We start from the raw sequence: 558101 nt of genomic DNA, 5'->3' as shown, positions 1-558101 counted from the left end.
AGACACCTGAATTTTGTCTGTAAGTCATAATCATCAAAATGTCAAGATATAGAGGCTTGAAAGCTGCACTCTATGCATCACAAGTCTATATAATATCTGGGTTTGACTTTCTGAAGTGAGTGGCAAAAAATATTGAATGTTTTCATAATATTCACATTTTTTGAGATGTACTAAGTAAGTAAGCAAGTCTTGATTTCTATAGTACTTTTCACAGACATTTTGTCACAAAGACGCTTTACAGAGCATTATTCAGCATTATCCATTCACTCTACACCCGGTGATGGTAAGCTACTATTGTAGCCACAGCTGCCCTGGGGCAGACTGAAGCGCGGCTGCCATGCCAATCGGCGCCATCAGTCCTCCAACCACCTCCGACCACCACCATCACCATCACTCACGCACACACCACTTCCGTACTAGGCAATGTGGGTGAAGTGTCTTGCCTAAGGACACAACGACAGTTTTTGTGACTGGCGCCCCACTGTGGCACCTGATTTTCCAAGTGGTCTCCCATCCAAGTACTAACCAGGCCCAACCTTGCTCAGCTTCTGAGAACTGACAGGATCAGGCTTTGACAAGCCGGTATGGCCACTAGTACTAGTATATATTTTAGCACAACTGAAATCAAAAATACATTTTATGTTGACTAAAACTATCCTGAATTTACAGCTGACTAATTGAGCATGGTATTTACATTTGAAGTAGTTAAAGTAATATTTGTGTTTCAAAAGGAGTTAAGTTTATATCTTATGATCAGTAGAATTCATACCTGTGTGTCTGATCGTCCTCCTCTGCTGCTGGGGTAATATGTGGCTGTTTAATCCATTCTCCTCTGGACAGGTTTCCAAACACCAACAAAGAAATTATTGTGAATGATGAGACATTAAGAATGATTCAGACTTTGAAACTACATAAAAGAAAAAATGAGAGAGAAAATGAGTAATCCTTCATTGGTCCAGGAGTGGTTGAGTGTACAGAAGGTTTTAGAAGTGGTCTGGAGAAGCCATTTTCATCACATGATAAGAGAGAATCACAGAGACCATGAACTGAGATGAAAGAGCATTCCTCCTTTCACACACATGGGGCAGCCTTCTCCAAGGACCACTGGGCAAAAGGAGGCGTGGGCAGTCTGAGCGACCTGCCAGGTCTGTCAGGCTGACCACGCCTACAGGAAGTAACAACAGCTAATATATGACACGTTACTATGGTGACAGTTCGCAGCAGCTCAATCATGTTGACAAGGTAAACACATCTCACTAATAAAATTGTCTGAGCTTGAGTAGAGGTTAACTATCATAACTGAAGACAAGGGGAAAAAAAACTAGAGACACTGACCTGTGTGTCTCTGGCACCGTCTCACCACCAGGACCAGCAGAACCAGGAGGATCAGGACTGAGCCGGTGATCAAACCCAGCACCAGAGACGAGGAGCCCAGAGGAGAGACAGGAGACTGGGCTGAAGGCTGCACTGATGGAGGGAGGGCTGCTCACAATCAGGAACCTCTGACCCGGAGTCGACTGGGCAGTGACTTCTCTCCTCTCATCTCACACTGGTACAGGCCTTCATCAAACATTGCCACCTGCTGGAGGGTCATGTGACCTGCAGGCTGCTCCGACAGGAAGTGTTCGTCTCTATAGAAACGGGCTGGGAGGGCGTGGTCAGTGTGATGTCGACAGGTCAGATTGACAGTTTGTCCCACAGACACAGGGAGCACAGGCACCTGCAGAATCACGCCCCTGTCTGAGAGAGAACATGAAACTCATTTCAGACTCTTGTATCTGAGATCAAGTCCTCTTTGTCATTACATCAAGCTCATGAACATGGGGGAGAGTAGGAACGCAGACCTAAACCAGGACTAAACCAGGACTAGACCAAGACTAGACCAGGACAAAGGGACCATATGTGAGAGTGCGAACATAGATCGACCAGTAAATTAAGAGCTTTACATTTGCAAACAGCAGAAATGAGATCCTGTGGTCCCCAAAACAAACGCCCTTTGACCCCTGACACTGCCTAGAAATTTCTGTCCAGAACCGGTGACAAAGGGCAGCCCTGAGGGAGTCCAACATGCACTGGGAACAGGTCTGACTTACTGCTGTCAATGAACACAGCTCCTGCTCCGGTCATACAGGGACCAGACCTGAGTAAAGGGACCCCTATACTCCAACAGCGCCCCCCAAAGGAACAACACTGAATAATATTTTGGTGATTCTTGAGACATTTTAGAGAGGACCTGTTTTGGCCCTCTCTATGCTGTAATTTGTAGAAAAATACATTCAAAATATCATAATTAGTCAAGTTAAATCTGAGGGATCTCTGTATACTGGAGCTATTTATTTGAAAATATTTTTTGACCAATTTTAACATAAATGTAAGTTAAATTTTTTTAAGTAAATGTAATTTTTTTGTGTGCTCCTCCAGGGTTTAGAGTTCACCTGCTCAGTTTATGTGAATAAAATGACATTAGAGTTAAATATTAAAAATATACCTATGATAAACTTTTGGAAATGTTTTTCTTCCAAACTCCCATCTTTTTGTCAACCTCATCAGATATTTTTTTAAAACCTGAGGCCACTAATATTATTGTCTAAATCTATGAGAGTGCTGTTTGTGACCTATTACTCCACTATATATATTTAAGACAAGGGATTTTTGTCATCACAGCTGGAAAATGTCACCTCAGAGCATTCTGAGAGAGTTATTTAAACAGTACTGGAGTGAGTGAGGACATTAAGAGAGTGAAATAAAAAAATTAATTAGCTGCAGTGTACCATGTTTTTAGAAGGGAAACTTTTTTGTTGGCTCAGATGTGAATTTTGACATTGACAAATGAACCAGTAGTCTCTAAATGTAAATACTTTTTTTGAGAACTTAGAAATGAGTTAGATTAATGTTTCATGGTTTAAGTGTCATATAACATACTTCAATACAGCATAAATAACACACAGTATTTTCTAATCAAGTTTAATGTGTGACAGAGTTGACAAATCCACAAAGTTAGTAAAGAATGTTTTTCTTAACAAATTTCTGTCATTGAATAGATTGTTACATTTTTCATGTCTTTAAATAATATTATCACTTGAGACGAGGAGTGGTTCACAATAGAGATGTTTTCAACAAGAGTCAAGTCCAGTTCCAAAGGGAAATTGTCTCTACTAAATATTGTGAGTTCTAAGTGACAACTCACAATATTTATTTATTATGAGCCTGCTATAGATCAATGATGTTGTGACACTAGCACTTTGAGAGGTCAAATGCAAAGTAAAATATGTCAAATCACTAATGTCATATACCAGATTTTTTTTTTTTTTTGTCAACTTCTGTCAGATCTATGTATTTGGAGTGTGTTTTTTGATATTTTTGAAAGAAATTTGACTGTTTCCATTTATTTTATGTGGTTTAAGTCATAAAGGGTATCAGAATCTACGTCCTGATTTGTGTTTTGTATTTTATAACTTTTAAATAGAGACATGTTTTTGGAAATTGAGATATAATTCAAATGTAAAAGTATACAAGTAAAATATAAAATTACAATGTAAGTCTTCAGATAAACCTTAACATGGACCTTTACCCTTATTATAGCATAGATTTAAAATTAAAATGTCTGGCAGAGAGTTAAAATGTAATTCAGAATCTTTGCATTTTTGCACAGCTCAGACTTCACTCTACAAAGATATACACCTCTCATAAATGTTGATGAACTTTTGACAAAAGTCATTTTCAAAACCTGTTTTGTCCCGACTCTCAAGAATCACCGATTTAATCACCGACTGCTGACACATGAAAAACACAAACAACAAGGACACTACAGATACACTCACATTTATCACTGATACAGACTATGGGATCACACTCAGTTGAACCGAATCTTTCTCTCCTCATATAAGATGTTTCTGAGTCTGTTCTGTTGGATAAAATATGTATTTTTAACATTTTAATGTTTAGTTTTGCTGTGGCTTTCACTTATATTGAGAGAGTAATTTAGTGCTGGTCCCCTTTTAAGTTCTTTATCAGTTACTTAATACCTTTTGGATTGGTCCATTTATGTCAGAAGGAACAGTTCTGGATTTTACTTGGCCTATTGTACACTGTGGACAACGTTTTATTATGGCCAATGGTCAATGGGGTAAAACTCAGTGTCTCTCACCTCGAACAGTGATGTTTACGGGTTCTGTAGAGCTGCCGTCCCTCTCACACACCAGTACACACCAGAGTCCATGGGAAACAGGTCCATTGAACACGAAGAACCTTTTATATCTGCCCCCCATTCAGAACAGGGCTCGTTCTGTTTTGTGCTGGTGTTCCTCTTCAGAGCCCAGGGTCCAGTATCTCCACAGCTCAGAGACACTTTGTCCCATTTGAAGAACTGGGACTGGTCTGGACTCACCCTCAGAGAGACTGTGGATAGGAACATGAACATCCATTACACTGTCAGTCAAAGGTAGATGGAAAAGAAATGGGTGATGCACAAAAGGTAGGAGTATGATGAGTGGGGCTCGATTTCCCCCCTTAAATTAAAATTCACTGTTACTGAGAAATAAAAATACCATCCAAAATTCCAAACATCAAAAATTATCATATATATTTTAAAAGGTTCCTTTTTAAAAAAATAATTTATAGGCTCTGTTTAAGAAGCGCGGCTTTTGTATCCACATTTAAGTGCTGCAGTTTTGCCTCCGCTTCATCCAAATTACATATTGTAAAACATGGGGATTATGGAGATAATTAATTAATTATAGTTTGTTCTAAATGCACATTCTTCTTTGTTCATTTAATCACAAGAATTTGTTTTTAATGCACAAGTGTACACTTTCCAGCTCCCCAACAGCAGCTATAACTGTTTCTCCACTGTGACTGGTTTACACCCTGAGGAAAGCCACACTGCACTGGAACAGAGTGTATTTTATGTCAATAGAGATTTAAAAATTTTTCTTAAATAACAGAGTGCCTTGGATTTTTTATTTTTTTTTAATAATTTTTTTTTGTCTTTGATAAAAATTATATACACTATATATATATATATATATATATATATATATATATCCTCCACATATACACCAAAAAGACAGAGTTCTTATCTTATGAATAGGAGTTAGAGGAGATACTCACAGTCCATGGCAGAGGTGCTCTTCATGTGAGGAGACCTACAGTCAGAGCTAAGACTCCTCTCTACAGGAAGTGACTCTCACTCACTCTAAAGTTTTTAACACTTCAGCTGTTCAGTTTGGGACAATCAATTAAATAAAACCTTTATTTCCCCAAAAGCCTTTTCCTTGAATGTAACACAAGATCATAAGGAAAAACAAGTCCACAAACACATTGATGAAACATTTAAAACAATCCATGAGGAGTTTAGTGCTACAGTTTGTTGAGCAGCTAAATCCTACACAGGACACAGACTGTGATGTGTCTGTGTCTTTGTTTGAGACATCACAACCTTCTCCCAGAGTAAGAGACTGTCTTTAGACTTCAGAGGACAAATGTTTTTAATGTTATTTTCTGGGCGAGATTCACTTGTACTGGGCTCTGTGCACAACAGCAGCAGGCGTGCCCCACTCAGAGGGAGGCTCTGTGCAGTATTTCACTGTTATGTAACATCTGTGGGGCTTTAAAAAGGTCTCACTGTTAAAGCTAACTTTTATTAAAATGTTAAATCAAACATAACAACAAAATTATTTTATTTATTATTTTTATTTGTTGTAAAGATAACCTATTTATCTGTGTCAGTGATTTGGCCATTTAAAACAATTCTGATAGGAAATGATTATCATTATTTGAATGACTTGATCTTGATTTTTTTTAAAGGGTCAGAAAAATGTGTTCCAGCATTCTAGATGAATTACAGTGTTTTAAAATTGAATACAGCTTCAACTTTACTTCACAAACTGATGTAAAACTATGATAAATATTTGCCACAGGTACTATCTCACTAAACAAAGTAATAATTCATCCTGTGACTTTATACGAGGGCTCAAAATAACTACAAACTCCAGCTGATTTCAATTAGACAAAGCCAAAAGATGATTTCAAAATGACTTTTATTTATGTGATTACAGTAGGTGGAATGCAACTACACACTTGCAAAATGCTTAGAAGATTAAAAATAATAAAGGAACATGTGTTCACACAGAACAAAAATATGATAATAATAAGACCATAAGAATGTGTTATAAATAGGATGGAAATACTAATCAAGGAGCAAACATGGACTGTACCTGGTGGGACTAAAGGGACTAAAGCAGGACTCATCTTATGAGAGACTCTCAGGACAGGTCCCAGTTCATTTGATTAGTATTTTAATTATTTTTCAAAGGAACAAGGTCTAAACCAGTTCTACAGGTCAGATGCTGAACTGAGCTGAACTCTCTGTAGTTTTTGTTTTAACTAAGATGGTTTTGGACCAGTGCTATGAATTTTGATTATGTCTATGGATTTAATTGATTTGACTTCTGTATTATAGCAATAACCCACTAAAAGATTACCAAATGACTCAATTTTTTCTAGTTCTTTATATTTGGAAATGATGATTGTTTTTGAATCAGAATAACTTTGTCAGTTCCAATACTCAAGGTACAACAGTGTTCCCTGGTTAAACTGATTGAAAAACACACTCTTATAGCACAAGTCCTGGTTTAGTCCTGGTTCATCCTGCTGTTGGTCTTGGAGTGATGTTTTAGAAGGCAGACAAGTGTTGTCATAGTCTGGTGGGAGGGGGGCACCAGGAATTGTAGTAAATAAGATGAAGGTCTGTCCTGAAGTTTTGACTCAATGGTTGGACCTGTTCTGTTTTATGCTGTGGGAGTTTTGAAGGCTTTGAAGATGCTCCAGAATATAATGCAGACAAAAGCAGAGCTATGAGATACTTCCTTGGAGTACACAGGTTTACCACTAGGGCAACCAGAGAGGGGGACATGGGCTGGGAGCCCTGTGTGGTTAAACATAGGGCAGAAGTTTAAACACAGTGGAATCCAGGCACTCCAAAGTAGAAATTGCATGAGAAAAAATATATAGTTAAAAGGCCTTTATCAGGATGGCCAAAGCCAACATCCATCCATCCATTTTCTTCCGCTTATCCAGGGCCGGGTCACGGGGGCAGCAGTCTAAGCAGGGACTCCCAGACTTCCTTCACCCCAGACACGTCCTCCAGCTTCCAAAGCCAACATGTTTCGACCAAACAGGTCTTCATCAGGGCTTAGATTAAATGGCAGAAGTTCTCAGACTGTGAAAGACTCAGTGTTTAAGTGGAACAGAGTTCACAGATTACCCTGGTCCAAAGAGGTCCTGGAAATCTTTGCTGCAGCAAACAAATGGCCCCTGTTTTTGAATAATCTGTAAGAAACTGTGTACAGTTTAAGGATACTTTCTTAACTGAACCCTTTGTCAAAAATAATTTAAAAAGAAGACAGAGGTTCCTATGTAGCTGTCCCAAGGAAGAACTGGTTCTGTTCTCTGTGTGATTTAAATGTAGTGGAGGATGACTTTCTTTTAATGTTTTATTATCCACTTCATCATTATTTAAAAAATAATATGTATGAAATGATTCAACAGAAGAAACCTGATTTATTCTGGCTGTCTGAAGGCCAAATGATGCGTTGGTTATTTGAAAATGAAATGAAATTTGTGTAGCAGTTTTTGTGGACAAGGCCTGAACATTGAGACAAAGAACTCTGTACACGGATACGGGGTGATTTACTTATGACTGTTGGATTTTGTGTTCTGAATTTTAATGGACGTCTTCCTTTATGTATATTGATAATAGTGCCATATAAATCCATATGGGCTGGGAACATGAGTGCATGACACTTAAATAAAATTCATTCATATATAACTCTGAGTTTCCAAGTCAGAATTCTAAGATGGAAGGGTGTTCCAGATTGAATTTACAACTCAGAAAATCCTAGGACAATGGGATAGTAGCATTAGTCCTGGCTTACTTGAGACTTGGTTTAGTCCTGGTTTGTTTGAGACTTGGTTTAGTCCAGGTTAGTACGGACTCTGATTTGTGCATACGGACTTGGGTCTTTTTGTCCTCGCGTTCTTCCTTTGGTCCTCATAGCTGGAACGTAAAATAAGAAACAAAACCTTCACTTTCAGTTTTGTTAATGCACAGGACAATGCACATGTGAAAAACCTTTTATATAAATCTGTTTGTATAACTTATGGTGATGGAACTAATAAAAACAAGCAGCAGTATGATAATTTGATATATATATATATATATATATATATATATATATATATATATATATATATATATATATATATATATATATATATTATTTCTTCTCTTCTTGAGGTCATATGATGTTTTTCAGTGTGATTTTTGTCCATGTCCTTATGGCATTGTACTGCTTTTACATTGGCCAAGACATGTTTGATTTTGTGGCCACATTGTACTTGTTTCTGATGGCAAAAGAAGAAATTCTATTTGTCAACTGGGCAAAAATTATTTATTTTGGTCAAATATGTTTCACAGCTCATCCAAGCTGCTTCTTCAGTCCTGAGGAAGCAGTTTTTTCCAGTTGACAAATTGAATTTCTTCTTTTGCCATGGATTCTACCTGGACAACTGAGGGATTGTATCTCATGTCCTCATTGTATTATGGACTTGCACTGTGCAGAAGAGTCTTCTGTCAGACTGCTCCAGCTAATCACAGCCCTGCTCCTCAGACCACTGCCCCCTGGTGTAAAAGTACACACAGCATCTGCTCTTGGATGAAGAAGGTCATTTACTGTCAGCAGTTTTCTGGTCTTACTTAGTCCATATTGATGTCTGACTTGGTCCATGAGAGTATAACAAAACTACTGACAACAACTGATACTGGTAAGATGCTAATTGCAAAGTGCACCTTTAATGTAACTATAAATATTGTAAAAAAAATAGTATGTATCCCCTGTCATTTGGTGTTCAGTAAAGGGAAAGAAACATCACTGTCAAATCAAAATACAACATAATCAACTGAAAAGGGTCTCATTTGATAAATCCACCCATTCATTGCACAGTTTGGGTCCTTCACTTATTTCATTGGTTTAGAGTTGGTGCTCCTTTCAACATGCAGAGGCCTACTGTCTACAACATGTACAAGACAAATGTATACACTTGTGTACATTTCAGCATTAACATTTCATCTTAAGCAGCAGCATGCAAAACACGTAAGTCAGTAATTCAGTTATCAATTATGTGTATAGAAGTTACCTTTACTGCCAGCAGAGGGCGCACGGACAGAAGTGAAGCAGTTTAAAGGACCCAGTTACGCTATTTTTTTTTTATCGATATTGCAGTTGTGTTTTGTTTCATTCACACTTGTTTAACACACAAACTCTGCATATTTGGGCTGAGTTCTTCTCTCAAACAGAAATGCTCATGTGGTAAAACAGGAAGTGGTCCACTGTGTGTTTAGTCTCGGCTTATTACTGGTTTAGTCCTAATTTAGTCTTGGTTTAGGGTTGGTTTAGTCCTGGTTCAGTCCTGGTATAGTACTGATTTAGTCCTGGTTAAATTCAGGTTTAGTCTTGGTTTAGTCCTGCAGTTCGTGTTTAGTTCTAATTCAGTCCAGGTCTAGTCCAGGTCTTACCTCTGGTCTGGTTGATGGTGATGGGAGAGTAGCAGACATCTTCAGTTTTCACAGAGGAGTAAACTGGACTCTCCTCAGTCTCTGAAAGAGAAAAAATAAAATAAAAAAATAAAAAAAATTTTTTGAAATAAATGTCTGTATGGAGAGTCTTAAACCAGCAAACAGTTTTCAATATTATATCAGAATCAGTATCACTAACACTTCATTCCATAGTACTGACACCTAAATAATATACTTCATAGACTTGATTATCTTTCTAATGTAGCAAAAATTACAAACATACTCACCTCTGTTTGTGAGTCTGTCTCGGCCTTTACCTGAAACACAAGAGCAATCCTGGTTCAGTCCTGTCTTAGTCCTTCAGTCCTGGTTCAGTTAAATCTTGATGCCATTTTATGTAACAATTCATTGTATTAATAATTCTATTGATAATTATGTTTTATTTTATTTTTCATTGAAAAGTTTGAATGTATGAATATAAATTCTGTGTAGATTAGGTTAGATTAGATTAGAGTCAGTCCACAATAGTCCTCTTTTAGTCCTGGTCTAGTGCTGGTTTAGTCCAGGTCTAGTCCTGGTCTTACCTCTGGTCTTTTTGATGGTGATGGAAGAGTAGCAGACGTCTGCAGTTTTCACAGATGAATAAACCGGATTCTGCTCTTTCTCTGTAAATGTAGAATTTAAGATGTTTTCACATTTTCTAAAGTACTTGTTGTTATTCGATATCAACTTAATTAATGAGTTTTATCTTATATTTTAAGGCCCTTTTATCATTCAGAAAATGGAATGTCATGTTTTGAATTGTTGAAGTGGAACTAAACATTAAATCTACTTTCCCCCCAAATACACTGGTCCTGGAATAATAACATATGATAATTCTTAGTCTAGTCGTCACTACAGAGTCATTTTTTTGTTCAGAACCATGCTGTCCCATTCACCCTCAGCTTGTGTCTCCTCTCTCCTCTGCCCCCCTCTCCTCTGCCCCTTTCTCCTCTGCCCCTTTCTCCTCTGCCCCTTTCTCCTCTGCTCCTTTCTCCTCTGCCCCTTTCTCCTCTGCCCCTTTCTCCTCTGCCCCTTTCTCCTCTGCCCCTTTCTCCTCTGCCCTTTCTCCTCTGCCCCTTTCTCCTCTGCTCCTCTGCCCCTTTCTCTCTGCTCCTTCTCCTCTGCTCCTTTCTCCTCTGCCCCTTTCTCCTCTGCACCTCTGCCTCTCTCTCCTCAGCTCCTCTGCTTTTCCACTTCTCAGCTCATCTCTCCCCTGTCCTCTGCTCCTCTCCTCAGCTCCTCTCCTCTCTCCTCAGCTCCTCTGCTCATCTCTCCACTGCCCTTCTCTCCTGCAACTCTCTCCCCTTTTCTTTTCTACTCTTCTGCTTTTATCCTATGTCCCTGTCTCCTCCACTCTCCTCTGTTCCCTTCCCCTCTGCTTCTCTCTCATCATCTTTTCTCATTTTTTGTTGCTCTGCTTCTCTCTTTACTGCTCCTCTCCTCCTCTCTCTTCTCTCCTCCTCTGCTCCTCTTTTGCTCTCCTCTTCTTCTCTCCTCACTGAACTTATTTACTTATTTGCTTCATGCAAAATAATACCCCCCGAATAATGATGATGCCGCCCATGGCAACTTCTGGAATAAAATGAATATCCTCTTAACTGTTAGATGCAACCAAACAGAAAGCTGTTATGAAAAACCACATTGTTTTTTCTTGGTCTAAACATGCACAGGAAATGGTGGTGGTGGTCAGGGTAGGAGACACAAATAGAAAAAATAAACCACAACGTTAGAAATACATATTTTAAAGAGTTGCACAGATGCAGCACAGTGACCACAATTTGTTCCACTCTTTGAGCTTTGTTCCACCCACCAACACGCAAGACTCAAGTGTCACATTATACACTTTACATTATTAAACTTATCTATCAAATATTTATTCAATTACACATGTTTTTATTGCTCAAAAAACACACTGAAAAACATGCAATCTTACTTTAGGGCTTGTAGCAGCTGATAATGTAATAATGGCCAATAATGTAATAATTTTTATGTAATAAAGCCAATAATGTAAGAAAATGTCTGAAACTATAATGTAATAACCTGTTACAAGTAATGTAGTAAGTTATTACATTATTGGTTAGTTATTACATTATTGGCTGGTTTAAAAACTCCTGCCAATAATGTAATAATTTCTTAATATAATTTCAAGGAATAATATGTAAGAAATAACTGTAAATTAATCATAAAAATCACCCCAATATATCACCAGACATTAAGAAATCCTGATCATTTCAAATATTTTTATCACCAACCACAGTAATTCAGCCTAAATATTCCCTTTCCCATAGAAATTGCAGCCCTCAGCTTACGCTGATGTTGTCATTATGTGTATTATGTGTTTGGGCCTGTTGCACCACCCTCCACCTCCTCCTATCTGGCGACCTCTTGTCTGGGGGAGGGGATACTATGTTCTGCAGTATTTCATATGTGATTGCAGTACCAGTTTTGACCACAAACTTACATGCTGTTTCTTTAATCCTTTAAGATTTATTAATTGAATTTAAAGTGTCACAATTTGAGATAAATTGTTACTTTTGTCTCTTTCAAAGAGCTGCTTAAATACCTGGACACAATGAACTTGCAGTCTCAATATCTTTCTGTAGTCAGCCTCCCGCAAATTTTGACTAAGACATATACAAAGAGTAACTATAGTCAATTATTTCACATAATCTACAAAGTTTTTATGCTAATGTTGCAATGCTAATAGTTTGCTGACCATTTACTAGATTTAACATAGTTAACTTTGACAGTGCTCTAAAACACATCAACATTTTACATGATCTTCCATTAAATATAGGATACAATGTGACAAAGTGGACCTTTGTCTCATTTTAAACTCACATTTGTTTAATTTTGCATTTTGTGATTCTCAATATCCAATAGTTACAATAATTCCTGGTTCTTTTTGTTAATTATCACATTAGACATTGTTCATTTAAATATACTTTATTTGTTAACTCATTTCAGTGTCCATTCATCATACTTACCTGCAGCTCCGTATGGTTCAGACAAAAGAGGGGGGGTGTCTCATGTCAGCCATTTTAAAACCTTGGAGGAGGTCGTGGGCTGGACCATGTGGAGATAAAAACTGGTTTAAGTTCTGTTTCATAATTTTTTTGTGTGTTTGGTTTTATAATTATCAGCACAGTTTAGTTTGTTAAACATTTTGATTTTAAAAGGGGACTTGGGCCTGGGAAAAATCCTCGCTTTGCTTTACCTGGAACCAGTGCTCACCTGGGGGGAGGTACTTCCTGCTGGGTGGAGCATAAAGGCAAGCAGGTGTCATCAATTAAGGGAGAGACTTCTGTGCATTTTGTTTGGTGGTTTTTGATTTGATTTACTTATTTTTGGTTTATTTGCACTTTTGTTGGTGTTAACCCCAGAAGTTTGTTTTAAAATAAATATTGTCTGGTTAAGGACACTTTTTTGTTGTGTCTGCCTCCTACTTTGGCCAGCTTTCCCACATACAAGAAAAGTATTTTTTGTTTTTAAAGTAAACACTATCAATAATTACTTCTTCACTTTTTGCCATAGATGTAAGGAAGCCTTAGAGATTCAGATGCCCTCCCCTGGAGAGGGAAAGGAGCGAGGGAGGGAAACGAGGACACAGATTTAGCACGAAACACATCAGATACAGATGTTATTCTGCCAATTAAAGTCCACACGAAACATCCAAACTGCTGAACCTGTGAGTGTGGGTCTGGGTAGGGACGGGCACGGGCATTATTCTGTTCTTCATACAGTCAGAGAGCAGCTCTCATGTGCAAGACTTCCCCATTACACAAAAATGTAGGAAAGATTTTGGTTCTGGCGCTCGGTGCGTAAAGACTGAAGTAAAAGTGTTAAAGTTGCGTTCATTAAATCAAAGCCTGGCTCCTGCTGCGTCCAAGGGAAGAGTTTTTCTCTCAGGTCGGGTCATTATTTCGTCCTCTGTGTTGGTCACAGACTGTGTTTCATAGGAGCCTATGGTCGCGGTGTGGACTGTGGGAGACTCTGCGCTACACCGGGTCTGGGAACGTGGCCGCGCTCGTGCACAAGTTTCAAATGTATAATATTGTGGAGAATAATGAGTGGAATAAACAGCCCTTCTCCGTGTTTTGGCGAACCAAACACGCAAATCTGAATGTAATTCTTCTATATACGTGGATTTTCTGATCAAACTCTTCCTCAAACTCTGTTCACTTCTGCTCCTCTACACGAGTGTCGCTTTTTCCCCGTGTCTCCAGACTTTGCGTAGAACTTACAGGAGGTCCCGAGTTGGCGTAAAGTAAAGAGCAAAGTAAAGTAAAGTAAAGCAAAGAGCCACGCCTTATTCAAGTTTTATAAATACCGCGGTTGGCGTAGGAAGCGCGCACGCACGGATTTTTGCGTAAGCAAGCTCTATAAATGAGGCCCCAGGTCTTTAATAGCTATTTGAAAGAGACAATAGAAACAATACATTCTTTTAATTTAATAAATACATTTTTCATTAAGTGATATAGAAGAAATTATTACATTAGTGGTTGCAGTTATTTCATTTTAAAGTTTTTTTTATTTTTATTTTAAAGTTTGTTTTTTTATTATTATTAAACCAGCCAATAATGTAATAATTAATCAATAATTTTGGTAACAGGTTATTACATTATTGTTTCAGACATTTTCTTACATTACTGACAAGTAATTACGTTATAGGCAGTTATTACATTAACATATTGGCCATTATTACATTATTGGTCGCTACAGGGCTCGGCCTCGTGGCATTACCTGCTTGTCTCCACGGAGATAGAAAAGTTGACTGTGAAACATTCAGGCAATGCAATAACATTCATGATGGAGATGATGGAGACAAGGAGTTGGGGAACCCTCCATCAGAAAAGTTACACAATGCACATTTAAAGAGCCTGTACTTATTTTTCTCTATGTGTTTAAGCAAATTTTGTTCTGCTCCAATACAAATATTCAAAATAAGTCTGCTGTACTGTCTGCATCTAATTATACAGCATTTTAATGTCTGATAATCAGAAAGTGCACTGTTAGCATGGTAATTAGATGATAAACTACAATGTGGGCTCTGAAAGTTGTGAAAAGTGTTAATAAATTCATTGCAAACCTTATAAAACTAGTTTGTTTTTTCACGTGTTTAAGACAGTAAAATCAGGTGCAAGTCTAGGTCAATCAATTTGGGAAATTTGTTCTTGTCATATTGTCCAGCCCTGTGCACAATGAAAAAAAAAAATGTCTGTGGTCCCTAAGCATTTTACCCTCATGAGACTGAACAAAGAAATGCTTTCTCCTTTTGTTTTGATAAATATACAAAGATAAGCTATTTAAAAATAAACAGCATTAGTCTGACCTGTGCGTCTGATTGGCCGTCGCTGCTGCTGATGTAATATGTGGCTGTATGTGACGTCATCAGCCCCACCCTCCTCTGGACAGGCATCGACTTCAGGGAGAAAACATATAAACACAAAGTATCAACCGAGGACAGCCATGTTGAATTAATCATGTGACCATTACACATTACATGGACCCAAACTAGCAAAGCAATGTAGGCCCCACACAGGTTTACAGTGGGTTGCATACAGTATGTGAGTCCTGACGAGGTTTTCTGTGGTTTCCATGGTGACCCATCTGAATTGGCCCATACTGGCATCAAATGCCCACTTTAACCTCACATTTACAGTTTTTTTCAATGGTTTTAGCACATTTTTTGAAACTTGGTTAAGTTTGATCATTTCATACAAATATGTTTCTGCACAGGAGCACTGGTGGTAACATCATCTGGAACATTCCTTATATGTTCACACACTTCTCAGGCTCTTTCTCAGAACAAAAAAGCACAATTTTCTGAGGACTCTGAAGTCACTGAGAGCAGCAAATTTTATGAGCTGCTCTGTCACATGACCTAAAGAGCACAGAAAATACAATCATAATGAAGATAATGAACCACTAGTCTTTCAGATGAAAACATTTTAGATAAAGTCACAGCCACTGTACCTTACAATAATTTTAGGCCTGTATAACAATACAATGTGATGTTATTGGTTACAGTAAAGAAACATTTAAATGTCCAGCAAAAAGTACTGTCTGTAATCATTTGTAGATTTCTACAAAAATCTGTCTGACCAAATTTAGCCCCCGACACTCCTGCTGTAACTCATTTAGAAGTTATTCCAACTTTGCATTAAATTAAAAATATCTTATGACCTAAATAATGAATATTTTTAGAGAGCTTTGTTTTGAGTTGTTGCTTTTATGCAGTTGTCTTTGGCAGATTTATTGGTGACACTGACCTGTGTATCTCTGGCACCGTCTCACCACCAGGACCAGCAGAACCAGGAGGATCAGAACCGAGCCGGCGATCAAACCCAGCACCAGAGACGAGATTCCCGAAGGCTGCACTGATGGAGGGGGGCTGCTCTCATGGACCCGAAGTCGGCTGGGCAGTGACTTCTCTCCTCTCATCTCACACTGGTACAGGCCTTCATCAAACATTGCCACCTGCTGGAGGGTCATGTGACCTGCAGGCTGCTCCGACAGGAAGTGTTCGTCTCTATAGAAACGGGCTGGGAGGGCGGGGTCAGTCTGATGTCGACAGGTCAGATTGACAGTTTGTCCCACAGACACAGGGAGCACAGGCACCTGCAGAATCACGCCCCTGTCTGAGAGAGAACATGAAACTCATATCAGACTCTTGTATCTGAGATCAAGTCCTCTTGGTCATTACACAAAGCTCATGAACATGGGGGAGAGTAGGAATGTAGCTCTAAACCAGGACTATCATCTGCAAATAGCAGTGATGAAGTCCTGTGGTCCCCAAACAGACTTCCTTTGATCTCTGACAGTACCTAGAGATTCTGTCCATAAAAACAATGAATAGAAAAGGTGAAGAAGGACAGCCCTGGGGGAGTCCAGCATGCACTGGGAACAAGTCTGCTCTGATCATGCAGGAACTATACGCAAAGGATCCCATACTCCCACAGTGCCCCCCAAAGGAACAACTCTTCCTAATATTTTGGTGATTCTTGAGAGTCGAGACAAAACACATCCTCACTAAAATGTTACAATTTGTAGATTTTTTTTTTTTCTTTTCAAAAATATCATTATTGACAAAGTAAATCTAAGAAATTTCTGTATACTGGAGCACTTTATTTGAAAATATTTTTTTTTACATTTTTCACCAGTTTTGACATAAATGTAATTTTGAAGTCAATGAAATTTAGATTTTTTTGTGTCGTACTACAGGGTTTAGAGTTCACCTGATCAAAAACATTTTAAAACTTATGCTTGCCATAATTGTACAGATTATCCATTTCAGTATTTGATAAAAAAAAAAAAAAGCTAAAGAAAACTAAAAGAAAACACTTACAGACCCTTATTCATCTTTGTGTAACTGAGGGAACAAATCTGTAAACATAGTAATGCCATATCCGACCATATGCATCAGTAAATACACACACACCACGGGGGGTCATGTCCAGTTCAGTACGGGGCTGTTGTGTTGACTAATGGTGGTGCAGCACAAGGTGACGGCCGGTGTGAACCCAGAGCCCCTGGTCATGTCTGGTTTAATAACTAATCAGAAAGCCACTGCTGAATTGGATTTTGCTCTCATTTCTCCTTGTTAAGCTTTTGATTGTAGTTTTATTGGTGCTTATTTATACCTTCGTCAGAATGATTTGTGCAATAGAGGGTTAGTGCAATGCTGGATGCAGTTTCAAGGTTGGCACAAGATACTTTAAACCTTGCAGACTTCTAGCAGAGTGCACTTTAAACATCTAAAACTACTCAACATGTAATCCAGTTACACTTAAAGGTGCACTATGTAACTTTTCCGGTGCAAATGCATTTCTCCATGGAGACATTATTGCTTTGTCTGGAATGTTTCACAGTATGGTATTAAACCTAGTATCATGGAGACCAAACCAGACCAAGTTTCAGATCAGATTTTTCACATTTCACATTAGCGATAAAACCACCTGTAATTTAATAAATGTAAGGTAGAGCTGTTTAATGTCATACTGTGGAACATTCCAGGCAAAGCAATGACATGTCATTATCACTGGGTTTAATCTAATAGGATTTAGGTTGTTGTTTTGGTTTAGTTAACATTTGGATCTGCATTACTTACTCTGGTTTGGTTGCAATGCTATAAATTCTATATTTTAGTTTCAGTTTGTTGTGAGTTATCATTTTTTTTTTTTTTTATTCTGTCTGAGGTCTGAGCTGTTTTGCAAATGTACATTTTCTATAGAAAAATGCAGTATGAGTGAAACCTTCAATTTAAATACCATAAATGAAAGAAGTCTTTTAACATGATTGTATGTTGCCTGCATCCTTTGTTTTGCCAGACTTGCCTGTATTTATACAAGTTGGGGAGCCCAGCCTCTCTTTGGGTCTCTTTGGGTGTGAACCCTATTTTCAGACTGCACTAAACCAGTGATTCTCTGTGTTTAATTTTTCAATCTCTCTCTTTTTAGATAAGATGTTTCTGTGTTTCTGTCTGTGTGTTAGTAAAATGAATGAAAAAGATTTTTAGGATTGTTTTTAGTGTTTAGTTTTGCTGTGGCTTTCACTTATGTTGAGAGAGTAGTTTACTGCTGGTCCCTTATTAGTTCTTTATCAGTGACTTTTAATGCCAGAAAGATCAGTTCTTATTCTGCTTGTCCTATTGTACACTGCTGTGGACATCATTTTATTATGGCCAATTATCATTGGGGTAAAACTCAATGTCTCTTACCTTGAACAGTGATGTTTACGGGTTCTGTAGAGCTGCCGTTCCTCTCACACCAGTACACACCAGAGTCCACGGGAAACAGGTCCATTGAGCATGAAGAACCTTTCATATCTGCCCCCCATTCCGAACAGGGCTCGTTCTGTTCTGTGCTGGTGTTCCTCTTCAGAGCCCAGGGTCCAGTATCTCCACAGCTCAGAGACATTTTGTCCCATTTGAAGAACTGGGACTGGTCTGGACTCACCCTCAGAGAGACTGTGGATAAGAACATCCATTACACCAAGGTAGTTTGTCAATCCAAGGAAAGATGGTTTGCACGAAAGGTAGGAGTAAGTTGTAAAGTTTGTGAATAATTTGAGTTGTCATTTAATGTTGTGGGATCATATTAAGGAATACAGTCACTCATTTCTCTCTCAAATTAAGTACACTATTACCTGAATAAAAAGAGAAATAAATAATATTATTCAGAATTCAAAAAGTCTCAAAAGACATAGATGGGTCTGGACTTAAATATTTAGAGAATCTAACAAACAGAGCTTTTGTATCCACATTTAAGTGCTGCAGCTTTGCCTCCATTTCATCCAAACTACATACTGTAAAACATGGGGATTGACTGAGATAATGAAATAGTTATAGTTCTAAATGTATATTCTGCTTTGTTCATGTAATTATTAGAATTTTTTTTAATGCGCAAATGTACACTTTTTTGCTCTCCAACAGCAGCTGTAAGTGTTTCTCCACTATCACTGACTTACTAATCTTATTGAGAACAAAATGGAAAAGAAGAGCTATGAGTCCATAGAGGTTTTACTTTTTTCAAAAAGATTTCCAGGTCCCTCCCTATAAAAGGAGCTTCTTACACCTAAGTCTGTTTGCACCCTGAGGAAGGCCATGCTGCGCCGAAACACATTAGTGTGTATGTTTGTGAATGCGTTTTATGTCAATAGTCAAAAAAGAAAAGATTTAAAATTTGTCTTAAATAACAGGGTGCCTTAAATTTTTGTCTTTGTGAATATTTCACACAAAATAATTTTTGCTCCATTTGCACATTACAACAAAAAGACAGAGCTCTAATCTTATGAATAGGAGTTAGAGGAGGTACTCACAGTCCATGGCAGCGGTGCTGTTCATGTGAGGAGACCTACAGTCAGAGTTCAGACTCTTCTCTACAGGAAGTGACTCTCCCTCTAAGGCTTTTAACACTTCAGCTGTTCAGTTTGGGACAATCAACTTGAACATAACATAAGATCACATTGAAAAACAAGGCCACAAAAACACTCAAAAACACATTCAAAAGAATCCATGAAGAGTTTAATGCTACAGTTTGTTGAACAGCTGAATCCTACACAGGACACAGACTGTGATGTGTCTATGTCTTTGAGGCATCACAACCTTCACGCAGAGTAAGAGACTGTCTTTAGACCTCAGAGGAGGGATGTATTTAATGTCATTTTCTGAGGGAAGGTTTGTGCAGCCATTGCTAGCTTTTATTAACATATAACAACAGAATGCATTTTATTATTATTATTATTATTATTATTATTATTATTACAAAAACAACCCTTTTATTTGTAAGTGTAGATAATTTCATATGTACCTTTGTAAAGTGTCCTCTGGCATTTACATTGTATTCATTCCATTGTATTGTGAAAAATGACTGATAATAATGTCTCAGACAGAAAGCAGGATCTGTTCAGGTAAGACTTTTCAAAAATGTGTGTTTTTGCTTTTTAATATATAAATCTTACTGTAAAATAAAATAAATTTCCCATTTGTATTTATTTATTCTATTTTATTTTTTTTTTTTTACGTTAGGACTATTCGCATTCGAAATTCTGAAATATTTATAATGTGAATAATTACTATGGCTTTTCAAACAGATGTAACCCTTTTTTTCTGGGCCTAAATATAAACACATGGAAAAACATTAATAATACTTACTTAAAACTTAAGATCTCAGAGAAACAAAGCAAACCACAAAGCTATCTCTCACTGCACAGCACCATCTGCTGTTGCTTTAATGATAATACCTCATTTGTCGAAGCCCCTCAAAGTGTTATAGTGCATCCATTATTCATTTACTCCATAGTCAGGTAAGATGCTAATGTAGCTGTCTAGGGCAGACTCATAAAAGTGAGTCTATGTTCACCACCATCACATCCTTTCACAGGCAACACATGAAAGAGGTGAAGAGAGTTTCCTTGGACTCAACAACAGAACTTGGTCCGAGTAGAAATCGATACTCTGTCCATTGAGTTAGACAAGAGAGTTTTACCACTGAGCAGTAAAAAGTAAAAGCACAATACTTAAGTATGAATTTTAGGTACCCGTAATTTACTTCAGTAAATTTTACAGGATAGTTTTTACTTTTACTTCACTACATTTGAGAACATGTATCTGCATTTTCTACTCCAGTACTTTTCTTTACAGTTTGAAACATGCTGAAATGGCTGAGATTTTTATTTTTTTTTTTTTTTTTGTCTCATTTGAGTTTCTGTCTCAACTTTGAGCAAACCAAAAACACAAAAACACTTTGAATCACTTAAAATGATCTTAATTCTTTATCAGATCACTCCATTTCATCCTTTAATTGTTGTAAAAATCTCTGCAAAATACTTTGTACTTGTGAAGTACATTTTTATACTTTAAATTCAAATAGATTTATAGATACTTTCACTTTTACTTGAGTAAATTCTTGCCCCTGTATCTGTACTTTTACTTAAATAACAAAATTGAGTACTTCCACTGCAGCCACTGAGCCACTGTAGTACTGTATTCTTTGAGTAGTCAAACTTGAAACTTGTTTCTTGATCATTTGATTCAAACATGTACTGTAGCAATTTGAGCAGAGGCACATTCACAAACACACAATCCTACAGGTCTGTTCACACAAAGGACAGTGGCCCAAACTCTGTCACTTTCAATATGGAAATTCAAACAGAATAGCATATTTTGCATGGTGCTTGCCATACTCTTGGATTCCAATTCTCTTCCAATTTTACAGTCTGTTTTACAGTCATTCTGGTTAGCAGCTAAATGGGCTAGCAGCTAACGTTAATCAAACCAAACATTAATTAAGAAATTAATGTCTTTTTACATGAATATTTTTTCTTGATTTGGTTTTATTTGAATGATTCAACCATAAGTTTTTGTATTGCTGATTAGCGTTTAATGAGGCAGAAAGAGCAGACTGAAGAGAAACGATCCCACATGCTTTTTGCTTACCGTTAATTACCTGCTTAGAAATGTGGATTATTGAAAATAAAAAATTAAGTTAAATCAAAGTATTTTGTGTGTCTGTTACCTTGGCATGAGTGATTTACCTATACACATTAGCCAGAGCACATCATATTTTCCATATTTCATCAATTACACATAATTTAAACAATCAATATCAGTAAGATTACTGGGCTTTATAATAAAGTTTATTTTTCACAAACATCTCCAAGGACCTTTTTAGGATATAAGAAGGTGAAAAGTAAAAAAAAAAAAACAAACAGATGTCCAGCTATTGCAGATTTCAGGTAAACTCTATATTTTTATTCTACGCAAAGCTCACCCATGCCATGTGTAAGAGTCACTCGTATTTAATTGATTTAAGGTAAATCATTGTCTATGATTTCATTTAAAACTCTAAAAGCAGACTCATTACCGCTAATCCACCACTACAAACATGGCATCCCTAACCATAACTCAGACACAGAGGGGAGGTCAGAGGGAGGGACAGTGTTGTGCAAGTTCACACTTTTCATGAACTAGTTCAAAGTTCAGTTCACACTTGTTCAAAGTGAATAGTTCACGTTCATAGTTCACAATTTTAATTTTGAACTAGTTCAAAGTTCATTTAATTTTATATTTAGATGAGATCTGTAAATGAAAGGCTGCTTTTATTTTTTCAAACTGACTTCTAGTTTACAACAACTTTACAAGATCCACTGTTGGACAAGTGACTTTAAAACTGTAATGTGTTATTTATGACTTGTTACTGTCATTTCTAAGTCATTTGTTACATTACAATATTACTGTATTTAAAATGTAAAACATTACACGACTATTACAGCACTTTTAATTTACTCTCACCACAAAAGAACTGTTAAGATGCTGAACTTTTGCGCCGTATATGGACTAAATCAGGACTAAACCAGGATTAAACCAGGACTAAACCAGGTCTAAACCAGGACTAAACCAGGACTAAACCAGAACTGAACCAGGTCTAAACCAGGACTAAACCAGGTCTATACCAGAACTGAACCAGGACTAAACCAGAACTGAACCAGGACTAAACCAGAACTGAACCAGGTCTAAACCAGGTCTAAACCAGGACTAAACCAGGTCTAAATCAGGACTGAACCAGGTCTAAACCAGAACTGAACCAGGACTAAACCAGGAATAAACCAAGACTAAACCAGGACTGAACCAGAATTGAACCAGGTCTAAACCAGGACTGAAACCAGGACTGAACCAGGTCTAAACCAGGAATAAACCAAGACTAAAACAGGACTGAACCAGAATTTAACCAGGTCTAAACCAGGACTAAACCAGAACTGAACCAGGACTAAACCAGGACTAAACCAAGACTAAACCAGGACCAAACCAGGACTAATCCTGGACTAGAACTTGGAATCTAGGACCGCCCCTGAGAGAACCCCGAGTGCGATCGGGCGTCAGCTGCGTTTATCTCGGTGGAGCGCGGACTTCTGCGTCGGTCCTTTCGCTCAGGATCACGGTCTACGCGGGCGCACCTCCGGCGTTTCACCGCTGCTGATATCGCGGTGATTTTAGCAAATTTGTATTAAGAAAAACGAAAAACCCACCATTTCAATCCAGGTTAAAAAAGCATTGTGACGCGCGTTACTTACATATGTACCAAGTAAAATAATACGCCCGCGGAGCAGCACGTCCTGTGCGTGTAGATTTCAGAAAATAGGATCCATCCTATTTTTTGACGCTCTACATGAGCGTAGGCGCGTATCTCCGTCAAAATCCACAGAGAGCATGTATCTATTGTTGTATTTGTGCATTTACCATCAGCACATTGTGCTCCCTGGGCAGTTGTGTATCACGTGAAAGAGCCCAGATCCACACAGACTGTTAATTAATGCTTTGAAATTTACTTTTGAAATCCTTGCGTTTGCCGTGGTCAGCCTGTACAGAAGGTAAATACAAGCAGCTAAACGCGCCCAGTCAAGTTTGATTGACTTCTCATTGAGAGACACAAGAGCCCGTACGTTCCGCTAAAGCTGCCGGTGGAGTCGCCTTCACGTTGACACGCGGCTGTGGTTTCGCGAGGTGAAGTGCGAGCAGATCGTCACTCGTCAGGTGAAAACAAATTCCGATGTTTAACTGAACCCCAACAGTGACGTACGTCGTTCATCACACATAATTTGAACAAATTCACGTTCAAGTTCTTGATTTACAAAAGTGCTGTGTTCAGTTCAAAGTTCACTGAAAAATGAACGTGTTCAATGAACGCGTTCATGCACAACACTGGGGAGGGACCAAGGGAGGGAGTGTTTTTAGTTGAGTTTTTTTTTTCCCCAGGCTTCCTGTAGCGTAATGAAGTTGGCTCAACGTTTGACGTTCGCTTGATATTCGGGGTTCAACTTTCCCACAGTAAGACCCAAACATGCATTTTGCCTAAATAACTTGAACTAGGTTAAACAAAGTGCAACCTGATAATGTCTTACATAACAAAACAACAGCATAAATAGTACCTATCGATTATAGGCAAAAAATCTACTCAAGCTGCTCCAACCTTCGTTCTGTGGTTACCGTCTATGTTAGGGACCGTCAACAAATCGTCACCACATTGTTGGAGGGAGTCACTTTGACATTAGTGGAGCCGGTGTACACAATAACTACTTGAACAAAAAATTCACCAAAAATCAACCAAAACACTTTTTCCAAATCTGTGGGGCGTAGTAGATCCCAAATAAATGAATCTACTTACGACAGGTCACAATTGGACCCTAGGTCACATTACTGTGAAGCGAGACACAATAATGTGTGTAATTATTGTGTCCCGCTTCACAGTAATGTGACCTAGGGGCCAATTGTGACCTGTAGTAAATAAACACATTTATTTGGCATCTACTACGCCCCACAGATTTGGAAAAAGTGTTTTGGTTCATTTTTGGTGAATTTTTACATGTATTTAATGTGTAACCTTGCTCCAATAATGTAAAGTGACTCCCTCCAATACTGTGGTGACTATTTGTTGACGGTCCCTAACGAATATCAAGCGAACGTCAAACGTTGAGCCAACTTCAATACGCTGCTTCCTGTTGAGAGGCAGAGTCACTTTTACATGTAGCTAGCTGTACAGAATACACTGTTCTACACTGTTTTTTTTGTTTTTGTATTTTTTGTAATATGGATCACCTCTTGTTACTGCTCTTATGGACTTTACTGAACTCAGCATTTTGCTTTACAGGTGAGAATATTTATGAATTTTAGCTGCATGTTTCTATACACCTTTTTCCACAAATAAAGCTTATCGTTTTTACTGTTGTGCCATTTATCTTCTAAGGTTTAGATTCTCGGGTAAACACTAAACTCATTTGTAGATGATGAGGATTGGACAGAGATCTAAATTAGGACGATGTAGCTGAAAAACACAAGATAGACTCTACAGTATGTGTAAGTAGATGTATTGCGTGCCAGTTTCCTCTTATCAGCAGAACGGCTCTTGCCTTTCTCGGTAAACACTTCTGCTGCTCTGTGATTGGCTAAACAGAGTCACATGTTTTACTGGAAACTGCATTTTCCCCAGACATGGGTGGTGTTGTAAAACTGAAGAGAAGAGACATTGCACTGTATAAATCGTATAAAATATAAGAGCTTTAAAGCAGGTGGACACAACACACTGTTCATAACAATACTAGAGTTCTATACTATTTTCTACAATATGCAGATTATTATTAAGATATAAAAAAGCAAGAAATACAGTATAAAAATAATATACACAATTTATTAAAAGTGAATCTATGCTTTGATAGTGTTAACAGAATTATTCATCTCCTTGCTGATAATGTCTCCTTTAGAGTTTCATAAAAGATCGACTGTGGGAGAAGACGTTGAGCTGCCTTGGATCCATTCTACAGACAAAGATGTGAAGACTCTGGAGTGGATTCATTTTAATGAGAGTAAAATCCTGCTGGTCTACAGAGGAGGACAAGTGCTGAATGGCTCTGAACACTCAAAGTTCAAAGGACGAGTCCAACTCAAATATATCCCTCCAAAGAATGATTCAAGTGTGACTCTAAAAAATGTGAGAGCTGAGGACAGTGGGACTTATGAATGTCGTATGAGGTGTAAAGACTCGTTCATATACAGACACATGATCCATCTGACTGTCGACCTGAAGAGTGAGACAGCTCCCCATTCAGCAGGTACAACACATGACTAACTAATTATTTCTTTAACAGTTTACTTTCTGATGTTTGTTTTTTTCCCAGACTGAGAAAATTAAGGAAAGCAAAGTGTGTGATATAATGTAACTGTTGGTGGTTGATTTTAGGCAAATTTTCAGTTGGCAGGTGTGAACTCTGTAACAACACACATATGCACAAACAGAGAAGAATTAAAGCTGCAGACTGCACAAACCACAGTTGAAGTCTAACCGCCTGACCATCATGTGCTGCACTGTGGATCAATGTTTCTTTATTGTCATTTTATGAAATTATCTGCATTTATGCTAAAGGTGCTCTACCTGATGTTTATCGTCTTAAAAACATGAAAAACTAATAATTATTCACCACGATGAGTTTAGAAGGCCTTAACAGAACTTTCAGAAGCCAGAGCACTTCCTGATTCTCAGACAATAAAAGTAATTATATATATTTATAATTAGATGCAAACAGCACACAGCAGCCCAATTTTAATGTAAGAGCTGATTTTAAAATATATCATTTTGGCCAGCTACAAGAAAAATCTCAAGTACAGGCACTTTAAAATAATATAAATCGATATCTTTACACTATGGAAATAACAGGTCTCTTGAAACTGGACTACAGATTTTCACTCTGATGTTTCTTTTCACAGATTCACCAGACACTGTGACAGACGCAGCACTCACAAAACACAGAGGACTTTTTGTCACACTGGTGTTCAGTCTTTGCTCTTCTATTCTCTTTTAATTTACAGTAAAAAAAATTGTAAAAAATCCACTGTTGATCACTTACGTTACTGTATCTTGTATATAGGGCCGGGCACGTTAACGCGTTAATTTTGCGTTAAGTAATTATGTCATTAACGCCGACAATTATTTTAACGCCGTTAACGGAGTTTTTATTATTTGTTTATTTATTTTATTGTAAACGTCTGTTTCTCACTGGCTTTTATTTTTTAAGTTAAAACGTTAAACTTTTAAGTTTGACGTCTTTTCTTTACACTTTTTTTCACTTTTTTCTGACCATGTGAGATGCAACGTTTGTCTGTTTGTCTGTTTGTTTGTTTGTCTGTTTGTTTTGTTTGTTTGTTTGTCTGTTAGCAACATAACTCAAAAAGTTATGGACCGATTTTGATGAAATTTTCAGGATTTGTTGGAAATGTGAAAAGGAAGAACTGATTTCATTTTGGGGGTGATCCGGAAAAAATCCTGGATTCTGGATCACTTTGAAATTTTAGTTAACATTGTGGTAAATGGGGCCAAAAATTTTGTTTCTCAATATCTCGGTTAATTATTGACCAAACCCCATGAAATTTGACTCAGGGATGGACAATCGGATCCTCTTTCATATTCCAAATTGAAAGATACGAGACAAATATTTATGGAAAACACAATTAATATGAGGGGGACTGTAGTCCTTGGCGGAGGTCTGCGCTCTCTGAGTGCTTTTCTAGTTTCTTTAGTGCTGCAGTGGTAGTCACTATACCATTGGAAGACAAAAAATGTGATTGGTCCATTTCCATGCCATTATATTAACCCTTTGTTTCCCAAGAAATATCAGTCCAAGTTTATAACAATGATCTAGAAATTATTACTAGTGTACTGTTAATTACTTATGGTGATTAAAAATATTTAAAAAATATATTAGTAGTACAAAAGTCCATTCAATATTTTTTCTTGAGCCATCACTGAATACCTTGAAGGCTCTGAGAGTTCCCCTGTGAAAGAAATGCTGTTTGCACAACAAATGTTTGGCTCTTTCATTTACATTTCCAATAAAAGTGCACTATACTCTACTTTTTAATTAATTAATTGGTTTTGCGTATAACATGCGATTAATCACGATTAATTGCTCGAACTCATGCGATTAATTGCGATAATTTTTAAAATTTTTGCCCAGCCCTACTTATATATCATGCCTTTACTGTCAAAGTGACCTTTTAGCGGAGGAATAGACTTGTTACTTATAATAATTTAAGATTCATGTTTTTAAATAAATGTAAATTTGAGATTATGATTCTCAGTTTCATAAATTATTCAAGCCATAATTATAACTAAGATGTAATGAGTGGTTCAACCCTCATATTTCTTCTCATTTTTAATTGACATTTTTTAATTAACTGCTGTTAGGAGTGACGGAAAAAAACAATTCAACAACAATCCAGGAAGATTATATGTGCACATAAATCTACTGCACTGCATAAATCTACTTTAGCCATTACTTCATACAGGCAACCATCTGTCACAGTGAAAACAAGTTCCTCCCTGAAGCAATAAAGTGCAGGATAAACCAGGAAGCTTAACCACATGAGAGCGTGCAAATTCATGACACCAAACAAAATAAACTCACAAAACAAAACCTATAGAGAGTTCACCTTAGTTCAGCTCACACTTGCTTTAGACCTGGTTGAGAGTCAAATCACAGTCAAATAAAACCAAATAGAGCCACACCGTCCTGTCAGACAGGTTCAGACACACAAAAAACATATACTGTGAATGAAACAGAAACAGACTGGGGGTTTGCCCTCTTATTTCCCACTTGGACTTTGGAGTTTGCATGCTCTGCAGGTATGTGCCTTTGGTCTTGTGGACATGCCAGCTAGGGGTCTGGGGTCTGGTTTAGTCCTGGTTAGTCCTGATAGACTCTTAAATACTGTATTGTATATATCTGTTTGGGTCTTTCTAGATTGACTTGTCATAGTATTACACCTTGTTCAGGTTTAAACTTTTTCACCATCTCAATCTCCCGATAAACAAATTATAACTATCAGATGCTGTAGACTTAAATAAAAGTACAATGTCTCCAATAGTTTTCAGGCTTCAGATATTATTTGCTCTGAATGCAGGGTGTACATTTCTGTTTAACTGTGCATATAACTGAAAGGTTTTCATTCTGCACTCTTCTCTCTTTTTTAATTTTAATCTTCATGATTATTTATGTTTTGATTTGTTTTTATTATGATTTTAATGTATTTCTTATTCTGTAAAGCACTTTGAATTACTTTGTGTACGAATTGTGCTATACAAATAAACTTGCCTTGCCTTGCCTTGCCTTACCTGTCATGTTTTTTGATAGTCAAGTAACATTCAAATAAAAAACAAATAGCCACAACTTCCACTGAAAGAAACCACCTGTCAGACAGGTTTAGTCTTTTCAGAGAAGTCTGAAACATGAACTGAAAACTTAAACAATAAAACCATTTCAGAACTTTTCAGAATTTTTTTTTTTGTAGAGGTCTAATATTGCCTTAGCTGCTGTTATATCCCATGAGAGTTCATCCTTCAAAAAGTGCACCTAAAAAATTCTTGTAAGTTCACATACACTCCTTGTCTATCAGTGTTTTCAATAGCCAAATCTATTTTAGTGCAGTAAAAATATTAAAGTTCCTTTTCAACTCATTCCTTGAAGCAATACCAGGGGCCTGGGCACTGGAACTGCACTCTTCTGGATTGAGATGTCTGATGTTTTTCTGGGATCTGCTGTGGCCTCCTCCAGTGCTCCAATGACCACAGGCACCACTGATTCACCCACTTTGAATTTGGAGTCTCCAGTCTGTACTCTGCACTGATGTTTCTGTACACTATATTGTGCTGCTCCATGTTTGCTCTCCCACCCAGCATCTTATCTTGGTTATGCTCTAACCTGAACTGTCTCAGGGACCTCTTTACACTTGGTCTTTGTAGATCTTGGCCTCTATTGCTCTGGTGCTCAAGGCCTGATCCTGTGCTGCCAGGGTGAGTCCACTCCACTATATTTTCATTATTAAGTAAAAATAATAATGTCTATGTATAATATTCATTTTAGAATATAAAAGGCAAAATTTCAGATAAAAAATTTGAAACGATGGTATCTGATTTTGCAAATGAACTCTTAAGGAGGACATTACCTAAAACTAATCATGAATGTTTCCATCTGATATAGTTGAACAAATGAGTATCTTTCTCACAACAGTTGATATGTCTCTGGCTGATTCTTCTAATGGCGGCCTCTGGACTCTGGGCTGTGATCCAAAACCCTCAGGGACCAGTGTTGGGAGTAACGCGTTATAAAAGTAACGAATTACAGTAATGCATTACTTTTTGCTGTAACGCAGTAATGTAAGGCATTACAGGGGAAAAAAATTGTAATATTTTACTCGGTACAAATGTGAGTAACGCGCGTTACAGTGCATTTTTAACCTGGATTGAAGTGGTGGTTTTTCTTCATACAAATTCACTAAAATCACCTCGATATCAGCAGCGGGGAAACGCCGGAGATGCGCCCTCGTGGACCTTCAGGTGACCCGCGGGTGAAAGGACTGACAAAGAACTCCACGCTGTTCAGACCTGGTTTAGACCTGGGTCAGTTCTGGTTTAGACCTGGTTTACACTCGTCCCTCCCTCTATCGCAGTTTACTTTTCGCTGTCTCGCATATTTTTTATTTTATTTTATTTTTTTTTTTTTTTGTGCAATTTTGCATGCCCTGTTTTTTTTTTTTTTTTTTTTACATTGTATGAATGCGTATTGCGTTCCTCCCGCTGCGTCCTGACTGGCCAAGGGACTCCTGTCTCCTGTACAGTACAGTACAGAATGTGTTCAGCTGCCAAATTTAAATACATGTTCAATCTGTAGCAGTGTGATTCTGAAGTGCTGTACGGTTGCAAGTTTTCTCCCCGACGAAACCCACAACGTCGACGAAACGTTCTGCACCGACAAAGGCTCCTGCACTCGCACCCAAAAGACAGAGGAAGATGCAAACCATCACACAAAAAGTTGGGCTTCTGAACACGCTGAAGGAAGGTAGAAGTTACGCGCTGTAACAGACTCTTGCACCGGCTCGGGTACCTGCAAATAGTTGCTGAAATCAGGGCCGCGAGCCCGAGCATCAGGGTGACAGCCGCTCTTACCTCCGTGAGGTGCGGAGCAGAGCCGCTCCTTTCTCCTGCGGTCACCTTCGAGCCCGTCCCTACAGTGAGTCCTGTTTTAGTCCTAGTTCAGTTCTAGTTTAGTCCTAGTTCAGTTCTGGTTTAGTCCTGGTTCAGCTCTGGTTTAGTCCTGGTTTAGACCTGGTTTAGTCCTGGTTCAGTCCATATACAGCGCAAAAGTTATTTTGGTGAGAGTAACTTAAAGTAATGCAATAGTAATGTAATGCCTTACATTTTAAATGCAGTAATATTGTAATGTAACGAATTACTTTGAAATGACAGTAATAGGTAATAAATAACGCATTACAGTTTCAAAGTAACTTGCCCAACAGTGTCAGGGACTCATTATACATTAACTAGAGTCAACAACAATAAAACAGGCTGAGGGAGCACGTTTTTAAAATAACTCCTCATAACTCACACTAGTTCATATTAAAACAGACACGAAAGCTCAGACCTACCATAAACAAACATTAAAACATACAAGCATGATAGATGTGTAAATGTGCACATCTACAGAATTCATACACTTTATTAGAAAATTATATTAAATTATTTGGAGTAAACCAGCTCTACGACAGAACAAAAACAGGTCTAAGGCAGGTCTAAACAAAGATTTAACTATAATTCCAAAGAATGTAACCTTAGCCTTTGTTATTCAGCACCATAGCAATAGTCCAACACTAAGTGACACAAAACAAAACCAAAAGAGAAAATGTCTAACGTGCGTGACCTGAGTAGACCTCGGTAACCTGATTTACTCCTGGTTTAGACTCATTACACCTTAAATACTCTATTGTATATGTCTCGACCTGTTTGAGTCTTTTTAGATTGACTTGTCATAGTATTAATCCTGGTTCAGGTTTAGACTTTTTCACCATCTCAATCTCCTGATAAACAAACTATAACTAACAAACGTTGAATGCTTAATAAAATACCTACATAAACTTAAAATACCTAAATATACGTACTATATCTTTAGTAGTTTCAGGTACTTGCTCTGAACTGAGATTCAAATCACCTTCAAATAATAATCAAACATGAGCCACGCCTTCCACTGAAACCAGATACAATCCTGAGTAACCACATGCATTTCAGAAGAGTTCATTGGCAAAAAGTGCACTTCAGAACATGTTGTAAGCTTGCATACACACTTTGTCTATCAGTTTTCAAAAGCCAAATCTATTTCAGTGCAGTAAAAATATTAAAGTCCCTTCTGTACTATGAAAAGCACAGCTCTATCATAAAGAAACATATCCAGAATTCATAAAGGAATTTGTATAAAATTATTTGGAGTAAACCAGGTCTAAGCCAGGTCTAAACAAAGACTTGGCTATAAGTCCATGAAATGTGACCTTAAACCAAAAGAGAAAATATCTACAGCGCGTGACCTCAGAGGACCTGGTTTAAACTGGTTTAGTCCTGATCTGACCCCACCCACAGCCAGCTTGTCTCTCCCTCCCTCTTCTTTCTCCTCCCTTTTGCTCTCTCCTCCCTCCTCCCTCTTCCTCTTCCTCTCTCTCTCTCTCCACCCACCCTGTCTCTTCTTCCTATGCCCCCTTCACCATCCCTCTCGCTCTTCTTTAAAGACAATTAAAATGGCATAATCTATTCTTATCATAACCTGGCTATCCAATATTTCTGACAGTCTGTACTTGGGCTGTAAAGTTGAAGCCCATTACTTATACTGTCCATAGGTTTATGAACAGAACTTAAGACTGTCATACGGCGCCACCTGCTGCTCAGAGGGCTCAAGTACCAACAACAAAAGCGTCTATACTTGTGTCTTATCACTCCAAAACACTACTGTATAGTTATTATGTGCATTTCATTTAAGTATAAAAATAATTTAAACATTTACAATTGTCATTATTATTGTACATTATCACATTTTTCCTAGAAACTAATCTGATTGCAACAGTTTGAAATCTGCACCATGTTCCAGACACTTAACTCTTGTTTATTGTTGTCCCTATACCAAAAGTATAAAGTCAGTCATTGTTCATTCTTTGGTTGTATTTTGTTCTAGTGGAGTGTTTATCAGTGAACAAAATAAACAAACTAGGAACAAGCTTTGGCATTATGGTGCAACATTAAATAAAGAATAATATGGATTGAAATGTTCAGTGCTAATTACTTTGGAAAGCACTAACATCTTCATAGGCGGCCCATCCAGCTGAAAAGTTATTTGGTGCACCTCTTTTTTTCTGGGATATTATATATATATATATATATATATATATATATATATATATATATATATATATAATTACTTATTTTGTGATTTATATTACATTTATTATTAGCACAATGACAAGTGATTTTCTCCTCACTGTTGATCAGTTAAGTTACTGTATCTTATATATCAGGTATTTACTGTCAAAGTGTACCTGTAGAGGAGAAATACACTTTATTTATTAGTATAAATTAAGATTCATGTTTTTAAATAACTATGTAAATGTGTGATTATGACAGCTCAGTTTTGTGAATGACTGGAGTTGTAAGTATAACTACAATTAAATTGAAATCAATGGTTTAACACTCATATTTGTTTAAGTGACTGTTGCCAGTAACTTTGCTGTTAGGCGGGACGGAAAAAACCAATCCAGAAACAATCCAAGATTATATATGCACGTAATATCTTCTGCTTTACATAAATACTTGAGACATTACTTCTTGGAAACCATCTGTCACAGCCACATTACACCAGACTCAAAACAAATAAAACTAGAGTTCACCTCAGTTCAACACACACTTGGATTAGACCTGGTTTAGAAACATTATAATAATAATAGGGCTGGGCAAAAATAAAACTTTTTAATCGCGATTAATCACATGAGTTTGAGTGATTAATCGCAATTAATCGCATGTTATACGCAAAACCAACTAGAAAAGCACTCAGAGAGCGCAGACCTCCGCCAAGGACTACAGTCCCCCTCATATTAATTGTGTTTTCCATAAATATTTTGTCTCGTATCTTTCAATTTGGAATATGAAAGAGGATCCAATTGTCCATCCCTGAGTCAAATTTCATGGGGTTTGGTCAATAATTAATCGAGATATTGAGAAACAAAATTTTTGGCCCCATTTACCACAATGTTAACTAAAATTTCAAAGTGATCCAGAATCCAGGATTTCTTCCGGATCACCCCCAAAATGAAATCAGTTCTTACTTTTCACATTTCCAACAAATCCTGAAAATTTCATCAAAATCGGTCCATAACTTTTTGAGTTATGTTGCTAACAGACAAACAAACAAACAAACAAACAAACAGACAAACGCCGGCAAAAACATAACCTCCTTGGCGGAGGTAAAAATAATAATCATCATCATCATCATTATCCCCCCCACACACACGCACACACACGCGCACACACACACACGCGCACACACACACACACACACACACCACTTTCATTTTAGGCAATGTGGATGAAGTGTTTTGCCAAGCAACAGTTTTTACCACTGGCTGCCCACTGTGGCACCTGATATTCCCAGCGATCTCCCATCCAAGTACTAACCGGGCCCGTCCTTGCCCATCTGCAGAGACTGACTTTTTCACAACATCCTGATGTGAACTGCGATTCAAGTCACAGTCAGACTAAACCAAATAAAGAGCCACACCGTCCTGTCAGACGGATTTAGACCAAGATATACTGTAAACAAAACAAAATATGTCAGTTAATTTGCAAAATGTTCACTTAAAAATGTTGTAGTTCACATATACTCTTTGTCTAGCAGTGTTTTCAAAAGCCAAATGTATTTTGATGCAGTAAAAATACTGTATATACAGTATGTAAAGTCCTCCTCACCTCATCTGTTGAAGCTCGGGTCCTACCAGGGGCCTGAACACTTGAGGGTACTGCACTTTTCTGAAATGAGATGTCTGTATAGCCCCTCCTCCACACTGGGGGTTAGTCCTCTTATTTCTCACTTTGACTTTGGAGTTTCCATAATTTTGTGCCTTTGGTCTTGTGGACATGCCAACTAAACTGGGGTCTGGTTCGATCCTGGTTCAGATCTGGTTTAGATTTGGTTTAGACCTGGTTTATTCCTGGTTTACTCTTAAATACTCTATTGTATATGTCTCTATCTGTTTGAGTCTTTCCAGATTGACTTGTCATAGTATTAGTCCTGTTTTAGGGTTAGACTTTTTCACCATCTCAATCTCCTGATAAACAAACAAATTATAGCAACAACAAATGCTGTAGACTTAAATAAAAGTACAATGTCTTCAGTAGTTTTCAGACTTCAGATATTATTTGCTCTGAATGCAGGGTGTGCCTGTCATGGGTTTTGATAGCCAAGTTACATTCAAATAAAAAACAAATATGAGCCACACCTTCCACTGAAAGAAACCACCTGTCAGACAGGTTTAGTCTTTTCAGAGAAGTCTGAAAGATGAACTGTAAACAAAAAACAATAAAAGCATTTCAAAACTTGTTTGTAGAGATCTAATATTACCTTAGCTGCTTTTATACCCCATGAGAGTTCAACTGCAAAAAGTGCACTTCAAAAGTCGTTTTAAGTTCACATACACTCTTTGTCTATCAGTGTTTTCAAAAGCTAAATCTATTTAAGCGCAGTAAAAATATTAAAGTTCCTTCTCACCTCATTCATTGAAGCAATAGGACCTACCAGGGGCCTGGGAACTCCTGGTATTGCACTCTTCTGGACTGAGATGTCTGATGTTTTTCTGAGATCTGCTGTGGCGTCCTCCAGTGTTCCAATGACCACAGGCACCACAGATTCCCCACTTTGACCGTGGAGTCCCCAGTCTGTACTCTGCACTGATGTTTCTGTACACTATGTTGTGCTGCTCCATGTTTGTTCTACCTGCCAGCATCTTGCCTTGGTTATCTTGGTTTCTTTGGTTACCTCTTATCTTGGTTATGTTCTAACCTGAACTGTCTCAGGGACCTCTTTACACTTGGTCTTTGTAGATCTTGGCCTCTATTGCCCTGGTGCTCAAGGCCTGATCCTGTGCTGCCAGGGTGAGTCCACTCCATTATATTTTCATATATGTATATTTGTTTTTGCAAATGAACTCTTAAGGAGGACATTACCTAAAACTAATCATGAATGTTTCCATCTGATATAGTTGAACAAATGAGTATCTTTCTCACAACAGTTGATATGTCTCTGGCTGATTCTTCAAATGGCGGCCTCTGGACTCTGGGCTGTGATCCAAAACCCTCAGGGACTCATTATACATTAACTAGAGTCAACAACAATAAAACAGGCTGAGGGAGCACGTTTTCAAAATAACTCCTCATAACTCACACTAGTTCACATTAAAACAGACACGAAAGCTCAGACCTACCATAAACAAACATTAAAACATACAAGCATGATAGATGTGTAAATGTGCACATCTACAGAATTCATACACTTTATTAGAAAATTATATTAAATTATTTGGAGTAAACCAGCTCTACGACAGAACAAAAACAGGTCTAAGGCAGGTCTAAACAAAGATTTAACTATAATTCCAAAGAATGTGACCTTAGCCTTTGTTATTCAGCACCATAGCAATAGTCCAACACTAAGTGACACAAAACAAAACCAAAAGAGAAAATGTCTAACGTGCGTGACCTGAGTAGACCTCGGTAACCTGATTTACTCCTGGTTTAGACTCATTACACCTTAAATACTCTATTGTATATGTCTCGACCTGTTTGAGTCTTTTTAGATTGACTTGTCATAGTATTAATCCTGGTTCAGGTTTAGACTTTTTCACCATCTCAATCTCCTGATAAACAAACTATAACTAACAAATGTTGAATGCTTAATAAAATACCTACATAAACTTAAAATACCTAAATATACGTACTATATCTTTAGTAGTTTCAGGTACTTGCTCTGAACTGAGATTCAAATCACCTTCAAATAATAATCAAACATGAGCCACGCCTTCCACTGAAACCAGATACAATCCTGAGTAACCACATGCATTTCAGAAGAGTTCATTGGCAAAAAGTGCACTTCAGAACATGTTGTAAGCTTGCATACACACTTTGTCTATTCAGTTTTCAAAAGCCAAATCTATTTTCAGTGCAGTAAAAATATTAAAGTCCCTTCTGTACTATGAAAAGCACAGCTCTATCATAAAGAAACATATCCAGAATTCATAAAGGAATTTGTATAAAATTATTTGGAGTAAACCAGGTCTAAGCCAGGTCTAAACAAAGACTTGGCTATAAGTCCATGAAATGTGACCTTAAACCAAAAGAGAAAATATCTACAGCGCGTGACCTCAGAGGACCTGGTTTAAACTGGTTTAGTCCTGATCTGACCCCACCCACAGCCAGCTTGTCTCTCCCTCCCTCTTCTTTCTCCTCCCTTTTGCTCTCTCCTCCCTCCCTCCCTCTTCCTCTTCCTCTCTCTCTCTCCACCCACCCTGTCTCTTCTTCCTATGCCCCCTTCACCATCCCTCTCGCTCTTCTTTAAAGACAATTAAAATGGACATAATCTATTCTTATCATAACCTGGCTATCCAATATTTCTGACAGTCTGTACTTGGGCTGTAAAGTTGAAGCCCATTACTTATACTGTATGACAATAGGTTTATGAACAGAACTTAAGACTGTCATACGGCGCCACCTGCTGCTCAGAGGGCTCAAGTACCAACAACAAAGCGTCTATACTTGTGTCTTATCACTCCAAAACACTACTGTATAGTTATTATGTGCATTTTATTTAAGTATAAAATAATTTAAACATTTACAATTGTCATTATTATTGTACATATCACATTTTTCCTAGAAACTAATCTCATTGCAACAGTTTGAAATCTGCACCATGTTCCAGACACTTAACTCTTGTTTATTGTTGTCCCTATACCAAAAGTATAAAGTCAGTCATTGTTCATTCTTTGGTTGTATTTTGTTCTAGTAGAGTGTTTATCAGTGAACAAAATAAACAAACTAGGAACAAGCTTTGGCGTTATGGTGCAACATTAAATAAAGAATAATAGGGATGGAAATGTTCCAATGCTAATTACTTTCTAGGGAAAGCAGTAACATCTTCATAGGCGGCCCATCCAGCTGAAAAGTTAGTTGGTGCACCTCTTTTTTTCTGGGATATTTCCTTAAACTTTCCATTTCCTTCTGCTTCGTGTGATCCCAGAAGAATGTCTTTGGACTCCCTCCTGCTCTGAGAGGGACCCTCAGGATCAGAACCATTCTCAATGGAGGCGCCACATTTCATTTTACATTTTTTAGAATAAACAAAAGCAAAAATGGCAATAATAATAATAACAACCAGAGCTGCAATAGCAGAATATATTTCAATGTGCTGAGCTCCTTTCTGTGAAGGCTTCATCTCTGTAAAAACATAGTACATGAAAATTAACATATGGGTGAACAATGACTGAGGAGGGCTGAGAACCAAAAGGGCATGATTATTTTAAAGATTTTCTGCCCTGAAAGCTTTAAGGAACAGAACAGCTGTAATGGAGAGACAGATATGTGGTGAGTGTCTCACACCACCTGAGCACCATGGGGGCTTATATTTCTTAACAATAATGTGACAGAAGAGCTTACACCTGTAACATGTCGTTTCTGCTCTCTGAGTTCTACACATGTTTGAGGCTGGATGTGGCTCACTCAAGGTGAAACCTCATATTTGAACCCAACTGGTCAAAGTGTCTCAACAGAGTAGAGACTTAAAATTTTTGTTAAATCCAGTTTAGAGAAAAGCACAGGCATCTTTCCCCTCACTTCCCTTCTGCACATTTTCAAAAACACAATCGTCTGTATTTCTGCTGAAATAGGCTGAAGTACAACTACTCCAAACCAAAATGCTGCCCTGTTGCTCTGGAGTTTGTGAACTCACAAATATCAAGAGAGTTTATCTTGTTGGCCAGTTTAAAAATGTGCTGCTGTGTACTCCTGGTTCTTGCTGGAGAACTGTATATAACAAAATTTGACCCAAAATGTCACTTTTGCCCCTTTGATACTCATACCCTGTAGAAGCTCAGCTCTCACCTGGATTTACTGTCAGAGGAATAAGGTGTAAGAAGACTTTCTTTTTTCTATCTGAAGAGTGACTTTGAGCCACACAGATGTATGTCCCACTGTTCTCCATGGTCACATTCAGTAGCTTCATGGTCAGGTCTCCAGACTTCAGCTCTGGATCTCGGAGCTTCACTCGGTTTGACCAATATGGGTCTTGATAGGTCACTTGGCCATATCTGTAGGACACGTATGTGTGATGTGTGCTTCAGTTAATCTTGAACTGTTGTAATTAAAACTATCCTTTAAAGCACAGGTGTCAAACATAAGGCCCGGGGGCCAGATCCGGCCCTCCAAGACCTTTTAATGTGGCCCTTGGGTGATTTTCTACTAAAATATTTTAATTATATTTTATATTAAAATTTTGTTAATTTTCTGTGGTGTTTATCACAGCAGTGTCTCCAGCGTCTCTGTACGTGGCCCCTCCCACCAGAGCAGCACAAATGAAGACTTGTCTCTTTCCAAACGCTGTTAAATGACGATCGTTTTGACTGTTGACCGTGACACCCTCATCAACAAAATGTCCAAAATGAGAAAAGTGAACACCGAGTGCAGGATTTTCCAAGAAAAACTGACTTATTCCTATTTGAATACAAGTTTCAAATATTATATTATAATAAGAAAGAGTTCATCAATTAAAAAAAGATTTCTGTAATAGATTTGCGTTTCTCTGCATGAATATTTGAACTTATTGTTATTTTGGGGGTGTATATGCCATGAGTTTTCTGATCCGGCCCCTTTGGGATCAAAGTAGGTTGGATATGGCCCCCGGACCAAAATGAGTTTGACACCCCTGCTTTAAAGGTTCTATATTATACAAAATTGACTCTTGTGAGCTTTCAGCCTTGTTAGAACATTTCACCTTGTCAAAAACATATCCAGAGTTGTGTTTTGTTTTATTCACACATTTGAGTAATCTTTTATTATTAGTCACTCTCCAAAGCTCAAAGTCCATTTCTGCAGTACCTATTGGCAATTCCAGAGCTGAAATTAATCAAATGATTCTAGTGAGAGTGTATGGGGTTTAAAAACACAGTGGAGCACTTCCTGTGGTAATTCATGACATCACAAGGTGGAACAGAAGTGTTTTCTGTTTGTGAGAAGAATGCAGCCTAAATACACAGTGTTTATGTGTTAAACATGTGAGAATGAAACAAAACACACATCATGAAGGAACATTATAACATAGATCAGAAAATAATGTAATATGGACCCTTTAAAGGATTATTCACACAGAGGTGGGCACCACCAAGAAAAAAAAAAAATTGGAATCTCTGTTTCCTAGGGTTATTTTGGGGTCACTGTGTCACTACGTCCATGTCCTGATCCATGGGTAACAATTCCTCAGTCTGTGCAGTCAACTCATGAGTCCACTTTCTGTGCAGAGTTTGCATGTTCTCCTTGGGTCTAGTTTCCTACTACAGCCACTGCTCCTGACCTGCCCCTGCAGCACTGAAGGATGGGTCATATGCAGGGGACAAACGAGGACAATAAAGTGCACCTTAAACTTAATATGAGTCTTTCTCTGACCCAACCCACCTGAAGTGAAGGAGGTGATGCTCTTTCCCTTCCTGATCCTGCAGAGTCCACTTTAGATCATGAACTGTGGCGCCCCCTGGAGACGAACATGGCAGCTCAACCACTCCAGACTGATTCACAAACAGCTCATCTTCAACAGAGTCACAGAGTTTACATTGTTAATCTCACAGAATCTCAATAGAAGGGTGCACATTCATTTAGAAATATGAACATAAATATGGACTTTTTAACAATATTAACTGACGTTTAAATTAAACTATCACATTATGATGACTTTTGTTGTTTTTAAAGCCATAACTCAATAAATCAAATGAGATAATGAAATAATTCAGCAAACGCTCACCTGCTTCGATCACTGTCACATTCATTTCATGGTAGATATCCTTTTCTCTGTGTGAAGTCTTAATTTTAGCCTCACACGTGTACATCCCACTGTCCATTGAGGTAATGTTCTTCAGGATCACACTGAGATCTCCAGACTTGAAATGTGAATCTTTGAGTTCCACTCGGTTTGAGAAAAATGGGTTTTGGTCATTATGTCGCACTTTGCCGTCTCTGTACAAAAGGACATATCTGTCTTTACTCTTTAGTTTCCATTCAAGGATCACAACTTCACCTTCATGAGCCCGACAGTGAAGTTCCAGTTTAAATTGGGTATTGATTCTCTCTGGCACTAAAACAGACAAAGTTAACAGTGTTAATGACAGTCTCTGCGCAATGTAAAGTGGCTTCCACTACGTTTACATACAAGAAAAATACATGTGCACTGATTATGATCAGATCTGGAGTTATAGGATTATTACAATCATATGTAAACAGCAAAATCATCTGATTTCTATCTGATCACTTGGCCATAGGAGCCATAGGAGCCATGTGTGTGTGATGTGTTAGTCACTCAAAGTGCTTCAGTTAATCTTGAACCATTGTAAATAAAGCTGTCCTTTAAAAGATTGTTTATACAGAGGTGGGCACTAAAAGAGTTGAGAACTGCAACTATCCTTTCCTGGGTCTAGTCACTAATAAAAATGGTCAGGTTCAACATTTATGAAAGTACAATGTTATCAATAGGGAAAACTGTTCCCTCCATCTGAGAGTATGACATCATCACATTTTATCTGAAAAACAGAAAAACTGAAAAAACCTCTGCTACATGCAAACTCACAAAGGCCTCACTGGTTCAGGGCTAAAACATGGGACCTTCTTGCTGATTTCTTTCCAATCATGGTCTCTCTGACTACTTTAAGGTCCAGAAAATTATGAAAAAAAATCAGATTAGTGGGTTATCTGAATATTGAGTTATTGGGTTGTCTGTTTTTCCTGGACATGTAAATATGAAGAGTCTAAAACACAAAAGCACTTTCTTGTTACATTTGTGGTGCAAATGCAGAGACTGGTCTGAGCAAAATGAGGAGCTGCATTAGTCATTTGTGGTTTGGTCTGAAAAAAAGAGAAGAGCTCACAGGAAGAGCTTCACAAACATCACTAGAGGAACAGGTGTGATGGAAGCCACCACTCTGCTCTGTGAGTATAACTACTCAGGTTTTTCTTTAGAAGTTAACAACTTCTTTAAAATTATCTCTTTTGTGTAGTTTGGACTTTATTGGCCTTTACTTGTCCGTTCTACCCCACACTCCAAGGTCAGTCTCTCAACTCTATTTTCACCTATTAGCCCTGATCTAATATTGTATTCCAGGCATATTTTTATTCACATATATGTAGAAAAAAAAACATGTGCACATCGGGCTATACACATTTCTGCTTCTGTTTGTGACTCAATATTTTGAACCTAAACAACATTATCTCTCATTTGTTATGAACTCTTTTTTAAAAACTTGATGGAAACAAGGTGTATACCTCTAATCTGGTGAAGGAAATATCTGCTTTATGAGCTTAATCAGCTCTGCCTCTACAATGCCGTTTCTCAGACAGTGGGCACTAACTTCCTCTCAGAAAATAGTATTTATGTTTTACTGGACACCAAGTGAAAGCTGCATTATAATGTGTGCATGTCTCCAGTTAACATTTCCAGATCACTCATTACCCTATAATTACTCAGCTCTGCTCCAGCCATAAACTGTGGACAGAGGACAGTCACTGTCGTGTGAAAATATTGTGTCTCTCACAGTGCGTCTGAGGGTGAGTCCAGACAGGCTCCAGTTCGTCAGATGGGACTCAGTGTCTCTGAGCTGCACTCCTCCTGAGGCCTCTGGACCCTGGGTTGTGGTCAGAAACACCAGCACAAACACCCGGGGGCGCTGTGAGGATGACTGGGGCAGACTTAAGGACTCTGTGTGTACAGTTGGGGCACTTGTTCCAGAGGACAGTGGTCTGTACTGGTGTGAGCGAGGAGCACACATGTCTGAAGCTCTCAGCATTACTGTGTCTGCACAAGGTAACTCCAGACTGAAAACAGCTCAGCAGCACAGGTCCTCAGTACCACCAACTACAGCTGACTTTAGTCATGGTTTAGTTTTAGTGTTTCAACACTTTTAACAATAGGGGAGGGTGATACAGTTGGAGCCAGATCACCATTCATGGCTAGCATATTTATAGTGTATTTAAAAAGGTTATTAGAGTTATCTTCTTCTTCTGAAAAGTCAGAGAGTTGTTGTTTGAGCATAGAGCTGCATCAACGAGAAGGTTTGTGTATCACAATATGGCAGTTTTACCAACATAGCAGATCATGAGATATTGCCCAGCTCTATTTAACACTAATGAAATAAAGCGCCATAAACTGCACCTCACTGTTGCTGTTTGACTCATATGTTTTCTTTCACAGAGTTAAGACCACCCACTGACCCAACCCCAAGCCCCTTCAGTGAGACTTCACCCCCCTCAGCAGAGACTCCTCCCCCCTCAGAGCGCCCCCTGGCTGTGGCTCTGATTTGCCACCTGCTGGTGCTGTGTCCCTATGTGCTGTCCACTGTTATCATGGTCTCTCTCTGCAGACACATGCAAAGCAGGTGAGGGGCCTTGTCTGTGAAAAACTCCACTACTGCTGCAGTCAGTTTAGTAATAAAAATGTACATACATGTATCTATATAGATTTTATATTTTACACTGAAAGACATTCCTTCACATTATTGATTCACTCCACTCTCGGTGGTGCTACCTGTTTGTCTCCATGGATGGAGATGTTTTGTGTGGAAATGTTCAACATTGTGGCATTAAAATAATTTTGTATTTATTCAAATTAATGCAGGTATTTTTATTCTTTGAACCACATTTGCTACATGTGCCTCTTTCTTCTTGGTTTGTCACCAAAAAAGTGATTTTTTTGTTATTTGCAAACACAGTGTGCAGTGGTCTGATTTTTGACACAAACTGCTGCTTTTATAATATTTATAATAATATTCTATTCTATATTAAGCAGAAAAGGTTAAAAGTACAAATTTACAACAGAAAATAATAATTTCTCATAATTGTAAAATTACTCTTTTTGGTCTCTGCAGAGGAGGCCCCTCCCCCTGTGACGCGGGATTATGACATCACAGCAATTGCCACTGAGCATGACTTTTGATGCAGCAGCCTCCTGTGCCCCTCTGATTCTTTGTTTATTTTATGTTGGGCACAAATCAGAATGACCTGCTGATCTGGTTTGTTTTGGTTTGTGAGTTGGAGGTGATGCTCCTTCTGTTTGCTCTGCAAGGAGTCACTGTAAAATCATTTGAATATTGTCAGACACAGCGGTCCTTTCCTCAGTCCTGGTCCTGGTCCTGGTTTATTTTTGGTCTTTTCAATGCTGGTTATCCTGCTCCTTCTGAGCATGTTTGAAGTCCTAATTTGTCGTTTAAATTCAGCATTCAGATGATCTAATCTAATCTAATCTAAATGCGCTATGTAACATTTCTGAGAGTGTCAGCCATCTGCTTGTCTCTATGGAGATATTATTGCTTTGCCTGGAATGTTCCACAGTGTGGCATAATCACCATGTAAGCAAGTAGAGTATGGCACAAGGCCCAGTACAGGTTTGATCTGTGGAGAAATCAAAATGGCCACAGTGACAAAAGATATAATTTTAAACCATATTGTCAAACAGTTTCTTGGAGACAACCAGATGATGCGCCAACACACCACAAAAGTTACATGAGGTTTCTTTAAGTCATAACGGTCATATAATTCCAGCTATGTGTGTGCCTTTTTCACTGCAATGACATTTTGGCAGATTTGAACCTGCCCCAGTTTCACTGTTGGCCTCAGTCCAAACTCATGCCTCATTCTTAAGACCAGGTCTTAGTATACAAGCACATTTCACAACTTTCATGGACCAAGTGAGAGTAAGCATTCCAATCTGACTTCCTGTTTGTGAATGAAATAAAAACAGTTTTAAATTTGATGCAGCCAGCACACAGCTGTCAGATACTGTCACTAGGAATTATCACAACAAATGTATGAGGACGCGAATTTAACTACTAGAACAAAGATTGGACAGAACCTCTAGGTTCTGATTTAGTCCTGGTTTAGTTCTGATTTATTACTGGTTTGTTCTTGGTTTAGTCCTGGTTTAGTCCTGATTTAGTTGTGGTTTAGCCCCAGGTTTAGTCCTGGTTAGTTCTGTTAGTAGTGATTTAGTTGTGGTTTGAGGTTTAGTCCTGGTTTAGTCCTGGTTTAATTCCTGTCTTACCTGGAGGAGAGTCGACATGAGCTGGTAAAGTCCAATACGAAAACACGAGACAAAACATGCACGCTGTAGCCATGTTCAGACTACAGCCGTGTTCAAACTACAGCTGTGTTCAAACTAAAGCCGGCTACAGGAAGAACATCCTCAGACAATACCCCACAATTCCAACCAATCACAGCCAAGAGGGGCGGGGCTTTTACATTTGCTCTGTGTCTGATTCCTTCCTCTGTGCTTGAGCAAAAAATATCTTGCCCCAGTACAGACATATATGTACTGGGACAAATATGCAGAGTATGAGGTCAAAATAAGTCTGTTGTGTTCTGTCTGCATCTAATTACAAAGCATTTTATTGACCGATAATCAGGAAGTGCGCGTTTGGAGACTAGGTGTTTTGCCATCTTTACAGCAGCACTCTGCTCTGGTTTCTGAAAGTTTTGAAAAGTGCTTTTAAATTCATTGTGGTGAGTAATTAGTATGCTCAGAATGCAAGTAAATGCTCATTTTTAAAACAGCTTAAAACAGTATAAATCAGGTACAACACCTTCATGTTAAAGCTGCACTGTGTAACTTTTCTGGTGGAAGGTATCTGCTTCTCTCCATGGAGGTGCCGCCTGGAATGTTCCGCGGTATGGCATTACATTTGTTTATCTATATGAAGACAGCAGGTGGTATCATAAGGGCCAAGTTACATGTCAGGTCTGTGGAGAGGCGAGCCCATTCACAGTAAGAATGCAAGTTTTTAGGTCAATAACAGCTCATGTTATTGAGTAAATGCACGATGGATAAGTTTAATGCCACAGCAGGACATCCAGGACAAAAGAATAACACATCTATGGAGACCAGCAGATGGTGGACTCTCCTCCATAAAAGTTACACAGTGCACCTTTAATACATCTTTAATATGTCCAAGATTTTTAAACCTTTATTTAGATTCTAATACTGAAAATGTGCACTTTTGGTCATTTTTACATATCTAGATAACACCAAGATCATATTTTATACAGTGATGTACTCAGAAAAATCATTGTATTTATTTTCACCTGCAATGTTTCAAAATGCTACAGTTTATTTTCTTTGTGGTTTAAATAAATAAATAATAATAATAATAATAAAACACATTGTGAAATATTTTATACAAAGTTAGTTCACTGTAACACAAATTCAGTCCAGTTACTAAACTGAACTTGTGTTCAGTTCAGTAACTGGACTGTTCCCTACTTGAACATATAGTAGTTTTCAGACACTTTTACTTCTACTTAAGTAATATATTTTACAGTGTAACAGCACTCTTATTGAGTAAACATTTTGGTTTTGTGACTAAGTCTACAAGAGACAAAAGCTTCATGTTGACAATATGAAATCATGAAATCGTGTTAACATTGTGTAACTTTTCTGGTGGAGGGTTTGTCAAATGCTATTCTCCATGCAGATTGCTTATTGATTATTGCTTTGTCTGGAATGATTCACAGTATGGCATTAAACCTCATGGAGGTCAAACCAGGCGAAGTTACAGGTCAGATCTGTGGAGAGGTGACCCCGCTCACAGACAGAATGCCTGGTTTCTAGGTATTTTTGAGCTATAAAACCACCTGTAATTGAATAAATGTAAATTAGTGCTGTTTAATGTCATACTGTGGAATATTCCAGGCAGAGCAATGATGTATCCATAGAAGCAGGTGACAGACCTCCTACCAAAAAGTTACACATTGCACCTTTAAAAGTGATATATAACATAAATAATTCTTTGGAAATACCATAGTGTGTTCTTTATTTAATATTTGACCTGCATGATTTCAAATAGAGATAGCCCGATATATTGCTTGGCCGATATACCATGCCGATATTTGGACTTTTTAGTGTAAATCTCCAGCACAGACCGATATTTTGTTTTGGGCGATCTGCTGCCTAAAAATGCACACAAACCTTTGTATTAACACTTTAATACGAAGAGATAGATACATAGCTCTCTTATAGGTTTGTGGTTAAAAAAAAAAAAAAAAAAAAAAGTGCCTGGGATTTTGAAGTAAATTTGACATAATTTGGGGAAAATTATCAAAATCGTCCCTAAATATTGTCCCAAAAATATTGGCAGAACTTATTGTTATCACTTGCACCATATTCTAAATGATCGATATCTGCATCAACCATGAAAAAACATATCAATTGATCTCTAATTACAGATGATAAGATGATAAGAAATGGGCAATTGCCCAAATGAAAAAATACAATGTAAAAAAATTCAATAAATAACAACATACTGTGCAAGTAACAGGGTATTTAAAGTAAGACCATCTGACATATAAATTCTTAAAGGTTCGTTCTGTAACTTTTCTGTTTGACCTCTTTTAATTTTAGACCTTATCTAGTCTTGTTTTAATTAACACCTTTAACACCAGTTTTCTTTCTTGGTCAGTCCTGGTTACATCCTTGGTTTGGTTCTTGGTTCTGAATAGTCCCCAATTCAGTCCTGGTTCAGTCCTTTTTATGTCCCTTGGTTTAGTTTGTGTTGAATTGCCCTTGGTCAGGATCAGGTCTATACTCTGAGCCCTCAAACCCCTCCACCGCGATAAGGTGGCAACTCTAGGAGGGGGGTATTTTATATATATTTATATTTATATTTATATTTATATTTATATTTATATTTATATTTATATTTATTTATATTTATATTATATTTATATTTATATATTAGTTTTGGCAAAAAAAATGACTGCCAGAAAAAAGTTTTAGCAACAAATGCTGGAAAAAAGTACAAAATCTCTCAGTTCAAGTCTCGCTGTGGTTGCGTTGCCCACCGTTTTAAAACCATGATGCATAAAATCATCATCATCATCATCATCAGTAGAAGAAGAACAGCACCAGGAAACATAAGATGTCCTCTGACCCCACTCAGTTTCTCCTCACTCCAGCTGTTTACATCTACACACAACACAAAACAAAATTATGACTTCTTTATATTAATCCTGGTTCAATTTTGGTGAAGCCCTAATCCAGTCCTAGTTTCATTCTGGTCTAGACCCTGTTCAGTCATGTTTTAATCCAGGTCTAGTCCAGGTTTAGTCCTGATTATATCCTAGGTACCTGGTTTAGTCCTGGTTTTAGTCCTGGTTTTAGTCCTGGTTTAATCTTGGTTTTAGTTCTGGTTTAGTCCTGGTTTTAGTCCTGGTTTAATCCTGGTTTTAGTCCTGGTTTAATCCTGGTTTTAGTCCTGATTTAGTCTTGGTTTAGCCCTGGTTTTAGTCCCGGTTTAATCTTGGTTTTAGTCCTGGTTTAGTCCTGGTTTTAGTCCTGGTTTAGTCCTGGTTTAGTTCTGGTTTAATCCTGGTTTTAGTTCTGTTTTACCCCTGACCACCAGCTGCACAGTGGTTTTCCTCCACATGTGTTTCTCTAGGAGCAGGCGACATTCATATGTTGCTGTATCATTGTGCGTGACATTCTTCAGGATCAGACTGAGGTCTCCCCTGTCCAGTCCTGGGTCTTTGGGCTGGACTCTGGCCCTGTAGTTCGGGTGCTGGTAGTGGCTCTGGACCCGTGGGTGTCTATAGAACAGGAGGTACCCAGAATGGTCTAAATCGGGTCTACTCCATTGCAGGACCAGGACTTTTGAGCTGGGGTCCACGGAACAGGGCAGTTCACAATCCTCACCCACCATCGTCGCCACCTGCCTGTGAGACGCTGAAATACAACAACAACATGTCAATCCTGGATTTAGACCTAAAACGGACCTGATCTAGTCTGGGTCCGTTCCTGGTTTTGTTTTGGATCAGTCCTGAACTAAGCCCCATTCAGTCCTAGTTTAGTCCTGGTCTGGTCCTATATAGACCTCGTTTAGTCTTGGTTTAGGGTTGGTTTAGTCTTGTTTTAGTATTGGGTTTAGTCTTGGTAAAGGCCTGGTTTAGTCTTTGTTGAGTCTTGGTTGAGTCGTGGTTTAGTTATTCTCCACTTCTAATCTGGTTTTGGTTCAATTCTGATTCAATTTCTATTTTAGTCCTAGCTCAATCCTGGTCTAGTCCTGGTTTAATTCTGGTCTGGTCCTAGATTAGACCTGGTTTAGTCCTGGTTTAGTCTTGATTTAGTTATGGTTTACTTATTCTCTTGTGTACTTCTAATCTGGCTTTGGTTCAGTCCTGGTTCAGTCCTGGTATAGTCCTGGTTTAGTAATGGTTTAGTTAATCTCTAGTCTACTTCTAATCTTACATTGGTTCAATCCTGTCTCAGTTTTGTTTTACTCCAGGCCCAGTCCTGATTTAGTCCTTGTCTGGTCTTGGGAACCTGGTTTAGTCCTGGTTCAGTCCTACTCTAGAACTAATCTTGTCCCTGTTGGGTCCTGGTTTGAACCCAGGTTAGTCCTGATGGTAGACTTGCTTTGGTCACGTTCTAGTTCGGGTTTAGTCCTGGGATAGTCCAGGATTTTTCCTAGTTTAGTCTCAGTTTTGCTGTGGCCTATGTGCAAGTGTGAACACATGCCTAGTCCTTCTTTAGTTCTAATTTGGTCTACATTCGGTTTGGTTGTGGTTCAATCCTGTTTTAGCCCTAGTTTAATCCTGGTCTAGTCATGGTCTAGTCTAAATCCTTCTCTAAATCTATTCTAATCTGGTCATGGTTTAGTTCTGGTTCAGTCCTGGTTTAGTTCTGTTCAGTCTTGATTATCTTGTCTCCTCCTCTCAGTAAAGAGGTTGTGGGTTAGACTCTTGATCTCTCTGATAATAGAAAGTATCATCTTATCAATATAAATCTCAACCTTGGTGCATGTTTTATTGTTTTATTAATTTATTGCTCTGCTATTTTACACTTTGCTCTGACCGTAAACCAGGATCTTACCATATCTTCAGGCTAATTATTAACTTTTTGCATATTAGTTTGTAGTTTAATAACAGTTTGAATTATAGTACTTTTTGAAACTTGATGTGATTTGTATACATATAGGACAGTCTTTCTTTATTCTACCTGAGTTTTTTGTTTTGTTTCTTCAATAATGCCTGTGAGTACTCTGAGAAATTGTTTTGGTCACTTTTTACTTCTACTTAAAGCAACAGTGTGTACCTATCTAGCCAAAAATAAACTTAAGTAAAATACAGTAATATTTGTTTGTTTTGGCTGTGTTTATTCATTTTTCAGATTTTCATTTATGTGTTTTTATTCATATGGCTCAAAGTCCAAATTTTGTGAATACTTGCAAGTAAATACAGAGGAATGGGTAGTGTCAGAATAATTTTACTATCCCATATTTGCTAAATGCTTGTGTGATATTCTATGCCTATGAGTTAACCATTTATGTAACTACAATTTTTTGATTTATAATGTACCAATCACTTGTATGAAAATGAATAACCTCTTTGTGTTTGACAACTGTGTGCAGTGACCTATCACTCTTGTGAACCTCGAGATGATTCCTCACATGAAGCCAACTCCCACTGTCACACATGCCAGAGTTATGATGGTGTCTGACCTAAGGCACCTCCTGATTGTTAATCATGTTTTATGTGTTTATACTATGCATAGCTTCATCAGTTTCTTATTATGTCTTTACTGTTTCCCCTTCCCCTTGAGAATTATCATTCTGTAACTAGGGCCTCCTAATGAAATAAAAAGAGGAGAGCGGCCTTGAGGCATCAGAACGTGTGGAGACTGTTGGTTTTGATGCCCGCTCTCTGCCCGTTCTCCTTGCGAGTAAAACTGAATTAATCTCTTGTCTTTCTTCTTGTTTACAATGTTTAGGCAGACCTAACAGGTAGTCATGGTTTAGTCCTGGTTTAGTCTTGGTTTAGTTATAGTTCAGTCCTAGTTCTTGTCTAGTCATGCTTTAAGGTTGGTTCACACTTGCACATATACAATACCAAAAGTAGAACTAAACCGACACTAATGGTGAAACTAAACCTGGACTATCCCAGGACTAAACCAGGACCGTACACACACTACATTAGTACTAAATTGGGCTCACACCAGGACTAAATAAGTGCAAGTGTGAACGCGATCATAGTCTCTCATGATAAATCTGAATACAAAAATATGATATTACTGAGAGAAGAACATGACCAACCTTTAGTGGGGCTTCCTAGTGCGTGGCTCCATAAAACCGGGAGAAGCAGCAGTCGGAAAGGTCTAGAGCGGACCATCCTGGACTCGGACACAAACTATATGTGGACTCTATCAACCTTAAAAGAACTCTGGATAGACCCTTCGTGGACTTGCTGCTCTCGAAAAATCTAAACAAAAAATCTAATATATTATTTGTATATATAAGTTTTTTGGTTTATGATAAAGAAATGGAGCAACACAACACTGGGAGACAAAATCATTTATAGGCAAAGACAAGGGGGCAGGGTTTCAGGTAAAAAGAGGAGGGGCTTGTACAGAGAGGAAAATACACTAAAAATGGTAATAGATTTCTAGAATAGAATAGAGTTCTATATTACACAAGATTCTTGTGAGCTTTTAGCCATGTTATAATGTTGTTACCTCATCAGAAACACACTACAATTGTGTTTTGTTTCATACATGTTTGAATAACCCTTTATTATTAGTCTGGCCACATTTCCAAAGCTCAAAATGCTCTGTTCCAACTTAATGACACCCTTACATGACACCCTAATGTCATGTAGTGGTAGTTTTCAAGTCATCAGTTACCTTTTACCTTCAACAGAGATTGGCAATTCTGGAGCCGAAATCATCCAAATGATTCTAGTGAAGGCATTTCCTGTATCACCACATTTTGTCTGAGAAAAGAACTATGCAGAAAGATGCAGGATTTGTGTGTTAACCATGTGTGAATGAAACTTTTGTGGTGGTCAGTCTGCCTCCTGCTTGTTTCCATTTAGATGAAATGGAATGTTCCACGGTACAGCATTAAACAAAAATACCTTGAAAAACATGCATTCTTACATCTTTAAAATTGGTCTGTGACACCACTTGCTTGTCTCCATGGAGAGAAACAAGTATTATGCTTTATTATGGAACATTACAGGTAAAGCAATACTATCACCACCAAGCCCTTCACCAGAAAAGTGACATAGTGCATCTTTAAGTTTAAGGGTTTTTTTTCTTTTCTTTTCTTACCTGCCTGTGCAGAGTAGATTTTTGTACTTTTTCAACTGCCTGATTAATGGGAAATTTCAACATATTTTGATCAATATAATACAAATTAATTAATTAATTAATTAATCATAAACACCTTGAATGAATATAGAAATAGATCAGTTATCTAAATCTAAACTATTTAAAGCTACTCAGATCAAGCTATAATAATAAATTCAAGGCATGTAACCACTAACTTTTTTGCAGTGTATCACGTAACATTTATTTTTGGTGCATACAAGAATCTGATTCTTTTTTCCATAATACATTAATAAAAAGTACACTCTTGATACTGACAACGTGTGAAGACTTCGGACAGATTATGGTTGACAAACACGAAGCTAAGTTCCATTATGGCCCAAATCAAAGCCCTTATCACAAACGTAGCACTGTTTTATCACTTTTACTACTGCAGCAGAAAAGAAACTTATGGACTAATAGACATTATTTTTATTTATTTATTTATTTTGCAATTTGCCCTTTTACATCACTTGTTATAAAATATATATTGTGTTAATCCACTTTCAGCTCTGTGCAAAAAAAACAACAACATCAACTTGGAAAAAAAAAGAAGAAAACAGCCCAAGATTTTACTTTTAAGTTTTTTTACATTTTATTTCAGTCTTAGTCAATTTATTACATTCTATTATATTTTATTTATTCAAACGTATTTATTCTCCATACACTTTCACTAGAATCATTTGGATGATTTCAGACCTGGAATGGCCAATGTCTGCTGAAATAAGGGTAAAAGTAAAAGGCAGTTGTAGCTGTACAGAGCATGTGAGCTTTATGAAGGGTAAATTAAACACGTGAATGAACCAAAACCACAATTCCAGGTATGTTTTTGAGGAGCTAACAACATTATTACATGGCCTGGAGATCACAAGATCACATTTTGTGTAATATTGGATTTTTAATATTGTCAACATAAAACTTGTATCATTTGTAGTCTACCTCACAGTGGGAAGATTAACCAAAAGTACAATATATTAGAAGTAAACAAATTGTACTGTAGATGCTTGTGTACAGACCTCTGTAAATTTTACACCTTGACAGTTTCAGCTGCACTCTGCTCCTTCCTCATTGTGGTCACATGATGTTGCTGTGACGTGTCTGATCAGCTGATTTTAAACAGATTTTGGAGCCGTCTTCCTACTTGGAGCAGTAGGACCACAGTGCCATCTGCAGCCCGACTTCTTCAGAACTGTATCCCAGGTGTGAGAAAGTTGTTTATGCCTCTTCATTCCGATTTAGTCTGGTGAGCGTGTTTCCGGATCTCACTGGCCTAACTGATACAAGGCTGATACTTGTAGCTCTTTGTACCTTTGACCTTAGTGTTGTCCCAATCCATGAGATGGTTTTCCCTTTTGCAGTGATGTGATATTGAGGAATTAAAGGTATAACTTTTCTGTTGGAGTGTCCGTCACCTGCTTGCCTCCATGGAGATGTTATTGCTTTGCCTGAAATGTTCCATGGTATGACATTAAACACATCTATCTACTGTAACGTCTATTCATTAAGGGTGTTTCTATTGCTCAAAAATACAAGAATTCTCTGTGTTTATGGGTTGCCGCTCAACAGATCTGACCTGTAATTTAGCCTATAGTAGTCTCCATTGAGATAGATAGGTTTAATCTATACTGTGAAACATTCTAGACAAAGCAATAACATATCCGTGATTACAATTTTATTAAAAAGCTAATCACATTATGTAGTTGAGTAAATGTAATACTCTCTTCTGCGTAAATTAATGGATTACAACAAAACAATTGATATTACAGACAAAAATATGTTTAGATTTCACAAACAATGCTGGTTTTGTTTCTTGAAAAGTGAAACCTTTCAAGTTTTGTGTTAAAGGACATTGTGGTTTGCTTTAGTGTCTGAGCAAATACATAAAGCACCGTCTTGGTCTGAGGTTTGGCCCAGTTAAAAGCGTGGTGCGTTCATGTTCAGGGCAGGTGTTAGTAAACCACAAAGTTCTCACAAACAGGAAACTCAATCAACTCTACATGATGGAGAGTCAGACCCAGGCCTGCTTGGGTCCTGGTTTAGTGACGTTAAGTCCAGTTAGCTGAGTTAGACCTGTTTTAGTCCTGGTTTAGATCTGTTTGTGTCCTGATTTAACCCTGGTCCAGTGGTTTAAACGCTGACTGAAGATGCTTTTGTTCGCTTCAGTTTTGATGGTGCTATGGGTCAGGAGCCAAGGTGAGACAATGACACTTTATTTTACACTACACATTGCACTAAATTGTGAGCGGGTTTGCTTTTCTACAGACCTGATTTATAACTTGACTAGATGGGGGCATGCATTAAGTTTGTCTCCATGAAGATGTAACTGCTTTGCCTGGAATTTTCCATAGTACGACATAAAACTGATCTATGTAGTAGTAGATATTGTAAGTTAAGGTTTTAAAAGGAATAAAAACATCCTGGCCAATGTTATAGTCATTGAGTTTTCTGCACAAGGTTTCAGCTTTGTTGTGGTGATACAGTGTGGTCTTTCTTTCAGCCATGTTGGTGTGGTTAGGCTCAGAATGCACCAAAGCTACTCTTCACCATCTCAGAAAGACACAAAGCAATCCAAGCAAATCTGGGGCTAGTCCAAGAACACACACGCGCATGAAAAACACATGACCAACACAGAGTTCTGCACATAAACCTGAGCAAAGGGGGGAAAAAATGTTGATATTTCCCCTGTTCAACAATTATAAAAGCAACTAGTGACTTTATGTAGAACCAAATATGATACAAGGAGGATAACACACAGTTTTGACTTAAATTTGTTGTGCTTAAAGGCCCATATTTTCTCCTTACAAACATACCTGGATTTGTGTTTTGTTTAATTCGCACAAAGTTCTTTTCTCAAACAGAAAACACCTTGTTCCACCTTGTGATGTCATGCAGTAATACAGTTGAAAATTATCGCATCATAACATCACATGGTGGAGCAGAACATTTTGAGCTTTGGGGATATAAACAGACTAATAATGCAGGATTACTCAAACATGTGTGAATGAAACAAAACACAACTCCAGGTATGTCTGTGATGAGGTAATGATATATAACATGGCTAAAAGCTCACTCTCGTTGGTCAAGACCTGTCTCTGACCCAGTATTCTTGTGTCTAGGCCTCAGGGTAAGTCCAGACCAGTTCCAGTTCTTCCGTTGGGACTCGGTGGTCTTGGACTGTGAAAACCCGGACTGGATCCTGCTCCGGACCACACGCTGGGATTCTGGGACGCGCTGTGGAGAGGGCTGGGGTGAACCACGAGAGCTCCAGTGTTTTCTCCGCTACATTGACCCCATGGACAGTGGCTGGTACTGGTGTGAGAGCAGAGAGGGCCAGAACCACGGGGGGCGCAACGTCACAGTCACAGGTCAGTTCTGGTTTAGCCCTGGTTTAGTGCTGGTTTAGTCCTGGTTTAGTCCTGGTTTAACCCTGGTTAAACCCTGGTCTAACCCTGGTCTAACCCTGGTTTAGTTCTGGTTTAGTCCTGTTTTTTTCCTGGTTTAGTCCTGGTTTAGTTCTGGTTTAACCCTGGTTTAGTTCTGGTTTAGATCTGTTTTTTTTTTCCTGGTTTAGTCCTGGTTTAGTTCTGGTTTAGTTCTGGTTTGGTCCTGGCTTAACCCTGGTTTAGATCTGTTTTTTTTTCCTGGTTTAGTCCTGGTTTAGTTCTGGTTTAGTTCTGGTTTGGTCCTGTCTTAACCCTGGTTTAGTTCTGGTTTAGATCTGTTTTTTTTTCCTGGTTTAGTCCTGGTTTAGTTTTGGTTTTGTTCTGTTTTTTTTCTTGGTTTAGTGCTGGTTTAGTTCTGGTTTAGTTCTGTTTATTTTCCTGGTTTAGTTCTGGTTTAGGTCTGTTTTTTCCTGGTTTAGTCCTGGTTTAGATCTATTTTTTCCTGGTTTAGTCCTGGTTTGGTCCTGGTTTAGTCCTAGTTTGGTCCTGGTTTAGACCTGGTTTAGTTCTGGTTTAGTCCTCCTGGTTTATTCCTGGTTAAGTTCTGGTTTTGTCATTACCTGACTTTACAAAGACGACGGGTCCGGTGATTGACAGGCAGATTAACCAATCAGAGACGCTCCTTATTGTAGGTGAAATGTCTTGCCTAAGGCACAACAAGAGTTGCACAACAAGAGTTTCTACTAGAGCCACTGCCTGCCCAGCCAATCCCTTCTACTTTCTGTTTGACTCTAGAAGGGACTCAAAGGGGGTTGAAGAGGTTGATTCTTCAAAACTCTGCACTGTTTCCTGGTCCTTCATATTGTTTTTTTATCCCTTATTTACGTGTTATCAGCCATGTTTGTTTTTGACACAAACTGAGCCTGTGTCTTTCTGATTGGTTAATCCACCTGAAATCATCTGAAATCAGAAAGACAGAATATGGTTTCAGACACACTCATCTTTGTAAACGTTTTGTGTGTGGTCCTGGCTGATCAGGCAACTGCTGCTCTACTATGGCACCTAGTTTTCTCACATCTCCCATCCAGAATGCCATCGAAGTAGTAACTAGGCCTTACCCTCCTTATCTTATCTCCTTAGCAGATGACATCAGGCATTGTCAAACATTTTCACCCACAGTAGTCCTGGTTTAGTCCTAGTTTAGTTCTGAGCAAAACCCTCCACTGATTGAGCCTTTGTTTTGGTTTTCACAGATCAATTTGGGCCACGATCAGAGACTCCACCCCCCTTCACTGAGACCCCGCCTCCACTTGAATACACCCTGGCCCTATTCACAAAGTCTCCTGCAGAGACCCCGTCCCCCTCAGAGCGCCCCCTGGCTGTGGCTCTGCTCTGTCACCTGCTGGTGCTGTGTCCTTATGTGCTGGCCACTGTTATCATGGTCTCAATCTTCAGACACGCTCGCTCAGGTGAGGGACGGTAACAGGTGTAGGGGGTTTCCAGATAGAATGGTGAAAATATCGTAGAAGTGTTTAAACTATCCCTTAAGTGAAATATTGTAGTTAATTTTGTAATTTTAAATATCTTTTTGAGAGATTTGGGGAACCCTGCTCCAGCACATATCATAAAATCATAATAAATAATACATAATTTTTGCTCTGATCACAGGAAACCACGAGCAGCCCAGGAAGATGATGTCACCAACAGAATCAGGGATGGGACTGAATGATATCACAGTGGTCACCACAGAATACTGCTTCTGAAGTTTTTATTTTTCACAAAGGACTTAAAGGGCCCATATTATGTTGTTTTCTGTTATCATTTTGTTCAGCTGATAGGTGTCATGTGGTAATACAGGAAGGGCTCCACTGTGTGTGTGTCTACTTTTTAAACTCCATACACTTCACTAGAATGGTTTGGATGATGCCAGGTCTGGAATTGTCAATCCCTGCTGAATTAACGTTAAAAAAAAAGTAGCTGTTAACTTGAAAAACTACCATTTCATTATATAATAACATAAAAGAGCATTTTGAGGTTTGGAGCTGCTTAGAATTACATTGCTTAGAATTCTTAGGTTTGTTTTTTGGAGGTCTCTGCTATCGATGGACAGAACAGAAAATGTATTTGCAATCACAGTTAAAGTGTGAGTTGTTTGTTTACATTGTGTCTAATTTTCCAATTAAACTGTTTCTTTTTCACCTAATTAACCTCACAGAAAACATAAAGTGACCCTTTTTCTACACCCAACACAGCTCATGAACTTGAATGGAATGGTAAATACGCACAAGTGCCATGTATCCATAAGTGCGTCAGCCATAGTGTCCGGTGTTTCAGTTTCAGGAGTTCAGTTTGGCCAGTATACAGTATTGATTCAGCAGAGTAAAAACATATCATTTTCAAAGCCAAATAGTTTTGAATATGATGGAGCCCAAAGGTTCTGATACTGATACTGATGTCCAGTTGGTTTGCAGTATCAGTACTTACGCAAACAAGTATAAATAACTTTTTAGTATTGACAAAATCTTTTTTTTTTTTTTTTGCCAACTAATTAATAGATGCATAAGATAATATTTGTAATTTTCAAATCCTCATTTCAAAATGTGAGAACAGTCAGCTGTTTGTTCCTTGTTGTGTCTAGTGTTCGTAATATTGTGTGTTTTGTACTCATTTGTTATGTGCTTACTGTGACAATACAGACGGAAACTGGAACTTAAAATTACACTTCAAAAATTACACACAATTACAAGTCTGTAACAATATTGCTGTCAACAGAAGAAGTGACGGAATTGGACATTAACATTAACTCTCCCTTTTAAGGGTTAGTCCAGCATTTTTAAAGATGCACTGTGTAACATTTCTGGGAAAGGGGTCCTCACCTGAAGGAAGTCTGGGAGTCCCTGCTTAGACTGCTGCCCCCACAACCCATCCCTAGATAAGCGGAAGAAAATGGATGGGTGGGTCCTCACCTGATTATCTCCCTGAAGTTGATATTGCTGTGCCTAGAATGTTCAACAGCATAACTTTAAATTCATCCCTCTCCACTGAGATTAGCAGGCAACGCCACTAGGCCAAGTTACAGTTGAGAATGCTTGTTTGTCAATGTATTTTTATCTTAAATCATCCATCATTAAATAAACGGATGATAGATATATTATATAACATTATATAACATTATTGGCAAAGCTATAACATTTTCCTGACGCTGTTGGACCGTCCACCAGAAAATGTACAGTGCACCTTTCAGACTTTTGGACATCTAAGTTATAACTAGTGATGTAGGAATTGGAGAGCACCCAAGAACATAGAGAAAAATCCTGCACACCATCTTACGTGCAAATTGTGAGATTTATTAGGATAAGCTGTGCAACCTTTTGGTTTTGAGCCGAAACATTGTATGGTTTGTCCTAATACATCTCACAATTTGCATGTAAGATGGTGTGTGGGATTTTTCTCTATGTTCTTGGGCTGCTCCCTCTGCTCCAATGCACCAATCTCAAGTAATTGATGTGCGAAGTTTTCATTCTTTTATATGGAATTGGAAAGCACAACAGATTCACCAAAAAATACTCAGCTGTTTGCATTGTGCTGCTGCTTCTTCAATCAAATAGTCACTCATAATAACACTTTGATTTAATCTGATGAGCTCATTAAAACCATAACAAACATTACAAACATTGTTCTATTCACAATTCTTTCTCAGATAGCATAACACAGTGGCTATGACAAAATGATGCACAGGGTTGATATGCCATTTTGACCAGAGCTCACCTACATGGGCTATATCACCATGGTTTCCCAAGTTGTATTTGCATTGTTGGTAAGGTAAGAGGTAGGAAGTAAGTAAGTAGGAAGGTAAGTAAATTTGAGTTACTTTGAATATTCAGTTCATGTAAAGTCTGTACTGCAAGAAGGCTTTATGCATGTAGTCCTTATATTGTCTGCTGAAGTTGGTGAGACTTCTCGAATATAGCGGAGGGAACAATGCAGAGGATCAAAAAGGTAACAATAATATGTGTATTTCAGATAGAAGATATGCAAAAGATGGGGCCACTCCATAAGTGTGGTTTTATTTCAGTTATCTGACATTTCATGGAAATCGCACTGGATCTAGATTATGACACTTCTAAAGAGTGCGGAAGTTTTCCTTGCTTGAGAAGCTTCCTTCTTTATGCTGTTCTTTAAAATTATTTTACCTGTTCAACAAATGCTGGACAATCTCTATATTGATCAATGTATGATATTTTCTAAAGTCAAGAAATTATATTGCTTATATATATAACTTTTCTGACGAACCAGTGACATGTCTGGGAGAAGAGAACAAAGGAATTCTTTATGTAAATGCTTTTGGAAATACTAGTACATCGTTTATTTATTTATAATAGTATTTTTATTGCATCATTGGCATTTTAATCACATGTATTTTTAAACTTGCATTGCTAGATTAAAAATAAATCATATCAAAATTCTGATTGTCATCGGTAGAATTATTGTCACGTCACCGAGGCTCTTCCGGAATGGCAACGAATTTCCGCAAAGAAACTCATTTGCCATTTTAGAAACGCTGGTTGGCCAAAGCAGTTATGGCAATGTCATTTTTCCTTTTCCTTTTTGCATCTTTTTGGGTGTCTGGACTGCAACTCAACCAGACAGGTGAGTTACCTATGTCTATTTTTATACAATTTAAATACTTAAAATACTTTCAGTACTCAGAATATTTGGACTACTCGCTCATAAGAGAGGCGCAGCGACTGAATGTTGCGCAGTACAGTTCAAGAAGAACCTTGCCTAATCCACTGCAAAGTTTAGTAAAAACAACATAATAAACACATATAGCACTATAATAATATTATTATGGTACTTAAATTGAGTTGACCTTTCTTATGTGGCTATTTTATGACTTTATAAAAAAACAGCTCGAACGACATTCCTCGCAAACGCCTCTCTAAACATAATGACACAGCAAATAGTTCTCAGGCAAAAGGTTTAAAATAACCTCTTGCTTGAGCATCATTTAAGATCTTAAGTAATAGATAACGTAATTAATATACAGGCATAATGATGTGATATTTCAATAAGTCAAATGCGTTGAGTTCAGGGGCGTGCCTACATAAGGGGTGACTGTAACTGAGGCCACCATTTAGATGACCTAATGCAGTATGGGAGGTTTACAATAAAACATATTCAAAATCATCACAGTTTTACTCACATTAATCATGTACAAATATGCAACAAATATTGTATTATTATTTTGAAGACCCTCGCTTCTCCCCAGATCTTGCCTTGGTAATAGTGTCACCAGTTTTTCCATGGAGAGCCACGTTTAACGCAATACATCTCTATGCAGACAAGACTATGGTGGTGATGAAGCTGTTTTAATCCTATGTTGCAATTTGCTGTGAAAGAATTCTAATTAATAAGAATACAGTACTCTGATTGGACCATGTATCAGAATATGTTACAAATTACAAAATACATTTTAATATAGATATTCAGTATTCTGTAATTAAAACATTTTCAAAGTATTCTTCCCATCACTGTTTATAGAGTTTTAAATCAAGATCTTACATGCAGTTCATTAAGTGTCTGGACATGTCTCTGAAACGTGGCCTAACATCCTGTTTTTGTGTCATGTATTTGTGTATTACAGACAAAGTTGTGGTCAGAGCGTTCACTGGGCAGAATGTTATGTTAGAATGCTCGTCTGGAAACACCAAAATGACAGACAGCATCGGAGTCTGCTGGAACAAGACTGATCTGGAACAACAGAAATATGTCCTGTTTCACAAAAACGACCAGTCAGACATCACTCACCAGGATCCACGCTTCAAGGACCGAGTGGCACTGGCTCATCCTGATTTCAAGAACAACAACCTCTCTCTCATCCTCCAAAATGTGAGTGTTAACGACAGCGGAGAGTTCGAGTGCAGATTGATCAAGGCCCCAGAAATGTTCAACGTGGCGCCAATCCAACGCATCCAGCTGATCGTCATAGAGCCAGGTGAATAAAACATAAAAATGTCTTCACTAAATTGTCAATTACCATATGGGGTAGCAAAAGGCCCAGGGTTTTAAGGGCCCAGAATCAGAACCTTTGTCTAATTAACATTAGTGGGGGGCTCCCCAATTTAGAATTAACACCAGATGCCCTTCCTTGTACACACTTAATATTCCTTGTATATTGATTTGGATGAACAAACTATTATTATTATTATTACTATTATTACTTTAAAAAAAATTGTTTAAAGGTGCACAATTGTTGCATCACCTGTTTGGACCCATATGACACTATCCTCTGATCTACGTTATGTTGCTCCACATCAGAATTACACCTGGAGTTGTGTTTTGTTTCATTTACACATGTGAACTGCATAATTAGGCTGAGTTCTTCTCTTAAACAGAAAGCACTCCACCTTCTGATGTCATCTGGTTATATATCATTTCGATAATTTCAGCTCTGGAATTGCCAATCTCTACTGAACAAAATGTAGCTGTTAACTTGAAAACAACCACTACATGACATCACCAGGTGGAACAGAGCATTTTGATCTTTGGAGATGTAGACAAAGTCCAATAATAAAGGGTTACTTTAACATGTGTGAATAAAACACAACTCCAAGTATGTTTTTGATGAGAACAGCATTATAACATAGGTCACAAGAATCAAGTTTGTGTAATACAGGACAGTGTAACATTCCAAGCAACTCAATATTATCTTCATTGAGACAAGCAAGCATTGAGAATATGCAGCTTTTTCCTCCAGAAAAGCTACATAGTGCACTTATAATGTGGCACTGTAACTGTGTTTCAGAGATGCTAAAGAACCATGGATCAGACAACAAGAACCTTGGAGTGATGTATTATCTGCTGATTGCTGCTGTGGTCTCTGGTGCCTTTCTTCATTCTCCTTTTTAAACAACTGAAGACTTTTCACAAACCTGAAACCAAAACTGTCTGGAATCAGCCATTTAAGTGTCGGCCATGGCCTGAAAGTCCTATATTACATAAAATTTTCTTGTGACCTTTAAGCCATGTAAGCCATGTAGTTTCTTCTGTCTCTCTCTTTTTTTTTTTTCAAGTGTTAATGGTCCTGACAAATTTGTAATTTTGTTCAAAACCAATGATCAACCTGTAAAAGTTTTTCTTTACAAATCCACTGTGTATTGTCTGTTATAAAGAGCTGAAAAGATCACATTTCAAACCACATTTATTGTATTTCATGCCCGGGTCGAACTGATTCTATTAGTTCTCAGCAATAACAAATAAACATTTCTTCCTGGGGTCCACACTTTAATTTCAAAACAAAAACAAAACTCCAAATTGATTAAGCAGTGTAAAAACATACAATTTTCAAAGCCAAATAGTATTGAATATCATGGGGCCAAAACATTCTGATACTGATCAAGGAAAGGCCCAACTGCTTTTTTTTCATTTCAAATCTGAGAACTTTCAGTTGTTTGTTCCTTATTATGTCCAGTATTTGTAATTTTGAATGTTTTGTACTTATTTGTTATGTGCTTACTGTAACAATACAGATGGAAACTAGAACTTTACCTGTCTTTTTTATTGGCTTGTTAAAGATGGTCATGTATTTGCGCTGGACAAATTAAACACTTGGAAAATAAATCTCCTTTAGTTATATTTTTGTTCATTTATGACTTTATTTGACTCTATTTTTAATACTATATTCCTATATGTAGTTTCTAACATGGATCAGATTACAAGAGTTTATTTTTTAGTTTATTTACAACCTACTATATTTCAATTACATTATGGTGGACCACTAGCAAGGCTGGCGTCACCTAGTGCCTCCGCTCAATTTTATTTCTCTCCAGTGACTAGGTCAGGAATCAGAGTACAGTAGACAGTTCGCAAAAACTCCGGCAGTGCGAGTTTGGACACCAGTCAATCAGTGAAGAGCCATATATTCAGTGTTGGCAATGATTCCCGAGATTGAGGATTTAAACCCGGAACAAAGAGAATGTTTGGTGAATTTTATCAAGGTGAAAGACGTTATTGCCCTTTTCCTTTGAGAAAAGCTTAATATACCAGTTAGCCCCGTTAGCGGCGCATTACATATGTCATCACAAATAGCAATGATTGGTAAATGAAAAAAAGTACCAGCCTACGGTTGAGCGAACAAATCCTAATGCTGCAAGGTCAGACGGTTTCTACATAAACCTTGCTGTATAGGCCTGCTTTCCCAGTGCACACAAACTTAGTGACACAAACGTATTTCGTCAAAACACAAACCAAAAGACAATGTCAGATTTTCCGAGTCCAGTTATTTTAAATTCAAATGATTTAAAGTGAATTAATTAATAATGATAATACGTTGATTGAATTGACCTGAAGCGCCTACCAGAAGGCAACAGTTTTTGTTTTTTTATTGCTTTTTTGGACACACACACACAGACACCACATATATTCTAGGCAATGTGAATGAAGTTACAATGTAAGAATACCTTGTACTTCTATTGGGTATTGATGAGTTATAGCAAAAGAAAAAAAAAAATCTGTAATTTATTCTTAGATTTAAATGAAAAAATTAGGGCTGGGCAAAAATTTTTTTTTTTAATCACAATTAATCGCATGAGTTTGAGTGATTAATCGCATGTTATACGCAAAACCAATTAATGAATTAAAAAGTAGAGTATAGCGCTCTTTTATTGGAAATGTAAATGAAAGAGCCATACATTTGTTGTGCAAACAACATTTCTTTCACAGGGGAATCCTCAGAGCCTTCAAAGTATTCAGGGAAGGCTCAAGAAAAAATATTGAATGGACGTTTGTACTACTAATATATTTATTGAATATTTTTTATGTTGTGAGTAATGAACACTACACTAGTAATAATTTCTAGATCAGTGTTATAAACTTGAAATTATATTTCTTAGGAAACAAAGGGTTAATATAATGGAATGGAAATGGACCAATCACATTTGTTCTTCCAATGGTATCTTGGTAAATAAGTTACTCCAGCACTGAACTAAAGAAATAAGCTCAGCTGAGAGCCGGTGCCCGCGGCTGAACCCGCGACCGGAGCCGGAACCCGCGACCAGAGCCTGTGGCCGGAGCCGCGACGGGAGTCGGAACCCGTGGCCGGGCCCGCGGCTCGCGGAGGCTCGAGCACGTTGCATCTCACGTGGTCAGAAAAAAGTGAAAAAAGTGTCAAGAAAAGACGTCAAACTTAAAGAAACGCTCGCGGTGGACTTTTTCAAAATAAAAGCCAGTGAGAAACAAACGTTTACAATAAAATAAATAAATAAATAATAAAAACTGCGTTAACGGCGTTAAAATAATTGTCGGCGTTAATGACTTAATTAGTTAAGGCAAAGTTAACGCGTTAACGTGCCCGGCCCTAATTAAAATAGAGGCTATTTAGAATCAATTCATAAGTGCAATAGAAGATCAGAAAACATTTAACAGGTTACATTTAACCCATCCTGCAGAATGGGAACCTCTGCCTGTTAATTCATACAGACGGGGGCCCATGTGAGTCTCCTTGCCCCGGGTCCTCAAATTTCAGTCAATGAGCATGTGTACAGGCAGGAGCGTTCCTAGGGTTAGGGCAGACAGGGCAGCCACCCAGGGCGGCATTCCATGGGGAGTACCCCCCCTCCCGAGTGCAGGATCGCTACTGTGTACAGGTATTGTGATTTTGATTTACAATTAACACCAGATGCCCTTCCTTGCACAAAATCTTTTAGCCAGGTGAGACATTAGTTTATTTGTCAGGTTGCAAGGTGCAGCCCATTCTGATTTAATAGTAATTAAATTTAGATTTTGAATCTAATTTTGTGATAGACTCAAGGTCAATGCTGTGATAGACTTAATAACCTTAAGTTATGCTGTGGTCTTTATGTGGGTATCAGGACTCTCAGTGTTTCACCATTGTGTGCCTTCTGCAATCCTGAGACGTGGTTGGCAACAATGATGTCATGGTGACTGAAGACACTGAAGTTAATGCCAGGTTTCATGTCATGTGGATAAGCCTAGAAACCCATCCATCTGTCCATTTTCTTCTGCTTTTTCCAGGGGCAGGGTTGTGGAGGCAGCAGTCTAAACCGAATGCAAAATACAGAAAAAAAAAATTCTCACTTGTCCTCCAGGTCAGTTTAAACTACTGGCTTAGATGTAACATGAACCCAACCTGGCGGAGGGGAAGATTATTACCCAGTTTGTCATTTACTGTAAAAATCTGCTACCCTAACCCTGTAGTTTACAAATATAGGATTCTTGTATTAGTTTCGCAGCAAATATTTTAGTGTTAATGGTTTGGGATGAATCTTATTTTAACTGACTGAACAAATCCCCTGGGATCTATATTTCATTATAATCTGCTAGGTATTTTTAATGGGGGGCTAAAAGGGACATTATCTGCTGCCTTGTTGAGTTACAGCAAAGTGAAATGGTCCTAAACACTCTGATTCCAGACCACTTTTAATGTATTTCTATGAAATAACAGAAAAACATGATTGGTAAAACATTTTATGTTGTAAATATTATATTAATTCTGGTTCCCCCATTAGACATCATTTGAGTAATAACTATTTGAGAATCGTCCCACTGGTTTTCAGTATTGACATCTGCTTAAATGAGTGATTATTTTTTATATTTATTTTGGGTATTGAGGTACTGTTGTTTGTATTGATCAGTTTATTGACACATGAGTATTAGGTTATAACCTTATAAGAAAAAATAATTTCCTCCTTTCAAAACTAAAGATAAATTAATCTGACATTTTTATAACCTGTTTGCAAAAGCATTCATGGTCTTTTACCCTGTTGAACAAATAATTTTTTTTTTGAACAATGGAAAAAAAAACTCATTTTGTTTTGTTTGATCTTTACCTTTAGGTCTGTTTTATTGTGTGACTGTGTGATGACATCACTATTTGTTCTTCTATTTTCTGTCTCTTTCCTGGGAAGTTGACAGTCCATGAGAAAATTTACATAGAGCACCTTTGATATGTATGGTTACCTAAGTTTTGGAATTCTGTATTGTAATAATAAAGCCCACTCATGGGAAAATAGGTCTGAGTCTACAGGGGTGCAAATGAATACATTACAACCTCATTTAAAAGTGTTTGCACCCTGATTTTAGGTAGGTAAAATAATGAGACTTAATATAAGAATAATATATTTGCATTCCTTTGAAACTTGTATGCACCTTCAGTCAATCTGGTCTGGACTCAAGCCTGAGAAAAGAACACTAACCCTCTTCTGGGGATGGTGGAAGTGGAGAGTGCAAAAAATCACCAAAACATTTTCAACTATTTGCATTGTGTTGCTACTTCTTCAATAAAATAGTAACTCAAAAATAATATTTGTTATTAAGCTGATGAGCTTCTTAAAGCCAAACATGAATAAGCTAAAGCCACTGTTGCCCACACTTGGAAACTAAAACTCCTTTAGTAATATTTTTTGATCATGTGAGTTTATTTTGTACTTTATTTACAACCTGCTACATTTCAATTACCTGACAGTGGTATACAGTCTTGAATAAAGCATAAAAAAGTAGAAACATGAAAAAGTAAAAACACTTTTCAGAGGCCAGGGCGAAGTTTTACTGTCACGCCACTGCTAACAAATACTTGCATGACAACAATTTTACTTCCTGGTTCACAGAGGACAAAATGTTTTCTAATTAGATGTAAACAGCACACAGAGCTCTCAGCAAATTTACAACTGGTTATACAATACAATACAATGCAACACGGTAGTACTGAAGCAAAACCTTTTTTACACAAAACACTGTGTCAAAAGTGTTAAAAGTCAAATCTGTGGAGAGGCGAGTCACAGTAGAAGTTCATTATTTTTCCTGGGTATTTTTCAGCAATAAAAACACCTACAATTGAATAAATACAGTGCTGTGAAAAAGTATTTTCCCCCTTACAGATTTCTTACTTTATTTGCATCTTTGTCACTTTTAGCCATTTCAGATCATACAAACTTAAATATTAAACAAAGATAACTCACAAGTAAACATAAACAAATAACACCATCACAGAAAAAACACATTTTATGTTTACTTGGATTATTTGTGTTTAATACTTAAATTTATTAGCTAGTTAAGTGTGACACACATGCAAAATGAAAAAAAATCAGGAAGTGGGCAAATACTTTTTAACAGCACTGTAGATGGGTATATTAAAGTAGAAGTAAACACCATTACATTTTTGCCACAAAACTAGGTAAAAACTGTATACAGCTTTGAGGAACTGGGGTGTGTCCTGGAATAAATTTCCAGTAGTTGGTGACATCACGTATAACTGCCCTGACTACCCAGCAAGGTGTTTCTGGCTGCAGGGTTGGAGTTTGGATACCTGTTTGATCAATTGCAGTGCTCCTTATACGTCCAGTCCTTCCTCCCCCTTCATGTATTTCTTTAGTCCTTTACTGCCCAGTTTAGCAGCTCTATTTGAAAAGTGGTTGAGGGCAGAGTTTAAGTATTAAGTCCCACTTTAATTGACATACTCTGGAACATTTAAGTGAAAGCAATAACATCACCAAGAGATAAGCGGGTGACGTACCCTTAACCAGAAAATGGATCAAAGAGAAGATTTACTAGCTCTCTCTCATTCAACCATTTTTCCCTCTTGTGTTTCTGCCTTTCTGTCCTGTTTGTGGGTGTGGCTATGGGTGGAGCTTTGGGTTTGTTTATGTGCGTGACTACGGGTGGGGCTTTGGGTCTGTTTGTGGGCGGGGTTTGGGGTCTGTTTGTGGGTGGGGCTCTGAGTGGAGCTTTGAGTCGGTTTATGTGCGGGTCTTTGGGTCTGTTTGTGGGCCTGGCTCTGGGCAGAGCTTTGCGTCGGTTTATGTGCAGGGCTTTGCGTCTGTTTGAGGGTGTGGCTCTGGGTGGAGCTTTGAGTCGGTTTATCTGCGGGGCTTTGGGTCTCTTTTTGGGCAGGGCTTTGGGTCTGTTTGTGTCTACGGACGGGGCTTCTGACCGGTTTGAAGCCAGAGAGTTGGTTTGAGGCGGGGCCGAGGCAGTACATCTCTTTGTGCTGTTGAATGTAAGCTTTCCGAGTGAATCCTTTTTGACAAACTGGACACTTATATGGCTTATCTCCAGTGTGCTGAAACATGTGCTGATCTAAATGCACTTTCTGACTGAAAGCTGACGGGCACTCCGAACACTTGTACCTCCGTCCAAGGTCGTGAATCCTCATGTGTTTACGAAGATTATTTTGCCGTGAGAATTTGCTCTTACAAACTGAACAGCTGAAAGGTCTATCTCGAGTATGCGATGCCATGTGCTCGTGTAAAATCGATTTCCGACCATATTTTTTACCGCAGATCTCACACTCAAAAGGACGCAGACCTAAATGTGAAGCCATGTGTCGGCGAAGGTTACTACCACATGTAAACGGACGGGAGCAAACTGAGCAGATGTAAGGTTTTTGACCAGTGTGGCCCTTCATGTGATCATCCAGATTGGACTTGCGAGTGTATTTCTTATGGCAGATGGAGCACTCATACTGTTTCTCCTCCAGATGTATGGACATGTGGGCTTTCAGGTTAAGTTTGCGTTTAAAAGTTGCGTTGCACTGAGAGCAAGAAAATGGCCGCTCTTCTCTATGGACGACCAAATGTTTCAGTAGATTTCCCTTCAGACTAAAAGCAGTGCCACATTCGGGGCATTCATATTTATCTGTACTCTTTGGTCTTTTTTTGTTTTTGGACTCAGAACTTATCGAATCTCTTGTTTCAGAAACTTTTCCATCATTCAAATTTTGTGAATTGTTTCCTGCTTTCTGAGGACTTTCTACAGCTTTGTTAGTATTTACACTATTAAGATTATTAGTGTGTATGTTTGAGCTTAATTTCGAACTTTTTGCTCCTTGTTGGTCAGCTACTGGACCTGACTGCACAGCTGTAAGGTTTTTGACTTTCGAAATACGATCTTCTTTACTTTTTCCTGAATCGCTGCGAATTTTGGAATTGGAATTATTTGTATCCGAAGCTCGTTCCGAATCTACTGTAGCATCATTTTGTTTTGCTTTCCTATCCCTACTCTGTCCCTTACTACTCTTCTGCCTTCTCAATGAAATTTCACTACTTTTTTCTTTGTCTTTTTCCGAGACCTGCTTAGAAATTGAACGCGTGCTTGGCGACTTAACAAATTCAGATTTTTTTTCCGCAAAGCTCACAGACTTCCTCAAGATTTTTGTGTTGTGTAGTGTAGATGTCTGCGAATTTTCGGAATTTTGGACGCCATTTTGTTGGCTCCCATTACTGCTTGGGATTTCACATAATTCCTGTTTCACTAAATTCTCCTTTAAAATACTTTGTGGAGTCGATGCTGGTTTTCTGATGATAGATTTTGTTATTTGCACTTCATTTTGTGCAGTTTCACTGACAAATTTCAATGGTACAAGTCTTACAGTAGGCAGCTTTTTGACCAGATTTTGTGTTAGCCACTCTACTTGATCTTCTGTGTTTGTGGTGCTTACATCCTTTAGGATATTTTCTTGTGTTTTTGGATCATTTATTTCCTGATTTTGCTCATTCATAGACAGCCCTTTGTCCGCAGAATTTGTATATTGTGCATCTAAATTGTCTGTCTTCTTGCTAAGGTTTTCTGGCTCCTTTGTGTCAGGCATAGCATTGTCCATTGTACCCCCCAAATTTTTTTCTAACACTTTTTCAGACTCGCGAGTTTCTTCCTGCATTTCTAATGATATTTTTTTGCACTTTGGCGCAATCTCTTGGTCTATATCTGTCGCTGATCTTTTTAAACCTTTTTGTGAACACTCTCCCTCTTCCATTCTCTCTTGTTCAACAGATTTCTGTGTGGAGTCTACACTATTTGTATTTGTTATATCTTCCTCATTTATAGGCAGCCCTCCCTCCGCAGAATTTGAATTTTGTGTGTCTAATTTTCCACTATTTTCTTTTGGTCCTTCTTTCTCTATTTCAGCCACAGTTGAATTGTCTATTCCATCTCCCAAATGATTTTCTAAACTTGAGCTAACCACTTTTTCAGTTTCCGTATTTTGTTCCTTAGTCTCTTCAGGGACTAAGCAACAAAGGTTGGTGGAGTTTGGCGCTATCTGCTGGTCTTCATTTGTCACTGTTATTTTAAAATATTGTGGTGCATGTTCTTCCCCATGTCTCTCCTGTTCACTAACATTTTCAGTCAATTTCTTTGCACTATCAGAATATCCTTGGTCATTCTCTTCGCTTTTCACTTGCATGTTTTCAAAATGTTGTGGTTCGATTCTTTCTTCTTGATTTGAAGTTTGAGGGTTTTCATTGTTGCATCTTGTGTTGGGTATAATTGTTTCTGTGGTTAAAGCTGCAGAAAAAAGTAAAAAAAAAATAAAAAAATTATTAAATATAATATTATATAATTAAAAATATTCTAGATTATTAAAAATACTAATACTGATAGTTCTATCTGTCCCCGGAGGTAAGATAGAATAGTATTTCAATCATCTTAGCAATATAATTTACATGGTTAATAATGGTGGTTAATAATGTTTCTGAAGGAATATTTTCACAGAAATATCATAAAAACAAGAAAAAAGAAAAAAATAGTTATTATTGGCTATAATAGAATATAATATAAAAAACACTTTTACACAATACAAGGGGTACTCAAGCGTGTGAGAAAAAATTTTCGGGGTGCGCAAGACAAAAAAGACTGGGAACCACTGCTGTACGCCACCTGTTTGTCTCCATGGAGATTCGATTGCTTTGCCAAAAATGTTTCACACAACACAACGTATCTACAAGCAGGTGACCCCAAAAGGCCAAGCTACAGGTCAGATCTGTGAAGAGGTGACCTCATCCGCAATAATAATGCATGTTTTCCAGATATTTTGAGCAATGAAAATACACATAATTAAGTAAATGCTAGATAAACATTTTCAACAACTAGTACTATGTAACATTTCAGACAGAGCAGTAATAACTCTATGGAGACAAGTAGGTGGCAGACCCAACCCGCTACCAGAAAAGCAACACAGTCATTTTGGGCAATTTTTGCGAATAACAGTAAAATGTAAAATGAATTAAATAATAGGAATGTAACAATAACAGGAATATTGTGATATCGTATCGTCAAAGTTCTCACAATAATATTGTGGACCATCACAATATATTTCAGTGTAGACTACAAGAACAAATAACATTTCTAAGCACTTTTTAGTTCTTTGAATTAAGTCTTATCAAGGCATTTTAAGATGAAAAAGTAGCATATTCAATTTTGTTAGCTTCCACAAAATATCGCAATAAATATTGTACCGTGATTTGTACATCGTGAAAATATCATACCGAGATATTTGGATATTGTTACATCCCTAATCTTGAGCCTCCCCACCATATCGTGAGCTTTCCCACGATATCACAATAAATATCGTACCGTGAGGTTCATACTGTGACGATATCATATTGTGAGACTTGGATATCGTTACACCCCTATTAAATAATGATCAAAGTTGTCAAAGTTTTCTGCTGCTCAAGAAGAGACAACTCAAGTAAACAGGATTACTCAAATATTGATGACTTAAACAAAATACTATTCCAAATATGTTTTGATAACAGAAAATAAATATGACATGTGCATTTTTAATAAAATCTTCTAAATAATTTGATCAAAATGTGTTGACTTTTTTTGCAGTGGATGTTTTACCTTGTTCAGTTAACTCTTCTTTTTGGTGTAGGTCCAGCTGTCTGCAGATCGGGCACTCCTCATCACTGTCCTCAGACTTGGTTTTGTGGTTGGGGGCTGGATTCCCTGGGTCTTGCTCATGGGGGCGTCGTAGGTTGGTTCTAGGTGGTGGTAGGTCCTTCTTTATGAGGTCAGCCTGAGTCTCAGAGATGCTCCAAGGGTCTGGTTCTTCCTCTTTGATGATAGTCTGAATGGACATCTCATTTTGCTCCTTTTCTGAAGAATAAAGAAAGAAAAGCTAATTTGTGGGGATCAAAATGTGAAAACTAGGGCTACTAAACCAAGATTAAAATGGGGCTATGCAAAGATGCTTTCCATTGCATCTTTCATTCAGAACATCATCACTGCTCCCCTCGGGAGGTACATCACCTGCTCATTTCCATCTCTTTGTCTAGCATGTTGCATTTACTCAATGACAAGTATTTTAATAGCTCAAATATATCTTAAAAACATATATTGTTACTGTAAGCAAGTTTGCTTCTCCATAGATCTGCCCTGTAACTCACTATACAATGGAGCATCCCAAGCAAAACAATAACATCTCTATGGCCTCCTCCAGAAAGGTTACATAATGCACCTTTAAAAATATGCAATATTTTCAAACCACAAAGAAAATTTGCAAATCAAATCAAAATCTTGATTTAGTATGCAAATGTATCTACTAAAATCAATATAACAACAAAAATATCACAATCATCATTAAAGTTGCTGACAATTCAAAATGTTCAGGGATATGAATAATTATAATATTATAATAAATAAGTTCCCTATTTAAACAACTGTTAACAGTGTTGTTATAACTGAAAACAACAATGACCTAGCAGAGAACTTTATGATTAGGCTTTTTTCTGCACATTCTGGTGATATAATAGTTATAATAGTTAATAATAATTTTTATTGGCTATTATCACGATTATATAAAAAGCTTAATGTAATTTTAGTTTAGTTTGTGCAGTCTGACCACCTTCTTACCTGCTTCCCTGGTCTGTTCTGTAGTCTCTGGCCACAGCAGCAGAGCCCTCTCCCCCTGCAGCCTCTCGCTCGCCTCCTCTCTGTCTCTGCACTGTTTCAGCTGGGACTCGTACTGATCGACTGTGCTCTGAATCATCCCTAGGACCTCTTCCAGAACTCCCATGAGCCTTTGCTCCACGGCTGCTCTCAGGGCCTGTCCTGCAGACATCTTGACCAGCACTGCCCCCTCCTCAACTTTGGGGAAAAAAACAAAAATGTCAGAAAAGTTATCCAAATGAAAACTTTTGATAAAGCTTACAATAATAATAATTAGTTTTCAAGACCCTCACTGACATATATAAGTGCCACAATGTTGATTTTGTTAATAATTTTCCAATGTTTTTGTTGACAATGATTAAGATAAAACTATATGAAATATATTCGATGTAAATTACTGGAGCTAAAGATAAAATTAAAAAAAAAATTGTCAACTAGTACAAAAATAAAATAAAATAAAATAAAAGATTGGGGGCATCATTTAATTCTTACTCAAAGAATCACTTACCAGGCTATACCAATTCAACAAGGAGGAAAATGTTTAGACGATTTTGATTAAAACTGAAAAGTCAAAACATTATAATAACAAAGTAATAAACACCAGCCACAGATTATACTGGCCTGGTTTGTTCTGGTCTTATTTAATACCGGTTTAGTCCCATTCAGTCCGACTGAATGGGACTGGTTTGGTTCTACTGTAGACCTTGTTTGTACCAGGTTAATAGACCACCTGGGTCTTACCTAGTTTATACCTGTCCGATCAGATGTTAATAATGAATATTAACATATATTTTATACCTGATACAGACTGGTTGAAGATCTGGTTTAGTAATGATTTGGTTCTAGGCTATTTAAGACCTAGTTTAGTTCGAGTTCAGACCTAGTTACTTGGGTCTACCTGGTTAATAGGTTAACTGGGTCTACCCTTTTTATATGAGGTTTAGTCCCGTAAAAGACATACTTTAGAACTAACTTAGTCTGTTTAAGTCCTGGTTTAGAACTGAGTTAGTCCTATTTACGTCCTGTTTAGAACTCACTTAGTCCCATTTATGACCTAGTTTAGTCCCAATGTATGTCATAGTTAAGGAGGCTAGGCCTACCGAACTGTTTTAGTAGTCTCGGTTTGGACCTGGTATAGATCAGATTTAGTCCTGGTTCAGTTGTAGTTTAAATGTGAAGCTAAATTAAATCTAGAAGTTAAATTTTGATATTACAGGTGAGTTGCATACTTACTTCCTGGTTTTATTTCCGTCGATTCCCAAACCAAACTTCGTCCAAAAGTTACTCAGAAGTCCACGTTATTTGTTTCCGCGGCTCTGTTTGCACTTCTAATCACTTTCACAAAAGAAAATTGCATTTAAAATAACAAAATAACTCTGCTAAAACCATTCACTGTAAAAGACGAGAAAAGTTTACAGCGATTACCCTACCCCCCCTTCTTGCGCAATGATGGCGAACGCATTATAATTAAATGAATTCTTATTTATTACTTATAACTATTTAGCACCATATCTGGGCATTTTATAAATATTTGCAGGTGGAAACTATTATTGTGCATATGTGATCAAGGAATAAACTGTACAGATTAATGAAAACCAAAAACACTTTAAAATACAAAGTTGTTGTTTCTACTCGGACTGTTTTTGAGGATGCACCAGCGCTCCTTGAACTTTCTCACACTTATGTCTCCGTCCTACTGTTTTTTTTTATTTTTTATTTTACTTTAATTTAACCTCATAAACATGCCGATTCTCCCGTCCTCGCTTCGTTTGGGCCGAACCGAGTCGTGTAGGTGGCTGTCACGGCTCCAGAATTCACAAATGTGCGCTAAAATGCGGGCCTTTTCACACTTTGGCGCTTCTGCTGCTGACATTACGCAAAGGAAACAATGCACAAATAATAATAATAAAGTTTCTACACGGTTTTATTCGAAGAGTTCCGAAAAGAAAACGGTGCGGATCGGATGCGCTTCGGGGTTTTGGGGAGACACGGCCACATCAGGTACTGCAGACGAGTAGTCAGGTCACCATTCATTTTGTATACCATCATCATACAAGTACTACTACTACCGGTACTACTACTACTCTGCTACTACTACAACTGGTACTACTAACTACTACTAACACCATCTACTACAAATACTACTGTTACTACTAAGGACTGCTACTTATTATTACTACTGGTACTTACTATTATTCATTACTACTAGTAGCCAAAATCTTTAGTGTAGGGAAGACAGTTGCTTCCTAATAATATGATGAAGTACAAGTAGATTTAAATTACAATTCAAGTAAGAATACTAAATAATAAGCTATTAGTTAGTAAAACAATTACTACAAGAAGACATGAAGGTACCTCAACCTAACTATACCTGTATTCCCAGATATGATGGTTGTCAAAAAAACAAAAAAAAAAGATCAAGATGATAAGAAAAGACAATCTGAATGCGCCCCTTGCCTGACTTGCAAGATTCCACTTTGTGTTTTTGTCTTCAGTGTTTAAGAATCCAGGTTCATTGTCATACTACAGTAACTAGGATCGTGAAATTATTATGCAACATACACTAAGTACCATCTTTAAGGGTAGTTGCTCTTATAATCCTATTGATTGTAATAAAATGTAATGTAAGTTTTCTGGTGGTTAGTCTGCCAAATGTATTCAGCAAGGCATATTTATTGCTAAAAACAACTGACCGGTAACCTGTCTCTGGTAACATCTCCATGGAAATAGACTTGTGCTGTGGAACATTCTAGCACACGTTCACATCTGCATGGAGACAAGCATGTGGGAGGCCCTTCGCCAGAGACCTTATACAGTGCACCTTTTACGTTATGTGTAAGAGTTTAAATCTGTTGAAATATTGATATAAAATGTGTTAATCTTGAACCGCACTGAACCAGGACTAAATGAATATTTGTACATTACTTGCCAATTTTTAACTTCACTTTTTAACTTGATACTTTTTTTTTTTTTTGCAGTACCTCAGCTGGTCTATGGAGGGAACTTGGACTTCTTGGTGTTTGACTACCTCAGTGAGATCACCATGTCACTGCTGACTGCTGCCAAGACCAAGGCTCCGGTCAGAGAAAAACTAAAATGGCTTTAATCTTAAACTGCCTATATTACTCTATATTCTGATCGATGTTATAATGTTTCCTCATCAAAATCATACCTAGAATTGTGTTTTGTTTCATTCACACATGTTTGTGATGTCATGGTAAAAGGTAGCTGTTGAAAACTACTGCTTCATGATATCACAAGGTGGAACAGAGCATTTTGAGCTTTGGAAATGTAAACAGACTAATAATAAAGGATTACACAAATGTGTGAATGAAACAAAACACAATTTTGATGAGGTAACAACATTCTAACATGGCTTAAACCACGCAATCATTTTTGCATTATATAGGATTTTTACAGTAAATTTTGCATTATATAGGACCTTTTAATGTTGTTCATCTCGCACATATACTTTATATAGATGTGATGTTGTTTTGTGTGTTTGTAGAACATGGGATACACTCCAGACTTTGTTCAAGTCGCTCTCGCTCCATTCATCAATGATATTCACAAAAAAGGTGAGCTGTAGTGCCTCCTCCAAAATTTTATTTTGGGTACAGATTTATAGTTACTGCATATAATTAGCCTTAACAAAGTGAGAACAAAGACTTAATTCATATTGGAAAAACTGTTAATTAAGAATCATTCAGACTTAGTCACAACTTAAAGAGAGTATTTTACTTCCACGGGGTATTAACTGTTAATACATAACATATTTAGATCACCATATTACCTTCTAATGTTTTGAAAGTTGTATTATAATAAATAAATAAATAATCATTTTGGATTTGCTTGTGAATAATGAATCTAACTGTCTTTCAAGGGATCCGTGTTGTGAGTAATGCTGGAGGAGTGAACCCGCTCGCGTGCGCCCAGGCCATTCAGGAAGTGGTGAAGAAGGCAGGGCTTGAAATGAAGATCGCTGTGGTGACAGGAGATGACCTCATGCCCCACGTACGACCTCTCTGCCATTTTCATTTCAAGACTTGTAAAAAAGAATTTTCATTATTGAAAAAACCAGATCGAAACTAGGACTGAACCAAAACTAAATCAAGACTAAATTAGGACTACAATCAGGCTAAACCAGGACTAAACTTGATTTTGATCGAGAATGAACCGGGCCTAAAACAGGACTGAACCAAGACTGACGTAGGACCAGGACCGAACCAGGTCTGAACCAGAACTGAACCAGGACTACATTTGTACTAAAACATGAGAAAGCCTTATCTCAATTAGGATCAAATTGGGACTAGACCTGGACTAAACCATGACTGAACCAGAACTGATGTTTTATTTTTCAGAAGAACAGTCTGACTGAAGTTAAAATGGCCGACGGCAGCGGTCCGCGCTCCCTCCCTTTGACCCTCCACAGCATGAATGCCTATCTCGGGTGAGACCGAGCTGTACAGCATTACAGTAGCTCAAATGGTAGAGTTTTCGTTTGGCAGTTCGAATCTCATTGTTGATATAGACATGAGGACAGTCTCTGTGTACACTGGTGTATGAGTCTATGTGTGTGAGACTGGGTGAGTGGTTCCTTGACGATCTGAAAATCACTAATTTTTTTTTTTTTTTACTACATTGGACATCACTGTCTTTGTATTTCCTGTCATCTAAATTTTGGTGTATAGACAATATTCATAGCCAGCTTTAAATGTGGATTTGAAAAAAACATTTTGAGATTTAAATATTTTAAGGCATTTTAGTCCTTACTCAGCTCAACACATTTTGCAAAGTATCGGTCCTTTTAAGTAATTTTTTACTTGGCACAGCCCCTCAAATTTTCTATTGAAATATTGGTCAAATAGCCATCAGATAAAAGTGGAGTATTAGTTCTATGTTTGTTGTAAATGCTTAATGAACATAATTTGTAGTTTTTTTCAATGAATAAAATGTAAAATAATGGTCTTTGCTAAAGCTGACTTGCTGTTGTTACAGAGCGGGTCCAATCCGGCGCTGTCTGGACTTGGGGGCGGACATTGTGGTGACCGGTCGCTGTGTGGACAGTGCAGTGGCTTTGGGACCTTTAATGCACTCTGTATGTAACTGCACTGTACTATACTTAAGGTCATATATTAGGCATTATTCATGGTTTTTAATAGGCCTGTGCGGTTTATAGAATTATTTTATTGTATTTCTATTTGTGAATGATCAGCTCAGGTCTTTTTAATGGAGATGTCCGACTTTGGAGAAATTTGACTGTTTTGTGTGTTAAAAGACTATTATTCAATGTCAGTATTGTTTCTATATATATATAAAAATAAGACTGGAACCCAAAAACAAGTTGTGATTTTGAACACCATTGCACTTGGATTTTAAGATGTTTTAACACTGTTTTCACAGTTTGGATGGGAGGCAGATCAGTATGACCTCCTCGCTGCTGGAAGGTACAATGAAATGCAGATGTTTTATTTGACCATTTTTAAATTTCTGTAAATGTAATTTCTTCTGTTTTTGGTTTGTGTTAGTTTGGCGGGTCACCTGATTGAGTGTGGAGCTCAGAGCACCGGAGGGATCTTCACCGATTGGCACAAAGTCAAGGACTGGTGAGAACTAAATCAGGATTAAACTAGGACTGAACCAGGACTGAACCAGGACTAAACCTCAGGACTAAACCAGGACTAGTGCAGGACATTAAAAACAGTACTGAACCAGGAGTAAATCTGGGATATATATATACTATGACCAAAACAGGGCTGCAAAAAGTCTAAACCAAGAGCTAATCAGGACTAAATTATGACTAAAGCAGAACTAAACCAGGATTAAACCAGGACTAAACTAGGACTACAACATGCCAAATGCCAAATATAATCAGGACTAAACCTGGTTTAACCTATGAGGAAATCTTATAATTTATCATTGCATGTACTACTTTCATTAAAAAGATGTAGTGGCAAAGCGGAACCACTAGAGGGGGCTCTGCCACAAAAGCATGCGTGAGCTGTATTAGACCTGTTGAAAAGATAAATTCACAAGTAATTTCTCTTAATGACAAGATCCATTAATCCAACAACAACATCTGCAGATTGACTAGGGATAATTTATTTCCCCCATCTTATCTTAAGTGCATATGACAGGTTAGATTACTAAATTCAATAAAACATAGGTAACATTATTATATTACAGATTTTCTCTTAAAATGTTTCTTAGTTTGGTGTTTTTTGATAAACTTTTTACTTCTTGGTTGTACATGGGCAGCAGATGTGACATACATAGATGTAATTCCATAACCTAGCAACCATAATGTGGCAAAAGTTACAGGTAATCTAATTTACACAAAAGTTATGATTTCACAAACACATTAAAAATTTTGATACCTTTATTATGCTATTTGAAAGTTATTACTGTTAGAAAATTTGATTCCATGTGTGTAAATTGTCCCTGCATTTTGGATGGAAATTTGACTATTAATAACATAGAGGGAATCATTCAGAATTTAGCTCTACTTACTGTAACTTTTTGTTTTCAACTTTTCTTCATAAACTGCCACTTGACTGATAAAACTATTCTATATTTACACTTTAAAGCCCCAGTGTGTAACATTTTTGCCATAAAATAGACTGAAATAAAAGCTTTTTTTTTTATTATTATGTATGCATGTATTATGTATGGCTTGCATCTTCACAAACCTTACTCTTATTTGGCCTGGAAGAGATTGTCCTGCTGCTTATTTCCATGGCAACAAGCAGCAGAACTGGCTATAAAACATATCTATCTCCATGGAGAATATCCCAAAGTATGGTTTTAGCTTTGTATGTTCATAGAATAGTGCAGTTGACTTTCCACCTCCAGAAAGTTGCACACTATCACTTTAAACATTCCAGATATATGAGAGTATGGGAGGGCATCTGATACATTTCATATTGTTTTTCAGGGATAATATGGGGTTCCCGATTGTGGAGTGTGGTGCAGATGGGTCTACAGTCCTGTCCAAACCTAAAGGGACCGGGGGCCTGGTCTCGTTTGGGACCGTGGCCGAACAACTGGTCTACGAAATCCAAGACCCAAGAAGATACCTGCTCCCAGACGTCATTTGTGACTTCAGCGGGGTCAGCATACGGGAGGTACCAGGTGAGGACTAAACCTGGACTGAAACAGGAAAAAACTAGGAATAAACTGGGACTGAAACAGGACTGAACAAGGGCTCAAGCAGGAATAACCTAGGACTAAACCAGGCCTAAAGTAGGACTGAAAACTAGGAATAAAGCCAGGATTTAACCAGGACTAAAGCAGAGCAAAAGAGGACTAAACTAGAACTATAACAGGACAAAACTAGGATTAAAGCAGGACCAGGACTGAGCCAAGGTTAAACACAAACCAAATCAAGACCAAACCAGAACTAAACCAGGATTAAACCAGGACTAACCCAGGATTAAAACCTGACTAAATGAGGACTCCTAAGTACCACTGTATATCCTTTGCTTATACAGTCCCTGACAAAAGTCTTGTCGCTTATCCATTTTGTAGAAAAAAAAGCTTATAACCTGACTTTAAATTAATCGATTGGTTAAGAAATGTCTCATATGAAAGCTAAAACCCTCCCAAATTATGCTCAATATACTAAAATAAATTTGCTTCACTGAAGAAAGATTGATCATTTAATGAACACAGAAAGGTCAGATTTTGGCAAGACAAAAGTCTTGTCGCCTTGTCATATGATGCACCCAATCCTAGATTACAGCCTCACCTGTGATCAGTTACTGATCAATCAAATAGTGGGTGTGTATAAAAAGAACCCCAGCACACCAGACCTTCACATCAACTGCAACTTGACCTCTGACAACATGCCTAAGATCCACCCTGAGACCAAAGCGTTAATTATCAAGAGGCTGAAGACCAGATCCACTGCTGAGGTGGCTGACACCTTCAATGTGTCTCAGCGTCAAGTACAAAGAATAAAAAAAAGATCTGAAATGACTGGAGATGTTTTTGACAAGCCCAGGTCCGGCAGACGCCGCAGGACAACTGCTCGGGAGGACCGTTTGTTGATTCAAAAATCTTAAGGCCAGCCCCTTTTCCACTGCAGCAGAGCTCCACCAGGCCTGGTCACCTCAAGTCCCTGTGTCAACCAGAACAGTTTGTAGAAGTCTGTCTTGAAATGGCCTCCATGGTCGAATCAGTGCACAGAAACCAGCACTAAACAAAAGGCAATTAAAAAAACATGTGGCATTTGCCAAGGCCCACAGCCTGCTAAAAGGATGGACACTGGAAAAGTGGCAGAAGGTGGATTTCTCAGATGAATCCTCGGTTTAATTATATCACAGCCGCCGCAAATATTGCAGGAGACCTACTGGAGCCAGCATGGATCCAAGATTCACCCAGAAAACATTTAAGTTTGGTAGTGGAAAAATCATGGTCTGGGGTTACATCCAGTATGGGGGTGTGCGAGACATTTGCAGGGTGGAAGGCAATATCAATAGCCTAAAATATCAAGAAGTAGAAGAAGCTACCTCTTACATTCCCAACCATAAAAGGGGTCAAATTTTGCAGCAGGATGGTGCTCCATCGCATACTTCTATCTCTACATCAAAGTTTCTCAAGGCGAAGAAGATCAAGGTGCTCCAGGACTGGCCAGCCCAGTCACCAGACATGAACATCATTGAGCATGTCTGGGGTAGAATGAAAGAGGAAGCATGGAAGGCAAAACCAAAGAATCTTGATGAACTCTGGGAGGCATGTAAGACGCTTTCTTTGCTATTCCTGATGACTTCATCAACAAATTGTATGAATCATTGTTGAACCTGCATGGATTCGTCCTTCAAGCTCATGGAAGTCATACAAGATATTAAATATGGATCTCACAGCACCACTACTTCATTCACTGACGTTATGCAACATATTTTTGTATTTGAAGTAAATTATTTGTTCAATTTTCTGTAGGCGACAAAACTTTTGTCTTGCCAAAATCTGACCTTTCTGTGTTCATTAAATGATCAATCTTTCTTCAGTGAAGCAAATTTATTTTAGTATATTGAGCATAATTTGGGAGGGTTTTAGCTTTCATATGAGACATTTCTAAAACCAATCGATTAATTTAAAGTCAGGTTATAAGCTTTTGTTTCTACAAAATGGATAAGCGACAAGACTTTTGTCAGGGACGGTATGAAGTCTTGCTCTTGTCCTGATTTTGACCCGGTTCTTACATGGTGTCCTTGTAGAAACTGTGTCAGTGGGCTGGACTCCACTGTTTAAAAGATTGAAATAAATTTATGTTCCAGAAGCTTCTTGAACTCTTCAGTTTGGAGATAAATGAGTGTTTATCAGTACGAGGAGGACATGAGACTAAAGAGGAGTTCAGGACCGGGGCAAATCAGAGACATGTTTTATGTTGTTTATAATCTGAATGTGGGTGAGAGAAAGGACACAAGTTCAAACCATGGACAAGTCTTGGTTTAGTCCTGTTTAAAGAAGCCACATTGTGCTTTTTCAGGTATTTAGTATTAAAATCATAAGAACCTATATTACACTATTTTCTCATCTATGCTATAATTTTGTTTCCTTGTCAAAAACACGCTCGGAGTTGTTTTGTTTCATTTGCACATGTTTAACACACAAACCCTGAACATTTACATAGTTCTTTGCTCAAACTGAAAACACTCTCTGTGATGTCATGTGGTAACAGAGGAAGTGCTTCACTGTGTTTTTAAATTCCACACACCTTCACTAAAATAATTTGGATGATTTCAGACCTGGAATTTCCAGTTTGTACTGAACTAAAGGTAAAAGGTAGCTGTTCACTTGAAAACTATTACTTCATGACTTCACAAGGGGGGGACAGAGCATTTTGAGTTTTGGGGATGTAGACAGATGTAGGGTTATTCAGACATGTTACCTTACCCTATCATCTTAATATATTATGAGGTGCTCTGTTATTTCCTAATTCCTTAATTTACGGTTCACAGTTTCACGTTTACAACACTAAATTTAGAATAAAACCTAGACTAAACTAAAAACTAAACCTGGACCAGGACTAGACCAGTTTGCCAACTTTTGTAAAAGAGGCCCCCAGCTTCACAATACTCAAAAGTCAATTATAGGAGTGGTTCAGATCAACACAAACCTGTGAGCACATTTCATAAGAACTCAAGTCAGCATTTTTGTAGGTATGTGCAATTCATCATTTTATATTTAGGTCAGCACGCTATAACACTTTATAAGGCCAAATACCAGGATGAAACGTTACAACTCTACTCCTGACTTTGTGGTTATGAATTCTGTCTGCCCCTACCCTGCTTTTACCTTGTACTGTCAACTGTCATTTGTTTTTATATATCTTTATATTATTTATTAAAGCAGGATCCTGGTCGGGAGTGGGAGTAGTTAGGAGGATTATTGCGTATGACTGAGTTGAGTTAGACTTCACAATGATACAAATAACTGTGGTATCCTCTTAAAGGTGCAATATGTAACTTTTTGGTTGGAGGTCCGTCCCTGCTGGTTTCTATGGATATGTCATTGCTCTGTCTGGAGTTCTCGATCAGCTGTTAACTTAAACAGCTACTTTCAATTGCCAGTGGATTTATAGCTCAAAAATATCTAGAAAAACAGACATTCTGACTGTGAAGGGGGTTGTCTCTCCACAGATCTGAACTGTAACTTCGTCTTCATGAAGACAGAAATGTTTAATGCCAAACTGTGAAAAATTCCAGGCAAAGCAATAACATCTCCACAAGAAAATTTACACAATGCACCTTTAAAAGAATTCATCTTCATAATGCATAATTGTGAACTGTACTTCCACCCGTGAGATTTTCACCCTGGTTTATGCCGTTGCACTTGCGAATTCGTGGGTTGAACTTTTACTCCAAATTTCACCCTGATTTTTTGGCCAAAGTTTACGAAATCCATCGACAGTTTATCAACAAAAAAATATTTATCCACACCCCGATGTTCTGCCAAGGTTCACGTTAGAGTTCAACAAAAGGACAATCTGAAAATACCAAGCTCCTCATTTAGACTATCTCAAAAAGTGCATCTGGCTTAAATTAAAGATGCACTATGTAACATTTCTGGTCTAGGATCTGCCAACTGTCTCCATGGAGATGTTGCTTTGCCTTGAATGTCCCAGGGTTTCAGTATTGTGATAATCTGATCCGTGAAATTGTGACTAAATTACAGGTCAAAGAAGGCGACTCCATACACAGAAGGCATATTTTTCAAGGTATTTCTGACCAATAAAAACTGTGGAACATTCCAGGTAAAGCAAAAAATCTCTGTTGAAATAAGCAGGCGGCAGACTCTCAACCAGAAAAGTTACATAGTGCACCTTTAACCCAACCAAACTGGGCCACACAGTATCATTAAAGTGTGTATTGTAAGTATTCTAAACCAGGACTGAACCAGGAACTAGAGACCAAATCTAAAAAGGCAGAATTCCTGAACTAAAAATACGTGTTTAGTGCTGGTTTAGTCCTGGTTTAGTCCTGAATTAGTCCTGGTTTAATCCTACCTAGTCCTACCATTGTTTTATAACAGATTTAATCCTTCTTTGGTGGTATTCATTCTAATTTTAGTTTTTGGGTGGGGTCAATTCAGGACTATACCAGGAATAAAACAGGAATAAAACAGCACTAAACCAGGACTAAACCAGGACTAAATCAGCACTATTTAAATCAGGACTAAAGGATATATTTATTTTTAGCTCTGGTTTTGGTCTTGATTTTATCCTGATTTATTTCTATGTTAGTTCTCGTTTTGTTCTGAATTAGTTCCATTAGGTTGGAAGTTTGATTGGAATTCAATGGAGAATTATTTAAAAACTTAAAACCAAAGCCTGGTTTAATGGAGTGGATTGTCTTTGGGAGGGCATCCTGCTTAAAACCCAAGTATAAAAATAATGTACCGGTATGCTTTTTCCGTTTGCAGGTGCAGAAGGTGGAGCTGTCAGAGTCACTGGGGCCAAAGGACTTGCCCCCTCTCCATATTACAAGGTCAGTACACGATCTTGTTTTGATTAGCTTTGATTAACTTTTCAACAATGAAAGTTACGTAGTGCACCTTTAAGTTTAAAAAATAAAATAAATCGATGAACAAACAATTTGGCTTGAAACAAAAAAGTGAAAATGTGAACAAACTACTACTAAATTAAAGGGCCTGTACCTGATTTTCTTCCATAAATCCACTGTGAACTGTATACATCTACTTCTAAAGCGTTTTACTGTCAGGAAGTGCACCGCTAGCATGTTAGTTGGCATTACGGTGATGGCAAAACTTCACTCTGATCTCAGAAAGTGAAGTGAAAAGTGCTTATATATTCATTGGGGTGAATAATTAGGATGCTAGGAAATGGAATTCATAAGATAAGTGAGGAATAACTTTGGACCACTGCAAACTGTTGAAAATGAGCTAGTTCTGTTTTTCATGTTTTAATGAGAAAAATCTGTTCACTGAGGAAGATTTTTTTTTAAGTTGTTTAAAGGTGTCTTAAAGGGTTCCTCAGTATGGCATTAAGCCTCTCTATCCTGCATTTACTTCAATTATATGTGTTTTTATAGCAAAGAATGCCTTGAAAAACATGTATTAGTTCTGTGTGTGGGCTCGCCTCTTCACAGATCTGATCTGTAACTTGGCCTGGCCATCCCCTGCTTGTCCCGATGGAAAGAGATTTGCTTAATGCCATATTGTGGAATATATAATAGTACTCTGAGTCAGTTTTAAGTTATTGTTACCTCTTTATTGTCCTCTCCTCAGGTGTGTGCGACGTATATGGATGGTTTCAGAGCCACTGCGGTCTGTCCAGTAGGGGGCCCCAGAGCACCGGAGAAGGCCCGAAGAACTGCAGAGAGCATCATTAAAAGGCACGATTTTAAGTTTAAGTGTTTTCTATTTCATTTGAAACCAGTTTTAATGAAAATTAATTAAAGTAGACTAGGAAACAAATAACATCAACATGGAGACAAGCAAGTGGCATACCCTCACCCAGAAAAAAGTTACGTAGTGTATCTTTAAAGCTACCATCCATAATGAGATTGGCCGACCCACCACTGTTGTAGTCTCACATATCACCACTAGATGTTATCTACGTTACTGCTGTCTAGAGTGTAAGCTTTGGGCTGACAGAAGAAGACCAGAGACCACAGGTGAGTCTGAGAAAAGGCCAGGTGGGGGGAGGGGGAGGGGCCAAGTGAGGGGAGGAGCCAGGTGAGGGAAGGGGGGAACAGGTTTCACATCTGCCATCTACTGGTGAAAATAAAAAAAAAATCAAAATCAAACAAACTTGCAGAGGGTAGCTTTAAAGGTGCACTGTGCGATTTTTCTGGTGGAGGGTGCTAGTTGTCTTCATGAAGGTGTTACTGCTTTCCCTGGAATGTATATATGTCGAGCATTTATTCATTACAGGTGTTTCTATTGCTCAAAAATACAATAATTCCTTCTGTGAATAGGGTGACTCTCCACAGAGCTGAATTATAATGATCGTGATAGGTTTAATTTATACTGTGGAACTTTCTAGACAAAGTTACTATTTCTGTGGAGACAAACAGTTAGTAGTCAAAATTTAGACCAGGTTTAGAGTAGCTGCTATTATCTCACCAAGTCTACTTATTTCTTTCATAATATTGAAGTCTTTTTCTGCTTTTGACAGGACAAAGCGTATTTTTAAACAGCTGGGTTTGGAAGACTACAGCGCTGTAAACATCCAGGTGCTCGGAGCAGAAGACACCTACGGCCTCAACGCCAAATTTAAGGTAAGAACATTAACAACATAAGCAAGAGGTGGAATGTACACCAGAGTACCATTACAATGTAGCTGGAGAACAGATCAAAATGTTTAGTGGAATTTGCTATTTAACTGTCAGATTGCATATTTGTTTACTTGGTTTATGATTAATACTGTATCTCTGTAATCATTGGGCCTATCCATGTGAAATAAAAACTGGCACAAAATTAAATTCTTCTACCAATATCTTTCTTTTATAGCTTCTAAAAGGAGAATTTTAATTACTCAGGCCTGATAGTACATCACGGTCAAAGACTGAAGCCTCAAGATAAACAAGTTTGTGGACCTAAATCATCAAAATAAGTAAATAATGTTCAGCATTTGACTTTTCGGGTTGAATATTTTTAAGGGTTTCTTTGAGAAGGAAGCAATGAGCCAGGGCTTAACCAGAACTATACCCGGGCTGAGCCATAGAGTAGTATTTAAGGCCCCTGTTCCCTCTGAGTTTTTGACATTGTTAGATTCAAAGTTTTGAACATAATCTTTTGCTGTTGGTGGTGGATCTTGCAGGGGTCCAGGGAGGTGGTGCTCTGGATGGCCGTTAAGCACAAACAGAAGAAAGCGCTTGAACTGTTTGCAAGAGAAGTGGCTCCAGCAGGAACCGGCATGGGTAAAACTAGGACTAAGACTAAACCAAGGTTAAATCAGCCCAAAACCAGGACTACACCAGGACTAAACCAGGGCTAAGACTGAGACTAAACCAGACTCTTGGATTTGACCAGGACTGAGCCAGAGCTAAGACTGGGACTGAACCAGGACTAAACCAGGACTGAACAGAGTCTGAACTGGGATAAGACTAGGACTGGATCAGAACTAGACTGGTGCTAAACCAGGACTTAACTATAACTGAATCAGGACTGGACTAAACCAGGACTAAAGCAGAAATTAGTTTAGACTGAGCTGGGACAAAAATGGGAATAAAAGCAAGAATAGACCTGAACCAGGACTGGACCAAGACTGAACAAGGATTTCAAGCAGTGCTAAACCAGGACTAAACCAGGTCTAAATCAGGACAGAGTCTTATCTTAAGTTTGTTCATTTCAGCTCCTGGTCTGACTGGAATTGTTGGTGGGCGTCCTCGCGTGTGAGATTTTATTTATTTATTAATTTTTGAACAAAACTTGTGTATATTTTTTGTAATAATTAATTTTTTTCTGACATTTGCAGGTCTCCAGTGTTAAAGCCATTTTTCTTTTTACATCCCAAATCTGAACTGAAGGTATAGAGCTCATTTTAATTTGTAACTCACAAAAGAAATGTAAAAATCCTTTATTAAATCCTTTATTTCTACAATGACCTTGCTGCTGTTCAGGTGGACATTCACGTGGACTCTGATTTGGTGGAGTCTCTGTCAGAGGCAGGGCCAGAGTCACATGACCAGGAAGTGCCATTAACATCTTCAGAAGAACAACATGACACAGGTTTGGTCTTAATTAAGCACCAACCGATTTATGGACTAAACCAGAACTGAATCAAGACTAAAAGGGAACTAAACCAGGGACTAAGCAGATCAATAGGTCAGGACTAAAGTGGGACTAAACCATGTCTTAACCAGAAATAGACTGTGACAAAATAAATCAGGGTTGAACCAGAGGGACCAGTAGCTACTCAGTCAGGACTGAATCAGTACTAAACCAGTGCTAACCTGGTACTGAACCAGGACTAAACTGGGACTGTACTAGGACTAAACCAGTGCTAAACTGTAAGTGAACCAGGCCTAAACCATTACTAAACCAGCCCTAAACTGGAACTGAACTAGGACTAAACCAGTACTATACCAGTTCTAAATTGGTATTGAACCAGGACTAAAATACCCAGACATTTAATCGCATTTTATTCTTCAATTATCATTATTTATTCAGTTGTGGGTTTTGCCAACAATAATATTACATTGATAAAAAGTTATGACAAAATACAGACTCATTTTAGTTCATGAAATAACTGAAATACCTGTTTTCCTTGTCTGTTTGGGTTTGTTTGTTTTGGGGCCTGTCCCATTAAAAAGTAACAGTGTGTAGTGGCACTGAATGAGTGAATGGGATTAGGCGGTCTTTGTGAGAGACCCATATAGACCTGCTTAAGTCCGGACTGAACCAGGATTTAAGAATGGTCCGAGACAAAGGTCCAGCGTCCAAGTCCAAAACCGGGGTCCTGAGAAAGTCCAGGGTAACTATAGTCTGAGTGCTAAGGAAAACAGCGTCATATCACACACATGTAGGTGCTTGTGACTTAAACCAGGATTTAAACAGTTTTGAACTACTATGCTGAAGTACTATGCCATTGACTAAATCAGGGACTAAACCAGGGACTAAACCGGGGACTAAACCGGGGACTAAACCAAGACTAAACCAAGACTAAACTAGTACTAAACGAGTCTTAAAGGACTAAATCAGGACTATGCCAGGGTCAAAATCAGAGATAAATCAGGACTTAATCCTGACTAAAATAGTATTAAATAAGGACTAAATCAGGTACTAAATCTGGGACTAAACCAGGATTAAACCAGGGCTAAAAGAGTATTAAAACAAAGACCAAATCAGGACTACACCAGGACCTAAATAAAGGATTAGACAAGACTAAATCAGAACTAAACTGGGACTAAAAGGGCTAAAAGAGTATTAAATAATGGCTAAATCAGGGCTAAACAGGGATTAAACTAGGGACAAACAAGGATAAACTAGGGATTAAACTAAACAAGGACTATACCAGGACTGAACCAGAACTAAAACAGCATTAAACAAGTACCACAGTATTGTTGGAGTACATTAAACATGCAGACTAAACCAGGAGCTAAACCAGGAGCTAAACCAGTGTCTAAACTAGGAGCTAAACCAGGACTAAACCAGGACTAAACCAGAGGCTAAAATGATATGGAAAAATTAATGGCAAATTTATTCCTGAAACGAGAACTAGTTACTCACTTACAGTGGATGAATACATATATTTAAAACATACACTTTAAGATGTAGCTAAATTAACAAATAAAAGTGTAAAATTAAATTTTTGGTCCTTTCAGATTTGCCAAGTGGACCTCACAGTTACCGCCTGGAGGAGTTGGCTTACACCCGCAGTGGAGACAAAGGAGATTCTGCAAATATCGGTAAGAAACAAATAGAATATAATGATATAATATAAAATACAAAATTGGTTAAATTTGTGCTACTGCATGTAATCAAAGTTTAATTTTTCACCAAATTTTAAATTCAGATGTGTACATATGTTATGGTTTTTAGCTATTTTTTTGCAAGTTGTAAAATAATTTTTTGTTTAGTATTGATTTAAAGATTTAAAACACTATGTAACTTTTCTGGTGGAGAGTACCCCACCTTTCCCTGGCTCTACACAATCTGGGATGACTCTCGCTGAAAACGTTCTGGACCAACATTCGGAGTGTTCAAACAAAGACTCAACGTTGATCGGTCCAAGAGTCACAACAGCGGAACAAGCTGAAAAATCAAACTTCAGTTACATCCACTTGAGACAAAAGCACAGACATCTTCCCTGTGCACAAATACACAATGCTCTTACCTTCTACACAATTTATTTGTTTGGGACTGACTTCCGCACAAACCACAACATTGCCCTGTGATTGGTCAATTTCCAAACAGAAAAGTTACAGAGTGCACCTTTAATATGGATTATTGTATTGTGCAGTAACTACTATTGAGAAACATTGTGTGGTAAAAATGGGTCTTCCAAATTGTCCAGATTGTCAAAGGTGTTTTATTTTTTATTTTTTTTAGGAGTAATCTCTCGACATCCTCTGTTCTTCCCGTATCTGAAGAAACACCTGACCTCAGCTGTTGTAGAGGAGTACTTCAAGCACATCTTTGAACCAGGACAAGACAATCCTGTCACACGGTAATGCAGACTTGTGTCTACGTATTTAGTACTGGAATCCAGAATACACACTTCTCCACTACTTCACCAAGATGTGGATTTGCAAGTTTAGTCCTGGTTCAGTCTTGCTTTAGTCCTAGTTTAGTCCTGGTATAGTCCTGGTTCCATCTTGCTTTAATCTGGGATTTGTAGCAGTTTGGACTCAATTTAGTCCTACTTTAGACCTGTTTTCCTCTACTATTTAAATATATCTTATGTATCCTTATTCAATTACAATGTTTATGTTAAAATAAAATATATTTGAAATAGATAATTTTAAAAGTTATGTTATTTGCTTTGGATAAACATTAAATAATTAAACTGGAAAATGTAATATAATATAGCTTTCAATTTTCCCTTGTTCTGTCCCAGGTGAGTCCTTGTTAGTGTGGGTTTGTTCCTAATTTAGTCCTGGTTTAGACTAGTTTCCTTTCAGAACTGTGTTAAATGTTTGTATAGTAAAAAGGTATTTATATAGATGAACAAATGAGCTTTAATATAATAGATTTATTTTATTATTTTTCTATTTCTGCAAATATCTATAATCATTATTTCACAAAAACAATGACTTTTTTTGCTCAACTTAGGTGGGAAGGTTTTTGCCTTTAAGCGTATTAGTTTAATTTTTTTGTATTTTTTGTGGTTTACGTTGGTGTGGCGTCCCGTGGTTTTAACGAGGCCTAGAGGGGGGGCTAACGAGCAGGAAGTTAACGAGGCAGGTTTAACAAGGGGGCGGGGCTTAGACACGTCTTAATGGCGAGCTTTACGATGCCACATGTTTTGTAGGTGAACCAATAACGTGTACACGCAAGTCTCCAGGAATGTGCCACTTTTAAACAGGAATTAGGTCTGGACCAGGTCTGGACTGGGACTGAACCAGGGCTGGATCAAGACTACACCAGGACTGAACCAGGACTGGACTGGGACTGAACGAAGGCTGGATCAAGACTGCACCAGGACTGAACTAGGATTGAACTAGGACTAAACCAGGATCAAATCAGGACCAAATCAGTACTATCAAGTATTAATCAAGACTAGGCCAGGGCTACCCTAACCCTAATTTTTGCTTATTTGCATATTTTAGTTTTTCAGTACATCAGATTTTTTTAATGAATTTCTTAAACTGTAAATAAATTAACTGATTTGGTTATGGATATTGGCTTGTTTTCTCATTTAGCCTTGGCTTAGTCCTAGCTCAGTCCTGCTTTAGCCACGGTCCTGTCCTGGTTTAGTCCTAGTTCAGTTCTATTTCATTCCTGGTATATCCCTGGTTTAGTCCTGGTTCAGTCCTGGCTCAGTTCCTCTTTAGCCCAAGTGTAAATGCTTGTATTTTTGTATCTTATCTTACAGCTACACTCTTCCTGGTGTCTTTGGTCTGAATTTCGTGCTGAACAGGTGTTTGGGAGGAGGGGGCGTGGCCTCTCTACGCAGCGACCCACAGGTAATTATAATCTGCTGCATGCAGGCTTAACAGTTTTGAACAGAAATAGACCTTTTCCCATTATTAAGGAGCCCATATTATGCTGTTTTCTGATTTATGTTATAATGTTGTGTTTTGTTTCTTTCGTGCATGTTTAACACATAAATCCTGCATTTTTAAGCTGAGGTCTTCTCTCAAACAGAAAACATTCTGTTCCACCTTGTGATGTCATGTGGCAAGACAGGACAGGGTTCCATTGTGTTTTTTGGAAAGGTGGAGGTAAAAGGTAAGGCTTGACTTGAAAACTACAACTAAATGACATCACAAGGTGGAACTGAGCATTTTCAGCTTTGGAGATGTAGACAGACAAACATGTATGAATGCAATGAAACACAACTCCAGGTGTGTTTTGGGTAATTACCTCCACCAAGGAGGTTATGTTTTTGCCGGCGTTTGTCTGTTTGTTTGTTTGTTTGTTTAACAATATAACTCAAAAAGTTATGGACCGATTTTGATGAAATTTTCAGGATTTGTTGGAAATGTGAAAAGGAAGAACTGATTTCATTTTGGGGGTGATCCGGAAGAAATCCTGGATTCTGGATCACTTTGAAATTTTAGTTAACATTGTGGTAAATGGGGCCAAAAATTTTGTTTCTCAATATCTCGATTAATTATTGACCAAACCCCATGAAATTTGACTCAGGGATGGACAATGGATCCTCTTTCATATTCCAAATTGAAAGATGGACAAATATTTATGGAAAACACAATTAATATGAGGGGGACTGTAGTCCTTGGCGGAGGTCTGCGCTCTCTGAGTGCTTTTCTAGTTCCACCTCAATTCACCCAAAAAAATGCAATTTGACATTCACATTGTCCAGTTACAAAGAAAATTGGTGTATGAGTAAATCATAGCCAAGAAAGCCAAAATCTCTAATTTTAACATGATAGGACCAACAGTTTCCGCGATATCGCAATTTAATTTTTTCACTTATTTGCATGGTCACCGAATTTCAAATTGCATTTACTCAGCAACTACTGGTCCGTTATCAAAAACCAAGGTATCTCTGGAAAGGGGAAATCATAAGGAATCCAAATCCACATGGTACTGTAATGTTCCTTTTTTCAGCTGTATACACTGAATGGATATTTGGTATCTTAAGATAGGGGTAAGTCAGCTTCTAGGTAAATTAGTTTGAAAATTAAAAAAGCCACCACCATAACAGTCACTATAGAATCCACCATCCATTGTGGTTGTTATGGTGGTGGTTGTTATTGTGGATGCGCATCTTCGACAGCACTTTGCATAATGACATGTCCAGAATTTCTAACCACTGTTTGAACTGGCCTGCAGGTAAGGAGTAAATATCCTGATTTCAAGAAACCAAGACAGTCGTGAAATTTTCACTGACTTTTGACACTGTGTGATTGACAATTTTTCTTAGAGTATATCAACTTGGACTGTGTGTGTATAAATGTATAGCCATTATACAATGAATGGATATTTGGCACATCTTAAGATGGGGGTAAGTCAGCTTCTAGGTAAATTTGTGTGGGGAAAAAAAAAAAAAAAACTCTTTCAGATTTTGTATATATTGTAGTAGATGTATAAGCCTACATATTTTTTGGGCATGTCCCTTATTGTCAGTTTCAAGGTCAAAATATAGGTCGAAAGGTAATTCATCTCAAAAGTACTCAAATGCAAAAATAAATGTTTTGGAGATTTAGCTTCCTTATGATTTCCCCTTTCCTGGGATACCTTGGTTTTTGATATCGGGCCAGTAGTTGCTGAGTAAACGCAGTTTGAAATTCAGTGACTACGCAAAAAAGTGAAAAAATTTAATTGCGATATCACGGAAACTGTTGGTACGATCAAACTAAAATTTGAAATTTTGCCTTTTCTGGTTTATGATTGACCTACATATCAAATTTAATCAAAATTTGAACTGAGGTGGGCCGACCTTTTTAGAGGAGGTAACAACAGGGCTTAAAGCTCACAAGAGTCAATTTAGTGTAATATAGGACCTTTTAGCCATTTTAGATCAATAATAAAATAATGTTATCGTTTGATACGAAATACTGCATTTGAGTTATACAGTGCTTTTATCAACTTAATTTTGCAAAGTACTGGTTCAGTCCTGCTTCAGTCCTAGTTTAGTCATGGTTCCGTCTTGCTTTAGTCCTGGTTCAGTCCTGGTGTAACTGCAGTAAAACTATGTTACTACTTTGTCCTCTCTGACCTCTTCTTTTTCTCTTCATTAAAAAACCGTGTAAACCTCGGACAAATGCCTGCAGCGCCCCCTCTCTCTGTCACACACACACACACACACACACCGTCCTCTCCCCCCAAGATAAAAAGTGTCAATGGAGCAAATGTAAAAACAGCATATGAGAAACATGTGATTCTTTGGGGGAAAAACCAAAACATTTTACTCAATGTAAATCAAATCTGATGAATTATATGCCTCTGTGCAGTACAAGATGTGTTTAAAGTGGCACTAAAATGGCTAAAACTTCATCAAACCAAGTCTTTTTTGTATTTAATTGAATAAATCACTGTTTTTTCACCTTATAACGAAATGTTTGGCCTTTCGAGTACCACCACCATCTAAACCAGGTTTTAAAATGAATATTCCAGAATTAAACTAGGGCAAAACTAGGGCTAAACAAGGACTAAAATAGGACTAAAACATAAAATACAAGTAGTTCTGTCCAACAAATAACTCCTAGATTGTATATATAAAGGACTCTCGTCAATGTTGTCTCAAAATGTTTATAATTAACCCACTCTACAAGATCCCTTTTTATTTAGCTATTTTGTCCATAAATCAGTGTCTATTCCTAATATGGAACTCTGCTCCAAATTCGCTCCAATAACTGCAGGCCTCGATGAGCTTCATTTGACTGGAGCCAAACGCTATGGGGGACGTCACACTCGCTTAATCCACTTCTTTACACAGTCTATGCAGTGATACACCAATGTACCACAGTTTGCAAAACACCGGAATAAATTAAATATGCGAAAGTTTACAGTGTGGACATTGTAGAGCACAGGCAAATCACTAACATTTCCATTAGAAAAGCACCCCAACCAGAAAAGTGAAAAAGTGTATCTTTAATGGGTCCAAACAGCTTTAGAAACCCTGTTACATAAGTTAAACCATAGAGTGAATGAGTCCGGGTGAACTTGGCCCAACCTCAGAACATTTAGATTATCCACGCCTTTTCAAACTCTTCCAAATGAGGTGGTCTTATGATGTTTGTGACGACACAAAAGAGCGTCTTTATGTCGTCTTTATGTCTTTATATTATTTATTATGTCGCAGTTAGACCCATTTTGTACATTTAATGGTTCTTAGCTTTATAATGTTGTTTAATGTGTACAAAACATGTAAAGGTTATTCAGCTCAAATTTCTTAACACTTGCACAAGGATATTTGAGTTCAAGTCCTGGTTTTGTCCTGGTTCAGTCCTAGTTTTGGCCCTTGTTTTGTCCTGGTCTAGTGTTAGTTTATCCCTGGTTCAGATCTGGTTTAGTCCTGGTTTAGTCCTGGTTCATTCCTAGTTTAGTCCCGGTTCAGTCCATGTTTAGTCCTGGTTTAATCCTATTTTTTCTCTTGTTTAGTCCTTGTTTAAAACCTGGTTCAGTCTTAGTTTTGTCCCTTGTCTTGTCCTGGTCTTTCACACCTGTTTTCTCTTGTTTTTAGGGGAAGGCTTTGGGTCAGATGCTGCTGGACCTGAAGCTTCGTGGTTTACCTGATCTCAGATCTCTGGTGGACGATGACGACTAAAACTCAAGACTAAAACTCAACTCAACCACCATTGTACACGTCGCCCCGGTAACATTTAAAGAAGACATATTATGCAAAATCTTCTTTTCGTAAGCTTTTAACCATGTTATAATGGTTTCCCTAATTTTTAGCACACTCAAAGTTGTATTTTGGTGTTAATTGAATCTTGTATTGTCCTGAATTTGACACTTGAAAAAATGCTTGGAAAATTTCTATTTTCACCTAACCACTATCTCCAAAAATGTCACACGGGCATTTTTCAAAATATAAACATTGGAAATTAAAATCTGCTGCTTGCTACAGTGAAATGCCACTATGAAGAGGTTCTGCAATTTTGAACTGGAAATCATTGGGCCTGTTTCTGTTATTAAAGATGTTGTAATTGATTCGTAAAAAAGTGAAAAACAGAACTAATTAATTTTAGATATTTTGCGGAGGTCCAAAGTTATTCCTCACTTACCTTATACATTTCCAACATCCTAATTATTCACCACAATGAGTTTATAAGTGCTTTCCACATTTTTCAGAGACCAGAGCAGAGTTTTACTCTCAAAAACAATGTACACATGTCTAATATCCACATGTGTTGATTTTCAGACATTAGCTTTAGAACAGCTTTTTTAGAGTGCAAAGGGAAACTGGTGTGGACCACCCAAGCTCAGCCAATCAGAGAGCTGCTGTTTGCAGCTCTAATCTCCAGGTTTACAAAAGACAAAATAGTTAATTATGAGTTGCAGCCAGCGCTGCTTTTACAATTTACTCTATGGGGGAAATTTACAAAAATAAAGTCTGTACTCCAGCTTATAGGTGCAGTGTAACTTTTTGAAGGTGGTACATCACCATCCATGGAAATAGAATGTATGGTAAAAAACATACTTTGGAACATTCTCTATAGAGACACATAAGTTTTATGCCATTCTGTGGGTGATTATAGCCAAAGGAACAACATTTCCATGGAAACAAGCAGGAGAAGCCCCCCTCAAAGTCAGGCTTGTGGAGATGCAAGACCACTCAGAATAAGGACACATTTCTATAGAGATTTTTTATTTTTTTTTCCAGTGCAATAGGAACAGGCTTTCAGTGTTGTCTATTTTTGACTAAAAAGTTACATACTATGGCTTTATCTTATAAATTCTAGCATTTTGTCAATGCAACTTGCGTAATCGAACTCACAAAATGGTTTTAAGTGCTCTTTTGTTTAATAATAATGCATTTAAAGTACTGCATATCTTCTGTTTCATAATCATGTTCAATGTTATAGTAACTGTACTGATAATTATGACTTTTCTTTTTGTGTTCATTTCAAATGTTGATAATATTCATTCGTAATATTCCACAATTCTGTGCTAACCTGTCATCTAAATCTAATGTTAAATACTTAACTAAACAAGAACTGTAGCCAATTTATGCTATTATTGTGTCTTTGGGTTAGACACCTCAGCCAGATATTTGCCACGGAAAATGTGCCAGATGCCCTCCCACCCTCCTATGTCAGATGCCCATTGTATTTCGTCTATAATAAAGTCTATGAAAAAGGCTGCAATAAAGGAGATTAACTTCATGTATCAATTAAACATACCTGTAGTGTAATTTTTACAAGTGCACTGTGTAACGTTTCTGGTGGAAGGTCTGCCTCTTGCTTGCCTCCCTGGAATATTCCACAATATGGCATTAAACTTGTGCATCTTGCATTTGTTCAGTAAATTTAGTTTTATTGAGCAGAAATACATTAAAAAACATTCATGCCTCTTCACAGACCTGACCAGTAACTTGGCTTGGTGACGTCACCTTTCCATAGACAGATATGTTTAATGCCATATTGTGTAACATTCTAGGGAAAGACATCTCCATGGAGACAAAACTGTTCAATCACTTTTTTGCTACACCTTGGATCATTTGTTCCTTGGGAGAAAGTTGGTCTGTTTTTTATTAGGACTGAGAGGGCAAAGGTCAGGAGAAACAGGAAGTATTTGGGTTTCAGGTGTTGAGAGAAAGGTCTTAAGTTCTGGTTTAATTCTGGTCCATCCTGTCTTAGTCCTGGTTTAGTCCTAGTTTTAGTCATTATAATCTGATTTCTGGAAGTTTAAGATGATTTAAATGGCATTTAAACTACAAAATCTGTAATCAAACTGACCATGATCAGAAAGAGATTAGATCATTTGGCTGGTTAAGTGTCAGAATTGCTATAGGTATATATAAACCCACTCAACTCTGTTCTTTTTTGTAATAAATGAAAACCCAAATAAATATTGTTGGTGCTATCCAATGCATTTCACAATATATGCCTTATTTCACACAATTGAATCATTCTCATTGTTTATGATTGAACTAACTGTAAAGAAACTATGTTAAATAAATATGATTTTTTAAACACTAATTATGTGCATTTTTTATGACGTTATCAAAACTTGTACACTGCAAAAATAAAACAAAAACATCAACTGTACTTGAAGTAAATTAGCTGAATCCAGAATATTGGTTTGAGCTTTTTGAGTTTTGTTTTTGTTTTGTTTTTTAAATATCCCTTTGTAATTTTCATGGGTGTAATGTTGTGAAGCAAAGTTGAATTGAATTAAATTGACTGAATATTTTATCAGGATATTTTAAATGTAATATCAAGTATAAATGAAAGATGCTAGCCAAAACTTCCTAAACTGGGCCTAAAAACTACTGGTACTGGTTGTAGTAGTAGTACATGGCAAAAAGTAAAATCTAGCCAAGTTAACATTTTCCTAATTCAAGTAATTTTATCTTGAGTTGAATAAATCTGACATGTAAAAGTTTCCACCAATGGAACTGGACATTTTGTACTTAATAAAGTAAAATACATCGTGTTACGTGAAATAAGATAAGAAACTACAACTACATAGATATGAAAACGGAAAAACATTTTGCCCTTAATATGAGAAATTAAATCTATATAATTTTACTTGTCAAATTGCATCGGCTCAAATCATCAAATCATGTAAAATGTTCTTAATGTATTTTGAACTTATTCCACTGGTAGATCATTTCAAGTTGAACCTACTCAAATCATTACTTGAAATAAGAAAGTGTTGAGTCTTGAGTTGAATAAATTTCACGTGACAAGTAAAAGTATCTACCAATGAAAATTTTGAAATTAAGATGGGTAAAATCATCTTGTTACGCTAAACTAAATAAGAAACTACAACTAGATTAGAAAAATAACAACCCTTTGCCCTTAAAATAAGAAATGAAATCTTGTGTTGCTTGAATTTTATGCCACTGGTAGATAATTTCAAGTTGAATCTACTCAAATCAGCTAAAATGTCTTTAAGTAATTTGAACTTACCTAAATATAAGTAGTAGTAGTAGCAGAATACATTTCACTTTCACAATAAGTATTTACCAATGTAACAAGACATATTGTACTTAAAAAGGATAAATACATCTTGTTATGCTAAATAAGAAACTATTACCATAAGAAAAACAACTAAATTTTATGTTGCTTGAACTAAAATATTATATATGTATATGTATGTATGTATATATATATATAGTAGTAACAGTAGTTGTAGTAGTAGTAGTAATAATAGTAGTAGTAGTTGTTGTTATGTTAAATAAGAAACTATTACCATAAGAAAAACAACTAAATTTTATGTTGTAGTAGTAGTGATAATAATGGTAGTAGTAGTAATAGTAGTAGTAGTAGTTGTTGTAGTAGTAGTCGTAATAATAGTAGCAGTAGTAGTAATAGTAGTAGTAGTAGTAATAATAATAATATCAGTAGTAGTAGTAGTAGTAGTAGTAGTAGTAGTAATAGTAGTAATAGTAGTAGTAGTAGTAGTAGTAGTAGTAGTAGTATGTCTGTCCAGGGCTGAGAGAATGTGTCTGGCATGAAAACACTCGTCGACAGCTGTTAGCACGTTGTCGCTAACATGACCCCAGACCACAGAACTATAATGCCCCAGACGCTAACGAGGCTAACGACGCCTGCTCTTCCTGTCAATGCCAACCTGCCAAAACAGTCACCTCTACTGAAGGTCAAAGGTCACAGGCCCCAATCTGACCCCAATCCTGCAAGATGGAGCATGAGCCAGTATCCCTGTGTGCATTATGCGGTATTTTACTTAAAGGTCCTATTACCTATGCAAAATTGACTCTTGTGAGCTTCTGGCCATGTTAGAATGTTATTACCTCCTCAAAAACAAACCTGGAGGAGTTGTGTTTTGTTTTATTCACACAAATTTGAGTAACCCTTTATTATTACTCAGTCTAAAAGCTGCTCTGTTCCACTGTGACGCTATGAAATGATCGTTTTCAAGAGACTGGAAAGTTCCAGGGCTGCATTCTCCAAAATTCTCCAAATGACTGTAGTGAAGATGTGCGGACTTTTAAAACACAGTGGAGCACTTTCTTCATCTGTTTCTGTACCACATGGACAACGTAAGGTAACTCAGGACTACATCAGAACTATACCAAGACCCAGGACTGGATCACTGAACTGAACTGGGACTATACTATGACTGTAGTAGTAGTAGTAGTAATAGTAATAGTAGTAGTAGTAGTACTAGTAGTAGTAGTAGTAGTTTAGGTTGGGTTTAAACTAGAACTAAACCAAGACTAAACAGGGAAAACCTGAAAGTAAGACTAAACCTGGACTAAACTAGTCTACTGAACTGAATTGGGACTATTCCATGACTGTAGTAGTGGTAGTAGTAGTAGTAGTAGTAGTAGTAGTAGTTTAGGTTGGGTTTAAACTAGGATTAAACCAGGAACTAGGACTAATGGACAGAACCAAGCCTAAACCAGAAAAACCTGAAAGTAAGACTAAACCTGGACTAAACTAGACTACTGAACTGAACTGTGACTATACCATGACTGTAGTAGTAGTAGTAGTAGTAGTAGTAGTAGTAGTAATAGTAGTAGCAGTAGTGGTAGTAGTCATCATCATCGTACTAGTAGTTTAGGTTGGGTTTAAACTAGGACTAAACCAGGACTAGGACTATTGGCCAGAACCAAGACTAAACCAGGAAAAAATGGGACTAAACTGGATCCAAATCAAGACTAAACCAGGTCTAACTTTAACCCATTCCTCATCCTGGTTTCCATGGTGATGTTTCATTTGCATATTCCATTCATGTTTTGGGTCATTCGTCACTTTGTTCCCACAATCCTCGGCGTCTGGAGCCATTTATCAAATCGACGTAGCTTTGTTTCGGTTTACAGCATTTTTTGTGACATTTTTAACTCCTAAACAACAACATTTCTGCGTTCACGTGAAAATACAAATCTTGGTCACATTAAAATGTCCTAAATTTAAATGGCAAATTCTGTTGACTACATTTTTTTTTTTTTTTTTTTGTCACGTCATTTGTCATGTCTTTGTCCAACTGTCTGAAAACATTATTAATTGCGTCTCATTTTTTAACATTGAACATCAAAACACCATTTTTCTTGTAGTATCTGCATTGTCAGCTTCGATTATAAAGAACTTTTTGTCATTTTCAGGTTCTCTAAAACAACATTTAACAGATTTTTTAAAATATCTTTTTTATTTAACAAAATCCTTCATCAAATGTATTAAGTGCATAGTTTGGGTCAATGTAAATTCTGTTAAATGATTTATTTAGACTAAAACCAGTTCTTGTGTCTTGAGTTTTCTCCAGTTTTCTGCAATTTTAACTTTGTTTCAAATTTGATGTTGTCTTATTGAATCTTTAAGAATGTTTGTAGTTGGAAATCAAAAATCATGTATATTTTGTATATCAGTATATTTTTCCAATACACTGGTGTAATAAAACTGTCTTTACCAGGGTATTTAACTTCTCCTCCTTGTTCCTGTCTACTTTTGTCTGCTCCTGACTGCTCCTGTCTGCTCCTGTCTGCTCCTGTCTGCTCCTCTGACTCTGCTCCTGACTGCTCCTGTCTGCTCCTCTGACTCTGCTCCTGACTGCTCCTGTCTGCTCCTGTCTGCTCCTGTCTGCTCCTCTGACTCTGCTCCTGACTGCTGCTCCTGTCTGCTCCTGTCTGCTCCTGTCTGCTCCTCTGACTCTGCCCCTGTCTGCTCCTGTCTACTCCTCGGGGCTCCCAGGGTTTGATTGACAGCTTTAATGGGTTTAGGCTGAAACAGTAACAGCAGAAGAATGGGTCACAGTGGGGGGGCTGTCACCCTGCAGCTGGTCAGGAAAACACTGTTAAACTATACTCGGCTCTTTCAGGTGTCCAGGAGTTATGGTGTCAGAGCCAGGACCAAACCAAGACCAAACCAAGACCAGACTAAACCAAACGAAGATGGAACCTGCAGCCTCCTGGAGCAGTCTGGATTTAGTCCTGCAGTTGTTCCTAGTTTAGTTATGGTTTAGTTTTGGATCTGTGGGATTATGAGATTAACAGGATTAGGCCCATATTAGCCCCCCATGGCTGGAGCTGACACAGGCTCCACAGGGATCCACACACCAGGAGATGGGTCAGACCAGGTTTAGTTTTAGTTTAGTCCAGGTTCAGGACTGTGGAAGTGTATGAGTCCTGAGGTGTGGTTTTGCTCAGTGGGTCTCTCTCTCTTCCTCACTCTCTCTCCCTCTGAGGAGAACTTAAACCCCGCCCCATCATCCCGGACCAGATCTGGACTTTTGAGTCTTGGTCTGGTCTCAGTCAGGTTTCAGTCCGGGTCTGACGCGCGTGATGCTGGACACGCTGTTCTTTCTACTCGAGCGCCTGTTCCTGCTCGCGCACATTAAAATATCTTTGCCGCGGCTCGTGCAGGTAGAGCGCGAGCCCGCGGCGTGCACGCGGCGGGACGATGTCTCGTGGACTCGGTTCACACGCGGGGACCTGTTGGAGGTGCCGCGCACGCTCTTTACGCACTTCGGGATCTACATGGGAGACGGCCGCGTCGCGCACCTCATCCCTGATGCTCTGCCGCTCGTGACCACAGACCCGTGGCGCGTGCAGCGCATGGTCACGAACACGCGCTTGCTGCTAGGAGTGTTGTCCAAACAGGCGAGTGTGCGTGTGGACTCGGTGGAGGACTTTGCGTACGGCGCGCGCATCCTCGTGAATCGCGCAGACGCGCAGTGCGCTCCGCTGTGCGGCGAAGAGTCTGCGCTGCGCGGAGAGCGGCTTATCGGACCCGTGTCCTACAGCCTCCTGTGGAACAACTGCGAGCACTTTGTCACACACTGTCGCTACGGACACGCGCGCAGCCTCCAAACCGAACAGGTGAGCGCGCACGAACACGCGCCTTTGATTGGGATTGTTGTGACTGTTTGAGTCCGTCAGAGCTGGTTCAGCCCCTGGCACTGAGCAGTGTCTTTGTTAAGGTGTAGAACCCGTTATTTGAGTGATGATCCTGCTTCAGACCTGTCTTAGTCCTGGTTCAGTCCTTCCCTAGCCCTGGTTCAGTTCTGGTTCAGTCCCCTCTCAGTTTGAGCCAAAAGGAAAAAGTGTCACTCGGAAAAACTCTAACAAGAGGCGCTTTGACTCCTCAGAGTCTGGGCCAGAAACCAGGTCAAGAACTCACCAAAACACAGCCCTAATGAGGACTAAAGCAGCACTGAAGTAGGTCTGGGGCAGTTATAAACATATAGAGATCTAAAGTGAGATATAGAATACTGAACTATACCGGGACTGAATCAGGACCATGACAAGGTTTAAACCAGGTCTAAACCAGGTCTGGACCTGGACTAACTGGGGGATGGAGAATTTCTCAGGTTTCAGTTACTTCCTGTAATCAGTGCAAACCTGGATCATTAGGGGCCCAGCAGACAACAGGACTCTGTTTGAAATCAGGACTAAACCTGGACTAAACCTGGACTAACCAGGATTAAATCATAAATAATCTGTATTTAAAGTTAAACTACATTTCTAAAGTACAGTGTTGGCATGTTTTAAACAGAAACAGAAGACCCCATACATACACAGGGATATTTAGTTCCAAGTTGCCTTGCAATCGATTCTTTTTCTGTCAAAGAACCATAAAGCAGACAAAATACTCTCTAAGAGAAAGAAACAAGTCCAGTGCTCACACGTAGGGCAAGGTCCATCCAACTGAAAAGTGATTACAATTTTAGTTCAAAACTAGAAATTATTTTATTTATTTATTTTACAAAATTAACTATATTGACAAAAGTTGAATGAAATTCTCCTGACTAGAACTTTAAATATTAGCTGGTCTACCTGAATCACAAAATTTAAACTAGCACTGCATCAGTTAGTTACAGATAGAGATGTTAGAGAGTGATATAGAATTCATAATATCACAAATGGGATTTTACCTCAAAAAGACATAAACGTGTCATCTCTCAAGCAAGTGTATAAAGTGATATTTCTGCAATTATGTGGTTAATGTCATGCTCCTTTAATGTTTTGATGCATTCTCAAAATAATATGGCCTCCCTAAAAGTCCTTTGTTACCAAAACTGACTTTTGTGAGCTTTAAATCATGTTACTGGCTGAATGTTATTACCACATCAAAAACATACCTGGAGTTGTCTTGTATTTTATTCAAACATGTTTGAATAATCCTTTCAGTAATTTTTAAGATCAAAATGCTCTGTTCCACTCAAAATAACCGCTACCTTTTGTTCAGTAGAGACATGACCACATGACATCACAAGGTGGAATAGAGTGTTTTCTGTTTCTGTCTAAATATGTAGGGTTTGTGTGTTATGTGTGTGTTGTTTGAATGAAACAAATTACAAGTGCAGGTATTTTTTGGATGAGCAAATAACATTCTAACATGGTTCAGAAAATGGTGTAACATGGGCCCTTTAAAGTGCTGATATTGTTTTCATATTTTAATAATTATAACTTGGTCTGGTAGGATGGTATCTGCAATAAACATTTATCATAGTTTTACATCAGTTAAATTTGTGGAGAAAAAAGATGAGAAGAAAACTACAAAAATACAGGAAGTAGGGGTGAGTTCTTAAACAGAATTATTAGCAATAGCAAGGAATGTTTTGGTTTTGTTTGTTTTTTTTGTTTTTTTCTATATTAAAATGTTCTTAACCAAATAGTGGTGTTGTCATTTGCTTTAACTGAATTAGTTGATTTACAGTTATGGTTGCTTGGAAACAGCTGTGGAATTACCTCTATATATGCCAAAATGAAAAAAGTAGGCAAGATCTTAAATTATGTTGCAGTGAAATGAATAGTCTAACCTGTCATGTACTTTAAAGGTCTTATATTATCAGAATTTACTCTTGTGAGATTTAACACTTTTTTTTTGTTACTTCCTCAGAAACATTCCTGGAGTTGTGTTTTGTTTCATTCACACAGGTTTGAATAATCCTTTATTTTTACTTTATCTATATCCCCAAAGCTCAAAATGCTCTGTTCCCCCTTGTGATGTCATGAAGTGGTAGTTTTCACATTAACAGTGACCTTTACCTTTAGTAAAAGAGACTGGTAATTCCGAGTCTGTAATGACCCAGATGATTCTAGTGAAGGTGTATGGCATTTAAAAACACAGTGGAGCATGCACTGTATTACAATATGACATCACAAGGTGGAGTATTTTCTGTTTGAGAGAAGAACTCCACCTGAATATGTAGTGTTTGTGTGTGAAACGTGTAAATTAAACAAAACACAACTCCAAGTCCATGTTTGGGATGAGGAAACATTATAACATAAAGCACACAAAAGAGTAATATAGGACCTTTAAATCCTAATACTAACTTAACTTATTTATTTATATTTCAGTTCTGCTCATGGTTGAAGTCCATGGTCTGGGACCCCAGGACTCTGCTGGCCTCAGTCCTGCTCGGGATCCTGATTTTGGTCTTCTTTGGGACCTCTCTTTCCACACTGGTGCCTGCTCTCCTGATCCCCTTCACGCTATGGATGGCCAGTTAAAGAGACCAGACTCAACGTTATTATTATTATTATCTACTACAACTACAACCATACAAGCCTTCAAAGAGACATATTATGCAAAATTGACTTTTCAGAGCTTTTAACCATGCTATAGTTGATTCTCTTTCTCATTTACCCTCTTCAAGTTGTATTTAGAATGATTTGTGTATGTTTGAGTGATCTTTATTCTCCTGTATTCAAGATATCATTGCTTGGATCAACCCCCACTGTTCTGAACTCATTTTGTTCTCTAATTTTATTTTCTTATTTTCTATAGAAGGTTCTGACAGCTCCGCAATATTCCAAACCAGAAGTGGGCCAATCTCGCGAATAAAAATGCCCAAATTGCAACATAATGATCCACAGGTGTCATAGATATAACTACCGTATTTTCCGTACTATAGGGCGCACTCATAAGCCTCCAACCTCATCAAATACGACTGTGTGCCCCACAATCTAGAGCACCCTATACACGAATCCACTCGGGTGTTCCAGCACGACTTCAGCAAACCACAAAGCCGCACCACCCTCAGACAGAGCAGACAGAGACCACACAGGGAAAAACACCCGCAGCCACACTCATCACTCCACACTGACGAGGAACGGAATGGAGGAACGAACCGAAAAAGCGAGTGCAAGCCAAACAAAATCTGACTGACCCATCTAACTGTTGTATTTCGTTTAATGTGCCTTATAGTCCAGTGTGGTTTATATGTGAAAAAACTTCGAAAATAGACCATTCAATGACAGTGCACCTTATAATCCAGAGTGCCTTATAGTGTGGAAAATACGGTATATATGTTACAGACAAAAACACAAAAACGAAATGGCAAAAAATGTCCAAAAGTAAAGGTTCATAATTTTACTATATTTATCCAACCACACCATAATATCTGCAGATTTACCAGAGATATTTGAGCTGCTCTCATCTCAGTTAAATTCCAGAGATATAGGAAGGATGGGAGGGAGTCTGACACATAGGAACAGTATTAGAGTGTGACATGGGAACGGGTGAGAATTCTGTGACCAGTTTGCACTTGTTTTGACCTGGTTTATGGTTAGTATTTCTGTAATTACTGGGTTTAGCCACACAAAACAAAACCTGTCACAAAAATGTCTCCTCTGTAAACTAAACTATGGTGAAATTATATTGTCCACTATAGAGACAGGCCATTAAAGGTGCATGAAGTCACTTTTTTGAAGGATGATTCGCCATGGGGTCGTTACTGCTGAGCCTAGAATGTTCCACAGAATGACATTAAACTCATAGTATATCTTCATGGAGACAAGCAGGTGATGCCAGTAAGATCAGGTAAAATCTGTGGAAAGGCGAGTCCATTCACAGTAAGAATGCATGTTTTCCAGTGTATTTTAGAGCAATAAAAACACTTGAAATTTAATAAATGCGATTAAGACGAGTTTAATGCCTTACCATGGAACATCCCATGCAATAAGCAACGAAGTAAGTAATTGTATGTATTGATACCTATGGTGGAATTTTCAACTGTTACTGTGGTGACGCAATGCAAACACAGCCAAAAAAATAATTAATTAGTCTGAAAATTCTATAAAAATCTCATTTAAACAGCACATTTTCAGGAGGCTGTGATCAATACGAGCGTTCATGGTCCTGTTTAGGCGATTTTCAGTTTGTCAACAAAAAGGTGAGAGTGCCTAACTGGGAAAAAATAATAATAATAATAATTCTAGCTGTAATTTTATCAGAGAGAGACTGTTTTAACTGCACAAATCAGCTCACCTTTGTAGTGGTCACTTCAGGTCTAAAGTCAAATTTGAGTAAAAGAGCTTTAGACAGAGCTGGGCCTCCAGTTAGCATCACACCTCCAGAGAATGTTGATGACATGAGCTGCAAAATTGTCCATTGTACTTGTACTACACTGTTGCTTGGAGATCTTAAAAGTACACTGAATATTCTTCTTTTGGGTAATTGGTTGGACTGAATGATTTGATTGAAGAACTTTGTGCCTATAGTTGTCTGTGGCTTGCAGACTTTTTACAGTTACAGTTATCTAATTTTTGCAATTAAAATGTAAATAAATGTTTAAATATTGAAACAAAACTACAGAAGTCACGTGTGGCTTTCTCCTCAACCTTCCCAAGATGACCGACGACACTAGAATTTTCAAGTAAAGAAGTTGGATGCATCTACAGTTTTGTGCTACTTTCAGCTGTACAGATCAAAGTGTATATTCTTACATTTTCTTTTAATTTTTTTGTTGGTATGAAATAGAGTTGAAGGATTATGGGAAAAAATACATAATTGTGATTTTTTTTTTGACAAGGATTCTATTTAGCTTTCACATTGTAAACACATCCAGAAGAATTAATAAAAAGACTGAAAGTAGCCTACAAACAAAGCATTGACATTTCAGAACATGTTTGTACAGATGTAAAATACAGGGTTAGCAGTTTTTTATACAGACTAAGACATAATATTTTATTTGTGGTGGAAATTATGATACTTAGAAATAGGGCCCAACCGATACGTATTTTGTTGCGGCCGATATGATACCGATAAAATGTGGGTTGGAGCTGCCAATATAATCACCGATATATTTAGTGATGTAAAAATTCACTGTAAATCTTGAATTGTTTAAATAACTTAGGTTTGGCTCTAGTGGATTTTAAATTGGGTTTATTTAGGCAACATTTATTGTTATTCTGACTCTTTGCGTCATATTTACAGACAGTAGGTCGGACTAATAGCACACTAGTGATGGGTATTTCAGTTCTTTTTAGAGAACAGGCTCTTTTGGCTCAGCTCACTAAAAGCAGCCGGCTCTCTCGGCTCCCAAGCGACTCTTCAGATTGTTTTGTTGCAAGCAGGACTAAACCAGGTCTAAAGCAGGACTGAACCAGGACTGAAAAAGGAATAAACCAGGACTAAAACAGTTCTAAACCATGTGTAAAACAGGACTAAACCAGAACTGAACCAGGACTGAGTGTTGGGACTCAGTCTCTATCTCTCTCGAGCCAAAGATTAGTACTATATTTTTCCGAAAGTTTCGTTTTCAGCCACTGTCCAACTACCACGAGTCTGCACGTGGTGTGAAGAGAAAAAAATTGAGAGAAAGAGAAAACACGGCTCCCAATAAGGAGCAGGCTCCCGTCGTTCGCTTCAAAGAGCCGGCTCTAAGAGCCGTTTCGTTCGCGACTGACCCGTCACCACTAGCAAAGAAACTATCGCTATTAGCCTTTAGTCATAAATGCTGTGCGCCGCGGTCATTAATTATATGTCATAAAGTCATAGTTCACACCTCTATTCACAGCTCATTTACATATCAATGCAGGTACAGTAACAAATATATGGCCAATACAGTCACTTTACAATAGACCAATAGAAAACAACCTATTTATGTGTGCGAGCTACAGCAGCTAATCGCTAACCGAGAAAGAACCAAAACTAGCTTCAAAGTCGACATATTTCCAACACTCACCGCTCACACAGGCTCCTCCTCACATCACAAGTCTGCACTAATAAATGTCCTTTTAATCTAGACTCAAAACAATTGTCAGTAAAAACAATATAATCTCAGTGTTGCACACATGGATCTGTGGGTGTAAACAAGCGCACATGAGTGACGTGACTCTGGGGGTGTGTTCAGGGACAGTATGGACACACACACAGACAAATAACTCCGCAGATAAATACTGATGTGGAGCCACATATTAGGACATTTATCTGTCTGTAAAGTTGATTAAATTAACATAATGTAGAGAGTCTAAGATTTATAAGGACGTATAACATGCCCATGTGAAATATCAGACCATATCAGCAAACAGGTGCCCATATAGGCCGATAATATCGGTCAGCCGATATATCGGTCGGGCTCTACTTAGAAAATTGCAGTGTCCTAATAGCTTTCTGGTAGCTCAACATATATATATATATATATATATATATATATATACATGGTTTTAATATTAGCCCATTATAATTAATAATTATTAATTACAAGCTAAAAAAAACAAACAAAAAAAAAAAAAAAACATGCAGTATGTCATTTTCCCACTTGCTTGTCACCATGGATGCTGCACAGTATAGCATTAATCATGTATTTCACCTTGGAGACAAGTGACTGAGCGAGCTACCAGGCAAAGTTACAGGCAAGATCTGTGAAGAGGCAACCACACTCACATCAATGCATGTTTTTCAAGGTGAGATTTTGCTGTAAAACACTTGTAATTGAATACATTTAATGCCATACTTTGGAACATAATAGGCAAAGCAATAGCATCTGCTAATAGAGACATAGCTGACCCTACACTAGAAAAGTGAAATAGTACATCTTTAAATAGATTTGTCAAAGATATTAATATAGTTTTAATATTGTTGTCTTAAATTCCCCATTGGACTCCCACATAGCGACACAGCACAAGGGCATTTCACATGCACTTTCAGCTGTTCAGATTCACTTTGGAGGTCCTATAACTGATGTTGTATAAAATATAAAAGAAAGAGGAAGTGGTGTGCAAAAAAAAAAAAAAAAAAAAAAAAATTCCAAAAAAAGTCAATAATGTGATAGAAGTCTGTCGCCCTCTTCTGGACACAGGCAATTACTACAACACTGATTTCTGTCCTCACTCTAGGATATATATATATATATATATATATATATATATATATATATATATATATATATATATATATATATATATATATATATATATATATATATATATATATATATATATATATATATATATATATATATAGATATAGATAGATAGATAGATAGATAGATAGAGATAGATAGATAGATAGATATGCCACTCCTCCAGGGTTACAGCCCTGCTCACCTTTGACCTTCCACCTTCCGCCACAGCTTTGTTCTGTTGCTTATCCACCACAACTATGTCTGGTTGGTTCGCCTCACAGGATCTTGGCTTGATCATTCTCCACAACCTTTGGAGGTGTTTCCCACCTTGACCCTGGGGTCTCCAGCCCGTACTCTGCACAGATGTTTCTGTACACTATGCCCGCCACTTGGTTATGTCGCTCCATGTATGTTTTCCCTTCCAGCATCTTACACCCCGCAGTTCTGTGCTGGACTGTCTCAGGAGCCTCTTTGCACAGTCTACACCGTGGGTCTTGTCTGAGGTGGTAGATCTGCCCAGGTGCTCAGGGCCTGTTCCTGTGCAGCCAGCATGAGTGCCTCTGTGCTGTCCTTCAGACCAGCCCTCTCAAGACTTTGGTAGAATTTCTTGATATCAGCCACTTCAGTTATGTTTCAGTCGTACGCATGTTTCGGGGATGGTCCTGCCATGATGGTCCCTCCAGCATGTCTTCCTCTGAATCCCACTGTCTGAGACATTCTCTGAGCACGTCATCTGTTGGGGCCTTGTCACTGATGTACTTATGGATCTTGGATGTTTCAACCCGAACAATGGCTCTCACTAGTCCTCGGCCTCCTTCCTCGTGGCTTGCGTACAGTCTCAGGGTGCTGGATTTGGGATGGAACCCTCCATGCATGGTCAGGAGCTTTTGTGTCTTAACATCTGTGGACTGTGTCTCCTCCTTTGACCAGCTTATGAGTCCTGTTGGGTATCTGATCAAAGGTAGGGCAAGTCACATTCAAAGCTTATGATACTATAATGTCTGGATCACATGTTTTGTCTGAAAGAGATTGTAGTGCATCTTGGATGTTACTGCATATTTTTACCACTATAATAATGCTTATTACGCTTTCTAAGCATTGCTTATGCATTGCTTGTGAAGTGCAGATTAAAGCCTAACAAGCCTTAGACAGAGCAATGCTTACAATTAGCATCACACCCTAATCAATATTGATGACATCAGCTGCAAAGTATTCATTTAATAACTTACAATGGTGTCAAAAGAATCTATAAATCCCATAGTCTAGGTAATTTTAAAGGTAAAGATTAGCCATGCTTTTAATTGACTCTGACCAAGGATCTATAATAAGAACTTGACATTAAACTGATCTACCTTATACTTATTCAATTACAGGTGCTTTTATTGCTCCAAAATACCTACAAAAACAGGCATTCTAACTGTAAGCAGGATCGCCTCTTTACAGATCTGACCTGTAACTTGGTCTGGTTTGGTCTCCATGAAGATAGAAATGTTTAATGCTGTATATACTGCGAAACATTTCAAACAAAGCAATAACATCTCTATGGAGAAAAGCGTTTAAAGGACCCTCAATCAGCAAAGTTACAGAATGCGCCTTTAAATCTTATTATACTTCCATGACTCTGACACACTCTAAAGACCAAGGGCCACACAGCTGGATGCCTGTGGACTCAACATAAATGTGTACCTCGAAATGTTACATGTCAAATCATCTCATTAGTTAAGACTCTTGGCTCAGTGATTAGCAAGAGTCCTGTGGTGTGGAAAGGCGCACTGAAAAGGTCACTTCTATTATTTCAACAAGGGGAAATTAGTGGTGACTGAATCGCATAAAAAGTTGAATCTATTTTTAGATACACTAAAAGCAATACGTATTCCTTTAATCTGCTTTCCAGATTGTTTGATAAGTTGTTTCTTATTGTGATTTGGACAATACGTTAATAAGTTAATTGTGCAGTGACTCAATGACCAGTGTTATGTAGCTTTATTAAAGGTTATATATTACACAAAATTGACTCTTGAGTTTTAAGTTATGTTATAATGTTACCTTATTGAAAACAAACCTGTAGTTGTGTTTTGTTTCTTTCACACATGTTTATGAGTCTGTGTGCACCTCCAAAGCTTGAAATGCTCTGTTCCACCTTGTGAAGTCATGAAAAGGTTGTTTACAAGTTAACAGCTGCCTTTTGCATTTAGTTCAGTAGAGATTGGAAATTCCACGGGCTGAAATTTTCCAAATGATTCTAGTGAAGATGTATGGATTTTAAAACACAGTGAAGCGCTCACTGTAGCATCACATGACATCACAAGGTGGAACAGTTTTCGGTTTGAGAGAAGAACTCAGCCTAAATATGCAGGGTTAAACATGTGTGAATGAAATGAAACACATTTAACATTTTTCTTAACATTCACTTTGTATCTAATAATGTCTTACAAACTAGGATTAGGCAAGTTTTATGAAATGGGTACTGTAAAGTAAAACAACAGAATGGCTATCAGCTTTACTTGATCAAATATACTCACAATTTCTACCACTAGCCCCTCCCCTCCTCGGCCAATCATATTCTTCACTTGCCTTGACGAAGAGGCATATTCTTAGAGGAAGAAGCCTGTTTATGCATTTCTTCAGGCTTCAATTTCACTGAGAGAAGTCTGACGTTCAGGGCAGTTTGATACGAAGATGTTTGAGGCGCATGCACATGGACTTTTGGTGTTTTTGCTGTCATCTCTGGTGCTGGGCAAAGTCAGCAGTGCACCACATAATGATCTACTGAGAGGAGAGCTCATCCAAGACCATGTAAGAAACTCAACTAATTATAATTAAAAGGTCTTATATTACGCAAATGTCACTCTAGTGAGCTTTAAGTCATGTTATAATGTTACTTCTTCAAAAACATACCTGGAGTTGTGTTGACATGTGAATGAAACAAAACAACTCCAGGTATGTTTTAAGGTGAGGAAACATTATAAAACAGATTTTAAAAATTTAATAAATATGGGCCCTTTTTTAACCGTTTTAATTCATAATTTTGTAGACCTGATGTTCTTGTGTACTTGTAGGATCTGGCGCAGCTGATTTTGGTCCAGCTTCTGTCAGATTTGATGGCGGTGAATAATGTGGAAGTGGAGCCCAGGCTGGAGGAGCAGTTGGGAATCCGAGAAACTGTGATGAGGAGACAGCTCCCTTTGACACAGAGAGAGCGCAAAGCTGGCTGTCGCAATTTTTTCTGGAAAACTTTCACCTCGTGTTAGTGTTGTTTTGTAACCATGGGAACAATTTTAGTGTTAAAAAATAAATGAAAGCAAAACATGTTACTGCAGTCTTTATTTTATCACTACAAACTGCACTCTTAAAGGTGCACTGTGTACCGCAACTTGTCGGTTGGGAGTCCGTCATCTGTTTGTTTCTATGGAGATGTCATTGCTCTGCCTGGAATGTTCAACAATATGACATTAAACATCTCTACCTTACTGTTATTCAGTTACAAGTGGTTTTATAGCTCAAAAATACCTAGAAAAACAACAATTCTGACTGTAAGCAGGGTCGCCTCTCCACAGATTTGACCTGTAACTTCATCTGGTTTGGTCTCCATGAAAATAGAAAGGTTTAATGCCATACTGTGAAACATTCCAGACAAAGCAATAACATCTCTAAGGAGAAAACAAAGCATTTGACGGACCCTCCACCAGAAAAGTTACACAATGCACCTTTAACTGCTGGAGGGTCCGCCACCAGATTTTCTTCCAGATGTCGTCATTTTTTTACCAAGAAAGTTTCACAGTATGGCATTAACATTAGTTCACCAGGCCAGAATCACAGGTCAGGTCTGTGGAGAGGCAACCCCGCTCACAGTAAGAATGCATATTTTCAAGGTATTTTTGAGCAATAAAAACAATAAATGATGTGTTTAGTGATAGAGTGATATAGATATGTTTAGTGCCATATTCTGGAACATTTTTAAAGCAATAATATCCTGATGGCAACAAGAAGGTGGCAGACTTTACCATAAAAGTCACGCAGTGCACCTTTAATCACTGCAAAAAAATATCAAGTTCACAGCTTTTATAGACAAAAATCAAAACATGATTACAGTTTGGCAGGGGTACCACTATTTACAGATTGAGAAAGATTTGAGGAAAAATATAGATAAAAGTAGGTGTCCTTGAGGTACATTTTGAGGTGTATAGCCCTTTAAAAAGTTAAGTATAAAATAGGACGGAAATAAAGGTGTACTCTGTCAACAGTACAAGAAATTATAATCTTCAAAAATTGTACATTTTTAAAGGTCCTATATTGCGCAAAATTGACTCCGGTGAGCTTTGAGTCATGTTATAATGTTGTTACCTCCTCAAAAACAAACCTGAAGTTGTGTTTTGTTTCATTCACACATCTTTTGAGTAACCCCTTATTACTAGTCGGTCTACATCTCCAAAGCTCAAAATGCTCTCTTCCACCCTATGATGTCATGTAGCGGTAGTTGTCAAGTTAACAGCTCCTTTTACATTTAGTTCACCAGAGATTGGCAATTTCAAGGGCTGAAATTATCCAAAAGATTCTTGTTAGGTGTATGGAGTTTAAAAAACACAGAAAAGAGCTTTCTGTATTACCACATGACATCACAAGGTGAAACAGGGGATTTTCTGTTTTAGTGTGCTTTTAGAGTGTTCTGCCTAAATAAGCAGGGTTTGTGTGTTAAAAATGTGTGAATGAAACAACGCACAAATCCATGTTTATGATGAGGAAACAATATTATAGATCAGAAAATGGCGTAATATGGGCCCTTTTAAGTACAGTCCAATGCAATATTAGTGTATGTGAATAATTATTTTGTTTCACATTTTAAATGGCACATAAAGATGCAAGCTTCACTCCACTGGATGTTCTGTTTAACACCCTGTATTCCTTTACATAAAAAAACAAAAAAAACAAAAGCATTAACTTCATTGCACCATCACCTTATGTCATAACAGTCAAGTATCAGCCACAAGCCAATATCAACCAAAAATCACACATTTGCAGTTTGAAAATAATTCTGACAGAACTACAAAGCTTCTAGATAGGGATGTCATAATATCAAAATGTTGTGTTAGTATTTTACAAAAAACTCCAAAACTCCAACTCCAAAACTTTAATGATTCATGATTATTGAGGCCACAACCAAACATCAGTGAACTCCTTCATTTTGTGTGACCAGTTTGTGAAATCAGACTTTGTGAATGATCAAGTTGTACAGTTGAGGAGAGATAAAAAATAATTTTACAGTAACAGTAGGGATGCAACGATACCAATATCTGAATCAGATATCGGTTTCCAAATATTGATTCAGCCAGTATTCTAGTGGGACATATAAACAGATGTAATAAAACTATTTACTTGTTGTAGTTGGCCCAGAAAGTCTAATGTTAGAACTTATATTTTCACAAAGGTGTTCTGTAGTAACTTAAGAGATAAATAACAGCTACATAACACATTTGGTCTTATTTTATTTTTTGGAAATTAATTTATTTATTTTAAGGAAATAAATTCTACTTAAATGCAATTTAAAGCCATAATATCGAAATCTGTATCAGAGCTGAAAAAAATGGATCAGTGCATCCATAATTAATTGTGTTATTTCTTGAGTACAGATTCAATGGAAATAACTTTTTTTTTTGCTTTTTATGATTCTCACAATTATTAATTTTTAGTTCTTATGATTATATTGTCATCTGAATAAGCAACATTATCAATTAACCTAATAATCCTGACATCCCTATTTATAGACTAGTAGTTTCAAGTCAGTTTAACATTCAGGTTTGAATATTTGTTTGAATATGTTTAAGGAAAAACAACAAAAATAGCAAGGATTTGGATGAATTCACTACACATTCATTGCGTCTACATGTCTTATCTACCCACACTGCAAAACATCACAGCAACAGGCTACATCCTTCCCATAGAGTTTAATCCAGCCAAGTACAGTCACAGATTGAGTTAAACGCATAGACTGTATATATAAATGGACATAGCTAACCTGCTAGTCACTGAGTTTCAAATAGGGAGTTAGCATGAGTGCGCTTCTGGCTCCATCACCTCTGGCTCCAATTGCCTCTCAATAACTGCTGCAGTGAACCTCATCATTTTGGTCTTAAAATGTTCGTATTAACCTGCTCCACATGATTCTTGTGTTTTTATTTCGCCATTTTGTCTGTAAATAAATTCTTATTCTTAATATGGACCTGGCTCCAAATTTGCTCCTTTAACTGCAGCCTCAGTGAGCTTCATTTGACTGGAGCCGAACACAATGGTATATCCCTTAGTCCACTTCTTTATACAGTCTATGATTAAACATTGTTGAGGCAGTTTTGATTTGTACACTTCGTCACTGAGGTCAGCTTTCATATTTGTATTATTTTGTCATACATTCCTATTTCATATAACTGTTTCTCAAAGTAACAATCAAAATATTCTTGTGCTACTTAAGCAGTACCAATGTGATTTAGTGGACCCCAAACTGCCGGCAGGTCAGGCCACTGTAGTAACATGATCTGAATCCGAGTTAAATAACAAAGAAAATATCTAGGGGTGAAAATGCAGGTTCTAACCAACAGAGGGAGCTAAAGTGACATGTTAAACGGTCCTATATTACACAAAATTGATTCTTGTGAGCTTTAAGCTTTGTTGTAGTTACCTCATCAAAACATACACTGGAGTTGTGTTTTGTTTCAATCACATATGTTTGGGTAAGCCTGGTTTAATAGTCTGTCTACATCTCCAAAACTCAAAATGTTTTGTTCTACTTTGTGATGTCATGTAGTGGTAGTTTTCAAATTAACAGCTTCATTTTAATATTAGTTCAATAGAGACCAGCTATTCCAGGGCTGAAATCATCCAAATAATTCTAGTGAGGGCAAGTCTGATAAACATGAGTGAATAAAACCACACACAACTCCGGGTATGTTTTTGATAAGGAAACAACATTATAATGTTATAATATCAGAAAATAGAATGTAATATAGGCCCTGTAATTAAACAACATGGGAAAGGGACAAAGCAAAAAGGGGGTTTGTGTTTCTGGCACTCTACAATGTGCTGGTGAACTGAGTGAAAAAATGTTGTTATAATTAGCAGTCAGTTGAGATTTTGGCTGAGAGGTCCTGGATGCGTCGTGCACTGCAGTTCTTACACAAGATGTGACCATCCAGAGGGTAGCAGCCACGCCCCTCTCCTTCTGACGATAGCAAGAGTCCACACTCCTGAAGGAATACAAGAGTTAAGTCAAATAAAGTCACAAACAAAAATACAGTTTAAAGGTGCATTGGGTAACTTTTCCAGTGGAGGGTCAGTCAGATGGATGGAGATGGAGATGTTATTGCTTTGTTTCACAGTATGGTATTAAAACTTTCTATCTTCATGGAGACCAAACCAGACAAAGTACAGGTCAGATCTGTGGAGAGGCGACCTCCGTCACATTTAGAATGCCTGTTTTTCTTTTTTGTTTTTTTTGAGCTATAAAACCACCTGTAATTGAATAAATGTAAGGTAGAGCTGTCATACTGTGGAACATTCCAGACACAGCAATGACATATTCATAAAAACAAGCAGGTGACTGACCCCCAACCAAAATGTTATACAGAGCACCTTTAAGGGGAGACACTACAGGCAAAACTTTTTGTTTGTTTGTTTGTTTGTTTGTTTTGCCAGTTTGGTCTCTGGATATACATGTTTAGGGGAGAAACAACAAAATTATCATGTCTGCGTTTTAATATTTAATTCAATCAATTTGCCTCCAGAGAGTTATATGGGAAATGCATTTTCCTCCCATTGGGACATAAGCTTCACCCCTTAAAATAGCACTTACATACATGAAAATTTAAAATCTTGTACTTAACAAGATTTTGATGAAACGTATAGAAGGATTTTTTAATGTCTAATTCCAAGTCTGATTTATACAAGATTTCACTCAAAAAATGAGGTGAAACAAAAAAATTTTAGGCAAATTTTCAGTCAGATTTAGTTACTAAAATACTAAATATGTCCAAAATCCTCTCAGTATATTAAGCACTTTATGTTACATTTTTTGTATAAAAAGCACTTTTTAAAGAAAGTTTGACTGATTGATATTGTTTGTATACAATATGTCAACAAAAAGAAGCAATAAGTTTAAACCTGGCTCCTTTCATGTTTCTGTTTTGAACATCCCAAAATAATCAACTCTAGCCGTGTACACATAAAATGCCTTATATATTATTATTATATTATAATACTTGGACTTGTAATACATTTTTTTCTTACATTTATGCAAGTGAACTACAGGAAAAGTTTCAAACTGATATCTCTCAGTTTAAGATTTTATTCCTATTCACCTGTAGCGTCTCTCCTTAAAAATGTAAAAATATGTATTGACCGACCTCACAGACATAACAGCTGACGTGAAAGCTCCGGTCCAGCGCAACGATCCTGACCGTTTCCTCCTGACCCGGCTCAGGCATGATGGGCCCACTACACACAGAACAGCGGGGCGCATACTTCCTGCTCATTAAAACAAAGCATTCACACATTTGTGTGAGTGGAACAGTTATATTGAGTCACAATAACAAATTTTTATGTGTGATATATTGATCCTGAAAATATCAAGATAAGCGATAATATTGAAATTAATTTATATCACTTTCATAGTAAGCTTAAAAGGTACTATATTGTATTAAACTGACTCTTGTGAGTTTTATGTCATGTTATAATGCTGTTACCTCAACAACAAACATACATACATACATATTGAACGATAAGTCAACATAGTAATTATCATGACAGGCCTATTTACATCGTGCTGTTACATTGCCCTTTGCACATGTCTAACCTGTGGAAGTCTTCTATGCAGTGGATCTGAGAGGTAGCGTCCACAGTGAAGGGCACTCCATCCAAACAGCAGTTACACACTACACAAGTGAAGCACCGGGGATGGTAGGCTTTCCCCATCGCGCGGAGTATTCGATCCAGAATTGGTTTGGAGCACTTTGAACATTTTTCTAGCGTACTCTAAAAAAAACAAATGTCATAATGAGCCTCATGATCGTTTTACTAACAAAGAAAATCATAGGTAGCATTCACATCGTTGAGTTATAACCATTGTATAAAGAAATGGAAAAGAAATGGAAGTGTGACATTAGTCAGCATTCAGCTAAATGAAGCTCACCAAGGCTAGCGAATTTGGAGCTGAGTTCCATATCAGGAATGTTAATTTATTTCTGAATAAAATACCTAAATAAAAATGTCAGGATTGTACAGAGTGGGTTAATAGGAACATTTTAAGACCAAAATAACGACTGACTGCAGCAGTTACAGAGAGCAGGGCAACAATTTTTCAGTGTAAAGTGAATTAGAGCCAGACTCAATGGAGCGGAAAGTGGCCCCCATGTTCACTTCCTTTTTATAACACTGCAGTTATGTTTAGACACTTTGGTCAAATATGTCACCATGTTTAACAAAATGACATTTTTTATCTTGAGGGGTTGTTTGTTTAACTTTTGACCTCTTCAACTTCAAGTGAACTGTGTGAAATGAACTGTATGTTTAGTGATTAGTGAGTGTGCTGGCGTTACATGTATTTCTGTGTGATTGTTGCTGTACTTTTCCCTGTCCTGTAGATTATTTGACGTCAACCTGCCGAGGGACTGATGATGGAAATTAGCCACGTTGGCCATATTTTTTACATTTAAATTAATTAAATTAATATGTGCTGTCCCATTACAAATACATAAAACATGAAATGACAAACTTACAATGTAACAGCTCTCACAGTAGCTCTTCTTGTCCAGGGCATAGAAGGGCTGTCCTCGGAGGCGGGCGTGACAGGTGATGCAGGTGAAGCACTCCACGTGAAACACCTGCTCCATGGCAATGCACCCGCTGCCATCACCAACCACATTATCACCACAGCGAGCACAGCGGCCTGAACAGCAACAGGTAGATATTTGTCAGTTACAGTAGTTGTAGTAGTTCATGGATACTTTGCAGTAGAGATGTAACAATAACTTGAAATATCTTGATATAGTATCCTCAGAAGGATCATAATATCGGAGGCTATCACAATATACTGAATTACAAGTCTCTTTGCTTAAATTAATAGTTATTATAGTTATAGGTGTGTTTAATGTCTTTCTTTTTCTGTAAAGCACTTTGAATTACTTTGTGTAATTGTGCTATAACTTGCCTTGCCTTACCATAATATAACAATAGCTAAAAACAGAGCAAACTACATGACCATGATCCTTTGGTGTTGTTTGTGTAGCGCAGACTACATAAAGAAATAGCTGTTATTAAGCACTTTTAATTCTTAATTCTCCATATTATAACACTACCAAGACTTCTAAAAGGAAAAAGCTGTATAATCACAATTTTGTAAGTCTCCACAAAATATTGCAATAAATATCGTACTGTGACATGCATATGGTGAAAATGTAGTATTAAGGGATTTTGATGTAGTTGCATCCCTGTTTGCAGTGACATTACTTTGCGGGTACAAACATGGAAGGAGTAAGAGCTTTCTTACTTAAAAGTCCTGAAAAGGTGCTCTTCAAGGAAATGGCTCAAAAACTAACAAACAGTGAGAATGACCATTGTAGTATAAAAACTACAAAAAAGCAGTAAAACTAAAGTCTGAGGAAATATTATAAAAGTCCTTTGTTGGTTACATTCATTAGAGCCTATGCAAGTAATGTTTATACTGGAAGCATGATCAACCTCACTGTTCATTACGCTTGGGGTGTTCTGCATGTATGTCTGTGGAGGAACCTGTGATCCATACGGGCATTCACGGTCCTGTTTAGGTGTTTGACTTTCAAGCGTCAGATTGTGTTAAACCAAAACTCAGATTAATGGCTAAATTGAGATTTGTAAAAATCTATTAATGATCAGAGTTAGTTAGTCTGCCATTAAAAGTTACATCATGTAACTTTTTTTTTTTTTTTTGATGGGGGGCTCTGTTGTCTTTTAGCTTCCATGACAATGTGAATGTTGCTTTGAAGAGAAAAAGCTATAAACATATCACAGATCTGTAACTTTATCTGGTGGCATTGCCTGCTTGTCTCCATGAATGTATAGTTTAATGCCATACTGTGGAACATTCCAGGCAAAGAAATAACACCTCCATGGAGACAAGAAGGTGAGGGACAAACTTAAATACTGCACTAGCTAACCGAAGTAGTCTTCAGCAGGCGGATGGTTCATATCATATACCAGCTTCTTCGTCAAACGGTCCAACTCATCTTCTGGCCTCGTTACAGCTGCCCCCTGCTAAACAATATGTAGATTTTTATTTACACAATATTATTTACAGGGCTAGAATGAAAATATGATGTTGTATTTTAACTTTTTGGGTTCTTTTTAAACACAATACAGTAGGAAATGTACTTGGACAGGTTGGATAGCAGGACAGAGGAGTCTGTTTTTTACTTGTATTACTATTTTTGACTACTTGTACCTATAAATCTATATAATTATGCCTTATTTGACACCAGTACCTTACTATTTTATTGCTACTTATTTAAAATTAATTATTACCATTTTTATAGTTCTTACTTTTTGTTACTGTAATATAAAGTGATGTGTGAGCTACTGTGTCCAAGTAATTTCCATTGTGGATCAATAAAGTTTGTTTAAGTCAAAGTCTAAATATATCTCTAAATATATCTCTTTTTTAAGACAATATAGCAGGAGATGTACTTGTAAATATATCTACTACTGTCAATCTAAGCCCTGATGAAGAGCAGTTTGGTCGAAACATGTTGGCTTTGGCCATCTAAATAAAGGCCTTTTAACTATATATTTTTCCTTGGGTGATTTTTACTTCTTTGGAGTGCCTGGATTCCATTGTGGTTAAAACATCTACTACTGTATTGCCTTTAAAAAGAACCAAAGAAGTTAATGTAAAAAGACAAAATAAACATTTTTGGATTATTGTGTTTTATATTGTGTATTCTTGTACCTTGTTGTTTTGATAAGGGCCACTCTGTCCCGTTTGACTGTTATCAATCCCTCTTTTGGACATAGCCACCTGATTAACTCTTCCTGCCCCATAACCAGCCTCCACATGGTGATCTGGAGCTTGCGAGTTTGGATGTGGCGGGTACCAACCAGGGCCGGTCTGAGCTTGCGGCGGTGCGGGTCACTGGTTGCCGTGGTGGTGGAGGAGTGTACGCTTGCTCCGCTTGCCTGCCCGTTTGGGAGTACGTCACGGGCTGTGCTGTTTTCACCTGGACGCTGAATCGAGGTCCTGTAGGGGTGGAGGCAGTGGTGTAGGAGGCTGGGACGGGCTGGGGGTAGGGTTTAGGGGTGGAGGAGGACTGGGGGGCATAGTAGTCCTGCTGATGTGAGCTGGGGTAGTGAGGAGGAGGAGGGTGGTACTGGGTTTGGGGTTGAGGGGCATAGGCCATGGAGGGGCGGCCCAGAGGAGGGGGTCCGGAGTGATGTGTGGGTTTGTAGTGATCTCCTGAGTGGTACTTGTTGTAAGGCACATTGTCATAGAGCTGCAAACAGAAGTGATAATAAAATGGTTAGGGACTGTTGTAACTTGGGGCAAAAGCTGTTGTTGAGCTGATTAACTCTTCCTGTAAAGCTGTTGTAACCTGGGGCAACCATAGACTGTATATACTGGTGGTTTTCAGATCCCAGAAGGTGATAATGTCATACTCCCAGATGGGGGCGCAAGAGACAGATTTTCCAATTGATAACGTTGCACTTTGCTATGAAATATCCAAAAGCTATATTCACAAATGTTGAACCTGACCATTTCTATTAGTGACTAGACCCAGGAACTCACTGTATTATAAAAATCTGCATTTGAACACTATTCGTTTTAGCTGCTCCTCATTTGTATTAAATATTATTAGCCAACAGAATGTTCTGAATATCATCTGAAACCCAACAATATATATAAAAGGATACAGCTAACCCGCTAGATGCCGTGTTCCAAATAGAACCAATATGAACCAACATCCTCTGGCGAAAGGTACAGGATGCCCCAATTTAAGCATAACTGATTTAAGTATAATTTATTCCTTGATCAGTTTCAATGATGAATCAAAAGAAACTGCTGTAAGTCAAATACAGGGGCATAGTAAGCACATGGTCACATAGGAAAGAGTCAATATGGATGTGAATATGCATAATGGCTCTTTCTTTTCTGTGAACTGTGTAGCTCTTGGTCAGTGAAATGTATTGAGCACTGTACCTTGTATTGCCTATGTATTGTGCCCCTGATGTCCAAGACAAATTTCTCCATTTGATGACTGGTTTTATCTCTTATCTTAAACAAGAAATGACCATAGAGGCGCTTCAGGCTCCATCAACTCTGTAACTGCTGTAGTGAAACCTGTCGTTTTGGTATTAGCCCGCTCTCTGTGATTCTGGTGTTTTTTTTTTGCCATTTTGTCTGTAAATAAACTACTATTCCTAGTATGAAACCATCTCCAAATTCGTCCCTATAACCGCTTGCATCGTGAGCTTTATTTCATTGGGACGGAACTCAATGGGTGATGTCACACTCCCTTAGTCCACTTCTTTATACAGTCTATGGGGGCAACACCAGAGAGGAGCGGAGAAAGAGCAAGACTTCTTACTTGTGTGCTTGCATCGTGAGGGTGACTGTCCAAATCAGCCAGCATGTTTGTGAGAGAATCAATGTCAGCATCGATTTTAGAGTGATAATGACTTTTCTCAGGACTTCGCTGCTGAAAAAATAGAGAAAACAAACATTGGAAACTTTGAGCATGAAAAAAGTAAAATGAAATGTGTTTTGTAGCTCTAAAAATAAAACCTACCATTATGTCATAACTGTCCATGTGAGGGCTCCAGTTGCGATCATCTTTAGGACCATGTGAAGGGGGATAGTGATCACTGGATGGGTGATGGATCGGCCCGCCTTGTGAACAATATAGGATCAGTTTTTGTCTTGCTTTTTAATTGTAATAACTGATACTTTGCAGCTAATGTCATCAACATTCCCTGGGGGAGTGATGCTAACTGGAGGCTCTGCTGTCTGAAGCTCCATCACTCAATTAGACTTTAATCTTTAAGCTTTATTTTAACACAATCTGACTAGAAAGGGCTTACGTACATGGAATAACAACAGGTGAACTGATTTGTGCTGTTAAACAAGTTTCTCACATAAAATTCACAGTCACAACTAGCTGGCATTAGCCAAGAGGTTTTCAGTTAGTCACGCTCAACCTTTTGTTGAAAATCGTATTGATCACAGGCACCTGAAAATATGTTGTTCAAATTAATTTTATATTTTTTCTTGAGTTTTCAGACAATCTGTGTTTGCTAATGTGTGCATTGTGTCACCATGCTAACTACTGAACATTCCACGATAGACATACATATAGAGCACCCCCATGAATCATCACTGCTGAATCATGTCACTACAAAAATTCAATAGTGGAAATGTTTTCTTAACCATTAGTTTCAGAATGATGAAAAATATAGGACTGTTACCATAGCAATAAACTGGATATCGTATCTTCTAAATGGAATGAATTTGAAAATGTCACATAAAACAGGAAGCTGCAGCCCATGAATACTTCTGCTTAGTTGTTCTGTGTTCTCACCTGCAGGTCCAGTAGCCATGTACCGCATGGGGACCCCACTTCCTCCTCCGTTCTGATCATAAGGATTGTACTTTGGGCGATAGTCTGTGGCACCCTTTTTACCGGACACACTGCGGTACATTGCAGACGCTGTGGAGTGGGACATTTGAGGGGCTCGGTCTGGACTGTCCACAGTCCTCGGAGGAAGCCAAGTGGGACCGGACATTTCAGATGCCTGACAATAAAAAAAAAAGAGAAATATTACTCAGAAAATATAGAAACATGTAACTGTGGTTACTGCTTGTGTCCACAGGTAACCATTGGAAACGGAGGATGCTAGTTGTGGTTTCCCATGGCAACCGGGATACAGAGGAACAATAAGCAGCAGAACAGGAAGAGAGTGTCCGGCATGACGAGGGGGTTTCCAGATGCTCCATGTGAGCGAGTTCACGGCAAACACTGTTCCATAGACACATGCAGCTGCACAACTGATGTTACCACCACAATGCTCATTGTCTTTGGCTGTTTACACATCGTTACCAACGATGAAAAGACGACAAAACAGAGCCGGAAATATTATGTGATAATAAGGGCTGAGCAACACCTGCCTCATAACAATATATTATGTTTTATCCAAAGAGTAAACAAACAAACAGCACTGCAGCTGAGCAGACATTTGAATCCTCAGCATTGGCTTTCTTTGAGGAAACGTGACATTAATGAAAGATTTTAACTAATTTAGTTCAGTGCAGTGTATAATTCTAAAAAAATAATTATTTGAACAGGTCTGACAGAGGCACATTAATATTACAGAGTGGTTGAAATTAATAGACCACTCAGACAGATTTTATCTGCTGTTGCCATAAATCCTGTTGTAAGAGGATTAAAATGGAGGAAGAGACCTACATAGATTTTGTTGTTGTCTAAATGATTACATTTGTATTTTCATTTGAGGTTGTTTGAAGACAATATGAGACTGACTGTCATAGACGTACATTTATACTGAACATGTTTAGGCTGGTTTAAGCGACTCACCGCAGAATCCGGTTAAACGAACACATTGCATCCTTATTATTTCTTTTGAACAGGCCATGATGCCCCAAAAAATATGTTACATACTTATGAGGCATGATGTATGAAATGTATGAAATTAATGACCCATTCATTCAAAATGGTTGTGTATTTGTATTTCAAGATATTACTTTCATGTTTGCTTCATCAGGATGCATCATGGCATAGACAGCATATGATGTAGAGGTGTAAAAGGTTGTGTTAGCTGGTGTTTACAACAATACTGCTCACTGTAGTTCATCGTTTGGCTCCATGTTGTTTTATAGTTGGGCATTCCCCCGGGCAAATTTAGAAATGAACAAAAAATAATATTGATTCAGAGTGACTGATAGTTGCAGCGAAAGAGTGTTAGCGTGTGTCCCACCTCCTGCTACTGTACCTTCACGGTGCCGCTCCTCTTCCCCTGGATCCCATCTACAAACCAAGAACAATACAAAGTGATCAGTGCAAACCAAGAACAATACAAAGTGATCACTACCGACCAAGGACAATACAAAGTGATTGCTACAAACCAAGAACAATACAAAACGAAAAGGACACAATACAACATGAGTTCAGGCTATTTGGCAACAGCAGCTCCATACAGTCTATAACCAGCACCCAACAGCTCCGTTCAATGAATAACTTTGTATCGTATTTTCTGTGTGGGTCTGCTCTGTGTGTAAATGTGACACTGAGTCCATGTTAATATAGCCTTAAACGGGGGCTAATGCGCGCTAATTCAGCGTAATAACAGGTCTGTTTACGTGATTGTTGGTCTATTTTGAACTCGCGCAGAGCCCCGTGCCTTGCCTCTGGGCTAACTTCCACATAACCAAACCGAGCAGGAAATCATGAAATAAACGGCACCTACCATGTTAAAACGACACTAGTTCTGGGTGCACTCCTCTGTGCAGTTAAAGAGAGGTCAGTGAAAGTGGACCAGAGGAGATCGGTGTAGCTTTAGCCTCGTTAACCCACTTCGTCCCGCACAGAGGCCTTCAGCAGCGGCTCCTCTGCGCGTGCACCGCCCGTGACGTAGCAGCGCCCCGGCACCGCGTGTGACGTGCGCGTGCGTGTGAAGTGGTGGGGGGTCCATAGACCGAACACATACAGTATACATACAGTATATATACAGTACAGTGTGTATATATACTGTATATGGGGGGTCTCTGGTGTCTGCAGGTCAGACGTTATCAGCTGGTTGTTGTTGGTTTATCTTGTTGACAGCATGTGGATGCATGCACAGCGTTGATGGCTAAGGCTAGTGGCTCTCAAACTTTAAATACAAAGAGCCTACACCAAAGTGCTTGTTTATCACGTAGACCTACGATCAGATCCAAACCAGCTCTATAACTGGACTATTCCAGGTCTAACTCAAGCTCAGCTTAATGTCTCTCCAGTCTGAAGTACTGGCTATTGGCACAGCAGGCAGACTGTTTGCATCAGGTTAGAGGCCCTCTGAAATATGCAGTTCTTAAAGTGGGTCAACTGTCTCCTTTGGCCCTCATGTTATTCAGTAAAACACCACTCTGGAAGTGCACTCCCAAAGGCACTTCTTCAAAGGAAGAGTTTTATAAGGTCCTGATTTGTTTGGATTTCCGCATGTCTCTTTGCCAAAAAGATAAACAACCCACTCTGCTCCCTGGGATATCCCCACTTCCTGACGCAACTCCGTTTGCCTTATATGGTCACTCTGCTCTCAATCACAGGAAGGGACAGTTTAGGCCGATCTGTTATTGTTGCTCAAACTATCAACACTTTGGCACCAGCCCTGGGACCTGAAGTCAAAGCAAAGCCACAGCCCACGCTGTATAGAGGAACTGTATGTAGATCTGTCCAGAGATCCAGGAAACCACACAACAGGGGAATGATACCAAATACTTTTAACATCATAATAGGTATGATTGTTTGTCCACTATGAAACACTCTTAAAGGTGCATTGTGTAACTTTTCCGGTTGTGGGTCCATCAAATGCTTTTCTCCATGGAGATGTTATTGCTTTGTCTAGGATGTTTATTAAACCTATCTATCTTCATGGAAACTAAACCAAACCAAGTTACCTGTTAGATCTGTGAAGAAGCCTGTTTTTTCTAGGTATTTTTGAGCTATAAAACTACCTGCAACTAAATTAATATAAGGTAGAGTTGTTTAATGTCATACTGTGGAACTTTCCAGGCAGAGCTATGACATATCCATAAAAACAAGCAGGTGACCGACCCCCAAACCTAAAAGTCACACAGTGCACCTTCAACAAATTAGCAAGACTGACGGGTGTCTGTGCCCAATGACAGATGAGACAGGAAGTGTCTATGAGATGCCCGCCCTTTGCCAGCGGGACAGACCCATTGGCTTCCGGCCATTGGTGGCCTGTTTAGTAATGTTCTCACTTTTCCTCGGCCTCCCCCCTCATCCGTTCCTCTCACAATGCCTGGAAGTAGACCAGACCTACCATTGGCTCTCTGTTTTTCGCTCCTTGTTTTCCTTTTTATTTTTCACATATGCTACAGGAACTAAATAATGAAAAAAATGCTCATAGTCAGATAGACACTCCACTAGTATCACGTTTTCAAAGTTGTAACACACCTTTGAGAATGAACCACGGTAGAAAGCTGAACATGCAAAACACAATGTAAACTCTATATTGTTTCCTTCAGTTATTTTAGGAAAATACTTATATTTTATTGTCATTCAATCCTAACGGTAACTATCAGGTGTTACAGTTTACTTTTCAATCTGCTAGTGGTAATGTTTTCCATGATTAGATAGATATATTTTGTGCATTTAATTGTTATTGAATACACTTGACTTTTGGTATAAAGTGGAATGTTGTAACAAATAATATTTAAGACAATAATCTTAATTATAATCAGTGCCTGCCTGTGATTACAGACCAACACATACAAAAACAATGTTAAAGGTGCATTATGTAACTTTTCTGGTAAAGGTTGCCACCTGTTTGCTTGCTTGTTTTTGCTAGATTGTTCCACAGTGAGGAATTAAACATGTCTATTTATTTATTCAATTACAATTGTTTCTATGATCTACCTGCAGCAAAAACAACACATACAAAAACAAAAATTAGCAAAGATGAGTGGGTCTGGAACTATGTCTAACTTGTCTCCCCGAATTCAGAGGATTCAGGCAGATTAACTAATCAGAGATGCCCATTCTCTGTTCAGGAACATGTTTTTTTGTTTTTTTTTTCTAAATGATAAAAAAATTTGAGAGACACATGCTACATGCTACAGATTAACAATTGTGGTTGGACTGTCTCAAGTTTGGACAGAGATTTTTCACGTTCTGTGGTCCAATTCCTGACTCTTCTGGATTCAAACTAAATGTAGAAAGAACTGCCTGCTCAGGCAACAAAACCACAGCAATTATTATGTTCACTTTCCCTTCATCATATCTGTGAAGATTATTCTTCCACCTTCCAAACTTTGATGTAAAGGAAGTCCAGTCAATATTTCATTTTTGCCTCAGTGACCTGTTTGTGTTCCCAGTGAACTTGTGTGAAGATGAGGTAACTGTTTTTGAGTCCATCCTGACCCCAGCAACCTTGGTGGCATCCCCCTCTCCATGTCTTTACTGCTGTCTCCTGCTCTCTTTATTATTGACGGATGTCCTGTGCAGGCGTTTTCATCCGTGACTCTGGACTGCAGGATGTATTCGTGTGTGTGTGTGCGTGTGTGTGCATGTGTTTACGTGTGTGTGTGTTCATGTGTGTGTGAAGTTCCTGCACATCTGTCCTCTGCATATCTCTTGTTTTTCAGTGCTCTAATAGGTGTCTTTATACAACCATCAATTTGGTGCTTCCTTCCTCCTTGTCCTTATTACACGTCCCCTCTGCTCTTGGTTTGTTCATTTTCCTAGTCCCTGAACTGTAGAAGTGGTAATTAGCCACGTTGGCCATAATCTTTACATATTTACATTTTAAATGTTCATTAATGTCCCTTTACAAAATAAAATAAGAAATGAGAACTAAGACTCATAAGGGAGTATTATGTACTAGTATTATGCAATATTTCAGATACAGATATTGCAAGCTGTATCATTTTTAATGAATAAGTTGAAGCAATATCTAAAGAGGTTTTGTAAAGATAGAGGTCTGATGGGAATGTTTGTTAGATGTGTTGTGCTCCATTGACAAATACAGAAGTGAAGATGTTCAAAATGTCTGAAAATGAAAGAAGAAATATGTCCATAAACATTGTCTATTGTGTATTCACAGTGGGTCATTTCTTGTGCTTCCTCTCAGACTGTGGCTTTAGTCATGTAGCGGTGCAGTGGGAAAACCCTGAGGGCCAGGCATGCTCCGCACTCCCTTGGGGTCCTAATATGTATTTGTTGAACAGGTCTCAAAAACACACGCTGAAACACACTCTGCCTTCCTGCCCTTAGTTTGTTGGGAACGATGGGGGTTTAGAAAAACTAATAGGCCCCTAAAAATATGTGGAGCCCGGACCCTCTGCAGGGCCTTTCCTCTGCTCTTCCTCAGTGAGCGCGCGTGGGCCATTGAGGAAAGAGGAAACCAGGCTTGTTCAGGGGCTTCCTGTGCTACATTATAAAGAGCTCCTACAGCCTCCTGTCCCTCAGACCTCGCTCTGAGCACACTGAAGCCTCTCTGCTTCAGAGGAAGACCAAACCAAAGGGTTTGAAGTCCGTGTAGTGAACGTTATCTCGTCCCTGCTGGTCGGGGTAAGTTTTGATATATTATTGAAGAATAAAATGCTTTCTTTTCTTAAAAGTGTCAAGTGCATTTTAAGAGGCATTCTTAACATATATATTTAACAATTTGCATTGTTTTCACAGGTACGAGTAGGGAGCTGGTCTCACCTAATAGTGTCTGGAACACTACACCTATTTATTTTACGGCTGAACACAGGTAGATTTCCAGAATTTTCCTCTCATAAAAATATACTTTATTACTAAGCATATCAGGAGCACACTAATGCCCCATTCTCTCACAGACAGGTGACCATGGATCTCCAGGAGGAATACAGGGCTGAGGGATATGTGAAAGAATTCACCCGCCACTCCACAGATGTGCTGCTGAACCTGAACGAACTTAGGCACCGCCACATTCTGACTGATGCCACGCTGGTGGTGGGCAGCCACCATCTGCAGGCGCACTGTGCTGTGCTCGTGGCCTGCAGGTCAGAGCCAAATACACAAATCATCAACAACCTTTGCATTGAGAGATGTGATGACTTATTTTTCCTGTCTCCTCAGTGGTTTCTTCTACTCGTTGTACTCCACCCGTGCGTTCATTCACAGTGGCAGCAGAGAGCCGCTCCTCTCTGTGTCTCTGCCCAGTACTCTGGACCCCTCCAGTGTCTCTCTGCTATTGGACTTCATGTACACTTCACGGCTCCCTCTAACCCCCAGCATCGCCCCTGGGGTCCTGGCGGTGGCAACCTATCTGCAGATGGACCATGTGGCAGAAACCTGCCGGGACTTCATCCTGCACTGGTGAGCACAGAGGGTCCTGAAGGATCTCCACCTCGAGCACCTACTGAGATACCTACTATTTATGTTTTACACCTTTTTTTATGTTTTGCACACGCTGACATTTTACCTGTTTCTGTTTTAGCAGGGAGAGCATGGGCAGCAGAGTGCCCCTGGAGCCGGTCTCCAGGGTGTTTGTGACCTCTGTCCAAGACAAGGCCTTGCCCCATCCAGGACTGCAGCTCCAGCTCCCAGTGTCAGGACCCATCAGGTACATGGGGCAGACACAAGTCTGTGCAGTTTTGTCCCATTGTTTGCAGACAGGATTAGATCATTACTCTGCTTCCTTTTGAGCAGGATCCAAATGGAGGTCGGGGACTCCATGAAACCAATGAGTCAGTCTGAGTCAAAGGAGCCAAACATGCACACGGACATACTTCTTTCACCTGACAGCCCTACCCGCTCCAGCTGTCAGCCCAGCTCTCCTGCTGAGTCCAACACCTGCAACAAGAATCTCATGGTATGGTTAAAATGTCAGTTTCCTCTTTTACTTTGAATTTAAAATGGTGATCAAAATGACTACAACAGTTTGCACATTTTGCAGAGTGATTCCAGAGCTACCCCTGACCCCAAAGCCTGCAATTGGAAAAAGTATAAATACATCATCCTCAATCCTCTTCTCACTGACACTGTTAAAGAAGAGGAACAGTTCCCCGCTGCAGACAGAACCGCCCCAAAAACCAGGACCCCTGTGGAGGCGTGGCCTGGAGAAGTGCCTGGTCAGATGAATAGGTAACTTTGAACATGCACTAGTGATGCTTCAAACAGAAACAAACAGAATGTCATGACCAAAATGGGGTTGTAGTCTATGTCCTTACTACTAATGTATCTCTCAGACAGGGGCGGGCCTCCTGCTACGAGGGTTCTGGCCGAGCCCCTCCCCTTGGATCACCGACCTCAGAGGACAAAACTGCACTGGTCCCAGCCCACGTGGAGGGAACAGCAGGTAGCTACAAATCACCATTCAAACCAGATAAGAATCTGCAAGTGCTAAATTTTTTATTGCTTATTTAAAGGCATCCCAAACAAACCCCCAATCAAGACAGAAAGATCTTTTTATTGCTATTCTGGAAACTCTGGAGTAACAAAGACTACATGCTCAGGTGACTACAATATAAAAATGGCATATGCACAGGTTACCTATGTAAAATGAATACACTATCTTACATTATAAATATGTGTGCAGTTGAAAGGCCATATAGGTGTAATGTGTGTGGAGCTCAGTTTAACCGCCCAGCGAATCTGAAGACTCATGCTCGCATCCACTCTGGAGAGAAGCCCTACAGATGTGACACCTGCGGAGCTCGCTTTGTTCAGGTACAGACATTTAAAGGGCCCATTTTACATTGTTTTCTAATCTGTGTTGTACTGTTGTTTCCTCATCACATACATACCAGGAATTATGTCTTGTTTTATTCGCACATGTTTAGCACACAAACCTGCAACTCTTCTCTCAAACTGAAAACACTCTACTCCACCTTGTGATGTCATGTGCTAATCCAGCATTTGGAGTTTAGGAGAAGTGGACAGATTAAAAATGCAGTATTACCATCTCTATTTGCTTCAATTAATGCACTCAGACATGTGTGAATAGAACAAAACACATCCCTGGGTATGTTCATGAGGAGACAACAATATTATGGTAATATAGGACCTTTAAATTGTATGTTTTTTAAGGCTGACCCTTTGTTTTGTGTGCTGGTCAGGTTGCCCACCTCAGAGCCCACGTGCTGATCCACACAGGGGAAAAGCCGTACCCCTGTCATACCTGTGGCACACGTTTTCGCCACCTGCAGACGCTTAAGAGTCACCTAAGGATCCACACCGGAGAGAAACCATACTCTGTGAGCATCTGTATTCTTCTAGTCATACTTTGCTGCTTATCACTTAATATTTCCTGGGGGTGTGACGCTAACTGTAAGCATTGCACAGTCTGAGGCTTTGTTAGACTTTGATCTGAGCTTTACTTTAACACAATTTGAAAGCACTGACTTAGTTGGAACTACAATAGGTGAACTGATTTGTGCTGTTAAATAAGTCTCGTACACATATAATTACAATCACAAGCTAGCTAGGATTCACCAACAGTTTTCCAGTTAGTCACTCTGACCTTTTGTTGAAAATCAAACACACAAATAGAAGCATGAACACTCAAATTAATCACAAGCTTGTGAAAATATGCTGTTTGAATTCATGTTGTATTTTATATATAGTCTTGAGTTTGCACACTGTAGTCTTGAGTTTGCACACTATAGTCTTGAGTTTGCACACTATAGTCTTGAGTTTGCACACTATAGTCTTGAGATTGCACACTTTAGACTTGAGTTTGCACACTATAGTCTGGAGTTTGCACTCTATCTTAAAACTTGCCATGTTTACTAATGTGTGGATTGTGTCACCATGGTAACTGTTGAACATTCCACCACTGACATACAAGCAGAGACCCCCAGCGTGATGTCGCTGCAAAGTTATTTTTGATGGAAGGCTGGGGCTTGTATGACTCTGATGGGGACTTTACTGTTTTTAATTGAAATATCCAAACTTAAGATCCACAGATGTTGAACTATGTCATTATGAGGCCTGGGATTGGCTCCACAAACTTGTCATTTTGATCTTACATCTTTCTTTTAACTGACAACAATAAAAAAATCATTTCAATTTGGATTATTTGCACTGACAGGGAAAATGTTGAACTAGTTAAGCCAGTTTTTGTTTCATGTGCAATTACGCCTAGTAATTGCTGTAATATCATGTCATAAACCAAGCCTGATATTAACACTAGCCATAATGTTGGTAGATTTTCTGGTCAAGCTGCTAAAATATTCAGTATACAAAAAGACTAGAAATAATAATAATAAACGATAAGAGAGAGAGTCTGAATCTCTATGGGACCTCCTGGTTAAATAAAGGTTAAAAAAAAGTTAGTAACCAAAAAAGTCACAAACTAGGAATGTGCTTTGTTGATATAATAGTAGAATAGAATAATAGTGTATGTAAAATGTAACAAAGTTGGTAGTGTATTTTATTTCCTGTTTTTTGCTATTATTGTTTTGTTTGAAAAACTTTTCAATATAAATATATTTTTTTAATAAATTATATAATGTCATATATTTATATTTTAACAAATATCAAAAATAACATATGAATAAATACTAATTAAATAATTATTAGACGAAATAAAAGACGTAAATAAACCTAATAAAATACCCTCCTTCACCAATTTCTTATGTACCACGTAAAAAAGTCTAACACCAATGTTGTTTACCTCTGTAGTCGTAGATAGTGTGACCTACATATTCCGCCATCAGAAGACAGAACCAAGCTGTCTTCTGTATTACAAACCTTACGCCTTAAAAAATCCATAGTGGACGAGCCCCTAACTCAACCAATACCTAGAGATCACTTGACAAGATCCTATAACTACGACTCGCCGTTCTCAGAAGGCATGCTCCTTAGCAAATCCTGTAAGAAATTGATGCCAGACCAGTGTCAACCTGTTTGACCAAGCGTTTGAACGAGTTGTTAAAGTATTCTGTGATAATTGTTAGGGATGTTGAGACAGGTTAGGTTATAGTGCAATCGAGAATACTGTAAAGTAGTGTCATATAGCGAGATCTTATATAGAGAGGACGAGTGTTCTGGATGTTTATGAAAAAAAATAAGTTAATGATGCAAGCAAAGTTGAGAGCCGTACGGAGGTGAATCTTATAAAGATAGGTCGCAGAGGTATCGATTATTGATGAAAGAGTATATCGAACAGTAGTTAAAAGTGTATCAAACAGAGAGAGAATGGCCGACTTATGGTAATCATTTCTTTGCGGACGTCATTACCACCTGCTTACGTCATCGTTGATGGATCAGTATCAGTATGGGTCCTACCCTCGAAATGTATCACACACCATGACATTAAAATACAGACTTTGTATTGCTTATTATTCTAAAGGACATATTAATACACAGTCATTTTTATTCCATGTAATAGCTGACTTTGATGACCTTGTTCTATGGCTCGTCCTATGAAATAGTTGAGAAAAGATTAACAAAAGATGCACATAAATACATTGTAATCGCAACAAACATATTTACAGCGACATAAGAAAATCCTAGACACATCTATCACCATTGTAGTAGATACAATTGTGTTTAACCTTCTCGGACCCTTACACTCAGAGATCAAACAACCAATGGATTCCGCAATGACACTAATGCTACCGTTTAAATATTGTAGTTTTAAGAAGAGATCGCAATGTACCAAGAATGTTGTTTCATGCAACTATTGGTTTAGAAAGGTCTCATTAGTTTAATTGTTCACTATATAATTATTATACCTGAGAGTATTTAGAAAATTAATAAGCGAGAAAGATGTCAGTCACTAATGATAAATATGTGGCTTCGCAGATACCCCCTCCAGTTACCGAGACCCATACAGCTAGTTTTTTCTTTATATTCGTTGAATTAATGCTGGAAAGATTTATTCCATTATTCATTTGCTCTCTACTCAAAGTCTCTTATTCTTCACTGAATCCGAGATTATGGATGGGTCTTTCTCGTATCTCTACTTGATTGCAGGACCAGAGAGATATGTACTTTCTTTAACATAATTATCGAAAGTTTATTCAGTAAAATATACTTCGCTTGCCTCTCTATCATTAGTGTAACGACTTTTATATTATTCATCAAGGTTTCCATCAGAATCCAACTTATCATAGCACAAAAGTTAGATACTCCTTGGGATGCTCCTTATAAACAGCAATGCTTAGAACAAAACTATATCTTAGCAACTTAAACTGAGTACTGCATAAGTAAATTGTGAATTTATAGTCTTTCATTTCTATCTATAACTATGTTATACTCGGAATAATCCACTTATGTCTATAGCTCCTATCTACCATCCGCAGGGAGAGCTCTCAAATGAAGCAGAGCTTGATATCAATGCATGTTGCTCCCTGTCATCTATCAAGTACCAGCTTGGTCAATTCGCTAGAGCAGTGAAATAATAACAGCACATGTACTCTACAATAGCAAGTCGCTGAGGGAGACGGGTATAATTTGATAACGACTCCTGTCATTCGCACTTGAACAGCAACAGCGGCTTCTTCAAAAGCGAAGTCCAGAAGGCACACTCCAAAGTATACGCCAAGGGTCCGCTACTGGCGCGATGATCCAGGACCAAGCAACCTAGATACTCGCGCGCACAGATACAACAAACACTAATAACCTAGAATACCACATCCAAGGAGGGCGCAACCCTGCCTCCAGGGCACAAGGTATGAATTTTTCTATGGATAACAGTAGCTATAAGTGTGAGGAGTGTGTATTTTGATAGAGACTTTGTTTCTTAATCTCATGTGTCATTATGATCGAAATGTTTTTTCTTTCACTCAATCTACAAACTGCTGCGTATGTGAGGTATCTAGACTTTTAGCGATGCAATATCTGCGAGACTGAAACAATGACCCGTATTTTTTCGGCGCGAGTATAATCCTCTATGCACATCTTGAAAAATCTGCTAATCGATGAAGAAGGTTTTATCAGTTTCACGGCTGGTCTATCTTCCGTTTCTGTATCTTTGACTTAGGCGTGTTCGTGAATACGTCCAATGGCTTAAATCGCTAAAGGGGCCTCAAACATATATGTCGAGAAAGTCGTATAAGTGTTTCGACTGCGAGATCTCGACCCTCCTCAAAGGCCCCGTGCGCTTCTCCCCTCTAATTGGTCAGATCACGTCAGCTCACACGCGACTGTCGTAGGAGATAGCGAGTATAGCTTATATTACACAAACAGGAGTTTTGTCAAGTCGACTCGCTTTACTCTCACTTCTGAGATTAAACATACTTTTAAGAGAGTTCACTCACCCTTTAAAAATTAAGTGGACAATTAGATTTTGTCTATGTCGATAGAAAGTTGTGACACACTGTGGAGTGCTGACATCAAGTCTGATACGAAACCAACGGAGATATCAACAAATCAGGTATTTCTTATTTCGTAAGAATGTGAAAGCAAATAGAAGTTAATTTTCTAATGAATTGATCAAGAGCTACTACCAACTCAAAACTACTAAGAATACTCATGTATAGCCCGTCACTACATGAAAAATGTAGAAGCTACTTATAAGAATTTTCATTTGCTACTTAAATGTCTATTCTGTACGCATAACACCATGCGGCACGGTTTATAGAAATATAGCTAGTGTGTGTCTCTACAAGAAATAAGAAAGGCAAGATAGAAGACAGACACGATAATGACTATACTCATACATTCACAGACACATTTATAATAGAAGAGTTTAAAGCAAATTTGTGCAATATCAAATCTCAAATGTCTGCAAAACAGACCATATTAAGCCTGTGAATAAATAGAATGGGACTGAAGGTAGGATAGTATACATCAACCTAAATAGCAATTATATACTAGCAAAGTATCTGAGTGCGTCTCTGACTGATCGATAGCGAATGCTTGTTGGAGAGATCCGGCATAATCGAAAAGAGGAATCTGAGAGTGTTGTTACTATATCATACAAGAGCTGGATGAGCATGATTACGAGATTGAGAACTAGCAGTCCTAGTGTATGTTCGGAGAAGAAAACTTCGGCTTGTATCTTGCATATGGACATTATATCGCTCTGTTAGTGTACGCCCTCTGGTGCTAAGACGTCAACTTGTCTAAACTCTATCGGAAAAGCATAGACATGACGCCACCGTAGTAGAATCACCCTCACATATATGCGCGTTCTAACAATTGCCTTGATCTCACCATTTCCAGGAGGTTGTTATTTCTTCTTCTTGAATCGTTGTAGCGACCAGTGATGTGAGACAGACCAGTTATTGATATGAGATTTGTATTCTTTATATTCTAAAACGCTTTAAAACCGTCAGTAAGACATTGTTAATGTGCTCACTCGCGTAAAACTCACTCGAATGCTGTCTACTTGAGACGGTGAGGGACCCGGATTAGTTACTCTCTCTTCATGCCTGTTCCTCAATCTCGTGGAGACCGATCTCTCAAGTTCAAGCTTGTAATTGTTTTTCCATTTTTCTAGAAGTGAGCCACAATGGAAACACAGCCCTCTACATTTGAATAGAGGCACATCATCTACCATCGCTCATAGTAGATTGAGCTCCTCAGAGCTTAAGCCAAAAATACTCTATGTGTGCTCAATTAGCCTAGTAAATTAGTTTGATCGATGGCAATGAATGTATGTGACTCTAAATACACAAGGATTTCTATTAATTATCACTTATAATCATAATACAGTTTACTTTTTTATCTAGTCCACAGTTAATATATTAGCAAAACTGAATAATTTCTTTAGTCAATCTCTAATATACAAATGCCTCCGAGATAGAGATATGTAACTTCATAGTTATCACTTGTATCCGTTCATACTTGTTTGTCTTATAACACACTGTTTTTATATGATGTGACAGCTTGTGGCTGAGGATAGAGTCGCAGCACAAGCTCCTTGCTGGATTATCGCCTTTTCACCCGAGGTGCTGTAAGCTTCTTTGAACTAAGCATAACCGATGCTACTGGGAAAGGCTCCTCGCCATTACTGGACGTGACCATGCAGGACTAAAGGCAAATATCAGAGTTCCAATCAGTAGGAGTCCTCTACTAATGATTCCAGAACCCAGCTGCTTTGACATCTCATGTCATGAAACTATCTCTTCAGTGCCTCTTATTATGCTCTCATAGATCCAAAGCACTTTTTGAATTAAATGCGAGTAGTAACTGGCTTGTTCAGGAGTGTGTGGGATGTCGCAGTATTATCCCTCCCGAATCTGCTCTTCCTGGAATTATATCTGATTTATACCTGTACAATGTGCAGGCGCTCAATGGATGTTGTGCACTGGTGCAAGCAATCACTTTCTAATATGGTGGTCCATAGCTCCAATATATATACTGTTTGTCTCTTAGTTATTTTTGTTTCCAATTTTTATATCTGCAGGTGATTGTTTAAAGTCACGAGCATCGATGTAGAAAGCCTCGGATGTACAGGACACTCATTGCAAAATATTTTAGGAGTGTCACGGCATAGCAATCTCTTTTGCCTCTGAACATTACCAAGAACCAAGGACACTATGACTGTTGATCACGCAGTTGACTTTTCATGTGGTCAGGTGATGACCGATAGTGGAGCTCTTGTACCACCCAACTACCTAGAGGCCATAGCACTTGGAAGGAGACTGGCCAACCATGTTTAAAAGCAGCTGAATGGTGGTAGGGAAGCCATAGACTGATAAAAAGTTGGCACCAGTTAATGCGTCGTGGGTGCATTTGAAATATGCACTCACACAGAGTCTACGATTTTCAAATTTGTCACACAAGTCAAACTGGAGTCATCTCTCTACACTAGCTCATATGGTGTCCAGACGTCTGTACGTTATGCTGTGTCTGCTGGGGGAGCAGCACCAGTAACTGAAGCAGGTCAATATGTTGGCAAGAAATCTTGAGAACCAAAATGATCCGTTCACAATAATTTTTAATCGATATCTCTATGAGCTGGAATACATTTTCTGTCTCGGACATGCAGGGACACGAGAACACTGGTCGTATAAATTATAGGACAACATCACATGCTCACCCCGAGCTTGCCATTCCAGACTATTATTAAGGAGACAGAGGTAAATAACAGGATCAACATTCTCCAAATCAGTTGTCTACCTACAGCTGATCTCAACACTGAGAAGATACAGGACATCCACTCTCATTAATACTCCCTTAACAGATGTCAACAACATCACCACATGCCTATGTCATTAGCAGATTTATAGCTCTGGTTTCTCTCAAGATCGTAGATATCATTATAGTTCACCTCTAAGCTCATAAAACGTATGATCTAGTATATGAGTGATCTGGAATTTATATAAATAGCCCACTACTTAGTCATAATACTTCACTATATTTAAGGAACACCCGTACTTAGATATACTTACTATTAGTTATTTCACTTTATATTAATACTAGTATCTATATAGGTAATATATACATATAAGTGCATACCTCTGTGTTTAATATAATATATAAATATATTAATATCTCATATACATTTTAAATACTACTGCTTCATATATTCACAAAGTGATAAGATGATGGATCATATTACTTTAATTTTTTTGTCATCTTTAGTTGATTAATGTAAACACTATAAGGTATTAAAATTTATGTTATATATTAAATAATGTCTCTTTTATATGTCTGTCTATTATTACTCTATGCATTACATTACCGGTATTGTTATTTATAAATTGGCATAACGTATTAATGACAACTTGGTAATGTTTATATTTACATTTTTTTTATTTATTTTTTATCATTATTTTATTTTGTTTTGATGAGTGAGCTACTATGTCCAAGTATTTCCCTTGCGGATCAATAAAGTCTGTCTAAGTCTAAGTGTACATAGCTAACCTCAAAAGTCTATGTTTTTTTCATTGATTCGTGTGCAGTACCTTTTATACTGTGATATGACAGCTTTTATCAAGTATCAATTACATATTTGTACCTGCGCTCGAAGTTATGTTTCAAAACCATGTGGTTGCCAGCCCATAGGTTATCGTTGAAGAAAATGACACAAAAGTCATGTTGCGTGAGACAGAAGGATTACAACTAGCTCAGGAGACAATATAACAATGCTAATCTCTTAGGAGACTATCAACAGCGCGTGTGAGGTTAGGACGTTTATACGCTAGTATATCTGCCGATAAAATAAAGGATATATAGAAACGGGTTAAAAATAAAATTTGAAGCGCTGATCAAAGAATTAGTGTCTTTTACTCCTAATAGATTGCGCAGAGAGTCCTATAAACTATATCACTTCTAGTGCGACATACACGTGATTATTATACAACATGAGATAGAGAGCAATCGTTATATATTTTAGATTGCGCGTATATAGATGATTCTTGTTCCTGGCTCCATGTATATTTGTGAATATCAATCTCTTTTATAGACGTACATTATGTTTTTTATGGCTCTCAGTGTCTTTGATACTTTTGTGTTTGAGCGTTGCGCAGTAGGTGCTTCGCCTAGCATGCGTTGGCAGGTCTAATTCCTATCCTCTACTCGATAGCGCACCCCAACTGGCCCGTGAACTGGTCCCCTGAACGGTGCCTCCTCGCCTCATGCACTCATCGACTGGATCACTCTGGTTTTTCTACTGTGTGCCTCTTGCACTCGATGGTCTTGGCCGCTGTTCTCACACGGTAGTATGTCTGAGTAAGATTTCTCGGAAATGAAATACAGCAGCAGCATGCAAACTACACCATTCAGAGCATGGACAAACAGCTCAAATGTTTGTTCAACGGTTACATTAGAATTACAATTTCCCCACGTAATATAGTGAGCTTAGCATCTAGTTGGTATATAGTAAGATAAACGTATGTGTGTCTACATATTTAAAGTCAAACTTTCGTAAGATAGTTACTTACATATATAATATTATATATCGACATTAGTTGAGCTGGGGGAGGCTTCAGGGCTCCAATCAGTTCCAAGTACTCTGGCTCTGTTCCAGTAGAGCCCTTCAGACTTATTTAACGATGTGTATGATGTGTAAACTTTTATATGGTTTGGCAGTGGTTGTGCTCAATGCCGTGGAGGCTGTTAATTCTTTGCCTGTCGAATAGCTGCTCACGAGTGTATGAGTGCCACTTAAACCCTGTGCTTGCGCATTTTTTGGTATGCACTATACAAGAACAAGATTGTCTACATGTTCAAAAATCTTGTGCGAGCAAAGGTATCCCATTCCATCTGGCTCACTCCACAGGTTATTCTTTAGCTAAATACAAAACGAAGTAATCATCTTGAGCAGCTCATTCAGAGTAGATATCTCAACTATTCTAGAAGAAGTGGGCATGCTGGAGTAAAATATACATATAACTCTTGATCACTTTATTACAATTTTTGTTTAGTTGTCTATACAATGGTGATTAGTCCACTCTTTTTAAACAAGTACTTTAATAGCTTAAATTTCATCTTCAATTCTTCATTGTGTGAACCTTGCTTGAGCTGTCGTCTTATCCGTAGATTAGTGACTCTTCATTAGTTCACAATCAATCTAACCTTTATTAAAATGTCTAAAGTCACACAAATATTTAATAATCCTTGGAGTGAATTAAAATTAATTCAAGTGTGCGGTTGAACGCCTACTATTCTTTCCACCACTTCTATCGTCCTCTTTGTTACCATCTGTTAACCATTTTTTAGGATGTATAACAGAATATACTATTGAGTGTCATATAGATCTACGCTAATGAAGGATATTAATGTAGATCGGAGGCTCGAGTGTTGCTTGTCTGACTCTTGTTCTACTTGTGTCTTTCTTTTTTCTTCTAGATCTGCGTCATGAGTTCTCGCTTCGCACATAGAATGCGATTAATTGCGATAGCGAGTATTTCTGATGAGTGGTTGTAGGTCGAAGATACTTCGAGATAAAGTTGCAAACCCCAATCTTACGATGTCTCATATTTTATTGCGCATCTGCGCACAGCAAGTGTGTTTCAGTGACTTCCTAGTTGAACGCTACTTATAGAGCGGGTAAGGTTTAGCATAGTTAAAGAGTTGTGTAGTAGTTTATCGCAGTTTGACTGCCAGGTGAGGCTAATGTTGACATGTGCGATGTTATAAATGATTGATATACGACTCATCGAACACATCACTACAATGCTTATGTTGAGAATAGTTCTAAGACCAATTTATATTCATCTCGTGTCTACATCTCAATAGTTGTCGTTTCAACTACTCTTGTTTCTGGCCTGGGTTAGTGAGTCATGAAGTGATTAAGATAAGTTACGATCTACACCTACTTTTCACAAGATTAACAGCTAACTTCTATAACCCATAAGGTCTCATATCGTGTTAGTTTGTCAAATCCAATGTTCGCAAGGAAAAAATATTATTACCGCTGCACTTTTGAGTTTTAAAGTCACATCAACTTACCCTGGATATTCGTCAGAACCTCTAAGATGGAGAGGGTATTTTCTCTAATCTTTTCTCTATCACATTGTCTAGTGAAGTTTAGTATTTTGGTCTAGTCAGGATTCACGCAGTGTAGCTAAAATAGTGAACAAAACAAATATGAATGAAAGTTATTAAATCTCTCTAATTCAAACTCCAGGGTAAGTTCACGCACTGGTTAGAAGCACATATAAGTTTTTACACTGTTACCTCGATGTTTGGTATTAACAATTCAGCAAAATAGAATATGTGGTCGCTGTCTTAGAGATAGACCTCGAACTGTAAAGTTATAAATGGTTTCTATCTAGATTTTGTTGTTAGTTTGTGTGTGAGATGTGTTTGAAAGTGTTTCTCCCTGCGTGGTCTCTTGTTTCTTGTCAGGAGATCTGCTCATCATGGTGCCACGCCAAGTAGGTTGGTGATGGGTTGGGGACTCCTCTCTTCTGGGTTGGAGTGCTCTAATACCTCGCTTCACCGTGCGTAACACTTTTGTTATTATCTCCTACCTTCAGCGTAATCTGGGTTTAAAGACAGACGTATATAGGTATTGTTGAATATAATCTTCAGATTTATTTAGTTGCTTAGCTATAGGCTCTGTGCTACCAGTATGTTGCGCGCTTTCAACCTACTTCCCTGTCCAGTTGATAATAGTTCTGTTCGGATCTTTTGCTTTTTTATGGCAGTGATTTATTTGTATTAAAGGTCATCGTTGTTAGCTCTGTTTTTTGGTTTTGTGATGCTCTGTCATCCTGCTTTGTTTCTTGTGCCGACATGTATTTGCGCTTCTGTGGCCATGGAAGTGCTTCTCACAAGTAACTGATATGTAACCTCGCACTACCATCTGCCTTACTCATCTGCTCATCTTACATGTCTCATGTGGCTGGTGCATTGTTGCTCAAAATACCGGTAATGGTCCAGTGAGGCCTCTCAAATGCATTTCTTTTTGCTTCAGGGCCTGAAATCAACCGTTGCTTACGAAACATCACCGTCTAATTAGGTGGAGAAAACATGTCTTAGAGAGCTTGGTGCGATGGCCTATCACTCAGAAACCTGACCTGCAACTATTGTATTACTGGTTTACGCGAGAGTGGGTGGGTTTGTTATTCTCTCATACATACTACACAATAATAGAGATAGAAAGTTTTAATCCTTAACCGCGAGTAACCACATGCAGACAAAGCAATCACTATCCCCAAGGAGCAGATACAGCTCACTATTCGACGATTCGCGCTTTTCACCACAGTACATATTTACTATACTATCTACTGCTCGTATGACCAAGCTGGGACAAGAAGAGCAGCCAATTATTAGGCAGCTTTCTCTGTGTTAGGCTCTGCCAGTGACTTTTCGTGCATCGGCCTCATCATTGGCTCTGTACGATCGCACTCTTGGTAGGACCACATTGGGATGCGGTCCTCACTTTCGGACCTTCGCCACAGGCGCAGCCTGCTCACTTGCGTATACCTGCTTTGGTCCCAGTCTACCGGTGCGTATCAGCCATTGTGGGGCCGACAATTACAGTCGACTTACAGTCAAATCTTGTTGATTTGATTTATCGTTAGTTGGGGACCGGACAGCGATGGCCAATTCATCTATATTCGCAGGTCCACCCATATGCGCGTTGTAAAACATGATATACCGTCGTGGCATCAGACACCTATAGCATACGGTCTCACTTGTGATAAGTACGTAAGAGCACGAGTTGGCTGATGGCATATACCGAGGCTTTATGAATGTGAATGATTATTGTATTCTAGTTTTTTAAAGGTGATGTATTATCTGCTATTTTCCATCACTTCTCTACGGTTTAATGTTAAGTTTTTCATAACAAATAACATACCACGGAGTTTATTAGTTTTTTGATGTCACTCAATAATACAACTGTATCCAAGCCTTAGTGAACTTATCTACAGATTGTCATTTTTCCTATTAGTTCTTTTTTATACATTCAATCACAAATAATACCTCCACATGAGAATAATTTGATAACTCAATCTGATGCCAATCTCTAACAAAAGGTAAAAGGTAGCGGTTAACTTGAAAACTACAGCGTCATAACATCACAAGGCGTAACAGCCATTTTGAGGTTTGGAGATGTAAACAGACTAATAATAAAGGATTTCTCAAACATGTGTGAATGAAACAAAACACTTCACTCCACTCCGGGTACATTTTTCACGAGGTAACAACATTATAACACAACTGAAAATCTGATAAGAGTCAGTTTTTCCTAATATGGGTTTTTCAAGCTTTATAAAATGATATTACATTGTAGTTTTGTTTTACAGACAAATCCTGACAGCAAAGCTTCACAATCCATACTGCAAAAGTTGTCCTCATACTTGGAGCTCCCTGTACTATTTGAGAGGCCATACATCACCCATGTCATATCTGTCAGTCTTATGAATGCAGGATTTTTTGTACCTTATATTCATCTTGTTGCACTTGGTCGCCAGGTGGGTTTTTCTGAATACAAGGCAGCTTTTTTGGTCTCAGGGGCTGGCATTACAGACATTGTGGGCCGAATATTCTCTGGCTGGTTCACAGATCTGAGATACTTCCGAATGATTCACGTGCTAACTGCTTGGGCAATACTTTTGGGGGTATCTATTATGCTGATACCCCTGAGCACTCTGGCAGGCTCTTACAATGTGGTGATGGTGTCCAGCCTGCTGTATGGGTTCTGCAGTGGGGCTCTTACGGCTCTGCCCTTTGCCTTCGTGCCCCAGATTGTGGGGTTAGGGCGTGTGCTGGGGGCCCTGGGGTTGTTGCAGATGATCGAGAGCGGAGCGGGACTCTTTGGGACACCCTTGTCAGGTGAGGACACATTTACAGAGAAGAACAAGTTGGAATCTTTTGTGCTGTTCCATTATATCATTCCAGTTAAACATTAGCAAAGAAGTTTACTTATTTCTGTTGCCTTCTTATGTTGGTGCCCTTTTTATGCCACAATTGTAAAAACGTAGTTCTTTTTTTCTTTTTTTTACTTAAAGGTGCATTGTGTAACTTTTCTGGAGGAGGGTCAGTTAAATGCTTTTATAATTGAATAAATCTAAGGTAGAGTTGTTAAGTGTCATACATTCCATGCAGAGCAGTGACAGGTGACAGACCACTAACCAAAAACTTACACAGTGCACCTTTAAATCAGTTAATCCACTTCACTTCTGACAAAAAACTCAATGCAATACAAATATGTGTTGCCCTAATTAAAAACAAAGTCATAAATGTTTATAAACATGTACGGTTTATAAATGTACGGTTTTACCAATGTTTATGTGCATTTTCTGTCCATAGGTTACCTCCAGGACATCACAGGGACATACACAGTCTCCTTTGTGGTGGCAGGCTCCTTTCTACTTCTATCCAGCTTGGCACTAGCCTCTCAGCCCCATTTCTTCTCACGCACAGATCCACCACCACCTGAGCCACGCCCTTTAAGATAATGGAAAAACGTTTCAGAGTTTGAAGACGCAATGGAAAAAAAAAAGTGAAACTGAAAATGTGAAAAAGAACTACTGTTACGAGTATTCCGAAAGTGACTCGGAACAGTGGGATTACTGTAGTAATAATGCAAATATATGTTTAATTTCTGTGTCCTTAGGGAATTGTGAAACATATTTTTACTTTGTAAACCATGTTGAACCATGTTTTTCTACGCACATGTTTGTATATTGTATCAGTGAAAGATCACTGTGACCTGTCACTGACCTGTCACAGTGAAAGGTCACTGTGACCTGTCACTAACTTGTCACAGTGACCTGTCGCTATCATCTGTCAGTTTCATCAGTTTATATCATAGACTGTATAAAAGGATTTATGTGATCGATGGGTCATATACACTTTGGAACCTGGAACATATTTTTTTCGTTTGTATATTTGTATGTTTAAAAAAATATTTAATTTGATAGTTCTGCATTCAATTACAGTGGGAAACCTTATGGTTTGTTTTAAAACAATATTAGGCTGCCCTCTGCAGGGCACATTTAATGAAGCAAAACACAGTCCTCTTTGCAGTTTTTATTAAAAAAAAAAAAAAAAAACAGAAATTTTTAAATGCATCAAATATATGTATAAAACTTTTACAGAGTGTAAAAATAATTGTACATTTTTAAAGCGGATATGTCACATCGTTGCCCTTGACACACAAACACGTGCTGTTGATGCAGTCTTTCCACTTGGAAACAATAGTTCTGCCCTGTTCCGTCCACACAAAGAATCCACTGTCCACTGCCCCACAGGTCCAGTTGAGCCGTGAGTGAGCCGCCGTGAGCCGTGAGTGAGCCGCCGTGTCTCAGCCTCGGAATGTGCGCTAGAATCTGGGGTCTGCGCTGCGTCTCTTCAGCTTCTCGGGGTTATTTGAAGCCATGTGTGAGAAGTCCCTGAAGATGTCCTGGTATGTATCATCACCTGTAAAGAATAAACATCATTGGTTATAATTTTATTGCTGTAAATTTAAATCACTTTAAAGACGTGATGTTTCCTAAGCACGGTTGAGTTGCAGCCCTGAAGCAAAAAGCATGCATTTGAGAGGCTCATGGACATTACCTCGTAATGGCAGTAGGTGGCAGTACAGAGGCATTTGAGGCCGTTTGGACATCTCAGGCAGAGGGCACAGACAAGACACAAGATAACAGCACAACATACACTGCCCAGCAGTGCAGACTTGTTTAAGCACACAAGAAGCAACATTTCCATTATTTCACAGACATGAAAAGCCAGAGAAATCACAGGAAAATTGGCTTTGCAGAATGAAAAAACACCAAAATTTACATTAAAACATAAACCCAGGTAGCCTTAAACTTCAGGGCTACAGCACACAGATCAGATAAACACAAAACATCAGGTAACAGTGTAAAACTTTTGTCACAGTGCACTGTCCTTGAGAACAAACTCCATTTGTTTATTTAGCTTACACTGCTGGACCGACTAGACCAAAACAAATCACAAAATGGAAGAGAAAAAAAAAACCCTCTCCATTAGGCTAGTTTTGTGGCTATAAAGTGCAGCTTTTTATTCAAAGTGCAAGAAGTGTTGTGTTGTAGTGCTGTAATGATCTTAATCACTTTGTCCCCCAAGAGCCCACCCACTGATATGGTTCTTAAAAGCTTGGAGGCTCTTCCTTGTATTTCCAAGTCCACCTCCTCCTCCCGACCCACTCAGGACCCCCCCTGAACCTGTCCCTGAGGATTGACCTGTGTGTCCGAATGCTTCATCCATTTCACGCATCTCCTTGTTCATTTTGGCGATCCGCAGCCTGGAAAACAAGTAAACAGTGAGAAATGTGCTATTAATATTTGTAGATAAGATTCATAGAATGTATAAAGAAGTGGACTAAGGGATAAGTGGTGGAAGAAGTATTCAGTTTTTCAGTTTTTTAATTAAAAGTAGAGATACTGGAGAAAATAAACACCCAAGTAAAAAATAAAGTATTAAAGTACTTGTTTAAAAATATACTTGAAAAGTAAAAAGAAAACTTTTTTTTTTCACAGATTTTGAGATCTTATAAAGCTTCAGATGTACTGATTTGGATATAGATTTGATCGTTTTAAGACATTTAAGGCCAAAATGACGAGGGTCACTGCAGCAGTTACAGAGGGAGCGCTGACAGATTTTCAATGTAAAGTCAATTGGAGCCGATGGAATTGATGGAGCCCGAAGCTCCCCCCATGCTCACTATGTCGATATATAATATATATATGTATACCTCAGGATTTTATTGTTGAAATGTACTTACAAAGTGACAATGTCAGCGTTAGCATTGTCCACTGCAATGGTTATGGGGTCTTTCTCGTTCTTGTCTTTTGCATTGTAATCTGCACCACGTTTCAAGAAAAGACAAACCAGCCTGAGGATAAAACAGACACTCAAATTACTTTTACATTAATGAGATTCAAACACAGCCAAAGTTGACAGCATCCAATATAAATACAAACACCTACAAAAGTGTTAAGATAGAAATAAAACACAGCAAAATTAAATAATCCCTTTAGTTCTTCATTTTGTATAATAATAAGTGTATAATAATTTGCATTATAGCTGATACCACAGCCTGCTCATTTTCTTTTCTTATTTACGTTTTGCTTACAATTCTCCAAGCTCTTTGTTAATAAGAATTATTTTGATCTCAATAAAGTTTCTCTAGGCCTAACCATGTGCAAGACTGGGCAGAATATTATTAAAGGTCCTACATTACACAAAACTGATTGGTGAGCTTTAAGCCATGTTATAATGTTGTTACCTCATCAAATACATACCCAGAGTTGTTTTCTTTCATTCACCCATATTTGAGTAATCCATTAATATTATTATTCTGTCTACATCTCCAAAGCTTAGAATGCTCTCTTTCACCTTGTGATATCATGAAGCAGTAGTTTACAAGTTAAGAGATATTTTAAACACAGAGGAGCACTTCCTGTATTACCCATAGACTGTATATATAAATGGATATAGCTAAGGAGCTAGCCGCGGTGTTCCAAATAGGAAGTTTGCAGGTGGGCTCTTCCAGATCCTACTGACCCTGGCTTGTGGCTCCTCTCTCTGTACAAGTGGCTGGTGTTGTGAGCCTGGTCATTTTGGTCTTAAAATGTTTGTATTAACCCGCTCTACATGAGCCTGGTGTTTTTCTTTCTGCCGTTTTGTCCGTCAAAAAAATCCTAATCATAATATGGACCCTGGCTCTAGATTTGCTCCTATAACTGTTAGGTCACAAGCTTCATTTGAGTGGCGTACTGTGGAGTACTGGTGACATCACACTCGCTTAGTCCACTTCTTTATACAGTCTATGTTAACATGGTAAACACCATTGTAAACATTGCACCAGTTGATGAAAAGAGTTTTGTTTAAGAGAAAACTAGAATTATTGCAAAGGTTTGTTGTGTAACATGTGGTAAAAATGAAAAAAAAATAACTTGGATGTGTTGATGAGAAAATCGACAATTAGAATGTATAAATTTGAGAGAATAGAGTGAATATTAATATCGATGGCTACCTGCAATTTTTACCGGTTAGTTACAATCGGATGTCTCTATAATGTATTAATTATCAAAGGCTAGATAATGGAGAAGATGTTTATCCAGCTGTTAAGTCCTTCGAGAGAGAGCGTACCTCACTTCTAGTGAGCCAATCACCCATATTTTGCATAAGTGGAGAAACTCAGACAAGCATGCTACGCGCATGTGTCCTGTCCGATGATGATAGACAGAAAAAGAAAAGCTAAATTTAAAAGTATAAAAGGGTTACTATGTAGCATATACCACTTCCAGGCTAAATAGAAAATTAAAATTAGTTCCTGTAACAAAAATGGAACAATGATAAGCTATTTTTTTAAAAATATACGATCGATGAACTGATGCTATCGATTGTAGCCTACTCGCTTGTGATTATGCTTCAGTGATAGCTAGTCCTAATTGGACCTAGTGTAGCCTAACATATGAGTGTTGCCATGGATCAAACGCAAATTCTTGATAAACTTACAAACCTGCATGAAGAGTAGCGTTGATTGTCTTGCCTAATACATCTTGATAACTACTATAATAAGATAACATTGTCTATAAGCGACGTTATAATCTGTCTTCTCGACATACATTACATACAAGGTAGAAGAAAGAAATCACAATATCTTACAAACCATGGGCTGTTAATTTAGAGTTATGGAATAAAATTAGAAAGGGATATTTGAACAGTTGTAGAGAGGGGAGTGTATGCTCTCTGCTCGTGTTGAATCCAGTTTGAAATCAAGGTCATCGGGATCATAAGCTGCGCCTGACAGTCTGAATGTAGGGGATACATATGGTTAATAATGGACTTCGAAAGCTAATTAATTCAAACAGGTACGATATATCAGGGTGGGATTGTTTAATGTAATGATGAGACTCAAAACGATCTTTTCTTTTAAGTATCGATTATCATGGGCTCAGTCTCTGCAAACTGAAGGATCATATATCGCTAAGGAGATTTTTTTGGTATATTTTTACCGAAAATTATTTTGTCTACCAGCGCTACAGTTAGGTTGTTGGCTTGCAGTATATCAATTTGGTGAGAAGATGGAAAATCTTACATTTTAATAATTTAGTAACATAGTTTGTTTTTTCGGCATCTTAAGTTTTGTTGGAAATTGATGATTAAATCTATACCATATTGGTGTGGTGGGTCAAGTTTTTTTTTTGTAATATTATAATAACCCTGTTTTGGCAGAAGCGACCAAAAAAGTGGTGAGATAGAAAGAAAGGAATTTTAGTGTCATAATTAAAATGTAAATTCTGATCCAATCAAAAGTTTATATATATTTGGTGTGTTTTCTTCACATTCACAGATATTAGCCAATTATACTTGTTTAAATTGTGGATATTTCCGATTTAACCATTGCCAATATAATAATGAGCACCTTGAAGAAGCTGGGTACATATATTTCAGTGAGTTTATCTTCATCAATAATGAGAAAAAGTATAATGCTTTTAGTCGGTGCAAGGACATGGTAATCTTATCGTGGCCTGTGTATTGATGCATGTATCGTTTAGGTACTCACGGCAAAATAGTTCTCTAGAGTGATTGAGTGTATCTCTAAGAACCTATATGTATCTTGATCACATTGCATGAAATGTTAAGTACAGTATTGGATTTTCCAGTTTTGGACTTGGTTTGTTAATAACCAGCAAGTGTTTAAACAATAGGTAGATCACTTATAACTAAACCTACTGTTTTCTAATGTATACTAAAATGGTTTGAGTTTAGAAACAGCCATTATCTGAACATTCCAATGCAAAAATAGAAAATAAAATAAGCTAAATTGACTTTAAAATCTAATGTGTTATATGGTGTATGAAAGAAGGAAGAAAAAAGAGAACAATTGCTATAATGTTAGATAACATTCCAATGTAACCAATCACTAGTTTGTAACGTGATAAATTTCTCGTAAAAATCTGTGGTATAAATCCCTCTTATTTGACGTGGGCTTAAATTAGGCATGTTTGTTCTTATAATGTCTCTTACCATGATTAGGGATCTGGGTTTTAAGGGTTTTGACGGTGGGGGTTTTGGTGGTGGTCTGACCGAATGATGGTGATGATTCTGGATTTACCCTGTGGCATGGAAAGAGGATCTTAACGATATCACTCACTGGGTCGAGCACGACTATTTAAGTCTTTGCCAGTGAATGTTATTCTCTCATAATATGATGTTCTAATTCTAATAATCACCCTCTTGGTGAGTTCTTGGTGTTAAGATTTGGAACTGAAATTATAAATGCTTGGAGAAAACTATACTCTGATGAGCTAAGAAAGGTTCGTGATCTTTTATAATTTGTAGTGGTCTTCTCCAAAAAGAAAAGAGTAAATTACAAGCTAAGAGATTTGTAAATAGAAAGCACCTTTATTAATACACGGTAGTGTTGACTAGCCATCTTGCTAGTTATGAAAGATAGTATGTTGATCAAGTTTGTCTGAGAATTTTGCTTAGAGAGTATACTCCTTGCAGGATAAAAGATGTTTATATTTACTAAGTAGTGCACCTTTACCATATATTGTAAAAATTTAAATTGATATATATGTGAGATTCGCTTTTTGAAGTGAGAAAATATCTTCCATCCTGCAAACTAAAAAAGTTGCAATAATTCATAATCAAAAGTTTTAATTATATTCAAGAAATATAGACACACAAACTACAACTCACAAGTGACTAGATATAAGATGTCAAAAAGAATAAAAATCTGTAATATTCCCTAATTGCTGATTCAAAATAAAAAAGATCTAAGAGAAGATGTCTGATATTGTGATGAAATTTCTCCTCTTATATTTTTATCAGTATTTTTCCGTAGATATATATACCTTTTCGGATCATCATTAGATCATTGTAAATGCATAACCTTTTTTTTTTAAGAAGCCTATTTTTTTCTTAACATTTTAAAAGAATAATTCTTGTACTAGATCATGGGAGTGATGCTAATTGTTCTAGTTGAAGTTCTTTAGTTATGTCGTGCAGAGAGAATTAAAAAGAATTTAATAGATATCCTGTCAGATGATGCTAATTTGTGGACTTGCGTTCACTATATAATTTACTCTTTTGAGTTTTTTGGTGTTTTTTGGACACATTTTGAAAGGTCACTTTAAGTATCTATTGAATTCAGTAAATGATGTTAGAAATACTATAGTTTTTGAATCCTAGCAAAAAATAATAGTCTAAGAATGCTATAGATTTTGTGTGGAGAAAAGTCATAGAAAGTTGGAAACCATATGAAATAAAGCTCTCTATAAAAAGAGGACTTTAGTGGAATGAGTAATAATTCATTCTATATAATTTTGATGTATGGCGTGAGACTGTGCTTTGCATTGAATTTATAATTTCCAAATCAAATCCGTTTGTTCAATTATGAATCTGTGGCTCCTATTAACCTGAAAGAGTTCTAGCATACACACACAAAATATTACAAGTGAAAGAACATCAAAAGCATTTTCCATGCTAAAGAATAAGCTTAAAAATAATATAAGATTATAATTATATGATTCTCAAAATCAAGCAAAGTGATTTTCTTATTTATATATAGCATTGGTGTAAACTTTGATATCAAATTACGATAATCATTGTTCTATGTGTACCTTATTTGTACTGGTATTTTATGGAGCTGCTGGAACAATATTCTTTGGGGCTCATCTTTATTTGTGTAACCTTTCCTTTGCCAATAGAGGATTTTGTTATTTATAAAAAATAAGATTTTTTTTAAAAATTTTGAAAGGTTTTCAAAACAATAATAAACAAATAAACGAAGTTGATCAGGGTTACCTAACTAGTTCAATTTCTTAACCTTCTCAGTGTGACGAAACATATCTAAACTTTGTTCCTACATCCCAACGATCTACACTTTTAACAAAAATAAAATGTTAAATATAAGAAATCACATTAAACAAGAGTGAGACTTGTTCACCATTCTTGGAAAGCCAACCTCTGTACAACCGCTGTTCAGTAAATGAATAAAACTGGATCAGCACATTGGAATGAGGATAAAAATATGGGAGGAATGTTAACACTTTACCTACTCACCAATCTATGGTTTTAAATCAATCTCAAATTGAGATTAATACGCTTTCAGTGATTTATGTTAAAGCAGTAGAAAGCACAGTAAATAGTATGGCTGTTCTAGAGGTGAAGATACTATATTAAAATATAGTAATAAATGCTATAAAAATTAATTAAATTAATAAACACCTAGATTAAAAATCAATTAATGGAAATTAAATAAAATCGCATAGTAATAAATTGAGGATTTGGTAAGTGGGATAACAAGAGACTATCTAAAATTCCACATGACTTTTCAGTTCACATATAACAATTTTCAACTCAAGTTTTTTGGATTCAATCATTTTTCGAAATTCTCATATAATGCCAGGTGCAATTTTACAATTTATTCTCGTATGAGAATTATAATATACAAACTTGTTAATGACTTGCTTTGATGCCTGCTATTAGCCTGGGTGTAAGTTAAAATGAAGCCAATTTACTTCTAAAGAAGTGGTATTGTCATAGTCTAACCCTGCTTATTTTATCCATCTAATGTAATAATCCAACCAGAAATTAAAATTTTACACTTAAAAAAATGACCTCCAAATGTAAATGTAAATTTAAACGAAGTTTATCGTGAATAGTTTTCATGTGCCCAACAAATCCCTTTAAAACCTAATATGAAATAAAAATGGACCAACTTAGTCATATAAACAGAATATACATATAAAACAAACTATTAACTTGATTGTAGTCTTTTACTAAAATGAGGTCGTCCTCATATAATCTGAGTGGCTGACTGAGATGGTAAAAACAGGACTTTGAAAAAAATGACTCGAAGGTGTAGTGTTGTCGTACACTCTCTGTCAATAAAAACGGAATGTAAGAAGATTGTAATGACTACTTTAAATTTAGTCAATGTTTATTTTTCTTCCATGGAGATCTAATTCCTTTTATAATATTAAAATATCTTTATCCCACCATGTTGACTACTTCCAAAAACTTTAAATATACAACTTTTTAAAGACAAAGATTTTATAAAGAACCACTGTTAAAAAATCAAAATACCCCATAAGTTTAGCACACATATTAATAGTATAATCGCAAGATCGGACCCAAAACGGTGCACCAGTAGCTCTTACACAATATTTGGATAATAATATAATTCTAAGAACATACCTAATACTTATACTCTAGTTGTATATATCATCACACGAGGATCACAAAAGATCCACCACTCACATTTGTGATCCCAGCCCTACTCTCCACTCAGCAACAAGGGTAATGGCTCATTGTCCCCATTGCTTGCTAGATATAGGACTCGGTCCACTAAGAACCACCATAAAACAGCCCTTCAATCTCTCATACACTCTCTGACCACCCATCTTCTACAAACAAAGACAAGCCACTACACTCTCCCTCTCGATTTGCCGCCATATTCAATACTTCGAAACGCATACGCTGTCAGTCCTTCACCCTAACCCCTGTACCTTGGTGAACATATCCACAACAATCACCAGACCACCTCCTGTGTTAGAACCCTAATTTTTTTTGAGTTTAATTTATTTTCCTCATCCTAAATTTAAAATATGTGCACCATTGCTCTAATCATCTGATTTAATGAGAGTAACTGCAAAAATACAGACATGTAAAATCTGAAAACTCTAATGATGCAAATATTAAGTTATGAAAAAATAAAAACCTTCAATGACAAATTTAATATTCAAACAACATAATTAATTTCCCATAAAAATGCAGATTACCATTTGCGTGTTTTGAATTTGCCAGCTTCCCACCCAGATTATATAAAAAGGAGAACAAAATCCCTACACTTAAAATATTGACGCGAGCACACATATAATTGTACATCATAGTCATGATAATATCACTCTTACCGCCCCGGTGAATTATGAGACGATTTCATAACTGTATGATTTTTCCACTAAAATCCAAAAAGGTCATAATATATAATCAAACATCCTTGTAAATGGTTCATTACCTCTTAATTCTATGAGAGAACAGAAAATCTGTGGACGATTCGCATCTTAGCTACAGGTCAGATCGTTATGGAGATATAGGGTGCGAACCTTCTATTGCAAACTTTTGCTATTTCATAACTATCAGATAAATGGTGCATGTATTTACTAATTAGGTAATTGAATTCTAATTGTACGTCTACCACTCCAAAAACACAACTTTGGTAAGTTGAAAAAAATTGACCAAATACTTATTATAGAGTGCAAAAATGGCGCTTCATTAGAGTCTCCCTACGTTGTATTTGCAAAGCAGGTGTCACCACAAATTTAACAGAAAAAAATAATTAACTAAATACATTAAGTACAAGCTAACTGGTGTTATTAAACCCCACAACTAAGAAAGATTACACAAGTAAATCCCCGCCAAGATTCTGTGATCTTTCCGCCTATAGTCCCAGTTATTTTGCTCGTAAGTTGCCATTTGGGAAAGGTGGTCCACACTCCCATGCTATAGAGGAGTCTCTGTCCTCTTATTGTAATACGAAAGAAACTAAGACTATTCCCCTAGAACTGTAGGTAGCTACTCTGCAATACTAAGTTACAGAGAGTACCAAGCTATTATCTCAGAAAAGCAAAAATGTTATGGAAAGTCACTTAGTGGCGACATAACCCTACAACCGCCAAGATTCCCAGGCTGTGGCTCTAGTTTCGCCATCCACTGACAGTCCCTTATGGTTTAAAGTTTTAATAATAAATCCCTCGTAAGTGAGGTGTGCCAAGTTCCCTCCATACCCAAATTTATAAAACATCCATATATTATTAAATACTAATTCAAGTGTTGCAGAACCAAAAAATATTATAAAAATATAAGAGACTCAAGTCTGTATTTTGTCTTGAGTAAACTGCGCCCCAAGAAGTATGAGTTACTATTGACTTACGCGACTTTTCTCTGTATTTTACAGCCTTTTTTAAAAAAGGGTGAGGCAAATACAATACTAATATTCGTGTTGTGGATAAAATCTCTGCTCAGTCTGTAGCTGCCCACTTGACTATTATCCTTAACAATGCTGGTATACATCTATATTGATGACTATGTGAAATATGAGACAGAATCATGGAGTGTAAGAACATTTGTGCCACATATAGTCATACAGGACCTTACCTGTCTAAAATTCAGGTTAGAATTAACAGTTTCTGTGAAGCGTTTAATGTGTTTCTTAAATGTCAATGTCAGATCCAACATTAGTCCCAGGAATTTAAACTCTTTGACGAGGCTGAGTTCCACCCCTTCCAGAAAGACACTGGAACACTGTGACACCCGTGGATCATTTTAAATTGCAATATTGATCTAAAACAAATCTGCTGACTTCTGCATTACAAAAATGTGGTGCTCAATGGGAGCTGATGCTGCCAAAATGTCATCACAACAAAGAGTTAGCAACTCCGATGGATAGCAGCAGATCACGCTAGTGAGCAGAGGATTTTTTTTTTTGTTTGTGCCAAAATAATTACGCAATACTGTTGCCTCCTACGCATATCGCTGATCAAGAAAATGAAATTGGAGAAAGAAGTTAGTACAGAGTAGTGGGCAGTAATATGGCGACTTGAAAGTAATCAATTAAAGATTACTCAAACATCCACAAATCACTCTAAATACAACATACTATAACATGGTTTAAAGCTCTGAAAAGTCTATTTTGCAGAATATGTCTGCTTTAACTCACACTATGAATTTTAAGTCTGGTTAAATATTTACAAACTGAACTGGCTTATTTGCAGGGGGTGAGTCATGTGTGTATTTATTGTGTGTTAATGATAGTAATAAAACACACTGGTTGATTTGTTTACACTGTGAGGAGTTAGTTATACAGGTTTAACTCACTGGACTGTGCGCGTCCTCTCGTCTCTCCTGGAAGGCTGAAGCGATGCTGTTTTGGACCGCGCTTATCCAGGCCTGCTGCTGTCGCTCTGAGTCTGCCTGTAACAAACAACTCCTACAAAATAAAAGTCATTATTATATTTCTCATTTTTATACAGTACATGACAAAAACAGACAAATAAATATGGCTTTCTCTTAAGCGGTGATATGTGTCATGTGGTAATACAGAAAATGCTCAACTGTGTTGTAAACTCCATACACCTTCACATTGGAACAGTCTTTTGAGCTTTGGAGATGTTGATAGACTAAGGATTACTTACACGTGTAAATGAAACAAAACACAACTCCAGTTATGTTTTTGATGTGGTAACCACATTATAACATGGCTTGAAGTTTACAAGAGTCATTTTTGCCTGAATCATTCTTAATAAACAATTTGTTCATTATGAATTAAGAATTAGGTATGGTTATTACAGTGGTACCAATGCAAAATAATGTGATGTTATATATTTTTGACCATATGTTAATGTATTTAGTTTTAGTAATAGGCCATATTACCAACAAAAAGTATAAGCATAAGCATAAAAATAATGCTTTCCTACACAGACAGTGCAAACAAACCATAATGCCGGTCAGGTCTGATTCTAGTCCCTATTCTAGTGCACAATGCTCTGCACAAATGTATTTAACTTTAACATACTTTGACGGAGAAACCACTTCAAAGCAGAATCGCCTCTCATTTTCAGCGCTGTGTTTGACTGTGCAAAGTCTCAAGTCTTCAACCACAACTGTAGGCTGCTCCTGAGAAATCATATACATGTTAAGACTTTCAAATATTATACAGCTCTCCTACTGTACTTTAACGCTTTAACAATTACTTCAATTATTGATACTTTGCAGCTGATTTTATCAACATTCCCTGGAGGTGTGATGCTAACTGGAGGCACTGCTCTGTCTGAAGCTCTGTTATTCAACATAGACTTAATCTGATCTTTGTTTTAACACAATCTGACCAGAAAGATTTGATTTTGCACGAACTACGATTGAGCTAAATACAGTCAAAAGCTAATTAGCCACAATTTTTCAGTTAGTCACCATCACCTTTTTGTTTTAAATCAAACACCTAAACAGGACCATGATCCCTCGTATTGATCACATGCTACTGAAAATGTGCTTTTTAAATCCATTTTGTATTTTTTCTTGAGTTTTCAGATAATCTTATATATAGAGTGTAGAGGCAATAGTAATATTGTAATAATATAAAGTAATAATGTAAAACAGTTAGTTTATATAAGAGAAGCTGTGTTATACCTTGAATTTCTTCTGATACACCAGCTGATTCTTTTGAATAGAAAACCAGCGTCTAAAGTTCAGCACAAAAACAGTTAATCTTTAGCGCTGTGTTCCCGTTTTAAGAACAAATTTAGCAAACGGCAGCTGCACAGAGCGTATATAGGCCAGCTCTACCTGCTCCAGGTCTTAAAGGCGTTACTGGCTCTCTTATAAAGGTAGCCCTCCATTGCAATCCCATTGGCTGCATCTGCATTGAAGTCCATTATTGAGTCATCATAGGACACATCCTGGAAAATAATTAAATAAAAGGGTTAACTGTTTGCCTATATCAAGCAAAATTGATTCTTGTGAGTTTTAAGTTGTTATAATACTGTTACCTCATCAAAAACATACCTGGAGTTATGTTTTTCTTCATTCACACATGTTTGAGTAATCCTTTATGTTTACATCTCCAAAGCTCAAAATGCTCTGTTCCACTTTATGATGTCACAAAGCAGTACTTTTTAAGTCAACGCCTACTTTACCTTTAGTTTTACTTTTAGTAGATATTGCCAATTCCAGGGCTGAAATGATCCAAATGATCATAGTGAAGGTGTATGGAGTTTTTAAAACACAATAGAGCACTTCCTGTATTACCACATGACATCACAAGGTGGTGTTTTCAGTTTGAGAGAAGCCTAAATATGCAGAATTTGTGTGTTAAACATGTGCGAATGAAACAAAACAAAACTCCAGGTCTGTTTTTGATGAGGAAACATCATGATAACATAGATCAAAAAATAGTGTAACATGGGTCCTTTAAAGAGAAAAGGATAAAATAAAGTATTAGGGAAATCACCTTTTTCTTGATTTCCGCATGCCTTTGTTCCATGTCCCTCTTTTCTCGGGCAGAATTGAGGACAAATTGTGTGTACTGTAAGATAGAAATTGAAATAATAAGTGACTTTTTTGCAAATCGTCATTATAATGCAACAGGTGGTAAGCATTATTTATATCTGTTACTAATATATAAAACTATGTCAAGGATTTGTATAGGGCATTTTAAGATACACAAATCTCCTTACACTGTACTGGGGCAAAAACATGGCTGCCAATTTCCATCAAGACCTTCACTACCACCACAAACAACCTGCTTATGCATCTGCACATTCAAGGTGGTGTAATGTCTTGCTCAGTGTCACATGCACTAAGCGGTCTCCCAGGCATTTCTGTGGCGAGTTTGCATGTTCTCTCTGTGTCTGAGTGGGTTTCCTCAGCACTCCAGTTTCCCCCATCAACCCAAAACATGCAAAGGTCAAATTCTCCAGATAAAGTAGTCCTGACCAAGCCTGGCAACAAGATCATAGAGATGCTGTGGTGCAGTTTGCCCCGGCAGGTTGAAGAATAGGTCAAATGCAGAGGACGAATTTCCTTACATGGACAATAAAGTGTACCTTAACATAACCTTAACATGAACTGTCAAGAGCAGGGTGACCACTATAATATCACAGCTTAGTGTCCAAGGCCAAGAAACAATTAATGTCAGTTTTAAAAATCAGTTGTTCATTTTTTAAAACTTTTTCTCAGCTAAATCGCATTACTCAGCAATTTTAGAGTCTCTTATGATCCTCGTGATGAACTCCTCAGGAAACAGGATTAGGAAGTTTTAAAACGACATTGACTTCCTGCCCTTATTTAGACTCAGTGCTCAGCTCATCACGATCCAACCCTTATTACTATAAAGGACACAGCCACTGACCCATCGCATGTCCACTAAGCACATATCTTACACAGTTACTGAAGAGCAGTAGTCGAAGGTAACTAAATAAAAGAGCTGTACTTCAGTAAAAAATGTAGTTATCTGTACTTCACTTAAAGGTATATTGTGTAACTTTTCTGGTGGAGGCTCTGTCATATGTTTTTCTCCGTGGAGTTATTACTTTGTTTGAAATGTTGCGCTGTCTGTCTTCATGGAGTTCAAACCAGACCAAGTTACAGGGCAGGTCTGTGAAAAGGCATTCCCACTATATAATAATAATAATACATTTAAAATAGAGCTGTTTAATGTCATACTGTGGAACATTCCAGGCAGAAATTTTTTTTATTATTGTCTGAGAACTGCTGAAAAGGCTGGAGGTTATTTTTTATCTTACTTTATACTCTTTTTAAACAGGTACTTTAATACTTTTACTTAAGAAGATTTTTTTTCATGTGATACTTTGTGATACTATTTTTTTGCTGCTGAAGAATGGAGGCACACACCCACTGACACACTAATGCTGTCAGCCATGTGAAATATTTCCTGTTGTTTTCCTGTTACCATGACAGCGTGATGTCATCTGCTCGTCTGCCAGCAAGAAATACCAAGACCCGTCTACAACACAGCTCCTACTATACCTGATCTGTCCATTGTAGTAACTTACATAATCTTGTTTTCACTATGTCTGTCATGATAATTACTATGTAGACTTATTGTTCAGTATAAAAGCTGTATGAAAACTAGAACCATATATTTTGGAGCTCAATATTCATCATGGGTACGTTTTCTTTGCAAAAGTGGGAATATTTTAGTTTTTTTGTTGTAATACGATCAAATTTAAGCTGTAGAGAGTTGAATAAGTCACTTCTGTGGCTAATTATGGGTTCATTATTGTATTTATTTTTTGCAGCTCAGGCTTTTTAATGATACTGTCTCCTGGTTGTTTCTATGGATATGCCATTGCTCTGCCTGGAATGTTCCACATTGTGACATTAAACAGTTTTACCTTACATTTATTCAATACCTAGAAAAACAGGTACCCTGATTGTGAGCGATGCTGCCTCTCCACAGAATTGACCTGTAACTTGGTTTGGTTTGGTCAACATCTCCCCGGAGAAAAGCATTTGACGGGCCCCCCACAAGAAAAGTTACACAGTGCACCTTTAAAAATGCGTTTACTGGGATAATCTTGTATTACTGTTACTGTGACAGTGCCATATATTGTTACCCTTTAACTTTGTGGTGTTCAGAATGCAGTTGCTTTCATAAAATCTAAGGAATACATGGTGGTATTTGAGAACACTGCTCTTGTGGTGTGAGCATGCTTCTCTAATCAGTGATGAATCAGTGTGAAAACAAAAAAGTAGTTTTTAATCCTATGTCACTTGTTTTGGCACTATAATATAAACTTAAAGCATTTCAGTGTGAAAGTATTCCAAATATTCATCCACTCACAAACACATACACACGCACACGCAGACACTGGGGGGTTAAGCGTCTTGCCCAAGAACACAACAACAGCAGCATTCATCTGTGGGGGCTGAAATCAGACTGCCAACCTACGGGTCAGGGGACTCTACCACCACTTTACTGATGATGGTAATGTCAAGAGCGGGATTCGAACAGTCAACCTTCAAATTAGTGGACAAACGCTCAATCAGCTGGGCTACTAAAACTAAATACATTTTCAAAGTATTCTTCCCATAACTGAATGTAGCGTTTGTTTTACTCCAGATGCCCTCCCCAGTGCAACCCACTCTATAGATCTAGGTTATATTGCCTACCCTTTTTTTGTATATTTACTGAGCTAAAAAAAAGTCATTTTTATCACATTGCAGCACGAAATCTTCACCCCTACTGCTAAAAGATTTATGACACGACCGTTTGAAAAATGAGCGTTACCTCATCACTGAGTTTCTGCCGATAGTCATCCAACTCAGACAGAGACTGGTGTCCATACTGGAAGAACTGGGCCTGCGCATCTATTAAAGATAATATCTAACAAAAACACACAAAATATAATGACATTGAATAAAGGTGTACAAAAATCAAAAATACAGAAATATCGATGTATTGTGATACATCGATATTTTGGTATCTCTTTTTGTATCTTTTTTTTTCAAGATCCCATTACAATTACAGTTGCTTATTTATTGGAAGGGAATTTGTTTATGTAATACACATTCACTGTTTTGATGATTAAACTATTTTGTATTTCATATTAAGCTATTTTCTGGTCGATGTTGTAATATTGTTTCCTCATTAAAAACACCTAGAGTTGTGTTTTGTTTCCTTCACTAGAATCATTTGGATGATTTCATCCCTGGATGAAACCATTTCATGACATCACATGGTGGAACAGAGTATTTTGACAGACTAATAATGAAGTGTTACTCAAACATGTGTGAATGAAACAAAACACAACTCCAGGTCTGTTTTTATAAGGTAACAACATTCTAAAATGGCTTAAAGCTCACAAGAGTCAATTTTGCATAATATAAAATAACATACAATTTTGTACAATATATAGATTATCACATGCATCATCACCATATTGTGATAATATCGTATCGTGAGCCATATAAATCTGAACATGTAGTGATTCGTGCTTTGCCAATGTGAACTCACTGCCATCAGGATTTCGGTCTTCCTCTTGGCCTCAATGACATTTATCTGAAATAGAAATAAAATGTGGTTACAGAAAGTGGACCGTGAGGCATTCAAGAACCATAACCACAAAACTCAAGGCCCTGAGGCAGAGCTGTTATCATTAGAAACACCACAATCTATAAATAAGTCCAGCAATATTCTCATAACTACTGCGATATGGAAAAGCTAGAATTTTGAACTCTCTTTGAACATCTTCAGGTTATATTTTCAGTCTTGTTTTGTGGAATTTGTTGGCAATAGAAACTGTTAGTAACTAGTCATAATGATAGCAGTATTTGTTGTGAAGTCAGTGTTTCCCATTAATACAGGAGACTGGTGGTTCCCCATTGTCTAAATTTAAAAGTAACTACACTGAAGGAAAATGATCCACAATTACATACAATTATTTCAATTAAAATGATGTATGATACCATCGTCTCCCCGGAATCTATGAGAAACAGTAATTATATAGTAATATTAATAATAACTACCATGTGCTTGTTGAAGCTTGTTGAATCTTCCCAAAGCGTTAGTCATTATTTATTCATTCCATACTCAGTGGTATTAAGTGTTTAAGTATTGTGGCTATTGTAGCCACAGCTGCCCTGGGACAGACTGACGACTGTAATCTCTTAAATGTCTCCTTTAATGTAAAATTTATGACAATTATTTACGTTTTGATTTGTGAATCATACAACCTTATATTGATTACTATAGACTCATGCATTTGGAGGCTACTACTTTTTTACCAGTGGTGAAAGCAGATTTTCATGTGATACTATTACTTTTGCTTGAGTATTTTTTTGCTCCAGTATCTGTACTTTTACTCAAGTAACAAAGTACTTCTTCCACCACTGCTGTTTACTGTGAGCTTCTCAAATTAAAAATAAACAAAGTGGTTGATTGTTTTGTATTTTCCCCTCACCTCCAGGACATAGTCTAGCGCCTCTGAGCGAAACATCCGGCGAGCATTCAGTAAAGCATTGCTCGCCTCTTCCACCTCGTGCGGTTTTCCTCGGGGGGCCTGCGCGTTCTTCGCTAGCGCCCCCTCCAGGCATTCACTGCTGCGCTCAAACTCTTTACGCACATCTTTGAAATGACGGACATCTCTATAACACAAAAAAGATGAAAAAAATATTCAAAAACTAATATAGGGAAAATATTTAATTATAATAAATAAATAAATGAATTATGAAAAATACAGAAGATTTAGTAAGGCACACTGACTCTTTTACAAACGTGTGGAGCTTAGATTTGACTGACTTCTGTGTGGTATCGATCACTTCCTAAAACAGACAAAGAAATACAAATATAGTACGAGGAAGAAGAGTTTACATTATAAACTCTTATATATAGGAAGAAGAGTTTAAAAACATCTAGTGCTAAATGTCATGAGAGAGCCTTTGTTTGACCACGTTATCACTAGAGATCATGTGTGTTCATTCATAGCCAAAGCTGACACCAGTTGTTAAGAAAACAGAGAAACCAATGGCCAATAAACTCAGCAGCACCCGAGTTGGTGTCCCAAAGACACTAAAATATCCATTATTGGTCTATCTCTGATTATCACGCTGCTGGGAATAAGCACTTTGACAGTCATATTGGGAAGATTAAAGGGTTCAACAGGTCAAAACAAAACTGGTAAAACTCACCCCATAGGCATCTACAATGTCAGAGAGCCTCCTGGAAAATGTGTCCAGACATTCCTACAAAACAGACATGATGATCAGACCAAAGGCAAATGGCTATAACTAATAATTTGGACACGAAAGATTGGTGTCTTTTATTTATTTTATGAACTGCATAGAAAATATATTAGAGTTTAAGTCACAAAAAACATGCTGAAGCAAGGCACTGATCTGGGGGTCATGAGACATAATTTTGAAATTGTGTACTTATTCTAAATTTTATTGAAAACTGACCAAAAAATTGTGAGATGAAAGGTTCTATAGTATATATAAGATGAGTTCTTCACTCAGACAGAAAATACCCCACTTTGTGATGTCATGTGGTAATATAGGAAGTGCTCCACTGTGTTTTTTTTTTTTTAACTCCATACACCTTCACTAGAATCATGTTGATCATAAAACCCCAGAATTGACAATCTTTACTGAACAAAAGATAAAAGGTAGATGCTAAACTGAAAACTACCACGTGACATGGCATCACAAGGTGGAGCGGAGTATTTTGAGCTTTGGAGATGTAGATAGATTAATAATAAAGGATTACTTAAATGTGTGAATAAAACAAAACACAACTCCAGATATGTTGTTGAGGAAGTAACAACATTATAACATGGCTTAAAGGTCAAAGCAACACAATTAACTTTTAACTGATTAATTATTGATTTTGAGGTGAGGATCCAAGATTGGCTACATGGTTATTTTTGCCTTCCCGTAACAAAAATTGCACGTTTAATTTCTTATCATCAAGCTTATGTAATAATTCTTGCCCTGAGTCCAAACAGAAATAGCCCCCTCATTGTCTTGTTATGGGAATAGCCCGGTAATGATGACAGAAGGCTGTGTTATAGATAAGGTATAAATAGCTGTAGCAGATATGTGGTGTTCTGACCTCCATCTGACTGTCCCTGGAGCAGTGGCTTCCAAGCTCACGAAGTCCGTTGATGAAACTTTTGCTGGTCTGACAGTAGACCTTTCCTGCCTCCAGCATGGCATGGCACTGCTTTACCAACTGCATAATGAAAAACATATGATTCAGACACAAGTAAACAATAGACCAGTGTTCAACGTTTCAGTGTTTTGAAAAAGAAAAGAAAAGCAGCATTTATTATTTTGGTAAAAAAAGAAATAGTTAAAGGTGCATTGTGCAACTTTTCTAGTGGAGGGTTAAATGCTTTTTTCCATGGAAATGTTATTGCTTTGTCTGGAATGTTTCACAGTATGGAATTAAAAACCAGACCAAATTACAGGTCAGATCTGTGGAAAGACAACCCCGTTCACAGTTTGTTTTTTATTTAGGTATTTTTGAACTATAAACCACATGTAATTGAATACATGTAAGGTAGAGCTGTTTAATGTCATACTGTGGAGAATTCCAGGCAGAGCAATGACATATCCATAAGAAGGTGATGGACCCTCCACCAGAAAAGTTACACAATGCACCTTTAACAATCACAATGGTGCTAGTGTTGTCACAATACTGAAATTTCAAACTTGATTTTGATGATAAGGAAGTCACTCAATACTTGATACCAGTTCTAATACCACAACACAGATTGTATACAGAAGTGGACTAAGAGAATGTGACGTCACCTACAGTGATCCAGTCAAATGAAACTCATCGAGGCTGCTGTTATAGGGGCAAATTTGGAGTCGAGTTCCATATTTGGAAATCTGACCATGAGTATCATAGCAACCAAAGAGTCAATCCAGAGCAAGGCTGATGAAGGTAACACCCTTTCCCGCCCGCACCACTGGTTTACCAGGGAGTGGGCACTTGGGCAACGCTGTCGTTCCAAACTGTTGCTAATGTCAATGGGAGTGACCTCAGGGAAAGAATGTGTCTGATTGGTTTATTAGTCATGTTTCTATCTTAATTTACGGACAATGTCATTGTACCCACTGTACGGATCAAGTACAGTGGGTTAATAACAAAAATTGTAAAAATGACGAGGTTCACTACAGGGAGAGGGGCATCAGTATTTCAATAGAAAGTGATTTGGAGCTAGAGTTGATGGAGCCAGAAGCGCACCCATGTTCACTTTCTATTTGGAACGTGGCAGCTAGCGGGTTAGCTATGTCCATGTACACATATAGTCCATGCACCACAATGAAGATAAAAAATGCTGATTTAGTAATAGGTTGTAATTTGCAAAATAATAATACTAAGATATTTCTTTATCTTAGCATGAGGTCTTATATTTGTTCTGATAAAGCTAACAAACGATACTAAAACTGTTCAAGAAAGGTCAAATTTTGTCCTTTTAGTATCAATATTTGCTGAAAATGAGTATGCAGTTTTGATATTAGTTTTAGTATCGATAAGTCTGATTTTCTATACTTTTGACAACCCTACTTTGCACAGTACGCAAACCTTTTACTTGAGCTGGTGATGGGTTGTTTTTGAAAACATTACAGTTTCCATGGATTCTACTGACCAAGGATTCTACAAACACAGTGGCTATTTTTACATGCACGCCAAAATCTTATTATAATCAGATTTTTGGACATTTATTATTATTTAAATGACGTGTAAACCACAGAATCTGATGAGACTAATCAGAAGGACTATAATCGAAAGGAAATTAGATGATTTTTGCTGTGTACGTGACATTTTAAGAATCTTATAACTGAAATGATCTGATATTAATCTGAGTACACATGTGACCACAGCACTGATCTGTGTATCTGATTTTTACATTATGGAAAGAACTTCGTATTCCAGCTCTAAACTGTGGAAAACAAGAAAGACTGTCACCATAATTACAATATCGACTATATCAAAACTTGAAAGCTGGAAAAATATAATTTGGAGCCCAATATTTATTGTGTGTTCTTTGTAAAAGTAGGGAGATTTTGGCTATTTTGTTGTAATATAATAAGATTTGAGCTGTAGAGAGGAAAATATACCTTTTATGGCTAATTATTTCTTCATTCTGTTATTTATTTTTAAAGGTCCTATAATACACAAAATGGATTATTGTGAGCTTTTAGCCATGTTAGAATGTTGTTATCTCATCAAAAACATACCTGCATACCATAACTGTTTTGTTTCATTCACACATGACTGAGTAATCCTTTATTATTAGTTTGTCTACATCTCCAAAGCTCAAAATGCTCTGTTCCACCTTGTGATGTCATGAAGCAGTAGTTTTCAAGTTAACAGCTACTTTTTACTAGCCTGATTCATCAGCCAGTTTCACTTTGTGGAAACCGTCTGACCTCGCAGCATTAAAATTTGTTCGCTTGACAGTAGGCTGGTACTTTTTTTTCATTTAACCAATTGCTGCTATTTGGTCGTGACGTATGTAATGCGCCGCTAACTGATATATTAAACTTTTCCCAGATCCTGTAGGAAGAAGTGCAATAACGTCTTTCCCCTTGATAAAATTAACCAAACATTCTCTTTGTTCCGGCTTTAAATCCTCGATCTCGGGAATCGTTGTCAACACAGAATGTATGGCTCTTCGCTGATTGGTTGGTGCTCGAACTCGCACTTTCGGGGTTCTTGCAAACCATCTAGTGTATTCTGATTCCTGACCTAGTTGCTGGAGCAGAGGCACTAGGTGGCACCAGCCTGGCTAACTTTTTACCTTCAGTTCAGTAGAAATTGGCAAATTCAGGACTAAAATCATCCAAATGATTCTAGTGTAGGTGTATGGAATTTAAAAACACAGTGGAGCACATCCTGTATTACCGCATGACATCACAAGGTGGAACTGAGTGTTTTCTGCTTGAGAGAAGAACTCAGCCTATAAATGTGTGAATGAAACAAAACACAACCATATGTTTTTTTGATGAGGAAACGACATTATAACATAGACCAGAAAATAGTGCAATAAGGGCTCTTTAAGGAATGGTTGGGGTTCCGTCACCTGCTTGTTTCTAGGGACATGTCATTGCACTGCTACGTTCCACAGTACGGCATTAAACAGCTCTACCACCTTACATTTATTCAATTACAGGTGGTTTTATAGCTCAAAAATACCTGGAAAAACAGCTATTCTGACTGTGAGCGGGGCCGCCTCTCCACAGACCTGCCCTGCAACTTGGTCTGGTTTGATCTTCATACAGTAAAGATAGAAAGGTTTAATGCCATACTGTGAATCAGTCCAGACAATGCAATAACATATCCATGGAGAAAAGCATATGACAGAGCCTCCACCAGAAAAGTTACACAATCCACCTTTAAACCCAAATTTTTAATTATTAAACAAAATCCTCACCAAGGATAAGTCATAACTTGTATATGAATTGTGAACAAGTATTCTTTTCAGGGAAGTGTTCTGATCTCTTAATCCCCAGTCTGAAAAGGGTGTGGAGGGCTCGAACTTGACTTCACTTAAATGAGATGTGGGTTTCAGTCTGTGGCTTCTCACCGGACAGGGACAAACCAAACAAAACACACTAATGAGGTCTATGAAGCACGAAACTATTACTCAAATGTTTTATAAAACCGTCGTTGTGTCCTTATGCAATGCACTTCACCCACATTGCGTAGTATGAAAGTGGTGAATGCGTGAGTGATGGTGATGGTCGTGCTTCCGTCAGTCTGCCACAATAGTAGTTTACCACCACCAGGTATGAAGTGAATAAATAATGATCTGTGAAGCGTCTTTGGGGCATATGTCTGTGAAAAGTGCTATATAAATAATAACTTACTTACTTACTTACGTATACAGAAAAGCAAATATTGTTACATAATGTGAAGGCGCATTTGATCACAACTGAGATATTTGTATTATTGGTTTCTATTGTATTTTATTTTTACTTTTACATATACAGTTATATAACGATGCCTTATTTGACACCAGTCTCTTGATATTTTTGCTACTTACTTAGAATTTATTATTAGCATTTATATTGTTTCTCTTCGTCATTACAAACTATTGTGATGTGTGACCTTCTGTGTCCAAATAAATATCAATAAAGTTTGTCTAAATCTAAGTCCAACAACTCAAATTTTAAGAGACTGTTTCCTAGTTACTTTTTCATTTGGTGGTTTTCAGAGTAGTTACTTTTCTAAAATCAAAGGAATACATGGCAGTACTTCATCACAATTTTTAGGCTTCAAACTGCACAGAATTAGTGAGAAAAATATAAAACACAGGTCTTAGAGTGACGCATGTGTGATTTTTCCTTCTCTGAACAGTGGTAAATAAATGCAGAACAAATAGCAAAACAAACATAAAGATGCTAAATTTTTACACTATACTTCAAATGCAACTTGATGTATAAGTATTGTAAGTATTCAAAATACAGTACTGTGATAGGACCATGTATCAGAATATGTTACAAAATACATTTTAATGGTGTACTGTGGAACTTTTTTGGTAGACGGTCCGTTACCTGCTTATGCCCATGGAGATGTTATTGCTTTATCTGAAATGTTCCATGGTATGACTTTGAACATATCCATCTAGCATTTATTCATTACAAGTATTTCTATTGCTCAAAAAACTACTGCGGAACATTCTAGACAAAGCAATAACATTTCAATGGAGAGACAAGACAAGAGACAAGCAGGTGGCAGACCCTCCACAAGCAATGTTACGCAGAGCACCTTTAATTCAGGTGTTCAGTTTTCTGTAACTAAATATATTTTCAAAGTATTCTTCCCATCACTGACTATAATGTCTATATAATATTGGTGTGAATAAAAGTCCTTCCTTCTCTTGTTTAGCGAGTCATGCCAGATGGAATCAATGGGCAGATGCATTTGGAAACTGAAATTTGGCTCCAGGCTCAAAACCCAGTTCATCCAGTTCTGAAAAAGCCTCAAACTCTGACTGTTACTGGCAATCTAGTCATCAAAGTTAAACAGTGAAAATTTGCTTCTGGTCTTAAAACTATTGAAAAGTGTTTCCGAATGATGTAAAATTAAGGTTAAAGGTGCACTGTGTAACTTTTTGGTTGGGGGTACTTGTTTCTTTGGGTATGTCATTGCTCTTCTTGGAATGTTCCACAGTATGACATTAAACAGTTCTACTTTACATGTATTAAATTACAGGTGGGTTTATAGTTCAAAAATACCTAGAAAAACAGGCATTCTGACTGTGAGCAGGGTTGCCTCTCCACAGATCTAACCTGTAACTTGGTCTGGTTTGGTCTCCATGAAGATAGAAAAGTTTAATGCCATACTGTGAAGCATTCCAGACAAAATAAAAACATCTGCATGGAGTAAAGTATTTGACGGACCATTCACCAGAAAAGTTACAAAATGCACCTTTAAGTTGTCTTTATTTGTACCACTGGGTATTTATTTATTTATTTTATTTTGTATTGTTTCCAGAACAGTTAGCAACTCAAAACCCAAAGTCTTCAAAATGTTGCATATAATAAAAAGGTGAGACGTCACTGAATTTAAGGAAGAGAAACGAGATTTGAATATTGTGAAATATACAAAAACAGTGACAATACAATATTATGTTTGTGATGGGGAAGCAGCACCCACAGCAACTTCCTGCTCAGAGTCAGGTGAAAAATTGTTTACGGTCACACACACCTCACACACACCTCACACACACACACACACACAGACACAGACACACACAAACGCACACACACTAGGCCTGTTAAAAAAAAAAAAATTTGATTTATAAATACATTGCTACAGAGATATTTTGCGATAAACAATAACTACTTTATGCCACTGATGTGTGTGTGTGCACGTGTCTGTGTGCATGAGTGTGCATACGTGTGTGTAGGTGGGGGTCTCACCTTGTCTAACCGAGTTTCCAGTTCACTCACGTCATTCTGGACCACCTCAATCTCAGCTCTGAAAGAATACACGCACACACATAAGCACATGAGTCATTATAAAGGTTTATTCAAATTTCAGATCAGATGTTTTCTTGTAAGTACTACTACAGCTGCTACTGTTCACAGAATAAAACACTTTAAAGGCGCATTGAGTAACTCTTCTAGTGGAGGGTCTGTCAAATATTTTTTTCTCTGTGAAGATGGGAGATGTTTTTGCTTTGTCTGGAATGTTTCATGTTATTTTTGAGCTATAAAACCACCTGTAATTGAATAAATGGAAGGTAGAGCCATTTAATATAATATTGTGGAACATTTCAGGCAAAGCAATAACATGTCATTAGAAACAAGCAGGTGAAAGACCCCCAATAAAAAAGTTACATAGTGCAATTTTGTGTAGTTTTGGGTTACCATAGTTATTTTTTCTATTATTTTTCCTGTATCTGAAGTTGCTGTATTTGACCACTTCAGTGCCACTAGGGCAAACAAGACAACATAAGATTTAAACTGAGGGCCATATTTAAAGAGGGGGTATTATGAGCTTTCTACCATGTTTGAGTAATTTAGTGATCTCTCCTGGGCCCTATTCAAACCTTCCTTACAGTTAGCTGTAAGATTCTGTGCAATGCTCCCACACGACAGTTCTCCATAAAGTTAATACGTTGTTTTTGGATTACAATTCATGTTTTAAAAGTATAGATTTTATTCAAAGTTCAAATTATAAACATGTAGAGAAGAACTGACAAAAAGACTGAAATATGAACAGACAAATGCAGAATCACATTTAAAAACATGACTGTACAGATCTAAACTACAAGGTTAGTAGTTTAAGTTTAAGACAAAATACAGTATTTTGTTAGCAGAGGAAATGATGGTACTTCATAAACTGCAGCCTTTGCGATTTCCTTATTGGATCCATTCAAATTGCAATTTCACCCTAGCCTACAATGTATGTTTTACACTGATGGGCCCTAACATGAAAAGAACATGCAAACTCCACAATGCAAAGCTTCGTCTGCCCGGAGAATCAAACATATATACAGTAGTTCCTTCTTGCTCTAACGTGAGAATAAAGTAACCAACCACTGTGCTACCGTGCAGGTTTGACATCCCTGAGCCATGTTTTTTTATGCACTGGGAAATGTAAACATGATGGTCGGCTTGTCTAAAAAAATATTCATGCAAAGTCAAAATACAGCTGGTTAATTGACAGATATTTATAACTTTACAAACTCTTTATTCAATACTTAACACTGGGTACCACTCTAGCCACAATAACCATTTCCTCTGCAAGTTCTGTTATTAAAGGTCCTATATTACACTAAATTGACTCTTGTAAACTTTAAAGGGACAGTTCAGAATTTTGGACACAGGACCTTATTTCCGAGTTAGCCAGAGTGTTAGAGACATGTGGAGAAACTTTTTTAAATATTCCATCCAGTTCTTGTATTTGCAGAGGTTGCTGGTGATAGGCCAGAGCATGTCAATGGCCAACTATGGCCATTGACATGCCTGCCACTAAAAACAGTCTTACCCGCTCCACAAAGCACCTGAAGCAAAGTCATTATTACACCAGACTGTCGACATAAATGTCTGTGTTGATAGAATAATGTTTGAAATAAAACTAATCTTGCATCACATGAATTGTTGCATGTTGAGGGACTATTTTCTTATATATCAGTCCCCTCCTGCCAAGCTTTCTATCAGGAAGTACTCGCAGCTGCTGCTCAGACATAAATCCTTCAAATGCAAGGTTGGTTTTACTTCTAAAATGATTCTGTCAACACAGACATTTACATCGACAGTCTTGCATTATAACTGTTTTGTTTCGGGTGTTTTGTGGAGTGGGTAAGACTGTTTTTAATGGCAGGATAACTATGACCATTGACATGCACTAGCCTAGCACCAGTGACCTCTACAAATAAAAGGACGGGGGGAATATTTAAAAAAGTGTCTCCACACGTCTCCAACACTCTGGCTCACTAGGAAATGAGGTCCTATGTCTGAAATTCTGAACTGTCCCTTTAAGCCATGTAAGAATGTTGTTGCCTCATGAAAAACATACCTGGAGTTGTGTTTTGTTTCATTCACACATGTTTGAGCAACTCTTTATTATTAGTCTGTCTGCATCTCCAAAGCTCAAAATGCTCTGCTCCACCTTGTGATGTCATGTAGTAGTAGTTTTCAACAGCTACCTTTTACCTTTAGTTCAGTAGAGATTAGTAAGTCCTAATTCTAGTGAAAATGTATGCAGTTTAAAACATAGTGGAGCGCTTCCTGTATTACTACATGACATCACAACGTGGAACAGAGAATTTTTGGTTTGAGAGAAGAACTCTAAATATTTCTAAATATGCAGGGTTTGTGTGTTAAACATGTGTGAATGAAACAAAACACAACTCCAGGTCTGTTTGTTCTGAGGAAACAACATTATATAACATAGATGAGAAAATAGAATAATATGTTTAAATGCAAAAGTTCTCAACAGAATGGGCTAAAACAGGCTTTTGATCTGATGCAAGCTCTAGACATTTATCACAAGTTGATGTCCATTTCAGTTTTCTCTCCCCCTCCCTCTCTTTCTCTCCCTCCCTCTCTCGCTCCCTCTCTCTCTCGTCTTGTAGCAGCAGCAGCAGCAGTCAGAGTGTGCGGTTTTCTGTTGCCTTCCACCAACAGTACAGAGACACAGGGCAGGGGACAGAGGCCAGAACAAGGGGCCCACTCAGACAGAGACTGCATGAGATGTCCAGGGGTCATGTCCTTATGTAATGAAACTAGAATAGCAAACAAACAAACCACAAATTCACACTGCTACTCCAACAATGGCCTTCACATCTTCTTGATAACTGTTGCAAAAATAGTTTACGAATGATAAACAATTACGGTTAAGGTTAAAAGCGCTATGTAATTTTTGTGTTGGGGGGTTTGCCACTTGCTTGTCTCCATGGAGATCATATTGCTTTACCTTGAATGTTCCACAGTATGACATTAAGCTTAAATCTCACATTTGTTTTAATTGCTCATAACTTCGATGAAAAACATGAATTCATACTGCAAACAGGGTAACATCTCCACAGATCTGACCTGTAACGTGGCTTAGTTCCATTACTTTCCTGTTGCCATGGAAATAGATATGCTTAATGCCATATTGTGTAACATACCAGGCGAAGCAATAACATCTTCATTGAGACAAGCTGATGGTGGACTCTCCACCATCAACGTTACACAGTGCACATTTAAATTGTCTTTATTTGTACTCTTGGGTAAATTTAGTTTGCTGTACCATCGCCATAGCAATGCAAAACAAAAATATAATATGTTTTAAATGGGGAAAGCCCTGGAAATGTTGGATATACCAAAATGATGAAACTCAGAAATCATTTGAATAAAGTGTGATTGAAAAAAGTTGAGTTTGAAAAAAGTGTTCCTGAATGACAAATATACATATATCAAAAAGCTGAATAATTTGAATAAAGTTTAATTGAAAAAAAAATGTGTGCCGTTGCCATAGTAATTAACAATGCCAAAAAATTTATACATCATTTGAATGGGAAAAGTCTTCAAAAAATTTGCATTTACCAGTAAGCTTTAATAATTTGAATACAGTCTGATAATAGAAGTAGCACAACTGAATGTCACTTCACTGCAGACTGCAAATGTAGCAGGCACTTGAGCTGGGTCGCGGTTTCCCCACAGAAACACTGACTTCCTGTCTCCTATGCTGATCACCTCAGTATATCTCGCCTCACTTCCTGTTCCCCGTATCCTAGCAACAGGAGGCAGCAATCTTGGCCCAAACTGTCAGAGGAGCGTTATCTCTTCATGTGTGGGCTTTTTGATAGACTCAGATCCTTCCGAGCTGCTTTCCTCTGCTCTTGTTCAGTGCTCGCTGACAGTGGTGGAATGTAACAAAGTAAAGTAAAGTTCTGTGGTTAAGTAAAATTTTGAGGTATCTGTATTTTACTTAAGAAGTTTTTAAAGTGGATACTCTTTACTTTTACTTCACTACATTTGAGAGCAGGTATTTGTACTTTCTACTCCCCTAACTGAACTGCCCTTTAACTGGACTGAAAAGTAAAAGTGTTTTTTTTTTTTTATTTTGTTATTATTATTTTGTGAGACCTGCTGAAAGTCTGAGAATTTATTTTTAACAGGTGAAGTGATACAGTTGTTTCTGTTGAACAAAATTCAGCACAAATCTTCCTCAAAATCACTACATTTGAAATGTATTAGATCTCAAAATCAGTGAGAAATACTTGTACTTTTTACTCTTTAAAGGTGCATTGTGTAACTTCTCTGGTGAAGGGTCCGTCAGTTGTTTTTCTCAATGGAGATGTTATTGCTTTGTCTAGAATGTTTCACAGTATGGCATTAAACTCCACACCAAACCAAGTTACAGGTCAGATCTGTGGAGAGGCAACCCCGCTCAGAGTCAGATTGCCTGTTTTTCTAGGTATTTTTAAACTATAAAACCACCTGCAATTGAATAAATATAAGGTAGAGCTGTTTAATGTCATACTGTGGAACATTCCAGGCAGAGCAATGACATATTGAAACAAGAAGGTGATGGACCCCAAACCAAAAAGTTACACAATGCACCTTTAAGTAGATTTTTTCTGGCACTTATAATTTTACTTGACTATTTTTTATTTTTTTGCTCTGGTATCTCTACTTTTACTTAAATATTAAAACAAAGTACTTCTTCCACCACCGCTGACAGGAGACCTCATCACTACAGCTGCACCTACTCACTTTTTCCATGTACTTCGCAGATCTAAAAAGTATTTGCTCCTCTGGGTGAAAATATGCCCATTCAGGCTGAGCAGGCAGAAGTCACAGCGGACAGTGGGCACACCCTGACAAACCTAAAACTCTCTCTTAAGTTGAAGCTCTCTTGCAAAACCATTTTAAGGACACTTCCTTTTTGATTACAACAGATGCTGATGTGCGGATACAAACAAGATTTCAAGGGCTCATATCACGCTATTTTCTAAGCTATGTTACAATGTTGTTTCCTCATCACAAACATAGCTGGAGTTGTGTTTTGTTTTATTCACGCATGTTTAAATAACACACAGCTTTTGCATATTTAGGCTAAGCTCTTCTCTCAGACTGAAAACACTCTGTTCCACCTTGTGATGTCATGTGGTTATACAGGAAGTGCTGAGCTGTGTTTTTAACTCCAAACAACTTCACAAGAATCACTCGGATAACTTCAGCTCTGGAACTGCCAACTGCCAAGGAGCTGCTACCTTGGAAAGTCACCCTTCATGACATCACAAAGTGGAACACAGCATTTTGAGTTTTGGAGATGTAGACAGACTAAAGGATTACTCAAACATGTGTGAATGAAACAAAACACAATTCCAGGCATGTTTTTGAGAAGGTAACAGCATTATAACATGGCTTAAAGCTCACAAGAGTCAATTTTGCATAATATTTAATGGATTTTAAGAGTAATAACACATAGCTTCCAGATATAAATGTGAAATTAATCAATAATAATGTAGTTTATTAGTTACTAGCCTATAGTTCAAAATATCACCTGCCAGCCTCCTAGTATGCAGTGATGTTTGTAGGAAACTTTAGCTTCTCTATCAGCATTTATCCAGGCTTTGGACAGCCACAAAGACTACACTTGGTTGTGACTATGGCTGAATATAGGAAGATACACACATTATTATATTTTTATATGTGGAAAGGTCATATTATTTTTTATTCAAATGTAGTTAACAGTAACATAGTAGGTCATTGCTTACTGTATAATTATCCTGCTGGTTTGAATGTTGAGTTGAGTGTTATCAAGGTCAGCATTTTTTGGTATGACGCTCAACAAACCGGATTAAAGATTATTATTGTGTAATGAAACAACTTTTGCATTACACAATAATACAAGTTGTAAAGATAGATCAGAAGAATGTTGCAGTAGTTTCTGATCTATGCTATAATGTTGTTTTCTCATCACAACCATACTGGAGTTATGTTTTGTTTTATCCATGCATGTTTAATTAACACACAACTCTAACATATTTAGGGTGACTTCTTCTCTCAAACACCCTGTTCCACCTTGTGATGTCATGTGGTAATACAGGAAGTGCTCCACTGTGTTTTTAAACTCCATACACCTTCACTAGAATCATTTGGATAATTTCAGCAATGCAAATCTTTACAGAACAAAAGTTAAAAAGTAGCTGTTAACTTGAAAACTGCCGCTTCGTGACATCACAAGGTGGAAAGGAGCATTTTGAGCTTTGGAGATGTAGACAATCTAATCTACAATCTAATAAAAGGGTTAGTCAAACATGTGTAAATGAAACAAAACACAAGTCTAGGTACGTTTTTGATGAGGTAAGAGCATTATAACATGGCTTAAAGCTGACAAGAGTCAATTTTGTGTAATATGAGACATCTAACCATAGCACATTTTTGATTACATAATAATACAAGTGATAATGATTTTGGATAGCAGTGTGGACTAACCATAAACAGTATTCAGCGTTGTCTCTTGTCAAAGTGGTGGAAGGAAAATAATGTATGTTTTGCCTTATCATATGATCAGAGCAGGTGAACACTTACCTGAAGCGAGGCGAGTCTTTCAAGCACTCCTCGAAGTCCAGCTTCACGGTCATCCTTTGCCACTTCTGGTATCAAACTGTATTCTTCTTGAACTATCTTTCAGTTGTTTTAAGCTGTTTTAACACCCCACAACGGCATTTAAGTCATTTTACGCACGGAGCCCATACTTAAAATTCCTACGGTCCAAACTTGGTTCACTTTGTCACTTGGGAGATTGCGTGCGCCTTCATCCACGGTCATCCAAATCAAATACGTTCAGTTCGTATCAATCTTCACCTGTCGCGTTATCAGCATTATTTATTCCATTAACCTTCGCAAAAATATAAAACGATCTTCCGCGTAGCTTTGACCGTATATGTATTTAAAGGTTATAACGTCTTTACGGAAAGAGGAGTTTACCCAAAATTGAGAGCGCGCTTCGTCTCGATCCCGGGATGTTCGCTCGCAGGGTGCCGACTGAAGCGTATCTGTCCTCCGTCTCACATGCAAAAAAGTGAAGGACCAACCCCCAAAGTTGCATCTCTATTTCCGGGTTGCTCACTCGTGGTACATTGTGGTTGGAAAGCACTTTTTGAAGTAGGACATTTTCTGAGAATCAAAACTGTCACCATACTACACCTTGTTGATTATAAGTAATGTAATCGTGTCCGTACTTTTTTTTTTTCTGTTAACCTCTTACATATCACTCTGAAGTGGCTCCCTCACCATGATAATTGATTCAACTTGAGTTTCAGTGAGTGCTAAATCTGGGTGTGTATTCTTGTCTAGCAACCTTGCCCCGGTCTGATGTTGCTGAGGTGTAAAAAAACACTAGAGCCTGTGTGTGTAAAACAAACCCTCATACCCATTCTCAGGCCTCAAAAGGCAAAACAAAGCTCTTTCAGCGCATTGGGCAACTTTAAATGAGAGATCTGCACTTTGTCATCATCACACAGACACACTCAGAGGCTTGTGGTTCAGGGCTCAGCCGACATGTGTAATTACAGTGGCTCAAATGGCCTAAATGGAGGGAGGCTACTGTGTGTACAAGAGACAAGGCTGCAGTTAGAATTCAGAATTTAAAAAACAACAAAACAAAACAAAAATCTCTAACCAAAAAACCTTCTAATCTCTTAATAGTTAGAAAATACAGATATATCAGCAAAATTGTGTCAGTATTGTCTTTGATTAAAACAGATTAACCAGTAGCAGCCTCTTAATGTTAAACGCGATAAAATTAAAATGAGTAAATTAAAATAGAAATAGCCCACTCCACACTACAGAAATAACATACACCTTGTGAAGCAAATCAATATTGTGGAGCCAATTTGTCGCCTCCTGGTGGTCACACACTGACATGGCATATACTTTATCTTTAAATCCATCAGTAATCTCCTTGTTTTGTTGACACATTGTAGTACACTTAAATCAACACAATACCAACCTAAATCTAACCTTGGTGCTTTCCGAGGCCCGTTCATTAATCTGCGGAAAATAACATTTTCTTTAACATCACCGAAAGGGCGTTATTGCTGTCTTTGGCCAAATTGTTTAATCAAATCAAACTGAACACATGTTTAAGACATCTTGAAAAAAGATGTCCTCTTGGGGATTGGCCCCTTTCTCAGTGGTGAGCCTTTGCGCGTCACGATAAACTGTGCCAGAACTGCTCTTGCGTAACAGCGCACGCCACTGAACTTCATAAATATGCATTTTGTAAAACATCCTCTGAAAAATCAAAACAATGTGTTCAACTTGGACGCATGACAGGTTCTTATTTGTGTTTGACAGGAGATCCCCTACGCATCTGTCCAGATGTCAAGCCGGATATGATTAAGCACATCACTTCCTTATCCATTTAGAATTTTATTATCTGTGTAATCTCCACTTTGTTTACATTCATTTGAAATTATTAGAAACGCACCTGACTATTGACACATGCATTTGAAATGTTGAACCACCGAAAGTAACGGATATATATGGATAACATTGTGTTTGTCAACTGTTTTGTGTTTTTATTTTGAACAACGGTCGTTGTGTTTCCGGTCGTCACCTCGTGCGTATTGACGCACCGCTGCTCCTCAGTGTGTAGTAGTCTCTAGTCGGGTAAGAAGCTGCAGAAGCGTGTCTCCACAATGCGGGCGTGAAGAAGTGCAGCCTGTAGTAATCGGGGAGAGGAGGGGAAACCGGGGCGGACAGGACAGCCGCGAGGGGTTCACGTACGCACGCACGCACGGACTCGCGGAGGGAAGCTGTCAAAAATGTCGAACCGCAAGCACCGGGACAACCAGGAGATTTGCTCACGTAAGGTCCGCGAGCTGGCCCAGTCTGGAGTAAACAAACACTGCTTCGAGTGCAGCCAGCCCGGGGTCACATACACGGACGTCACGGTGGGCAGCTTCATCTGCACGTCGTGCTCTGGAATGCTGTAAGTGAACGAGCCCCTGCCTCCCTTTCATTTGACATTTAGCATATTTTATGTTCCCGCATCAGTGGAGACAAACGTATGTGCAAAACAGTGAAAAGTATCAGGCCTAAGATTGCACCATGCACCACCCTTTGACAGCTTGAGTGCCTCACATTTTGTACAGAAGGCTCATGTGAAAAAACGTATTAATTTACGCATCTCTTCCATTTTCTCTGTCTTCCTCCCTCTGTAGCTTCATAATCGTCAGACCGCTCGTTGGTCAGTTTCCAGCTCTGTTACATATCGCCATGGTGCAGGTTTGACACTACCTTTCTCCCCATCTCTCTCTCTTTAGGCTCTACTCTCCGGTGTGGGCGTGTATGTGTCTATCTCTCACATTATGTTCTGCATGTCCAAGCTCCAGGAGGATACCAACTGCGTCTTATTGCGCAAATCCTAAAGCACAAACCACTGTCTTTTGCATGCAGAATACAGGTTGTCCAAACTAGTCTTTCACACTGGGGTGGATTATGTGTTGTGGCACCTTACACAACAAGTCTGACCTTAATATCGTACCACATGACAGCTGCTCCCTCTTCTTCCAGTGCCCTTTTGTGTTTCTTGTGTCTAAATTTCATTGCTCATCTTGTTTCTGTGTCCCAGGAGAGGCCTCAACCCTCCCCACAGAGTCAAGTCTATCTCCATGACAACCTTTTCGCAACAGGAAGTGGAATTCCTCCAAAACCATGGCAATGAGGTGAGACACACTCTTTGTACAAAATAAAAGACAAAAAATAGACAAGAACATGTAAAAATATGCTATTTCTAGGCCTGTATAAAAGTGTTGTAACAAACGCAATTGTAATTTTTTATATGCACTTCATCTTCTTGGTTCCTGGTGCACCTCTACATGTTGCCTATTCTCAAACAAGCTCTCAAGCATGTCTCAGGCTGTGATGCTAACCGTAGGCACTGCTCTGTATGAAGTCTGTTACTCAAGTTAGACTTTAGTCTGTGCTTTGTTTTGACACTATCTGATCAGAAAGCTCTGACTTGGAACTACAACAGTTGAACTGATTTGTGTTGTTAAACAAGTCTCTCACACATAAAATTACAGTCACAACCAAGCTCACATTAACCAACAGTTTTTCAGTTAGTCACTCTCACATTTCTGTTGAAAATCAAACACCTAAACAGGACCAAAAAAATATGTTGTCTAAATCCATTTTGTATTTTTTTCTTTAATTTTCAGACCATCCTAGAAAAATGTTGTTTGGGTTTGCTAATGTGTGCATTGCGTCTCCATTTTAACCGCTGAACATATCGCCTTAGAGATACTTGTAAAGCATCCCCAGCAATTTTTTACAGCATCCCAACCTATTGCATCTGTCCCCGCTCACGAAAAAACAAGACCCTTCAAACAAGATCTGTTTTCTTTGTGCTCAAGTGTGTAGGCTGTAATCCTTCCTGAGCTTTTCTCTCCAGCGCATTTGGCATGTCACGTAAAATGAGAGAACAGGCTTCCTTCATCTCCTCTTCATCACTATGGACATCCTCATCATCTCTGGCGTGCTATGGCCAGTCATGACTCACTTATTGTCAGTAACGTGTGCCCTTCTTTAACCGGAGATGAATCACATATGAGAACGTGTTAGCAAAGGCACTGTAATTACTGTAATTGCAGGTGAGATAGTGTTGGAGAATGGGAGTTTGACCTAATAGTTAAAGACATCTTGACTTCTCACACAAACATGGAAAAAGTCTGTTCTGAAATTTGAGCATTCATTTTTGGTCTGTTAGAAGTAGTTACCATGGTAAAACCTTGTGAAGTTTTTTTTTGGTTGGTAGCCAAAAAGTAGTAGTCAGAAAGGCAAAATTGATTCTTGTGACTTTTTATTTGTGTTATTATGTTGTTACCTCCTCAAAAATATTACTGGAGTTGGAGTTATGTTTTGTTTCATTCACACATGTCTGAGTATCTATTTATTATTAGTCTAAAATCCAAAGCTCAGAATGCTCTGTTCCAGCTTGTGATGTCATGTAGCTGTAGTTTTCACGTCAACAGTTCCCTTTTAACTTTTGTTCAGTAGAGAGTGTGCAGGGTTTGTGTGTTAAATATGTGTGAATGAAACAAAACTCAACTCCAGGTATGTTTGTGATGAGGAAACAACATTATAACAAAGATCAGAAAATAGTGTAAAATAGGGCCTTTAAAAACTATAATTATTTGTTGTCCAGGTTGGGAGGAGGACGTGGCTGTGTATATTTGACCCAAAGACAGACGCCTGCTCAGACATGAAGGACTCGCAAAAGTTTAAGGAATTTCTCCAAGACAAATATGAGAAGAAAAAATGGTGAGCTTATGCAACTGTAATGAATTTTATAGGAATTGACATGTCACGAGACTCAGCCCATGAGAATGAGACAAAACAAGGTTTTAATATGATTTGACAAATTGTACCATTTGGTTTACAATTTTGGCATTTGGTTTTATTTAATTTTATAGTCTTGCTGTCATTGTAGCACTGCTTTTTGGAACTACAGCTTCTCAAGAGGAGTTATTCAGCAAAGTTAACCACAGATGTGAAAGGAAAAATATCTCACAAGATCATTTTCCACATTTTCCCACAATTTTGTCTCTCGAGGTCTTGTGGCACAAGATCTTGTCCCATCCCCGGAATTTTGTAAGCAGTCACACTCTTTCAATTGTGAATGATAAAATACCAGAATAAAAGATGCTTTGTGGACAGAATAGCTTTGGTTTTATTTGGGCTGTATGTGAAAAGAGTTTGATCAGACTGGTGATCTTAAAATAAAAGTTAAGTGTAAATGGTTTTGCAGACTCTTTATTGGACTAACACTGTAAATTATTAAAAAAAAATAACATTTCCTGAATGTCATTGTTGGTTAGTTCTATTTTTATAGTTTTACAGAATTTTTTACTCTCTTTCAGGCACTTTTCTAAATGTAAAAACCGCCGGGATGTGGAGGGTCCTTGGAGTCCAGGGGTCCCATCCATGCCCCCCTCCCATGGTCCTTTGGCAGGGCAAGGTCCCACCCACAACGCCAGAGCTCCAAGACCACTGGTAAATTAGACCGATTAATCTCAAGTGAAATTTTACAGCTGTCATTAACATTCCTCTGGGACGTGATGCTAACTGTATGCACTACTCTGTCTGATGCTCTTTTTCTCAAGTCAGATTTTAATCTAAGCTTTGTTTTTCATTCAAACATTACAGTCACACACTAGGCAGCATTAGCCACAGTTTTTCAGTTCGCCACTCTCACTTTTTTTTTGCTGAGAATCAAAAACTCTTTAACCCTTGGCTCCTGAAAATGTGTTATTTGAATCATTGTATTTTTTCTCAGTGTCTTTTTACTAATATGTGCATTGTGTCACCATTGTAACTGCTGAACATTCCTTCAAAGACATACATGTAGAGCAGTCAAGTGAATAGTGAAGTGAAAAGTGGAAATGGGTTTAAATTTGAAAACTTAAGTTGAAGAGATGTTCAAACGAAAAGAGAAGTGAGAGTAATATAATTTGAAAACCTGTGCTTCCATCTTCACGGCGGGGGGAACTGAGTGAGCGGGTCGGTGAGAGCCAGGTGACTTCAAAGAGCTATCTATTATTAAAGGAGCTTGAAAGAGACACACCCAACTGCCCCATCTGCCCCTGCCGTCCGTCTGGTTTCTGCCTCATACCCCTGCTGTCTCCTGTCTCTACCCCTGTCTTCTCATCTGTCCACAGTCCCAGGCCCAGATGCCCTCTTGGGACCGGGCACCTGCCATCTCACCCGCCGATATGCGCACAGACGTGTTCACTGCCCGCCCACTGAGATCCCAGAGCTTCAGGGACCCTCCTCTCAAAGGTGGGGCGTGTTTTTTTGTTTTTTTTTTTTGTAAACGGAGACCTAGGCTGATTATTCAAAACTAGACAATGTTATAGAAATAGTAGAAACGCATCTTGTAAAATTACATATATAATAATATTTATTTGACAGGGATATTTAACAATAAATTTATTATACAGACCCAAACAAGGGTACAAAATTATATTTCTGTGCTTTTGTGGTTTACTTTATTTTTATTTCCTTTCACATTTTTCTGATACCTAAGGGTCCTATTACACAAAATTGTCTCTTGTGAGCTTTAAGTCATGTTAGAATATTGTTACCTGCTCAGTAACATACCTGGAGTTGTGTTTTGTTCCATTCACATTTGTTTGAGTAATCCTGCATTATTAGTTTGTCTACATCTCCAAAGTTCAAAATGCTCTGTTCCACCTTGTGATGTCATGTAGTGGTATTTTTACCAGCTCCTTTTACCTTTAGTTCAGCAGAGATTGGCAAGTCTAGGGTAGAAATTACCGACTATAGTGAAGGTGTATGTAGATGTGGAAATTTAAACACGTCTCTATGTTGTTATGAAAATACTTCAAAACATTGAAATATTGATTTTTATCAAACTCTTCCACTGCTTTGCATAACTCATCTCTTGTTTATGTACTCCCTTTAGACGCCTCTCTGTGTGGGATTGAGAGACAGCGCCCGGGCTCTTTATCGTCAGCGCTGGGAGGTCAAAGTCACGCCCCCTCTTTTCCTGCCCTCCCTCGACCTTCAGGTCTGTCTCTACATTTCGCAAGTTTGTGACATTTCTGTCAAGTCATTTAATTTAGTTTTTAATTTTTTAATTGTATTAATCAGCATTATTTTGCAGAATTATTCAGTTTACAGTGTAAGAAACAACACTGACTATAAACATTAGAGAATGTGAGAATTGTAGTATTAGCATTAGCTTTGTGTCTCTTCCTATTTATAATGGAGTTGTTAATTGTATTAATAACTGTCTTTTCGCCAAGATAAATACTAGTATTTCACACACATACATGTATAATTTTCATTTCAACCTTAAAGGTCTAATATTACATAAATTGAGCTTTAACCAGTTTTATAATGCCTCACCAAAACATACCTGGAGTTGTGTTTTGTTATATTCACACGTTTGAGTAATCCTGCATTATGAGTCTGTCTGCATCTCCAAAGCTCAAAATGCTCTGTTCCACCTTGTGATGTCATGAAGCGGTAGTTTTCAATTTAACAGCTACCTTTAGTTCAGTCAAAATAGGCAATTCCAGAGCTGAAATGATTCAAATGATTCTAGTGAAGTTGCATGGAGTTTAACACAGTGGGGCACTTCCTGTATTACCACATGACATCACACAGTGGAACAGAGTGTTGTTTGAGAGAAAAGCTCAGCCTAAACATGCAGGATTTCTGTGATAAATCTGTGTGAATGGAACAAAACAAACACAACTGCAGGTATGTTTGTGATGAGGAAACAACAGAAAATTGCGTAATATGGGCCCTTTCAAAACAAATATTTACAACATTTCCGAGGCACACCCTCAAATGATATCAAGGACAACTGTTGTTTAACACTGCAGTGACACTCTCTCCTCTTTTTTCTTCCCAATCTATCCATCTTTTGTTTCTTTCCTTAACACTAAAGCCAGTAGCTCCTTCAAAAACCACTTCACGTTAGGTAAGACATGGTTTGACCAATGCATTTGACTGTGTGCTGCTAGAATCAATACGCTCTCTCTGTGCTCTTGTCATTCATAATATATGGCCAGTCTATGAGCTGCTTTGTTCATAACTTGCTTGCGTAGATCCAAGTGCACATAGACTTAAAAGGTTCTATCTTAGGCAGAGTTGACGCTTGTGAGCTTCAAGCCATGTTATAATGTTGTTACTTCATTAAGAACACACCCAGAGTTGTGCTTCATTCACACATGTTTGAGTAACCCTTTTGTGTCTGTCTATATTTGCAAAGCTCAAAATGCTCTGTTCCACCTTGTGATGTCATGTAGTGGTAGTTTTCAAGTTAACGGCTCTCTTTTAGCTTTAGTTTAGTAAAGAAGGGTAATACCAGGGCTGATATTATCCATTGATTCTAGTGAAGATGTATGTAGTTTATGAACACAGTGGAGCACTTCCTGTATTACCACATGACATCACAAGGTGGAACATAGTGTTTTCTGTCTGAGAGAAGAACTTAGCCTAAATATGCAGGGTCTGTCTGTTAAACTAAACATGTGTGAATGAAACAAAACACATCTCCAGGTATTTTTGTGATGAGGAAACAACATCATAACATAGATCAGAAAATAGCATAATATGGGCCCTTTAAGTACACTAGAAATTACATTATACCTACATACCAACACAGGGGAGGGTCAAGGAGAGTTAAGACGTCATGTTCCCATAGAGAGACCAAGTGAACCTCTATTTATAGGCTCTAGCTGCTCCCCCCAAGCTCTACTGAGATTTTGCACCTTGCTGTCGTCAAACTACTTCAACATGGGCTGCCTATATTCTCAACACACATGCAAATATACAGTGTTGGAGGGAATACTTTGAAAAATATTTAGATACAGATATGTATTTTGGAACATATTCTGATCACAGTACTGTCTTTTTTTGTCTTGTTTCATTAAATTTATTGCATATATACATATAAAATATAATAAACACAGATCTGTTTTGTGTTTACTGTTGGGTTTTAGATGATATCACAGCATTCTATATCAAGTAAAGGTGCATTGTGTAACTTTTCTGGTGGAGGGTCCATCAAATGCTTTTCTCAGTGGAGATGGTATTGCTTAGTTTGGAATGTTTCACAGTATGGAGACCAAACCAGACCAAGTCACAAGTCAGATCTGTGGAGAGGCGATCCTGCTCACAGTCAGAATGCCTGTTTTTTTTTTTTTTTTTTTTTTTAGGTGTTTTTGAGCTATAAACTCACATGTGATTAAATAAATGTAATGTAGAGCTGTTTAATGTCTTATTGTGGAACATTCCAGGTAGAGCAATGACATAACCATAAAAACAAGCAGGTGACAGACCCCCAACCAAAAAGTTACATAGTGCACCTTTAATACACATCGGGGCAATTAAAATTAATATTGTTATAATGTAGATTTTTGTTGTAATACAGTGAGTTCTTGGGTGTAGTCACTAATAGGAATTATCAGGTTTCATGTTTGTGAATTTACCTTTTAGATATTTCATGGCAAAGTGCAATGTCATCAATACAGAGATCTGTCTCCTGCATCATACAATCTGAAAATCATATATATTGTACTAGTCATCATTGATACTTTCATTGCAATGACATTACGCTGGGGGTGTTCTCTGTGTATCTCTACTGGTGGAATGCTCAGAAGTTTCCATGGTGACAAAGTGCACACATTAGCAAACACTACCAAAAAGATTTGTCTGAAAACTCAAGAAAAAAATACAAAATGGATGTAAACAACACATTTTCAAGAGCCTGTGATCATAATAAAAATTGCCTTTTGTAGTTGGAGCTAAATCCATCCTTTATGGTCAGATTGTGTTAAAATAAAACTCAGATTAAAGTTTAACAAAGCCTCAAATAGAGCAAGGCAAGGCAAGTTTATTTGTATAGCACATTTCATACACAAAGTCATTCAAAGTGCTTTACACAATACGAAAGATTACAATACAAATAAATCAAAGCAATGCCTATAGTTAGCATCACACCCCTAGAGAATGTTGACTACATCAGCTGTAAAGTATCAAAAGTGTAAAAGTAAAAACGCAACATATAGTGGTCTTACTATGGTGCAGTTTGAAGCCTAATTTGTATAATGAATAACCACGTTTAATTTTTATTTTTTTTTTATTTACTTTAATATTTTCAGTATAACTGTACTGTACTGGAATTAGAGACAGACCGATATATATCAGGCAGATATTTGTCCTTTTTAGCGTATCAGCTATCAGCTTTAATCAGACTGTTTTGTTTTATGTGACTTGCTCCTTAAAGGTACACATAAAGCTTTATTTTAAGAGATAAAACATGACTATACAGGTCTCTTAAAAGTTTGGTATATAAGGGCTGTGGGCAAGTTTGTAGTCAATTTAAAATACAGAATATGGAGAGCTCATCGGCTATCAGTTTCAGCCATGACAAAAAAAAAAACATCAGTCGATCTCTTAACTGGAGTACATTTCTTCTGAATAAATATTTTAGTTACTTCCCAGCACTGCTAATATCCCATTTAAAGGTGTACTATGTCACTTTTTGGGGGCCTGACACCTGCTTGTTTCTATGGATATGTCATTGCTCTGCCTGGAATGTTCCACAATATGACTTTAAACAGTTCTGCCTTACATGTATTAAATTAGAGGTCATTTTATAGTTCAAAAATGCCTAGAAAAACAAACATTCTGACTGTGAGGGGGTTGTCTCTCCACAGATCTGACCTATAACTTGGTCTGGTTTGGTCTCCATGAAGATAGAAATGTTTAATACCATACTGTGAAACATTCCAGACAAAGCAATAACATCTCCTTGGAAAAAAAAATCTGATGACAAGTTCTCCACCAGAAAAGTTACACAATGCACCTTTAAGTACACAGGGGAGTTAGAAATCTCAAGTAGAGATAGAGAAAACAGCATTCTTTCAATTTGCACACACCCAGGCCTTTGCTTCATGCTTTACGCTGTGTCTCTTCATGTAATTTGTATCAGCTTTGGATCGTCAGATGACTTTTGCAACATTTTTTCTCTGCTTATTGACTTTGGCTGGAGCTCACAGCTGGTGCTAGCATGGATTGTTGTTGGAAAAGCTGCTACGCTGCAATTGTGTTGGTCAAAGTTTGTATGATAAGTTGCTTTGCTGCTCAGTTAGTCTTTCATGTATTTTATTTTATCTCTAACCATGTGTAGAAATGTCAGGAGGTTAGGTTGGGATTAGCACGAGACAGCTCTGATTAAGAAAGTGTGACTGGTTGAGTTTTCTGTGTGTATATTTGATCTGGATTTTGGCTCTAGTTTAGTTGACATCAGATCAGTGCTTCAAGCTGGGGTTTATTAAAAGTGCATTATGTAACTTTTAGGTTGGGAGTCCATCACCTGCTTGTTTTTATGGATATGTCTTTAGTCTGCTTAGAATTTCCCATAGTATGACATTTAACAATTCTACCTTACATTTATTAAATTACAGTTGGTTTTATAGCTCAGAAATATCTCGAAAAACAGGCATTCTGACTGTGAGCGGGGTTGTCTCTCCACGGATCTGACCTGTAACTTGGTCTGGTTTGGTCTCCATGATGATAGAAAGGTTTAATACCATACTGTGATCTCTTTCTTGCATTTATTCAGTAACTTTTTTCTTTTGCAACTCTTTATTCAACATGGCATTCTGTTTGTGCAAGCAGGCTCACCTCTCCACAGACCTGAGCTTTACCTCTTCTTATCTTCAATGAGGCAGATAAGTTTAATGCCGTACTGTGGAACATTCCAGAGAGTGCAATAACATCAATAACATGGAGAAAAACATTTCACAGACCCTCCACCTGCAAAGTTACACAATGCACCTTTTAAGATGGAAGTATTATTTACTGAAAATCAATACACAGCTCCTTAGTTGAGTTCCAAGTGCCCCTAACACTGAGTAAGAGTTTGGTTTAAAGGTGAATTATGTAACTTTTCTGGTGGGGCTTGTGTCAGCTGCTTGTTTCCATGGAGATGCTATTGCTTTCCTTGAAGGTAAGTGAGTTATAGCTCAGGTCTGTAGAGAGGTGAGCCTGCTTGCACAAAAAGAATACCATGTTGAATAAAATGCAAGAAAGATACATTTAATGCTATACTGTGGAATATTCCAGGCAAATTAATGACTACTTCATGGAGACAAGAAGGTGGCAGATTTCCCATCAGAAAAGTTACATGCCTTGAAGTTAAAGTTGCTTTGTGTAACTTTTTTGGTGGAGGGCCTGTCAAATGTTTTTCTCTATGGAGACTTTATTGCTTTGGCTGGAATGTTTCACAGTATTGGTATTATACATTTCTATCTTCATGGAGACCAAACCAGACAAAGTTATAAATTGGATCTGTGGAGAGGCAACCCCGCTCAGAGAATGCCTGTTTTTCTTGCTATTTTTGAGCTATAAAACCACCTGTAATAGAATAAATGTAAAGTAGAGCTGTTTAATGTCAAACATTTCAGGCGGAGCAATGACATAACCATAGAAACAAGCAAGTGACAGACCCCCAACCAAAAAGTTATATAGTGCATCTTTAAGACATTTCTCACTATGTTTGATTAAATAACAGTATTTTGGTATCACATGTAAGAAGTTAAATAAATATCCAGGCCAACTTTCAACTTTATATTTCACCCCCCAAGACCAGGTTTACCTTGAAAACTGAAAAATATATTAGCATATTTATTAAATTACTCTATGTTGCATCACTTTCACTCTCCCCCATGCCTTCCTCTTCCTCTCAGGTCGTACAGTATCAGTGTCCGGCATCACTGGGCCCTTCAGAGCCTTCCCCAAGTCTCTGAGCGTGGACTTCGGGGGTCTGAGCCATGCACAGACACAGCCCCTGCCTCAGTCCCTGTCCCAACCGCAGCAGCAGCAGTCGGCCAGCGGGGGGCAGATCACACCCCCTCTCAGCACCGCCAAGAACCAGGACAAGTACGCTGCTGTCTCGCAACTGGACAGTGTCTTCTCTGACTCACCAACACCCACACAACCAGGTAGCAACCAGAGAGACGGAGTATTTAGTTTTGCTCTTGGGCTAATTGGCTAATGAGTTTTTCCTATGGAGTTGGTTAAAGGTGCCATGTTACACAAACTGAACTCTTGTGTGATTTATGTCAGGTTATACTGTTGTTACTTCATCAAAAACAGATCCAGAGTTGTGTATTGTTTCATTCACACATGTTTGAGTAAGAGATGTCAAGTGGTAGTTTTCAAGTTAACAACTAAATTTGGGTTAATTTTGGGCTGATATTATCCAAATGGTTCTAGTGAAGGTGTATCGAGATTCAAAACACAGTGGAGCACTTCCTGTATTGCCAACATGACATCACAAGGTGGAACGGAGTGTTTTCTCTTTGAAAGGAAGACTAGAGAAGCCTAAATATGCAGGGTTTGTGTGTTAAACCTGTGTGAATGAAGCAAAACACAACTCCGGGTATGTTTATGATGAGGAAACAACATTATAACATAGATCAGAAAATAGTGTAGTATGGGCCCTTTAACTAATATTACTATACTCTATGAGCTTGATTAACAGATCATTTTGGTTTTGTAGAAAATAATCCCACCACAAGGAGGACCATGTCAAAATAAAATTGGTTGTTTCACGAAAAATATGCAGGATGAAACCAACGTCAGATCTATATGCACATTTCTGCATACTGGATGATTTGATGAATTTGCATAGTTGGGAAAAGCTTATCTCAGAAGAACAGGGAGGCTTCTCTGGCTCACTGCAGAGAATATTTCATGTGATTTATGATAGTGTATTAATTTCAGACTTGATTTCGATATTAAGAAATAGATACTCAATACCAATTCTGATACCATGATGATAATAAAACACTTTACTTAGGCAATAGAATGTGATTTTCAACATTTAATCATAGTACTTTCTTTTATATTACCATATGGTTTTATATCTGTGTAATTCCTCAGTGGTCCAGGTAGGTTTTACAGTGGTCCATGGGCGTGAACTAGTCTATGTGCTCTTATACTTGTTCTGATACAGCTCAAGATCATGCTATTCAGGAAAGGTTAATTTCTATCTTGTGAATGTGATTTTTTTTTTAGTATTAGTACCTGCTCAAATTAGCATCTAGTTTCAATACTAGTTTAAGTATTAGTTAGTATCAGATTTTTTATACTTTTTTTTAAACAACCCTAGTCACTATGCTTTATTACATTTCTCTTCAAATTAATGCAAATCTATATTATAAATAAGCACATGACTTGGCAAATTCTGTTTTCAGTCAATACATTTCTTTAAATTTTTTTTTTTAAGTTTTCAAATAGGCTTTAAATTTCCTATATAACATAAAATTAACTCTTGTGAGCTTGTAAGCTTTGTTAGAATGTTGTTATCTCATCAAAACCATACCTGGAGTTGTGTTTTGTTTCATTCACACATGTTTAAGTAACCCATGATTTATCTGCCCTCAAAATGATCTGTTCCACCTAAACTGGTAGTTTACAAATTAACAGCTACGTTTTACCTTTTGTTCAGTAGGTCACACATGTATTACCACATGACATCACAAGGTCAGCAGTTTTTTCACTTTGAGAGAAGAACACAGCCTAAATATGCAGGGTTTGTGTGTTTAAAGATGTGTGAATGAAACCAAACATATTTCCAGGTATGTTATATTGAGCAAACAATATTATAACATAGATCAGTAAATACTGTAATATGGGCTCTTTAACATGTACAACTGCCCATGTCCAGAACACGCAAGTTAGTACAGAAGACAAAGGAGCAGTACGTGTGATACTGATGTCACAGCCAGCTAAACTCAGTTACATAAGATCCTTACTGCAAATGCCAAGGCTTTCCACAGCTGAATTCTGCTCTTTGTGTTTCCCCTGGACACACACTTGGTCCAACTCAAAGTACATAGATTTGTTTATTCCCAACTGATAGTAACTTGCCTTATTACCGGTAGTTTTAAAGGTCCTGTATTACACTAAGTTTATTCTTATGAAGTTTATTGGTGCTCTGCATAATATTTCTAGTGAAGGGTTTTGGTTCATTCACACATGTTTGAGTAATCCTTTACCATTAGACTGTCTACATCCCAAAGCTCAAATTGCTCTGTTCCACTTTGTGATAGTGTGATGTGGTAGTTTTTGATTAGAAGAGATTGGCACTTCCAGGGCTGAAATTGTCCAAATGACTCTAATGAAAGGAGTTTCAAAACACAGTCAAGCACTTCCTGTATTACGACATGACATTACAAGCATTTTCTCACCTTAAATATGCAGGGTTTATGTGTTAAACATGTGTGAATGAAACAAAAGAGAAAACAGCATTATAACATAGATACAGAAAATGGCGTAATAATATAGGCCCATTAATACAGACCATTCATGTGAGTAGCCCTTGTGCTTGTTTTCCACCTTCACCCTGTTTGGCAGATTAAAGAGTGTATTGATTTTCTGCCCTGGCTTTACTTTGATTCATATTAGAAGCAACAGAGAGCTTGTATTTTATTCAGACTATTTGTATCCCTTTAATGCCTCAAGACTCAAGTTCGATCGAGTGTCCCTGTCTCTTTCACTTCACACTTCAGTGTTATAGTAGCACTTGATCTCCCTAATATTTATTAACGTTTGTGTGTGAAATGCTTGTTGACAGCTCCCCCTGCTGGTGGACCTCCGCAATACAGCAGCCTCTTTGGCAATAGGCTCTCGTCCAGCTCGACTCCAGCCAGGTACACAATTCAGCCCTGTCAGATTGCCTTTTGTTGAATGTGATTGGTTTCTGAAGTAAAGGTCACATTGTTGTTGTTGTTTTTTTTAGCTCTCCTGGGGTCGATACAGTCTCCGGCTCGCAAACCTTCACAAGTGAGTTCCTAGCACGCATTTATTGATTTTATAGCTAAAGTTTAGATTCAGTGAGCTATTTTGAAGGTCCTATATTACACAAAATTGACTCTTGCTAGCTTTAAGTCATGTTAGAATGCTGTTAATTCATCAAAAACATACCTGGAGTTGTGTTTTGTTTCATTTACACGTTTGAATAATCTTGCATTATTGGTCTGTGTACTTCTCCAAAGCTCAAAATGCTCTGCTTCGCCTTATGATGTCATGTACTGATAGTTTCCAAGTTAACAGCTACGTTTCCATTTTTTTAGAGTAGAGATTAGCAATTGCAATCCAAATGATTCTAGTGAAGGTGTATGGAGCCTAAATATGCAGAGTTGGTGTGTTAAATGAGTGAGTGAAACAAAAACACAACTCCAGGTACATTTGAGGAAACAACATTAAAACATAGATTAGAAAATAGTGTATCATGGGCCCTTTAAGCACCTTTAATTAACATCTCTGTGGCTAAGAGCTGCGCGTTTTCAATAGAGTGGAATGTGAATAATTTGCCCTCTCGTCCCTCCTCTCTCTCTCTCTGTGTGTCTCAGATTTCCCCAATCCATTCAGCTCCAGCTCTTCTTCCCAGCCGCCTGTCGCCCTCTCCCCCAGTAACCCCTTCAACAGCGCCCCCGGAGGTGAGACCCCAGAGCATGGGGAACTTCTCTGCTTTCTTCTGCCACTACTTTACATGGGAAAGGCAGCTTTGGTTACGACACAATGTATTTTTATCACACTGTGTTTAGTTATAGTTAAAACAAAGAAGATAAGTTGAAATTAAAAAAAGAAAGGGAATGGTGTGTTCACCTGTTCTCAAAACTACTAAATAATGTGTTGTTATTAATTCTGCAGGAAAAACTATTGATTTCCACTTTTGTGTATATAGACTACAGAATTTACCTCTTAATTTGGTCTTTATAAGCAATCCACTCTAATATATGTTAAAGTAGACCTATTGTGCTTGTGTCTGCTATATAAAATTGGAGTACAAAATAAGCAGTGTGCATATGCGGATGGAAATGGGTTGATCGGCAATATGGTATCTTGAATAGAAGTGATTAAAGATTGCTTAAACGTGCACGAATCACTGCAAATACAACTTTGAGAAGGTAAATGTTGAAGTTTGCTTCAAGAATAATAACGTTTTATGTTTGATATAGACTGCTATTGTTTTTCCACGGGGTTAACCCACATATTCAGCTGCTTATCCTTAAAATAAAAATAAAACAGGCTCTGTGAAGGTTCTGCCAACTGCTTTTGTCTCCATGGGGTGGTTTTGCTTTGCCTGGAAAATTCATTAAACTCGTAACTTTTCCATTTCTTCAAATATATTCTTAGACATATAACTGTCACTGGGTTTCCCTTCCCACATATCTAACTTGTAACTATAGGTGATTATGATGGTGATGTTGATTGATGTTTCTTGTTGCAGGTGACTCCGGAGCTTTTGTCACTTCACCCACTTCAGTGTTCCCTCCTCCCGTGTCCTTCCCTCCATCCTCCTCTCACAATGCATTTCACGACACAGACTGCAACCAGGAAACCAACGGTAATCACCTAATAATTTTATGTTATGTCAACTGAACCTCAACTGAATTCAAATGTAATGTTGTCAGTAATATAAACATCTTTAGTCATACAGTAAGAAGTTACAATATCAATATATACAATACCAGTCAAAAGTTTAGACACTCCTCCTCATTTTATTTATTTATTTTTTATTATTATTATCATCTTTTTTATGTGTACTATATTTTAAATAGATCATATATACAGAACACATCAAATATATGAAGCAAAATTCATGGAATTATGTAGCATAGAAAAAACATAAATAAATAACTCAAAATAGCCATCCTTTGTAAACCCTTGGCCTTTTCTCAGGAGCTTCTTGGTGAAGTCTCCTGAAATGGTTTTCTCTTCACAGCTATGTCTCAGGGTGAAGAAAAGAGCAAAGGCTATTTTGAGTTTATATTTTGTTTGCTACTTTCCGTATGTATTCATTCAGTTTTGATGCCTTCAGTAAGAATCTATAATACAAATAATCATGGAAATAAAGATGAAAAATACATGAAAAAATGCATCCAAACTTTTGACTCGTAGTGTATACACATATTATATAGAGTAATTATATAGAATGGATTCCTTTTATAGAATTTACACTTCTACTTCTTGCTTTACCTCCCTTTGTGGAAGTAGTAACTGTAGTGACATAGTGACAGAATATTTGTCTGTGTCCCTTCCTGCCTCATAGACTCTGATTCAGTTTCTTAGTAGATGAAGCATAACTCTGAGAATATTTAAATGTTAAAGAGCCTGTATTACACTATTTTATGATCTGTGCTATAATGTTGTTTCCTCATCACAAACAGACCTTGAGTTATGTTTTTTTTTTTTTCACACATGTTTAACACACAAATCCTGCATATTTAATCATAAGTTTGTCTCTTAAACTGAAAACGTTCTGTTCCACCTTGTGATGTCATGTCTAATAAAGGAAGTACTCCACTGTGTTTTTAAACTCCATACACTTTCACTAGAATCATTTGGATAATTTCAGCCCTGAAATTGCCAATCTCTACTGAACAAAAGGTAAGAGGTAGCACTTCATGACATCACAAAGTAGAACAGAGCATTTTGAGCTTTGCAGATACAGACTAATAATGCAGGATTACTCAAACATGTGTGAATGAAACAAAACACAACTCCAGGTATGTTTTTGAGACATAAACAACATTCTAGCATGACTAAAACCTCACAAGAGTAAATTTTGCATAATATGGGACCTTTAACATCAACAGGTTAAAACTATTTCATTTGACTGGTGATAAGATAACTTCTTCAATAACTCTTTCCCCTAGGACCTACATTGTTTGTGTTGAATTCAAATGGGTCAGACAGTATCCGTGTGTGTACAGTGGTCTATAGGGTTAGGACATGTATAATTCATGGTGTTGGTGGTTTTGATTCAGCCTCAGCTCGTGTGACTGCTGCTGTGTGTGCTCTGGCTGCAGATCAAACTCACCTCACGTTCCTCTGTATCGCTGCAGTGTACAGTAACAGTCAGCTCATACCAGTACCTCTATAGGAGCCACTGCTTTTTTTGAGTTTGAAATTTAACCTGTGTCCTTGATTAACCTGAGTTTTTTTCTTTTTTTGTCTTTTTATAGGTTTTGCCTCTTTCTCTGTAACTGACTCTCAACCCAAAGTTCCACGGTCCATGTCAGTCAATCCTTTTACAGTAAGTCTGTTGTGTTTAGTATTTTATTTGTTTTATAGCGCTTTAAGGCTATATAACATTATTTTCTGATCTATGTTATAATGTTGTTTCCTCATCACAGACATACCTGGAGTTGTGTTTTGTTTCATTCACACACACAACTCTTGCATATTTAGGCTGAGTTATTCTCTCAAACTGAAAACACTCTATTCCACCTTGTGAGGTCATGTGGTAACACAGGAACCACTTCACTGTGTTTTAGACTCCACACACCTTCACTAGAATCATTTGGATCATTTCAGCCCTGGAAATTGCAAATCTCTTCTGAACTGAGGATAATAGGTGGCTCTTAACTTGAATACTACCTCTACATGACATCACAAGTTGGAAAAGGGTGTTTTCTTTTTGAAAGAAGAACTCTAAACTAAATCTGCAGGGTTTGTGTGTTAAACATGTGTGAATGAAACTCTGGGTTTGTCTGTGATGAGGAAAACTCTGTAACATAGATCAGAAAATAGCGCAATTTTGGCTCTTTAATGAAGATTCCTCTGCTTAATCATGTACATTTTGTTTCAGGGGAATGTTTACCCAAGTCGAGGAACGTCAAAAAACCCTTTCATCTGATCCCCTCACCCCTTTCTCTGTCTCTCACCCCTCTCTCTCTGTCTCTCCCCCCTTTTTCACCCTCTCACCCAGCGTTGGTCCCTGGGAACTAAAGCTGAACCTGAGGAGCCGCTGCCATTTCAAAGGCTCCAGAGTATTTTTGACCTTAAGCCCTGTCCATGTTTACCTGTTTGTTTGTAGAGGAACTAACAAAAGACATACTTATAAAATGTGTGTGTGTGTGCGCGCGTGTGTGTGTGTGTACAGGAGAGTGACGACCTGTTGTGTTTCATGTTAAAGGTGCATTGTGTAACTTTTCTGGTGGAGGGTCTGTCAAACGCTTTTCTCAGGGGAGATGTTATTGCTTTGTCTGGAATGTCAGAATGCCTATTTTTCTAGGTATTTTCAAGCTATAAAACTACCTGTAATTGAATAAATGTAAGGTAGAGCTGTTTAATGTCATACTGTGGAACATTCCAACATAGCAATGGCACATCCATAGAAACAAGCAGGTGATGGACCCCTACACAGAAAGTTACATTGTGCATCTTTAAAGCTGTTGTGTGCCAGTAGATGCCACCTCAGGGCTCAAAAATGCCGCCTATAACTTTTGAAGAAAAATGTTCCACACGTGTCACAGCTGCTGCTACTTTGCTTTCATCTCCTGCTTAAAAAAGTGCAAAAACCTCCAGCCCGCCCAGTAATACGTCTCCAGGAGGAACGCCAGTTGGTAACTCACCAGTTGAAATGTTTACGATGTAATGAGAGGAGTTTTGTAGCTTTAACGGCCTCAACATGCATGAAGAACTAGAAGAAGATGGAGGCGTACATTTATGTCTACATTTTGTTCTGCATTGGTAATTTGGTTTTAGTTCTGTTGAAGGACAGTGTTTTGACTCTCAGGCTGCATGCGCTTAGAGGGCTAAAAGGAGATGCTACTGAATGTAAAAGCAAATACTAAATTAACCTAGATGTGTGTTTCATCTCCAGTTATCTACCGGACCAATGTCTGTTTTGGTTTAACTTTGAGATTGTTTTCCTTAATTTGCCAAAATGACTCATGTAACAACGTCTTTGTATCCACTGTTCATAAAATCAGTTGCTTCTTAAAACGGTTTCCCTCATTATTACACTTTGTTTATACATTTTGATTGGGGTAGTAGTGTGGTAATATATTTGTGGACAGCAGGTGGCGCTGGGCATTCAGTTTTCCCTGACCTCGTGGAGAAGGAAGGTTACTTTTGGATGCATATTGCATAACATTCATTCTGCAAGTGTACCAAGATGGAGACCCTCTGTTGCTATCCATACGGCTATTTATAGATTTGTTTGAATGATTTATCAGAGTTTTGGCCCAAATCCATTTTCTTTATTTTTACCAGTTTGATTTATTGATATTTCCATATCTTGTTGTAGGGACGCGGTCAGTGCCCAGACAGTGTCCAGTTAGAACAGGTCAGGACATGTTTTATTATCAGTTACAGCGGACTCACGCGCTGTTGACGCACGAGTAGTAATAAAATGTGACATGTTTCGTTATCATTAAATAGACTGCCATGGCCTGCATATTTGCACAGTGTAGTATTTTACAGACGTTTAAAATAAGCACGTGTGGCGTGTTTGGTGCAGAAACCGTGCGTTTGCAAAATTTCCTCTCAGACATGCACACATACACAGAGAGTGGACAGAAGGGGATTTTGGCAATAAATAGAACAGGATGGATCTAGTGAAGCGACAACACTGAAATATTACACACATAGTGATGCTGCGTTCACGAGCTGAGAAAGGGTAGGACGCCTCTACACTCTATTTCAAACACTCAGTGGCTGCTATATTTACAAAGCTGTGTAAATATAAAATAGAATGATTATCAATATGGAATATGTTATTGTCCAGCCTCATGTCGTATTTTTAGACATGGCGTTGAACTGTAGTATTTTGGGGCTTTAATCACATGCAGGAATTAAGCTAAACATAAGCGCGCGAAAATTCGTATTTGTTTGTTCGGAGCTTTGTGGTGTCCCGTGAACGCCCCATGTTCCTGAGTACTAGAGCTGAGTGAGTGACAGTCCTGCTCCACACACTACGGCAGCACGAGCGGAGCCAAACAAGGCGCCGGGGGAGGACCGAGGGACGGGCGGAGAGCGTGCAGCGGAACCCAGTGACTCCGAGCTCCGTGCACTTAATGAACTATAGCACCGGGAGTGGACTGTTGTTGGTGGAGAACGGAGCGTCGACCCGAGCCGCATGTGCTCACTCGAGAGCGCATTGAAAACTTGTGCTGCTGCTGCTCCGCCTGTGGGACCGACGTGAGAGGAGCTAATCTCCGTCTGCACACGGGCTGGTATCTGAAGCTGCAAGGCAAGGACCACCAGAGCGACCCCAACGCCGACCTCTGCCTCCCCTCTCTCTCACTCCATGCCTGCATTGATGTGGGGCAGCGGGAGGGGAGCGGCACCACCAGCTGAAACTTACAGAAATACTACAAACTGAATGCGTGGTATTTAAAGAAGTTGTGTTTGGAAAGCTGTCATGGAGAACAACCAAGCGGGCGAACCTCATGGCTGCGAGGACGTGCGAAAAAGCGGCTATCTCCGTAAGCAGAAGTCCATGCACCGTCGCTACTTCGTGCTTCGGACCGCTTCGGAGCGTGGCCCGGCCCGGCTCGAGTACTATGAAAGCGAGAAGAAATTCCGTGGAAAGGCCCCCGTCCCGAAGAAAGCCGTGGCACTGGAGACATGCTTTAACATCAACAAGCGGGCCGATTCCAAAACAAGCACATGATCGTCCTGTACACGCGCGCCGAGAGTTTTGCCGTGGCCGCTGAGAACGAGACGGACCAGGACGAGTGGTACCAGGCCATGGTGGAGCTGCAGTGCAAATGTGAGTAGAAAGTGTAGTTTAAAAGTCCCAGTTACGCCGTGAACTCCGCGAGGGTCTGTGTGCGTAAAGGGAAAACGTGGCAAATCAGCAGCTTTTGCAGGGAAGGCGCAGTGCAGATGGATGCGCCTTGCAAACCCATTCAGGAATAGATAGTTTAGATATTAAAGCCTTTTCTAGTTGAAGGTCTGTCAAATGCTTTTCTCCATGGAGATGTTATTGCCTTGTCAGAATGGCATTAAACCTTTCTGTCTTCATTGAGACCGAACCATGCTAATTAACAGCTCAGATCTGTGGAGAGGCAGCCTCACTCATAGTCAGAATGCTTGTTTTTCTAGTATTTTTAAGCTATAAACCACCTGCTATTCAATAAATATAAGGTCGATTTGTTTAATGTCACATTGTGGAACATTTGAAGCAGAGCAGTGGCATATCCTTAGAAACAAGCAGGTGACAGACCCCCAACAGAAAAGTTACACAGTGCAACTTTATTCCTTTATTATGCTACTTGTTTTTACTACACCAGCTGTACTCTGACCCTTTCTTGTGAACCTCTTTAAGTGTTGCTTGCTCTTATCACACAAGTGTCAGTCCTCATATTTGCAGCCTATCTCCTAACAAACAACTTGAGCTGTTCGCAGTGCATGGGTTTCTACCAGCAAAGTTTTTTGGGTTTTTTTTGCAGCCAACTTGTTAAACTCCAACACACCCCACTTCTTCTTTTGTTCTTGCTGACACTGCAATATTGCACGCAGGATCGATCCCAGTGTTACTCAACTCTGCAACATTGCTTCTTTTGTTTGGTAACACTTTCCACATACAAGTTGGTAACGAAATCAGTCAAACTTGTCAATATCATTGCTATAATTGCTACGAAAAAAGACTTGGTTGAATGAATGAAACAACAGAAATTTTTAATGCCACTCTGGAATATTAAAGGGTCCATGTTACACTATTTTCCAATCTATGTTATAATGTTGTTTCCTCATCAAAAAATATACCTGGAGTTGTAGTTTTTTTTTCATTCACACATGTTTAACACACAAATCTTGCATATTTAGGCTGATCTCTTCTCTCCTACTGCTCTGCTGTGTTTTTAAACTCCATAGACATAGACGCTAAAACCATTTTGATAATATCAGTCCTGGGATTGCCTATTTCTACAGAACAAAAGGTTAAAAGGTAGCTGTTTATTTAAAAACTACCACTACATGACATTACAAGGTGGAACAGAGCATTTTGAGTTTTGGGGATGTAGACTCTGACTGGTGAATGAAATAAAACACAATTATTTTTAGGTATATTTTTGATGAGGTAACAACATTATAACATGGTTTAAAGCTCTTAAGAGACGATTTTGTGCAATAGAGACCCTTTAATTGTTAGGCTTTGGCTTTTTAAAATATTACTGCAACCACTTGTGAACAGCTTAAAACCATACACACTTTGCAAATCTGGTCCAGTACAATCAGAGAAATGTATTATATAAAAGTATCATATGGTGTCAATGAGCTGCTGAGTAAACACAGCTGTCAGCGCAGAATTGGTGACCAAGCAAAGATCACCTGTTCATCCTCCCGCTACCAAACAGCCACAAGAGCCACCACCAGACACCATGACGCAACCTGAACAAGCACCAGATAGCAATAGTTCAAGGTACTGGGCACACACACATGCTCTATTGCTCTGTTATATAAAGAGGCTGATAAGGAGCAAGTCATCGAACACCTAGAAAATGGGTCAATACTGGAGTTTGCAGATTTTTAAAAGGCCCATATTATACAAAATTGACTCTGTGTGAGTTTTTCAGCCATGTTCGAATGATGTTAACTCATCAAAAACATACCTGGAGTTGTGTTGTGTTTCGTTCCTGCTTGAGTAACCCATCATTATTAGTCTGTCTGCATCTCCAAAGCTCAGAATAGTGTTCCATAAAGCAATAGTTTTCAAGTTAACAGGTACCTTTTCACCTTTAGGAAATTCTAGGACTAAAGTTATCCAGACAATTTGAGATGAGAACTCTGCCTAAATGTGCATAGTTTGTGTGTTAAACATGTGACTGAAACAAAACACAACTCCAGGTATGTTTGTGATGAGGAAACACCTACACCAACATAATATAGGACCTTTAAGATAAGCATTGTAAAAGTCAAATGTTTTATGAGTCTCTGTTTGCAGTTTATACTGTACATACATCATAATTCAGTGAGACACGCTGTGTTCATTTGACCTAAAAAAACCCAAAACAAACCTGTTGCTGTAAGTGACATTTTTATTTATTTATTTATTTTTTTTTTTGCAACTAATCAGTTTTTAATTTGTGCAAAACAGCTTTATCATGTTAATTTGTTGTAGTTAGTTTGACACTCATGACACACAGGCGAGGGCTGAGTCACTGAAACAAACAAACAAACAAAAAAAAAATCACACAATTAGACCCATTTGCAGGACATCTCAGTGTGTGTAACTTTGCCATTAAATAAATGAGTTAAATCATTACATTTTCTGAACCACTACCTGTCAATTATATGGTTAGCCAGAACCAGACTCTTTGACAGAACTTTACAAAGACGCGGATCTGGAGCCGTTTCTTGTCTCCCTGATTTCAGAGGGAGTGATTGACAGGTGGATTAACCAATCAGAAAGCTCTGTTCGCGTCAAAAGCAAACATGACTATTTACATTAAGCACTTACAGTTAATCAACATAAAGGACTGAGAAACTGCATGGGTTTTCTCAGAGTCAAGAATTGAAGCACCAACCTATTACGTATCTCAGGTAAAAGAAGTTATATATTTTGTTCTGAATTATACAAGAATTTTGGAGTGATGTCTTCTGCCTTTGAGAGACACAAACTACAAATTAGCATCTGTGATTGGACCTTCTCAAGTTTGTACAGAGGTTTTTTCACGCTATACCATCTGATTTCAGTCTTTTTTGGATTCAAACATAATATAGAAGGGATTTGTTGGTCAGGCAAAATCAGTCAGTACAATGCAGCCAGCAATATCGAAACACATTGTATTGACAGACATTTGCGCAGGATTGTCAGCTCCTAAAATGAGAAACGAGTCTTTGTTCTTGTAAAATTTCAAAGTTGCTTCCAGTAGCTGCATTATAGGATTCAAGTGGAGCCTTTTGAATTTAATAATATGTCAACATCTCCAGCTCCCCCGCTCCTCTCACACAACTCCCTCTGTGTGTTTTTGGTGTGTACAGCCCACTTTTACCAAGTATTTCACGAGTTTCCGAGAGACACTGAAGTGAGTGAGAGGACAGATGTTGGGAGCTAGAACTGCAAATCTAAAGTTTTTTTTAGCAATTTTTTTATGTATTAAAAGGAAAGTTGGTCTCTAGTGCTGTACAGGGATTAAAGGTCCTATATTACAATAATGATTCTTGTGATCTTTAAGACATGTTTATAATGTTGTTATCTTCTCAAGAACATAGCTGGAGTTGTTTTGTTTCATTCACACATGCTTGAGTAATCCTGCATTATTAGTTTGTCTACATCTCCAAAGCTTTTTACCTTTAGTTCAGCAGAGACTGGCAATCCCTGTGCTGAAATGATCCAAATGATTCTAGTGAAGGTGTATGGAGTTTAAAAATACAGTGGAGGACTTCCTGTATTACTACATAAGACATCATAAGGTGGACCCAAGTGTTTTCTGTTTTAGAGAAGAGCAAAGCCTAAATATGCAAGATTTGTGCGTTAAACATGTGTGAATGGAATGAAACTAAACACAACTCCAGGTATGTTTGTGATGCGGAAACAACATCATAACACAGACTGGAAAATAGCGTAATATGGGCCCTTTAGATGTACAACTCCGTGTGAGGGAGCGATGCAGCCTGCCGAAGTTCACTATGACATTTTTGAAATTACAGGTCTGTTTTGTTGCGCCGTCGGCTCCCTGGTGCCCTCTTTTGTTGTTTCCGAGTGTTGGGTTTCTAGTGTAAATCTCTCCATATGACTATGACAGAAGGGCTGGCTGCTGTGTAAACTTGCACACAGGCAGGTCCTTTCTTGTGGTATGTAGTGCAGCTTATAGACTTTTGTATGTGGGCAAAAACTAGGCCACAGACAGATATATAGTGCCTCTGTGCTGATGGAACGGCATAATATATGGTAAAAATGGGCCCATATTACACAGTTTTCCGATCTATGTTATAATGTTGTTTCCTAATCACAAACATACCTGGAGTTGTGTTTAGTTTCATTCACACAGGTTTAATACACAAAGCCTGCATATTTAGGCTGAGTTCTCAAACTGAAAACCACCTTGTGATGTCATGCGGTAATACAGAAAACGTTTCACCGTGCTTTTAAACTCCATACGCCTTCACTGAAATCATTTGGATGATTTCAGACTGAGAATTGCCAATAACAGATAACTTTTACCTTTGTGTATGTAGACAGACTAATAGTGCCGGATTACTGAAACACGTGTGAATGAAACAAAACAGAATTCCTGGTCTGTTTTTAATGAGGTACCAATGTTCTAACATGACTTAAAGCTCACAAGAGCCAATTTTGCATAATATTGGATCCTTAATATTCTTTGTACAGATTTACTTGGTACAGCTTTACAGTCAAAAATGTTTATTGATTTGACAAAGCAAACCACTGAGTTTATCTGGACTTTTGACCCTTACACAGTCATTAAGAGCCGGCCCTATTGCTGAGTTTTAGATGACATCACAACATTCTTAGGGCCTATTGTAGTTAATGGAGTTGGCGCAGGTTAGCAAATAAATGTTGTTGTTTTTTTCCTAATTTATTAAACTCAAGAGCATGGCCACTGATACAAATGATCGGGTTCAACATTCCTGAATTTTTTTATTTTATTTTTTTTTACGTATTTCTTTAAAAACACCATGCTTTCAATGTAACTATAGTCACACAAGATGAAAAATGTAACTTAACCAAATGTACAACGCTTGTTTAGACAATCCAACTATATCTCCATGCATGTTAGTAAAGCAGACCTATTTTTCAGAGCTTTTAACCATATAATAGTTGTTTCTTTTTCTCATCTCTTCACCCTCTTGAAGTTGTATTTGGAGTGATTTGTACATGTTTGTCTAATCTTTAATTGCTAATTTTCAGGACGTTATATTACAGATTAATTCTTGTTTTCACCTCCACCAGCATACGCCCACTGATCTGTACTTACTTGGTTTTCCAATTTTCTTTTCTTAATGAGGGATACACGCAGGATTTGGCAGCATTGTGTAGTTTCAGAATCGCAATTTTCATGGAGATGTTATTGCTTTGCCTGAAAGGTTGCACAGTACGGCATTAAACTCATCTATGTTGCATTTACTCAGTTATAGGTGTTTTAGTGCTCAAAAATACTGCAAAAAACATGTGTTTCTACAGTGAGTGAGTGAGCCTCTCCACAGATCTCACCTGTGACTTGGTCTGGAGGCATTATGGCTTGTCTCCATGGAAATAGATGAGTTTAATGTGATACTGTGGGACATTCTAGACAAAGCAATAACATTTCCATTTGAAGATGAGCAGGTGACAGACCCTCCACCAGAAAGTTACACAGTGCATGTTTAAGTTATTTTAGATGAAGCTTTGATTTAAAATGTGGAAATTATAACAAAATAACGCAGAGATGTCTTTGATTACAGATATATAGCAGATACAAGCACAATAATATTTAAAGCTATTTTAAAACTGCTTTGTGCACTTCTAGTAAGATATGTAAACTTGGACTAACCCTGTAAAACGTCTAAATATATTCCCTCCATTAGAAGTGCTGAGATTCATGGCTGTAATAAGCATCTCTTGGTATGTGAGCTAATACAGGCTCCAGTGTTGATGGAAGCGCTCCTCATGTGATTCCCAAATCCATAGAGTGAAAAGTTTATTCCTCACTATTCCCAGAGGTGTAACGTAACGGAGAACTGTAGTTAAAGGTGCATTGTGTAACTTTTGTGGTGTGGGGTCCGTTGTTGCTTTGTCAGAAAGGTTTAATGCCTCTACTGTCAAACATTCCAATCTTCATGGAGACCAAATCAGACCAAATTACAGGTCAGATCTGTGGAGAGACAACCCCTCTCACAGTCAGAACCCCTGTTTTCTATTTCTGAGCTATTTAATGTTATCCTGTGGAACATTCCAGGCAGAGCAATGACATATCCATAGAAACAAGCAGATGATGAACCTTCCACCAGAAAAGTTACACAATGCACATTTAAGTAGATTTTGCCATGTGATATTTTTTTTTTTAAATTTGAGTATTTCTTTGCTCTGGTATCTGTACTTTTGAGTACTAGTTCTTCCAACATAGTTTATGAGTCTTGCATAGTTTCCTAGTTGCCACACCTTTAACTTGACACCTGAGTAGCTACTACTGTTGCCCACTTAAAGTGAACGAGTAGCCAAAGAGGGGGAGTGGGCCTATAATTATAGTAGTACTGTATAGGCTCATGGTTCAATACATGAAAGCTGGAACAATACATTTTGGGGCTCAGTGTTTATCATGTGTACATGTTTTTTGTAAATGTGGTGAGATTTTAGATTTTTTTTGTTGTTGTTATACCATAAGATTTGAGCTATAGAGGAAAGAATAAATAACTTTGGGGCAAATTTTTCCTTAAAATGTCAAAATGTCTAAATGTATGCCCTCCATAATAATGCTGGGATTTTGCCTGGAATGTTCCATAGTATGACATTAAACATATCTGTCTAGCATTTATTCATTACTAGTGTTTCTATTGCTCAAAAATACAATAATTCCTTCTGTGAATAGGGACGTCTCTCCACAGATCTGAACTGTAATGTAGCATAGTTCTGTAACTCGCTTCTCCCTTATGATAGATGGGTTTAATTTATACTGTGGAACATTCTAGACAAAGCAAAAACATTTCCATGTAGACAATTAGGTGGCGGAGCCTCCACTAGAAATGTTACACACTGTATCCTTTATTCTGTTGTTTATTTGTTCACTTTTTATATTTAAAAAATAGGTTTACTGGGATTGTCCTGCATTGTTATTGTATCAGTGGCATAAAATAGTTTCAATATTATAATTTATTGCAGCATATCTAGCAATATGTCACGTTTTAAAATGCATTATTGTGACAGGTCTATGGGGGATTTAGAAACGGCTCGGAGCCAGGTGTAATTGTATGGATTTTAGGTTGACACAGCAAGCAATCTCGAGCTTTCAGAACAATATACAGTGGGATACAGTAGAGAAAATAATCTTACCAGCTGTATATGAAGGCCTCTCATGCTCCTTGCTGGTTTTCAGGTTTACAGAGCTCAACTGAAGCCCTCACTCTCCCTTTCAGTTTCTTTTACATAAACAAGATCTAAACCAGCCCCTGTGTAAGATAGTGTTGTAGTCATGGTACTCAAATTTTAAACATGATTTTGATACTAAGGAATAGGCTCAATACTCAATACCATGATGATGGTAAAAAAATATTTCTTTAGTCAATAGTATGTGATTTTTAAAATTAAATCGTAGTGCTTTCTTTTACATTACCAGGTGGTCTTATATCTGTGTAATCCATAATATTGTAGTCTATGTGCTCGTATACCTGTTCAGATACAGCTCAAGATCATTCTAAAATTATACAGGTAAGCTTCGTTTCTGTCCTAATGAATGTGACATTTTTTAGTATTGATTCCTGCTCAAATGAGTATCTATTCTCAATACTTTTGGCAACCCTTGTGTCAGGCAATATTACTGTGTACTTTGCAACTTTTCAGGTACAAGGTCGGCCTAATTGTGTCCATAGAGACGTTGCCGCTTTGCCTGGAATGTCCCACAGTATAGTGCTTTAAAAACATGCATTCTCATCAGCAGCATAGTCGCCTCTCCACAGATCCGACTTGTAACTTGACCTTGTAGCATTGCTTGCTTCTTTAGGCTACATTTATATGATGACAGTCTAAACAGAAGACACAAATGTGGCGTTGTGTCTTCACTTTTTATTCTGCATTTGGACGAGTGTTTTCGGGAGGAAATCTGTGTGCATACAGTGAAGCAAAAGTGTGTGGAATTCAATTGGATATGCATGCCATCCGACATGTTTGTTTCTGTGTATTGTTTGAATGTGACGTAAACGCATATATAACGTGAACAGATCTGATTAGAGTTTTGCGTCTTGAGCAGTGTTAACGGGACAGCTACAGCAGAGCGTATTCAACTTTTCCACTTTGGAGGATAGTTTCAGATTTTTGCATTTTTTAAGCCCCAAAAACACTGTCACCATCTAACCGAAAGGCACTTCTGATAAAATATTTTGTTGTTTTTACCCACAAGCGGTCTCATGTAAACAGGCCCTTAGAAATGGATGTGTTTAATGCAGTGCTGTACAAAATTTTTATGTAAACTGCAGCTGTATCTCCAGGGAAAAAAAGCAGTTGATGGACCCTCCACTAGGAAAGTTGCACAGTGCACCTTTAAGACCGTAGTTATTTTTCCAGTTGAGTAGTAAACTCATGTGCACTTTAAAGCTTAAGAGCAGCTATTTATTTACTGAACTAAGTCAACTGTATCAAAGTATATCTAAACTTAAGCCAGCTGAGGTGCGTCCATGAAGTATTGTTTGGTACACAGTCCAGTCAACACCCTGGGAATAGTTTGACCTCAATAAAACAATGTGTCAGGGTCCAACATACAACTAAACCCAGGAATGGACACACCCATAACTCCACATGTAACATTCAAGGACCCGATTATGATAGTTATTTTGAGACTTGGCTAATTTAAGGTCATGAATTATCTCTATGACAACAATGTGTCTCTGTCTGACCCAACTTGTGATAGCGTCGCTTTTATCTTGATGATTATGTCTCACTATAATAACATGGCTCGATTATGTGATAGGGATAGGACGAAAGCTCGTTGCACCGCATTAGAGGCTGTTAGTGTGTGTAAGGAGGAGACAATAAACAATAATATCGTCATTTTATCTGCAAAATGTGTAGAAAAGAGCTACTTATCCTTCATGACCTCTGCTAGATCATAGTTGTTTTCACTTATAACAAAATACAATCATATAAAAGTTGTTTAAACATGGAACTTTATTCATAACTATAACTATAACATTATACAGTTACAGTTACAGTACATTATACTATAAACAGTCAGCGACTTTAGTACCGGTAATTATTGTGATATAATTGTAATTAAATAATAATTGTAATTAGTTTGGTCATGAAAATAGTGACACCAAATTTCTATGTCATGTCATTCCTAAGTGCGTGTACTGGCTGCTGCTGTTGGTTTTCATGTTGCCATTACTTCCGAAAAGTGTACTACCAGTTTATGTTTGATTTTTGAGATCAGGGGTTATGATCACTTTATTATTATTATTGTTGTAACATCTAATAAATATGAGTGGTAAACTGGAAAGTATAAAGTACACAGAATAACTGTGGTACAGAGGGTGGCAGTTTATAAGTATTTTATTTATGTATTTTTTTCTACTTCCTTTAAAGTAAAATTTGTCATTGTGTTGTGAATATATAGCAAGCCTACTATGGGCATTCCCCATTTATGTATTGTACTACTACTACTTCTACACTATATTGTACCTGCTGTCATAAGCTCAAAATAATAAAAACTCAATCAATCAAAAAATATCAGTCAATCAGTGGTATTGTAGGCTGTTTACGTTAGTCAAACAAAACATGTAAACTCTTCCATCGGGTATTAAAATTATATAAATTATGTAATAGTAATATCCAAGATTCATAAACAGTGAGTCAGACATTGGCTGATCTTGGCGCTGTGTTTTGCTCAGTCTAAAATATCTGAAATTACTTGCACTTCAATCCCTCAAACCACAACCTAATATTTAAATGAGAGAAACATATTTTATTCATGAAAAATTATTGTTTCCGCAAACTGTAATTATGTGTTCTACTCTCACCACAAACCGCTTTGAAAACTCTTCCTTTGTATGTTTAATTCATAGGCTGTATATATGAATGGATATAGCTAGAAGTGAGCGTAGGTGCGCTTCCGGCTCCATCAACTCTGCCTTCTGTTGACTTACAATGGAATATTATCACCCTGTGTCTTTAACTGCTGCAGTGAACTTTGTCATTTTGGTCTTAAAATGTTTGTATTAACCCGCTCTACATAATTTTTTTGTTTTGTTTTGTTTTGGGTTGGGTTGTTTTTTTTGTGTGCTTTTTTTCCATAAATAAATTCCTATTCCTAATATGGAAGTGGTTCCAAATTCGCCCCCATAACTGCTAGGGCTGGGTATCATTAAGAAGTGGCTGATATGATATATACCTCGATACATAGGCCACAATATAATACTTTTTTCGATACAGTGCACATTGGATTCCATACGATTTGATACGATATATTTTGAATCAATTTGATACGGTTCAGTAAAAACCAAAGGCTAAATCATGGCTGTGATACTCGGTCTTTATTTGTGCAAAGTTAAGATGAAAAACACCCATTTTACTCAAAACAGTGAAAATGTATTGCATGAATATGTTTCCTTTCTCCAAATAAGCAATGCACTTGTAGCTTTTTCACAAAATAATGTAGTAAAATAAATTTAAAAAAATACTCTTGAGAATATATCGATACAGCAGCCCATGAAGTTAATACTGTGTCATCAAATTAAACAATAAAATGTGTTGTCATTTCAGTATTTTTAATAACTGCCAGCCTCATGAGCTTCATTTGACTGGAGCCGAACACTGCGGGTGACGTCACACCGACTGACTTAGTCCACTTCTTTATACAGTTTATGCTTCTATCCCTCATAATAACCACAACCCAGTATTTAAATAATAGAAAGATTTTTATTTATGAAGTGTAATTGATTTGGTTTCCTCTTGAGCTGTAATTATGTGTTCCGTTCTCACCACAAACCGGTTTTAAAACACTTCTTTTGTATGTTTATATCAATTACAGCTGAACTCAAGGAACCAGCATCTGTTTTCAAATCATTTTTCTCTGAACTTGTTTTATCTTATCTGCGAGACATTCACCCTGTGCTTTCTGTACATGTCAGTTCTCCTTGTTTATGTAAGACCGTGAGTTTGGCCTCTTTTGCCAATGTACAAGATCTGCATGTAACAGCTGCCTGGTCAAGTGAGATGATTAAAGCCAAGCCACACTTAAGCACTGCTCGTCTCCATAATTAGTCAGTAATTATTATGTTATGGTCCAGAGACACTGACAAGGTAAAAGACTATAGGCTGCCCACACACACAGCACATGGAGGTCCTGGCCGTTTAGATTTGGTTTTAGAGTTAATCCAAAGAGCTTAAATACACAAATTGTTTAATGCTGTGTAATTCAATAAGTGTGCTGCCAGATGTTGTTTTTTAGGAAGCAGAATTTTGGGCAATTAGTTGGACATTGGTAAAGTATATATGTATTTTTTTTAATATTTAGAAGAACGTAACACCTGGATTATAGATTTCCAACGGCTTTGTCGATTGCCTGATGCAATTGACCGAACGTCTGCAGCCCAAATATCAGCGTAGACACTGAGCTTACAACAGAGACTTTCTTTAAAACAATGTAAACACGTCGTCTAACCCCAGTATTTTTGGTGTCACAATGATTTTTAGTTTTTTATCTGTAACAATAAATCATAGTGCAAATATTATGCAATGGCAGTAAATGGTCTGTTGTACATTAATTGATCTGACAAATCTTTAACTGAAATTCTGAATCCGATCCAATCTCACGAGAATCCATCTTGTCCCACTCTACGGTTAATCAGTAGGGTGGCCAATCACAGAGCAGCGCTGAGGTTTTTGCCCAAACAAACCAAAACGAATATCATGACGCCGACAGACTTCAGCCTATTTTAGCGTCCGCAGTGCAGACTATTTTGTTTGTGAAAATGTGCAGAAGGTAGAAGCGCTTGTCTACAGGTGTCTGTGCTTTTTTCTCACCCCAATGTAACTAAAGTCAGATTTTTTTTGGGGGGGGCTTGTTCTACTGTTGTGACACTTTGACCAACCAGATTAAAATAATTGTCATGACGCTGAGTTTACCGATCTCTTCAGCGAGAGCCGTTTCAGATTGGTAATGTATATAACTCAACTCGGAGTGACACACATTTCTCTCTGGTGTGAGTCAGTTTAACTAGCCTACAGTCTTTATATATAATCTTATAATACCACATTTTGAAGCATGATGTATTGTTATATACAGTAGATTATACAGCTTTCATATATTGTTGGTAATTATTGAGACAGACCATAAGCCTATTACATGTTTTGAAAAGAAAAAAAGAACTTTTCACTGGTCTACTTAGAATTTAAAGGGCCCATATTATGCTATTTTTATGATTCAAGTATAATGTTTCCCCATCAAAACCATACCTGGAATTTAGGCAGTTCTCTCAAACAGAAAACACCCTTTTCCACCTTTTGATGTCACGTGGTACTAACTCCATACATCTTCTCTAAAAAGATATTGGAACTGCCCATGTCTACTGAATTTTGGAGATTTAGACAGATTACAGTAATAATAAGGGGTTAACTCAAATGTGTGTGTGAAACAAAACACAACTTTTAGATGAGGTATTAACATAAAACTCATAGATCATCTAATAAAGCTCACAAGAATCCATTTGTGTAATACAGGACCTTTTAAATCGATACAATATCGTGGTGTCAGATTTTTTAAAACTTTTTATTAGTAACAGTAAATCATAGTTACATAATAATACGCAATGGCAGTAAATGGTCTTTTGTACATTAATTGATTGGACCAGTCCTTCACTAACCGAAAATCTGCATTGATATCTGATCCAGCCTACCGTCTTTTATAATACAACCTATTATGAGAAACATTTTCACTACATAGAATTTATCACACAACTTGTTTGTTCTCACTGGTTTAGACCACTTTATTGGTACGAGGTGTTCCTAATAAAATGGCCATTGTGTGTGTGTGGATTCATGACTTCCTGATACTGTATTTCCAGTTTACTATAAAACACATGGTTAAAGTGTTGCCATTGGCCCCTTTAAGCCTATCCTGATAATTACTATATCAACTTATTGTTTAATATATGAAAGTTGGAACAATATATTTTGGAGCTTAATATTTATCATGTGTACATTTTCTTTTTTTTTTTTTTTTTGGTCATTTTTATGTAATGATGTAAGATTTGAGCTGTAGAGAGAGAGTAGAATAATTAACTTCTGTGGAAAATTATTGCTTTATTCTGCTATTTATTAGTTGTAGCTCTTAAATATGTATCTTTTGGCTTTGTAGCTGTTTTAAGGTGCACTGCATAACATTTGCTAGTGGAAGGTATGCCACCCATGTCTCCATGGAAAAGTTATTGCTTTGTCTGCAAGTGTTCCAAGGTATAGATTAAGCCTGTCTTTCAATAGGGACATGCAGGTTACAGCACTACGCTACATTACAAGTCAGATCTGTGAAGGGTCGCCCCTATTCACAGAAGGAGTTATTGTATTTTGAGGCCACAGAAATGCTTACAATGAATAAATGCTAGTTGGATGTGTTTAATGTCATACCATGGAATCTTCCAGGCAAAGCAACAACATGTCCATGGAGACAAGTACATAGCGGGCCCAGATACTGTATTTCCAGTTTACAGTAAAACTACTGTAAAATGTTTGATTGACAGTTAACTATCGCCCACGGCAACAGCATGCATTTAGCGGATGAGTACCCTTATGCTGGACTTGACAGTGGAGGGCCCCAGGATGCAGAGGAACCATTAAAGTGGGTGCTATTGATTTTTGACTCTTTGATCTTTGGCCGCTGCAGCACTCGTCGGAAAGGGTCAGAAAGTTCAGCTTTTGGATTTATATGCTCATGTTGGGACTGCATTAGATAAGAGTGCACATTCTGTGGAGTTTTTCTCGTGGGGGATGCTATGGAACATTGTATACTGTCTGGATGTTGCTCATGTTCAGATGTGTAATACCTCTGAGAAATTAAAGAGAACAGAAATGTAATATTGGCAGAAATCCTTCACTCCGACCACTGCAGCTTAATTTAATTTGAAGAGATAAGGGGCCTTTATATTATTGAGTGCGTGTGGGAGAAAATTCAGAACGTAATCTTGGATAAATGATTACTGAATATAAAAAAGGGGGGGAAATGTTATGTTTGAGTAACAGCTGTTTCAGTAATGGAAGTACTACCTGCAAATGTTCCATGTTTTATTAACGCTTTGGTGGCTCCATCAAATGTGACATGTAAGATTTAGAATGATTCACTTCATTGTTTTGTCTGTGCTCAGTATATTTCCATATGTAACCCTCTTTGGAAATAGTTTGGGCACCTCTGCTCTGTGGGTGGTGATACTTCAGTGTAACACCATGTTGTTTCTATGACATTTTGGACAAACTGAAGCTCTCTTGTACTTTTCTGACAGGTAATTTTCTTGTGTAATTAAAGCTGCTGCTGATAAAACCCATTTCTACTGTGAAAAAACATCAAATTAAACTGAAGCATTACTATGCAAAGTACAGTGTTCAGATGTGGGAAAGCGCCTTGTCTCTTCAGAACCGTGTGTTCCAGCCAAATAACGGAGTGTTTTTAAACCAGCTCTGCCTCCGAGCTGCTTCACGGCTTCTTTAAAGGTGCATTGCGCAACTTTTGTGTTTATAGGGTCCGTCACCGTTGTTTCTTCATGGAGATGTTATTCCTTTGTCTAGAATGTTCCAGGGTAGAGATTATACTTACCTCCCTTGATAAATTAGATTAGTTTTAGTTAGATTAGTTTAGACTACATTATAGGTCAGATCTGTGGAGAGTCGCCCCTATTCACAGAGAATCATTGTATTTTTGAACAATAGAAACACCTGTAATGGATAAATGCAAAATGGATGTGTTTAATGTCATACCGTGGAACATTCCAGGTAAAGCAATAATATCACCATGGAGACAAGCAGGTGATAGAACCTCCACCAGAAAAGTTGCAAAGAGCACCTTTAACTGGCTGTTGGGGCTTTTTCTGTGGAACGGGCCAACCTTGCAAGTAGAGATGCACCAATACCGATACTGATATCAAATACTGGCACAGGAGAATTTTCAGATATCGATTCCTTGATATCAGTTAAGACGTGACATCACAAGTTGGACATCAAAGCATCACAAAACACAACTCCAAGGATGTTTGTGATGAGGAAACAAAATTATAACATAGATTAGAAAACAGCGTAATATGTCCCCTTTAAAGTCAAAGTATCAGTATCTGAATCGAGACCTGTATTTCCAAGCATCAGTTGTATTTTCCTGTGCGTTTGTATTCTTTTGGGTAACAGGAACCACATGTGAAATGGACCCAGGGCAGTTCTGGAGCCGAGGGAAGCTCTGTGTCCTCCGTGATGGGCTCTGACAGATGTTGGAAGATGGATAACGCGATAGGAAGTGAAGGAGCCGAGGAGAACTAAACGGGCACACATGGCAGCCAGAGATTAGGGGGAGCTGTTGGGTTCATCCTCGGACACAGCTGTGCGCTATCTGCCCGCCCACTTAACCTGGAATGGCACAGGGGGCGGTGCCAGCACGGTAGCAAAGAGAGTGTTAAAAACTACGCTGTAAGCCTTTGATTTTCGGTGCATTATTAATGGTGTTGCTGCGTCGCACAGCGGGAGTCGGGTCAAGAATTAGAAACAGAACCTGGTTAAAGCTTTAGTGGCTGGAGGCTTTTTCTGTTTTTTATTTATTTATTTATTTATTCATTTATTTTGCACTTATATAACAATAAGAAGGGCACACTAGATAAGAAAGTAGGTGCAGGAAGAGCAAAAAAATCCAAAAGAGGTTGGAGATGCCTATTGCTGTGCCTGTAATGTTCCACAATATGGTTTAAAACTGGTATAAGATGCATTTATTCAACTTTAGGTGTTTTTATTGCTCAAAAATACTTTTAAAACATGCATTCTGACTGTGAGTGGGGTGTCCTCTTCACAGACCTCACGTGCAAATTGCCATGATGGCCTGCTTGTTTCTATGGAGATTGAAAAAATTTAATGCCATACTTTAGAATCTTCTCCATGGAGACAAGCAACTGGTGGGCCTTCTACCATGAAAAGTTACACAGTACACCTTTAAAAAAATACATTAAATTCAAACATTCTAATTTACTATCTGCTTTTGCAACTATAAAGTACAATTTGTTTATAAATCTTGTTGTATAATCTTTTTTTTTTTTTTTTTGGGTCTGTTTCTTTGCAAAACATCAACACTTTATTGGTTTACAATTTATCAAGTCTATCTGACACAATTGAGCAACTGCCAGTGTGAAACTACTCATCCTTTTTACATTGTAACACTTCATTTTCTTTCTTTTTTTTTCCATTTTGAAGTTGTGCCCTACAGGCTCTGTCCGATAACAATAGCCCCCCCTGTGCTGCTTGCAGTGTGTGAACCATTATCTCCCCTCGAGACCTCCACAGGAGACCTACTTTCTTAGGATTTGTGTGATAACCATAACAATAATCAGACTGTCACTGAGCGAAAGGCTGCCAATATCACAGCAAGCATCTGAGAGCCCCCCAGGGATCAACATTTAGTCCTCCTGTATACTTGGCTTAAACCTACTCAAAAAGACAAGATTGCAGGGTGCTTCTTTTGCAAATTTAAGTCATAGTTAAAATCCTGACTGAGAAAATTGGGTTAGATTATGGGCCTTTAAATATGCACTTTATGATCTCAGGGGAGGTGGCAAACAAACTTGAATGAATAGACTACAGTGTTGGCTGTAGGCACTGTCATTCTTGAACCACACGTAAGAAGTGGAGATGTTTTTGCTTTGCCCAGAATGTTCCACTGTATGGAATTAAAGTCATCTATCTTGTAGTCAGTCAATCAATCAGTGTTTTATTGTTGGGGCTTGCCTCTCTACTAGGGGTGTGCAAAAATATTGAAATATTGATATATCGTATTGTTTAGCTTGATAATACGGTATCGATATCATGGACTGCTGTATCCATGTATCTCAGAGTATTTTTTTGTATATTTTTACCAAAGTATGTTGTGACAGCGCTACCATTTTGTTGCTTGTGTAGTGACAGAAACTCATTTATGCAACACATTTGACATATTCACTGTTTTGATGTTTAAATGGGTGTATTTCATATTAACTTTGAGCTGGTAGTGGTTTAACAAAGTAAACTTCTTAATGATACACAGCCCTACTCTCCACAGCTGTAACTTGTGTGTTGTCATCTCGATGAACACAAGCAAATGACCGACCTTCCACCAGAAAAGCTACACATTGCACCTTTTAAGTAATTTCAAATGGAATCGTCATACTAACTTGACACTGAAAAAGTGAATTCACCTTGGCTGAGGTTTTAAGAGATCACTTTAGCCTTCAAGGTGACAGGAAGGTGGACTGAAAAGAGTTTTGTACACGATGCCCCGATTCAACCAGCAGGTCTCCCTCTCTCCCTCCAGGTGTGTTCTCTCTTTCAAGTACATCTACTTCCTCCTCATATCATCACCAGCTACGGGCTGTATATCCTGCCGTGCCATCCTATAGGGGTCTTTGAAAGGCCTTCATTTTCTTTCTGTACACAAATGAAAAAACAAAAAGCTTTCACTACCCTCACTCAGTTGTCAGTCCTTTAGAGAAATCCCTGTGGTGATCTATAATTTATTGCAGTCTGTAAGATCAGCCCTAGCTTTATGTAACCACAAATGAAGTGCCATGTTCAGACATACCAGGCAGTGTGTAACCTTCTGGATTTAGGGACAGCTTTTTGAAGATTATTTTGAGTGGCACTACAGCAGAGAGCTTCTAAGGGCACACAGTTAAGGTTAAGAATGTACTGTACCCACTGCCCCCTACAAAAAGATGCAATTTTGTTGCACTTTGGCTCTTAAGAATGCTACTGGACATGGTGAGGGACCTGGCATGGCAGTCTGTTCTAAAACAACCAAGTTCTGTTTTTATTTAAAGGTGCAGGGTGTAACTTTTCTGGTGGAGGGTGCACCACCTGCTGTTCTCCATGGATGAAGTTTCACAGTGTCAGTATGGCATTAAATATGTGATCACCAAGTGACAGATCAGATCTTTGGACATGCCACAGCTCACAGTTTGTATATATTTCAAGGTATATTTTTACGTTAAAATACTTACAAACACATACATTACATAATTGTGTACCAGTCAAAATTAAAGGTCCTATATTATTCAAACTTGACTCTTAAGATTTAAGCCATGTTATAATGTATTTACCTCATCAAAAACATACCTGAAGTTGCGCTTTGTATCATTCACATGTTTGAGTGAGTCTTTATTACTAGTTTACCTCTCCAAATCTGTCTGATCAAAATGCTCTGTTCCACCTTGTGATGTCATCAAGCAGTAGTTTTTAAGTTGGCATCTACCTTTTTACCTTTGTTGAGCGATTGGCAATGTTAGAGCTGAAATGATCCAAATGATTCTAGTGAAGGTGTGTGGAGTTTAAAAACACAGTGTAGCACTTTCTGTATTACCACATGACATCACAAGATGGAACATAACTCCATGTATGTTTTTGATAAGATGACAACATTATAACACAGATGCGCAAATGTGCGTAATATGGGCTCTTTCATACCGCAGCGTGTTTTGACCCCCTCTGTTACCCCTCATGTAATGGCTGTCTCATATCTCCAACATCTCTCCCTCATTCTCCCTGTGCACACCAAAAAGCCCCAAACCTTTCCTTCCTGTTGTAAATCTAAATCGAGGACTCAAACAGGGCTCCTCGCACAGAAACATGCAGCTCACATATTCACAGCACACAAATTCACTGTGCATGGCCTTGAATGAGTCATCTAATATAGGGGGAAGCGCCTTCACATACACAGCCACCAAGCCACAGCCTCCATTGCTCTCAACAAAACAGCTATTCTAAGGTTCTTTCAAGTCTCCTGCAAATTTGGGGGGGGGAAGAAAACAAAAAAACTAAAGTCAGATTTCTGTCTTTTGCAATCACAAGTAAATGTTTCTTAAAGAGGATCTAGGGAGATATTTGTCATAACTTAAGATTGTGTAATGTGGCGAGCACTGTGTTTGCTGGGGCTTATTGTCCACATATGGTTGTCAATGAAGGATTCCTTTTAAAGGTCCAGTATTACAGAATGGATTCTTATCTCCCCAAAAACATACCTGGAGTTGTGTTTTATTTCACTCATGCATGTTTCAGTAATCCTTTACTATAAGTCTGTCTACATCTCCGAAGCTCAAAATGCTCTGTTCTGTTTGTGGTGTCGTGAAGTGGTAGTTTTCAAGTTAACAGCTACCTTTACCTTTAATTCAATAGAGATTGGCAATTCCTGGGCTGAAATTATCCATATCATTCTAGTGAAGGAGTATGGTGTGTAAAAACACAGTGGAGCACTTCCTGTATTACCTCATGACATCACAAGGTGGAACAGAGTGTTCTCTGTTTGAGAGAAGAACTCAGCCTGAATATGCCAGATTTATGTGTTAAACATGTTTTTGATGAGGAAACAACATTATAACATAGATGAGAAAACAGCATAATATGGGCCCTACTGCGCATTTTGAGCTTTGGAGATGTTGACAGACTAATAATAAAGGATTACTCATACATGTGTGAGTGAAACAAAACACAATTCCAAGTATGTTTTGGATAAAGTAACAACTTTCCAGCATGGCTTAAAGATCACAAGAGTCAATTGTGTGGAATATTGGACCTTTTATTCGTCATAACAGAAGCTTGCATAATGTGGGGAGCATTGTGTTTGCTTGGGTTTATTGTCCACATACAGTTGTCAATGAGGGATTCCTGCTGCAGAAACCCTGGGAAACGAGGAGTAAATGTATGCAGATGTACACGCAGGCATTAGTGCCATGTGACTGCCCTGCTCCCTAAGCCCTTTGTGAAGCTCTCTGAATATGATTTTCATACATGGACTGAAAATAAGGCAGGTGATTGCACTGCTTTTTCAGGCGGTATCTCTGATGCTGTCAATAAGATAAATGGCAGCATATTTTCAAATGATCAATGTCATGTGCAAACCTATCTGGAAAATCTTCAGGCAGTATTTTGAAATACAGTATGTTACATTGAAGTCTTGGATAAGTTTAGGGTTATTCCAATGCCTATTACAGTACTGTATATCTGTGTTTAATCATATATTTCATGACTAAACCTTGGCTGGATGCTGATCTAAAATAAGTCCAGTCATTGAGATAAATCTAATATCAGCTTAGACGGTCCGTTCCACAGCTTGATATAATTAGAGTAATTTAAGCTTAATAGGCACATTTACTTTATCTGATCGTCAATAACTGAAAACAGGTGGCGAAATGCTGCCGAGTATGTGAGCCTGTCACTTTTCCACTGTGAGTGTAGAAAGATCAGATTAACAGGCTTTCTGTTGTGCTCAGTAATTACTATGTCTGACCTGAGCACTTAATACAGGGCTGAATGGAGCACTTGTGTTTCCTAAAAACTGTTTTACTACTAACTGTTCCTGTTTAGACATAGGTGCCCCTCGCTGAGTCTTCATTACTGACACTGGGTTTAGCTGAATATTTTACTTCATAAGCATTGTCCAGGCTTTTCCACAGAGGCTGTTTCTGACAAAGTCATCACTTTAAGAGGGTCAACTGTCAGCAGTTTCATTTTCCTCACCGTGTCAGGAAGTGTATTCACAGGTGACGAATGAGACCCCAGGTATGAAGCCTGCAGCAGGTACTGCTGGTCTCAGTCAAGCTTTTGCTTGTGCACTTAAAAGTTAAAATCTGACCAAAAGATCTAAGAAAAGCCTAGCATCAGCAAAGCCTGCATAATAAAAGCTACTTACCCTGACCAAAGGTAAATAGAGGCACTTTCACCTGGTGCCCTAACTGAGCAAGTGAAGGTCACATGAACACTCATATTCTAATATTACAGCATTTTGAGTTTCTTTGGAAACAACATATTTGTTTCTGAGTTTGACAAGAAAAGAACACATATTTTAATTTATTTTTTCATTGATTTCTAGGTAAAAATCCAACTGACAACGGGGCTGCAGAGGACTACGGTGTACCCAACCCTGGACCAGCATTCAAAGAGGTCTGGCAGGTGAAGGTGTGGCCCAAAGGCTTAGGTCAGGCCAAGAACCTGGTGGGGATCTACCGCCTCTGCCTCACGGACAAGACCGTCAACTTTGTCAAACTGAACTCAGACGCTGCTGCTGTTGTTCTACAGCTGTTGAATGTGCGACGATGTGGTCATTCTGAAAACTTCTTCTTTGTGGAGGTGGGACGATCCGCCGTCACGGGCCCAGGCGAGTTTTGGATGCAGGTAAGCTTCTAATTAGGACTTATTAGGATTTATGATTTTACCCTCCTGTTTTATCCAAATATGTGTTTAAAAGCTAAATCTTATCTTTAAAATCTTTATACTTGGACTTAAAGGTGCAATGTGTAACTTTTCTGGTGGGGTGTCCACCATATTCTTGTCTTCATTGAGATGTTCCACAATATGACATTAAACTTAGCTATTTACACAAATACAACTGTGACGTGACAGCAGCAGGCCAAGTTACAGTTCAGATTTGTGGAAAGGCAAGCCCACTCAAAGTTCAGATGTATTTGTTTCAAGCTATTTCTACAATAAAACACTGTCAATTAAATCAATGCGAGATGGATGACTTTAATACCAAAGTGGAACATTCTGGGCAAAACAAAAACATCTCCATGAGAAATGCAGGTGATAGACCCTCCATCAAAAAAGTTGCTTACATGTTGCACCTTTAACACTGCTAGTATTTGAGTATTTGAGTCCATTTTACTACAGGGTTTGTTTCTTCTTAGGTGGATGACTCTGTTGTGGCTCAAAACATGCATGAGACCCTGTTGGAAGCCATGAAGGCGCTGAGTGAGGAGTTTCGCCAGAGGAGCAAATCTCAGTCCAGCTCTGGCCCTGGAGGCGGGGCTACAGCCTCTAACCCCATCAGCGTCCCCTCACGTCGCCACCACCCAAACCCCCCTCCCAGCCAAGTGGGCTTCACCCGCCGGCCCCGGACTGAACCTCCTGGAGGTGCTAATGGAGGTGGCGCTGGTGTGGGCAGTGCCAATGCCTCACCTACTCCGAGGCACAGCTTTCCCAGATCTCGTACTGCCAGTGATGGAGGTAAGACTGAGGAAGGTGGAGCTGGGACCACACCTCTACAAGGACCAAGCTCCAGCCCCTCTATCAATGGCTCCTGCTCTACCACCCCAATCCTCAGGTCAAAATCCACACGCTCGGTTCCTACAACAGCTGCTAAAACTCTTGGCCTGATGCGCTCAATTTCCACCCCAGCGTCATCTGTAACTCCAAACCTGTCATGTAGCTCAGGCCAGGGCTCAGATTTCAGTGGTGTACCATCTTCTGCCCCTGGTGCTGGCTCTGGTGCATATAGTCGTGTGCCCACTCATCGCGCGTCAGTGTCCGGTTCCCCCAGTGACTATTGCTCCTCTGATGAGTATGGCTCCAGCCCTGGTGACCACACCGTACTGCCCTCCCCAAGCCTCCCTGGGAGCTCTATGGGCAGTGTAGGGAGCCAGTCATTAGGAGATGAAGGAGCCAATTATATTCTAATGGGGCAGCGAGGGGGTGAGGCTGGCAGCGCTAATCAAGGAAGTTTAACTAATAGCCCTAAGCCGGTATCAGGCACACCAGCCACGCCAGGCAGCAGCGCTCAGTCTCAGAGCAGGAGAGTTTTGCGGCGCTCTTCTAGTCGTGAATGTGAAGCAGAGCGGAGGTTGCTAAGTAAGCGGGCGTCACTTCCTCCGATGGCTCTGGAGAGACTGGCACCTCGTCAGCGGCGGGCAGAGGAGCCAACAGACGAAGAATCTGCTGACTACGCCATCATGTCTCGGAGTACAAGCAGAGAATCTTTCACTTCGACGACTCCTTCCACACAAAGACAATCAGTTGCTGGTGGGAGTGTTGGAAGTGGATACTTGGATGTAGCCAGCGAGTTTAAAACTGAAGGAGGAGGTGGGAATATAGATGTAGGCGTGGACAATGGGTATATGTCAATGTTGCCTGGCGTTACTCAACCCCAAGCTACAGTGTCCCAATCCATGGCCGTGTCTGTCCCTGAAATGGACTCTAAACCTGCAGATGACTACATGGCAATGACACCAAATAACAGTGTTTCCCCTCCACAACAAATCCGACCTCCAGCCTCTGATGGTTATATGATCATGTCTCCCAACAGCAGCTGCTCTCCGGACCAGCGAGGGGGACTGTCGGGTGGGGCTTGGGTGAGCAGTGGCAGTGCAGATAGCAGGGCAGGAAGTGACTATATGAACATGTCCCCTATCAGTGCACGCTCTGTCAATGGCAGTCCCCCTCCTCCAGATCATACTGGACATTTGGAAAACAGTTCTCATCAACAAACTCCCAAGATGGTTTACTCTTACTACTCTCTGCCTCGCTCGTACAAGCATAACCCATCTGGACATTTCGATGATGGGCCGGGGAGAGGCAGGAGGTCCAGCGCCAGCAGGGGGATCGGAGGAGGTCGGGCTGCGTCTGGACGGCAAGAGCAAACTGCACCTGCTAATTCAGTCGGCAGTCGTCACCTGTCACTGTCATCGTCCTCTTACTCCTCCAGCTCGGCCAGCAGCGAAAGTCTGGGGGAAAGCGAAGAGAGACCCCCACTCGGAGCAAGTAATAAAGCAACCTCATCTCACCTCAAAGATGGGAACAAGCCACTGCAGAAACAGACTTCGAATGGACTGCCCAAACAAGGAGGTCACACTAAAGGTCACACTAAAAGCAGACCTGTGAGCTTGTTCGTCGATATTTCAAAAGCCAATACGCTTCCTCGTGTGCGGGAAAATCCACTGCCCCCAGAACCCAAGAGTCCCGGGGAGTACGTTAGCATTGAGTTTAAGGAGGAGAAGAGCAGCCATGTTCGTGTGGGAGGAAGTCGTGGGCGGGGCCTCAGACATGGCCTATCAATGCCCCATGGCTCCAGTGCCCAGCAAACCCAGAACAGACCAGTTTCTTGCCTGGGTAACTTTATACCTCTGTCTCGTAGCCCATCCGCCCCCATCACCCCGCCAGCCGCTTCAGAATATGTCAACATGGACTTGGGCCCCTCTCCTTCCCCCTCACCTCATTCACACACCCCGTTAGTCTTCCCTAGTTTCCACAGCCCACCCACTCCTCCAGTGCTTGCCCATGCACCCAAATCTAGCAATGAGGGTGCAGCCAGTTTGAATGAAGAGCAGGTGGAAGTTGCAGAGGTACCACGTCGCAAAAGCAGAGAAAAAGCCCCCTCCGTTACCGAATCAGAGTCGCCAACATCCTGCAGCGACTACACAGAGATGGCATTTAGCTTGAATAGCAACGCCACGGCGACGAGTGTCTCCCCCCAGGCTCCTTCACCGAACAGGACTGACCCCTCTGGCCCCGGCCTGTCTCGAGGTCTGGACTTCCCTCTCGCCAAAGGACCCAACCCAGACCACGGCGCCAAAGTCATCCGGGCAGATCCGCAAGGACGAAGAAGGCACTGCTCTGAAACGTTTTTGGCTCAACCACCCGTGCCCACCTCTGCGTCCACCTCCTCAAACTCCACTGCCACTCTTTTCCCAGAGCATGCCCAGGCTGTGGTGCGGCGTCTGGGTTTTGATGGCATACTTTGGGGCAATGGTGCTGTGACGGAGCCCCCCACCCAACCCCTTCCCATAAACAGCCAGACTTCATCCACAGAGCAGGGCCTTAATTATATAGACTTGGACTTGGCCAGCAAAGAGGGACCCCATCTCGGTTTGGACGGGCCTTCAGGAAGCCAGGCAGCCTCTCGTCTCTTCTCCCTTCTCACCGGGGGTTCTGGCGTTGGTGGGGTCGGGACAGCGGTCGTCAGCAGCAACAGCAACGCCAGTCTGAACACGTACGCAAGCATTGACTTCTACAAATCTGAGGAGCTACGAACACAAAGTGGAAGCAAGGAAGGAACAGGTAAGAGATGGCTAAATATATCCACTTTAACTTTTCTTTCCATAAAACAAAGCGTCTCTCATCTCCCTGCGCTCTCCTCACTCTCTGTCCTCCTTCTGTCTGTTACTATTTAGATTTCCGTCAGATAAATTCAATCACGGTTTCAATGAAGCGTCACCTGGCGCCAGATTAAAATAACACCAGTATAATTCATTTTACTGCTCTCTGTAAGCCATAACAGATATGGATCAGCACACAAGTCAATACACCGTTTTTGTTACATGCTCTGTTTTTGTTTAATGTAATTTAAGGGGAAAAAAAACACCAGACCAACTGAAATATCAACATCAATCTTTTCAGAGTATAACCTATTTTTGTGTAGTACAGGCCAACCCAAAGTCATCATTATAGAGATGTATGTTGGTGCCATTTCGACGCTTTAAAATCCTATGTCAATAAGTGAAGTGTGAAGTTGAAGTTGCCGATACGATACATACCTCGATATATAGGCTACGATACGATACATATCTCAATACAGTGCACTTTTGGTTCCATATATTTCAACTCAGTTCAATATGGTTCAATAAAAAATAATGGCTAAATGATGGCTGTGATACTAAGTCTTTGTTAAACCACTTCTTTTGCAAAGTTAATATGAAACACACCCATTCTTCATCAAAACCTTCTAAACAAGCAACAAAACTGTAGTGCTGTAACAGAATAATTCAGTAAAATATACCAAAAATTTGCTGATATATATCGATACAGCAATCCCTGATATCGATACTGTAATATAGGCTATCAGTAAATTAAAGTGAAAAACTATAGTGGGCTCAACATTTATGAAAGGATTTGTATTTAAAAATCTGAATTTTTCCTTTGTCAAAAATGCTTAGTCTATCATAAAGTCTTGTTAAGTAAACAAATAATATAAAACACAATTGTAAATGTTTTAAAACTGGGCTTTCACATCACTTACATGTATCTCAATGTTTTTCATTTGCCAAATTTACGTAGTTTCTTCATATTTTGTGACTATTCTTAAATGAATCCCAGTTTTCCCATTGAAATTGCATTATGTCCCTTTTCACTTTTGCCTCCAGTTGCCTCCATTCCAGAATTTTGAATGTTTTTGTTTACACATTTTTAAAGGGTCTAATAGTAAAATTACATCATTGCTCCCCTGCCATATTCAGTACTACACCCCATCACAAGTACTTTTCTATTAACATAAAGATGACAAAGGGATCTTCTAGTCCAGCTGAGCTATTGTACTTTACAATAACACTGACACTGTGGCACAATGAATGGCTCTCTATTGAAGCACTCCGACTCAAACAGATGCACTGAATTTTGACCCTCTTTTCCTTTGCCCTTCTGCTGCTACTTTTCTACGTCTGATGAGATATTTAGTTGGATACTTAATAAATGGCACCTCCTATATAGGGGTGTGGAAAAATATTGATATATGGTGCTATAATATCTTTTAGCTGCTTTTTTTTCCTAGACGGCACTATTTTGTTGCTTATTTAGTGGAAGGAAACTGGTTTATGCAATACATTTAACATACATATATCTTTTGATGATTAAAATAGATGCGTTTTAACTTTGCTCAAGTCCTGGTTTAAAAAAGAAATATTGTTGCTAAAATGTATTTGATCCTTGAAAAACAGCTATATCTCACATAGTATCATGTGCAATATGTAGATTATTGTGAGTATTGTTAGTGAGCTGTGTATTGTATCAAATCATGAAGGACCTTGTGATTCTCAGCCCTACTCCTATATACAATTCAATATTTTAAATTATATAACATTCAGTATTGCAAAGGGTAAAAGTAAGGAGTTCAAATGAATTATTAAATTATCTGTTTTGGTCAATGCATCATAGTAATTTACACAACACACACAGAATGAAGAGCTCATCTGTCTTTCGTTCAGGTTTCTTTTCAAAGTAAGGTGCGGTAATAACAGGGCACTTAACCTTGATGGTTTAAATCACTGTAACTAGCATGCCTTCTAATCATAATGCGTTTATGTATTTACTATTTATTGTTTAATTATATTTCTCTTGCCTTTTGTTATCTTTAAACTGGGACACTATCTAACTCATGCAGAGTTTGCTGTTAAAGCAGCCATTAAATGAGAGAGATTTATACGAAACAATAAAGTACTTAGTAGTTGTACTTAACCTTCCTCTGCAGGGCTTTTGCTGAATGCCTCCTGCCAAGCCCAGTTGTTTATGTAGCTTGCACTAGTCTATACTTGATTTGTACTTTTGTGAGAACCTCCCGGGTTGCTCTTGTACACTCAACTCCACACTTGGGTTTAATAAAGAATTTAAAGAATTTATGACAATTCATCATGAGATCTTGCGGTGAGAGCACAGACTGTATATATAAATGGACATGGCTAACCCACTAGTCGCCATGTTCCAGATAAGAAGTGAACATGGGGCACTTCTGACTTCGACTCTGGTTGGCTCCAATTGACTTGACACTGAAAAACTGTCACCTCTCTCTCAGTAACTGCTGCAGTGAGCCTCGTCATTTTGGCCTTAAAATGCTCTTACTAACCCACTCTACACCATCCTGGTGTTTTATTTCCCCATTTTGTCTGTAAATAAATTCCTATTCCTAATATGGACCCGATTCCAACTTTGCTCTTATAACTGCTTGCCTCATGAGCTTCATTTGGCTAGATCTAAACGCTATGGGGGATGTCCCACTCAGTTAATCCACTGCATTACATAGTCTATGGGTGAGAAAGACATTACATTACAGTTCAGCTCAACAGTTGGTTAAGTTAGCTCCTCATGTACATAGATTGTCATCCTGTTTTTATTGCGAAATTATAGCTGTGTTGGTTGAAGCATGCAGCGTTGACTGGGTGTATTTTGGAGAAGAATGCTTGGGGCTTCCTCAGTGGGACCATATGTGCACGTCGTACGTCACGGGGAGGAGGAGGAGCCTGGAGAATATTACACGTTGGCTGTGAATGTTGAGATGAGGCCAGTGTTTGGCTTTAACCGCTCTCCAATGCCTGTGTACAGTGTTCCCCCTCTTTTCATCACTCCATCCCACCTCCCCCTCTTTCCTCCTTCAATAAATGATCCTTTTGTTCGCTTGTTGTGCCGCGTTGGGCTGACGGGCCTATAAGCAGGGCCCAGTCCACAGACTCTCTCCTCGAATTCACTCAGTAATTTGCGCCTCTTAAAGGTGCATTGTGTAACTTTTCGCGTGGAGAGTTCTTCCAATGCTTTCATTCATGGAGATGTTATTGCTTTATCTAGAAATATGGCATTAATCCTTTGTCTTCTTAAGGTAGAGCTGTTTAATGTCATACTATGAAACATTCCAAAGCTGCACTATGTAACTTTTTGTTTGGAGATACATCACCTGCTTGTTTCTATGGATATGTCATTGTTCTGCTTGGAAATTTCTACAGTATGACATTAAACAGCTCTGCCTTACATTTATTCAATTACAAGTGGTTTTAGAGCTCAAAAATACCTATAGAAAATGGCATTCTGACTGTGAGCGGGGTTGCCTCTCCACAGATCTGACCTGGAACTTGGTCTGATTTGGTCTCCTTTAAACTAGAAAGGTTCAGTATCATGCTGTGAAACATTCCTGACAAAGACAGAACATCACTATGGAGAAAAGAATTTGACAAACCCTCCACCAGAAAAGTTACACAGTGCACCTTTAAGATCTTCAGACGGCCTCCCCAAGTTTTTAATCTGCTTCTCGCCCATTGCTGTGTTGCGTTTTCTGTTCTCCCTCACATCTTTGTCCTTGTGTGACATCAAGACTGGCAGATTTTTGACATTCCTTCCCTCCCTTTCTACTCACTACATGCGCTTTTGTTCAGGCGATTCTCGTCTCGCGGCGCCTTCTCTTTTGTCACCAGATCATTACAGAGAACGGGGCTCTTTGCCGGAATCGTTTGCCTCAAAAGGAATCTGAAATTAAGTGAAACTCTTATTTAAGTGCAGGGCAACCCAACTTAAAACAGCTCCAGTTATCTGTCATTACAGGGTTTTACCTCAGACAGGCAGAGACTTGTATAGGAGCTGTGTGTCTCAAGTGAGCTTGGTTTGGCATGGGCTTCTAAGAGCTAAAAAAGAACAGCAGTAGTGGGAATTGGGCCAAAGACAATCCTGTTGGACTCCCCCTTATGTAATGTGCAGTGTGTAACAATACTTTATTCAGTTTAGATAAGCAGTTTTATCATTTTGTTGTTTGTTTTTTTTATCAAATCTTCAGTAATCCTTGTGAATGCGAGCCCTCCTGTGCAGTTGTTTATCTAAAATACACTACCAGTCAAAAGTTTGGACACACCCTCTCATTCAGTGTTTGTTTTTATGTTTACTACTTTATATATTTTAGATACAAACAGAAGACATTGAATATATAATGCAAGATATATGGAATTATGTAGTAAAGAAAAAACTGTTAAATAATTCAACTAAATACATATATATATATTTAAGTTACGCCTTCTCTCATTGAGTTTCTTAAAGTCTCCTGACATGGTTAGAAAGGGAGAAATAAATACCAAAAGTGCAAACCCAGGTTCAAAGGAAGGCACTTTTAACATTTTTGAATCTAAGACAAGTTTGGAGTTATTTTAAGCTTATTTTTTGTTTGCTATATTCTATGTATGTGTTCATTCTTAGTTTTGGTGCGTTCAGTGAGAACCTGTAGTGTAAATAATTATGAAAATATAAGAAAAATAAAAGGGAAAGTGTGTCCAAACTTTTGACTGGTCCTGTATGTAAAAGGTGCCTTTACTACCTTCATTAGAACAGATGGAACAGAGTTTAAAGGTGACTTTTCTGATGCAGGTTCCGTCAGATGCTTTTATTGTTTATTGCTTTGTTTGGAATGTTTTACAGTATAGCATTAAACCTTTCTATCTTCATGGAGACCAAACCAGACGAAATGACCGGTCAAATCTGTGGAAAGGCAACCCCATTCACAGTCAGAATGCCTGTTTTTCTAGGTATTTTTGAGCTTTAAAACCACCTGTAATTAAATAAATGTAAAGTAGAGCTGTTTATTGCCATCCTATGGAACCATTCAGGCAGAGCAATGACATATCCACAGAAACAAGCAGGTGACGAACCCTCAACCAAAATGTTACACACTGTACCTTTAACTACATCTTAAAGACAAAATGTTTTAATATATATGAAATCATGCACCACTCCCACAGCCCCCTTAGGAAATAAACATGCAAGAGAATCTGATTATGTGAACTCCCAGTTGTCCCTTTAGAGATTTTATTTCTTCTCCATCTGGTGCAGGGTGTTTGCCAACCTCAAAATAACCTGTGGCACTTTTGAAACACATCCCACAGAGACTGTCTTCGAGGTGATTAGAATTTTTGATAGCACTCTTAATCGAGACTATGGTCAATTAAGCCTGATGTTTAAATTTCAAGTTAAAGGTCCAATATTCCACAAAATTGACTCTTGTGAGCTTTAAGTTGTGTTTGTGTTTGGAGTTGTTTTTTGTTTCATTCACACATGTTTGAGTAATCCTGCATTATTAGTCTGTCTGCAAGCTTAAAATGCTCTGTTCTACATTGCAATGTCATGAAATGGTAGTTTATTTAACAGCTAACTTTTACCATTAGTTCAGTAGAAATTAATTGGCAATTCCAAGGCTGAAATTATAAAAATGATTCTGAAGGTGTATGGAATTTAAAAACACACTGAAGCACTTCCTGTATTACCACATGGCATCACAAGGTAGAACGCAGTGTTTCAGCTTGAAAGAAGAGCTCAGCCGAAATATGCCGGGTCTGTGTGTTAAACGTGTGAATGAAACGAAACCCAACTACAGTTAATGAGGGAGCAACATTATAACAGATGAGAGAATAGTGTAATATGAACCTTTTAAGCAGTTTTGCAATGACCTCTCTTCTCTTAATTACTTTCTAAGAGCAATGTCTGAAACTCACTGAAATCACAGGTTTGAATGCAACAACAACTGAAAACATCTGATTTTAAATGACATAACATTGTCAAGAGCACATATTTGCAGTTTCAACAAACGCAAAAGAATGCTGATTTCAGATAATGTCATCTTTCTTTTAAAAGGACAGTCCAGGGCAGCTGTGGGTTAGACTAACAGCACTACTGTTATGTAAAACAGCACCACGTGGACGGGCCATGACCCCTATTTGTGTGTGTGTCTGTGTCTGTGTGTCATGTGCTAAAGGCAGAAACAGCTCCAGTTTGCAACACAACTAAGCCATTCAAATTCAAAATGTTAAGTTAATTACAGATGTGGGGGGAAAAAAAACCCTGAAGTATCACTCTAAAAAATCAGATCCTATATTACATGAAATTTACTCTTGTGATCTTTAAGCCATGTTAGAACCTCATCAGAAACAGAGTTGTGTGTGTTTTGTATCATTCACACATGTTTGAGCAATCCACTCACACGTTAGAGTAACCCTTTATTATTACTCTGTCTACATCTCCAAAGCTCAAAATGCTCTGTTCCACCTTGTGATGTCATGAAGCAGTAGTTTTCAAGTTAAAGCTACCTTTTAGCTTTTTGTTTAGTAGAGCTTGGCAATTCTGGGGCTGAAATCATCTAAATGATTCTACTGAAGTGTGTATGGAGTTTAAAAAGACAGTGGAGCACTTCTTGTATTATGACATGACATCTTAATTTGGAACAGAGTATTTCCTGTTTGAGAGGAAAAACTCAGCCTAAATGTGCAGTTTGTGTGTTGAACATGTGCAAATGAAACAAAGCACAACTCCAGATATGTTTGTTTGTGATGAGGTAACAACATTATAACATAGATCAGAAAATAGCATAATATAGGTCCTTTAAAATGTATTCTTGGGGTCTGAATACTATAAAGTAATCAATACCGTCTATAATTGTACTGCTAAGCCTTGTGATGATGCTATGATGCTGTTGGATGACCTCCTCTTGGATTAGTGGGAGATTAGCAGTTGATTAAATTTGAAGCTTGTAAAAAGATTAATTTCTTAGTGATTTAACCTCTTAATTAGCCTCTGAGATGGTCCATTTTCTCTCTTGCTCCACATCATCAAATCAATATAAACAGAAACAACTCCCCTTACCTGACCAGCCAGAACTACACGCTTTGACAAAACTTTACAAAGACAAGAATGCCTGTCACGATAAATACTATGTTGATTTATTGTTCAATATAGGATTGATGGAACAATTATTTTTGAGGGTCAATATTTATCGTAAGTACTTTTTTTTTCTTTAGTAGTTGGGCTGTTATTTCCTAATCCAAACTAATACAAAAGTTGTATTTATTGTAGATAATATTTTTAACAATATTGCACATTTAGAATACTTTTTAGGGGATTTTCTGGTTTACAGTTTGGTTTCAGTATTTTCGTTTATATTTACTTCTCTAGTATATCGCAGTTCAGAGTTTGTTATTGTGACAGGCCTACAGACGAGTGGATCTGGAGCTGTGTCCTGTCTCCCTGGTTTCAGAGGGCATGATTGACAGGTGAATTATCCCCGTATTGTAAATAATTTTGAAATCTTGTCTCATTCTCATGCACTCCCTCGCACTCCTACTGCTTACACATAAAAAAGAACTCAAATCTACAAGAAACAGCGAGGGTTTGAGAGACATGTGAGACAAATGGACCATCTCAAGTTTGGACAGAGGTGGTACATGGTCCAATTCTATTCAGAGGACAGAATGCAGAAGGGACTGGCTGGTCAGTCAAGCTAAACTGCACTAGATACTCTCTGTTCTTCAACCTTGGTTTTGTTTCTTCACCTAATTTCTTTCTTTTTTTTATTCTTTGCACATCTGCGTGAACCCCATGCGTAGATGAGGTTACAAAAAGATGTGTATACAGGCTGAAGTCAAGGCCGTCTAATTGTCTCGAGTTGTTTGGTATGAGTGGTGGGTTCAGGGAGTCACCAAACATTGCGTACATAGCAACAATTCTCCAGTGTTTGGGTTAAGTGGAGTGCCGAAGGCTGCCTTTTGATCCATGTGTGCTTTTTAGCACTGGAAAGCTGAGTAGTTCTTTCCCAGTGAGTCCAAAAACAGACTTTGATGAGGTCATCCACACACTGTCGAGGGACGGGTTCATCCCAGACCTCCTCTTGTGTGTAATTAGGCGGATCTCACGGCTAGAGCTGTAATCCGAATAGAATACAAAACAAAAAATACAAAGCTCTGTGCCTTTTATGAGGCTTTGTCCGGCACCTGTGTGCGAACAGACAGTCCCCTCCCCATGTTATAATGCTTTTCCCTCATCATAAATATACCTGGAGTTGTTTTGTTTCATTCACACATGTTTGAGTAACTCTTTATAATTAGTCTGTTTACATCTCCAAAGCTGAAAATGCTCTGTTCCACCTTGAGATGTCATGTAGTGGTAGTTTTCAAGTTAACCGCTACCTTTTACCTTTAGTTCACTAGAGACTGACTATTCCAGGTCTGAAATTATAGAGTATTTTCTGTTTGAAAGAAGAACTCAGCCTAAATATGCAGAATTGGGGTGTTAAACGTGTGAATGAGACAAAACAAAACACCAGGTATATTTTAAACAACATTATAACATAAATCTGAAAATGGCGTAATACAGGCAATTTAATATTAAAAACACTTATATTTACTTATTAGGGCTTAAATAAGTCAATCTATTAAGAAATGATCGATTACTGAGATAATGGTCAACTAATTTATTAATCAAATAATCGTTTCTGGACCATACACAGACTCAGAAACATGCGATGTGTCAAGAGAACAGGTTTTTATGACTTTTATGACTAACTTAAAAATGATACAGGAAACATTCAGATTTGGTGTTTTTGATTTAAAAAAATACATAAAAATTGTCATATATATATATATATATATATACACTAATACCCATTTACTCCATCCATTTAGCTCCATCTGCCCACTAGCGTGATTTGCAGCTGTCCATCGTAGGTGCAGACAACTTCACGGCTCTTTGTTGTGATGACATTTACAGCGACGTCAGCTCCCATTGGGCACTGCTGTTTTCTAAGACAGAAATCAGCGGACTTGTTTTTTTATTATATTATTTTAGATTAATATTGCAATTTAAAATTTGCTAATTCTAACACAGTGATCCACAAGTGTTGCATATTATAACTGTATAGCAGACACAAGCGCACAAGCGCAATAGCTCTTCTTTATTTGAGTCAGATGGAGACCGTTTGTATTGCACTCTATTTATTTTCTCGCAGTATGGCCCAAATCTCCTGCCCAAATCTCAATAACATGAAATGATTGTATTTATTATTAACGTGTGGCTTTAATTTATCTGTAATCGCCATTGGATCATTGTATATTTTACTGCCAGGTTCTTTCCAGCTCAACCCAGCCCCTCTGCTGTGCATCTTTTATCATGATCTGTACAACTCCCAGAGTGGAAAAATGAGACAGCAACATCAATCTTTGTGGAATATTACATACGTAGGCCCCAGGAACTCTTATGGGGAAACTATGGGGACTGATTCTTTGTGTAAACTGCATACACACAGTAAACTTGCACCTGTAAAAGGGTGTTTTTGAGCTGTGTAAAGTCCAAACATCTCACTTTCCTCTGAAGGGTGTGTTGGGTTGTGTCATTTTATGTAAAAAAAATAAATAAATAAAAGTCTGTTTATTGGCGCCGGGTTGCAGGTGCACAGCAGATGTAAAGATAACTCAGAGAATCTATGTCAGTTACAGTTTGTCAAGATAACTGTAGTTTCGTAAACTGCATAAGTTCGGGTTGCAGGGTAAAGCATTAATCTTTTAAATCTACAAAACCACAAAACTTAATACCATTGAGTTATTGTATCAACACACCTTCCTTTTAGATCCAAGTATTTTCTGCTATAGAGTTGTCATGATACTAAAATGTATCTAGTTTTGACTTAGTTTTAGTATGGATTATTATCTGATTTTCTATACGTTTTTTAAAAGTACTTAAAAGTGTAACTTTTCTGGTGGAGGGCTCGTCACCTGCTTTTCTCCATGGAGATGTTATCACTTTGTCTGACATGTTTCACAGTATGGCATTAAAACTCTATCATCATGGAGACCAAACCAGGTCAAGTTACAGGTCAGATCTGACTGTGAGCAGGCAACCCTGCTCACAGTCAGAATGCATGTTTTTCTATGTATTTTTGAGCTGTAAAACAGCTAGTTCATTTTAGTTTGCAGTGCATCACTGGTACTTCTTGGTTTGTGAATGATAAAAATGCTTTTTAATTCCTATGAGCTGCTTTTACAATATATATGTATTGGGACAAGATAAATTTTACTTTATTACTTATCACATATCACATCATTTTATCTTAATGCTTAAACCAATACTGTTGTCACGATACTAAAATTTCAAACTCAATTTCAATACTAAGGAACAGGCTCTATTTTGATTCTAACACCATAATGGAAAAAAAACAAAACACGTTCTTTAGACAATGGAATGTGATTTTCAACGTTAAATCATAGTACTTCCTTTTATATTACCATGTGGTCTTATATCTGTGTGTTCCGTAGTGGTCCGTGGTCGTATAGTCTATGTGCTCTTATACTTGTTATGATACAGCTCAAGATCATTCTAAAGCTATTCAGGAAAGGCTCATTTGTGTGTCTTTTTCATGTGACTTTTTTAGTTTCAATACCTCCTCTTATGAGTATCTAGTTTCGAGACTAGGTTTAGTATTGATTAGTATCTTATTTTCGATACTTTTAACAAACCTAGTTCCAAATATAGCAGGTGTGGTGTGTCATTTTAAGGCATAAAAGAAAAAATGATGACACCCTTATCTTTGTCTTGTCTTTTTTACTATGATCTGTTTACAGTATGACAGTGATGAATGACAGGCACTCTACATGTAGCACAAAATCAATCAGGCTTTTCCTTAGGGGACCTGCATTTCCTGACAGCAAAGATGCACTCTTCAAGACAGGTCTGTTTCTCACTGTGTTAGTTACTTTAAAGGTGCTATATTAAGCAAAATGGACTCTTGTGAGCTTTTAAAGGTACACTGTGCAACTTTTCCTCCACCTAATGTCTCCATGGAGATTACTGCTTTGATTGGAATGTTGCACAGTGTGTCATAAAACCTAAAAAAGTAAGTTGTTGGTGTTTTTAAACCTTAAAGACATGCATTCTCATTGTCAGTGTAGTCTCCTCTCCACAGATCTGACCTATAACTTGCCTCTTTCTTTGGAAATGTATACGTTTAATGCTGTGCTGTAGAAAATTCTAGCCAGGACAAAGACATCTCCATGGAAACAAGCAATTGACAGACCCTCCACCAGTTGTGTTGTGTTTTGTTTCATGTTGAGTAATCCTAGTCTGTCTACATCTCCAAAGCTCAAAATGCTCTGCTCCACTTGATGATGTCATGAAGTGGTAGTTTTCATGTTAGCAGCTACCCTTTACCTTTAGTTCAGCTGAAATCGGCAATTCCAGGGCTGAAATCATCCAAATTATTCTAACTCACCCTAACTATGCAGGGTTTAATGATGAATGAATGAAACAAAACACAACTCCAGATCTGTTTGAGATGAGGAACCAACATTGTAACATAGATCAGAAAACAGTCCATGGACCCATTATGCGACTGAACCTCTATGTTGCTCGCAGCCCAGAGTAGTGTATTTCTTTGGTTTGCATTTATCTCACAGCTGAGTCATCACTTACATAAAAGTAGTTGCTTCTGCGTCGGATCGACTTCACCCAAGGCTCTCTGTGAACGCCGAGCTTTCATTGATAAAAGGATATATATAGAGAGGGTATTTGTGCGTCATTCTGAAAGAAACAGTCTCTCTTATTAAACTATTTTATCAATATAAATGGAAAATTACCTACAGATTCACTCCTATGTCTTTTGTATTACTTTAAAAAGCCTATTCATTTTAATCAAACACTCCATGATGTGGGGACAAAGAGAGACCTTCTTACCTTCTCGTTTATAATGCCACAATTGACTTTAAGTGACAAGAAAAGATTGAAGAGACTGAAGCAAAGGTAAAGCTTTATTGGCCACAAATCCGTTTTTGTCCTTCGTTTTTGACATATTTGTTCACATTTTTTAAGCTCTTCCTACACCTTTTACAAACATTATATCCTTCTAACATATAGCCTATTCATTGGTTTCTATAGGTGACATATTGAGGACATTTGACCATTCAATAAAGCTAATGAATAGCTTTGAATAGTTAATCGCTATATATCGCTATATTTTACATTTTATGATGGCAACTAACCATAGACTGCATAAAGAAGTGGACTATGGGAGTGTGACATCACCCGTAGTGTTTGGTCAGTCAAATGAAGCTCAAGATTCTAGCAGTTATAGGAGCAAATTTAGAGCAGAGTTAGGACGAACAGGAATTAATTTACAGACAAAACAGCTAAATAAAAACACCAGGATCATGTAGAGCGGGTTAATAGGAACATTTTAAATCCAAAATGACAAGGCTCACTGCTGCAGTTACAGAAAGAGAAGTGACAATTTCTAATGGAGCCAGATTTGATGGAGCCAGAAGCGCCCCCATGCTCACTTCCTATTTTGGATGCGGCGGTTAGCAGGTTAACTATGTCCATTTATACATACAGTCTACGCAAACAATGTCTGCGTCATACTGTATTTGCATTGCCGTGGTGACTGGCTCTGTTAACTTATTCATTTAGAGCACTGGTGTCTCTCTCACTCCCCCGCTGTCTCCTCCTGCTCGTCTAGCACCTCCTTATCTCGATATTTTTCTCCATTCATCTTCCCAGGACCTTGAACATGTTTCACTATGAGCTAGTCCCATGGTGGAAGATAAAAAAGTACAAGCAGTAAAGTTCTGTACTTACATTTTAGGTATATCTACATGCACTGTAATGTATGTATTTAAAGGTGCATTATGAAACTTTTTGGTTGGGAGTTCGTTACCTGCCTGTTTCTATGGATATGTCATTGCTCTGCCTGGAATGTTCCACAGTATGACATTAAACAGCTCTACCTTACATTTATTCAGTTACAGGTGGTTTTATAGCTCAAAAATGTCTAGAAAAACAGGCATTCTGACTGTGAGTGTGGTCGCCTCTCCACAGATCTGACCTGTAACGGTCTGGTTTGGTGTCCATGAAGATGGAAAGATTTAATGCCATACTGTGAAACATCCCAGACAAAGTCATAACATCTAAAAGCACCCTCCACTAGAAAAGTTATACAATGCACCTTTTTAAGAAAACTTTAAACTCTGTACTTTTTACTTTTACTTCATTACATTTGAAAGCATGTATGTGTACTTTCTACTCCAGCTGTGTTATTTTTACAATAGCTTTTATTGCTTTTGGGTGTAAGCTTCAGCTTTGAGCAAACAAAACTAAATACACAAAGTTCACAAGAAAATTTAGAAATTGATCTGTTTTGACACTATTAACCAAAATCAGTTTAATTTTATTCTATATAACTACACTTTACAACACTAACAAATTTACAACAAATTTACTACTACTAACAACAACTAACTATCAAAATCTATGTGAAATATTTTAAATTTTTGCCTTTGTATCTGTACTTTTATTTAACTACCAAAGCTGAGATGTAGCTGTAGTTGGAGACCAAGATGTCAATATTTTTTTATTTTTTTTTTACTTTTTACATGATAAGGAGAAACGGGAGGTCATTAACAGGGTAGTAGGGACTGGCCTCGCTTCATTTTTTTACCCAGTCACATGTAGTAGATCAACAGATAGGACAAGGCCTAGGTGTGTGCGTGTTTGTGATTAATTCCTGTAATTCCAGACGCTAACATAGGGTGAGGTCTTATTTCCGGAAACCTAGTTGTAACGGATAACTTCCACCTTACGCCTAACCTAAGGAGTATCCTTGTGTTACACATTTTATAATTTTTTTTTTCTTTTTGTTGTGTTTTCTCATGATTTTGACAAAACTTTAAAAAATTACTGACAGAGTTATGAATAGTTAGTTAGTTAGATGTTAATATTCTGCTTGGGTGATTTTTATGTTAATTTGCAGGTTCGGTTAGTGTTTTAACTAATTTATTGTCATGAATTTTAAATTGTGAGAATAATTGGTTGCTCTAAATGAACGCTAACAGTACTAGTGAAGAATAAAACCAGAAAGGATGCCTAGTCTAGAAATGGCATATTTAAAGGTCCTATATTACATAAATTTGACTCTTGTGAGCTTTAAACCATGTTATAAACCATGCTATAATGTTGTTATTCACATATATTTAAGAAATCATTTGTTATTAGTCTGTCTACATCTCCAACATCTACATCTACATCTCTGCTCTGTTCCACCTTGTGATGTGATGTAGTGGTAGTTTTAAAGTCAACAGCTGCCTTTTACCTTTAGTTCAGTAGAGACTGACAATTCCAGAGCTTAAATCATCCAAATTGCTCTCGTGAAGGTGTATGGAGTCAATGGAGCACTTCCTGTATTATCACTTGACATCACAAGGTGGAAGGTGGAGTGCTTTCTGTTTGAGAGAAGAACTAAATAAATAAGCAGGATTTGTGTCTTAAACATGTGTCCAGGTATATTTTTGACAAGGGAACAACATTTGATCATAAATCACAAAATGGCGTAATTTGGGCCCTTTAAGTAAGTCAAAGGTGTTACGTGGATAAAAATACTGTGTAGTAGTTCTTTTGTGTCAGTGTGGAATTACAGTACAGCAGGTAGCTGCAGTGGAATAAATAACAGAAGCCATGTGCCTGGAGCTTGCAGTAGTTGTGAGTATACAGTGGGATGTGGTCATAGATGTAACAATAACAGAAATACTGTGATATCATGTCAGAAGTTTCACAGTAACATCACAATAGTATTGCCTTGCTTTGCCATGGTAAAGCAATAGCTAAAAAACAGAGGGAACTACATAGACCATGATCCTTTACTGTTGTCAGTGCAGACTACAAGCAGGAATAACTGTTATTAAGCACTTTTAAATCTTAATTCTTCATTTTATAACAGTACCAAAGGCTTTTCAAGGCTTTTACAAGGAAAAAATAGCATATTCACAATTTTATAAACCTCCACAAAATATCTCAATAAATATCGAACTGTAAGATGCACATCATGAAAATATGGTATCTAGGGATTTTGATATTGTTACATCCCTAGTAGTAGCTGAAATTTAGCCTCTAGTATTTGTTTGCCTGGGGACTGATGCAAGCTAAGCCCCTTCAGCCTCTTCCTGTGGAGTTCTGATCGTCTGCCAGCCCAAACGAATGCTAATTAGCTTGTAAAACCTCGGCTAATGGCGCAGTACTCTGGTCTTGTTTTGACTGACTAGTGCCTTCACATGCAGTTGGCTCATAGGCTCACAGAGGAACAACAGGAGAAAGAATCGTATTGGCAGGTCAGTCAGTCAAAGAGGCGCCTCTGGACAAAACCATGTGTGTGCTGGGGTGTGTTTGTGTGTGTGTGTGTATTTGTGTGTTTGGACGAGGCCACTGAACCTGTCATCAAAAGTGACAAAGCAGCTTTCGATTACAGCACCTGTTTTCAGCGCTCTTCACTTACATAAGTCATGAATATATATGTTGTGCAAACTTCAAGAGCAAGTGTAGAAATAACCAAGTAAGTTCTTAAACAAACACCGGAGATACTGGGAATGGGGGCAATTTATATATATTCTGTTTAAAGGTCCTATATTACACAAAATTGACTCTTGTGAGCGTTAGGCTGTGTTATAATGCTGTTACCTCATCAAAAACATACCGAGAGTCGTGTTGTTTCATTCACACATACAGTATTTAAGTAACCCTGCATTTTTAGTTTATCTACATCTCCAACGCTCAAAGTGCTCTGTTCCACCTTGTGATGTCATGAAGCAATAGTTTTCAAGTTAATGGTTACAGTTTACCTTTTGTCCAGTAGAGATTGGTCAGTCCAGGGCTGAAATCATCCAAATGATTCTAGTGAAGGTGTGTGGAGTTTAAAAACACAGTGGAGCACTTCCCGTATTGCCACGTGACATCACAAGATGGAACAAAGTCTAGTTTAGTTTGGAAAATTTAAATTCTATGACGGTTTTCTAACTGTTATTGCCTACTCTTGTTTCTTTGTTGTGATTTTTATGGTTTTACTTTTCCTAAAATCCTGCTTAAGAAGTAGCACATCTCCTTAAGTCCTCCTCTCTTGTCTGTCTGTGGACCTCTATGAATAGTGGAAATCCCAGACAGGCTGTCCAGTCACCTTTTCAGGAAATGAGGATCAGCCCAAAGCAGCTCAACTAATGGCCAAAGTAGCCCTCTCTGACCTGGAGCCAGACTCTTTCATAGACTATTACCACTCACACGGCCTCTGCCTCTTTTGTCTATACAGTTTTCTGCTCATTGAATTCTCCACAAAGCACGTTTAGGCTCCTGTTTCCCCTCCTCTTCCGTCTCTTTCTCTGTTTTTTTTTGGGGGGGACCGTCAGTTGAGTTCGGTTTGCACACGAGACCGCAGACTGTACAAAGAAGTGGACTAAGGGAGTGTGACGTCAGCCATAGCGATCAGCTCCAGTCAAATGAAATGCATGATGCCAGCAGTTATAGGGGCAAATTTGGAGCCAGGTCCATATTAGGAATAGGAATTTATTTACAGATAAAATAGTGAAATAAAAATCCCAATATCACGTAGAGTGGGTTATACAAACATTTTAAGACCAAAATGACAAGATTAAAGTTTGATTGAATGACTATTTGTTCAGAAGATGTTGAAACCATCCCTCCAAACGAAGATCTAAGGAGATATAACTGACTGATAACTGACATATTTGCTTTAAGAAAACCTTGGTGTTTTTCTAAGATGTGCCTGGGAGTTAAGGTGAGGCTCCAGTGGAAAGTGCAGTTCTGACTATATTACATAAGACAGCGCATGCATTCAAAACATGTGTAACATAATTCACTGATGTATTTATTGCTTATGTTTCTGTAGAAGATAGGAAGTTAAAGAAATTAGGGTCAGAATGTCACTGAAGGTTTTTTGTGTGCTGAAATCTGAAATTCTTAAATTCTGAGATTTTAGCCATGTTAAAACGTGATTATCTCCTCAAAAACATACCTGGAGATGTATTTTGTTTCATTCACACATGTTTAACACACAAATCCCACATATTTAGACTGTGTTCTTCTCTAAAACGGAATGCACTCTGTTCCACCTTGTGATGTCATGTGATAATGCAGGAAGCGCTCCACTCCATACACCTTCTCTATAATCATTTGGATAATTTTAGCTCTGGAATTACAAATCTCTACTGAACCAAAGGTAAAAGGGGAAAACAACCACTTCATGATGACATCGCAAGGAGGAACAGAGCATTTTGAGGTTTGGAGATGTACACAGACTAATAATAAAGGATTGCTCAAACATGTGTGAATGAAACGGTAAATTACAACAGCATTATAACATGGCTTAAAGCTCACAAGAGTCAATTTTGTGTAATATAGATCCTTTAATACTTGTTTTCAAACTCCAAATTCAAATAAGTTTATTGTCAATTCTTCATATGAAACATATATGAAGAACTGAAATTGTGTTTCTCACTCACAAGCACATAAATAAATAATAATAAATGGGAAAAGTCCAAGTGTTTTGACAACCTTATCAATCAATTGGTAACGAAGTAATTGAAAAAAATCGGTTTCATTCATTTTTTACTGCCAACCGAACAATGCAGCCTCTTATCCGTGTTTCTACGCATTACTTCCTTGTCATATCTGATGGGGGCTTGTAGTATGAGAAGCTGTTGTGACCTTATCGACATGTTTTTGCTGCGGTGGTGAACGTAGACAGCTCTAGTGTGAGTATTTGGCAGGGGTCCAAGTTGCTGGGATGGGGCAGGATCCCAGCTACAGAGCCCTGATTGTGCAGCTCTGTGGTATGGGATGTATGCTGGGCCCAGGGAGCTCCGAGAGGAACCGTGCAGCCACCCACAGGCTTGCAGGGGTGAGCGGGTGCACGGAAGAGGAGGGGGGGGGTGTTTTCCTCGTTCACACACTTCTTATTTGTCTGATTTTTCCGCCCTCCCTCTATCCGCCCTCACCACTCGCTCCCAAGGACACTTCTCAGCAATGTTTTCAGGGGGGATTTTTTTTTTTTTTTACCCCTTCGTTTCGTGTTGTAAGCTTGAATCCTCCCCATGTAAGACTGCACACTTTATGTTACGGTGCAATGTAAGTGTGAAACAGCCAGGCCAGTATATCATTTCAAGCAAGTATTTCAACGTGATTATAGTTATGTCCATTTATATATAGTAGTCTATGCTAGGGCTGGGCGACATGGATCAAAAAATATATCTCGATATATTTTGCTATATCTCGATATACGATATATATCTCGATATATGTTCAAGAAAAAATAACCCCCTAAAACTGAAAACTTGCAAAAACAAATTTGCCAAATTCCACAAGGTCCTTTTTTTTTAATTGACGTGTAAGAGGTCGGCAGTTCATATAGGAACATTTAAGATTACAAAAAACCCTAATTACATAAATAATAATTTAACTGTAAAATAAAAGAAATAAAACATATTTCCTTCTTTTCATTCATAAATAAACCAACTCAACACAAGCTCATCTTTGCATTAACTCTGTTATCCAGACCAGAACCAGAACCATGAGCTCATTTAGCAGAAGAAGCTCAGGATGTTCCTTATTTCAATAGATCCAAGTTATTATCCAGCAGTAAGGAGCTCTGAGGTTTCCCACAATCCACTGCAGACCAAACCCAACGTTTCCAAACACTATTGTACAAGTGACACTGCAGCAGATTATTTATTAAAATATTCTGCATAAATAAACTTTACATTGCTAAAGTTTACAATATATAAAGCATAACGACTCTAGAGCCACATCAGCCCGTTTGAGATAATAATGTGTTTAATGCAGTTTTGCGCACGTGTGTTTACATTTTACAGAAACGAAACTTAAGCGCATGGCTCATTTGCATAAACAGCGCACTTCTCCTGCAGCTCAGCTCGTTTAGCTTCTTTCAGGCTAAAGGACGCGACTCGGTGGAATATGAGGATGTGCTGCTGATGGTTTTGTCTGTAAATGGTGGAAAATGTTCGTGGTGCTTGAAGCTTTTCACTGGCACCAACTTTCGGCTTTCACGGCGGTAGTGAGGAGTGAAGGAGACACGAGCGAACAAAATCAGGGAGGCGGGGGCGCGGGCGACGAGAGAGAAGGTAAACAAGCGAAGCGGCAAAATCAGAATTGAATATAAGCATTATATCGATATATACACGATATGTCAGAATTCATATCGAGTTTAAAAACTATCTCGATATATTTAAAATATCGATATATCGCCCACCCCTAGTCTATGCACTTTTTTTGTAATAATCATGTTGCGCAGATTAAAGAGCTACTGATTTAACTGAATGAAGGCTTGTAGAGAAGATTTTGAAACCATCCATCAAAAACAAGATCCCCGACAAGACTGAAGCAAGTATTTCACCATAATTACAAGCTTAGACTTAGACAAACTTCATTGATCCGCCATGGGAACTTATTTGGATCGTACGCAGATGAGGGCTGTATAGGACAGTATATTGTGATTGAATTGAAATCACAGTCTGAGTTGGCACAATTATCAAAGTCCAAAGGCTGCTATTATTTTGATTAAGGATGCACAGATCCAGCTTTTTCAGTTTTTATATATCGATTTTGATACTATAGCTTTAAGTATCTGCTGATTCCTGATACTGATAGACTGATAACAGCATTTATGATTCTTTTAAACAAAAATAAAATAAGACAAAACTGATCAAAATGTGTTCTGTAGTTACTTGATGGATAAATAACAGCTAAAGAACAACATTGAGACTTTCTGCACCAACTACCAGTGTATATGGTCTTAGACCAATTTGTATGTCCAACCAGGATATCAGCAGAACTGATATTTGGAAAATATTATTTTAATAGAAAAAAAAATTACCTGTAGTTTAGGACTCTTGTATTAGTTTGTCAGGTCATATTTCAGTCAAAGGTGAAGGCTCCTGGAGTTGTTTGCGATGTGCTCTCCAAACAGAATCCTATTTTTAAACATACGTAGTCAACAGTTTGGACACACCTTCTCATTCAGTCTTTTTTTTTTTTTTTTTTTTTTTACCACTTTCTACATTTTAGAAACAAACAGATGACAATAATGTAATAAAGAAGGAAAAAAGGGTGGCTACTTTGAGGTTTTGATTATAATATATATATAATTGTATGATATGATAACGATATGATTCCACATACCCGCTCTAATCGGTCACCAGATTAGTTTAGTTACATTAAATCATATTGCATGCACATGCAAAGAATTGCCAGCACCATTTAGCAGCGTTAACATGCTACTGTCGTAAACACAAGCTCTGCACTGATTTCCTCTGAGAACTATAAAAACTAAATATTTTCTTAGTTCTTGTGAGTCACTTGTGATTAAAGCTGAGCTTAATTTGCAAAACAGTTCATGTGCGTCTTTGTGGTCACCTCCTCTCTGCTCAGAGCTCAGAGGCGAGTTGTGAGTGTTAAATAAAAGACAGCGCAGTTACACTGGTATTGGCGCTCCCTGACTGGAAGCATAGTGGTTTTATCGTCAGTTTTGGCTAAGCCAGAGTTTTGACCTGCTATTTCAGACCCTGATAAGAAATGTTGCTAATAATAATAATAATTTTGGTAGCTTTGCAGAGTTGTATGTCTACAGTTTGATCTCTGTATGACTGTTCTCCTGCGCTCAGCTGTTCCTCTCCTAACTGGGTTTGTCAGTAAAGAGCTTACAGAGCTGGTGGGCGCTGGAGGACATTAAGCTGATTAACTTGTGCTAACGAGCCACTTCTCACATGGAAACAGTCTGTGCTCACTGTCTGCCTTTGCTCTGTCTGTGTATCGAAAGCCAGCGCTGTCATAATTATCTTAGTGTATGTGTGCTATACATGGGTTAGGTGACACCGGCTTTACCATACCAAAAGAGGGGTCCATGTTCAACCCGGGGTCAGATTAGGTGTTGAGGCTGTCGTCAGGGTCCAGTGGAAAGGGTCAAGTTATTCTCAGAGGAGCTGACCGCAAATCTGTATCTCACACAGACTTGATGTGATCTGACTATGTATTGGGCCCAATTAAGCCATTTCAGATCAGATGACTGTTGAGTAGCTACTTACCGTCCCACAGGAGATTATGGATACTCCATTATGGAGTAAAGAGGGACAGTCACACAGACCTTTGTTTTACTAGGTTTTCACACAGCAATTTAAGGGCCAATATTACTGCATTTTCTGATTTATTTTATAATGTTGTTTCCTCATTAAAAACATGCATGGAGTTGTGTTTGTTTCACAGACAAACCCTGCATGTTTAGCCATGTTAGAGTTCTTTTTTCAAACAGAAAACTCCATACACCTTCACTAGAATCTTTTGGATCATTTCAATCCTAGAATTGCTGATTTCTACTAAACAAAACGTAAAAGATGTATGTTAACTTAGACACTACCTCGACATGTCATCACAAGGTGGAACAGAGCATTTTGAGCTTTGGAGATGTAGACCTTTAACTGTGTCTCCCCTCACCTCCTTTCTTTTTCCAAAAGTCCTTAAATACCTTAAAAAACATTTCAGTAGTAGGTTCAGTAGTTGTGGTCTTGCTTTGCACCTTTACAACTCTTGTAGAGATCTTGGAAAAATAGCTAATTCAATGTTAAGTTCACAGTTATGTAATGCAGCCATTTGCACTAATGCACTTTTATCATAAGAAACCCCACTGTACACTAACCCGAGTGTCAGTCAACTACAGTCATACAGTTTACCATTGCGCAATAGAATAGTGGTCAGACTGGTTAATGATTTTTTTATGGATCCATTATCTTACTGTGCAACATCATTCAGTGATACAAAATGAAGTTACAAATCTACTCTGTACCTGGAAATTCAAGTTGAGTGCTTTGAAGGGCCTATATCACACTATTTTCTGATTTGTTTTAACGATTTTTCATCATCACAAACATACAATTGTGATGTGTTTCATTCACACACATTTAGGCTGAGGCTTTTTTCTTTCAACGGAAAACACTCTGTTCTACGTTGTAATATCATCTGGCAATACAGGATGAGCTCCACTGTGTTTTAAAACTCCATAAACCTTCCCTGGAATCATTTGGATAATTTCAGCCGATTTAAGTGCAAATCTGTAATGACTAAAAGGTAAAAGGCAGCTGTTAACTTGGAAACTACCGCTTCATGACATCACAAGGTGGAATAGAGCATTTTGAGCTTTGGAGATGTAGACAGGCTAATAATAAAGGATTACTCAGACATGTGTGAATGAAACTAACCACAACTCCAAGTATGTTTTTGAGGCCGTGACAACATTATAAAATAGCTAAACGCTCACAAGAGTCAGTTTTGCGTAATATAGGGCCTTTAAATTTGTCACAATGAGGATCATGAGATGGTTGGGGGGCCACCTATCAGCCACATACATATTACATAACACCGCCTGAGGAAGCCTATAGCCTAAACACACATGGCCCATATATTTTAGTTACCTAACCTTGTCAACCTGACCCCCTTACGCACTGAGACACATTTAGCTAACTTGGCAAAAACAAATACAGCCTGCCCTCTGACATATACTTTTTATTCTTGAAGGGCCTATATTACGCTATTTTCTAAATTAATCTTATAAACATACTTGGAATTGTGTTTTGTTTCTTTCACGCATGTTTAACACACAAATTAAACCCTGCATATTTAAGCTGAATTCTTCTCTCAAACAGAAAACATTCCATTCAGTCCATTCCACCTTGTGATGTCATGTGGTAATACAGCAAATGTTCCACTGCATTTTTGCACTCCACAGACTTTCACTAGAATAATTTGCATAATCAGCCCAGAATCTCTACTGAACTAAAAGTAAAATGTAGCTCAAAATGCATTTTTTGCTTTGGAGCCACAGAAAGACTAATAATAAAGGATTATTTAAACATGTTTGAATATAACAAAACACAACTCCGGATATGTTTTTGATGATGTAGCAACATTATAACACCACTTAAAGCTCACAAGAGTCAATTTTGCGTTATATAGGACCTTTTAAAAACGTGAAGGTACAAACTGTCTCCTATGTGTTCTTGTGTAACTAGATCAAATCATGAAGATGTTTGCTCAGTGCTGCCATTATTGGACTGAAAATGGTCATTAACCTTTAGACTGGAGCCTCACCTCGACGTCACCCCACATCAGCTACATAACCACAGCTAAAGAGTACAGCTACCCATTTCCTGCACTTTGGAGAATTTTCTTTTATTAAGTTATATCTGGGAACAGGATGTGTGGAAATGGTCTTCCAGTTTGGTACAATTGACGTCCTGCTTCAGAGATCAAAGCCAATTGTGTTTGATGGTGGCTCGACTCAAAGAAAATTGACAATTTAAAAAAAAGTACAGGACGACAACCAGACAGTGCAAAACTTAATCAAAGGTCCTATATTATGCAAAATTGACTCTTGTGAGCTTTAAGTCATGTTATTATAATGTTACCTGGAGTTGTGTTTTGTTAAGACTTAAAACTCACATGAATTAATTTTGTGTAATATAGGACCTTTATTAGTTTTTTTTTTAAAATTATTATTATTCTGAGGATGCCATTTTCATGTTTTGCTGCACACTGGTCTGGCTCAGCTAAAGAGTGCAGGGAGCATTTAGCAGCATCAGCAACAGGGATTACACTGTGTACTGAATCAGCCCTGGGTCAGATGCAGCCTGACATTGGAAGTGAATGAGAAACGCCTCCCTAATCTAAACCCATCATGTATGTGGCTTTTTATAAGTGAGGTATAACAAACATTGAACTCAGTAACGGTTTACCCAGTCTAACCTTCCAGTGGTTTTGTTTTCTTGCAACTGAAGCGTCACCCAGCCTGCATTTTTTCAGTGCCAAATTGAAATGATCCGGAAACCACACCCTTTCCAACAGAATCCGACTTAATACAGTGGTGGGGAGCTAATTGTGTGATTATAATCTGCCTTTAAACCTACCTACATATGATGTAACAGGGCAAGTATTCATAGCGGATAATATCAAAGTGAGTTTCATTACTTTGTTGGCAAGATGACTAATGTAATTGCTTGTAAAACTGTCTATATACTACTATAATACTATTACTTTCACTACTACTTGTACAGCCTACAACTGTCTACTTCTACTTATAGATGTACTGATACGATACTGGTGACTGATACTGAAAAATTAGTTAAAGTCCAAATATCTTTTCGGCCTATATTCTGGTTGAACATATGCGTTAATGTAATAATAATAACTATTTCCTGGTTGTAGTTGGTCCAGAAAGTCTCATAATGTTTGAATTTTTATTTATACAAAGTGTTGTGTAGTTACTTAATGAGGAAATAACAGCTACATAACTTATTTGGATCAGTTTTGTCTTACTTTATTTTTGTTTAAAGGAGATAAATGCTGTTTTCGGTGTCTGCACTGGTAACGGTTGATATCTGGTATAGGCAGATACTTAAAGCCACAGTATCGAAATCTGTATCGGAACTGAAAAAGCTGGATCAGTACATCTGTAGTCTACTTACTGCTGATACCACTTAATTATTACTTGTATGACTACCTGTATTTACTGTCTTTTATTGACTGATGACTGCTTCATGTTGTTTTTTCTGTTGATCAACTATTTTGCATATTTAGGCTGTGTTCTTCTCTCAAACAGAAAACATTCTGTTCCACCTTGTGATGTCATGTGGTAATTCAGGAGGTGCTCCACTGTGTTTTTAAACTCCATACATTTTCACTAGAATCATTTGGATAATTTCAAACATGGAATTGTCAATCTCTAGTGAACAAAAGGGTAAAAGATAACTGTTAATTTGGAAACTGCTGCTACATGTCATCACAAGAGCATTTTGAGCTTTGGAGATGTAGACAGATTAATTTAATAAAGGGTTACTTAAACAGGTGAATGAAACAAAACACTACTCCCGGCATGTTTTTGAGGAGGTAACAGTATTCTAACATGTCTTAAAGTTCAATTGTCAGTTTCAGGTAATACTAACTGCACTTAATGCTTAATATTCTGATGTTTTGCTTTTCCTCCTCCTCTCATCTCAGACACGCTCAGTGACACCCTCCAGCTCCATTCACACAATGTTCCTGTAACCTCCCGCGATGTTCGGAAATGAAGGATGCACAGCCCTCCTGTTTACTCATTAGTGTAGGTCAGGAACAAACAACCAGATTAGATTTGATATAAACGAAGAGGTGTGTGTGTGTGTGTGTGTGTCTGTGTGTCTGTGTGCGTGTGTGTGTATGTGCGTCTCTATATATGTATCAACGAAGAGGAGGTGTGAGTGTCTGTGTGTGCGTCTGTGTGCGCACAGAGAAGCAACATGTGGTATTTAGACTGCAGTGTGTTTGCTTATAATGACATGGGCTGCATTGGTCCAGCCGAGCAGATAAACGAACGTGACAGCATTAATATTGAACGCATGTCTCTCTTTTTTTCGTTTTTTTTTTTTCGTAAACATCATCTGCATGTGTTGCTACAGCATGATCTGTCGCTTTTGACTCCTGCTGAATATAAATAAGAGTGAGACCTCCTCTTGAACAAACATCCAATGGAAATATGGATAATGCGTCATCGGAGCTGCTTTGAGTCATGTGTTTGGAAGAAGGCCACTGCAGTGAAAAGCATGCATTTAATTGTTACAGGTGCATTGTGTAACTTTTCTTGGGGAGGATCCATTAAACGCTTTTGTCCATGAAGATGTTATTGCTTTTGTCTGGAATGTTTCACAGGATGGCATTAAACCTTTCTATCATCATGGAGACCAACCCAGACCAAGGTACAGGTCAGATCTGTGGAGAGGTTACCCCACTCAGTCAGAATGCTTGTTTTTCTAGGCATTTTTGAGCTGTGAACCCAGCTGTAATTGAATAAATGTAAGGTAGAGCTGTTTAATGTCATACTGTGGAAACATTTCAGACAGAGAAATGGCATCCCCAAAATTGATAGTTTTTTTTTTTACCTTTCTATCATGTTATAATGTTGTTCCCTTTTCAAAATCAAATCAAATGCCTGATGACTGGTTTTAGATATCATCCATGCATGTTTGAGTAATTTAGCGATCTCTCCTGGGCCTATTCACATCCTCCTTACAGTTAGCTTTAAGATTCTATGCAATGCTCAGCCCACAAGCCTACATCACCCATACTTCCATACGACAATTCTCCATACATTTACAAAATCATGACACACAACTGTACTCAACAACTTGACCTTGATCCTGATGCGATGTGCAGTAGTTTAATTAGCGGGATGCGCTTGGATTGTGTTGTTAAAGCAAAAGGGAAGTGACTTGTTGACCTTTTTGTCAAATACAGCATTTTCAAAACAATAAAAAGTAACATGGTGATCTAAATATGTTATGTATTAGCAGTTAATACCCCATAGAAGTAAAATACCACTCTCTAATCCTATGTGGACAGTGCTGAGATCTTATGTAGTGAAAATATAACTAGTCAACAACACTTCATCTGTAGAGGAAGGATGTCTCAGTGGGTTGACTTACCAGTGAGACTAGGGCTCCCTGTTGGCACATTTGACATGGGAATTTGTGTACTCAAATTCCCATGTCCCATGTCATGTTTGTGTATAATATATGTCTTATTATGTTGGGTGCAAAACAAGCATCTGTACAGCCTCCTCAAATTGTTAAAGGTCCTATATCACATAAAATGAATTTATTCTTGTGTGCTTTAAGGCATATTATAATGTTGCTGTCTCATCAAAAACATACCTGGAGTTGTGTTTTGTTTCATTCACACATGTTTGTGTAAACCTGTTTTTTAAGGCTTATCTCTCCAAAACCCAAAATGCTCTCTTCCCCCTTGTGATGTCACGATGCTGTAGTTTTCAAGTTTACTTTTTGTTCACTAGAGATTGGCAATTCCAGGTCTGAAGTCATGCAAATGATTCTTCCTGTATGACATCACAAGGTGGGACAGAGTGGTTTCTGTTTGAGAGAAGAAATCTTTTAAAAGCTGAAAAATGGGAAGTCTAAGAAGATAAATTAGTTTGGTGTCTTTGGTCTGCAGTGGGCAGCTTCTTTGGGTAATAAATTCATTTGTGAAGATTCTTTATGCATAAATGTTCCCAAATGGATTGACTGTACAACGAATTAGAATGCTACCTTGTTGATTTAGCTCCCTGCTGTAGTCTGTTTTTTCTATGGCAATATCTCATTCTAATGGTATTCAGCACTTTCTCTCACTTTAGCTCCCACTTTTCTCAAACATTCAATATTTCATCTGCAGCCTCTAATAAAAGGCTTAACATGAGGAGTGAGGCAGAGTCCAGACCAAATGTACAGACAGGGCTGGGGAAAGTGGGCAAAAAGCACCCACTGTTAATACTTTGCAGCTGATGTCATCAATATTCCCTGGTGGTGTGATGCTAACTGGAAGCACTGCTCTGTTTAGAAGGTTTGTTACTCAAGTTAGACTTAATCTGAGCTTTAGTTTAATACAATCTGACCTGGAAGAACTCCTAAACAGGACCGATCATGAACGCTCGTATTGGTTTTTGTTCACGATCCCTTTTGTATGACTTTTGTTAGACTATATTAAAACATTTCTGACATTTTTTGTTAACATTGTGTCTCCGTGGTAGCTGCTGAACATTCCGCCAGTAGATATACATGTAGAACACCCCCAGCGCGATGTCACTGCAATGTGCTGTATCAACAGGAGCATAGGATTCCTCCCTGATGTTTTTCTCCTCCTTTGGCGACGCTGTTCATCTCCACAGCGTCGCTAGGAGCCTCCACAAGGTTGGTGGTTAAATATTTGTGGTGCGCATTGGCCAAGTCCCTGTCTGCCCACACAGAGCAGCTCTCACACACACTCTCACACACACACTCACAGTAACTGGCATCTGAGAACCCCTGCGCTGTCAATCTCTCTATTTACACTTCCATACTATATTCATTTATCCCCTATGCATGCATCTTCAAGTTATATTTAGTCAGTTAAAGGTGCACTATTTAACTTTTTGGTTCTGAGGTGTCCTTGTTTCTATGGATATGTCATTGCTCTGCCTGCAACATGCCACAGTATGACATTAAACAGCTCTATTTTACATGTATTCAATTGTAGGTGGTTTTATTGCTCATAAATGTGTACAAAAACAAATTCTGACTGTGAGCGGGGTTGCCTCTCCACAGATCTGACCTGTAACTTGGTCTGGTTTGGTCTCCATGAAGATAAAAAGGTTTATTATCACATTGTGACACACTCTAGACACACAGCAATAACATCTCCACGGGGAAAAACCTTTGACGGACACTCCACTTGAACATTTTCACAATGTACCTTTAATACAAAGGGTTAGCCTACAGTAAGTATTTACACTGCTGTGGTGTGAGGGCCCATGCAGTTCCATTAATAATTACACAGTTCATCATGGGATGGGACTCAGACTCACTGTGAGACCAGCCCTGGCACTCGTTTCCAAACACACTGGGCAGATTGCTATGTACAGGGCATTTTATTGAACCCTGTCTCTGCACTCAGTCAACTCTTGTACTTTGGTATTTGTTTAGAAGAGGCTCGTCCGTTAACACCAGTGGTGGAACGGAACAAAGTAGTAAAGTACTGTGCTTGAAGATGCAGTGTGTAACTTTTTGGTTGGATATGTCATTGCTCTGTCTGGAATGTTCCACAGTATGACATTAAACAGCTCTCCCTTACATTTATTCAGTTACAAGTGGTTTTATAATTTTAGCGTACCATCAAAAACAGGCATTCTGACTGTGAGAGGGGTCGCCTCTTAATAGATCTGACCTGTAACTTGGTCAGGTTTGGTCTCCATGAAGATGGAAAGGTTAAATCTCTATTGAGAAAAGCATTTGACGGACCCTCCACCAGAAAAGCTACACAATGCACCTCTATACTTTATTTAAATAAATTTTACAGTGGGTACTTTTTACTTTTACTTCACTACATTTGAGAGCAGGTATCGGTCCATTCTACTCCATTACAATTTTTAGTAAAAAGTAAAAGTATCTTTTATTCTTGTCTGAGACTTGCTGGAAAATGACAGTTTGTAGATTGAGCAAACAAGAATATATAAATAAAAACTGATTCTTTTTTTTTTATTTTTGTTGAACAAAATTCAGCCCAAATCTTCATTAAAATTACTACATTTGATGATTTATTAGACCTCAAAATCTGTTTTAAATACGTTTTACTCTTTTAGTACATTTTTAAACTGATACTGAAGTAGATTTACTTAAGTAAAAGTACACCTACCAGAGTAAATAATACTCAAGTAACAAACATGAGTACTTCCACCATTAAATGCTTTTCCTAAAATATGAAAAACAAATCTGCTGATGTGAATCCTTCTTCAGGTTTGAGCATGCATTAATATGTAAATGGGTAATTAAAGCATCAAAGCAGATATTAAGCTAACTTTTTTTTTTTTTTTTTTACCTTAACTACAAAGTGTTATGGTGAAAAGTACACTGTCCTTGAGAGTGTTATCTGTTCTTTGAAGATCTGAGATGAGACGAGTGTCCAAACACATGTCTGACTCTTCGGTGGAGCTGGTCTTGAGTTACATTGCTGAGCTCACGTCGGAGAGACCGAGCAAGACTCTTCTAACATTACCTCCTCCTCTCTCCATAAATCAACACAGACATGGGTCCAGTGGTGGATGAAGTACTCAGTACTTTGTTCAGTAAAAGTGCAGATAGAAAGGGAGAGGAGGAGAGGAGGGGAGGGGGTGGGGGGAGGAGAGGAGGGAGCGGTTGTTGGTCACAAACAATGACTGGAGGAGAATGAGAAAACACCGTCCAAAACCCTTTGGTCCTTTTGGCTTTAGTATTTTTGTATTGTGTCCAGGGACAGGACGTCCCATGTCACATTTCAGTACAGGAGCCAGTTTCTGTTACACAAGTGTGCCCACAGTTAGCGGCTCTATTTACAGCCACTTAAATGGATCCACAAAGTAATAAAGAAGAACATTCTCTCAAGTGTATATTGTACTTTGTTGTATTATACCTCACCCTTTAAGTGGTGTTACAGTTAACATAAAGGTCAGTAATGCTTCCAGTTATTGCCAAATGCACTGTGGCCATTAATTATACGTATTATCACATAGATCTTGAGTTATTGATTCAAACTGGGCATATACACAGTCAGTCATTTCTAGGAGATGTTTTCTTGTGTTGCCGCCGTTGTAATTTGTGAACGCATAATGTTCTGTTATGAAGATTATTTGATTTAAAGGTGCATTGCGTCACATTTCTAGAGGAGCGTCCGCCACCTGCTTGTCTTCATGGAAATGTTATTGCTTTGTCTAGAATGTTCCATGGTACAGATTAAACCTACGTATCTGTCACGAGGGAGACAAGCAGGTTAAAGCACTACGCTACATTACAGTTCAGGTCTGTGGAGAGTCACCCCTATTCACAGAGGGAATTATCGTATTTTTGAGCAATAGAAACACCAGTAATGAATGAATTCTAGATGTTTAAGGGTGACAAATGAGTAGCAGACCCTCCTCCAGAAAAGTTGCACAGTGGACCTTTAAAATTAGTCTGCTGCGTCTAACCTTTCTATTCTGCTTATTTAGATTATAAATACAGAAAACTTAGCTGCCATTTTGCCTTTCTATCTATAAATCCATTAGTGAAAGCAGTTCTCTCACCCTCGCTGTTCAGAACTTGTGCATAAAGTGCCTCTCTCGTCCTAATTGCTGTGATTGCTGAAGCCAGAGTTCCTTCAGTGTTTACCACATGTTGACAGACAGGTATGGAAAGCTGCGTGGGTGACTGCTTCTTCACAGGATCGCAGTGTATGGGGCAGGCTCAGTTTATGATCTGTTGATTACAAATACATTTTTTCATATTTTTCCAAACTCTGCACAGTCCCCCCCATGGCTCCATCTCCTGTTGTCTCATTCCATCTCTTAATGATCTAAGTAATCACAGTTGTATTTTAATCATTGTAATTATAACCAAGATAGTGGCATTATTAAATCAAAAAGTTAAAAAAAAGTATTTTTGGTTAGGGATGGGCCAATATGGTTTTTAATGATTATTATCTTTTTTTGTATTTTATTTATTTATTTGTGAGCCGTTATCTGAGGCCCACAATTTTATCTTAACTTTTCACTTTTGTAAAATTGTAGCAAAATTTATTTTACTCAAATATTCAATGTTAAATGTTTGTGTAACGATACAACCATTTTTCTATTTCTGTTTTGAGTAGGGGTTTATCAATAACCAAAATATTGTGATATCGTATTGTCAAAAGTCTTTCAATAATATCGTGGGCCATCACAATATATTCAATCACAAGTTTCTTTGCTTAAATTCATTGTTATGGAGCAGCAATAACTAAAAAAACAGAGGGATCTACATCAACCATGATCCTTTGCTCCGTTTTGGCGCAGTTTACGTGAAGAAATAGCAGTTCTAAGCACTTCTAAGCAATCTTAGTTCTTTGAATTAAGTCTTTTCAAGGCATTTTAAGAAGAAAAAGTAGCATATTCACAATCATCCATCATTACTAATTTTTTTAGCCTCCACAAAATAATCACAATAAATACTATACCGTCAGATGTGTATCATGAAAATGTACCATGAGATCGTTACATCCCTAGTTTTGAGTCATGAGTCTGTTCAAAAAGCGCAGAGACTGGAACAGCACAACAAAATATCGAATCTGTATCAATATTAGCCATTACGATACTGGAACCAACATATCACCCATCTTGATTTCCTTTATTTTCCTCAATAATACACTTTATTTGTAAATATTTTCTACCTAGAAGCTTTTCGTCACCATATTCCAATAAAACTATATCTCAGTGTCAGTAGTGCGTGACAGAAGCTTAGTAGAGCGTTTGATACAAAGGTTGGCGGTACGATTACAGTTCCAACAGATAAATGCTGTCCTTGGGCAAGACACTTAACGCTCCTCAGCCCCGTTTATGCGTACACTGGTGTATGAGTGTGTGTGTGAGTGGGTGAGTGGTTCCTTGATGTAAAGCGCTTTGAGTGCCTTGAAGGTGGAAAAGCGCTACATAAAAAAAGTCACCATTTATCAATAGAAAATAATAATTTGACCAATTTTTTTTTTACAGTGCTTAGTTGCAGCCCTACTTTAGTACCACTCCTACTTTAATATAAAAATACAAACACCCTCAAGCCTCTACAGATTCATTTTACAGTTATTTAAAAGCATCACAAAACTGGCACTTTAATAACCTTTTAGCATATTATGTGAAAATAGCTTTGTCCCCACTTTGCTCCCTCCAGATTTCATAACAGCTCGTCACTTGGCTGTCTTCACATGTGGGTGTTTGCACGGCTCCTCTGTGAGTCTGCAGTCTGCTCTGAGTGTGTGTATGTATTTCCTGGATAAATAGCAGGTCCCATGCTGTTTCATCTGCTCTTTTTGATTGACAGCTGCAGGGTTAAAAGTGGGACAGAGCTTGTGTGAAATTAAAGTAACATGCATTCAAAGCAAATATGCACCACACCTTTGCCAATCCTTCTCCACTCCTTCAGAAAGTGCAGTAATGTATGGGAATTTACAGTTGAGCATTAAAGGGCCCAGGTTACGTTTTTCTTTTTTTTCTTTTTTTTATGTTGTCATGTTTTGTTTCATTCACACATGTTTGGATAATCCTGCATTATTAGTCTGTCTACATCTCCTAAGCTCAAAATGCTCCACATTGTGATGTTATAAAAGTCATAGATTTCAAGTTAACAGCTACATTTTACCTCAGTAAAGATTGGCAATTCCAGGGCTGAAATTATCCAAATTATTCTAGTGAAGGTGCATGGCATTTAAAAACACAGTGGAGCATGTCCTGTATTCCCACATTTGGGAGTTTAAGAGAAAAACTCCCTTTTAATGTCTGTATTTTGAATTATGAATTACATTTCTCATTCTTTCCCAGCACTAGTCTTTTTTAAAAGGGGTCATAATTTTACGGTTTCCAAAAATAACCAAGAGCCTGCTTAAAAATACATTCAAATAGACTGGCCTCATTGTAGCGTTGAAGGAATAGCAGTTCTTCAAACAACAGAAGATAGAATTACATTAGCATTTGTAGAAACAACGCAGCATTTTATATCAGAATTTGCCAGTAAGCATCCAAGCATTCATTTCCCTTTTTTGGATTCATCACTTTTGATGGAGGACTTTTTATTTACAAATGCCTCTCCAACAAATTATTCTATTTCTGATTAGTCTAAGCCATATGTCTAAAATGGGGATTGTGCTCAGTCTAGTCATTCTTAAGGAATTGTAACTACTCTTTATTTTTTTAAGTATGTGTTCACTATGAAAAGGTATTATTGTTAGATTATGTCAGATATTTAAAGGGCCCATATTATGCTATTTTCTGATCTATGTTATAATGTTGTTTCCTCATCACAAACATACCTGGAGTTGTGTTTTGTTTTATTCGCACATCTTTAATACACATGTCCTGCATATTTAGGAGTTCCTCTCTCAAATAGAAAACATAGGAAGTGCTCCACTGTGTTCTTAAACTCCATACACCTTCACTAGAATTATTTGGATAATTTCTGCCCTGGAATTTCCAATCTCTACTGAACAAAAGATGAAAAGCAGCTGTTAAATAGAAAACTACCACTTCATGACATCACAAGCAGTAACAGATTTTTGTAGATATAGACTATAAACTAATTCAGGATTACTCAAACATGTGTGAATGAAACAAAACATAACTTCATGTATATTTTATAGGATCTTTTAAACCTCTACTCGATCAGAGCTTAGTTTCTGACACATTTATGTAGCATATAATATATTGTCTCCACTCACAACTACAGCTGCTGCCTTCACATAAAAGCACCAGCCCTCCTTCTTCTCCTTCCTTATGTCCCTTTGAAGCTCACGAGACTCTTTGAAATTCACACACTCACACTCACACTGTACTTCAACCAGCTTGTCATCCTTCCCCGAGCGAAATTCACAACTCACAAACATAATCCTGCGAAATTACATGCATACTATGTGGTCATTTGACAGCATTTCAGAGCTAGGACCCACAGACTTCCTGGCGTCGAAGGGAGGAATGAAATGAGGTGATACAGGAGCTAGCGTCGTGGTGAGGGTTGCCAGGTCTTGTATATACAGCTGTCCAGGGCTGAATGCTAGCTCAAGTTGCCCCATAGCACTTAATACCCACCTATTAGCGCGCAGAATGGGTGATTAAATCGTATTAGGTTTAATAATAGTGCTGATGTATGGCCAGTGACTAATGCAATGAAAAGACGGGACGCTTTTGTTGTTATTGATGGGTTAATCTTGAGTTATGGATGATTTTTTTCCAGCAAAAGATTAGCCAATTTGAAAAAGGAATTTGTCTCTAAAGATGGAATCAGGGAACCTCAAAATGGGGATAAAAAATACTGACACAAGACATAAATATTGTCTCTACTGTAATGTCAAGCAAGAATGTAATTTTTTTTGTGAAACTTTGACGTAATAAAGTATCCAAAAAAAAATCCTTAAAGGTGCATTGTGAAACTTTTCTGATGGTGCGTCCATTAAATGCTTTTCTTCATGGAGATGTTTTTGCTTTGTCTGGCATGTTTCACAGTATGGCATTAAACCTTTCTATTTTCATGGTGACCAAACCAAGTCACAGGTCAGATCTGTGGACAGACAACCCTGCTCAGTCAGAATATCTGTTTGTCTAGGTATTTTTGAGCTATAAAACCACCTGTAATTGAATAAATGTAAAGTAGAGCTGTTCAATGTCACACTGTTGAACATTCTAAGCAAAGCGATGACATATCCATAGAAAGGGTACATAGTTTAGTTTTAAGTGCTAGTCTCAAGTGCTTTCACTGTATTGTATTTTTGGATTTTATCTTTTATTAGTATGAATATTTTTAATCTGTAAGGTACCTTGAGAGCTGATCTATGTGAAAGACGCTCTATAAATAAATGTGACTTACTTAGTCTTATTTGAATTCAACTGGCTTCAGAAATATTTGTAGCAAAACTCACAATCATTAACTTTTTGCAACACACATGAGGTGTTTTTTCTAGAATTTTGATTTAAGTCATACTATAGGTTTCAGTATGATGAAAAATTAGGACAGTGCCATAGTAATTTACAATTTCAGGGGCCTATGTTATTTTTTATCAATGTTATAATGTTGTTTCCTCTTCAGAAACATACCTGGTGTTGTGTTTTGTTTCATTAACACACATTTTACGATTGAGCTCTGTTCCACCTTGTGATGTCACCTGGTAATACAGGAAGTTCTCTGTTGTGTTTTTAAACTCCATACACCTACACTAGAATCGCTGGCTATTCCAGGGCTGAAATGATCCAAATCTCTACTAAACAAAAGGTTATAAGTAGCTGTTCACTTAAACTACCAGTTCATGACATACATACAGACATCCTAATAATAAAGAGTTACTCAAACATGTGTGAATGAAACAAGACACAACTCTAGGTATGTTTTTGAGGAGGTAACAACTTTGTAACATCGCATAAAGCTCACAAGAGTCAATTTCTTTGCATAATATAGCACCTTTAAAACTAAATAGTGCTCAAATTGCTGCACACAACAAGAAGCTTGGACTGAATACACTGTGAATTCACAATAACATGTGCTAGCTCTTATGCGGTCAGTAGAACATCCATTTGCCCTCTCTGTACCTTTTCCAGACCAGTCAGCGCTAAAACTACAGAACCACAGACTGCAGATTCACGCAAGCTTTTAATTTTCGGCAGCTCTCTATTGAGACATCACAATACATAGACCCAGACTCTCTTAATTACAGCTAACACCAAACAGAACGGGGGAAGAGATGGCCTCATATGACCCCTGATTGGAACCTTCTGGGAGAGAAACATTTCTAGCTGGCTACAGTAATCATTAGCGCATCGATTAGCTCCCACTTGCAGTGAGATGGATGGGGAAACCGCAAAGGGAGGAGGATGCTAGGGGGAAAAATAAAGACCAGATTAAGTGGTTTTGGGAGTAAACATTTCCTCGGTAGTAAAATGTGCAGATGTAGTTCAGTGTGTCTGTTGTGGAAAGTTCATTGACGCTTTTAAGTTGAGTTAAAGGGCCCAAATTACACTATTTTCTGATCTGTGTTATTATGTTTCCACGTCACAAACATACCTGGAGGGGTGTTTGTTTCATTCATACATACATTTAACACATAAATCTTGCACGTTCTTCTGTCACCACTCTGTTCCACCTTGTGATGTCATCTGGTTATACAGGAAGAGCTCCACTGTGTTTTTAAACTCTGTACTGTACATCTTCACTAGACTCACTTGGATGATTTCAGCTGTGGAATTGCCAGTCTCTACTGAAGATAAAAAGGTAGCTGTTCACTTGAAAACTACCACTGCATGACTTCACAAGGTGGAACAGAGTATTCTGAGCTTGATAGGATTTCTTAAAAGTGTAAATGAATGAAAACACAACTCAGGTATGTTTTTGAGGCAGTAACAACATTCTAACATGACTTAAAGCTCACAAGATAAATGTTGAGTAATATAGGACCTTTAATGTAATCTTGCCTGGTTTGCACAGTCGTCTAGTATTAGAATTGTCAGTATATTGGAAGCTTCTCTTGAGTGTTGATTTGTTTATGTTGTCATTTTTTGAGTTGAAGCATCCTGAACACGGCTGCTCCGCTGTTCTCTTCTCCGCTCTGGGTTGTCACAGTTTGGTCGGCTGGCAGGGACCGTCTGTGCTGAGGCTAAATATAGACCACTGCACCAGGAAGAAGACTGAACGGAGAGAGAGGAAAAGGAGGAGAGGAGAGAGGGAGCAGAGGAGAGGGGAGGAGGAGAGGGGAGGGGAGAGAGGAGAGAGAGCAGGAGGGAGGGAGGGAGAAGAGCGACAGAGTAGTGGGGAAGAGAGGGAGGGGCGTAAATATAGAGTACCCCCGTGCAATTAAAGAGTCAAGCAAAACGGGGGAATTTTAGGGAATCAGACACTGTTCTTGAAGGGCTCATATTACTGTTTTTGGATCTATGTTATAATGTTTCATTATCAAAAACTTACTTAGTCTTTTTTAAATTGGCTTCAGAAATGTCTGTTAAATTTAAGGCAAAGTACTCTCACTTTCTTCTAATGCATTTATCCATAGGTTTTAGTATGATTAATACTTGGACTCTTGCCATAGTGATTAACGATTTAAAAGGCCCATATTACGCTCACTTATGATCTGTTATGATGTTGCGTCCTTATCACAATACTTGGGGTTGTGTTTTTTGTTTTGTTCAAACACGTTTAACACACACAGTTATTCTCTGTTCCATCTTGAGATGTCATGTCATAATACAGGAAGTACTCCATTGTGTTTTTAAACACCATACACCTTCACTGGAATCATACGGATGATTTCAGCTCTGGGATTGCCCATCTCTACTGAACCAAAAGGTAAAATGTAGCTGTTAAGTTGAAACCTATAGCTGCGTGACATCACAAGGTGGAACAGAGCATTTTGAGCTTTGGAGATGTAGACAGACTAATAATAAGTGATTACTGCAAACATGTGAGAACAAAACTGGGGATGCACCGATGCTGCTTTTTTAGTTCCAATTTTGATACTATTTAAGTATCTGTTGATAACCAATATCAATCAATACCAGCACAGAGACTGTGAAAAGCATTTATTTCCTTTAAAACAAAAATAAAATAAGACAAAATTCCAGGTGTGTTATGTAGCCCACTATGACCAGTTTTATTACATCATTGTATATGTCTGATCAGGGTATCACATGAACCAATATTTAGAAGTCAATTTCCAATCCAACAATTGTTTTCGGCATCGGGGCTGGTATCCAATACCAGTATCATATCAGTGCATCTGTAAATGAAACAAAACACAACTCCAGGTATGTTTATGATGAGGTAACATTATAACATGGCTGATAGCTCATAAGAGTCAATTTTGTGTAATATAGGACCTTTTTAGCTCATAGTTTTGAGTGGATGTGTATTTGGCGGCAGCGAGTGCCTTTGCGATGAGTCATGGCTTCTGACAAAATCTAACCCAGTTAACAGAGCAGGAGACCAGCTCTAATTCAGTCATGATCTGGCTCTGAGCACACTCTAATTTACTTCCAGTAAAATGCACACATGCGTAATGGTTAAGGTAGCATAATGTTTTCATAGACTTAAAGAGCCACACACATTGTCGCTACTTTTGCAATTACAGATGCAGTAAAAGCTCAAGGTTTATGTTTAAAGGCCAAGCTTAGTATAAAGTTCATGCATCCTGGATTGTCTCACCACACATACATTGGAGCCGAAGCTACTCTTTAGTGCTCAAATTTAGATCTGTCATGATAACAAAAGCAGTATTTTCCAGACAAACATACATGCATGAACATTCACACAGACAGTGGCTCCCTCTTTTCTGCATCACTCAAGAAAAAACAAAAACTGAAACACAACCCTGCGCATGCCAGTTCATTTTTCCCACAATCAGGGAATAATAACTCCACAAAATGCTTCTGTATACACTGTATTTAAAACAAAACAATTTATTTAAAGATATCCAAAAAAGATTAAATTGAAATTACTAAACCATAATCCAGAATTACCCACAAAACATATTCTGAACGTACAATTTTGCAAAACAATATGAGCTGCAATAAATATGTGACACAATTCAACACTTGCATAGTCATAAAAAATAACCAAACATTTCACACTAGTATGAAAAAAAAGTACCACAATAAACTCTGACCTCCAAAAATGATTGTTCAATCATTGTTAGGTACTACAGAGGAAAACTAGCTATTTATCTTACAGTCTCCATGGAGATGTTATAGTAAATAACAGGGATTTTTATTGCTCAAAAATACATTATAAACATAAATTCTCATTGTCAGCATAATCGCCTCTCCACAGAGCTGACCTGTAGCTCGGCCTTGTAGCATCACTTGCTCATTCTTTGGAAATGGATGTGTTTAATGCCATGATGTAGAAAACTGCAAAATTCCAGAATTTCAAAATTTGTTCTGCTGACATTCCTGCTTTCATACAAATGTCATTCTCATAACATTGGACATTGAGAGACTTACAACAAAGTCAACATTTTTAAACATTGGCAAACTATCGGGTTTGGCTCCTAAATGCTTTCTGTGGCTTTTGAACTCTTTATACTCAATCAGGAGCATTCTCCAAATACCTGAGAGTTCGCAAATGTAGTCTGAAAACCACCCGACATTATCTGCTCTCCTCAGACACATGAGCGCCTGCAGCCATACATGTCCTCTCTCCCCTTCCTTTTTATCATTTTGTTCCAACTCAATACAAAAAAAATCTCCTTCTGAGTGTGTATTTGCATTGTAGCCTATATTTCTGTTGAACTTAAATGGTCACAGTGTTCCCCAGACGATAAGTTCACTCTGATATCTTACTCTAACTATAATAATTGGCATGATAAGGTCTCTATAGTCTTCATACACGCCATAATATTTACTCTTGCGCGTATCAAAGTTTTTGTTTACTGATGCTAACCAAAGCTTTTCTTTTCTCCCCAGAATGCTGATGTCATATCTGCAACCTTGTGGAAACAATCTGGTACGCCTCAAGGAGTGTGGAATGCCCCGCCCCTTCCTGTTGGACGTCCAATCAGAAGAGAGAGCAGCTGGAAAAGGACACGCCCCTCAAGCACTTTGACATAGACTGATGGATTTTTCCTTGTTGGTTGTGAAAACCAGCATGCGTGTGTGCCAAAAGACTTTAAACTAATATAATGCTGCTCTCATTCCCTCAGTTAAAGCCAATAACAGAATGGTACAACAGAGACAGAGATCAGTGTTTATTTCTGAAAAAAAATAATAATAATATTGTATAGATTACAATGGTGGAAGAATTTAGTTTGTAAAATATATAGAATTATATGTCAGCTCAAAAGTGCCTCATTTTCAGATCGTAGCCATTTTACAATAATTTTAATATCGATTAAACAGATGCTTTGGTTTCATGTAGATTAAAGACAGCTCAAGAATTCATCTTAGATCACACCAGTGTGAGCTTTTCTCTATTAGCACTCTGTCTTATGATTTAGCAACACACCTAGTATCTGTTCAATAGGACATACAAATTTTCTACTTTTTTACTTTTTAACTTCTCATTTTGCTGCTGCTGTTCAAAACATAAAAGAGCCATACAACATATACTTAAAAACAAAAGGCACTTGATGGAATAGCTTGTAATTGGGCTAACACAAGCTATGTCTGATTAGCATTTTAGCTCCAGCAGTATTCACTGTGCTGCTGACAGCAGCTCCGGGTGAGACCCCTGATCCAGAGCCAACCAATCCCATTAGCGCTGTTAGCTCCAGACACTTGTGTCTCACTTAATCCTCTTCGTCTCAGGATCCTCCATAACACGCAGTACACACACCAGGACACACACCGGGACAGATCCAGGACCATAGACTGTTTATATAAATGGACGCACTAGCCGCACTAGACGCACTAGCCGGCGCATTCCAAATCTCCCATTGACTTACACTGATGGGAATATTGTGTCTCCTCTCTCTGTGACTGAAGGTGTGGGACTCATCATTTTGGTCTTAAAATGTTCGTATTATTTTCGCTATTTTGTCAGTTTAAAAAATTCTATTCATAGTATAGAACCTGGCTCCAAATTTGCCCCTGCGACCACTAGCATCGCAAGCTTCATTTGGAGCTGAAGACTGTGGTTGATGTCACACTCACTTTGTCCACTTCTTTATACAGTCTATGCCCGGGACACACACTGGGACACACACTGGGACAGACCCTATAATAGCCATGTTAATGCTGGCTCTAGTGTTAGTATGTTAAAGCTTAAGCACACTCTCAGTACAGTAAGGGCTCAGCAAAAACTGTCCAGTAGAAACAATCACTAAAATACTCAAAGCATTTTAAGGTACTAAACATTTTAAAGGTATTTTAATTTGTTCGAGGATCTGATTCAAATTCTTGACTGGCTCTTGTTTTAATCTGCGCTATGCATTAGCACTTAAGTGCCTGTCCCCTCTTAGCAGCTATAGCACTGATAGGGCTGCCCAACAGAAACTCAAGTTTATTTTTGTGTCTATTTTTCTGTACAGAATTACAAATGTTCATAGTGACTTATGTAAAGACAGCTATGGCCCTTATCAGAACAGTTCTGGCCAATATCTTTATGTTTGAGGACTTTATCATTGAGCTGTGTGTGTGCCAAATCACAACAGAGAGAAAAAAAAGACAGAAGTGATTTGTTTTGTCCAATCTCAACCTCAAGAAGTCTGAACCTTCAGCTCAAGATGTTTTGTTTTGTTGTTTGAAAATGTAATCTTCTGTGGTCCTCTGTTTTGTTTTTCTTCTGGAACACAGGAGGGAAGAGCTGTGACCTATCTCAGTCTGCTTATGTGACGTGGTGATAAAGGTCCTTGTGAAGACTTGCGTATGCTTTAACCTTGAATTTCTGTATGTCTTTGAGGATTCAATAGAAATGCATGATTTGAAAGAAAAGACCACAGCGCAAACTAAAAATACTCCTCACTCATCTGTCCAGTTCGTACTCATGTGTTTGCTCAAGGAGCTTCCTGGTCACATGACTGCTGGGGGCTTATGTGAAACAAAGCAGCTTTTTCTGTGCTACATATTTGGTGCACCTAATTATTTTTACAGACTCAAATGGGAGATTTCAGTGTCATATTATCTTTTTTGCAGGCAAGCACATGACATTTTGTTTCCATTTATTTATAACTTCTAATGAAACGCTTCATCTTTAAAGGCCCTATATTATGCAAAATTGACTCTTGTGAGCTTTAAGTCATGTTGTAATGTTGTTACCTCTCCAAAAACATAACTGGAGTTGTGTCACACATGTTTGAGTATTCTTTTATAGGTCTGTCAGCATCTCCAAAGCTTAAAATGCTCTGTTCCACCTTGTAATGTCAAGATGCTGTAGTTTCCAAGATGACAGCTACCTTTTACCTTTAGTTCAGTAAAGATGAGCAAATCCAGCTCTGAAATCATCCAAAGCATGTTTGTGATGAGGAAATAACATCACATAGATCAGAAAATAGTGTAATATGGGCTCTTTAAAACACTTTTGGGTATAAAATGTATTCTAATTTGCAGATTCATTGTAACATATAATTACTCAAGCTCAGGCAACTTGTGCAAGATGGTGTATGATTTCACTCTACGCATTCATAGACATTTTAAGATACGCAGATGTTTGCTGCTCATGTTTGACTCATTTATATTTTGTTTTCCTGAGGGACGGTACTGAACGGGAATTATGTTAAGATTTTGCCATTGATGTGTAGACAGTTCTTTGTTGCTTGGTAAAAATCTGACTAAACGAATGAACTCAAAAATGTGTCATTGTGGTCTTTAATTTCTGTTTGAGTGATGAAAGTGGAAGCAGTGGTGGAAGAAGTACTCACTTGTGTTACTTAAAGGCTTCTCTCCATGGAGATGTTGCCTGGAATGTTCCACAGTATGGCATTGCACTTATTTATCTTTACAGAGACAGCAAGTGACACCACTGGACCAAGTTACATGTCAGATCTGTGGAGAGGTAAGCCCACTCACAGTATGAATGAAAGAGTTTTTCAAGTCAATAAAAAACATGTTATTTAGTAAATGCAAGATTAAAATGTTTAATGCCATACTGGGACATTCCAAACAAAGCAACAGCATCTCCATGGAGACAAGCAGGTGGCAGATCCTCCAGGATTAAATTACCCGTTTAAAAATGTATTTAAACAGTAAAAAGTCAAAGTATTTCGCACATGTTTTTAGATCTAATAAAGCTAAATTTTGTTCAACAGAAACTGTTGAATCTGTTTTTTCTAGCTGTTTTAATTTGTATATTTTTGTTTGCTCAAACTATGAACTTGATAAAAAAAAAAAATAACCCTTAACCTTTTCAGCAGGTCTCAGATAATCCCAAAAAATACTTTTACTTTACAGTCCAGTTCTAAAATGTAGACAGTGGAGTAGAAAGTACAGATACCTGCTCCCAAAATAGTCAAGTAAAAGTAATAAATATCCATTTTACATTTTTACTTAAAGATGTGACTGTGTAACTTGACCAGTGGAGGGTCTGTCACCATGGAGATATTTTTTGCTTCGCCTGGAAATTTCACAATATTAAATATCTATTTCCACAGAAAAAAAACACCTATAATTAAATAGTAAGCTAGTTTAATGCCATACTGTGGTACATTCTAGCAAAAGCAATCTCCCTAGCATATCTCCATGGACAAAACCAGGTGCCAGAATCCTACCGTACTTTACTACTTTTGCTTTGTTACCTTCCATCACTGATTAGGGGTGATAAAATACTGACTGAAAAACACCAAACCAGATCAGGGGGAAAATTTTACAAGGTGGGCTGTTATAGCGCCAACATCTGGACAACTTATAAACAACTCATACTTGAACCTTTTATTTTCAACCACAGCAGATGTCACTCGTGTGGAAAAAAGTGCCTTCAAAGCTTTTCCTTCCCGTCAAGAATGTATTGTTCATCATCGTCTCATCTGTAAGAGTGATGGGACTTTCGGCTCCTTTGTGGGATCCCAATCTTTTCAAAGAGCCGTTAAAAAAACTGGCTCTTTTATATTTACTTACACTGCCAGGTGAAAGTTTGGACACACCCTCTAATTAAATTTTTTTTTTCTATGTGTTTACTTTTACATTGGATATACATACAGAAGACATCAAATATATGAAGATGTATGGAAGAAAAAAACTCAGAAATTTTATACTATATTTTATAACCAAATCCTCAAATCAGCCACTCCCCCACCCCCCAATTTTGAAAATGTTACATAACAAAAACACCCCACCCCTCTCTCCACACTCCATTGAACTTAACACACACACATATAGTCTGACTGTTTTTCAATTCGAAACAAAAAGATTTGGTTCTTTTAAAACATAAGATCCGGTTCTCTGGTGTCTGATGGAGGGTTTGTCACCTGCTTGTATCTGTGGAGATTTACCTAGAATGTTCCACAGTATGTCCATAAACTTAAGAATCTCCATGGTGACTTGAAAGCCAAATTAGAGGTTAGATCTGTGGAAAGGTGACCCCAATCACAGTAAGAATGTCTTGCATGTTTTTAAAGATATTTTTGAGCACATTAACACCTTATAAATACAAATATAAACCCAAGACACATTAGTTCAGGGGTCACCAAACTTTTTTCTCAGGGGCCCACATTATCTCTCCAGATTGTGATGGGGGGCTGGGGTTGGGTCGGCCATATAACAGAATTGTATGACCCTGACAACGCAAATTATATTCTTTGAAAACTGCCACACTTTCTTTACATATCAGACAAATTGCACAGTCCTTACACTGAATAAAAAAAATAATCGGACACCTGCTGTTCTTTGAAAACTCTGCATTCTCTGTCATACTTTAACACTTGCCATTTTTCTGTCCTTAACTGCACTACAGATCTCTGCGCATGCATTGACTGCCACTGTTTGATCTAGAGCTTGTCAGGTGATGAAAATGCGGCGTGAAAATGTAAATACGGCATATAATAATTTAAATATAATTATAAATACTTCATATAAATATATTTTTTTAATGGAAAAAATCAACAAAATACAAGATGCAAACATGTTATTATTTGCCAAAAAGTAATTTTAAAAAACATAAGCCATGACAACTTTTGAGGATTGCCTCGTAGGGCCAGTTGAAGCGGTGGGGGTCAGAGGGGCCAGTCAAAGTGGGCATGGAGTTTGATGACCCCTGGATTTAGTTTAATACCGTACTGTGGACAGTTGAAACTAAAGCATTAGTTTCTCAATGGAGGCGAACAGATCCTTGCAGAAAATTTACAATGTGCAACTTTAAGGAAGAGTTCAAAAGAGCCAAATCATTCACAAACATTACATCACTAGTCTTTATCATTTATACCAAAGCATTATCATCTTCATGAAGACAAACAGGTTGCGGGCCATTTCCAGAAAAGTTACACATTGCACCTTTAGGAAATCGTTCAAAGGAGCCAAATCATCCACAAACATTACATCACTAATCTGTACCATTTATACCAAAGCATTAACATCTCCACGAAAACAAACAGGTTGCGGGCCATTTCCAGAAAAGTTACACATTGCACCGTCTCATTTACTAATCTGTGTCACTATTGGCCCGTTTCCAATTTAGCTAATGAGTAGTGGTAATTTGACTAACTCTATTTACCACCTAGCCCCTCCCTCCTGTGTCTGAAAGGGCCTCTGTGTTAAAATGTATGGGAGGCAGACTGTATCATGGCTTGTTTGCAGATGGCAGTGTAACTCTACCCCACTGGGATGTGATTGAAATGACTACACATGAATCCGCCTACGTAGCATAGCCTTTAAACTGGCACTTCCCCCAGCTCTGTTAGCTAATATAAGCTGAGCTGCACCTGTACGCAAGGCACCCCCCTCCACACTCACACACACATACACACCCAAACACACACACACCTGCTTTTAAGGGAAACTAAAGACCGTCTGACCCTGTTATACTGTTTATATTTCTCCCATTACCTTAAAGGGCCCATATTACGCTGTTTTCTGATCTATGTTATAATGTTTCCTTGTCATCCTTCAAAACATCCCTGGAGTTGTGTTTTATTTCACTCACACAAGTTTAACTCTTGCTTATTTAGGCTGAGTTCTTCTCTCAAACAGAAAACACTTTGTGGTAATGTTACGGCACAGTTCTGTGACTGCAACAGAGAAAGGTGGCAGACACGACTACAGCAAAGGTTTAAGTTCTCTGCTGGAGCATTTACTAATAAGTTACAATAAACGCATGCAAATGGTGCGTTTTGGTAATTGACTGATGGCGTGGCCAGGTGGAGTCGAGCCAGAGTCCGAGTCACCTCGAAATAGAACAATTATTAAAACAAACACGGCACAACAGGGACCGTGAAAGGTTGAAAGTGCTGCACTGTGTTTTTAGACTCCAAGCACCTTCACTGTAATCATTTGGATCATTTCAGTCCTGGAATTGCCAGTCTTCATTGCACAAAAGTTAAAATGTTGAAAAAACTTGAGAACTTAAACTTAAAACTTGAAAACTACAGCTTCATGACATCACAAGGTGAGATGGAGCAGTTTGAGCTTTAGACATGTGGACAGACTAATAATAAAGGACTACTCACACATGTGTAAAATAAACAAAGCACAACTCCAGGTATGTTTTTGAGGACATAACATTAAATCATGTCTCACAAGAGTCAATTTTATGTAATATGGGACCTTTAAGTGAAACTAAAGCCTGTCTGACCCCGTTATACTATTTGCAGATCTCCTATTCCCTTAACATTCCCTGACTGCTACTAATCTCGACTGGAATGCTTTGTCATGGTCAGGAGTGGGTAGAGAGGTGAAATGCCACACTTAATAGCTAATCTAAATGTGATTCTATCTTTTTATAACATCGTGCTAGGTCAAATCAGGTAAAGACCTCACCTATGTCAGCAATTTCTTGTGACCAGATGTTAAAGGTATCTGCAATATGTACTCCTACTGGTCTAAAAATACAATGAATACAATAGCTAATGAACACGAGATCATATTGTGTTATATAGGGATGCACAAATAAATTATCGCAAACTGGTTTGAGTCATAGGAGCTCATTCTGCTTTGTGTTTATATAATCAGCTTGAGAATCTAAACACAGATACAGTATACACACCATTACGTTTGTAATTGTGTTTAGTTGTGCATTTATTTTGAGATTTATTTCACATTTGAGGACATAGAAGTGTATTGTTGATGAATTCTACTGAAAAAAAAAATCCTCACCATTCTTGTAATTGCACAATATTATAGTCGTATAGTAGTAATAGTAGAGCTTATGTATTATATAACAGGCAACATCACCTAAACCAGGCGTGTCCAAGCTATGGCCCGGGGGATAAATGTGACACTGAGACCAATTTTTCATGGCCCTCACGGCTCCAGCTGAATTGGCCCATGTTACCTTAAAGACGCACTGTGTAACTTTTGTGGTGGAGGGTTCGTCACTTGCTTGTTCCCATGGAGATATTACTTTTTTGTCTGGAATGTCCCGGTATGAAATTAAAAACATCCGTCCAGCATTTACTCAATATCACAAGTGTTTATTGTCCTAAAAACTTCAATTTTTATTGTGAGAATATGGGCTTGCCTCTCCGCACATCTGACATATGTAATGTGGCATATGTGGCATATGTATATTTAGGCCGAATTCTTCTCTAAAACAGAAAACACTCTGTTCCACCTTATGATGTCATGTGGTAATACAGGAAGTGCTCATTTGTGTTTTTAAACTTCATACACCTTCACTAGAATCACAGACTGTATAAAAAAAAGTGGACTAAGTGAGTGTGACATCACCCATAGCGTTCAGCACCGCTCAAATGAGGCTCGCGATGCTAACGGTTACAGGAGAGAATCTGGATCCAGGCTCAATGTTATGAATAGGATTTTGATGGACAAAAGAGAGAAAAAAAAAATCCAGATCCTGTAGGTCGGTTAATACTAACATTTTAAGACTAAAATGATGAGGCTCACTGTAGCAGTTACAGAGAGAGGGGCCACAAGATCTCAGTGTATGTCAATTGGAGCCAGGGTCAGAAGGAGCCGGAAGAGTCTCCTGGTGAACTTCCTATTTGGCACGTGGCAGCTAGTGCGTTAGCTATGTCCACTCATATATACAGTCTATGACTAGAATCATTTGGATAATTTCAGCCTTGCAATTGACTATTGATGCTTTCTACTGAATGTTGATAGTCGATAAATCCGAGTCAGTTCTCCCAATATCCGTTCAATTGCAACAGTTGGGAAAATATGGATGCCTGAGAAAATGTAATGTTTATTTTGTTAGCTTATGTAGTTAACATCTGGCATTGCTAGTTCCTGCTAATAAATAGAATCTATCAGCTCATGTTAGCTGTTGGCGACTTAATTATGGCAGTTTGACGATTACATGTTTAGAAATCCATCCGACTCGGTTTGCTCTGAACTAGCCCAAGGTTGTGTTTCAGAACCCCGATTTGATTGGCCGTTTCATTGCAGTTTCCCAAGGTGGAGGTCGGTTTTCCCCGAGTCCCAAACACCATAGAATGCAGCATAATCTCTACAGACCAAAATGTAAAAGGTAGCTGTTAACTTGAAAACTACCACTTCATGACATCACAAGGTGGAACAGAGCATTTTGAGTTTTGGAGATGTAGACACACTACTAATAAAGGATCACTCAGATGTGTGAAAGAAACAAAACACAACTCCAGGTATGTTTTTGATGATGTGTCAACATTTTAACATGGCTTCAGTAAATTTTGCATAATATAGGACCTTTAAGACAATATATTATGTCTTTTGAATGTGAAAAAGTCCTGAACATGTTGCATATAACAGGACTCTGAAACCAATGAAGCTTCTATATTACAGTACCGTCGTATCTTCAACAATAGCTGACACTGCATAATGAAACTCTATCAATGAGAATGCAATCTGTCACCATCCACCTGTGGTCATGTAAGTTTTAAGAGACTGTGATTTCTTGTGACACACCCTCGAGCGATGGGAAGTCCAGTTCGTGTAATGTTTCAGTAACAGCCCTAGATTCTTGTTCAGAGTCATCCACACTGCTCTGAAGGAAACTAGCAGAAAACCCCAGCTGCCATCTGTTGTCGTGGTGATGACTGGGTGTAGAAGAAGAAGGGGCCCGGCTGGATCATGGCCAAGAAAAGGACGTGAGCATGGGAGTACTTCTGGCTGTATCGACTCTGGCTCTGACTGACTCCGTTGAAAAACATTACATTGTCACCCCTCTCTCTGTAACTGCTGCACTGAGCCTCGTAATTTTTTTGGTCTTAAAATGTTCGTATTAACCTGCTCTTCATGATCCCAGTGTTTTTATTTCCTAATATGACTCACTTAGTCCACTTCTTTAATGGCTTTCAGATTCTAAAATGTGATGAGCAAGGTTTTCCTATTCATAACATTGTATTTTGCGATGAAATATCCAAAAGGTGAATTCACAAATGTTGAACCTGATCACTTCTGTTGGCAACTAAATCATTAGACATCACTATATTATGATATATAATATCATAATATAAATTTTAGCTGTGCCCATCTGTATTAGATATTATGGTCCTATAGGATGTTGTGATTTCATCTGAAACAGGTGACAGGTGAAATCTCCCATTTGTTTTGAGGGTGTGTGTTTCCCAGTGTGAATAACCTTTTGATAAACCTGAGAATGCATATTCAGGTGTGTTCTTTTGAGTTTAGATTCTTTTATAGATGAAAGCCACTCCTAAAGTCTGTTTTGTCTTTTATTCTCAGCTCTTTGAAGAAGATTGAGCAGGAGATGGGAAGTGGGCTAAAATAGATCCTCAAACTCGCTTTAAGAAAGTTCAAGATGTTTTTGTTTCACTTTTTCAGGCAGTTATAACTTTCTTAAAGGTGCATTGTGTAACTTTTCTGGTGGAGGATTTATCATCTCCATGGAGATGTTATTGCGTTGCCTCGAATGTTTCACAGTATGGCATTAAACCTTTCTATCTTCTATCTAAACCTATCTATTTTTGAGCAATGAAACCACCTGTAGTTGAAAGATGTAGAGCTGTTTGATGTCATACTGTGGAACATTCCAGACAGAGCAATGATGTATCCATAGAAACAGAAGCAGGTGATGGACCCCCAAACAAAAAGTTACATAGTTCACCTTTAAAGTTAAATAGAGTTCACAAATAAAGTTTCATAAAGTTTATATTTAGAAAAACACTGGTAAAAGTCTTTATTACTGTAATCACGAAACAGATGAAATATTACACTCATATCAGTTAGTCTCCAAGTTTCTCTGCTCTTTGCAGTTTTCAGGAGTTAAATGTGGTGTTTACATGAACTTTGGGCTCAGATTTAACTGAAAATAAACATATTTAAAGAATAATAAAAATAGATAGCAATTTACATGTAGTTTGTTCATGTATGTGTTGCTGTATTTTGTGACAAGTGAATTTTGACACAAATTCAGCTCTGACACAGTTTGGGGAATAACAGGGTGCACTGCATGCTTGTCTCCATGGAGAGGTAATTGCACAGCCTGATATGTTCCACATTGCAACAATAAACTTATCTAAAGGGGAAATCTACTTGACTGTGGGAAATAGCTTGGTTTCATACTACTATTTTACTATTTTAAAAAAATCAAAAATTGGATGTAAAACATATTTTTTTTTACAGTGAGTGGGATCACTTTTCCACAGATCTGCCCTGTAATTTGGCCTGAGGGCGTCACCTGATTGTCTCCATGGAGACAGATAAGTTGAATGCCATACTGAGATGCATAGATAATTTCATAGCATTTCTGTGGAGACAATCTGGGGGCAGACCATCCACCCGAAAAATTACATAGTACCCCTTTAAATGTCAAGCTAAGGCTTGCCCTTATTAGATTTGATATTGTTTGTTTAACATTGCACCATAACACAGACGAACATTCCTAGAATTTTGTTTACTGACAATGGCAATGACACTGATACTGATGATGATTTAAAAACAAATACTACAAGAGAAACTCATATACTAGTAATGTTCCATACACCTTCACTACATATTTACAGAATAAATACAACCCTGGAATTGTCCGTCTTTGTAGTAGAAAAGATAAAGGCAGCTAACTTGAAAACTACCGCTTCATGCCATCACAAGGTGGAACAGAACATTCTGAGCACTGGAGATACACACAGACTAATAATAAACGGCTACTCAAATATGTGTGAATGAACCAAAAGTCAATTCCAGGTGTGTTTTTGATGAGGTAACAACATTCTAACATGGCCTAGAGCTCACAAGAGTCAATTTAGCATAATATAGAACCTTTAAATATGTTTTAACAGCAATATTTCAGAATGCTGTCAGGAGCTGTGGGTGACACTTCAAGATTTGGGTCAGAAACGTCAACTTTGAGAGCTGCTCAGTTCTGTGCAAATACAACAGCCCTGAGAGAAATGGAAGTCCAACCTCAATCTTACTCTTGGTCTTCAGGCAATTGACACAATTTACAGCCCGCATAACACCTGCCTCGGGGTTTCCCACCAGAAGTAGGTCTAGGTACAGGGTTCTAAAGGCCATTTAAGTCGGTTAAATAAGCACCACTGATCATAAATAGACAAGTTGTCAGTAAAGGTCCTGTATTATAATTATTTTTTCTAACTTTAAGCCATGCTATAATGTTGTTACCGCCTCGAAAATATATCTAAAGTTGCATTTTCTTTCATTCATACATGTTTAAGTATATTTTCTGTTTACATCTCCAAAGCTCAAAATGCTCTGTTCCACCTTTTGATGTCATGAAGTTGTAGTTTGTAAGTTAACAGCTACCTTTTACTTTTAGTTCAGTAGAGATTTGCAATTCCAGGTTTGAAATCATCCAAATGATTCTAATGAAGGTGTATGGCGTGTTTTCCATTTGAGAGAAAAACTCAGCTTAAATATGCAGGGTTTGAGTGTTAAAACTTGTGTGAATGAAAAAAAACACAACTCCAGGTATGTTTGTGATGAGGAAACAAGATTACAACATAGATCAGAAAATAGCGTAACTACTACATATGTTTTACTTTACTTTACTTTAGTCTAATTTGAACTGGTAGTTTAGAGTCTGTAATGTTCCACAGTATAGCATTGAACATATCTATCTTTATTTTATTACAGTGACAGTGTTTTATAGCTCAAAACATTGTTAAAAAATACCGGGTCAACTTAGATTTGACCTGTAACTTAGAAACTAGCGTAATATAGGTCCTGTAAATGTCCAGCTAATCCCAATGTCAACATGCCCTACATCTTCTGATATACCACACTCAGGGGGAAAGTGGAAAGTGAAAGTGGCTGTTTTATTATGTTTACATCTCCGATCTCTGGCCTTACACAGAGAGCACTGTATAAGACTAGGTTGGCAACAATACAGGAAGTCTTCTTTGCCTTTATGACTTCCTCCGTGGTGTACAATGGACCACAGGAAGATTGCAGATTGGATGGAAATAGCTTGTGCTCACTTGCTCCTTTAGCTGCAGATGTGGGACTGGGAATGCTGGGCCTATTCCACCATGTTTCCTAAATTACTTCCTTCCTATAATTCACGCTTTGCAATGACTGAAGTAAAGGACTGGGCAATAACCTTTGTCTGAAATTTCAGTTTTTCTCCCTATATTGACCACAATATGTAAAGGTCCTATATTGCACAAAATGGACTGTTGTGAGCTTTTAGTCATGTCATAATGTTGTTAAAACATCAAAACTTACAAAAACATACCTGCAGTCGTGTTTTGTTTCATTCACATGTTGGCCTGTCTGCATTTCCAAGGCTCAAAATACTTCCACCTTGTGATGTAATGTAGTGATATCAATGAACAATTTAGAACAATGTCAAAAAGTCCCCAAAATGTTCCATGGGTCCAGGATAGTTGCCGTAGCGATGGACGATTTAGAACAGTGTAAAAGAGTCTCCAGAATGTTTCATGGATCCTGGATAGTTGCCATATCAATTAACAATTTAGAACAATGTGAAAAAGTCCCCAAAATGTTCCATGGGTCTAGGATAGTTGCCGTAGCCATTAACAAGTTAAAACAATGTGGAAAAAGTCCCCAAAATGTTCCATTGTTAATCGCTACGGATACTTGCTTTAGCGATTAACAATTTAGAACAATGAGAAAAAGCCCCCAAAATGTTTCATGGGTCCAGGATAGTAGAGGTTTCGTGTTAACACCTACCTTTTACCTTTAGTTTAGAAGAGACTGGCAATTTCAGGGCTAATTAATTATCTAAATGATTCTAGTGAAGCATAGATTTAAAAGCACAGTGGAGCACTTCCTGTATCACCACATGGCATCACAAGGTGGAACACAGTATTCTGTTTGTGAGAAAAAGAAGAAGAGTCTAAATATGCAGGGGTTGTGTATGAAACATGTGTGGAAGAAACAAAACACAACTCCAGATATGTTTGTGATGAGGACACGAGATTATAACAGCTCAGAAAATAACGTGATCTGGGCCCTTTCATCTATTCTACACAGATAATCAGAGCAAATGTAATCTGAGTATTTTTACATATCCTTGTCCAACTCTTTTTTCACACCTCCCCCTTTCATGTTGCCTACGGTCTTTTGCCAAAAGGTTCATTTGTGGATTTGTCCAAATTAGTTCAGTAGTGTGAAACAGACTATTGAAGTTGTTAAAAGACATGCCACATGGCGGGAATCTGAGAACAAGAAGAGGAAGAAGAAAGAGGAGGAGAGGAGGGAGGTGGCGGTGGGTGTATGTTGGGGGGAGTGGTTGGGGCCACAGTGAGGCCTCTATTTTCCTTGAGAGCTCCCTGAAAACCACAGACACATGCTACAGAATTCCCCTTTCGCTGTTGGAGCAAAAAAAGGGGGGAGGGCCCACGCAGCTTGCAAGACAACACCACACACACATTTCCAGATATTGCGTATTTTACAAAAAAAAAAAAAAAAAAAAAAAAAAAAATGAACGAAAGAAAGAAAGAACTGGGAGTGTGCGTAACAGATGCGTAAAGCCTTCACCAACACAAAAGCGCGCCACAAAACGAGCTACTTTTTAAAGACTTGCCCAAACACGACACGCCAGTCACCAGGCATCACTGTACCTACAAAAATAAGGGTCTTTCCAGGCTCCTTTCATCATTATTCCCACTGATATTTTATACAGTAGTAGACCGTGTGGCGCTAATCCAGCCGACAAATGCATACTTAGAGGTCTGAATAGCAGAGCCCCTCGTATTTGGGCCCCTGCTATTGCTTAAGTACAAACGTATAAGGGGGTATTAAAAGGGTGACTGTCTGGAGAGAGGTGAAGGGTGAGGGCGTGTGAAACAGCTCGCAATTTGGGTCCAGTGTGCACCCAGCGACCCTGAAATAAGATACGGAGGGGGGCGGGTAATAAGCACGTGACGCTGGGTTCGTTTTGGGAATTGTGGGGGTACATTTTGTCTTTTAGCAGAAAAGTTATCAGAATCCTGCAGCAGCATGTGTCATCTTGTACTTAAGGTCATGCGCGTGTACTGTGTTCTAAAATGCTCTCACGGCTCCATCTAGCGGACAATGCGTGCTACTGTGCAGGAGCAGGATTTTTGGAGAGGTGCGCGCAGTCAAGTGGATGACAGACCCTCCGCTGAGTCTGCACACATGGGAATTTGGAGGTCTCTCGCTCTTTTCCTTTCCCATCTGATGTGTGCAGTGTTTCATTCAGTTTCTCACATTGTCGTGCGCAATGTTACGCACTGTCATAATATAATAAAGCGTCGGGCATTGCGGCTATCGGCTAAAAAGTTAAACATGACTCCTGGCTCGTGTGTCTTGCTAACATGGTGAGTTATCAGTAGTTTATTCTGCAAAGATGTTGACACAAGCTGAGGGCAGGAGGAAGGGAGAGGTGAATTTACGTACACCCAGAGAGCGACCATACTGAAGAAGTGTATGTCATCTTCTCATGTTTATAGTTTGCTTTTGTTTTGTTTTGTGGTACTTTATTATCCATGTAGGGAAATTCTCTGCATTTCACTCATCCTTTCAGAAGCAGTGGGCAGCACATTTTTTTTTTTTTTTTTTATTTTTTTATTTCAAATATACAAAGTAATATACAATGGTATAAACACAAACATTGTTGGAGGCTTAAGTGTTCATATGCTCACAAGGCTCGATCAGCGCAATTAATAACACACATATACATCACAGTGTAAATATATAAATGTGCATATACAACTGTAGAAAATTAACAGTGGGCAGCACATGGGGCGCCCGAGGAACCCATCTCTGATCTTGTTTCTTGGCTTGGTCAGGACTACCTTAGCTGGAGGATTTGGTACATGTTTTGGGTTGATGGGGAAAACCGAAGTGCCCAGAGGAAACCCACCCAGACACGGGGAGAAACATGCAAACAGAAAGGCCAGGGATTAGGACTTCCCACAGTGAACAGTGAATTAAAACGTTTGATTATGCGTCCCTGACAGCCCTGAACGTATTGACTAAGATGAGGGAGAGAGAAAGAGAAAGAGAGCGCATGCTGGGATGGGAGGGAGAAAAGAAGTCCGGGTGCTCGTCTAGGTCCAGTGCGTACTCATCTGAAGGAACAGGATTTAATACAGAAGTAAAGTAGTGAACAGTTTGGTCAATAATCACTGTCGCGCTCATCCATGCGTAACTTGACGTCAATTTGGATTCAATGGGACATTCAAGGTACGCACAGTACGTGTACAGGCCCTTGAACGCGTCATTGCCACTGTCAATATTTTAATAAAGTGAGCTTGCTGATATGTAATAGTTGTTTATGCAATTTTAGCTCTGCTTTTAAAGGAAATATATTATTATTATTTTATTATTAGCCATGTTAGAACATTATTACCTCCTCAAAAACATACCTGGAGTTGTGTTTTGTTTCATTCACACGTGTTCGAGTAACCCTTTATTATTAATCTGTCTGCAAAGCTTAAAATGCTCTGTTACACTTTGTGATGTCATGTAGTGGTACTTTTCTAGTTAACAGGTACCTTTTACTTTTTGCTCAGCAGAGACTGGCATTCCAGAAAAGAGTGCAAAATGAGCCCTTTAAATCAAATGACCAAGATATTATATTTCCATGGTATAGTCTTCCATTTGCTTTTATAGTTATTCCTTATAGACTAACATGGAAAAGTCCAGAATGGAAAATGTGTCAGCTATACAAACTTGGTGACCTCTGTCTGGGAATTGGGACACAAGAAATGGGAATAGTGCGAGTTTATAAAAAGCCTCGAGTGTGACCTTCTCCACAACTTTTCTACTTTATTCTTAACATAACATTATTCACATCACTGTAATTGTGGGGAATGGTCCAACCTCTGTGACCTTCCTGAGTCCTTACAGCCTGTATCTCAAGATTTTATTTCCCCCCCAAGAGCTTAACTACACAAGAGCAGAGGTCACCATTTACACATGACACAAGGTCAGTGGTGAAGTATGTGGTACAGCAGAAATGAATTATGGAGGACATTTTGCCATAGGAGACCAAATTTATACAGTATGAGATGAATGAACCCTATGTGCTGTGAATATGGTTTTCTTTATGGAGGCCATACTTCAAGGAAACTATTTCAAAGTTTTTCATAATGTTTAATCATTTTATTTTGTTATTACTGCCAGTCACACTCAATACAGCTTGCTATTTGACTGTTAACATAAAGGTGCATTGTGTAACTTTTCTGGTGAAGGGTCCGTCCATCACATGCTTTTCGCCATGGAGATGTTATTGCTTTGTCTGAAATGTTTCACAGCGCGGCATTAAACCTTTCTGTCTTCATGGAGACCAAACCATGCTAATTTACAGGTCAGATCTTTGGAGAGGCAACCCCACTTACAGTCAGAATGTTTTTGCAGTTATTTTTGAGTTATAAAACCACCTGTAATTGAATAAATGTAAGGTAGAGCTGTTTAATGTTATACTGTGGAATATTCCAAGCAGAGCAATGACATATCCATAGAAATCCCCAAACAAAAAGTGACACAGTGCACCTTTAAAGTGCTTATGGCAGGTTTTGATGACTTTCAGATTTTGACTTAATCTGGTGAGATACCTGTTTTAAATATAAATTGATAGTTTTAAACCAATCAAGAAGCAATTTGTGAAGAAATGTTGAAAAACTTGTTGAATTTTACAGAGTTTAGAGCAGACATGTCAAACTCAGACCCGGGGGTCAAATTTGGCCCGCAATGTAATTATAACTGCCCCTCGAGTTCATATCAAATATGTATTAGAGCTGGCCCGCAAGCTACAGATAGGCATTTTAATAAGAAAAGGTTTAGAATTACATATCTCGAAAGAAGAGAAAACATGCAGATGTTGCTGAAATTTTTAAATAAATTATTTAGTTTGGCCCACGACTTAGTCTGTTTTTAATTTTGGCCCTCTGTGAATTTGAGTTTGACACCCCTCACTTAGAGAGTCCTGCACTATTCCTACACATCACACTAGAAAGAATTCTGTCTAAAGGTTCAACCCAATTTGATATTACACAATTTGACATTTTAAACGTTGCGTCAATAAAATGACAGAGTATTTGTGACTAAAAACTCTTCTAATCTCCCCATGTCAGTTGCACGAGTCAGAGTAAATGTTAGAACCTGGACCTTTGTATTTCAATCAGTACATCTCAGACTTTTCTCAATGTACCGCCTAAGAATATAACTGGACTGGACAGTGTTAAACTAAAAAACAAGCTAGGAGGACTACACAATTGCTGTACTAGTTTTAAAGAAATAAAACAAAGGAAGACAAAATTGTAGTTTAGAAGGGCCCATATTATTCGATTTTGTGATTTGTTTAATTTACACATGTTAGACTTCTCTCAAACTGAAAACACTCTTTCCACCACCTTGTGATGTCATGTGGTACTACAAGACGTGCTTCTCCTGTGTTTTGAGGATCCCTACTCCTTCACTATAATAAGCTCTATTCATGCTTAGTCTGACAAATTCTAGGAAAAAATAGAAAATGGCCCAGTTTTCTTCAGCTACATGTCATTGTGGCATTCTGTTATGTTCATCTAACCAACAATTATAACCATCTCAGTTTTTATCATTTCCCCACTGAAACACAACTCCAAGCGCACTGGGTACATGTGATTAGAAGAGATGAGGCACCAAATTCAAGATGATTCAAAACAGCACATACATATGCAGTCTTCATTTTACCGCTGATAATATTGACCTCAATGGGCTGGTCACAGTCGGTCTGTCCAGGCCAGTGTCGGGAATTACACCGGAAGTTGTCGTCACATGTTTACATGTCTTCCTGGTTTGTGATGCAAGTGTGAATAGTGCCTGTTTGGATTATTTCAGCCCTGGAATTGCTGATCTCTACTGAACTGAAACTAAAAGGTAGCTGTTAACTTGAAAACTACCACCTCATGACATCATAAGGTGGAAAAGAGCATTTGAGATGTGGACTAGTAATAAAGGGCTACTCAAACATGAATGAAACAAAACACAAGTCCAGGTATGTTCTGAGACTAACAAGTAGGGCCGGGTATCATTAAGAAGTTGTCGATACGATACATACCTCAATACATAGGTCACGATACGATACACTTTTCGATACAGTGAACCTTCGATTCAACATGATTCGATGATATATTTCACATTGATCTGATATGGTTCAGTGAAAAAAAAGGCTAAATCATGGCTGTGACACTAAAACCACAAAGTTTATGCTAAATTAATTTGAAAAACACCAAATTTACTCATCAAAACAGTGAAAATGTCAACACTTTTGTAGCTTTTACACAAATTAATTTAGTAAACTACACCAAAAATTACTCTTGGCGATACAGTATTGATATCATGGACTGCTGAATCAATATATATCATCAAATTAATCAGTATGTCAATATTATTCCACACACCTTGTAACAAGATTCTAAATTAAGCTAATATTTGTGAGCGTGAGGGATCGCAGTTTGAGAATCACACACCCTGTAGAGGAAATCCCAGAACACCATATAGGTTTAGGTAATAGGCTTTATTAAATTAATTATAGGTTAAGATTTAAGGACTGGAAAGAGACGTTTCCAGTCGATGTTCGGAGATATTCCAACTCCAGCAAACTGTCACTTTCTATAGTCTCCTCAGGATCCGACGGTAGCTCTTGAGGGACATTTTTGGCTTCATTTTCCTCTTTACTCCCTCTCAAATCTGATATTCCTGTTTCAGTCTCTGCTTCTGCTTCTCCTTTAAAATCTGCCCTTTCCCCACCAACAGAAAGGCCCACAGATGCATTTTTATTAGTAGTACTTGCTTTCCCATCCACATCCACATCTGACAAGTCCATGCTCTTATTTTGTTTAGCTGAAGTTTCTGGTTTTTCAAAATGGTCGCTGTGTGTGATTGTTTTTTCAGGCATGACGCTACTAAAAGACGCGCTTCCAATAATATCATCATAAGTAACTGCTTTGAATTCCAGATCTTTGGCTTTCCCCTGCTTGTATCTTCTATTAAATGGTGATGTAGTTGTCTCGTGTTTACCTGTTTTAGACTGGGACTTGATTCTTGTCAGTGTGACCAATTTTAAGATATCTGCTGATTTTGTACGTGGTTTACCGTCTCTCTTTTGTTCATCGAGTTCAAGACTACTGACAGCTCCAGATTTTAAATTATCTTCTGCTTTAATCTTGTTTGCTGATCCATAATCTTGCAAGGAGGATGACTTGGAAGTTGTTGCATCTAAAAATTCCGAAGAACCAAAATGTCTGGAAGTCTTCTCGGGGCCTGCTAACCTTTGTCCAAAACTGTACTTTTGCAACATAGACGGACGCATAAATCTATAAGTCCTAGCTTCAGAATTAGCCTCTTTGGAATTAATAGTTGACAGACTATTTTTCTTCAAAACTGGCCAACCTGCAAGACCTGAACTTGGATTTGAACTTTTTGGTTGCACATTCTCAAAAGGATTCTGGGGCCTTCCTGTGTCCGCTAGGCTACTTTTGGCTTCTTTAGCGTTTTGTTTAGCGCCATTTGGGTCTTCGTAAGACGTTAGGGTTTCCATTTTCGGAGCTCTATAAATGACAGATGCCGGGTCATACTTCATTACATCGCCCACATGGCCCCCAAACTGGTTTTCACGGTGTAACAGCATAGAATTAGCTTTGATTTGTTGATTAAAATCTTGACCACTGTGAAGATTATAAAGAGAATTTTGGGTTTTCACTCCCATGGGAGCTATTGTAGTGTGGATATTGCGGAGAAGATAAGACTGGACTCTTTTGTAGCTGGTCTTTACATTGCTGTTTGGTGAGATTTCGCTTTGGGAGGACTTCGCAGTGATGGATGATATTGTTTTCTCAGGCTTAATCTCACTTGAGTCTAAACTGGTGCTCGTTGGTGACAAAAGAGAAGATCTATGGTGTAAAAAGCTGGGAGGTTTATTTGACTGGATCCCACTTGTTCCAGCATGTCCTCCTTTACTGTCTTCGTCATCCCTCTTTGAATTTTTGCTTTGTAAACTCCAGTACCCACTTCTTCTGAATGGTACAGGGGACCTTGGGAGATTGGGGGATTGCCAGTCAAATCTATTTTCACTTCTGCTTTCGAGAAATGCTGATGGACCACTTCTGGGAATTTGATAATCATACGCTTTTTGAACTTGTGAAGGACTTTGAGGGAGGGCTCTTTCTTCTTGTGGCAATTTCCAGAAAAATGGTGCAAGCCAAGACTGAGAATTGCCATTGTTAGATCCATCAGTTTGGCTCTGGAAAAAAGAGTTAGGGTTGACTCTAGAAAGGTCTGAGCGAGTGCTGCTGGCTGGCTTCACTCCACCCAAGTTTTGACCTTTGTGAACTTGAGTCATTCTCTCAAAGTGGGGCTGGTTGTGTTGTGAGTTTGGGTTATAACTCACGAGTCCTTTTCTAGGCGCGTTTGACTGGACATAAATGATTGCTGGAGCATTTCTATTATTAAGAGCCTTCCAGTTCTTTGGAGTTTCAGGGACATTCCCAGGTTGATTTCCTGGTTCAGATGACAGCAGACTGAAGTGCTTGTATGATCTTAAGACTGGTTCCACCCCACTGTCTATTGGGGCAACACTGGGAAAGGCTGAAAACATAACAAAAATGTGTTACTATACATTTGTTTTATTTCATTGTTTAATGTTTTTATATCGTCTTGGTATTACGTGAAAGCACTTAGGTCAGTGTTGTAAAGGGCTCAATAAAGTTTGATTTGTTTATATGTATATTGCAGCTATGCATAAACAGTTGTGGATGAGGTAATCGATTTTGATTATTAAGTAAAAGTACAGATACTGGCGCAAATAAATACTCACAAGTAAAAGTATCACATGAAAAAAATCTACTTAAGTAAAAGTATTAAAGCACCTGCTTAAAAATGCACTTAAAGAGTAAAAGGTAAAAGTATTTCACATAGATTTTCAGATCTAATAAAACCTCAAATGTAATGATTTTGGTAAAGATTTGTGCTGAAATTTGCACAACAGAAACAGCTGAATCGTTTTTTGTTTTGTTTAATTTTTTTCTAGCCATTTTCTTTGCTCAAATTATGACCATGGTAAAAATAAAACCTCGGCCTTTTCAGCAAATCTCAAGCTATCATAAAAAATGCTTTGAACTTTTCAGTCTTGTTCAAAAATGTAGGGGAGTAGAAACTACCTGCACTCAAATGTATAAAACAAAAAAGTATCCACTTTAAAGCTAAGAGTACAGTACTTTACTACTTTTACTTTGTTACAGTGTGGTGGTTAGTGGTTACTGGTGGATACTGATTTCCATGGCAATGATAGACTATTCCCTTGAACAACAGAATGTTTTGAATGGACACTTTGCAGCAACATCATGCTAGGTGTGCCCAACATGTATCTCTGTTGGTGGAATGTTTATTTACCATGGTGACATAATGCACACATAAGCAAACACAGACAGAAAAAAAAGAGACTGTCTGAAAACTGGATTTAAAAAACTCATTTTCAGGAGCCTGTGATCAGTCGAGGTGTTCATGGTCCTGTAGTTCCAAATAAATCAGCTCTTTCTGGTTAGATTGTGTTAAAATAAAAATTAGATTAAAGTCTAATAGAAATTCAGACAGAGTAGTGCTTACAGTTAGCATCGCACCTCCAGGCAATCTTGATTACAAGTGACTGATTGCAAACTATCAATACAAACATTATTTAGTGTTTTATAAGCTGTGAAATATTGCAGGGCCATAAAACGTATCAGGAAATGTCCAATATTATATCACATTATATATTTTTTCTGACATTAATTGATACTTATTCAGTTGAGTATGTAGTTGCAATAGTAGTTCAAGTATTTATTATATGGATGGGATTTTTTGACAACCCTAGACTACTTCAAAAGGTTCACTATGTAACTTTTCTGGTGGAGGGTCTGTCACCGGCTGGTTTCTGTGGATATGTCATTGCTGCCTGGAATGTTCCACAGTGTGATATTAAACAGCTCTACCTTACATATATTCAATTACAGGTGGTTTTACATCTTAAAAATACATTGAGAACAGGTACTCTGACTGTGAAGATAAAAAAGGTTTAATGCCATACTGTGAAACATTCCAGACAAAACATTAACATCTCCATGAAGACAAGCATTTGACAGACCCTCCACATCATCATCTAAAGACATTTGCCAAAAATTTCAAATCAGCATTTCATTTATGCATATTTAATTTGATACATTTTGATTACTATATAAATGTTTATCTTTTTCATTAGCCCAAATCTAGAAACAATTTAAAACTATTTATCTGCACAAATGTACTGTACTAACTAAATTTTAAAGGGCCCTCATTACACCATTTTCTAATTGATATTTTATGATGTCATTATTTAGGCTGCATTCTTCTCTAAAACTGAAAACACTCTGTTCCACCTTGTGATGTCCTGTGGTTATACAGGAAGTGCTCCACTGAGATTTAAACTCTATACACCTTCACTAAAATTATTTGGATAATTTCTGTCCTGGACTTGCCAATTTCTACAGAACTAAAACTAAAAAAAAAAGAAATAGCTACCGCTTCATAACATCAAAAGACAGAACAGAGCATTTAGAGCTTAGGAGATGCAGACAGACTCATAATAAAGGGTTACTCAAGCATGTGTGAATGAAACTAAACACAACTCTGGGTATATTTTTGATTGGTGTGGTACCATTATAATATGGCTTAAATCTTTTTTTTAATTTTTGCATAGGGATTTTAAATAGTGCAAATACATTCTTTTGTCAGTATGAGGGACAAATAATTATCCTCTTATGACCTGCACGCCTGCTTACAAAACATCAGCTTAGATTGATATAGAGGCAGAAATCTTACCCTTTGCACCGTGTGAATCTATGATAAAAGACACTACAGCTGCACAGGCAAAGACAATGACAAAAGACACCCTGCAAAGAAAGGGGATGTCTCATATGGAAGAGTTTGTAACAGAAATATGTTTTTAAATATTCATCAAAATCATTTTGGTTTACCTGGAAAAGAGAAAAGTGAACATGTTGACCCCCAGGTTAAGTCGGACAAAAGAAAAACTAACAGTTGTGGTGGGGAGCTGTCAAACAAAGGAGACGCTCGACACTAAAGACTGTCACTGATTGAGTGATTGGGGGCAATGACAATCACCTGTATGTCAAACCAGCTGAAAACACTTCCAGCTCTTTGTCATGGACTTCTGCACTTTATTTTCTAGAATATAGTAGTATTAATATTGTTTCAGTTCAACTGAATTAGAACACAGCCAGTAAAATAACTTATTTATTGTTTTCTTAAATATATAAAGTTAAATAGACAACAGTAAAAAGGCATTGTAAATTCACATGTGCGTTATATAATTTCACAAACAAACACCGACTTCATTAAGCCTATTCAGTAGTCTTGCTGACTCGCTCTACCAGTTCAGTTCTTTTGAGTGAGAGTCAAGCGGGGTCACATTGTTCAGGAGTCAGAGTCCGAGGAGGTCAGAACATGGAGGAGGTCAGAACATGTAGCAGGCCATCAAGGCGAAGTTCCTCATGTCATCAGCGGACATATCTGCAAAAGACACAATATTCACATTTTAGATATTTATATTTGTTCCATTACAACACACTGTATGCCTATTCTGTCTATCCAACACCTACTTTATGTAACAGGTGATTCTTTAAGTAGGCTAGACTACATTTAACCGATTGATTGTAATTGTATTGCCTATTCTATTCGTTTATTTTAACTTAAGTTTAAGACTAGAACCAACCTGTGGAGTCATTTGCGGTCTGTCGCGAATTTTTTCCACTTATTTTCTTCCAAACTTTTCTCAAAGTCCGCCGCAGCGAGCTTCTGCTGTTGCCGCCTGACAGGTCGCTGTCCTCGGCTGTGCTCTCGCACGGTGTCCGCTCCTCCTCCGGGTCTTGACGGCTCTCCTCCGGTAACTCCTCCTCCGTCTCCAGGAGCACCCCGGTCACCAGCAGCTGCTCCATGGCGCACTCATCCACCCTCAGCTCCGCTCTGATCTGCTCTTCGCCAGAGATGGAGGTGGTGTGCCGGCACAGCGGGCAGACTATCGCCCTGTCCGGACGGTCCGGCCCGCGGCTCGCCTCGTTGTGCGCCTCGCTGTGCGCCGGAGCGCGGGACAGCGCCAGTAGACAGCTCTCACAGAAGGTGTGTTTACAGTGAAGCTCACGCGGACACCGGCGTCCTCCATTGTAGGTCAGGTAACAAATAGCGCACTCCAATCCAGTGTACATGTCCCCTTTCATGTGGTCAGTGATCCTGACTTATCCAGACGTTTGAGTCAACACTGGGGACTCGTGCCATTTTTATAGAGACAGTCTGGACGGATACGTGGGAGGAACCGGCTGTTGGCCAAGTCTAAACGTAACCTTGACAAAAAGTGTGAGTCATAGCTCATTTCTGTATCACGTCACATGGCGGGTTGATCCAGCTGTGGGGCCGTCCCAGCAGGAGTCAACAAACATTAACTCAGCGGAGGTGAATCAGAGTGCCAGTGCCAGACAAGTCCTTATAAAAACAACCAAGCTACAGGGGGAGCTGATCTGACATCCATTCAATTTATTTTGAGTCGAGTGTATTCTAGTTTAAAATGATCTTATAAGCTTTAAAATGATATAAATGATAGGCTGATATAGGCCTAGCTTACATTTCGAAGGCCAACTATTCCAGTCATGGGCTGGAGATTTATACTCAGGCCTACATCTAAATTAGTGTTCAAACTTAACACATCGGCTATTACCGGTAATATCCAGTGTGTGTACGTGTGTTTGTGCATACACTGGTGTGTGTGTGTGACGTAGACTTCCTCCTCCCTCTACTATCAGTTACTTCAGCCCTCAGTCCTTTCATGGGGATTTCCGCTCCACTCTGCCAACAATCACAGCCTCCTGTGTGTTTATGTGTGCTGCTGTTGTTTCTGATAATTTCTTTTATGAATTTCCTGATTTTCCATCTGCGTTGGTGTTACAGTAAGACCTTAAGGCTCTTGTAAAAAAAAAAATTTTAGGTTTGGATAAAAGGTGAGCCAGTAGCCTAATATTAGAACTATTACTGTTTGTGAAATGCTTCCATTACTGTAAAACCTCCTGCTGAGCAGTGACCAGACATTATAATGTTACATACAATGTTGAAATGTTAAATTAAACTCTCAACTATTAATTAGAATGAATACAGAATAAATATTATGATGTTCATGACTGAAGGAATGCCTTTTATCTAACGTGTGAAGATAATACTATACAAGATAAGAGATTTCAGGGCTGTTCTCAGAGTAATTAACATAGGAGTTTGTTGACACTGCAGGTTTCACAGGAAAACAAGTTTCATTTTCATTGGAAAAAGTCACACCTTCATCTACAAAATAATAAAATAATCAAACAGTCAAAACAGTCTCTGTGTTTGTTTAGAGACTGGCAGTTCCAGTTGCTATTAAAAGAGATATGGTGTTTATTTTAATCACAATTAATATGGACAGCCCCTTATAGGAAGAATGGAGCTTCAGTGGAGTTCCATCTGTTCAGGCTTAAAACATCAAAATGAGGGATGTGGGTTCTTTTGTACCCCACAGTATGTGGTTACCTGGCACCTGTGAATTTCTGCCTAGAAGTGCAATAATACAAGTATTCTCATGTAACATCCTTCCTGTCGTTTTAATCTGGTATTCTCCATTAAGACGAAAGTGTGATTTGAGAGCCAATAGAAAATATGACAGGCTCAGACAAGTCCAGACAGGGCTCTCAAGTTTCAGCAAATTTATTTAAAGACACTACTCAAACAACCTTTTGTTTTGTTTATTTTTTTAAATTCATCTTTACTGATCTTATTTATGCTGTAAATTTGAGATTAAAATATGTAAAAATACTATAGAAATCATGTATTTGCTAATGTAATGAGACAGGGATCTAGATTGTTGATACTGTTGTCTTTGGCTTATTATTATTGCACTTCCTTAACAAAGTTAAGGGTGCTCTATGGAACTGCAACTTGTCTCTATTAAAATGGCATTGCTTAACCTTAAATGTTCCACAATCTGGCATTAATCTCATAACTTTTGCCATTTTTAGTTGTCAAAACATACCTTGAAAAACATCTACTCATACTGTAGGTGGGATCTTCTCTTTCTTGATTTGATATGATTTGGTTTGCTGCTAGTCTCCAAATTTAAAGCACCCATATTATGATATTTTGTAATGTTATAATGTTGTTTCTTCATCACAAACTACTAGTTGTGTTTTGTTTCATTCACACAAACCTGCATATTTAAGATGAGTTCTCTCAAACGGAAAACATTGTGTTGCACCTTGTGATGTCATGTGGTAAATCAGGAAGTGCCCCACTATATTTTTAAACTCTGCAGATTCTAGTTTATGTTTGAGAGAGAGCTCAGCCTAAATATTCAGTATCTGTGTATTAAAAATGTGTGAATGAAATAACACGAAACTCCAGGTGTGTTTGTGATGAGAAAACATAACATGGAACAGAATAGAGTGTAATACAAGCCCTTTAATAATATTGTAGATTTAGAATAGTTTTTGTGGCTTAAATCTGCTTTTGGGTTATTATTATTATTTTTCATTATCATATTTACCTTAGTAATATATATAGAACTTCAAATTTTGTTATCATGACAGGCCTACATACTTACTTATATATCTATAGTAATACACGTACACAGGCAAAAGTGACAGAATCTTGGGCATGTTAAAGTGATAATATTAATGCCATTTGTGTGTATTGTGTCTCTTGGTTACCTCCACATCACCTAGGGGTTTAATTACTGTTTGACGAAGTGTGGACATGTCTCGAGGGGTGACAAGAGGCAAGGGAAATCAGGTGAAGTCAAAAACAAGATGATACACCAATTCAGTAAAGACAGCACCCGGGCCTCATTCGTACCATGAAGGATCAATAGAAAGCACCAGCGTTGGAGACTGGGTGATTGAAGTGGACACCATTGGGCAAGTGAATCTTCTTTATGTTCATTGACTGTATAAAGAAGTGGATTAAGGGAGTGTGATGTCATCCATAGCATTTTGCGCCAGTCAAATTAACCTCACAAGACTAGCAGTTACAGCAACAAATTTGGAGCCAGTTCCAGATTAGGAATAGGAATTATTGATTATTAACAGACAAAATAGCAAAGTAAGAACAGTAGAAAGGTGCATTGTGTAATGTTTTTGGTGGAGAGTCCATCAAATGCTTTTCATACAGTCATCATAAAGACCAAACCACATCAAGTTACTGATTTGTGTCAGAATACGTGTTTTTAAGTATTTTTGAACCATAAAACCACCCGTAATTGATTAAATGTAAAGCAGAGCTGTTTAATGTCATACTGTGGAACACTTCTCTGTAGAAACAAGCAGGTAGCGGACCTAAAAACATTTTAAGACTAAAATGATGGGGCTCACTGCAGCAGTCACAGAAAGAAGGGTGATAATTTTCAATGTAAAGTTAATCAGCGCCAGACTCGATGGAGCCGGAAGCGCGCAGATACTCACTTCCTAGATAGAACATGGGTTAGCTATGTCCATTTATATATACAGTCTGTGGTTATGTTGGAGAGAGGCCAGCTCCCTCTCTCTCTGCAGTCTCACTCAGCTGCTGGCCTACATGGATACAACTAGGCTATTTTTATTAAAGCATAACTCGGGTGTACATTTCCGGCAGTGCAAATCAACAGCTTCTTGGTTTAATTCATGAATTGTTGAGTTTGCACAATAATATGGGTCAGTGTGTCAACAATGGAGAACTTTTTCTATGTACAGTGCGCCAATGTGGGAAACAAGACTGCTTTCTTAAAATGTTCACATTACAATCTGTATCATTTCTTGTCTGACATTTTTTAAATTACTTGGTATATTTAGTAGTTGAAAATCAAAAAGACCTATTCATAATAAACATTGTGAACAGGGTAATGCAAGGAAAGCAATCCGGTGTTTGATTGTAGCGTGATAAAAGTACACCCGGTTTAGTAGTCTTGGAGTTTTAGTAGTAATTTCAGTAGCAGTATTTGATATTAATACTTTGCAGCTCATGTCCTCAACATTCCCTGGGGGTGTGACGCTCACTGTAGGCGCTGCTCTGTCTGAGACTTTGTTAGACTTCAATCTGAGCTCAACACAATTTGACCAGAAAGAACTGACTTAGGTGGAACTACAACAGATAAGATGATTTGTGATGTGAAACAAGTAACTCTCAAATAACATTAATCACAAGCCAGCATAAGCAAACAGTTTTTCAGTTAGTCACTCTCGTCAAGGACCACAAAAGCTCCTGAAAATATATTGTTTAAATCCATTTTGTATTTTGTCTTGAGTTTTCAGACAATCTTAAAACTTTTTGGCAGTGCTTGCTAATGCGTGCATTGTGTCACCATAGTAAGTGATAAACATTCTGCCATACACATCCCTGGCATATCACTGCAAAGTATCAATTTTTATGTTGTTTTTTTTTCCCAGTAAATTCTTTCCAGTCTGAAATCCCACACTTCCACACAGATATATAGAGTATCTTAATGCCTGTTACTTATTGCTTTTATTTACAGCTTTACTGCCTCATTACGTTGCTGCTTCCTGCTCAGCGTGTACCATGGGTCAGAGCGCACCAGGCAGACACAGACCTGGGGGGTGAGACTGTAGATGTCTGTGTGCAAATGCTATGACTCGTGTGCTGTGGAATTTGTTCATAAAACTAAGAAAACACAACACAGCATCCCTCTGGTTAAGACCTAATCTTTGTGTTTACCAAAAGCCCATGTGACCTTTAAGAGTTCTCACAGCTTTTAAACTATAAAAAAGATGCCCAGATATTAATCACTACGACAACTAATGGATGATAATGTTAAGAAACTACTGTTATTTTGCTTTGAAAATCTGGTCAATGGTCACTTTTTTATATAGCGTTTTTCCTCCTTCAAGGGATTCATAGCTGTTAACATCAAGGAAACACTAACACATTCACACACATTGAGACTCTAGGGGTTAAGAGTCAAGAGCAAGAGCATTCATCTGTGGAATCGCACCACCAAACTGTGATGTTCTTTACCAATGATGTCTATGCCAAGAGCGGGATTCAAACTGCCAACCTCAGTGAACAAACACTTTACTCTGTTTACTGTTACTGTCACTCTTAAAGAATACTTTATATATTTGGGAAAAGAAAAGAAAGTGTCATTGTGTATCAAAATTGGTATTCTCAATATTAAAATAGAGTTTGAAATTTTTGTATTGTAACATTTAGTCAAATTTTTTTCTTGTTCCAGATTGACAAAAAAAAAAACCATCATGGCACCTTCTATGCTAACAGCAAAAGTGGGCGTTGCTCCTCACCCAGGGGACCCTGCTCCCCCTTCATCAACAGAGCATTCGGATGTGGAGTGCCCCATCTGTTACCACGAGTACAACCCGTACCACAAGTGCCCCCGCATGTTGGAGTGTTTGCACGTCTTTTGCACTGAGTGTCTACACAGAATCCAGCTGTGCCCACTTGCTCCCGGGGACCCCCACAGCCCACCCGCCATCCCCTGCCCGCTCTGTCGCCACCTCACCCCCCTCGAGAGCGGAGATGCCCACTCTCTCCCCTGTAACTCCCTCATACTCGCCCGTCTGGCCCCAGTGCCCTTCAGACTGCCTGCCACCATGGCCACACCTTTAGCCACAGTGACCCAGAGAGTGGTGTTGTCTCTGGAAGGAGAGAACCGTGATGCCCGCTACATCATCCTGCCCACGGTGAGCCTCAGGGTGCAGCAGATGCACCCGGCCAGACCATACGGGACTGCCCCTGGTCTGATGGGTGAGGAGGAGGCTATACAGCAGAGCTCGAGGACTCTGCGCAGGGTGCAGGTGCTGGCTGTGCTCTTTTGGGTCGTGTTTGTGATCATCTGTGTGATTGGAGTGGTGTTTGGGCCACATTTCTTCAACAGAAAATTATAGGTTTGTCACAGCTGGCGACTTGTAAAGGTCCATGATTGGCAGTTATAAAAAGAGGCAGCAGCTCCCTCTAGCGGATACATTTGTAATAAAGATTTTTCTCACTAAGCCAATTTTCTCATTTCATTTGCTAGACACACAAACACAACAATTACATCATTTAGAGATTTAATCATGTATTGCTAAATGTGCAGTAATATTACTAATAAAAAATAACTAAGGCTACTGCAAATACCAGAATGGCTCAAGAGTATGGATTATATTGTAAATCCAGCCGTTTAGGCCAGCTATTGAAGGATACAAAAGTAAACTGAGAAACATATATCGACCAAACGCATGACACAGTTTCATTCAAGTAACACCACTGTAAAATCACAGGAACTAATTACAGAGTAAAACAGCTAATTAGTGCAGTGAGGGGCTACGTAAGGAGGGGGATTACGTCTGACGTCACACGCCGCGTTGGCTCGCAAAAAGTGGTGAAAAGTTTTCAGACCCCCTCCTCTATGTTTTTGTTGGGGGAAAAGTTGTCGGTAGTTAGATCGTGTGAATGTAGCGTGTCCGTCGGTTTTCGCCCCTCGGTAAGGGGTCTACGCGATTTTTGTAATTTGTGAAGCCGGTTCGCGAGTTTTAACGGGGTTTTCTTTACGCTTTTACGTGCGCTGGCTCGGACCGAAAATCTCAGTGGCCATCATCGTTTCACCTCTGCCGTCTCGTTAGCCACCTAGCCGCTAGCACATCCAACAAAGTTAACGCTACCTCGCTACTTACGTTTGTTTCTCGTGGTTACTGGTTAAAAAGCATCCGTGGAAATGGCCGAAACCAAAATAATTTATCATATCGACGAAGAGGAAACGCCGTACTTGGTGAAGATTCCCATTGCTGCCGAAAACATCACTTTGCTGGATTTTAAACAAGTGTTGAACAAGCCAAACTACAAATTCTTTTTCAAGTCTATGGACCAAGACTTTGGGTAAGCCGGAATGACTTTTGTTTTGCAGGAAAATATTGAATGACTGCTTTCCATAAACATATCGCGCTAAAAGAAAATTACCTTTTCACATTTCGAAGCCCCGTGACATTTGCACGTGTGAAACAATAGTTTAACATGGGAAAACAGCTCTGCACCTAATGGGGACTGTTTGTTCGGGTCAGCCCGGCTCAGTAAGTCCCCTCTGAAAATGCACGCTAAGTACTAAACACACGGTTAAATGAATGCATGCCTGTTGTCATGCAAGCCAGTCTTGTGACCGACCTGTGCACATTTTGACCCATAGAAAGGGACTTATGAGAGTAGAACATGGAAAAACAAGGTTGAGCTGCAGCAGGCAGGCCCATCCCTATTCTGCACATTATCTGGACTAGTGATGAGTAATAACCAGATGTTTCTATTAATATTGAGGTACGCTTCCTGAGACATTTCTGAGCAGACATCATCATTACAATGAGAGGCATTCCCTGTCCCCGCTGCTTTTCTTTGCCCTAATCCTCACCCTCTCTCCCCCCTCCCCTCCCTTCAGTCCATCATCTTGTGAAATCCAGGCTTTCTTTCTCTTGGGAGTGAAGCCAGGGTTTTGTCTCCACTCTTTAACACTTTGGCCTGGCAGCCATCCTTTCAGTCCCCACGTCCTCTCCCCCTTTTCCCAGCTCACTCCTCCAGAAAGAGCCCTCTCCTCTTCTCCATCTGAAGTCTCCAGAGCAGGAAGCAACATGTCTGTGGTCTGTTCACCCGGTGAGATCCACGGGCCTTCTGCTAAAACCATTGTAAACTGGATACGTGTTTAACCTGATGATTTGGCCATTTGGATTACACTGTCGGAAACTATATAAACTCCCCACACTGCTACAAAACTCTTCATTTTACATTGTATGTACTTAATTAAACGGTTCATTGTCTAATTTTTCTGGTGGAGGGTCCCTCAAATGCTTTTCTCTATGTTGTTATTACTTTGTCTGGAATGTTTCACAGTATGGCATTAAACCTCTCTATCTTCATAGAGACCAAAGCAGACCAGGTTACAGATTAGATCTGTGGAGAGGCAACCCCGCTCACAGTCAGAATGCCTGTTTTTCTAGGTATTTTTGAGCTGTAAAACTACATCTGATAAAAAAGCGTAAAGTAGAGCCATTTAATGTCATACTATGGAACATTTCAAGCAGAGGAATAACATATCCATAGGAACAAGCAGGTGATGGACTCCCAATGAAAAACATTATGCACCTTTAAGAAAACTGAGTCACATGTTCATCAATAGGTGAAATCACTTATGCTAAACTGATTTACAAGGGGTTGCTACTTTGGCCTAACCATCTACTAGTATAGTGTTTTATTTGACAAAGACCTCCTCAATGACGTGTCTGGTGTGGGGGCTTTTACCAATAAGCAGTAGATAATGTGGTTGTGTCTGCAGAGGCCTTTGTTTACCTGAATGACTCCCATTTACATGAGTGGAACTCTGCAGGGCATTAGGCACCTGGGGTTTGTCTGAGGGACCTGAGCACTTAACACTGCAACACCAGTTTGATTAATCACTTGAAATGCCTCACTTAAAGGACCTATATTAAGCAAAAGTGACTGTTGTGAGCTTTAAGTTATGTTATCATGTCGTTTCCTCATAAACATAGCTGGAGTTGTGTTTTGTTTCATTCACACATGTTTGAGTAAACCTTTATTATTTTCTGTCTGCATCTTCAAAGCTCAAAATGCTATAGTTTTCAAGTTAACAGTGACGTTTTACTGATATGATACAAATGATTCTAGTGAAAGTGTATGGAGTTTAAAACATATTGAAGTGCTTTCTGTATTACAACATGACATCACAAGGTGGAACAGAGTGTTTTCTGTTTTGAGAGAAGAACTCAGCTTAAATATGCAGGATTTGTGTGTTAAACATGTGAATGAAAGAAAACATAACTCCAGGTATGTTTTTGATGAGGAATCATAACATAGATCAGAAAATAACATAATATGGGCTGTTTAAAACTGCTGCCCGTAATTCCCAACAGTCTAATGCTTTTACCACACTACATTTTCAACAGTGAGTTGTTTCCCCAGTGATATTAATTGCTTTATAAGTGGAACCAGCCTAGTAGAGAAGCTAGCATGTGTATATATATTTTTTTTCTTTTCATCATTGGAGTATTAAGTAAAGCTGTTTACTTCTTTGAATTCAAAACATGTATTGCACCAGATTTCCTAACACTACCCTAACTTTCCATTTTCAATTCAAAGAGAACATGACAACTGCCCAAAGCCAGCATCTAAAGGTGGATAGGCGCATCTCTACTAAAAAAAAAAACTAAAACATTTTCACGTAAAATTGCATCTAAGCTATCACTAGAATACATATACTAGTAGTTACAGCCTGGGATCACACTCGCACTCACACTTGAAAACCTCCAACCAAGCTCTGATGAAGAATTTCAAACATAGCTCTGCGTCAGCTGTCCAATCACGCCGAGGGGGAGCGACCCTGGAGAGCGCTGTGTAATAGTGTGTGTTTTCATTTGCCCTGGTACGAGGCCAGCTGTCGGCAGGGCCTGTGTGTGGCAGAGAGAGACGAGGAGAAGAGAGGGGGATGAGAGAGACTGGGGGGAGAGAGAGACTGGGGGGAGAGAGAGACTGGGGGGAGAGAGAGACTGGGGGGAGAGAGAGACTGGGGGGAGAGAGACCAAGAGACAGAGACTGAGACCCAGAGACCCAAACCCACTCCACACGGTTCCAGGCCCATTTGCTGTTGTCTGCGAAAGAGGAAGTGGAGTCTTGAGGCACAGTTCGGGTTAAGCCCATCATTATAATTACTATATTGATTTATTGTTCAATATATGAAGGTTGGGACATTATTTTTTGCAGCTTAATATTTATATTTTATGGTTAAGTTTCTTTTGCAATGGTGGGGAGTTTTTTGTTGTTTCTGTTGTAATATGATACTGTAGATGGTTGAATAACTCACTCTTATAGCTAATTATGGACTCTTGTGAGCTTTAAGCCATGTTAGAATACCTCATCAAAAACATACCTGGAGTTGTTTTGTTTCATTCACACATGCTTGAGTAATCCTTTATTATTAGTCTGTCTACATCTCAAAAGCTCAAAATGCTCTGTTCGACCTTGTGATGTCATGAAGCAGTAGTGTTCAAGTTAACTGCTACCTTTACATTTTCTTCAGTAGAGACTGGCAATTCCAGGGTTGAAATTCTCCAAATGATTCTAGTGGAAGAGTATGGAGTTTAAAAACACAATGAAGCACATGACATCAGAGTGTTTTCAGTTTGAGAGAAGAACTCGGCCTAAATATGCAGGGTTTGGGTGTTAAATATTTGTGAATGAAACATGTTTGTGAGCCCTTGATACTATCTATTAAAAATGGTTTCCTGGGGTGGTTTTGCTTTTTTTAATTGTCAGTGGTTTGAGTTATATCGTTTATCTCAGTATCACAGAAGGCGTTTGTTGTCGTACTCTTAAAACAAGTTACTACATTCGACCAAGTGTTTTTGGTAACAGTAGCTTTAATAAGCCCCAACCACAACACTCCAGCCATATGTAAAAACAGGCCACAAAACAGCTGCTTTGGAGGAGCACAGAGGAACCAAGGCCCTACACAGGAAAACAAGAGGAGAGAGGGAGGTGGGAGAGGGAGATGAGGAGAAGGGGAGAGGTACAAAGGGTGAGGAAGAGAGAGGGAAAGGAGAGAAGGGGGGAGGAAGAGAGGAGATGGGCAGAAAGAGAGTATGAAGAGGGGAGAGGAAGGGGGAGAGAGAGAGAGCGGAGGAGATGATCGAAGGAGGAGGAGGAGGTAATATGTCAGAAGAGGAAGAACCAAGTGTTTTTGAAGTGTCCTCTCTGCTGCACTTGAGCTGTGGTCTGTCCAAGTAAAGGATTGAATAAGTGAAAAACTGATGTAGGACAGATGCTTAAAGTCATGGCTGCCACAAAAGGCAAAAGTATCAAAAATCAGATACTAATCAATACTAAAACTAATATCGAAACTAGATATTCATTTGAGCAAGTACCAATATTTTAGACTGATACCTGCTTAGTTATATTCACAGGATAAAATTTGGGCTTTCTTGAACAATGTAAATTAGAGCTTCGTCAGAACTAGTTTAAAATCTCATGGCATCATAAAGAAAGAACTATTATTATCTCCATTTTCTTGCATTGGAAATTGAAATAAAAATGCATAAAAGGCATTTTTAGCACAGGGAAGCACAGCACTGACTGCTTTGAATTCACTGACGTCAAATTAAGTCAGGGCTGCATGTTTAGTACAATAGTTTGTTTTTTCCTGTTCATAAAACATTTAATTTCGTGACCAATGGGTTTTAACTCTTGATCATTTTCTGTAGTTTGTAGACACATTGTAAACATTTTTAGTGAATTTTTTCACCCAGCCCTTGGTACTTGTTTAAGATTTTCAATACTTTTGACAACTCTATTCCAGAAGGTGCTTATTTTATAGTTTGTTGTAACACGAAGAAAGTACTGTAGTTTTGTATATGAAGTTACAGCATTACATTCTACTACTAAAAATTTGCATGTTTTTTCTTCAGTGTGGTATTTTAATGGCTGTTGAGTATTGAGTCCATTCCTTAGTATCAAAATCTAGTTTGAAATTTTTGTAATGTGACATCACTACTCTTGCCTTTTGTGGAGTTTGAATGTTCTCCCAGTGTTGTTGTTTCCCCTCCATTAACACAAAATATGTACACTACTTTAATCCTGCCCATGAGACTCTGAGTCTGAGCACAGCACTGTTGAGGAGTCTGGACAAATGACAATAAAGTAAAAACAATACAAAACATATACTGTAACAGTTTAAAATGTTAGCCCCCTTCTATATTCATCTACTTTTGATGGCACGTGTTTATGCTTCAGCCAAGTATGGGTTGAGACAGCTCTATTAGCAAGTTCAACAGCTAGGCAGTCCTAGTACCTAGTACCTCCTCAAAAACATACCTGGAGTTGTGTTTTGTTTCATCACATGTTTGAGTAATTGTTATTAGTCTGTCTACATCTCCAAAACTCAAAATGCTCTTGTGATTTCATGTAGTGATAGTTTTCAACATAACAACTACCTTTTTAGCCTATCTTCAGTAAATATGAAATTCCAGTTCTGTATTATTTTAGTGAAGTAATATAGGGTTTAAAAACACAGTGGGGGATTTTCTGTATTGCCATGTGACATCACAAGATCGAAGAGAGTGTTTTCTGTCTGAAAGAAGAACTGAGCCTAAATATGCAGGGTTTATGTGTTAAACATGTGTGAATGAAACAAAACACAACGCCAGGTTTGTTTGTGATGAGAAAACAACATTATGACATAGATCAGGAAATGGCTTAATCAAAAATATGGACCCTTTAAGCAATGAAAAAAATGGAAAGACACTATCTGCCCAATAGACAGAAGTCAGAATCACAGTTTATCCAGAAAAGGTTCATGTAAAATTAGTCCCTTTGGCATTGAACCGTCACCGTCTTAACCCCCAACATGTAACAGCTCTGACTCTAATGATCAAACCAGTGAACACACAACCGCTGAATCCATGTGAACAATGCTTTACGTTTGATGCTGTGTTTTCATAAAGATCTTCCATATTTCAAGCCATGTGAGCATAATGTAAGCCTCTTAGCTCCAGTTTTGGCTGTTTTGGGCTTTGAGCTGGCCCCACATACAGTCACAGAGCTCTAATGTTTAGGGATGTAGAGATTTCCAAATTTCTCTTAATGTAGACAAACTCTGGACACAGTAGCTCACATATCACAATATAAAATATAAATGCTATTAATAAATGTAGGCATAATTATAATTTTAATTATCAAATCATAAGGCTTAATTATATAAATGTCTATGTAAAAGTAAAAAAAATATATACAAAATAAGTAATAAAAAAAATATATCTGCTAAATATATCCGCTATATACAAGAGGTCGTAAGCCATTGTCAGAATATATATTCTGATGGCCCACCATATTATTGAGAGATTTGACGATACATTGTCACGATATTTCAGTTGTTAGATTCATGGTTATGTGCCTCCTGTATCTCACGCTCTCTATGCTGTCTTTGCTTTTGTGTTTCAGAGTGGTCAAAGAAGAAATCTCAGACGACGCTGCCAAGTTGCCCTGTTTCAATGGGAGAGTGGTGTCATGGGTGAGTATTCAAAAAAGATGGAGAAAAAATATTAAGAAGTTTGTTTTTAATCAACTTCTTTACAAAGAAAGTGTAGCTGAATATTGGTGAAGGAATACAACACTAATAAACATGGCCATTATTCTACATAAAGCACTGATGCCAAATTTTGTCCTATATTAAACAAAATTAACTCTTGTGAGCTTTAAACCATGTTAGAATGCTGTAATCAAAAACATACCTGGAGTTGTGTTTTGATTCATTCACAAATGGTAGAGTAATCCTGCATTACTAGTCTGTCTACATCTCCAAAACTCAAAATGCTCTGTTCCACCATAGGTGTTTTCAGACTGACAGAGAACCGTGTCGCTGCTGGTTCCCGCACCTAATCTTGAACCGACTCACGTTTTCACTCTGCAAGTCAGAGCATTTGGGAACCAAAAAGTTGGTTCCCAACCAAGTAAAATTTGTTTTTTTTAAGTGAACCATGACAACACAGAAGACGTCATCCGGTCACACACGGTAAAATTATTCAAACAAAGAGTAATTGAAACTATCACGTATGAAATTAAAATTGTTAAGGCTATAGAAAGCATGTGTCCGTGTTCAATCTTTGTATTGGGCGTTGCTGCCGCCTTCTCCACAGCAGATCGATGTTGTAGCAGAGCTTGGCGCACATAAATAATGACTTGTATAAGTACAAATGCTCGCTGGTGTCGATGATGCGATCCATGATTATTTTCCTCTCTGTGACATCCGTTCTCGTATGGCCTTGTTTTTATTTGGTGGTAATCCACACCCTCTGTTGTGTCATGGGTTCATGTAAATGGTATGAACGCAGGTCGTTCGCCAGTGAGTACTTTGATTCTGAAAACAGCTCTTGTGATGTTAACAGCTACATTTTTACTTTTTGTTCAATACAAATACTCAATTCCTGAACTGAAATTATCCAGATGATTTTTAAAATAAATACATCCTATATTACCACATGACATCACAAGGTTGAACAGAGTGTTTTCAGTTTGAGAGAAGAACTCTGATTTAATCTGCAGGATTTGTGTGTTAAACTTGTGCAATGAAACAACGCAACTTCAGGTATGTTTCTGATGAGGAAACAATGTTATAATATAGATCAGAATATTTTTATTTATTTATTTATTCGGACAGTAATACATAGAACATAAATTTAAAAAATAAGTAAATAATAATAAACAAAAACGTAAATACATAGATATAACACAAAAAGTAACTATTTCTATTCTATAATAACAGGCAAAATAAATGTTACGCAGAATTTTCCTTGTGTCCGAAAAAGGAGTGGGAGGAAGTAAATACTTATTTAACCCCACCCCTTTTTTCTACAGTCCCAAATTAACGAAGAACAAATACAGACTTCTCATTTCCTATACATTACAAGCAATAATTGCACAGTACCTCCATTGCATTACAATCCAACAAACAACAACAAATATATGTATATTATGTGCACAGATATAGTACACATCATATACACAGATATAATATATACATACCTACATACACATATACTGAAGTATACATACACACACACACACATACACATATATACATGCACACATATACACTAAGCACTCATTTCTTCCACACAGTATTTTGAAGTAATTAATTTTTTAATTGCCCTTTTGAATACATGTATATTTGAAGAAAGTTTTAATTCTGTTTTCAAGTTGTTCCATAATTTCACACCACAAACAGAGACACAGAAACTTTTTCTTGTTGTTCGAGCACGAGGCAATTTAAAATTCAAAACGCCTCTTAAGTTAGTTTGCTTCCCTTTCACAAAAAAGTAGTTGAAGATTTTTTGGTAAGTGCTTATTTTTAGCTTTATACATGACTTGTGCAGTTTGGTACAGAATCAAATCATTCAGTTTGAGTAATTTGGCATGAATAAACAGTGGATTAGTGTGGTCATGAAATTTGACATAAATAATTCTTATTGCTTTTTTTTTTTTAAGTTTTATAAATGGTTCTATTGCAGTTTTATAGTTATTGCCCCAAATATCTGCACAGTATGTTAAATATGGTAAAACCAGTGAACAATAAAGTGTGTGTAGTGCTCTGTGATCTAAGACATACTTTGCTTTGTTTAATACTGCAGTACTTTTTGATATTTTATTATGTATATATTGGATGTGGGCTTTCCAGTTAATCTTCTCATCAATTATGACCCCTAAAAATTTATTCTCCTTGACCTGCTCTATTCTTACACCTTGTATCTGTAACTGTATTTTTTCTTCCTTATAATTCCCAAATAGCATTATTTTGGTTTTATTCAAATTTAGAGAGAATATTGCGTAAAATGGGCCATTTAAATCATGATTACAATGTTATCATAACTTTATCTTATTATTCATTCACACTTAATGTTTTGGTTAGATTTTGTCATTACATTTAGGGGTTTACTGTCAGTTATCCATATCATAAGAGCAACAGATGGGCACAAGAAAGACCTGAGACTACAACTGTTTAATTAATTCATTACCAATGTATTGTTAACCTAGCCTAAGTAAACAAAAAATAGCATTTAAAAGGCTAGTAGCAACAAAAAATCTGGTTAGCTCTTTTAAATGCTGTTGATGAGTGTGCTTATCTCAGAATCCAAAGTTTTCAAGGACCACATGAATACAGCATTAATCCTTACTTAAATTTCTTAAATACTTGAAGTTGTTCTCGATGTTTGGACCTGGTTGGTTACATCACCATGTATATCATTGCACTGTAGTAATCAGGAGGCGGAGTTTTGGTACTAAATGGTCTTGCCAAACAAAAGCTGAGCAGTTTCTCACTGTAGATAGGGTTCCACTGTGTTAATGGATACTCCAGCTGTAAACCACACAGCCTCCACAGTTACAGTAGGCTTCAAGGTAGAGTTCACCTACTTCTAGTCTCTCCCAAAGGCACCCGCGTACACCAGCCCCACCCCACACCCCGAAGGCCTAATCTGAATAGGCACAAAAACTACCCGACTTGGCCCAGATCGGCAGGTTAGAGGCAGAGAGCATCTGTTAAGTGCATAAGACGAAGAGACGGTATTTTAAAAAAGCAGTTGGAACAAAGCGGGTGCACCGGGGGGACTGCTATGTGATCCTTGAGCCAAAGCCGGTCCCAGAAGATGGAGTTTGGACCTCGCTCGCCCATTAGAGGAGACGAGGAGAGGGAGAGGACCTCTGTGGAGAGAATGACTTCAGTCTGTGATGAATGTGGCCAATGCTGCAGATTTGTCGTCCGATAGAATCACGTGTGAACTACATTTTGGCTCAATAATAAAGAGAAAAGCAGTGATCAGTCTCTCCCTCCCTCTCTCTCCATCTCAGTCCCTCTCTCCCTCTCTATGTGTCCCTTATGTTTGGAGTAACTTTATCCTGAATAGTTTTGAGTTTAATTGTCTCTGTGTGCTATTGTGTGCAGTTATTGTGCAGTTGTGTTTGCTGGTACTTTTGTCACGTAATGAGCAGAGACAGGTTAAGTGTGGGATAGCATTTCAGTTTGCCCGTGAGACGTGCCTCTGAAAAGACCAGTGCTTTGAGTGTTACGGTAACAGACATCTTAACTGTATTCTTGCCTCTAACTTCCCTAACCTCCCCCCTGTTTCTTCAATTGCCCCAAAACTAACCTGACTCACTCCAGACTGACGTGTGTAGAGTTCTACACATTTATCAGTCTGGAAAAGCTCCTGCTTAAAAACGATTGGAAAAATGCAGTTATTTGAATCTATTAGCATCCCAACAGCAGAACAAATCAAAAAATCTAACTTTTGTTAAGTCCAGTTTTGAGAAAACCCAGACATCTTCCCTCTCTACAGATGCACAAAGTGCTTCCCTCTGCACATTTTCACAAACTAAATAGTCTGTATTGATGCTAAAATAGGCTGAAGTAGATCTGTTGGTGTTCCCATGTTTGTTTGGAGTCATATTGCCTCTCTATACCTCCCACCACTGTGTGGCGCTAATTGGTAAATGGTCACAGTTTTCTATAGCGCTTTTCCACCTTCAAGGCACTCAAAGCGCTTTACAACAAGGAACCACTCACCCAATCACACACACATTCACACACCAGTGTACGCAGACACTGTGGGCAAGGTGGGTTAAGTGTCTTGCCCAAGGACACAAAGGCAGCATTCATCTGTGGGAGCTGGAATCACACCAGCCAACCTGTGGGTCAGTGGATCTGACCGCTCAACCTGTGATGTTTATGTTGAGAGCTGGATTCAAACAGCCAACCTTCAGATCAGTGGGCAAATGCTCTACCAACTGAGCTACTGCCGCCCACTAATTGTAATTTATTATGTAATTGACACTCCTATAAAAAGGGGAGGAATTAAAGCACTCCGGTGTTTGCAGTGTGGGGGTAAACGGTCTTTTGATCGTGGTGTATGGATGGCTGTAAAGTATGCCACTAAACATTAAGGAACACAGTATTTTTGGACACTTTTATGGAAGACACGTTTCCAAAATGCCACACGCTGTAGCCATGCGGACCTTGCACAGGGCAAGTTTTGGTCAGTACATTGCCTTTGGCACAAACCTCGTGCTGCTCTGAGTTTGTTCTGGCCTCACAATTAACCGTACAGTGGGTGCATGCCAAGATGGATTCTCATGGGTATCTGAAGCCACAAATATTGCGAGAATCCATCTTACTGTGCAAGGTTACACTAAAACAGCATTTTAATTGGCTTATAGTACTGGGTGTGCTTCTGAACATAGTTTCTTGTTTTGTTTGTTGTAGCTGGTATCGTCGGATGGCCCCGGTGGAGATGCCCCTGTCCCAGTGGTCCCTCCTGTGGAAACGCCCCCACAGCCCTCTCCCCCGCCCCCTCCACTGCCCCCGCCCCCCGTCGAAAGGACCGGGGGCATCGGAGACTCCAGACCCCCCTCCTTCCAGTAAGAAAACCACCTATTCACGCTTACATTTGTTTTATACCATATTTCTTATTCACATTAAAATTACAGTGAAATATCAAGCAAAAGAGAATGCTGTCTCATTAACACTCACCAACGCTGCCCTTGTTATTATCTGCCTCCACAAATAAGTGAAGCATTTTCAGTGTAATCTAAATTATGGTCTAAGCCCTCTGACCCTCTGACACTCGGCCTGCTTATTTAGTCAGTCTTATTGCTTCAACAAAGGAATCAAGGGGCACAGAGGAAGGTAAAGGAACAGTCAGAGAATAATTATATAAGAGCCAGCCCTACATATGGTGTTCAAGTAGATTTGGCTGTAAACTTGACAGATAAATGCATGTTTTCAGGGGTGTAACAATATTTAAATCTCATGGTACGATAATTATTGCAATATTTTGGACACACTAATAAAATTGTACATGGGATACATTTAAAAAAAACCTTGACAAAACTTTGGTGCAAATCATTACTGTCATAATACCAAGAATTAAGTAAAAAACATGTCTTTATATTGAAATGCATCATTGTATGTGTAGTTCCCCACGTCTATTAGCTGTTACTTCTAGAGATGTAAAAATAACCGAAATATTGTGAGATTGTATCGTCAAAGTTCTTACAATAATATCATGGACCATCACAATACATCGAATTAACAAGAATTTTTTGCTTAAATGAATAGTTATGGTGCAGCAGTAGCAAAAAACAGAGGGAACTACATATAACATGACCCGTTGCTCCATTTTAGCGCAGACTTCATGAAGACATGACAGCTCTAAGTACTTAAAAGAGGAAAAAGTAGCGGCTTCAGTTTTGTTAGCCTCCACAAAATATTGCAATAAATACTGTACTGTGAAATGCATATTGTGAAAATATCGTTCTGAGAGATTTGGATATTGTTACATCCCTAGTTGCTACTAAAACAGTGTATTTAAGCAAAGGAACTTATAATTTGATATATTGACAATAAAATATCACTTTCCAAGCTAGAATCTGTGTTGTCTTTAAAAAGTATCTTTAAGTAAGATTTTAATTGACTGTGCTTTGTCGGTCTGCCCCAGTTTCACTTCGCCATCTGAAAAAGCTGTTGTAATGCGTGCGAAATTTAAGCTTCTGAATATTAACCTGGTGCCAAAGGCTTTGTGAGAGCTAGGAATTAGGTAGATGGATTTAAATGCCTATTTACTCCTTTTGCAGCTTGAAAATCAGGTACTTCAGTTTTTAAATCTTGTAATTTAAGCCTTTGGCAAACTAGAATGAATCATTTTAAAACAGGGCCATTATGCAAACTCTACCTTTTAGAACTTTTAACCATTTTATAGTTGTTTCCCCTCACCTGAAGTTGCATTTGGAGTGATTTGTGCATGCTTGAGGAATCTTTAATCACTTATTTTCAAGACACCATATTTCCGATTTATCCCCATTTTCACTACCACCATCACACGCCCATTGCGCTGTACTTATTTCATTCTCCAATTTTATTTTCTTAATCTGTGCTGTAGTGTGTAGGATTCGGCAGTTTAGTAATTATTGGGTACATCTATCTATCGGAGGTGCTGACTCTTTGTTGTGATGACATGAACGGCGACGTCTGCTCCCATTGGGCATTATAGTTTTCAAATGTAGAAATCTGCAGCCTTGTTTCTTTTGTTAAGTCGTTTTTAGATGAATTTTGCGATTAAAACTTGACAGTTGTTATAACATGGATGATCCAGAGGTGTCATAGATTATAACTATAAAGCAGAGGCAAGCACAAAACGTCTTATAATTTGAGCCTTAGGCAAACTAGAATTTATCATTTCAAGTCCCTAAAGAAATATGCCGTCTGGAGTTCGGATAAAGAGTCAGACTGGAGTTCACACACACTGTTTGAACTTCAGAAGCGCATTCTAATCATTTTTACATTTTGCACAATTAGCCTTGATCCCTCTAAACCAACTCAAATATGTGGTGTGTGGTCACAGCAAGTTATTTTCCATGCAGCAGTTGTAAATGAGACACTGACCCCATTTCTCTCATTAAATCACATTTCTTAGTCTCAAAAGGAAATTCCATGATTCATATGAGCAACTGGGGATGTAGCGATATCCAAATCTCTTGGTACGATATTTTCACGATATGCATCTGACGGTATGATGTTTATTGTGATATTTTGTGGAGGATAACAAAACTGTGAATTTGCTATTTTTTCCTTTTTAAAATTCATCAACAAGACTTAACCTAAAGAACTAAGATTTAAAAGTGCTTAGAACAGTTATTTTTTCACATAGTCTGCACTGAAACGGAGCAAAGGATTATGGTCTATGTAGTTCCCTATGTTTTTTTAGCTGTTGCTGCACCATAACTATTCATTTAAGTGAAGAGACCTGTAATTCGATATATTGTGATGGTCCTTGATATTATTGTGAGACCTTTGACAATACGATATCATGATATTTTGGTTATTGTTACATCCCTACAAGCAACTATGGATTTGTATGATAATGCCTGAAAAAGAAGATGTATAATGAACATATATTTTTATTTTTTAGCCCAAATGCAACTGGAAGTGTAGAGACTTTGGACGACCAGACTGAAACAGAGTCTGTAGTTTCGTTTAGAAGAGAGAGGCCAAGACACAGAGAAAGCATGGATCCTCACGGTCAGTACAAAACTCAAAGCTGCTAAAACACCTCTACATGATTTGACTTGTTTCCAGCTTCTAAACATTGCACAGATCTCAATTTTTGGAAAAGAAAATAACTCAAGGAATATTTGTGATCTAGAAGAATGTAAACACTGACATGAACAAACACGTGAGCAGTTTTTTTTTTCTTTGTTGGTTTCACAGGGCCCAGAATGAATGGGCAAAGTCGAATGGAGCGCCACCTAGCGGGGTATGAGAGCTCGAGCACAATGATGAGCAGTGAGCTGGAAACGACAAGCTTCTGTGACTCCGATGACGATGATACCATGAGCAGGTAAGGCCAACTGTAGGGTCAGAATAAAACTGCAAAATCTGACCCTGTAGTCTCTTTCTGTCTGTCTCTCTGTCTATATCTATATCTATCCATCCATCTAACTTGTCATCTTTCTTTAGGTTTAGCAGTGCAACAGAGCAGAGCACCGCCTCACGGCTTCTCAAGCGCCACCGCCGACGTAGGAAACAGCGCCCCCCGCGTTTAGAACGAGTTAGTACACAATATATTTTCCTGCTTGTTTTAAATTTATTATAAAACATGATTATTTTTTTTTAATGATCCATTTGTTTTTTCCAGGCCTCTTCCTTCAGTAGTGTGACAGACTCGACAATGTCTCTGAACATAATCACTGTAACTCTTAATATGGGTATGTGTACATCTCCAGTGTTTACCAGTATTTCAGTTATACAGTTAATAGGTCTATCACGATAATTACTATATCAACTTGTCGTTCACTGGATGAACTTGGGTACTTTCCTTGCACTAGTGGGAAAACTTTGGTTGTTTTTCTGTACTTCTGTGATTAGATTTGAGCTGTAGAAGATTTCATTATGAACTTCTATGACTCATTATAGACACAAAAGAACTACTTAAAGGTGCACTAGATAACTTTTGGGTGGAGGGTCCGCTACTATGTAGATGTACTTGGTGCTTTGCCTGGAATTTTTCACAGTATGATATTGAATGTATCTATTTCCATGGAGACAAGCACCATGCCAATTTACAGGCCTGATTTGTGGAGAGCTGGGTCCGCTTACAGTACCATGCATATTTTTTCAAAGTATTGTTTTATTGTAAAAGACACCTATATTTAAATAATATTTAATGCTATACTGTGGCACATTTCAAGGAAAGCAATCGTCCTAGTATATCTCCATGGACACAACCAGGTGCTGGACTTGTACCAGAAAAGTTACATAGTGCACCTTTAAGTGTTTATTGCAGCTCATATGTTTTTAAGAGTATTGGACATTTAGAATACTTCTTGAGTTAATTCTACTCTATGGTTAAGTTTCAATATTATAGTTCGTCTTTATTTACTTCAGCAATATATCATAGTTTACAATTTGTTATTGTGGCAGGCCTAGTAGTTAAAGGTGCATTGTGTAACTTTTTTTCTGGGTGCTCCCATCAAATGCTTTTCTTCATGGTGATGTTATTGCTTTGTCTGGAATGTTTCACAGTATGGCATTAAACCTTTCTATCTTCATGGAGACCAAACCAGACCACATTACAGGTCAGATCTGTAGAGAGGTAAAACTGCTCAGTCACAATGCCTGTTTTTCTAGGTATTTTTGAGCTATAAAACCACCTGTAATGAATAAATGTAAGGCAAAGCTGTTTTAATAGTAGTAATAGTCATACTGTGAAAAAATCCAAACAGAACAATGACCTCCAAAGAAGTTGCCCACTGCACCTTTAAAACTACAAATTCAAACTACTTTTACCAAATACAGAAAAGTACAACTTCCTCGGAATCAGCATCGTTGGTCAGAGTAATGAACGGGGAGATGGGGGCATTTACATCGGCTCGATCATGAAGGGAGGGGCTGTGGCTGCAGACGGACGCATTGAGCCTGGAGACATGTTGCTACAAGTATGACCTGATAGTTCTCTTCAGTGTGTACTCAAGATTATCTGTATATCTAAACCACTCCTCTGTGCTCAGGTCAACGATATCAACTTTGAGAATATGAGTAATGATGATGCCGTGCGCGTTCTGAGGGAGATTGTGCACAAACCAGGGTATGTTGAGTTGAATGTCATTTAAAGGGTCTATATTATGCTATTTTCTCATCGCAAACATACCTGAAGTTGTTTTGCTTCCTTCACACGTTTTAACACACAAACCCTGTATATTAAGGAAAACACTCTGTTCCACCTTGTGATCTTATGTGGAAATACAGGAAGTGCTTCACTGTGTTTTTAAACTCCATACATCTTCACTACAATCATTTGGATAATTTCAGCCCTGGAATTTCCAATCTCTACTGAATTAAAGGTAAAGGTAGCTGTTAATTTAAACTGTCTCTACATGACATCACAAGGTGGAACAAAGCATCTTGAGCTTTGACAGACTAATAATAAAGGGTTACTCTAACCTGTGAATGAAGCAAAACACAACTCCAGGTATGTTTCTGAGAATTTAACAGCATTATAACATTGGCTTAAAGCTCACAAGAGTACACTTTCTGTAATATAGGACCTTTTAAGATGCTTGTTCATGATAATTAATTTGTAATAATTTGATTCCCCAGACCCATTATTCTCACAGTGGCCAAGTGCTGGGACCCCTCTCCACAGGGCTACTTTACTTTGCCACGCAGTAAGTACATATGATGTATCTCCTCTTAAACTCTCTGACAGGTTTTGATGATTCTCTAATTTTGACTTAATTTGGTTGGATAACACCAGTTATAAATATAAATTATAAGTTGACACAGATAAAGAAGTTAAAGAAATATTGTTGAAAAATATGTGAAGTAGAGAGTTTTATTTTAGATAGTCCCATATTAATCACACTAGGGAGAATTCTGTCCAAACGTTCGGCACACTTTATACCCAACAAACACATTTTTTCTGATAATTTAAACATTATGTGAATAAAATAAAATTGTTTTCTGATTTTATGTTGTACAATGTCATGATGTACATTAGGGGCCTTTTAGCTGGCCTACCGTACAGCATGGTTGCTAGGTGATCCCTAGTGTGATGTCATAATTTCCAATCGGGAAGTAAAATTTTATTCCCCCCAAAAAGTATGAATTTTTAAGCAAAATCTTAAAGGTGTACTCTGTAATTTTTCTGATAGAGGGTCTACCATCTCCTTGCCACCATGATGAGGTTATTGCTTTGCCTTGCATGATCCACAGTATGGCTTTAAACAAATATATCTTGTATGTATTCAATTACACCACAACTAACTTAACTACCACAAAAACATGCATTATTACTGCGAGCAGGTCCACTTTTTCACAGATCTGGCCTGTAACTTGGCCTGATGATGTGGCCTGCTCGTCTCCATGGAGATAGTTAAATGAAATGCCGTACTGTAAAACATTTCAAGAAAAAAACAACATGGAGTCAGGCAAGAGGTGGACCAGTGCATCTTTACATCTATTGATCTTAACTGTTTTAGTCAAAAGAGAAGTCTAATCTGTCATAGGCCTGTTAAATATACGCCATGCTTTATAACAGTATATTCTCCTCACATGTGCAGATGAGCCAATCCGACCCATAGATCCTGCAGCGTGGGTCAGTCACTCTGTGGCTATGACCGGGGCCTATCCTCCCTATCCAGGCAGCTCCTCCCTCAGCACCATCACCTCCTCCTCCTCCGTCACAGAGACTGAACGTAAGCTTGCGCATTCATTTAAAGGGCACATATTACGCTATTTTCTGATGTGTTTCCTCAGCACAGACATACCTGGAGTTGTTTTGTTTCATTCACACATATTTAAAACACAAAGCCTGCATATGTAGACTGAGTTCTTCTCTCAATCAGAAAACACTCAGTTTCACCTTGCGATGTCATGTGGGAATATAGGATGCGCTCCACTGTGTCCTTAAACTCCATACATCTTCACCAGAATCATTTACATCACTTCAGCTTAGGACTTGACAACCTCTACTGAATTAAAAGTAAAATACAGCTGTTAACTTAAAAACTACAGCTTTATCACAAGATGGAACAGAGCATTTTGAGCTTTGGTTTCATTCACATGTTTAAGTAATTTTTTATTATTAGTCTTCCTACATCTCCAAACATGACTCCAGGTATGTTTTTGAGGAGGTAACAGTATTATAACATGGTTTAAAGCTTACAACAATCAGTTTAAAAAACATTTCTAACAGCTGATTTAAAGTAAAATACCTGGGACGTATGAAAGAATCCACCATGTAAGATTAATTTCAGTTTTGTCTGAATATTAAAACTTTTGTTCTTTTTTAGGTTTTGATGACTTTAACTTGTCATTGCATTCTGATATGGCCTCAGTTGCCAAAGCTATGGCTTCTCCAGAGTCTGGTTTGGAGGTCAGGGATCGCATGTGGCTGAAAATCACTATTCCCAATGCTTTTCTTGGTAAGAAACATGTCAAATCGCGTCAACATTATCCACGTGATCATGTTTGTGGCTCAGTTTTGAAGGGCAGCCATTATGTTGCTTAAATTAAAACCGTGTGACTTGTAGCAGTGAGAAAAAATCTGGTGTTAACAGAAGAGCCTGTTTTGACTGCAAACAACTGTTAAATTGGAGTCACCTGTGTCTGAATCATAAAGAGTAAAAAACTACACATTTTTCGATGTGTCAGTTTTTAATGGGGAGCGTGTATTGTCTTAACAGTGCTTCTGTACTTGGTCTGTAATGTATTTGTCTTTGGCACAGGGTCAGATGTGGTGGAATGGCTTTTCCACCACATTGAAGGATTCACAGATCGTCGTGAAGCCAGGAAATACGCCAGCAACCTCCTGAAGGCAGGCTTTATCCGACACACAGTCAACAAGATCACCTTCTCTGAACAATGTTACTACGTCTTTGGAGACTTGAGTGACTGTGAGAACTGTGAGTATTAACCGCCATTCACTAGTGTTACTAACTGAAACAGATTTGAACTGATTTTTATCTATAGCATACCTACTCTATTTTAAGTGTGTAATGTCTTTTCTTCTGCAGATATGGCAAACCTGTCGCTAAATGACAATGACGGCTCCAGTGGAGCCTCAGATCAGGACACCCTGGCCCCCCTGCCCCTCCCCGGGGCCTCCCCGTGGCCCATGATGCACACATTCCCCTATCAGCCGTACCCAACACACCCCTACTCCAGCCAGCCCCCACCCTACCATGAGCTCACCAGCTACAGCTACGCCCCCGGCAGCACCGGCAGCCAACACAGTGAAGGTAATGAAGACTGTTTCTCAACCTATGCCCTGTCATGTGATATGAAACTGTTTCAGTGTTAACAGTATTTGTAATGGCATGATTAGCCATCAAAACTCATCTCTTTCTCTGCACATACAGGCAGTCGAAGCAGTGGTTCGACTAGAAGTGAGGGAGAGCGACGGCGCAGCAGTAAAGGCCCTGGCAGCACCATCGGTGGAGGGGAGAAGTCGCCCTCTGGTGGCCTCCCTGATGGTTGCGGAGACTCCCGCTCGGGCAGTGGCAGTGAATCTGAATACTCCACACGCAGCAGCATAAGGAGAGGTCATGGGTCAGCTGCTCCCAGTGAACACAGCCACACCTCGCAGCGCTCCTCACACCATCACCGTATCCCCCAGGCACCCCACATGTCCCCATACCCACCAGGCATCTTACCCTACAACCCCATGATGGTGATGATGGTACCCCAGCACCCCCATCCTGCCATGGCAACCGCACACGCTCTTCCGCATGCGCAGCAGATGCCGACAGCCTCCATGCACCCTGCCTTACCCCCACCACCTTCCTCCACCCCAGGCGGACCCCCCGGAGCGCCTCCCACACGTGACCTGGGCTCTGTGCCCCCAGAACTGACCGCTTCTCGCCAGTCCTTCCACTTGGCCATGGGTAACCCCAGCGAGTTCTTTGTGGATGTCATGTAGTGTTTTTGTATTGTGTAAAAAGGCTATTCATGTGAAGTGTACGGCGCCTACATACTTCTGGTTCTAACAAGGGCCTTTAAAATTTAGGGCACTTGTTTAAAAAAGTAATGAATTTGGTAAAAACAGGGTTAAACACGAAAGGTAAAATTGCATTTCATATAGAATGAGTTGGGTATAATTGAAGCAAAATACTAAGTGCTATTCAGACTTTATACCATGTAAACTATGTTTGGTATTTTCAGGCAGAAATTTCAGCGCCTGTTTTTAAGCTGCTCTGCTCAGTTTAAATTTTTATTTCAGCCCCAGAAGCCACTAGTCTCAGAGCTGCCCAAAAGAGCAGTGCACAGTTAAACACTACCAGCCATCAGCACGTACTTGAAAGGATAAAATCCTAAAACACAGCAGCAATCATGTACTTTTGAATCCAGTGCCTTACTTTTACAATTTAGGATTTTTTACACTTTTGGTACATAGACATTATGTTTGATAATGAACATTTATGTATATATCAATTTCTATATAAATAAAGCTCTAATGTGAAAAAAGAAAATAGGTCCAACAGTCAGATAAAGTCTTTAGTAAGACTTGGGCTGGTCAAATAAACTTTGGGGAGAGCATCTCGTCGGTATTGGGCTGTAGTTTAACGGTACATGTAGGCAACACTAAAGAGGTACTTGATACATAGCCTACATGTAGAGTTACTGATCCAAATGACTATGTTACTGACTATTATTCACCAAGTACATTTTGTATGAGTGTGTATAAATAATCTATAATCAAACATTTAAGGTGCTAAATGAAGAGTCATCATTTCAAAAAGAATGACATTGTCTTGTCACTTTGTGTGATTTCATATGGACACCTTTGCTTGTGTAGTTGACAATAAACTGACAATTTGATACAAAACAAGTCCTTATCTTTTATTTATATGATGAGCTAGATCAGGGGTGTCAAAAATACGGCCCAGGGGCCGGATCCGGCCCTCCAAGACCTTCAATCTAGCCCTCGGGTGATTTTCTACTAAAATATGTTAATTATATTTTCTATTAAAATATTGGTAATTTTCTGTGCCGCTTAGCATAGCAGCATCTCCAGCGCCTTTGTGTGTGGGATTTTCCAAGAAAAATTGACTTATTGCTATTTGCATACAAGTTAAAACATTGTTGAAATTGCATTTTTCTTAAAGCTTCAGGTTGTTCATAATAATATAATATTTAGTAAAAGAAAGAGTTCATCAATTTAAAAAAATATTTCTGTAATAGATTTGCGTTTCTCTGCACAAATATTTGAACTTATTGCTATTGGGGTATATATGCCATGAATTTTCTGATCCGGCCCTTTTGGGATCAAAGTAGGTTGGATACGGCCCCCGGACCAAAATGAGTTTGACACCCCTACATTATCCAGTAATAATTTATTTTCATCTCTTTAAGGGCCTGTATACTACAGATGACTCTAGTGAGCTTTAAACCATGTTATAATGTTACCTCCTCAAAAACATACTTGGAGTTGTTTTATTTCATTCACACATGTTTGAGTAACCCTGGTTCGTTAGTCTGTCTGCATCTTGAAAGATCAAAATGCTCTCTTCCACTTTATGATGTCATGAAGTTTTCAGGTTACTAAACAAAAGTTTTAACCTTTTGTTTAGTAGAGATGGGAAATTCCAAGAAAATCCCAATGATTCTAGTACAAGTGTATGCAGTTTAAAACACAGTGGAGTATGTTTGTGATGAGGAAACGACATAACAGTTTAAAGGGCCCCGATTATGCTATATTTTTAAGTTATGAAAAGGTAAGGCAAGTAGAACTCTATTTCCCATGAAGCACTGCGGTAGAAGGCATCCGGAAAACAAACCCCCAGCTCCAAAGATTCAGGGTTAGTGGGTCAGTCCTCCTGTTTTTCAGACACCGGCGACGTGTTCGATCACAGTTCTGTACAGGTGAGCGGCGTTTTCTTACTTCTACAAATAAAACTCCAATAAAATCACTTTGTGTTTAATATAAAACCCAAACGTTAACGTCAATAGCTAACGCTACAAAGAAGACTTGACCACTGATTGTATGAACGTAGCTTTAGCTCGCCTCGTTAGCTTCTTTTTTTTATCAACGTAAACTTGACTGCACACAGGGTAGCTTACTGAGGTTTGAAAGGTTAATGCTGATTTTTTTTCTGACCAATTATATTTTTCTTTTTAGGGACAACTAAAACCATGCTGCTCCGTAATGTAAGCAAGTCCACAGCGTTGTGCAGCGCTGTCCTCAAAGCCCCCTCGGTTCTGTCTGGGTATGTCTACGGCTGCAGCGGTGCAAAAAAGATCACAAATCCAAACGTGTATTTCTTTGTGTAATGCTAATGATTTCAACTCCACAGAGGTCAGTTTCAAGCCGGTGCTGTGGTCGCTGCACAAAATGCACGTTTCTACGCCAGCCAGCAGGTAAACCCAACGAAATTACTTAATTATGACACTTAACCTTTCGCATTGCTTTTTATCTATAATATTTTGCCTGACGATCAAGACTTGTTATTGTTTTGTATGGTATAAATAAGATGCAATGCAGGTTACATGGATGAGATAATAACAGGAAGTGGGGGAAAGTTCACTGGTCACGTGGGCAGCTGCTTTAAAGGTGACACTCAAGTGTCAGGGCTGTTGTCCCAAATCCATATTTAGAATCTAATATCACATGTACTGTACACGTAAATTGAAATGTTTACTTATTACAACAATACACACATTAAAGTCTTAACATTTTATAGTATACTTTATAGTACACTATAAGGGGGGGGTCCTGGGAAAACCCATCCAGACATGAGCAGAACATGCAAACTCCGCACAGAAAGGGAATTGAACCTTTATGTGGAGAGTACAACTTATTTGTACTGTTTATTTACTTTATTCCTTAACACAGACACAAACCTGTATTGAATGGTTCAATTTTCTCTTTAGGCGGTGTTGGAGAAGACTGCGGCCGTTGGAGCTGACACTGCCACAAAAGCAGACACCAGGACCGCACCAGTTGTATGTGTTATTGTTTTATTAAAATATAATACTTAAGTTTATATAATGGTAAAAATTTAATTTACTAATATTGAATATTAACTCCCAACTTATCTATGTTACACAGTTGAAAATATTCTCCTTTTTGTTGTATAATTTTTTCTGAAAAAAAGAAAAAATATTTTAAATGAACATTTATACACAAAAATGTCAAGAATTCTGTCCATGTCACTGAAACTACTGATAGTGTTCTGTTTTTTTCTTTACAGGAATCCAAGTCATTTGCTGTAAATATTTTCAAAGGACAAATCGCCACCCCTCAGGTGTTTCCATATCCTTCAGGTATGGAATTCGAATTTGAATTAAAATGCTCAATGAATTGAGCTTTTTCACTGATTCCAAATTCTGTGCCTCAGCTCTGAATGAAGAACAGGAGGAGTTCCTCCGTGAGCTAGTTGGACCTTGTGCCAAGTTCTTTGAGGTAATGTTTCTAATCTAAGCTTGTGAAAATGCTCATCTCTCTGACTTTTACACTTTCTCTTTTACTGACTTTCTTACTGTTTCTGATGTCTCAGGAGGTGAATGACCCAGCCAAGAACGATGCACTGGAGAAGGTGGAGGACCACACGATGGAGGGGCTCAAAGAGATGGGAGCCTTTGGGCTGCAGGTCCCAGCCGAACTGAACGGACTGGGCCTCAGCAATACACAGGTGTGTCTACATGCTCACATTCATTGTGTTATTACAGTAATTTTTGTTTGTAAACTAAATTATGCTTTACAGTATGCCAGGCTGGTGGAGATCGTAGGCAGTCATGACCTGGGGGTTGGCATCACTCTGGGTGCCCACCAGTCCATTGGCTTTAAAGGAATTCTACTTTTTGGAAACCCTGCCCAGAAGGAGAAGTATCTGCCCAAACTAGCTACAGGTTCAGAACTAGTCTATGTAACTTCATTCAACCAGGACTTGTCTATTAAAAAAAAAAAGGTCACTCAGTGACCTAATTCTTGTTTTAGTATAAGTAGTACTACAGTGTGGTAAGCACATGAGGGTTGTCAAATAAATCTATTCTAGTCGTTGAAATTGAAATTGATATCAAAAGTGGGTGCTCATGTCAAGTATAATTTTAAAAATACTGTGCTGTTTACTTGGTATCAAATCAAGTTTAAAAGTTTTGTATTGTGACAACACCGGTGAGCACCAGTAATTGTCCAGAAGGTTGTACACTTTCCACATGAATATAATATATAACATAATATATAATATATAACTTTGAATATAACAAAGTAATCATAATCTACAGAGATGTCATATTTGAAATAGTCACTTTTAAATGCCAAATGTTTGTTTGTAGGTGAAAACATAGCAGCCTTCTGTCTGACTGAACCTGCCAGTGGCTCTGATGCAGCCTCTATTAAAACCACAGCAGTGCAGTCTCCCTGTGGAACATACTTCACCTTAAACGGCAGCAAAATCTGGATCAGGTGAGTACACTGCTGCTGTACACTTTTATACCACAAGAGGGCAGTATTCATCAACATGGACAAAAGATGCTAACAGTCTGCACTTCCCTTTCCTTTTCAAGCAATGGGGGCCTGGCAGAGATTTTCACAGTATTTGCCAAGACACCCATGAAGGACCCAAACACAGGGGAGATGAAGGATAAGATCACTGCCTTTATTGTTGAGAGGAGCTTTGGAGGCATAACACAGTAAGAATGAGTTTTTTCATTCAGAAATCTCCCACTTTCATTGCTATAGGCTCTGTGTACAGTAGACCCTGGTAACCACACTGTTGGTTTCACTACTTCCTGTCCAGTTTTCTCTCTTTGGGCATTTTGCTTAGTCGTGCAAAAAATGAATTTATATTTTAAGATCAGGCAGTGCAGAGGAAGCTGCGGGTGGTGGTCACTGCAAACATGTTAAAAGCTACAAAAATAAAACGAAGGACAAAGTTGTGATAATTAGATGAGGCCTCAAAGTGTGTTTAAAACATTTCCGACACTGTCACATTGGTGCATTCTGTAGTTCCATCTGGTGGTTTATAAAATGAACTGCTTCCTACGCAGGTTCATTCATTCAAACACGCAAACACTCGTTTGTCATAGATGCTCTGATATCCAACAAATGACAGAACCAAGAAGGTGATGCAATCTCCTTAAAGCAAATCACAGCCTCTTCTATAATAAAGTCAGAAAAAATGGGATACATGACAAAATGAATGGTTGTGAAAATGATAGTGAAATTATATTTTTTTCAGTAAATCTGTTATGAGCTCCACTTGGGACTAAAACTGGGATTAAAAGGAGCCCACACAGAACAGGCCTATGTTCGGTTTCTCTGTGGTCCTGTGGAGCCAAACACTTGCTTAGTCCACTTCTTTGTACAGTCTATGAGCTCGACCCGTGTTGATGCGTTGACTCGTTTGGCCCATCACTAGGACGGATTTCTTTGTTTAGAAAGAGAGATGTTTGCTAACTTTAATGCTCAATGCTCAGTGCTAACATTAATACTAATTTTGAGGCATAACACAACACCACAAACTGAAGTATTCTACAAATAAAAATATTTAGTCTTTGGTCTAATTTAGTCTTTATGTTTAAGTAATCTGAATTTGAATAGCTTGTTTTATGTTTAAGGATTTGATAGTACTGACTGATAGCTTTAGGACACAGTGAGTTAGCTAACTTGCTGCTGTGCAAAGAGCCTACATCACGCTGGGGGCTTTCTAAACATTACACCCACCATTAGAGATACATGTAGCAGTTACCATGGTGACACAATGCACACATTAGCAAACACTGACAAATACATTTTAAGACACTCTGAAAACTCAAGAAAAGGTTTTCATGCTCATCTTTTCAGCAAAAAAGATTAGCATGACTAACTGAAAAACTGTTGCCTAATGCTAGCTAGCTGATGACTGTCATTTTATGTGTGGGAGATTTGTTTAACAGCACAAATCATCTCATCTGTTGTAGTTCCAATAAACCATGTGATTGTGTCAAAACAAAGCTCAGATTAAAGTCTAAGTTGAGTAACAGAGCTTCTAAATAGAATAGTGCATCACACCCCCCCCACGGAATATTGATGTCATCAGCTGCAAAGTATCAATTATGTTGCTCTGTTTATCCCAGTGGGCCCCCGGAGAAGAAGATGGGCATCAAGGCTTCGAACACAGCGGAGGTGTACTTTGATAATGTACGCGTGCCAGCCGACTGCATGCTCGGGGAGGTGGGCAGTGGCTTCAAGGTGGCCATGAACATCTTAAACAACGGGCGCTTTGGCATGGCTGCTGCCCTTTCCGGTACCATGAAGGGAGTCATCACCAAAGCAGTATGTAAAACTGTATTCACGCTTTTACTGCAACTGCTCACTCGCACCTCTCTTTGTACACTCAACTGGCAGAGCTGTGGTTAAATTGGAAATCCCCCTCTATATTTTCTGTAGATGGCAACAGCTTGAAGAGAAAGATTAGTGGGTAGAAAGAAAAAAAATAATTGCCACAATATAAAAGCTTGGTAGTAGCATTGTATTATTATTATTTCAGTGGTAACATTAATATGAAATTTGGACAGTAATGCATCATCGGAAAAAAGGGCTTCAGCCTCGTTACCAAATACGGAGGCTTATCTAGTGACACTAACGCATTTTACTACTTTGTGGTACTAATTTTATATGATCCTATAACCTTGAAGACATACTATGTCATTACTGTGTTACTCATATTTGACTGTAGTTGTGTAAGTTTATTGGTTCTGAGATACCTCGCCAAGAGAATCTCTTTGTACTTTCAAGATCCTGTATTACACAAAATGGATTCTTGTGAACTTTACTTTAATTTTCTTCTCATCAAAAACATACCTGGAGTTGTGTTTTGTTTCATTCAAACTTGTTTGAGTAATCCTTTATTATTAAGTCTATCTACATCTCCAGTGCTTAAAATGCTCCATTCCACTTTGTGATGCCATATAGGGATAACTCCAGGTATGTTTTTGATGAAGAACCAACATTTTAACATATTTCTCCTCCTTATTTACATATTTCGCCTCCATATTTCGCCTCTTTATTTACAGTATTTTTGAATTTTAAATCAGGTGGACCATGCAGCCAATAGGACCCAGTTCGGCAGCAAAATCCATACGTTTGGTACCATCCAGGAGAAGTTGGCAAGAATGGCAATGCTTCAGTATGTTACAGAGGTAAAAAATAATAATAAATTGTTCTGTAATTTGGTAAACTAAATGAAAAATTTTAAAAAGAGGTGCAAAATAATAAGTAAAAAATTGTTTCTGTAATCTGGTAAATTAAATTATTCTAAACTAAAAATCTTCTACAATCTTGTCGTTTGCCAAAATCTCCAAAATATATTAGCTGTATGACTTTTAAAATATATTTCCTCTTTTCCTGTTAGACTGAAAGTTATTGCCAGTGTTGAATCATCATCTCTTTGTTTCTCTTTTCATTTCTTAATATAATAGTAATAGTAATAGTAATAGTAATAATAATAATTTGCTTACAGTCTCTGGCCTACATGGTCAGTGGTAACATGGACAGTGGAGCGACTGAGTTCCAGATTGAAGCAGCCATCAGCAAGATCTTTGCCTCAGTAAGTGACTTTCAAACTCACGGATTAAAGTTGCTACGGTTACAATTCGGTTTAATCTTTATTAAGAACACACAATATCTGGTGTATTTAAAAAATAAGAATAAAAAAATTGTAATAGTAAAAAAAAAATCATTGCGTGTTATAATGTATACAAGTAATTTCACATTCTATTTAAGTGTTTTGTGATTTGTTTTTTCTCAGGAAGCTGCGTGGATAGTGACTGACGAGTGCATCCAGGTCATGGGTGGGATGGGATACATGAAGGTCAGTGTAAATTTCAAGATAATTTCTTTTTTCCCCCCTGTTGATTTTACTTAAAGGTGTAGTGTGTAACTTTTCTGGTGGAGGGTCCATCACATCTACTCTGCCTGAAATATTCCGCATTATGACATTAAACAGCTCTGTCTTACTTAAGTGTCCCCTATGTAACTTTTTGGTCGGGGGCCATCTCCTGCTTGTTTCTCTGGATATGTCATTGCTCTGCCTGGAATGTTCCATAGTATGACATTAAATGGTTCTACTTTGCATTTATTTAATTACAGGTTGTTTTATAGCTCAAAAATACCAAGAAAAACAGGTATTCTGACTGTGAGTGGGGTTGCCTCTCCACAGATCTGACCTGTAAAGTCCTCTAGTTTGGTCTCCATGAAGAAGGAAAGGTTTAATGTCATACTGTGAAACATTACAGACAACACAATAAGGGGCCTGATCTTACCCCCAATCTTAACATTAGTGCTGGTGCTAATGCACCAGGCATGGGGGCATGCTGGGGGCATGTCCAGGTAGGGCTGTACTTCGCTACTGGAGACTGGAGTGGGACGGTACAAACACATACATGGTGATGGCATCTGAACCAATCTGTGACCACTGTGGCGTTTAAAAGTACTGCCAGTGTGGGTAATATCTGCAATCTTTGCCTCATTATCAGGCAGGAAAGCGGAGTGTGGGGGGGGGGAGTTATATAAAATAGAATTTATATAATGTTGTTTCCTCATCACAAACATATCTGGAGTTGTGTTTTATTTCATCCACACATTTTTAACACACAAACTCTGCATATTTGGGCTGAATTCTTCTCTCAAACTGAAAACGCTCTGTTCCACCTTATGATGTCATGTGCTTATACAGGAAGTGTTCGAGTGTGTTTTTAAACTCCATACACCTTCACTAGAATCATTTGAATGATTTCATGGAATTTACAATCTATGTTAAACTAAAGGTAAAGGTCACTGTTAATTTATAAACATATGTGAAAGAAACACATCTTCTGTGTTTTTGAGGAGGTAACAAGATTATGACATGGTTCAGAAGAGTTTATTTTGTGTCATATAGGACCTTTAAATAAAAGATGCTTTTACATTGCAACCATGTTATTCTATTGAGTAACAAAATAAGTTTAATATTATGAAGTATACACAGTTCAGGTTCTGTGTTTTCATTTATTGTCTGTCACAGCGGTCATGCTTTATAACCACAAAAGGAAGATGACTGACAAAAACAAAGACGCTAGGTCAAAAACGGTAGGCTTGTGAGACATACAGGAAGTCAGTGTACAAATTGTACCAGGCTTAAACATTCAAAAATGTATGATATAATTTTTCTCTTGTGTTTTATTGCCCATAATTTGCTACATTTCTAAATAAAGCAACATTTTGAAACATTGAAATTATTTCCTGTTTCAGTCAGCCTTCCCTTATAGACTTCTTAAGAATTTCCCCATTTTGAGACAAATAAACAAATTTATGTAAGAAGATTCTTTTGGTATCTTTTAGCAATTTTGTGTGACTGCACTACTGTTTTGTTGCTTGTAAACTTGTTTCATCTAGTTTGTTTATGCAATACACTTGACATATGCACTGTTTTGAAGATTAAAACAGATGTATTTCATATTAGCTTTGTACAAATAGTGGTTTAACAGAGAAATATTGTTTCTAAAATGTATTTGGTTCTTTAAAAAACAGCACTGATACATTGCAGTTGATGTGATCAACTTTCCTTGGGGATGTGATGCTAACTGTAGGCATTGCTCTGTCTCCAACACTGTTACTCAGATTAGGCTTAATCTGATGTTTTAACATAATCTGACTAGAAAGATCTGATTTAGTTGGAACTATAACGTCTGATCTGAATTGTGCTGTTAAACAAGTCCCTCTCAAATAACATAGTCACAAGCTAGTTAGCATTAACCAACAGTACTTTTGTCAAACACCTGAACAGGACCATGAATGCTCGTATGGATCACAGGCTCCTGAAAATGTGTTGTTTAAATCCTAAAACATTTTTATCCGTGTTTGCTAATGTGTGCATTGTCACCATGGAAACTACTGAGCATTCCGGCAGTGGAAATGCATTATAGCACCCCCAGCATGATGTCACTGCAAAGTATCAATTTATCCCAGATCTCTGTATCGTGATAATATCATATTGACATCCATGTATCTTGTATCCTATTGAATCTTGAGGTATGCTGTGATTCCCAGCCCTACTGCTTATATCCCAAATAATCATATAATTAAGGGAGTGACTTAATCGTGATTATTTAACATACATGAATATTCACACAGACAGTGGCTGCCTCTTTTCTCCATTACTCAAGCAAAAACTAAAACTAAAACACAAAACTACCCATGCCGTGCTCCCTTAGAGATAGGATAAGAAGCTCAATCACATGGGAGGAGCTCGGAGTAGAACCGTTGCTCCTCCACATCGAAAGGAGCCAATTGAGGTGGCTAGGCATCTGTTCCGGATGCCTCCTGAACGCCTCCCTGGATAGGTGTTCTGGGCATGTCCCACCGGTAGGAGGCCCCCATAGAAGACCCAGGACACACTGGAGGTACTATGTCTCTCGACTGGGCTGGGAGTACCTTGGGACCCCCGGAGGAGCTGGAGGAATTGTCCGGGGTGAAGGAAGTCTGCTTAAACTGCTGCCCTCGCAACCCGGCCCCAGATAGGTGGAAGAAAATGGATGGATAATCATATCATTCTAACCTTTTTTTTTGTGTATTTTTTTTTTTTTTAAGGATTCCGGTGTTGAGAGAGTAATGAGAGATTTGAGAATTTTCCGTATTTTTGAGGGAACCAATGACATTCTCAGGCTGTTCGTGGCTCTCAATGGCTTCCAGGTAAAACATTTTAGCCCCAGTTCACACACACACACACATAACCAAGTACACATACACACAGACACACATGGAGACGCGCACACACACGTGAAGAAGTGAGGAAGTGTTTTTTGTGGTTACACAGAGACGTGTCAAGAAGTAAGGAAGTATTTTTGCTGTTCTGTTTGGGCACACTCTTGCCACACACGGGTTGTTTAAAGCAACTTCCTCTGAGACTATTTTACGCATCATCTACATCTATTGCTTTAGCATCACATATCTTCTTATTGAATACATTGACTGAGTACATGTTGACACAGATGGCTTGGCATTTCTCGGAGGATGAACCATCAACAAACAAACCGTAAACCTTATCAGATACATTTCTTTCTTTTTCTTCCAGAGTGCAGGTAACCAACTCAAGGCTCTGCAGAAAGCCCTCAAGAACCCCATAGGAAATGCTGGTCTGTTCGCTGGAGAGATCACCAAGAGAGTCAAAAGGTTAAAGGTTTTTCCTCATCAAAAAGATACCTGCTGTGTTTTGTTTTTTTTTATTCACACTTTTAACACACAAACCCTGCATATTTGGGCTAAGTACTTCTCTCAAACTGAAAACACTCATGGTAATACAGGTGCTCCACTGTCTTTTTTAAACTCCATACACCTTCACCTATACTGGAGACGTGGACAGACTAACAATAAAGGGTTATGCAAACATGAGTAAATGAAATGAATCACAAGTCAATGTTCAAATTTGTATTTTTTCCCAGAATGACTATGAGAAAAATTTGCTGTACTTCCAGAACCGGGGGGGTTGGCAGTCACTGTTGAGCTCCGTACCTTTTTACACTTTTATTTTTTTATATTTGTTAACAGTTGCATTTTGTGTTGTCTTTACAGAAAGGCTGGTTTGGGCACTGGTCTGACTCTTCAAGGTCACATCCACCCTGATCTGGCTAAAAGTGGTGATCTGGTAGGACTTATATCCCCCTATTGACATCTCACACTCTTATAATAGCTCTTAGGCCAATATTTATTTTACATTGTTTTTCTTTCCAGGCTGTACAAGCTATTGAGCAATTTGGGACGGCCGTGGAGGAGCTGCTGATCAAACATGGGAAAAATATCATTGGCAAGTTTGTTTATTTGCCGTTTGTAATTAAAAACCACACTGGAAAAACAGGCAAGATTTTATCGATAGTTGTAGTAGTAGCCAGTGTTGTCCTATGCATTGTGTGTAGGTGTATACTAGTCTATGTGCTCGTATACTTGCTCTGATACAGCTCAAGATCATTCTAAAATTATTCAGAAAAGGTTCATTTTTGTCCTGTGTATGTTTGTGCTCTTTTTTAGTATAAATACCTGCTCAAATGAGTATGTAGTTTTGATACTAGTTTTAGTATCAATTTAGAATCTAATTTTCGATACCTTGACAACCCTAGTAGTAGGATTATTGGACTCAGAGTTAGACTTAGACAAACTTTATTGATCCATTAGGGAAATTACCTGGTGTAATATAAAAATGAGTAAAAATATAAAAATGGTAATAAAAATTCTAAATTAGTAGCAATAAAAAATAGCAAGAGACTAGTGTCAGATAAGGCATAATTATATAAAATATATGTACAAGTTAAGTAAAAAAAAAAACTGAACAGAAATATAGTAATATAGATACAATATATCAGTTATATACAAGAGGTTATAAGGAAAATTAACAGATTTTTGTAACAGAGGAGCAGTTTGTTCTGAAGAGGGTGGCTGACTGGGCTATTGACATCTATACTATGGTGGTGGTTTTGTCTAGGTAAGTAGCACATCTCAAAACACACAATTCAAAGTCCATTTTTAGCTCTTATGGTAAACATTTCTCTCCCACTTCCTCTTCAGGGCTTCTCGTTCTCTGAGTCAGGGCAACGCCTCCGCTCAGCACGAGAAGATGCTCTGTGAGACTTGGTGCATTGAGGTGAGTTAGCTATGTCTGCAGGAAATTACAATGATTTATGACATACCCAGTATTTATAAATAATATAAAGTGATGCAATAACATTGACTGTTTCTGGTCTATTGCAAATTAAAACGAGTAAGCAAGTTAGTTAAAGGTATGCTCGTTTGTCTCCATGGAGATGTTATTGCTTTGACTTTAAAGGGCCCGTATAACGCTGTTTTATCATCTATGTTATAATGTTATTTCCTTATCAGAACAAACCTGTTGCTGTGTCATTCAGACATGTTTTACACACAAATCCTGCATATTTAGGCTTTTAGTTTAGTTTTCTCCAGCAGAAACCTTGTGATGTCACGTGGTAATACAAGAAGTCCTCCACTGTGTTTTTAAACTCCATACACCTTTGCTAGACATGTGTAAACAAAACACAACTCTAGGTATGTTTTTGAGGAGGTGATAACATTCTAACATGGCACAAGAATCCATTTTGTGTAATATAGGACTTTTAATGTTCTACATAATTTTATCTGTTAAGCGTTTTTTTTATTTTTTTTTATTATGGCTGTTTTGATTGCTCAAAATACCTGAAAACTAACTTGGCTTTGCTGTGTCGCTGGCTCTCCATGCAGATATGAGTTTAATGCCATACTGTGGAACATTCAAGGCAAAGTAAAACATCTCCAAAGTACTGTACTGTTTTTAGGTACTTTTTGAATAGAATGAAATGTAAACGTACTTTTCATGTGATTTTAGGGGTTATTTTTACCATGTTTGAATTCAAGCTTGGGCTTGATAAACACAAAATTCACGAATGAAATTAAGAATTTGATTCATATTGCCACTGCTAACCAAAATCTGTATAATTTATTATATCAGTATCACTGTATTTTAACAAAATAACACTTATGTGAAATACTTCTACTTTTTACTCTTAAAGTACATTTTTATACTGGTCCTTTAATACTTTTACTTCAAGGTACACTATGTATGTACTATGTACATTTGTAGTGGAGGGTCTGCCACCTGCTTGTCTCCATGGAGATGTTACTGCTTAGTTTAGAATGTTCCACAGTACAGATTAAACCTTTATCATGAGGTAGACAAGCGGGTTACGCACTACATACAGTTCAGATCTGTGGAGAGTCGCCCCTATTCACAGAAAGAATTATTGTATTTTTGAGCAATAGATACACCCATAATAAATAAATGCTAGATGGATATGTTTAATGTCATACCATGGAACATTCCATGGAAAGCAACAACATCTCCATGGGGACAAGCAAGTAGTGAACCTAGCGAACAGAAAAGCTGAACAGTGCACCTTTTTAAGTAGATTTTTTTTCAAGTGGTACTTTTACTTTTACTTGAGTAACTTTTTACCTATATATCTGTACTTTTTCTTAAGTGACAAAGTGGAATACTTCATCCACCAAAGCTGTAATCAGATTTTGTAAATTATCAAAACTAACATAGAGCCATCTTATTTTTCTTTCCAGGCCCATGAGAGAGTGATGAGAGATATCAAAAACATTCGCTCCAGTGAGTCCAGACAGGTGTTTCGTAACCTGAAGGCTGTATCTGCTGCTATGGTGGAAAATGGTGGAGTGGTCTCTGTTCACCCACTAGGATTCTAACTACACACTTCAGTTTGGACCTACCACAGACTATAACTCTTTATGTCTAACCCACAAAACAAGATATGGGGTAAAAAACTTTCTATTTTAACTTTGACTTGTGCTCATTTTGCAGTTCTTTTATTGGCGTTTGATTTAAATTTGTTGGTTAATAAGAGATGCCGAATAATGTAATCTAAACAAATCACCAGAGTAACATATTAGAATTCCTTTGATAATTACTTAAAGTAATCATTGCGCTATTTTCTAATCTGTTATAATAGTTTCCTCATCACAAACATACCTGGAGTTGTATATTGTTTTGTTCACGTTTAACACACAAATCCGAGTCCTTTTCTCAAGCTGAAAACACCCCATTTCACCTTGTGATATCATGTGGTAATACAGGAAGTGCTCCACTGTGTTTTTACACTCAATACACTTGACTAATATTTTTAGCCTAAATGTAAAAAGTACCACTGAAGATGTAGACAGTAATGCAAGGATTAATCAAACGTGTGAATGAAACAAAACACAACTCAACTCCATTTATGTTTTTGAGAAGGCAACAGCATTATAACATGACTAAAAACTCACAAGAGTCAATCTTGTGTAAAATAGAACCTTTAATCCATCATCCTTAATTCTGCATAATTACAATATCATGCACATCTATTGCCAATGTATTAAACTGTATTTCCTGTATAAAAAGCCTACACTTCATCAGTATAGAGATTGTTATGATCAAACCCTCTGCATTACAAACCTGCTGGAAAAACTGCAACCGTCTTTTTGATTAGAGCTACTTTTTCTGTGATGGTCAACAGTGTGCTCACCGAATGTGCTCAGAGTTGTAACTAATTGCAGCTGACTTCTCGCTGTATTTAAAGGTACATTGTGTAACTTTTCAAGTGGAGGGACTGTCACCTGCTTGTTTCTATGGATGTGTCATTGCTCTGCTTGGAATGTTTGACAGTATGGCATTAAACAGCTCTAATTTACATGTATTCAATTACAGGTGGTTTTATAGTTCAATAATATCTGGAAAAACATAAATTCTGACTGTGAGCTGGGTTGCCTCCACATTTATTACATATTTATTTATATTTGGTGTCTGAAATGAAAATGCATTGTTGCCTTCCACTGTATACAAACATTGCCTGTAAATGTAGCTGTTAATAAGAACAATTCCTTTGACTTCTTTTTGTAACCTTTTAAATACGAATAAACATTGCTCTGTTAAACCTTAAAGGCGTCTATCTGCATCATCTCGTACATTTGCTGTTTTTAAACTTGCATGTCGGTTTCACTTCTGCAGCCTCGCGCTTCCAGAGTAAAGCGCGGGTCCGGGATGACTGTAACTTACACGCACAGATGCAAAATCAGCCTTTGTGCAGTTACCACAGCCTGAGAGCTCTGTGAGAAATTCCCTTCCAAACTTTGATTCAAGCATTTGCCGTTGGTTCTTTCTCACGTCCCTTTTAGACAGTATGCAGATACGTCTGGACCAGCCAGAAAAAAACTGCAAGAATTCAAAATGTCTCAGATATGTCTTCATTGTCCATCATTGAGGTTTAGGTCCAAACACTGAGCTGCGTCCTCTGCCTGCAGTTCACCCGAGGGACCTGGTCTCAGCATGGGCCCCGTCTGATCCTGTAGCTCTGGCCGCGGGGCCTCGGGGATCTCCAGTGACACAATGGTCTGAGCGGTCAGCGTCCGCTCCCTGTATAAAGGAAGGAGATTTTCACGTTAGTATTTTTAATAGATTTAGACAGATGGGCATAGGTTTAACAAAAAGACAAAAGAAGCCTAAAGAAAAATCATAGTGACCTTGCTCTCTGCTGACGTGGGGTCCAGGTGGCCATCACAGTCCATCCCAGAACTCTCTTTAGATGCCCTATACAGCACGGAAACCTGTGACTTAGTTCCTCCATTAGCTCCTCTTTGCGCAAACCATAGACCACTGGCGCAATGCATTGCGCCAAACTAAAAAAGACAAATATAACCACAGCAGACAGTTCCTTAGTGTCCGGTCTGATCAGCTTATATGTGAGAAGCAAAGACAGAATAAAGTTGACAAAGTTTGGGAGGATGTACACGGCCAGTTGTGAGCCATGCAGTGCTATTGTCCGACAACCCTTCCTGTTGCGCCTATTTAACACCCCCAGACGCCGGGTCTCCACCAGGATCCGTGCGTAACTGTAGAGGATGAGCAGCGTGCACGCGGACAGGAAAAGTACCTTGTGCAGCTCGCCTTTACGCAGCTGCTTATGGCCGCACTCTCCGCTGGGGCTGGCAGAGCGCTCGGACGGCTGTATCAAACTCAGAGGAATGACCAGAGCTATGACCCACGTACACGCGCCACACAGCCACGGCCACAGGGCACAGGCGCGCGCAGAAGTGTAGCGCAGAGGGTGACACACGGCGCAGTAGCGGTCAAGCGCCATGGCCGTGAGCGTTAGCAGGATGTTGGACGCGCTGCTGATGAGCACAGTGACTATAGCCACGCACGCGGAGTGGTGCAGCTGTGCGTGCCGGTGCATCTGTAAATAGAAAACCGAACTCGTGCCCAGGTGGAGCAGCGCCGAGACAAGAAGGTGAAAGAGCAGCACAAAGCGCGCGTGGGTCCGAAGCCTCTCCACGCGGATGATGGTCCAATTGATGATGAGGTTGAAGAAGAGCAGTACTGAGAAGGACAGCGCAGACACGTAGAAACGCACACACGTGTAGTCCGTTGCCTCGGCTGCGCTGATAGGCCTGCTGCTGTTGTTGAACATATCAGTATTTCCCAGATTTGGGTTGGATGACTCTGGTTGTACAAAGAGATATCCGCAGATGAAGGAGGAGAATTCCGCTTCTTGTCTTCATGTTCATCTTCTGCGCGCCTCAGACTGACAACAGAGACATGGCCTCCTTTCACTTGAACTGTCACGTGTCCAAAAGTGAAGATACTGAGAGGACGGCTCTTGTCACACACACGGTTGCTGTGTACCAAAGACTGTGTGTACCGTATTACATAAACATGCCTAAACTAACAACAGCCAGGTCTTACAAACACTATTTCGATTCTTAAAATTAAGTTACTTGTTCGACCTTGTAAACTAAAAGTAACGTAAAGGTTAAGGGCCATTTAAAACTTTTAAAACTGTGTTGAAAAAATGTCTTTCTGTGCCTGTTATGTTTAATTAGGTTACTCAAAATCTCGAGTTTATAATTCATATTACCTCAGTTATTCCTATAGCTCCACCAGATTATAAACTCCACCCACGTTAAACCCACGTGGCTAGTCCACACGGGGGCGCTATAGCTCTTCCCCATGACTTCTCCACGGATATGTGGTTATCATGGGACTAGGGTGGATATTAACATAGACCGCACAAAGAATACATGTATATAGAATATAATTATGTATACGTAGTCTGTGGTTGTTAGGTCTACTTTTATGGTTCCACAGTAAAATGAATATTCCCAATAAAGCAAAGTAATACTTGCTAATAAAAAAAGTTTGAGTGACTCGCAGGTGAAAGTGCGTCCGCCCCCGCACTCTATATATGACTGTACCTGACTGTTCACGGTCTGAAACCTGCACTTCCTCCGCCTCACTTCAGACTTACAGTTATTGATATCACGCTAAGGACAACGAAAGAAGGTATGAACAACAAATGATCACATTTGTTATTACTATATAATTATGAAATGTTGTATTTTAAAAAGGTTATTATGACTTCTGTTCAAGAAAAAGCCTCTAGCATCGAGCCAGTTATTTTATTTCAACGACATCTCGAAGTCTCCGCGGGGAAAAAACTTTTATTGGCATTTACAGGAGCATTTTGATAATTAAAAACGTTAGCCCACAGTTGTTTTAGCTCAGATCAAACACAGATTTTTTCCGTAACGAGGACTTTAGAACGTTAGCTATCTAATTAGATTCACTTTTCATGTTTTCACTGTTTTCCTAGAAAAACTTTGTAAGCTTAAAAGTATAAAAATTGTGGGGAAAAAATGTAAACGTGTGAATAAAGTATTGAATTTTTTTGTTTGCTTTTTGTCAGAAATGGCCGTTTCCCAGCAGCCCGGCCACGTCGTGTCTGTGACCACAGCCTCGAGCGCGCCTGGGACATGGAGCACGGGCTTATGCGACTGCTGCAGTGACATGGGCACATGTAAGACAGAGCCCTGGTTTTGTTTCATTTATTTGTTTCTAGTGTTGTTGTTGTTGTTTAATATTTTTACATATCTCTTTGTTTTTACTCTCTTTCAGGCTGCTGTGGCTACTGGTGCTTCCCCTGCCTCCAGTGTCAAACTGCCCAGGAGTATGGCTGGTGCTGCGCGATGCCATTGCTGGACTTCTGTGGTGTTGTGTCCTGTATGCTCCGAGGAGGCATCCGGGAGCGCTACAACATCCCAGTAAGACCGGGAGGACTTTACTTTACTTTTACTTTACGTTACATCACATCAGACAGAGTAGCTTTTGTGATAAACAGTTAATATCACTAATACTACTAACAGCCAAAGTGGTGGGACTCTAAGACTCTAAATATTTTAAGGTAGGCCTAACAGAGACAGTTTCACTTTCTTTATACTCTACACATTCCACAGTTACTTTTACTTCCCTAAATTAAAATTATGATTTCTCATAAACTTGAGTAAGAATGCATCTGCTGTGCTTGCACTCATATGTGTGAGATATGCCTCTATTTCTCCACAGGAAGTGCAGTTTTCACACTTTTACCACTTTTTGGCACTTTTTGCTTTTTGCACATGAATTAAGTTAGAAATGTCTCATTCAATAAGATGCACTTAATCTCTATATTTTATGATTTAGTTCTCAAAAAATGTCTTTTTACTCTTAAAGTACATTTTTAAACAGGCACTTCAATAGTTTTATTTAAGTAGATTTTTTTTTTATGTGATACTTTTACTTGAGTATCCTTTTTGCTCTGGTATCTGTATCTGTACTTAAATAACAAAATTGAGTACTACATCCACCACTAGCCATTTACATCTTTGTTGAGGTGAGATTTGCGTCATATGTCCTGTCTCTCTCTCTGCAGGGCTCTGGGTGTGATGACTGCTGTAAAGTGATGTGCTGCTATCCTTGCGTGTGGTGTCAGATGAGCCGAGAGCTGAAAATCAGACAAAACCACACCACCCAAAGCACAGTTTTTGTCACGACACACCACAGCTAGACGTCCCCTGATTTATTTCAACTGTAAATGTCTAAGATTTTACTTAAAGATGCTCTATGTGTGTGTAACTTTTTGGTTTGTGGTCCATCATCTTCTTGTTTCTATGGATATGTCATTGCTCTGCCTGGAATGTTCCATAGTATGACTTTAAACAGCTCCGCCTTACATTTATTCAAGTTTTATAGCTAAAAAATACCTAGAGAAACACACATTCTGACTGTGAGCGGGGTTGCCTCTCCACAGATCTGACTTCTTGGCCTCGTTCTGAAACATTCCAGACAAAGCAATAACATTTCCATGAAGCCCTTCACCAGAAAAGTCACACAATGCACCTTCAAGTAGTAGCTTATATGTGTGTTTTATAATAATTACAGCTTCATTTAAATACACTTTTGCTCTGAATATTTTAAAATAAAATACTAATTCTCTCAGGGTTCCTCATTTAATTCACATCACTTCTAGAATAACATACATGACACCTCTTTGCTTTACAGGTTGCATCAGAAACAGCTTGAATGTAATAATTTGCATCTAGAATTTACATGACAGCCAGAGCTTAGCAAAAAAAAAAAAAAAAAAAAACAGCACTCACTCACACTTTGCACATTTTCCATATAATTTACAAATAAAATACATGTTTTTATTCAACTCTTTACTCTGGACAAAATGCCTGGTCTATTAAGCAAATTTCTGCAGGTGTAATTTAAAGGGGACTTTCTGATCTGATCTAACTTTTCTTGGGAAGAGCCAATCATCTGGACATCTCTATGGATATCTTATTGATTTGCCTGCAATGTTCCGCTACATGGCATTACAGACTTTCATGTTATTTTTCATAGTAAGGGGAAAACCCAACGAAAGGAAGATTTTTCCCACAGCAAGGAAATAAATTGTTGTTAAACAGTGTTGGGAGTAACGCGTTATAAAAGTAACGAATTACAGTAATGCATTACTTTTTGCTGTAACGCAGTAATGTAAGGCATTACAGGGGAAAAAATAGTAATATTTTACTCGGTACAAATGTGAGTAACGCACGTTACAATGTTTTTTTAACCTGGATTGAAGTGGTGGGTTTTTCTTCATACAAATTCGCTAAAATCACCTCGATATCAGCAGCGGTGAAACGCCGGAGATGCGCCCTCATAGACCTTCAGGTAACCGCGGGTGAAAGGACTGACAAAGAACTCCACGCTGTTTAGACCTGGTTTAGACCTGGGTCAGTTCTGGTTTAGACCTGGTTTAGAACTGGGTCAGTTCTGGTTTAGACCTGGTTTAGACCTGGGTCAGTTCTGGTTTAGACCTGGTTTAGACCTGGGTCAGTTCTGGTTTAGACCTGGGTCAGTTCTGGTTTAGACCTGGTTTACACTCGTCCCTCCCTCTATCGCAGTTCACTTTTCGCGGTCTCGCTGTTTCGCAGATTTTTTTTTTTATTTTTTTTGTGCAATTTTGCATGCCCTTTTTTTTTTTTACATTGTATGAATGCGTATTGCGTTCCTCCCGCTGCGTCCTGACTGGCCAAAGGACTCCTGTCTCCTGTACAGTACAGTACAGTACGTGTTCAGCTGCCAAATTTAAATACATGTTCAATCTCTAGCAGTGTGATTCTGAAGTGCTGTACGGTTGCAAGTTTTCTCCCCGACGAAAACCCACAACGTCGACGAAACGTTCTGCACCGACAAAGGCTCCTGCGCTCGCACCCAAAAGACAGAGGAAGATGCAACCATCACACAAAAAGTTGGACTTCTGGACACGCTGAAGGAAGGTAGAAGTTACGCGCTGTAACAGACTCTTGCACCGGCTCGGGTACCTGCAAATAGTTGCTGAAATCAGGGCCGCGAGCCCGAGCAGCAGAGTGTCCATAAAGAGCGATCGGGTGACAGCCGCTCTTACCTCCATGAGGTGCGGAGCAGAGCCGCTCCTTTCTCCTGCGGTCACCTTCGAGCCCGTCCTGACAGTGAGTCCTGTTTTAGTCCTAGTTCAGTTCTGGTTTAGTTCTAGTTCAGTTCTGGTTTAGTCCTAGTTCAGCTCTGGTTTAGTCCTGGTTTAGACCTGGTTCAGTCCATATACAGCGCAAAAGTTATTTTGGTGAGAGTAACTTAAAGTAATGCAATAGTAATGTAATGCCTTACATTTTAAATGCAGTAATATTGTAATGTAACGAATTACTTTGAAATGACAGTAATAGGTAATAAATAACGCATTACAGTTTCAAAGTAACTTGCCCAACAGTGTTGTTAAATATCATTTTAGTTAAAATTTCACAGTCAAAGGTTATTTCTTATTTTATTTATTTGTAAAGGGACAGTACATATTAATGAACATTAAAAATGTAAATATGTAAAGATTATAGCCAACTTGGCTAATTTCCATCTTCAGTCCCTCGGCAGGTTGATGTAAAATCATCTACAGGACGAGGAAAAGTACAGCAACAATCACACAAAAGTACACAACACCAGCACACTCACTATACACACAATTAGTTTCAAACAGTTCATTTGAAGCTCAAAGTCAGAAGTTCAAGAATCAAGTCAAGAGCTAAACCAACAATCCCCCAAAACAAAAGAAAATATAAACTGGTCAAACATGGTGACATATTTGACCATTGAGTAACCACAGTTTTAAAGCTTTAGAAAATGCTGCCAATGTTGAAAGTTCTTGTATATGAGCAGGCACTGTATTCCATGTTTGAGCTGCTCGATTAGCAAAAGAGAGTTGTCCAAAGGTACTTTTCCTAAACGACACAGAGCAGTCACCTCTAGAGCTGCTCTTGTTGTGCGATTTGAATTTCTTTTCACAAACTCCTTTAGAGGAGGTGGAGCAAGATGATTAAAAACTTTGTACACTAGAATTAAATCTGCATATTTGATTGTGTTATCCCAATTTAGGAATTTGTATTTGTCAAGTATTCTACAACAGTGATAATTTGTGGGCTTTTTGTCTAATACTTTAAGTGATTTTTATATATATAGTTTCAGCTAATTTAAGAGTAGTTTTGTTTGTCAGAGTCCAAGTAGTAATGCAATAATTTAGGTGTGGCTAAATCATTGAATGCTCTGATGACATACAGTAATAACCAATGTGATTCTTGTTTTAATACAGTGTTGTTTAACTCTTTCCCCCTTGGATGCCTACTAGGAACAACCCATACGTATATTACTAGTGCTGCCCATAGAACATAATTGCATAAAAGAAAACGGACTTCCACGAGTGATTATAAATGATTTTCACACTCATGAACTTAATTGAAACACAGACATATTTGGTATCTCTGGAAACCTTAGACTCTGAACTCTTCATTTATGGATGTTAAAATGTGATTCAGCTCATTTATAGGTATCTAACAGCTCACTGAAAATGAGAGTTTACCTGGTCAGGTGCAAAAATCGAAAACAAAAAACTACATTCAGCATCTAATATGCATGTTCTGAGTCCTATATTAATTTAAAAAAAAAATCTATATATATATATTTGTCAAAGTATTTAAACAGATTTCAAATCACCAGATGCAGTATAGCCAAATCGTCATAAATCATAGTGACCATGCTCTGTGCTGACGGGTCCAGGTGGCCGCCGTCATATCAAGTCTTTAGTGATATAGCGGAGGTGTCAAAATACATCATTAAGGATACAAGAGGGGTCGTCAAACGTCGTCTTCACGGGGGGAAGAGTTAAAGGTCCTATATTGCACAAAATTGACTCTTGTGAGCTTTAAACCATATTATAACGTTGTTACCTCCTCAAAAACATACTTGGAGTTGTGTTTTGTTTCATTCACATGTTTGACTAACTCTTCATTATTAGTCTGCCTGCATCTTGAAAGGTCAAAATGCTCTGTTCCACCTTGTAATATGAAAACTATAGTGGTAGTGTTCAAGTTAACAGCTCCTTTTACCTCTAGTTCAATAGAGATTGGCAATTTATGTATTTATTGTTTAACTGAATAGGTACAGAGCCACAAAAATAGATACACACTTCAGTAATCCGATGCAGGTATCACAGCGTTTATAGCCAAGGCAAATTTGCAAATATCTTTTAATCTGTTCACTGAAGAGCAAAAGGATTATTTGTAGAAACAGCAATAAATACAGTGAATGTGTCAAGAAAAATAATTAATATCAAAATATCACAAATATCACTAACATAAATACTCACATTTCACGTTAATGGGCGGCAGTAGCTCAGTTGGTAGAGCATTTGCCCACTGATCTAAAGGTTGGTGGTTCGAATCCAGCTCTCGACATAAACATCACAGGTTGAGCGGTCAGATCCACTGATCCACTGACCCACTGATCCACAGAACCCACCTTGCCCACAGAGTCTGTGTACACTGGTGTGTGAATGTGTGTGTGAATGGGTGAGTGGTTCCTTGTTGTAAAGCGCTTTGAGTGCCTTGAAGGTGGAAAAGCGCTATAGAAAAATGTGACCATTTAATATTTTCAAGAAATCTGATGGTAAAAGTGAACCCTGAGCAGCACCATTGTGTAACATTCATTTATTACGGTTCACTGGAAATGGAAACTAAATGAGGAACTACTCACTGAGCCATTGTTCCACTTTCTATCAAACCTGCTCCATTAATTGTGTAGTGACACGAGCCGAGTCGTGCTCAAATTAATCTATATTTTCAGGGCCCATATTATGCTCTATTCCTATCCATGCTATGACTTTTGTCAAAATAATTTTATTATCCCATATTTGCTAAATGCTTGTGTGATATTCTATGCCTATGAGTTAACCATTTATGTACTACAATTCTTTGATTTATAATGTACCAATCACTTGTATGAAAATGAATAACCTCTTTGTGTTTGACAACTGTGTGCAGTGTCCTATCACTCTTGTGAACCTCGAGATGATTCCTCACATGAAGCCAACTCCCACTGTCACACATGCCAGAGTTATGATGGTGTCTGACCATACCTAAGGCACCTCCTGATTGTTAATCATGTTTTATGTGTTTATACTATGCATAGCTTCATCAGTTTCTTATTATGTCTTTACTGTTTCCCCTTCCCCTTGAGAATTATCATTCTGTAACTAGGGCCTCCTAATGAAATAAAAAGAGGAGAAGCGGCCTTGAGGCATCAGAACGTGTGGAGACTGTTGGTTTTAATGCCCACTCTCTGCCCGTTCTCCTCGCGAGTAAAACTGAATTAATCTCTTGTCTTTCTTCTTGTTTACAATGTTTAGATAAACCTAACAATGTTGTTTCCTCATCACAAACATACTTGGAGTTGTGTTTTTGTTTTTTTTTCCTTCATTCCTCACATGTTTAACACACAAATCCTGCATATTTAGGCTGAGTTCTTCTCTCCAACAGAGAAGACTCTTGATGTCATGTGGTAATACAGGAAGTGCTCCACTGTTTTTAAACTCCCTACACCTTCACAAGAATCCTTTGGATAATTTTAGACCTGGAATTGCCAATTTCTATTGAACTAAAAGTAAAATGTAGAGGTTAGAGCATTTGGAGCTTTGGAGATGTAGACAGACTAATAATGCAGGATTACTCAAATCAACTCCAGGTATGTTTCTGGGCAGCTAACAACATTCTAACATTCTAGCTTAAAGCTCACAAGAGTAAATTTTGCATACCACAGGACAGATAACTGCTATATGACGATTTTATTACAAGTGATAAAACGAAATGACACATCTCATTTCCACCATCCGAGAGAATTTATGGTCAATGCCAGGAAAAAGAAACTCACATGAATTTTATAAGAGCTCAAAGTGCTAGTTGAAGAATAGTGACGTTCACTGACTATAGTTTAGTTGATAAGAACTATATTTACCACACATTTACTGGTGTTATTAAAAGACTCATATCACACTATTTTCCGATCTATGTTATAAAGCCTCATCATCAGAAATACACCTGGAGTTTTCATTCACACATGTTTAACACACAAATCTCATGTATATTTAAGATGCATTCTTCTCTCAAACTGAAAACACTCCATGTGGATTTCAAGCGCAATAACAGGTGGACGTTTTAGAATATTGTAGAATGGTGTTGTAAGAGGACTGACCTTTAACCTATGGAAGATATGAAATCATGGCTGTTACCATGATATCGAAATCTTAGGGAATAGACTTGCACAAAGTTTGGACGCCTCTGACAGGGGTTAACTTTGAGCCACCTACCCTTCCCCCCACTTGCTTGAAACTCCCTATTTCGGACCTATCACCCAAGCAAGATTTACTGATGTGTTCATGCACTCCCTGTGTGCTGTACCACACAAAGACCCCTTAAAGGATTAAAGATCTTTTAAGACAAGAAAGACAGACCTCACCCCAGTTTGGCCAGTTTCGCAGATCACCCAGTTCTGTTCAGTTCGTTCAGATCTCTGTTCAGCAGAAGATTGCTGACACAGTTTAGCTCAGAATGGAAAAGATGTAGTAGAGCCACAGAACAGGAGGGACAACGCCCAAGTTCTCCCTCTGTTCAAGCTGTGTCCGTCGCTTGACACGTCTTTATTCGAATACCTGTAGCTGGTCTGATTTGAAAGCGAAGCTTTCATATTTTTCCAAATTTAAACATTCGCATTTTTGCAGACATAATCCTTTTGATTGATTAGCCCTAATCTGTGACCTGTGACTGTTCAGACCTCACAGACACACAAACGTGTCCTCCACGTGACTGCTGCTTCAACTTAGAACTCCTAAATTCCAATCTGGAACATCAGTTACCCCCCTACATCATGGTATCATGCTGTGAGCCCATGTAGATCTCTCCTACATATTTTGGTGCCAGTGTGGGGCCAGATGTAGTCACACTACAGTGTATTAAAAATAAAAATCCTTTAACCCATATTATGTGATATTCTGTTATAATGTTGTTTCCTCATCACAAACATACTTGGAGTCGTGTTTTGCTTCATTCACACAAGTTTTAACCATGGATCTATAATAGTTCTATGGTTTTAACACACAAACACTACATATTTAAGATGTTCTCTCAAATGGAAAACACTGTTTCAGCTTGTGATGTCACCTTGCCATCTTGTGCTCCACTGTATTTTTAAACTCCATACATCTTCACTAGAATCATTTCAATTATTTCAGCCTTGGAATTTTTTCTCCCTATTAAACAAAAGGTAAAAAGGTTGCTGTTACCTATAAAACTACTACTTGATGATGTCACAAGGTGGAATAGAGAATTTTGAGCTTTGGAGATTTAAACAGATTAATAATAAAGGAACATGCAAACGTGTGACTGAAACACAACTCCAGGTATGTTTCTGAGGAGATAACAACATTATAACATGACTTAAAACTCACAAGAGTCAACAGACAACAGACAGCAGGTTACCAATCCAAAATCACAGATAGTGCGTCTTTACAACAGTGTAAGATAAGTGACAGACTGAGGTTATCAAAACAGAGGACAGCTAGTTCGAGGGTGAACAAAATTGGTGCTGTACTTTGAGATTTCTGTTGGTGTTTGAATTTAAAATCACAAATGTGTGATATTATGTGTATCAGGGGGTCTGAGGTCCTCCCAGTGGACTTTTGGAATTTACTATATTTCATTGCATTTTCGAGCTCAATAGCTCAATATTATAAACCAGTGTAGCCTATATTTATTTTTTCATGGGTTAATTTCCTGACAGTGTCTATGTCCTGTGTCCCCGGCTCTGATATAACCCTGTCACTTCTCACAGACAGGTGTTAAAATATGTAATGTAATATTTATGCCCTCAATTGTAAATCAGTTGTACATTATATGTATATATTTATGCCACAGAGAGACGCTACAGCGCAGGTTAGAAAAGGCAGGTGCGTGTCAATATGTTTTGTTCAAATAGACTTACAATGTAAAATCTAATAAGTAGACGTTACTTCAAAACATCTAGGAACCCAACTGCCAAAAAAATTGTCTAAAGTAGACTGTGAATCTAAAGCTGAGTTTACAAGTAATTCCCCAGTGTAGTGTACAGTCCCCTGTCAGAGATCGTGGCCTGCCTCCGCTTCGGTCGGCGCTGCCCGTCTGTTTCACCGCTTGTGCCGTCAGTATCTGCGTGTGCTGTGTTGGTATCTGGCACCTGATTGGTGGGTGCGTCCCGTCGCTGTTGGGCTGGCTCTGACGTACGTCGTGCTGTGGTTGGAGAATTGACGTCCCGCTCCTCCAATCCCCATCCTGCACATCCATCTCCTCATCCAATCAAAGTGTTGTGCGCCTGTTCCTCCTCGCGGCTGGTTTTCAGTTGCAGTTCGCCACACTCCGTGATTGACCTATCTGTTGCTGTTTTCTAAGTGTGAATTGTGTGTTTGAGGCACTAGAGGTCGTTATTGACCTATGTTTTGTTTTTTGTTTGGTTTTGTTTTTTTTGTTTTTTTGTAATTGCAAGATTGGCTCGGCTCTTGGGCATTAGTATTTTCTTTGATTTATCTTGTCCCATTAGAGTTGCTTACTTTGAGTTACTTAGAGTACTTACTTACTTTTACTTTATAAAAGCCACTTACTTTACATCCCATCTTGTTTGTGTTACTTTCCTTTGGCCTATAGCAATGATTTGATTTGAACCCGGGACCTCTCTTGTAAATCTAACCATGTAGTAACCTTTAAGAGTAAGTTCATTTTACTCGGTAAAACCATGGAAACTGATTGCCTTGAACTGAACAAGTAAATGTTATATATAATTATGTACACAAGTTAGAATAAAAACAGGTTCTACAAAGCTTGGGGGCAGGAGTGCTTCTTGGATATACACAAATTGTGCAGAATTGTCCTTTTGGTGCTATTCAGTGTAGAGACCAGTCTCAAATACAAAGTAGGAAATAACTGAGGCATTCAAAAAGTACAAAATAATAAATTATAAAAAGTATAAAAGCCTTTAATACCACATGGCAGATAAAGTTAAAATCACACCAATGCGTTTCGGCCCTTCAGCCTTCATCAGGGCAAACTCGAGATAGATATCTTAGTGAAGATTTAAAGTCATAGGTGTAGGTCACATGTTCACAGTGGGCTGGCCCACAGTCCCCCTGATGCATGATGGGACATGTAGGCTGAACAGATTTTTGTTACAAACTGTTTAAGTTCAAATATAATACAAGATGTAAATAGAACAAATCCCAACAACCAATATATAGAAAGATAGGTCTACATAGTATAAAAAGATACACAGTATAAAAATATATATAGTGTAAAAATTCAGAAGTGCTACAGAAACAGGAACTGATTACACATGTAAAGCTTGTGGTTTTAAAGGAAGGGGGAGAAATATAGCTCTCCACTGTGTCCTGGAAACTGGTTGGCCTTGAGAGTGTAGATCCAGTAGGACTCTCTGTAATAGTTTTTTCAGTCTATCTCCTCCTCTTATTGTTTCTTTAATATGTTCAATTGCACAGATTTTTTGGCTTTTACAGCTGCCATGGCTGGCTTCTTTGTAATACATGGCCATTGGATACAGGAGGTTACAGGTCCTTAGGTTACAGCCTGATTGTGCTCAGCTAGTCTGTTTTTCAGTTTGCATTTTGTTCGGTCTATGTAAAAACGACCACATGGGCATTCGAGTCTGTATACTACATAAGTGGTGTTACAATTAATGAATGTCCTAATACTTCACATAAAACTTTGACCTGATGTAATGTTCATGAACGAGTTAGCCTGTTGTATCTGTTCACAATAGGTACAGTTACCACATCTGTAACAGCCAGCCTTAGTGTTCAGCCATTTCTTTTGTTTCAGTGGAGAGAGATAACTGTTCACCAGCCTATCAATGAGCGTAGGGGCTGTCACTTCTTATATACTCCAATTCTGTTTCATTATTTGTTTGATCCGGTTTGCTTCGGTGCCATATTCAGTTACAAAGTACACTTGATTAGGGCTCACATTTTTCTTTGGTTTCTGAGTCAGTAGTTCTTCTCTATTAAGACTTTTGGCTCGATTGTGGGCTGAGGACACAGTGCTATTTGTGTAGCCTCTTTTTTGAATCTACAGCTCATATCCTGGGCATTTTTTCAAAGTTAGATTCAGTATCACAGATCTGCCGTAGTCTTTGGAACTGACAATAACGAATATTCTGAAGGAACCATGGGGGGTGAAAGCTGTCTGCTTTTAAAACTGTATTTCGATCAGTTAATTTTCTGAAAATAATATTAGGTAAATCACCATCAAGGTCCTTATAAATATTTAAATCCAGGAAATGTATTTCTGATAAGGAATAGTCTAGGCTGAGTTTAATATTGACATTTGTATTATTCAAGTATGAGTGAAACTGTAACAGTCCTTGTTCAGACCCAGACCACAATAGCACAACATCATGAATGTAACGACCCCACCACAATATTTTATCTCAAAAAGTGTTCACATTAGAAAACACATAGTTCTCCTCCCAAAAGCCCATGAACAGATTTTCATAATTGGGTGCAAAGCATGCTCCCATTGCTGCGCCGTTTTGTTGTTTATATAGTTGCTGCTGAAACAGAAAGATGTTATTTCTCACTGTCCATTCTGTTAGTTTCAATATAAATCCAGCAGGGGGCATTGTCTCTGGAGTCCTTTTTTTTAAGTAATGTTCCAGTGCCATTAGTCCATCTTTGTGATCAGTGTTAGTGTATAATGATTCTACATCCATAGTTGCAAGATATCCTTCTCCAGTGTTCAGTTTCAGTTTATCTAACACCTGAGTACTGTCTTGGATAAAAGGCAAACTATTGACAAAAGGGTTAATGTGAAAATCTATGTATTTAGACAACGGTTTCGTAAGTGATTCAGTCCCACTAATTATGGACCTTCCTGGTGGGTTTTCTATATTTTTATGTACCTTTGGGAGCATATAAAATGATGGAATCCATGTGTTCTTACTAAATAGAAAGGCATACTCATGTTGTGCAACCCAGTTCTCTTCTTTAGCATGGGTCAATAAAGCTGTGAGTTCAGTTGTGAGTTGGTCTAGAGGGTTTGACTTGATAGGAACATAGTACTCACTGTTGGTTAGCTGTCTCTTGGCTTCTGTCATGTACTGTTCTCTACCTCACCCTACCACAGCTCCACCTTTGTCAGCTCGTTTAATGACTATTTTATCATTTGTAGATAACCAGTCCAGTGCCTGTTTCTCCTCATACGGCAAGTTATACGAGTGCCTCTTTGTTGAAGTAAAAAGGTTATCTATTTCCAAAGACACTTTTTTATAGAATGTGTTTAATGTTTGATTACACATGTTTGGTGTGAAAGTAGATTTTGGTTTGAATATATTTGTTTTATTTTGGTATTCATCAGAACCAGAAGCAGAACAAGAACGAACAAGTGAAAAATGTCTGGCATTACTCTCACAATGCTCAAATGCTGGAAGAAACAAAACAGGAGTACAGGTGTAATCAAAGAGTGAATGAACAGAGCGAAGATATATAGACTGAATGAACAAAGGGAGGATATAGAGACTGGATGAACAAAGGGAGGATATAGAGACTGGATGAACAGAGGGAAAATATAGCGACGGCCCTGAGATGATCCGGGAAGAAGTGGCGTCTGTAGGAAAAACAGGGAGGTAGGAAAAGGAGGAGCGGAGCAGACTAAGAATTGGAGCTGGACTCTTGGCAATAATACTTCCCTGTTGAAGTTATTTGTCTCATTCAAGTTGATCTTAGTCTAATTGACAAGTAATGTGCTTTTTTCGCCCTGAAAGTAATTGCTATTTTACCAAAATCATTAAGATCCACAAATCTGTAGCTGTGAGTAAAGTAAACTAGCTGAATGCAAGTTAACCCTAGTGTTAGATTTTACAGTGTAGCTGCATGACTGTGAGATTGATGTGTCTGCAGTTCTTCAATAAATATGCCAAGAACAGTTAAGTCTCATCTATCGTCTGCTCATCTCATCCAAATGCAATGTTAGCTGCAACAAAAGTTTAAAGTAACTCAGCAGGTTTTGGGCCCAGGAGTCACTCAGAAGATAAGTTAGTCAGTTTCCAAAGTTTAAAAGGTCGCAATGGACAGTGTGCTAACGGGACTGCTAAATGAGAAAGAGAGCAAGCTAACATGGAAGAGCAACGAAAGCCAAGCAAGCTGCCTTGACTGATGTTTGACAGAGATGAGACTAAGACTGAACTTTGGGAGACCAAAATGTTGGGACATTTTCATTTATTAGGGTTAAAGAAAACAGTGCTAGAAGAATCGAGGACAGAAGACAAAAGAGCAGAAGATCCACTGAAAAACACTGATGCATATGCAGAGTTGATTTTACTGTTGGGTATTATGCAGGGAGGGGAAAGCCCTGTATAATCAATACCATGTTGACATCGCTTCAGAAGGCAAACAATAAACGTGTAATGGACTATATCATCAGAGCAGAAACTGCCACAACAGCACTGCAGAACACGGGAGAAACGTTAGGGGGTAGATGGGTTTAAGCAATCAAGTCTGATGTGGATGAAAAAGACAAATACAAAGCTCGATTTCTGGCCAAGGGAGTGGACTATGCAGAGATGTTTTCACCCACAGCAGACCTGACAAAATACTTCCATGCTCCCATAGACTATGAAATCTACATCAATCCACAAGAGAGTTATCAAGAGAAAGAGGGTGTAGTCTATAAGCTAGAGAAATCACTTTATGGTCTTAAACGGTTTGAGCGTAATTGGAATAGGGTTTTGCATTATTGTTTAACGAGAATGGGTTCACGGAAAATCCAGCTGACCACTGTGTATATGCCCAAGAGTCAAAAGCAGGTAAAGCAGGTACTGAGAGGTATAGATAACTACAAGTACACACAAACTGTTGTACATGAGGACAATCAGGGAACAATTGCTCTTACCAAAACACCCGTAAAGAGACGGAGGTGTAAACATATAGTATATATATAATAAAGTACCACTTTATTAGGTGGGAATGTTTTTGTTATTACAATATACTGTATTGTGATGTGTAAACTGCTGTGTCAATTTCCCTTGTGGATCAATAAAGTTGGTCTAAGTCTAAGGCTAAATACTGATGACATGGTCACTGATATAGTGATCAAACTCGCAAATAAGTTGAAACTGAAGAGATTTGCAGGTGTTCTTTTTGGAGATTGAGATGTAACATATACGTATAACGTAACGTGTATAACGGGAGGCTTCAGTTGGATTCAGAGCAAGGCAAACACTACAGACTTTAACCTTTCTTGAGATACTGCTGCTGAGGGTCAGACCAGGGGCAGACTGGCAATCTGTATGCTCTGGGAAAGTCCCACCTTTGGGCCGATTTGTGGGGGAAAAGTCCAGGGACATCACACTCACTTTATACAGTCTATACGTTGGTTCAGGTGAAAGAACACCCGTGGGCGGCCCCCGGACTCTTTATATATGACCTGACTCCTTATGGCCTGTAAACCTGTTCTTCTTCCACCGCACTTCTGACTTACAGTTATTTATTTGTTTGTTTTTCTTAGTTTTTTGTCAGAAATGGCAGTTTTTTTCCAGCAGCCCGGTCAGGTCGCGCCTGTGACCACCACCGCGAGCGCTCCCACTGCACCGCGAGCGCCCGAGACATGGAGCACGGACTTGTTCGACTGCTGCAGTGATATGGACACTTGTAAGACAGAGCCATGGTTTTGTTTCATTTTATTTGTCTCGTGTTGTTGTTGTCGTTGTTTCATGCTTTTTAAATGCTCTATCAGGCTGCTCGTACTGCCTCCAGTGTCAGACTGCCCAAAAGTACGGCTGGTGCTGTGCGATGCCACTGCTGGACTGCTGTTGTATTGTGTCCTGTATCCTCCGAAGAGGCATCCGGGAGCGCTACAACATCCCAGTAAGACCGGGAGGACTTCACTTTACGTTACATCAGACAGAATAGCTTTTGTGATATACACAACTCTACTCTAAGACCCTAAATATTTTAAAGTAGGCCTAATAGAGACAGTTTCACTTACATTATACTCTACACGTTCCACAGTTACTTTTATTTCCCTAAAGTAAAATTATGATTTCATAAAAACTTGAGTATTGCATCTGCTGTGGTTAGGATTGCACTAATGTTTGTGTGAGATATGCCTCTCACACTTGCTATTCTATTTGTTCATGAAATAAACTGAAAATATCTCATTCATTAAGATGCACTCAATCACTACATTTTAAGCTTTAATTCTGAAGAAAAAAAAATTTACTCTCAAAGTACATTTTTAAACAGGTGAGATTTGGCTCATTGTCTCTCTCTGCAGGGCTCTGGGTGTGATGACTGCTGTAAAGTGATGTGGTGCTATTCTTGCGTGTGGTGTCAGATGAGCCGAGAGCTGAAAATCAGACAAAATCACACCACCAGCAAGGGGCGGTCGTAGGACCAGGTGGATCAGGCAGGTGCCCGGGGCGACATTTCGTGGGGAGCGGCATAATTGCGACTGCTTGTTATACTCAGGTTGTGCCACTACCGCAGCACAGTTTTCATCACTACGCACCACCGCTAGACTCCGCCTGTTTCCATTTCAACTTTTACTGTTCAAGATTTTACTTAAAAGGAATCCTGGCTACTTAGACTTGCTGGTCTTATATGATTAACATTGGCGCCAGTTATAAATACATAATACGAAAAGAAAAACAAAAAACAAAACTCAAATATGTTCCTTTGTAGTATTTTGTTATAAAAACGGAGAAAATATGATCACTAGTAGTTCGCCATATTTGTTCACGTCGCAAAGCATTCTGGGTAGTGTCATCAAGTGGTTACTCGGATTCGCCGTCTTGGGAAGATGAACGCGGCTTCTCAATACGAATTCAAAAGTTACGACATCAAAAATTACAAACACGAAATGAAAATTGACACTTTTTTCAGTCCATCCATCCATCCATTTTCGTCCGCTTATCCGGGGCCGGGTCGCGGGGGCAGCAGCCTAAGCAGGGACTCCCAGACTTCCTTCACCCCAGACACGTCCTCCAGCTCCTCCGGGGGGACCCCGAGGCGTTCCCAGGCCAGCCGAGAGACATAGTCCCTCCAGCGTGTCCTGGGTCTTCCCCGGGGCCTCCTCCTGGTGGGACATGCCCGGAACACCTCCCGAGGGAGGCGCCCAGGAGGCATCCGGAACAGATGCCCGAGCCACCTCAACTGGCTCCTCTCGACGTGGAGGAGCAGCGGCTCTACTCCGAGCTCCTCCCGTGAGACTTTTTTCAGTACAAATACAAATTCACAGACACAACTCTATTGTCAAAAATACATCATCACTTCACAGATATTATTTATTGAGCAGAAGAAACATCGATCGAGATGCCAGACTTTTGCACCGCATACAGACTGAACCAGGATTGAACCCTGGACTGAACCCGGAGGACTAAACTAAGACTAAACCAGGACTAAACCAGAACTGAACCAGAACTGAACTAGGATTGAAACAGAACTAAACCAGCTTTAAACCAGGACCAAACCAGGACTAAACCAGGACTAATCTTGGACTTGGGAGAGAGAGGTAGGGTGCCTGAGGAGTAACATGTCTGCAAAGCGCAATCGGGCAATGGCTGCACTTAGCCCTGTTGGGTGCGGAGCTCTACACCAGTCCTTTCACCTGCGGTAACCTGACAGTCTATGCGCCCCAACACTCTTGGTTCAGTTCTGGTTTAGTCCTAGTTTAGTCCTAATTTAGTCCTAGTTAAATCCTGGTTTAATCCTGTTTTAGTCCTGAAATTACTGGAAATTAACAGACTAAAAATGCAGTGTGGCATTATATCAATTGTTGGTTTTAGCAAAACTGAGCTTAAGTACAAGTTGAACCCGACTACAGAAGACAACAACCTTGTGATGACATCAACCCAGAATGCTTTGTGCACGAAACTACTGTTGGATCAGTTGTTCTGAACGTGTATGAAAATGTGTGTACTTTATTAAAATTACAGTTGTTTTAAAAGGATCCCTGGCTATTTTGACATGCTGGTCTTATATGATTAACATAATACGTAATACCAAAAATGTGTTCGTTTATAGTATTTTCTTATATATATATATAAAAAAAGGAGAAAATGTAATCAATAGTAGTTCATCATATATTTTTTTTTACATCGCAAAGCATTCTGGGTAGCTTCGTAAAGTGGTTGCTTAGATTCGCTGTCTCTGTTGATGAACATTCTCAGCAAGATGAACATGGTTTCTGTTCAGCCTTTTCAGCTTGAACCTGAGCGCACATCAAGTTTGGAGACAATACTGTAAACGATGAGTATGAAGATGATCAGAGCGGTGAGGAAGAGATGCAATCAAGTCGGATGTGGATGAAAAAGACAAATATAAAGCACGATTTGTGGCCAAGGGAGTGGACTATGCAGAGATGTTTTCATTCACAGCAGACCTGTCGGGTGTAAGGGTGGTGCTACAGAAGAGAATTTACTCCTGCGTTAAATAGACGCAAAAACAGAATACTTGCATGCTCCCACAGACTACAGTCCCTGACAAAAGTCTTGTCGCTTATTCATTTTGTAAAAACAAAAGCTTATAACCTGACTTTAAATTATTCGATTGGTTTTAGAAATGTCTCATATGAAAGCTAAAACCCTCCCAAATTATGCTCAATATACTAAAATAAATTTGCTTCACTGAAGAAATATTGATCATTTAATGAACACAGAAAGGTCAGATTTTGGCAAGACAAAAGTTTTGTCGCCTACAGAAAATTGAACAAATTATTTACTTCAAATACAAAAATATGTTGCATAACGTCAGTGAATGAAGTAGTGGTGCTGTGAGATCCATATTTAATATCTTGTATGACTTCCATGATCTTGAAGGACGCATCCATGCGGTTCAACAATGATTCATACAATTTGTTGAAGTCATCAGGAATAGCAAAGAAAGCATCTTACATGCCTCCCAGAGTTCATCAAGATTCTTTGGTTTTGCCTTCCATGCTTCCTCTTTCATTCTACCCCAGACATGCTCAACGATGTTCATGTCTGGTGACTGGGCTGGCCAGTCCTGGAGCACCTTGATGATCTTCATCTTGAGAAATTTTGATGTAGAGATAGAAGTATGTGATGAAGCACCATCCTGCTGCAAATTTTGACCCCTTTTATGGTTGGGAATGTAAGAGGTAGCTTCTTCTACTTCTTGATATTTTAGGTTATTGATATTGCCTTCCACCCTGCAAATGTCTCGCACAGCCCCATACTGGATGGAACCCCAGACCATGATTTTTCAGTCACCAAACTTAACTGTTTTCTGGGTGAATCTTGGATCCATGTCGGCTCCAGTAGGTCTCCTGCAATATTTGCTGCAGCTGTGATGTAATTCAACCAAGGATTCATCTGAGAAATCCACCTTCTGCCACTTTTCCAGTGTCCATCCTTTTAGGAGGCTGTGGGCCTTGGCAAATGCCACACGTATTTTGAATTGCCTTTTGTTTAGTGCTGGTTTCTGTGCACTGATTCGACCATGGAGGCCATTTCGAGACAGAATTCTACAAACTGTTCTGGTTGACACAGGGACTTGAGGTGACCAGGCCTGGTGGAGCTCTGCTCTGCCGGACCTGGGCTTGTCAAAAACATCTCCAGTCATTTCAGATCTTTTTTTAATTCTTTGTACTTGACGCTGAGACACATTGAAGGTGTCAACCACCTCAGCAGTGGATCTGGTCTTCAGCCTCTTGATAATTAACGCTTTGGTCTCAGGGTGGATCTTAGGCATGTTGTCAGAGGTCAAGTTGCAGTTGATGTGAAGGTCTGGTGTGCTGGGGTTCTTTTTATACACACCCACTAATTGATTGATCAGTAACTGATCACAGGTGAGACTGTAATCTAGGATTGGGTGCATCATATGACAAGGCGACAAGACTTTTGTCTTGCCAAAATCTGACCTTTCTGTGTTCATTAAATGATCAATCTTTCTTCAGTGAAGCAAATTTATTTTAGTATATTGAACATAATTTGGGAGGGTTTTAGCTTTCATATGAGACATTTCTAAAACCAATTGATTAATTTAAAGTCAGGTTATAAGCTTTTGTTTCTACAAAATGAATAAGCGACAAGACTTTTGTCAGGGACTGTATGAACTCTACATCAATCCACCAGAGAGTTATCAAGAGAAAGAGGGTGTAGTTTATAAGATAGAGAAATCACTTTATGGTCTTAAACGGTCTGGGTGTAATTGGAATAGGGTTTTGCATTATTGTTTAACGAGAATGGGTTCAAACAAAACCCAGCTGACCACTGTGTATATGCCCAAGAGTCAAAAGAATGAATGGAGTTCATAATCCCTTGGGATTCAGAGACTGAAAAAGGGAAAGAGGTGCTTGCAGACCAGCATTTTCTGGGTATCGATTTCAGTCATTCAGATGGGTGTATAAGGATATGACAGGAAAGGTAAACTAACAAGATACTACAGTGGTTTAATATGTAAGACTGTAGGACCAGAAAGACACCCTGTGAGCAAAAGCTAGAGTATACTGAGCATGCTGTGAAGATGGGAGATGTCAGGCTGTACAGGGAAATCTTATATACCTGGCAAGGTATATAGGCCTACAGAGATGCAGACTGGGAGGCTGATACCAATGACAGACGCAGTATCACAGACTACTGTGTGAGCCTTAGTCATAACAACTCCCTTGTCTCATGGAATTAGATTAGATTAGATTAAATTAGATAGATTATAAAACAACCTACAGTTGGACTCTCCACATGTGAGGCAGAATATATGCCACTGGTTTCAGCCATACAGGCAGTGTTGTGCAAGTTCACACTTTTCATGAACTAGTTCAAAGTTCAGTTCACACTTGTTCAAAATGAATAGTTCACGTTCATAGTTCACAATTTTAATTTTTAACTAGTTCAAAGTTCAGTTCATTTTATATTTAGGTGAGATCTGTAAATGAAAGGCTGCATTTATTTTAGACTAAACCAGGTCTAAATCAGGACTGAACCAGGTCTAAACCAGAACTGAACCAGGACTAAAAAAGAACTGAACCAGGAATAAACCAAGACTAAACCAGGACTGAACCAAAATTGAACCAGGTCTAATCCAGGACTGAACCAGGACTGAACCAGGTCTAAACCAGAACTGAACCAGGACTGAACCAGGTCTAAACCAGGAATAAACCAAGACTAAACCAGGTCTAAACCATTACTGAACCAGAACTGAACCAGGACTAAACCAGAACTAAACCAAGACTAAACCAGGACCAAACCAGGACTAATCCTGGACTAGAACTTGGAATCTAGGACCGCCCCTGAGAGAACCCCGAGTGCGATCGGGCATAAGCTGCGTTTAGCTCAGTGGAGCGCGGACTTCTGCGTCGGTCCTTTCGCTCAGGATCACGGTCTACGCGGGCGCACCTCCGGCGTTTCACCGCTGCTGATATCGCGGTGATTTTAGCAAATTTGTATGAAGAAAAACGAAAAACCCACCATTTCAATCCAGGTTAAAAAAGCATTGTGACGCGCGTTACTTACATATGTACCAAGTAAAATAATAAACGCGCGGAGCAGCACGTCCTGTGCGTGTAGATTTCAGAAAATAGGATCCATCCTATTTTTTGACGCTCTACACGAGTTTAGGCGCATATCCCCGTCAAAATCCACAGAGAGCATGTATCTATTGTTGTATTTGTGCATTTACCATCAGCACATTGTGCTCCCTGGGCAGTTGTGTATCAAGTGAAAGAGCCCAGATCCACACAGACTGTTAATTAGTGCTTTGAAATTTACTTTTGAAATCCTTGCGTTTGCCGTGGTCAGCCTGTACAGAAGGTAAATACAAGCAGCTAAACGCGCCCAGTCAAGTTTGATTGACTTCCCATTGAGAGACACAAGAGCCCGTACGTTCCGCTAAAGCTGCCGGTGGAGTCGCCTTCGCGTTGACACGCGGCTGTGGTTTCGCGAGGTGAAGTGCGAGCAGATCGTCACTCGTCAAATTCCGACGTTTAACTGAAGCCCAACAGTGACGTACGTCGTTCATCACACATAATTTGAACAAATTCACGTTCAAGTTCTTGATTTACAAAAGTGTTGCGTTCAGTTCAGAGTTCACTGAAAAATGAACGTGTTCAATGAACGCGTTCTTTTGAACTCGTTCATGCACAACACTGCATACAGGAGTGTCTTTACCTAGAGCAGGTACTGAGAGATATAGATAATTACAAGTCGTACATGAGGACAATCAGGGAACAATTGCTCTTACCAAAACACCCGTAAAGGGACGGAGGTGTAAACATATAGATATAAAGCCACTTTATTAGGTGTGAATGAGGGGAGAGTGACTTTGATGTATTGTTCTACTGATGACATAGTCGTTGATATAATGATCAAATCTGTAAAAAAGTTTAAACTGAAGAGGTTTGCAGGTGTTCTTTTTGGAGATTGAGATGTGTATGACAAGGGTCCACATACATTCTGTTTTTTGTTTGTTTGTTTGTTTTGTGTCTGCAGTTCTTCAATAAATATGCCAAGAACAGTTAAAGAATTTTCACCTATCCTCTACTCATTTCATCCAAGTGCAACGTTAGCTGCAACAAAAGTATGACGTAACTCAACAGGAGGCTTCAGTTTGATTCAGAGCAGGGCAAACACTACACACTTTAACCTTTATCAGGACGCCTGAACACATTTTATATTTCAGCTGAGGGTCAGACCAGGGGCAGATTGGCAGTCTGTATATTCTGGAAATGTCGATTTGTGGGGGAAAAGTCAGGGTCGCACTCACTTAGTCCAGTTCTTCTATACAGTCTGGTTCAGGTGAAAGAATGCCCGTGGGCGGCCCCAAGGACTCTTTATATATGACTGTACCTGACTCTTTATGGCGTATATAAACCTGTTCTTCTTCCACCACACTTCTGACCTTCTGACTGACAATTCTTTCTTTCTTTTTTTTCTCTCTCTTTTCTCTCTCTTTTTTTTTTTTTTTTTTTTTTTGATTATTTGTTTGTTTGTTTGTTTTTGTCAGAAATGGCAGTTTTTTTCCAGCAGCCCAGTCAGGTCCCGCCTGTGACCACCACCGTGAACACTCCCACTGCACCGCCAGCGCCCGGGACATGGAGCACGGGCTTGTTCGACTGCTGCAGTGATACGAACACATGTAAGACAAAGCCGTGTTTTTTTTTTTTCATTTTATTTTTCTCATATTGTTGTTGTTTGATGTTTTTAAACTCTCTTTCAGTCTGCTTTGGCTACTGGTGCTTCACCTGCCTCCAGTGTCAAACTGCCAAGGACTATGGCTGGTGCTGGCGCGATGCCACTGCTGGACTGCTGTGGTGTTGTGTCCTGTATGCTCCGAGGAGGCATCCGGAAGCGCTACAACATCCCAGTAAGACCGGGAGGACTTTACTTAACTTTTACTTTACATTACATCAGACAGAGTAGCTTTTGTGATATACAACTAATGTGACTGTAAAGTAGGCCTAAGAGAGAGAGTTTCATTTGCATTATACTCTACACATTCTCACATTTAGTTACTAAAGTAAAATTATGATTTCATAAAAACTTGAGTAAGATTGCATCTGCTGTGGTTAGGATTGCACTAAAGTTTGTGTGAGATATGCCTCTTTTTCTCCACTGCAAGTGCAGTTTTCACACTTGCTATGCTGTTAGTTCATGAATTAAATCAATAAATGTCTCATTCATTAAGATGCACTTAATCACTACATTTTATACTTTCATTCTCAAAAAATCTCTTTTTACTGTCAAAGTACATTTTTAAACAGGTACCTCAATAGTTTTAATTAAGTAGATTTTTTTCATGTGATACTTTTAATATCACATGGGTATCTCTTTTACTTAAATAACAAAAGCTGATTACTACATCCACCACATTTACATCACTGTTGAGGTGAGATTTGCCTCATTCATCCTGTCTCTCTCTCTCTGCAGGGCTCTGCTTGTAATGACTACTGTACAGTGATGTGGTGCACTCCTTGTGCTTGGTGCCAGATGAGCCGAGAGCTGAAAATCAGACAAAGTCACACCGCCAGTCAGGGGAGCCACACCGCCACCAGCAGCACAGTTTTTAGCACTACGCACCACAACTAAACCGCCTGTTTTCATTTCAACTTTTACTGTTCAAGATTTTACTTAAAAGGATCCCTGGCTACTTTGACATGTTGGTCTTATATGATTAACATTGGAATCAGTTATAAATATGTACCAAAAAAAAACAACAACCTCAGATGTGTTCGTTTGTAGTATTTTGTTATGAAAAAAAAAGGAGAAAATACGATTACTAGTAGTTTGCCATATTTGTTAATGTTGCAAAGCATTCTGGGTAGTGTCATCAAGCGGTTGCTTGGATTCACCGTCTTGGCAAGATGAACATGGCTTCTGTTCAGCCTTTTTAGTTCGAACCAGAGCGCACATGAAGTTTGTAGGACAATTCTGCAGACAATACTGTAAATGATGAGCATGAAGATGATCAAAGACGTGAGTAAACGAGAGATGGTCACAATCAGTGGTACCAATGCTAACAGAGGGAGAGTGTCTGTTGTAAGGAGCTCAGTTTTTTGTCAGGGGCAGTTCAGGGTGAGTAAATGTACTAATTTAATTAGTATAGAGTGAGAAATATGAAGTAAGAAAGCTTTCAGAAATATTTGTGTGCATAGGATAGATATTCTATGCATATTTGGGTGTAGCTAAGCATAAAATAAATATTCATAAACTCTCAAATGATTCCAGTCATATATAAAATGTATTGTGTGTATTTTATCCATCAGAATACGAACTGAAAAGTTATGATTTCAAGAATTACAATCACAAAATGAAAATTTATGATTACACTTTCTTCAGTACAAATATGAATTCACAGACACAACTCGACTGTCAGAAATATGTTATCACTTCACAGACATTATATATTGAGCAGAAGAAACATGCCGGACTTTTGCACCACATATGGACTGAACCAGGTCTAAACCAGGACTAAATCAGGACTGAACCAAGACTAAACTAGGACTGATCCTAGGATTAAACCAGGAGAACTAAACCAGGATTGAACCAGGACAGAACCAGAACTGAACCAAGTCTAAACCAGGTCTAAACCAAGTCTAAACCAGGCCTAAAACAGGACTAAAGCAGGACTAATCTTGGACTTGGGAGGTAGAGAGAACCCCAAGCCTGTGTAGCAGGGTGTCCGCAAACCCCGATTGCTAAATCAGTCCAGGTTTAGTCCTGTTTTAGTCCTGTTATAGTCCAAGTTAGTCCTGGTTTAATCCTCCTGGTTCAGTCCTGTTTTAGTCCTGGTTCCAGACTGGAAATTCCTGGAAATTGCCAAACTGGTAATTAGAACCGAAAGCCAGGCATTATATCACCAACAGTAGTATGTTTGATTATAATTTCAGCTTCATTTAAATACACCTTTGCTCTGAATATTTTTTAATGAAATGCTAACTGTCTCTGGGTTCCTACTTTTATTCACATCACTGAAGGTCTGTGTACCATTCATTCTTTTGAATAGTTTGTTATGTCATTATTCTGTTTTAGTGTCAAACAAAAAAAACAGATTTCGATCTCTATTTCCAATATTTTATTACACACAATCAATACACAATCAAAAAACATCATCGTGCCTATTTCAATTTTGATATTTTATTCTCTGTTTTCCAATTTTGTTGTTTTTCGTTCTTAATTGAAATTTAAAAAAAAGAATGGTACACGGACCCTTGAACCTGGTTTACCAAAATTTGCAACTACAATTTACGTGACTGCCAGAGCTTAGCAAGAAAAAAACAGTACTTACTCACACTTTGCACATTTTCTGTTTAATTTACAGATAACATACATGTATTTATTCAACTCTTTCCACTACATGGCCTTACAGACCTTCATACTATTTTTCATAGTCAAAAATCCAATGAAAAGAAGATTTTTCCCACAGCAAGGAAATTAATTGTTTTTAAATATCTTTTTATTTAAAATTCCACAGTCAAGGGTTAATCATGCTCTGATAAAATACAGTAATAGCCAGAGCGCTTCTTTTTGTGATTTGTTCACTCATTTCATTTGTTTCATTCACATGTGTTGTGAGTAATTCTTTATTAGTCTTTATTAGTCTGTCTATATCTCCAAAGCTCAAAATGCTCTGTTCCATCTTAAGATGTAAAAACTAGTGGTAGTTTTCAAGTTAACAACTTCTTTTACCTTTAGTTCAGTAGAGATTGGCAACTCCAGGGGTTAAATTATCCAAATGAAGGTGTATAGAGTTTAAACACAGTGGAGCAGTTCCTGTATTACCACATGGCATCACAAGGTGGAACAGAGTGTTTTCAGTTTGAGAGAAGAACTCAGTCTAAATATACATGAGATATGTGTGTAAACATTTGTGAATGAAAAGTCCAGGTGTATTTCTAATGATGAGACAACTTTATAACAGATCAGAAAATAGTGTGATATGGGCCCTTTAATAACACCAATAAACCTGTGGTAAATATGGTTCTTATCAACTAAAGGCTCAAAATGGATTCTTATCAACAGTGAAAGCGAATACTATTCCATTTGTTTAATGCACTTTGAGCTGTTACGGAACTCATGCCTGTTTCTTTTTACTGGCATTGACCATAAATCCTCTTTGATGGTAAAATGAAGATTATCACCATAATAAAATAGTCATAGCAGTTTATATTATGCAGAATTGACTCTTGTGAGCTTTAAGCCATGTTAGGATGTTGTTACCTGCCCAGAAACATACCTGGAGTTGTGTTTGAGTAATCCTGCATTATTAGTCTGTCTACATCTCCAAAACTCCAAATACTTCCACCTTGTGATGTCATAAAGTGATAGTTTTCAAGTTAACCTCTACATTGGCAATTCCAGGGCTGAAATTAACCAGATGATTCAAGTGAAGGCTTGTGGAGTTTAAAGGTACATTGTGTAACTTTTTCTGATGGAGGGTCCGTTAAATGTTTTTCTCTGTGGAAATGTTGTTGATTTGTCTGAAATATTTCACAGTATGGCATTAAATCTTTCTATAATCATGGAGACCAAACCAGGCCAAGTTACTGGTCAGATCTTTGTATACACAACCCTGCTCACATCAGAATACCTGTTTTTTTGTTGTTGTTGTTTTTTTTTTTTTGTATTATGGAGTAATAAAACCACCAGTAATTGAATAAATGCAAGGTAGATCTGTTTAATGTCATATTGTGGAACATTAGAAGCAGAGCAATGCCATATCCATAGAAACAAGACGATGATGGACCCCCAACTAGAAAGTTGCACAGTGCACCTTTAAAAATACAGGGAAACATTTCTTGTGTTACCACATGACATCAAAAAGTGGAACAGAGTGGTTTTCCATTTGAGTGAAGAACAGCTTAAATACAAGGTTTGTGTGTTAAAACTTGTGTCAATAAAGCAAAACACAGCTCCAAGTATGTTTCTTTCTGAGGAGCTAACAACATTATAACATGGACAGCAGATTACAAATCCAAAATCACAGATAGTGTGTCTTTAAAACAGTTTAAGCTAGGGTGACCAGATCGGGGTGATCAAAAAGGAGGACAGCTGTTGTGATGTTTGTAGTTTGTTATTTCTGTTGGTGTTTGAATTTAATATTACAAATGTGTGATATTATGTGTATCAGGGGATCAGAGGTCCTCTCAGAGGGCTTTTGGACAATTTACTGTATTTCATTGCATTTTAGAGGTCTACTGAAGCCATAGCTCAATAATATATGCCAATTTAGCCAATGTTTGAGTAACCCTTCATTATTAGTTTGTCTACATCTACAAAGCTAAAAATGCTTGATTCCATCTTAAGATGTGAAAACTATAGTGGTAGTTTTCAAGTTAACAGCTCCTTTTACTTTTAGTTCAGTAGAGATTGGTAACTCCATGGCTGATTTTATTCAAATGATTATAGTAAAGGTGTATGGAGTTTAAAAATACAGTGGATCACTTCCTGTATTGCCACATGACATCACAAGGTGGAACAAATGTTTTCAGTTTGAGAGAAGAACTTCATTGGTGTGTTAAACATGTGTGAATGAAAACTCCAAGTACGTTTCTGTTGACGAGACACTTTATAACATAAAATAAAACCAAAAATAACTTGATATGAACTGTCTCTGGGTTCCTACTTTTATTCACATCACTGAAGGTCTGTGTACCATTCATTCTTTTGAATAGTTTGTTATGTCATTATTCTGTTTTAGTGTCAAACAAAAAAAACAGATTTCGATCTCTATTTCCAATATTTTATTTAAATTTTGTTTCAAATAACACAATCAAAAAACATCATCGTGCCTATTTCAATTTTGATATTTTATTCTCTGTTTTCCAATTTTGTTGTTTTTCGTTCTTAATTGAAATTTAAAAAGAATGGTACACGGACCCTTGAACCTGGTTTACCTTGATGTAATAACACCAATAAATGTGTGGTAAATATAGGTCTTATCAACTGTTGTGGAAAAATTTCTGTATCACTTGATGATAAATAATTAATCCATTTGTGAGTTTTTAGTATACAGACAAAGGTTTAGTCTTGTTACAGCAGATATGGGCAGGGCCTAGGCCTGCCCTGTCCACACACCAACAGCCTCCTCAGCAGCAGAATGTCCCTACCACAGAGCATCTGAGTCTCTGAAGCTTCCTCTGGTAAAGTATTTACATTGTATTATCCACGTGTAATCTCCTGTCTGATATTAAAATATAGAGTTAATTTAGCATGACTCAGCTAATAAGCTTTGTGCACAGTAGCACGATAGCTAGCTCACTGTCTCAAAGTTAATGGGTCAAATGTATTAAAATCCTAAAATATAAAATAAACAACCTATTCAAATAGTAATTAATTAAAATAAAAACTACCCAATTATTTTGATATATAGTTGACTTCAGTTTGTGGTGTTGTTATTCTAGAGGCTAATCTTTGACTCGTTTTCTCCTTATTACTAACTTAACCTCTTCACAAGGAAAGATGACTAATGAGAATGTCTTACGTGTTTACAACTTGATGTTGTTGCAGCATGGTAAAACGACCGTGTTGCTCCAGCCATCTATTTTCTTTATTGTCAACAAGTTCAAGAACAGCATTTCTTCACATCTAATTACATGAGAATACAACAGATAGGCACTAGTGCGCCCCCAAATGTTCAAATCATGTATCAGTTTTCTTTCTTTTAAATCAAACATAAATCATGTACTGAAACATTTTCACTTGCATTTTAAACAAAAATACAAAGTTATTATGAGTTATTATGAATTGTTAATTATTTATGCAAATATGTAAACCCTATGAAATGGCGCTTACATTCTGGCCCCTAATTGTTACTGCTGCTACATAACAATTACCACAAAATAAAATAAAAGCAACTTTTTTTTTTTTTTACATAAACAAAACATTTCTGAATCTGAACCCAAATAATGAACTGTACCATACAATTTTTATATGGCTTTAAACTCAGTAGTATATTACTCATCCATTTCAAGCAGAAGACACAATTTATCTACTGATCTTTCCAAAATACTGCGTTTAGTTTTCACTAGTACTCTCCTCACATGACCTTTGGAATCACAGATAGATTTTTCAACTTTTCCCATTAACCATGAACATCTCAGTGCACGGTTGTCTACTATAAGAACAACGTCACCAGGTTTCAAGTTTCTCTTAGCATTAAATCACTTCTGTCTTTCTTATAAAAGGGGGAAATATTCTTTAGTCCCAACATTTCCAAAAAATATCAGACAGGTACTGAACCTGACGCCACTGCCTTTTTGAATACAAGTCCTCTTTTTGAAACACACCAGGTGGCAATACTGGTTTTCTTTTCACGAGAAGGCAGTTTTCTTATTTTCTGACAATCAGCAAGTGTGTGTTTTTTTCACAGCAAAGGCATGGTTTCTGAAATGCATCAATTGCTTGACGCAAGTTGCCTTTGTTATTATCTGGTAATTTGTCCCTTGTTGAAGGTGTCACATTGGTAGCAAATGCACTGTCCCTTGGTCTAAATGTCTTGTGTATTTTTGAGCTTTGATTTTGTCATCATCTTTAATATTACCAAACAAAGGATCTGAAGCTATTTTAGCTTGTCTGTTCACAAATCTAACCAGATCTGAAAACTTTGCTCGCCTACCAGAAGTTTCTTGAATGTCACAAGCAGACACACTCCACATTTCTCTCATTTTATAAGGTAACTTAGAAACTATGACTCTAAGGTTAGTTGGGTTGTCTAACTCCTCTAGGTGATTAATGTCCTGCATGGCATTGTTACAACCAGTCAAAAAAGAGAGTAACTATGAAGAGCTCTGGCATCATTTGCTTTAACCTGTGGCCAGTTTGCAGCTCCATTCAGGTAAGCTGAATAGAGCTGTATTCATACGTTTGGGCTTGGCCGCATCTCATTTCTCTTTCCTTGCTTCTGTCTCCTAGATTACGCTCCTCGATTCTGCAGGAGAGAGGAGAGGGCAGCAGATGAGAGAGGAGCAGAGAAGCAGAAGAAAGGAGGAAAGACGAGCAGAGGAGAGAGTAGAGGAGCAAAGGAGAGGGGAGCAGAATTTGACATGTTATGCAAACCTGTGAAATTCAGGTTTGCATAACATGTCAGACATGCTTGCTGGTGTGTCTGTAGTACTTAAACTCCTCACTTAGACCAATAAAGTTTGATTATTTGATCTGATGTCTGCCTTCTGAAGCCTCCCTCATGTTTACTCCATGGTTTCCTTTCCTTGTCTATTTGGAGCTTTGCGACACCACTTAATATGACACATTTGACTGACAGCTGAAAAAGAGGAATCAAGGAGAAGGAAGTGAGAAAAGAGAAATAAGACGTGACCATAAACACACCTATGGAGCAGGAAGTGCAGCTCCGCAGTTTTTGAGAGAACCGGAACTAGCCAGGTGGCTCCATGAATAGGGTCTATTCACTACTGTGTCTAATAATGAGCTTAGACCTCCACTGAAAATAATAAGTTTATTTTGAGAGTGACAAAGAAAAAGAGATTTACTAATAGCATCAATTAATATTAAAGGTCCTACATTATGCAAAATGTACTCTTGTGACATTTAGCCATGTTTAGAAAATGCTGAAAAACATACCTGGAATTGTGTTTTGTTTCATTCACACATGTTTGAGTAATCCTTTATTATTAGTCTCCAAAGTTCAAAATGCTCAGTTCCACCTTATGATATCATGAAGAGGCAGTTTTTTCTTTTCCCTTTCCCCTTAGTTCAGTAGGGATTGGCAATTTCAAGGCTAAAATTATCCAGATGATTCTAGTGAATGTGTATATAGAGTTTAAAAACACAATGGAGTACTTCCTGTATTACCACGTGTCATCACAAGATGGAACAGTGTTTTCTGTGTGAGAAGAACTCAGCCTAAATATGCAGTTTGTGTGATAAATGTGTGAATGAAACAAAACACAACTCCAGCTATGTTTTTGATGAGTAAACAACATTACAATATAGAGAGATCAGAGAACAGAGTCATATGGGCTCTGTAAACAAAAAATTTAACATGCAGTTCTCCAAAGTTGCGCTAGATGTCACTAAGACATTCGCAAACAAATTCCCTCTCATCAGTTTATTATCTGTATATAACTCTTAATGAGGATGCACAAACCACAGAACGCGTGCAAGTAATTTAATACAAAGCAAAGAATTGATAAATATCGTTGTTTAGATATCGTTGTGTGTGTGTGTGTTGTGTGAATTCCTAGTAAGTCTGTACCATAGACTGGTCTGTTTGACTAATTTCACGCAAGATGTCACTAAAGTTGTACACACGAATTGCACCGTCTACTGTAATAGTTACTGTAATACTGTAATCCTTCGTGGGATCCGAATCATTTGGGCCGGTACATGTCAAAGAGCAGTTGAAAAGACTGTCTCTTTTCATATTTAATTATATAACATAAGACCGATGTGTGAACTCATGTAACTACAAACTAATAACAAAAAGAAACGACCAAGGCTCAGATTTTTTTTTTTTTTTTTTTGTAAATGATGCAAACTGAGATCGCGTTTACCCTTTTACATTCTAAATCATAAAAACGGAAAATATTATATTATTTTCAAAAATGAGATCCGAGTCGACTCGTTCACGAACATCACTTAAGTAAATTCAACCAATTAAAGGTTTTTGTTACCTTTGTTTGCCCATAAATCACGTGTAATTATTGAATCGCTTCACAAAAATACCCTCAAGCCAAAACGAAACTGTAAACTGTAGGTTTGGCTCATAGACTCGTTATGGTTAGACTATAAAGTTTAAAATTAGCCTACATTTAGTTAACAGGAAGTTCGTGTTGTGCTCTTTGTGTTAAGTAACAAGAGGAAGTTTTTAAGCGTGCTTAGTTTACTTCAGTTCTTTGTATGTAAACTCAATACAATGGACGTCTTTCAAGAGGCTGTGGATTACCTGGAGGCTCGGCACGTGCCAAGTAAGATAATAATAACTTCATCTATTACACAGAGTACAATATATGTTCCCCTTTTATTGCCTTTTATTGTAGTAATAGTTTTCAAAAGTTAAAGGTGCTAAATGTACTTGAGCTTTAAGACTGATATTTCACCAACAACATATCTGGAATTGTGTTTTGTTTCATTCATGTACGTTTGAGTAATCCTTTATTATTAGTCTGTCTACATCTCCAAATATCAATATGCTCTGTTCCACCTTGTGATATCATGAAGTGGCAAGTTAACAGCTGCCTTTTACCTTCTATTTAGCAAAGATGGGCAATTCCAGGGTTGAAACTACTCAAGTGATTTTAGTGAAGGTGTATGGAGTTTAAAAACACAGTGGAGCACTTCTTGTATTGCATCACAAGGTGGAACCTTGCTCTTTGTAGATATGTGAAGAAATCAGCCTAAATATGCACAATTTGTGTGTTAAATATGTGTGAATAAAAAAAACCAAAAAAACAACTCAGAGTATGTTTGTGATGAGGAAAAAACATTATTACGTAGATCAGAAAACAGTATAATATGGGCTGTTTAGATTCTGTTGTATTTTTCTTACAGTTACATGACATGATATATAGTAACTTTGCCTTTAAACGTGTGTTCCTAGTTGTAATGGAAGCAGAGCCTGAGGTTTTGGAAGAAGACGTTTTCCACGAAGAAGGAGCTCCCTTGTTCTCTCCACTTGTCACTACAATGACCCTTCCAGACACCCCAGTGAGTAAATACTGTATACCAATGGTGGAAGAAATACTCAGTTTTATTACTTAAGTAAATATACAGATATGAGAGCAAAGAAACACTCAAGTAAAAGTATCACATGAAAAAAGGCACTTAAAAAAGTAAAAGTATTAAAGTATCTGTTTCAAAATGTACTTAAAGAATATAAAGTTAAAGTATTTCACACAGATTTTGAGATCTAATGAGGATTCAAATGTTGCGATGTTGATAGAGATTTGTGTTGAATTTCATTAAACAGAAACAACTGAATCGATTGTTTTTTGTAGTTGTTTTATTTGTTTTTTTTTTGTTTTTTTTGTTTGTTTGTTTACTCAAATTACGGACTTGTAAAAATGAACCTTTCAGCCTTTTCAGCAGGTCTCAAAAAAAACTTTTACTTTTCAGTCCAGTTCAAAAATGTAGTAGAGTAGAAAGTACAGATACCTGCTCTCAAATGTAGTGAAGTAAAGGTTGAAAGTATTCCTTTTAAAATCTACTTAAGTAAAGTACAGCTACCTAAAATATATACTTAAGTACAGTACGTAACTACTTATACTTTGTTACATTTCACCAGTGAAATATACCAAATGTTATCTTCATAAACACTGCAACAACAATAAATTTTTTATAATTTTATTCCAGACTTTGTTAACTGAAAAGGAAATGTTGGAGAGAAGGCTGGTGGTCCTTAAAGGCATCTTGGAGAGCGAGGAGGTCTATCTCAATGAACTGGAGACTCTGCTAACGGTGCATTCACTGTCTATAAACCTTTACCGTTAACCCAGTTTCTGCTTTTGTGACAGCCTGCCCAACATTGGAGAGATGTGGCTGTTATGTTCCACTTCCGTTTTAAACCACTATCACTTATCTTCAGCCTTTTGGTCAAATACAATGTCCTCTCTTGCATATATTACCCTATTTTCTCCTCTATGTTATAATGTTGTTTCCTAATCACAAACATACCTTGATTTGTGTTTACTTCACACATGTTTAACACACAAATCCTACATATTTAGACTGAGTTCTTCTCTCAAACTGAAAACACTTGTGATATCTTTTGGCTCCACTGTAATTTTGATCTCCATACACCTTCACTAGAATCATTTGGATGATTTCAGCACTGGAATTGCCTATTTCTACTGAACAAAAGATAAAAGTAGCTGTGAACTTGAAAACTACTACTTCATGACATCACAAAGTGGAATAGAGCATTTTGAGTTTTGGAGCTGTACATAGACTAATAAGGAAGGAATACTCAAACATGCGTGAATGAAACAAAACACAACTCCAAATATGTTTTTGAGAAGGTAACATCATTATAACAAGGCTTAAAGCTCACAATTTTGTGTAAGATAGAACCCTCAAAACTGACAGAAAACATAGCCAAACTGAAACACAAAAACGTGTAAAGTGGTTATGTCTGAGCTTTACTATCAAGAGGAAAACCCATCAGTATCATTTCCTCTTTCATTCATATTAAGATATATGAGAACATGAATTAGATCTGTTCTTGATTCATAATATTAGGCTTATATTTGATGTTTTAGTTTGATAAAAGTATTAACACTATTTTCTGATCTATGTTCTAATGTTGTTTCTGCATCACAAACATACCTGGAGTTGTGTTTTGTTTCATTCACACATCTTTAACACACAAATCCTACATATTTAGGCTGAGTTCTTCTCTCAAACAGAAAACACTCTGTTCCACCTTGTGATGTCATGTGGAAGTGCTCCATTGTGTTTTAAAACTCCATACATCTTTACTAGAATAATTTGGATAATTTCAGCCCTGGAATTGTCCATGTCTAGGGAACTAAAGGTAAAAGGTAAATGTTAACTTGAAAACTACTACTTCATGACTGAGGAACCATAGACTGCATAAATAAATGGATGTAGCTAACCCCCTCGCTTGCGTTCCAAATAGGAAGTGACCATGGGGGTGCTTCCGGCTTTATCAACTGCTTCTGATTGACTTTACAATGAAAATTTGTCACCGTTCTCTCTATAACTGCTGCAGTGAGCCACGCCATTTTGGTCTTAAAATGTTTGTATTAATCCGCTCTGCCTGATCCTGGTAATTTTATTTAGCTGTTTTGTCCATCTTCAGCTTCATTTGACTGGAGCCGAACGCTATGGGTGCCATCACACTCCCTTAGTTCACTTCTTTATACAGTCTATTGGTGAAACAGAGCTTAAACATGCGTGAATGAAACAAAACACATCTCTGGGTATGTTTTTGATGAGCTAACAGCATTATAACATGTCTTAACGCTCACAAGAGTCAATTTTGTGTAACATAAGACCTTTAACTCTCATATTTACAGCCAATGAAGGCCCTCCGAGCATCTGCAGGCACCTCCCAGCCGGTTCTGTCCGCTCAGCAGGTCCAGACTGTTTTCTACCAGGTCCCAGAGCTCAAACAGCTCCACCACGACTTCTACTGTGGCCTCAAAGCTCGTCTCACCGCTCACTGTGATCAGGAACAAGAACAGGAACCAGCGCCAGACCTAAAGTACAGCTCTGACCCCGAAACAGAAACCAAACACAAGGGCTTTGAGCTGACCGTCGGCGACCTCTTTCTCAAACTCGTAAGCTTGTTTTTGTATTGTGCAAAAACATATCTGTTATCACATCTGTCATAAGGTCCAAGCAAAACAATAGGTGTAATAGAAAGTAATGAGCCATGGGAAACCTCCTCTGTGTTCATTCATCATTTTGATCACTTCTACTAGTTTATAAAAGGTTTAAGACAGGATATAAGGCTGTTGCTTCATAAAAAAACATACCTGGAGTTGTGTTTTGTTTCATTCACATGTTTCAATAATCATTTGTCTGTTTACATCTTCAAAGCTCAAAATGCTCTGTTCCACCTTGAGATGTCAGTAAGGGGTAAATTTCAACCTACCGTTTACATTTTGATTAGAGGAAATTGGCCATTCTAGAGTTGAAGTCATCCTAATGATTCTAATGAGTGTCCGTTTTTGAGAAGAACTAAGCAGCATTTGTGTGTTAAACATGCGTGAATGAAACAAAACTCCAGGTATGTTTGTGATGAGGAAACAACATTATAACATAAATCAGAAAATAGTGTAATATTGGCCCTTTAAGAATAAATAAACATTACAATTGTTATCATTACAATTGAAATTTTAATAAAACTACATACATCTCATCCAGAAACTTTTGTTTGTTTGTTTGTTTTGTTTTAGGTGAATCAGATTGGATTATATGGAGGTTACATTGAAAACTATGTAGATGCTGTAAATGTGGTCCAAAAATGCACACAAGCCGACCCCCGCTTCAAAACTCTGGCTGAGGTACCTCTTTGTGTTTAGTCTTTTTTTACTCCATTCATTGATATACTGTACCAGTCAAAATTTTGGACACACCCTCTCATTCAGTGCTGTTTAAAATGTACTTTTACTACTTTCTACATTTGATACAGAAGACATCAATTTTATGATGCAAGATATATGTAATTATGTAGAAAAAAAGGAAGATATATTATTCTGAAATCCTCAAAATAGCCACTCTTTGCTTTGTTGAAAAATATTCCTGTTGAGTAATTTTACTTCTTTACTACACAAGTCTATATATCTTGCTGCTTATATTTGATGCTTTCTGTATGCATGTAAAAAAAATAAATACACAAATAAACATTCAAGGAGGTGGTGTGTCCAAAGTTTTTGACTGGTAGTGTGTAAACAACACTGGTCAAAAGTTTGAACACACCCTCCCATTCAGTATGATTTTTAAAGGTGCACTATAACGTTTTGGTTGGGGGTCTGTGACTTGTTTCTATGGAAATGTCATTGCTCTGCCTGGAATGTTCCACAGTATGACATTAAACAGCTCTGCCTTACATTTATTCAATTGCAATTGGTTTTATAGCTCAAAAATACCTAAAAAGACAGGTATTCTGACTGTGGGCGAGGTTGCCTCCCCATAGATCGGACTTGTGACTTGGTGTCTGGTTTGGTTTGATAGAAAGATTTAATACCATATTGTGAACATTCCAGATAAAGCAATAACATCTTCTTGAACAACAGAATTTGACGAACCCTCCATCAGAAAAGTTACACAATGCGCCTTTAATAAATTTCTATCTATCTAACGAATTATAGTTGTTTACCTTTTTTTCTTTATACATACTTCCATATGTCTTACTCCATATATTTATTTATGTATATAAAATGTAGAAACTAGAAAAAATAAAGGGAAAAAAACACAGAATGAGAGTGAGACCAAACTTTTGACTGGTAGTGTATTCTAACCATAATAATTTCATTCTTTATAGAGCATGATGTCAAATAACAATGGTTCGCCCAAATCTCGCACTAAATATACTTTTGAAGGTATATTTGTTGTTTATTTAATTTTTTTTCTGTGAGAATTTCCTGCAAATCTGAATCCTGTTTTCTATTTCAGCTCTGTTGTACAAACCTTTGGACAGAGTCACCAAGACCACTCTGGTGTTGCGTGTGAGACATTTTCATACACTTATTATAACACATGTCCTTAAGACTATTTTATATTGATACTTTGCAGCTGATGTCATTAACATTCCCTCTGGGGTGTGATGCTAACTGTAGGCACTGCTCTGTCTGAAGCTCTGTTGCTCAAGTTAGACTTAATCTGAGCTGTATTTTAACACAGTCTGACCAGAAACAGAAGACTTAGCTGAAACTACAACAGGTGAAATGATTTGTTAAACCAGCTAGCATTAGCCAATAGTTTTTCAGTTAGTCACTCTCACCTTTTTGTTGAAAATCAAACAGGACCATTAAATGCTCATATTGATCACAGGCTCCTGAAAATGTGTTTTTTTAAAATCCATTTTACATGTTGTGTTTTCAAACAATTTTAAAGGTGCATTGTGTAACTTTTTTGATGGAGGGTATGTCACCTGCTTGTTCCTATGGAGTTGTTGTTGCTCTGCCTGGAATGTTCCACATTAAACAGATCTACCTTATATTTATTTAACTACAGGTGGTTTTATAGCTCAAAAATATCTAAAAAAAAAAAAAAAAAATGACTGTAAGTGAGGTCGCCTCTCCACAGATCTGACCTGTAACTTGGTCAGGTTTGGTCTCCATGAAGAGGGTTCATGAAGGTTTAATGCCATACTGTAAAACATGCCAGACGAAGTGATAACATTTCCACGGAGAAAAGCGTTACACACTCCACCAGAAAAGTTACACAATGTGCCTTTAAAGCTGTTTGACTGTGTTTGCTATTGTGTGCATTGTGTCACCAAGGTAACTGCTGAACATTCCATCAGTAGACATACATGAGGAACACCCCCAGCATGGCCACTGCAAAGTATCAATAGACCAGAAATCATAGTCTCTTATTACTAACTATTCACTGACTTATATCAAATTGTAAACACATATTTGAATCTTCTGCGTAGGATCTTTTAAAAACCACACCTGAGGAGCACCAGGACCACCCCTCCCTCCAGGAAGCCCTCAGACTCTCACAAAGCTTCTTGTCAGGGGTGAATGAGAGTTCACAGAGCAGACGAGGCGTGACGCTCACTCATGAAAAGGTAAGGATCAATAGTCCTTACCCAGAATGCATCACAACTTAGCAAAGGTTGTTGTTGGTGGCGGTAGTGGTGGTTACATTTACAACTGTAGTTTCTAGACATCATACTTTTATTAATGCTAATATACTACTTACGATACTAATTGCAGTGGTGGAAGAAGTGTTCGATTTGGTTACTTAAGTAAAAGTACTGATACTGCAGCCAAAAAAGTAAAAGTATCACATTGAAAAATCTATTTAAGTAAAAGTATTAAAGTACAAAAAAAATTAGTTATTAAAGAATAAAAAGTAAAGTATTTTGCTCAGATTTTGAGATCTAATAAAGCTTCAAATTTTGTGATTTTGATACATATTTGTACTGAATTTTGTTCAACAGAAACAACTTTGTGTATTTATTTGTATTTTTGCTCAAAATGTTAAAACATGTTAAAATAAACCACTTAGACTTTTCAGCAGGTCTCAAACAATAATAAGAAATGCTTTTACTTTTTAGTCCGGTTCAAAAATGCAGTGGAGTGGAAAGAACAGATACTTGCTCTCATATGTAGTAAAAGTGAAAAATATCAATTTTAAAATGTACTTAAATAAAGTACAGATACCTAAAATGTATACTCAAGTACAGTACTTTACTTTGTTACTTTCCACCACTTCAGCTTTGGTGGTGGAAACATTAATTAATACAACTGGAGTTTCTAGACACCATACTTTCACTAATACTAATGCACTAATATATTTCACGGTGTAATAGAAATTATATTTGAGCTTGGGTTACTTCTGAGTTAATTTGCAAGTGACCAAAGATATGATGCTCTTTCAGATATGAATTTTTGAGGTCTATGATTTAGAAACATCAGATAATATGAACATGAAATGAAATCAGATAATTTGTGTAATCTTGAACCACTATTTTGCACTTTTACTTGAGAAATATTACTACTAGTTGACTAATAAATTGTACTTTGTATTAGAACTTATATTTAAGTTTGGGTTATCTCTTCAAAAGCTTCATGTTACAATATTATCATAACTTCTTGCACCACTTTTTCAGATATAAATATATATATATTTTTTCTTATTTGAGGTCTATAATTTAGAAGCACTGGAAACATCAGATTATATTAACTTGAAATTACAGAACAGATTACGTGCATACTCTTTAACCGCTATTTACATACTTCTACTTCAGAAATATTGCTACTTGATTAATATATTTCACTGTGTAGTAATATCTTTGTTATAGTTATATTTAAGTTTGGGTTACTTACTGTACTTACTGTGTGTCTAAATCTGCAAGTGACAAAAGTTTTATGCTGACAGTTTTAATTTCTTACACGTAATACGCTTCTTCAAATATTTTCAGATATTATTATTTTTTCTCTCATTTGAAGTCTGTCCTTTGGAAACATTAGATAACATTAAGATGGAATAGAATCAGATAACTTATGTAATCTTGAACTTCTGTTTTGTGGTTTGACTTGAGAAATACTACTACTACTACTTGACTAATATATTTTACTGTGTATTAGAACTTATATTTGAGTTTTGGTTACTTCTCCCACTGTAAATTCTGAAATCTATCATTTGAAAACATCAGATTATATTAACTTGAAATTGAATCTTAAACCACTATTATATACTTTTACTTATTATTTTGAAGTAGTGGGTGGTACTGAATTACATTTTTACACCAAAGTTGTTGTTTTTGTATTAACTAAATGCTGTTATCTTATCAAAAACATATGTAGAGTTGTGTTCTGTGTCACTCATGCATGTTCAGTATCTGCAGCTGAACGGAAAAGTACCACAGCCACAAAAGTTCCCCCAAAAAATATTATATTCAGTTACTACTATCTGTAAAAATTTTGTGCGTTAACTGTAGAGACGGCAGCTGATTCGCGATGGTTTTCTGGTGGATGAGAGCGACGGGGAGCTATGTCTGCGTCACCTTTTCCTGTACACAGACCTCCTGCTGTGCACCAGAGTAAAACCAGCAACCAGAGGGTAATCATAGCAATGGGCACTAGCAAAATACAAAACACTGCTCTTATGAAGCAAGCATGTTTGATATTTCCTTCTCTGATTAGTGATAAATACATGTAAAGCTAACTGTGTAACAAAAATGGGGCTGTTGCAGTTTTACACTTTAACCCCTTAACGCTGACTATCACTACTATCTAAATATGTGACAAACCATTTGATCAAGATATAAGCCGAGATAGAGGCCGGTTAGAGCATATGCAGGACCTTCCTAGGAACCTTTGACAAGCACTTATTTCTAGTTGTTGCAAATTTGCAACACACCCAAATTTCTATTTATGTTTTTTGTGATCTATGTTATAATGTTGTTTCCTCATCACAAATATACCTGGAGTTTTGTTACATTCACACATGTTTAACACACAAACCCTGTTCCTCTTTGAGAATACTTAAATGTGTGAATGAAACAAAACAACTCTGGGTACGTTTTTGATGAAGTAACAACATTCAAACATGACTTAAAGCTCACAAGACTCCACTTTGTGTAATACAGGATCCATAAAGTGAAAGTGAAATTCTAAGCATTAAGAAAACAGTTCTCTGATTTAATTATGTAACAGAATACGTTACAAAATACTTAACATAACATAATAAGCTACTGCATGTAGCTTACTATGTTATTACTTCTTCAGGAAACAGGATCAATACAGATTTGCTTGGTATCTTCCCCTCGCTGGACTCAGACTGCGTTGCTTTTCACATGAGCGGACTCCAGAGGCCCAACTTCGCTTACACACCATCAGAACCAAAATGTACCAGCTCCATAAACAGCTACAGCAACACGTGGTATGTGTGTGTGACTTAATATCAGAACCCAAGATGGAAGATCATTCTTTTCATCACATTTTGAATTTCATATGCAGTTTTGAATATCTCATTTTTAATTTTTTAACTCTGAAAATCATGCTTGAATTGGTTTTGTTATGGTTTAGTTAACCAAATCAACTGGACTTATTTGCTTTTGTAGTTGGTATTATCTTATCCCTGGATGTCTCATAATCTGCATCAGTGACTTGTTTTTATTCTGAATTTTAAGTATATATTTTCAATGTGTTTAAAAAAAAAAAAAAAAAACACCTTTTAAATATTCAGCACAAATATTTCCGGGACCTCAAATTCAACAGTCATAATTTAGTCCATAACATTTGCAGTGAATAGATCAAGATTTTCCAGCAAAGATCCAAGAAATTGCTCCTAAATGAGTTGATGTAACTTATTAACAACCAGGAAATGCTGTAGGGAACCAATCTGGTCAGTATTAGCCTAATCAGAACATGTCATCTCTTTGATTCCTTAACTGTAAGCCCTGCCCACAGAAGAGAATGGTCAATAGTTAACAGCCTGTCTCTGTGCTCCTTAGTCACACACATAGACTGTATATATAAATGAACATAGCTAACCATAGGACATAGCCACTGCGTTCCAAATAGGAAGTGAACATGGGGGCTCTTCCGGCTCCACTGACTATGGCTCCAATTGAGAATATCACCCCTCTCTCTGTAGCTGCTGCAGTGAGCCTCATCATTTTGGTCTGAAAATGTTCATATTAACCCACTCCACATGATCTTGGTGTTTTTATTTTACTATTTTGTCCATAAATCCCTGTTCCTCAGGTGGAACTCATCTCCAAATTCTCTTCTATAACTGCTAGCCTCATGAGCTTCATTTGACTTGAGCTGAACGCTAAGGGTGACATCACAGGGCCTTGGTCCATTGTTTATCCTGTAGCATCTTGGGTCTTTGCTGCAGATTATTTCACTGCAAATTTTACACACTTTTACACAATTTTAGATTTTAAAATATTTGAAGTCAAATTTTTATCAGAGTTTAAAAATGAAAATGAATGAATGAAAATCTGATGACAAATTATATTCTATAAACCAACCTATTTCTTTACGTATTTATATTATATTGTACAATTGTGATGATACAGAAGGGATACAGGGTTCGCAGCTGGAAGAAACCTGAGCAGACGGAGCTACTGTTACTCACACTGTCTCCTGTGTACAGACTGGAACTGCACAGTCCCAATGGGAAGGTGAGAGCGTCTTACTACAGTGTTATTCTTGTATTTAAAAGTGCATAGTTTCCACTTTTCTGGTGGAGGGCCTGTCAGATGCTTTTCTTCATGGAGATGTTATTGCTTTGTCTGGAATGTTTCAAAGTATAGGCCAAATCTGTGGAGAGGCGAACCCGCTCACAGTCAGAATGCCTGTTTTTCTAGGTATTTTTGAGCAGTAAAACTACTTGTAATTGAATTAATGTAAGGGAGAGCTGTATAAAAGTCATACTGTGGAACATTCCAGGCAGAGCAATGACATATCCATAGAAACAAGCAGGTGACAGACCCCCAACCAAAAAGTGACGGAGTGCCCCATTAAACTAAAGCTGACCTCTGTCCATTCTAGAGCCACACGCTGCTGTCTTCACTGTATGAGCTTGAAAAATGGAAGGAGGCCATTTGCAAACTTACCAAAGAAAGTAAGAGAGCCCATGCAAAAATGAAGATATATATATATATATATATATTCATGTGGAATGATTAAAGAGCCTACATTTATGTTATTTTCTGACCTGTTATAATGTTATTTCCTCATCAACAACATACGTAGAGTTGTGGTTTGTTTCATTCACACATGTTTAACACATAAAACCTATATACTTCAGCTGAGTATTGCTCTCAAACTGAAAACACTCTGTTCCATCTTGTAATGTCATGTGGTAATACTGGAAGTGCTCCACTGTGTTTTTAAACCGCATACTCCTTCATTAGAAACATTCAATTTAGCTGTGCAAAGATAGGAGTGTTCATCAGTTAGCATAAGAGTTTGAATTAAAAAAAAAAAAGATTTAAACAACACATTTTCAGGAGCCTATGATAGATATGAGCATTCATGGTCCTGCTTAGATGTTTGTTTGTTTTGTTTTTCACCTGTTTTTCTAACCAAATCAGCTCTTTCTGGTCAGATTGTGTTAAAACAAAACTCAGATTAAAGTCTAACTTGTAATAAAGCTTCAGAGAGTGCATCAGTTTGTCCTAACTGTATTTCCTTGTGTGTTTGCAGACATAGAGCCAGTCCCTCCTGATCTGCTCACGCTCACCAGTGCCTGTTTGAAACTGAGAATGACCCAGACCCCGCCCCTCCATAGCAGCAGCAGTAGCTTCGGTAACACTGCTATATATCAGACACCGTCATATCCTGTTTTAATGCTGTGATAATTTTTATGTCATTATTACTCCAGAGACTGTATTTATAAATAGGTGTAGACAACCTGTTAACCACCAAGTTTCAAATAGGAAATGAGCATTGGGGCACTTCTGGCTCTCGCTCCACTTGACTTTACATGTAAAAATTCTCTACACTACTACAATTTTGGTTTTAAAATGTTTGTATTAACATGCTCTACATGATTCTGGTGTTTTTATTTTGCTCTTTTGTCCATAATAATAATAATAATATAGACCTGGGTCCAAATTTGCCTTTATAACTGCTAACATCGGGAGCTTTATTTGACCTGAGCCCTTAGTCCACTTCGTTTATACAGTCTAATACTAACATTTGACTTCAATACTAAGGAAAATACTTGATACTCAGTACTGATTTTTATACCACAGTAATAATAAATACACTTTTTATTTAGACAATAGAATGTGATTTTCAACTTTAAATCATAACTATAGGTGAACAAACAGAAGTTGGTACAGAGATGAATGTAATCTGTACAATTTGAGTCCAAGATTGATTGAAGAAGTGAGACTTTGATGATTGAAATGAAATAATAGTACTTTCTTTTATATTACCATGTGGTCTTATATCTGTGTAATCCCTCAGGTCCAGGTTGGTTCCATAGTGGTCCATGGGCGTAAACTAGTCTATACAATTTTATACTTGTTCTGAAACAGCTCAAGATCATTCTAAACTTATTCGTTCCTGTCCTGTGAATGTGACTTTTTTGTATCGATATCTGCTCAAATGAGTATCTAGTTTCGATATTAGTTTTAGAATTGTTTAGTATCTGATTTTCAGTTCTTTTGACAACCTTAGCTCATACAAATCTGTTGATCTGAATCCTGTTTTTATAATCAGCACAAAAGATGGAAGGGCTATGTGGGACTTTGGCTGTGGTCATCCATTCTGCCAGTGGTCTGCAACAACCAGCCTGTATGTTTTTATATTTTATTTTATCAGTCTTAAAGTATGTTTGTGTGTTTAACAAAGCTGGAAAGTACATTTTTGTTTTGCATTTTAGGTGTGTCCGTTTGTGTGGAGGTGGATGGATTTGATTTTTATGAAAAGCAAGCACAGACGCACTCGGTCCACGCTCTGAATCCACAGTGGGAACAGGTAAATAAAGAGTTTGCAGGGGAAAAACTCTTTAAACAAGACATTTTTAGTCAAAGTACATTAGATAACCTTTGAATAAACCCTCCTAGCACAATACAGCTAAAGTTAGTGAGTAGGCTGCACAATATTGTGTACAGCATATCAATTGTACAATTTGTAGTGTTTTTCATATCCTAAAACTGCACATTGGCTGAACATATAACACACAGTAGGTACAAAAATACATTTGAGCTATATGTAACATTTCTTCTGGAGGCTTTGCTACCTGCTGATCTCCATGGAGATGATTTTTTTTTTATCTCGAATGTTCCACAGGATGCGATTTGAGTATTTTTAACAATAAACATAATTGTAATCGAACAAATGCAAGGTAGATATTTTTAAAACTGTGGAACATTCCAGGAAAACCAATAATATTTCCATGGAGAAAAGCAGGAGGTAGACCCTCCACCAGAAAAGTTACATTGTGCACCTTTAAAGAGGACCATATTAAGCTATTTTCTGATCTATCCTCATCACAAACATACCTGGAGTTGTGTTTCATTCACACATGTTTAACACACAAACCCTGCATATTTAGATTGAGTTCAGGCCTGGAATTTCCAATCTCTGCTAAAAATTATTCAAATGTAGCTGTTAATATGAAGACTGCTGCTTCATGACATCACAATGTGGAACAGACCCTTTTGAGCTTTGGAAATGTAGACAGACTAAGAACAGGGTTACTGAAACACGTGTGAAAGAAATAAAACACTACTCCAGTTATGTTTGTGAGGAAACAACATTATAACAGAGATCAGAAAACAGCGTAACATGGGCCCTTTAAGCTCTGCTAATGTGTGGTCTGTGGACTTTGGCACATGACACTAAATTGTCTAGACAACATCTTATCTGTGCTCATTTTAACACAGTGTAAATCCTTTGAACACCACTGGCAGTGATACCATCTGCCCTAAATCCATCTGGTAGCTCCAATGGAAACAGCACATGGATCACAGTGGCCTCTCCTCTGTGTTTTGAGCAGGAGCTGTACTTCCAGGTGGACGGAGCCAGACACATGAGGGTGATATGTGTACGACAGTTGGACGGACAGGACTGGGCTGTGCTGGGGAAGACCTCTATCACGGTAGAAAAAGATAGATAAATGATACTTTGCAGCTGATGTCGTCAATATTCTCTGGGGGTGTGGTGCTAACTGTAGGCACTGCTATGTCAGTTTTCGGACTATCTTAAATGTATTTGTAAGTGTTTGCTGATAATGTTAGGTTCATTTACATGAAGTGGAAGGACTGGAAATACAGTGAATAAAATTGTTGCTTAATTTTAGTTTTAAGACTATTAATATTTTCAATGAGGGGAAGAGCAAATTTTTTTCTGGATTTTCATGATAAATATTCAAACCAGATCATATATAAATTACACAAATGTAGTATGTAAATGTCAAAAGAGACTCATTCTTAAAGAGGGGGTATTTTACTTTTATGGGGTATTAACTTAGCCAGGCTGGCACCATAGTACCTCCGCTCAATTTAATTTCTTTCCAGTGGCTAGGTCAGGAACCGGAATACACTAGATGGTTCACAAAAAGTGTGAGTTCAGGCACCAGCCAATCCCTAGATCAAGGATTTAAAGCCGGAACAAAGAGAATGTTTGAATTTTATCAAGGGGAGAGATAGTTATTGTCCTTCTTCCTATGGGATTTGGGAAAAGCTTTGTATACCAGTTAGCCCTGTTAGCAGTGCATTACATACGTCACGACCAAATAGCAGCGATTAGTTAAATGAAAAAAATTACCCGTCTACCGTTGAGTGAACGAATTCTAATGCTGCAAGGTCAGACGGTTTCTACAAAGTGAAACCAGCTGGTGAATCAGACTAAATCATCATGTTACTTTTTATAGTTTGAAAATGCTATATTCATCCAAAACATTATTGACATGTTTCATAAGTTTCCCTTCTGTTTATGATGCTATGAGTCTCCACTCCCTTTTCTCCCTGCGTTAAGTCACTCTCCCTTCAGAGCGCTTTCACAACACAATCTGCGTGAAACTATTGCACATGGCATCAGGTTTGTCAAGTTGTTGTGTACAGTTTTGTGTCACGTTTTCGTGTATTTATGGAGAATTGTTCTGTGGGAACATGGGTGACGTAGGCTTGTGGGGGGAGCATTGGACAGAATCTTACAGCTAACCATAAGGAGGGTTTGAATAGGGCCCAGAAGAGATCGCAAAATTACGAGAGAAGATGCACAGATGACATGTTTTTGACATCCAGACATGTTTTTGATGTTATAACATGATAGAAAACTATTTTGCATTATACGGTGCAGTGTGTAACTTTTCTAGTGCAGGGTCCGCCACCTGCTTTTCTGGAATGTTTCACAGTATGGCATTAAACCTTTCTATCATTATGGAGACCAAACCAGGCTAAGTTATAGGTCAGATCTGTGGAGAGGCACAGTCAGAATGCCTGTTTTTCTAGGTATTTTTGAGCTATAAATCCACCTGTAATTGAATAAATGCAAAGTAGATCTGTTTAATGTCATATTGTGGAACATCTGAATCAGAGCAATGACATATCCATAGAAACAAGACCCCCAACCAAAAAGTTACCTAGTGCATCTTTAATCTCTAAATCATAGCAGGCCTATACTGATTTTGATAATAAATTTCATATCAACTTGTGTTTTCAGCTGGACCCTAAAAGTCTCAGTAATCGATGGAGAAAACAGTCTCTAAATCTTGGCGAAGTTGACGTGAACCTGTCCCTGAAATACACAAATCACCCTCCGGACCCCCCCAGCCCCTCTTCACAGCAGCAGCAGCCTGTTTTTGGTGTTCCCATAGAAACTGTCGCCCAGTAAGTCAAGACGTTTTACTGACTACTTCCTCTTAAAACAGTTATACGGTAATAGCAAGTTTCAGAAGTTTCAAAATAGTATTAATGTGGTTTCAGTTCAGTTTGGGGTTTTTTATTTTCATTTTCTCGGCAGACAGGAGGGCGTGCTCGTTCCTCACGTAATCCGATGCTGCGTCGAGGAAGTAGAAAGACGAGGAATGGACGAGGTTGGGATCTACAGGGTTTCAGGAACCACCGGTGACATCAATACACTAAAGACTGCATTTAACTGTAGTAAGTTACACAGACCCTTTAAAAATACTGTAAGGGTATTCAAAGTTACAGAAAGAGGGAACATGAGGTTGACCATAAAGCATTTTCTATATTAACTTACATCAGATCTAAATGTTAAAGGACCCATTTTTGAGGCGCACTGTGTAACGTTTCTGGTGGAAGGTTTGTCAAATGCCTTTCTTTGTTCATGGAGACCAAACTAGACCAAGTTACAGGTCAGATCTGTGCAGAGGCAACTCCGAGCACAGTCAGAATGCCTATTTTTCTATGTATTTTTGAGCTATAAACCACCTGTCACTGAATAAATGTAAAGTAGAGCTCTTTAATGTCACACTGTGGAACATTCCAAACAGAGCAATGATATATCCATAAAAACAAGCATGTGATGGACGCCCAACCAAAAAGTTACATAATGCACCTTTAAGTTATTTTCTGATGTATGGTATGTTATAATGTTGTTTCCTCAATCACAATTTCTCCATTGAAATCCCATTATGTTCCACTTCACTTTTGCCTCCAGTTTCCTTTATTCATTCTTTTGATTTATTCTTTTGTTTCTGAAAAGGCTTATTGATCCTTTGCAGCTGATTTTGTCAACACTGATGCTAAATGAAAGCACTGCTCTGTTAGAAGCTCTACTACTACTACTGTTACTCAAGTTAGAGTTTAATCAGATCTTTATTTTCACACAATCTGACCAGAAAGAACTGATTTATCTGGAACAGGTGAAATGATTCATGCTGTTAAAGAAGTCCCTTTTTTGCTGAAATTCAAACAGAACCACGAACGCAGGTATTGATCACAGGCTCCTGAAAATGTGCTGTTTTTTTCTTGATTTTTCAGACTATCTTAGACCTTTTTTGGCAGCGTTTGCTAATGTGTGCATTGTGTCTCTGCCGTAACTGATAACATTCCGCCATAGAGATACATGTAGTTTCTCAAGTATCAGTTATTGTTCTTTGTGTGTTTTTGTTCATGTTTGTGTGTTTTGGTCAGATTTATGTGAAGCTGTCACTCGGCTCAGAGGTGCAGAGGTGAACGCCGTGTGTGGAGTGCTCAAACTCTACTTCAGAGAGCTGCCAGAGCCCCTGATCCCCGCCGAACTGTTCCAGAGTTTGGCCCAAGCTCTTGGTAAGATTTATAATGAAACAAAGACTCTGTTGTGTGTACTTGTGTAGGGGCAGGTGATGACAGAAGGGAGTATTTGTTCTGTTTTGTTTTTATCCAGATTATTATGAACAGTTATGAGATACGATTTTGGCAGTCCATTAGAAATGTGTTTAAACTTGCCTTTAAATTTCTTGGTTGAGGTTCAGCTATTTCATAAAAAGGTAAAATAAGGTGCGTACTTAAACTGTATGAAGACGTGGACTGAGGGAGTATGACGTCATCCATCGCATTCAGCACCAGTCAAATGAAGCTCATAGATTCTAGCAGTTATAGGAGCGAAACTGGAGCTAAGATCTTTATGGGGAATAGGAATTTATTTTACATACAAAATAGCTAAACAAAAACACAGGATCACGTAGAGCGGGTTAATATGAACATTTTAAGACCAAAATGACAAAGCTCACTGCAGCAGTTAGAGAGAGAGGGGTGACAGTTTTTCAATGTAAAGTGAATTGGAGCTAGAGGTGATGGAGCTGGAAGCACCCCCATGAATGCTTCCTATTTGGAATGTTTTTACAGCCTATGGGAAGGTACACTATTGTCCTCTCCATTTGACCATCTCCATGATCTTGTTTCTAGGCTTGGTTAGGACTACTTTATCTTAATAAATATTAAATGGATGAACTACAAAATTAACCACAAATAAACTGCAGAAATATCTTTATACATAGCCTTGTTTATGTTTTTAGTATATATTTTTTAATTTGAATGTATTTATTCTAGGCAATATTTTAATAAATCGCCTACTTCTGCTTGTAGATTACATTTATAAAGTGTCATGAATATATTTTGATTACTCCATATTAAGATATTTCATTTATTCATACATTTTGATATGACATAGGTAGAGGTAGTGCTAGTTCTGTTACCTAGCAACAGTAATATAAACACGGGCCAAAACCTGTCAAAATTACGCAATAGTTATAAGTGGACAAATAAAAATAAATTACAACACCTTTATTTGTGAAGAAAGTTTTAATATGTCAGAGAAATTCTACTTGCATGTAAATTCTCAATGCTATTTTGATATTGTTGATAATTTAAATTTAGATTTCACCACTACTTGCTGTGTTTTTGTACTTTTCTTTTGAGCTTTTTTCTCACAAACTACCAATTCACTGATGTAAAACGATGATAATTATTTACCACAGATCCCACCAAACCAAGTCATAATTACATGAAAAAAACTAAACAAAAAAAACCCATGAAAACTCATTATGCACTGTGAGTCATGTTATAATATTGTTAACTCATCAAAAACATTCCTGGAGTTGTGTTTTGTTTCATTCACACATGTTTGAATCATCCTTTATTATTAGTCTGTCTACATCTCCAAAGCTCAAGATGCTCTGTTCCACCTTGTGATGTCATGTAGTGATACTTTTCAAGTTAAAAGCTACCATTTACCTTTAGTTTAGTAGAGACTGGCGATTCTAAAACTGAAATCATCCAAATAATTCTAGTGAAGGTGTATGCAGTATAAAAACACAGTGGAGCACTTTCTGTATTACCACATCACAGCACAAGGTGGAACAGAGTGTTTTCTGTTTCAGAGAAAACCACAGTCTAAATATGCAGGGTTTGGTTTGTTTAACACCTGATTCACAAGGGAAATGATTTGGACACAGTAGCTCACACGGCACACTTTGTTATTATAATAACAAAGAAACAAATATATGTGATAATAGATTCTAAATAAGTACAAAAATAGCAAGAGACTGGTGTCAAATAAGATACAATTATACTAATGCATAAATAAAATAAAATATAGAAATAAAGTGATACAAATATATCTCAGCTATTAACAAGAGATGGTAAAGAAAACAGAGAACAGATCAGGAAATAACATAATATGGACCCTTTACATAAATTTGCATTGTAATGACAGTGTTGCCTGTGTTTTCTTCACAGACTTAACTGACACAGATGCGCGCTCTTCTTCTCTGTTGTCTGCAATGAAGTCCTGTCCTGACACAAACCGCAACACCCTCCTCTTCCTCCTGCACCACCTCCGCAGGTCTGAGCCTCTTCACTGACGTTTTTAAAAATAAACCTGACCTCACTCATTGACTCGCTGTTGTTTTCGCAGAGTTTCTGAAAGGCAAGACGTCAACAAAATGTCTTTGTTAAACTTGGCTACAGTGTTTGGGCCAAGCCTCTTACGCCCTCCAGTGACAGGTGATGGGAGTGACGGTGCTGGAATAGACATCTCTCAAGAGGTGGTTGTGCAGGTTAGTGAATGTATTTATTTTTTATTTAAAGGCCCTATTTATGTTATGTTCTGAGCTATGTTATAATGTTGTTTCCTCAAATGACTGGTCTTGTCTGTAGATACTGTTGTTAAAATGGTGTTACCTCCTCAAAAACATAACTGGAGTTGTGTTTTATTTCTTTCACACATGTTTAACACACAAATCCTGCATATTTAGACTGAGTTCTTTCTAACAGTAAAACACTCTGTTCCACCTTCTGACTCCATTTATTAATACAGGAAGTGCACCACTGTGTTTTTAAACTCCATACACCTTCACTCACATTATTTGGATGATTTCAGCCCTGGGATCTCTATTGAACTAAAGTGAAAGGTAGCTGTTGATTTCAAAACTACCACAACTGACATCAAAAGGTGGAACAAAGCATTTTCAGCTTTAGAGATGTAGACTAGAGCTGGGCATCATTAACAAATTGCCAATACGATACGCATTTCGATACAGTGAGATTTCGATTCGATACGATTCGATATATTTCAAATCTGATATGGTTCATTCAAAAATATTCATGGCTGTGATTCTAAAAGTCTTTGTTAAACCACTTCTTGTGCAAAGTGAATATGAAACACAAACATTTTAAACATCAGAACAGTGAAAATGTCAAATGTGTTGCATAAATGAGTTTCCGAACTCTAAACAAGCAACAAAGCTGTAGTGCTGTGACAATAATTTAGTCAACTATACCAAAAAATACTGATACATCGACACAGCAGCCCATGATATCAATAATGCATGATCACATTAAACGATATGATATATATTTCAATATTTTTGCCCACCCCTAATGTAGACAGACTAATAATAAAGGATTACTCAACATGTGTGAATGAAACAAAACACAACTCCAGTTATGTTTTTGAGGAGGCATCAGCATTTTAACATGATAAAAAGCTCACCCGCTCACCCTGGTTCAGGAAGTAAATTTCTCTATTTTACTATGTAGTAACTAATGACAACATTTTGTTTCAAATCTATTTCTGTAACGTTATAAACTTAAAAGAACTGCGTTATGGAAATTAGTTACAACATAGGTGGTTATTCTCCATGATCCCTTTGAACTCTAAATATTGGATTTTTTGGAAAAGTCTATGAGAAAATCTATGGAAAATTTACTTCTGGAAACAGTGGGCAGGACTATTGAGTTCCATCCACAGCCTTGTCAACATATCACAGGCCACACTTTCAGCCATCGTTTAGTGGAAGTCTTTATATTTTATCTATTTTGTCTATACACATTTGGTGCACTGAATTTGAAAAAGCTGAGCAGATGTGAGACTTGATGCCCTGGCCCCGTTACAGTAACTGCTCTGTGTGTTTGTGTTTGTGTGTGTGTTTGCGTGTGTGTGCTCTGTGTGTGTGTAGGTCCAGGTGGTCTACTGGTACCTGCAGTGCAATGATCTCCCCCAGCCCCAAATCTCTCTACCCCACGACACAGACACTGAAGACGAGACCACCCACCTGTGAGACCACCAGCACTGTCATGGATGGAAAAAGTCCAGGCATGTGTAAGAAACTAAACTATGAACTACAAATGTATAGTTTTATTTACAAGCTCTGTTAGTGTTCAGATTTTATTACTGTTAAAACCTATTTAAAGGGTCCATATGTTTCCTCATCACAAACATACCTGGAGTTTTGTTTTGTTTTATTCACATATGTAAAAAGACAAATCCTGTATAGGCTGTGGTCTTCTATCAAAGGGAAACGCACTGTTCCACCTTGTGATGTCATGTGGTAATACAGGAAGTGCTCCTCTGTGTTTTTAAACTCCATACACCTTCACTAGAATCATTTAGATGATTTAAGATTTGGAATTGCCAATCTCGACTGAACTAAAGGTAAAAGTCATTTGGATACTTTCAACCTTGGAAATGCCCATCTGTACAACTACCACCACATGACATCACAGGGTGGAACAGAGCTTCGGAGATGTAGACAGACTAATAATAAAGAGTTAGTCAAACATGTGAATGAAACAAAACACAACTCCAGACATATATTTTTTATGAAGTAACAAGATTATAATATATCTTAAAGCTCACAAAGAGTAAAATTTGCATCATACAGGACCTTTAAAAACCCAGGGCTCTCCTTTGGGTAGAACGTTTAGCTGAATACAGTAATTTGATCAAATGATGAAGTACGATCGAAGATGTCAGAGCTGCAGATGTTGTAAAAAAGGTCAAAGGTTGACTCCCATAGCTTGAAATCCAATCAGTTCTGGTTCAGATCCAACTAGCTGGAGTTCAACACAAAATGTACGGGCCATAAAGTCATACGCCATGTTGGAAACCAAAACACACACACACACACCACCTGGGCACGCGGGGTTTGGGTTACCAATGACCTTTAACCCCCCAGAACCTCGCCTCTCCACTTTTTGATCGCTAATCCAAAGTCTAGCGCTAGTGCTAATATAACTCCAGTAGAAAAACGTGCTGTGTGGATGCCATAACACCAAGGACATGTGTTAAAAAGGGGTTAGGTCTCTCTTATCGTAAATCACTGGGGTTCAAATCTGTGCCTGTCAAAATGAGGTCCAGCTTAGTAACTACAAAGAAAAGAAGAGGTATTTCCATAGCAGACATGCATGGCCCAAGACTGAACCGGACTCAAGACTGGAGGCACCTGTTAGGGCCAGTGGGAAGCAGGTTATGTGTGGATATTGTTGTCTAACTTCATAGTAAATGTGTAAAACCTACGGAAAAAAATATTCAAGAAAAAGTACAAGGCCTGTCGTGATCAAACGTAAATAAATATAGATGATAAATTACAATATTGAAAGTTAACCATAAAGCAGAGTTATCCCCTAAAAAAACCCCTATCCCCTAAAAAATGAACAATGGAAAGTAGAGAAGTAGAAAGTCATAGTCATTGTCAAGTTGTCAAAATTTTAAAATTCACACTAGAGCAAAGAAAAGTCCCCACGTGAAATACTGAAATACCAAAAATGATAGTTCCATCTGTCATGTATTGAGCGGTAAGTTGATATAGACTAATACAGGACCAGTCAAATGTTTGGACACACTATCTCATTCAATGTTTTTGGTATTTTTACTTTGTGTATTTGATTTACATTCAGAAATCATCAAATATATGACGCAAGATATATGGATCCTCAAAGTAGCCACGCTTTACTTTGCTGAAAAATAGTAGATATTTAATTTTTTCTTAATACCAATTCCATATATCTTGCTTCATATATTTGATGTTGTATCTAAAATGTAGAAAGTTGTAAAAATAAATTGATAAAAATAAACAAAACACTGAATAAGATGGTGTAATGTGAATAAGATGTACTTACTAGTATATTTAAACAACACCAGTCAAAATACACCATCTGTTTTAATGTTTTTTATTTAAATTATTTGTTACTATTTTCTACTTTTTATATACATAGAAGATATCAAATATATGAAGCAAGATATATGGAGTAAGTAGTAAAGTAAACAAAGGTGGCTACTTTGAAGATCTGAATTTTAAAAAATCCATATCTTGCTTTGTATATATTTGATGTCTAGTAAAATAAAGAAAATAAAAACAACGATTAAGAGGGTGTGATAGATTGATAGCTGCTCTTAAAGTCAGCAGTGTCACAGATCTCTTAATAGTCTGATGATCCTTTAAAAAAAAATCTCCATGTAATTCTTGATAATACTAATAACAGTAGACTTTATACTGTTTTAAAGTTGTGTAATTAAACAAATACAACATTGATCAAGCTGTATTTTCATACATGTGTCTCTTCATCACAACTCATTTTCAGTTGAATCTATTGATACTTTGCAGCTGATGCCATTAACGTTTCTTGGGTGTGATGCTAACTATAGGCACTGCTCTGTCTGAGGGACAAAACTGTAACCTGTATAACTGCAAACAAACTTGATTAAACATTTCACATAAGAGATAAATGTAGAGCCCCTCAGCATGATGCCATTGCAAAGTATCAATGGAGTAAACCTGTATTTAGCCGATGGTGTTGGCGCTGGGAGCAGTATCATGCTTTGATTGGCTGTAATCTGTGAGGCTCAGGTTTCTGTGTCGACGGCGTGTTTCTATGGGAGGCACGCAGGCCCCGGATCACAAGGATTGACCCTGGAGCTCTCAGGTTAACGGGAGCTCTCCAAGTGTGCAGCAAAACACAGGCAGAACTTGGACTTCAACACTGGATTTAGAATTTGTTGGCGCTATTTAAAGTGGTTGCATGAGAAAGATAATTTGGAAAGATAATTTTTTAAGAATGAAAATTTGGAGGAAAACTCTATACTTGTTTGTGTAACAGTAACAGTACTCCAGTGGTGGAAGAGGTTTTTGATTTTGTTTGACAGATACATGTCATGGAAAAAATAAATTTAAGTAAAAGTATAAAAGTAAGTAAACTTGTTTAAAAACATACTTAAAGAATAAAGAGTACGTGTATTTTGTGCAGATTTTGAGATCTGCTTAAGCTTCAAATGTAGTGATTTTGATAAAGAATTATGCAGATTTTTTTCAACAAAAACAATTGAATCAAGAGTTTTTGTCTGCCTTTTACTTTCAGTCTTGTTTAAAATGTAGTGGAGTAGAAAGTACAGATACCTGCTCTAAAAATGAAATAATATGAAAATGTGTGTTTCCTCCTCTGCTCCTTCAGATATGATGTAGCTGTGTGTATAACCTTTGAAATATGCACCTGTTTTTGTGCTTTGTTTTATGTTTACTCTTTCAAATTACATTAACTTCAAATCGTAAATCAGATCTCATGTCCCAACTGTCACTCTTCAATTTGCCAAATACTTTTTTCTTGAACCATTACTTTATACTTTTTCTTGAGTAATATTATCTTATGTAGTTTGAAAAGAGTATTTTTAATTGAAAAATTTTAAGCTTGGATACATTTCTTGTTGAACTTTGACTGTGAACTCACCTCTCGTAAAACCTCCCACGGCAGGTTGTAAACATAATGCCAAACCATAAAAGCTACAAGTCTCTGTCTGTATACTGTATACATGAAAATTTGGCTCCACAGTACAGTCGAAAGTATTGAAAATAAGAGATAGTAAATGAGACTAAAGCTATTATTGAAACTAGATACTCTGATGACTATGATTTAATGTTGGAAATTGATTTACATTGTTTTGTTTGTATTGAGTGTTTTTTAATTTTCATCATGGTTTCAGAATCAGTATTGAGTATCGAGTTTATTAGTACAGAAATGGAGTTTGAAATTTTAGCATGTGACAACACTCCTCTACAGCTTTTGTGGGTTAACGGCTCCACATCTGCAGACAGGCCCCCCCCTCCCAGTGTGCGGTGGACTTAAGTTGTCTGTTGGTGTGTGTGTAAGTTTGAGGATCAGACCTGCATGTCGACAGGAGCGGAGCAGAGGAGACGGCTGCTGACAGGTGCTTCCTGTGACAGCCGGCAGGTGCTTGGGATATGACGGAGCTAGTGCCTCACACACATTCTCACACACACACACGCACACACAGACAGAGACACACACATACACATCAACACAAACACATATATAACACGCACTCGTACACCCACACACACAATGGGAACATTACATTGACTTCCATTCATTTTCTGGAGACTGATCCAGAGACTGTAAATATAAATGGACATAGCTAACCCACAAACCGCCACGTTCCAAATAGGAAGTGAGCATTTTGTCTTAAAATGTTCATATTAACCCACTCTACGTCATCCTGGTGTTTTTATTTAGCTATTTTCTCCTTAAATCAATTCCTATTCCTAATATGGACCTGGCTGTCCTTTGAAAATACCAGATTTTGTGCATTATGTAATGTTTAGTCATAGAAATTATATTAACTTCAAAGCATAAATCAGATGTTACTTCTTGACAGTCACTCCTAAGTTACTTTAGTACTTTTCCCAAATACTTTTTTACTTTTACCACTATGTACTTCTACTTGAATAATATTATTTGAAGTAACATTACTCTTACTTGAGTACAAATTTTAACTACTCTACCACCTTTGTTTATCAAATGAAACATGAGAAGAAGGTGGAAATGTTAATGTAATTTTAATATTATTGTTATTTTCAAGTTATATATCAGATATTATTGTGATAACACTAATGTAAACCCTAAACCTCATTGTTACCTACATGTGACTTATTGTTTTTTATGTTTAATATGTTTTAAAGAGGTTTACAATAACATCCTTTCTATATCACACACTAATATAATTTTTGAATCATGTACACAGTATCCATCTGGGTCACAAAATACAGATATTTAAATGTTTTATTAAAAAATAAATAGATCACAAAACCATTATAAACAAATATAGTATAAAGTCTCTGTAGGTCATCTAGTCCTTTGTGTGGATAGAAACACAGATCCTGAGCAAACGATGTCCAGTCTCATGAGAGCCCCATCCGTCACCAGCTCTATTTTCCCCTCTTTATTTTCACTCTCAGGTTTCCGCTCAGCCAATCACAGTCTGCGCAAAGACCCAAACAAAATGGCCGCTGCACACATAGGAGCGGGGCATCTGGTTTAATGCTGCCCGGGTTCCCCTGGGCAGTGACGGCACTTCGGACAAATGGAAACAGAGCTTGGACTGGAGCTTTTTAGATCTGTATCGGAGAATTCTTAACCGCTCAGACAGCCAGGCCCTACTGTCTGTGGAGATCAGTTTACACAAATAACATTAGGTGGAGCATCAAAAAGTTCATATATTATAATATTATTTGGCACAACTAATCTGTTTGTTTAAAGGGGCCCTATTACATTATTTTCTGATCGATTATAATGTTATTTCCTCATCACAAACATACCTGGAGTTGTGTTTTGTTTCATTCACACATGTTTAACACACAAATGCTGCATATTTAGGCTGAGTTCTTCTCTTAAACAGAAAACTCTGTTCCATCTTGTGATGTCATGTGGTAATACAGGAAGTGCTCCACTGTATTTTTAAACTCCATATACCTTCACCAGAATCATCTGGATGATTTCAGCCTTGGAATTGACAATTTCTACTGGACAAAAGATCAAATGTAGCTGTTAACTTGAAAAGTACCACTTCATGACATCACAAGGTGCAGCAGAGCATTTAGAGCTTTGGAGATGAAGACAGACTAATAAAGAGTTTCTCAAATGTGTGTGAATGAAACAAAGCACATCTCCAGGTATGTTTTTGAGGAAGTACAACATTATAGCATTCTAATGAATTTATAATTATGATTTACTTTATAGTAATATAATTTTACAGTTTAAATTATATATTTTGTTCTGGACAAATATTAAAAACAAATCTATAGGTTGATTTTGCATTGCTGCAAAATCTGTTATTGCACCTTAGAAATAAAGGCATGTTTCATCACATTCAGGTCATGTGTTTACTCTGCTGCTCCATTGTCTTGGGCCACAGCTCATTTCTCTTTCCTCACTTCTTCTCCTTCATTCCTTTCCTCCATCCTCTATTTTTCAGCTGTCAATCAAATACACCATATTAAGTGGTGTCCCAAAGCTCCAAGGAGACAAGGAAAGGAAACCAAAGAGTAAACATGAGGAAGGATCAGGAAGCAGACATCACATCAAATAATAAAACTGTTTTTGAGTTTGTACTTTTACAATAATTTAAAGGAACAGCACCAAATGATGTCTGATTTGAACAATTCAAAATTTTATATTAAAACTAATGAAAACGTACAGTACGTTCAAACATCTTCATCTGAAAGCAACGATGCCGGTCTGACTTTGATATAAAAGTCCTGAAATAATAATATTAAATAAGCCTCAGTATAGTCCTCCCTAAAGGGTTATTTTGGTCAGAACCAGCGCCTGTGGAAAGACTGTCTCCTCTCTCCTCTGCTCCTCTCTCCTTGCTGTGTCTCCTCTGTGGGTGCGAATTCCTCACCCATTTCTTGCAGAATCAAGGAGAGCAATCAAGGAGAAGGAAGCGACCAAAGAGAAATGAGCCATAAACTCCTCACTTAGACCAATAAAGTTTGATAATTTTATCTGACATCTGCCTCCTGACGCCTCCCTCATGTTTACGCCTTCATTCCGTGGTTTTATGTTGGATACCACTTAGTATGTAACATTTGATTGACAGCTGACAAACGAAGGATCAAGGAGAGGAATGAAGGAGAGGGAAGCGAGGATAGAGAAATGAGACGTGCCCTCTGAGTGTGTGAGGAGCAAAGTATTATGGGTTAGTGCTATGAGGGCGCTTTTGTGGAGCAGACCAGCGTATGCGAGGAGGGGATGGGCATCTGTGTAGAGCTCTGTTTGACGTCTGTTTCAGTCTGTGAGTCCGTGAGCAGGTGAGGGGGGATATACTCTGCCTTTCTTTGCTCAATATGGGGCTGACCAATGGCCGATTTGGGAGGACAGCGCCCCCTCTTGTCCTGGCCCCTGAAGCCTCTGAGTTTGGGGCTCCAGTGCTCTCTCCATTGCAGAGCCAGAGTGGAACGATCCGCCACCAGCCTCCTCTCTTCAGGCCCCCAGCCCCTCTCCCCCTCCTCCGCCCCGATCAAGAGAAACGTCCGTCCCACGTGAAGCCCGGGGCAACCGCAGCTCAAGTCTCGATCCGGGACCCACAGAGATTGGGAGCCCCTGCGCACGCGAGAGGTAGACCCTGCGCGAAATACCGTCTGTACAGAGATGAAGAACTGCCACCAGGGTCCAGAGCGCTCCATCCCCTTCACATGCACCTTCAGAACTGCAAACCCCCCCCAAAAAACACAAAAGAGAGTTAAACAGATTATGACGTCTCTGCTTAAACATAAAAATGTACATAATCTGACTGTTTACTAATCATAATAGGCCCAGAAAATCACAATATTAGAATTTTTATTTCTGCAAATTGTGTTGTAGTTACTTAAATAAAATAAATAAGGTATAAATAAGAGCTACACAACACATTATAGTGTAAAGGGGGAAAAATGCCATTATTAGTTCCTGTATTGGTATTGCTAATATCGGGCATTGATACTTGAAGCTGTATTATTGGAATCGGTAGTGAACCTGTAAAAACCGTAACGGTGCATCTCTATTATTTATTCTACCTTCTACAGTTCAACCATCACATGAAATAATATCACATTATATTACTTATATATACCAATTATGACATTTTCACATCACATATCACATTTTGCAAAGAAACTGTACAAACTATAAACATTTAACTCTAAAATATATGCTTCCAGCTTTCATATACTGAAAGATATGTCGATAAAGTAATTATCATGAAAGGTCTACCAGCGCTTTAAACAGAGGTTTATAAATAACTGACACATACCATAATCCTTGAGACAATAGGTTTCCAGATTCATTCGGACTTTATGTTGGGCAGGCTGGCAGTATGACACGCACTCTTCAGCTGTAACACACGAATAGAGAGAGAGAGAGAATGTAGTAAATGAGAGACTGGATTCATATCATCACATGTCTTTGCCCCTAATTACAATATGGCCGCTTGTATTTGTCATCACTGTATCCTGTGACTAACAGATGACCCCGAGTGGAGCAGGTGTGACATTCCTACAACTGCCACTAGGAGGGAGTGGTTAGCTGCTACTACTGTGACAGCGCATTACTAATCATGCAAGAAGTACATAAGTAAGTGTCTGTTATGATATCGGAGCTGTAACGCATAGGTCCAGGTCCAAATCAAAACAAGACTACATGTTCAAGTAGCAGCTAGATTATCTTAAAGCTGCACTGTGTAACTTTTTCTTTGGGGGTCCGCCACCTGCTTGTTTCTATGGTTATGTCATTGCACTGCCTGGAATGTTCCGCAGTATGACATTAAACCGCTCTGTCTTACATTTATTCAGTTACAGGTGGCTTTATAGCATAAAAATATCTAGAAAACAGCATTCTGAACCCGAGTGGGATTGCCTCTCCACAGATCTGACCTGTAACTTTGCCTGGTTTGGTCTCCATGAAGATAGAAATGTTCACAGCATACTGTGAAACATTCCAGATAAAGCAATAACATAACAATAACACAAAAGTATTTGATGGACTATCCACCAGAAAAGTTACACAATGCACCTTTAACATTTCACGTCAGTCAGAAGAGAGTTTAAAATAGTTTAACCTGATTTCAAGTCTGAACTGGGTGCATAACTCACTTAGTTTGGACTCGAAAATGTCTCTTAAAAATGTCTCTTAAAGGTGCAATGTGGAACCTTTCTGCTGGAGAGTGGAACATTCCATGGAAAGAAATGACATCTCCATGGAGACAAGAAAATAGCGGACTCTCCACAACAGAAGTTACATAATGCACCTTAAAATTTCTAAATTTCCCTTAATTTAGTTTTTTACTATTATTATATATATATTTTTTACAAATATAAATATATATTTTTTCTCTATTTGTGGAATTGTTTTTGCAAATTTTGATAATGATGTATAATCTTTGTTCTTCCACCAAAAGGCATCTCCAATTTTTTATTTTGTATTTTATTTGTCTTACCTATGCTGTACTGGGACTGGTACATGGGCGTGGGGGCGACCTCCAGGACCCCTGCAGAGACAAAGACACTGTGAGACAGGTGACGGCAGGTGACGGCAGGCTGTTGCCCCTGTCATCCGTGCTATGGCTCAGAGCTTCATGGAGGAGCGTGCGGCATGTCTGTGTGTAGAAGTTCATCTAAACTTCTCTGTGTGTGTGGCCCTTTTATGGCTCTGAAATTCTCACTGTTAACAAACTTTTCTTTTCTATAATAACTCCAGGCTGAACATGGTGAATGGTTTTATCTACAACATTACACAGGAGCTAGTAAAGTTTCATTCTGAGAGCGTAAAATGAACACAGAGGTTTAAACATACATTATCCAGGCGTCTTGTAAAAGTGTGTGTGTGACATTGTCGTATATAACCAGCTCAGATCGGTCCCTGTTTCTGTCCACACTGATAAAATGGGACCTGACACTCTACACTGGCCCCAGCTGACTGCTTCAAAGCACAGGAAGCTGCACTGCAGATACTTTTTCATTGCTATATACATTCCATATATCTTGCTTCATATAATTGATAGGCCCACACTACATATCTAATGAAAAATACATATTAGAAGATTTTGTGAGGGGCCGCTACTTGCATTGGGTCCTAGGTAAACTGTACCCTTTAGCTTTTAATCATTTTTTTCACATTGTATTTTTTGCTAACCTGAATTGGCTCTGCTGTGTTCTAAATTAAAGGTCCTATATTTCCCCATTGTTGTAATGTTGTAACCTCATGCTGTAATGTTGTGAATGAAACAGAGGACAGCTCCAGGTATGTTTGTGATGAGGAAACAACATTATCACATCGGTCAGAAAATAGATATGATGATAATGATGATGTAGAGTTTTAATTATAACACAAAACAGGCCATCTCCCCAAGACATTATCAGGCTTGTTTCTCAATAATGTTATAAGCATTTTTGCTTTCAGGGGTAAATAATGACCCTTTTATTTAAACAGTGGTGGAAATACTGCGCTAAATGCCAAATTTTACCTATCTGTACTTTACTTAAGTACATTTTACACTTGTGTATACTTTTTACTTTTGCTTCACCACATTTTAGAGCAGGTATCTGTGCCTTCTACTCCACTTCATTTTTGAACTGGACTGAAAAGTAAAAGTTTTTTATTATAGTTTGAGACCTGCTGAAAAAGTTGAGGGTTTATTATTTGAACAAACAAAAATAAACAAATAAAAATGGCTAGAACAAACAAAAACAAAACAAATTCAGCTATTTCTGTTGAAAACAGTTCAGCACAAATCTATTAAAATCGATTCATTTAAAGTTTTTTTTGTTAGATCTCCAAATATGCGCTAAATACTTTTACTTTTTACTCTTTAAACAGATACTTTAATGCCTGTAGATTTTTTTCATGTGATACTTTTACTTCAGTATTTCTTTGCAGCTGTACTTTTACTTAAGTACCAAAATTGAGTCCTTCTTCTACCTCTGTTTCTTTCACTAAATATGCAAGGATTTCTTTATTCTTCATCCCAAATACTCAAACAGAATGGACTGATTAAATCAGAATGATAAACGCATGTGCTGCTAAGGACTCTGCTCTGCTTTCTGCTTTTGGGTGCGTTTGATCAGAGGTGCGATGAGCAGGGGGTTTTTCGGGGGGGTGGAGATGCTAAACTTAGACTGAGATGGTCTGGCAGTAAAAACAAACAAGGATGTCTTTCACTTGCTCCTTTCACTGGAAGAGTTATGAGTCTGGACCTGGGTTTGAGGAGGGAGTTTGAGCTGGACAACAGGTGTGCAGAACTCCTGAGGTCACATGATTTCAGCAGAGACAGCGCCAGGTCTATAGGTGACTGTTGACCCTTTTTTATGTATGATTTATTTAGAATTTTTCAAAATATAAAAGACACTTTACATAAAGAGGTGTAATATCCATCTTACAATGTACACACCTTAAAAAAAGAGAAAATTGCGCAAAAACATACAGTCAAAACATATTTATTGTTTTTATATTTAGTACTGCTTTTATTTATTGTTTTTTAATTCTTTTTATTCATTAATGGTATTATTATTCTTTTATCTATTGTTTCTATTAGATCCTTTTGTCTGGAACATAATTCTGCTGACTGAAATAAAGTTGGATTGGATTGGGTCACCTCCAGTGTCAAAGGCATGACATGATCTAAAAAGAGAACCAGACTTCAGTAAGTTTAGAGCCAGAGCCTTTGAGACAGTGCCTTATTTTCTCCAGTTTCATGAAAGAGAAGCATCTTTTATCTATTGAGAGTGGATGCTCTTGGCCCTTTTGCCCTTTTGTGATTAGATTCTTGCGCACTGCATTAACTAGGGATGCACCGATCCAGCTTTTTCCACTTTTGATACTGACTTGGACACTACAGCCTCAAATATCTGCCTATAACTGATATTAATCGATACCAGTACAGAGACTGAACACAGCATTTATTTCCTTTAAAGCAGTGATACTGCTTTCACAAGAGCCACTTTGGAAGAGCAAAATCAAGAGGAGAGCCAACATACGCCAGCATACCAAGTCACCTTTGCAAATGTGCATTTCTACCTATAAATTGAACATCCTCCAAAAAAGAAACAGCCAATACATTTTCAATTAAAACCATACTTACCTTATACTGGGATGAGCAGAAGCTGGCATGCATGCATTATTACTATTATTAATCTACATAAATAAACTCAACCTTTACAACATATAAACCATAACCACTACAGAGCCACATCATCCTGTTTGACATTATAATGTGTTTAATGCAGTTTTGACACATTTGTTTATGTTTTACAGAAACAAATCTTAAAACTGCATGGCTAATTTGCATAAACTGTAAGCCTGAAAAAAACATCTTTCCTTGTGTGCTGATGCGGTTCAGATTCTGTCGGACTAAAGGACACAACTCAGTAGAATATATGTGTGTTCTCTCTGTGACAAAGGGATATGCTTTTCATGCTGAGTTTGTTCTGTGTGTTATATCGTGTTGGAGATGGTTCATGTTTTCAGAGATCACACATGTGCAGGTTTAGCGCAGCTCTTTATTTAACAGTTATTTCACTCACTTTATTTATGTTGATCACTTTGTTTAGATGATGTTAATCAAGAGCATGGACTACCTTTTAAAATGGGTACAGGTACGGGTCGTTTATACATCATTTATACATGCACTGTCACTGGTTTCTGGTGTCACGGAGCCCCCTTTAGGAAACACCATTAATTAAGCCTTGATTTATACTTGGTGTAATGCAGATGTTTGTGTTGCAATGTTCACTATATGTTTATCTGGCACATTTGAAAAAATATATTGGCTGTATTACTATTTTTGGTATAAATTTGCAAGCCACCAATTAAAGCTTGGCGAGCCGCATGTTGCTCATGAGCCACGCAATGAGTATCCCTGCTTTAAAGGTACACTATGTAACTTTTTTGTTGGGGGGTCCGTTTTCTATGTATATGTCACTGCTCTGCTTTGAATGTAGTATGATATTAAACAGCTCAACTTTGCATGAATTCAGTTACAGGTGGTTTTATTGCTCAAAAATGCCTACAAAAACTGGTTTGGTCTTCAAGAAGATAGAAAGGTTCAATACCATAATGTGAAACTTTCCAAACAAAGCAATAACATCTCCACGGAGAAAATAATTTGACGGACCCTCCACCAGAAAAGCTGCATAATGCACCTTTAAACAAAAATAAAACAAGACAAAAGTGATCCAAATGTTTCATGTATATAGCTGTCATTTATCCCTCAAGTAACCACAGAACAACTATGAATAAATAAAAGTTCAAACATTATGAGACTTTCTGGGCCAACTACAATCAGGAAATAGTCTTATATCACATCAGTGTATATGTCCACCCAGGATATTTGGAAGCTGATATTGATCTGTCTAATTTTATCAGATCAGTGCATTCCTAGTATTAACCCATGCATAAATATGATGTGACAATAATGGTTGATCTGAAACTGATGGAGCTGTATTTTTCTTGTGTATTTCAACATCTGTGGTGAGAATTTACAAGCACATTTGGCCTGGAAAACATGCACTTGTCCAAATCAATTATTATGAGTGAGTAAGACTTTTAGACCTCCACCATTGAATATGAATCTAGAGAGGTCACATGAGGTCAGTTATGCTTCATTAAAACACAGATTAATACAGGCTGTTCTATGCTGTAATGACTGGAAGGTGATTGCTGGGGCTGTTGACATAAGGACTACTTTAATAATCCAGTGCTGAAATCCAAACAAGAAACAAATGCCAGAACAAGTGTAAGGATATAGCCTGCTCAAACATCGGCCGGTACCATTATGAATAAGTTCAGGATTTAAAGGTGCACTGTGTAACTTTTCTGGTAGAGGACACTCCTTTTATTTGTCTCCATGGATATGTTATTGCTTTAGCTCCAATATTCCAAAGTATGGCATTAAACTTTTCCATCTCCACAGGAACAAGCAGGAGACGTCACCAGGTCAATTTACAGTTGAGATCTGTGAAGAGGAGACCCCGCTCACAGTAAGAATGCAGGTTTTTTAAAGGTATTTTTCAGCAATCAAATCACCCATAATTGAATAAATGCATCTTATACCTGAAAAGTTACGCAGTGCACCTTTAATGATAGATTATGGACACTGACTATGTGTGAACTAAACCAAAGCTGCTCCTCAAAACTAAGGCATCTTATAATTCAGTGGTAAATACTCAATTCAGAATTATTATTGATTTATAAATGTCTGATTGTGTTTGTGAGTGTGATTGTTTGTACTCACTGACACAGGGTCTCAGGGGGGACTTGCCCTGTTTGTATCCAGGGGCACAGCGGTTACACCTGAGCCCGGCCACGCCCTCTCGACAAAGACACTGCCCCGAAGTCTGATTACACCACCTGCCCACGGCGCCCAGAGGATGGCACTGGCACGCTGAGACACAACACAGGGTTTTAGTCTTTCTATGCACAGAATTAACTGAAGCAATTCTTGAGACGTCCAGTAAAAAATATGATCACAAAATTAATTAACTGGACTTACTAAACCTTTGCAGCCAATGTTTCGCTATCAGCCAAGTAGCTTCTTCAAAGCTTTGTGTGACAGTGAGTGTTTCCTAATTGCCATGATCCTGGGTGTCTGAACCACTTCGGAGAGATGTTCCAAATGCGCTCCCAGACGCTGTGAGTGGGACACTTGGCTCTGCTTCAGAGGAGTCGAATGTGGAGGAGTGCTACAAAGTGGTCTTTGGATGAAGGATTCTGCAGTTCTCCCTGATGTAGCGATGGAGCTAACAGGTGTTAGCCTACTGCTGGAGGCTAAACCACAGGTGGTTCTCTTCCACAGTCACTGCTACATCAGTGGGAGCCACTGTCACAGCACAAAGCCCTGACGAAAATACTTGGCTGGTAGCCAAACTTTGGCTTTAAAGGTTTAGTAAGTCAAGTTGATTTGATCCATTTTGTGATAATATGCACAGAATTAAAAACAAAGCAGTTTCATTTTGCCATATGCCCACAGTGAATTAAATCTGCAGTTTGGAGCATTCAGCTGTGTGCAAGTGCAGAACTATTTTATTGCTGTTGAAGTTTATTTGAGACAGCTGTACCGGCTGCAGTGCAAATGTGGTTGAGATTAAAATATTTTCCTTCAAAGGTGTAAGTTTTTGTATTACCTTAACTGAACTGAACAAATGAGATTACAAACATTTAAAAGTATTATGCAATCTGGAACTTCAAACCATGCTATAATGTTGTTATTTCATCAAAGACATACTTGGAGTTGTGTTTTGTTCCATTCACACATGTTTGAGTAACCCTGCATTATTACTGTCTACATCTCCAAAGCTGTTCCACCTTGTGATGTCATGTTGTGGTCTTTTACGTTAAATAGAGATTAGCAATCAAAATGATTCTAGTGATGGAGCACTTCTTGTATTACCACATGACATAACAAGGTGGAAAAGAGTGTTTTACAGTTTGAGAGAAGAACTCAAAAGCCTAAATATGCAATTTTATTTGTGTTAAACGTGTGAATGAAACAAACAACTCCTGGTTTGTTTGTGATGAGGAAACAACATTATAACACAGATCAGAGAATAGAGTGATATGGGCCCTTTAAACTCTTGGTGTTCCTCGGTGTGAAAAGGACACAGGTGCAGTCGCTCACACTGAAGTATTTGCAGAGTAAAGTCCTTGAACAGACCTTGAACGACACAGGATACAGAAGGCATTTAGGACTCATTAAGAGGGTAAACATGACCTGAGGGGGGCTATTTTGGACAATTATCCAAACAAGAAAAGATCTAAAAGGCAATGCCCCAGCACACAATGGTAGAACAGTCACCAGCCCACACTTCAGGTACAATGAAAGTGTACTTTATTAATCCCCTGATGAGACAAATAAAGTGGGCCACAATGCCTTAATCGATCAAGTATTTAAAGTCCTATTATGCAAAATCGACTCTTGTGAGCTTTAAGCCATGTTATAATGATGTTATCTCATCAAAGACATACACACACAACTTGAGTCACCCTTTCTTATTAGTCTGTCTACAGCTCAGTTCAAATGTTCTGTTCCACCTTGTGATGTCATGAAGCTGTACTTTTAAGCTTTTGTTCAGTAGAGATTGGCAATTCCAGGGTGAATTCTAGTGAAGGTTTATGGAGTTTAAAAACACAGTGGAGAACTTCCTGTATCATCTCATGACATCACATGGTGGAACAGAGTGACTTCTGTTTGAGAGATGAACTCAGCCTAAATATGTAGGAGAAGAACATAGAACATAGATCAGAAAAGAGTGTAATATGGGCCCTTGGTTTGTATGTTTGTTATGATTTGTACATAAACAGAAATTGGAAAGCCCAATGGTAAAAAACAGCACCGTTCCTATAAAAAAACCCACAGACCTTGTAATGATCCCTGCCTCCAGTGTTTGTACCAAGAATCCTTTGGTTTATCAGAGCTTTAACTGTGCCAGCCCCAATGAAACTAGACAGATTGAGAGGAAGGGCCTCTTCAGCAGCTCTGTTCACACTCCTGTAAACTTTAAACAAATCTCAAACTCCAGTCCAAACACGCCGACAGCGGCCATGATCTACTACCTCTTAAAGGGACGCTCTGCTCAACATACCCCGTGAATAAAAGCCCCGGGGCAGTTCGGTGTGCATTCAAGTATAAAGTATAAAATCGATCAAAATCCTGTATTAGCTTTACTTTGTCATCTTCGCACATGTGTCAGGGGAGGCCCATTAAGTGAGGATATATTAGGCCCAGCTCCCAGACTCCCAGCATGCCTCAGTGTCACACAGTCACTTAGGACAAAGGTCAAGGGTCACGGTAGACGCCAAACTGTGGTAACGACGGGCTACAGGTGTCAGCCCAGCGGGACTTGTGTACTCGCTGTGTACATTCTGATGTTCGGCGCATAAATAACTGTCTGCTCCAACTGACGCCCGCTTTAAACACGAGGACAGTTTGAGGGCAGCACTCTGAAAGCCCCTCATCATAATTTACCTCCAGACTCAAGAGACTTCCTTTATAGTTGCCATTTAAAGGGCTCACATTGCACAGTTTTATGATCTATGTTATAATGTTTCCTAATATTTCATTCACACATGTTTATCACACAAACCCTGCATATAGTTTAGGCTGAGTTCTTCTCTCAAACAGAAAACACTTCCACTTTTGTTCCACGTTTGTTTCTTCACTTTGTTCCACTTTGTGATGTCATGTGGTAATACAGAAAAAGCTCCATTGTGTTTCTAAACTCCATACATCTTCACTAGAATCATTTGGATAATTCCAGCTCTGAAAATGGCAATCTCTACTTAAAGGTAAAAGGTAGTTGTTAAAGGTGCCCTGTGTAACTGTTCTGTTTTAACTTGAAAACTGCAGCTGCATGACATTACAAGGTGGAGAGGATTTTGAGTTTTGGAGATGTTTGTACAATCCCCCAAAATGTGAAACCCCATCTGTAGCAGCAGACTTACGCTGGCAGACCCTGCGGTGGGTGAGGGGTTTGGTGTGGTCCCGTGTGTACCCGTTCTGGCAGTACTGGCAGTGGCGCCCGGCTGTGTGGTGCCTGCACTTCTGACAGACTCCTCCACTCTTCCTCCCCGACTGCTGGAACACCTCCATACTGAAGCGACATTTGTTTGAGTGACCGTTACACTCACACGCTGAAAGAGGAGAAACAAACAAAACAATATTGATACTTTGCAGTGACGTCATGCTAGAGGTGTTCTGCAAGTATGTCTATGCCGGGATGTTTCTGTAAAAAAATTAAGATTGTCTGGACAACACATTTTCAGGAGCCTCTGATCAATCCGGGCATTCAAGATCCTGTTTAGGTGTTTAATTTTCAACAAAAAAGATGAGAGTGACTAACTGAAAAACTGTTGTAGTTCCAGCTAAGTCAGTTCTTTATGGTCAGTTTGTGTTAAAACAAAACCCAGATTTATGTCTAAATTGTGTAGAAGAACTTCAAACAGAGCTGAGTCTACAGTTAGCATCACACCCAAGGGAATGTTGATGACATCAGCTGCAAAGTATCAATAAAGCATTATCTTGTGAATGCTGTTTCAGAAAAAATGTAAATCTAAAAAAACATGTTTGTATTGTTTTTGTTCTGAATTTCAGTATAAATTTCCAATGTGTTTGAAAATGCAAAATAGAAAATCTTTTAAATATAGACATACACATATATTTTCAAGCTCTCAAATTCAAGGGTGTAGGTTTGCATAGGGACGGTGGGGACATGTCACAACCAATATTTGGGGAAGACAAATATTTGCCATTTTATTTTAATAAACAACAATGTAAATTTATTCTGATATTTTTCCAAACTCAATAGTGTTAATTTAACACATTTAAGTTCACATTTTGTTTATTAGACGTTCTCAGATGTATTCAGTGATATGACGACAGGGTTACCCCTGCTGCTATTTCATTGGCTACAACAGAGTGATGTCATTAGTGGTGCCGGGAACAGCAGGATAGTGCCAAGCACCTGAAGATAGCGGCTTGAGCAGGAGTGCATGAAGACGTTGCAAACCAAACTTTGAAAAAACTTTTCAAAATGAACTTATTTGGCTTCATCTTCAATTAAACTTTCCTTATAATTAGTCCCTGCAGAAAAAGAGCGACTGTCACCACAAGTGCAACTCCCAAAAGGAGCCCTATTCGTGCGCTGTTAGCAGCTGGACTCCATTGACAATATTCCATGGAAAAATGTCTGAACATAACCTAACAAATATCTCCAACAAGCAAAGGAAAATCAGCTACAAACTTCTACATTGCTGTTATCCTCTAAAGAATCATCTTAGAAGGGCAATGGACACAAACTGTATATTTTGAGAACTAAAAATGAAATCACCTCTCACTTATTTATTTATTTATTTTTTTGGGGGGGGTGATAATGTCCCCACCAAAGCTGAGACCAAACCTATGCCCTTGCTCAAATTCAACAATCAAAATTCAGTGTAAAATTTGCATTGAAAAAATGTGCAACAAAGAAGATTAAAAAAGATTACAGCTCTAAACCGTGGACTCACCAACACAGGGGTTGGGGTTGGTGGGCGTGGCTCGGTGCCATGGTCTGTCGTAGTAGAAGTCCTCACACACGTCACAATCTGGTCCTGCTGTATGGTGCTCACAAACGCACACCGCCCGCCCATTGTCATCACGGCGACACTTGGAGGCGTGGCCGTTGCACTTACACCTGCCGCCCACCTGTAGGTCAGACAGGGCCAGGGTCCGGACAGGCTCAGTGGAGAGTGGAGCCATCTGTAGGTGTCTGACGCTGGATCTGTTGATGTTATTGTTTCGTCTCTTTCTGAGCTCACGTCCCTTGTTGCCCCGCCCCCGTCCCTCCACCATCCAATCACAGTCCTTGTTGGGGCAAAGGCCGCTGTCCTTCTTGCGGCCTCGTCCTTTTCCCTTCCCTCGCTTTGGTGATGTGTGCAAATCCAGATCAAACGGGTCTCTGTTTTCTTTGCTGGTCACATTATGGCCCTCTTTATCCTGACCTTTCCTCCCGTGTTTCTCTTTATTTCTGGGCTGAACCTCTGAGTTTTTTGCATCCGTGTCGAAAAACACCAGCGTATTTTCTACATTCATCTGATTAAACCCTGGTCTCCATGTCAAAACTCCAGTCCGTCTGTTGTCGTCTACGTCATGCCACCGCGGAGGGGGCGGGGCTTTGCCAATTTCAAAACTGCTCCCTTTCTCCTCTCTGGTTACTTTGTGAAAGACAATCCTTATGTCTGTAGCTGTGACCCAGTCTTGGAGAGTGGGGCTATAGTCAAAGTCAGGAGAGGACGGACGACCATCTAAAGTGGAAAAAGCCAGAACCATCCCTCCTCTTTGCTTCTGGAGGGGTCTGGGGTCCGAGCAAAGGGGCTCTGTTTCCTGGTGCCTGGTTTGAGCAGATGTTTGAGAAGGCAGGTTGAAATCAGTTAGACAGTCACTGGAGTAATGCTGCATAGGTCTCCATGTACGCCCAAAGTCCATAGATTTTAGTATGGAGATAGAAATGGGATCAGACGGCTCCCCCTGCTGGCAGAACTGCAAACTGATGTACGTGATCTCAAAGCGCCGCCCTAGTGGAAGCGTCAGCACCCACTCTTTTGCGTCTGGGCCTTGCGGTGCCACCCAGCAGGTCAGGTTATGGGGGTTATGCAGATCCGTCAGAGAGGTGATGTTATTGTCGAAATTGCGTCCGGAGCGAGTGGCGTCCACGGGAACGCCATACGCCGCGTTGATGAACTCAGAGAGGCAGTGGCGAGGGCGGGCGTCGCTGTGGTAGCAGGGGTTGTGGGAAGAGGTCCAGCTCAAGGGCACGTGAGGAGGAGAGGAGGAGACAAGCGAGGAGGGGTAGAAGAAGAAGAGGAGGTGAAGGAGGAGAGGGAGAAGAGAGTTGGAGGAGGGCGAGGATGGGGGTAGGGAGGAGGGCGGGTACATCATGTCATCCAGCCTGTAACCGAAACAGAACAGAGTGAAAATAAATTAAAAGTGAGTGATTTATATGATTCTAATTTGGCGCCAAAGAGAAACCTGAGCCAAAGCACCTGCTTCTTTATTGAAAACACTCACCTCACTGAACTCTACCAGATTTCAGTGTTGGCACGATACTAAAATTTCAAACTCGATTTCGATAATAAGGAATAGACTTGATACTCAATACAAAAAAAACTCAAGAAAAAAAAAAATACACCAAAACCAAACTAAAAAGGATAAAACTCAATACCAAAAAACACTCTTTCTTTAGACAATAGAATATTATTTTCAATATTAAAGATGCACTGTGTAACTTCTAAGGTGGAGGGTCCGCTACTTGCTTGTCTCCATAGAGATGTTATTTATTTGCCTGGAATGTTCCACAATATGGCATTAAACATATCTCTCATGTATTTCTTCAATTACAAGTGTTTTATAGTTCAAAAATACCTTACAAAATCATGAAGGCAGGCTTGCTTCTCCATAGATCTGAACACTAACCTGTCTCCATTGTGAAGTTTATTTCTATACTGCAGAATAATCCTGGCAAAACAGTAACATCTCCATGGAAACAAGTGTATGCTAGTCTATGTGCTCTTACACTTGTTCTGATACAGCTCAAGATCATTCTGAAGTTATTCAGGAAAAGTACATTTCTGTTCAGTGAATGTGCCTTTTTTAGTATTGATACTTGCTTAAATGAGTATCTAGTTTTGATACTAGTTTTAGTATCAATATTTATTTAATAACATATTTACAAACAGACTACCACCCCAAAGTGCTTAACAACACAGATAAAAAGTGGTATATGAGTAAAGTAAACAAGTAAACCCAATAAAACAAAGTTAAAGGTGCATAATGTAGCTTTTTTTGGTGAATGGTCTGTCAAATACTTTTCTTCATGGAGATGTTATTGTTTTGTCGTGAATGTTTCACAGTATGGCATTAAACCTTTCTATATTCATGGAGACTAAACCAAACCAAGTTACAGGTCAGATCTGTGGACAGGTGACCCGCTCACAGTCAGAACAGCTGTTTTTCTAGATATTTTTGAGCTATAAAACCACCTGTAATTGAATAAATGTAAAGTAGTGCTGTTTAAAGTCATACTGTGGAATATTTGAAGCAGAGCAATGACATATCCATAAAAACAAGCAATTTTATGAAAGATTACACTGTTCTCCTTTAAGAACATAAATATTGATTTATTGATAAAACAATAGAAAATCTCTTAGTTTAGTATTGATTAGCATCTGATTATCGATACTTTCTCGATACAGCCCTAGCAGATTTCAACACTCACACAGACAGCGCTACAAAACAAACTGTCCTTCCATCTAAATTATTGTTGAAGCTGTTGAACCTTTGCTCTTTCTAAAGCCTTAAGTGTGATAAGTGTTTATGAAGAAGAGAACTAAACTAGAAGCTGTCGTAACTGACAAAAACATGGCCGACAGCTGAGCCCCTGAGCCGTGAGCATGACAGCATTCATCAAGTTTACGGTCTCCTTCTGTAAACTGCTCCATTTCTCCTCCAGGCAACTCACACACCACAACCAAAAGACTGCGGTTTGGTTATGAGAAAGTATGGTGGAAAAGACTCATTTGAAGATTTAGGACAGATATCAGAGCGGAAATAAATACTCAAACAAAAGTAAAATATCACATGAAAAATCTATTAAAGTACCCGTTTATAAATGTACTTAAATAGTAAGTATTTCATGCAGGTTTTGAGATCTTATATTGCTTCAAATGTGACAATGTTGATACAGATTTTGTGCTGAATTTTGTTCAGTAGAAACAACTGAATCGAACTAGATGTTTTTATTTGTATTTTTTTGTTTGCTCAAATTATGAACGTGTTAAAAATAAATCCCCAGTCTTTTGAGCAGGTCTCTAACAATAATAAAAAAAATACTTTCATTTCTGAGTACAGTTCAAAAATGTAGTGGAGTAGAAAGTACAGATACCTGCTCTCAAATGTACAGATACTTAAAGGGCCTTATTAAAATACTTCCTGATCTATGTTTGATCTATGTGATGTCATGTGGTAATACACAAAGTGCTCCACTGTGTTTTTAAAACCGCATAGACTTTCACTAGAATCATTTGGATTCTGTAATTGCCAGTCTCTACTAAACTAAGGATAAAATGTAGCTGTAAACTTATAAACTACTACTACATGACATCACAAGGTGGAACAGAGCATTTTGAACACAGACTAATAATGCAGGATAACTGAAAAATGTGTGAATGAAATGAAACACAACTCCAGGTAACATGTTATTGCTTGGCCTGGAAAGTTCCACAGTATGGCATTACACTTATTTCTCTTCATGGGGATGATAAGGTGAGACAAGGGCAAGGTTCAGGTCAGATATGTGGAGTGATGACCCCTTTTGCAGTAAGAATGCATTTTTTAAAGGTATTTTGGGGCTTTAATAAACACTCGTATTAAAATAAATGCAAAATAGATCCGTTTGATACCATACTGTGTAACATTCTAGGAAAGCACTATCATCTCCATGGAGACTAGCAGGTGGCGGACTGTCAACCAGAAAAGTTACTTAGTGAACATTTAAAGCTCACAAGAGTCCATTTGGAGTAATATAGTACTTCACTACTTATACTCCATTGCAGCAGTGATACTAGCCAGCCTGATTTATAGATGTGAAATGCTGGAGCTTTAAGACTTCCGCGGTACAGACGAAAACAGACTTGCACTCCGACAGCTCGAGCAGATCTTTTCCTGTCTCACACGACTCCCGATGACGTTAATTTATTCCTCTGTCAGGATTTGATCGCCCGGTGTTAATTCTGGCATGTGGACAAATGGAACAATGCGTCTTTCTTTCTTTCTCTCTCTCTCTCTCTCCTGTGATTTATCATGAGCTCTCCTCTCGCCAAGCCCAGAAGCGCATTCCCAACAAGCTCCTCTGTCATCCCTGTTTTTCCTTCTTTCAGTGAAGTAACACACAGATCCAGCCTGCGTCCTTTCTTAACTTGATTCAGTCTGCTTTGTTTTCTTTTCAAGACAGATAAGATAGGCAGACTTTTATTTTAAAGGTCCTATATTATTAAGCAAAATTAACTCTTGTGAGCTTTAAGTCATATTATAAACATAGCGCAAGTTGTGTTTTTTGTTTGCGCATGTTGGCGTAATCTTGCATTATTGGGCAGTCTGCATCTCCAAAGCTCAAAATGCTCTGTTCCACCTTGTCATGTAGTGATAGTTTTCAAGTTAACAGCTACCTTTTGTTCAGCAGAGATAGGCAATTCCAGGTTTGAAATGATCCAAATGTTTGTAGTGAAGGTATGGAATTTAAAAACACAGTGGAGCACTTCAGTTTGAGAGAAGAACACAGTCTAAATATGCAGGGTTTGTGTGTTAAACATGTGTGAAAGAAACAAAACACAACTTCAGGTATGACTGTGATGAGGAAACAACATTATAACATAGATCAGAAAATATCAAAATATATAAAATTATCAAAATACAATATTATATTAAAAAAATAGCATAATATGGGCCCTTTAAATAACATGCACATTTCCAGGTTGGGTACTTAAAGGTGCACTGAGTAATTTTTCTGTTGTAGGAACTGACACCTGCTTGACATCAAGTAGATATTATTGTTTTTTTCCAGGAATGCTACAGTATGACATTTAATTTAACTATCTCCATGGTGACAAGCAGGTCACATCGTGGTCAGGCAAAGTTACAGATCTGTAGAGAAGTGGGCCCGCTCACAGCAATAAAGCATGTTTTTGTGGTCGTTTGGATATATAAAAGAAATAACATCACCATGGACACAAGCAGATGGCAGACCCTCTACCAGAAACGTTACCCAGTGCACTTTTATCTTGATGCAGTTTTGTTTACTTTCTTTTCAAGACACAAAACAGAGAAAATATTTCTCCAAATGACCCTGTGCTCGTATTTTAAAGAGATCTCCCTGCGCCTCTGTGTGTCCGCTCATCCATCACCTGCCCCCTTCAGTCTGTCCTGGGAATATTCTTAACTGTGTGGAGATTGATGATGTCCTAACAAGCGTTTGACAGTGACAGCGGAGTCAGCAGGCCAGCAATAAGCAGCACATAGGAGAGGACAGAGCCAGGATCCTTAGCGCCCTCGTCATCCTGCCCAATTAGCCCCAGGACGAAATCTGAAGCTGCGGCCCACGGGGACCACACAGCTCAGAGGAGGCCAGAGAAGAGACTCATGCGCTCAAAAGGATACTTTATTTATCAGTTTGAAATCTAGAGCAGGAAAATTGTCAATAGGCAAATTATAAAGTATGATGTGTTGTTGAAGAAAATATAGACAACAAATGATAATTTATTAAATTAAATTTAACTATTTAAATATAAATATTAAATATTGGTATAAGTGACTCTTGTGAACTTTTAGCTCTTAGCTCTTAGCTTTTATTTATAATGCTGTTATCTCATCAAAAACATACCTGGAATTGTGTTTTGTTTCACTCATGCATGTTTGAGAAACCCATCATTATTAATCGCACTACATCTTCAAAGGTCAAAATGGTCTGTTGCTGTAGTTTTCAAGTTAAGGATTTTACCTTCTGAAAACAATATTATAACGTAGATCAGAAAATAGCGTGATACGGGCCCTTTAAATGTATGTTCGAGTATGAACCTGAGCCCTTTTATTACAAACACACTAAAATGTTCAAATAATGAGTTTCCGCTTTTCAAATGTAAAGGGAATATTATACCTCAGAAAACAATAGAGCAAAAAGAAAACAAACTAAAGAAGCACCAGAGAGAGCAGATCTTTGCCAAAAGTGCAGAGGCCAGAACTCAGAGTCAAACTAAATTATTCTTACGAGAATTAAAAATCTCTATTGAGTTTCATTAAAAATAAAGGGGAAGCGATTTTACTGAAGCATTGTTAGGGCCAGAAACTAAATGAAAAAGTTCAGAAAGTATTTATATTGTACTCAGTTACATTTACTTGAGTAACCTTTGAAAGACATAGTACTTTTCAGAGTACTTTTCTAGCAGCATACTTTTACCCCTACTTCAGTGATAATTTCAGTGAAGTAACAGTACTCTTATTTGAGTAAATGTTTTAGTTTCTCTTCCCACTGTGAGTGAGTCTACAAGTGACAAAAGCTTTATGTTGACAATATAAAATGATTTGAACATTTGTGTTTCTTGCGATGCTCTTTCAGATATAACTTCAAATTATAAATCAGATGTTATGCCCTCTTAATTGAGTAGTAGTTTTCCCATATACTCCCATATACTACTCTTACTCAAGTCATTTTTGGACCACTGCTTGAGCAATATTACTTTGATGCTTTCTTTAAAAATACTTTTACTTTAAACATTTTTGACCTCTCTACCCACCTCTGTATGATTCAAGATTTAAGAGCTTATAAGACACCATTAACAAAATAAAATAGGCCAGTTGCCACACATGAGTATTGGAAACACAAATAAATTCATTTAAACAAACATGTCAGCCCCTTTTTCCAGGCTTCACAAGTTATAAACATTAGAATTAAACAGAGATTTCATCTTGTCGTCATCATTACACCAAACAGATCAGTGCACTGGATGGACATGTTAGCAAACAAAGTATTTCTCAACTTGTCATAAAAAACAATACAATACAACAAAAAATTTGCTTCACTTTCCACTTCTCAACTCACACAAACCACAGAGTCTGTCTTCTTCAGGGGTTTGAGAAAATCTCCCAGAATTCCTGTGCACAGCTGGGCAAGCAATGATCCTTGATTCCTGCTCAAAACGCTCTAAAATGAATCTTTTAACTGAATATATGTCCGTAATTTGTGTTAAGCCACGATCTCCTTAGCCCCTATCAATCAAACAAACCAAACATGCTTTACAAAGACAATTACGATGACTCCCTCACACACACAACTACCTTTCACGTTTACATAAACAACTACAAGAAAACGTTTTAAAAGTAATTGAAATGTCGACCACACAGTTAAAAGGGCCCTATTATGTGTTATAATGTTGTTTCCTCATCACAAACATGCCTGGAGTTGTATTTTGGTTCATTCACACGTTTAACGCACAAACCCTGCATATTTAGGCTGAGTTCTTCTCTCAAACAGAACAGATGATTTCAGCCTTGGAATTGCCAATCTCTACGGAAGTGAAAGATAAAATGTAGCAGTTAACTTGAAAATTACAGCTTCATGACATCACAAGGTGGAACTGAGCATTTTGAGCTTGAGAAATAGACAGCCTAATAAGAAGCATTACTCAAACATGTGCAAATGAAACGAAACACAACTCTGGGTCTGTTTACAATGAGGTAACAACAACATTGTATCGCCTTAAATCTCATAAGACTCAGTTTTGTGTAATATGGGACCTACAAAGGTGCACTGTGTAACTTTTCAGTTGGGGGTCCTTCATCTGCTTGTTTATGTGGATATGTTATTGCTCTGCCTGGAATGTTCTCTCTACTTTACATTTATTCAATTACCGGTGGTTTCATAGCTCAAAAATACCAAGAAAAACAGGCATTCTGACTGTGAGCGGGGTTGCCTCTCCAGATCTGACCTCCATGAAGTTAGAAAAGCTTGATACCGTACTGTGAAACCTTCCAGACGAAGTAATAACATCTCCATGGAGAAAATCATTCGACGGACCCTCTACTAGACTAGTTACACATAATGCACTTTTAAATGAGTCTAACTGCTGTCTTTACACTACACAAGCCCTCTAATATGAAACAAACCAAACTACCCCAGACTGAACAGAGGAGCTAAAAACTACAAACATGAAGGCTACATTGTTCTGACTGTGACCCAAGAGCCACTGCACATTCCCGGAGTCCAGAGAGTGTCGGTTGGTCATTCCTCACATGTTGATAATGCCTCATGGGAATCTGAACCCTATAAGTCAATGCTGTGATTAATTATGTCTCTGGTTTTCATAGGAGCTCATGTCTCACAGTGTCTGGAGCAGGGCTGGGTGAAGGGGGTGGTGCCTGGGTTAGACGGGTAAGGCACTGTTGGGAACTATCTGAATACCAAAAATACATATTCTCAATACTAATTCTGAGTAGCTGTATTCTGGTACAGATACTTTTTCATTTGGTGGTATTCAGTTTGCAGTTACCTTTCTAAAATGAAAGGAATACATGGTGGTTCTGGATCACACAATTTAGGTTCCAAACTGTGCAGCATTAGTGACAAAAACACAAAACACCACTCTTGTTATGAATGCAAACTATAAAAAAAAAAATATCAGATGAAGAAAAGAGGTAGAGCGCTTCACTGGGTCATAAAAAAGTACAAAATAACAGTACAGGTGCACTACGAGGGTTAAACTTGTAATCTTGACAGAATGTTGCCCTACTTACTGAAAAATGTAAAAGTGGGCAAGGTACAAACCTGAGGCACTCCAGCTGAATGTATTAAAAGTCCTTTATTATATGGAGGGATGCCAACGCGTTTAGACCAGCAAGATGGTCTTTGTCAGGGCATAATAGGCTATATAGACATAATAAAAAATACTTTTACTTTTCAGTGCCGTTCAAAAATGTTGTGGATTATAAAGTACTACAATTACAACAACTACATGTACTAGTACATGTAATTGTAATTGTGGATTCAAATTTTTGGTGTGAATAATAAACTGTTTAATTGTATCTGAGCCCTTTTACTACAAACATACAAACATTTTCAAATGAGTTCCCTCTTTTCGAATGTAAATGGAAAAATAATACCTCGGCAAACAATAGAGCAAAAGAGAAAATGAACTAAAGAAGCACCAGAGAGAGCACAAAACATTTCTGCAAAAAGATACTAGTACATGCTCTCAAATGTAGCAAAACGTATCCACTTTAAAATGTACTTCAAATTGCACTGTGTAACTTTTCGGGAGATGGTCCACAACCATGGAGATGTTATATCTTTGGTTTAAATTGTCCACAGTATGGCATTAAACTCTCTTACATTTATTCAGCTAAAGGTGTTTTTTTTTTTTATTGCTTTAAAATATTTTAAAAAACATTAATTCTTACTGTGAATGGGGTCACCTCTCCACAGATCTAACCTGTATTTTGGCTATAGGTCTTCACGCTTCACGGAGATTCTTAAGCAGGTGAAGGACCCAAGTTACACAGTGCATCTTTAAGTGCAGTACAGATACCTAACATTTTTACTTTTACTTCATTACCTTCCACCACAGATGAGATGGGCTCAGATGTGGCGGGTCGGGGGGGAGGAGGGGGCATTGCAGTTGCTTGTTTAACATTCTCGCTACATGCTCTGGTCCTGTCTCTGTCACATTATAGGGCTAATTAAACAGTGGCTCTTACAACTGCTCTGATAAAGAGGGACTTATCTCAGACAGGCCCTCGAGGGTCCAAACCACAACCAGGGGACTTAAAGGGCTCATACTACACTGTTTTCTGATCTATGTTATAATGTTGTTTCCTCATCACAAACGTACCTGGAATTGTGTTTTGATTCATTCACACATGTTTAACACACAAACCCGCATATTTAGGTTGAGTTCTTCCACCTTGTGATATCATGTGGTAACGCAGGAAGTGCTCCACTGTGTTTTCTAAACTCCATACACCTTCACTAGAATCATTTGGATAATTTCAGACCTGAAACTGACAGATTTGACTAAACAAAGGTAAACAGTAACTGTTACCTTGAAAACAGCTTCATAACCTCACAATGTAGAAGAGAGAATTTTAAGATTTACAGATGTAGACAGAGTAATAAGGCAGGATTACTCAAACATGTGTGAATGAAACAAAACACAACTCCAGATATGTTTTTGATGAGGTAACCCCATTATAACATGACTTAAAGCTCACAAGAGTCAATTTTGCGTAATATAGGGCCTTTAAACCATGGACATATGTGGTGTTTTGTATGTTCCGCCAACCTCCATGTGCGTTGTCCAGTTGGCACACTGAAATGGTTTTCACAGCAGTATTTTTCTTAATAATTCATTGATGTAGGGCTATAGATCACAGGCTTTAATATTATTTTTCTCTAGCCTTCAGTCTTTCAAAGTTACGAGAATTTTGATAAACGATCTTCTTCTTTGATCCTCCTTTGCTCCATAAATCCTCGTCAGCTGAATCAGGTCTTTCATTTGTATTTCACTGAGGTCCGTGCGATAAAGCTTAAAGTGGTTAATATGTGTCTGTCCAAAGGCTTAGCAGCTGATTCGTGTGAGGTGAGATCAGGGGTATCTGCAGCGGGTGATGTGGTGGGGCAGATATGTGAGGCAGGCACTACCCCGAACATGCCCTGACCCCGAGGCCTGTTTACAGCGAGGTGGCACTGAGGCAGGGGGCAGACTGGGCATTATCCTGCAGGAATTCAAAGTGATATCCAAGGGTTTAGAAGGAATTAAAAATAGGACTATTGTCATGGTGATTAACAATTTTAGAATGTTTTTTTTTTGGATGGGAAAATGTCCTCAAAATTAATAGACAGTCCTTAAAATATAAACAAAATCAGTTAAATGCAGGTAAAATAAATAGGACTGAATAATTAATTTCCAAATAAAAGCTCTTTTTAACAGACCTGTGCAATAATGATATATTTTTTTAATTGGAAATAATTTTGGAAGACCAAAATTAACCTCTTTGAACTGAATAAATAAATATTAAAACTAAAAATACAAAATACAAGTAACAAGAGAAGACCTCTATCAGGGCTTTACTACAGTGCCCAAACCATAACCAAAACCAAAGCTCTCCAAACTAAGGCCTGACAATTTTTGTTGCTGAATTGGCCCAAATGATTAAGGGTAGCACTTTGTATTGGAAATTCAAGTAATTCTATCACGATAACCTCAGTGGCATTACTTTACATTGTGATTCAGGCCTAAAATTACCATTCGGAATCTTATTAAAAGTACAATAAATGTGTGAAAGCTGTGTACAAGACTCAATGTACAATTCTCCGCTACAAATATGTTCTAGTATGTGGTGAAAAAAGAACGGACACAGCTGACTCGAACTCACAGATGTCCAAGTGCATACTCTATAAGCTCTACTCTACTCCTCTCTATAATATAGTGTATTTATATTGCACTTCTGCAGTATTATTCCTTCACTTCCAAACTCGGTGGTGGTAGTGGTGAGTTATATTTTTGTGGACACATATGCCGTGCAGCTCAGTAATGGAAACATGACTACTAAGATACATCAACGTTTTCACACAATATTTAAGGTGCATGAAGTGTCTTGCCTGAGGATACAATGGCAGCAAAAACTAGTGAATTTTAAATCTCTTAAACGTAAAATTGTGTATGTACAAAATTGCTCTACGATTAAATTTTTTACATGTCCCAAAATTACAAAATATGTAAATAGATCAAATTTACAAATTATTATAGTGATATCTTGGTTGATTTTTTTTCATTTGTTGTTTTCCTGTTGCTATTTCCCAAAGCCATGACCACATTATTGTTATGAGGAGCGGAAAAGCTGTATTTTGTGGTTCAGTTCATAACAATGAAAGTATGAACATGTTAATGGAAACTGTTTGGGGAGATATGAATTTATGGAGTCATAAATGTTGTGAGTTTGGAGAAGGTGAGAATCCGGAAAGAGGGACTTCTGCCAGGACTTTTATGAGTTTCTGTTTGGTTTACTTCAATGTTTTTTTTATTTTGCAAACAGAACTGACATCCTGCTCCAACTTTTATTTAAAGGGCCCATATTACGCAGTTTCCTGATCTATGTTATAATGTTGTTTCCTCATCACAGACATACCTGGAGTTGGTTGTTTCATTCACATGTTTAACACACAAATCCTGCATATTTCGGGTGAGTTCTTCTCGCAAAGAGAAAACACTCTGTTCCACCTTGTGAAATGTCATGTGGTGATACAGGAAGTGCTCAGCTGTGTTTTTAAACTCCATACACCTTCACTGGAATCATTTGGATAATTTAAAACTATTGCTTCATGACATCACAAGGTGGAAAAGAGCATTTTGAGCTTTGGAGATGTAGACAGAAGAGACTAACAATAAAGGGTTACTCAAACATATCTGAATGAAACAAAACACAACTCTGGGTACTTTTATGATGAGGTAACAAGATTACAACACAGCTTAAATCTTACAAGACTCGATTTTGTGTAATATACGATCTTTAAAGGTGCATTGTGTAACTTTTAGGTTGGAAGTTCGTCATCTGCTTGTTTCTATAGATAAATCATTGCTCTGCCTGGAATATTCCATAGTATGACATTAAACTGATCTACCTCACATTTATTAAATTACAGGTGGTTTTATAACTCAAAAATACGTAGAAAAGCGATAACATGTCCATAGAGAAAAGCATTTGATGGTAAATTAAGTCTGTATAGATCTTCATTACACAGTCTATCTCAGTAAATGAAAGCACATCAGGATCATCTTTGTACGCTACCATAAGAGCGGTGAGGCGCACTGGTCTCTGACTACCTGTTAACTGGCCTGGCGTGTTACACTTGGAGTAGAGCTGGGGCAGTTGTGGGGAGCAGATGAGTGGGATTTGCCCCTGTCTCTCACGTTTAACATTCTTCGTCATGGGCAGGAGCTCGGGCCAAGACTTCACCGACATTTTGAGCTCAGATTGTGGTGGTTTTAAAGATCTCAGCAGGGTTTGTAAACTTAAGTAAAGATTAGCCTATGTACTTTAGTAGTTTCTGTCACTTTTATTCTTACATGCACACTGAAAATCTGTTATCTGATTTCTTATCAGAAGAGTCATCGGATTATGAATTAACAGTTACTCCTGATATGCGTTATCAGATTTCTTTCAGACACGTCTGCAAGGTTTGACCAAATAAAATTACACAAACACATGTGGTAAAGACAAAAAAAAAATAAAATGTTAAAGATTATTTTTAAATTCACTGTCTTTGTTTTCCAAGTATAAAAGTTACTCTTAAAATGCAGTGTCATAGTGTTTGTAATGCTGATTTCTTTGTGCAAGTTTTGACAAAGGAAAATTATGCCCACTAATGTGACAATGAAAAATGAAAATGTGAAATACTAAGAGTTATTTTGAAATTCACTATTCTTTGTTTTTCAAATACATACCTTATTCTTAAAATCCATTGATTGACTGAAACATGTAACCAGGAGTTTGTAATGCTGACTATTCATTGGCCATTGTGCCACGGGGCAATACACTTCAATCACTTCAGTCATCTTGAAAGAGTTGGTATAATTCTGTCTTGTTTTTTGTGTAATTTTGTCACCAACGCTAATCCTGTGTGCTTGTGTTAAATTCATTAAGGCATTGGATTAAATTAATTGAATTTAAAGAGCTGGATGTGTCTCTAAAATGTAAAGTGTCGCACCAAAATTATTGTAATAAAAATAATAAAAGTATATTCATTTTCCAACATGTATATTTTTTGCACAGGCTTTTCTGAGAACTTTGTAAATGGACAATGCACCACAATACATTAAAGGCCCAACAGTGTATTATACAAAACTGACTCTTGTAAGGTTTAAGTCATGTTATAATGTTGTTACCTCCTCGAAAACATACCTGGAGTTGTGTTTTGTTGCATTTACACATGCTTATGTAATCCTTTATTATTAGTCTGTCTACATCTCCTAAACTCAAAATGCTCTGTTCCACCTTGTGATGTCATGAAGTGATAGTTTTAAAGTTAATAGCCGCATTTTACCTTTTTGTTTAGTAGAGGTTGGTAATTCCAGTGCTGAAATTAATGATTCTATTGAATGTGTATGGAATTTAAAAACACAGTGGAGCACTTCCTGTATTACCACATGACATCAGAAAAGAACTCAGCCTAAATATGCGTGCAAGGGTTTGTGTGTTAAAAATACGCGAATGAAAAAAAACACAACTCCAGCTATGTTTTTGATAAGGAAATAACATTATAACATTGATCGGAAAATAGCCTAAAATGGGGCCTTTAACTACAAAACAAAAGCTGGTGCTAATTTTCCTCGTAGTCCTTGAGAAGGTTGGTGGAAATACTGAAAATATGGATATTATGCCTACAAGAAAATAAACAAAACTGGACACATGGGTCACATTTGCTTTAGGAAACACAAAATGAAAGGTTCAAATAAAAATATTCACAGAGGTTTGTTTATTGAGATGAGTTGCTAGACAACTACAATTTGCACAAAAACCATATTACACTATTTTCTGGTCTATGTTATAATGTTGTTTCCTCATTAAAAACATACCTGGAGTTGTGTTTTTTTTCTTTCACACATGTTTAACACACAAATGCTGTCAATTTTGTGTAATACAGGATCTTTAACACAGACCCTTTAAATAAATATGATTGATTTTATGAGCTTGTCTGGGACTCTGCACCTGCCATTACATGTTACCACGGCGACACCTTTGTTAATTCACGATTGTCCTCGGCCAGTCAGCAATACTACACCGCGAGTGAGACGAGCGCGGCTATGAGGGCCTCTGTATTCCCAAAGCGGATTCCTCTTGGCTCCGGCCCATGTTATTCCACACGGAGCGGATTCCCAGAGTTCTGTTTTAGGTGTAATCATCTAATTTTAGAGAGGCACAGAGTGGATTAGCGCTGCTTGTATCTTTAGCTAAAGGCTCCTGCCCTTCAAGTTCACACCTTCAACAAAACTGCCAATCTACATCCCGGTCCCCTCGGCGTGACCCGTGCTACAGAGTACTTTTGCTACTGAAGTAAAAGTATAGATACTGGAGCAAAGAAATACTCAAGTAAAAATAAAATCGCATGGCAAAATCGGCTTGAAGGTGCACTGTGTAGCTTTTTGGTTGAGGGTCTGTCACCTGCTTGTTTCTATGGAGATGTAATGTTCCACAGTGTAATATTAAACAGCTCTACTTTACATTTATTCAGTTACAGGTGGTTTTACAGCTCAAAAATGCCTAGAAAAGCAGGCATTCTGACTTTGGGCGGGGTTGCCTCTCCACAGATCTGACGTATAACTTGATCTGGTTTGGTCTCCATGAAGATAGAAAGGTTTAATGCCATACTGTGAAACATTCTAGACACAGCAATAACATTTCATTGGAGAAAAGCATTTGATGGACCCTCCACAAGAAAAGTTACATTGTGCACCTTTAAGTAAAAGTACAGATTCCAGAGCAAAGAAATACTCAAGTAAAAGTATCACATGACAAAATCAACTTAAGTAAAAGTATTAAAGTTAAAAACATAAAAAACGTATGTAAAGAGTAAAAAGTAAAAGTATTTCACACAGTTTTTGAGATCTAAAAAAGTTTCAAATATAGTGAGTTTGATGAATTGCTGAATTTTGTTCAACAGAAACAATATTTTTTTCTAGTTGTTTTTATTTGTAAATATATATTTTTTGGTTTGCTCAAACTATGAACGTGTTAAAAAAATAAACCCTCAGCAGGTCTTGTAGTGGAGTAAAACTACAGATACATGCTCTCAGTAAAAGTAAAAGGTATCCACACCAAAATCTACTCAAGTAAAGTACAGATACCTAAAATGTGGACATTTTTACTTTGTTATGTTCCACCACTGGCCCTGACCCACACTTCTTTTCTGATTCAAAAACCACACGTTACTTCACTATATTTAAAATTTCCTCCCAAATCTCCCCCTTCGTCAGCTCTTCTACTTCTCATACACTGCAAAAACTCAAATCTAGCCAACTTAAGATGACTTGAATTAAGAAAGATTTGAGTAAATTTCACTTGGCAAGTAAAATGGAAGAAGACTTTTTGTACTTGGAATCTAAAAATACATCTTGCTACAGTTAAAGGTGCACTGTGCAACTTTTCTGGCGGAGGGGCCGTCAAATGCTTTTCTCCATGGAGATGTTATTGCTCTTTTTGGGATGTTTCACAGTATGGTATTAAACCTTTTTATCATCATGGAGACCAAACCAGACCAAGTTACAGGTCAGATCTGTGGAGAGGCAACCCCGCTCACAGTCAGAATGCCTGTTTTTCTAGGTATTTTTGAGCTATAAAACCACCTGTAATTGAATAAATGTAAGGTAGAGCTGTTTAATGTCATACTGTGGAACATTCCAGGCAAAGCAATGACATCTCCATGGAAACAAACAGGTGATGGATCCCCAACCATGTTAAATCTCCTCAAATAAAGTAAAAATGTTCCCAATTTAAGTCATTTAACTCACCTAAACATTGCTTTTTACAGTGTAAGTTGGCAGGGGCCCTTCCACCGAGGTTCGAGCTTCACATGCTGATATTGAAAAACAGATGGAAATGAAATCACGATGAGTCCATGTTTCAGTTACGCCAAAGACAACTTCTGGCATGACGGAGATCAATTTAAAAACCTCTGCTTGTAATTGCGCGTCAATTAAATCTCCGGCAGGTTTATAATGAGAAACAGGTGGATGGAAGAAAGCGTGTGCCATCATACGGAACCAAATCAAACAAAATCAAACGTGGGTAATTTCGTGTAAAAATAGATCTGAGAAAATTTCAATAAAACAACAAAGGACTTTTTATTTTTTACATATAATTTTTGCTTTATGTCATCAAAGGCCTGTCATGTTAAGATCTAATAGACTGGTAAATTCAATATCCATGGGTTCAGAGAGATGAAAAATGGGCCTGTTTATAATTTCAAACTAAACATATCTATATTTTGAATGGGAAAAAGAAGTCTGAAGCTAAAATTATTATAATTTTGTATATATTACAGCCTATAATATTATTGTTAACTGTCAATTACTGAATTAAAAAAAGTAACATTTGCGTAGTAAAGATAATTAATTTTAAAGTAAATGCAAATTGTTAAAGGTTTTAGGACATCTTTGTATGTTGCCATGGATACAGGGTTAGACAAAGTGAACTAATTTCTTGTTAAAAAAAACCCAAAACAAAAAAACAAATGTAATAAAGTGTAAATTAATATGAACAGGGCTTAGAGTTAATGTGGACACTTTTAAGTTAATTATTTTGGTCTGACAAGATCCGACTACAATATATTTTTACGCAAGCAACAAGCAAGCAGATTAAGAAACTCCTGATCAGTTATAGAGACTAAAATAATAAGGTTAGGTAAGTTTATGGCCCATTTGTAGTAGAAAAAATAAACACATTTTAAAAACATGACCTCAGTTGGAGAAAATAATAGACAGTGAATACTTTGAAAATGTATTTAGTTACAAAACACTGAATACCTGCATTAAAATGGATATTGTAACATGCTCTGATACGTGGTCCAATCAGAGTAGAATACTATTACATCAAGCTTCACGTACATTATAGTGGAAAAACGCAGAAAACAGCTCTATATTTGTTTCCCCGTTTCTTATCTATTTCTTATCACTGATCAAAGACGAAAAAAATCACACATGCACCACTACAAGACCTGTGTTTTTGTATTTTTCTCGCTAATTCTGTGCATTTTAAAGAGTAAATTATGCGATAAAATACCACCAGGTATTCCCCTGATTTTAGAAAAGTCATTGTATTTGAATACCACAAAATGAAAAAGTAACTATACCTAAATGCAGTTACTCAAAATTAGTATTCTGAGCACGTACTCTGGGGGTTTGTATTCAGGTACTTCACAACAGTAAATAATAGAAAGTCCTAGTAATCAAAAATTGTTGGATGGCTAGTGAAAGCGCCCGGGGTCACACGCACTGGAGCACTGGGACTAATCACTCGCTTCACACGGTTCGTTTAAGCTAAATGTTTGTCATACTTCGTCCGATTACTTTGGCAAGCGCTAACAGTGCGCTCTAATTGGCTTAATTCCGCTAAGCTAATTGCACTTGTTGCGCACAAATTGGGTGCACTCAATTACCTTCATGTGGCCACGGAGAAACAATAATATTTACAGAGGTGGTCGGTCCTAATCAGATCAGAAACTATTCAAGGGTTATAGTTATGTTTTTGGTTTTTAATTTGCACGGTTAAAGGTAAAGTAAAACATGTATTGGTAAATGAAAAAGATGCGCCATCGTTACAGAATTTACGCGTTTGCTGACTATGCAACTGACAAAAACTATAATTGAGTATAATGTTATTCTGTGAGATCATACATTTATGGTAAATCATACACATTTTACGTGTGTTTTGACGATTTGTTCAGTGACGTTTATTCCGTCTGTGCGTCTTTCTCACTTTACCAGAGAGACCTTAAAAAAAGCACCGTAAAAAAGTACCGTTAAAACTTTATTTGTCGATGGTAAAAATGTCTTCTAGCCGATTTTGTGTGTGGCCAAAAGCAGCCTACCTGAGTCATTAATTTTATCCATAATTACGTGCGTAATCTGTGCGTAATTACGAGCGCTCACAGAGATAAACAGGACCCTGAAGCGAGCACAATAAAGTCCTTTTACGACATCATTCAAGTGCGTAAACTCACTCACCATACGCATCCCAGTGACTTCCCTTCTGCGTATTCAGCCCCTACTGTCCGTCTTGGTCTGGAGCAGGAGCGGAACAAGTGTCCGGGTCCAGCGCGTCCGGAGAGTGAGAGGGGAGCGCTCGAGAGGGGACAGCACGCCGGCAGCGGGGCGCGAGGAGCCCTGGAGGACAGCGGGACGGCTCGTGAGTGATGGGAGGTGCGTCTTCTTCTTATAGAAACTCAACCCAAACGCGCCCACCTCACTGCGCACCTCTGCCAAGTTGATTCATGTTAACATTTAAACGAGAGCTTGATAAATAGGCTACATGCACAGTTCAAGTTTACAGTTTCAAACGGCAGTCAGTGCGCGCTGTGGTGCCGTAAATGAATTATATTGCCGAGTGTGACACGTTTATTCCAAACCTGTTAGGACGTTTTAAATGCGTCGCTGTTGCAACGGAAACTGCGGCCGTAAAAGCGTATTTGAGTACTTACCACAAATTTAGATCAAACCAAAATGGAGATTATTATTATTATTATTATTATTATTATTATTATTATTATTACAGAATCTTAACCCTAAACCCCGCAGATAACAGTAATTTAATAATGCTTTAATATAACTCCCTCTATTATAGTTATTCCTTAAAGGTGCATTGTGTAACTTTTCTGGTGGAGGGTCCATCAAATGCCTTTGTTTCACAATATGGTATTAAACCTTTCCATCTTCATGGAGACCAAACTAGACCATGTTACAGGTCAGATCTGTGGAGCGGCGACCCCACTCACGGTCAGAATGCCCGTTTTTTTTTTAGCTTTTATAAACAATTCTGTAGTTCTGTTTAATGTTATACTGTGGAACATTCCAGGCAAAGCAATGACATATCCATAGAAAGAAGCAGGCGAAGGACCTCCAACCAAAAAGTTCCATAGTGCACCTTTAAATATGCAATAACTTCCATAATAAAAAATTGAAAATAGGCCAACCTTGAAAAGTTGTTTAGAAATTGCAGACATGTTACCTGTCCAAACTTGAATTAAACAGGTTGATAGAAATGTTATCACTACTGTTTAATTAACTTTTTATTTTGGTCTTTTCAATAACTGATTCATAGCTCTTTATTTAGAGTGGGAAAATGTCAAACTGAAAGCCACAGCTGTAATGTTCAATTCCGCGGTGAGCTGTATTCTCAAAGAAGCACTGGCACCCTCTTGTATCCATGGAGATGTTATTACTTTGCCTGGAATGTTACACAGTATAGCATTAAACAGCTACCTTGCATTTATTTCATTACTGTTTTTTTAATTGGTAAAATATCTTAAAAACATGCATTCTTACTGTCACTGGGGTCGTCTCTTCACAGATCTGATCTATAACTTGGCCTGGTGGTGATGTCTTTATGGAAATAAATATATGTTTAATGCCATACTGTAGTACATTCCAGCCCAACGCAATAACATCTCCATGGATACAAACAGGTGGTGGGTCCTAAAATTTACACAGTGCACCTTTTAAAGGCCTATATTACTCAAAATTGACTCTAGTGAGCTTTAAACCATGGTATAATGTTGTTACCTCATCAAAAACAGACCCGTTTCATTCGCATGTGTTTGAGTAACCTTTTATTATAAGTCTACATCTCCAAAGCTCAAAATGCTCCGTTTCACCTTGTGATGTTATGAAGCTGTACTTTTCAAGTTAACAGCTACCTTTTACTTTTTGTTTAGAGATCTGCAATTCCAGGGCTAAAATTATCCAAATTATTCTAGTGGAGGTGCATGGAGTTTAAAAACAGAGGAGATCCCTTCTTGTATTAGGTGGAACAGAGTGTTTTCTGTTTGAGAAAAGAACTCAAGAATTTGTGTGTTAAAACTCTTCATGGTAGAAAACAAAACTCCACGTATGTTGGTGATGAGGAAAAAACATTATAACATAGATCAGAATATAGCATAATATGAGCTCTTTAACAATGTGAACTCTTATTGTCCTCTAAATAAATCTGTTGCCACGGCGAACTTGTTAAAGCATTACTAATCCATCAAACTCTGTATTGTGAAACCGCAGGCTGTCACGGTGGTTTAAGAGCTGACTTTTATAATTGCACTTAATATCTGTGTTGTTTAGATTGATTGCAGTCCCATTGCGCTGAGATAGCTTCGGGGGCTACAAATTGGCACAGCATTGCACCTGTCAAACCACCTGCCATTTTTGCATCTAAGTATGTTTTTAATTATGGAAGAAGAAGTACTGAATTGTGTTATTTAAAAGGCCCATATTATACTATTTTATCCATGTTATAATGTTGTTTCCTCATCACAAACATGCCTGGAGTTGTGTTTTGTTTCATTCACATGTTTAACACACAAACACTGCACATTTAGGATAAGTTCTTCTCTCAAACAAAACACACTCTGTTCCACTTTGTGAAGTCATGCGGTAATACAGGAAGTGCTCCATTGTGTTTTTAAACTCCATGCACCTTCACTAAAATCATTTAGATGATTTCAGCTCTGAAACTGCCAGTGCTAAACAGAAAAACTAAAAGTAAAAGGTAGCTATTAATTGAGAACTACTTCATGACATCGCAAGGTGGAACAGAGCATTTTGAGTTTTGGAAATGTAGACAGACTAATAATAAAGGATTACTCAAACATGTATGAATGACACAAAATGCAACTTCATGTTTTGGAGGAGGTAACAACAGACAGCGGAGTGAAAAGTTTAATACCACACTTTGGAATATTGGAGGTAACGCAATAACGTCTCCATGGAGACAAGTAACTGATGGGCCCTCTACCAGAAAAGTTACACAATGCATGTTTAAGTAAAGTACAGATGTCCAAAATTTATACTGAAGTACAGAACTTTACTACTTTTACTTCATTATGTTCCACCACAAATAATTTCTATTCTATATAAACTACAGAATCACTACACCTACAAACCCACAAACAGTTCTATATTTCCTGGTCTTGTTGTCAGTGGTTCAATGAGAGCAGATCTGAGCGGCGCTGTAACTATTTAACACACAAATCTGAGGCACACACACATTCGAACACACCTGGGGAAACAGTCCTCGGGGGAAGTCATCAATCAGTTTTATGGTTTTCTCTGGGAAACTTTCCTCCGCTCCAATCAAGCCACTACTACCTCACTCTCTCTCTCTCTTTATTTCTCCTTTCACTCTCTCTCTCCTCTGGCTCTCTCTCTAACTAGCTCTCGCTCTTTATTTCTCCTCACTTCCTCTCTCTCCTCTTGCTCTCTCTCTCTAACTATCTCTCTCTTTCTTACGCTCTGTCTCTTGCTCTCTCTCTTATTCTCTCTCACCCTCTCTCTCTGCCTCTTACCCTCTCTCTATCTCTTTTGTCTCACTCTCTGTCTTTCGCTTTTCTCTCTCTCTCTCTTACCCCCTCCCTCTTATCCCTCTCTTTCTCTATCCCTATTACCCCAATCAAGTCACTACTGCCTCTCTCTCCTTTCTCCCCCTCTTACCCTCCTCCCTTTTACCTCTCTCTCCCTCCCTCTCGCCATCTCCCTCTCTTAGATCCTTTTTCTCTCTCCCTCTTACCCCCCTCTCTTCTTTCTCTCTCTATCTCCCTCTCTCTTCCCCCCTCTTTCTCTCTCTCTCACTCTCACCCACCCATCCTTTCTCTATCCTCTCCCTCTGTCTCTCTCCCTCTTACCCTGTCTCTCCCTCTCTCTTTCTCCTTCTTACCCTGTCGCTCTCTTCCTCTCCCTCTTACCCTCCCTCCTTCCTTCCCTCTCTCTTTCTTTCCCCTCCTCTCTCTCTTTCTATACATTTCCATCTGCATCAGTTTTGCTTCACATCTGAGAACGATCCACCTCGAGTCAATTAGCCTCAGACATTTTCCCCATTCTGCACACAGGGATAATTGGAGAGGGTCCGGGGTGAGATCTTCGCCTGGACGATACAAGATAAGACTCCTCCAAGTGCCCCCAATTTGCCCGCCAGTGGTAATAAACCCGACGAGGGGGATCTATACATTGTAGTGAATGTTCTTTAGTGGCCATGAAAAGATGAATTCAACCAGGACTAAGTGCTCGGTGCAGAGACATGCCTGGGAGCAGATCAGGAAAAGGTTTTCTCTATTATGCTAATATCGAAAAGCTCTGTTCTTTTCTCAATTATGCTAATGTTGACATAGCTTGGCTCCTTCTTTAAAGAGAATCTCGAGCGAAATTTTCTGTTGAGTTAAATTGGAACAGTGTGCTGAATATAATTTTTACAATACTAAAATAAGGCGAATTACGTTTGTCGGTTCTGTTTGTCGGATCTTTCCTTCATTAGCTAAAATTTCACCCATATTGCCTTGTATGAATGTGGTGTGTCTGTAATTGGTGGTGGTAAGAGGAGCTGATGGTGCAGATTGGGAGACTCTCTTATGTCAGACTACCCCAGGGCAGCTGTGGCTACATTATTATCTTACCACCAACAATGACACCAGTAAAGAATGAATGAATAATGTTCAGACTAATGCATTATAATAATTCTTTTCTCCTCTAATGTTCAAAGTCATTCATTTATATTAAGTACATTTACTGTGAGTTCTGTTTTGCTTCATTCACACATGTTTGAGTAATTGTTTATTATTAGTCTGTCTACATCTCTGAAGCTCAAAATGCTCTGTTCCACCTTGTGATGTCATGAAGCAGTAGTTTTCAGATGAACAGCTGCCTTTTACATTTTGTTCAGTAGAGACTCCCAATTCCTGGTCTGAAATCGTGTGAACTTGTGTGGAGTATAAAAACATAGTGGAGCAGTTCCTGTATTATCACATGACATCACAAGGTGCAAGGAGTGTTTTCCGTTTGAGAAAAGAACTCAAACAAAACACAACTCCAGGTATGTTTGCGATAAAAAAAACAAACCCATAGATCAGAAAATAGTGTAATATGAACCCTTTATATTTGATCTACCTGTTTTTGATTTTTTGCAGCTTTTGTATGTTCGTTAATACACATTGTAAATAAATAAATGTTAAAGTCTAAAATAAATCTGATTTGTCTTGCACTCACCTCCATGAAACCAGATCCACTATTAACTGGGAGATGTTTCTCAGATGCCCTCTCAGTACCCAGCTCTGGCCCCCTCACCACCAGCGGGGCTTCAAGGGGATCGAGTTACGCCCCCCCTGACCTCCTCCCGTGTGCCGTCTACTACTGTACCACCAGAGGAAGCAATGGGCACGTTTTGGACATGACATGACATGACACTGGCTGTTCCTGTAGGTCTCAGATGGTGACCTAGAAGATAAACAAAACAGAATCAATACAAATACATTTTCTAGCAATACTAATGCCAAAAGGAGAAATTCAATTTGTCAACTGGAGAGTTTATTTGGTCGAATATGTTACAATGAATATGATATGAAAACAAATACTCTTGTCCAGCTGACAAATTAAATTTCTACTTCTGCCAAGGATTCTACCTGGACGACTGAGGGCTTTCACACATATCAATCCTAATATAATGTACTCTGTCTCTCTAAAATGTCACTTAAAGGTGCATCGTGTAACTTTTTGCTTGGGGGTCCATCAGCTGCTTGTTTCTATAGAAATGTCACTGCTCTGTCGAATGTTTGACAATACAACATGGCACGGCTTTACTTTACATTTATTTAATTACAGGTGGTTTTATAACTCAAAAATATCTACAAAACCAGGCATTCTGACTGTGAGCAGGGTCACCTCTCCACAGATCTGACCTGTGACTTGGTCTGGTTTGGTCTCCATGAAGATTGAAAGGTCTAATACCATACCGTGAAACATTACAGACAATTATTATTACAAACATTACAGAGAAATGTTACACAATGCACCTTATAGGGCCCATATTAAACTATTCTTTGATGTCTATGTTATAATGTTGTTTCCTCATCACAAATGTAGCTGGAGCTGTGTTCTGTTTCATTCACAAGTTTAACACACAAATCCTGCATATTTCAAACCGAAAATACCTTGTGATATCATGTGGTAATACAGGAAGTGCTCCACTGTGTTTTTAAACTCCATACACCTTCACTAGAATCATTTGGATGATTTCAGGCCTGGAATTGCCGATCTCTAGTAGACTAAACGTAAAAGGAGCTGTTAACTTGAAAACTACCACTTCAGTACATCACAAGGTGGAACAGAGCATTTTGAACTTTGGAGATGCAGACACTCAATCAAACCCAAACATGTGTGAATGAAAAACACAACTCCGGATATGTTTTTGAGGAGGTAACATCATTATAACGTGTTTTAAAGCTCACAAGAGTTAATTTTGCGCAATATAGAACATTTAAAACTCATTTCCGACTAGTCCCAATTTTACTTCTCTGTTTTCGTACAGTAGTAGAACAGTGTGTGTTTTTTGTGTAGTAAAAAGATGTTTCACAGCTTGGCTCTGAAACACGGAGTTGGCAAAATTACAACTCAGATGGAAAATGAGTTTTGTTGCCATGAATCCGAGTCCAGTATTATTGTTTTTCTACTTGTTTCTAGTCTTTCTCGGCATGACTGAGTGTTGACAGCTGCTGGATCGCGAAATCCTCAAAACAGATTCGACCTGCTGTCTCTCAGAAGATGAAATGAGAACAATGTTTTTGTCTCCTTCCATACCATTTGCTTTTTCTACAGCAAACATTCAGCTGAGATCGTTTCCAGATGTAGCAGGTTAAGTGCGTCTTTCTGACCTGAACGCTGCGCCATTTTCTTGGTTAAACTTGTTCCAAACCTGTGCTTCTCTCATTCACTCTGTGCCTTTCCATATTGTACTGTCTTTTATCTACAACTCAGCTCTCCAAATTGCTAAAACATGCCCTCTGTTCTGTGGGCCCATATGTAGAGGTGTAGAAGTAGTAATGTAGGCAATACTAACTTTTATGTCAAGAAGTAATGGGGCACATATAGACGGAGACTACTTTTAAGGTACACTTGGTAACTTTTCTGGTGGAGGGTTGGTGGAGGTACTTCTAGTCTCCATGAAGATGTTATTGCTTAACCTGGAATGTTCCATGGTCCATGAGGGGTGACTCTCCACAGATCTGAATTGTAAACTACTTGTCTTTTGTCTGACCTTTTCTGGTGGAGGGTTGGTACTGATTGTCTCCATGGAGATGTTATTGTTTTGTCTGGAAGGTCCCAGTATGGTATTTTGTCCATAAATAAATTCCTATTTCTAATACTGAACTCAACTTCAAATTCACTCCTATAACTACAGGCCTCGATGAACTTCATTTGACTGGAGCTGAACACTATACGTAATGCCATACTCCCGTAGACCACTTCTATATACAGTCCTAACCCAAATAAGTAAAATAGGCCATCAGCAAGTATAGGCTACTGATACCAGCAGCCTACATGGATTCTTGTGTCTTAATATTCTTCATATGTAATTAAAGCTGCACTATGTAACTTTTATACTTTTAATCTATTTTCATGGAGACAAGCAGGTGACGCCCATGGTCAAGTTACAGGTCACATGTCAAAAGATTAGCACAAGTAAGAAAAAAAAAAAACAATAAACAAAAAACATGTTTTAGCCCTAAAAATATCTGTAATTGAATAAATGTTAAAAAAAAATAAAAATAATAAATTACTTTGACGTTAAACGTGGAAGATTTCTGGCATAGCAATAACATCTGCATGGACACAAGCAGGTTTCAGAACCAGAGTTACATAGTTAAAAATGCTAAGAAAAACATAGAAGGATGTAAAATTATTACTATTTATTACATTTTCTTACTGCACATTTCAAACGTCTTGCAGTAAAGACTACATTAGAGTACATAAGTGTTAAATGTGTTTTCTGTGGTGAAATGTCGTTACCGTGCACCTCATGGCCTTAGATCTCTCGTTGGCACTGCACTATAGCGCCCTCATGCGTCTGTCTGTGGAACATGAGGTGGATGTTCAGGGAAAGCAGTAGAGGACAGTTATTCTCTCGCAGCTAGGTCCAAATCAACAAAAAGCGGTGTTAAGTATGTAGCCTATAGATGATGGAATAACATACAAATATAAAATGAATGAAAATTACTGTATAAATATGAGAACTACAGATACACTCATCATTCCTTGTATGTTCCTTTTTTTCCCCTTTTAATCTATCTATCTACTGACTATCTGCATTTGCTAGCCCCCATAACAAGTGCATTTCTCTACTGTGAGATCAATCGAAGTTCTATAACCATAGACTGTGTATAAAGAATTTATATATTCAGTCTATGATATTATCTCAAACTTTATTTTAATTGGAAACATAATGTTAAACCTGTTACTGTGTGACTTGTGGTTTTGATCGTTTTCACACAGATGAAAATGTGTTTTTGTATTATTTTCAAATTATAAATAAACATTGTATTTCAAATTTTAAATAAACATTGTAGGCAAGTTAACTGACCAGAATTTCGTACAACCTTGAATCATGTATGAGCGGGAAAAATTTAATAAAAGTCTTAGTTTGATCTGTTGTAGATTAGTTATCCTTTATCTAACTCTGGCATCAGCTAGTCATCCCTGGAGACAGAGCGCATGCGCATCACTCTGGATCAGCTGTCTGCAGATGTGGCTCTAAAAATCAAAACAGATTTTCCTGTAGTTTTTAAAATCTAACAAGCTATGAAAGTTTCCATTTTTGTTCTGTTTTGGGTCACGATCGTTGCTGCATCAAATGACGACGAGAGATTACCGAGTAAATGCGAAGGTAATGGGAAAATACAATAGTTAATAGTAGCAAAATGCCATTCAGTTCAGGGAGAGAAAGGAATTTTGTTAACAGCTTTTTTAAATTACAACTTATGACATTTATTCCGTGTGTGTTTTATTATTTACACGTAAATGCTTTCTAGTGTCATGTATGAAAATATGTGTAGCCCATTGATTTGTGAACAGGGTGACCAGATTTTCAAAATAAAAAACTGGGACATCCCTGGTTTTGGTTGGTTGGTGATAATGAAATTGTGAAACGTAAATAAGGAAAATTGTTAGGTACTCAGCATTATTGTGAGTCACATTTTCTTTGTGTTTTGGTCATTTTTAAGCATGCTTTTCTATATTTTACCTAAACAAATGACAATTTATGTCTGTCTTTACTGTTGGCAGGGATCAGATTGGTCAAATATAGCGACAACTGGGACATTTCTTGTGTAAAACTGGGACAAATCACTGGTTTTGGATAAATCTGCTGGGGCAGGGTAAACAGGGCTCAAAACAAAAATAAATAGGGACATTTGGTCACCTTATTTGTAGTAGTAGTAGTAGTAGTAGTAGTAGTAGTAGTAGTAGTAGTAGTAGATATAGCCTATAAATTAAGTCACGTTCTTTTAGGAGTATATGATCTAGTAGTAATGCTGAAAAAATATAAACAGAACTACAAATAAAACCACAAATTAAATGATATGAGACAAAACTATGATGAGCTACATGTATAGCTATACACAGTGTTAAGTGATTTCTGTAGATTAATGTTCCTCTCCTGTTGTATTTTTTTCTTTCTTACAGTGTGTAAGTTCCTGACAGTAGAGCTCCAGGAGGCTCTAGAGAAGACTGGGCGTTCCAAAGAGGTCCTGGAGCTGGGAGAAGTGCTGGACACTGGGAAACGGAGGAGGAAAATTAAATACAACACATCGTATGTACTTCAGACAGGAGCAGAAGACTAAAACTAAGATAACTAGTTATGAGACATTTGTGAACGAGTCTGCGCTTTTGAATGTGATTGGTTGGAGCTGGATCAAATTTTTTTTTAAAAGAACCAACCTTTTTCTGTCTAAGTATTACTGATTAATGCTGAACCAACACAAAGATCAGCATAGAAACAGAGTAAGCAATACAAGTGAGAGCTTTGGGCACAAAATACATATTTGGCATCATGATAACAGTTCAAATAAAGGTTATTTTTGACAGACCAGTGTGTTTTTAACAGATACCTTGACATGTTTCAGATGTTCTGGATCTTTCTTCAGAAGGGTCACATGATACAGTAACGGTGATGTGTCTTGCCTGTGATCAACACAGACACACTGGTCTGTCAAAAAGAACCTTTATTTAGATATAACATTGGAAGACCGAAATTAATCTCTTTGAAGTAATAATAACAGTTTCAAAGGGTAAACACAGTCCCACTCTCAGTTTGAAGTTTTTTCAACAAATCTGAGCCTTTATCATTTCTCTGTGTGATTCGTTTGTTGTTAAAATTAGTTTTGACATTTGGCCTCTGTCATAAAAAAATAGTAAAAGTCTTCTCTTTTGAACAGCTGTTTGAAATTAATGTATCCAAAATATTCAGATCCCATAAAAGAGCTCAATGTCCCTTCACTAACGATCATATCTAAATGTGTTTATTTTTTTGTAATTTCAGTGAAACTCGGTTGACAGACGCCGTGGATAACATATGTGAGCGTATCCTGCAGTATAATGTTCATGCAGAGAGGCCGGGGAGCCTTCGATATGCAAAGGTAAACCAATATGAGCCTGTAATATGGGCCCTCCTCCACCACCAAGTCTTTAATACTTAATGACCATTTCTCTGTGGCTAATGGAGTGTCTCAAAATAGAGTATCTTTATTTTATAGTTTGGCTTGCCTAGTTGTTCATATATTTCAGGTAACTGTAAGGACCATGGACTTACAATGTCAAATATATGTGTTGCTATTATAGTGAGAGGTTTTATGATTATTTACAATTACTGACACAGTGTCCAAACAAAGGTGAATTTCCATATTCCTGTAGTATGTGACCATGCAGCTCTATGAAAACTTTCTGAATGATTAACTGAAGTAAATGCGTCTTACAGCAGTTTTTAAGGGCTTATATTATGCTGTTTTCTGATCTATTTTCTCATGTTGTTTCCTCATCAGAAACATATCGGGAGTTGTGTTTTGTTTTATTCACTCATGTGTATCACATAAATCCTACATATTTAAGCTGAGTTCTTCTTTAAAACAGAAAACACTGTGTTCCACCTTGCGATGACATGTGGTAATACAAGAACTGCTCCAGTGTGTTTTTAAGATCTACACACCTTCACTGGAGTCATTTGGATATGTTTAGCCCTGGGATTGCAGGTCTTTACTAAACAAAAGGTAAAAGGTAGCTGTTAACTTGAAAAACTACCATTACATAACATAAGGTGGAACAGAGCATTTTGAGTACTGGCGATGTAGACAGACAAATAATAATAATAAAGAATTACTCAAACATGTGTGAATAAAACTCCAGGTATGTTTTTGAGGAGAGTCCGTTTTGCATAATTTAGGACTTTATGTTTTTGAGTATATATTGAATTGAATTTCAAAACATTTTACTTAAAAAATTCCCACAATTATTAGTCTTTATTATTATACAATGACCTGTATAATCACGATCTTTACATTCCAGTTGGCTATATAGAAAATACATTTTATTGAATAATCCTCCCTTCTGTGTTTCCTTCAGGGTGCCAGTCAAACGATGACCACCCTGAAGAACCTGGTGCACAAAGGAGTGAAGGTGGACCTGGGGATGCCTTTTGAGCTGTGGGATGAGCCATCTGTGGAGGTGTCAGACATGAAAAAACAGGTACATCTATTTTACAGCACTCATTCAAAGGGCCTATAGTATACTCAGTTAATTCTTGTCTTCTGTTTCACTCACACATGTTTGACTAATCCTTTTTTATTAGTCTGTCTACATCTCCACAGCTCAAAATTTCCACTTTGTGATGTCATGAAGCAGTAGTTTTCCAGTTAAGAGCTACCTTTTAATGGCAAAGATTCCATTTACAGGGTTGAAATGATCCAGATAATTCTAGTGAAGGTGTATGAAGTTTAAATCACTGTGGAGCCCTTAATGTATTACCACATGACATCACAAGGTGGAACAGAGTATTTTCTGTTTGAGTGAAGAACTGAACCTAAATATGCAGGGTTTGTGTGTTAAACGTGTGTGAATGAAACAAAACAAAACTCCAGCTATGTTTTTGATGAGAAAACACTATTATATCAGATCAGAGAATAATGTAATATGGGCCCTGTAATATTAAACTGGCTGTATCTGTTTGTCAGTGTGAGACGATGCTGGAGGAGTATGAAGAGGTCGTGGAGGACTGGTATTTTCATCATCAGGACGAACGGCTGGAAAACTTCCTCTGTTTGAATCATGTGCTCAGGACCTCAGACCAGGGTGAGAGAGGCTCTATAGTATTGTTGCTCACGTAGAGGTTTCAAAATAGTACAGCCAAAATTAACACTGATGAGCTAAATATACTGCAAACGAAAATAGGTTGTTGTATTGATACTTTGTAGTGACATGACGCTGGGGGTGCTCTACATGTATCTCTAATGTTGGAATGTTTTGGTGGATGATCCTAATGGATATTTTTAAAAATAAAACACAGATTTAAGTCTAATAAAGATTCAGACAGGGCAGAGCCGACTGCTAGTGTCTCCCAGGGAATGTTGATGTCGTCGTCATCAACATGAAATGGGGATGTGATGCTAATTGAGGGCACTGTTCTGTCTGAAGCTCCTCTTACTCAAGTTATTTACCACAAGCTCTTGAAAATGTGCTGTTTAAATCCATTTTGTATTTTTTTTCTTGAGTTTTCAAGACAATATTAAAACTTTTTGGTAGTTATTGCTTATGTGTGCATTGTGTCACCATGGTAACTTGTCATGTTATCAATAACATTTTTTTCTGTTCCTTCTCTAGAATGTCTCAAGGAGGTGTGGAAGGGGGACATGGGTGCCAAAGGAGAGACAGACACAGCTGAGAATGACAAAAGCAAAACTGAAAATACCCATGATGCATCTGAGCTTTGAGGGAAAAAAGCTGGAAGACCACACTACAACCTCTAACTGAACTAAAGAACATATCTTTTGGTAAACACTATATTTTTATATAAATTGGTACTTAGTTTATAAAGGGATTTAAGAGTACTGGTATATGTTTTATACACTCCAAAAGCTACACAGTATTTCTGCAATATGGCGTTTTGTTTACAGATTTAGCCATTTTAAGCGTGTGAATTAGTTTAAATGGTGAAGTCCAATTTAATACTGTTACTGCCATCAAGGTTACAATGGATGCACTTTTTGAAGAGCCTATATTACACTATTTTCTGATCTATGCTCTAATGCTGTTTCCTCATTACAGACATACCTGGAGTTGTGTTTTGTTTCATTTATGCATGTTTAACATACACACCCTGCATATTTAGACTGAGTTCTTCTCTCAAACTGAAAACACAACAGAGTGTTTTCAGTTTAAGATGTTATGTGGTAATACAGTAAGTGTTCCACTGTGTTTTTAAAATGCATACACCTTCATTAGAATCATTTGGATATTTTCAGCCCTCAAATTTCCAATTTCTACTGAAATAAAGGTAAAAGGTAGTAACTTGTCACTACATGACATTACAAGGTGGAACAGAGCATTTTGAGTGCTGGAAATGTAGGCATTTCAAATCTGTGAATGAAATAAAACACAACTCCAGTTATGTTTTTGATGAGGTAACGGGAGGTAATTTTGGATAACATACTTTGCAGATGTTGCCCTGACCTATTGTAATACCTGATGATCATGGTGTTTTTACCCATATAGCATAATGCATTTTGAACTAAGCAATATTTTAATGTTTGTACAAAATAAAGAAACATGTTACATTTTACATCCATATCTCTTTTTTTATTTATTTCAATTAAAAGTGAATGCCAATCACAGAGCAGCAGAGGGGAAATGTTATAATTTTGTATCTTATTTTATTATTTGCACTGAGTGATGATTTTTTTCTATAGTAGTGTATTTTAAATATGGATCTGATCTATGCTTTTTCATCCTAGGTTATGTCACTAGTGTGTAGGGTTTTAGCATATACTGTAGTACTGGTTCAGTTGGTCTGATGTTTGCACTTTGCATCAACTTACACTACTAGTTAAAAGTTTAGACACACTTTTAAATGTATTTTTCACCTTTATTTCCATGATTATTTACATTGTTGGTTCTCACTGAGGGAATCAAAACTATGAGTGGACACATATGGAGGGTAGTAAACAGAAGATAAACTCAAAATAACCCAGAACATGTTTATATATATATATATATATATATATATATATATATATATATATATATATATATATGTATATATATATATATATATATATATATATATATATATATATATATATATATATATATATATATATATATATATATATATATATATATATATATATATATATATATTTAAAAAATATATATCCCCCTTTGCTTTGAACCCTGCTTTTGGGATTCCTTGACCCTGACATGGCACAGCTGGAAGTAAAAATCATTTCAAGAGACTTCATCATGAAGCTCACTGAGAGAAAGCCAAAGGTTTGCAGCTCTTGTCAACAAAGCAAGAGGTGGCCACTTTGAGGAAATCACTCAAATATTAAGTTGAGTTATTTCACTTTTAATCTTTATTGCCTCCATAGCCTACACCTTGCTTCATATATTTCATGTCTTCTATATGTATGTAAATATGAAAAGGAGTAAACATTAAAAAAAAAAAAAAAAAAAACATTGAATGAGAGGATATGTCTGAACTGTTGACTGGTGCTGTAGATTCTTGTTTGCCCTTAAATGCAAAGTGCTTACATCAGGGGTCTGCAACCAGTTGCTCTCCACCCTCTTCCAAATAGCTTGTGAAGAGATTTCTGAATTATACACATTTTGCTGAATAACTAATATTTGCTTAATTACCATTGTAAACATATAATTTTGACTAACTTTGTGTACTGATAATAAATGGATAATAGTTTATGTTTTACTTCCATCTTGCTCTAAGGCTCAGCTTGGCTCTTACATACAGTCGACTTGCAACAGATAAAATTAAAAAATAAAAGGTTGTAAGTTAGTTTTTTAGTTAATTTAGTTTTTTGTATGTCTTTTCTCCAATTTTTTTTCTCCAGACTGTGTAAATCTCTCACTGGTCTGTTAAAGCAGCAGATCTAAGTTATTCCAGTCGAGTGTGTCCATGTTGTTTGTTGTGGCAGTGAAGCGGTTAAAACGGAGGACGCGGGCTCTGGCTGCTGCTGCTGCTGCTGTCGGCGTCTCTATCTCAGGTGTCAGGGGCACCCCGCGCGACAGCAACAGATCCTCCCGAGTCTGCACGAGCCAGGAGCGGACACGGCGCGCACCCGGCGGGACGTGTCCAGGAGAGAACAGGACGCAAAAGCACGAGTCATGCCCCGGTGAGACGTACTGTTAGTATGAAGAGGACGGGACGAGCACCGGGGACTAACGGGAGGACATCACAAGAAGCAGCCGGTAAAATGTGCACAGTCACCGGGGAGAGGAGCAGACGTAAGTAGCGTGGTGCATTCATTCATAAAAAGCAATATTTCACTCAGTAATTCTTAAGGTCATTCTTGCAGTCCGCATTTGTAACAAGTGTTTGCTCTTAGTGTATTATTTTTTTCTTATAACTTTTGGATCCCGTTTGTAATCTTGATTTTAGTCTGAAATAGGCTCTATACCAAGATCCATTAATTTGCATATTTTACTGACACGAATAAAATTAGCCTATAAAATACAAATCGACAACAATTCATATAGCAGTTAAGTTAATCTACTAATTAGACCACTTGCCTAATAGAATTAGGTAATACTGGCCTTATTAAAAGTCCTATATTATGCAAAATTGACTCTTGTTAACTTTAAGCCATGTTATAATGTTGTTGTCTCGTCAAAAACACACCCAGAGTTGTGTTTTGTTTCATTCACACATGTTTGAGTATTTTTTTTTCTACATCTCCTAGTCTCAGAATGATCTGCTTCACCTTGTAATGTCATGAAGTGGTAGTTTTCAAGGTAACAACACCCTTTTAGCTTTAGTTCAGAAGAGATTGGCAACTCTAGGGCTAAAATTATCCAAATGATTCTAGTGACGGTGTAGGGAGTTTAAAAACACAGTGGAACACTTCTTGTATTACCACATGAAATAAGACAACTCCAGGCATGTTTGTGATGAGGAAACAACATTATAACATAAATCAGAAAATAGAGTAATATAGGCCCTTTAAATTTTTCTTTTATTTCTTTCAACACTATAAACCTTAGTAATTACTGGTGTTTACATGGTGCTTTCCAGTATGTGATTGTTATGTCACTGTGTGTGTCTATTGTCGGTAAGTGTTAGTGTAATGTTACCCAGACTCCTCAGCCTATAGTGACACCTGTCCTGACTCTGCACTCAATAGACACACACACACACGCTACAAATGCATCACTGATACAATGACACCATGCTGGGGGTGTTCGACGTGTATCCCTATGGCGGAATGTTCAGCAGTTAGCATGGAGACACAATGCACATATTAACAAACAGTTGAAAAGTTTTAAGATTGTCTGAAAACTCAAGAAAAAGTACAAAATGGATTTAAAGGTGCATTGCGTAACTTTTCTGGTGAAGGGTTCGTCACCTGCTTGTTTCTATAGACATGTCATTGTTCTGTCTGGAATGTTCCACAGTATGACATTAAACAGCTTTATCTTACATTTATTCAATTACAGGTGGTTTTACAGCTCAAAAATGCCTAGTAAAACAGGCATTCTGACTGTGAGTGGGGTTGCATCTCCACAGATCTGACCTGTAACTTGGTCTGGTTTGGTCTCCATGAAGACAGAAAATAGAAAAATTACACAATGCACCTTTAAACACATTTTAAGGAGCTTGTGATCAGCCAGGCTTGGTATTATGATTAGGATTTTTTGACGGACAAAATAGCAGAAAAAAACAAAAACAAAACAGGATCATGTAGAGTGGGACGAAAATGACGAAGCTTACAGCAGCAGTTACAGAGAGAGTTGTGACAATATTTTAATGTCATAAGTCAATCGGAGCCAGTGTCAGTAGGAGCTGGAAGAACCCACATGCGAACATTCTATTTGAAACGCAGCAGCTAGCGCATTAGCTATGTCCATTTATAGTTACAGTCTATGGTTTAAAAGTATAAATCATCTCAAATTAACGTCTAACAGAGCATCAGACGGAGCAGTGCCCACAGTTAGCATCACACCCCCAGGGAATGTTGATCACATCAGCTGCAAAGTACCAATATGCTTTTTATATGAGAAGATGTTTGTTTGTTTCTTGGGTTTCTTAAATGAACAAATGAGAGTCGTTCAAAGGTGCATCTGCAAAAAAAACAAACAAAAAAACAAGAGGAGATTCTACCACAATTCTAAAGGTAAAGCATATGCATTCAGGGAAATATTTTTACAAATATTAAACTCCATACACCTTCACTAGAATCATTTGGATAATTTCAGCCAGGGAATTCCCAATCTCTACTGAACAAAATGTGAAAGTCTACTTGAACCACTTCCGCTTCTTGACATCTCAAGGTGGAACAGAGCATTTTGAGCTTTTGAGATGCAGACACATTAAAGGGTTCTTCAAACAAAACACAACTCCAGGTATGAATGAGTGAATGAGAGGGCGTGTCGGCACTTTTGACTGGTAGTGCAGATCAGGACTTAATTGGGCTCAAATCTGAATCTCAAATCTAGATCAAACCTGTACAACTGTGACCTCAGCCTAAATCTGATCCATGAAAACCAAGCCTGACTTTGATAACCCTGACCCTGGGGTTATCTTCAGTCTGTCCAGTTTCTTCAGGTTCTCCTCTGAGCTCTGTGTCCTCACGTGACCCCAAACCCTCTCACACTAAACCAGGGGCTCCTAACCCACCTCAACACAGATACTCCTGACCCACACATGAGCTGCTGCGTCAGGTGCAGTTCAAATCACTGATGGCTAAAACAGTACAGACGTCAGCACTCACCCAGGACCATCACAGACTACGCAGGCCAGTGGTTGTGTAAGGGTCAAGATGTTAGCAATATTAAAGGGCCCATATTTCAATGTGTTGTTTCCTCATCACAAACTTAGCTCGAGTTGTGTTTTGTTTCATTCATACATTTTTAACACGTCCTGCATATTTAGGAGTTTAGTGTTCTTCTCTCAAACAAAACACTCTATATCGCCTTGTGATGTCATGTAGTAATACAGGAAGTGCTTCACTGTGTTTTTAAACTCCATACACCTTCAATAGAATAATTTGGATAATTTCAGGCTTGGAACTGCTAATCTCTACTGAACTAAAGTAAAAGGTAGCTGTAAACTTGAAAACACAACACAAGGTGGAAGAGAGCATTTCGAGCTTTGGAAATGTAGACAGACCAATGATAAAGAGTTACTCAAGCATGTGTGAATGAAACACACAATTCCAGGTATGTTTTTGAGGAGGTAACAGCATTATATCATGTCTTAAAGCTCACAAGATTACATTTTGTGTAATTTAGAACCTAAAAAACTACTGTCTGGATTTTAAATGACTATAGTTTGGTCTTTTGTATCATGTTAAACTGACTAACCCTTACATTATTACATTACCTTTACACCTCTTGAATATCTATTGCCTGATGTCTCATTTATTTACATTGACATAATCATGGATTATAATATTTAAAACCTGCAGGAAATGCCATACCCTTTAAAAACACAATTCAGAACTGTTGCTTGTTATTGCTATGCCCGGAATGCTCCACAGTATGGCTTTAAACGCATCTGTCTTCTTGGAGCCAGGCAGATGACACCACCAGATCAAATTACAGGTCAGATCTGCGGAGAGGCGATTCGGTTCACAGTAAGAGTGAATGTTTTTAAAGGCATTTTAAGCAATCAAAACCACATGTAATTGAGTAAACAGGAGATAGATCATTTTAATGCCATACTGAGGTCTATTCCAATCCACAAGTGAGGTGATGACATTGTAAGTAGACAAGCAAGTAGCACACTTCTCAAAAGAAAAGTTACACAGTACACCTTTAAAATGATTAATTTAACCAGTGGTGGAGCCTCATACAGTAAAAGTAGTAAAGTACTGTACTTAAGTATACATTTTCAGTATCTATACTTTTACAGTGAATACATTTTTACTTTTACTTCACTACATTTGAGAGCAGGTATGTGTACTTTCTACTCAGTACGTTTTTTAACTGGACTGAAAAGTAACAATATTTTTTGTTAGAGTTTGCAACCTGCTGAAAAGGCTGAGGGGTTTTATTTTTAAGACACTGAGCAAGCAAAAATACTCAAATAGAAACAGCTACAAAAAAAATTATAAATTCAGTTGTTTCTGTTACACAAAATTCAGCACAAATCTGTATCAAAATCACTACATTCGAAGTATTTATTAGATCTCAAAATATGCACAAAATACTCTTACTTTGTTAATATTTAAGTACATTTTTAAACAGGTACTTTAATACTTTTAATTAAATAGATTTTTTCATGTGATACTTTTACTTGAGTATTTTTTTTCCCAGTATCTGCACTTAAAGCAGCAAGATGTAACTTTTTGGGTGGGGATCCATCACCTGCTTGTTTCTATGGATATGTCATTGCTCTATCTGGAATGTTTCACAATATGACATTAAACAGCTCTATGTTACATTTATTAAATTACAGGTGGTTTTATACCTCAAAAATATCTAGAAAAACAACATTCTGACAATGAGTAGGTGCTGCCTCTCCACAGATCTGACCTGTAACTTAGTCTGGTTTGGTTTACTGTGAAACATTCCAGCCAGAGCAAATGGACCCTCGGACACGCCACCAGAAAATTTCCACGATGCATCTTTAAGTAACAAAATTAAGTACTTCTTCCACCACTGAATTTAACCTGTGAATCAAAATTGTTCTATGCAGTTTTACATTAACCACCTGACTTTGTTTCCTCCCTTCAGGTGTCTGTTGAAAATGCCTGAGAGAGTTGTCAGTTTCCAGGGGCAGAGTTTCCACAAACTAAGGCGCTCTTGTCAGAGACGTGGTGTTGTGTTCAAGGACCCTCTGTTCCCCGCCTCGGCCCAGTCTCTGTTCTTTAAGAGGGAGCCGCCGCCCGGACTGTCCTGGAAGAGGCCCAGGGTAAAAAAGACATGCATATAGTTATAGATAGTGTTGTCATGATACTAAAAATTTTAGCTTGATTTCAATACGAAGGAATAGACTTGATACTCAATACTGATTCCACTACTACGATAATAATAAAAAATACTCTTTATTTAGAAAGTAGAATGTGATTTAGAGCATTAAATTGTAGTACTTTCTTTTATATTACCATGTGGTCATATATCCGTGTAATCCCTCAGTCATCCTTTTAGGTTCCATAGTGGTTCATGAGCGTATACACGGTTCATTTGTGTCCTGTGAATGTGACTTTTTTTAGTATTCAAATACTCAAATGAGTATCTAGTATCTGAAATATGTGAAAATTGCCAGTTTAGGTATTCTTGTTTCCCAAAAAAATAAAATAAATATGGTTCAAAACTTGTTATAGATAAAAAAAAAAATAAAAAAAATAGCCCTACTTTTTTCTTTGAACCCTGGCTTGTACTTTTGACATTTGTGAAAACCATTTCAGGAGACTTCATTATGAAGGTCAGGGCTTGCTGTCAACAAGGTTAAAGGCAGCTCCTTTGAGGATTTGAATATAAAAATACTTAGTTGTGTTATTTAAAGGTGCACTGTGTAACATTTTTGGAACACGGCCTGGATGCTTGTCTCCATGGAAATGTTATTGCTTTGCCTTGGATGTTCTAAATCATGGCATTACATGTAAACACATCTATCCCATGACGATACCAAGCCAAGTTATAGGTTAGATCTATGTAGAGGCACCCCTACTGACAATACAAAAGCATGTTTTCAAGGTATTTTTACTGATGAATAGTTGTAAATGAATTCAAGCAAGATAGGTAAGATTAATTACATAGTGCATAAAGTTCTAGGTAAAACAGGAGCATCTCCATGGCGACAAGCAAGTGGCAGACCCCCCGCCCACCCACCATAAAAGTTATACAATGCACCTTTTACCATTTTTCTTTGCTACATAATGTCACATATCTGGTGTTTGCCTATTTAAAAAGTAGAAAGTAGTAAGCAAGAAAAAAAAAAAAACACACACTTAATGACAGAGTGTGTCCAAATGTTTGACTGGTCATGTATATTCGAGTATCACATTGATTTAAATTTGCCTAACTTGCTTGCTTGTGTGGTGTATGAGGCCACTGGGAGTAAGTGCCATGAGCTGCCTGACGACGGCTGTACTTGTGTTTATATATATAACATAGGGAGGTCATTACTTTAAACAGCCCTGTGTTTTTAGCCCTGTGTTGTGATTGGAGAGTAAATGTGTATCTGATTATAACAGCTGCCACACACACAGGATGCCCTCCATACTTTTATCATGTTGGAGTTAAAAAAGACATCAAACACAAATCTGTCTTAGTGAGTTAAGCAAGATATTAAAACAACATTTTAAAGGGCCCCTACTATGCTGTTGTCTGATCTATGTTATAATGTTGTTTTTACATCACAAACATACCCAGAGTTGTGTTTTGTTTCATTCACACGTGTTTAACACACAAACTCTGCATATTTAGTCTGAGTTCTTTATCTCAATTTGTCTCAAATGGAAATCACTCTGTTTCACCTTGTGATGTCGTGGTAATACAGGAATTGCTTCACTGTGTTTTTAAACCCCATACACCTTCACTAGAATAATTCTGATTATTTCAGACATGGAATTGCCAATCTCTACTAAACAAAAGGTAAAAAGCATCTGATAATTTGAAAACCAGCACTTCATGACTTAACAAAGTGGAACAGAACATTTTGAGCTTTGGAGATGTAAACAGATTAATAATGCAGGATTACTCAAAGATGTGTGAATGAAACAAAACACAACTCCAGGTATGTTTTTTGAGGAGGTTATAACATTATAACATGGCTTAAAGCTCACAAGAGTCCATTTTGTGTAATATGGGACCTTTAAAGTCAGATTATGACAACACTTCAGAAAAGGTTCGTATGTGAACATTTCTGTTGTTGGTGGTGTTTACAATGGTACTGTATCCATTGTTATGTCACTATGTTGTCTGTAAGAGGTGGGATAAGGTTACAGACTCTGTGTAACCTTACAGACTCCCCAGTCTATAGCACTGACACCCTGCCCTTGGTGTCATGACTCTGCACCTAAAGAATACACACACGTTAGGAGTACATAAGAGAAGTGTAAAATAGTAGTCATAACATTTGGTGTCATTCAAATTAGTGTTTGAGTCATCTGAGCTTTTAGCCATGTTTTAATGTTTTTACCTCATTAAAAACATACCTGGAGTTGTGTTTTGTTTCATTCACACACATTTGCGTAATCCAGTATTATTATGTTGTCTATATCACCAAAGATCTTTTCTTCTTTATGTCATGAAGTGGTAGTTTTCAGATACCTTTTATCTTTTGTTTAGTAGAGATTAGCAATTCCAGGGCTGAAATTACCAAAATTATTGTGAAGGTGTATGGAGTTTAAAAACACAGTGGAGCACTTCTTGTATTACCATATGACATCACAACGTGGAACAGATGTAAAATGCATGAAGTGGAGTGAAGAGTGATAAGTGACAATCACACTGTTCCTGAGTTCTGCGACCAAACTGCTCAGTATTTTAAATCAGTTGATACTTTGCAGCTGATGTCAACAATATTCCCTGGAGATGTTCTGCTAACTAAAAGCACTATTCTTTTAAAAGATCTGTTATTCAAGTTCGACTTTAATCTGACCTGTATTTTAAAACAATCAGACCAGAAAGAGCTGATTTGGTTGGAACTACAACAGGTGCTGTTAAACAAGTCTCTCACACATAAAATGACAAGCCAATCAACTTTTTTCACATTGTTTGCTAATTTGTGCGTTTTGTCACCATGGTAACTGAGCATTTTGCCAATACAGATAGGTGTAGAACACCCCCAGAATGATGTCACTGCAAAGTATCAATAGTAGAGGCATTCCCAATGATTATACATTCTGTCAAGTCTCTTTATTTTAGAAAATTTCTCATTTAGAGCAATGAAGTATTAATACTGAATGTACTCTTAGTGAAATGGTAATGTACAACCCCAACTTCTCCCTTCCACAGTCGTCAAAACCTGATATGATTAGATTGATATCAAGTTTTGAGTTTAGTTGAGTCATGACACTCTGTATGACCTCTCCATGTGCGTCTGTTAGTGAGTGTGTGTGTGTGTGTGTGCGTGCCTGTGTGTCTGTGTGTGTGTGTGCGCGCGCGTGCGCATGCATATGTGTGTGTGTGTTTTACAGAGAGCACTTCTTCAATTTCTAAACCAGGTCCAGCTTTGAGGATTGGCCTCTTTAGCAGGGCTTTGACTGTCAACTCACAGTGTTCAAAACATATGAGGGCTGCTCCATGTATGACAACTGAATCTAAACTAATCGCAGTTTGAGTGGCACAGTTATCAAATCATAAATTTAGAGAATAAAATGCACTTTTTATGTAATAATAATATGTCCTGTCTTTTATAGAAATATCTTGTCGGACCTCTTTAAGCACGTTCTGAGATTGTATTAGTTTATCATATTTCAGTGTTCTCTCAAATCACAATACTTCTCAGAAACATTACATGATAAAACATACATTTACATATATTAACCATAATGTATGATGTCTTGTTCCTTTTAGGAGATCTGCAGGGACCCTCGTTTGTTTGTGGATGGCATCAGCACTAGAGACCTGCACCAGGGCAGTCTGGGAAACTGCTGGATGGTCGCAGCCATTTCTTGTCTCGCATCTGAGCCGTCTCTATGGAAAAAGGTGATTATAGTTCTGTAATTCATTAATGAATTCATCTCTGGGTTTATATTGCACCTTTAAAAATACCCAAAGTGCTTTTGTAGCCACAGCTGCCCTGGCCCCTCCGACCACCACCAACACTCTCACACACAACATTCAGACTATGGCAGTGTGGGTGAAGTGTCTTGGCTAAGGATGTAACAACAGATTTTGGCACTGGCGCCCCACCGTGGCACCTGTTATTTCCAGTGGTCTCCCATTCTGAGATCTGATGAGAAGTCTTGATTATCCAGTATAACTACTCTGTGTCTGAGTAGAAAGAAACCCACGCTCACTTCCTATTTGTAACTAGTCTATGATTACAACTAATGGGAATAATGTAATTCAAAATCTTCAACTGATGATGTTTCTCCTACCTCCTATCCCTTTTGCTATAGCTACTTAGGATTTACAATCATTTTTGAAATTCATGCACATGAGTTTTGAATTGTATATTTAGACGCACACATGTCTTTCATCTCCAGGTGATTCCGGATCACACAGAGCAGGAGTGGAATCCAAAGCGCCCGGATCTGTACACTGGAATCTTCCATTTCCGGTTCTGGCGTTTTGGGCGCTGGGTGGACGTGGTGGTGGACGATCGTTTGCCTGTCAGCGCAGATGGAGCTCTGTTGTTCTGCCGCTCCGCCACGCCACGCGAGTTTTGGAGCGCGCTGCTGGAGAAGGCCTACGCCAAGTGAGTCTGAGTCTGTCCTTAAATGCCTTCATTCAATCACACATAATATAAAATGGGATCTTATTCAACAATACGTAACAGCTGGCCAAGAATCATTTTTATTTTATTGCCCCTCTGACATCATGGCCAAAGGACGAAAGGAGCATTTTGTCTAAATCTGTTTTTTTTACTCCTGTTTTTTCATGCATTTTATGAAATTGCTCTGATCCCCATTAAATAAATTATCTAAATCTAAAACCTCTTTATTCCCTTAATCCTGAGATAGTAATAATGGGTGAGTGCATTAAAGGTACACTTTGTAACTTTTCTGGTGGAGGGTACACCACAGTGAGCTGATTCTTCTTTCCACAAAACTGATTTGTAACTAAGCCTGGTGGTGTGAATAAGTTCCAACGGTGATTGTAGGCAAAGGAACGGCATGGAGATAAGCTGATGGCGGACCCTCCAGAAAAGTTTCATGTTGCACCTTTAACTGATAACACTTTTAAAATTATTTTCAATCTTGTAAAGTATACAGTAATAATCAAGTGTGATGTTGTAGATTTAGTTATAGACTATTGATACTTTGCAGCTGAAGTCATCAACCCTGGGGGGGTGCTAACTTAGGCACTGCTTTGTCTGAAGTTGCTGTGTAGACCTTAATCTGAAAGAAAGAGCTGGTTTAGTTGGAACTATAACAGGTGAGATGATTTGTGCTCTTAATCAAGTCTCTCACACATAAAATTACAGTCACAAGCCCGCTCATATTAGTTAACAGTTTTTCAGTTACACTCTCACCTTTTTTTGACCTAAACAGGACCATGAACGCTCATATTGGTCACAGGCTCCTGAAAATGAGCTGTTTAAATCCAGTTTTCAGACTATTTTAAAACTTTGTTGGCTATGTTTGGTAATGTGTGCATTGTGTCATCATGATAGCTGCTGAATATTCCGCCATAGAAATAAATGAAGAACATCCCCAGCGTCATGCACTATTGGTACAGCAATAAGTATAGTAGTATGGTAAGTATCAAGAAAGTTACAGACTAGACGGGTGCTGGTGTCTCAAACTCATTGCATTATTATATTTGACTTTGCTATTATTACATCCATAAATCACTCTTTTTCTATGTATTTAGACTAAACGGCTGCTATGAGGCCCTGGAGGGAGGAAACACAGCCGAGGCCCTGATCGATTTCACTGGTGGAGTTTCAGAGCCCCTGAGTCTGGACCGAGAGGCACTGAGTCTGCAGAGTGACCAGAGGAGGGCGCTGTTCCAAACACTGGCACAAGCGCACGAGAGGAAAGCTTTGATCACCTGCTTCATACGGGTAATTGGAATGAATTGTGACACATTATTTGATCTGTAGATATAAGTAAAACTAATATTACAGCTTTTATTGTTAGTTGACTTTTTATTATGGTTTTAAAAATATTATAAGTATAAATGTGGTGTTGTTGAAGCCCTAAAGGTTCTATAATACACAAAATATATTCGTTTCATGTTATTATGTTGTTAACTCCTCAAAACACATACTTGGAGTTGTTATTTGTTTAATTCACACATTAGAGCCACCCTGTTGTTTACATCTCCAAAGTACAAAATGCTCTGTTCTACCTTGTGATGTCATGAAGTGATCATTTTTTTCAATTTAACAGCTACCTTTTACCTTTAGTCTAGGAGAGACAGGCAGTTCCAGGGCTGAAATTCTTCAAATGATTCTAGTGAAGGTGCATGGGGTTTAAAAACTTAGGGGGAGCACTTCCTGTATTACCACATGACATCACAATGTTCAGAAGAGTGTTTAGAGTTTGAGAGAAGAGCTCCACCCAAATATGCAGGATTTGTGTGTTAAATACTTGTGAATGAAACAAAACACAAGTCCAGGTATATTTGTGATGAGGAAACAACGTTAGAGAAAATAGCATAATATGGTCCTTTTTAAAATAGTGCAAGTTTCTCACTGTGTTTCAGCCAGCTGAGGGGGAGCTGGTGGAGTCGGTGATGGAGTGCGGCCTGGTGAGGGGGCATGCCTATGGGATCACTGCACTGAAGAAGGTGCATGTGGCAGAGAGGCTGTCCACGGGCAGGAAGTCCCGCCTCCAACTGGTGCGCATGAGGAACCCCTGGGGGACAACAGACTGGACAGGAGCTTGGGGTCAAAGGTGAGGCCTGTTTGAACGCTGCCACATGTCATACTCCGCACAATCCACCATATGATCTATAGGAGACCGGGGAGTAGCAAGTCTGGGCTTTTTACTGCATCTTTGTAACTGTTTTGGACATTTTCTTCCATTTCTAATAACATTTTATGACTGCACCAGGAGACATTTTCTAAGCTCTTAGTCATAACGCACCTGCCATTTACATTATAGGATTTTCAAAGAGCCAATAGGGAATAGTAAGGACTTCCAGAAGTTATTGCATTTTAAACATATTTCCAGTGTGGTGACCCAAACGTTTTACAATCTGAGCGCCCCCTGTAGGTCAGAGCAGTGGCAGCAGATCAGTCGCACTGACAGAGAAAAGATGGGCCTTCCTATTCGAGATATTGGGGAGTTTTGGTAAGTTTTTTTCCATTTCATTTTTATTCGTATATTAGAGCCTATACTACACTGGAATTGTTCTCCACTGAACTAAAGGTAACTTGAAAACTTCCACTACATGACATCACAAGGTGGAACAGAGCATTTTGAGATTTGGGGATGTAGACATGATAATAAAAAGGGTTTGAATGAAACAAAACACCACTTCACTTTTGATGATTATATTGATTATAACATGGCTTAAAGCTCATAAGAGTCAATTTTGCGTAATATAGGACCTTTAATTTATAATTGAACACATGAAGTTGGATACTTACTGATGATTTTCACAGTTAATCAACAATGAAAGTGAACCATGTGAGAACCGGATATTAGCTTTTACTTACTGAAAATTTATCAAGTATCAGATAAAATGCAATGAATGATTTAGCAAAGGAAAAGTGCACACATTGGTTATTTACTAATGTTTGTAAGGCACAGACATTAAAATGCTATGCCCTACCTGTCATTGACCAGAAGAGGGCACTGTGTAACAAAAATTGCAACATGAGCGTACATTTAATTTATGAGAAAAAAAAAAGAGTTTGGGCTAGCAATTTTAATCAACTCAAGATCTAATTATTTCAAATCATTAATGATGGTGCTTTGGGATTTTTAATGAAGAGCTCTACAGTCTCACAAAAGCATATGGGTCAGTCCATATGAAATCAGCCGCCCTCCCTTATAAGCCATCTCAGATTTGGCTGAAAAAATTTCCCAAAATTTCTAAAATGACCAAATAAAAGAATCTCAAATTTTAGCTCAGTCCCGTGAGTCGTGCCTGAGTTATGGCCCGTTGAAATTTTGGGGCCATGCTCACTTTTCTGAAGCCTTAATTTATAAGCATGTTTGAGAGACCATAACTTCATAAAAAATAGAGTTAGGAAGCTGAAAATGTGTATTATTGTAGATTCTTGGTCATAGATTCTGAATCTTTTGTCAAATATTGGGTATCTTTATTAAGGGGGACCCCCAAAATCTCACATTTGGTTGCCGCTGATTTTTTTTTTTCAATTTTTGAGGTCCAAGATCTATTTACTCCAAGCAGATATTTACAAACTGTTGAACCTGAATATTTGAAAGAATGCACATTTCTGACAACAATCTCACACTTTTCTGAGCTTTAATGTGGAGTCCCAAATATGGTCACAGACCAAATGAGATCTTTTTGGCCCCTTCTTTGGACCCTCAGTTCCCCATGTGGGCACAGTTAGATGTTGATTAAATTTTTTACCAAAGAAACTTTGGCACTTCGGCAACCAAATGTGAGATTTTGGAGGCTCACAGCGCCCCCCTTAATAAAGATACCCAATATTTGACAAAAGATTCAGAATCTATGACCAAGAATCTACAATAATACACATTTTCAGCTTCCTAACTCTATTTTTTATGAAGTTATGGTCTCTCAAACATGCTTAGAAATTAAGGCTTCAGAAAAAGTGAGCATGGCCCAAAATTTCAACGGGCCATAACTCAGGAACAACTCAAGGGATTGAGCTAAAATTTGAGATTCTTTCATTTGGTCATTTTAGAAATTTTGGGAACTTTTTTCAGCCAAATCTGAGATGGCTCATAGGGGAGGGCGGCTGATTTCATATGGACTGACCCTATGGCGTGGAGCATATTTCAGGCTTTGAAAGAATAAATTTGACTCTTTTGTATTGAATGTTATGCTGAGATCTAAGCAATAATCATCTACTGATTATTTTTTGCCATTTTCCTAGCGTCAGTGTTGTAAGCAATTTCAAACTTAAAAGGCCCATATTTCATTATTTTCTGATCTATGTTGTAATGTTTCCTCATCACAAACATACCTGGAGTTGTGTTTTTTTCACTTACATGTTTAACACACAAATCTTACATATTTAGGCTGAGTTTTACTCCCAAACAGAAAACACTCTGTTCCACCTTGTGATGTCATATGGTATTACAGGACATGCTCCACTGTGTTTTTAAAATCCATACATCTTCAAAAGAATCATTTGGATAATTTCAGCCCTGAAGTAAAGGTAAAAGGAGCTGTTAAGCTGAACACTACTGCTTCATAACATCACAAGGTGGAACAGAGCATTTTGAGCTTTGGAGATGTAGACACACTCGTAATAAAGTGTTACTCAAATATGTATGAATGAAACAAAATGCAACTCCAGATATGGTTTTGATGAGGTAACAACATTTTGCATGTCTTAAAGCTCATCTTTAAACCATCTTTCTTTGTTAGGATGGAGTTTGAGGACTTCTGCCATTACTTCACTGATGTTGTCGTGTGCCGCTTGGTGGAGAAAGCTTCATTTTGGGCTCGATCACACTGGAGAGAGGTCAGCCTGTATGGGCAGTGGACCGCAGCTCCTTCCACCCCTGTACTCCCTCCTCTTCTCCTCCGCCCTGTTTCCCAAAAACCACCATCACTGAAGTCCAAACAGCAGAGAGGAAACTGCAAGGAGGCGAGGCTGGGGGAGAGCCAGGGGGAGAGGGGAAGAGGGGGGCAGAGAGGGAAGGGGGTCCCCGTGAAGCCAGTGGAGAAGAGCAGATCACAGCTGAGTGGAGTTTGGGACGAGCAGATGGATAAGAGGAGTCGATGTGGAGGATGCATCAATCATAGAGACACTTTCCTTCATAATCCACAGGTACTGTTATATTTATTTGTATCTATGGCAACTTTTTCGCATTCAGAAGAAGTAATATTGGGGTTTTAACCAGGCTATATTGCACTATTTTCTGATCTATGTTATAATGTTGTTTCCACATCAAAAACAAACTTTACCTGGAGTTGTGTTTTCTTTCATTCGCACATGTTAAACACACAAACCCTGCATATTTAGACTGAGTTTTTCTCTCAAATGGAAAACTCTCCAACATACTGCCATCATGTGGTAATACAAGAAGTACTCCACTGTGTTTTTAAACTCTGTACACTTTCACTAGAATCATTTGATTGATTTCAGCCCTGAAATTGCCAACGTCTACTGAACAAAAGGTAAAATGTAGCTGTTAACTTGAAAACTACTGCTTCACGACATTATAACGTAGAACAAACCTTTGGAGCTGTAGACAGATGAAGGATTATTCAAACATGTGTGAATGAAACAAAACACAACTCCAGGGATGTTTTTGTTGAAGTGACAACATGACTAGAAGCTCACAATAATTAATTTTGCGTAATACAGGACCTTTAAATAACTCCTAATTTTACAAGTTATTGTGGAAACATTCAAGAGTTTTGTACTGCAGCCACTGTGCATAAATTAATCCCACTGACCAATGATACATATCTTAGTGAATTTTTGCATTAGTAGTTTATTCTGTATATATTGGTCCTGTCATTGTTTTCTAATTGGGTGCACATACACGTCTATGTATACATAGAGCTATGAAATGCCCTGTCTACTGTAGGATTAACTGAAATTAAAAAGTGAGAGTGAATGAAGAGCGAAATATACTAAGTTTCTTTTTTATTTCAAAATTGTAACATCTCGATTATCTCGTTTTTTAGTTTATGTTTGAAGTACGGGGCAAAGAGGAAGAGGTGCTGATCTGTCTACAGCAGGAAGACAGGAGGATGAGAAGGAAAAATGGAGATGGGGAAAATTTGCCCATTGGATTTGAAGTGCTCAAGGTGGGAACAACGTTAAAGATGCACTTTTCTCCACTGTGTTTTTAAACTTCATATACCTTCACTAGAATAATTTGGATAATTTCAGACCTGGAATTGCCAATCTCAATTCAACTAGATAAGATTGGCAGGTAAATGGTAGCAGTTAACTTGAAAACTGCCACTTCATGACAGAGAATTTTGAGCTTTGGAGATTTAGACAGTCTAATAATAAAAAATTACTCAAACGTGTGAATGAACCAAACACAGCTTGAGGTGTATTTTTGCAGAGATAACTGTTCTAACATGGCTTAAACTTTACCAGAGTCAATTTTACATAACATAGCATAACCTTTAAGTGGTAGTTTTAGTGTTTTTTTTTTATGTTGATAGTTTGTAAGGAGTTGTTTTGACCTTGTGTTCAGGTGGAGATGAATCGTTATACTCGTGTACAGACTGTGGTAGAGCAGGCGGCCAGCTCTGTGTACATGGACTCACGCAGCGTCACTGTCAGAGCCTGCTTCAGCCCCGGCCGCTATGTCATCCTGGCAACCACCTTCCTCCCAGGAGCCACCGGGCACTTCCTGTTACGGCTCTTCTCCCATTCACACATACAGCTCCGGTTAGTGCAGAAAGTCTATGTAATATGGACACGCTACTACGAACTGAAATTATTCACAAGTGAAAAAAATGAAATGTCTAAGTAAGAATACATTTTATAAAACACAGATAATTATGGGTTTTTTTACGCACAGGGAAGGTGAGAGCTTCAAAGAGATCTATTGGTGAAAAATACTGAACAGGTGCTCCTCAAAGGACAGGGCTCAAACACTAGCAAACAGTGAAACTGACCATGCTTGTAGTATAAAAACTTAATGTAACAAAGTTTTAAAAAGTGGCGAAAAATGCCTGAGGCACTCTGTTAGTGAAAGTAAAAGTCCATTATTGCTCTTTGGACTTAAAACCATGTTATGGATATTAGTTACTGCAAAACTTAACTTAACTAAAACTAAGATTAACCTCCGTGATATCTTTGAACTGTTAATATTTGGAAATGTTGATAAATCTATGGTAAAAAATGAATGGAACCAGAGCCAAGTGGCTGGGACTGTTCAGCCCCTTAAAGGCCTGCCTTCAATTCAATTTGTCATTGAAGTAACTGGATGTTACTTCTTCTCCAGTGAACTGCTGGAGGATTTGCCAGCCCCGTCTGTCTTCCACTGTCTGTTACCACAGCCCAGAGTAGTGACCACAGTGCATCTGCGTAGAGTGACAGGCCTCTGTGTCCCCAAACAGAAAGGTGCACTCAACAACAACAATAACAATTTCATCTTTGTTGTTTTTTGTTTTGTTTTAACTTCTGCTCTTTTTGTACTCGTAGCTCCAGATGTGTACGCTGTGGTGCGCTGTGAGAATGACTCTGTCAGGACCCCAGTGTTTAAAGCTGAAGGAAACCCAGAGTTTAACCTCAGAAGTATTTTCTACAGGAGATACCCCCATGTCCACATTTCTATTGAGGTTTGTCAGTTTATAAAATGTCATATCATGTCATTACCTGTATTTTTGTACACATTGATATCAGTCTAGTCTCCACTCCCTCTGTCTCGTCTCAGGCCCAGTCAAATGTGATCGTCCAATCAGATTTGTTTATTTCAGTAAAGTAAAGGAGCTCATTGGTCACATTATTTACAAATAAAATATAAATAAAATATGAGGGTCGTAAAGCAATCTGTCAAATATATGTGTATGTATGTTAAAGGTGCACTGCGTAACTTTTCGAGTCAGGGGTCCGCTAGCATGGAGATGCTATTGCTTTATCTATAATGTTCCACAATATGGTTTTAAATTTATATAAGATGTATTTATTCAATTATGGGTGTTTTTATTGCTCAAAATGTCTTTAATAACATGCATTCTTACTGTGAGTGGGTCGCCTCATCTGTAAATTGGCCTGGTGGTGTCTCTTGCTTGTTTCTATGGAGACAGAAAAGTTTAATGCCATACTCTGGAATATTCTGGAATATGTATCCTCCTGATCACCTCAAAGCTCTCCATAACCAGGCCCCTTCATACCTCACAGACCTCCAGCCCCACCATCCCTACCGCTGCCTCCGATCAGCCGACTCTAACCTCCTCACTCCCAACATTAAATCAAAGTTGGATCTTGGGGGACTGAGCTTTTGCAATGGCCGCCCCCACCCGCTGGAACTCTCTCCCCCTTCACATCAGAAATTCAGACTCACTAAACACCTTCAAAAACCTGCTCAAAACAGACCTTTTCCTCAGAGCCCCCACACATGACTGCTCCCATTACTGTTTTGTCTGTCCTTTTCCTTGTTTTAGTGTTACTTCATTGTGAAGCGTCTTTGTGTTACAGTGAAAAGCGCTGTATAAAACTGATGTATTATTATTCTTATGTTGTAGGTAAAGCAATAACATCTTCACTGGAGGGCTTTCTCCCAGAAAAGTCACATAGTGCACCTTTAAACCTGTACTAGTGTCTGTTTTTATGTTGTTGTTGTAGTTGTGGAGGCGGGGGATGCTGTGGGACTCCATGTTGGGTGAGGTCCATCTTCACACAGCAGAATCAGAGCGCGGCCGGAGTCACGTGATGGACATACACAGAGGTTTATCTAGAACCACTGTTTACCTGGAGACATCGTCCAGCCTCGGTCTCATGGACCTGTGATCGAGTCAGTGGGCTATGGTCTGCTGGTCGGATCAATTATGTGGACAGTACAGTCTCAGTCTATCTCTGTCAGGGATGAAAGAGCAGCCAAAATGAATCATTGAGTGACTGATTACTTTAAAGGCCCCATATTATGCAAAATGGACTCTTGTGAGCTTTACTTCATGTTATAATGCTGTTTCTTCATCAAAAACATACCTGGAGTTGGTTTTGGTTCATTAACACATGTTTAAGTAATCCTTTATGAGTCTGTTTACATCTCTAAAGCTCAAACTGCCCTGTTCCACTTTATGATGTCATGAAGTGGTAGTTTTCAAGTTAACAGCTACCTTTTAAATTTAGTTCAGCAAAGACTGGCAATTTCAGAGCTGAAATTATCCAAATGATTCTAGTGAAGGTGTATGCAGTTTAAAAACACAGTGAAGCACTTCCTGTATTACCACATGACATCACAAGGGGGAACAGAGTGTTTTCTGTTAAAAGAACTCAGACTAAATATGCAGGGTTTGTGTGTTAAACATGTGAGAATGAAACAAAACACAACTCCAGGTATGTTTGTGATGAGGAAACAACATTATAACCTAGATCAGAAAATAGCGTAATACATGCCTTTTAAGACACTGTGTGATTAGTGTGATTATGTCAGTTTGTAATTTTTTACCTTGGTTTTGTCAAAACATGTAAAATAAAATGTACAAATTTTACACAATGAATTGCTTGGTCTATTGCACTAAAAAGCACATATAAAACAAATTAGCTGCCCATAATTTTCAACATGTTTCTCAGCTTTTGTTGACACATTGCATCTTGATTGGTGCAAAACTATAAATTTATATTTTAACAGATATTATAACATTAAATTAAGTCAAAATTTGGGAATCATCAGAACTTAAATTTAAGCAATATATTATGATTACTTCTCATAATTGTTTTTTTTTATTTTTTTTATTATTATTAAAACGAGCATCTACAGACTGCGGGCTGTGATTTCAAATGTCATAAACATATGAAATAAACAGAAGCTTTTGCGAAAAGTTCAAATATTAACAGTTCGAAGGCATTGTGGATTCTTAGCTGCCACATGCCAACAAATATCCATAATAATCCACTTGTTTTAAGTCCAAAAAGCCTGTTTAAAGTGCAAGTTTCTAGAAAATGTTTGAATAACATCACAGTTTATAGAGTTTCAGAAACAAATTTTAAATGAAATGATTGAGCTTGTTTTTCATTAGTTACCATATAGATGATTATCCCAGAGCAAGCTTTTTAAGAGAGAAAAAGACATCAAAGAAAAAGAATAACAATATTTGGGGGGAGGGGAAATGTTTATTTATTTTTTGAATGCATTTGAATAAAGGTGTTGTGTCCTCTGTGAGTCGGTGTGATCCTCATTTGGTTTGTGGGAGAAAAGGAGTCGCAGGTTTTATATGAACAGGAGGGAAGTGAAACGTCTCAACTTCAAAAGTGTCCAGTGACCTTTGACCCCTCTCTACCAAAGGAGTGACTCTTAAAGGACACAGGGGGCGCTGTCTACCAGGCCCTCTTATTGGGCTTGTCCCACTTTGGAAACAGCCGAGCCAGAAGAGTTCTTGGCCGGTTCCTGAAGGCACTGAGACGGATGTTCAAGTGTTTCACAGCGTCCTTCTGGAAATCTGTGGGATCTGGTCCCAAAGCCATCAACAGGAGTTTAGATGCAGAACCATATTCATGGATCAGATCTCTGGCTGCAGCTTTGCCCAGCTTCTTGATGTTCTTGGGTTTGATTTGAACGTCAGCTGGGACTTTGAACTGGTCCTGGACTCTGGCCGTCTCCAGAGTCTGCACTACTGCATCATGGTGGTTCTTAACTTTGGACGGCAGCTTTTGGAGCAGTTTCTGGACCAGCACATGGATCACCAAGCTCTCAACTGAGCCCAAGGTGTGTGAGGCCTGAGGAGCTGCAGGAGGCTCTGTGTTAGGTAACACTGGAGTGGACCCAAAAAGACTCAAAACTACAACAAAAATGCAAAAGGAACAAGGTTTATTAACCAGGGAGGTCAGGTGGTGGAGAGATGAGGAGCCAGATGCCGGGATGCAGGAGTCTTGAAAGGCGGGAACATCAGGTAGACGAAACAATCTGGCAGAGTCTGGCAGGAGAGCTGGGCCTTTGTTGCAGGCTTGATTGGAGATGGAAAGCAGGTGCTCCCAGCAGACTCCGCCCACTCCACACACAGAAGACTCAGGAGGAGGGGCGTGACACTCTGGAGCTGAGGCTGGGCTTTCTATCTCCAGCTTCTCACACTCTTTTTCTGTAGGTACATCCTTGGAGGTGTCCAGAGACTGTGTCTCATTTGGTTCTTCCAGGATGTGAACCTCCATTGGACTGGGAGTCTCTAGTGTACTGGACTCCTTTCGAGCAACATCTTTCAGAAAAGCTGTTTCTGGAACGTATTTCTCAATCATTTCGAGCTCTTCCAGTCCAGTTTGAGCTGAAGTGTCTTTGCTCTGCTCCTCTTTGGCAGGTTCATGAGAGCTGTGTCTGTGGCTCTCTTCTGATGTCTCCTCTAAAACATCACCACTGCCTGAGCTGTTTACAGGCTGCAGCTCCAGCTGGTCCTCAGCTGTGGTCTCCTGGTCTGGAGTTTCCTGTGAGGCCTCTGGACTCACAGTCACATTTGGTTCTGTAGCAGGTTCTGCTGTGGTTTGAGAAGCAGGTTCTGTTGTGGTCTCAGGATCAGATGAGAGCAGCTCCTCCTCTGGGACTGTGTACCCCATCATGTGGAGCACACCTGCAGCCGCTCTCCTCCTGGCCTCCTGCTTGGAGCGCCCCTTGCCCACTGCAGTGTACTGGTCCACGGCCAACCACATGAAGAAGGGCCAGTGGGTGCCAGTCACTGTGTCCCCCAGCAGGTGGTACTGGGCGGGTGGGTGTCTGTAGGCCATGAGCACCTCGGACAGGCGAGTGCAGGAGTCTTTGCCCAGACCGAAGTCCGGATGGCAGTGGGGCGGGAGGTCGGCGTAGCTCTGGTTCCGCTGATACGACTCCACTATGTCTGTCACCATGACACAAGCCCTAATCTTAACCTCTCTCTGGTCAGGACCTTGCGCCTCTGCGCTGAAGGGCCCGACTGAAACTCGGACAGTGAAGATAGGGTGGGGCTGAGCTGCCGTGGTGAACTCTGTGAAGTCCACGGACAGACCCAAGCCCTGTGCCAGGCTGTCCAAACGCTGGAAAGAGGACATGGAGTCGTTGGTCGACATGTAGGAGATGTGTGCGTCCATTACAGTAGAGAGAGAGAAATGTGTTTGCTGAAGTTCTGTCTCGTTTGTGTTTTCCATCAAGGTCTGGCTAGAAGTGAAGAAGTCTGAGCAGATCTCCCCCTTACAAATGTCGAGCTGTGATGTCACACAGACCAGTGATGTTCCAGAATCCACGGCATTCTAATGCAACATTCTAAATGCAACATTCTAGAACGCAGCATTAGAATAGAAAACATTTTACTGTAAATCAAAATAAATATTTAATTTGAAAACATTAAATATATTACATTTATAAATGAAATATACAGTAATTACAATTAAAAAACAAAACAATTTGTCAGCATAATGTTCTCTTTTGGTGAGTGAATTTACATATATCAGCTGTACCACCTGATCTTGTCTGATGTCTGAAGCCAAACAGGGATGAGCCTGGCTCATCATTGTTCATTGTTCCTTGCTGCTATATTCCCAATTTTTTTTCTTACTAAAACAAATAACAATGTCTTTCATTTTCACTTTCCTGAACATAATGAATACAGACTTTCAATCATTGCTATCTAATACACACATATGCCTCATGTTTTCCTTTGAACTCTGCTCCAAACCAATGTTTCTTTTAGTCTTTAAGTCTTTTCCTGACAGAGGATTGGCTGCAGACCTCTGCTGTTTTACTCTGTTGTTTTGTGTTTTCATGACACTGTCTGGTTTCCAGTGGGTCCTGTGTAAACGGCTGTAGTTCTGTCTCATCACATCATTTCGAGAAGTCTTCCAAAACGTTGGCTTTACAGGTCTCTGGGCTGCGCTAAAGATGTGTACTTTGAGTCTGTATATTTCGATCGCCACGAGGGAGGTTTTGTTATTAGAGCTCATATATATGACTCCATTTTCTGATCTGTTCTAATGTCGTTTCCTTGAATTTTGTTTAATTTCACACATGTTTAACACACAAACCGTGCAGATAGTCTAATAGTACGACGAAGCTCGACCAATCACCTTCACCGTCAGCTGATCACGTGACCTTCCCAGGCGCGGTGCGTTATGTGACTGTAATAGATTCATGTGTGACAGGCGCAACTGGAAAGGCACTAACGCTTGAGGTAAGAAAACCGAATAAACCAGTGTCAAAACCAATAGATGAAAAGGTCAGTATTAGATGAGAATTACAATGCACGTACTGTTGTTTTTTGACGTAAACCTTTAGCTTGGAGCGGTTGTCAGTGAGTGATAAGGGTTGGGCGTGCATTATTTCCACTAAGTGTTTTTAGTAGCGCTTTGATCTGACCGTGCAACTGGTAAAATCATTAAAGTCAAATCCTTCCATCTGTAGCGTTCACACTGACCTTGTCTGACCAGCCAGTCTCTTCTACATTCTGTTCGAAGACATAAGGGTCTGGAACCGGACCAGGGGCTGACTGGCAATCTGTGCGTTCTGGAAAAGTCCCACCCCTGGTCCTCAGTTTCTACCGTGGACCGATTTGTGGGGGAAAAGTCCAGGGCCATTATTGAGTCCCAGTCCGCCACTGAATCGAACCATAGAACATGAAAAACGTCTGTCCAATCTTGAGACAATCTAACAAATTTGAAGAAGCACTTTTTTGTTCGCTCAGACTATGAACATGTTAAAAATAATCCATAGGCCTCTTCAGCAGGTCTCAGACTATAATAAATATATAATAATGTAGTGGAGTAGAAAATACAGATACCTGCTAAAAGTAGCCGCTTTAAAATGTACATAAGTATAGTACAGTACTTTACAGTACTTTACTTCTTTTACTTCGATACATTCCATCACTGGGCATGCACCCCTCAAATGCTGAAGACATCTCCTCTCAAAAATTCTCATTCAGAGCAAAACATATAACTACATAACAAATAGTACTGTTACAATTTAATTATTACTGAGTAGCACCAACTGTGCATTTATATAATCTACTTTTTATTTTACAATGACTGTCATATTTTTTGTTCCAGTGGGTGGGCCCTTGTCACTAACCATGAGTGTGTTGCTTCAGCCTGTCAAGAATATCTGTAAACCCTCTCTACCTACACTGTGTAAGACATACATTTTACATTAAGGCTGGGCACTATCCACAAAAAATTCTCTGAAAACTTTGGTTCCTGTGACAGTAGTGAGTTTGTGCATTTTCAGTCCAGTTTCCAATTTTAAAAAAAATTAAATTAAATCTTCTAAACAAATCAATTTAAACTTCAAATTTGATTAACCGATTTGATAGATTTTTTTGCCCAGCCCTAATAGACAGTTCTTGAAGTTATTTAGTATTTTTACATTGTTCAGTACAAACTTTAATCTCTATAAATATGTCATTTTCTAGTCTGCAGTAAAGTGTGGGGCTGCATCTGGCCTGTGGCGCAGATAGTCATTGGTAAGTAAAAACACTGCATTCTTTTATGACTTTTGTACAAGTAATAGGCTCTGTGAACAAAGCCAGTAAGAGAATTTAAAAGTGCACTGCGTATCATTTCTAGTGGAGAGTCCGCCACCTGCTTGTTTCCATGGAAATATTATTGCTTTATCTAGAATGTTCCACAGTATAGACTAAACGTATCTATCACAAGGGAAACAAGCAGGTTACAGCACTATGTTACAATACAGTTCAAATCTGGGGAGAGACGCCCCTATTCACAGAAGGATTTTTTGAATTATAGAAACACCTGTAATGAATGAATAAATGTTAGACTGATATGTTTAATGTCATACCATGGAACATTCCAGGCAAAGCAATAACATATCCATGGAGACAAGTAGGTTGCGGACCCTCCACCAGGAAAGCTGCACAGTGCACCTTTAACTCCAGTAATATAGTGAAGTTTTGACTGTTACGGCGCTTGGCCCCCCCCCCTCGCCCTGCGCTCCATCTTTGTTTTCACTGCATGTGCCTTTTATATATTTACATATGCTGCCTGAGTCCTGGCGCCTGACCGGTGGGTGGCGTACCCGTCTCTGCTGTTGGCTCCTGATTCCTGCTGCAGTGGTTGAAGTACTGGCGCCTGCTCCAACAGTCCCCTGCCTAAACCTGCCAGTGCTTCGCCCAGTAAAAGTGCCACCCACCTGCTTGTCCATGTGGCTGGACTTCAGTGACAGCTTGCCATCTTCTGATTCAGACATATCTCTTGTTTGTGTATACCATAGTGTAACTGTTTGACTGTGTAAGTTGTAATTTGTAACAGAGACACTAGAGGTCACTAAAGACCTAGCCTATCTGTTGTGACTGCCACTGTGGCTTGGTCCTTGGGTATTTGTATTTTTCTTTAATTTTGCCTTATTCATTTAGAGTCTCCTTCCTTGTCATTTAGTTTTCATTGGGAACTTCTAATTTATTATTGTATGTTATACCCATTACATCTTGTCTGTGCTACTTTCCTTTGTCCCAAGCAACTGATATGTAACAAATGTTTTTCTTTAAACATCCTCAAAAATACTTTATACCCATGCATTAAATTATGATGTCTGCATGCCCTGTTATGCTGTACTTGTTATAGTATAAATTTAATACATAGTGCTATCACATTAGATTATAGATTCAGCATTTTGCTCACCATGCTTTTACTTTACTTTTGAAGGGCCTATGTTAAACTAGTTTCTTATCTATGTTATAATGAATCAGTGAAAAAAAACACAACTCCAGGTATGTTTTCGAGGAGGTAACAGCATTCTAACATGGCTTAAAGCTCACATATTAAAGGACCCTTAAGTTATGGTGTGCCTTCTTTTTTATTTTGTTTAGGTGCAGTATACTTAGATGAGTGCCCCAGGGAGCACTACATCCCCATCTACCTGGTGGTGATGGGGGTGTTCAGCCTTATGCTGGCCCTGCTGGCTTGTTTGCCCTGTGCAGAGGAGCCCAAAGACGGGACCACCAACACCCTTCACCGCCTGAGCATTGTCTGGCACTCCCTTGTGTCCACTTTCCTCGGCTGCTGGTTCATCGCAGGTGAGTTTACTTCTTAAGGTTCACTGTTATGACTTGTGAACTTTTAGCCATGTTATAATGCTGTTACCTCCTCAAAAACATACCTGCTGTTATGTTTTGTTTCCTTCACACGTGTTTAAGTAATCCTTTATTATTAGTCCCTCTATATCTCCTAAGCTCAGAATGCTCTACACCTTGTGATGTCATGTAGTGGTAGTTTTCAAATTAACAGCAACCTTTTACCTTGTGTTCAGTAGGGATTGACAATTCCAGATCTGAAATGATCCAAATGCAAATGCAAATCCAAACATATTTTGTTTTCTCACACATTCTCCAGGTAACGTGTGGATCTACCGTATATATGAGCCTAACTATGTGAAGAATGAAACCATGATTGACACATACTGCCATAAGACGCTGTACCTCTTTGCATTCTGGAGCACCACTCTGGTTTACATCATATTGGGGGCTGTTCTATTGGGAATTTCCTGCATGTACATCTGTATCAGCCTGTGTGTGTCCTCTGATCCCGATGATGAAGCTGAGAGCCCCAGACCTCCTGCTCAAGACAGCGGACAAATTTGAAGTTATCAGCTTGTTTCCGATGGTGATTGTATTACTTTGAGAATGCACCTTATCCGGTTCACTACTAGGTCAAAGATCAACTAAAGTAGTGAGGCAACGTTTTTCACTACATAGACTCTGACTGGAAATACAATGTAAACTTAAAGGTGTATTGTGTAACTTTTCCGGTGGAGGGTCTGTTAATTGCTTTTCTCCATGGACATGTTATTGCTTTGTCTGGAACAGTATGGTATTAAACCTTTCTATGTTCATGAAGACTAAACCAGACCAAGTTACAGGTCAACCCGCTCACAGTCAGAATGTATACTTTTCGAGGTATTTTGAGCTATAAAACCACCTGTAATTGAATAAATGTAAGGTAGAACTGTTTAATATCATACTGTAGAACATTCCAAGCAGAGCAATGATATATCCACAGAAAAAAGCATATGACAAATCCCCAAGCAATAAGTTACAGAGTGTATGTACTATTTGCTAATTTTGTTTATTCTAAAATTAGTTTATTTTTTGTTTCTGTCTCATTAGTTTTAGTTTAGTTTTAGTAATTTGCACATTTAATATATATTTTTGCTGTGTTCATATTTCTTATATATTTTCTCATTTGTTTAGTCTGATCTGCTGTTGTTTATCTTTGCACCTCTCTGCTTCTGGTTTAATCTGTTACGCCTAGGACATATAAGTGGGTGGCACAGGGAGATTGTTTTCATCAGAGGCAGTAAGTAGGTAAGTAAGTAAGTTTATACATGTGAACTTGTTTTGTGTGGGGATATTTCATCAAAGTTGTTCAACAAGTCTAGGCTTATCCTGAATTCCCGATAGCTGATCATGATTTAGAATTCGAAAATCATCTAAATGTGTCATACTCCCTTTAAAATACATGGAACTTGAGTAATGACAGATATTATAATTGCATTTGTCATATTTACTAGGGTTTTGAATCAGTAGTAGTTAATAAATAGCCCAAATAAAATCTTGCTAATGTGCTCAAGTTGCTCTAGATGAAAAGATCAAACTGATGACAACATTCTTACGACCTGTCAAAGATATTCGAAAAAGTTTACAGACACGTTCTCATGAGATGTGACTAAGACGACGCTCGACCAATCACCTTCTACGTCTGCTGCTCACGTGACCTTCACAGGCGCATGTTTCTTGTAGGCGCAGCGCGTTGGATGTCACACTGGCGCAGCTGGGAAGGTAAACTGGCACACTTTTACGCGTAAGGTAAGAAAAACTCCGGATAAATCAAGATCAAAAGCAAGAGATGAAAAAGTCAGTTTTAGATGAGTATTACAATACACAGTGTACAGTGTTGTTATTTGACGTAAAAGTTATGTTACGAAGTTACGAAGGGTGGGGCTCACCTTATTTGAACAAACGCAACAAGCGAGCCTCATAAGCAACATATTACTTGTTATATACATTATAGTAGCATTTTTAGTTTAATCGTGCAATTGGTAAATCATGAAAATCAAACAGCTTCATCAGCAGAGTTCAGCGCTGTGTTCTGAAGTTATGGGAAGTCCTTAAAGTTGTCAGACTGGCTGTGTGGAGAATGCAGTCACTTAAATCACTTCACTGATTGTCTCCTTTTGTGTATTTATGTGTATGTCATCATAGTACTACACTGTCTCGCTCTCATCATCATTTGTAACTGTATTTTTTTCTATGTGTCATCAAACAAAGCAAGACAATGTGTATGACCTTAAAAAAAGCTGTCTTAATAATAATAATAATAATAAAGAGATCACATTTCAATAAAAGAGAGTGATTAAAGGTGTATTGCGTAACTTTTCAGGTTGGGGTCCGCTACCATGGTGCTGATGCTCTTGCTTTGCCTTTAATGTTCCACAATATGGTATTAAACTTATATTAGATGCATTTATAAAATTATTGGTGTTTTTATTGCTGAACAATACCTGCATTCTAACTGTGAGTGGGGTCACCGCTTCACAGATCTCACCTGTAACTTGTCCTGACAGTGCCTCCTGTCTGTTTCTATGGAGAAAATTTTAATGCCATACTTTGGAATATTGGAAGTAAAGCAATGACATCTCCACGGAGACAAGTAACACAACTATACAGTGCACTATGGAACTTTTCTTCACTCCATGGAGATGCTATTGCTTTGCACATTTAGCTGATGTCCACTTTGAGTAGTTGGAACCTTAGTCTCCAGAAAATTCAGTTCAGATCAGAGTGAGTTAATAACAAATATTACTGACTATTGAATTATTACTGAGTGGCACCAACTGCACATTTATATAGTCTACTTTTGATTTTAAAGGCCCTGTATTATGCAAATTTGACTCAAGTTAAGTCATGTTAGAATATTGGCATCTCATCAAAAACATGCCTGGATTTGTGTTTTGTTTCATTCACACATGTTTGAGTAATCCTGTATTTTTAGTCTGTCTACATCTCCAAAGCTATCTTTTGCCATAAATTCAGTAAAGATTGGCAATTCCAGGTCTGAAATTATCCAAATGGTTTTAGTGAAGGTGTATGGAGTTTAAAAACACAATAGATCACTTCCTGTATTACCACATGACATTACAAGGTGGAACAGAGTGTTGTCAGTTTTAGGGAAGAGCTCAGCCTAAATCTGCAGGGTTTGTGTGTTAAACGTGTAAATGAAACAAAACACAACTCCAGGTATGTTTATGATGAGGAACCTACAATATAACAGATCAGAAAATAGTGGGTAAAAGTCAAGTAAAATAAGTCCAACAGGTCCTTTTTAACCATCATGTTTTATTAATTATGTTTTTGCTTCCAGTGGGTGAGTCCTTGTCTCTGACCATGAGTGTGCTTATCGATCGTGTCAAGAAAACCCCTAGACCCCCTCTGCCTATAATGTGTAAGATATGACAAGTTATTTCTTATATTTACATTGTTCAACACAGCCTTTACTCAATACAAATATGTTATTTTTTAGTATGCAGTAAAGTGGTAGTCTGCATCTTGCCTGTGGCACAGATAGCCATTGGTAAGTAGAAACTTTTTGACTTTTGTACAAGTTCAAAGTACAAAAGACTTTAACTCAAGTAATATACTGATTTTTCGAAAATGCTTTCTTCTTTTTTTTCTTTTGATATCCTCAAAAATACTTTTTACTCTTTTACTAAATGTTGATGTCCTGTTATGCTGTAATGGTTATAGTATAAATTAAATACAAAGTGCTACCACATTACGTTATGGATTATGGATTTTTTCCCCTCTTGTTCAGGTGCAGCGTACTTAGATGAGTGCCCCAAGGAGCACTACATCCCCATCTACCTGGTGGTGATAGGGGTGTGCGGTCTGATACTGGCCATCCTGGCCTGTCTGCCCTGTGCACAAGACTCCCCAGATGGGACAACCAGCCCCCTTCACCGCCTGTGCACAGCCTGGAACTCCCTTTTGTCCGCCTTTGTTTCCTGCTGGTTCATTGCTGGTGAGTTTATGCATCCCCACATGGAGCTTATACCTCCGGCCCACTGTTCATATTAGGTTTATGATCAGATCCAGTTTTTTTTTTTAATGGTTTAGAGGGGCTATTATGCATATCAAGGCGAGTTATGATGCCAGTCAAAGGGAGGGTTGGCAGCTTGAAGGTTCATGGGAGTTTGTCCAACAGGTCCACATGTGTTTTGTGGACTGGGAGAAAGCCTTTGACCAAGTCCTTAGTTAGGCAGGTGCTCTAGGACTATGGGGTCCAGGGGCCTTTATCTGAAGGGCTGTGTGGTCCAAGTGTGACCAGAGCAGGAGCTGAATTCATTAGCAGCAGTTGGTCAGATCTGTTCCCAGTGCATGTCGGACTCCCTCAGGGCTGCCCTTTGTCACCGGTTTTGTTAAGTGTTTTTATGGACAGAATTTCTAGGCACAGTCAGGGATCAGGTTCTGGGACCACAGGATCTCATCTCGGTTGTTTGCAGATCATGTTGTCCTGATGGTTCCATCGAGCCAGGACCATGCTGCATTTTGTCAACATCTTGTCAATAACTAAAAATAAGTTTCGCCTGAAAAAAAATGAAACCTATTCTAATACACATATTTTGTTTTTTACTCATTCTCCAGGTAACGTGTGGATTTACCGTATATATGAGCCTAACTATGTGAAGAATGCAACCATAATTGACACATACTGCAATAAGACGCTGTACCTGTTTGCATTCTGGACCACCACCCTGGCCTACATCCTGCTGGGGGCGATATTGGTGGGAGGCTGCTGTGTGCTCTGCTGCTTCTGCCTGTGTGGGCGCGCTGATCCAGACGACTGAGCTCAGAGCTCCAGAGTGATGTGATGTTCATGAATTTTTCCTTAATATGAACCTTCCTTAGTATCTCAACCAACTCTTTTTCTCTCCAATTTGTATGCATTTTCACACTGAATAAAGCTGAAGCAACACAATAATCAGCACAGAAGCAGAGCAGGCAATGTGAGAATGTGAGAACTTTGTGCATTAAAAAAATAAAAAATAAAATTATATTCATCACCTTAATGGTGCACTACGTAACATTTGAGGGTCTGATCCCAATGAGATGCTATTGCTTTGCCTGTAATCTTCCACAATATGGTATTAAACTGCATTTATTCTTATTATATTTGTGGAGTGTGCTTGTCGTTATGGAGACTAATAAGTTTAATGCCATATTTCAGAACATTGCAGGCAAAGCAATAACATCTCCATGGAGAAACTGGTTGACCCTCTACCTTAAAAGTTCCACAGTGCACCTTTAATAACAATTCATTTTTTATCATTTTGGTAATGCAACATTTTATTTAGAATTTCATAATTAAACACACTCTCACTCTCAGTTTGAACCATTTTGAACAAACCTCTGCCTTGGTCTGTTTGTAGTTAAATTAGTTCTCACATTCTCTTCTGTTATATAATTAAATGTAGAAAGAGCCAATCTTTTGAATGCCTCTTGAAATGAACTGATCTAAAAAGAATTCGGATCTCACAAAGGAGCCAAAAGTCTCTGCCCTACTCTAGACCTTCTCTTGCACAAGAATGAGACACTTCAAGTTATCGACTTGTTTGTTTACATTTTTCAGACGATGATTTTGTCACTTTGAAAATGTACCTCATCCAATTCACTATCAGGTGAAAGGCCAACTAAAGTAATCAGGTAATGTTTTTCACTACATAGACACTGGACGCTTAAGAGTATATTATAGCTCTTTATTATCAGTCAATGTAAGTCTGTTTTACATTCACATGATTCGAATATTATTTAAATAGTCGGGAAGATATTCTTTAACCCAGTCATTTGCATATTTTATGTATTATCTTCTGCTCAGGAATCATGATGTTTTTAACTGAAATGTATCCCTTCCTAATTTTCCCTTCCTTCATTGCCTTGTTTGATCAGTGCAATTTTAAACCCATTTTAATCAAATTTAACTACTTTTGTCAAACATACAAATAATACACACATAGACATATTTTGTACTGTTTATGAAAGCTGAGAAAAGATTTTGTACCTATGTGTTCTTACCTGTTTATTCATTTCCTTGTTCCTCCTTTGTAATAAAAAGCACTTTTTAAAGTAATTGATTTTCAGTCAGATTCTCAATCATGAACTGAAAAACTAAAAACAACCAACTATGTGAAACAAATACATTTACGTCACTACAATGTTTATTGCACCAAAATATATTTTAAAAAACATGAACACTTGCTGTGAGGAGGCTTGCCTCTTCACAGACCTGCCCTTGCCCCAAACTCTCCATAGATCGTCTCAAAAACAGAAAAATGTAATTGTTTCAACATCTACAGCGCGTTCTGTCATTTCACCAACAGAGGGCGCCATCAGTAACATGATGGAAGTAGGCAAAACAGATTGATAAATGTCACTTGCTCTGTTGTAGTAGGTAAGTCTAAACCTGTAGTTATTAAATGCAGAAAACGAAATGTGCATGTTCAACCTCTGTTTAAAATGTAAAAAACAATGCTGAATTAAAAAAAAAAAAATCTTTCTAAATCTAAATCTACAAAACAATATTACTCAAGTAAAAGTACAAAGTAGTGTTCAAGAAAATTACTCAAGTAGCCTTACTTGTAGCCTTATTTACAGTAGGAAGAGGAACCAAACCTTTTACTCAAGTAACAGTACTGTTACTTCAACACAAATATTACTCAAGGAGGAGTAAAAGTATGCTGCTAGAAAAAGTACAACTTCTTCAAAAAGTTACTCAAGTAAACATAACTGAGTAAATGTGATTGAGTACTACCCACCTCTGCAGATAAGTTGATAAATATTAATATCAGATTATGGGTCAAATAAAAAATATTCACCACATTCTTAATTATTCTTCAGTCTGCAGTAGTTTGATATTTGATTGGTGCATAAAATGTTTAATCAGTGATACACGTAATACCAGTTTTACGCCATTTATTTACTGATTAAAAAATCACATTATTATAATTTACATACAAAATATAACAGGATTCGATTTATACTTCAATGTTTATAAAAAAAATGTGCAGTAAAATGTGTCAAAGATACATGTATTCTGGTCTCATTACATTCCACTTACTGACGAAACACCGGGCATCGTGATTGGTCAGCACTTTTTGCTGGTCAGATTGGCGAGGGCCTTGGCGTGGATGGGTTTATACAGAAGAGTGAAGCTGGATGGAGTCAGCTGACCATTGCCCTGAGGGTCAACTTTTCCCATTAACACATAATTACGTCCTGCCGAGATGAAAAACAAAGCAAAAAAATATATATTATCTTCTGTAACTTCTGTTACATTTGGGATGCTCTAGTCTAGTATCTTAAAGGTCCAGTATTACACAAAATTGACTCTTGTGAGCTTTAAGTCATGTTATAATGTTGTTACCTCTTCAAAAACATACCTCGAGTTGTGTTTTGTTTGTTTCACACATGTTTGAGTAATCCTGCATTATTAGTCTGTTTAATCTATCTCCAAAAGTCAAAATACTCTGTTCCACCTTGTAATGTCATGAAGTGGTAGTTCCCAAGTTAACAGCTCCATTTTACCTTAAGGTCAGAAGAGATTAGCAATACCAGGGCTGAAATTATCCAAATGATTCTAGTCAAGATGTATGGAGTATTACCACATGCATTACCACACGACATCACAAGGTGAAGTGTTTCCTGTTTAAGAGAAGAACTCAGCCTAAATAAGCATGTTTGTGTGTGAATGAAACAAAACAAAACTCCAGGTATGTTTTTGATGAGGAAACAACATTATAAAAGAGAGCAGAAAATAGCATAATATAGGCCTTTTGTGAATGCCGATTAAAATATTATAACCAATGATGAACCAATTTGCAGTTTTTTGGTGCAAAGTTCACTGCAATAAAATATTAACAATGGTCAACAGAGTGCAATAATTTAAAGCACACATTTAGTGCCCTTGTTAGGGTTGTCGAAAGTACTGAAAATCAGATGCTAACTACTGTAGATACTCATCTGAACAAGTATTGGTATTAAGAAGTCACATTCATAGGACAGAACTGAACCTTTCCTGAATCGCTTTAGAATGATCCTGAGCTGTATCAGTACAAGTATAAGACCACAGACTAGTATACGCCCATGGAACACTATGGAACCTACCTGGACCACTGAGTGAATACATAAATATAAACTTTATTTATAAAACACTTAAGGTGACTAAAGATTACTGAGTCTTAAAATCCAGTCTGAGTAGATAAGTTTTGAATCTGGATGTAGTTAGACTTCAGTATCAAAATTGATTGTTTAGTAAGAAAGTCATAGGTTAAACTTTATGAGTACCTTTGAGGAGTCCGGGGCATCTTTTGCAGGCAGAGTGCAGAGTGACGGACATGATGGGGCCAGACTTAGTGATATTCAGGCGTCCAGGCTTATAGGCCTTTATGAGATACACCTCCACTGTAGCAGAGCCTCTTGGACCCATAGTCACAGATGTAACTTTACCTGTGAGCACTAAAAACAGAGAAATAGTGATTAGAAAAAAACATATCTAAAAATTATTTATACTTTGTAGCTGATGTCATCAATATTATCTACTCTGTCTGAGGTTTGTTAGACTTTAATCTGAGCTTTAAAGGTGCACTGTGTAACTTTTTGGTTGAGGTCCATCACCTGCTTATTTCCATGAAGATGTCATCGCTCTGCTTGGAATGTTCCACAGTAAGACATTAAACAGTTCAACCTTACATTTATTCAATTACAGGTGGTTTTATAGTTCAAAAATACCCAAAAAACAGGCATTCTGACTGTGAGTGAGGTTGCCTCTCCACAGATCTGACATGTAATTTGGTTTGGTTTGATCTCGATGAAGATAGACAGATACTGTGAAATATTTCCATGGAGAAGAGCATTTGATGGACAAAATGAGTTACACAATGCACCTTTAATTTAATACAATCTGACCAAAAAGAACAGACTTATTTGGAACCTAATCAGAACCATCAACACTCGTATTGATCACAGGCTCCTGAAAATGTACTGTGTCAATCCATTTTGTATACTTTTCTTGAGTTTTCAGATGATCTTAAAACATTTTGTGCAGTGTGCATTGTGTCTCCATGGAAACTGGTGAATATTCCTCCAATACACATCCATGTAGTACTCACCAAAGTCATGAGGGCAGAAACTGGACTGCAGAGTTCCTGTCCTCTTACAGGTCTGTGTGCACTGGGGGTTCAGTGGTAACGCTGTGGGAAATAAAGCATAACAGGATTTATTATAGAGGCAAAAACTTTTAGCGCACACTGATCCTAAAATATTAAATCAGGAAAAAATGTGATTCCAACAGTAAAAGGTATTTCATTTTGCCAGGGTCCTATAGCGCTGTTTTCTGATCTATATTATAATATTGTTACCTCACCAAAAACATACTTGGAGACCTGTTTTGTTTCATTCACACATGTTTAACAGACTAATCCTGCATATCTAAGATTAGTTCAAACTGAAAACACTCTGTTCCACCTTGTGATGTCATGACAGGAAGTGCTCCACTGTGTTTTAACACTCCATACACCTGGATGATTTCAGGCCTGGAATTGCCAGTCTCCACTGAACAGCTGTTAACTTGAAAACTAACACTACATTACATCACATGGTGGAACAGAGCATTTTGCTTTTGAGATGTTGGCAGACTAATAGACCAGAATTAGTCAAACATGTGTGAATGAAACAAAAGAGGTCTCCAGGTATGTTTTTGAAGAGGTAACAAAATTATAACATGGCTTAAAAGGACAGCCTGGAATTTTGGACATAAGAACTCATTTCTTAGTTAGTCAGAGTGTTGGAGACGTGTGGAGACACTTTTTTAAATATTCCATCCAGTCCTTGTATTTGCAGAGGTCGCTGGTGCTAGGCTAGTGCATGTCAATGGCCATAGTTATCCTGCCACTAAAAACTGTCTTACCCACTCCACAAAACACTCGAAGCAAATCTATTATTACTCCAGACTGTCAATGTAAATGTCTGTGTTAGAATAGAATAATGTTTGAAATAAAACTAACCTTGCATTGCATGAATCATCTCATGTTTTCTCAGCAGCAGCAGGTGCTAAGTGATATCAGTCCAATGCTGCCAAGCTTTCTATCAGGAAAGCAAAGTTGGTTTTACTTCTAAAATGATTCTATCGACACAGACATCGTCATCGACAGTCTGGTGTAATTTGCTTTGGGTGTTTTCTGGAGTGGGTAAGAGTGTTTTTAGTGGCAGGCTAACTATGGCCATTGACATGCACTAGCCTATCACCAGTGACCTCTGCAAATACAAGGACTGGATGGAATATTTAAAAACATGCCTCCACATGTCTCTAACACTCGGGCTCACTAGGAAATCCAAAATTCCAAACTATCCCTTTAAAGCTCACAAGAGTAAGTTTTGTGTAATATAGGACCCAAACCAAAGCTAAAAATGACTCACGTTTCTTGATCACAGAGGGCTTCTTGGTCACAGTTTTGACTCCTGTTTTGGGGGTGGCTTTTGGCTTCCATTTTGGTTTCACCGTGGGCTTTAAACCAGTTTTTGGCGTAGGCTTCACTGGTTTAATGGCTGTTTTTAATGTGGGCTTCACTTTAGGAGCTGCTGGCTTTTTGGTTGGTTTAACTCTGGGCTTCATTGTTGGTTTGATAATCTTTGGTTTCGGTGTAACTTTGACTACTGGTTTAGTGGCAGGTTTCGGTGCAAGCTTCTTCTTCGTCGGTGGAGTGGGTCTGGCTGGTTTGGGCTTGGGGCTAGGTTTCAGTCCTGGTTTAGGGGTGGGCTTGCGTGCAGGTGGCTTCAAGGGCAGAGTCACTTTTGTTTTTATTGGTTTCGTGGTAGGTTTGAGGCTTGCTTTTGGTTTCGGAGTAGGTTTTATTGGTTTAATAGGCTTGGTGGGCTTGGTGGGCTTAGTTGACTTGGTAGGCTTGGTAGGCTTGGCAGGCTTGGTTGGCTTGGTTGTGGGCTTGGATGTGGGCTTGGAAGTAGGTTTTGGAGCAGAGCTGCTGGGAGAGCTAAAAATAAAGTCCCCTCCAGCCGTTGGTCTACGAGAACCCCGGGGGACGCTGTTGTAAAGTGCCATGAAGCCATCCGAGGTCACGCTGAGGTCAGATACAAACTGGACCAAAAGCTCATTCCCATTGGTCACTATGGTTCTGTTGATGACAATGTAAAAGTTGCATGCAAATTACCAGAATTTTGATAGTTTGCAAATGATGTTGTCAATATTCACTGAGGAAGTGATGCTAACTGCAGGCACTGCTCTGTCTGAAGATCTATTACTCAGGTTAGGCTTAATCTGAACTGATGTCACTGCAAAGTTACAATAGAGATCAACAGTATATACAACTATAGCCTATATTGCCTTTGAAAACTGGACAACACTGTGTAAATATATGGACCAATTTCTGTACCATTGGAACCTACAGTATATTACAGATTTAAATAAATTCTCACCCTGGCACAGTATCTCCACAAAACTTGCCAATTCTCCTGGAGTCATCGGTCTCTCCTCCGTTAAACAGGGCCACGTAGTCGTAGCGACAGTATGTATCCGGCTCCAGGTCCAACTTCTCAAACTTCACCTCAATCACCTGTGTAAAGCAACACCAGGGCACATTAAACACAGAATAATGACTTTGAATAAGGATTTGAAAATGATCTTTTGTGTAATTAAAGATTCTGATGATTCTCATATTCTGACTTAATTTGGTGCGATAATACCTGTAAATATAAATTATACTTTTATACAAATCGAGAAGATATTTGTGAAGAAAATTTGAAAAATATGTTGAAAATTAGAGGAAGTATAGAGATTTCTATCTATTCTATTTTAGGGTTCTCTTTATAGGAAGAATTCTGTCCAAAAGTTCGGCACAATTTACACAAGGAACACCTTTTTTCCCAATATTTTAAACATTGTTTCAACAAGATAAACATGTCTTCTTATGTCAGATATTCATTTCTGTGTACATTAGAGGGGGTTTGACCTAGTGTATAACATGGTTGCTAGGTAACAGTTGTGGAATACTCTAGTATGATGTCATTATTTTCAACCAAGAAGTAAAACTTTACACCTGAAAAGTGGCCAAATATATATATATTTTTTGTTTCTTTTTTTGTTAAATCTTAAATATAATGATGTTAAGTGTGTTTTAGTAAAATGAGTCGTCTAACCTGTCATAGGCGCATTAAATATAACATAATGAATTTGAAAATGATGTTTGATGTAATTTAAATCCACACGTGTGCAGTTTGAGCTGGATTTTAAACTAGAGAAAATATCAGATTTGTCGCATAAAGAGAGGCTTTTAGTCACTGGTCCTGCCTCTTTTCCTACATCCTTACGTTCAGATCTCTGGACTCTGGGCACACACCTCTGACTCTCAATGAATGCTTTCAGCTCAAATTTGTTCAGTTTTCCTGGAGATGGGCCCCTTCACCACTACATACAGACCGCCCTTTTCTTCAAATAAAACCTCAGTCAACACACCTGACCCACACAAAAGTCTGGAAATAAAAGCTATAAATCATCAGATCATTCTGACTCTCATAGATAGATAGATGCCATAGCCTGACATTGCTGGGCTCCACAGAGATGTGCCAGGAGCAGCTGATGCCCGCTGGGTAGTTAGAGTTGGGCCAGTTTGGAGTCTTCACGGAGCCTTGAGCTTTGGTGAGACGGCCTCCACAGAACTGGTTCTCTGTGACAAAATCATACTTTTACTGTTTGTAGAAACAGAAATAGAAAAAAAAAACAGGGATTTCAAAAGACCAAAAAATAACGTATAGTTACTACTGGCAACAACAAGTTCATGGAGATGTTTTTGTTTTGCCAGGAATGTTCCACAGTATATCATTAAACATATCTATCTAGATACAAGACAGACAAGAAAGTAAAATCACCAGGTCAAGTTACAAGATTTGTGGAGAATAGACCCTGCTGACCTGGAGAATGGATGCTTTTCTTTTTGTCTTTTTTTACTCTGAATAATTACCAGGTTATACTGCTGAACATTCCAGACAAATCAACATCTCCATAGACGCCCCACCAGAAATGTTACATAGTGCACCTTTAATAAGGTCACTCCTATTTTTTAACTGTATTGCCAGGTTTCAGTTGGCATCAGTAGTCTATAGGCCAGTCATATTTAATATAGATGGGTGCAGCTAAAATTCATATTGTTAAAATGTAGAGTTTTGTTAGAATACAGTGAGTTCTTGGGTTTCTTCTTTGTGAATTTACTTTTTAGATATTTCAGTGGAAAGTACAATGTAATCAATTGGGAAAACTGTCTCTTCCTCCCAACTGGGAGTATGAAATCATCACATTCTACAATCCGAAAACCAGATACATTCATTTACATAATCATGTAAGTCCTATAGAGTACAAATATTTTATTCTCATGCCTACCTTCCACGTGTGGCTTCCCCGCACTGAAAAAGGCGAGGAACCCTCGTCCAGACGTGGCCTCATCAGAGACCATCTCCAGCATCATGGTGTTAGAGGTAGAGATCAGAGCCCCAGGTCGAAATGTTCCACAGAAGCGCCCCAGCTTCTGCACCAGGCGAGTGTGCCCGTTATACACATCCAGGTAGTCATAGCGACAAGTGGGGTCCGCCTCCATGTCAAAGAGGCGGAAGGACAGCATGACCACGTGACCCTCGGGCACCTGGAGGCCAACAAAGTGTAAAGACTCAGATTATTATGTTAGTTTGACAATAAATCTGAGTTCACTGATACATTTAGGGCAGACATGTGGGTGAGTGAAAACTGTGATGTTATGTCTGAGCTGAGTGAATGGGATCAAGGTAATAAGACCTATATAATCTAAAAGTGGTATATAACACAAACCTGACTCTTGTAAGCTTTAAATCATCTTATAATGTTGTAACCTCAACAGAAACATACCTGGAGTTGTGTTTTGTTTTCATTCACACATGTTTGAGTAATTCTTTATTGTTAGTCTGTCTACATTTCCAAAGCTGAAAATGCTCTGTTCCACCTTGTGATGTCATGAAGCGGTAGTTGTTTTCAAGTTAATAGCTCCTTTTACCATCTGTTCAGCAGAGATCAGGAATTCCAGGGCTGAAATTGTCCAAATGATTCTAGTGACGGAGTTTAAAAACCACAGTGGAGCACTTCCTTCCACGTGACATCACAAGGTGGAATGTATTTTTAGAGAGAGAAGAACTCAGCATAAATATGCAGGGTTTGTGTGTTAAACATGTGTGAATGAAACAAAACACTGCTCTAAGAATGTTTTTGATGAGGAAACAATATTATAACATAGATTAAAAAATAGGGTAATATGGGCCCTTTAAGTTAAATTGTTTATGTGCCTCACCCTGATCATTCTGCAGGTGGTGGACCAACTCCACTCTCACAGACCAAGAACAGGGCGTCAAACAGAGGCTGGAGTCTTTGTGGGGTGAGTTTGCATTAAACCCTCCACTAATTAACACACCACATCAGCAGAGAGGGTTTGTGGCTGAGCGAAGAAAGAAAAGTTTGGGTACATTCAAGCAAACTTGTTTTCAAATAAAGCAGTGAGTGGTTTAAAGGGCCCCCATATTACACTATTTTTGGATTTATGTTATAATGTCGTGTCCTCATCAAACAGTTGTTTTGTTTATGTCTCGCATGTCTAACACACAATCCCTGCATATTTAGGCTGACTTCTTCTTTCAGATGGAAAACACTCTGTTTGACCTTGTGATGTCATACAAGCCTTAAACAAGCTCCTGTAACCCCCAGCACCCCCTGCACAGCACCATCACCGGACAGGAGAGCACATTTGTCCCTGTCCTGCTACACGGACAGACTCTGGAGGTCATTTGTTCCACCTGCCACACAACTCTACACATTGCTACAGCTGATGAATGCAAGAGGATGGACTGCTGTCTGCACTTCTGGTGCCCGTCAAATGCTTTTCTATATGGAGATGTTATTGCTTTGTTTGGAATGTTTCACAGTATGGTATTAAATCTTTCATTTTCCATGAAGATCAAACCAGACCAAGTTATAGGTCAGATCTGTGGAGAAGCAATCCCACTCACAGTCAGAATGCCTGTTTTTATAGGTATTTTGACCCATAAAACCAGCTGTAATTGAATACATGTAAGGTAGAAGTATGTTTAAAGTCATACTGTGGAACATTCCAGGCAGAGCAATGACATATCCATAGAAACAAGCAGGTGACAAGTTACACAGTGCACCTTTAAATATTTTTTTTTTATGTCTATGTCATTATTGCTGCTGCTCAACTTTGAATTTTCTCCGGGATCAATAAAGTATCTATCTATAACAGGGGTGTCAAACATACGGCCCTGGGGCCAGATCTGGCCCTCCAAGACCTTTAATCTGGCCCTGGGCTGATTTTCTACTAAAATATTTTAATTATATTTCTATGTCTCTGTGTGTGGGTGCCTCCGACCAAAGCAGCACAAATGAAGACTTGCCTCTTTCCAAATGCTCATAAAGGACAATTGTTTTGACTGTTGACCGTGACACCCTCATCAGCAAAATGTCAAAAATGAGAAAAGTGGACGCCGAGTGCAGGGTTTTCCAAGAAAAATGGGCTTATTCCTATTTGCATACAAGTTAATGTTAAAACATTGTGTTGAAATTGCATTTTTATTAAAGTTTCAGGTGGTTAATAATATAATATTTTGTAAAAGAAAGAGTTCATCAATTCATAATAATAGATTTGCGTTTCTCTGCACAAATATTTGAACTTATTGCTATTTTTGGGGTTTATATGCCATGAATTTTCTGATCTGGCCCCTTTGGGATCAAAGTAGGTTGGATACAGCCCCCGGACCAAAATGAGTTTGACACCCCTGATCTATAATATGTTGCAGAGAAAATCCATGATGTTTTCTCTGTATACACTGGTCCCTCTTGAATACGTCGTTCATATTTTACTCACTGTGATGTACCAGGTGCATTTGCTGTTGGGTTTGTATTGACTGGGGAAGCCTTCACTCGCCACTATGCCTGAGTCTGTCACCAGGTGTCCTCCACAGTTGAAAACAGGCCTGAAAAAAACAAAAAAACAGGAGAGATTTGAAGTTATAGCAGCATATGTGAAGTATATAAACTATCAGTCAAAGGTTTGGACACACCATCTCTTTTAGTGTCTATTTTTCTTTTTACTAGTTTATACATTTTAGATATAGAAGACACCAAATATATGAAGTAAGATATCTTAAATTATGTATTAAAGAAAAAGGTTAAATAACTATTTTTCAACAAGAGGAACATAGGATTTGAACATAAAATCTTTTTAAAATACATAGTAGAATTATTTAATGGGCCTATATTATTCAAAATTGTCTCTCGTGAGCTTTCTTAATCAAAAACATAATTCACACATGTTTGAGTAATCCTGCACTATTTGTCTTTCTATATCTCTAAAGCTCTAAATGCCCTTCCACCTTCTGATGTCATGAAGTAGTAGTTTTCAAATTACCCTTTACTATTTATTTATTATTTTTATTTTTTATTTTTTTTGGCAATTCCAAGGCTGAAATGATCCAAATGATTCTAGTGAAGCTGTAAGGTGTTTAAAAACACAGTGGATCACTTCCTGTATTGCCACATGACATCACAAGGTGGAACAGAGTGTTTACTCTTTGAGAGAATAACTGCAGGATTTGTGTGTTAAAAGTGTGAATGAAACAAAACACAACTCCAGCTATGTTTTTGATGAGGAAACAACATTATGACAAAGATCACAAAATGGTATAATATAACTCTCTAACTCTTTTTATTTGCTACACAATTCCATAGATCTTACTACATATATTTGAAGTATTCTGTATGTCTATAAAATATAGAAAGTAGTAAAAACATTGAATGAGATGGTGTGTCCAAACTTTTGACTGGTAGTATATGTGAAGTATAGATGGACTCTGCTTATGTAACACTAATGGGTACACACATGCACTGGGATACACGCTGCTAACCACACACGGACAGGCTGCCTCTGTGCTTTCAGTTTCCTGGACGGTGTTTTTCAAAACTTGGTCAAAGTAAACCCAAAAAAACTGCCAACACACATAAAAATGCTATGGATTTTCTTCATAGAGAGAGAAATATTTTAGTGGGACTGGAGCCTTGGTCACACATGGCATCTGGTCAAACACACCCACTCGTATTCAGATAAACACACATCAAACTCTACTAACTTTTCATTTTGGGCATTACCTCCTCTTCACTTGTTTAATTGAAGCTTTCCTCATCTTTGCAGTTCATAATTTGTAACATGCAGTGGTCGAAGAAGTACTCAATTTTGTTAGTAAAAGTACATATACCAGAGCAAAGAAATACTGAAATACAGGCAAAAGTATCACATGAGATTTTGAGATCTAATAAAACTTAAAATGTAATGATTTTAATAAAGAATTGTGCTGAATTTTGTTGAACAGAAACAACTGAGGAGACTTTTTCTGAGCTGTTTTTTGTGTATATTTTTGTTTGCTTAAATTACAAATGAGTTAAAAAATAAACCATAAGCCTTTTAAACAGGTCTCAAACTATAATAAAAAATACTTTTACTTTTCAGTCCTGTTCAACAATGAAGTGAACTAGAAAGTACAGATGCCTGCTTTCAGATATAGTGAAGTAAAAGTAAAACGTTCCACTGAAAAAATCTGCTTAAAGGTGCACTGTGTAACTTTTCTGGAGAGGGTCCTCATCCTGTTTGTCTCCATGGAGATGTTAATGCTTTAGTTTATTGTCCACAGTAATCTGTCTTACATTTATTCATATAGCTGTTATTTATTGCCCAAAAATATCTTTAAAAAACATCCATTCTTACTGTGAGTGGGGTCGCCTCTCCTCAACTCTAACCTGTAATTTGACTTGCAAGCCTCCATGGAGATAAGATGATAAGATGATAAGATGATAAGATGATAAGATGATAAGATGATGAGATGATGAGATGATAAGATGATGAGATGATAGACCCTCCACCAAATAAGTTACACAGTGCACCTTCAAGTAACAATATATGTCCTAATTTTTAAACTTACTTACTTAAAAGTACAGTGCTTTACTATTTTCACTTCATTTGTTCCACCACTGGTAACATAAGTGTTGCCAGATCAGATCGAGACTTTTGTTTTTGTCAGTTTTATTCTTTCTACGCTGGAATGCTGTGACCACATTTGGCTTTGAGCAAAACCCACAAGCATGTGTTTTTGTCCCAAGTGAATTTACACCCCAAGTGAGTAAACAATGTGTATACAACAATCACTATATGACTGTATTTTGTTTAACATTTTTAATTTAAAGGTCCGTCACCTGCTTGTCTCCATGGAGCTGTTACTAAACCTATCTGGCATTTATTGATTACGGGTGTTTCTTATGATAAAAAATACTATAATTCACTTTGTGAATAAAGTTGCCTCTCCACAGATCTGACCTGTAATATAGCCTATAGTGGTCTCCTTTGAGATAGAGAGGGTTAATAGGGCAATAACTTCTCTATGAAGACAAACAGGTGACAGATCCTCCACCAGAACAGTTGCGCAATGCACCTTTAAGTCACTATGCTTTCTTCTAGTTATTGATAGAGTAAGACATTAAAACTACAAAAGAATTAAATAAGTTATTTTAGTAGTTAAATAACAAGATCACAACATGAGCTGTAGTTGTAGGCTATATTGTTTAATGCCAAAATATTTGACACAAGTTCACAGTTCTTGGGTCTAGTCACTGAAAGAAATTTTATGAATTCATTTATGAATTAAGCAGGACCATAAATGCTCATATTAATCCTGAAAATGTGTGGTTTAAATCAATTTTGTATTTTTTTCTTGAGCTTTCAAACACTCTTAAACTTTTTGTTAATTATTGCTAATGTGTGAATTGTGTTACCATAGTAACTGCTGAACATGCCCGCCAATAGAGATACGTGTAGAATCTGAAAACCACCAATCAGACATGGCGTGATTGATCATGTGACTAATGGTTCTCAAAATTGTCTGTTTAGGAGATGCCAACCACGTATTCTAAACACAGAAACCGCCTAATTTGTAGTTTTCTGTCAGTGTAAAGACTACAACTACCACAGAAGAAAAAACAGTTAAATCGTTGTTTGAAACTTGACTTGCCACGTGCATTAAGTTCAGTGTGGAGGTGTACCCAAGCAAAAAGCAAAAAAGATTCTAATGTTTAAAGTGTCACCTGCTTGTTGCTTGTTTCTATGGATATGTCATTGCTCTGCCTAGAATGTTCCACAGCATGACTTTAAACAGCTCTACTTTACAGTTATTCAATTACAGGTGGTTTTATAGTTCAAAGATACATAAAAAAACAGACATTCTGACTGTGAGCAGGGTCGCCTCTCTACAGATCTGACCTGTAACTTGTTGGTTAGGTTGGTTTGGTCTCCATGAAGATAGAAAGGTTTAATGCCATACTGTAAAACATTCCAGACAAAGCAATAACATCTCCACGGAAAAAAGCATTTAACAAAACCTCCACTAGAAAAGTTACACAATGCACCTTTAAGCTTCTAATGTACCTGGTATCGGTCTGAGTCTGAGCCTTGGTCCATCCTAGGGTCAAGATGATAAACCAGCAGATATCCCAAACCCTGAACTCCATGGTGAAGTCCTTGGAGGCTAAGAAGGAGAGAAGGAGAGAGGGAGACGAGGAGAGGAGAGGAGAGGAGAGAGGGAAAGAGGAGAGGAGAGGCGTGGAGAGGTTCTAAAAAGGGGCGGGGTCACGGGGGAGGTAGAAGAAGGGGTGAGTTAATTACTGCATAAACTACTACTACGCCAAAATCAATAATGTGTACAGATAAATATACAGTATAAAGAGCCAATCACTTTTTTCAGTTTTGCTGAAATCCTCATTCTAACCATGCATACAGTACTTTTCAAAAGTTTGGAACACGCCCTTTCATTCACTGTTTTCTTTATGTTTTACTACTACATTTTAGATGCATATGGAAGACATCAAATATATGAAGTACATATATAGAATTATGTAGCAAAGAAAAACAGTTAAATAAAAATATTGAATGAGAAGGTATGCCCAAACTTTTGACTCTATACAAATAGATTACTGCCCTGGTTTTGATGATAGTAAAATTACAGAAGCACTTGGTAGTCATTGTTTTGCCAGTCTCAAGTAAGTCTCAAATCTTTAACCTAAAGTCCTAGTCAAGTCCCAAGTCAAATACAAGCAAGTCCAAGTCGATTGTCGAGTCACTGGCTCATAAGTCCAAGTCAAGCTTTGAGCTTCAAGTCATTTCAAGTCTTTAAATCAAAGTACGAAATATAGCTTTTTGCAATTTATGTGAATTTTAAATTAAATTGTACTTAAAAAATCATAGTATATTTATATATGAGTATTTATAGACTATATAAGAGTTGTAGAAATGTAAATTTTTCCTTTTTAAATGTCTTGACAAGATCTTAGTGTGAATAATTACATTCAGAATAGAAAGAATTCAGATTTATAAGTGCTTCTCAAGTCTTCTCAAGTCACAGGCCTCAAGTCCGAGTCAAGTCCCAAGTCACTGACCTTCAAGTCCCTCCCTCTGAATTGTAGTAATACACAAGCCATTCTAAATGTGGTCTGCTCTATTTATTTTCAGATGCAAATATTTTAAATATTTCATCTCCTGTGGCAATGTGGAAAGCATATATAGAAATCACAGTGGGAAGAGGAGCCAAAAGTTCTACTCAAGTACTGTTACTTCAATAAAAATATTAACCAAGTGTAATTGCAGTAAAAATATATGACTAGAAAATGAAAAGTAAATATAACTGTAGACCTATTACCCACCTCTGGCAGTCATTGTTGCAGTAGCAGTATTTGTTGTAAAGAGTTTACAAAGTCTTTTTCTAGTTGTGTATGGTACATTAAGGGTGTACTTGATTTTAATCTATGTAGTTCAGGCGTCTCCAACCTGTAGCTCGGGAGCAGCCAGTAGTTCTCCACCCCCTTCACAATAGCTCACAGAAAGATTTCTGAATTATATGTATTGTGCTGAATAACAAAAATTTGATGAGATTAAATCCCTATTGCTGTTCTTAATGTATAATTTTCATGCCTAACTTTGTGCACTAATTGGACAATGGTTTATGTTTTATAGGATAACTATACCCCATCGATGGCCATGCGCCTTATATTTACAAAATTTCTTGCTACATCTAAAATTAGTTTCTCCCCCTGGATTTTTTCATTTTTGTACAGGTGACTTAAAGAGGTTAGAGACAACTGATGTAATTACTAATAGTCAAAACGCCATTGTATTTAAACTGACTGTGAGGTCTATAGTCATCAATGAAGAGTTATTTAGCATCTTTGTGTAGAGAAGTCCAGCTTTTGTCTTTTTTGGGCTGCGGTGACCACTCCGGCTCCAGCCACAGCTCAACAGAAGCAGGCTGTGGTTCCCTCGCTCTGTCTCCACGCCGACTGTTGCAAAACACTGATAAAAATAGAGCGGAGGAGGTGCAACCATGAACCTACCAGCACATAGAAAGAGAGAGGTCAAAGGAAGTTCTTTTGGCTTTTTTATTCTCTTTTTTTGTACAAACAAATTCACAAAATATTAAGAAACGGGAGCAGACATCACTGACACCATAAAGCAAAGGAGACATGATCAAAACAGTGCAAGGAAGAGAGGAGAGACTTAAAAAGGAGGGAAGATTTCCACTTGCTCATCCATCCATTGTGATCAGAGGCAACAAAATGAAAGGCCCCACGCATAGCTTCTAATGTGGGACCACTTTAAAATACTGTTACTGAAAAAAAAAAAGGGGACAATTCATAGGCATTTTCTCATCTTTACAACTGTACATTGCTCATAGCAACAACCAAGTGACTCATACTGATGTTGAGGCTTTAGCTATAGCAAATTATAAAACACCACTCAGTGGCATCGCTGCCTGCAAGTATAAAAATAGATGCAAACTTTAATAAAACAAAGTCAAACATGATTCACTGTACACATTTTTGTTTGTCTTTTTCTGGTGATTTGTAGCGTGATTTTAGCATTTAAAGTGTCACATGTTAAAAAGACAGTCAGCAGGAGCAACATTCTACAACAGCAGAAATGTGAAGAGCTGAACCAAGAATGAGAGGCGCAGGGGACACTGTGGAACATTTATGTAAACTCTGCCTTTAGTAACACATCCTCCCATTTAATCCCCCCTTTTTTACAGTTTAAATAAATATGTCATGTCTCAAGGAACAAATGAACAAAAGAACTATTTCACTCTCCAAAACTGAGAGTGTGTCGTCCTGTGGTTTCAAAGGCATTTCTTGCACAGTCTTTAAACAAGTCCTCAACCTGAACATAAGTGCAGCCTGCTCTGGCACATTGCATGGCGACAGGCAGGTGTAGACAGTGTTCCCCTATAGGGCCATGTGAGACTCAGCAGGAACCCTGTTCTCCTCACTGCTGTGGGAGTTAGTCCTGAGCTGTTCTGCTGTTTCCGCTGGTGATTTGTCCTCTTTCTCTTCTTCGTCTTCCTCTTCCTCTGGGTGAGGCTCATCCATGAGTGTCTCTATCTGTTCTTTGTCTTTTCCAGGATCACACTCCTCAGACTTAAGTACGCTGCACAGCTCCATCTCATGGATCTCCACGTCATAGGGCTGAGTGGGGAGCACACAGGGGGGAGACTTACATCCAGTGCAGGCCTGTAACACACAAACCAATGAGTGATTTTGAACAGAACACATGGATCAGACAGTTGTGTGTTGTCCTTACTGAGATGTTGATGGCGCGTGGCAGGCGTCCTGTGCGGATCCAGGGATGTACCTGGCTCAGCTCCCTCTTCTGCTCGTCTGTGAAACGAGGCTGCTGCTTCTGCATATTTCTGAGAGCCTCACGGTCTTCACGCAGCACACTCTCCCTGTCCCTGAAACAACAATACAGACCATTCACTAACTGCCAGTGACAGTTATTTAAAAACTACTATATGTTGGATGCTGTCTTTATGGCGCACTCACACAGGGCCTTAGAACCATGCCTTGCTCAAGCACGACTGCTGTGGGTTATATGCCCCACACTCGCATCTGAACAACCAAACCGAGCCACAGCCTGATGACGTCATTGCACAGAGCTGTTTGTTTACATGTCGCGTAGCAGAGCTAAAGCTTTAGCAGAGAAAATAAGTCCAGTGGCATAAAATATTTATTAAAAATAGTAAGACGGGTATGAGTCCTGCTGCGATACGCGCCCCTCCATATCCTTTATGGATATAAAAACAGCATGGAGGAGTGAGGCTGAAAAACTTGTCACCGTCCAGTCTTTATTGAAGTAAGTGCAAATTCGCCATGTATTTTGGAGTGGAATTAATTCAGCGTTTTCCTCTTATGAGTAACATTAGTGCACTTGACAGGGCTCGTATAGTAAAGTCATGTGTATGACCGTACATGAGCAACATTGGTCCACCTCCTCCAACTGGGATAAAGTCCCAAACGTGCTGTGTCTGGGCATGGTTTGTTTGGGCTAGTGTGAGTGCACCCTTAGTGTAGAAGGTCATCTTAAAAGTAAATGAAAGCCTCTGTGGCTCAGGGTCTACCTGACGGGCAGCTGGTACGTCATCATGACCTTGTCGTCTGTGTTGGCCATGAGCAGCCAGATCGGGTCTTGTAGGACACACTTAATGAACTGCTCTTCTCCACCATCTCCTCCTGCACTACTGCTGCCCCCTGCTGGCTGTTTGCGGGAGTGATCATTCTCAGAGGAGTCAATGCTGCCGAAATATTTGCTGGTGTGACTGCCCTGGCTGCTGCCTACAGACAGATAAAAGAGAGAGAGTTAATGTTAATGTGAGTTCATGTTTGTGTGTGTTTGATGTTTGATAAAAGCTGTGCACAAGGTCACTTACTGGTGCAGCCAGTGCCAGATGAGCTGCAGCCATTGGAGCCGGAGCCAGAACCGGAGGAGCCGGAGCCTGAAGCGGCTGAGCCCGTCCCAGAGCGAGAATCCTCCTGTAGCAGCAGGTCCAGGAGGTCACTGGAGGTTGACATGGCATCTGCATCATGGTTTGACTCATTGGCCTCGCCCTAAGAGAGGAAGGCAGGGGTTAGGAGCTGTGCATATTATACGCCAACAATGTGCTTCAGTTTAAGGAGAAGCTTACGTTTTCATTCTCTTTGGAGGTGTCGTCAGCTCCCCTCTGATTGGCTACACTCTGTGCTCCGGGGGTCCCGCCCTGTGCAGAGGGTGTGGTCTGTTGTGATGCTGCTAAAGCAGTGGCCACTTCTAGCCTGTTACTGGGGGACTCTTCCAGCTGCAGCAGGTTGAGAGGGGAGGAGCATCGTGACTGAAAGAGAGGGGACTCTGCCCCCTCGCGGTCAGCGGGGGTTTGGCTGTAAGACTGGGGGGTGCTGCTACGAGACGGGGCACCAGTGCCCGGGATAGGGACAGGATTAGAAACTAGAACAGGGTTAGATCCAACACCTTGTCCAGTAACTGGAGTAGTGCCTGGGTACGCAAAGTTGGGGTTAAAAAAGTGTCCTGTGGCCCCTGGCTGGGACATGGGGGCTCCCATCTGAGGGAACATGTAGTTTGGCAAAACCAGGGCCATCATGGGAGGAACCATTTGAGTTGGGGGGAATCGAGTTGGATCCGGCACAGACAGAGGCTGTGTGAGAGGGGGGTACAGGGGGTAAACTGGAAGCATCCCAGGGGCGAAGGGGGCAGATGGGATGCTGGCCTGTGAGCCCACAGAGGGCCAGGAAGAGGATGTGGTAGGGGGGCCCAGGGGCATGTTCATGGGCAGGGGCAGGGGCATTGGCATGGTGTTGGACCGGGGGTCTCTGCGGCTGCACATAGAGCTGTGCTGCTCTGAGGACTCCTGGTGTTTCAGCCTTTTACCCCCACGACCCCGACGATGCCCTGTGCTGTTACAGGCTGCAGGGTAGTCACGGGAACAGCGCACACCTACAGATTAAACAAAGCAAAATATGAGTGACCTGCTTTTATGCTCCATCAGTGAAACACAGATTAGTAAAATGTTCTTAGATACCTCTGGACAGGGGGTTGATGGCGGGGGTGGGGCAGTGCACAGTGGAGGAGGTGGTCTGATCGAACACTCGGAGTTTACTGAGGTCCTTGAAGCGATCGAGGAAAGCCTGTTCCTCCTGCTGCGTGTGTGCAGAGAGGACCTCTTTAGTGAGGCCCAGGCGTCCCCCGCTCCCGCTCCTGCGTGTGTCCCGCTCGGACTGGGCCTGAGGGAGGGGAGGAGGGGGAGGGAGAGGAGGGGGGGTGATAATGGTGCTGCTGGGAGGAGTAAAGACACTGGCAGGAGGAGGAGTGGGAGCAGTACTAGGGGCAGCCAGAGTCGGAGTGGTCGGAGCCTCCTCCATCACGATATCTGTAAAGGAAGAGTTTTAAAAAAAAAACTTTAAAACTTTTATGATCTTTGGATGTATGTCTAAACCGTACATGTCTAAATGTCTCTCACAATTTATTTTGCACGGACGTGCACTCCAGTAGTTAACTTTTTGACATTTTAAGATTTTATAATTTAATTTTTTATGTTTGACGATTTGACTTAGACTGTTGTTTTGTAAAATATATATGATATCTTTCATCTCATTCCTGTGCTGTGTCGCTCAAGGTCGTCTGCAGAGGTCTTCCTCTGTCACTGAACAGATAAGAACCTTGTGCAAACTTTTCCTTCAGAGATCTTTCCTTTTGTTCCAATGGTTTCTGGAGTGGTGCTGGGAAGTGTCCAGGGTTTCTATGAAGTATCCAACAACTACCAGTGCTGGTTTGTAAAATGAGTCACTTTGTTTTTTTTGTTTTGGCTTTTTGCATAGTTTGCAGAATAGAATTTACAGGTAGCTCCAGAAATGTATCAACATAGACCCAAGTTTTGTCATTTTATCTCTTTAAAAAATTACAGTTTAAAAGGCTTTAAATACTTTTGTAATCAATATGGAGTTAAATTAAAAGAAAATCAGACAATATCTGCCTCAGATGTAAAGCTCACCACCAAGTACAGGGATTCCCTCACTTATGTTGTCCAGGCCTTAACTGCAGCTATCAGCAGAATTTCTCCTGGTCTTTGCCCAATTAATTTGAACCCTAAACAAAGGTGACTCTGAACATTAAGTGAGGAGTTACAGCTCCTTAGACCATATTGTTTACGTGCATTTATTGCAGTCCCCTCCCCCCCCCAACCCAAAAAACATGTGCCATAGGTCAATGACTCCAGGAAGAATAGCTGTTCTTCTACAGCTAATGGAGGTCAAAATAAACCAAAAATACAAAATAAAATAACAAAACTTGAGTCATTTATTTCAGAAGCTGACTGTGAATCATGAGAAATTAACCATAAGTGAGTGAGGCCCACCAGATTCAGGAGGCTTTTTGTCTCCCACATGGACGATGGTGCTGCTGAAGCTACACTGGGATGTGGCTGATGCTACACTCTCTGCTTTTGTGGCTAAAGTCAGCGGCGGAAGAGAGGACGGCTCCCCTACAAGGCTGACCGAACCACCTACAAAAAGTGGCAACAAAATTAAAATTAAAGCTCCACTACAGGCGCACATCAATAAAATTCAGTTTGAATTGTCCTTTTGAAATAATTATTAAAAAAAAATAAAATAAAAATTTTGATCCTCTGGTGATTTAACAGGAGGAAAATTGTATTTTAAGTGATGTATGGTTTTATCAAAATATTTAATGTAGATTTAACTTAGGTAAACACTAAGAATTGTCCTTGTTGTGGTTCAAAATATATAATTTTGTAACATACTTTGAATAGAAAAGCTACAGTATTGTGATTTATTAATATGCGCCTGCAGATGCATATGACTGAGTGAATTGAACTCACTTCAGTCATATGAAAATGAATCAACAACAAAGTCATTCAGTGAAATTGTAAGAGCACTTTACCTTTATTTGTGCCACTTGCTTCTTGTTGTTTATCGTCATCAGAAGTTGAAGAGGCCGTGCACGAGGAAGAGCCACACTTTCTTTTAACTGTGTTGGGAATGTTACAACTTTCCAAGTACCTGCATTAGACAAAAAAAAAAAAGTTTAATTATGCTTAAAAGATGCACTGCTGAACTTTTCCTGTGGAGGATCTGCTACCTGCTTGTCTCCAAGGAGATGATATTGCTTGAATGTTCCATGGTATGACTTTAATATATCCATCTAGTGTTTATTCATTATGGGTGTTTCTATTGCTCAAAAATACAATAACTCAAGTGCAAAGAGGGGTGGGGCATGACAGTTTTGTTTTATGTGTGTTAAATGTTAAAAAATAAAAAAATAAATAATTATAATAATTTCTTCTGTGAATAGAGGTGACTTTCTGACAAATCTGAATTGTAACTTAGTGCAGTGCTGTAACCTGCTTGTCTCCCTTGTGTTAGATAGATTAAATCTATACTGTGGAACATTCTATACAACGCAGTAACATTTCCATGGAGACAAATAGGTAGAAAACAATCCACCAGAAAATTTGCACAGTGCACACACCTGATGATGCTGTCCAGACAGTTGATCTGCTGGTAGGAGTAGCCTGTGGTGGCCTCCTTCTGGACCAGAGGAGCAGGAGCCAGAGCTTTGGGGGGTTTGGTCATGTCTGTGATCAGGCCTCTCACTGGATCACTGCTGATCGCTCGGAGGTTACTTGCCACTCCTGCACAAAGAACAGTCTCATGAGAATGTGAGCCACAATGAAAACAGAAATGCAAAGCCCAGATATTTGTTGTTAAAGTTTTACCGATGCTGGTGTTTTTTCTTGGTGGTGGCCTGTTACGTGACTCAATAAAAACCTGTTGTCCATTGGTTTTGACCGTATGAACGTCTTTGCAGATCTGCTGGAATGTCATCTGAAATAAGGGCAACTATGCTTTAGTATTTTGGCACAATGTGATTGGTATTAGTATTAAAGCATTAAAATAAGGCAGCTGCACTGTGACAGACTCACTGGTTTGTGGAGTGCAACAGCTCTGGCCTCATCGAGAGCGGGGCCATTGCTGTCACTGGACGATGTGGCGGAGGCACTCAAGTGCTGCTGATGGGAGCGGTGGGACCCTCGGGACCCGCTGGAGCCCAGGGAGCTGTAGCCTTGTGACCCCCCACTGTGCACGGGCTGCACAAGGAGTCTGTGGATCCGTTCACTCAGCTGCACCATGTCTGGGGTGAGGCGAGTGTCGCCCCCTGGTGGCATGGTGAACACATCCTCGTTCAGGGGGCTCCTACAGGTACAACACGTGTTTAGATCCGTTTCATTTTGACTGCCAAAAGACACTACTGACTGACTCAGAACCATAGTTACATTTGTAACTTCCTGTATATACTGCCCTCCATTTGTTTGTTCCTTCTTTAGAGCTGTCAAACCAAGTGATCCACTTTGACATATTATGTTTATAATAAATGAACTACAATACATTTATCTAGTTACATTGATAAAAGGATAGATAGGATAGGAAAGGATAAAAGAAAGATTTGTACAGGTAAAATGGTCCCTACTATTTTCATTCAGTGATATTTTACACTAAACGATTGAGTTTTTTTTTTGAGATCTGAGTGGAGTAGTTGTTGGTACAGCTTTGCTCAGAGGAAAAACAAGATTGACAGACTCTAAATAAATAATTACACCACTTGTCTTTTTATCCTTTATACCGTTCTATTCACTCTGGTGTGTCTGGTTGGTAAAATAGTTGTTTGTATGTATATGTGCTGTGAGTATTGTGCTTGGACCTACGTTCTGACTTTATGGCGACCAACGATGAATGCCACTTTCCGACTCCAGGGGTTGACGAAGGAAGACCAGCTGGTGTCCAGGGTCACGTACTCCCCACTGCGGGCGCACATCCTCAGAGGAGAATAGTCAAAAGGCTGCCCTGCGAACTGAAAGACTGAAGAGGACAACAAGAGAAAAGTGTGAAGAGAATCATACAAATATCTCTACAGTGAGTGAGTTTACATGCAAACCAGAATCCCAGTTATGATCCTTATCCTGGTTATGACAATATTCTTGGTGTGACGTTTACATAAGCCCTAAAAAAACCAAGACACTCATATCCTTGTGTACATCAGAGGTTGCTACAGTAACGATAGCACAGATATGGCAAGGAGCAAAACACGTAGCAACTTTTGCTAACTAACAAAACCAGGATACTCAGAAACCTGATCATAACCAGAATACTCAAACACCTGTATATGCACTCAGTGATTAACAGAACTGTAAATAAAACTCACTTTTCTCATGTATCGCCACCATCATGGGCCGGTCCTCAGGATGAATATAAAGCAGAATGGGAGTCCCCACTAAGTCCTGAGGCAGGTGTCCGAGCAGCGGTACAGCCCTGCAGGAAAAAACACAACATTGGCAAACACCGACAAAAAAGTTTTAAAGGTGCATTGTGTAACTTTTCTCTCAAATGCTTTTCTCAACAGAGAGGATATTGCTTTGTCTGGAATGTTTCACAGTATGATATTAAACCTTTCTATCTTCATGGAGACCAAATCAGACCAAGTTACAAGTCAGATCTGTGGAGAGACGACCCGCTCAGTCAGAATGCCTGTTTTTCTAGGTATTTTTGAGCAATAAAACAAACTGTAATTTAATCAAGTAGAGGTAAGGTAGAGCTGTTTAATGTCACATTGTGGAACATTCTAAGCAGAGCAATGACATATCCATAGAAACAAGAAGGTGATGGACCCCCAACCAAAAGGTTACACAGTGCACCTTTAAGACTGGGTAAACAACAAATTTTCAGGAGTCTGTGATCACTGAGCGTTCATTGTCTTGTTTATGTATTTTAGGTATGAAAAGGTGAGAGTGACTACCTGAAAAAATAACAGCTAAAGCTAGCTAGGTTGTGACTTGTTTAAACAGCACAAATTAACTCATCTGTTGTAGTTCTAAATCAAATCAGCACTTTCTGGTCAGACTGTGTTAAAATAAAGCTCAAATTTAAGTCCAAGTTGAGTAAAAGAGCTTCAGACAGAGCAGTGCTTTCTGTAAGCTTTACACAACCCAATATGTAAGATCAAATGGACACATGTACCGCTGCCATGAGTCTAATCATTTTAATTGTGGTGATCAGGTTTTACTGTAGGCCGACGGGGGCACAGCAGGGACCACTCCAAAGAACTCTAAATAATACCGGTAACTCACCTCTCATCAACTTCCTGAAAGAGGCAGCTGGGAGTGTGGCTGGTGGTGAAGATCCTCTTGTCTGGGGGGATGCGGGGAGCTACAGCGAAATAACACAACAGATGAAAACCAGACTGCCACTGAGTCAATTATTATTATGTACAATTCAAAGACGTCATCCGTAAAAAATCCAAAACATAAAAGTCCATTTCATACACCTTACACAGCTATAGAACATCCCAGACCTATTGATTTTAAGGGTTATAATGTTGTATACTAATTAAAAACATACCTTGTGTTTTTTTTTCCACTCACACATGTTTAACACATAAACCCTGCATATTTAGGCTGAGAAAATACTCCTTGCAATGCCATGTGATAATACAGAAAGTGGTCCTGTGTTTTTAAACTGCATACACCTTCACTAGAATCATTTTCATAATTTCTGCGGACTTGCCAATCTACTAAGCAAAAACAACTACCTTTTAGCAAACTTGAAAACTACCCCTCTGTGATATCACAAGGTGGAACACAGCATTCTGAGCTGTGGAGATGTAGACAGGCTAATAATAAAGGGTTCTACAAATGTGTGCGAATAAAACAAACACAAGTCCAGGTATATTTTTGAGAAGCTGTAATAAAATTCTTAAAACTGTATTTACGCTCATGAAAATACAGTACTACTGATAAATCAGAGCTGACTACTCAAGTAATCTTGACAGTAACAGAAATAGCAGCGAGCTGCTCACGATCACATTGTCTGTCACTAACACAAAGGAGTGTCATTAGAATAGGTGTGAATCTAACTGTGTGTGGTTGAATAACACACATATGCACTGAGCTGAACAGTGAACATATTGTGGAGCTGATAAAAATCTCTTCTGTGTCTAATATCAAATAGAAAAGGCTTTTACTACATACAGCACATTTCGCCTTCCTTGTGTGTGCAGTGAAAAGCCACTGAAGGGATCAGGTTTATCTGTCTCTGCTATGTCACCAATACACCTTTATCTGACCTCACAAAGGTTTGTATCAGGCCCAGTGCAATGTGACATCCAAACAATTACCTTCGTATCCAGAGTGGACCCTCTCAGCGATGAGCAGGCAGCAGGGCTGTGGCTCTGCATCATCAGAGTCCCTCAGCGTGAGCTGGTACGGCGTCAGGCGAAAGGGGTAATAGCGCATCTCACCCCCTTGTGTTCGATTTGCATTAATGCGACAGAACATGGACTTCTCCTGTGTGCAGTCGACAGGTGGAGATGCTGGAAACATATCCCAACAGGTTCAGTGCATGACATAAAAATAGATCTGTTTTTGAGTTAACACATTGACTTAAAGCCTCACCAGAGCCGATACATGAAGCCCAAGTGGGCAGGCGGCAGGGGGCTGTGCTGCTGTAGAAGGTGCTGATGTCCTGTGGTGCCAAAAGCTCAGAGAAAACTGTGCCCTGGAGACATTCAGGTTTACAGCGCAGCAGCGAAGAGCCCTGAGGGGATACGTAGACCACCTTCCCCGAAAAGAACGATACCGCCATGGAGAACGTGTCCTGACAACACAACAAGCACAGCCATTATTCATCACCCTGCAAGCAGTACGAAATCTCCATGGTACCCAGTGTTACTTAGTAACAAGAATCACTCATATCCTCTGAGCCGACCGATTACATAAAAGTCCCTCCATGTGAAACATTGGAAACAGACTTTCCACCATGATGCTGGTTGTACAACATTAGAAACTGGATGGACAAAATGCCTTAAATAGTTCACAGGAGGATGAGCTGTTGTAAAGTCAGACTCACAGTGTTTTTGAGGGTGTACTCTGAGGTGATGTTGTCCAATTCCTCGATGGTAAAAGTGGACAGGTCCAGACTGCAGCCCTGGCACTCCTCCACACTCCACTGGTGGTAATACTCTTTGTTAGCTGTAAAAGAAGGTAATTCTCTTTGTTAGCTGTAAAAGAAGGTATTATTTATCCAGGGTATATAGTTGTGAGTAATAGCAGCTCTTACCTCGCACTTGTCTGACACACTGAAGAGCATATTTCAGAGCATTGAGGGTGCTGGAGTGGCCCTTGGCCTTGCGCTCTGCTGGGAGGCGGAGCTTGAGCTCCTTGATGGCCTTCATAAGCTCCTTCTGCGTCTGCAAACGGGCAGACTGGTCACTGCTGCAGCCGGAGGTGGAGGGCGGGTCGTGCTCCGAGCTGTTTGACAACATACTGTAGGCCAGAGAGCCGCTGGGAGGGGACAGGCTCTGAGAGTTGGAGCTGAAGAAGAAGGTTTAAGATTAGAGACAAACAGAGTCGCCCACACGGCTGTGGTCCGCGCTGCGCTGACTCATGTAAAGCATGTGTATGAGCATGTGCGGCACCAAAATCATGTGGAACTCAGATTATTGTCAACACACACACAAACCAAACAAGTGGATGTGAAAGAGATGTCTTTTCACAAATGAAACCTATGCCTCTGTCCTCAATTCAACTGACCCCATGATTAGGTCATAAATATAGCATCTGGCATAGACTGGACAAGGTTTCAAGTATCCAGAGTTATTAATATATAAATTATGTAACAGGTAACCTAATTACCATAGTTAGGGAAACTGGATTTACTGGAAGACAGTTTAATAGAAGTCTGTGTGGTCCATGTAACTCATGTTAGTAACAGAGGCCCTTACCTCTTGTGGCTCTCAGTGGTCTCCAGCATCATGCCTGAGTCTTTCCCATTGGAGCTGTGTGAGCTCCGAGTGGACTGGCGCCCTCTGGAGTCGCTCTCCCTCTCTCCAGAGTCATTCCCGCTGGACAATCCGTCCATGTCGTCTGAGTTGGGACCCCTCTGGTCTCCGGACGAGCCCCCAGAACCAGACGCTCCACTGGGAGAGGAGGAGCAGCCCTCAGACCCATTCCTCTGCTGCTGTGTGCTGCTGGCACCAGTCTGACTGTTCTTAGAAACATCTAACCTGTCAGGACGAGACTCCTGCTCAGAGTCCTTCTCCTCGGCCCGTGCCACTCTGCTCCGAGTGCTTCTGCTGGCCCCTGTTTTAGAGTTGTCATAACTCATACTAGAGTGTGATAAAGCAGGGAGTATTTATCGGCCAAGGCAAGGGAACCACACTTAAGTAGGACTACTACATATACTTGGATGAATCATAGTGGCTGGTTGTATGGTTAAGTAACTAAGGAGAGAAAGCCATTTGTGGTGCTAAAATAGTGAAAGTGAAAAAGCGAGGAGCAAATGCTGTCATCAAGGACAGATTCTTGTAAATAAACAAAATCAACAAGTGGGTTTTGAAAAAGTGTCAGTCAGCGTCCTGCAGAGCAAATCTGGTCTGGCCTCAGAAGGAGCCTTGGCGTGAGCTCAGGCAGATGGGCTCAGACCAACAGGAGGCTTCAGTCGGGCTGTGATCGCTTTGTAACTTCAGGCCAGTCCTCCAGTGTCAAACCTGCAACCAGAGAGAAACAGGGTCAGAGATGGACTTGTATCGCTCATGGCTACAGCTCACAAAAACAAATCAAGTCTTATCACTTATCGCGTTAGCCTTCACAGCTTTTTCAGACTGGCCATGAAATGCTTTACATGTTGCAAACTGGAATGAAGTCCCTCCTCTTTGTCTTAGATTATCCACAAAAGCCCTATTTTAGGCCTGTGTGTAAGCAATGCGTATGTGGTCCCTGAATATAGATCGGGTAGACTAATGTTCCCTTTCACCTGGAGCTCAAATAAAGCACATCTCCACTGCATGTGGCTGGGATGTCTTATAGAAGTTTATATGTAGCACCACCTACGCAAGTTGGACTCTAGTGCTATTTATTTCAAGGAGGAAGACACCCCATAATCCCTTAAGCCCTGACGAAGCAAAGAGAAGATAGAGAGGGACATCTATTTATCGTCACAGCTATAGTTTTATATAGTTTAATGCACAAATCTGTCCTACAGCCCGCTTTACCTCTGGAGCTCTGAAGCAGGTGGATCTATTAATACTTTGTCGTGACCTCATGCTTCCACCATTAGAGATACATGTAGCAGTTACCATAGTGACAAGATATACACATTAGCAAACACCAAGAGAGTCTGAAAACTCAAGAAAAAATACAAAATATATTTAAACAACCAGGAGCCTGTGATCAGTACGAGGGTTCATGGTCCTCTTTAGGTGATGTTCAACAAAAAGGTGAGAGTGACCCAACAACTGTTGGGTAATGCTAGCTCCCTTATGAATGTGATTATGTGTGTGAGAAACTTGTGTAAAACCACAAATCAGCTCATCGGTTGTTCTGGTCAGATTGTCTTAAACCAACGCTTAGATTAAAGTCTAAATTGAGTAACAGCTTCAGACAGAGTAGTGCTTTCAGTTAGCTTCACACCCCCAGGGAATGTTAATGACGTCAGCTACAACATATCACTACCTGGACAAATATACCCATGATGCAACAGGTGAGTGAACTGATTCAGGGGGTTAACATGCGCAAGGATCAGGAGTGAAGGATGAAGCCACAAAACATGATCAGATTCATGTTATTCCAAATGCTAATTGACTTTTTGGCCAGATGGATGGTGCAGACTGGCACATGGCACCAGTGTGTGCGATGGGTCTGATCGGGGCGGGGGAAGGAGCAGTCATGATCTGAGAATGTGTGATGGGCCTTGGCGAGTGGGGGTGAGAGAGGCTGGCATCCATGCACACTTCCACAGAGACACACGGCGGTGGGCGGAGGTGCTAATGCTAACGCTAACGCTAAACATTGCTCTGGCTCATAATACCTGAATGCGCTGTTACAGTCCACCCTCCCAAACCCCAGCTGTAGGCCTGGAGCAGACTAGACCTGTCACGATAACAACATTTTAAAGTTTGATATATTGCAAAATTAAATTCAAACTAATTTATTCCACAAACACAATAACACAAATCACAAACTGCAATAAATAAACAGCAGAATGAAACACTTCAGTACTTATTTTAGGGCTCAGTATTTATCATGTGAACCATTTCTATGCAAAGTGGGGCAGTTTAGGGTATTTTTGTAGTAATACAATAACATATTAGTTGTAAAAGGTTGAATAAGTAACTTCTTAGGCTAATTATTGGTTCATTCTGTTGTTTATTTGTTGCAGCTCAGGCATCTTAATGATACTGTCTGTTTAAAAAATGTTTAGTGGGGCTACCTTCTTGCATTATTGAGTGACATGAAGTAGTTTCAGTATTGTCGTTTATTGCTGTAGATTCCTGTAGCAAATTAGCAATATATCGTGCTTCAAAATGTAATATCATGACAAACATATGATGACTACAAAACAAAGACTTAGTACAGATGTATTTGGTTCCACTTTAGCGATGTATGGGTGAATGATTTAAATTACAAATGGAGAAACCTGTATCCTCCAGCTGCTTTGTTTTTTATGCTTGTGGTTTATGCTTTCTTACCATGCTTGCAGCCCTTTCTCTTTATGCTATGGCTGGAGTAAGTGAATAAAGTGACTTGCTCATTGACACAACAATATGCACTTGCTTTATGTGGCCCCATTTAGCTAAATGCACAGTTTAAAATATAGTTATGGAATAATTTCTGGCATCTTTAAGATCTAATAACATAATATAATATAATTCAGTCTGATGGTGGAGCAAAGCATAATGGCTCCATACTGCTGTCATTATAATAAAGGACTGAGCATGCAGCTCCTGATGCCCCCTGTGTCTGTGTGGGCTATAGGTGCATGTGGATCACAAGGCTCAGACACGGGAGTGACAAGCCAATGCCACAACAAAGTCCTGGGACAACCAGGCCAACTGTAGACCCCACTGTGAACTAAAACCACCACCCATCAGGGCACTGCCGCCCACTCACACAAATGACTCACAAAATGCACTCGGTATGAGCATTCAGGCTCTGACTATGCAGGGTCAAACTGAAGTGCAAAAATATATCATTAAGTGGTAGTAGAAAAACACAGCTTCAGCCTAAGGGCCAAAATGCTGGACTGTATCAAATACAGTATAACTTTGTTTGCAGTGCTTGATGGTGAATGGGGGACTCCTTCTGTGTGCACAGTAGTATTCTGCATCATTGTACAAACTACAGAACAATGAGTTTACTGAGTAAGCCATCTCGTGTTAGTCCTCCTAATACTGCTGCAACTACTTTGTATAATACGAATATAACACAAATCTTAATGGGAGCTACTCAATATAATGAGCTGAAAGACAAACAGGCTGACTGAATGTCAGGTCAGTGTAACCTGGATAATGAGGTTTTGTTCCCTTTAGTCTGAGTATGGGAAATAGAAAAAGCATGTGGTGGTCTCAGATGCTCAGTAGGAGGCAGAGGCACCCGTCTGCTGTCAACAGATCACATTCCTGTATAATGCTCAGAGACATGTTCCAGACGATGGGAAGGAAACGCAGCAAATCCAACATTTAACAATTTTATAGAAATGCAGTAAATCTGCTAAACTAAAAGAATATACCAGTTACTGTCAATGTATTTTAGTAGTTGATTCAGCACACCACAAATGTAATGTAAAGAGAAAGAAATGTATAAATGCCATTTTACACACAGTAATATTTCAGTAATAAAAACACCTCTAATCCTAAATCTATTGAACAAAAATGTCCATGTGTGTTAGAGGTACAAGCCATTATTCCGCTGTAACCTGACATATGCAACTATACCGCTACATCCCAACATCACACACACCGTGTATTTCATAGTGTAAACGTAAGAAGCACGTTCCCATTCATGTGTGAACACTGTATAATGTACAGGTTGTACAGACCACTGTATTCCACAGAGACATACAACACTTCGGCAAGTTAACACACCATCAAACACGCGACTTTATCATAAACAAAGGTTCAAACACTCGATGCTGTCACTACAGTTACAACAACGAAAGAGCGCCGACACCACGAACACAACACGTGAAACCTCCCTCCTGCTTTACTGAACCGCTAGCACAGCCACATTCTTTACAGCAGAAAATCAGACAGTAAGAGCGCTGATATGCATGGAGTGGTTCTCACCCGTAGTGCAGTGTGACCGCTCGTCCTGTCCACGGTGCTTAGCGCGTGTGCCGCTTCTCGCCGCGCTGCTGCTGTGTACATACGGCACGTGTACGCGGCAGTGTTTTCCGCGAGCGGTGCTGGCCGCTCATTGGTCCGCGAGCTGCACCAATAATAAAGCGGAGGCTGGATGGCTGCGGCTGGGGTCTGCACGGTGCGCACAGACGCACAGTGCGTATGCAAACGCTGCGCCAGACGCTGGTCTTAGCTCAGATTGTGCTTTATCTGCTCTGTGTCGAAGCAGACGAGCAGCTGATCCCAGACCAGCGGCGCTGTGCTGTACATCATGTACTACTACTACTACTACTACTACTAGACTAGTGAGAGACACGCGCTGAAACTACTCCACCACTGCAGAGCCTCCACACAATGGCGCCAACAGGCGTTCCTATATGAAGCGTATATACTAGGAAAATGTATAGTTTCTTAAATATAGACCTATTCTACGTATATGTTATCACATAGCCTACTGCATAAACATGTAGGCTCCTTATAACAACTGAAGCAAGATATATATGTGATAGAACTGTACGTTAATGTTAAACAGTACTGATGATCTTGGTTGATTGGCACCACACAGTCAAGATGTTATAAGCTAACTGAGTGTGAGCCAAAGTCTCAGTTATCTGTATCTCATAGGAGAAATCACGTTGGGAAAAAGGGGGGAGCTGTTCAAAACATCATCACATACAAGAAAGTTATTAAAGCACTAGACAACAGGCATACAGTCATAGTGAAACATACAAAAAGCCACAACACAAACAGATCATCTCCTCTTTCATTTGCTCTCCAATTCATCATTTAAAATTTCACAGATACACATAAATTCCTGTACATATAGTGAAATGTTCTTCACATCCCTGACTGCATGAGCGTGTACTAAGTGTAGGATGCGAGTACTGTCCCATAGAGTCATATGAGCCAGGGTGATTGGTAGATTCCTCAAACAGCTGATGAGGGGATGGACAAAGAGGCCCCTATGATTTTTTTTCCTGCTGTTTTAACCAGGCTGCAAATTTGTGTTCTAGATTTCACACTCAAATTCACAAACAAACAGTGATGCCATAACGTAGAATGGACTCTATGGCAGCCCTACTGAAAAGTTGCATAATGTTGTCTACACCATAAAACACAGTAAAAAAAAAAATTGACATCCAAACTGCAGTGTATTTTAACTAGTAACAGAGCAAATAGTTGCATTTGTTCATTAAAATGTTTGTAAGATGTAAGATATTTTATGGTTTTAAACACATTTTTTTATACTGTGAGTTTCATTATATGTCTGTCTGGAATAAGATGTTTTGAAGCCAAATTTCTGTTTTACCTTGAAACAGAAAAATAATAAGTTTGTGTAGTTCTGATTCTTGCTTGTATAAGTCCTTATGCATTTTTTAACTGCACCAGAATTATCCCAAATAAAGAAATCTGAATCTAGTTTTAAAGCTCTATTCTATTAAAATAACATTGACCCAGATAATAATCACACTACATTCAACAAGTGATCTCATTGACCACCAAAGTGTATTTATTGCAGTGGTCCTGAACACAGGTTTTTCCTGTTTGGAGAGGCAGCCAGCCAGGCTAACCTTAAATGACTTAAATGAGGTCTGGCTTGGCCCATTCTAAAACCTATAGCCCAATAAGCAGAAATACAAAAGGATTAATATAATAACAAACAGTCTAGCTATTTTTAGACCTAATGTGAGGACCTAAATTTCAAATACTGTTTATTTACTGTTGCATCATTCCTTTTCCCACTGTCCTCTCCTTTTTGTTAATGATCTTTAAAAGGACAATGTGAAATTAAATTGTCTTTATAGGCACACTCACAAAAACAAACATTACAGTGTTTCCCATTGATACAGGAAACTATGGTCATAGTCATAGTGTAAAATTCTCCCCCATAGTCTAAAAACAACCCGGACTATATATATATTGACATAATACAATGAGCAACAGAGTCTATTTTTGTTATCATGAACCTTTAAATGAAACGACACAGCTCAAAAATGACTCAGAAAAAATAAAACGACAACAGCTGGAGAATCACTTGCTATATTGTAGTGAAAGACAGTGGTAGTCTCATCAGAACTGGCCTCACATCACACCTTTTTTAAGCTGACGATTTAAATGAAGTACAAACAGTCACTGTGCAATGGGCATGTTAACTCATACATTTGATTTCAGTTAAAATCGTAGTACTAGTAGTATGTATTACTCACTTGTCAAAAAAGTGATAAGTGATTTTCTTATTATCTTTTATCCTTTTTATTGTTACCTCTTTATATAATCATTGATTATGATGCAGTCATTGCATTTACTATCCTCGTTTGCTTTGTTGCATTTGACTTTCGCAATATCTTCCAAAAGACTTGTTGACTTGACACAGAGTGCATATTCAGCAGTGTCCAACAAGTAACCAAATGCTTACAGACCTAGTTATAAGTAACAGTTTTAGATGGTGGTATAGCTTTGGCATTCTCTATAATAGTGTTGGCAAACGGGTTATTGCCAACTAGTTAGATGGGTGGTCTGTATGGAGTGAGTACGAACCTATCAGAGAAGGGCATTTTGTGGTCCACTTACTACATTGTGCAACGTCCAGATGCATTTCCACTTTTTACACTCCACAATTGTCAACTTAATGACTATAGGCCTACATAATGTTTGCTATAAAACATGTGTTAAAGCAGCCGTGTATAAGATCCAAGTTGGCTTCAACATACGTATGATTAAAGCTAAACTAGTACAAACTACCCAAACACTATGCAAATCTTTAAAAAAAATCAAGGAGCATAGTACAAAGGGTTAAAAGGGCGCAGTTACGAGATCATCCATGTACAGAAACCATATTAAACTGTATATTGCACGTATATTAACCACAATAATACACAATGTTAAGAATACACATTTGTACCTGGTAACGGTACTATTAGCAAAGTCTCAGCTAACATGCTAACTATTTAGCATTAGCTTCTGAACAAAAACATATTAAACTACGGCTTACCTTTCAATCCTCCACGACAACAACACTAGTTTTAATATTATACGAGAGAAAAAGCCTCAAAACAAAGTAAGTATCATAAAATCCGCAGACGTCTACTATCTGTGCGTAGCTGGCAGTTTGTTCCCGATGAATGTTCCCGTCAGACTGGTGTTCTTCCCCCTGTACTAGTTTACACGCAGGGACACACGTGCATGTGCATGGGCTGGAGAGTACAGGAGAATAAGCTTCTCTGATTGCTCGGTTTGGACCACAGACCGCGCCCTGTCCCGCCCCGGAACCCGCTCATTGGCCGCGGAAAGCTGCACGGGGCTCCGGAGTCACGTTGCAGAGAGTGTGGAACTAGTACACTTCTAAACAGACGGGAACATAAGAGGGTGGAGCCCGGCCTGCACGTAGCTGAGAATACTGACCGACCGGAATGCTGCAAATAAAGACGCAGCGAAATGTTTTGATGAAGTTGCAGAATATATATTGCATTTTGACACGAGCTGTTAGAAAAGAAAGTGTGCATTAGAACCACAATATAACAAAAGAAAAAGAAACAATACTATATTTATTATGCTCGAGCAATAATTATAACAACAGAAATACTTCATGCATACCCAGCATTATAACCTGTCAGCCTAGAGCAGGGCTGGACAATTATTTTTTTTCCATGGGGCCACATGAGAAACAGAAAATGTTGGGAAGGGCCGGGCCAAAACGCTTAACTCAACTCTGCATAATATTAATTGTATTTCTTTATATAAAAAAAGCAGAAAATAGCCTTGCTTTGACGAGCTGGTAATGCTGGTAAGCGTATATGTTATGACTAAGCATTGAAAGCGTGCGGTTGCCTTACAAAAATGTAATAAAAAAAACACCTCTAACATATAAGCAATGTAGCTTTAGTCCATGCATGAGGTAAAATAATAAAATATGTTTATTTTGTCATTCCAAATTAGTTTAAACGGGCTGGTCAGAATCTACCAAAGGGCCGTATGAGGCCCGGGAGCCCAGGTCTGGTCTAGAGACAATCACCACACAACAAAAGGAAACAATACTATATGCATTACATTCGAGCAATAATTATAACAACAGAAATGACGGTACAAATGTGAAGATGTTATATTTACGCATATCATACTTCTTACATATCCTTTTGGTAGCGTGAGGGGCTTGTGTTGAAACTCATAATGCAAAACTCAAATTCTATCAACATGCGCATGGTTTATATTTTGCAGTGCACCTCTGGTACTGTACTTACGGTGCACTGGACAGCTTACATGCACCACCCAACGTGCCTGCGGTCCAGTGACGTCGCATGTCCTCCAACAGCACGCGGCTAGAAGGATGGGCGCTGAAACCGTAAACACAGCCGCAGATGTAGGCCACTGTATGGGCCATGTGTGGCTAACCCCCGCGGATAGTACAGATCCATGTTATATACGTACAAAATACATCCATTAAACCCGGGCATGTGTATTCAATGAGAGTTTACTTAGGGACCACACAATTAAAGCTTGTGACTTTACCATATAATATGCATACACAAAACAGACATTTTACCTATAATTATTCGCATCACTTAAGTAATTCCCACAACAGACCCATCCCATTGTTCCATATAATTTAGAATAGGCTCTGTGCCACACTTAGTACACTTGTCTGAGCTCGCGCAGTGTCGCTGGAAATAGCTGCTGTTTACTTAAAAATTCTGCACACTGCACAGCTTTCTTGCGTTGCTAAATTATTCGTAGGAAAATGGTTGCAAGGTCTGACTTCGCATAGTTCATTTGTTCATCTGGGAAATTCCTTTAACTCAGTTTCAACAATGACACAACATAATATTAGAGCAGTGATACACTTTGTATTTTACATTGATTTAAGTATTGATTTGAGTCAAAGGAGCCCAATACCAAGACACCGTATTACCTACACAGATATGAAGTAGTTCTAAAAATAAATACCGTGTGCTATTTGTAGACTGACTGGAAAACAATAAATTATCTCTGTGTTAAACTAAACTTAAAGGTCCCATATTACACAAGAATATGACTCTTGTGAGCTTTGAGCTACGCTATATTGCTATTACATCATCAAAAACATATCTGGAGTTGTGTTTTATTTCATTCACACATGTTTGAGTAATCCTTTATTATTAGACTGTCTATATTTCCAAAGCTCAGAGACTCTGTTCTACCTTAGAAATTCCAGAGCTGAAATCATCCAAACCGATTCTAGTGAAGGTGTATGGAGTTTAAAAACACAGTGGAGCATTTCCTGTATTATCACATCACAGGAGAGGGTTTTCTGTTTGAGAGAAGAAATCAGCCTAATTATGTAGGACTTGTGTGCTGAACTTGATAGAGTCATTTCTGTTGCTGTAGTGTCTGTGAGGAAGCAGGCCCGTTGTCAGTGATAACAAAGTAGTTCCTTCCTTTGAGTGGAATCGATGACAGCAGAGGTGTGACCGGGGTTGAGGCAATTCCTATTAAAAGAAGTACACAACAGCGTCTAAATCTATTACGCACGTTGGCTGTCTAGTTTATGGTGTATGGGTTCCCCCTAGTGGCCACCAACTAAAAGGACAATATAATGAGTGTCAAATACTCTTGTACCTGAAGATGCACAGTTTCTCAAAGACTCCAGTAAGTTGGTGCTTGAAAATTTAACAACGCATTTGAAGGGCTCCTTATGTTGTGCCATGTTTTTTGCATATCCTCTGAATTTGGTCTCCAGCTGAAAAAAAAAAAAAAAGGAAATTTACAGTTACAGGACACTTATTACGCTATTTTCTGATAATATAATATATAATATATAATGTTGTGTCCTCATTACAAACACACCTGGAGTTGTGTTTTTTTTTAATTATTCACACATGTTTAAAATACAAACCCTGCATATTTAGGCTCTCTCAAACTAAAAACACTTGCGATCTCATATTGTAATATAGGGAGTGCTCCACTGTGTTTTTTAACTCCATACACCTTCACTAGAATCATTTGGATGATTTCACTCCTGGAACTGCTAATCTCACATGAACTAAGGAGAAAAAGGTAGCTGATAACTTGAAGACTACTTTATGACATCAGCAGAGCATTTTGAGCTTTGGAGATGTATAAAGGGTTACTCCAAACATGTATGGATGAAACAAAACACAACTCCAGTTATGTTTTTGAGGGGGTAACAATATTCTAACATGTCTTAAATCTCACAAGAGGCAGTTTTGCATAATGTAGGACCTTTAAACTCAATTAAATTCTATGTACCCTGTAAACTGCCGACTGTAGTTCTGGTAACTTGCCCCCACCAAATGCCTCACATGCCATCTGAACTCGGTTTGAAGACAGCTCAGATTGTTCTTGTTCAATCAGTGGGTCTGTAAAAAGATAATATGGAATAATTAAGGAATAGGAACATCTTATCTGAAATCAAGAGAAATATAAACTTATACTTTTGGCATTTTCTTTGTTTTCTGTAATGTGGCTTGGAAATTTGGATGGAAACACCTATAAAACAATACAAATAATTACTATGCAAAATATAAACAACAGAAACAGAAAGCCAAATTTGGTTCATTACCTGTTCATATTGTCTCATGAGCAGATCCCTGATTGCACCAAGCTTGCGTCCACTGAGATTAGCATCCTTTACGGATTGGTATCTAGTGGCAAATACCAAAGCCTACAAAGCACAGAGCAGTATGTGAGAACACATAAGAATCTGCCTTGTATGTAGTTTTTAAATTGTATTTAGAGATAGACCAATATATCGGGCAGATATTTGCGGGTTTTTTTGCATTTTCAACCATAGACTGAATATATAAATGGACATAGCTAATCCACTAGCCGTCACATTCTAAATAAGAAGTCAACATGTAGGCACTTCTGGCTCCATAGTGTCTGTTCACTTTACATTGAAAAACTGTCAGCCTCCTCAATTTGTCCACAACTACTGGTCTTAAATCTCCAGCTGGGACTGATATTTTGTTTGGCCAAAAAGCTGCCTCCATATGCATCAAGAGTATATGCATAAAGCCTTATTTGAATATTTTAGTCCAGAGAGCAGTATTTCCCTTTAATACAGAGACATATAGTCTAATTTTTATCCCAGCAGTATAAAAATTAGCTGAGCGCAAAACCCCCCAAAACAAAACAAATTACATAAACATTAATGTAACCATGTTTAATCGTTCATCAGTGCTTTTTTGTTCAGAGGAGGCAATAAGTAACATTTATACACCAAAATACTGCATTAAAGAAAATAATTCCAATTTGGATCACTTGTGCCACCATAGTCTTAGTATAAACCTGTAAGAAACACAGAGAGGGTACTGCAAAAATGAGCTCTTATGCAGTTTGTAGTAAGACAAGGTCGTGGATGAGTTTGACCTAAATTTAAAAAAAATATAATAATAATAATAATAATAATATATATATATATATATATATATATATTTTTTTTTTTTTTTTTTTTTTTTTTAACCAAAATCATCCCTATATATTGCCCAAAAAATATCAGCAGACATTATTGGCCACTGTTTTTTCTGGATCCTAAATCATGGGTATCAGCATCATCCATAATATATCGGTCGATCTCTAATTGTAATGCATATTTCATTTACCTGGTATACCAAAGGCCTCCGCTTTGAGCTTAGGCTGGTCATGAACACATAGGGAGACTGGAGATAGTGTACCACATATGTCGGTCGAAAATGATTGGGCCTGGAAAAACTTTCACCCCATGCAAGCCGGATCCATACTGCCTCATCTGTGTGTTTCTTTATTTTGATGGACACCTGTGATTATAAAAAACAAAACAAAACATGAAGCGGGATATAGATAAAGATTGTTACTATAGAATTCACCCGGTTAAAGTTACATAAATGTGACTTACTTACATTTTGTATTAGTTCAGTGAGGTGTGATTTAAATTGCTCTTTAAACTGCATCAGCTCAACAGTGTGGGCATCGTCTTGAGAACAATGAAATGCACATAAAATTATATTTCAGTACATTTCAGTTAAAAATTTTAATAAAAATTACAATATACCTTCTGGGTCAGCAAGTTGGTAGGCATGCCACATTCCCACATTTGGGTTGTCAATTATATCTAAACAATAAATACATTAAAAAAAAGGGAAGATATTGACAAATCATTCCAACTGGCAACCATTTATAGAAATAATAATATTTACTTACACAATAACTCCAATTCTGTTATATGTTTAGTATTCCAGTTACTTTCCTACAAGAAAAAAACATGAATACACTTTATATCTTGTATTAAAGGTACTATATTAGACAAAACTCACTCTTGCAAGCTTTAAGTCATATTAGAATATTGTTATCTCTTCAAAAACATGCCTGGAGTTGTGTTTTGTTTCATACACACATACCTGCCTTATTATTAGACTGTCTACATCTCCAAATCTCCAAATGCTGTTCCACCTTGTGATGTCATGAAGTGGTAGTTTTCAGCTCCTTTTATCTTTTGTTAAGTAGGGACTGGCAATTCCAGATCTGAAATTATCCAAATGATTCTACTTAAAGTGTACGAAGTTAAAACACATAGTCGAGCACTTTCTATTTTACCACATTATATCACAAGATGGAACAGTGTGTTTTCAGTTTGAAAGAAGAACTCAGCCTAAATATGCAGAATTTGTGAGTTAAACATGTTTGAATGAAACAAAACACAACTCCAGGCATGTTTGCGATGAGGAAACAACATTACAAAATAATAATACGGGCCCTTTTTGCCGTGCTGTATAAATTCCAGGCAATGCACATACATCTCCATAGAAACAAGCCACCAGAAAAGTTACACAGTGCACCTTTAACCAGTGACGAGATCGAAGCTGAATTGCCACACCTTAGAGGAGATAAAAAAAAAAACCCTCACCTCGCAGATTGAGAGTAATGTTTCTGTTAAAGAATACTTCGACAGGGTAAAATCCATGGACTCCAGCTGCGCTTTCTCCATACGACCCCACTTTTCGAGGGTAGGTTGGAGCTTATGACTCGGTATCCGCCTAACAAGTCTCTTCAGCAAAGCCTGTGCCATATCGTCCATTTCAACGCTATATCTAACCGTTTGTTACTATAAAACGTGACCCGTAGTTAATTTAACTCAAATAAGACGTAGATTTTGAGTTTTGTGGCACTGTTTTTACATGAACAACGGCGCTACCAAATATGATCCAAACAAACCGCGTCCACGAGCGGAACATGAATGGACCAATCACAGCGAGTCTGCACGTGCACTGTAGCGCCCCCTGTCGGGCCGGAGAGACTCAACTGTCTGTCAACAACAGTTCAGTAACAGTTAGGTGAGGACGGTTTGCACATAAAATTATTCTGACTAATGTTTCATTCTACATTTACATACAGATAGCCTACTGACATAGACATATCAAAAGACACTGAAATATAATATAAAGAAAAGTCATGTAGTCTACAAATACGGAAGTTCAAGTGTTATATTTATCTTGATGTTCAGCTCTTTGCTGGAGGCCGAGCTTCTTCGAAAATCAGGGCGGGTCCTGAGTTTGGGCAATCAGGAAATTCAGACCTGTCATGAAGAAGTCCCTCCTTTGACTTTAGTTTGACCAGTTGGTGATCCTCCCGCGGCGGCCTCTCACAAACAGCCCCGGCCATCGCTGCGGTCCTCCGGTCCCTCCATGGCCAACTCTACCGCCGTGTCGCGTAAGTTCGTTCTGTTGTTTTTCTCCGGTGGAGTTTTGCTGCAGCGATTATCGGGAGAGAAGAGTGGAGTCTGTAATGTTTATCCTGAACTCGTGATTTTTATGAGCAGTTTGCCTGATCAGAAGGAATCCAGTAGAATAGATGTGCTCTTTGAGCCATGCTTGTAACTTTTAAGGCAAGATTAAAACTAGAGTCAATTCACTTTACCCTGCCTACATGTGAAGATGCACTGGCATGCATGGCAGCGACTCTGCACGGCTCCATTATAGAGATGTCCTGCTTTAATGATAGGATAGTTATTTTTGTTGTCATATGCGTACTGAGGTTTGATGGCGGCAGATGGACAGGTTGTACATCCTTGTGCACAGATGTCATTTTGTCCAGCAGACTCTATGAGACCTGACTGCGTCCAATCAGCGGTTGGTCTTTCACGTGGCCCGACAGAGGAAAGACCAAAGCTGGTCTGTTTCCATTTTCCACAGGGGCCAGAGGATTCTGGAGCTTACTTGTGGCCCGACCTATTACTCCTGATCTAATTAAAGAAGCGCGTTCTCCATTTCATCTCAATGACACTCCACCGTGGTTATAACACAGTAGAGTACCTGTCTTCTCTGTGATAGTTCTGATTCAAGCCTATGGCCTGCTGCTGCAGGCACACATGAAGTAAATACTTTACATTGTCGTGGCTTCTTCCAGTGTAACATGACAGGATGTTGTGTAATTACAGCTAACTGCAGATCAGGGTTGATTTGACAAGATCGGGTGGAGTGTAAGAAAAGGAATGTAATTTTGGAAGTAAGGCCGAATTTACATTTGACCTCAGTGACATCAACCTCAGCGATTGTCTTATATTATTAAAATGTTTCTGCAGTTTTTTTCATCTCAGAATAAATATCACATTGCAAAACACCACCATTATCCAACTTGTTTGTCTAATTTCTAAATGTGACAGATGGTCCGATTTGGACTAGAATAATTCAATGCCAGTGCTGACGCGTTCAAAACATTTTTCACACAAACTGAAGCAGCGTTCTGTGGCCTCTGTTCATTTGTTGGTTTCTACTTGTTATTATTTTGATAACATTTGCTGACAATTGCCTGGACCAATTATTATCTGAGCAATCACATTATAGGCTAATAATAACACCTTAATAATACGATTATGTGCATTACAATTTTGACAAATCGATACACTGCAATCATTATACATTCATTCCACATTTGGTGGTGGAAGGTTACTGTTTAAGTCACAGCTGCCCTGGGGTAGACTGACAGAAAAGAGACTGACAATCTGTGCCATTGGTGCCTCTAACATCACTTCCAATTTCACTCATGCTCCCATTACATTTGTACATAGTCAAGGTGGGTGAAGTGCACAGAGACACACTGACAGTATGGTCTAAGATTCAAAGATTCAAACTGCGACTTCAGGTTTGTGGATGAGTGTCTAATGTTGCTGTTAGTCTCCATTAGTGGTGCTGGTCATTTTGGGATAGTGTTGTAACTGTTTACAGAATCAGTGGTTTATGGTAAATGAGAAAAGCATTTAGCATTTCCCAGATGAGCACAATAATAACAAGTAACATAGGCCTGTCACAGTAACATTTTGAAGCATCATATATTCCTATACAGAGAAATATTGTGATAAACTATAATATTGAAACTTCTATATGCCACTGACACAAAGCAGTAGAATCCCGCTATATCCAATTTTAAATCAACAGTATTTTATATATATATACATAAAGAAGTTCTTTATTCTACCTTTTATTTTATTTTACAGGTCAAATCTTACATTACTACATACATATTGAAAATTGTACCCACAATAAATATTAAGCCCAAAATATATATTTCCAGCTTTCATATATAGAATGATAAATTTATATTGTAATTATCATAAGAGGCCTAGAGTAACACTGGATTAGATTGGAGTTGGACTACAAGGGCACTCATTATGCAAACTGTGAGGAATTTCACGGAAAATCTAAAATAGCACCTCTTCAATATCTCGATGTCGGAAATAAGGAACAAGTTCAGTGTTTTTTGACCCTTGGCATTGTCATTGTCCTGATGTCAGCATAATACATTCACTGCCAACTACAACTTTACACAAGCGGCTTCACTCTTTGTGTCATGATTCTACATAATATGTGGTCTGACTTGTCTGAAATGTGACAAAGAAACTTTTTCATGATATACAATTTTTTTCAAATGGTCTGTAATACAAAATATAACAACTATGCAAAAGAAGAAGCAGTGCAGAGATACAATAGTGATTGACAGGACATAGGGTTATCTATTACTAGAGATGGGACAAGCTCTTGTGCCACAAGATCTCACGAGACAAAATCACCATAAGACTGTGAACACAAGAAAAATAATGAATTTTTTTTCCCTATTTGGGTTGAACAAAAAAAGGTTAAGTGTGGCTGTGAGTTGAATCTTTTGAGAAGTTGTAGTTCCAAAAAGCACTGCTAGAATGATAACAATATTAAATGAAGTAAATACAAATTCTGAAGCCAACCTTGGGAACTAAATTGCATTATTTTCATATTATAAATTATGTAAAAATCTTATTTTGTCTTGTTCTCATGGACCAAATCTCGTGTCTTGTCTTGTCGTGTCTCGTCTCTTCCCTGTTTGCTCCCAACAACTGCTTTTCAAAGTTTCAACTACCGGTACTTTGGAAAATTTGCTTTTGCATGTTGACAGTAGCTCAGTTGGTTGGCAGTGCAATACCAGCTCCAACAGATGAATGCTGATGTTGTGTCCTCGGGCTAGACACTTACCCATCTCGCCCCCAATGTCTGCGTACACTGGTGTATGAATGTGTGTGTGAATGGGTGAGTGTTTTCTTGATGTAAAGTGCTGAGTGAAGGTGAAAAAGCGCTGTATAAATATGTGACCATTGACCAAAGCATTTTTTCTTATGCATATTTTATTATTTACATTTTTATTTGTATTCATATTAGACTGCCTGACTGTCTATTTATAATAACCTTAAGTGCAGTTTGTGTTAAGTGCTGTAGTTGCCAACAAGAGGACTATTTGGACCAAGACGAGAGAGTTTTATAGTGAAATATTTATGAAGTCAAATCACTGCTCTGTTTTTTTGCAGAGAATTGATTGGACATCATTTGGTGAAACCCGCAGCGCAAACGTCAATAACCTCGAGCGGAGGCCAGATCCTTTAAGACGCAGGAAATTACTCTAGTGGGACGGAGAAGCTTATCAGGCCCAGTCTAACTCAGCTATTCATTTCAGGTTTACAGTTTGACACACTGCAAAAATGCATTCACGTTCTTGGACAAATATCAATAAATAACAGATTTTGAGAAGATTGTTGGCTGTAGTATTCACTCAGCTGACAGGGAGGAGCGTTCGTGAAGGAAAATGTTAGACCAGAGGTAATGTTTTTCTACAATTCTAAAGTTAATGGGCCAGCATATGAAGATATTTGCAAAGCTGTACGAATGGTTTGTTAAGTAGAAAGTATATGCATTAAAGCTGAACTATGTAACTTTTCTGATGGAGGGTTTGCTTGTCTCCATGAAATGTTGCTTTTCTGGATTGTTCCACAGTATGATATTAAACTAAAAGGTGAACTATGAAACTTTTTTGGTTCAGCGTACCTCACCTGCTTGTTCCTTTGGATATGTCATCACTCTGTATGGAATGTTTCACAGTATGACATTAAACAGTTCTGTCTTACATTTATTAAATTACAGATCATTTTACAGCTAGAGAAACAGGCATTCTGACTGTGAGCGGGGTTGCCTCTCCACAGATTTGACCTATAACTTTGTCTGGTTTGAACTTCATGAAGATAGAAAGTTTTAATGCCATACTGTAAAACATTCCAGACAAAGCAATAGCAGAAAATTATTTGATGGGCCCTCCATCAGAAAAATTACACAATGCACATTTAAGTATCTTGTATTTTTGAGGTCACCTTTTACACAAATATTATCTTGTTATGTCGCCTACTTTTCCAGTTAAGTTTAATACCACATTATGGAAGATTCCAGACAAACCGTTATCAGACAAGAAGTTATCAGGCGCCTTCACCAGGAAAGTTGCATCATCAATCATTTTGCTTTTTGAATATAGGTTGTGTGTAAATGGCTTTACTGCTTGGAAAAGGTTCAAATTTAGAGGTCCTATATTACAGTATTTTCTGATCTTTCTGATGTTATAATGCTGTTTCCTCATGAAATACATACCTGGATTTATGTTTTGTTTCATTCACAAATGTTTAACACAGTGAACTTGCATATTTAGATTAAGTTCGTCTCTTAAACAGATAACACTCTGTTCCACCTTGTGATGTCATTTGTATGTCATATTGAGCTTTGGAGGTGTAGACAGACTAATAATAAAGCATTACTCAAACATGTTCAATGAGGCAACAACATTCTAACATGGCTTAAACCTCACAAGAGACAATTTTGCGTAATATAGGACCTTAAAAGTTTTGATTCTTGTTTAGAACAGTTTAGAGCAGAGATTTTCATGATTTAACTTCTCTTCATTCATGGCCTGTTTAAACACATGGGCAGGGTGGTCACAGGGTGCTCAGAGACTGGACAATGGCCTGTTTGAGTCTGTTCGCTCAGATACAATGGTACTGCACTATCCCTGTATGCTTCAGCTAGTATGTGGTTAGCCAGTGCATTCACTCAGAGAATTCCCTTGTTTAACTAAACCCTGACTTCAATCTGACGGTGCTTTTCCAAAACTCTCCTCTCATCTTGTCTTTGACTTGTGAATCTCATTCAGTAATGTTAACAGGAAGCACACAAAGGGTCGTTTGTGCGTGGTAGTGGAATGCAGCACTCGGTTCAGGAGCTTTCGTGACCTCCAACCTCTGGCCCATTCAAATATTGACTTCAGAATCAAAAGCCTGAGCACGATTTTCACATTTTTTGTAAATTCAACTTCAAATAAGCAGAACACTGAACATGAGATAAAACAATCCCTGAATTCAAATATGACAGGTCTATAGTAGGTTATGTGGTCCCTGGCTGGATAAGGCATAACAAAAGAAATTCCAATAAAGGTCAGGGATAGGGTTTTAATATTGTAAAATAGAAAAAAAAAAAAATTAAATTACAAAGCAACACATTTTCAGGAGCCTCCTTTATGCCAATTTTATACATTTTTGTGTAAAACTAGATGCCTTTGTGTGATTCTGTTTTTGTTTTTTGATTTTGTATGGCAAGCATGCATAGAAACATTTTACCTTGCATGTTTTCTATATTTATTTGGTCTATTTATCTGTGTTTTAGATGCCTGCCAATTTAAGTATGTTTATGTACTCTAAATCTGGTATCTTGTGAACAGCGCTGGTCAAAGCTTGGCACATATTTAGATATTTGTACTTTGAATTTGTGGTTAGACATCTGTCAGAACAGAAGGGCGTGGTGTGGCTCAGGTCTACTGAAGGCTGGTAACCTGTACAAATACAATACACTTTTATTATAATTAAAATATACTAAACACTCGCTCTTTCCCACCTCAAACCCATAAGAAAACTGCATAGTCATGTTTTCAGCAATTATCTCTCTTTGCACTAGAGTGTTCAAATAAAGCTTTGTGGTGATTTTTAAGGCTGCAGGTCACCCAAAACAAAATATTGGCCTGTGCTTGAGATTTAAAGGTGCACTGTGTAACTTTTCTGGTGTAGGGTCTGTCAAATGCTTTTTTCCATGGAGATGTTATTGCTTTGTCTGGAATGTTTCACAGTATGGTATTTTATCTTTTTATCTTCATGGAGACCAGACCAGGCCAAGTTACAAGTCAGATCCGTGGAGAGACATCCCTGCTCACAGTCAAATGAATGTTTTTTTTTTTAGGAATTTCTGTGCTATAAAACCACCTGTAACTGAATAAATGTAAGGTAAAGCTGTTTGATGTCATACTGTGGAACATTCCAGGTAGAGCAATCTCTATCTCGACTATATCTCAACAATAGATAGCAAATATCTACCAAGAAATCAACATGTTCCAAATACTAAAAATGCATTAACCATCATTACTCATTGTCACTTGTCTCTTTGTCTCTGTAATTGTAGCTTTAGTGTGGGGTGTCTCCAGGGGCATGGTTGATTCATCTGTGACCACATTCACAGTGTACAAGAGCCTCCTGTGTTTTAAATCTGCGCCTTGGATACAGCACAGTGATGTGGAAGAAAATGCATAAATCATATTTTCTTCTTAGTCAGTGAATCCCCCATAAACAAGTGTCAAAGGGTCCAAAGTCTGAGTGGAAGTGGGTGGGAGAGGACACTAAAACTATTATGTTTTTCTAGAATTGTTCTCCACTTTGGTCTTCAGATAAACAAATGAATCACACATGAGTCAGGAGTCATTGTTACCACACAATAAGGTAGTCTTGAATTGAATTGAATTGAAATTGATTTAGATAAGGAATAGACCCGATACTCAATACAGATTCCAATACCACAATGATGATGAAAAACACAAATTATTTAGACAACAGAACAGGATTTTCAACATTAAATCATTATACTTTTTCTAACCATTTGGTCTTATATCTGCGCAATTCCTCACTCATCCAGGTAGGGTCCATAATTGTCCATGGGTGTAAACTAGTCTGTGGTCTTATACTTTTTCTGATACAGCTCAAGATTATTCTAAAGCCATTCAGGAAAGGTTCATTTCTATCCTGAGAATCTGACTTTTTTAATATCATTACTTGTTCAAATGAGTATCTAGTTTCGATTCCAGTTGTATTTGAAGGCAAAATATAACTCTTCCGTTACAACAGAGTCATGTAAAGTCAAGTTCTTGCGAAATTAAGTGTGGTGCAACAGTACTTATTTACCCATACCCATTTTGTCCATGTATTTATAAGTTCTCTCAAATTAAAGCTCTTATATTCCTCATAGCTTATATTTAAGCCATGTTATAATACCGTTACCTCATCAACAACAAACCTGAAGTTGGAGTTTTGATTTATTCACACATGTTTGAGTAACCCTTTATTAGTCTGTCTACATCTCCAAAGCTCAAAATGCTTACTTCCACCATGTGATGTCATGAAATGGTACTTTTAAAGTTAACAGCTAACTTTTGCCATGATACTGTTTGTCACCCAAATGATTCTAGTGAAGGTGTATGGAGTTTAAAAACACAGTGGAGCACCTGAATTAGCACATAACATCACAAGGTGGAACAGTGTTTTCTGTTTGAGAGCAGAAGCAGGATTTGTGTGTTAAACATTTGCTTAATTCACACGTCTCCAGGTATGTTTGTGATGAGGAAACAACATTATGACATAGATCAGACCCAAAAGACATCTTAACCCAGATCAGACAATGCATGGCAAAGGCATGAGCTGGATTCCTTATTGATCCTGGAAGAGCAGGCGTTTTAAATCCTTCAGCTGTTCAGACTTGGGGTTAAATATAGCTCCTCGTATTCGGTTTCAAAATATAATTATACTTGTTTGACTTACACATTAAAAATAGTATATAGTGTTTACATTTATATAGCCAGGATCCTTAAATTGTAGTTATTGTTGTTATAGAGGGGGAATTTTACTTCTATGGGGTATAAATTGCTAACACAACATATTTAGATCACCATATTACCTTTTATTGTTTTGAAAATGCTTTATTCGCAGAAAACAATGTATTCACGTGTTTAATAGGTTTCGCTTTCACGTACCTTTTACTCTCTGTTGCTAAGTCATTTCCCCTTCAGAGCGTTATCACAACACAATCCGCGTGCATCTCGCCAATGAAACTACTACACATCACCTCAGGTTTGTCAAGTTGCTGTGTACAGTTTTGTTTCATGGTTTTGTATGTTTATAGAAAATTGTCCTTGTGGTTGGAGTATTGGGCAGCATCTTACAGCTATACGTAAGGAGGGTTTGAATAGGGCCTGGGAGAGATCACTAAATTACTCAAACATGCATGGATGATATCTAAAATCTCTTGCAGGATAAAGGAACAACATTATAGTAGAAAGCTACACCAAAAAGAATATACTCAGAAATTTCAATATAAATAAATATTACATTGCATTGTGTTTTGTTTTTTTAGCAGATAAACCCGCAGTGACGGTCAAGAACGATGATGGCACACACAGCAGCCATGACTTCACAGCATTCGCCCTGGTGCCCACCTTCTTCCTCTTGGGTCTGATCGGAGTCATCATCTGCCACGTGCTGAAGAGGAAGGGCTACCGCTGCACCACCGAGGCCGAAGATGAAGAAAAACCTGTGCAACATGAGTGCAACGGGCTGGAGCAAGACCTGGAGATGGGAGGTATGCAAGCTGTGAAATAGAGTAGGGTTTAATTAGTTGATTAAAGTGTCCATATTACACTATTTTCTGATCTCTTATAATGTTGTTTCCTCATCACAAACATAACTGGAGTTTTATTTAGTTTCATTCACACATGTTTAACACACATACTCTGTATATATTGGTCTGAGTTCTTCTCTCAAATAGAAAACACACTTTTCACTGTAATCATCTGGATAATTTAAGATCTGGAATTTGCTATCTCTACTGAACTAAAAGTAAAAGGTAGCAGTTAACTTGAAAACTATAGTTTTACGACATCACAAGGTTGAATGGAGCATTTTGAGCTTTGGACACAGGTTATAAAAATAATTTAATCACAGTGGCATCAAAAAGTGGTACCATTGAAAGTTAGTACGAACCTAAAAGCTTGTGGACACAGTGATAAGTTTCAGCATTTGTGGATTTTCTGTTTGGAGATGTCCTTTGAAACCTTTGCAGCTTCAGTAGCCCCCATTGGCCCCCCCCCCTCGGAGGATTCTCTGTGACACGTGATGGATCTGTGACAGCTTCAGAATCATTAACAGATGCAGACCACATGCATGATACTGTTTGTGAAAGTCTAATGAGAAAGAAACAGGCCTATCGTCACTTGTTTCTGTTTTGTAGTTTTGCCATTATTCAAATAGTTAGTAGATGTTAGCACTTAATGCTGATGTATATTGATTAGTTTAAAGGTGCACAGTGTAACTTCTTGGTTGGGGGTCTGTCACCTGCTTGTTTCTGTGGATATGTCATTGCTCTGTCTGGAATGTTCCAGTGTGACATTAAACAGCTGTATTTTGCATTTATTCCATTATAGATGGTTTTATAGCTAAAAAAAAATACCTAGGAAAATGGGCATTCTGACTGTGAGCAGGATCGCCTCTCCACAGATCTGACCTGTAACTTGGGATTTGGTCTCCATGAACGATAGAAAGGGTTAGTACTACTCTGTGGAAGAAACCAGACTAAGCAATAACATTTCAATGCAGAAAAGAAATTGTTGGACCCTCTACCAGAAAAGTTAGACAATGCACCTTTATTTTATTTTACAAATATGCTACTAACGGTGAAACTTTTAAATTACTATCTGGGTGTCTAGAGGCAAAAACCCCCAGAAATGTACAGTTAGGCTCTTGTCTTAATCTCATAATACCACAGAATGTTGTCTACTCTAGTCCAGATTAAGGTCTTATATTACTCAATATTGATTCTTGTGATCTTTAAGCAATGTTAGAATGTTGTTATCGCCTCAAAAAACCTGAAGTACCTGAAGTTGTGAGTAACCATTTATTACTAGTCTGTGTACATCTCCAAAGCTCAAAATGTTCTGTTTCACCTTGTGATGTCATGAATTTTTGAAATTAATGGCTACCTATTACCCTTTCTTCACTCGAGATTGGTAATTCCAGGGCTGAGATCATCCAAATGATTCTAGTAAAGGTGTATGCAGTTTACACACACAATGGAGCACTTCCTGTTTTTCAACATGGCATCACAAATTGGAACAAGGTGTGAATGAAACAAAATACTGAACTCATTTTGATAAGGAAACATAGAGCAGGAAATAATGTAATATGGGCTCTTTAAAGGCACACTATGTAACTTTTAGATTTGTCACCTGCTTGTTTCTATGGAGATGACAATGCTCTGCCTGAAATGTTCCACAGTATGACATTGAATAGCTCTACCTTACAGTTATTCAATTAAAGGTGGTTTTAGAGTTCAAAAATACATAAAAAACAGACTTTCTGACTGTGAGCGGAGTTGCCTCTCCACAGATCTGACCTACAACTTGACCTGGTTTGGTCTCCATGAAGACAGAAAGGTTTAATTCCATACTGTGAAACAGTCCAGACAAAGCAAAAACTCCTCCATGGAAATAAATATTTGACGGACCCTCCACCGGAAAAGTACAATGCACCTTTACACCTGCAAATTTACCCAACCATCACTTCATTCCATGTATCCATATCTTTCAATTACGAAATACAAGGAATTCCAACTTGTCTGCAATAGTTCAGGTTATCCTTATCAGCATCACCTATGTTCAAACTGAAGTAACTTTCCACAATGTTTTCTTATATAGACATTAATCACCAAAACACACCCCGGGATTAGAGTTAAATCTTTGAATAAATAAAATCCATCTGTGTCTAAGCCTGTTTACAACTGCTTCCAATGTAATGTGTTCTAATTTGAAGTCCAATGCTAACTTTCACGTGCATTTACAAATGATTCACCAGTACATTCAGGTCATGTGATTTGGAGTCAGTTTGCATGTGGTCAGTACTTGTAGCCTCCTGCACACTAATCACTATGGTAACAAATTCCTACCCCAGAGACAAAGTTTTTTTTCTTTTATAATTTAGTTTTTTGTTCCATAGAATAGTCCCATGTAATAAAATGCTGGTTGTTATGACGCAGTTAGGGGCGTGTGAGCTGAGGTGAAGACAGCTCAGATTAACACAAAAAAGATTGTAATCTGCAGGAAGTGGGGCATAAAAGGTTGTGGCGTTTTTGTAGTGGTGAACTTTTATCATATACACCAATGTAACGGAAAACCAAAATAATTTACAAGGCTTTGTTTTATTATTATATATATTTTTTTACATCTGAGCTACAGTGTAGGGTAGTTCCTATATAATATATTTTGTGAATGCTGGACTTTGGGAGCAGAATTGATACTCTGTGGTGACATCGCGCTGGGAGTGTTGTACATGTCTTTATGGTGGAATGTTCAGCAGTTACCACACACAGACATTAGCAAACACTGTCAAAAAGATTTCAGATTGTCTGAAAAAACACATTTAAACACATTTTCAGTAGCCTGTGACCAATACAAGCATTCATGTTTCTGTTGAGGTGTTTGATTTTCAACAAAAATGGTGAGAATGTAAAACTACTGGCTAATGCTAGACAGTATGTTTATTTAAAAGCACAAATCATCTCCTCTGTTATAGTTCCAGTTAAGTCAGTTCTTTATGGTCATATTGTGTTTAAACTAAAGCTCAGATTAAAGTCTCACAGAGCAGACAGAGCAGAGCATATACAGTTAGCTTCACACCCCCTGGGAATTTTAATGACATCAGCTGCAAAGTATCTGAGATATTCTTGTATGAAATATTTCATGTTTAAAATGCACGTAATAAACAACTATATGAGCATTAAGACGACTGGAATCTGAAATGCTAAATCAATGCAGAAAACCCACGCATTTCAGAACATGTTTGTTCAGCTCTAAACTACAGGTACAGCCACATTTTTGTATAAAAATAAAATGATATTATGTTCTTTGCAGAGGACACTCTATTGTCAATATAATTACAGTCTTTACGATTTGATAATTGTAGTAACTGTCTAATTAGTGACTTGCTCTTGATCTAAGATGTGCACTTACTGACAATAATAGCTTAAAGTGAAAGTGAGGGTGCAGAAATAATGAAGTATATATGAGCCTACAGTGGCACAAGGCATCCTTTTATTGAGTCATTTTGTTGAATACAGTTTTTGAAGTAAATATGTCATTTATCATTGCCTCTACTCATCAAAAAGGAAGGATTAGATTAAATAAAGTTACTCCTTTGAATTTAAATGTTTGAGAAATTCCATGATTAATATTTATGATAATACAACTAGCAAAAAGTATAATTCAGCTTCTCTAACTGGCCCATGTGAAAGGTACTGTTACTATTACACTATTTTAAAATGTACTGTTCACATGTTTACTTGTTTAACCCTTCTCTCAAACAGAAAACACTCTGTTCCACCTTGTGATGTCATGTGGTAATATAGGAAGTGCTCTGCTTTGTTTTTAAACTCCATACATATATCACTAGAATAGTTTGGATAATTTCAGCTCTCTACTGAACTAAAGGTAAAAGGTAGCTGTTAACTTGAAAACTACTGCTTCATGACATCACAAGGTAGAGGCATTTTGAGCTTTGGAGATGTTGACAGGCTAAAACACATGTTTGAGTAATCCTTCATGATTACTCAAATGTGTGAATGAAAGAAAACACAACTCAAGGTATGTTTTTGAGGAGTTAACAACATTCTAACATGACTTAAAGCTCACGAAATTCAGACTCTGAAGACTGTGGGGACAAAACTAAGCAATGGAAGGACTCTACAGTCTGCTTTATTAATGGTAAGCACTGAATAAATACAGTGCTTGAAGCTTTATTTGGGCATGACACTCACATCCTGAAACTATTGCCTTGTACCTTGTTAATTATTACACCGCTCATAGTAATTCCTGTAATACACTTGTGTTTTCCTTTAGAGGTTTTGTCATTGTCCTTTCAGCAGGCTCCAGGCCCAGCCCTCTTTCTCATGTGGAAACAAAGGACTCAGAAATAGTGAAACCTCATGACGTTGTGTGTGATCAGGTTGCATTGTGGCTTGGCTTCTTGTATGTTGACTTTTGGCCATGTTTTGTCATGTTTTTAAAGTGGTACTAAACAGCTAAACTCCACCCACACAACTACATTTCAGGTATAGCTGCTTAATTGGTACCTATTTATTTTATTTTATTTTTGTTTTATTTATTTGATAGGGATAGTGCATATTAAAGAACATCTGTAATTACAGTTTAAATATGCCATATTATATCAAAACTGCGCAGAAAACAATTACAAAATACAATACAGTTATAAAGAGATATAACAAAACAGTAAAAGGCCAGATTAAAAGATTTCACAGACTTGGTTTTCCACAGTTTAAAGGTCCTATAATGCAAAATTGACTCCTGAGAGCTTTAAAACATGTTATACATTTGTTACCTCATCACTGACCTGAAGTTGAGCTTTGTTTCATTCACGCATGTTTGCATAACCTGTTTATTATTAGTCTGTCGACATCTCCAAAACTCAAAATAATCTGCTCTTCCTTGTGATGTCATGAAGCAGTAGTTTTCAGCAGTTGCCTTTTACCTTTTTGTTCAGTAGAGATGGAAAATTCCAGGGTTGAAATCATCATATGAGGTTTTACTCATGGAACACTTCCTGTATCACTACATGACATCACAAGGTGGAAGGTTAATGAAACAAAACATAACTTCAGGTATGTTTGTGATGAGAAAACAGCATTGTAAAATAGATCAGAAAACAGCTCAATATGTGCCCTTTAAGGACCTGGAGGACTAATGCTGCATTTATGTGATCTCGGAAACTCTGCTCTGACCTCCAACTTGGAAAAATGGGAATGAATGCAAACTCGAGTCAGAATTTCGACTCGGAAACTTGTGCTGAAGCCTTGGAAGTTTACATTACCGTGACAGGAGTTCGTTTGGGATTGGAAAATAGTGCGGTGACAAACTGAAAGGGATCTTGTTTTACACTGATGGTTCTACTTTACAAATTAAACCTATTTATGCCAAAATTCAATTAAGTAGTAATACAACTTTTGCAACAAAAAATAATAATTTTATCCCACTGACTGTATAAATGGACACAGCTAACCCACAAGCTGCCATGTTCCAAATAGGACATGAGCATGGGCACGCTTCCAGCTCCAATCACACTATGGTTGTCAACACACTTCCTTAGTCCACTTTTTATACAGTCTACAGTCACAGTAAGTATGTCACACCAGCTACAGGGGGTTTTGCACAACTTTCAAATGGAGATCACATAAACGCAGCACAATGAAAAGAGTGAGGTGGGAGAAGAGGTGGGATCTGGAGCTATAAGGAACTTTATGATTGGTCGAAAAGGTCTCTACACTTCAATCTCTGCCCCTGCAGCCAAGTGTTTGTATCAGAAACTCCTAGCTGTAATCAGGGCAGTCATACGTGACGTTACCAACTACTTGAAATCGCAGAGACCACTGACACCAAATACACTGTTGAGTAGCAAAAGTGCATTTATTGTTTAGTTTAGGAACGCACTGAACCAACATTTTCACTTCTGATACGATTATGACACTATAGCTTTAAGTATCTGCCGAAACTGCTGTAAGTGCAGAGACTAAAAAGTATTTAGTTCCTTTAAATAAAAATAAAATAAGACTGATCCAAATGTGTTACATAGCTGTTACCTACCTCTCAAGTAACAACAGAAAAAGTTTATGTAAATATTAAATAAAAGCTCAAACGTTATGAGGCTTTCTAGGTCGTCTATACCCAGTAAATAGTCTTATTACATCATTGTATACTAGTATGTCCAACTAAGATATCGACTGAACTGATATTTGTAAGGGATATCTTACAAATATATAACTTTTTTTTTGCGCCCCCTGGCTGCAGGATCTAGAGGCTGCCTCTCTATATTTTGGGGTCAACTCCAGTTGATAGTCTTGTCAATTATGTCTGTACTTTGTTTTTGTTGTATGTGCTGATGTTGCAGAGGGTTTTATTTTTTTATTTATGTAATGATCCAGATAGTTAGTGTCCCAGATTCCAGACAGTTAGTATAAGTTTCCAGATTCCAGATAGTTAGTAGTAAAAAAGATAATTATGTCACAGGTCTTAAGACCAAAGCTTAGCTTTGTGTTGCATTTTTTGTATGAAAAGCACTCTATAAATAAAGTTTGATTGATTGATTGATCTGATCAAGCAAATATTTCAGTATCGGCACTGATATCAGATACTAGTATCAGATCGGTGTGTCCTTAATTTTGTTTCACTTCAACTCAACTGCACATTTGGTATGATGCTAGTTTTGAAACAGTAAATTGTATGAAGGAACAGGATGTGATAGGAAGTGCCTGTCGGTGTATGTGCTAAATAAAGCTTGCAAATTACAGCTGATCAGAAGTAGGCCAGGCTCATGTCTGGACTGTGACAGTTACACAGAGCTGGGTCACATTTAAATAGTAGTTAAATAGTAGAACATGGATCTTGGACAATATGACCAAGGGAGATAGCTAGGCTCCCTGACTGACTACCTAAACAAGTAACTAAGGCAAACCTAATGCAACCAGATCACTCTGTCTGCAAGGCTTTGTAAATAAATTGTGTTTTTTTTGGTCAAATGTTGTGATTCATGTCAAGATTCAGTTCACTGTGTGCATTTTAAACAGAGAGAAGAATGAAATGTGAATTGCAATATACTAATTAAATGACTCTTGAGAGCTTTAAGACATGTTAGAATATTGTTACCTCCTCAAAAACATATCTGCAGTTGTGTTTTGTTTCATTCCCACATGTTTGAGTAATCCTTTATTATTAGTCTTTCTACATTTCCAAAGCTCAAAATGCTCTGTTCCACCTTGGAATGTTTTGAAGTGGTAGTTTTATTTAAAAGCTCCTTTTACCTTTTGTTCAGCAGAGAATAGCAATTTCAGGGTCTGAAATCATCCAAATGATTCTACTGAAGGTGTACAGAGTTTAAAAACACAGTGGAACACTTCCTGTATTACTAAGAGAGTGTTTTTTGTTTGCGAGAAGTACTCTACACCTAAATATGCAGGGTTTGTGTTTTAAACATGTGTGAAATTAAACAACTCCATCTATGTTTGTAATGAGGAAACTACATTGTATCTTAGCATAAAAAAATGTAATATGGGCTTTTAAGTGTTGTGATTCATGTTTTCAAATCCGGATTCAATTCACTGTATGCATTTTAAACAGAGAGAAGAATGAAATATGTGTTGCTATTTCCGTATGGGTTAGCAAATTCCACAAAAAGAGAAAGAGTTTGTGGTTTAATAATTGTAACATTTCAAATTGCAGTTTCAATGTGACTGCAATATAATGTACGGACTTACTGACTCTTTTGAACGGTCACAGTGGGGTCTATAAATGTCCAAAACTTCCTTCTCTATAAATTTCCTGGTTAATAAGGTATTGTGCTATTATAATTGTAAGATAATGTCTGTTTTTGTTTCTTGCAGAGTTGAATGACACCTTCAGTGATAACAATGACACCGTCGGGCAGATCGTCCACTACATTATGAAAAATGAAGGTAATTTTTGCTCACAAAATACAAAAATAAATAATACAAATACAAATAAAGTAAAGAAAAATAGCAGATAGTGTTGACACAGTGGCAAGGTTTGAAAATTTTGTATCAACTCTTAACAACATTGCATTACATTTACTGTATATCACACAGTGGTATACAGTCTTTTTTGTATTTTGTATGAACATTATAGTAAAATGGAAAAAGGGAGTATGTTGTTTGTGTGTACGGGAAATAGTAATGAATCAGATTTTTCCTGTGTAAGGCCTCCATTAACAATACTTGGAATTGTTTCATTGTTATTTCGGTTCAAGCAGGTTAATTCAATCAGGTCTCAAGCCAAGGAAACGCTGCCACCTAGAGGTCACTACGACACAGTTACAGGACTGTCAAAATTTGTTAGTGGTGAAAGAGAACGTCAAACACGTGGCTACTATAATGTTTAATGGATATGTGGCCTGTTACTGTTGGCATTATGAAATGTAAATGAAATGTAAACTGTGGTGTGGGTGCTTAAATATGGCAGGATTATGTGGTCTGTTGAGAAAATAAACTGCTTGGTTAAACTTTTTGAACTGGAGATATACATTTAAAAATAAAGTAAAATCTACACATCATTTTTAGAGAGTATTTCACCTATTGACAGATTTTTTTTTAAAAAAAGATCATATATTTCACAAAATGGATTCTTGAGAACTTTAGGCCATGTTATAATTTTGTTATATCCACAAAAACATGTCTAAAGTTGTGTTTTGTGTCATTCACACATGTTTGAGCAATCCATTATTATTAGTCTGTGTACAGCTCCAAAACTCAAAATACTTTGCTCCATCTTGTGATGTCATGAAGTGGTAGTTTTCCTCTTTTGTTTAGTAGAGATTGGCAATTTCAGGGTTGAAATTATCCAAAAGATTCTAGTGAAAGTATATATAGTTTACAAACACAGTGGAGCACTTCCTCTGTTACCACATGAAATCACAAGGTTTTAAGTTTGAGAGAGGAACTCAGCCTAAATATGCAGAGTTTTTATGTTAAATATGTGTGAATGAAACAAAACATAACTCCCAGGTATGTTTGTGATGAAAAAACGTTATAACCCAGAATCAGAATATACAACAATATACGCCCTTTTAAAACAAATATTTAATTCATGTCATTTCTAATTTGAACTTGTTTGTGAAATGTGATACCGTTCTTACTATCATAACATCATTCAAATTGACAATGACCACGACAATACAAGTCTTAATACTCAGCGTGCGTCAGACATGAAGAGGAAGCCAGTTACAAAAATAAAAGCACGACAAAATCTGTGATCTAAAAATAACTAGGACAAACAACTGTCACACTGGATCCTCTTATGAAAGGGCTCTGGTTACAGCTGGATTGAGAAAGATTGTAACATGTAATAACACTGTACAATTCACCGTTCACCTCCATGACTCATCGACACCTCCCTCTGCCCAGAGCATGCAAAATCTGTGTGTGCGTATGTGTGTGTGTATTAAAATGTCTGTGCCAACCTACTTTTTTTTTCAAGTCAGTGAACGCATCTGGCCCTTAGGTAAATATGGCCCTAGGAGGAAAAATTATGCAAATCCTGGGAAGGTGGAAGAGAAAGGGAGACTCAAGAATGGCTATAAGTACAATCGACTGAAAATAATAGTATAAGTGTGTTTTTAGGTGTTCAGCATTAAATCGTGGTACGTTCTTTTATATTACCATGCGGCCTTGTATCTGTGTAATCTCTCAGTTGTCCATAGGTTCATAGTGGTCCATGGGCGTATACTAATCTATGTGCTCTTATACTTGTTCCGATACAGGTCAAGAAAGACTAATTTTTGTCTTGTGAATGTGACTTTTTTAGTATCGATACCTGCTTAAATAAGTATCTAGTTTCGATATGAGTTTTAATATCTATTAGTATCTGATTTTTGATGCTTGTGACAACCCTATTACATATACAACTACTTACTAATACTAGTACAATGAATACCACTGACTAAAACATATACAGCACTAATGTTCATTCTTTGTGTATATGTAATAAGAAGTATTTAGTGAGGTATTTAGTTGTTTTTTTGTTTCATTCACACATGTTTAACACACACACACCATGCCTAGTTCTTCTTTCAAACTTTTTTTTTTTTTTTTTTTTATTTTATTGAAAGACAAAGTGTATACATCCAGCAGTGCGCAAAGACCTGTGATTACCATCCAAACAATTCCATCGTACAACATGTACAAACAAATCAAAATAAAAAGTAAAATAACAAAAAGAAAGGAGGAGAAATAAAAGAGGACAGGAAAGGGGGAAATGCTATACATTCACACTAGGGGGGTCAGAGTTCAAGTGAAAACATTCAGAGCTGTACAGATCTCCACAGTCTCGAGTGCCTTCTGTTTCTTGGAGAATTTAATTGAAAGAATGTATTGTTTGAAACTATTGTAGAAAGCAACAAAGGTTGGCCTCTTACCAGAAAATTTACATGAGTGGATATGATACTTTGACATTAATAATAATAGATTAATTAGGTAGACCGAATTTTTTTGTAATTGAGAATCAAACAAGCCAAACAATACATTCTTCCAATGCAAAATAAAGTGTTTATCAATGTAATTGTGAATATAGTCACACAATTTCTGCCAAAAAATTACTACAGTTTGACAACTCCAGAACAGATGCACAACAGTTTCAGGACATTCTTCACAAAGGCTACATTCAGAATCAATATTTTTCTTAAATCTATTTTTGATATAAGTTTTAGTTGGGTAGAACCTATGGATAAGTTTGAAGGATACTTCTTTTATTTTGTTAGTAATTAAATACCTGTTGGGTAGAAGCCAGACTTTCTTCCATGGTATGTCATCCACAAACATATTCCAGTATGAAACGACTTTGGGTTTTACTAATAACTCTTTTTTGAAACATAGCTCTTACAGCTCGATTATTATTGATAGGATTATTGGTAAGGCAAACCTTCCCTGCAGGGAAGTCTTTAAGTGATGAAAGAGTTAGCGCTTCAGTATCAATCCTACTTACATTTTTAAATAACATACACACACCTGAGGGAATGGCTCCAAAAACTTTTGCATAGTCACCCTGAGTAACAGGAATATTATATTTTCCAAGAAATTCTCTATATGTTAGCAATAGTCCTTCCTCATTAAATAGTTGGTCAACCCATATAATGTTGTTTTGAAACCAGTAATCCAAAAAGAGAGATCTATGTTTATACAAAATGTCTTTGTTATTCCAAATCAAGTAGTTGTGAGGAGAGAAATTATACTTGTAGATGAGAGACCATGAGAGAAAAGCCTGACGATGGAAAGCAGACATTTTCACAGGGATCTTATCAACATCAAAATTACAGATAAGAAAAAAGTTCATGCCTCCTAGTATTCTTCTTTCAAACTGATAACATTCTTTTCCACTTTGTGATGTCATGTGGTAAAACAGGAAGTGCTGCACTGTCTTTTTAAATTCTGCACACCTTCACTAGAATGATTTGGATAAGTTCAGACCTGGAATTGCCTGGAATTCTTTACTGAACTAAAACTTAAAGATATCGTAAAGACTACCACTTCATGACATCACAGGGTGGAACCGAGCATTATGAGTTTTGGAGATGTAGACAATAACAAAGGGTTACTCAAACATGTGTGAATGAAACAAAACTCATCTCCAGGTATGTTTTTGATGAGGTAACAACATTATAACATTGCTTAAAGCTCACAAGAGTCAATTTTGCATAATATAGGACCTTTAAGCTGTTTTTAGTTGCAGTTTTAGTCTCTCACTTTAGTTTCTCACTTATAAAACTGTTGTAAGTTCTTGTGATGTGCTCTTTAATTGCATTAGACATAATCAGCTCCTCGATCTTTCAATAAGCGTTGCTCTTTTGAAGTCACTGGAGCGTGTGGTGCTAATGCCACAATATTTTTATCTCCTCCTCTCTTTCTCTGTCTCTTTCTCTCTCTCTTCCTCTGTCTTTTTCTCTGTCTCTAGTGCGCCCCAATAAAAAGTCGGTTTCTCTATTTCTTTTTCAGCCAACTCTGATGCCCTGAAAGCGATGATTCATGAAAACAGCGTTGACTCAGATGGGTAAGTTTCATTCAGATGTTAAACTAATGTGAGGGTGGGTAGTAGTGAAGTAGTTGATACTTTGCAGTGATACCGTGCGGGGGGTGGTCTACTATTGCCGGAATTTTCTAAAGTTTCCATGGTGACACGATGCACAGATTAGCAAACACAGACAAAAAAGTTTTAAGATTGTCGTAAAAATTTGAACAACACATTTTCAGGAGCCTGTGATCAGTCTCTACTGAACAAAAGGTAAAAGGTCGCTGTTAACTGGAAAACTACCACTACATGACATCACAAAGTGGAACAGAGCATTTTGAGTATTGGAGATGTAGACAAATAATAGAAGATTACTCAAACATGTGTGAATGAAACAAAGCACAACTCCAGTACGTTTTTTAAGGCTGTAACACCATTCTAACGTGGTTTAAATCTCACAAGAGTCAAATTTGTTTAATTGAGGCCCTTATGCACTGCCTGCTTTAACCACCAGATGGCAGCACACACCTCCGTTACTGTCTGTGCATGTGAGACCAGGGCCAGCTATGATTGAACACAGCAGGAAATGAATGGACAAGGCAATCAGACCACATTCTACCTCTGACACGCTTCCAGATTGGCAGCGCCTGATTGGGGGCATGCAGCTGGGGACCCTTCTCAGAATGCCACAGTGCCCCATATTACATCAGTGAGCCCTTATTTAAGAACCGTCCGCTGTTGGCATCTGTGCTAAAAGGATACGAAGCCAGATTTTGCAGATGCTGATGACAACTTTCTATAAATTCGAGAGTTCTCTGCCCTAGTTTTTTGTTTGCCAATGGCTTAAAAGAAGTCAGTGGAAAAGTACAAACTATAGACTTTAGAGTATATTCTAGTAGTAGTAGTAGTAGTAGTAGTAGTAGTAGTAGTAGTAGTAGTAGTAGTAGTAGTAGTAGTAGTTCCAACTGACAGACCAACTTATGTCACCTTTTGTTAGCTGTGGATTCTGTCTTAACCACATGATTTTTTTTTTCATTTCCACTTCCATGTGTGCAGAGATTTGCACATGACATAAGGTGGAATGGAGTTTTTTTTTTGAATTTTTAGTTTGAGAGCAGAACACAGCCTGAATATGACAAAACACAACTCCAGGTATGTTTGTGATGAGGAAACCACATGATAACATGGGTCCTTTAATGCCATCTGCAAAATGATAACATCTCTGGAGACAAGCAGGTGGCACACCATTCACCAGGAAAGTTACATAGTGCACCTTTATCTAACAGTGTACAGCCATGCTTTTCAGAAAACCATTACTATACTATATCTCTTGAAACAACACCACAGTGCATCTTTGTGACAGCAGATAACAGCTTCTTTACCAGTGGTCATCTATAATACACTATTGAACAGACTTGCATGGTGCTATATTCACTCACTCCGATAAGAGATATGGACTTGGACAGGTGGAAGCTCGCGTAAATCAGGTAGAACTAGCTCTTCACTTCCTGTCCCACTGTCATTTCCTCATCTCCGCGCGTTTGTTCACACAGAGATAAAGCCAGCAGAGACTTTCCCTTTGTTCAGAGGAGGATGACTGAAAATAAAAGTGTAGCTGCTGCCGGGAAAGAGGTATTCTGCTCGGGGGGAAAATCGTCTTGAATCTGCAATCGCACACATTTTCCCAGTCACTTGCTTTCATGTGTCTGTTTCTTTAGTTCCCTGTCCAAATGTACCTTCTGCGAGATGGCTCCGTGAAAAAGCGCAAGGCTAGATTTTAAAAGGATATAAGGAAAGAAAGTGTCTCAATAGATGATTAAAACTAAAGTGGAAAGAGGTAGTGGAGAAAAAACTAAGGCACTAAAAATCCCGAGAAATTTTAAACTTGACCTCAGGGACTGCTTCTGCAGCATAAGGGGTTGGGTCGAAAACTTGAGTATTAAAGATACACTGTGTAACTTGTCTGGTGAATGAATGAATGAATTAATATTGGCCTTTATTTGTCAATTTCTTCACATGTACTGGACATACAAAGGAATTGAAACTGGACCTGTCCCCCCCGTCCGTACATTACAAACACACAATACAATATGACATGGTGAGAGTAGACATGGACTGGACCGGAAGACAGGTGGAGGGTTTGTCACCTGCTTGTCTCCATGGAAATAAGCCTAGAATGTTCCACAGTATGCCCAGAAACTTCTGAATCTCCATGGAGACTTGCAAGCCAAAGTCCAGGTTAGATTTGTGGAGAGGCGACCCCACTCACAGTAAGAATGGATGTTTTTTAAGACATATTTGAGTAATATATAACAGCTTTAGTTGAATAAATGCAAGACTGATTAGTTTAATATCATATCATATCGTGGTCAATTCAAACCAAAGCATTAACGTCTCCATGGAAACAAACAGGTGACAAACCCTCCACCAGACAAATTACACAGTGCACCTCTAATCTACTGATCATGCTCAAGAATCAGTTTTTTCTAATGGCGAAAATCAACTACAAAAAAATATTTCTTTTTGTGAATGAAATTTCAATAATTCTCATAGGTATAAATAATAGTACATAGTCTCCCTAACGGTGGTTCTCAAATTATGGCTGGTGATCAAATAGCATGTGTTTTTATGAGTACTATTGCTACTTTGCTGGGGGTTACTGCATATATGTCTAGGGCGAATGTTCAGTAATTGCCATGGTGACACAATGCACACATGAACAAACACTGTCAAATAATTTTACGGATGATCTGAAAACACATGAAAAAATCATAAAATGGATTTAAACACATATCAAGGTGTTTTATTTTCAACAAAAAAGGTGAACGTTACAAATTGAAGCTAATTTGTGATGGTTGTTTGTTATATGTTATTCAAGAGGAGTTTAACAGTACAAACTGTATTAATTCCAGCTAAGGCAATTCTTTATGGCTAGATTGTAAAATTCAGATTAAAGCCTAATTTGAGTTAACAAAGCTTCACACAGAGCAGTGCCTACAGTTAGCATCACTCCCCAGGGAATGTTAGAGCTGCTGCTAGGAGGGACTTGCTTCAACTAAAACAGAAATGACTAAGTTACATAGTTTGGTTGTCATGGTATAAGAGGATTAAACAACGAGGAGCAGTTTGTTATACAGTTTTAATCCACAAATAAGTATTTTCTACCCTTTTTTTATCACAATAAACAATATTATTGTTTATGTCTCATCCCTAACACTGCGGAGGGGGGAGGCACTACAGGGGGCGTAGTGACTGTAGCGTGACTCTAGCCTCTCTCATCTGTCCCTCACTGGGTGTTTACAAAATACAAGCTCCTTCTAATAGAGGTTATTTAAGTTCTTCAGTATTTTTATTTATTTTTTTCATAAAATGCAACACTTGAAGGTAGTCAGGTTATGGCAGCTCAATAAACAAAGGACGGAAAGTAGGAATTGCAGTCTACAAAATGATGCAGACCTAAATGTATATCTTTTTGCTCCTGTGTTGTATTTAATTTCCCTATTATTATTTTTATTATTATCTGATTATTTTAATGAAGACTGGTGTACCTAAATTGTTTAATATTAATAGTTTTATTATTATTAATGCAGACCTATTCAGAAAAATCAACTTTCAGAGCTCAGAAAATGGAAATAAAGCCAGACTCTGTATGTATCTGTAGCTTCATGTGGTTTCAAATGCTTCCAGTCTGTAGATGTGGGCAGTCTGTAAGGTCCAAACATCAGAGCTGTACAGAGCCACAGGTCTCAGTGTCTCAGAGTCTGATCGAGTGTTGCGTGACCTCGGGGTGGGTCTTGCTGTCCCCAGTCGGGCTCTCATGAGATCTGTCTGCAGTTTGTTCACTAATAGTATAGTGGCCATGTATTTGGATTTTTCCACTTGCTCAAGCACCACATCTTGACATGGATCCTTGGTGGTTGCCATTATTGTAGTTTTCAAGCTGGAATTCTCTTCACACAGTATCTACCTCGTTTAAGAGATCCTAGAGTTCAACTGATGATGTGAAGTTCAGTAAAGTTACAAACACACATCTCTAAATATAAGGCATTAGCGTAGTATTATGTATTATTTGTATTTATATTTTTTTCCCCTCAAGCAATTTAGGAGTTAGTTACAGATAGGGCTGGGTGATTTTTGCCTGAAAATAAAATTGTAGATTTTTTTTCTGTACTAAAATCTAAAAAACTAAAAAATTTATAAATCTTATAAATTTAATTAAAAGAAACTATTCCAATAAACATGTGAGCCCAATCTTTATGATGTCACTGATTTCAAAACATCAGCGCTTTGACCCTGCACTAAACTCTGGTACCTGTGACGTGCAGGGAGCAGCCTTATTTGTGTTTTTAATCCAATTTCCAATGCAAGAAAATGGGGAAAATAAAAATTGATTTTCTTCCAAACTAAACAATTTAACCTTTTTTTTTTTCAATTTGATTAATCGATTTAATAATTTTTTTTGCCAAGTATTGTTAGAGCATACCTTTGGGTTTTTTTTGTACATTAGTTGCCCTATAATACACTGATAGCTTGTGTATGTTTTGGACTTTACTCTTTTCATTTCAAATTGGTCAATACATATAAATACATGAAACACCCTGATTAAAATTACCATACAAACCACCACTGCCTCTGGAGCCACTGAGTACGCCTAATGCACTCTCAGCTCTTGTCCAATAAGTGAAGACAACCACAAAACGCACTTTAAATGAATAGTACACCGGAGAAGATACTGTATTCAATCAAACCTACATTACTTTACTGATCACACATCCATTACTGCCTGCTCACTCAGAAAATTGCTCCCATTATTGCCTTAAACATTTTAATTCAGCTCGATTGTTCTCCTGTAATTATTTTTGTCTCCTGAAATATGAATTATAAATGTCTGTTCTGCTGGGATGGTTCAAGATAAACGCCGCTGTGATGAGGAATTGGCTCAGCTCAAGTTTTTCTCCTTCAAAGTGAGATGTTTTTTGAGCAGAATGTGGGTTAGGAAAAGGTCTCTGTGTTCAAAACTCCAGTGAATTGACAAGCGAGAAATGGTCTTTTTGTTGGGCTTGATGGTGCTGACCTATTTCACTTTTCCATTTTTTTACTTGTGAAATTATTATAGAGTTTTTGCATTTTGTGTATTTATTAAAGGTTCTACGATACACAAACTTGACTCTTGTGTTGACTTTAAGTTTTGTTATAATATTACCTCCTCAAAAACATACCTGGAGTTGTGTTTTGTTTCATTCACACATGTTTGAAAAATTCTTTATTAGTATTAGTACTAGATCTCCAAAGCTCAAAATGCTCTGTTCCACCTTGTGATGTCATGAAAAGGTAGTTTTCAAGTTAGCAGATGCCTTTTATCTTTAGTTCAGTAGAGATGGGAAATTCCAGGACTGAAATTATACAAATGATTCTAGTGAAGGTGTATATAGTTTAAAAACACAATGGAGCACTTCTTGGATTATCAAGTGACATCACAAGGTGGAACATAGTGTTTGCAGTTTTAGAAAAGAGCTCAGTCTATGTATGTGCAAATGAAATAAACACAACTCCATGTTTCTGATGAGGAAACAACATTATAACATAGGTCTGAAAATACTTTGAAAAAATCAAATAAAAACTAAAATTCTGTATTAAAATATGTCTTTGCTCTGTTCTTTCTTCCAGGCCCATGACACCCATCTCTCCCATGACACCCATCTCTCCCATGACACCCAATTCTCCCAACAGCCCGACCCCACCCCTGACCCCTTTGTCACCAGGTGCCTCCCCTGGTGCCCCCAAACACACCTGCAACCACCTGCACACCATCGGGGGGGCAGGCGGGCACAAAAACATCTGCACACGCTGCAGCCAGAAGAAATGGCCGCTCATGAGGAGACCATCTGCACGCAAGCCTGAGCAGAGAAAAAGCCACTGCGGAGAAGTTACTGTGTTAGCCGTGGGCAGGTGAGTGAGAGGGTTTAGTCTGGGGGTGTGAAGCTAACTGAGCGCACTACTTTGTTTATTTTAACACCGTCTGACCCGAAAGAGTTGATTTGATTGGAACTACAACAAGTGAGATGATTTGTGCTGTTAATTCCAGCTAAGTCAGTTCTTCCTGGTCAGATTGTGTTACCATAAAGCACAGATTAAAGTCTAATAAAGCTTCAGACAGAGCAGTGCCTACAGTTAGCACACACCCCCATGGTTTGTTAATGCCATCAGCTGCAAAGTCTGGATAGTTAAAAGAGTTTGTTTGTATGTTGCTTACTGTGGTAAGCAGGAGAAACAGCTCCTCCACCTTTCTTAATTTGTTCTTCCCCTGTAATGAGGAGCTGCTGGGCTGACATGACGAGGGCAAAGGCCTCTGAAAACAGCGTCTAATGAGATTTCATGGCTGCGTTTGGCTTCTGTTCACTGCACAATACGAAGGCTTGCATCATCATTGCAGCACGTGCACCAGGGCCACCAGGCTTATTACTTTAGACTGTTCCTGCGTAACATACACATAGTCTCTCAGATTTGATTTGAATGAAATAGTGATTCATTAAGACAAGAACAACTTTGTTAGCAGCTAATCAGTGCTACATCGTATCTTCTATAAAATACTTTCATTATCTGTTTTGGATTTTAAAATATAATAATTAATAAGGCTTGGTATCATTAAGAAGCTGTCGATACAATACACACCTCAATACATAAGTCACGATACGAAACACTTTTTGAGACAGTGAGCTTTCGATGCAATACGATTTGATATGATATATTTCACATCATCATGGCTGTGATACTAAAAGTTTACTAAGTCCACTAAGTTTATGCAAAGTTGATATGAATAACACAAATTTTACTCATCAAAACAGTGAAAATGTCAACGCTTTTGTAGCTTTTACACAAAATAATTTAGTAAAATATACCAAAAATTACTCTTGGCGATGTATCGATACAGCAGCCCACAATATCGATACTGTATCATCAAATTAAATTATACAGTATATCAATATTTCAGTATTTTTGCACACCCCTAATAATTAATGTTAATTTCAACTGCAATAAAGTGTATTATTGTTATTATTTAAAATGTACAATAGACTATATTCAGAAAGAAAAAGACATTGATTGATAATCTTGTTTTTAGTTTACTAGATTATACATAATACTTTAAAATAGAGATAGAAGTGCGAAGGACTTGAAATATTTACACTTTTTAGCCCATCACAATTTCTTCATAATTTAGTGATGCTGGCTGGACACTGCTGTTAAACCTCCCCCCGGCTTGTGTAATGAGCTCCAAATCTTTCTTTTTAAGTAAAGAAATGATTTGTCAGTTGAGTGGAGCAGAGCGTGCAGCGTCGCTGAGCTCATTGGGATGCACAGAGGCTGCTTTTCATTTGTGCTCCCAGAAGATTAGAGGGGAACTTTGCGGTCAACACAACCTGGGTCTTAGTATCATTCACTGATTTCATTAAACTTTTAGACCCGTTTCATGTGAGCGCCGTAGGTAAAGTGCACACAGAGGTTTAGAGACCATCTCCTGTAGATGAGTCCAAACATCCAAAACAGACGGACCAACTATTGTGTCACATTTTAGACAGACAAAATGCTTTTTTATTGTAAAAATAAAAATCCGACACATTAAATAAATACATTTTTCAAACTGATACTTTGCAGCTGATGCCCTCAACATTCCCTGGGGGTGTGATGCTAACTGGACGCACTGCTCTATCTGAAGCTCTAGTACACAAGTTTGACTTTACTACTACCCCAGGAGACTTTATTCTGAGCTTTATTTTCACACAATCTGACCTAATTTAGACCACAAAGATTTGAGATGGTTGATGATTTGTGCTGTTAAATGAGTCTCTCATACATAAAATTACAGTCCCCAGCTAGCTCGGATTACCCAACAGTTTTTCAGCTGGTCAAGCTCACCATTTTTGTTGAAAATCAAACACCTTAACAGGACCATGAACACTCCTATTGATCACAGGCTCCTGAAAACTGTGTCACCTCTAAACACTTTTAGAGATATGTAGAACACCCCCAGCATGATGTCAGTGCAAAGCAAATGCATAATTTAACAGAAATTACATAAAATGCTTGTTAGCCAGGGCAGTATGGTGGTTGTACAGATTTACACAATACATTTATTCTTCACCCTGTATTTCCATGTGTTATTGCACAAATAAAAGCAAGTACAAACAAGTTCAACAAGTAGTACAATTTATTACAGGCATATCCAAAAATACCACTTTTCTCTCACAATAACGGACACTCTTGGCACAGTTTAAAGTGTTAAACGCATTTTGAACCAGAAAAAACCTCCAGACTGTGGAAAGCGCCCACATAAAGGCACTAGCTTTAATGAACCCAGTTTTATAGAGCAGAAACCACATGTCCCAAATTAGGGATGTGCTTTTCCAGTTTTTTCTGTTTTGATACCGATGTCGATACTTTTGCTTTAAATATCTGTTGATCCCCGATATCAACCAATACCAGAGCAGAGAGTGAAAACATAATTAATTCTCTTTAAGAACAACAGCATATGGTAAAAATGATAAAAATGTAATATTTATCATTCAATGTAACTACAGAACAGCTTTAAAACTATATTACAAGGTCTTTTAGGCTTACATTGTGCAATACATCATTTTATTACACCAATTAATAGACCTACATGGGACATCAACTGACCCGATATTTTTAAACTGATATCCGATCTATCAAAATGTTCAATATCAGTGCTGATTTCAGATACCAGTATTTTATCAGTGCATCCCTATCCCAAATATATTCTGATGTTTTATTTTTTCTCTTGGACAGGTTCCGTGTTACAAAAACAGTGTGTGATAAACCAGTAAGAAGGACCCTGCTCCTCTCTGAGACGACACCCTCAACGCCAACTGAGTCTGAGCCAAGGAGCAGAGCCATGTCAGAGTCCCAACAGGTCTGTATTCTGGAAACCTAAGACTTCTCCTCTTCATATTTAGTCTCAAGTTCATCTGGTCACAATTTGTATATTCAGGTATGAGCATTCAAATCCAACTGACCTGTGGGTTGGGCTGTTTAAATAAGGTAGTGTACACGGGGATTCTAAAGTAATGTAAAGGATAACATAGAAATCTGTCTCTTATGTAACTTGTGTGTATACTTAAAGTACCCTATAGTACACAAAACTGACTCTTGTGAACTTTAAGCCATGCTATAATGTTGTTACCTCATCAAAAACATTCCCAGAGTTGTGTTTTGTTTCATTCACACATGTCTGAATAACTACATTTCCATAGCTCAAAATGCTCTGTTCCACCTTGTGATGTCATGTAATTGTAGTTTTCAAGTTTAAAGCTACAGTTTACCTTTAGTTCAATAAAGATAGGCAATTCTGGGCTAAAGTTATCCAAATAATTCTAGTGAAGGTGTATGGAGTTGAAAAACACATGACACACAATGACATCACAAGGTGGAACTAAGTGTTTTCTGTTTGAGAGATGAAGACAGTGTAAAAATTAGGGTTTCTATGTTTTAAATATGTGTGAATGAAACAAAAACACAACCCCAGGTATGTTTGTGAGGAGAAAATAACATTAGATCAGAAAAGAATGTAAAATGGACCCTTTAACAAATGAATTCAAGGGTCTAAAAAACCAAAAGCAAAGTATAAGGTTTCCACATCTAGCAAAGAGGGAATTTTTATTACAATGAAAGAATTGTGGTGGTAAAACTTTCCTATATTCCAGTTCAGGGGCTGTTTTATCTTTAAGAGTAAATTGTTTGAGTTCCAACTTTTTGTAAACTATAAAACTCTACCATTTAATTACCTCTCATGTATTGTTTACCAAAAAGACTACACTTAAGCTTCCTAATAAGCAGCCCCTCTCTTGAGACCCATATTCCAAAACCACCAATAATTAAAAGGATTTTCACTTCAAACAGAGCTACCAGATAAAACAGCAACTCTTAGGGGAATACTCTCTAATTTAGCCAGACTTTTTAATATATTATTTTCATAAAAGCATCAATAATATACAGTTATATTTATTTAGGTAAACAGCTTGAAGGTCCTATATTACGCAAAATTGATGTTGTGAGCTTTTAGCTATGTTATATTGTTGTTACCTCCTCAAAAACATACCCGGAGTTGTGTTTTGTTTCATTCACACGTTTCAGTAACATTTTATTATTAGTCTGTCTATATCCAAATTATTCTAGTGAAGGTGTATGGAGTTTAAAAACACAGTAGAGCACTTCTTGTATTAGCACATGACATCACCAGGTGGATTTTCTGTTTGAGAAAAGATCTCAGCCTAAATCTGCAGGGTTTGTGTGTTAAACTTGTGTGAATTAAACAGAACGCAACTCCAGGCATTTTTGGGACGAGGAAACTATTAATACAACAATTATAACATGGATCAGAAAATAGCATAATCTGGACCTTTTAAGATTAAGAAAACATTTCTCATTCACAAAATAAAATGCTCATATGGCTTAGATAACTATGGTTTATGAAATACGCTGGTGTTTAATACCTGAATATTGACTTTTCATATTGACTGAAGAATGAAAAATGACTTCTGCTCATATAATAAATAAAGCTTTTATTCGCACATCCCAGCACCTGTAATGGAAATTATTGAATCATTAACTGTGTAATAAATCTTGTTTTCTTTCTATTGTAGTTTCAGCCAGACCATACGGACAAAGATAAATTATAATCCAGGTAATATACTGCATGTTATTCTACCATCTAATAATGTTATGTGTCACAATACGAAAATTTAAAACTCAATTTAGTTACTAAGGAATAGACTCGATTCTGATACAACAATGATAATGAAAAACATACTTTATTTTAGACAACAGAATGTGATTTTCAACATTAAATCATAATACTTCCTTTGTATTACCATGTGGTCTTATATCTGTGTAATTCCTCAGTAGATTCAATAGTGGGCATGGCTGTAAACTAGTCTATGTGCTGTTATACTTGTTCTGATACAGCTCAGGGTCATTCTAAATCTATTCAGGAAAGGTTCACTTCTGACCTTTGAATGTAACCTTTTTAGTATCAATATCTGTTCAGACGAGTATCTATTCTATTTGATTCTAGTTATAGTATTGTTTAGTTCTGATTTTCAATACCTTTGACAGCATCACCACATAGAGTAACTGCTTCTTGTAATCTTGTAAAAATGTTCAGATGCTGTGTCAAATACATTTTGTTACCATTTGAGAACTAACTTCATGCAATATATAAAAAACAGGACAGTTTAATTGGGAATATGAGTGACAAAAGGCAGCTCACATCATTCTCTAAATGTTTTAAAGGTCCTATATTACATGAAATTGACTCTTGTGAGCTTTAAGCCATGTTATATGTTACTTCCTCAAAAACATACCTGGACTTGTTTTATTTCATTCACACATGAGTAGTAGTTTGAGTAGTTTGAGTAGTTTTCATGTTAACAGCTACTTTTTACCTTTTTCAGTAGAGATTGGCAATTACTGGACTGAAATTATCCAAATGAATCTAGTGACGGTGTATGGAGTTTAAACACAGAGCACTGCTTGTATTACCACATGACATCCCAAGGTGGAAAAGATTTTAGTCTGATAGAAGAACTCAGCCTAAATATGCAGGTTTTATGTGTTTAAACTTATGTGAATGAAAGAAAACACAACTTCAGGTATGTTTCCAATGAGGAAACAACATTATAACATAGAACTAATAACTTTCAATTATGTGCAGTATTCTTATTTTATTATTATATTATATTATATTATTATTTCACATCAACAGCACTATTTTGAAATTACATCTCCCATGTTTTTGATGGTCTTTAAGGCTATGAAAGTCACAAGTATTTTTAATGACCTTTGTGTATTTACATTTGATCTTGTTCCATGTTTAATTTTTTTTTTTGTGATGTTTGTTTTGCAATTTTGCAGTTTTCCCCTTGGACACTTGAAACCAGATCCTATCGTCAGCAGAGGAGGAAATCTTACTGTAAATATCGCTTCAGGAAGAGCTGAAGGAGAACTCGACTCGGGGAAGCACAGTGCGTTTAATGACTCATGGTTATTTGAATATGAGACTCAGAACTCGTGCCTTAAAGATGGCGTCTGCGCTTCATGGTCTATTAATTCAATAATAGAGAGGTCCTTGTGGTCGGTGATGTACATATGTTTTATATCAAAGATTTGATGCATGTTATTGCAAGATTTGTTTAAAAAAAAATATATATGAAATGCCAAAACTATCGATAGAACACGTTTGACAACAAGCAGGGAGGAGGTGCATCCTTGTCAAATTAACTTAATATAATTTTTTTGTTGGAGAGTTTATCACATGCTTTTGTTTGTGGAGATGTTATTGCTTTGTTTGGAATGTTTCACAGTCTGGTATTAAACATTTTTATCTTCATGGAGACCAAACCATCTAAGTTACAGGTCAGATCTGTGGAGAGGCGACCCCACTCACAGTCAGAATGCCTGTTTTTCTATTTATTTTTTGAGCTATAAAACCACATGTAATAGCGCACATGTACGGTAGAGCTGTTTAATGTCACACTGTGGAACATTCCAGGCAGAGCGATGGCATATCCATAGAAACAAGCAAGTTATGAACCCCCAACCGAAAAGTTACATAGTACACCTTTAAAAATGCTACTAATATGTAATTTTTTTGGTGGAGGACTTGTCTCATGGAAATTTGATTGTTTTGCCTGGAATACTCCGTTGTATGACTGTTAATGGGTCTATCTCCATGGAGCCATCGCCTGGTCAAGTTACGGGTCAGATCTGTGGAGAGGTGATTATGCTCACACTACAAATTCATGCTTTTTAAGGTATTCTAGCGTCAGTTGACTTTGAATGCGTGCATCTTAGCTAACTGTACTGTACCATACTGTGGAACATTCCAGGCAAAGTAATAGCATCTCCATGGCAACCCCCACTGGAAAAGTTACCTAGTATACTTTCACAAAATACCAATTCAACAAACAAATACAAACAAAAATTGTGTATTATGTGATATATTGTCACAGATGCATTCCCAAAAATAATACCAAATATGAATAGTGGAAAAGTTTATTTTTCTTTGTTTCAATTCAAACTGATATGAAACATTTTGATACTGACGCATTGATACTGAACCAGTGGGGTAATTGCACTTTTTAGTCAAATTTATGGGAGCCTCCTTTTGTTTCACTAACAGCACTAACAAAATGCAGTGTTTTGTTTTGGTTGGCTAATAGCTAAATGTCTCTGTTGCTGCAAAATAATAAGCAAAAATATTCAAAATATCACCACGCATTTCCACATCCCCACTTTACTCAGAAATAAACAGCATATTTAAATGTGACACATAGAACAGTATCGAAAATATGACTGGACTGAGAACTAAGGATGCACCATTTTTTATTCCAATATTGACACTTTGGCTTTAAAAATCAGCCAGTACTTTGATATTAATCGATACCAGTGTAGGGATGGAAAGGGGCTCTTATTTCATTAAAACACAGTGAACTTATTAACACAAGGGATCCAATTGTGTTATGTAACTGCTACTTAACTTTCAAATCGCCACTGAAGAACTTTGTATGAATAAAAGTAAAAAATTTATGAGATGTTCTAGGCCAAAATGAGCCTATAATTAGCCTTATTACATCCAACCAGTTAAAGGGCCCCTTTTACATTGTTCTCTGTTCTGTATTATAATGTTGTTCCTCATCACAAACGTATCAGTGGTTGTGTTTTATTTCATTCACACATGTTTAACACACAAACTCTGCATATTTAGGCCGAGTTCCTCTCAGACAGAAAACACTTGTGATATAATGTGGTAATAGAGGGAGTATGTGTTTTTAAACTCCATACACCTTCACTAGGATCATTTGTCAGCTGATTTTAGCCCTGGAATTTCCAATCTCAACTAAGGAAAAGGTAAACAGTTTCTGTATGTAAAATCCCTTAGTCGTATAGGTAGAATCCATTCAGTTCAGTTCTTCAGAAATGAAGAAGCAGCTTCTGCTATTAAAGGTAACAGCTAACTTGAAAACTACAGCTTCATGTCATCACAAGGTGGAATGGAGCATTTTGAGCTTTGGAGATGTAGGCAAACTAATAATAAAGTGTTACTCAAACATGTGAATGAAACAAAACACAACTCCAGGCATGTTTTTGATGAGGTAACAATTATAACATGGCTTAAAACTCACAAGAGTCAATTCTGCATAATATCGGACCTTTAAAGACTCAACCTGATAATGCCTTAAATGATATTATGGAACCGATTCAGATCCAGCAAATTTTTCAGTATTGACTCGTATCGTATTTGACACCAGTATCAATATCGGTGAATCCTTACTGAAAACCAAGAATATATTTCTGTTCTACACTTAACACAGCTAATTCTGATTTGCTAAAACTGCCAAAGATAATTGAACATAGACCAGTTTTACCATGTCCTGCCTGTATGATTATGTCAGTCTTAATATTTGAATAATTTAATTTGCCAAACATCTTTTAATGAGCTGTGAAGAGCTGAACGGTCACAAACTGTTTACACTGTCACTCAATGTTACATGTAAAATAGACAGGATTGTTACATCTCCACTAGGCCTGTCACGATAAGAACATTTGAACCATGATATATCGTCACAGAGAAATATTGTGATTAGGGAAGTAGACGGGGGACAAAGGGGTCTCTTGTCCCAGGGATTTAGGGGCCGCTTCCTATTAATTTATATTAGATGGGGGCCAATGTGAGACTCCTTGCCCCGGGCCCCCTAACAATAAACAATAATACTGAAACTGCCACTTATACAAAGCTGGATAATCCCACTGAGTAAACCAAATTTTGAATAGGCAGATTAATTAAAAACTATGAGCTGCACCAAATCAATAGCAGAGTGAACTAATAATTAAAGGTGCACTATGTAACTTCTATGTTCCACAGTATGGCATTAAACACGTCTGCCTTGCATTTTTTCAGTTAAAGGTGTTTTTTAGCTCAAAAATAACCTGAAAAACATGAATTTTTAACATGTGCAGGCTTGCTTCTTCATAGATCTGACCATTAACTTGTTTTACTCATTTTATTTCAATACTGTGGAATAATCAAGGCAAATCAGTAATATCATTTCATATCATAAAAGTTAAATAGTGCATCTTTTAAGCGTATATGTTATTTATTCTACTCTGTTACATAAAAAAACAAAAAAACCTATCCACTATTGCAAAATAAATGTACACATGATATGACAAATACTGAGCCGAAAAATATATACAACGTTCATATATTAAACAATAACTCAAGATAGTAATTATTGTGACAGGTCTAGTCTCTACATCCTGAATGAATGTAAAAAAACAAAAACTAAAGAACTACCTTGTCTTGTTTACTCTCAAGTTTCAGATACTGATACATCAATTCAATATGGAAAGGTTTATTTATTTTAAGCATATCATCAATAGACATAAAGATCATATATTTTTAATGAACACAAAGTGAATAATTTCAAAATAGTATATGTATTTATTTTGGGGTTGTGTCCAGGCTTACAACTGTAGCTTAAAGGTGCCCTGTGTAACTTTTCTAGTAGAGGATCCACCACCTGTTTGACTCCATGTTTTTTTCCTGAAATATTCTACAGTATGATATTTAATTTAACTATCACCGTGGAGACAAGCAGCTCACATTGCCAGGCCAAATTTCAGGTCAGATCTGTGGAGAAGTGGGCTTGCTCAGGCTTGGAGGGAAAAAAAAACAAAACACCTGTAATTCAATAAATACAAGATATATTTGTGTAACGCCATACAGTGGAACATCACCATGGAGACAAGCAGATGGCAAACCCTCTGCCAGAAAAGTTACGCAGTGCACCTTTAAAATATGCACTTGACTTGGACATTTCATTTTAAAAACTAAATTTGAACCATATGTATGTAACATGATCATAATGTACATTTTATTTGAGTTTTTTTGTTTCATAAGCTTACAAAACTATAAATATTGTATACAGATATTATTTGTGCTGTGTCATAAATGTCTACCTCTGTTGTGAAGACCAAAGCACTTAAGTAAAAAAACAAAACAAAAAAACTGATCCATCTTGAGGCTTTATTCAAGTGGTTTTATTTTAATACGCAATGTTATGTTTTAATGTTTTTGGAGGGTTTGTACCATTCAAACTATATAAAGAAGGCATTTAAAACCTGGTGTTTATATTTTTTGTCAGAATGCACATTGCTACAGTTAAGCTTTATATTATAACCACTAGTGTTGTCATGTTACTAAAATTCCAAACTCAGTCTCTACTAAGGAATAGAGTTCATACCGATTCTAATACCACTTTTATTTAAACAGTATAATGTAATTTTCAACTGTAAATCATTGTACTCCCTTCTGTATTACCATCTGGTCTAATATCTGTTTGGTCCAGTCGTTCAGGTTGGTTTCATAGTGATCTGTGGGTGAATACTAGAGATAGTATCGGGACAATATTTGGACTTTTTAGCGTATTGACTATCAGGCCTTTTCTGCATAAAAATACACACAGCTTTATCTCTTAACACTTTAATATGAAGAGATAACTGCATAAAATCCATAATTTGGGGGAAATAATGAAAATCTACCCTACATATCTGCTCAAAAATATCAGCAACACTTATGGGCCATCGACTACTCTGGATTCCAAACAATCACTATCGGCATCGTACATGAAAAAAAAACAACATATTGGTCGATCTGTAGCATAAAGTCTATTTGGTCTTATATTTGTTCTGATACAGCACAAGATAAAACTATTCAGGAAAGGGTCATACTTTTTTAAAAATGTCAATACTTACTCAAATGAGTTTAGTTTTGATATTAGTTTTAGTATAGATTTAGCCAGGCTGGCGCCATCTAGTGCCTCCGCTCAATTTCATTTCTGTACAGCGACTAGGTCAGGAATCGGAATACATTAGACCAGGGGTGTCCAAACTTTTTTCATCAAGGGCCACATATCTAAACACAGATGAAGCAGAGGGCCAATCAAGGGTCGTAGACTGGTGCTCAATACAGTGAATAACTGAAATATGTGCATGTTTAACATGTTTAGCATGAATAAATACTGATGTCTCATGCAAAGATCCTTAAAACCACACACTAAATATTAACTATTCACTTTATCAAGGTAGATTTTCCAAAAGCTTGCAGTAAGAAGTAATTTTTTTAATGATGTAAGATAATTTGGGCCAATTCACCTGGGAACCTGAGGGCCAAGAAAAATTTGTCTGAGGGTCGCATTTGGCCCATGGGCCATAGTTTGGACATGCCTGCATTAGACAGTTAGTGAGAACCCTGGAAGTTCGAGTCCGGGCACCAGCCAATCAGCGAAGAGCCATACATTCTGTGTTGGCAACGATTCCCGAGATTGAGGATTTAAAGCCGGAACAAAGAGAATGTTTGGTGAATTTTATCAAGGGGAAAGATGTTATTCCTTCTTCCTAAAGGGTTTGGGAAAATCTTAATATACCAGTTAGTCCAGTTAGCGGCACATTACCTTTGTCACAACCAAATAGCAGTGATTGGTTAAATTAAAAAAAGTACCCACCTACTGTCAAGCGAACAAATCCTAATGCTGCGAGATCAGACAGTTTCCAAGCTGGATGAATGAATCAAGAAGCTGGATGATGAATCAAGCTAGTATGGATTAGTATCTGAATTTCAATTTTTTGACAACCACCTGGTAAATGGTCAGATTTTTACATCTTTATTTTGAGCTTTACCCTTGAGTCTGACCAAGTGCAACCAATGATGTTTACACTGAAAGTGGGATTCGAACTGCCAACCTTTGGATCAGAGGTCTCTACAAACTGAGGTACTATCACCCCTACAGCAGCTAATACTGATTCTGTTGGTAGTCATATTGTTATGGCTGATCATGGCAATACAGTGATCCGTGTAATTTCCTTGCCTTGTTGACACCCACCTCTTTCCTCTTCACCCCCGAATGAAAAGATAATTAATCTTGTTCATGTTGATATCCACTCACCTCCAGGTCATTCATTTTATTTACTGGCTTAAAATGGAACTGAGCTGAACAAACCACAACAGTTTTCAACAGTTTTCTTAAAGGTGTGTTATGTAGCTTTTCTGGTAGAGGGTCCGCTACCTGCTTGACTCCATGTAGATGTTATTGTTTTTTCCTAGAATGTTTTACAGAATGGCACTTAATTGGAGACAAGCAGATCTGTGGAAAGGTTGGCCCGCTCACAGTAAGAATGCATGACTTTGTGGTATTTTTGAGAAATAGAAACACCTATGAATGAATACAGATATACCAGATATATTTGTTTAATGCCATACCGTGGAACATTCCAGACAAAGCAACAACATCTCCAAGGAGAAAAGCATTTGACAAACCCTCCACCAGAGAAGTTACACAATGCACCTTTAACCCTAAAAAAACATGTGATTATAAACTCCCAAATGTATGTTTTTTTACGTCTGGCTGTGTTATTTACATTTGTGTGTGTGGATAAGGAGGCGTTTGGGTGTCACCTGACAGAGCCATAGTGAGGATATCCTTACACTGCGTTGACAGGGCTGTGGTGTGTTCACATGTAGTGGGTAAACAAACTCATGGGGAGACTCCTGAGCTGATGAAACTGTTCAAACTGGGCCATCAATTTCAGATGGCTGGCTTCCTGTTGGTTATTTTTCTTCAGTGAAATTTCATATTTGTGACACATATAGTACAGTCAAAAGTTTGGACTCACACTCTCATTCAATGTTTTATTTTATTTGTATTGTTTTCTACCTTTGATAAACATACAGAAGACATCAAATATATGAGGTTAGATATACATAATTACATAAAGACATAACATAGAAAATAGAGTTTTTTTTTTGTTTTTTTCCTTTACATAACAAAAAACTCCTTACCTGGGTTTAAACCTAAACTGGCTTTAAGTTGCCTCTGACACAGACCTGCCCTCTCCAAACAGAGAAACAGGATGGTTTAAGGGCGCCACGCTAACCCTGTCAGGACTGTTGTCAATGTGGGACAAATATTGACTCCTGTGTGTGTTTATTTTAGCTCTTTTACTCAACACTCACGTTAGCAGTTCAAGGAAATTAGCACGTTAGCAGTACAGATAATAATAATAAAGCCCTTTTTATGCATGACTTCAAATGGAGTAAATTTATCTGGAGCGTTGAATAATTCAGACCCCAGGCGACAGGATTCCCAATGCCAGGCTAAATGCCCCACATTTTATCTCAGGTTTGGGAGGCTGCCAGCGGATCACAGCTTTAGGTGCAGAGGGCAAAGATGGATTATTGGGAATCATTTGGGAATTGAGAGGAGAAGTCACTCTTTAAAGGGCCCACATTACTCTATTTTCTCATCTATGTTATAATGTTGTTTCCTCATCAAAACATAGAGCTATATGTTTTGTTTCATTCACACATGTTTGAGTAACCGTTTACATCTCTGTCTACACTCTGCTCTGTTCCACCTTGTGAGGTCATAAAGAGGTAGTTTACAAGTTAACAGCTATCTTTAACCTTTTGTTTGGTTGAGGTCGGTAATTACAGGGCTGAAATTATCTAGTGAAGGTGTATGGAGTTTAAGAACACAGTGGAGCACTTCATGTTTGTGTGTTTTCTGTTCGAGAGAAGAACTCAGCCTAAATATGCAGGTTTTGTGTGTTAAACATGTGTGAATGAAACAAAACACAACTCCTGTTATGTTTGTGATGAGGAAACAACATTATAACATCAACCAGAAATGGCATAATATAACTCTTTAACGTTTTCGTGTCCCTGTCTAACCCGAGTTTCTTTAGCCCCACTTAAGCAGAAAGATTTTATATCAGTTTATATGTGATCCAGCCTGGGAACTCTATGGAGCAGGAGTTAATGAGTCAACCTGAGTGAAAGATTAGCACATTTCCAGGCACACTGGTCCACTTCCAGGTTTGGAGTTTGAGGTGAGCTCGGATATTTAAAGGTGAACTGTTACACTTTGTGCCATAGGGTACAGTTCACCTTTGAGGGTTAATGGAGTTCCACTTATAAGAAAAAAAAAAAGTTTCAGGTATTTTTATTACGGTTGTGCAAAATGTTATAGGAATGTATTGCAAGGACCCAGAGTATGACCCTCAGATTTGATGTGCAGCCGTGGGGTGTTACTTTACAATGCTACACAATGTTATGCATGAAATACATGTAAGTCAGACATTATTAGGTTTAAACAAGCCTTGATACAGACGGTAAAGTATCCACGCACTGGTCATTGTTGACTGTTCGATCCTTGGTCTCACCCATACACTGTATATATAAATGGGCATAGTTAACGCGCTAGACTATTCACTTTCAATTCACTTTCTATAGATGCATCAAGAATTTCAGACTTCCGGTCATTGCGCAATGCATACTGGGAAGGATTTTCCAAAAAAGTGAGCATCAAACCACCATGTTTGTTTTTCCAGAGCGATGCATCTATTGACAAAGTCAGTCTTTTTTAGTCTTACAAAATGTACATACAAAATGTTCGCTGCAAACTCGGGATGATTTAGGCAGTCAAAGGTTTCCTTTTTCGTCCTTCCTGTGGATCAATCCTGCCCATCGCTTTCGCCTTTCACTATTTTTCAATTCCGTTGGGAAGGAAAACAGTTTGAACAGAGATTTGCAGTCACACAGATCTGATTCCCTTTTGCAGTTATGGAGTTCACAAACAAATTTCTCGATCCGTTTTCCGGTGTTAGGACATCCAACAACCACACAATTACGATGTCCGAAACCCAAAACTAAAATATGACAATATCAGAACCAGAAACAAAAGCGATATGGTTCAAAAGACTAGAAAAGACTGGCTTTGTCAATAGATGCATCCCACTGGGAAAACAAACATGGCGGTTTGATGCTCACTTTTTCGGAAAATCCTTCCCAATATGCATTGTGCAATGACCGGAAGCCCGAGATTCTTGATGCATCTATTGACAAACCATCATCATTCTCTCTGTCTTGTCATTTTGGTCTTAAAATGTTCATATTAATCAGCTCTACATGATCACAGAGTTTTTATTTTGTAATTTTGTCAGTAAATCAAGATATGAATAACAGAGAAATTAGGCGCCTCTTTTCCCTGAGGTCGCTCCCACTAGCATTAGCAAGAGGTTTGATTAACAGTGTTGCTAAGCGCCCGATCCCTGCTAAACCTAAAGCGTGGATGGGAAGGGGCATTACCTGTAACAGCCTCTCTCCTGATTGGCTCTTTGGTTGCTATGATACTCGTGGTCGGATTTCCAAATATGGAACTTGGCTCAAATTTGCCCCTATAACTGGTAGCCTTGATGAGCTTCATTTGACTGAAGTAAAACACTATCACACTATTCCACTCCTATATACAGTCTGTGGTCCTACCAGTATACTGTCGTTGTGATACCTGAGATACCTGCCTATCTCACCTTGCCGCCTTCAGTGTCTGGTGTTGTAACATACTTTAAGAGTAGGGATGCAAAAAAAAAAAAAAATGGAAATAAATGGATAAATAATAGTAGACACCAATAAGTATCTATACATTGATTTGGTTTAGTTTTACAACATATATTCACTTTGAGCAGCAGTTACCGCCCACTCGCCCAGAGGTTGTGGAAATGTTACCAACATTTTCAGGCTGAGAAACAGGGCTCATGTCGAAAAGGAATCATATTATTTATCTAAGAGTATAGCTTATGATTTTTGATATTCTTTAAAGGTCCTATATTACACAGAATGGACTATTGTGAGCTTTAAGCCATGTTATAATGGAGTTGTGTTTTGTTTCATTCTCACATGTTTGCGTAACACTTTCTTATTAGTCTGTCTACATCTCCAAAGTTCAAAATGCTCTGTTCCATTTTATGATGTCATGTAGTGGTAGTTTTAAGGTGAACAGCTTTTTTTTTAACCTTTAGTTTAGTAAGGATTGGCAATTCTAGTGAAGATATAGGCAGTTTAAAAACAGAAGAGAGCACTTCCTGTATTACCACATGACTCATAAAGTGTTTTTTGTTTGAGAGAAGAACTCTGAATATGCAGGATTTGTGTGTTAAACATGTGTAAATGAAACAAAACACAACTCCAGGTACAGTTACTTTGTGATGAGGAAACAATGTTATAAAATAGATCTGAAAATAGTGTAATATGAGCCCTTTAAAACACAACAGACTCTGAAATCAGCATGCACATATATTAGTATAGCCTATAGCACTAGGTCCTTGCGGGAGCAAGAAGTGCGTGTGTGTATATAGTAATTAAAGGTGACATCATTAGGACCAACAGAAGCCCTGAGAAAAACAAACAGGTGAACCCAGCCCAGCTCCGGGAGTACTGCTAATGGACCTGGAACAACAACATAGGGGAATCTAACTCGCACACACCTTTCCATTACTAACTGAAGGTGTGTGATGGTGTAAACAGGTGGAGAAGGACGGTTATATGTGAAAGACAGAAATGGATTAGTCTATGTGTGAAAGAATGAAATGCACATAGAATAACTGTACCGATCTATAGGGTATTATGAGACTGAATAAATTTGCGACGGTGAGAAATACAGAAATACATTTACTGCGTGTGTGTCTGTGTGTGTGTATGTGTGTGTGTGTGTGTGTGTTTGTGTGTGTGTGTATGTGTGTGCATGGGTAGAAAAGACTAAGCTGTATTTAGCACTGTGACTGTGTAAGCAATACAAAGAGCAATTGGCAATATTAATTTAGAATATGGTAAAGGTGTATTATGTAACCTTTCACTTGCTTGTCTCCATGGTGATGCTATTGCTTTAAATGAAAAACATTTTTGTTGGTTGCTATAATCTCAAATAAAAAAAAAAACAACAACTTCAAAATAACTTAGAAATGTATCACTATAAGCGATACAAACAGCAGTGAGAAATATTAACTTCAAATTTTAAATAAGTTAAAGGTGTACCATGTAACTTTTCTGGTTTTAAATCATTTGTTTGTCTTCATGGTGCTTGCCTAAAATGAAAAACACATTTGTATCCATGACATGATAGGGGGAAGTCACCTTCTACTGAAAAAATGCAAAATAGGTCAGATGAATCTATATTGTGGAGCATTTCAAGCAAAACAATAACATCTCCATGGAAACAAGCATGCGATGGACCCTCCACCAGAAAAGTTACATAGTGCGCTGTTAACCAAAACATGCAATACTTTGCTATTGCTTCCATAGTAACGGAACCAAATAAAATGTAATACAATAAACAAGTTCATTTGGAAATTAAAGCTACACTGTGTAACTTTTCTGATGTGTTTCTGCTGACTGCTTGTCTCCATAGAAATTATTGTTTTGCATTGGATGTTACACAGAATTGTATTACACATATATCCAGCACTGAATTACAGAAGTTTTTATTGCGGAAAAAAAAAAAAAAGCGTTGTGGGGGACCTACCTCTCCACAGATCTAACCTGTAACCACCTGTCTGTCTCCATGGAGTAAGACAAGTTTAAAGGTGCACTACGTAACGTTTTGGCTCGGGTCTGTCACCTGCTTGTTTCTGTGGAATTGTCATTGCTCTGCCTGAAATGTTCCACAGTGTGACATTAAACAGCTCTATCTCACATTTATTCAACTACAGGTGGTTTCATAGTTCAAAATAGCTAGAAAAGTATACATTCTGACTGTGAGTGGGGTCGCCTCTCCACAGATTTGGCCTGTAACTTGGTCTGGTTTGATCTCCATGAAGATAGAAAGATTTCATGCCATACTGTGAAACATTCCAGATGAAGCAATAACATCTCTATGGAGAAAAGCATTTGATGGACCCTCCACCAGAAACGTTACACTTTTAATGTCTCACTGTGGAACATTCCAGGCAAAGCAGTAACATCTCCATGGAGACAAGAGGGTGGCAGGACCTCGACCAGAAAACTTACACAATGCGCCTTCCATATCAAAGTAAACATCATTACTAATTGATTTAACTCACTTGGCTTTAATGGGCTCGGGTTGAACTACCAGGTCCTGTCTGTGCTATAATTATGTACCACATTTCCCATGAGCCTTTGCTTGGAACAACACAGGTGTGCTCTGTTTGATGTCCCTCTGTGCTCATGGCTTTCCCTTTGTCAAACCCGGGCCTTGATGGAGGTTTAAAGAGCTGGGCCCACATTAGGTCTTGTTTTTCTTGTTTTTTCTTCGTTTTGTTCATTGTTGTAGGGCGTGTGTGGGGTCTTTTCAACTAGAGCAGTGTTTTATTTAACAAACTGCCAAACATAATCTCTTAAAATACAGGATTAACAGCTTTAAATGGTAGAATTTGAGTTGACAGCTACAGTTTTTGACAGTAAGACAAGTACAAAATAAGGAGTCATTAGTTTGGCTGCTGGGAGAAAAAAAGCAGCCAAAATAGTGACTCCTTATTCTGTATTGTCTTACTGTCAATTCAAATAAATACAAAATAACAATTAATTTATACAGATGTTCATGTCAGATGCCCTACAGAAAAGGACTGAAATTTTGTGCCCAAAATATCTGTGGAGTCTATGTAATGTCTTTAAAGGTTCTATATATTACTCGTTATGGATTCCTGGGAGCTTTCAGTCATGTTATGATGTTGTTACATCATCAGAAACAGACCTGGAGTTGTGTTTTGTTTCATTCACACCTGTTTGATTAATCCTCTACATCTCTAACGCTCAAAATGTTATGTAGTGGTAGATTTTAAGTTAACATAAAAGTGAAAAAAGGCATAGCACACTCAGATGGCATGATGTCCAAAAGCTTTTTTTTTTTATTTTTAAATAACATTTCGGCAAAAAAAGCCTTCGTCAGATCCCCCCCTTTTTTGATTTTGCTTTGGACCACAGTATGATTTTAAATTAACAGATACCTTTTACCTTTTGTTTAGCAGAATTTGGAAATTCCAATGCTGAAATTATGATTCTAGTTGGAACAGGGCTTTTAGGTTTGAGACAAGAACTCAGTGTAAATATGCAGGATTTGATTGTTAAACAGGTGTGGATGAAACAAAAATAAAATGCCAAGTATATTTGTGATGAGGAAACAACATTATAACAAAGATCAGAAAATAGTGTGATATGGGGTTGTTTAATAGCGAAGCTGGTGCTACCTAGTGCCTCCGCTCAATTTAATTTCTCTCCAGCGACTAGATCAGGACTACACTAGACAGTCTGCAAGGATCCCGTAAGTTGTAGACTGCACACCGGCCAATCAGCGAAGAGTTGTGAAGTCATGATGTCAAAGTCAAGTGCCTGTCTGAGTCCCTTTTGTGGTACAGCACAACAGTAAACAAAGCGGCTGAGATGGATGTAGACAAAGCCATACATTCTATGTTTGCAATGATTCCTGAGATCAAGGATTTAAAGCTGGAACAAAGAGAATGTTTTTGCTCTTTGGGAGAAACTTAATATACCAGTTAGCCCCATTAGCAGCCTATTACATATGTCACGACCAAATAGCAGCAATTAGTTAAGTAAAAAAAGTACCCCCATACCATCGAGTGAATGAATTCTAATGCTGCAAGGGCAGACGGTTTCCACAAAATGAAACCAGCTGATGAATCAGGCTAGCTGTTTTAATGTCTTTAGATGAAATCAATCTAAAGGTACTGGACTGAGAAGCTGCTTTGAGTGAGATTAGCCCTGCCCCATGTGTTTTTAATGTGACATATGTTTTCTTTTATATATAAATATATATATATATATGTTTTAGAATAAAAATAAATAAGTAGATAAATAAAAATAATACAATCTTAAAACAATTCCATGATCTTGTTGGTAAAGAGCCTA

General features: G+C 38.2%; 32 protein-coding genes and 2 pseudogenes across 41 annotated transcripts; 21 read left to right on the top strand and 13 right to left on the bottom strand.

The window, feature by feature from the left end:
* Positions 1 to 478: 478 nt before the first annotated feature.
* Positions 479 to 596, bottom strand: LOC129409921 (5S ribosomal RNA; annotated as a pseudogene).
* A 5467-nt stretch (positions 597 to 6063) lies between these two features.
* On the bottom strand, positions 6064 to 19534 carry LOC129409735 (uncharacterized). The gene is made up of 8 exons (XM_055156287.1): positions 19436 to 19534; positions 18336 to 18584; positions 15889 to 16257; positions 14949 to 15038; positions 10159 to 10239; positions 9862 to 9891; positions 9575 to 9655; positions 6064 to 8056 (listed from the first exon to the last, which is right to left on the bottom strand). The coding sequence occupies exons 1-8, from the start codon at positions 19458 to 19460 to the stop codon at positions 7974 to 7976; spliced, it is 1008 nt and encodes a 335-aa protein (XP_055012262.1). The 5' UTR covers positions 19461 to 19534; the 3' UTR covers positions 6064 to 7973.
* Positions 19535 to 24590: 5056 nt separating this feature from the next.
* Positions 24591 to 29348, top strand: LOC129409737 (uncharacterized). Of its 2 annotated transcripts, XR_008632529.1 has the most exons (4): positions 24591 to 24762; positions 25373 to 25720; positions 28953 to 29027; positions 29129 to 29348. XR_008632529.1 is itself a non-coding variant. In XM_055156290.1 (3 exons), the coding sequence occupies exons 1-3, from the start codon at positions 24702 to 24704 to the stop codon at positions 26465 to 26467; spliced, it is 504 nt and encodes a 167-aa protein (XP_055012265.1). In that variant the 5' UTR covers positions 24591 to 24701; the 3' UTR covers positions 26468 to 27736. The 2 variants fall into 2 exon arrangements, 1 of the variants encoding a protein (XP_055012265.1); XM_055156290.1 differs by lacking the exons at positions 28953 to 29027; positions 29129 to 29348 and adding an exon at positions 26373 to 27736.
* Positions 29349 to 37382: 8034 nt separating this feature from the next.
* LOC129409733 (junctional adhesion molecule-like) lies at positions 37383 to 44922 on the bottom strand. Its single transcript, XM_055156282.1, has 5 exons — positions 44804 to 44922; positions 40523 to 40852; positions 40180 to 40309; positions 38614 to 38819; positions 37383 to 37950 (listed from the first exon to the last, which is right to left on the bottom strand). The coding sequence occupies exons 1-5, from the start codon at positions 44874 to 44876 to the stop codon at positions 37625 to 37627; spliced, it is 1065 nt and encodes a 354-aa protein (XP_055012257.1). The 5' UTR covers positions 44877 to 44922; the 3' UTR covers positions 37383 to 37624.
* An 8835-nt stretch (positions 44923 to 53757) lies between these two features.
* On the top strand, positions 53758 to 57762 carry LOC110157702 (uncharacterized). Its single transcript, XM_020922063.2, has 4 exons — positions 53758 to 54085; positions 55009 to 55257; positions 56529 to 56744; positions 56944 to 57762. Exons 1-4 carry the CDS (start codon positions 54037 to 54039, stop codon positions 57036 to 57038), a joined length of 609 nt encoding a protein of 202 aa, XP_020777722.2. The 5' UTR covers positions 53758 to 54036; the 3' UTR covers positions 57039 to 57762.
* Positions 57763 to 59851: 2089 nt separating this feature from the next.
* On the top strand, positions 59852 to 62187 carry LOC129409693 (uncharacterized). The gene is made up of 3 exons (XM_055156191.1): positions 59852 to 59925; positions 60923 to 61273; positions 62084 to 62187. The coding sequence occupies exons 1-3, from the start codon at positions 59856 to 59858 to the stop codon at positions 62185 to 62187; spliced, it is 525 nt and encodes a 174-aa protein (XP_055012166.1). The 5' UTR covers positions 59852 to 59855.
* A 4505-nt stretch (positions 62188 to 66692) lies between these two features.
* LOC110157684 (zinc finger protein 510-like) lies at positions 66693 to 74429 on the bottom strand. The gene is made up of 4 exons (XM_020922042.2): positions 74194 to 74429; positions 72925 to 73158; positions 71914 to 72168; positions 66693 to 70575 (listed from the first exon to the last, which is right to left on the bottom strand). The coding sequence occupies exons 2-4, from the start codon at positions 73130 to 73132 to the stop codon at positions 67853 to 67855; spliced, it is 3186 nt and encodes a 1061-aa protein (XP_020777701.2). The 5' UTR covers positions 73133 to 73158; positions 74194 to 74429; the 3' UTR covers positions 66693 to 67852.
* Positions 74430 to 74589: 160 nt separating this feature from the next.
* lratb.1 (lecithin retinol acyltransferase b, tandem duplicate 1) lies at positions 74590 to 98204 on the top strand. Of its 2 annotated transcripts, none has more exons than XM_020922061.2 (20): positions 74590 to 74961; positions 75939 to 76039; positions 76469 to 76538; positions 76844 to 76974; positions 77322 to 77410; positions 77959 to 78058; positions 78364 to 78407; positions 78489 to 78566; positions 79895 to 80091; positions 84886 to 84950; positions 85711 to 85817; positions 86603 to 86705; positions 87248 to 87347; positions 87782 to 87821; positions 87905 to 87956; positions 88050 to 88158; positions 89754 to 89837; positions 90481 to 90598; positions 91967 to 92057; positions 95744 to 98204. In XM_020922061.2, exons 1-20 carry the CDS (start codon positions 74703 to 74705, stop codon positions 95825 to 95827), a joined length of 2022 nt encoding a protein of 673 aa, XP_020777720.2. In that variant the 5' UTR covers positions 74590 to 74702; the 3' UTR covers positions 95828 to 98204. The 2 variants fall into 2 exon arrangements, with proteins under 2 accessions (XP_020777720.2, XP_055012107.1); XM_055156132.1 differs by lacking the exon at positions 74590 to 74961 and adding an exon at positions 75487 to 75795.
* A 4259-nt stretch (positions 98205 to 102463) lies between these two features.
* Positions 102464 to 107495, top strand: LOC110157705 (lecithin retinol acyltransferase-like). Its single transcript, XM_020922065.2, has 2 exons — positions 102464 to 103009; positions 105494 to 107495. The coding sequence occupies exons 1-2, from the start codon at positions 102473 to 102475 to the stop codon at positions 105644 to 105646; spliced, it is 690 nt and encodes a 229-aa protein (XP_020777724.1). The 5' UTR covers positions 102464 to 102472; the 3' UTR covers positions 105647 to 107495.
* Positions 107496 to 112944: 5449 nt separating this feature from the next.
* On the top strand, positions 112945 to 113516 carry sst5 (somatostatin 5). Its single transcript, XM_020922060.2, has 2 exons — positions 112945 to 113061; positions 113325 to 113516. Exons 1-2 carry the CDS (start codon positions 112945 to 112947, stop codon positions 113514 to 113516), a joined length of 309 nt encoding a protein of 102 aa, XP_020777719.1.
* Positions 113517 to 113572: 56 nt separating this feature from the next.
* trip6 (thyroid hormone receptor interactor 6) lies at positions 113573 to 127182 on the bottom strand. Its single transcript, XM_020922034.2, is given in 12 exon segments — positions 113573 to 117500; positions 118656 to 118776; positions 119105 to 119283; positions 120027 to 120196; positions 121443 to 121539; positions 122231 to 122405; positions 122407 to 122771; positions 123864 to 123974; positions 124065 to 124165; positions 124854 to 125067; positions 126268 to 126317; positions 126757 to 127182. Coding segments are annotated over 10 exon segments (1656 nt in total). The 5' UTR covers positions 125059 to 125067; positions 126268 to 126317; positions 126757 to 127182; the 3' UTR covers positions 113573 to 117368.
* A 3281-nt stretch (positions 127183 to 130463) lies between these two features.
* bcl6b (BCL6B transcription repressor) lies at positions 130464 to 136555 on the top strand. The gene is made up of 12 exons (XM_055156190.1): positions 130464 to 130583; positions 130698 to 130770; positions 130856 to 131041; positions 131118 to 131357; positions 131479 to 131604; positions 131691 to 131853; positions 131938 to 132125; positions 132230 to 132339; positions 132410 to 132496; positions 132580 to 132710; positions 133100 to 133296; positions 136477 to 136555. Exons 3-12 carry the CDS (start codon positions 130866 to 130868, stop codon positions 136553 to 136555), a joined length of 1497 nt encoding a protein of 498 aa, XP_055012165.1. The 5' UTR covers positions 130464 to 130583; positions 130698 to 130770; positions 130856 to 130865.
* An 8808-nt stretch (positions 136556 to 145363) lies between these two features.
* slc16a13 (solute carrier family 16 member 13) lies at positions 145364 to 147198 on the top strand. The gene is made up of 2 exons (XM_055156505.1): positions 145364 to 146168; positions 146646 to 147198. Exons 1-2 carry the CDS (start codon positions 145610 to 145612, stop codon positions 146792 to 146794), a joined length of 708 nt encoding a protein of 235 aa, XP_055012480.1. The 5' UTR covers positions 145364 to 145609; the 3' UTR covers positions 146795 to 147198.
* A 155-nt stretch (positions 147199 to 147353) lies between these two features.
* On the bottom strand, positions 147354 to 179385 carry acap1 (ArfGAP with coiled-coil, ankyrin repeat and PH domains 1). Its single transcript, XM_055156189.1, has 17 exons — positions 178893 to 179385; positions 172278 to 172335; positions 166450 to 166569; positions 165528 to 165581; positions 165103 to 165161; positions 164801 to 164984; positions 163855 to 163899; positions 163129 to 163224; positions 160327 to 160401; positions 159663 to 159775; positions 159507 to 159558; positions 158896 to 158996; positions 158199 to 158310; positions 152400 to 152428; positions 149086 to 149223; positions 148544 to 148605; positions 147354 to 147758 (listed from the first exon to the last, which is right to left on the bottom strand). The coding sequence occupies exons 1-17, from the start codon at positions 178943 to 178945 to the stop codon at positions 147661 to 147663; spliced, it is 1449 nt and encodes a 482-aa protein (XP_055012164.1). The 5' UTR covers positions 178946 to 179385; the 3' UTR covers positions 147354 to 147660.
* Positions 179386 to 180809: 1424 nt separating this feature from the next.
* agfg2 (ArfGAP with FG repeats 2) lies at positions 180810 to 199655 on the top strand. Of its 3 annotated transcripts, none has more exons than XM_020922038.2 (14): positions 180812 to 181299; positions 181942 to 182035; positions 183517 to 183632; positions 184232 to 184364; positions 185030 to 185150; positions 185797 to 185901; positions 186790 to 186822; positions 191600 to 191854; positions 194494 to 194569; positions 194659 to 194702; positions 195272 to 195358; positions 196153 to 196269; positions 197891 to 197961; positions 198517 to 199655. In XM_020922038.2, the coding sequence occupies exons 1-14, from the start codon at positions 181133 to 181135 to the stop codon at positions 198562 to 198564; spliced, it is 1467 nt and encodes a 488-aa protein (XP_020777697.1). In that variant the 5' UTR covers positions 180812 to 181132; the 3' UTR covers positions 198565 to 199655. The 3 variants fall into 3 exon arrangements, with proteins under 3 accessions (XP_020777698.1, XP_020777697.1, XP_055012479.1); XM_055156504.1 differs by lacking the exon at positions 180812 to 181299 and adding an exon at positions 183802 to 183962 and having other exon boundaries at positions 182011 to 182035; XM_020922039.2 differs by lacking the exon at positions 186790 to 186822 and having other exon boundaries at positions 180810 to 181299.
* Positions 199656 to 200640: 985 nt separating this feature from the next.
* Positions 200641 to 268963, top strand: si:ch73-335l21.1 (insulin receptor substrate 1-B). The gene is given in 5 exon segments (XM_055156503.1): positions 200641 to 201313; positions 201316 to 201426; positions 222383 to 222684; positions 223197 to 226341; positions 265922 to 268963. Coding segments are annotated over 5 exon segments (3804 nt in total). The 5' UTR covers positions 200641 to 201075; the 3' UTR covers positions 265930 to 268963.
* A 15969-nt stretch (positions 268964 to 284932) lies between these two features.
* Positions 284933 to 289548, bottom strand: LOC129409850 (uncharacterized). Its single transcript, XM_055156665.1, has 3 exons — positions 289423 to 289548; positions 289268 to 289338; positions 284933 to 287020 (listed from the first exon to the last, which is right to left on the bottom strand). The coding sequence occupies exons 1-3, from the start codon at positions 289443 to 289445 to the stop codon at positions 284964 to 284966; spliced, it is 2151 nt and encodes a 716-aa protein (XP_055012640.1). The 5' UTR covers positions 289446 to 289548; the 3' UTR covers positions 284933 to 284963.
* A 141-nt stretch (positions 289549 to 289689) lies between these two features.
* Positions 289690 to 290742, bottom strand: si:ch73-335l21.4 (E3 ubiquitin-protein ligase-like). Its single transcript, XM_055156667.1, has 2 exons — positions 290181 to 290742; positions 289690 to 289978 (listed from the first exon to the last, which is right to left on the bottom strand). Exons 1-2 carry the CDS (start codon positions 290680 to 290682, stop codon positions 289923 to 289925), a joined length of 558 nt encoding a protein of 185 aa, XP_055012642.1. The 5' UTR covers positions 290683 to 290742; the 3' UTR covers positions 289690 to 289922.
* Positions 290743 to 295716: 4974 nt separating this feature from the next.
* On the top strand, positions 295717 to 296466 carry si:ch73-335l21.2 (RING finger domain-containing protein). Its single transcript, XM_020922057.2, has one exon. The coding sequence runs from the start codon at positions 295723 to 295725 to the stop codon at positions 296368 to 296370; it is 648 nt and encodes a 215-aa protein (XP_020777716.2). The 5' UTR covers positions 295717 to 295722; the 3' UTR covers positions 296371 to 296466.
* Positions 296467 to 296834: 368 nt separating this feature from the next.
* On the top strand, positions 296835 to 317880 carry dvl2 (dishevelled segment polarity protein 2). Of its 2 annotated transcripts, none has more exons than XM_055156630.1 (15): positions 296835 to 297340; positions 303452 to 303521; positions 308265 to 308419; positions 310969 to 311078; positions 311268 to 311397; positions 311517 to 311607; positions 311695 to 311764; positions 312855 to 312994; positions 313067 to 313143; positions 313656 to 313723; positions 314618 to 314752; positions 315350 to 315481; positions 315785 to 315961; positions 316073 to 316297; positions 316418 to 317880. In XM_055156630.1, the coding sequence occupies exons 1-15, from the start codon at positions 297180 to 297182 to the stop codon at positions 316975 to 316977; spliced, it is 2301 nt and encodes a 766-aa protein (XP_055012605.1). In that variant the 5' UTR covers positions 296835 to 297179; the 3' UTR covers positions 316978 to 317880. The 2 variants fall into 2 exon arrangements, with proteins under 2 accessions (XP_055012605.1, XP_055012604.1); XM_055156629.1 differs by having other exon boundaries at positions 313656 to 313725; positions 314614 to 314752.
* Positions 317881 to 318763: 883 nt separating this feature from the next.
* On the top strand, positions 318764 to 332496 carry acadvl (acyl-CoA dehydrogenase very long chain). The gene is made up of 21 exons (XM_020922031.2): positions 318764 to 318920; positions 319177 to 319264; positions 319352 to 319415; positions 319929 to 320000; positions 320249 to 320321; positions 320396 to 320460; positions 320555 to 320689; positions 320762 to 320906; positions 321333 to 321462; positions 321564 to 321689; positions 323115 to 323313; positions 324075 to 324179; positions 324500 to 324586; positions 324788 to 324850; positions 327607 to 327708; positions 328091 to 328188; positions 328588 to 328660; positions 328747 to 328819; positions 329419 to 329491; positions 329575 to 329650; positions 331129 to 332496. Exons 2-21 carry the CDS (start codon positions 319191 to 319193, stop codon positions 331264 to 331266), a joined length of 1971 nt encoding a protein of 656 aa, XP_020777690.1. The 5' UTR covers positions 318764 to 318920; positions 319177 to 319190; the 3' UTR covers positions 331267 to 332496.
* Positions 332309 to 334357, bottom strand: zgc:194312 (uncharacterized protein LOC794943 homolog). The gene is made up of 2 exons (XM_020922049.2): positions 333076 to 334357; positions 332309 to 332968 (listed from the first exon to the last, which is right to left on the bottom strand). Exons 1-2 carry the CDS (start codon positions 334020 to 334022, stop codon positions 332800 to 332802), a joined length of 1116 nt encoding a protein of 371 aa, XP_020777708.2. The 5' UTR covers positions 334023 to 334357; the 3' UTR covers positions 332309 to 332799.
* Positions 334358 to 334741: 384 nt separating this feature from the next.
* LOC110157703 (cornifelin homolog B-like) lies at positions 334742 to 336865 on the top strand. Its single transcript, XM_020922064.2, has 4 exons — positions 334742 to 334894; positions 335298 to 335408; positions 335507 to 335652; positions 336300 to 336865. Exons 2-4 carry the CDS (start codon positions 335300 to 335302, stop codon positions 336432 to 336434), a joined length of 390 nt encoding a protein of 129 aa, XP_020777723.2. The 5' UTR covers positions 334742 to 334894; positions 335298 to 335299; the 3' UTR covers positions 336435 to 336865.
* A 20403-nt stretch (positions 336866 to 357268) lies between these two features.
* Positions 357269 to 358348, top strand: LOC110157695 (cornifelin homolog B-like; annotated as a pseudogene).
* Positions 358349 to 366233: 7885 nt separating this feature from the next.
* si:dkey-33c9.6 (active breakpoint cluster region-related protein) lies at positions 366234 to 389650 on the top strand. Of its 3 annotated transcripts, XM_020922048.2 has the most exons (22): positions 366241 to 366684; positions 367317 to 367423; positions 368069 to 368173; positions 369754 to 370017; positions 370639 to 370746; positions 371727 to 371784; positions 371858 to 371910; positions 372843 to 372980; positions 374859 to 374980; positions 375649 to 375802; positions 376950 to 377054; positions 377425 to 377497; positions 378082 to 378183; positions 379105 to 379179; positions 379268 to 379362; positions 380387 to 380488; positions 382054 to 382220; positions 382354 to 382493; positions 383490 to 383624; positions 385575 to 385680; positions 385753 to 385894; positions 387296 to 389650. In XM_020922048.2, exons 1-22 carry the CDS (start codon positions 366633 to 366635, stop codon positions 387395 to 387397), a joined length of 2505 nt encoding a protein of 834 aa, XP_020777707.1. In that variant the 5' UTR covers positions 366241 to 366632; the 3' UTR covers positions 387398 to 389650. The 3 variants fall into 3 exon arrangements, with proteins under 3 accessions (XP_055012270.1, XP_055012269.1, XP_020777707.1); XM_055156295.1 differs by lacking the exon at positions 369754 to 370017 and having other exon boundaries at positions 366234 to 366684; XM_055156294.1 differs by lacking the exon at positions 368069 to 368173 and having other exon boundaries at positions 366235 to 366684.
* Positions 389651 to 392199: 2549 nt separating this feature from the next.
* On the bottom strand, positions 392200 to 424898 carry ntn5 (netrin 5). The gene is made up of 7 exons (XM_020922055.2): positions 424737 to 424898; positions 405942 to 407362; positions 404379 to 404567; positions 401173 to 401322; positions 396382 to 396432; positions 395200 to 395280; positions 392200 to 394617 (listed from the first exon to the last, which is right to left on the bottom strand). Exons 2-7 carry the CDS (start codon positions 407350 to 407352, stop codon positions 394115 to 394117), a joined length of 2385 nt encoding a protein of 794 aa, XP_020777714.2. The 5' UTR covers positions 407353 to 407362; positions 424737 to 424898; the 3' UTR covers positions 392200 to 394114.
* Positions 424899 to 433234: 8336 nt separating this feature from the next.
* cnpy4 (canopy FGF signaling regulator 4) lies at positions 433235 to 438363 on the top strand. The gene is made up of 6 exons (XM_020922068.2): positions 433235 to 433422; positions 434220 to 434346; positions 435076 to 435172; positions 436152 to 436274; positions 436760 to 436877; positions 437406 to 438363. Exons 1-6 carry the CDS (start codon positions 433338 to 433340, stop codon positions 437513 to 437515), a joined length of 660 nt encoding a protein of 219 aa, XP_020777727.2. The 5' UTR covers positions 433235 to 433337; the 3' UTR covers positions 437516 to 438363.
* Positions 438364 to 439802: 1439 nt separating this feature from the next.
* LOC110157693 (calpain-5-like) lies at positions 439803 to 458567 on the top strand. Its single transcript, XM_055156517.1, has 14 exons — positions 439803 to 440042; positions 444492 to 444669; positions 446708 to 446734; positions 448281 to 448412; positions 448916 to 449127; positions 450246 to 450438; positions 451083 to 451273; positions 451595 to 451672; positions 453915 to 454320; positions 455187 to 455309; positions 455711 to 455907; positions 456467 to 456585; positions 456667 to 456803; positions 457810 to 458567. The coding sequence occupies exons 2-14, from the start codon at positions 444505 to 444507 to the stop codon at positions 457972 to 457974; spliced, it is 2145 nt and encodes a 714-aa protein (XP_055012492.1). The 5' UTR covers positions 439803 to 440042; positions 444492 to 444504; the 3' UTR covers positions 457975 to 458567.
* Positions 458568 to 462266: 3699 nt separating this feature from the next.
* LOC129409692 (transmembrane protein 272-like) lies at positions 462267 to 465731 on the top strand. The gene is made up of 5 exons (XM_055156188.1): positions 462267 to 462311; positions 463186 to 463266; positions 463548 to 463598; positions 464961 to 465167; positions 465484 to 465731. Exons 2-5 carry the CDS (start codon positions 463209 to 463211, stop codon positions 465729 to 465731), a joined length of 564 nt encoding a protein of 187 aa, XP_055012163.1. The 5' UTR covers positions 462267 to 462311; positions 463186 to 463208.
* A 1127-nt stretch (positions 465732 to 466858) lies between these two features.
* LOC129409839 (transmembrane protein 272-like) lies at positions 466859 to 471273 on the top strand. Its single transcript, XM_055156642.1, has 5 exons — positions 466859 to 466955; positions 468511 to 468591; positions 468670 to 468720; positions 468961 to 469167; positions 469791 to 471273. Exons 2-5 carry the CDS (start codon positions 468534 to 468536, stop codon positions 469991 to 469993), a joined length of 519 nt encoding a protein of 172 aa, XP_055012617.1. The 5' UTR covers positions 466859 to 466955; positions 468511 to 468533; the 3' UTR covers positions 469994 to 471273.
* Positions 471274 to 472100: 827 nt separating this feature from the next.
* pcolceb (procollagen C-endopeptidase enhancer b) lies at positions 472101 to 484811 on the bottom strand. Its single transcript, XM_020922041.2, has 9 exons — positions 484709 to 484811; positions 481106 to 481214; positions 478588 to 478846; positions 477753 to 477877; positions 476631 to 476767; positions 475617 to 476329; positions 474311 to 474391; positions 473487 to 473657; positions 472101 to 472418 (listed from the first exon to the last, which is right to left on the bottom strand). Exons 1-9 carry the CDS (start codon positions 484789 to 484791, stop codon positions 472288 to 472290), a joined length of 1809 nt encoding a protein of 602 aa, XP_020777700.1. The 5' UTR covers positions 484792 to 484811; the 3' UTR covers positions 472101 to 472287.
* A 1886-nt stretch (positions 484812 to 486697) lies between these two features.
* On the bottom strand, positions 486698 to 505517 carry per1b (period circadian clock 1b). Of its 2 annotated transcripts, XM_020922053.2 has the most exons (20): positions 505335 to 505517; positions 497948 to 498712; positions 497284 to 497537; positions 497074 to 497195; positions 496620 to 496821; positions 496343 to 496537; positions 495297 to 495375; positions 494375 to 494481; positions 493878 to 494031; positions 493098 to 493368; positions 492891 to 492999; positions 492644 to 492806; positions 492056 to 492174; positions 491511 to 491657; positions 490179 to 490526; positions 489291 to 490093; positions 489036 to 489213; positions 488727 to 488940; positions 487910 to 488060; positions 486698 to 487839 (listed from the first exon to the last, which is right to left on the bottom strand). In XM_020922053.2, the coding sequence occupies exons 2-20, from the start codon at positions 498328 to 498330 to the stop codon at positions 487555 to 487557; spliced, it is 4284 nt and encodes a 1427-aa protein (XP_020777712.2). In that variant the 5' UTR covers positions 498331 to 498712; positions 505335 to 505517; the 3' UTR covers positions 486698 to 487554. The 2 variants fall into 2 exon arrangements, with proteins under 2 accessions (XP_020777712.2, XP_055012103.1); XM_055156128.1 differs by lacking the exon at positions 491511 to 491657.
* A 1277-nt stretch (positions 505518 to 506794) lies between these two features.
* Positions 506795 to 511708, bottom strand: cenpn (centromere protein N). The gene is made up of 10 exons (XM_020922066.2): positions 511221 to 511708; positions 510518 to 510563; positions 510369 to 510428; positions 510217 to 510290; positions 509941 to 510114; positions 508899 to 509000; positions 508771 to 508825; positions 508586 to 508695; positions 507935 to 508055; positions 506795 to 507804 (listed from the first exon to the last, which is right to left on the bottom strand). The coding sequence occupies exons 1-10, from the start codon at positions 511389 to 511391 to the stop codon at positions 507686 to 507688; spliced, it is 1032 nt and encodes a 343-aa protein (XP_020777725.1). The 5' UTR covers positions 511392 to 511708; the 3' UTR covers positions 506795 to 507685.
* A 169-nt stretch (positions 511709 to 511877) lies between these two features.
* Positions 511878 to 548508, top strand: rell1 (RELT like 1). 2 transcript variants are annotated; one of them, XM_020922044.2, is made up of 8 exons: positions 511878 to 512023; positions 520099 to 520323; positions 528181 to 528252; positions 532300 to 532354; positions 537980 to 538261; positions 541118 to 541241; positions 542971 to 543011; positions 544241 to 548508. In XM_020922044.2, the coding sequence occupies exons 1-7, from the start codon at positions 511999 to 512001 to the stop codon at positions 543004 to 543006; spliced, it is 819 nt and encodes a 272-aa protein (XP_020777703.2). In that variant the 5' UTR covers positions 511878 to 511998; the 3' UTR covers positions 543007 to 543011; positions 544241 to 548508. The 2 variants fall into 2 exon arrangements, with proteins under 2 accessions (XP_020777703.2, XP_020777704.2); XM_020922045.2 differs by having other exon boundaries at positions 511901 to 512023; positions 520102 to 520323.
* The last annotated feature ends 9593 nt before the right edge of the window (positions 548509 to 558101 follow it).

Source organism: Boleophthalmus pectinirostris, unplaced genomic scaffold (genome assembly GCF_026225935.1).
Source record: "Boleophthalmus pectinirostris isolate CB_2022bp ecotype Guang Dong unplaced genomic scaffold, ASM2622593v1 HiC_scaffold_20, whole genome shotgun sequence".
NCBI lineage: Eukaryota > Metazoa > Chordata > Actinopteri > Gobiiformes > Gobiidae > Boleophthalmus > Boleophthalmus pectinirostris.
The sequence above is the reverse complement of the archived record's forward strand: the minus strand, read 5'-3'. Positions and strand labels throughout refer to the sequence as shown.

What these genes read in the sequence shown, in the direction of transcription:
- slc16a13 (XM_055156505.1), top strand. Translation starts at nt 145,610, where the DNA reads ATGATATTACATTGTAGTTTTGTTTTACAGACAAATCCTGACAGCAAA. An exon ending in CTTTGGGACACCCTTGTCAG is followed by an intron (nt 146,169 to 146,645) that starts GTGAGGACACAT and finishes TTCTGTCCATAG; the next exon opens with GTTACCTCCAGGACATCACA.
- ntn5 (XM_020922055.2), bottom strand. Translation starts at nt 407,352, where the DNA reads ATGATGTACCCGCCCTCCTCCCTACCCCCATCCTCGCCCTCCTCCAAC. An exon ending in CCCCCTGAGACCCTGTGTCA is followed by an intron (nt 396,433 to 401,172) that starts GTGAGTACAAAC and finishes TTGTCTCTGCAG; the next exon opens with GGGTCCTGGAGGTCGCCCCC. An exon ending in CCAGTCCCAGTACAGCATAG is followed by an intron (nt 395,281 to 396,381) that starts GTAAGACAAATA and finishes CGTGTGTTACAG; the next exon opens with CTGAAGAGTGCGTGTCATAC.
- LOC129409733 (XM_055156282.1), bottom strand. Translation starts at nt 44,876, where the DNA reads ATGGCTACAGCGTGCATGTTTTGTCTCGTGTTTTCGTATTGGACTTTA. An exon ending in TCATGTCGACTCTCCTCCAG is followed by an intron (nt 40,853 to 44,803) that starts GTAAGACAGGAA and finishes TGTCTGTTTTAG; the next exon opens with TGCCAGAGAGAATCAATACC. An exon ending in CATCACCTCCTTCACTTCAG is followed by an intron (nt 38,820 to 40,179) that starts GTGGGTTGGGTC and finishes CGTGTCCTACAG; the next exon opens with ATATGGCCAAGTGACCTATC.
- si:ch73-335l21.2 (XM_020922057.2), top strand. Translation starts at nt 295,723, where the DNA reads ATGGCACCTTCTATGCTAACAGCAAAAGTGGGCGTTGCTCCTCACCCA.
- cnpy4 (XM_020922068.2), top strand. Translation starts at nt 433,338, where the DNA reads ATGAAAGTTTCCATTTTTGTTCTGTTTTGGGTCACGATCGTTGCTGCA. An exon ending in GGAGCCTTCGATATGCAAAG is followed by an intron (nt 435,173 to 436,151) that starts GTAAACCAATAT and finishes TGTTTCCTTCAG; the next exon opens with GGTGCCAGTCAAACGATGAC. An exon ending in TGTCAGACATGAAAAAACAG is followed by an intron (nt 436,275 to 436,759) that starts GTACATCTATTT and finishes TCTGTTTGTCAG; the next exon opens with TGTGAGACGATGCTGGAGGA.
- LOC110157684 (XM_020922042.2), bottom strand. Translation starts at nt 73,132, where the DNA reads ATGTCTGCAGGACAGGCCCTGAGAGCAGCCGTGGAGCAAAGGCTCATG. An exon ending in AGAACAGACCAGGGAAGCAG is followed by an intron (nt 72,169 to 72,924) that starts GTAAGAAGGTGG and finishes TTTATTCTTCAG; the next exon opens with AAAAGGAGCAAAATGAGATG. An exon ending in AGAAGAGTTAACTGAACAAG is followed by an intron (nt 70,576 to 71,913) that starts GTAAAACATCCA and finishes TTTTTTCTGCAG; the next exon opens with CTTTAACCACAGAAACAATT.
- LOC110157703 (XM_020922064.2), top strand. Translation starts at nt 335,300, where the DNA reads ATGGCCGTTTCCCAGCAGCCCGGCCACGTCGTGTCTGTGACCACAGCC. An exon ending in CTGCAGTGACATGGGCACAT is followed by an intron (nt 335,409 to 335,506) that starts GTAAGACAGAGC and finishes ACTCTCTTTCAG; the next exon opens with GCTGCTGTGGCTACTGGTGC. An exon ending in GGGAGCGCTACAACATCCCA is followed by an intron (nt 335,653 to 336,299) that starts GTAAGACCGGGA and finishes CTCTCTCTGCAG; the next exon opens with GGCTCTGGGTGTGATGACTG.
- zgc:194312 (XM_020922049.2), bottom strand. Translation starts at nt 334,022, where the DNA reads ATGTTCAACAACAGCAGCAGGCCTATCAGCGCAGCCGAGGCAACGGAC. An exon ending in CCACGTCAGCAGAGAGCAAG is followed by an intron (nt 332,969 to 333,075) that starts GTCACTATGATT and finishes TCCTTTATACAG; the next exon opens with GGAGCGGACGCTGACCGCTC.
- LOC129409839 (XM_055156642.1), top strand. Translation starts at nt 468,534, where the DNA reads ATGAGTGTGCTTATCGATCGTGTCAAGAAAACCCCTAGACCCCCTCTG. An exon ending in ACCCCCTCTGCCTATAATGT is followed by an intron (nt 468,592 to 468,669) that starts GTAAGATATGAC and finishes GTTATTTTTTAG; the next exon opens with TATGCAGTAAAGTGGTAGTC. An exon ending in TTCCTGCTGGTTCATTGCTG is followed by an intron (nt 469,168 to 469,790) that starts GTGAGTTTATGC and finishes CTCATTCTCCAG; the next exon opens with GTAACGTGTGGATTTACCGT.
- rell1 (XM_020922044.2), top strand. Translation starts at nt 511,999, where the DNA reads ATGGCCAACTCTACCGCCGTGTCGC. An exon ending in GCAAGACCTGGAGATGGGAG is followed by an intron (nt 520,324 to 528,180) that starts GTATGCAAGCTG and finishes TGTTTCTTGCAG; the next exon opens with AGTTGAATGACACCTTCAGT. An exon ending in CCATGTCAGAGTCCCAACAG is followed by an intron (nt 541,242 to 542,970) that starts GTCTGTATTCTG and finishes TTTCTATTGTAG; the next exon opens with TTTCAGCCAGACCATACGGA.
- lratb.1 (XM_020922061.2), top strand. Translation starts at nt 74,703, where the DNA reads ATGCCGATTCTCCCGTCCTCGCTTCGTTTGGGCCGAACCGAGTCGTGT. An exon ending in GACCTCCTCGCTGCTGGAAG is followed by an intron (nt 78,408 to 78,488) that starts GTACAATGAAAT and finishes GGTTTGTGTTAG; the next exon opens with TTTGGCGGGTCACCTGATTG. An exon ending in GCAGAGAGCATCATTAAAAG is followed by an intron (nt 85,818 to 86,602) that starts GCACGATTTTAA and finishes TGCTTTTGACAG; the next exon opens with GACAAAGCGTATTTTTAAAC.
- LOC110157693 (XM_055156517.1), top strand. Translation starts at nt 444,505, where the DNA reads ATGCCTGAGAGAGTTGTCAGTTTCCAGGGGCAGAGTTTCCACAAACTA. An exon ending in AGCCGTCTCTATGGAAAAAG is followed by an intron (nt 448,413 to 448,915) that starts GTGATTATAGTT and finishes TTTCATCTCCAG; the next exon opens with GTGATTCCGGATCACACAGA. An exon ending in CTGTGTCCCCAAACAGAAAG is followed by an intron (nt 456,586 to 456,666) that starts GTGCACTCAACA and finishes TTGTACTCGTAG; the next exon opens with CTCCAGATGTGTACGCTGTG.
- acap1 (XM_055156189.1), bottom strand. Translation starts at nt 178,945, where the DNA reads ATGACCGTGAAGCTGGACTTCGAGGAGTGCTTGAAAGACTCGCCTCGC. An exon ending in AAAGACTCGCCTCGCTTCAG is followed by an intron (nt 172,336 to 178,892) that starts GTAAGTGTTCAC and finishes GTATTCTTTCAG; the next exon opens with AGCTGAGATTGAGGTGGTCC. An exon ending in ACATTGTAGATGCCTATGGG is followed by an intron (nt 165,162 to 165,527) that starts GTGAGTTTTACC and finishes TGTCTGTTTTAG; the next exon opens with GAAGTGATCGATACCACACA.
- bcl6b (XM_055156190.1), top strand. Translation starts at nt 130,866, where the DNA reads ATGGATCTCCAGGAGGAATACAGGGCTGAGGGATATGTGAAAGAATTC. An exon ending in CGGGACTTCATCCTGCACTG is followed by an intron (nt 131,358 to 131,478) that starts GTGAGCACAGAG and finishes TTTCTGTTTTAG; the next exon opens with CAGGGAGAGCATGGGCAGCA. An exon ending in CCAGTGTCAGGACCCATCAG is followed by an intron (nt 131,605 to 131,690) that starts GTACATGGGGCA and finishes CCTTTTGAGCAG; the next exon opens with GATCCAAATGGAGGTCGGGG.
- si:ch73-335l21.4 (XM_055156667.1), bottom strand. Translation starts at nt 290,682, where the DNA reads ATGAAAGGGGACATGTACACTGGATTGGAGTGCGCTATTTGTTACCTG. An exon ending in GACCGCAAATGACTCCACAG is followed by an intron (nt 289,979 to 290,180) that starts GTTGGTTCTAGT and finishes TGTCTTTTGCAG; the next exon opens with ATATGTCCGCTGATGACATG.
- LOC129409693 (XM_055156191.1), top strand. Translation starts at nt 59,856, where the DNA reads ATGGCAATGTCATTTTTCCTTTTCCTTTTTGCATCTTTTTGGGTGTCT. An exon ending in ACTGCAACTCAACCAGACAG is followed by an intron (nt 59,926 to 60,922) that starts GTGAGTTACCTA and finishes TGTGTATTACAG; the next exon opens with ACAAAGTTGTGGTCAGAGCG. An exon ending in GCTGATCGTCATAGAGCCAG is followed by an intron (nt 61,274 to 62,083) that starts GTGAATAAAACA and finishes ACTGTGTTTCAG; the next exon opens with AGATGCTAAAGAACCATGGA.
- LOC110157702 (XM_020922063.2), top strand. Translation starts at nt 54,037, where the DNA reads ATGCTTTTGTTCGCTTCAGTTTTGATGGTGCTATGGGTCAGGAGCCAA. An exon ending in GCTATGGGTCAGGAGCCAAG is followed by an intron (nt 54,086 to 55,008) that starts GTGAGACAATGA and finishes TCTTGTGTCTAG; the next exon opens with GCCTCAGGGTAAGTCCAGAC. An exon ending in CTTCAGACACGCTCGCTCAG is followed by an intron (nt 56,745 to 56,943) that starts GTGAGGGACGGT and finishes CTCTGATCACAG; the next exon opens with GAAACCACGAGCAGCCCAGG.
- acadvl (XM_020922031.2), top strand. Translation starts at nt 319,191, where the DNA reads ATGCTGCTCCGTAATGTAAGCAAGTCCACAGCGTTGTGCAGCGCTGTC. An exon ending in AGGGAGTCATCACCAAAGCA is followed by an intron (nt 323,314 to 324,074) that starts GTATGTAAAACT and finishes ATTTTAAATCAG; the next exon opens with GTGGACCATGCAGCCAATAG. An exon ending in TGGCTAAAAGTGGTGATCTG is followed by an intron (nt 328,661 to 328,746) that starts GTAGGACTTATA and finishes TTTTCTTTCCAG; the next exon opens with GCTGTACAAGCTATTGAGCA.
- cenpn (XM_020922066.2), bottom strand. Translation starts at nt 511,391, where the DNA reads ATGGACGATATGGCACAGGCTTTGCTGAAGAGACTTGTTAGGCGGATA. An exon ending in TCATGAGACAATATGAACAG is followed by an intron (nt 508,826 to 508,898) that starts GTAATGAACCAA and finishes ATTGTTTTATAG; the next exon opens with GTGTTTCCATCCAAATTTCC. An exon ending in TACAGTCGGCAGTTTACAGG is followed by an intron (nt 508,056 to 508,585) that starts GTACATAGAATT and finishes TTTTTTTTTCAG; the next exon opens with CTGGAGACCAAATTCAGAGG.
- si:dkey-33c9.6 (XM_020922048.2), top strand. Translation starts at nt 366,633, where the DNA reads ATGGACGTCTTTCAAGAGGCTGTGGATTACCTGGAGGCTCGGCACGTG. An exon ending in GGAGGCTCGGCACGTGCCAA is followed by an intron (nt 366,685 to 367,316) that starts GTAAGATAATAA and finishes GTGTGTTCCTAG; the next exon opens with TTGTAATGGAAGCAGAGCCT. An exon ending in CTCCTGCACCACCTCCGCAG is followed by an intron (nt 385,681 to 385,752) that starts GTCTGAGCCTCT and finishes TTGTTTTCGCAG; the next exon opens with AGTTTCTGAAAGGCAAGACG.
- LOC129409692 (XM_055156188.1), top strand. Translation starts at nt 463,209, where the DNA reads ATGAGTGTGTTGCTTCAGCCTGTCAAGAATATCTGTAAACCCTCTCTA. An exon ending in TGTGGCGCAGATAGTCATTG is followed by an intron (nt 463,599 to 464,960) that starts GTAAGTAAAAAC and finishes TATTTTGTTTAG; the next exon opens with GTGCAGTATACTTAGATGAG. An exon ending in CGGCTGCTGGTTCATCGCAG is followed by an intron (nt 465,168 to 465,483) that starts GTGAGTTTACTT and finishes CACATTCTCCAG; the next exon opens with GTAACGTGTGGATCTACCGT.
- sst5 (XM_020922060.2), top strand. Translation starts at nt 112,945, where the DNA reads ATGTTTGAGGCGCATGCACATGGACTTTTGGTGTTTTTGCTGTCATCT. An exon ending in GAGAGCTCATCCAAGACCAT is followed by an intron (nt 113,062 to 113,324) that starts GTAAGAAACTCA and finishes GTGTACTTGTAG; the next exon opens with GATCTGGCGCAGCTGATTTT.
- LOC110157705 (XM_020922065.2), top strand. Translation starts at nt 102,473, where the DNA reads ATGCTGGACACGCTGTTCTTTCTACTCGAGCGCCTGTTCCTGCTCGCG. An exon ending in GCAGCCTCCAAACCGAACAG is followed by an intron (nt 103,010 to 105,493) that starts GTGAGCGCGCAC and finishes TTTATATTTCAG; the next exon opens with TTCTGCTCATGGTTGAAGTC.
- agfg2 (XM_020922038.2), top strand. Translation starts at nt 181,133, where the DNA reads ATGTCGAACCGCAAGCACCGGGACAACCAGGAGATTTGCTCACGTAAG. An exon ending in TCCAGCTCGACTCCAGCCAG is followed by an intron (nt 194,570 to 194,658) that starts GTACACAATTCA and finishes TGTTTTTTTTAG; the next exon opens with CTCTCCTGGGGTCGATACAG. An exon ending in CTTCAACAGCGCCCCCGGAG is followed by an intron (nt 195,359 to 196,152) that starts GTGAGACCCCAG and finishes TTCTTGTTGCAG; the next exon opens with GTGACTCCGGAGCTTTTGTC.
- dvl2 (XM_055156629.1), top strand. Translation starts at nt 297,180, where the DNA reads ATGGCCGAAACCAAAATAATTTATCATATCGACGAAGAGGAAACGCCG. An exon ending in GCCCCCCGCGTTTAGAACGA is followed by an intron (nt 311,608 to 311,694) that starts GTTAGTACACAA and finishes TGTTTTTTCCAG; the next exon opens with GCCTCTTCCTTCAGTAGTGT. An exon ending in TATTCCCAATGCTTTTCTTG is followed by an intron (nt 315,482 to 315,784) that starts GTAAGAAACATG and finishes TCTTTGGCACAG; the next exon opens with GGTCAGATGTGGTGGAATGG.
- per1b (XM_020922053.2), bottom strand. Translation starts at nt 498,330, where the DNA reads ATGAGTTATGACAACTCTAAAACAGGGGCCAGCAGAAGCACTCGGAGC. An exon ending in ACCACTGAGAGCCACAAGAG is followed by an intron (nt 497,538 to 497,947) that starts GTAAGGGCCTCT and finishes CTTCTTCTTCAG; the next exon opens with CTCCAACTCTCAGAGCCTGT. An exon ending in CATCAACCCCCTGTCCAGAG is followed by an intron (nt 490,094 to 490,178) that starts GTATCTAAGAAC and finishes TTTAATCTGTAG; the next exon opens with GTGTGCGCTGTTCCCGTGAC.
- LOC129409735 (XM_055156287.1), bottom strand. Translation starts at nt 19,460, where the DNA reads ATGAACAGCACCGCTGCCATGGACT. An exon ending in AGACAGACTCACAAACAGAG is followed by an intron (nt 9,656 to 9,861) that starts GTGAGTATGTTT and finishes TTTCTCTTTCAG; the next exon opens with AGACTGAGGAGAGTCCAGTT. An exon ending in CACCATCAACCAGACCAGAG is followed by an intron (nt 8,057 to 9,574) that starts GTAAGACCTGGA and finishes TTTACGTTCCAG; the next exon opens with CTATGAGGACCAAAGGAAGA.
- LOC129409737 (XM_055156290.1), top strand. Translation starts at nt 24,702, where the DNA reads ATGGATCACCTCTTGTTACTGCTCTTATGGACTTTACTGAACTCAGCA. An exon ending in CTCAGCATTTTGCTTTACAG is followed by an intron (nt 24,763 to 25,372) that starts GTGAGAATATTT and finishes TGTCTCCTTTAG; the next exon opens with AGTTTCATAAAAGATCGACT. An exon ending in GACAGCTCCCCATTCAGCAG is followed by an intron (nt 25,721 to 26,372) that starts GTACAACACATG and finishes TTCTTTTCACAG; the next exon opens with ATTCACCAGACACTGTGACA.
- LOC129409850 (XM_055156665.1), bottom strand. Translation starts at nt 289,445, where the DNA reads ATGTTCACTTTTCTCTTTTCCAG. An exon ending in TTCACTTTTCTCTTTTCCAG is followed by an intron (nt 289,339 to 289,422) that starts GTAAACCAAAAT and finishes CTTTCTTTGCAG; the next exon opens with GGTGTCTTTTGTCATTGTCT. An exon ending in AGATTCACACGGTGCAAAGG is followed by an intron (nt 287,021 to 289,267) that starts GTAAGATTTCTG and finishes TTATGTTTTCAG; the next exon opens with CCTTTCCCAGTGTTGCCCCA.
- pcolceb (XM_020922041.2), bottom strand. Translation starts at nt 484,791, where the DNA reads ATGGAGTTCAGGGTTTGGGATATCTGCTGGTTTATCATCTTGACCCTA. An exon ending in TCTCTGTGGAGCCCAGCAAT is followed by an intron (nt 476,768 to 477,752) that starts GTCAGGCTATGG and finishes TGCTTTACACAG; the next exon opens with GTGATTGAGGTGAAGTTTGA. An exon ending in TTTCTGCCCTCATGACTTTG is followed by an intron (nt 473,658 to 474,310) that starts GTGAGTACTACA and finishes CTCTGTTTTTAG; the next exon opens with TGCTCACAGGTAAAGTTACA.